This window comes from Aristolochia californica, unplaced genomic scaffold, assembly GCF_029961685.1.
Source record: "Aristolochia californica isolate CCGP_79_NKW_82.1479 unplaced genomic scaffold, dmAriCali1.0.hap1 SCAF_3, whole genome shotgun sequence".
Taxonomy (NCBI): Eukaryota; Viridiplantae; Streptophyta; class Magnoliopsida; order Piperales; family Aristolochiaceae; genus Aristolochia; species Aristolochia californica.
This window is the reverse complement of record NW_027181992.1, coordinates 878,131-1,424,662: the sequence shown is the minus strand read 5'-3', so window position 1 is coordinate 1,424,662 and position 546,532 is coordinate 878,131. Positions and strand designations below refer to the sequence as shown.

The 546,532-nt window shown below is 38.1% G+C and overlaps 74 protein-coding genes, 2 long non-coding RNA genes, 8 other non-coding genes and 3 pseudogenes across 117 annotated transcripts; 46 read left to right on the top strand and 41 right to left on the bottom strand.

Annotated features, from left to right (window-relative positions):
- The first annotated feature begins 388 nt into the window (after positions 1-388).
- LOC137959881 (uncharacterized) lies at positions 389-4,090 on the top strand. 2 transcript variants are annotated; one of them, XR_011114085.1, is made up of 6 exons: positions 389-990; positions 2,298-2,419; positions 2,549-2,589; positions 2,669-2,767; positions 2,942-3,721; positions 3,922-4,090. XR_011114085.1 is itself a non-coding variant. In XM_068807288.1 (5 exons), the coding sequence occupies exons 1-5, from the start codon at positions 534-536 to the stop codon at positions 3,114-3,116; spliced, it is 894 nt and encodes a 297-aa protein (XP_068663389.1). In that variant the 5' UTR covers positions 389-533; the 3' UTR covers positions 3,117-3,860. The 2 variants fall into 2 exon arrangements, 1 of the variants encoding a protein (XP_068663389.1); XM_068807288.1 differs by lacking the exon at positions 3,922-4,090 and having other exon boundaries at positions 2,942-3,860.
- Positions 4,091-6,114: 2,024 nt separating this feature from the next.
- On the top strand, positions 6,115-7,156 carry LOC137960403 (uncharacterized). Its single transcript, XM_068808027.1, has 2 exons — positions 6,115-6,680; positions 6,797-7,156. The coding sequence occupies exons 1-2, from the start codon at positions 6,278-6,280 to the stop codon at positions 6,958-6,960; spliced, it is 567 nt and encodes a 188-aa protein (XP_068664128.1). The 5' UTR covers positions 6,115-6,277; the 3' UTR covers positions 6,961-7,156.
- Positions 7,157-7,843: 687 nt separating this feature from the next.
- On the top strand, positions 7,844-11,552 carry LOC137958484 (histone deacetylase HDT1-like). 2 transcript variants are annotated; one of them, XM_068805539.1, is made up of 10 exons: positions 7,844-8,009; positions 9,540-9,610; positions 9,719-9,930; positions 10,097-10,113; positions 10,223-10,273; positions 10,391-10,584; positions 10,741-10,827; positions 10,928-11,012; positions 11,113-11,251; positions 11,347-11,552. In XM_068805539.1, the coding sequence occupies exons 1-10, from the start codon at positions 7,997-7,999 to the stop codon at positions 11,399-11,401; spliced, it is 924 nt and encodes a 307-aa protein (XP_068661640.1). In that variant the 5' UTR covers positions 7,844-7,996; the 3' UTR covers positions 11,402-11,552. The 2 variants fall into 2 exon arrangements, with proteins under 2 accessions (XP_068661640.1, XP_068661636.1); XM_068805535.1 differs by having other exon boundaries at positions 7,845-8,009; positions 10,928-11,024.
- Positions 11,553-12,696: 1,144 nt separating this feature from the next.
- Positions 12,697-15,580, top strand: LOC137958486 (histone deacetylase HDT1-like). The gene is made up of 10 exons (XM_068805540.1): positions 12,697-12,840; positions 13,635-13,705; positions 13,781-13,992; positions 14,116-14,132; positions 14,227-14,277; positions 14,395-14,573; positions 14,691-14,774; positions 14,861-14,948; positions 15,025-15,166; positions 15,297-15,580. Exons 1-10 carry the CDS (start codon positions 12,828-12,830, stop codon positions 15,358-15,360), a joined length of 921 nt encoding a protein of 306 aa, XP_068661641.1. The 5' UTR covers positions 12,697-12,827; the 3' UTR covers positions 15,361-15,580.
- A 14,237-nt stretch (positions 15,581-29,817) lies between these two features.
- LOC137960180 (uncharacterized) lies at positions 29,818-36,370 on the top strand. The gene is made up of 5 exons (XM_068807698.1): positions 29,818-30,127; positions 31,263-31,398; positions 31,501-32,208; positions 34,621-34,801; positions 35,975-36,370. The coding sequence occupies exons 1-5, from the start codon at positions 30,054-30,056 to the stop codon at positions 35,998-36,000; spliced, it is 1,125 nt and encodes a 374-aa protein (XP_068663799.1). The 5' UTR covers positions 29,818-30,053; the 3' UTR covers positions 36,001-36,370.
- Positions 36,371-36,882: 512 nt separating this feature from the next.
- On the top strand, positions 36,883-39,809 carry LOC137959265 (ferredoxin, root R-B2-like). The gene is made up of 2 exons (XM_068806649.1): positions 36,883-37,061; positions 39,218-39,809. The coding sequence occupies exon 2, from the start codon at positions 39,231-39,233 to the stop codon at positions 39,687-39,689; it is 459 nt and encodes a 152-aa protein (XP_068662750.1). The 5' UTR covers positions 36,883-37,061; positions 39,218-39,230; the 3' UTR covers positions 39,690-39,809.
- A 1,010-nt stretch (positions 39,810-40,819) lies between these two features.
- Positions 40,820-44,521, top strand: LOC137959854 (glucan endo-1,3-beta-glucosidase 14). Of its 5 annotated transcripts, XR_011114083.1 has the most exons (5): positions 40,820-40,963; positions 41,498-41,614; positions 42,140-43,173; positions 43,500-43,655; positions 44,292-44,521. XR_011114083.1 is itself a non-coding variant. In XM_068807251.1 (3 exons), exons 1-3 carry the CDS (start codon positions 40,909-40,911, stop codon positions 43,581-43,583), a joined length of 1,173 nt encoding a protein of 390 aa, XP_068663352.1. In that variant the 5' UTR covers positions 40,820-40,908; the 3' UTR covers positions 43,584-43,871. The 5 variants fall into 5 exon arrangements, 1 of the variants encoding a protein (XP_068663352.1); XR_011114082.1 differs by lacking the exon at positions 41,498-41,614 and having other exon boundaries at positions 44,297-44,521; XR_011114080.1 differs by lacking the exon at positions 41,498-41,614.
- Positions 44,522-52,600: 8,079 nt separating this feature from the next.
- LOC137958884 (uncharacterized protein At5g03900, chloroplastic) lies at positions 52,601-59,975 on the bottom strand. The gene is made up of 13 exons (XM_068806079.1): positions 59,447-59,975; positions 58,433-58,540; positions 57,988-58,088; positions 57,149-57,229; positions 56,864-56,933; positions 56,702-56,767; positions 56,385-56,474; positions 55,600-55,665; positions 55,370-55,512; positions 53,988-54,074; positions 53,834-53,897; positions 53,266-53,409; positions 52,601-53,026 (listed from the first exon to the last, which is right to left on the bottom strand). Exons 1-13 carry the CDS (start codon positions 59,840-59,842, stop codon positions 52,883-52,885), a joined length of 1,560 nt encoding a protein of 519 aa, XP_068662180.1. The 5' UTR covers positions 59,843-59,975; the 3' UTR covers positions 52,601-52,882.
- Positions 59,976-60,808: 833 nt separating this feature from the next.
- On the top strand, positions 60,809-64,443 carry LOC137960518 (uncharacterized). 2 transcript variants are annotated; one of them, XR_011114179.1, is made up of 4 exons: positions 60,809-60,875; positions 62,862-63,082; positions 63,211-63,334; positions 64,169-64,443. It is a non-coding gene; the product is annotated as an uncharacterized lncRNA (long non-coding RNA). The 2 variants fall into 2 exon arrangements; XR_011114180.1 differs by having other exon boundaries at positions 62,862-63,100.
- A 420-nt stretch (positions 64,444-64,863) lies between these two features.
- LOC137960425 (heme-binding-like protein At3g10130, chloroplastic) lies at positions 64,864-67,190 on the top strand. Its single transcript, XM_068808055.1, has 8 exons — positions 64,864-65,190; positions 65,292-65,378; positions 65,485-65,555; positions 65,851-65,952; positions 66,042-66,146; positions 66,484-66,619; positions 66,764-66,873; positions 66,957-67,190. The coding sequence occupies exons 1-8, from the start codon at positions 64,989-64,991 to the stop codon at positions 67,029-67,031; spliced, it is 888 nt and encodes a 295-aa protein (XP_068664156.1). The 5' UTR covers positions 64,864-64,988; the 3' UTR covers positions 67,032-67,190.
- A 10,480-nt stretch (positions 67,191-77,670) lies between these two features.
- LOC137958550 (uncharacterized) lies at positions 77,671-78,138 on the bottom strand. The gene has a single exon (XM_068805611.1). It carries the CDS (start codon positions 78,136-78,138, stop codon positions 77,671-77,673), a length of 468 nt encoding a protein of 155 aa, XP_068661712.1.
- Positions 78,139-80,110: 1,972 nt separating this feature from the next.
- LOC137960086 (probable calcium-binding protein CML48) lies at positions 80,111-83,591 on the bottom strand. The gene is made up of 5 exons (XM_068807559.1): positions 82,958-83,591; positions 81,756-81,802; positions 80,820-80,995; positions 80,676-80,694; positions 80,111-80,421 (listed from the first exon to the last, which is right to left on the bottom strand). The coding sequence occupies exons 1-5, from the start codon at positions 83,334-83,336 to the stop codon at positions 80,317-80,319; spliced, it is 726 nt and encodes a 241-aa protein (XP_068663660.1). The 5' UTR covers positions 83,337-83,591; the 3' UTR covers positions 80,111-80,316.
- A 1,221-nt stretch (positions 83,592-84,812) lies between these two features.
- LOC137960234 (uncharacterized) lies at positions 84,813-90,441 on the top strand. Its single transcript, XM_068807792.1, has 12 exons — positions 84,813-85,139; positions 85,998-86,062; positions 87,398-87,470; positions 87,663-87,681; positions 87,812-87,931; positions 88,502-88,571; positions 88,915-88,958; positions 89,206-89,247; positions 89,454-89,513; positions 89,673-89,740; positions 89,993-90,050; positions 90,140-90,441. Exons 1-12 carry the CDS (start codon positions 84,844-84,846, stop codon positions 90,236-90,238), a joined length of 1,014 nt encoding a protein of 337 aa, XP_068663893.1. The 5' UTR covers positions 84,813-84,843; the 3' UTR covers positions 90,239-90,441.
- Positions 90,442-90,909: 468 nt separating this feature from the next.
- Positions 90,910-92,408, top strand: LOC137958549 (alpha carbonic anhydrase 1, chloroplastic-like). The gene is made up of 6 exons (XM_068805610.1): positions 90,910-90,991; positions 91,166-91,371; positions 91,473-91,579; positions 91,680-91,782; positions 91,878-92,060; positions 92,163-92,408. Exons 1-6 carry the CDS (start codon positions 90,910-90,912, stop codon positions 92,283-92,285), a joined length of 804 nt encoding a protein of 267 aa, XP_068661711.1. The 3' UTR covers positions 92,286-92,408.
- Positions 92,409-95,883: 3,475 nt separating this feature from the next.
- On the bottom strand, positions 95,884-97,865 carry LOC137959774 (uncharacterized). Its single transcript, XM_068807123.1, has one exon. It carries the CDS (start codon positions 97,729-97,731, stop codon positions 96,760-96,762), a length of 972 nt encoding a protein of 323 aa, XP_068663224.1. The 5' UTR covers positions 97,732-97,865; the 3' UTR covers positions 95,884-96,759.
- A 330-nt stretch (positions 97,866-98,195) lies between these two features.
- Positions 98,196-100,555, top strand: LOC137958548 (transcription repressor OFP14-like). Its single transcript, XM_068805608.1, has 3 exons — positions 98,196-98,201; positions 99,640-99,711; positions 99,950-100,555. Exons 1-3 carry the CDS (start codon positions 98,196-98,198, stop codon positions 100,553-100,555), a joined length of 684 nt encoding a protein of 227 aa, XP_068661709.1.
- TRNAA-CGC (transfer RNA alanine (anticodon CGC)) lies at positions 98,791-98,863 on the top strand. Its single transcript has one exon. It is a non-coding gene; the product is annotated as a tRNA-Ala (tRNA).
- A 606-nt stretch (positions 100,556-101,161) lies between the features above and the next one.
- On the bottom strand, positions 101,162-101,359 carry LOC137960659 (U2 spliceosomal RNA). The gene has a single exon (XR_011114211.1). It is a non-coding gene; the product is annotated as a U2 spliceosomal RNA (small nuclear RNA).
- A 250-nt stretch (positions 101,360-101,609) lies between these two features.
- On the top strand, positions 101,610-104,705 carry LOC137960159 (DNA polymerase II subunit B4). Its single transcript, XM_068807667.1, has 3 exons — positions 101,610-101,940; positions 102,858-102,976; positions 104,274-104,705. The coding sequence occupies exons 1-3, from the start codon at positions 101,771-101,773 to the stop codon at positions 104,486-104,488; spliced, it is 504 nt and encodes a 167-aa protein (XP_068663768.1). The 5' UTR covers positions 101,610-101,770; the 3' UTR covers positions 104,489-104,705.
- A 96-nt stretch (positions 104,706-104,801) lies between these two features.
- Positions 104,802-106,317, bottom strand: LOC137959987 (uncharacterized protein At3g28850). The gene has a single exon (XM_068807424.1). It carries the CDS (start codon positions 106,255-106,257, stop codon positions 105,058-105,060), a length of 1,200 nt encoding a protein of 399 aa, XP_068663525.1. The 5' UTR covers positions 106,258-106,317; the 3' UTR covers positions 104,802-105,057.
- A 391-nt stretch (positions 106,318-106,708) lies between these two features.
- LOC137960404 (peptide chain release factor PrfB3, chloroplastic) lies at positions 106,709-110,840 on the bottom strand. The gene is made up of 6 exons (XM_068808028.1): positions 110,593-110,840; positions 109,009-109,226; positions 108,336-108,536; positions 107,910-108,122; positions 107,401-107,587; positions 106,709-107,051 (listed from the first exon to the last, which is right to left on the bottom strand). Exons 1-6 carry the CDS (start codon positions 110,744-110,746, stop codon positions 106,762-106,764), a joined length of 1,263 nt encoding a protein of 420 aa, XP_068664129.1. The 5' UTR covers positions 110,747-110,840; the 3' UTR covers positions 106,709-106,761.
- Positions 110,841-111,269: 429 nt separating this feature from the next.
- Positions 111,270-112,058, bottom strand: LOC137958547 (probable F-box protein At5g04010). The gene has a single exon (XM_068805607.1). The coding sequence runs from the start codon at positions 112,056-112,058 to the stop codon at positions 111,270-111,272; it is 789 nt and encodes a 262-aa protein (XP_068661708.1).
- Positions 112,059-112,534: 476 nt separating this feature from the next.
- On the bottom strand, positions 112,535-113,977 carry LOC137958783 (ubiquitin-conjugating enzyme E2 20-like). Its single transcript, XM_068805914.1, has 6 exons — positions 113,743-113,977; positions 113,414-113,441; positions 113,092-113,319; positions 112,948-113,011; positions 112,809-112,868; positions 112,535-112,725 (listed from the first exon to the last, which is right to left on the bottom strand). The coding sequence occupies exons 1-6, from the start codon at positions 113,874-113,876 to the stop codon at positions 112,679-112,681; spliced, it is 561 nt and encodes a 186-aa protein (XP_068662015.1). The 5' UTR covers positions 113,877-113,977; the 3' UTR covers positions 112,535-112,678.
- Positions 113,978-114,038: 61 nt separating this feature from the next.
- Positions 114,039-121,346, bottom strand: LOC137958782 (uncharacterized). 2 transcript variants are annotated; one of them, XM_068805912.1, is made up of 9 exons: positions 121,175-121,346; positions 121,028-121,075; positions 120,872-120,941; positions 116,445-116,535; positions 116,294-116,352; positions 114,968-115,170; positions 114,861-114,894; positions 114,651-114,773; positions 114,039-114,570 (listed from the first exon to the last, which is right to left on the bottom strand). In XM_068805912.1, the coding sequence occupies exons 2-9, from the start codon at positions 121,073-121,075 to the stop codon at positions 114,374-114,376; spliced, it is 825 nt and encodes a 274-aa protein (XP_068662013.1). In that variant the 5' UTR covers positions 121,175-121,346; the 3' UTR covers positions 114,039-114,373. The 2 variants fall into 2 exon arrangements, with proteins under 2 accessions (XP_068662013.1, XP_068662014.1); XM_068805913.1 differs by having other exon boundaries at positions 121,219-121,346.
- Positions 121,347-121,806: 460 nt separating this feature from the next.
- LOC137958546 (uncharacterized) lies at positions 121,807-122,258 on the bottom strand. Its single transcript, XM_068805606.1, has 2 exons — positions 121,937-122,258; positions 121,807-121,829 (listed from the first exon to the last, which is right to left on the bottom strand). Exons 1-2 carry the CDS (start codon positions 122,256-122,258, stop codon positions 121,807-121,809), a joined length of 345 nt encoding a protein of 114 aa, XP_068661707.1.
- A 659-nt stretch (positions 122,259-122,917) lies between these two features.
- Positions 122,918-125,116, bottom strand: LOC137959009 (bifunctional nitrilase/nitrile hydratase NIT4A). Its single transcript, XM_068806263.1, has 5 exons — positions 124,877-125,116; positions 124,479-124,658; positions 124,057-124,350; positions 123,341-123,622; positions 122,918-123,250 (listed from the first exon to the last, which is right to left on the bottom strand). Exons 1-5 carry the CDS (start codon positions 125,013-125,015, stop codon positions 123,078-123,080), a joined length of 1,068 nt encoding a protein of 355 aa, XP_068662364.1. The 5' UTR covers positions 125,016-125,116; the 3' UTR covers positions 122,918-123,077.
- On the bottom strand, positions 125,049-125,403 carry LOC137959011 (uncharacterized). The gene has a single exon (XM_068806266.1). The coding sequence runs from the start codon at positions 125,259-125,261 to the stop codon at positions 125,049-125,051; it is 213 nt and encodes a 70-aa protein (XP_068662367.1). The 5' UTR covers positions 125,262-125,403.
- Positions 125,404-125,815: 412 nt separating this feature from the next.
- LOC137959010 (photosystem I subunit O-like) lies at positions 125,816-127,009 on the top strand. Its single transcript, XM_068806265.1, has 4 exons — positions 125,816-125,992; positions 126,116-126,188; positions 126,330-126,509; positions 126,658-127,009. The coding sequence occupies exons 1-4, from the start codon at positions 125,896-125,898 to the stop codon at positions 126,752-126,754; spliced, it is 447 nt and encodes a 148-aa protein (XP_068662366.1). The 5' UTR covers positions 125,816-125,895; the 3' UTR covers positions 126,755-127,009.
- A 16,329-nt stretch (positions 127,010-143,338) lies between these two features.
- Positions 143,339-143,410, bottom strand: TRNAG-UCC (transfer RNA glycine (anticodon UCC)). Its single transcript has one exon. It is a non-coding gene; the product is annotated as a tRNA-Gly (tRNA).
- A 397-nt stretch (positions 143,411-143,807) lies between these two features.
- LOC137958544 (pentatricopeptide repeat-containing protein At3g12770-like) lies at positions 143,808-145,931 on the bottom strand. Its single transcript, XM_068805605.1, has one exon. The coding sequence runs from the start codon at positions 145,929-145,931 to the stop codon at positions 143,808-143,810; it is 2,124 nt and encodes a 707-aa protein (XP_068661706.1).
- A 401-nt stretch (positions 145,932-146,332) lies between these two features.
- On the bottom strand, positions 146,333-147,412 carry LOC137958543 (B3 domain-containing protein At2g36080-like). Its single transcript, XM_068805604.1, has 2 exons — positions 146,662-147,412; positions 146,333-146,454 (listed from the first exon to the last, which is right to left on the bottom strand). Exons 1-2 carry the CDS (start codon positions 147,410-147,412, stop codon positions 146,333-146,335), a joined length of 873 nt encoding a protein of 290 aa, XP_068661705.1.
- Positions 147,413-167,492: 20,080 nt separating this feature from the next.
- LOC137959960 (CEN-like protein 2) lies at positions 167,493-169,033 on the bottom strand. Its single transcript, XM_068807397.1, has 4 exons — positions 168,800-169,033; positions 168,573-168,634; positions 167,948-167,988; positions 167,493-167,710 (listed from the first exon to the last, which is right to left on the bottom strand). Exons 1-4 carry the CDS (start codon positions 168,995-168,997, stop codon positions 167,493-167,495), a joined length of 519 nt encoding a protein of 172 aa, XP_068663498.1. The 5' UTR covers positions 168,998-169,033.
- Positions 169,034-180,656: 11,623 nt separating this feature from the next.
- LOC137958993 (uncharacterized) lies at positions 180,657-183,768 on the top strand. Its single transcript, XM_068806239.1, has 5 exons — positions 180,657-181,075; positions 181,626-181,879; positions 181,959-182,170; positions 182,793-183,057; positions 183,225-183,768. Exons 1-5 carry the CDS (start codon positions 180,988-180,990, stop codon positions 183,516-183,518), a joined length of 1,113 nt encoding a protein of 370 aa, XP_068662340.1. The 5' UTR covers positions 180,657-180,987; the 3' UTR covers positions 183,519-183,768.
- A 759-nt stretch (positions 183,769-184,527) lies between these two features.
- On the bottom strand, positions 184,528-187,596 carry LOC137959126 (serine acetyltransferase 5-like). 5 transcript variants are annotated; one of them, XM_068806443.1, is made up of 3 exons: positions 187,374-187,455; positions 187,183-187,252; positions 184,528-185,611 (listed from the first exon to the last, which is right to left on the bottom strand). In XM_068806443.1, the coding sequence occupies exon 3, from the start codon at positions 185,579-185,581 to the stop codon at positions 184,706-184,708; it is 876 nt and encodes a 291-aa protein (XP_068662544.1). In that variant the 5' UTR covers positions 185,582-185,611; positions 187,183-187,252; positions 187,374-187,455; the 3' UTR covers positions 184,528-184,705. The 5 variants fall into 5 exon arrangements, with proteins under 5 accessions (XP_068662544.1, XP_068662542.1, XP_068662545.1 ...); XM_068806441.1 differs by having other exon boundaries at positions 184,528-185,596; XM_068806444.1 differs by having other exon boundaries at positions 184,528-185,596; positions 187,202-187,252.
- Positions 187,597-187,862: 266 nt separating this feature from the next.
- LOC137960078 (uncharacterized protein At2g27730, mitochondrial) lies at positions 187,863-191,171 on the bottom strand. Its single transcript, XM_068807551.1, has 3 exons — positions 190,961-191,171; positions 188,958-188,996; positions 187,863-188,425 (listed from the first exon to the last, which is right to left on the bottom strand). The coding sequence occupies exons 1-3, from the start codon at positions 191,057-191,059 to the stop codon at positions 188,222-188,224; spliced, it is 342 nt and encodes a 113-aa protein (XP_068663652.1). The 5' UTR covers positions 191,060-191,171; the 3' UTR covers positions 187,863-188,221.
- Positions 191,172-191,877: 706 nt separating this feature from the next.
- Positions 191,878-196,699, top strand: LOC137959023 (acyl-CoA-binding domain-containing protein 1-like). Of its 2 annotated transcripts, none has more exons than XM_068806282.1 (6): positions 191,878-193,161; positions 193,607-193,712; positions 193,836-193,936; positions 194,717-194,808; positions 195,481-195,578; positions 196,160-196,699. In XM_068806282.1, exons 1-6 carry the CDS (start codon positions 192,653-192,655, stop codon positions 196,328-196,330), a joined length of 1,077 nt encoding a protein of 358 aa, XP_068662383.1. In that variant the 5' UTR covers positions 191,878-192,652; the 3' UTR covers positions 196,331-196,699. The 2 variants fall into 2 exon arrangements, with proteins under 2 accessions (XP_068662383.1, XP_068662382.1); XM_068806281.1 differs by having other exon boundaries at positions 193,833-193,936.
- A 2,398-nt stretch (positions 196,700-199,097) lies between these two features.
- On the bottom strand, positions 199,098-200,496 carry LOC137958540 (uncharacterized). The gene is made up of 2 exons (XM_068805601.1): positions 199,643-200,496; positions 199,098-199,542 (listed from the first exon to the last, which is right to left on the bottom strand). Exons 1-2 carry the CDS (start codon positions 200,494-200,496, stop codon positions 199,098-199,100), a joined length of 1,299 nt encoding a protein of 432 aa, XP_068661702.1.
- A 2,568-nt stretch (positions 200,497-203,064) lies between these two features.
- Positions 203,065-210,374, top strand: LOC137959102 (ubiquitin carboxyl-terminal hydrolase 23-like). 3 transcript variants are annotated; one of them, XM_068806402.1, is made up of 11 exons: positions 203,065-203,489; positions 204,004-204,118; positions 205,498-205,608; positions 205,706-205,878; positions 207,215-207,541; positions 207,618-207,743; positions 207,889-208,392; positions 208,507-208,635; positions 208,906-209,548; positions 209,680-209,773; positions 210,032-210,374. In XM_068806402.1, exons 1-11 carry the CDS (start codon positions 203,184-203,186, stop codon positions 210,177-210,179), a joined length of 2,676 nt encoding a protein of 891 aa, XP_068662503.1. In that variant the 5' UTR covers positions 203,065-203,183; the 3' UTR covers positions 210,180-210,374. The 3 variants fall into 3 exon arrangements, with proteins under 3 accessions (XP_068662503.1, XP_068662504.1, XP_068662505.1); XM_068806404.1 differs by lacking the exon at positions 204,004-204,118 and having other exon boundaries at positions 203,441-203,489; XM_068806403.1 differs by lacking the exons at positions 204,004-204,118; positions 205,498-205,608; positions 205,706-205,878.
- Positions 210,375-213,562: 3,188 nt separating this feature from the next.
- Positions 213,563-226,864, top strand: LOC137959244 (folylpolyglutamate synthase). Of its 4 annotated transcripts, none has more exons than XM_068806626.1 (17): positions 213,563-213,782; positions 215,566-215,900; positions 216,412-216,613; positions 216,775-216,840; positions 217,406-217,515; positions 217,665-217,725; positions 217,896-217,979; positions 218,284-218,340; positions 218,815-218,875; positions 219,173-219,219; positions 220,288-220,365; positions 221,379-221,534; positions 221,700-222,026; positions 223,866-223,944; positions 225,545-225,697; positions 226,071-226,267; positions 226,666-226,864. In XM_068806626.1, exons 3-17 carry the CDS (start codon positions 216,452-216,454, stop codon positions 226,723-226,725), a joined length of 1,698 nt encoding a protein of 565 aa, XP_068662727.1. In that variant the 5' UTR covers positions 213,563-213,782; positions 215,566-215,900; positions 216,412-216,451; the 3' UTR covers positions 226,726-226,864. The 4 variants fall into 4 exon arrangements, with proteins under 4 accessions (XP_068662727.1, XP_068662725.1, XP_068662726.1 ...); XM_068806624.1 differs by having other exon boundaries at positions 213,563-213,799; XM_068806625.1 differs by lacking the exon at positions 215,566-215,900.
- A 1,365-nt stretch (positions 226,865-228,229) lies between these two features.
- LOC137960266 (protein JINGUBANG) lies at positions 228,230-229,921 on the top strand. Its single transcript, XM_068807829.1, has one exon. It carries the CDS (start codon positions 228,430-228,432, stop codon positions 229,633-229,635), a length of 1,206 nt encoding a protein of 401 aa, XP_068663930.1. The 5' UTR covers positions 228,230-228,429; the 3' UTR covers positions 229,636-229,921.
- A 938-nt stretch (positions 229,922-230,859) lies between these two features.
- Positions 230,860-237,905, bottom strand: LOC137958818 (probable sulfate transporter 3.3). The gene is made up of 14 exons (XM_068805971.1): positions 237,777-237,905; positions 234,995-235,656; positions 234,826-234,874; positions 234,392-234,599; positions 234,124-234,295; positions 233,914-233,979; positions 232,932-233,045; positions 232,722-232,838; positions 232,365-232,491; positions 231,905-232,191; positions 231,637-231,827; positions 231,447-231,529; positions 231,291-231,367; positions 230,860-231,193 (listed from the first exon to the last, which is right to left on the bottom strand). The coding sequence occupies exons 2-14, from the start codon at positions 235,376-235,378 to the stop codon at positions 231,032-231,034; spliced, it is 2,037 nt and encodes a 678-aa protein (XP_068662072.1). The 5' UTR covers positions 235,379-235,656; positions 237,777-237,905; the 3' UTR covers positions 230,860-231,031.
- A 2,730-nt stretch (positions 237,906-240,635) lies between these two features.
- On the bottom strand, positions 240,636-254,457 carry LOC137959112 (transcription initiation factor IIE subunit alpha-like). Of its 2 annotated transcripts, XM_068806416.1 has the most exons (11): positions 254,372-254,457; positions 253,620-253,727; positions 253,339-253,461; positions 250,176-250,296; positions 244,964-245,086; positions 244,654-244,763; positions 244,392-244,575; positions 243,899-244,102; positions 242,093-242,320; positions 241,793-241,997; positions 240,636-240,973 (listed from the first exon to the last, which is right to left on the bottom strand). In XM_068806416.1, the coding sequence occupies exons 2-11, from the start codon at positions 253,640-253,642 to the stop codon at positions 240,873-240,875; spliced, it is 1,422 nt and encodes a 473-aa protein (XP_068662517.1). In that variant the 5' UTR covers positions 253,643-253,727; positions 254,372-254,457; the 3' UTR covers positions 240,636-240,872. The 2 variants fall into 2 exon arrangements, with proteins under 2 accessions (XP_068662517.1, XP_068662518.1); XM_068806417.1 differs by lacking the exons at positions 253,339-253,461; positions 253,620-253,727; positions 254,372-254,457 and adding an exon at positions 245,681-245,787 and having other exon boundaries at positions 250,176-250,236.
- A 956-nt stretch (positions 254,458-255,413) lies between these two features.
- Positions 255,414-261,459, top strand: LOC137959737 (uncharacterized). Of its 2 annotated transcripts, none has more exons than XM_068807074.1 (10): positions 255,414-255,640; positions 255,746-255,815; positions 256,696-256,763; positions 257,650-257,711; positions 259,182-259,263; positions 259,354-259,587; positions 259,706-259,834; positions 259,929-259,990; positions 260,415-260,534; positions 261,168-261,459. In XM_068807074.1, coding segments are annotated over exons 1-10 (879 nt in total). In that variant the 5' UTR covers positions 255,414-255,589; the 3' UTR covers positions 261,169-261,459. The 2 variants fall into 2 exon arrangements, with proteins under 2 accessions (XP_068663175.1, XP_068663174.1); XM_068807073.1 differs by having other exon boundaries at positions 261,162-261,459.
- A 130-nt stretch (positions 261,460-261,589) lies between these two features.
- Positions 261,590-261,671, bottom strand: TRNAS-CGA (transfer RNA serine (anticodon CGA)). Its single transcript has one exon. It is a non-coding gene; the product is annotated as a tRNA-Ser (tRNA).
- A 2,198-nt stretch (positions 261,672-263,869) lies between these two features.
- LOC137958681 (probable serine/threonine-protein kinase SIS8) lies at positions 263,870-274,256 on the top strand. Its single transcript, XM_068805769.1, has 13 exons — positions 263,870-264,663; positions 266,038-266,475; positions 266,663-266,766; positions 267,142-268,427; positions 268,557-268,597; positions 269,261-269,329; positions 270,250-270,350; positions 271,108-271,186; positions 271,564-271,662; positions 271,749-271,817; positions 272,762-272,811; positions 272,915-273,091; positions 273,191-274,256. Exons 1-13 carry the CDS (start codon positions 264,202-264,204, stop codon positions 273,396-273,398), a joined length of 3,183 nt encoding a protein of 1,060 aa, XP_068661870.1. The 5' UTR covers positions 263,870-264,201; the 3' UTR covers positions 273,399-274,256.
- LOC137958537 (peptidyl-prolyl cis-trans isomerase FKBP17-2, chloroplastic-like) lies at positions 273,622-275,064 on the top strand (annotated as a pseudogene).
- An 863-nt stretch (positions 275,065-275,927) lies between these two features.
- On the top strand, positions 275,928-278,764 carry LOC137960455 (methyl-CpG-binding domain protein 4-like protein). Its single transcript, XM_068808091.1, has 3 exons — positions 275,928-276,539; positions 278,132-278,328; positions 278,423-278,764. Exons 1-3 carry the CDS (start codon positions 275,982-275,984, stop codon positions 278,541-278,543), a joined length of 876 nt encoding a protein of 291 aa, XP_068664192.1. The 5' UTR covers positions 275,928-275,981; the 3' UTR covers positions 278,544-278,764.
- Positions 278,765-278,862: 98 nt separating this feature from the next.
- Positions 278,863-279,905, bottom strand: LOC137960163 (HMG-Y-related protein A-like). Its single transcript, XM_068807673.1, has 2 exons — positions 279,806-279,905; positions 278,863-279,711 (listed from the first exon to the last, which is right to left on the bottom strand). Exons 1-2 carry the CDS (start codon positions 279,878-279,880, stop codon positions 279,007-279,009), a joined length of 780 nt encoding a protein of 259 aa, XP_068663774.1. The 5' UTR covers positions 279,881-279,905; the 3' UTR covers positions 278,863-279,006.
- Positions 279,906-280,488: 583 nt separating this feature from the next.
- LOC137960279 (nudix hydrolase 25-like) lies at positions 280,489-283,952 on the bottom strand. Of its 3 annotated transcripts, none has more exons than XM_068807847.1 (6): positions 283,731-283,952; positions 283,180-283,230; positions 282,518-282,610; positions 282,206-282,300; positions 280,903-281,011; positions 280,489-280,806 (listed from the first exon to the last, which is right to left on the bottom strand). In XM_068807847.1, the coding sequence occupies exons 1-6, from the start codon at positions 283,794-283,796 to the stop codon at positions 280,717-280,719; spliced, it is 504 nt and encodes a 167-aa protein (XP_068663948.1). In that variant the 5' UTR covers positions 283,797-283,952; the 3' UTR covers positions 280,489-280,716. The 3 variants fall into 3 exon arrangements, with proteins under 3 accessions (XP_068663948.1, XP_068663950.1, XP_068663949.1); XM_068807849.1 differs by having other exon boundaries at positions 280,490-280,806; positions 283,180-283,321; positions 283,777-283,949; XM_068807848.1 differs by having other exon boundaries at positions 280,490-280,806; positions 283,180-283,321; positions 283,731-283,774.
- A 1,286-nt stretch (positions 283,953-285,238) lies between these two features.
- On the top strand, positions 285,239-301,108 carry LOC137958850 (uncharacterized). Of its 3 annotated transcripts, XM_068806027.1 has the most exons (23): positions 285,239-285,443; positions 285,742-285,854; positions 285,966-286,092; positions 286,359-286,457; positions 286,560-286,628; positions 288,237-288,371; positions 288,444-288,512; positions 289,502-289,557; positions 289,723-289,882; positions 290,175-290,339; positions 291,252-291,336; positions 291,420-291,635; positions 291,728-291,831; positions 292,025-292,067; positions 292,385-292,533; positions 297,566-297,964; positions 298,067-298,243; positions 298,379-298,464; positions 298,948-299,002; positions 299,965-300,090; positions 300,183-300,296; positions 300,411-300,530; positions 300,617-301,108. In XM_068806027.1, exons 1-23 carry the CDS (start codon positions 285,345-285,347, stop codon positions 300,680-300,682), a joined length of 2,832 nt encoding a protein of 943 aa, XP_068662128.1. In that variant the 5' UTR covers positions 285,239-285,344; the 3' UTR covers positions 300,683-301,108. The 3 variants fall into 3 exon arrangements, with proteins under 3 accessions (XP_068662128.1, XP_068662129.1, XP_068662130.1); XM_068806028.1 differs by lacking the exon at positions 285,239-285,443 and having other exon boundaries at positions 285,777-285,854; positions 285,974-286,092; XM_068806029.1 differs by lacking the exon at positions 285,239-285,443 and having other exon boundaries at positions 285,795-285,854; positions 285,971-286,092.
- A 6,132-nt stretch (positions 301,109-307,240) lies between these two features.
- Positions 307,241-307,823, top strand: LOC137958532 (pollen allergen Che a 1-like). The gene is made up of 2 exons (XM_068805593.1): positions 307,241-307,394; positions 307,507-307,823. The coding sequence occupies exons 1-2, from the start codon at positions 307,241-307,243 to the stop codon at positions 307,821-307,823; spliced, it is 471 nt and encodes a 156-aa protein (XP_068661694.1).
- A 4,572-nt stretch (positions 307,824-312,395) lies between these two features.
- Positions 312,396-312,974, bottom strand: LOC137958531 (pollen allergen Che a 1-like). The gene is made up of 2 exons (XM_068805592.1): positions 312,821-312,974; positions 312,396-312,712 (listed from the first exon to the last, which is right to left on the bottom strand). Exons 1-2 carry the CDS (start codon positions 312,972-312,974, stop codon positions 312,396-312,398), a joined length of 471 nt encoding a protein of 156 aa, XP_068661693.1.
- Positions 312,975-314,807: 1,833 nt separating this feature from the next.
- On the bottom strand, positions 314,808-315,388 carry LOC137958530 (pollen allergen Che a 1-like). Its single transcript, XM_068805591.1, has 2 exons — positions 315,235-315,388; positions 314,808-315,124 (listed from the first exon to the last, which is right to left on the bottom strand). The coding sequence occupies exons 1-2, from the start codon at positions 315,386-315,388 to the stop codon at positions 314,808-314,810; spliced, it is 471 nt and encodes a 156-aa protein (XP_068661692.1).
- A 1,689-nt stretch (positions 315,389-317,077) lies between these two features.
- On the top strand, positions 317,078-320,586 carry LOC137958996 (TPR repeat-containing thioredoxin TDX). The gene is made up of 10 exons (XM_068806242.1): positions 317,078-317,285; positions 317,386-317,419; positions 318,010-318,132; positions 318,200-318,287; positions 318,365-318,445; positions 318,872-318,936; positions 319,053-319,193; positions 319,287-319,403; positions 319,629-319,668; positions 320,071-320,586. The coding sequence occupies exons 1-10, from the start codon at positions 317,176-317,178 to the stop codon at positions 320,403-320,405; spliced, it is 1,134 nt and encodes a 377-aa protein (XP_068662343.1). The 5' UTR covers positions 317,078-317,175; the 3' UTR covers positions 320,406-320,586.
- A 381-nt stretch (positions 320,587-320,967) lies between these two features.
- Positions 320,968-323,883, bottom strand: LOC137958342 (ABC transporter G family member STR-like). Its single transcript, XM_068805306.1, has 4 exons — positions 323,536-323,883; positions 323,018-323,197; positions 322,657-322,925; positions 320,968-322,582 (listed from the first exon to the last, which is right to left on the bottom strand). Exons 1-4 carry the CDS (start codon positions 323,881-323,883, stop codon positions 320,968-320,970), a joined length of 2,412 nt encoding a protein of 803 aa, XP_068661407.1.
- A 691-nt stretch (positions 323,884-324,574) lies between these two features.
- Positions 324,575-330,972, bottom strand: LOC137959940 (ADP-ribosylation factor-like protein 8c). Its single transcript, XM_068807365.1, has 6 exons — positions 330,777-330,972; positions 328,140-328,221; positions 328,015-328,047; positions 327,801-327,922; positions 325,033-325,194; positions 324,575-324,913 (listed from the first exon to the last, which is right to left on the bottom strand). The coding sequence occupies exons 1-6, from the start codon at positions 330,812-330,814 to the stop codon at positions 324,799-324,801; spliced, it is 552 nt and encodes a 183-aa protein (XP_068663466.1). The 5' UTR covers positions 330,815-330,972; the 3' UTR covers positions 324,575-324,798.
- A 1,828-nt stretch (positions 330,973-332,800) lies between these two features.
- Positions 332,801-356,077, top strand: LOC137958477 (probable serine/threonine protein kinase IREH1). Its single transcript, XM_068805519.1, has 18 exons — positions 332,801-333,719; positions 343,729-343,805; positions 343,899-344,081; positions 344,182-345,552; positions 345,764-345,936; positions 346,026-346,272; positions 347,133-347,225; positions 347,518-347,658; positions 347,749-347,841; positions 348,529-348,739; positions 348,871-348,956; positions 349,448-349,536; positions 351,351-351,402; positions 351,493-351,549; positions 351,647-351,820; positions 354,777-354,854; positions 355,355-355,525; positions 355,617-356,077. The coding sequence occupies exons 1-17, from the start codon at positions 332,987-332,989 to the stop codon at positions 355,427-355,429; spliced, it is 3,933 nt and encodes a 1,310-aa protein (XP_068661620.1). The 5' UTR covers positions 332,801-332,986; the 3' UTR covers positions 355,430-355,525; positions 355,617-356,077.
- Positions 356,078-357,062: 985 nt separating this feature from the next.
- LOC137960627 (uncharacterized) lies at positions 357,063-388,651 on the top strand. 2 transcript variants are annotated; one of them, XM_068808290.1, is made up of 41 exons: positions 357,063-357,254; positions 358,098-358,173; positions 358,356-358,421; positions 358,526-358,606; positions 358,728-358,801; positions 358,900-358,954; positions 359,089-359,137; positions 359,375-359,512; positions 359,815-359,896; positions 363,238-363,316; positions 363,482-363,528; positions 363,644-363,838; positions 364,121-364,196; positions 364,291-364,371; positions 364,448-364,528; positions 367,438-367,514; positions 367,609-367,663; positions 367,777-367,825; positions 367,912-368,049; positions 368,162-368,243; positions 368,322-368,400; positions 369,211-369,257; positions 372,582-372,796; positions 372,917-373,004; positions 373,129-373,248; positions 373,326-373,444; positions 373,536-373,608; positions 373,739-373,858; positions 373,988-374,056; positions 374,168-374,386; positions 374,475-374,616; positions 381,081-381,178; positions 381,372-381,516; positions 382,065-382,153; positions 382,259-382,369; positions 384,336-384,410; positions 385,470-385,535; positions 385,655-385,843; positions 385,931-386,041; positions 387,299-387,379; positions 388,154-388,651. In XM_068808290.1, the coding sequence occupies exons 1-41, from the start codon at positions 357,153-357,155 to the stop codon at positions 388,334-388,336; spliced, it is 4,122 nt and encodes a 1,373-aa protein (XP_068664391.1). In that variant the 5' UTR covers positions 357,063-357,152; the 3' UTR covers positions 388,337-388,651. The 2 variants fall into 2 exon arrangements, with proteins under 2 accessions (XP_068664391.1, XP_068664392.1); XM_068808291.1 differs by lacking the exons at positions 357,063-357,254; positions 358,098-358,173; positions 358,356-358,421; ... (1 more) ...; positions 358,728-358,801; positions 359,089-359,137 and having other exon boundaries at positions 358,919-358,954; positions 388,154-388,650.
- A 173-nt stretch (positions 388,652-388,824) lies between these two features.
- On the bottom strand, positions 388,825-390,953 carry LOC137960628 (large ribosomal subunit protein eL19x-like). Of its 2 annotated transcripts, none has more exons than XM_068808292.1 (5): positions 390,857-390,953; positions 390,558-390,671; positions 389,377-389,813; positions 389,213-389,259; positions 388,825-389,130 (listed from the first exon to the last, which is right to left on the bottom strand). In XM_068808292.1, the coding sequence occupies exons 2-5, from the start codon at positions 390,667-390,669 to the stop codon at positions 389,109-389,111; spliced, it is 618 nt and encodes a 205-aa protein (XP_068664393.1). In that variant the 5' UTR covers positions 390,670-390,671; positions 390,857-390,953; the 3' UTR covers positions 388,825-389,108. The 2 variants fall into 2 exon arrangements, with proteins under 2 accessions (XP_068664393.1, XP_068664394.1); XM_068808293.1 differs by having other exon boundaries at positions 390,793-390,871.
- A 2,356-nt stretch (positions 390,954-393,309) lies between these two features.
- LOC137959062 (HMG-Y-related protein A-like) lies at positions 393,310-394,250 on the bottom strand. Its single transcript, XM_068806342.1, has 2 exons — positions 394,140-394,250; positions 393,310-393,988 (listed from the first exon to the last, which is right to left on the bottom strand). Exons 1-2 carry the CDS (start codon positions 394,188-394,190, stop codon positions 393,524-393,526), a joined length of 516 nt encoding a protein of 171 aa, XP_068662443.1. The 5' UTR covers positions 394,191-394,250; the 3' UTR covers positions 393,310-393,523.
- A 4,301-nt stretch (positions 394,251-398,551) lies between these two features.
- Positions 398,552-401,829, bottom strand: LOC137958519 (vacuolar lysine transporter YPQ1). The gene is made up of 13 exons (XM_068805576.1): positions 401,600-401,829; positions 401,319-401,361; positions 401,030-401,056; positions 400,810-400,914; positions 400,453-400,643; positions 400,144-400,303; positions 399,943-400,050; positions 399,622-399,741; positions 399,304-399,324; positions 399,145-399,203; positions 398,923-399,013; positions 398,679-398,800; positions 398,552-398,573 (listed from the first exon to the last, which is right to left on the bottom strand). The coding sequence occupies exons 1-12, from the start codon at positions 401,827-401,829 to the stop codon at positions 398,723-398,725; spliced, it is 1,233 nt and encodes a 410-aa protein (XP_068661677.1). The 3' UTR covers positions 398,552-398,573; positions 398,679-398,722.
- Positions 401,830-405,179: 3,350 nt separating this feature from the next.
- Positions 405,180-406,348, bottom strand: LOC137960527 (uncharacterized). Its single transcript, XR_011114181.1, has 2 exons — positions 406,191-406,348; positions 405,180-405,471 (listed from the first exon to the last, which is right to left on the bottom strand). It is a non-coding gene; the product is annotated as an uncharacterized lncRNA (long non-coding RNA).
- Positions 406,349-407,540: 1,192 nt separating this feature from the next.
- Positions 407,541-413,506, top strand: LOC137958354 (protein ALTERED PHOSPHATE STARVATION RESPONSE 1-like). 2 transcript variants are annotated; one of them, XM_068805320.1, is made up of 6 exons: positions 407,541-407,674; positions 409,244-410,391; positions 410,787-410,861; positions 411,092-411,306; positions 412,139-412,362; positions 412,458-413,506. In XM_068805320.1, the coding sequence occupies exons 2-6, from the start codon at positions 409,248-409,250 to the stop codon at positions 413,131-413,133; spliced, it is 2,334 nt and encodes a 777-aa protein (XP_068661421.1). In that variant the 5' UTR covers positions 407,541-407,674; positions 409,244-409,247; the 3' UTR covers positions 413,134-413,506. The 2 variants fall into 2 exon arrangements, with proteins under 2 accessions (XP_068661421.1, XP_068661422.1); XM_068805321.1 differs by having other exon boundaries at positions 407,541-407,693.
- A 360-nt stretch (positions 413,507-413,866) lies between these two features.
- Positions 413,867-423,761, top strand: LOC137958355 (uncharacterized). 2 transcript variants are annotated; one of them, XM_068805322.1, is made up of 13 exons: positions 413,870-414,333; positions 415,699-415,772; positions 416,160-416,243; positions 416,429-416,509; positions 417,428-417,508; positions 417,770-417,862; positions 421,488-421,667; positions 421,837-421,904; positions 421,987-422,038; positions 422,585-422,638; positions 422,762-422,851; positions 423,040-423,106; positions 423,273-423,761. In XM_068805322.1, exons 1-13 carry the CDS (start codon positions 414,195-414,197, stop codon positions 423,362-423,364), a joined length of 1,155 nt encoding a protein of 384 aa, XP_068661423.1. In that variant the 5' UTR covers positions 413,870-414,194; the 3' UTR covers positions 423,365-423,761. The 2 variants fall into 2 exon arrangements, with proteins under 2 accessions (XP_068661424.1, XP_068661423.1); XM_068805323.1 differs by lacking the exon at positions 422,762-422,851 and having other exon boundaries at positions 413,867-414,333.
- A 496-nt stretch (positions 423,762-424,257) lies between these two features.
- LOC137958559 (chaperone protein dnaJ 72-like) lies at positions 424,258-427,081 on the top strand. Its single transcript, XM_068805619.1, has 3 exons — positions 424,258-424,922; positions 426,116-426,185; positions 426,818-427,081. Exons 1-3 carry the CDS (start codon positions 424,516-424,518, stop codon positions 426,884-426,886), a joined length of 546 nt encoding a protein of 181 aa, XP_068661720.1. The 5' UTR covers positions 424,258-424,515; the 3' UTR covers positions 426,887-427,081.
- Positions 427,082-427,106: 25 nt separating this feature from the next.
- On the bottom strand, positions 427,107-430,075 carry LOC137958558 (membrane steroid-binding protein 2-like). The gene is made up of 2 exons (XM_068805618.1): positions 429,594-430,075; positions 427,107-427,778 (listed from the first exon to the last, which is right to left on the bottom strand). Exons 1-2 carry the CDS (start codon positions 429,899-429,901, stop codon positions 427,496-427,498), a joined length of 591 nt encoding a protein of 196 aa, XP_068661719.1. The 5' UTR covers positions 429,902-430,075; the 3' UTR covers positions 427,107-427,495.
- Positions 427,319-427,391, bottom strand: TRNAA-AGC (transfer RNA alanine (anticodon AGC)). Its single transcript has one exon. It is a non-coding gene; the product is annotated as a tRNA-Ala (tRNA).
- Positions 430,076-430,859: 784 nt separating the features above from the next.
- LOC137958518 (putative disease resistance protein RGA3) lies at positions 430,860-433,922 on the top strand. The gene has a single exon (XM_068805575.1). It carries the CDS (start codon positions 430,860-430,862, stop codon positions 433,920-433,922), a length of 3,063 nt encoding a protein of 1,020 aa, XP_068661676.1.
- Positions 433,923-434,140: 218 nt separating this feature from the next.
- Positions 434,141-434,214, top strand: TRNAN-GUU (transfer RNA asparagine (anticodon GUU)). Its single transcript has one exon. It is a non-coding gene; the product is annotated as a tRNA-Asn (tRNA).
- A 202-nt stretch (positions 434,215-434,416) lies between these two features.
- On the bottom strand, positions 434,417-439,871 carry LOC137958557 (RGS1-HXK1-interacting protein 1-like). The gene is made up of 8 exons (XM_068805617.1): positions 439,683-439,871; positions 436,500-436,566; positions 436,310-436,387; positions 436,023-436,075; positions 435,127-435,263; positions 434,951-435,015; positions 434,822-434,880; positions 434,417-434,693 (listed from the first exon to the last, which is right to left on the bottom strand). The coding sequence occupies exons 1-8, from the start codon at positions 439,833-439,835 to the stop codon at positions 434,604-434,606; spliced, it is 702 nt and encodes a 233-aa protein (XP_068661718.1). The 5' UTR covers positions 439,836-439,871; the 3' UTR covers positions 434,417-434,603.
- Positions 439,872-440,171: 300 nt separating this feature from the next.
- LOC137959252 (pentatricopeptide repeat-containing protein At1g18485) lies at positions 440,172-443,731 on the bottom strand. The gene has a single exon (XM_068806635.1). It carries the CDS (start codon positions 443,380-443,382, stop codon positions 440,866-440,868), a length of 2,517 nt encoding a protein of 838 aa, XP_068662736.1. The 5' UTR covers positions 443,383-443,731; the 3' UTR covers positions 440,172-440,865.
- A 460-nt stretch (positions 443,732-444,191) lies between these two features.
- Positions 444,192-456,995, bottom strand: LOC137958856 (protein ESMERALDA 1-like). Its single transcript, XM_068806038.1, has 10 exons — positions 456,443-456,995; positions 453,792-453,861; positions 451,718-451,785; positions 451,494-451,582; positions 449,633-449,830; positions 447,553-447,757; positions 447,294-447,461; positions 446,463-446,630; positions 446,167-446,357; positions 444,192-445,063 (listed from the first exon to the last, which is right to left on the bottom strand). Exons 1-10 carry the CDS (start codon positions 456,863-456,865, stop codon positions 444,901-444,903), a joined length of 1,743 nt encoding a protein of 580 aa, XP_068662139.1. The 5' UTR covers positions 456,866-456,995; the 3' UTR covers positions 444,192-444,900.
- Positions 456,996-460,021: 3,026 nt separating this feature from the next.
- On the top strand, positions 460,022-461,525 carry LOC137959233 (thaumatin-like protein). The gene is made up of 2 exons (XM_068806607.1): positions 460,022-460,422; positions 460,624-461,525. Exons 1-2 carry the CDS (start codon positions 460,356-460,358, stop codon positions 461,298-461,300), a joined length of 744 nt encoding a protein of 247 aa, XP_068662708.1. The 5' UTR covers positions 460,022-460,355; the 3' UTR covers positions 461,301-461,525.
- An 830-nt stretch (positions 461,526-462,355) lies between these two features.
- On the top strand, positions 462,356-465,300 carry LOC137960363 (putative pentatricopeptide repeat-containing protein At3g49142). The gene is made up of 2 exons (XM_068807966.1): positions 462,356-464,704; positions 465,084-465,300. The coding sequence occupies exon 1, from the start codon at positions 462,546-462,548 to the stop codon at positions 464,604-464,606; it is 2,061 nt and encodes a 686-aa protein (XP_068664067.1). The 5' UTR covers positions 462,356-462,545; the 3' UTR covers positions 464,607-464,704; positions 465,084-465,300.
- A 2,338-nt stretch (positions 465,301-467,638) lies between these two features.
- On the top strand, positions 467,639-469,686 carry LOC137960155 (pentatricopeptide repeat-containing protein At3g12770-like; annotated as a pseudogene).
- A 1,836-nt stretch (positions 469,687-471,522) lies between these two features.
- Positions 471,523-473,355, top strand: LOC137958925 (transcription factor MYB20-like). Its single transcript, XM_068806139.1, has 3 exons — positions 471,523-471,755; positions 472,172-472,301; positions 472,445-473,355. Exons 1-3 carry the CDS (start codon positions 471,623-471,625, stop codon positions 473,115-473,117), a joined length of 936 nt encoding a protein of 311 aa, XP_068662240.1. The 5' UTR covers positions 471,523-471,622; the 3' UTR covers positions 473,118-473,355.
- An 11,012-nt stretch (positions 473,356-484,367) lies between these two features.
- On the bottom strand, positions 484,368-484,440 carry TRNAR-UCU (transfer RNA arginine (anticodon UCU)). The gene has a single exon. It is a non-coding gene; the product is annotated as a tRNA-Arg (tRNA).
- Positions 484,441-484,515: 75 nt separating this feature from the next.
- Positions 484,516-489,822, top strand: LOC137960514 (uncharacterized). Its single transcript, XM_068808160.1, has 8 exons — positions 484,516-484,580; positions 485,479-485,607; positions 486,226-486,377; positions 487,370-487,479; positions 487,642-487,727; positions 488,733-488,870; positions 489,142-489,287; positions 489,599-489,822. Exons 2-7 carry the CDS (start codon positions 485,498-485,500, stop codon positions 489,278-489,280), a joined length of 735 nt encoding a protein of 244 aa, XP_068664261.1. The 5' UTR covers positions 484,516-484,580; positions 485,479-485,497; the 3' UTR covers positions 489,281-489,287; positions 489,599-489,822.
- Positions 489,823-490,146: 324 nt separating this feature from the next.
- Positions 490,147-499,235, top strand: LOC137959228 (plant UBX domain-containing protein 2). 2 transcript variants are annotated; one of them, XM_068806602.1, is made up of 4 exons: positions 490,147-490,962; positions 491,056-491,559; positions 492,380-492,658; positions 498,785-499,235. In XM_068806602.1, exons 1-4 carry the CDS (start codon positions 490,669-490,671, stop codon positions 499,049-499,051), a joined length of 1,344 nt encoding a protein of 447 aa, XP_068662703.1. In that variant the 5' UTR covers positions 490,147-490,668; the 3' UTR covers positions 499,052-499,235. The 2 variants fall into 2 exon arrangements, with proteins under 2 accessions (XP_068662703.1, XP_068662702.1); XM_068806601.1 differs by having other exon boundaries at positions 490,147-491,559.
- Positions 499,236-504,578: 5,343 nt separating this feature from the next.
- On the top strand, positions 504,579-508,384 carry LOC137960187 (protein TIFY 6B-like). Of its 3 annotated transcripts, none has more exons than XM_068807713.1 (7): positions 504,579-504,855; positions 506,075-506,280; positions 506,378-506,649; positions 506,745-506,835; positions 506,945-507,227; positions 507,342-507,399; positions 508,062-508,384. In XM_068807713.1, exons 1-7 carry the CDS (start codon positions 504,771-504,773, stop codon positions 508,117-508,119), a joined length of 1,053 nt encoding a protein of 350 aa, XP_068663814.1. In that variant the 5' UTR covers positions 504,579-504,770; the 3' UTR covers positions 508,120-508,384. The 3 variants fall into 3 exon arrangements, with proteins under 3 accessions (XP_068663814.1, XP_068663815.1, XP_068663813.1); XM_068807714.1 differs by having other exon boundaries at positions 506,375-506,649; positions 507,345-507,399; XM_068807712.1 differs by having other exon boundaries at positions 506,375-506,649.
- A 1,714-nt stretch (positions 508,385-510,098) lies between these two features.
- On the top strand, positions 510,099-520,646 carry LOC137959096 (26S proteasome regulatory subunit 6A homolog; annotated as a pseudogene).
- A 419-nt stretch (positions 520,647-521,065) lies between these two features.
- Positions 521,066-524,201, bottom strand: LOC137959926 (uncharacterized). 2 transcript variants are annotated; one of them, XM_068807348.1, is made up of 7 exons: positions 524,181-524,201; positions 523,803-523,959; positions 523,105-523,301; positions 522,452-522,532; positions 521,982-522,209; positions 521,680-521,757; positions 521,066-521,598 (listed from the first exon to the last, which is right to left on the bottom strand). In XM_068807348.1, exons 2-7 carry the CDS (start codon positions 523,915-523,917, stop codon positions 521,347-521,349), a joined length of 951 nt encoding a protein of 316 aa, XP_068663449.1. In that variant the 5' UTR covers positions 523,918-523,959; positions 524,181-524,201; the 3' UTR covers positions 521,066-521,346. The 2 variants fall into 2 exon arrangements, with proteins under 2 accessions (XP_068663449.1, XP_068663448.1); XM_068807347.1 differs by lacking the exon at positions 524,181-524,201 and adding an exon at positions 524,062-524,150.
- A 6,242-nt stretch (positions 524,202-530,443) lies between these two features.
- Positions 530,444-533,402, top strand: LOC137960150 (uncharacterized). The gene is made up of 3 exons (XM_068807656.1): positions 530,444-530,886; positions 532,285-532,612; positions 532,892-533,402. Exons 1-3 carry the CDS (start codon positions 530,730-530,732, stop codon positions 533,094-533,096), a joined length of 690 nt encoding a protein of 229 aa, XP_068663757.1. The 5' UTR covers positions 530,444-530,729; the 3' UTR covers positions 533,097-533,402.
- Positions 533,403-533,971: 569 nt separating this feature from the next.
- LOC137958959 (large ribosomal subunit protein eL30-like) lies at positions 533,972-536,243 on the top strand. The gene is made up of 5 exons (XM_068806184.1): positions 533,972-534,061; positions 534,314-534,419; positions 534,943-535,044; positions 535,906-535,974; positions 536,060-536,243. The coding sequence occupies exons 1-5, from the start codon at positions 534,041-534,043 to the stop codon at positions 536,098-536,100; spliced, it is 339 nt and encodes a 112-aa protein (XP_068662285.1). The 5' UTR covers positions 533,972-534,040; the 3' UTR covers positions 536,101-536,243.
- A 1,286-nt stretch (positions 536,244-537,529) lies between these two features.
- Positions 537,530-537,648, top strand: LOC137960662 (U5 spliceosomal RNA). The gene has a single exon (XR_011114213.1). It is a non-coding gene; the product is annotated as a U5 spliceosomal RNA (small nuclear RNA).
- Positions 537,547-540,671, bottom strand: LOC137959908 (UDP-sulfoquinovose synthase, chloroplastic-like). Of its 2 annotated transcripts, none has more exons than XM_068807318.1 (3): positions 540,542-540,671; positions 538,337-539,431; positions 537,547-538,184 (listed from the first exon to the last, which is right to left on the bottom strand). In XM_068807318.1, the coding sequence occupies exons 2-3, from the start codon at positions 539,375-539,377 to the stop codon at positions 537,789-537,791; spliced, it is 1,437 nt and encodes a 478-aa protein (XP_068663419.1). In that variant the 5' UTR covers positions 539,378-539,431; positions 540,542-540,671; the 3' UTR covers positions 537,547-537,788. The 2 variants fall into 2 exon arrangements, with proteins under 2 accessions (XP_068663419.1, XP_068663420.1); XM_068807319.1 differs by lacking the exon at positions 540,542-540,671 and adding an exon at positions 539,702-540,010.
- Positions 540,672-540,956: 285 nt separating this feature from the next.
- Positions 540,957-544,139, top strand: LOC137959829 (uncharacterized). The gene is made up of 3 exons (XM_068807205.1): positions 540,957-541,136; positions 542,232-542,323; positions 543,042-544,139. Exon 3 carries the CDS (start codon positions 543,224-543,226, stop codon positions 544,016-544,018), a length of 795 nt encoding a protein of 264 aa, XP_068663306.1. The 5' UTR covers positions 540,957-541,136; positions 542,232-542,323; positions 543,042-543,223; the 3' UTR covers positions 544,019-544,139.
- Positions 544,140-546,532: the final 2,393 nt, after the last annotated feature.

Sequence of the window (546,532 nt, the reverse complement as noted above, 5' to 3'; positions counted from 1 at the left end):
GGAATCGGGATGAAACACTTTTCACCGGTTTTCCTTCTAATCAGTAATAACAGACATGGAGAATCTTAATTCTTAAATCGATTTGCGGAGCGTGGCGAGAAAAGGATTTCTTATTGGTTAATTGAGTTTCCACGATCACTTCGGGGAAAGTTGTTTACTGCATTTTCGTCGGAAAGGGGCTCAAACACCCATGCAACAAGTTTGGGACGTAGGAATTTTCAGGGGAATATTACAGATTCCTTAGAAAGGAGGCAGGGACTAGGGAGTGGTCCCACGTTTGGAGTGGGCCCGTTTGATGGGTGACCGTGACTGTCTTCTTTTTTCCAGGTTGAGTTTGAGGCTTGAAGCCGCAACAAGGTTCCTATTTCTGCGAAAAATTAGCAGACAAAGAAAGCAGAGCAAAGCAAAGAAAAATATCAGAACAGGGAAGGAGAGAGGAGAGAGGTAAGGGAGATTCGTGTTCGTCGATGATGGCAACTGAGGTTTAGCGACGGAGAGAGCGGTGGTGGCGGGTGGCGGAGAAACAGCCGGTGATGTTAAGCGAGGTGCTTTGCGCACGGCCCAGACCACCAGGGTTTGCTTCTCCCGTCCCCGTCGACGAGCGGCTGTCGGCATCCCTACGGCCGACTTCTCCGGTCGGCGACCATTCGCGGGGCCGCTGCAGCCACGGGTATCTTGGCGGCGCAGCCTTGTTGTGGCAAGCAATATTGCCCTGCGGTGAGTTTCGCCGGGAAATTTTCCGGGCGAAGAAGGCGGGAACTGGAGTGAAAGAGGAGGGCTCGTGGAATGCCGCTTGGGATGCTCGACCAGCGAGGTGGCTCCACTGCTCCGATTCCGAGTGGCTGCTCTTCGGCATCTGCCCTTACTACGGGCCGTTGGATGATGTCCCCCGCTATGATCAAGAAGAAACCAAGGAGGACGAGAGCTCCGCTCCGGCTCAAGCGACAAACCCTAGCGACAGTGGCATTTCCTCCGGTTATAGGATTACTGGTTAGTTTTTTTTTTCTTCGGTGTGATTAGTCTATTATGAATGAATGTTCTGGATCTTTTTGTATTTGATGGGTCGATGATGGACTTCGAGGAAGTTCCTGCACAAATGGCTCGTTGCGGCCGTTACAGAGTATGATACATAAATTCTAGCTAACAGATGTTGAACATGGTTGAAAATTTGGATGCATGTTTGCATTAAACTTGATCTGAACAGGTGAAAGTCCGTCGGAGCTACCACTCCAGAATAACTTCCATTCTACTTTTCAAGATTAATGCTGGAAGAAAAAACAGCATAGTAACTGATACCAAACTTCTATTTTAAAATATGAGGAACTGACCTCACATAATTGCCATCGACCCAGCCATAGTCTTGGTAAAATTCGTTGTTTGATGTGGTGGTGCACCTGTGCAGGTCCACATCATAAATAAGCCAAATGATTTTTGTTGGAGAAGGTTATTGATACAACAAGTTCCGGCTGGTGTATGAGTTTAGTGTCATAAGGTTGTAGGCAAGGGTTTAATTTTTATATACTATGTATGTGAAGGTATTCAACCAAACGAAATATCCCAATACCAGTCTGCAGTCATTTCTGTTGTCTGGCCCATCTGCTGTTCAGGTGTGGCTTCATTGTCTTATCTTCTTTTTGTGCAGATGGTGCAAGAGTTGTAGCAATACCTTGTGCCACGATGGTGATTCCGGAATAATGGTCTTTTTGTCATCTGCTTAATATAGAAAGGCAATTGGAATGCTGTAGCTTAAAAATGGTAATCTGGTGACGCCATATAAGTTATATGATCATTGATGGTGAGCCCATATCTTTCAGCCATGTTCTGTAATTTATAGGTGTGCATTAAAATGGTGATATCCATACTTCCAAAAGTCAATATATATCAACACAAAGGATGAACCACTTAAGGTAGATCCAAATACTCATATGAAGATCTCCCCAGTATGCCTTCCTAGTCTCTGGTGCTCTCAGCTTCGATGAAAAAGAAGTTATACGTTATTAATGCTGTTTAATGTAAAGGAAAAGGGAAAAAGGGGAACATGGTCTTGAAAGGGTGAAAAAGAGTATGTAATCAAGTCCATGCAAGTTAGGTGCACAGTTTTTAAGTTTAGTATTAGAGCTGAATGTTTAAATTCAATTTCTTGCTCTTCTAGATTTGTTTCTTATTCGCATTACTTTTTTTTTTTTTTTTTAAGTTATCACTTTTGAATCATATGTTCAACATAGTAACTGTTACGTAGAAGATGTCAATCCTGTAAGTATGATAATTTCTCAGAGAGTAAATTTTTGGTGCTACAGGTATGACGGCTGATGGTCGATGTCTCTTTAGAGCCATTGCCCATGGATCATGCTTGAGGTATGGGAAACAAGCTCCTGATGAAACCCAAGAGCAAGAACTAGCTGATAACCTGAGAATTCAAGTCAGTTACCATCTTTCCTTTGTTTAAAATTTGTGACTTGTTGTTATTGAAGAAAGATATTTTATCAGACCACAGGCTTCTTTCTTGTTGCTAATAATTTTCTTATTGTTGAACTATTTTCCTATTCAGGTTGCTGATGAGCTCTTAAAGAGGCGCAAGGAAATTGAAAAGTGAGTCATAATTTCATTGAGAATATCTTTCCGATGGTTAGACAACGAATTGACTTACTGATTGTTTGTTTTGCACCAGGTTCATTGAAGGAGATTTTGATGAATATGTGAAGAATATACAGCAACCTCAATCTTGGGGAGGGGAGCCTGAGTTAGTTATGGCTTCACACGTTCTTAGGTGTTTCTCAATAACCTCACCACTTATTTAATCCCCCTTTTTCCATTACTTCCTCTCCTCATAAGCTTCAAGTCAGTGATTTATTCTTTTCTATTTGGTAGGTTAACAATTTTTGGGAATGTACATTTATCAGTTATTAGGTATTAAGCAATTTCTTTTCCTGCTTGAGTGCAGAATGCCAATAACAGTATTCATGAAAGATAAAAGCTCGGGTGGCTTTGAGAAAATTGTGAGCTTCGGTCTGGAGTATAAAAAAGATGAGGAGATACCTATTGACGTGTTGTTTCATGGTTATGGGCACTACGACCTCTTGGAGTCCATTTCTTGTTCAAATACTCGGAAATTGTAGAAACTGGAAAGAAAAAGAATTTTGTAAGACACTTTTGATGTGAGATGTAAGTAGGTTAATAAACAAAGTTGCAGCAACTAATAAGCTTGAGAGACCCCAGAAACAAATGAAAGAGTTTTGTGCTGAGGCGGTTTACCATCATACAGGTAAATACATATTAGATGCAAGTAAAGGTTGAGAAACCTTATTGTGGGTGTTTTCCACAATGTCATCTGGTTTTGGCTTGGGAATGCTGCTCTGCAAGCTTGGATGAGAAGTCAGATGTTGGTTCTATGAAGAGCTATTGGACTGAGATTTATATTGATGATTGAAGCCTGGTGTTGGAGTTGTTAGTGGGGGGTTTGAGATAGGATGGTCAGTGCCTGCTGTTTGACGAGGCAGAACTGAAACGAGATTTTTACCATAATTCATACAGATTTGGGCACTTTTCTTGTTGACAGTTCAGTGGACGAGAAAAACAACCTGGAATAGTCAATGTGTACAATTGGAAGCTTCTTTTAGGGAAGACAGACGTCTTTGATAGATTCATAGCGTAACCAAGTGGTCATCGTTGTATCCACATTCAATCTCCAGTGTGATGGTTTCATTATCCTGCTGATTCTCAGGTTCTCTCTCTATTCGTACTAGAAATTTTTTATTCATGGCCGTAATATTCTCTGTTGTTTCAGTTTATTTGTTTATTTCCGGAATATCTAAGATAACAAGTAAATTTCTTCTGTTTCCTCATAATTTCATGCCCTATTCAACTTGAATTAAATAGGAAGTGATAACTTAGAATCTGAGAACAGCTTTTGACATTCTACAGTGCTACGGATCATGGCAGTAAAGTCTTCCTATGCTGTCTTTCAAAGAGCAAAAACTGCCAGCGAAACTCAATGAAACATGACATCTATCCTGTTTTATATTTTACCATATATCTCTTGCATCTGTAAATTAGTGCCTAAATATTTCTCAGAGCCTGGACAAAAATAAATCAGTGGTGAATAAGGCAAATGGTCCATCAGATTTCCAGTGATATTGAGAAGCCAAGTTGATCCTCGGCTTGTTTTTTGTTGAATGATAACGAGGAACTCAACCTGATAATGAGGTTGAGAGTGACTCTGTTAACGCAGTGTAAGGGTGTAAGACCCATTACTTTGTCCCCTTTGGAGATGGCCTTTCTCCTTTACCGTATCTGTCAACAAACTGAGGCAAGATGACTTCAATTGGGTGAACGTGGACTCGTGGAGAAACCCATTGATTTCTACCCTAAAAACAACAGGTTCAATTTAACAGTTAAACCTTTTTTTTTTTGTGTAAATTCAAATATTTCCTTTTAAAATATCTCTGTGATTCACATGATTGAAAAAGAGGAAGGGTCAGAGGGAGGCAAGGTAGGAGAATGCCGCAACTAACTACTTTCTTGACCGTGGGAGAAAAGACTTATTAAGGGCAAAGATGTTCCTTATTAACCTAAAATGTTTTCTATTAAATGTTTATGAGTCACGTTTAAAATTAAAATAAATAAATGAATACATAGCTAAGTCCATCTAAGTTAGGTATAACTAATTTTTAGCGTAACCATCATATTCAAAACCCTGACAAAGCTCTTTCAAGGAGAATATGGAGCTGAAGATCACTAGCAAATAGGCTTAGAGGAACCAAGAATCAGGAGATCCATAAGGAGAGGAGATACCTTAGGTAAATCGTCGTTTTCAGATTCAATACACAGTCCAAAGGAAAGTGATTGGTGACTGGTGAGTGATCCATCAGAACGCAGCCAGTGGGCAGTGGCCGACATGGTTGAATCTACCCAAAAAAAGCCTCTATTTCGTGCGCATGGTTTTGCTAATAATACAATAGCAGACTTATCAGTGTTTCATCCGATTGGAATAGCTGGAACCCCTGTCGTCCATTATCATCAGCTGCGACCTCATCTGTTGAGAGAAAACGGGAATGTGCTTAACATTTTTACTCTCCCTTTTCCTGCATTGTATGCCTGCAAAAAAAAAAAAAAATAGTAGATTCAGTTTGAAGGGTGCCTCCCACTTGTCATTCATCGGATAGGAAGTAGGAGAAATTAGACAGTAGACGCGAACTCCATCGGTGTTCGTTATTCGCTTTGAAATTTTCTTTCCCTTCGAATAATAAAGGGAGAATGACGACTCTTCCTCTCTCCTCTCTCCTCTCTCCTCTCTCAATAGAAGATTGGCATTTTCTGCCACATACATTCACGACGTAGCCCCACTCTCTCCTCTCCTTTTCAACCGTCAGATCGCATTCATCGTTCCTAGTACCCACCCTGTCCAATTAACTCCTTCCCTGTAGACGACAAAAAATTCGGCACCTTAGGGAGGAGAAGACAAAAGTGTCGCCGAATCCAATCACACCTGCCTTCCAATTTGTGGACCTATCCGAGACGTCGTTTGCGGCGAAACATGTCTCGCAGTCAAGCGTGTAATCTGACTCCAACTCCAAGTTATTGCCTTACGCAATTCGCACGGACCGACAAATCCTATCAAGGAAAAATAGTGGCGAGTCGGATCTAGTTTCTTGATTTCCTACCAAAACAACAAACTCGGTCGGGATTTGGATCTTCTTCATCCGGACCCGTTTCCCGGATCCCGAACTCTATTATGGCACGTTTTAAACTGGAAAGAGCAATTACTGGACGGTGGTCGAACTGAGCCAAACTAGTCACGTCCTTCAAAAATCGTTGGGTTCGGTTAAGCCGGTGAGGCGATAACTGATAACCATGCCACTAACCCGCCCGGTCCAGATGAGTCCAAGTACGGTCAATTCAATCTAAACTATCCTAGATGATCCGAAAGGTCGAAGGAGACCGGTTTATCGAGAGAATATTGTGGGCCCCGTGTTGGTTCAACTTCGTTTCTTTCCCCGCCATCTCTGACTCTAAGCTGAAGTCACCTGCTGTAGCCGGTGACCTTCCATTGATGCTCTCACATTTCTCCTTAAATACATCCATCGTCACCAAGCGGTTCATCGCATTTATCCCTGATCTGCTGCGACTTTTCCGTCTGAAGAAACCTTTCCGGCCTTCTGGTTATGTTACCCGAAACACCGAGGGACACTGAGAGCCGCTGCTCTTGTCCAGCTCTCGGCTTCCCTCGCCTTAGGTCCTTCCGCTTCCACTGCTTGAGGTCTATCAGATCGCGGTAACGATGCCGACCGCCGCTTCCAAGATTCGGAGACAACAAGGTTTAGAGGAGAGAGGCCGGAACGGGAGGTTGACTGAGAAGGCCAAGTCGTTTCACGGAAAGCTTCCGACGGCGACGGCGGAGATCCGGCGACCTAAGACGCAGCCCGATCTTCGGAGTGCTCCAGGAGTACCCTTTACGTCGTCGTCGCCGGCGAGTCTTGTGCCTCGCTTGACGAAGGTGCTTGTGAACGTCACTGTGAAAGGGAGCTTAGGGCCTGTGCACGTGATGATGTCTCTCGAATCAACGGTTGGAGATCTGATCGCCGCGGCGGTCCGGCAATATACGAAGGAAGGCAGGCGGCCGCAGATGGCCACGGCGCACCCCGACGCATTCAACCTTCATTACTCGACGTTTAGTTTGGAAAGTAAGCAATCGCGCTTTCCACTACTGCTCTTTCCTCTTTTCTTGAATTACCGTACTGCCACCATCTCGCATCAAGACTTCGCTCACAAGTTACTGCTTTCTTGACTGATTCATCAGGTTTGGATCGAAAGGAGCAGCTCCGCGCCCTGGGCTCGAGGAACTTCTTTCTGTGTCCGGAGCCGGCTAAAGCTGCGGTTGGAACAGCTAGTTGCTCTCGCGAAGCCGAGAAAGCTCCCACGGATGCTTTTTCTTGGATGAAGATCATGAGTTTCCTGCTGTAAATCTCTTCGTCTTCAATATACTCTCGATCATCTTGGCGAAGACGTGTATATATTTTATTCCCCAAAACTGTATCTCACGCACATCACCAGTGTTTTCTCATCTTCAGGCCATGGTCTAAGTTTATACTTGTTCTATTTTTGTGTATATACAATGTTTGTCAATTCTAATGGATGCGGGCGTATGATTGCTACAGTATCCAGTGAAATTATTGTTAGCCTCTTAAATCCTATTTAAACTTTATACAAACCAGTTTCTTATACCACATCTGGGTACAGAACTACCTTATAGCCTGGACGCAGACAACACTGAAATCTCATCCAGTTGTCCCTTATTATTTAGTTATTTTCGTGTAAACACGAACCAAATTTAGCCAAATATCTTCCTTCGTTGTTAGTCTTCTGTGTGCCCCTTCCAGTGTCCGCGCACTTTTGTTTCGTCAAAATTGGATATTAAATTTATGTTGAAGTCTATCGATTTTTAATTGATTTTATTGCATAGCCTTACACTTTCTAGCAAAATTTTCAAACCTACGTTGGCGAGTATTTTATTCCACTATTTTCCAAATTGATTTGCGTTCGCTTGTTTGTTTCATTTGAAATTCATTTATTTAACAAATGACAAGTGAATAAAAATATTCAATAAATATCTTCTAAAATTATTTAAAATAAAAAAAACGAAAATTCACATTGACATACAAAAAACAAATGTTAATGATTATATAAGAGAATTATCTTGAGTTAAAAAGCCAATTCCCTTAGAAAATTAATGTTTCTAAGAATAATCTTATAACAGATAAAAGTAATTAAATCATACATAAAATAACAATTAGATGTCCAATTTGTATCATTTTTCGAGTTATATGTAGCCCTGCAGTCCGACATAAAAATTAGGGCGAGGAATGACCGTCGGGGGCAGAGGCTTCTAGATTCCTGTTATACTCTTACGGTCTTACCTTTTCGATCCACTCGAGTTTCAAAACCCTTCTCGCCTCTTTGCCTTTTACGATCGCTTCCGGCGCGATCCTTCCATCACTCAATGGAGTTCTGGGGTGAGTATATCATTAGGCGTTTCTTCATCTCAATTGTCCCATGTTATTCATGTCGATTTGCATTTTTTATGCTGTTAAATGGTCGTGTTTTCATTTCTCGTTAGGATTTTGTGATTCTTGCCTAATGGGTGTTGTTTACTACATGCTTCATTTCGTTCTCTTTATTTCGCTGAAAGATGGTTGTTTCGTATTTTGTTTTTATCATCTTCTGTCTGCTCTATTTGGAGTTTATAGTTCGTTCCTTTTTCGCGACGCGGCATTTTTTTCTCCCTGACGTACGAGTAAGGTTCGCTTCTGATGATTTGGTCACGTTTTTATTTTTTCTACTATTTGCTTCTTTTTTTTCTCATTATTCCAGACATTGATGTTTGTTTCCAATTTTGTTGATATCATCTTATATCTGCTCTATTTGGAGTTTATCCTTTGTTTTTTTTTTCGCGACGCTGCATTTTACTCTCTGGGACGTACGAGTAAGGTCTGTTGCTGATAGTTTGATCCCGTTTTTGGTTTTTCCGCTGTTGTATCTTATTTTGGCTTACCTTTAAATGCTACGGTATCTCTATTACACTTGATTTATGTAGAATTCGGTTTCCCTATGCAGCTTCCTATCATTCATCATTTTTCAGGGAAGTTTGCGTGATTTACTGAGCATATTTTGGTGCTTAGTACGAGGTTAATTCTGTTGGTGATTGATCTGCGCTGTGATTTATTTACTTGTACGACTTTAATGAGAGTGCAAAAGCATTCTAATTATAAAAAAACTATGCATCATTCTTCTTCTGGGAAACAATAGCTGATTTATATCTTTACGGATTCCATACTACAGTTGCTCTAACATGTCTAGCGTCTGTTTTTTTTTTTTTTTTTTTTTTTTTTGGTGGGGGTGGGGGGGGGGGGGGGGTGTTGTATCTAATGCGTAATATTAGCTTTCACTGTGTTTTTATAAATACTGGTTTTGCCTTGGGGGACCGGCTGTGTTATGTTCACATGTTTCTATCATCTTTTATTGTAATTGGTCATTATCGAGTTGAATTAAGGTCCTGATGATGTTATTCAGCCGGTCTTCTATATTATTATTATTTTTTAACAGATTCATTTGTCGACTTAGTTGTGGCAATGTGTTAGTTTGTTTTGTACTGTTTTCTTACTTTTATACTTTATATTGCTTTTGTTGATTTTACATTGGCAACAGGGCCCAAGAAACTTTTACTTACAATGTAGAGACAAACAGATGTTAATGCATTTATCACTGGATTTGTTTATCTCTTTTGAATTAATGTAATGGTTTGGGGTTGAGGTTTTTGTGGTTTTAATTACTTAACTTCATTCTACACTTTCTATGATGCTTATGTATATTGAAGAAAATTAGCAATTGGTTTACTGTCTGTTGTTTTGGTGTTATGCTTGTGAGATCAAGCCTATCAGGTGGTTTAGTAACATGATATGTACTTCATTGCCTAAATAGCTCCTTTTTTTTTTTTCTTCATATTGCTGCTTCAAAAAATCTCATATTAATTTTTAGCTGAGCAGGTGTTGAAGTAAAACCTGGAGAGTCAGTCAAGTATGATCCTGGGTCTGAAAAATATGTTCATCTTTCACAGGTGTGAATAGTTATTACTTTATATTCAGACATTTAAAAAATTTAGAGAAAAGTAGTTATTGTACCATTTGAATTATGTTTCTCTTGTAAATAACATACTCCTTTACAGGCTGCAATTGGAGAGGTTAAGAAAGACAAGACTAGTGATGTGTTGATATCAGTGAAGGTGGATGATCAGAAGGTAGTACTTGGAACACTTGCGCCAGGAAGATGTCCACAGATTTCTTTTGATGTGGTATTCAACAAAGAATTTGAACTTTCTCACAATGGAAAGTCAAGTGTCTACTTCTGTGGTTACAAAACTTTGCTGCAGGATGATGAATATCCTTGAGATGATTCTTTATTTTTATGAACTCATATTCCATTTTTATTTTTCTGGCTTGAATTGTTTTTAGTCTTTTGTCTGAAAGCCTGTCACTGACTGATGTCCATCTCCTAGAGCGTATAATTTGATTTCCCTGACTAGAACTTTTTGCCATTTTATTACGAGCCTAGAGTTTTCTGGTACGTTTCAAATACTATTTAATTCCCTATTTGCTTTTACCTCATTGCAGTAAGGAATTAATTTTATATTGTTCTACTCTGAATCTACTGCTCAATTTATATTGTGCAGATTCTGACGAGGATTCTGAAGATGATCAACTAGCACCACTTGCACTAAATGGTCGTTGTCTATTCGCATTTACATTTAATTTCATTAGTAGTTGTTTTCATTAGAGATCAGTACTAAACTTTACTTGGCTTACTTGGTTTATACATTTATCTTTGGTGAAAATTACAGGAAAGCCAGATGGTAAAGTTGCTGAACCCAAACTGACTATTGAAAAAGCAAATGCTGCTAAACCCGAATCTTCAGTTACCAAGGCAAAGGGGAAAGTAGCAGAACCAGCTAAAGCTGAAAAAGCAAAGGAAGATGAAGATGAGGATGATGATGATGATGATGAATCTGAAGAAGATGAGTCAGGTTCAGACGAGGTACTCTTTTTGTATGTGTAGATATCAAACTTGTAAACTGTAAATATGAACTTCTCCATAGTGTGGGGAGTATGTTAGGCTGTTATTGATATTAATGTGGCTTCAACCCATCTGGAGTTGTGTAGCATCTTGCTTAGTCTGGTTTTCTCATTGCAGGACATGGTTGAAGCTGGGGATGAAAGTGATGATGATGAGGATGAAGAAGATGAAGATAGCTCTGAGGAGGAGGAGACACCACAAAAGGTGCGTCGAGCTACTAACTCTGCCTTCCTTGAGACAATTGGCTTCCAATTTGTTATGGCTATGAATGGTCCAAGTTTATATTTAATTTTTCTTTTTGAAGGTTGAAATTGAAAAAAAGAGACCCCAAGAATCTGCCACGAAAACCCCTGTGCCAGCAAAGAAGGCAAAGTTGGTTACTCCACCTGGTAAAAAAGCTGGTAATAATTTGTATTTCTTATTGTAGTACTTAGTGATCTCCCCTTGTTTCCTTGACCTTGTTTTCTAATGGACGTGATGATATTTCAGGCGCTGATGGCAAGAAAACAACTCATACTTCGACACCTTATCCTAAGAAAACTGCTGCAAAGACTTCTGCCGAAGGTGACAAATCGAAGCAGCAGACCCCTAAATCTGCCGGTCAATTCGCTTGCAAGCCTTGCAACAGGTCAATTTTCAAATCATTGGCTGCTTCTGTTGTCCATCAAAAGTTTTTCCAAGTGATTTGCATCTTATCCTGAATCGCTATTTTCTACTTTCCAGGACTTTCAATTCAGAAAATGCTCTGCAATCGCATAACAAAGCAAAGCACAGCTAAGGCAAATTGAGGGTAATTCCAAGTTTTGTATTGTATGAGATTCGGATTATTGAGTTCTCTCTATTTTGGATTGCTGCGTGGGGTGTGGTGCCTGCCGGTTCCTATTGCCCACTTTTATTAATTTAGTAAATTAGTACCACCTTCCGAACAACTAAGTGGGTTAGCATGGATCTGCTTTTACAATCAAATAGGGTTTAAATATTCGAGCAGTAGTGGGATTGGAGTTTGAAGCTTTAACCTTGGAGATTGAATTTGTGCGTAGCACTTGAGGCAGATATAAAGTTATATTTTTTAAAATCTAATGAAATTAAAAAATAAATGCTAAAATTGCGTCTGATGTTTGAAAAGATGCAATAATAATTTCCCTACAAATCTTCCTCATTGGCGATGAAGATGCAGCATTGTTTGTAAAAACCTTCGTCGGTGCCTTCTCCGTCCTTGTTTTGGTACTCTCCTTAACCGTCAATTCTATTTAGGTGGAGTTTTTGCTTCAGATCATGGTCTAATTTATCATATTTTAATATAAAAAAAATTTCAAATACAAAATTAAATTAAATTTATATAAATATTATTATAATATAAATAAAAAATTTAAATATTTTTTTATTTTTAAATATGTGATTAAAATTTTAAAAGACATATAGTTAATTTGATCTGGTTCGAGTTAGGTTGAATTTGGTAAAATCCTTCAGTTAAATAATAAAAGTTACATATATTTAAATAATAATATTATTTATCATGTTATATTTTATATACTACTTAACAAATTATATATATATATTCATATTATTTTATAACATTAGATTTTCATGTATTACATCATATTAATGGCAAGATTGGGACGATGGTGTTCCGACATCCAGCACGCCGGCGCCGGCGAGAGTGACAATGAAGGTGATCGAAAAAGTGTTAGAGGATGGTCGAAAAATGGGAGAATAAGATAAAAATGTGGAGAAAACGCCGGAGAATAAGAGGAAGGTAGGAAAATGTGAACAAGCACCCAAACTGTTCCAGTAGTCTCTGTTTTGGGTGCTCGTGCTTCCGGGGCGGTGTGTTTCCAATAATTGCTCTGCCTCTTTTAAAATCTGGGTCAACTCAGACAAGTCACCCTGAGTTCTGAATCGTCATTCCTGGGGTGGTTCCGTTCCGGTACTCGTGGCAAATCCAACCCAAAGTGCCAACATGCCCCTTTCAAAACTTAACGATGCAGTTATGGGGTGCTCCAGGTGAGATGCGCAATGCGCACCGTTTCACTTTTACAACCCTAAAATTAGGGCGCGCAGCGACTAAGAGGGTTCCAGAATCTCTTTAAAACCCCTCTTCTGCATCTGTCATTCATTTCCTCTCCCTCCATCGCCTTTGTCAAGACTTACCGCTTCAAAACACTTCACTCCTCTTCTCCGCCTGCAATCCCAAACTGCAAACGATGGAGTTCTGGGGTAAGCATTACTTGGCTCTTAGCTTGTTGCTTCTTTACGTGACTCGTTTGTGCTGATGGTCTCGTATTCAGGCTTTCATTTTCGTATGTAATGGTTGCTCGTTGTTACGCTCTCGTGTTCAGGTTTTCGTTTTTGTACATAACGTTTGTTCCTTCTCGCGATCTCCTGTTCACGTTTTCGTTTCCTTATTTTTATGACTAATACGTAGTCACTGTTTCGTCCGTCTTCATTCTTTTTTAAGTCTGTGTGGTAGTAGTAATATGCGTATTTCTTTGTTCCTCAAAACTAGGCTAGAGTTCTTATCGTTCTCCACTGTTTTCATTTAGCGTCTGTTTTCCGATTCGTATTGCTTGTTCCATTTATTTCTATGCTTCTTTCCTGTTTTCGGTATTGTCAGTATATGTATTTTAATGTCCAATGCTATGTTTCGGCTTGCTTTGTATTATATGGACATTAATTGCTTATGTTCTTTTCCGGTTAATTATTGTTGATATGTTTATGCGATTCTTTCTATGTTATTTTTCTTGCTTTATTTTCGGTATTGTCAGTATATGTATTTTAATGTCCAATGCATGAATCATTTTTAAGCGAGTGATGAGGCTTAAAATGCGGATATTTTTAATCTAAAGAATATTGGAAAATGTTTGTACTTGCATAAGGGTGCTTCTTGTTTGCCTATTCATGGAGTTTGCTATTGCTAATTATTTTCAATACCGTTGTCACTGAATTTGATGTTATCCTTGTCTACGTAACTCATAGCTGTTCTTGTTTCTATGTTGTTTTTATCTGTGCAGGAATTGAAGTTAAACCTGGAGAGAATGTGAAATGTGATCCTGGATTTGATAGTTATTTACATCTCTCACAGGTTCGACTTGTTACTTTTGTAGCTACATTTAAATTTTTATTTTGCTTATTAAATGTTTGCTTTCTTGCCTTGTAGGCTGCTCTCGATGAAGTTAAAAAGGACAAGGGTGCTGAAGTGGTAATGTCTGTGAAGTTGGATGGTCCAAAAATGGTCATAGGGACACTTGCTCGAGAAAAGTTCCCTCAGGTTTCTTTTGATTTGGTTTTTGAGAAAGAATTTGAACTTTCTCATAATGGAAAGTCAAGCGTCTACTTCTGTGGTTACAAAACTTTGAGACCCGATTATGAATATCCTTCGAACAATATGTTTTTTTCTTAGTTATCCTCTTAATGTCTTTTCACTATTTAATATTTTAATGCTTTTATTTGATTGTTAATCACCTTAACTCAAAATTCTTTTGATGTTTTTACGGGCGAGGATTTTTCTGGTAGGTTTCATATTTCCTTAACTTATTTTACTTGTTGTCTAAGAAATTGTTTTATTTGTTCTGTTTTAATTATTTTATAATAAAAATTATGCAGACTCTGATGAGGATTCTGAAGATGACCAAATTGCAGCAGTTGCTCTTAATGGTCAGATAGATCCCTGTTGTCATAACATTTATCTCTCTTGTTTGCTTTTTTGTCTACAAAAAGTTATCATATATGCTTTTGTTATTTGGCTATCTAAAATATTTGTTGGCATTGTAGGGATGCCTGATACAAAAGTAGCAGCATCAAAGCCTGTTGTCAAAGCAAACGCAGCTAAATCTGATTCTAAGCCAAAGGCAAAAGCAGAACCTGTTAAGGCAGAAAAGGCAAAGGAGGACAAAGATGAGGATGACGAAGATGATGATGAGTTTGAAGAAGACGAGTCAGGTTCAGATGAGGTACCTAATTAACTGTATAGTTTTTTGGTTATTGAGTTTTGATTTATAAATGGTTAGGGAATATTTTTTGCTTATTTGACATTAGACAATCATGGAATTAATTTTTTGTTTGAACAGGACATGGCAGAGTCTGGTGATGAAAGTGACGAGGATGATGAAGAAGATATTTCTGAAGACGAGAAGGAAGCTACACCAAAGAAGGTAACAAGAATGTACATATTATTACCTTATTTTCTTTTATTTTACAGTGTTTTGCTCTAAATTGGTCCCTGATTTTATTTGTTAAGGTTGAAACTGGAAAGAAGAGGGCTAATGAATCTGCTGCCAAGAAGACCCCTGGGTCAGACAAGAAGGCAAAGTTGGCTACACCAACTGGTCCGAAGACCCTTGAACCCTGGTTTTGTTTGTAGCTTTTTCACTTACAGTTGTAACCGTGTGATATGATTTTCAGGTGGCGATGGCAAGAAAGGTGGTGGTCATACTGCAACTCCTCACCCTAACAAAGCTGGTGCAAAAACTCTTGCCAATGGTGACAAATCAAAGCAGCAGACACCCAAATCTGGGGGCCAAGTTTCTTGCAAGTCTTGCAGCAAGTAAATCATCTTGCGTTTCTTTTTAATGCTTAATTTTTTTTTATTTGTATTTGTTTCGTTTTGTTTGTTTGACTTTGCGAACAGATACACAATTTGTGGGTGACTTTTGATGCCTCTCTCTGGCTGACAGGACTTTCAACTCTGATGGTGCTCTGCAATCCCATACCAAGGCAAAACATAGCGCTAGCAAATGAAATGAGTGTGAGGGGACCAGCATTCCAATTTGTAGGGTAGTCGTTGGATATGAAAGAGGGCATTAGTTACCGCGCTTATACTGCGGACTGCTTAAATTCAGTTTTTCTCTTTCTTATTGGGCCACAATGTGTGGTTCTGGAGCATGGGTTGTTTCTGTTAGTTTGAACCAGATACATTACGAGCTTTTCATATATTTTTGATTGCGGCAGATCTCTTTAATTCACCTGTCTTCTCACCGTTACTCTCATACTGGCTTTGAGTTCAACCTTTATAAATTTAAGTTTGCCTTGCATGCAAATAGGGGGGTGGTCCGTTTAATTATGATTTTTAGGACGTGAGATAATTAAAATTGTTCCAGCTTTTAAGAAACAAGGCTTATTGGTTGTCCATGTCATTCACCTATCTCATATTCTCCATTCATCTAAGTCCCTCTTTCCTCTCCAAACAAATCTTCCTTGCCATTAGTTACCCTCTTCCTCGACTATCTCCACCCTCTTCTTTCTATAAACCACACCTAACATTATGTCTCTATTTCCCAACTCAAGTCACTTTCCAAAACTAAACCCTAACTTCCCAATAAGAAAATTCTCACTCACCTTCACCCTCATGCACCACCATTGTATTACCCACCCTCCTTGTGATCCTTATGTGGATCACTTTATTTACCTTTTTTTGCCTCCTCTAGATGTGGGTGAGGAGTTCATCTTTTTTATTGGGTGCCTTCTAACAATTACGTCAACCCTAAGAAGTTAAATACACGGTATTGCTCTCAGTGAAAAATTTCTTCTAACCGTGCAAATTAGTATTGAAGTGAAGACCACTTGTAATGGGCCCCATTCTACTAGAGTCCTATTAGGACTGAGATCCTAATCTGGGAAGGAGTCCCAATGTAGGAAAAAGTTCTAATTAGGAAGGAGTTCTATTATGGGAAGAGTCTGGAAAGTATTCTAATTGGGTAAACTCCTAGGCTATTTAAAGGGTAACGCCCTTGCTCATTCTATAATCATTTAGAATGATAGGTGAAGCTGGTGTGATCCTATGGAGTAGGAACAATTGTTGAACCATGTAAAAAACCCTTTTTTGTCTCCCTTTAAATTTTATGTTATGATCTCATATAGTAACAGGATCCGCTATTCCGCTGTAAGTTGATTAATTGCATGTGTTATGTCCAGTTCAATCCCCAACAATTGGTACCAAAGAGGAGTTTTGCACCGTACAAATGATTGCACATGACAAGAGAGGAGCCAAGAGATGTGTCATCGAGTTCTACGCACATCACTAGAATTAGTCACCGGAACTCTAGGAGGCCACCGGACGACACTGGAATTCGTCGTCAGAGACATGTCAGATGATGGAAAATTCAAAATTGAGAAGTTTATGGGCCAAAATTATGAATTTTGCCAAATGTAGATTGACGATTACTTGAACTAAAGGATTTTTACTTCCCTATTTTTTGTGAACAACAAAAGGAGATGTCATATGCAAACTGGAAACTTCTAGATCAAATGGCATTAGGGGTAGTTCGATTTTCTATCTCCTCATCAGTTGCTTCAAAGATCACGAAAGAAAAGACTATGAATGAGTGTTTTGATATCTAGAGTCAATGTATGCAAACCCCTAATTCACAAATAAGGTACATCTTATTACTCAATTTTTTTGTTTTAAAGATGGCAAAAGTTGATAGCGTCTCTAGCCACATTAATTCCTTCCATGATTTACTGAATCAATTAGAGGTCATCGATGTTAAATTCGATGAAGATATTTAATCAATTGCCTTTTAAAGCCATTATCGCCTGATTGGGAATCTTTTACGATAGCGGTACACTTGACTAAGAAGTTTGTATTGAATGAAGTATGTGGTTTGTTGCAGGTTGACAAAACTTGGTGCAAAAGTAATGCATCCTCCATAGGTTCAGTTCTAGATTTGGATGCAAGGGGTTGAGGGTCACAATGCGATAAATGCAGAAATAGAGGGGAGTCCCAAAAGGGATGTTCCAAGTCTAAGGGAAGGAAGAAAAAATATTACCTTATAACTATGGTTAGAAGTCACATCAAACGTGACTATAACAATGAGAGGGGTAAAAGAAATAATGACACTGTTAATGTTGCCAATAGTGAAGAATGCAAGATTTTGTCATTAGAAAATAAATGTGATTCCTGGATTGTAGATAGTGGTGCATATTTTCTTGCTACAACTAAAAATGATCCGTTAGAAAACACTGTTTTTAGGGATCTGAGTAGAGTTTATTAGGGGAATGACATGACATGTAAAATTATTGGCAAATGTGATATTAGACTGCGACAGGAGTTGTTCTTGTTGAAAGATGTTAGATATGTGTCTCTAACTAAAAACATTATATTTGTTGGCCAATTGGCTATGGGTGGTATAGTCACACAATTTTTGAGTGACAACTGGAAAATGAGCAAAAGAGTTTTGATTGTTGTTGAGGGGAAGAAAATTGGTACTTTGTACATGTTGGCTAGTTGTACTAGAAGTTCTATGTCAGTGGTATCAAATAGAGTAGATACAAAAATGTGGCATAGATGCATTGATCATATGTTAGAGAAGGGTATGAAGGTGTTACAGACAAAGAGGAAGCTACCGGGATTGAAAAGTGTCGATCTAGAGTTCTGTGAAGATTGTGTCTTGAGAAAACAAAAAAATGTGATATTTTCAAAGATTGCCCAACTAGAAAATCTAAATGCCTTGAGTTGGTTCATACTGATGTTTGTACACCCGTCGAAGTTCATTCTCTAGGAAGTGCATATTATTTTGTTACTTTTATTGATGATGCTATACACAAGTTATGGATTTATTTTTGTAAAAGTAAATCTAATATGTTTTCTTTGTTTATCAAATGGAAAACTCTTGTTGAGAATGAGACAAAATTGAAATTAAAACACTCGAAATCTGATAATGGTGGAGAATGCTGTGGAAGAAAATTTCAATCCTACTGTGACAAGCATGGGATCAAAAGATTGCTTACTACACCCAAACGGCCAAGGCAAAATAGTATTGCTGAACAAATGAACAAAACCATACAGGAGCGATCGAGGAGCATGAGACTCCATTGTGGTAGACCACGTACCTATGTTGAGGACACAACTATTTACTTGATCAATCGATCTTCTTCTAATGCCCTAGACGGTGGGCTACCTGAGGGGGCATGGACTCAAAAAGATGTACACTTTGATCAGTTACAAGTGTTTGGTTTAATAGGTTATGTACATGTTGAGTCTAAAAAGAGGGGAAAGTTGGATTCTAAATCCAACATGTGTTATTTCATTGGCCATGGGGGTGATAGTTTTGGGTATATACTATGGGACCCAGTGCTCAAGAAGGAGATTAGAAGTATAAATGTAGTATTCTATGAGATGGAACTCTACATGCTTAAGTTCTCCGAAAGGGGAAGGAAAAATGTAGTTCCTGAATTTGTAGAACTTGAGGGTGAAGACACTTTAGGCCGAAAATCATAGGTCGATGTACACAAATATGGAAGCAATAACCAAAACCGGTGAATCTAGTAATGATATTTCTGACAATGAGTAAGAAGATATCCCAGTGATTCCCCTGCAAACACCATTTGGGTGGATGAGTAGTAGACAAAGAAAGTAAAATGAAATTTATGATCCCTCTGAGACCAACAAGAAGACACTAAATTTTTGTCCAGTTTGAATTATTTGTTGTTGATTGATGGAGGTCAACCTGAAAGCTATGAAGAGGCATACAAAATAGATACTTTAGTTATGGGGGAGCGGGTCGTGGATGATGAGATAGACTTGTTTGTGTTCAATCACACATGGGAGTTGGTGGACTACCCAAAGGTAAAAAAGTCTTACATAACAAGTGGATCTATAGGTTAAAACTTGAATCTGATGGAAGCAAAAGGTTTAAAGCAAGACTAGTTGTCAAGGGTTTTGAACAAAAGTATGAAATTGACTACATAGAGATCTTTGCTCTGGTGGTCAAAATTGCAACCATCAGGATGGTGTTGTCCCTTGTAGTACTGGAAGATCTTCATCTAGAACCGTTAGATGTGAAAACAACATTCCGGTATGGTGATTTGGATGTGGAGATGCATATGCACCAACCCCAAAGTTATGTTGAGAAAATCAAAGAGAATTTTTGTGTAGATTGTTGAAAAGTCTATATAGCCTAAAGCAAGCTCCAAGACAGTGCTACCGCAAATTCGACAACTTTATGTTGGACATTGGTTTCTACAAGTGTCATTCATACCATTGTTGTTATTTCAAAAGGTTAATATTTTCTTACATTATTTTATTGCTTTAAGTTAATGACATGCTTATTGCAGGAGCCGATATGAGTGAAATTCAATCTCTCAAGAAGTAGTTTTCTTAGCAACTTACTATGAAGGATCTTGGACCATCCAAACAGATCCTTAGCATGGGAATTTCTAGGGACAAAAAGGAAAGAGTGTTGAAGTTGTCGCAGACAGACTATGTCAAGAAGGTATTAATGAAGTTCAACATGTTTGACGCAAAACCTGTTGGTACACCTTTGACATCTCATTTCAAACACTCACAGGGGCATTCTCGTAAGACTTTAGAGGAGAAGACACGGATGGACAAAGTTCCATATGCTTCAGTAGTGCGATTTTTTATGTATGCAACCACTAGTACACAACTGGATATCTCGTATGCAATAAGTTAGGTGGCCAAATTTATGGCAAATCTATAATGGACTCATTGGGAAGCGGTGAAGTGGATACTCAGATACTTGAAGGGTTCTTCAGGTATGTCTCTAACCTTTGGTAGAAACTCTAACATCAAGTTGGTTGAATATGTGGACTCAGACTATGAAGGTAACTTAGACAATAGGCAGAGTATTACAGGGTTTGTATTTAGGGGTGGCTTCGAACCGAGTTCGGCTCGGTTCGATTCGTTATCTATCGAGCTCGAGCTCTGAAATCGGTTCGTTTATCTTAACGAGCCGAGCTCGACCAAAGCCGGGTTTGGTTCGTTGGCTCGCGAGCCGGCTCGAGGTGAGTCGGGATTGGTATCAGGTTAGGAGCAGGAGCGGGAGTGTGAGCGAGAGCGAGGGGGGGAAAAGCTTTTCCTCCCCTCGTCACCGAGCCCCTCCCGTCAGCTGTTGTCACTGCCTCTACCGTCATCGACAGCTGCTCGCATGCCACCTCTATGGCCACCCGTTCGATTTCTTCCTCTCCTCGCCGTCGTCATAGCCGTCATCCTCGACGACAGGTCCTCCCCGGATTCGTAACCCCCTTCCCTCCGTGACGTCTCGACGGAAAACCTGAACCAGTAAGTTCAGGGGAAAAATTACGGGAGAAATAATCTCCCCCCTCCCCCTCGCGAAGATGATTTTGCACGTACGATACCATAAAGTAAAGAAAAAAAATTCCTTAAACTCTCCTGTCTCATAACTCTTAAAAAAAAATAAAAAATACATTTTATAGAAATAAGTTTCTATGAACTATTAGTGTCTCATTTTTTTTAAACATTTTTCTAATTGAAAATTCTTATTAAAAATCATATAATTTTCTAAGTAAGATTTTCCTACCAAGATGGGGTAGAAAACTGTATAGAAATTTTTTGAATAAGTATTTAACAGTTGATGCTGTAATACTTTTAGCATGAAGCAATTTTCATTGTAATTTTGTGTTTGACATTTTATTTGATTAAAAATTTATCGATAAGTATAATAATATATTAGATTGATTATTAATTTTTATTTATTTCCCTAGAAGAGGCAATAAAAGGTTCATTTAACTTTCCTAAGAAAATTTTAAAATATTTTTTGTAATTTTCTAATAAGTCACTAATAGTAATAGGATTTTATTTAAAGGTTTTTTTGGAAATATGTATCATAGGAAAAATATTTCTAGTTTTTCCTAGAATATAAATTTTCATCTAGGGGCACTAAGGAGGCCATAGTAAATTTATGGCCAGATTCAAAAATTACAAAACAAGCTAGACAACAATTGAAGTAAAAAAGATTAATATTGATGCATTTTAATCCATTATTGAAATTTAATCCTGAACCTCCCCTATCATTATTTTTTTCAATTGTATGCATAATTTTATATATAATTTATTCGAAGCCACCCCTACGTGCAAGATCATAAACAAGGAAAAAAAACTCTTTGTCCCTTCGTCATGGCTCTTGAAGAAATTGAAAAGATATTTTAGTAGAAATATGTTTCTAGTGTTTTTTTCAATAAATTTTGAAAATACATTTTTAGTAGAAATATAGGGATCGTTAGTGCCTCATGTTTTATGACAATATTTATCTAATTATAAATTCTTGTTAAAAAATCATATAATTTTCTAAGTAAGATTTTCTTACCAAGATGGGCTAGAAAACCTTATAGAAAAAAATTGAATAAGTATTTTACAGTTGATGATATAATCCTTTTAGCATGAGGCAATTTTCATAGCAATTTTGTGTTTGATATTTTATTTTATTAAAAATTTATCGATAAGTATAATATATATTAGATTAATTATTAATTTTTATTTATTTCCTTAGAAAAGGTAATAAGAGGTCCATTTAACTTTTCTAAGAAAAATTTAAAAATATTTCTTGTAATTTTCTAGTAAGTCTCTAATAGCAATAGGATTTTATTTAAAGGATTTATAGTTTTTATTTGGGTGATTGTAAATTGATAGTGATATTTTATTTAATTTTGTTATGTTTGATTATTGTATGGAGTTTATTCATAATGTTATGCATTGCATGGAGTGTTTAGACTATTTTATGAAGTGTATGGAGTGTATAAACAATTTCATGGAGTGTTTATGGAATGTATAGACAATTTTATGGAGTGTTTATGTAGGTACTATGTATATAGATTATGTCTAATTTTAAGTAGAGGTCATGCCGAATTTTATATAAGTATTATATACATAGATTATGCTCAATTTTAAGTAGAGGTCATACTGAATCTTATACATGTATTATATATAGAATCTTATACATGTATTATATATATAGGTTATGTCCAATTTTATATAGAGGTCATACCCAATTTTATGTAAAATATATTCATAATTATATATATATTTTTTGAAAAGTTTTAAATGTATGTTGAAGCTCGAGCTCGGCTCAAACTCGGTTAAAATTTTTGGGCTCGAGCTCGATAACAATTTTAGGCTCGAGACGAGATTCGACTCGAAATATTTAAATCAAACTCGGCTCGAACATAGGCAAGTTCGGGCTCAGCTCGACTCGATGCCACCCCTATTTGTATTTATAGTTGGTAATGCAACGGTGGTTTGACAATCTCAGTTACAAAAATTAGTGACAAATTCTTCTTCAAAGGTGGCTGAAGCTTGCAAAATGATATTGTGGTTGAAAACTTTCTTGAAGGAATTGGGCGTGACATATGAAAATTGTGTATTGTACTGTGAAAATAGATGTACTATTGAAATGTCAAAGCATAATGTGTTCCATGCAAAGACGAAACATTGACTTCAAATATCATTTTGTGAGAGAGCGAAGAAACTATTATTGGAAAAGATCCACAAAAGTGATAATCCAATGAACATGTTCACCAAGGCAGTGACATTTGAAAAGTTGAGCTTTTTCTAAACTTCTTTTGACCTTTCTACACTAGGAAATTGGTGAACATCACACATCTCATGGTATTACCCAAATACAACACTTACTGACAAACGTTACAAACGTTTCAAATGGGAGAGTTGCATGTTGAAGAATAGTCCAAAGTAGTCTTCAAGTGGGAGATTATTGGGCTGAAGACCACTTATAGTGGGCTCAACTCCTCTAGAAAAGAGTTTTAATTAAGAAGTTCTATTTTGGGAAGAGTCTTAAACCACGAAGTCTTCTAATTAGGTATCCCACACTAAATGTAACTCTTAGGCCGGAATACCCCATAACATTCTATCATCAATAATGCCTGTCTTGAGTGACAATGAAGTTGGTGTAATCCCATGGTAAAAATTCTTATTTTGTCTCTCTTTAAATTTAACCTTATGATTTTATATAGTGCAAGATCGGCTATTCCGCTAATGGTTATTGACTGCCTATGTTCTATAAATCACTTCGATCCCCAACAGTTACGAAGCTATTTTGGTTTTGCACCATCACTAACCAGCAGTTTTTGAGAGACAACTCGGTGTCTTCTTCTCCGAAACACTATAGCTGAAGTAGGCCCTGATTTTTTCGCTTTAGGCGAAGCAGAAGACTCGTCAAAAGACGTAGGTGCATATCAACAAAAATATCTCCATTGTCGTGTTTCGGAACAAAAACGGGTCTCGATCGACGCTTTAATTTCCCTTTACACAGAGCCGTCCCTCAACTACCAATTCCAATTTTTTCCTTCTGAATCAATTGCGCAGCCCTCGTTCGCTCAAAAAACATCACGCTCCAAATCAATGTATACCTCACACGGCGCCCCTGGGTTTCCTTTCCCTTCCATAGAAATTTCTGAGATCCCATCGAACCACACAGATTCCACTCTTCCCGGCGGACATGACACGTACACAAGCCTCAGACCATACAAAAATCACCCCTTATGACGAGACGTGTGCAGCATTTCCCCACCCATTTCCTCCATGCATTTGACTCCACTCATAAAATACTTCTCATGGTCCTCTTCCCCAAAGCGTTGGACGCCATTGAAGGAGAACTGAACCCAGGTAGAGAAGTTCAGCGGAGAAGAGAGTACCCAGTACTTAGTTGCCATGATTCGCCGGAGCTGTTCTAGTTCTGGGTTCCCGTGTTCGGTACCATCGGAAAAGCCCTTTAAAGCCGGCCCTGTTCATGACAATGCCGTCGAGTTGCAGAGAGAAGCCTCTCCCGTCAGAAACCAGTGCAGCAGTACTACGGAGGAGGAGAAAATGGTGAAAGGCCCAGTGAGTGTTGACACGTCTGGAGAAGATTGCGGGCGTGAGAAGTTGAAAAGACATCGAGTAGACGTCGCCGGCCGTTGCTGGGTACCGGATATCTGGGGTCAAGAGCATTTCTTGAAGGACTGGATTGACTGCTCTGCTTTCGATAGCTCCCTCTTTCCCACCGGAATTACATCGGCTCGGAAAGCGTTGATAGAGGAGGGACGGCGAGCAAACGCAGGCGGGTTGCAGATAGAGAATCGGTGCTGAATTACGCTGTACTATGTACCTTTTCGTTTTCGTTTTTTTATACTCATCACATTATCGTATCTTTGTTGACAGAAAAAATAAATTTGGACGCATGAATATATTTTCATTGTCAAATGTTCTCCTATCTGTTGTGGTTGCTTCTTGTCGGATCGATCTCGGAGTATTTGTTTCCTTCGTGTATTTATGGATGGACGCTGTGATGGTTTTGTGAAGTTCTTCCTTTAAATGAAAGATAAATCTTTCTGCAAACTGCTAGTTTTCTTGTTCTAAGCCGAGATATATTCAATTCAAGCAGGACAATGGAGACTTCCCCAGACGACCTCGAAGAACAAAAACTTTTTCAATACCGGATCCCCCGAAACAGGATTTACATGTATAACTAATACCGAAAATTCTGATTGATCCCGTGAATAGAATCTCATTGAACTAATCACAAATTACACTTCAGTGTATCTCAATTATCTTATTTTTTCCATGATGTGCGCTAGATGAAAAGAACAAGTCTTTTCAAATAGGTCTAATCGTGATCTTTTTTGGCCTTGCTGTCTGCTTTTTCCAAAGGTGCCAAGAGGGTCAGAACTGCCATATGGAGGGGCCATAGTCTTGTTTGTTTCAACTTACGTGATGCATTCTTTGAAGCTGCAAATTGTGCAACGTAATGTGGCAGCAGCAAGGAGAAAGGTAGAGATGATAAGCATCGAAATACATGGATCATAGGGAAGGATGGAGAAACTTGTTCCTGTTTAACATATGAAAAAACTTCTATGAAAAGGTGCATGTTGCTTTTAAACTTTTGAATAAAAAATGCCTATGCAGCCAGATCAGTAGCTTTATCATAGACATGCAAGAATTCTTCCACCATGTCTTGATGATGAATTAAATATGTTGATTTTTAGGGCTTGTTTTACATAATAATAACTAGGGATTAAGAAAAGAGAGAAAAAAGAAGAAGAGAGGAGAAAAGTTCTAGCTTGTAGAGAAGCTAGGAGAAGAAACCAAAGGAGAGAAATAAGAGAGAAAATTGAGAGACAAGAGGGAGCACGGATTTGTGCTTAAGATGATTGAGCTTAATGCTCTCCCCATTGCCTTGAGGTTCTATTTATAGTTTTTAGAGAGTGTTTACAAATACTACAATGTCTTTAGGGCTATATCATTCACAAACAAAAAAGACATAAGAGTATATGCACCAACTTGTATTATTACAACTCTATGCCATCTTTTAAAAAGTTTTCCTTATTTACTAACTATGCCACCTTGTGCCTTATTTACCATCCATACCACTCCTACTCGTGGGTGGCTCCTTTTAACACTCTCCCTCAAGTTAGTGCCTAAACATCTTAAGTACCTAATTTTGTATACGTATCATGAAGAGTTGTTGTTGTCCCTGCTTTAGTGAAGATATCTGCATGTTGGTTTTTTATGGGATTTAGTGCATGGTGATGTCTCCAGCTTGGAACTTCTCTCTATGAAGTGGCAGTCGATTTCAATATGTTTGGGTTATGCCTCAATATTCTGCTTCTACACTTGATCGGGCTACAACCATTTGCTTTTTACTCCGCCAGGTGACCAAATTGCCACCTACTATTGTACAATATCCAAAAGTGGATTTTCTGTCACTACGTGTTCCTAGCTAGTCTTCATATGCAAACCCTTCTATGTTGATGTGTTCATGGTTTTTGTATAATAGTCTTTGTCTTGGGCTCATTTTTAGGTATCTAAGAATTTTCTCTAAGGTCTGCCAATGGGATATTCGAGGATGATGCATGAATTGACTAACAATGCATACTGCAAAGGAAATGTCAGGTTAAATAACAGTAAGGTAGATTAGTTTCCTAACAAGCCTTTTAAATCTTCCTATATTTACCTCATCTCCTTTACCAAAGTGTAATTTGGCATTTGGATCCATTGGTGATTCAAGAAGTTTAACTACCCATCATACTTGTTTCCTCTAACTGATATAACACGTATTTTATTTGTGACAAGACTATGCATGTTTTGATTGCAAAACTTTTATGCCAATGAAGTATTTGAGTAAACCCAAATATTTGGTTTGGAATGTCTTGCTTAGCTCCTCTGTTTTTTCTATTCCCCTTTTATCATCTACTGGTCAAGATAAAATCATCCACATAAACAACTATGAGTATAGTGTCAATGCTAGTGTGTTTGACAAATATAAAGTCATTAATTTTACATCTTTTGAATTTGAGCCCAAGAATTACCTTGTTAAACTTGTCAAACCATGTTCTAGGAGACTGTTTTAAGCCATATATGAATTTTTGAAGTTTGTATACTTTGTCCCCCTCAACCACAAAAGTAGGTGGTTGTAGCATATAAACTTCTTTTTGGAGATCACCATTTAAAAACATATTTTTTTTATATCAAGTTGGTAAAAATCCCATTGAAAATTTGTAGCAAGGGAGATGAGAACACGTACCAAGTTCATTTTAGCAACGAGAGAGAATGTCTCTTCATAATCAATCCCATAGGATTGAGTGTACGCCATGGCAATTAACCGGGCTTTGAGTTGAGCAACGCTACCATCTGCATTATCTTTCTAAGTAAAGACCCACTTGCATCCAACAGGTTTCTTATCAGATGGTAATGTCATGAGATCCCAAGTGTGGTGAGAATACATGAGTGCCATTTCTTCCTCCATGGCTACTTCTCACCCTGGATTTTGTAAGACTTCTTGAAAATCTTTAGGAAACATAATGGAAGAAAGAACTACAAGGAAGGATTGACAACTAGGAGACAAAAGGTGAGTAGAGACAAAGTTGGATATAGAATGGGAAGTATATGGTCACATGAGCGAGGTTCTTTTCTAAGTGCAATGGCCCAAGTGTCATACTGAGGAGCAAATGGATAAAAGGAGAAGGAATCAAAGGACTAGAAAGTCTTACCTCATAACTGGCAGTCGACCCAGGTGATGGAGGAGCCATGGGAGGAGAAGTTGTTATGAATTAGACGCCCTAATTATAAACTAACAAGAATAATAATAATAAACACAAAAGAAGGAAAAAACAAGCACTAAAAAACACAACAAGATTTATACAGGTTCGCCTTAAGGTGACATTACGTCTTGTCTTCCGCCACTGCAGTAATCCACTATGAAGATGAAATAGTTTACTCGAGAGATCACACACACTTACAAGTGTTGTTTTTCTCTAACCTCTTTTGGCCGCAAATGATGTTTCTCGGATGAACGATCATGAAACCCTAATAGTGGCGTCCCCCAATATAAAGAGAAAACCAGGGCAACCACTTTACAAGAGTGAAATTCTCAAACTATCTTTAATGAAACAACAATTAATATATTGTGGACCTGGCGAGGGCTCCGTCCCCACACCCTCGGGAGGGGGCTTTCCCAACCCCCATGGCTACCTTACCGCGAAGGTCGATATGCATACCGACTCAGCGTAGGGTATTGATTAGGCTCCACAACTTAACAAAAGTGTTTTCAACATCTCAATGAAGTAGTTGATCGTCCAATGGCACAAAGGGTCTTGGGGCTTCTCCAGGGATTTAAACTTATAGAAGGTGAGTTTTGTCCAGAATAGAATGGCTGATCCTAAAAAAAGTGACATAAGCAAAAATAAAGGTACAATATAATCATGGGTGGTAACAAATATTTTTATTTTTATCTTTAGCATATCTAAGGAAGATACGCATAAAGGCTCGAGCATCTAATTTGGTTTGACTTTGTTTATGGTAGGAGTAAGGAGATGGGAGATGAGTTTTGCAAATCAGAAGAAGGCATCCTATTGATGAGATGGTATACAGTAAGAACTGCATATGGCCAATAAAATTGGGGAATATTCATGTAAAATAAAAGAGTTCGACTGACTTCTAATAGTTGCATATTTTTTCATTCAGTTGCACCATTTTGTTGAGGAGTATAGGCACATGAGGTTTGGTGATTAATGACTTTTTGTTTGCTAAACGATTGAAATGAGCGAAAAGGGTATTCTTTGGCATTATCGGATCAAAATACCTTTATTTTTGTGAATTGAGTCACTACCAGAACATGGAAAGAGGTGAAGATACTAAGTACTTTAGAGCAATCCTTCATTAAAAATAGCCAAGTGACAAATAACAACCCATGAGGTTTGCTTGAATATATCTTAGCATATATATCCCAAATAATTTTGGTTGTGTCAAGATGCACAACATTATTAGCCACACTTTGTTCCATGCTATTAATAACCCAATTTATGACTAATGTGTTTTCTTTGAGCCACCTTTTATCGTTTTTATCATCTTCATCAAGTGGCGGAGGAGATTTGATAAGGTGATTAACAAGATATTTTGTAATAAGGAATCTAGGTAATTTGAAACTCCTTTGAGGGAAAGTATGGTTATTTCAAGAAAGTCAGTTTCCCCAAAATCTAAAGAGGGAAAGTATAAAAGAGTAACTTTTCCTTTTTCCTGTGAATGCAGTTACAATAATGTTGGTACAATTATGGTTACGATACAAGAGATGGAGATACAATAATGATAAATATGGTCAAGAATAATCCCATAAATAGCCCGTCTTTATTGATATTAAGTGGTGTTTGTAATGCTAAGAATTGTATAGGACCAAAATTGAGGTACCAGGAAGAGAACTTCTTCCCCTTTGCACCTATTGTTTAGCCATGAAAGAGCTTTTACAACTACATCCACCTTCTGTGTTTGGGTTTGCCATAACCTGTCACAATAAAATGGGATTTACTTAGTTTAAGACGTAACGTTATTGTAAACTAAAGCTTAATTCCAATTTAATTTTAGACTCGAAACTCAATTCGAATTTGAAGTATTTAGATCAAACTAAACTCGAATATATGTAAGTTCGAACTTGGCTTGGTTCAATGCTACCCCTAGCAAGAGAGGTTGAGTCAAATGCAATCAAAATCAATGATATCTCCTGTTAGGATGGATGAGGTTGAGTCAAATGCAATCAAAATCAATTCGATTTAAGTTCAAAGTATCCAAATGAAACCAAAACTCGAAGATATGCAGGTTCCAGCTTGAGTGGGTCAATACCACCCCTGGCGATAGGGAGAGATCTCCCTTTAGGAGGGATGAGGTTGGGTCCATGGATGTGATAGTGACCAATCAAATAAGAAGATGAGGATGAAGTTAAGATCAGTTTCTATGCCACGTTCCGGTGAAGTTGTCCCTGCGGAGGGATTTAAGGACTGCGCAAAAAACTGAAGGCTGTTAAACTGAAAGTTGTTAATTTGTAAAATAAAACAGAAATAATATCTTAATTAATCGGAACACGTGTCTCCAACTGTCAAGTCCCTAGAACGAACCTGAGATCAAAATACACGGTAGAGATTGAGAGCAGCTACAGCGTTGTCGGATGATCACTGAGAATCGCCTTGGACGAGGAAAGCCCCTAATCGCCGTTTCCGCTACTTGGGGCTACCCGCGGAGAGAAATCTCAGTCGGCATTCAAATTTAGCAAACTTCTACACGCGTGGATTATTTTGGAGCGCTTTTTTTAAGCTCATTTTGTCGTTTACCCTGGTACGCTTCGGAGGGATGAATTTTGTTCAGAGTAGTTGAAGCCTGGGAAATTTCTCGTGTTCTTGCGAGGTGAGAGTAGAAGATGTCGAATTTTAAGAGCTGGGAGTCCGATCCGTTGTTTTCTGCTGCCGAAGTTGTACAAGATTCAGCCGACAGGTCACTGGTTTTAGTTTATTAGTTATATCATTAATGATAATTTTCAAAATTCCTGTATGAATTAATTGATTTGGGGGTTCGCGACTTTCAATGCAGTTTTAGGTGACGGGTTTTTGTTCCATTTTTAATTTGCTTATTCGACTTGCTAAGAGGCTGTATTTTATTTTATTCTTTGTTATCGCTCTTTTCTTACTTTTATTTCTCAATTTCGCTTCAATCACAAGGCATGTTCGGCTTTTTCTATTTTGAACAAACTTCCTTCTGCTAGTTGATTTTTGTTAGTGCCTTAGCATTTATGTGTTTGTTCTAAGTATTTCTGTTTTCTTTTTAAATTACATCTGGTGCTTCATCAGGAAGAACTTAGTTTTGTGGTCTTTTTGGTGTTGTTACCTTCAGTACCGGGGTGTATTGTCGTGTCTTTTTGCCACTCATGCAATAATTATGATAGGTGTTAGGAGATCTTATTTTCATCGGAAAAGAGGTAAAAGAGGGGAAGTGTTAGATATGAATACGTCAGCAGCTGCAATCGAGTCAGCCCTCTTGCCACTCCCTAAATAAAGCTTGTCTCTTGTGACAGTCTTATCATGTCTAAGAAACTCGATTGGATCAATCAACTTGTTTCTTAGTTTCAATTTTAATCCCAATTCTTATAAAGAGGTTAACTACTACGTCTAAAGTCTGTTTTAGCATGCATTATAAGAGGAGGGTCAATGGGTTTGGAAAATTTTATTAATGTCATATATGTTTTGAAATTCGATTATCAATATATTTGATTGTCTCCAGAATGCTTCAACTGTAGAGTTAGTATGTTTATTGGAATCACTGTTCAAAGTAGAGAGAAGAAGAAGAGAATCAAATGGAAGGAAAAGAGGAGGAGAAGAAGGAAAAAGAGGAGAGGAGAGTAGGAGAAAAAACATATTTCCTTTCTCTCATAGATGAAATGACATTCTATTATAATATGAGAACAATGTTGCTTTCAGTTTCTTCAGTACTTCTTTGCTACTGTTATTCCTCTCACACTAACACTGGAATTCATAAATATTCTTATATTGGTATAATAATTCATTCCATTTCAATGCATGAATCAAGCAGTCTATACGTTCTTCATAAACCTTTTCTGTCTTCGGTCTTTCAGGATGGAATCAATATTTCGTATGCTTTTGCATGATCGAAGTCTTCTTCAGGATGATCCTTCAGACCCTAAGCTACTTGCCTCAATAGATTACCATGAACGTGATCTTGTAACTGCACTTGGAACAACTAAATGGCAGGTAGGCGCATCATAACTATCTCCATCTTTTATTCTTTTTAGTCTGAAATTTCTTTTGTGATGCTTATTAACCGTATTTAGAATTTTTTGGTTTTCTTATTAGTTGGAGGATTTTGAGAGAGCTATCAATTTGTCTTCCTTATCAGCTAGGTCTCAATTCAGGGAAGAAGCAGTATTGAGGCACAAACAGTTCATCAGAGCAATTGGGGAACAAATTGCTGTAGTAGAAAAAAACCTGGGATACCCAGCCAGTGGGGATAAGGACAAGAATATGAATTGGGTAGGTCTAAATGAGCAAGACAAAGATGGATTAGCCTTGTTTCTCTCTGGATCTAATTTCATGGACAAACAAGTTCAGTATAATTCTGATAATAGTATTATGAGAAGGTTTCTTGATCCAACATCTCCCTCTGGTTTCAATGAGAAGAGCAACGAAATTGTTGAGCTGAGAATGGAAGAAAGTGAACAACCGAAATTGAATGGAGTAACACAAAAGGATCAATACTTCGATTCTCTAAATGAGAGTAAGTTGAGAAGAGTGGGATCTCATTATTTGACTAGGCTAGGTCAATCTTCTGGCCTACTTGAAGAAACTCCTAGAGACAAAGAATGTGAACTTTCACAATCTGGGCTCTCCAGCAGAGTAGATCTTTTGGTGTATTTGCGTAATTTGTGGTTGACATCAAGGAGTAAGATGATGACTAGAAGCTCTACTAAAAGGAGGAAAGATGGGGAGGTGACTGATGATCACGTGCTTGAGATTGAGAGATTTCCATTATCATCAGCTGTTGACTTATCCCAAATTGAGCAGGTATTTCTTTCTGCTCTTAATATACTTGAACTTTGGCGGCATTCAAATTTTCTTATATGGAAACTGGGAGTAGAAGATCAAACTCAGTTTTTGTTGATTTTGGTTACTACTGAAATGTTTTCTTGTAGGTGATGAGAGTTCCGCCAAATGTTATTGTCTTAGAAAATGTCTAACACCTGATTTCCAGAACCGTGTTAATTATGAGGAGCTATTCAAAAAAGAAAATTCATATGAGTTGTATATCGTTGTTTTTGGGTGAAGAAATCTTTTTGAACTGTCCTGCCATAGTGGCTAAGTTCTACATATTATCCTGAAAAGAAAACTCCTTATTTTGGTTCCAGAACTTAGTGCAACAAGTTGTAACCTGTAATATGGGGAAAATATTTTACCCCTTTGGAAATTAATAACTCAAAATTGATAAAACGAGAATGAAGATCTTTCAAAGGGGTGTGGTAACAAATAGGTGTTCTCCCCAAGAATGTCATTGCATATGTATAAGATTTTTGGATTTTTTTTTTTCATTCTCTAGTCATATATATCTTGGTTAGATGCACATGGGAATTGCAAAGCATTGTGCCTATGGATCGTATCATCTTATTTAGCATAATGTGATTCTTGCCTCTATATGTCAGAATCTCTTTCTGGAGGTCCATGTGAATTTAGCCTTTTGGCAGTGATAGTCGAATTAAACTTTTAAGTTGGATAGACTAGCCTCTAGTGATTCCAACTACATAGCTGTGATTAAGTCATCTGTAACATGGCTTTGCTTTGTCACTTGGAATGTCTTTCTCTGTGTTCAATATGAGAGGAGTAGAGGGTTGGGCAAATGGCTTAATTGCCACTTGGGTTTTTTAGTATAGGGTCTTGGTTTCAAGTCCCACTGCTTGTGTTTTTAATCCTCATTCAAAAGGAAAAAACACAAACTAAAGATGAGGTGAAATGGAGTGAAAAGCTGCTATTCTGCAGTGGATTGATTTGTTTTCCACACGTCATGAGTGGAAAAAGAGCATTGTAAGTTAGAAGGGACAAAAATGAAGAAAGTTGTTGAAAGTATAATTTCCTCCCAATTCAAGTATACTTTTTACTGATTCAACTGTAATTATTACTTTTTATTTATGTTGTGGACCTTGTGATCATATTTTGTTTATTTTTTTTGGTGATTAAAAGTTTTTGCACCAGGCATGAAATAAACCAACTCATGTTGATGTCATCATTACTCCATGTAAAAAATATTTGATTTCATATTTGCTCATGAATGTGCAAAAAATATAAAATGGAGGATTTTCTTTAGAAAAGTATATATTTTGTATACATGTTTTTTATATTTTCACTGAAGTTATTGTTAATGGGAGCCCATTCTTGTTGTCTTATTAGCTTTTTGTGGTGCTCAAGTTATCATTACAGTGCAACATTTCTCTTTATATACTGCTTTGATGTTTAAAAATTTTCTGTTATGGTGTTTTAACACATCTAACGATATATTGTTATTTGGCTCTTGACTATTTGGGAAGACCATGGTCAAATATAACCTATATAATTCTGACATTTGGAGCGGAAATAGGGTTAGCCGGTTCAGTTGGTTCAACCGGACCCAATCCCTTGTTTGGGTCAATAAAGGGTGCACCAGGGATAGACCAAACATCTGGCTGACTTGTCTGGTTCAAGCAGTGAATCTGTTGATTGGATTGGGTCAGAGTTCCACACAATGGAACCATGGTGTGAGGGGCCAATCTCATCCACTTTTCTCTTATTATCTACAATGGGGAAGGGGGGAGGGGTCACTGCCCTTCCCACCTTGTGAAACTGCAGGAGAGAGGGGTTCCCCCCTCCTTCCACTAGGGAGCACACGGCAGAGAGGAGGGCAGCAACCCTCTCCTCCAGTGGAAGGATGAGGAAGTGGAAGGAGCGGTGACCAGATTGGGTTAAACTGCTTACAAAGGTAGTTGAAATACTATACAGTACAGCTAGAGTTTAAGTCGAACAAGGGAGTTCAGTCCTTCCACAAGATTTATTTAACTGGTTGAATCTCACTCTAACTAGGAAAATGAGATTAATATATGAAATTTTTTTCTATAAATAAACTAGGAGGCTCGGGAGGAAGATCATCATCAACTATCCTCTTCTTCACCATCTCTTCTGCTCTCTCTTTGTGCGCAGTTCTTCATATTTTATCTCTTCTAGTTCCACCTAAGAATCTCTCCAACATGAGGCTCTAGGATGCTAACATTTTCAAGAAATAAGGTTTCAGAATTTTTATATTTGATTGAGCTCATATTTATTCATATACTTCTTGTATGCTGAAGCTATTTTGAGTGTGAGATATTTATTAATAATTTATTTTCTTCTTCAAGGTAAACTATAAAAAATGGTGCCTTATGTGCTTTCCTTTTCTGGTTGTTCATTTTTCAACAGGGTAATCATACTTGGATGAGTTTAACTTCCAGATGTTGTGGAAGTTTGGCAAGCTCTGGGTGCTTGTTTGGCTGGTCTGGAGCTCTACAGAGAACATTTCCACTGTTTCAGTATTTTGTTCATAACAGTCGATTCCCTTTGCTCTTAACTTCTGGGGTTCTTTGTACAATGATACTCTTAGGTGAGAACTTACCTTTGAATATGGTTGATTTGGTCTTTTGTCTTTATTTTTCTCTAGGCTGCTGGAATTAAGACTCTACATGCTCTAATGATTTTATGTTAGTGTGCATGGTGTCTGTTTGGTGATGCAATCTTCTATTGGTCCCTTAAGCTGGGGGAGTAAAAAGTCTTCCCCTCCTTGGTGGCTTGCATATGTGTTTGATGTGATCTTAGATATTTCCATCCTCTTGGAGGGTGGAATGGAGGGTTGTGCCTCGTTCAGCCAATAGTTTGGCTGACTCGTTAGCTAGAGCTGGAGTTTCCTGTCAGCATATTGCTGTTGGGTCCTCCCTCCCTTGTAAATTATGGGGCAATCCCCTCTTATACTTGTATCTTAAGGCATTTTCTCTGTAATGAAATAAAGCTGCCACCTTTATCAAAAAAGAAATAGCATTCATTTCAACGTTTAGCAATAATATTTAATGTTGTGGTTGAAAAACGGAAAAACCGATGGGGCAAAATGTTATTTTCTGTGTGTGACGTAACTTTTTGAGACTTATCAGCTCCTTGAGCAGTAGGGTATGATTGTTTTGCCTGAGCTGAGAAATGGAAATACAGAGAAGGGTAGGGTAAGGTCGTTGCTGTATTCTTTTGATGCTTATATTGATAACAGAATAGGAGAAAGAAGATCGTCATTCGGTCATCATAGCACCATGATGCACATAAACCCACTGTGAGTTAGTAGGGTGATTTACACAAGAGTAATATGCACCTCTTTTCTGCATGTGAAGATCATAGTTTTGAAATTTCTATTAGTTCCCTTTGTTTGTAGCAGTAGGTCCTAATTTTGACTTTAAAACAACTTTTGGGTTTCTGAACAATGGTGCATTCTGAAGTTTAAGTTTCCATAGTTGATTGACGGTATGTAGCTCTGGTACATTTACCATATCGGTATGGTAGTTCTTGTTGGCTGCAATTGATGTAGCAGTTTTGCATTAAAAAAAAAAAATCGAGTGAGCTAGAATAGTTTAAAATCTCTTGCTTTGTCTTAAAAAATTGAGTCGAAATGGTGGGTTTCTTAGTGTATTTGTGCTTTTTAGAGGCTATGATCTGTTATAGAGTTTAAATATCAAGGTAGTTACAACTACAGCTGCTTGTGTATTGCACAACGTGTAACCTAATCTTCTCCATGCAGGTGTTTTAGCTTTTCGTGTTGCCTGAAGTTGGACAAATTCGAATTCTTTTGTGTGTTGAAATCAACAGTTCTGTCTGGAGCTCGAGCTCAAGTATCTCTTCAGCGTTATTCATGTCCTTCTGCAAGAGTTGCAGACATTATTCAGTGTTTGGTGCCACCACTGATCGGGCTTCAGTCTTGTGGCTTCTTTGTAGTTACCTCCCAAGTTGGCATTTTAATCCCAAAGCAAGTATGGCAGATGTGAAGGCATTCAAGTTGTCAAATCAGTATTGATATTATTTGGTACTTCCTTGATGTACTGTACATATTGTTTTCTTTGGGGCACATAATTTAGCAAATTGTATTACTTATTCAGTTTAGAAAATATTTCATTCTAATGTTTAGTTTTGTGATTAACTTCCACTACCGTTCTGCTATATGAGCTTTCTCGCCATTGACTACATGTCTCTGTTTCTCGTTCTTCTTGTCTCTATTCTCTCAGTGGTGGTCATGGTGATCATAGATATGATACACAGTATGTCACATACTGGCATGTCCTATTTAAATGATCTTTTATAGCCCGAGACGGACTATTCATTGGATTTTAATTGAAGCTCTTCATCAGGAAAGTCTTGCTCCATCGTTCTTCCTCTCTCCTCTATAATTACGCCTCTTTCCCCTAAATCCTAAATTCCTTAATGATGTTTTTGGAAGTTTCTGAATGACTTTGAACTTATTCCCAATATAAAATGCAAAAACTATACCACTTAGTCTTGGTTCAGTCCATTTAATGTATAGATTACGTGGCAAGTCTTTCATTGTCCAGGTTACAAGTGATATGTGCCCCTTCCATTCATCCAACGGTTCCAAATAAACAATCCACCCGAATATAAAAATTGCCGCTCAAGCGCAATATATTTAGTAAGCCAGTGGGCAGTGCGCAGACTATGGGCGAGGGCTCTATCTTTTCCTCTGTTGGTGAAACCGACACCAAAAGGCGTCTTCTCTCTAAATAAGTACCCTCTGCTCTAGGGCGCGCTCCTTCTCTTCGTAATCTCCGTTACATCTTCTCCTTCCCCACCAGTTCGATCTCGCTTCGGTCATTTAGGTACCCTTTCTTCCTCGAATTTCCTTTGATTTTTCTTGTCCTGTTATGTGAATATTTTTGCTTTTTTAGCTTGGAGTGCGCTGCGTGTTTGAGGAGATGATGATTGGATGATTTTGGTTTTGTGATTATTGAGTGATTGAGCTCAGTTAGTGAAAATTGATGAAGGATTCTGTGTGGATTGTTGACTTGGTTCTTATCTCGTTCTTGTCAAGTTGCGCTTGTTCATTTATGAAAAAGACGATTGTGTGCTGGTGGTTTGCGAGTTTGTGCTGGATAAATTCGGTTATCCTTTTTATGTTTTCCCGTTTTATTGTTCTCGGAGATTGGAATATTCTCGCGGATGTAAAAGGTGTCGGAGTCTGTGGTTGAAGTTACGGGGTACTGTTTGCAAAATTACATGTATTGAGTATCGGCGGTGTCTTTTTGTTTTTAACGTTATTATTCTTCTGATTCGGTGTTTTAATTTATGTTCCATATTTTAAATATTTGTTACGATCTTCTGCAGACAAAGCTGCTTTTTATCCGTGTTTTATTGCTAGCTCATTCTGTAACGTGGAAGTTCGATTTTCCCTTTTTTGTCTGTAAGACATCAGGCAGCTTTCTTTTCTTGCAAAAAACCAGAAAGATCAAGTATTTCTGATACTAGAGAAAACAGGCATACTCTGCTGAACGGTTCCTAAATGTCTTTGTTACTTAAGCCCAATCTAAAATGTTGAAGCTGTTGTTTCTTCAGTTTCTTAATGATGTTTTTTTCAAGTCAATAGTGATGGTTCTCCCTTATATGTTTCTTTTTCTTTTTTAAGATTGTATAATATTTGTATCTCATTGTCGGGTACCTGATACTGATTGCCAAGGAGCTTTGCTACTCGCTTGAAAAACTGTTTCTAAAGTCTCTCCACAATTTATCCAAATACTTCAGCTTAAATATTAGTATTCTGTTTCCATTCAGCACTCTTGGATTTTTCTATCTTACCTATGTGATTTATAACCATACAGTTTCCTCAATAATGTGAAACTTGAAGCCTTTTTCTACTAATTGGGTTGAACTGAATACTATTTTCTAGTTCAAGCAGTTCTTACCTTAGTGTCATGTCTATTGGTCCACAATGAGTCACAGAAATATATAGAAAATAGCTACCAGCTTGTAATCTAAATTGCGAATTGAGCATTTAAGAAATTCACTTAGTTAAACTATCAGAGAAGTGTAAGAAAAGTTCTTGTATGATTTCTACATCTAAACTTTATTCAGTATTGTTACCATGGGTTGGCTAGAGAAGTCTATGAAACTGTTTGTTGCAGTCTCTGGTATTAATGGCTGCATTCATCTTGTTCTTATTTGTTTTCGTTTTTTATTTTTTACTTTGGATGTTGCTATCGAGTGAAGAGCAGAAAGCTACTCGCTTGCTTTTCTCATAAAGCTCCAAAGATTAAAGCCCGTCCTGTCCTAGAAGAAGTGCAGAGTTGTCGTTTCCGTTCTCCGCATGAGATTGTATACATTTGCTATATTTTGTGTGACTTCTGATTCAATAAAAAGGAATCAGATCCTAGAGATAGACACTATGTGACTTCAGACTCTGTGGAGCTGCTGACATTACCTTAGCTTGACAGCTACAGTAATACATGCTTGTAAATGTTTTTTTCTCGTTCTTCAAGGAAATGTTTATGGCATCTATGTTGATGTATATGGGTGGTTGTGGAAATGCATGCTTGATATAATTGTAGTGCTTTAGAAGAAGATTTTTAGTGGCCAACCGGATACTTGGAGAACTGTTAGACCATTACAGTTTGGTAAACAAATAAATAGTCAATGAGAAAAGAAAGATTGTCCATGAAATGTAGAAATGCTTACCTGATGACTTGGAAGAATGAAATTAGCAAAGGAAGGATGTTTCTTTTATGAGAATCTGATCTTTCTTCAGCATATAACTTAAAATATATACATATTGAAATTGTTAAAAAAAAAAAAAAAAGAACAGTTGTTTGCTGTGAAAACCATTGTTGATCTTCAGAATAAAATTGAGATTTGCGCATTAAAGTAGTAAATTAAGTTGAAAGTTTTAACTTTTCTGGATAGCCAAGTTTTTGAGTGGGTCAATCTTGATCTTCTGTTATGTGTTTGCAAATCAAATAATGTGAATTTGCTTTTTGTTTTACAGGTACAGCAGCAAAATGGCAGCCGCAGGACTCCCCACAACCTTCTCGTTCAAGACCACTGTTCAAAGCAGAACAACTATCTCTGCAATTCTGCGCCCTCCATCTTATCTGGGTTCCGTGAAGAGTGTATCAAAGGCCTTTGGCCTAAAAGCATCTCGCAACTTCAGAACAACTGCCATGGCCGTGTACAAGGTGAAACTGATTGGCCCAGAAGGTGAAGAGACTGAATTTGATGCGCCTGATGATTGCTATATTTTGGACTCAGCTGAGAACGCGGGGGTGGAGCTTCCTTACTCATGCCGTGCTGGTGCCTGCTCCACTTGCGCAGGCCAAATTGTGTCCGGGACTGTGGATCAATCAGATGGATCCTTCCTTGACGATGACATGATTGAGAAGGGGTATGTGCTTACCTGTGTTTCCTACCCCACCTCTGATTGTGTCGTCCACACGCACAAGGAGGCTGAGCTCTACTGAGTAGGCAGTTGCTCTTTGCGAGAGGGCAAATAGGAATGGGTTGGATTTGTTTGGCTATAGAGAGTGTTTGTGAAGGTGGCACATTTCTTTTCGTCTGGTATGTAAGGATTAATTCTTGTCTTTTCGTCTCGTAGTAGATTACTAATGACGATGATGATTAATCGCAGCTGTTAAGCATCCATTCAATCTTGAAACGTAAAACGGACATCATCCCTGACTCCATATATCTTTCTATAAATTTATAAAAATATAAAATAGATAGAAAGTAAACAACTAGAATAAATCCAATTTGGAGAAATCAGTCACTTCCGCAGCCGCTTTTGCGATGAAGCCCGGATCTTTGCGGACGTGGCAAGGCTGAGCTGGCAAGACTACCGAATAACACATGTGGTCGACTTAGCTGCGCGTCAGCACCGACTCCCTCTGTCACGCTACCGAGTACCGATGCTCTCCAACCCCCGCGAATTCTCCGCCGATCTCCACGTGTTCTGATTCAATTCCGCGTGTACATTGAGATGCCCCCACCTCCCCTCTCGAGACGCGAGTCGAATGCTTCTCTTCTTTGCCCGTTATGCGAAAACGACGCGCATCTCGCTTTCCAAGCAACCGCTATTGGCGGTTGAAATGACGATAACACCCACGCTGCTCTACCCTTCGGACATTAAATACCCCCTTTTTCACTCTTTTCGTGAATTGCAAAACCTAAGCTTTTGCAACTCGCCGGGTCGTTTCAAATGCCTGACCTACTCTAGATTACGAGAGACGGGCAAGCCCCGATCGGAACCAGGACGAGTCGTGGTTCACACTCAATCAGGAGATGCCTAGTTGGGTCCGATTCGACTCACAAAACTTTGATTGGAACAAGCAACACGGATAATCTTATTAAATTTATAAATTTTATTTTAAATTTATAAAATTTTAAAAGTTACTCTGGTTGAAGTAATTGACCGGGTTTGGTTCCTTAGAGGGGCACTTAAGTAATAGCACGCGTTTCGTCCAGTGTCGATTAAAACCGAAAACGCAGGGGAAGGGTCGCAACGTGGGCAGGTACTGACACGTGTCGGTGGAGGTGATAAGCCCATCATCGTTCTCGCTGCCCACGGCCGCGGAGAGAACGAGATAGTATTTGAGCTCTAGGGGGAGTGGAGAAGCGAATCTTAGGCAAACTGCTGCGCTATTACAAGGTTGGGGGAGGTGGGAGAGGAACGCGCAGAATCTCATGGTTGCCATCTTAGTCCGTGTTTCTGCCTTCTTTCTCCTGCTTCTGCTTTCGGGTAAACTTAGGATAACAAATCTCTCCCATTGGTTGTTTGCGAGAGTTGCTTATACATTTGAATCTGATGCTTTTATTTTATCGTTTTTTGTGCTGATTTATGGTCTGGTGCCCATTTGAATCGTTTACTCTTGTTTTTACAATATATACGAAAGAATTGGCGAGCTTACGGTGATAGTACTCTCTTGCGAAAGAGTTTTTTCTTTGGGAATGATATTGAATTGAAGGTAGTGGAGGTTTTCTACAATTGAGATTGTCATTTGTTGTTAAATTAAGTAAGATTTTTTTTAATTGGCATTTGTCTTTAGGATTTTCTATTTTCTAAGAAATTCTCGCACAGATCCATGAAGTTATCGACAAATGTTTCACAACTTCATTTGAATTTTCTACACATATCATTCAAAAGCATTATTTTTGTTTCAACTCGTAGGAGAATTAAATGGTGTAGGAGTTACTTTGGTAGTTGAAAATGTAGTTTTCATGATGCAAAATACTTTCAGGTTTCTGTTGAATCAACTGCATGTCTTGAATCCAGGATTCAGAGTCTCTAGTGGACCAGATGAATTCCGTAATCCGAATCTGTTGTGAAAGCAATTGAAGAACTGTTTCTCCTTCAACAATGCAATTGTGAAACCGCCTTGATTTCAGCTAGGCAATCTCCAAATCCAGTGTTCTGATTTTTTTTATTTTTTTTTCTGTTGAATGTATTTGTACAGCTTAATTAGATTTCCCCTGTTTCTGTTGAATGTATTTGCTCTAAGATTATACGACTCAAGAACTGCGGTGACTAGTCTTGAATCCATTTGAAAATTTTCTAGCGACAGATCAGACATATAAAGTCCTACTTTAGTAATAGAAAAATCATCTACTTTACGAAGGTTTAAGATAATAGTATAAAGTTATTTCAGCTTTATGACTATTTTGTCATCTAAAAGCTCCGTTGAGGCATTGCTTTCAGTTTCTCCTGATATTCCTAGTTCTTGATGTTGAAAAAACAAAAAAAGGATTTTTCCGCTGGAAAAACACTTCTTTTAATATCACTAGAATATTTTATAAAAAATTGAATTGTTCTGGTTTGGTATTTTGTTATGAACTGCCAATGCTTTTGTTTAGTTTTGAATTTTCTTTTCTTAGATTTTGTTCTATTGTTTAATTTGCTGTATTTTAACCCTTACAGGTCAATTACAACAGTGTCTCGGCTATGGAGTTGGGATAAATTATGGCCAGATTGCAAACAATCTCCCTTCTCCTATGAGAGTTGCGAGTCTGCTTGAATCTATGAGCATTAGCAAGGTAAAACTTTATGATGCTGATCCAAATGTTCTTCGGGCCTTCTCCAACTCCAACGTTGAATTCATAGTAGGTATAGGCAACGAGTACCTTCAAAACATGACAGACCCAAACAAGGCCATCAGTTGGCTGAAGGAACATGTCCAGCCTCATCTACCACAAACCAAAATCACCTGTATCACTGTAGGGAATGAGGTCTTAAATGAGAATAACACTGCACTGATACCGACTCTCCTCCCTGCAATGCAAACCGTCTATGATGCTCTCGTGGCACTCGGACTGAATGACCAAGTTAATGTTACTACTGCACATTCACTCACCATCTTGGGCAATTCCTTCCCTCCTTCTTCTGGTTCCTTCAGGCAAGACTATGCCGGTTATCTCCAGCCTCTTCTGAACTTCCATGCTCAGATCAAGACCCCTTTCCTCATAAATGCCTATCCTTACTTTGCCTACAAAGGAAATCCTTCTCAGGTGCCGCTGGAATATGTCCTTTTTGAACCTAATCAGGGGATGACTGATCCAAATACTAATCTGAACTATGATAACATGCTTTATGCCCAAATTGATGCAGTCTATTCTGCAATTAAAGCGCTCGGGCATATAGATATAGACGTCAGAATTTCTGAAACAGGGTGGCCATCAAAAGGTGATTCCGATGAAGTGGGAGCTACTCCTGAAAATGCAGGACTCTATAACGGGAATCTTTTGAAGAGGATAGCAAAGAAAGAAGGCACTCCAATGAAGCCTTCAGAACCAATTGACATTTATGTCTTTGCGCTGTTCAATGAGAATCTGAAGCCCGGGCCAGATTCAGAGAGGAATTACGGGTTATTTTATCCGGATGGCACTCCAGTTTATAATATCGGGCAACAAGGATATCTTCCCCAGTTCAGTATTTCGTCAGCTTCTCTGATGAAGGTAAGAGAACAGCTGCAATTGTTTTATATCCTTCTAAAAGATGGTTTTTTACAATCGATTTCTATTGAGAATTTCAAGTTTCATTATTTGTCCATCACATTAGCGTTCTTATCACAAATTTCAAAGACTGAGATATAGATGAGCTGCTTTTCCATAGTTTAGCTGACTTAATGTCGCTGTTGAAAACCAGCTATTTACTGACAAGAATCAAGATCCATAAAATTTAACTACACACAGCCTGTGTCTGAACAGAGTTTCTACCGATCTGGATTTGTTTCTGGTGTTTGTGTCTGAACTTTGATATAGTAATTTATTTTTTTCTGCAGGTGACGTCAGGGCTGTTTTTTATATCCTCGACATTGGCTTTTCTAATTTTAATGGTCTTTCCAAAATTTACGTCGGCAGGCTGATCTCTTACTTAATGGCGCCCAAACAGATACTGAAAGAACAGCCCTCTAAAATCTTATCGTTGATATTATCAGGTGAGAGAATATTTCCTTCGGATGGCACAAGAGCTAAGTTTATCTTCCGTCTCAATCATGGATGCCCTTTCTTTGCGTTGAGCATATATTCCTTCTTGCTCTTCCCTACAATGACACACCATGTTCGGTGTGTCTCGTATCCAAAGAAAAGAGTATCGATGGTCTCCCCTTTCGGTCGGCGTTTGCTTTCTTTCTGTTAATAATTGTTTGTTCTCATTTCCCTTTCAGAGAATGCAAGAAAAAGCTCATGCATGAGGGAACCTTTTCTTTTTGTAAAAAAAAAAAAAAAAAAAACTCTGAAACTTGTCCCAGAAAGCGTCGGATGCCGCATCCCTTTTCCCCATTTCTGCCACCGCCATCGTCTAAGTGTAAAGTTGTTTTGTTTTTCACGAAAAGCTCATACAGCCTCCCCCTTTATGTCATGCTCTAGTGGGCCGTTTTCCTTCCAATCCTCTACAACAGCTACTTCCACTCAGTTAAAAAAAAAAACGTTTTGTGATTTGAAGCTACTTCCACTTCGATCGTTCTTCATAAATGGATCAGTTTCAAGGGGGGATTCTAAACTACGCTTTTATCGAGATGGTTTCTTTGCTTTCGGCTTTTTGAATTTTTCTGTGAATTGATACTTTGATGCAGAGCAGCCGTCAATGAAGTTCGCTCTCTCCCTGCCTCTTCTTTAGCACCGCAGCATGTGGTCATCATGGCCAGCTAAGGCGCTAATATGGGAGGTTTTCTGTCTAGCCATACAGATATTTTTTTTGTAGTTCTGTTAATATACGAGAACAAATCAGGAAAAGCGTAAGATTGAGTTAGTCTACTTGTCAGAGATGACGTCATTTTTATCTTTTATTTTTCTCTTTGATACTGAATAAGCCTAAAATTAGATCCAATGTCCAACTAGATTGGTTTGATCTTAATACTTCAAACTCAAGTTCGTATTCAACCTCTATCTTAAAATTGGAATCAAGTTTAAGTCTAAAAATTTCAACCTGAGTTTGAGTTGGAGATAGGTTCAAGTTTCAACCTACATTTAAGGTATCAAAGAAATTGATAACTATTAATGTATAATAACTAATTTAATAGAACTAAAAGAAATTGTAAATATTTTTATTAATAGTATTTATTTTATTAGCAAATAACAATATTAAATATTGAGAGACTAAAAGGGTCGAACAATTATCGTATTTGAGGTTTGAGGTAAACAAATATAATTATTAACCAATTACTGAGGGAATTAACGAGAGCTATTGGAGTAAAAGGTATTGTTGTAAAAAAAATTATGTTAACGAGTTAACTCATGAGTTTGGAAAATTTCTAATTTGACTTGTTATACTTAGGGGGGGTTAGTCCACAATGAAGTGGAATGAATTCCCCCCGCATTATCTAGTTCATCCCACTTATGGCGTTAGTCCAGAATGACTTGAATTAAAGTGAGATAACACCATTTCATCTCCTCAGGCAAAAACGACGGAAATTTGTTTCCGCCCTTTTTTTCAAGTCATCCAATTACCGCGAGCAATGGGTGTCGCTTCTTCCCCCCCCTGAAACTAAAAAATCACGCTCATTTCTCTTCTCCTCTCCTCTCCTCTCGCTCAGCCTTCGTCTCTGGACGAAAATTTTCGCCCGACTTCTTCTCTCTTTTTTGCTGTCTCTGCTCGCTCTACTCCTCTCGCTCGACGCTCGTCTTCGTTCTCTGCTCCCTCTGCTGTATCTGCTCCCTCTCTCTTGTTATCTCTCGTTTTCGCCCCATCTCCCTCTCGTCTCTCTCTCTCGGCCTTTCTCTTCCCTCTCCCTCTCTCGTCTCCCGCTCTATTTTCCCTCTAGGCCTCCATCTATTTTCACTCTCGGCCTCCCTCTTCCTTCTCGTTCTCGCTCTTCTCTTTCCTCCTCCCCCGATTTCCTTTGATTTAACCTATTCTGGTTTCGATATCCTTCGATTTCCTTCAATCTTCTTCGATTTTCGACAGTTAGGCGTCAATTTCTTCTATTAGGCTTACATTTCCCCATTCGGCGGTGATTTCCCCCAAATTTCAGAAGGTAATCCGAAACCCTAATTTTTTTCAACTAATTTAGTTTTGTGTTTGAGTTAATTTTAATTTTTGTGTGTAATTTATCTTGATTGTGGCCAAATTAATTCCAATAATATCACATTCATTGAAGTTGTTTTTATCTTTCATAAACTTGTGATCGCATTTATTTCTTATACTATTTATCAGCAATAACTCTACAACCGTCACAGAAGTTACTTGTTCCGACTCTAAATATAACTCCCCTTTTATTAGTTGGTTTGTTACAGATTTGATTGTGCCCCAATAAATAATTTGGAAGAGTATTGACTAAGAGAACTGTAACGTTTCCCCGTTTGCTTTTAAAAAATTTATAAAATGCTCAAAGATGGTTGCTACAACCCCTATCTTAAAACCAGAGTTGGTAAAAAGAAAATTGGCCGGACTCTAAAATCTGAGATTTATATACGAATGGGCATATATCTTGGAGATAACATGGGGATGTAAGAAAGAGTATATCGATAGGTACATACTCAGGAGAGTAAATCTGATGAAGATATATATGTAGCAGGTTCAACTACTACCCTTGGTATGAACCTTTAAAATCTAAGAGTATTGAAAAGGGGGAATTAAAGATCTGGAGAGTAAAATGCCCTGTAGAGAGATGTGCTATGAAGATAATACTCAAAAAAATTTCTTTTCTTCTTTTCTAAGATTTGAGAGTTGCACATAATAGTGGCCAACACTTGATGGATCAAGAGCAGAAATCTGTTTTGCTGCATATTGTCCTAACTTTATATTCTTAAGGAATTTGCAGGCACTTAACAGTGCCCACCACATTGTTACTTCTGGTTTTATTAGTATACTTTCAACAAATTGATAAGTATCTGTCAAGTACCCAGCTCGGCCTAGAAGAACTACCACACAATCATAATGTTGTTGACGAGGTTTTATGCCATGGTCTCTCTTCATGAAATGAAGATATTTCCATCCTTCTTCCACAAGATCTTAAACACAGAATTAGCATGCTCCAAGCTTCCACACTTTGCATACATGTCAATAAGAGCAGTATTAACAAACATATCAGTTGTAAAGTCATTGCCTTTAACAAATTTATTCTAGTCATCTGCAATTAAATTAGTTAGATTAATTTTGAAATGTTTTAGAATGTTGTTGAATATGTTTGAAGTGCTATGGAATGTTTATGTCATGTGGTGAGGAGATTTTGGAGTTATAAATATCCACCACATGGTCCAATTCAAACAAGGCTGAGTCGCCTACACGGGCGTCCATTAGCCAACGAAACCCGACCCCCATCAATGACGATGTACGGTTCGTAGTGACTACGAAGTCATATGGGGCTCTACCAGGGGTGTTCGGTGAATTTGGACTTGATGAGTTTGTTTTTGCATTGTTCTAGTCATCTGCAATGAAATTAGTTAGATTAATTTTGAAATGTTTTAGAATGTTGTTGAATATGTTTGAAGTGCTATGGAATGTTTATTTCATGTGGTGAGGAGATTTTGGAGTTATAAATATCCACCACATGGTTCAATTCAAACAAGGCTGAATCGCCTACATGGCTGTCCATTAGCCAACGAAACCCGACCCCCATCAGTGACGATGTACAGTTCGTAGTGACTGCGAAGTCATATGGGGCTCTACCAGTGAATTTGGACTTCATGAGTTTGTTTTTGCATTGTTCTAGTCATCTGCAATGAAATTAGTTAGATTAATTTTGAAATGTGTTAGAATGTTGTTGAATATGTTTGAAGTGTTATGGAATGTTTTTGCCATGTGGTGAGGAGATTTTGGAGTTATAAATATCCACCACATGGTCCAATTCAAACAAGGTTGAGTCGCCTACACGGGCGTCCATTAGCCAACAAAACCCGACCCCCATCAATGATGATGTACGGTTCGTAGTGACTGCAAAGTCATATGGGGCTCTACCAGGGGTGTTCGGTGAATTTGGACTTGATGAGTTTGTTTTTGCATTGTTCTAGTCATCTGCAATGAAATTAGTTAGATTAATTCTGAAATGTTTTAGAATGTTGCTGAATATGTTTGAAGTGCTATGGAATGTTTATGTCATGTGGTGAGGAGATTTTGGAGTTATAAATATCCACCACATGGTCCAATTCAAACAAGGCTGAATCGCCTACATGGCCGTCCATTAGCCAACGAAACCCGACCCCCATCAGTGACGATGTACAGTTCGTAGTGACTGCGAAGTCATATGGGGCTCTACCAGTGAATTTGGACTTCATGAGTTTATTTTTGCATTGTTCTAGTCATCTGCAATGAAATTAGTTAGATTAATTTTGAAATGTGTTAGAATGTTGTTGAATATGTTTGAAGTGCTATGGAATGTTTTTGCCATGTGGTGAGGAGATTTTGGAGTTATAAATATCCACCACATGGTCCAATTCAAACAAGGTTGAGTCGCCTACACGGGCGTCCATTAGCCAACAAAACCCGACCCCCATCAATGACGATGTACGGTTCGTAGTGACTGCAAAGTCATATGGGGCTCTACCAGGGGTGTTCGGTGAATTTGGATTTGATGAGTTTGTTTTTGCATTGTTCTAGTCATCTGCAATGAAATTAGTTAGATTAATTTTGAAATGTTTTAGAATGTTGCTGAATATGTTTGAAGTGCTATGGAATGTTTATGTCATGTGGTGAGGAGATTTTGGAGTTATAAATATCCACCACATGGTCCAATTCAAACAAGGCTGAATCGCCTACATGGCCGTCCATTAGCCAACGAAACCCGACCCCCATCAGTGACGATGTACAGTTCGTAGTGACTGCGAAGTCATATGGGGCTCTACCAGTGAATTTGGACTTCATGAGTTTATTTTTGCATTGTTCTAGTCATCTGCAATGAAATTAGTTAGATTAATTTTGAAATGTGTTAGAATGTTGTTGAATATGTTTGAAGTGCTATGGAATGTTTTTGCCATGTGGTGAGGAGATTTTGGAGTTATAAATATCCACCACATGGTCCAATTCAAACAAGGTTGAGTCGCCTACACGGGCGTCCATTAGCCAACAAAACCCGACCCCCATCAATGACGATGTACGGTTCGTAGTGACTGCAAAGTCATATGGGGCTCTACCAGGGGTGTTCGGTGAATTTGGACTTGATGAGTTTGTTTTTGCATTGTTCTAGTCATCTGCAATGAAATTAGTTAGATTAATTTTGAAATGTTTTAGAATGTTGCTGAATATGTTTGAAGTGCTATGGAATGTTTATGTCATGTGGTGAGGAGATTTTGGAGTTATAAATATCCACCACATGGTCCAATTCAAACAAGGCTGAATCGCCTACATGGCCGTCCATTAGCCAACGAAACCTGACCCCCATCAGTGACGATGTACAGTTCGTAGTGACTGCGAAGTCATATGGGGCTCTACCAGTGAATTTGGACTTCATGAGTTTATTTTTGCATTGTTCTAGTCATCTGCAATGAAATTAGTTAGATTAATTTTGAAATGTGTTAGAATGTTGTTGAATATGTTTGAAGTGCTATGGAATGTTTTTGCCATGTGGTGAGGAGATTTTGGAGTTATAAATATCCACCACATGGTCCAATTCAAACAAGGTTGAGTCGCCTACACGGGCGTCCATTAGCCAACAAAACCCGACCCCCATCAATGACGATGTACGGTTCGTAGTGACTGCAAAGTCATATGGGGCTCTACCAGGGGTGTTCGGTGAATTTGGACTTGATGAGTTTGTTTTTGCATTGTTCTAGTCATCTGCAATGAAATTAGTTAGATTAATTTTGAAATGTTTTAGAATGTTGCTGAATATGTTTGAAGTGCTATGGAATGTTTATGTCATGTGGTGAGGAGATTTTGGAGTTATAAATATCCACCACATGGTCCAATTCAAACAAGGCTGAATCGCCTACATGGCCGTCCATTAGCCAACGAAACCCGACCCCCATCAGTGACGATGTACAGTTCGTAGTGACTGCGAAGTCATATGGGGCTCTACCAGTGAATTTGGACTTCATGAGTTTATTTTTGCATTGTTCTAGTCATCTGCAATGAAATTAGTTAGATTAATTTTGAAATGTGTTAGAATGTTGTTGAATATGTTTGAAGTGCTATGGAATGTTTTTGCCATGTGGTGAGGAGATTTTGGAGTTATAAATATCCACCACATGGTCCAATTCAAACAAGGTTGAGTCGCCTACATGGGCGTCCATTAGCCAACAAAACCCGACCCCCATCAATGACGATGTACGGTTCGTAGTGACTGCAAAGTCATATGGGGCTCTACCAGGGGTGTTCGGTGAATTTGGACTTGATGAGTTTGTTTTTGCATTGTTCTAGTCATCTACAATGAAATTAGTTAGATTAATTTTGAAATGTGTTAGAATGTTGTTGAATATGTGAAGTGCTATGGAATGTTTTTGCCATGTGGTAAGGAGATTTTGGAGTTATAAATATCCACCACATGGTCCAATTCAAACAAGGCTGAGTCGCTTACACGGGCGTCCATTAGCCAACGAAACCCGACCCCCATCAATGACGATGTACAGTTTGTAGTGACTGTGAAGTCATATGGGGCTCTACCAGGGGTGTTCGGTGAATTTGGACTTGATGAGTTTGTTTTTGCATTATTCTAGTCATCTGCAATGAAATTAGTTAGATTAATTTTGAAATGTTTTAGAATATTGTTGAATATGTTTGAAGTGCTATGGAATGTTCTTGCCATGTGGTGAGGAGATCTTGGTCACCGAAGTTAGATCAAGACTCACGAATCTGGTGGTTGGACTTGGGGCAAGTTGGCTGTTCCTCACCCAGAATAGAAGGATCAAGTTTGAATATGACCTGCCCCTTCCTGAATCGAGTCATGGGTCAACTTGCTAGTTGGAAAACCATCGTCTGCATGCAACTATAAGCTTTCACCGGAGAAAGCTTTCTTTTTCGTTTTATTTTTATCTTTCATACATTGACAACACTCTTATTTATACATAGAATTATAACCGGATTTCCCCTAATTTTTCGGGGGACTTCTTCCTCTTGATTTTACATCAGACTTCCTCTTTTGAAAGATAGTTCATGCCAACAACAACTAGTCAAATGTTAATTTCATCGTGGTTAAGTCATAATGTTCAATGGTTAAACACACGACGGTGGTTGACTCTTATGAGAAGGAGGCCAGCGGCCGTGAGATTGAGAACCGGGTTGCCGCCCTCCAGCGAAAACTTACATACCTGAGACAGGAGGTTGATGATTTGCTCGATGTTATTGACAATATCTAACGTCTTTCTAAGTTATAATTTGTATATGCTCCTTGTTAAAAACCTCAACATAGGAATTTTGTTTTATTTTGAGAAACTTCACAGTGAACATCAACATACGAAAGTTAGCTCCGACAATGAGTTTTGTTCTTTCTGGCCCTGTTACTGTTTTATTTATGTTATTTTTAACTGTTTTATGTAATTTAAATAATTTATTCTAGTAACAAGTAATTAGTATATTAATTTATAATAAAATATAATCATTAATTGGTTTAATTATGTATTTTTTATAATTAATTAAACAATTAGGTTTATTTATTATATTTCCTTATGTTATTTTTTAATTTTTATTAATTTTTATTAATTTATTCTAGCCACACGTAATTAGTATATTAATTTATAATGAATTATAAACATTAATTGGTTAATTATCCATTTTTTATAATTAATTAAGCAATTATGTTTATTTATTATATTCTCTTATGTTATTTTTTAATTTTTATTAATTTTATATAATTTATTCTAGTCACACGTAATTAGTATATTAATTTATAATGAATTGTAATCATTAATTGGTTAATTATCCAATTTTTATAATTAATTAAACCATTACGTTTATTTATTATATTCCCTTATGTTATTTTTTAATTTTATTAATTTTATATAATTTATTCTAGTCACACGTAATTAGTATATTAATTTATAATTAATTGTAATAATTAATTGGTTAATTATCCAATTGCTGTAATTAATTAAATCATTAGGTTTATTTATTATATTCCCTTATGTTATTTTTTAATTTTTTATTAATTTTATATAATTTATTCATGTCACACGTAATTATTGTTTTAATTAATAATAAATTATAATTATTAATTGGTTTAATTATCCAATTGTTATAATTAATTAAACCATTAGGTTTATTTATTATATTTCCTTATGTTATTTTTTAATTTTTTATTAATTTTATATAATTTATTCATGTCACTCGTAATTATTGTTTTAATTTATAATAAACTATAATCATAAAAGGTTACTCATTCTCTTCTTTATTTAGAAAAGGACACTGGAATATGTTTTTCAGGCACTAACACTGGAATCTGTTTTCCAGCCACTTCAACCGGCCTGGACTAACACCCAAACATGAGTTGAAGTGGAAACAATTCATCTCACTTCAATTCAATTTTCCACTTCATTTCCACTTCATTGTGGACTAACCCCCCTTAATGAACATTATTTCAAGTTTCAATTTAAACTGAATTTAAGTTAAAATTCTAACTTAGGGGAGGTTTTTTCAAGCCACACCCCCACTCGGATCTAAAATTTTAATGAATCTTTAAAACCATATTCATAGGTTTAATGTAAAAGGGTACCGAGTCTCTTTTGTCATGCTGTTACCTGTTAAGGGTCAGACTTTTTCAATGAGCCACTAAAAGATGTGACAGCGTACGAACTTATAATCTCAGCCAATTGTCAATGTTGAATATCTAATATCAAAAGTTGCTGTTGGTCATTTAAATATTCTTTATTTTTGGAAAATTAAGTTTTTTATCCTAACTATCAATCAGACATATTTCAAAATGGTCCCCTTGTTCTTGTGTTCTCCGTGAATCTTGGAGCTTGTAAAGAAAGAAGGTAACAATACACATCACGATACTGTTACGACTTGTACGAATCGATTTGGAATTTTTTAATAAGGAATTTCAAAAAAGTTTTTTTTAAAGCTATTACAGAAGTAACTTTGATGAGATGAATTCTTATACATGATAGTCCCACCAACATTTCCCCTTGCTTGAAATTATATGCAATCGGACAAATTCTATACAGGGAATGAGAAAACAATCAAAAGAGAGCGAGCATCCCCCCACTTCAAACATCCATCATTAAAAAACTTACTACTCCTTGCAATTAGCATAAATTAAAGAAGTGGCAGGAAAAACCATGAGATTTTTTTTCATCATTCTGACCTCTCCAGTTCAGTCAATCGCCGCTCCCACTCTCTTGCTTCATAATCTTGATCAGACAACTCTTTTTCAGTAGTGTACACTATCCGATCCTTCCCAATCACTGTCCTTTGAGCCATGTCTCGAGCACTTAACAGCTGAACAAGGTCAAACACAACACAGCATTAAATACTAATTACTTTTACAGAAATTTGGGATACTAGACCCTGAACAAGTTGCAACTGTACATGACCCTTTTGGCTCTTAATCAATATCAGCAAAACTCGTCAATGAATGTCTTCAGTGACACAAATTTCACATTCTACAGTTTCATAGTGAATAGTTTAAACTTTATTAGGTAAATTGACACTAAGTGTTACAATGGCAAGACATTTACCTTCTGTCGGAGTGATAGATCTGGTCTTTCAAGTGCCTGAGCTCGTTGTTTTCTTGCCTGATTCCTTCTCTCTATATTTGCATTAGTCTGACGCAAAAGAAACCATCGAAAAACTGGAATGGCAAAAAATGAGGCAGCATAGACCTGCAGAAACACTTTCTTGTCAAATAAACTTAAGTGAACAGATCCCAATCCAGAACTTAAGGTAACCTACTTATTATTGAACACTTTACTTTTCCCTCAAAACTTTCCATTTTACTCTTTTTCCCTCAAGACAGCTCGTTTCCTCCATTTTGAACTTCTTCATCATATGAAGCTACTTGCCAGAACGGTCAATTTTTCCCTCAAGACAGCTCTTTTCCTCCATTTTGAACTTCTTCATCATATGAAGCTACTTGCTAGAACGGTCAATTTCTCCCATGATAAGGTTTTCTTAATCATGGATGAGTATAATAAATAAACCCTGTCTCTTGTGTCTGTGTCTCAGTTAAAATTTAGATGCCTATAAGCCTGTTATGTTCAATGGACTCAATAATTTGCCCTAAAATATATGGAGTGAGACAAACACCTGAAGCAAAGGAAATATATCAGCAACAAATGAGATAAGCCCTGCAGGTGCAACTGAAACGCTCCTTCAAAATAGAAAGTTGATTGTCAGTACAAAGAAGGCAAAATGAGGAAGAAAATATGAGGGCAGATGGTACTGAGAACAAGAAACATACTTTAACATACTGCCAAGTATGATAACGCCAAAAAGATTAAGAGCTCCAAGCCCAATGACCATTGCCCTTTCTTGTGTTCCTGCCTTACTACAAATGAAAAACTTCTCGTAAGGAAACCAATTATGAATTGAGATAGAACATTCACAGCAAACATACATTATATATAAAGGCTATTAAGGATATCCAAGACCAAAAAAGAAGGATATAGGGGGTCAGGCTCAAGTCCAGCAAAGTTGGTTGCATCCAATTCTTCCCTCTCTGAAAGGTCATGCTATTTACCATATTTCCACTTCCCGCATAAGATTTTTAAAAAATACCATATCTCTATTTTGTCATATCAAAAGAAGAAAGAGAGAAAGAGAGAGGGGCATAAAATACGAACACTCATGAAAATGAAAAATAAAAATAAAAATAAAAATCAAGCAGGTTAGAGATAGGACCACCAAACTTGTTTTCCCTTTCCTCAAAAACAATGATTGCAAAACCATATCATTTTACAGAATTACGATCAAATCACACGTTTTCCATGTCCAAAAATGAAAGAAGGAAGCTCGGTCAACAGAAATTTAAAGATAAAATAAGGAGATATTATACTAGAGAGAGAAAAAGGTGCAAGAGATAAGAAAATTAAAAAATTAAAAATTGACAAAGTACAACAGCCTCACAGAGCCACAGAGTTGCCTAAAGCAAGAAGTTTATGATGAAGACATCTAGTAAGAGAATTGGTAACAGATTTAATGTCCCAAATCTTATCAAATAGCTCAAAAGGAGCCAAGAATGCCAACAGTAATCAGAATTATGGTTCTTAATTATCAATAGTACTAAAGAATATCGTGTGCTCGCTACAAATAGCAGCATACGCCAATTTTTGGAGGGCTTTACAACTTGTATCAAAAAAAAAAAAAATTATCAATAGCAGAAGATCTTCCACCATTCAAAAAAATAAGTCAATAAACAAGTCAGAACATCCTGGGCCTAAAGACATACTCTGTATGTATACATGCACAAGACACCTGGATCACTATTAAGACTTTGAGGAACAAAATGAATTAACTTGGTCTAATAATCACATGGCATAAATCAAATTAACACTTTTAAGAACAAAATAAATTAAATTGGTCAATAAACACATGGCATAAGCCACACCCAGAAATGTAAGAAGGTGAAATATGTAAAATACCTTTACCAGAAATTGCCATCCAAACCACAGAACAAGTTTAAAAGCAATGCCTCAGTCCATATAATCTATGAGCACTTTCTCTGCTGTTAAGTAACAAATCTAGGTATAGATAGATAGACACACACACACACACACACATACATCTATAGAGAGAGAGAGAGAGAAAAAGAAAGAGAGATAATTAGACAGAAGAAAAAAGAACCTGAATTTCCATTTCCTTTCTTTGAAAAATTTGTCAATGTTACCAACACTTTCAGCCCATCTTCTACCAACAAATTCTTTCATCCCACTTCTCCTAGACGAAGCTGTTCTTTGCAATGATGGAAATCGATAAAGGATGATACCCTGAAATGGAATCATGTTAATCAAAGCTGAAAAAACAAAAAATAAATGAACTGTTGATTGTGACAATAGATATGCACACAAAGAAACCTTATCATCTACTTCTGGATGTCCATCAAATCGCAAAAGCACTGGTAAAATGTATGACTCATCATCCTGTAACAAACAAGACATGAAAAATTCAAATAAAAGAAAGAAATCATCTTCCGAGCCATTAAATAGGTAAGACGAGATCTTTACAGCAAGTCAGTTTCATTTTGAAGCGGAAACCGTGAAATTAAAGCTCCGATTTAGAAAGAAAAATGATGCACACATTTGGAGCCAGAGAGAGAGAGGGGCTGAGATGAAAATAGGCAGCAAGGCGGGCTAAACACTTGGATTACAGAATAAGGGGGCTCAAGTTTCTTTGTGGTTTTTCCAGAACCTTGCCTGCTACTATCCCTAATTGATCTTGTCTCTCTTGCTTCCAAGAGCATTTTTTTTTTTGAAAAGGGTATGCGTTATCAGGTGTCCTTCCAAGTGGTTCTCCTTTCAGAGGCTGTATCTCTACAGGGCGTGGCCCGGGAACTTTCCTTGGTCCAAAGATCATTTCAAAGAACATAATTACACAATAATTCGAATTTACCCAAAAGTGCAATTTTGTTATTTCTAAGTTAAATAAGGTTGTCCTGTTATTTAATTTCTAGGTGTTCCAAAAATTAACACCAAATGTAAAACATTTTTCCTCGATAATTCCTTTTTTTCTTGGGTGAAGTTTTTTTGCACCCTAAAGCCACTCTCTTCCATATGCCATTCAATGCAGGTAGTGTGGCCCCAAAAACCTAGCATAATATTCATACTTTCTAACAACGAAGATTTACATATAATTCGCATACCATATTTCTCCCATTTGGTGGAACATCAAGATAAGGAGCAAGCTCTTCTGCTGTGACAACGCCTCCATTGGTCGCAATGTACTGTCCAATCTATCATGACAAAATATATATGGAAATTAGCAGAACATCTTGGAGTGGTATGTGCAACTGAACCATTGAGTGTAGAATGTCACATGTAAGAGTCTATTGATTGTGAATCAACACAAGTCTGGCTACTAGATTTTAATGAAAAATGTATTTCGCTTCAAAATTGCAAAAAAAGAAATAAAATAAATAAAAAGTCATATGATTTAAAGAACTGTATGATCAGTACTTACTAACTTCCACCTCTCTTCTTCCAGTCCTTGATTTGGATCCCCATCTCCAAATACAAATGAGAAAACCTACAAAATAAAGATATCCAAGCAGACCAGTTCAGTATATCAGAAGAATAAAAATATGCAATAAAACAAAATTGACGGAACAAATGTAGGCTGTACAGATTCAACAAAGTTAAGTCCTTCAGCTTTCTCAACACGCTGTCTCTTGTAGTAGTATGGATCCCAGTACCTGCCAAAGACAACTCAACATGAGAAGTGCCAGCCATTTTACGACTCCTCTCATGATTACAGTTTCTACAACATTAGAGAAGACAAAAGATGAACCAGAGAAAAGCATCCCAGAATTTTACATCACATTGAGACATTTAATACAAAATAAAATAAGGCAATATATTACAGAACTAAACATAAATGTTGTGATCTACAATGACTAATAATTATTACCAAAATAAATCAGATGGAAATAAGACGGTAATACTTGAGTCGTATGATCTTCCACCCCGTCTCCCACGATTGTCTTCATCACTGATGCCAAAATAAAAAGTCAAAATGTAGATAACAATTGAGATGAAGTTAAAAAAAAATGTTAAAGTAGGACTATCCCAAAATGACTAGCGAAAGACAGGAGGTCTTTCCCAAGTAAAAAGCACAGGAATTTTCTAATACAGGATCCATGCAGGACTATTCTTTACACTCCCCTCACTTAGAGGCCCTCTTTATGGCTCTTACATGTGGATAGTTTTTTAGTGGATACCCAAGTATGAGCACCTGCTCTAACACCATGTTAAAGTTGGGTCCAAAAATAACTAGCCAAAGTTACAACTATTTTTAACAAAAAAGGATACTAAAACAAAGACTAGAATGTATATGAGTAGCCATCACAGAATATTTAGGGCATCACCACCACCTTAGTACCTTAGGAACAAATTCTCATGAGGCCTATGGCACAATGATCAAAGGTCTTGTCAGATGAATGGAAATTGAGCAGTGGTCTTCAGTCCCATCATCTAATATCACTAAATACAAGTGTAATATTTAAGCAAACACCATCGATGGGAGACATAAGATCATCCAATCACTGAATTTTAAACTAAAAGTCATCCACATTGGAAACTTTCAGGTCTTGCTTCCTATATAACTTGCCATATATTGGGAGAGTCGCTGCATTTAAGCTCCCAACTGAAATAAGACTCCTATACTCCATGAGTAGATTCGTGCATAACCGCATAGAGAACAAAGTAAGACAACAGATGGAATTTCTGGGCAAAGAAGAAAAGTTTTACCTTCTGCTGGAAATGAGAGCAATAATTGTGGTGTAGACAATAACGATTGACGCAACCAATGCTGTACCAAATGAAACCCGAATCAGGTATTCAACTACAGCCTGCAAAAGACAGATTAAATCATGAGGAATCATTCCTTCTACAGTAAATCAACTTCTGCTGGAAAGCAAAACATGTACCCCACAAGACCTATGCTGGTTTCAGCAGTGCCACAAACTAGAGTCCTGTTTGGAACTAGGGCCACTCAAATAAGACTATGTGATAAGAACTCAAGAAATTGGGAAAACCTCATCCAGCAGGTAAACCACTTGTTCCAAAACGGGACCAAATGCAAAAAAAAAAAAAAAAAATTGCTTACACACTTGAGTGTTAAGGTCTTTTACCTGGTTTAGTTTATTAGTCAAATAAAGGTTAAATAATCTGGGGCACAAGAAACTGGAAATACCTTTGATTTTTCAAGTAGAGGTTCAATTTTCATTCTGAAACTTTTGCCTGTAAGCTTTGCTCGATAATCCTTTGGAAAAACATAAAGCACGTCTCCTTCATCTGATACCTGTCAACACCATTTTGAAAAAGATTGCATTCATGAAATCAAGAACTTCAAAAGGTCATAAACGATGGCAAACACAAAATGGAAGAATAAAAGTTGTTTAACTTTTAGATTGTTAACACTTTGGAATGAAAAAGAATTTGAGGTTCCTACGTGGTGGGAGTCAAATGTCATTATCACAGAAGTTGTCTTTTTTTTTTTTTTTTTTTGGGTCTTCTATTACAGCGAGTTTATATCTAGTTACCCTCAAGTCCAGTGGGGATTGAACTTGTGACCTTGATCTAGGAAACCCCCACGAGACCACTGAGCAGCAGCCCAAGTCTCCACAGAAATTGTCCTCTTTCTTATTAGAACAAACCAAAACTATGCAACATACAAGCATCAAGACTGAGAAACAAGCACATTGTAAAAAATACAAACTAAATGTCTCTGACTTGAAAACATTTCAGAGTATGAAGCTATATTTCTTACTTACTTTCTCCTGACAACAGCTAGTAATCCCTCAGACCCTAGCAATTGCCACAAATTAACAGACATAAGAAACCCGAATTTTACAAACTGAAATCAATGACATTTCAGCTACCAGAACATAGAACCACACCCTAACAACAGACATACTATAAGCGAAAGACCATACGCGTTAGCAAGTAAAACACGAATTCAACAACTCTAAGCGAAAAAAGATACGCAGTTTAGAAAGAAAACCAACAAACTCATCAAACTAAAGCCAGCGAGCACACACACTAACCAGCAACACATTATTGTTAATTTTCGCAGGAAAATCACAAGCTCAAATCTACTTGCGATTTAGAAAACCCACAAAACCACAACTTCATCTCTACCTTCAAGTTAGAAAACCCACAACACCCTTAAACCCAACCTCCTGAACCCAAATTTCAAAGGAACTACCTCTAGAAAACCTCCGGTATCTGCTGCAAGTGCTTGCAAAGCCTTCTCAGACTCATTCAACTTCAATCCTCCCTTGCTTGCGACATCTCCAATGGTAACCCTACCTCCATAGAAATCAACCGCATCCATTGCCCGCTGTCGAACGTCCGAAGGTAATTTATCCGTCTCAACAGCTTTTCCAGGCCTGATACTAGCAGGAATCTCAATCCTTGCTCTGCATACAGGGGCGGATATCCTAGTTTCACGGAATTGGACTTTTTGGACATTGCGGAGGTGAAATGGAAGTTGAAAGATCGAATAACGGAAATGCAGAGGCCTGTAACATGTCGAAGACTTGTGAGAGAAGCAGCAGCGGGATTTTGGTGACAAGAAGAAAGACGTGGCGATGGACGCCATTAGAAGTAACACAAGGAGAGATTTTTCTTCCTAGAGTGTATCATGAAGAAATTATTTGATTAATTTTTCTTCCCCTCGCATGTATACGAAGACATAAGAGGCCTATCTCTGATTCTCTGGTATAGGGAAAAGATAGTGCTTCCGAATGAGACTTTGAGACACGCAAGAACGGGGAAGTCTAGTGAACGAAATGACGCTTTTACCCTGCTTTCATTTTCTTTCGCGGGAAATGTAAATATCGGTCAATCCTGGTACTGCGCTTACGTGGAAAAAATCTGCAATCGTAGAACTTACCCGATTATCCTACAATTCTTTAAGCCAGCTTGGGATCTTGACGGCGTATTCTATTCCATCATTCCAACTAACTTTATAAAGGTTAATTTACAGATTTTATATTTAATTTTAGTAAATATATAACTCATATATAAAATATATTAAAATTTATGATTTATATTATTTTGAACGAATATACCCCTATTTCTAGTACATAATATATCATGATATACGATTACAATAATGCATAATATAATATTTTAATATATAATAACATTGTTATTATTTATTGATTAATGTACAACATAATATTTTCTATCTTAATTTATTAATAAAATATATTATTTAATAATTTATTATGTTAGTATATTTTAATATTAAATTAAATTATTTATTATAAAAATAACCATCTTTGTTTAGGTTTATTATTTGTTTATGTATATTATTTATTTAGTTTATTATAAAATATAACTCGTTCTCTTGTTTTCACTATATTTTCTATTTTGAATTATAAAAATAACCGTGTTTATTTTCTATATTTTCTATTTTTTATTTTCCAATACATTTTACATCGACCACACTAACAAAAAAATAATCGAACGGTGCGAAAAAGAACAAATAATCGAATCAGCAAATTTCCTTTTCGTAGTCTCCATCTCCCTGCTCGCGCCTCACTGCGAGTCGGCTACTTCCCTGTCATTCCGCTCCTCTCTTACCTGCTTTGTGATCGTCGTAGCGAGCTCATTTTACTCTCTTCAGTGTGAGCAAACTTTTTCTCTTTTATATTTCCACTTTATTTCTACTTCTATAACTTTGGGGATTATTTTGGCACTTGTGTTTACTTCTTGTAGTGGATTCCTTTTGCTTTTTTCTTTTTTATTTTATGATAATCATGCTTACATGCAGTTACTTTGAATTTGGTTGTTTAGCATGTCTGGATCCTGAATCATCTTTCCTAATACGACACTGTCAACTTATCCGGTTCTTGGTTATTTGTTGGGAACTGTTTGCCTGCAACTACGTTCTGCATTTTCCCTGCCCCGGTACCATGTCTAAGAACCGTCCGTGGCACAATGTAATTAGCTGATGATTTTAAGTAGGCAAGTGATGGGCAATTGCATATTAATTGAAGAACATTCTAAAGCATGTCAATAATTCGTGTCATTTCAAGTGCGATATAATTCCATATATTTTTCTGAATAAGATTATCCAACGTAACTGGTGTGAGATAATGGGATTTAATCTTAGATTAAAGGGATAATTAACTGCGGCTTTTCCCATTTCGCGTGCAATCAGTGTATAATAAAAAAATCATTTTTCATTGTATTAACTAAAGCTTATCTGTACGTTGTGAATGGCCTCGCCTTCATTCACTAGCTGAAAACAATGACCTTCTTTTTTTCTTTGTTATAGACGCCATAGGCTTAAGTCTAAAAAAAAAAGAGAGAAAATAAGCCACTGCTTTAATAATATATAAAAAATGAGTGTCTTTCTGATCGACTATAATACTGTGTTGGTGGATAAATACGCATTCCAAACTGATTTAAGTGGAGAATTTTCTGGCAGAGTGTAATATTTCATGGTCTTTATGTTTTTGGTTAACAAAATGAAGCATATTATATGATTTACTGGTCTGAATCAGAAATGAGTTGCAAAATTTATTTTGTCAATACCTGATGATATTTTTTATATTGTGAAAGTGACTGATAATATGCAAATAGAGACATTTCAAGCTATTGGCGGTTCTCATCATGCACAAAATTCAACCTCTAAACTTAGTGCACTGAAAGAAGCTCCTATAGCTGCAATTTATCATGTGCCCAAGCAGAAGGCTGTTTTAGCTTTGCCAATGAGGTGCTCTAGTATCTTCAACTTTACTTTCTATTTTGCAATAGCAAGGTTTTTATTTGACTCATTATTTCAGATAAAAGCTGCCATAGCTTTGTATTTTTCATATTGTAGGTTCCATGCAGCCCATCCTGTGTGTAGTTTGTTTTCCACCTTGTATTGATATACATAAGGTGAGCTCTAAAAAGCTTAACTTGATTCATTACAGCATACTCTTGTGTGTTGCTTTGTTGTTATCTAGAATATCGCTGTGGGCATTGGTCTGGTTTTATGGTAAAAGAGTCATTCCTTGGCTAAGGAGTGAATGAGAGCAATCAATTACCTGCAAAGTTAAGATGCAACCTATCAAGTAAAGCTGTAAATAGAGGTGAATTATGGTCCAAAGGTCTCTGATTGGAATGTTCTTGGTCGTCTTTCATTAGCATGTCTTATGAGTTTTGAATTATGAGTGTTCTTGTTGCACTTAGATGGTTCGGTTGTGTTTGAAGCTTTCCTTGTTGCCTTAATGGATGATTATATTGCACTCACTGCCGGTACAAGAGTATTGTGGCCCAAACTCTTTAGTTTGGTTTAATTCTAGTTGTCTTATGTGCATAATCTTTATAAGGTGTCATTTTCACAATTGTTGGATTTCTTTGTGATGAAGGTTACTGTAGACAACTATTTCTTGCTTTGATGTCTGGGTTTGTGATTAAACTTGTTGATGTGTGGGATTCTTAGATTATTTTCCTTCTTAAGTCATACCCTTCGACTTCTGGCCCCGAATTTCATTGGATTTCTTTCTGTGGCATTGTTGATACTCTCACTTTCGGTTACCTAGAAGAGATTTATATGTGTATCTAATAGTGTACATTAAAATGTTTCCATGACATTTATATGGTGTCACTGTTGTTTGCAGCTGTAAATTTCTCAGGTTAAAGTAAAACAAATTGTTGGTTCCACTCTCAAGGATTCTGCTGAGGCAGGGTTACTCTCATAACCAATTTTGTGTCAGACAAGTCTCCAGCAGAGTTTGTGAGTTTGTACAAAGAGGATGATCTAACAGGTGGTCATGTAATAATGCTTGGTGCGGAGCCTCTAGCATTTCTGCAGCCATTGAAGCTCTGCATGCCTATCCTGGTATGGGCTTAATCTCTTGTAAGCAATGTTATGATATTTCTGTCCACTGTGGCTCTCTTATGATTTTATTTTTTCTTTCTTGAAAGAAAAAATCCTCTCTTTCAAATGCTAAAAGTGAGTGGTTGCAGATGGTTTCCAAATTGGAGGGAGAATCAATCTGGACAATGCCTTGGGTTACCTTGAAGAAGGTGCAAACCATGTGATTGTTACATTGGTGTGTGCACATAAAGGCAATAATATAGTTCACTAAGGGTATAACAACTCAACTGTATTTTTTTCCTTTTCTTTTTAACAAGGATATTCCCATTTTTTTTGGAATTTATCAGTTAAGAGTTTAGATTCTGGTTCATGCCTCTGCTGCAGTATGTTTTTAACAATGGAAAGATGGATCTTGGTAAGATGAAGAATTTAGTTCAGCTTGTTGGGAAACAGAGGCTTGTATTGAATCTAGTTGTAGAAAAAGGTTATGCATATTCTGAGCTTATCTCCTTACAGTGAATGGAGATAAATTTGTATTCCCTCTCTCTCTCTCTTTCTCTCTCTTTGGTCAATACCTCTTTAGTTGAGATAGGTTTTGTCCATAGACTGCAGGAGGGAAAGTATGCAAGTTGTTACTGATAGATGGCAGGTGTTCAGTGATGTTCTTCTTGATGAGGAGGCCTTGGGATTTCTTGCGGAATATGCTGAGGACTTTTTGGTCCATGGAGTTGATGTAGAGGAGAAAAAATATTTCTGTCAAAGGCATTGTTTGAAATATAAAAAATGTAGCTTAGGCTGTAGAGTCTTCTAAACAAATTAATTATTTTTTTTCTTTCTTCTTTTCCCCAGTGCGGGGAGGTTGTGGAGAGTTGTGCAATACAGTTAAATTGTTCTTGAATTCATTGTTGTTATTCAGTTGGGATCACCTGAACGAAGTATGTTTAAGTTCAAATTATATTTCAAAACTACATTTTTAACTAGGTATAAAATTTCCAATCTCAAAGTGTAAAGATATTGCGTAACTTTCCTTTGTTTTCATTTTCATTTGTCAAAAGTTTATATTTTGGTTCAGCAATGATACCATCTGACTCTGTGATTCCTTTTCAGGTTAGGAATTGACGAAGAACCTATGACATTACTTGGAAAGTTCTTCCGTGATCTCTGTTCTGCATAGAAATTTTGTATCTTCTCTTATATTGGAAATACCACACATATCTTGTCATAAGTTTGGCATATGACCTAATTGCCATTTATCTTCAATATGACCATAACTTCCTCTTAGATGAACTTGCCTCAGCTTTATGGTAATTCAAAATCAAAACAATGAAATGCCCTTTTAACTTGACGTGAGTAAATGAAGTTTACCGATTGAGACATCAGGATCAGAGCAATTAAATCAATGTTATCTTATATTTGAAAGATGGCTCTGGATTGCTGCATTTTCTTTATTTGAATGAACTGTAGCGTTGAATACAACAAAATGTTTTGAATGTAAACGAGGAAACAGCAGTTATTATTTTTTCCTCTTCCACTTTTTAGAAATATTGCAATCTGTTTTATATAGAAAAATCTTTTCTGTTCTTTGGGTTTCTTACTTGGCTGTAAAGTATTTGTTGGAGTAAACTTCCGTTTTGGTTTCAGTTCCCAGTGACTTATGCTCGTGGAGTAACAACAATGGCGGACTTGGACAAGACAACAAATTTCCCGTCTTTTGCATACCCTCCGTTTATTACTCGATATTCATCTCAATGAGCACACGTGTGGTGTTCACCAGTCGAAGCAGACGCGTGTGTGATATTACAGTCGCAAGATCTGATACTTTTCTTCTAGAGCGGTATAGAACGCAAGAAGATGCAGATCGGGGAGAAGTGTTTCTAAAGAAAAAATTTCTGCGACCGGACTAAAATAGAAGTATAATCAAGAAGAAATGCTTGTCGTCACACCTTTTTCTGTCTTCCAACCTCTCCAAAAATTTCCATTTGGCGTCTCCGAAGGACATGGAAAGGCCCTGTCGATCTCTGCTACAGCTGCTCCTCCAAGGCCAAATCGGGCCGATCGATCACCTCTAGAAACTCGGCTTTCTCTCGTCCAAGCCGTGGTGTCGCAGGCAGCTACAGTTTCCCAACGACGTAACTGTCGATGTCATTCAAACATATTGAAATTTGATTAAATTTCGTATTTTTCACCAGTACTGTAAAAGGATTTATGCTCTCGTACATTTTGAATACAGTTTTGATTGATTTGGCGAACGAAACTGCGAAGTACGTGTTCCCGCGAAGGTTTGAAAGTCGCAATCTGGAAGAGGCTTTGATGTCAGGTGAATTTTGGACTGTTTGTGCAATTTTTCGACTAAGGATTTTTTTAGTTTTTGGTACTTACTGCGTTTTGGTGATCTCCATCTGATTGTTTCTTTCTGATTGAAGTACCGGATCTTGAGACGGTAAATTTTACAGTTCTGAGGCGGAGGGAAAGTTACGAGATCAGAGAAGTAGAGGTTCGTAACTTTGCATGCATCATTTCTTTCTTATATTTTTTTATGAGCAATCAAAGTTTACTGGACAAAGATACAACGCCGGGTAGTTTTTATTCCCATTTTTTTGGATCGTTCAGGAAGGGTTGCAGTCACTTGTGTGGTTGTACTACACAAGTTATTTAATCAAATGATCATTACTATCGAAATGATTATTATATGTTTGCCACTTTGCTTAAAACCATGTTCAATTTTCAGTCTTTCATGCTTTTAATCTACTTGAGGTAACTTATGACAGTGAAACACAATTCTGGAACAGCCTTATTTCATTGCCGAGACGACAATGCCTGGGAAGACTGGATTTGATTTCACTGGTGCATCAAAATCATTCAATGTCTTGGCTGCATACCTATTTGGTGAGGTACGCTATAAGCCATGTGGAAAGAAATGTTACTCTTCTCATATCAGTCAGCACTTGTGCACGTACTCAGATGTTTGCCTTTTCTCTAGAATGTAGCGAAGGAAAAAATGGAGATGACGAGTCCTGTTTTTACCAGAAAAGATCAATCAGAGGGAGAGCGAATGGAGATGACAACACCTGTGATTACTAAGAAGGTTAGTACTCCTAGTTGAAGATACATAAGAATTTTGTTTAAGTTCAGCTGGTGGTACTTCAGATTGTGCGGTAGAGATTGACTTCTGCGTGGTTGTGTTCTGTTTTGAACTCCTTTAAATGTGGTGCGGAGAAATCATGGATGCCCAAATGGAGGCAAACTAGAAGTTTCTGCTTCTACTAATCTAAAAAAGTATTTACTTTATCAATCCCGTTCCAATTCAGTTTCTGTAGTTTTTTCCTTTTCTTACTGTCAGCCTTGTCAAATAGTTGTGGTTCTTATTCTGTTTGTACAAGTCTTTTTATGGGATGATCTAACTTTTCTAATTTGTTTTTCAGTCTGATAATCAAGAACGATGGCAGATGTCGTTTGTCATGCCTTCCAAATACGGTTCTAGGTTGCCAGTACCAAAGGACCCCTCTGTCCGGATCCGTGAGATTCCTAGAAAAATTGTTGCAGTCACTGCCTTTTCAGGTTCTCTCTTTGTCTACTATAGATTTGAGCTTTAGAATTACAGAGAAGCTTAACTCGGTACACTTAATCCAATTCTTACTTATTTTTAGATATCTATACATATTCCCTTCTGATCATTTAACTTGTTCTGTTCATTTAATTCAGGGTTCGTTACAGATGATGAAGTTCAACGTAGAGACTCACAATTACGAGATGATCTCAAAAAGGACCCCTTGTTCCAAGTGAAGGAGAATGCAGTGGTTGAGGTTGCACAGGTAAGAGCCAAAACAGGCAATTTCTTGTCAGTTTTTTACTGAATTGTAATGACGGAGAAAACTCTTTTGCAATTCAATTGCAGTACAATCCCCCATTTACACTGCCTTTCACACGTCGGAATGAAATAGCTCTGGAAGTGGAACGGAAGAACAAATGACCCAATCAGTTCGTCTGATGTAAATACTACAATTCCTTGATGTACAAAATACTAGATGGAAGACAGGAGATTTATACTTTTGATGTATGCTTAAAATATACTTATTTGTTGCAACAAATTGTGTTCAATGGAACATAGACAAGTATTTCTATAGGCGGGAGAAGGCTGAAGAGAGCCCTTGCAGATTACTTTCTCTTTGCTTATATATATGTTTCATGTCTAAAAGAAATGAGCATGACCCATTATTGGGACCATTATTCACTAAAAAGGATTACTCTCCCTAAACTTCATTTTGGAAGATGGGCCCAAGCTCACACGACCAAGGAAGACCCACATATTCAAGAGTGTAAGAAGATGGGTCAAAGCCTATAAGATATGGACCCACCATGATCACGTGAAGTGGCATAAGAAGTTTTACAACATCAGAATTATTATGGAAGCAGGTCTCACAAAAGAATTTCAGCTTAGAGATATTTTAGTCATATTAATATTTTATTTATATTGGGTTATTTAATTATGTTAGGACTTATATTTAAGTGTTAGAGTTTGGGTGTAATTGGGACAATGGTAGTTTAATTGTAATTGAACTCTATTTACCTTCCTCTACTATAAATAGAAGTTCATGTGCTCTGATTACATCAAATCAATGAAATATTTCTCTTTTTCATAAATTTAACATGCTATTAGAGCAGGTTTTGTGAGTTGACTTGGTAAACCCATAGAGATAATGTGATATTTTTTTTATCTATCTCTAGTAGTTTAGGTTCATATTTACCTTTTTTTCTCTTTTCAAACCCTACACCCGTTGTTTACTTTGCGTTTTTACCTATATATTGAGCTTTTCATATTGCATATTATATATTGACAGAAAAATATTCGAGTCTGTTTTCCAAGGAAAAACTTTTATTTGCAATCAGAGTTATCTAAAAAAAGAAATCGATATTTGAAGCAGCAAAAAGTCAGATTGTAAAAGAGGTTCGAGCAGCAGTAGAAAGTTTCAACTTTTGAGTTATTTTATGCTATCAAGAGCAAGACTTTATATGAAAAATTATATATCAAAAGAAAGATCCGTAAGTCTATTTTTTCCCTATTCAACCAATTCTCAATTTGAGTTTTTTATAAAGAGATATTGATTTTGGAAGAGTCAATGGTTATGCGGGCAAAAGGAGAAAGAGTACTTAGTTCAGCCAGATTACAGATATCGAAATCTACCAGATTATATATATCAATAGAAGTATATGTTATAAAGAGAAGTTATATTTGGATGAAAGGTATTTAAATCTAGTTTCAAAAGGAGAAAATTTCATGTCAATCTGATCTATATTTTAAGATATATTCGCATTGGAATAATCAAAAGTCAGGCTGGTATCCTGTTGCATTGAGAAATCCGAATTTAAGCCAAATTATTTTATGTGTCTTTATTACTCTTAAGGATTTTTATCATTTATCGATTATCTACTGCTATATTATTGTAAATTTGTTACATCTATGTTATTTGGTTCAAACCAGGATCACTGTCATTACTTCCCAACTTGAAGGAGAGAAATAGAAGAAAAAATATAAGAAAGAGCAAAGAAGATTGAAGACTAAGAATCCTTACTCGCAATAATAATTGTGCTAATTATTGGTGATACTTGATTTGGCTTGACTCAATTATATTTCTCTGGCTAGATTATTATTTTGAAGTATTCGCAACATATTCCTTGGTCAATATATTATTTTGTGCACATACTCGCATCGAATTATTTCATGGGTCATTTTACAAAGATTTTTATTATCTTGGTTCATGTTATATGAGCCTAGAATCATTTTACCCGCAACTATTGTGTCTCTTTGGATGAGACATTATTATTGAAGAAGTGGTGACTTTAGCATTTTATCTTCCTCTTTACCCATTACCTATTGGTTATTTGGTAACCTTTCTCCTACCATCCTTTATTTGACTCTCACATACCTTTGGGCCAACCTTTTGAGTGTTGCTTCGGTTAGGAGTTTAAGTCCATCATGTACATACATATGGGTGTTTTTAAGTCTATTTAGACTTTTATATATATACCCGTGGGTTTTTATTGTTATCTTGTGAATGACAGACATTACCCACTTATCACGTTTAAGAGTTGGTGCTCGTGTTGGGACACCGTGATAGAGAAACTTATTATTACATATATATTACCCCCCTTAATTGGTATTTATTATTCCTACCACTTGAGAGTCGTTGTCTTGTGGATGGACACGGTGATAGAAGAGTTTGACTACACTTCTAAGCACTGCGTATAGACCCACTACCAGAGAATGATAGGAGTGTATCCTACATCCAGTATGACTTATGACTGGAGTATGGAGCGATGTCATACAACTTGGAGTGATTTTACTCTCACTTATCTTATGCTTATTGGGCTTCATGGAAGAGACCACCAGTGTGAAGGGGAGTGTTGGAAAATATGGATAACTGCCATTTTATGAGAAGATCCTATACACTATTTGCAGCAAGTTGGGAGTTCATGATATTCTCTCACCCCCAGCTTGAGGGAGAGTGTTGGAATATGGGCCCAAACCCATACAACCAAGGAAGACCCACATATTCAAGAGTATTGGAAAATGGGCCCAAACCCATAAGATATGGACCCAATATGATCATGAGCTGGTGGGACCCACCATGATCACATGAAGTGGCATGAGAAGTCTTACAAAGCCAGAATTATTATGGAAGTAGGTCTCACAGAAGAGTTTTAGTTTAGAGGTGTTTTAGTTATGTTAGTCTTCTATTTATATTGGGTTATTTAATTATACTAGGACTTATCTTTAAGTGATAGAGTTTGGGTGTAATTGGGACAAGGATAGTTTAATTGTAATTGAACTCTACTACCTTCCTCTATTATAAATAGAGGTTCATATACTCTGATTACATCAAGTCAATGAGGTATTTCTCTTTTCCATAAATTCAAGACTTCACATAATATAAACTTTCACTGGCTGCTAAGAAAAAATAAACGATGCTTCAAGATGAGGAAATCAATCTACAACATTCTGTAAGTCTTAAATATGAATTTCTAATACAATATGAAATTCATTATAAATTAAACGGAAGATAAATCATACCTCCGTCCATACGCTTCAAATTCCTTCGCTTCTGTTTTCTCGGTGCTTCCGATCTCTTGGCACTCAACGGCGATGGCACTAAACTGAAGGGGAATGAGAGTGACGAGACAGGGGACCGTAAAAACATATCTTAACCGAAAACCAACCTCCCATCAAGGTTCATGGTTTCGTGTTACCGAGGGAGTTGCAACTGCCGGAAGTTGCAATTGCCAAAAGTTTGAGACCACGTAATGAGAAAACCGTTTCTCATAAAAACGGTTTACATTCTCCCACTTGGTCCAAACTTCTAATATAATCTTAAACCCATCGATAATCTGAATTTAAGTAATAAATACATGAATCATGGCGATAGGTCCTCTAATGACGAGTATTATCTTCCATGTATTACTATGTATGTATTACTTATACTTTATGAATAAACCCTATGTTTACTCTTGGTCCAACACAGATGAATTTTCTCACAATTAAAGTGCACATAAATATGAGAAAAAAACATCACATTAATTAAAAATTTCACTGAAATAACATTGTTCATACAATGAAAATATTTACATAATGGAACCAAGTCCCATATTCACAACATGATCCTTGAATTTAAACGGTGGCATGCCCTTAGTCAAAGGATCTGCGATCATAAAATCAGTGTTGACGTGCTCAATGATCACTTTCTTTTCTTTAACACGTTCTCTTATGGCCAAATACTTAATGTCGATGTGTTTACTTCGACTTCTACTTTTGTTGTTCTTGGCCATAAAAACAGCAACTGAATTATCGCAATATATTCTTAATGGCCTAGAGATAGAATCCATAATTCTAAGCCCAGAAATGAAACTCTTAAGCCATACACCATGTGAAGTCGCCTCAAAACAGGAAACTAACTCGGCTTCCATAGTCGACGTGGCGGTCAAAGTCTGTTTGGCACTCCTCCATGATATTGCTCCACTGGCCAACAAGAAAATGTATCCTGATGTTGATTTGCGGGAATCATCACAGCCAGCAAAGTCAGAATCTGAGTAACCAATGACATCTAAATTGTCCGTCCTCCTATACATCAGCATGTAGTCTTTGGTTCCTTGAAGGTACCTCATGACTTTCTTTGCAGCTCTCCAGTGGTCTAACCCGGGATTACTCTGATATCGCCCCAACATCCCAACAGCAAATGCAATATCAGGTCTTGTACAGACTTGAACATACATTAGGCTTCCAACAGCAGAAGCATATGGAATGTCCTTCATTTGTTCCCTTTCAAGGTCGTTCTTCGGGCATTGGTTCAAATTGAACCTATCACCCTTCACAATGGGAGCTACACTTGGTGAACAACTTTTCATCTGAAATCTCTCTAACACTATTAATACAGGTTTCCTGAGACAGACCTAAGATACCTCGAAATCTGTCTCTATGAATCTTAGTGCCAATGACATAAGATGCTTCACCCATATCCTTCATATCAAAATTATTAGAGAGAAATTGTTTCACCTCATGTAGAAAACCCTTATCATTGGTTGCTAGCAAAATGTCATCCACATATAAAACAAGAAAACAGATTTTACTCCCAGTGACCTTCTGGTATATACATTGATCCATAATGTTTTCTACAAAACCGAATGAAGAAATTACATTATGGAATTTCAAATACCATTGGCAGGATGCTTATTTTAAGCCATATATTGACTTTTTTAACTTGCAAACCAATTGGTCACATCACTAGAGGGGAATCCTTCAGGTTGTTTCATGTAAACCTCCTCCTCTAGATCTCCATTGAGAAATGCCGTTTTCACATCTATTTGTTGCAACTCTAAGTCAAAATGGGCTACTAATGCCAAAATTATGCGCAAGGAATCTTTCTTAGATACAGGAGAAAAAGTTTCCTTGTAATCGATTCCTTCTTTCTGAGTGAATCCCTTAGCAACGAGTCTTGCCTTGTACCATTTATATCCAATGGCTTTAAATCCATTAGGCAACTCAACAAGATCTCAGACTTCATTACTCTTCATAGAATTCATCTCTTCCTTCATGGCATTGTACCATAATTCTGATTATTTGCAACTCATGGCTTCTGAAAAATACATGGGATCATTTGCGGTTCCAATGTCAGATTCTTGCAGATACACTATATAATCATCAGGAATTGCTGATCTCCTGAGTCTAGTAGATCTTCTTAATGTAGAACCATCATTTTCCTGAGAAGTATGTGGTTCAACTAGTTGTTCAAAAGTGTTTGGCAACTCTTGAAGAACTTGATCTACTGGAATGTTGTCAGCAATTTGTGGAACTTCAATGATTGATTGTTCAACACAAGTTTGTACTTGAGGGGTGCTGTGAACAATAACCAATCTATCACTTGAGGTGAAAGGTTGAGATTCTGAATAATCCTTCTCAAAAATTATGTTCCGAGTTGGATCCCTCCCACTGATCAAGTCATTTTCAAGAAATTTTGCATTTATTGATTCCACAATCCTAGAGTTGTGAGATGGACAATAAAATCTGTAACCTTTAGACCGTTCAGTATATCCAATGAAATACCCACTAATGGTCCTTGGGTCCAACTTCTTCTCTTGTGGATTATAAATTCTCACTACAGACGGGCATCCCCAAACGCGCATATGTCGCAAACTCGGTTTCCAACCTTTCCATAATTCAAATGACGTTTTTGGAACAGCCTTGGTTGGAACTCGGTTTAATATATACACTGCCGTCTTAAGTGCTTCAGGCCACAAGGATCTAGGAAGATTGGAGTTGCTAAGCATACTCCGCACCATGCCTAATAATGTTCGGTTTCTTTTTTCTGCTACACCATTTTGGTCCGGAGAACCAGGCATGGTATATTGGGCAACAATCCCATATTCTTGAAGAAACTTTGCAAATGGCCCAGGTGCTTGTCCATTCTCAGTGTATCTACCATAGTATTCTCCACCTCTATCTGATCTCACGATCTTAATTTGCTTACCGCATTGTGTCTCTACTTCAGCCTTAAAGATCTTAAAGGCATCTAAGGTTTCATACTTATTATAAAGCATGTAGAGATACATGTATCGTGAAGAATCATCTATAAAAAAGATGAAGTATTTCTGACCATGTGAGTCCATGTCTGGACTACATATATCAGTATGTATGATCTCTAATATGGTTGAACTCCTATTGGCACCTTTCTTTAACTTGTTAGTCTGCTTTCCCTTTATGCAGTCTACACAAGTCTTAAAATCAGTAAAATCCAGAGTATTAAGTACCCCTTCATTCACTAATCTTTTAATTCTATCTATGGAGATATGACCTAATCTCCAGTGCCATAATGTAGAGGAATCCTCATTAATAACACTTCTTTTATTACCAGTGTGAACATGCATTGAACCGTAAGTGGCATTGTTTTGTAAATTAATGCTATAAAGACCATCAGACAATGTACCATTCCCAACACAATCAGACTTATAATATAAACTGAAAGATGAGTCTGAAAAGTTAAAAGAATATTCATAAGGTACAAGCCATGAAACTGAAATCAAGTTTCTGGAGAAACTTGGAACATAAAAGGTATTTTCTAATTTTAAAACAAAGCCACTACTTAAAGTTAAATAGCAAGTTCCTATAGCTTCCACATGTGAGCTCATCTGATCTCCTGAGAATATTTGATGCTCACTTCCCACTGGTTTCCTTAGGTTTTGCAAACCCTGCAAGGAATTCGAGATGTGGATTGTTGATCCAGAATCAATCCACCAAGTGTAATTATTGACATTAACCATATTAGATTCATAACAAACAAATGAGGTTGGTGTACCTTTGTCAGCAAGCCATTTCTGAAACTTGGCACATTCCTTCTTCATGTGTCACTTCTTTTTACAGAAAAAACACTTGGAATTTTTCTTAATACCAGCTTGGGGGGATATTTTACCCTTCCCTTTTTGTTTGGCTTGATGCTTGCCCTTTCCATGTGTTGCCATCATGACATTTTCTCCCTGTTCCATCACCAGTCTCCCTTCCTCTTGAACACACATGGTCAAAAGTTCATTAACTGACCATTTATCTTTATGTGTGTTGTACGAGATTTTGAAGGGTCCATATTGGTGCGGAAGGGAATTCAGAATGTAATGCACCACGAAAGATTCTGACATATCAACCTCAAGATTTTTTAATTGAGCCGCAATATCCCTCATTTGCATGATGTGCTCACGCACACCTCTCATACTGGTGTGCTTTAGTGATGAGAACTTCATGATTAGGGTGCTTGCTAATGCCTTATCTGAAGTGACAAATTGAACATCAATGGCTTTCGGCAAGTCTTTGACATTTTCATACTGCTCAACGGAACCACGAATACCAGCAGCAATTTTAGTCTTAATGAACATTACACTGAGGCGATTAGATCGCTCCCATCGTTCATAAAGTGTAATTGCAGCTGCAGTGCTGGTATCAGTAATTACGGGTGGTTCGTCTTTCCTAATAGCATAATCTATGTCCATCCACCCAAAATGAAGAAGTATTCTCTCTTTCCAGACCTTATAGTTATCTCCCTTAAGATCAGGGATATCACAACGAAAATCAGAGAAATGTGCAGGTTGTATAACTGCATAAAAGTACAAATTACATGCTGATGTTAAAATTGAGGCCTGAATAAAATATCATGCTTTACCAATGTAAATCATGCTTAAAAATCAAATCAACTGACATAAAAACATTGCCTGTGGGCTAAATGTTTTTAATTCAAATAGATTCAAGATTCTTTATGAGTAAACTTGATGATAAAACTATCAAATTATTTATGAATAATTTGATATTTTATCCTAATTAATATACTCAAATATAATAAAAATTCCTGTAGGATAAAATTTATTATATTAAGTATAATTAATTACAATTAATTTCTAATTGTTCTTTATGATAAAACTATCAAATTATTTATGAATTCATAATCCTTGTGGGTAAATTATGAATAACTTGATACTTTATCCTAACTAATAAACTCAAATATAATAAAAATTCCTGTGGGATAAAATTTATTATATCAAGTAAAATTAGTTACAATTAATGTCTAATATTCTTTATGTGATCCTAATCATAATATATAATTTTTATTAAGTTAAAGATGTTGTGGCTACTCTCTAATTAATAAAACTTACATGAATCACTAGACATTAAATCTCATTAATATATGAGAATAGCATGAATTGCATAATTGTAACTTACACTAACATGTTATCATTATGCACCAAATATGCTCATAAGATATGCATAATTGAAAACTATAATATTATGCATAACTTTAATTTCATGCATTTACATATAAGCAAAAAAATGCATAACTGTAAGAGGAAATAAATTTATAATTTCCTATATGTTGAACAGCAGACGGCCGGTGGCCTAATGGTCACTGGCGCACATAAATATGCGACCGCACGGGTTCGAATCCCGCCGGCGCAAATACATTTTATGCACTGAGTCGGCTCGGCCCAGGAATGGCGAGCCAACTCAACTCGTCCGAGTCAACTCGATTTTTTTTTCTTCGAGTCAACCCGACCTGAGTCGTGGTTGCCGAGTAGGAACGGCGAGTCGAAGAAAACTCGTCCCGAGCCAACTCGATGGTATTTACAAAAATACCTTATAAATTTAATCAACATGATTCTGCGCGCTGGAGGTCGTCTTCAACCTCCAGCTGCGCGCAGAAAAATTTTTGCCCAGCGTCCCGCCGGCGTACTTTCAAGTCATCGACGCCGGAAAATAGTTCGGAATTGTTTCCGGCGTCGTCGCTGCGTCTCCGACGCTCTCAGGCGTCACCAGAGAGCCGCCGACAGTCCCGCACAGAGAGCGAACAAAGACTGTCGGCACCAGTATTTATACAATGTCGACGCCGGCAAACAGTGAGGAATGGTTGCCGGAGTCGGTGCTGCGTCGTTCTCCGACGCTTTTCGCCGATGCAAGAGCCGCGCCTCCCACAAACGGGAAGCGCACAGAATTTGTTTTTAAAAAACAAAAACAGAAACAGAGACCGAACAGAGTCTCTCGAAATCAAAACGCTGGATCAGAGGTCTGCTCTGATACCAACTGTAAGTCTTAAACATGAATTTCTAATACAATATGAAATTCATTATAAATTAAACGTAAGATAAATCATATCTCCGTCCATACGCTTCAAATTCCTTCGCTTCTGTTTTCTCGGTGCTTCCGATCTCTTGGCACTCAACGGCGATGACACTGAACTGAAGGGGAATGAGAGTGACGAGACAGGGGACCGTAAAAACATATCTTAACCGAAAACCAACCTCCCATCAAGGTTCATGGTTTCGTGTTACCGAGGGAGTTGCAACTGCCAAAAGTTTGAGACCACGTAATGAAAAAACCGTTTCTCATAAAAACGGTTTACACATTCAACTAATTTCTCAGGATTACTATTATAGATGGAAGCTTTTCAAAATCGAGTGTCATGCTTGTGGAGGATATCACGACTCCATCATAGGCATAACGACATGGAGGATATCTTGATTCCATCAAAGGAGTAACAAAAAGTTGTCATTGATGTCCGAAGACCAATTACTTGCATAAGAGGCAGAAGCCTAGCAAATTGCATACTCACCATTATTCGTGGTGAATAAAAATATTTTAATAAAATCTTCACATAGTATCAGAGCAGGAACTCATATATGGGCTTTCACCAAAATTATCCACATGTAGAGCCACAAAAGAGAGCCTACACGTGAGGGAGAGTATTAAGGAGTAATCCCATATGGATTACTAAGTACAAAGATCTTGAATTTATTATTTGGGAAGAAGACTTCTTAGGATGGTTAGTCATTTTGGGATGATCTTCACTATGCCTTATAATGAAGGCGAAGCCAAGTATTTTGCTACTTTAATGTTCTTGCCAAATATGATATTTTTCAAACTGTTGAGCATCTTTTCAGCAGGGATTTAGTGGTACAAATTGGACTGGTTCAATCCAATTGTGACAAATACCTAAAGCATAAAAGTTTGAACTTTTTGAATGAGTTCCAATTCAGTAACTTTCCCGGTTGCACTTTTGTTGGGTATCAATAGAAATTGGAAAGAAAAACTGAAAAAGGAGGAATCTGATTAGACGGCCACTATGAGAGTCAACAACTGAAAGGTTTAAGGGATTGTGCTCTTATCTTTCTTTAATTGAGTGTATTATATACGATCTGATATCAAAATATAATCTTGATTCAAGTGATAAAAGAAAAACAAAGACGTGTCCCCACCTAGATCTTATGGATCTTCTCTGCCATCAATTACCAAATGGGCTTCCACCAAACCACCACTTTTGTTTACTTTCTTCATCTTCTTCAAGAAAATTCGATTCAGTCACCCCCCCGGACCAACCAACTTCTATTACAATCGTGAACTCACCTCCATAGATGGTAGAGAAATTCTCCTGGTTTCATTGATTGAAACGTGGGTACTTTCATGCTTTCTCTTACTGTCATGAAAAAGGGAAAAAGAAAAGTATAACCAGTATGATATGCGTTTGGATAAAGAGTAAAAAAGCTTATTTCTATGTTCATGCTCTCGAACTCAAAGAGGAACAAAAAAGTTTTTAGCTTAAATCCCTTCCTTCAGGTATGCTTTCCAAGACAGGTCTCCACAATCCAAATTTTTCACTACTGTCAGCTTCATTATCAGCATCCTTCATGCATGGTTTACTTTGAAGGCCAGTTATCAACTCCTCGCCCTTTATCCCTCCTTCAGCCAGCATCTCCCTCAGCTCTTTCTTGGTCATGACCAGTTTGATCCTCAGTGTAGGACTTGATCTATCAGTCACCTTCCACTCAACCTTGCTCTTCTGCATCAGCCGGCCTGGAGGGAGAAGATAATAGGGGGTTCCGCTTTGCATCTTCGTCGATGGCTGCAGATGCCGGGAGACCGGTAGCTCGTCGCTGACGGCGTGCCCTTCGAACTCAGCCAATAGCTCATGGATTTGCATGGGTGGCTTGTACTCGATGATCTTTCCATCCATCTTCATGACCTTTATCATCTTGTCTCGGTGAACCAGGCAGTTGCCCATGTTGGTATCTGAAAGAATTAAAGAAGATCACGTCTTGTGTAGTGCAAAAACGGAAGGGAGGAAAAAAGGGGGAGTGAAAAGAGAAGGAATGTGTCTGTATTTATAGGGGAATGACACACAAAAGATTAAAATATCCAAAGAAAGCAAACCGAAGATGGCAACAAAACCCGTGTCTTTCTTCCCCTGGGACAATATCCGACAAACTCGAACCGCCTTGTCAAGGAATCACGTCGTGAAATAAACGTTACCGGGGGCAAAGATGCATAGTGGATTGGCTGCAATGCTCCATTTTCTCAGTGGTCTAAAGTGGGTTTGAGCAGGACCACAAAAAGGCTCACTTCGTGGTCACAGAAGGTGCCGCCCATCCTAGAAACTTCCCTACTACTGCTTGTGAATAACAGGATTTTGCCCCGCTTATAAACAGTTTCGTCTCTGTATTTAAACCTTCGTTTTGTTTGCTTTAACAAGCAATCTACCATCCACACTTCTGGAGGCTAAACTCGAAGAGGATACGAAGGGGTGAATGCAGATATTTTTGTCTGGTTCAAGAAGATGATCATCAAGATAAGGGTCCAGTGGCATGGTGGTAAATGATCAGTGAACCATGAAGAGTGGCGTAGAACAGAGGTCAGGGAAAGGTGGGACACGGGAGGGCAAGAGCATGATTCATGGAGGATATTGGCAAGAGAAGGTTTTAGTGGAATTGAAGCTGTTTTCAACACGCATGCTGCTTAATGGATTTCTTATGCCGTATACACTACACATTCGATGACCATTTTCTCCGTTTCTCCATTTCCTCATTTCTAGCTGGATATGACCAGAAAAAAATTTCAAAGCTTTTCACATACAGTTGCGTTGGTTTCACTCAGGACTGGTTTTCAGAAGTTGAGAGAGAGTAATTATAATTTTAATCAGCTTGGTTCAGCTTTAATGCAGCATCTGTTAATTAAGTTTTTTTTTTTTATTCAGCTGCTTTTCAGTATGAGATGGAATTAGAACAAATAAACAACAGCAACTCTTCTATCCTAAAATCTGTTTCGGGGACTTGTAGAATCTATTCGCTTCATTCTTTACCCAATTATCTCTTCTGTCTTATGAAAGTTGGTTAAACTAATCACTTTTTCCTGTTATGTGGGTCCGAACTGAACCCACTGACGTTCTTTTCAGGATGAAGGGAGGTTTGCTCCATGATCACAGAGAGAGAAAAAGCAGTGGCTTTCCGTCCACATTTCACATGCAAAGCCCATCGAAGAGATTCTTTTCTCATTTCATTCTGTTCTACTGGCTAAAAATTTCAAAGTTACAGAGTTGAAAACGTAACCAAGTAGTACGACTCCATGGACGACGACGTTCTCAGGCGATTGACGTGTGTCCTCTTATGATGGGGCGGCACCGCCAGCGGCGGAGACCGGCCGCTCCCCCATATTTTTCCCACCGACGACTGCCCACGGCGGTGACCGGTCCCTCCGGATTTTTCTCACCGTTGACTTCGGGAGATTGCACAGACAGATGGGTACGAATTTGAAACAAATGAGTTTCCATCCAACACCAGCTTCAATCCATGGGCTTCACTCATTTATCTGAATTATTTTGTGCTTGTTCTAATTTGACTCGATCACTGGAAGACTCTTATACATGTACGTTGTCCTTAATATATTTTAGCAAATCATAAACGCTTACGTTGAAATAAATTTTAATTTAATTATCAATTTAATTTCATGATTAATTTTTTTTGTAGTTTTTAATATAAGTTAGAGCTTGAATTCGATTCTAATTTTAGGGTTGAACTTCAAGCATTCAGATCAAGCTCGAACATATACAATTTTAGCTTAGCTCCGCGCAATGCCACCCCTACTTCCAGCAAGACCTAACTACTGTAAGAACCCGTTACAAGCGATCAAATACTATAGTATCACCAAGCATTGAGGCTGAATACAAGGATTATATTCTCACTGCAGTAAGACCCAACTGCTATTGATCACACACACAAATAGCTAATTTTCACATCAAGAAGCTGAATGTTTTCATACTAAGTTGATGTTGCAGAGCAACTAGTCACTTCTTTCATGTATTCAGAGTATTGCTACATCTTCTTCCATTCATAAAAATTTAAAAAAAGAAAAAGAAAAAAAAAGAAGCAATGAAAGAATCAAGTATGATACTTCTAACTACAGGAGGCTAAGCCACGAGGAACGGAATAATCATCGACATGAATGAGTCATAGGTAAGTGTTGCTGAACCAGTGTAGCGAGGATCTTTTTGTTTGAACTTTTCAGTTAACCCCTGCAGGAAATACAATAAAGCAAAAACAATGTGAACAGAGAAATTTTATGAAATTTTTTTAAGGTGCTTCAAACAGGTTGATGATCTTTAAAAGAATTAATAAATAGATTTGGAAACAGAAAAAATGAAGAAAGTAAAAAAGGGAAAAGAAAAAGAATCAAGGGCACAGTTCAGCGTGCTCTGGTTCACAAAATAGAATCAAACCAGCAACCTTTCCACAAGATTCTCTAGATGGTAAGAAATCGAGCACTCACCTTCACTATCACTCCACACCTACAACAACATTAAACATGAAGTCAGAGCCATTCAAGATTCTTTGAAAAAAAAATTCCTCAACAATTAGACAATTAAGAAATAGCCAATGCTAATGTGACTGTTAAGAAGAACAAAGATATTACTCGACAAAGTCATCGAAATCAAGTGCACCCCTGCGGCCACTGCCATCGTCATACTTTGATATCAGCACCTGAAGAACTGAAGGTGGAATCATATACCCAAGACTGTACAAGGCATCCCTCAATTCAAACGAGTCTATTTTCCCACTCCTATCTCTGTCAAATCTCTCAAAAGTTGCCTGAAATTTTAAGTTTATGTCAGAAGAGAATTTGGATCTCAACAGCAATATTTCCATCACATGGAAGAATGTTTTCAAAATGCCTTTAGACTCAAATGTTAACGTGTGTAACTATAGATAGGTGCTGTCATGATGAACTCCTAACTAAAACCAACTAAAATCCAAAGCTTAAATATTTTTATCTATATAAGGATCAATCACTTTGCATTTACCCATTAGCAAAAATGCAAAAAGATGAAGTTTTGCCAATACAAAAATTCATGTTGGTTGTTATGTCTTAAAATCAGTTTGACAGAAGTTAAAATGATTGCATTGAGGAGCTTCTCAGAGCAGCAAGGTTTGCAAATGTTAGGAAACTGTAAGAATGTGATTTTCAATCTGACATACTAAAATCCCAATGGTACTGCTAAATATCTCAGGAAAGTAACATCTTTTATGGTCATGGCAAATATTTGGGATGAAAAGCTGAGCAAGAAGGAGTTCGTTTCCAAACCAAACCATCCCCCTCCCCCATAAATTACATCCACAAAGATTACAAACATCAAATGAAATTACAAAAATAAATTCAACATGTCTGATAAAAAAGAGAAATGTAAATTGAGCATGTCTGATAACTTGGTGAGATACTATTGCTTTTTGTGAATAAACTCAGATCTAACATGACTATCTCCTTTCCACAATGCAAATTACAGATGAAACTAAAAGAATGCAAGCCTTTTCCAAACAGAGCAGCATGAAAGATCCAAATACGAGTACATACACGCCATTGTCCCAAAGAATTCCACAGCGCGACAAACTCGGTGGGCCCTGGTAATAAAGGTAAATATCAGTACTTTGAAACTTGAATGAATCAAAGACAATAAACCCTGACAGAAATCAACTGCTTTTATCACTACTGCAGCACCAATTTTTTAATTTTCAAGGTTTCAATCAATAACTAATAATTGTTATGACTGCATTACCAACAAGGAAGTGCAGCTCTAAACTGGAAAGTCGCAAAAAAAGACACAAGCCTACATCATAAATTTAACTAAGACCAAATGACAAAAGTAAAATCATAAAGATGACCGCGCACATGGCAGGCATCCTAATGCTTGCCCCAGGAAATTGCAAGAACTGTGTCAATGTTCACACCCACATACTAAGGACATTGCAGGTGCTGTATTTCAGACATCGGCAATTTTGGCCTTAGCCCATACCAGCAAGAGCAAAGCCAAGAAGCAACCTTAATTTTGAGGGAGGGGGTTTGGAGTGAGGAAGGAGAGAGGAAAAGAATAGGAGAAACAACCTTATTCCGATCAATTATTTATATCAATGGTCACTGAGTCACTGTTTTCAAGAATTTCTTGGTGAGAGCAGTCAGGAAGGAATGGGCAAACAAATGGCCTCCACCAGGGTAAAACTCAGGATCAGTAGTTAGTATTTGCCCTTCTGAAGCATTTGGATTTAAAAAACAATTAAAATTTCACAGAAACACAACCTTTAGTAGTTTGTGATTCAGAGATTGAACCTAGTTCTCCCAGATAAAAGGTTTTAAGTTGCTTATGAAGCTTCTAATCCGTAGAAAGCCTAAAAAAAGTATAGTCAAGTCATCGAGAAATACACAAGAAGTTGCACAAATTTTGATGGAAAATCATGCCAGGACCTTCTGGTCACCTATACCATGTATTACTCGGTGTATTAACCTCTGGATAAGTTAAAAGGCCAACTAAAGGAATCCTTTCCATGGTTGATTGGATTCTTAAGCATAAATTTGCTGTGCAGATAAATTTCATAGTACAGATCATTTCCACATTAGAACCTCAGACAATTAACTCATTTTCGTCCATAGCCGACAGGACGACTTACAGGAAGAAAATCAGCACAACATTTTAACAGGAGGCTATTGGAAATTCGGAGCTCATAATTAGAGATGAAAAACTGAAATTTTCACCGGAAACAAGAAAGAAAAGATCGTCTCACCTATTTTGGAAGAAGAATCATTAGGATTCTTAAAAAGAAACATAAGCAGCCGAATTGTCCGCAAACTGAATTTCTGATAACCAGACGACAGAGCAGCCTGCAACTCCATCTCATCAATGAACCCACTCCGATCCTTGTCGACCATCTGGAAGCTCCTTACAATCTCAGGATGCGTTCCCGGAGGAAAATACGCACCTTGGGTGGGAAAGGAAGAATTACCATAAGACGCAGAGGGTTCATAACCATAACTATTTGGTGGATGCAGATAGCTCTGTCCCTGAGAAGACGGCCGTTGCTGCTGCCCCTGCTGCGAGTAGTCTGGTAAAGGAGGGGCAGATGGTGAGTAGTTATGAGATGGGTATCTGTTAAACGAAGCCATGAACGGATATTCCGACAAAAACTATACAAGGCCGTGCAGAAGAAATAAGAGTTCAAGCGGCAAAGGAAAAGAACCCCAAAAAAGCAAACACAATTCAAACGAGGATAGGGGGAGTATTCGGGAATCGGGAATCAGGAATCAGGAAATTCTGTGAATCGACGAATGCGTAAGAAAAATAGAGAGGCAACCAAGGGGAAGGAGATACAAATGGTTACGTTTTGAAGCAATCGCTCAAGAGGGCAGACACGAGGTCATTCCACGTCAGAGAGAGACGTCAGGATAGTAACTACGCGGTGGGGGAACCTTCACTGCACAGCACTGGCGCCACCTGATTTGAATGAATGGACCTTCGCATGGCTCAATCTTCTCAGAAAAAAAATAATTAAAACGAAATCCTATAAACATTGTTCACCAAGAACAATCTGGTGAAAAATGGGATGTTAAGCTTATAAATTTGCATTGCCATTTCTTATTCGTAGTAGTTAGATGATAAATTTTACGTAGTTTTTTTAAGTTGAGTTGTAAATGATATTGCTTGTAGATAATTTTAATCTTGAAAATTGTTATTCCAAATGATTTGTCATCTGTGTTCTAGTTGTCTTATTCGTAGGATTCGACAGAATACTGTGGGTGTCTTCATAGTTGTTGTTACTTTGTTGATCAAATGATTCAGATCAATCTCCGTATATTGATTACAGTAAAAATTGTCTTATATGTTTTTGTAATTTTGAGAGCTCCAAAAGGACTCAGATTTGTAGAGCCGCTTTTCAGCATCATAAGAATGGTTGCTCCTGATTATGTTTCATGCAAGGCGCGACTAAAATAACTCACGGATTTAAAACGATCTTCGTATAGTATTTTCGCAGAAAAAAACATCTTTTTATTTTTTCTTATGAGCCTCCAATACTTCACAGTTTTTGGTGGTTTTATATTTCGCCTAGTTCCTGTTCAGAGTTTTCTCACTTGATTCAAGAGAGCAAATTGTTGCTTGAATGTTGAAGGCAACTCGAATACAAAAAAATGTTTATTGATAATGAGACTACAGCAGTAGCAACCCATGTTACAAATAAATAAATAGTGTTTTTTGTTTGTTTACTAGGGAAAATGTACAGTTTGTCTAAATGCTTTGAAGCTTTAGATGATACGAATCACAGAAATAATCGTGTTCTGTTCAGAGGAATCTAAGCACCGGATTATGGAGTTTATCCGAACGATGATGACTTGGAGCTTCCTCATCCATGAACAAGAATCGCTTACCGATTTCGGATTCCAGAAGAAAGGAACAGAGGCAACTGCATGATTGTTTTTTCGTGGTCACTGATTGGACTTGTATGAGAAAAGCCATCCATGGCGGGACCCAAAACTGGTGGCTAGCAGTTAACAATAGCACGGCCTACGTAGAAACGTTTGACACGTCATATAGCTATAAAAATGGTCAGTTTCGCGCCAGTAGAACCTCCGAAAAAGCCACTCGTTCCTCTTAGTCGTTTATCTTCCCCGGGCAGCAATGGTCGGCGTTCTAACTCTCCGGCCGTCTCCGATTTTTCGGCCAAATGTGATGCCCGTGCAGTCTGGGCGGCGAGTTTCGTTAAGGGTGATTGCGGGGCAGCAAGAAACTCCGTCGTCTTCGTCTTCTGTGAGTGTAAAAGAGGAGGAGAAATCAGGGGGAGTTTTCTCTCCTCCTCCCAATTTCAAGCCTCCGGAGCCAAAACCCTTTTCTGTGCGGCCTGACCAGGGTTTCGAAGTCTTGACGGCTTCTTTCCCTTTGCTGTTTCGTTTCGGTACTGGAGTTTTCGTTCAAGGGTATGGAATTTTCTCTCTTTCCAGCTTCATTGGGTAGGGTGCAGTTTCTGTTATTGGATTTTTCATTTGTTTTTTTTGTTTTTTGTTTTTTTCAATGGTTGGATTTTGCTTCCGTGATTGTCCGTGTTTATGCTAAGCCCTGTTAGCCGATCGTAATTTAGTAACTCAGAACGGGTTGCTCTCAGAGATCTCCGCAGTAGAGGAAGTAGAAGGAAGTAGTTTACCTTCAATTACAAAATACAAAAGGCACTTCTAGTTGGTTAGTGCCTATGCAGAAAGGTAATTCAGCTAGATAATGTTAATCTCAGGGAAAACAACTGAACTTGACATACTGATATAGAAAAGAGAAAGTAGAAATACATGTAATAGATATGGTTTGAGTAGAAACTCTTCTTCAAAACTACATATGATTAAATAGACAAAAAAGACATTTTAGAGAAACTCATGTCACTCAAGTGAAGAGTAGGAGATAATGGTGGTTGGTGGTAAAAGAAAAAAGTGGGATGCTGTATTTCCACGGTTGTATTTCATAGTCAAATGAACCTGGTAATCATAAGAAAGTGGATTTTTTAGCTAAACTTATTTACAGGAATTTGGAATAGGTTGCCCATCCCTAGTTTGACCTCATTTATATGCAAAGTGTTGAAGGATCATCCATCCACCTTTAAAAAAAAAGGAAATAGAAACTAGAAAAATTTAGAGCACAAAAAGCATGGAATGGAAAAACTTAAATTAGATTGTGAAATGATAGAAGAGTAATAAAATGAGAAAATTCTCTTGTTAAAATATTTTGCATTTGTAGTACATTGAGCAGGAAAATACCCTGATAATTCTTGTCTTTGGATTTTGCTTTGCCAGATATTCATATTCTTTCGTGTCTGAGGACGAGATTCCTCCTGGAAAGTATGCTCTAAAGGTTTCAGGTGATGACTGAACTATATCTTTTGGCCATTTTATATACCATCTTATTCATTAAATTTATTGCAATCAACTTTGTTATGGATGAACTAAACAATACTTGATTGGGGCTCCTGATGGAGAAAGAGTACAATGCTAGGAGAACAAGGAAAAAACAGTAGAAAGAAAAAAAGAGGCACCCCCATAGAAGGGCCAAGGGAGCTCAAAGTGCAAGAGTGTCTCCTACCTCCTTCCTAACGAGTCCGCAATGCTATTGGCACTTTTAGGGATGTGCCTCAAGGAAACATTCATATCTTTACAAAAATCTTCAATTTCATTAAAATACATTAAAAAGTAACCTGGAGGGTCCTTTTTCCCTCTAATCCAACTAATGATAGTCGAGTCCCCTTCTACAACTTGATTTATAGTAATTGATTGAGAAGGTTGTCAAATGGTGTTATTTGTTTTGACTAAGATAATACTGTTGCAATAAGAAAGTTAAAAGAGACGAGTTTGTGAAAAAACATGGTGTATCTTCCCACCATAACTGAGTTATACTGCTACATTTAAGAAAACTAAAGCCAACCAGCTCTTGTAAGTGGGAGATCTCTCCCCCTTGTAGCAGGATTTCCTCATTTATAATCCTTTATTTTTGAATAAACAATATACAACATATAAAAGACAAAACCAAATCCAGAAAATTAGATCAAATTACGTGGTCTTTATGTGGGAAAACCTTTCCTTACAGGTCAAATGCAAATTTTGAGTTTACATGACTTGAGCACAACAACTCATAGAGTCAAATTATTACTTCCCTCCATGTGAAACATGAGTCTAAGAAAATGTGGATTAGCTCTTTTTATTTAGCAATCTTCTAAATCAGGGAGTTCAGACAAAAAGAAAAAATCGTTTTCTGATCATCACTGTTGGTGCCTTTAGTAAAATTTTAATTCGTTGCTGTGGATGTTTTGTCAAAAATTTAGATTTTTAAACCAAGGGATGAGGGATTAAGTGGAGTGGAATATCCAGTATATGTTTTTGATTCATGACTTTGTTTTCCAAAGGACCCTTTGTTGATGTTAACACCCTATGGTTTCATTAGTATTATTTTTTACAGCTCAGCTGCTTGTGCCTATCATTCTTTGTCTCTTTTTTCTTGATTTAAACAGTGGTGTCCATTTTAAGAAAGTTTTAATTTGTTGAATTTTGGAGCTAAATTTACATTGGTAGCTTTTTAATTTCCATCATAGTTCAAGTTGGGTACCACTCATTGTCAATTAGGATTTCTTAAATCATCAAACATTTATATCTCAAGGTGAGATTTTGTTTGATTTGTACCTTTATTCATTGCATATGAGCAGATCGAAAGGTAAAGGAGACCTCAAAAATAGGTCCTCGCCCTGAGAAGCCTATTGAGATTTATGAATATGAAAGGTACTTCCGTTCACTTTCTTCAAATTGCCATGGGCCTCTGACTGATCTCCTTGAACTATGAGCAGCTATAATCATAGTTGAGAAATCTTTTTGTTATTTTACTTTTAGTTTGTCACCATCTGTGAAGATATAAGACTGAATGTTATGTCTCTTGACTGGAATGCATTGATTTGGTGGATATTGGATCCTCAGCTGTCCATTCTGTAGAAAGGTAGCATAGCCTTCAGGTGCACTTCATTTTGTTATGAAATTTTCATACTCATCCTTTTCCTAATCTTCTTTGCCATTCTATTTCACTGGTTATCCATCTGTTGTAGACTGACATATTTAATAACTTGCAGGTCAGGGAAATTGTCAGCATTTTAGATCTCGATGTGCTCTTTTATCCGTGTCCAAGAAATGGTCCAAACTTCCGATCCAAGGTTTCTGAAATGGGAGGAAAACAGCAATTCCCTTACATGGTCTGATAAGTGTTTCTGATGCGTTTAAATTGTTTCTATAGTGTAACTTTAGAACGTTAGTTACTACTGTGATAACTGTAGTTTCCACTATATAATTCTCCTCATCTTCTCTCACCCTGCTGGCAAATGCAACTCAGCAGAAGCTGAAATTAGGGCCTTGCTGCAAGGAATTAACTACTCTCAAAATTTCTCTTCTCTCCTTGTGCTTGAAGGTGACTCTGCAATTGTCATTAGCTGGATGCAGCCCTCCTTATTTTTGAAGAAATCATTGATTATTGCATTCCACTACATTTTCTCTGTTACCATACCCTTAGATCTGTTAAGAGCATTCCTGATTGCATAGCTAGACAGTGTTTCCTGTCAACATGTTGTTGTGGGTAGCTCCTTTTCCCTTGTATAATGGAGACTTCAGTTTTTGCATCTCCCTCCCCTTTGTATTGCCTTTTCTTAAAGCAAAGTGATCCACAATTTCAAATAAGAAAAACTTTAGTAGCATTTGCCTTCTTCTGTATGACTTTGTTTCTACTTTTACAGTGGGAACTAAAAGGTTTGCAATTTATTGGCGTGTAGGTGGACCCAAATACAGGTGTGGCCATGTATGAATCAGATGACATTATCAAGTATTTAGCAGAAAAATATGGTATGCGGTTGTTGTCCTGTTCCATAAGATAATGAATTTTCCTTACATATCTGTAGTCATGATATTCTGAAGTTACCAATGTAAATCAAGATGCTACTGTGGAGAGTCATTGTGTCAAAAATGGATGTGGAAAGAAAATTGCATAGTGGAATAGGAGAACTTTATCGGGATTATTTTGCTTCTCATCCATCACCATTTGTATTTCCTGATCATGATGTTTCTTCTGTGCAACTTGCTTTTGTTTGAGGATGATTTTTCTTATCTTCATTTGTTATCTTGGGCTGTTTAAACTACTCCTTTCTGACGTGAGGTGTAATTTGTTTTTCCTGCTCCAATTTTATAGGTGATGGAACTGTTCCATTGATGTTATCACTTGGACTACTAACTGTAAGTATTCTATTCATAAGATAAATGTCTGGTTCGATCATCCTTAATCTTAGAAGCTATAGTCTGTTTGGTTTTATTTTTTGTAACTCTGGAGGAGCAAAGTGTTCTGGGTTGACTCATTTAAGTCAATTGGGTTATAAGGGACCTATGCGATTTTCATCAACTTACATTAGCTTTCAGTCCTGGCGAGCTTCAAACTGTTGTATGATTTCTGTTTTGCTAAGTTAATCCTGTGGTCTTGCTGCAGACTTTAACTGCAGGATTGGGATTAATTGGTCGCTTAGGGAAGGTAAGAAATTTTGTCCATGAGACCTAACAATTTATGCTTCACACTGTTCTTTTCCACATTTTTTTGTAACTGCCCTCAAAATGCGTCATATTTCAGTCGGCCTTTTTTCGTCCTCAGGAAATAATATATTTACATTGGATCCCTTTGGTCCGAAGTCCAAAAGGTTTCTTAACAGACTCACAATCATCTCTTATTTGTTACTTCAGGGTGGTTCCTATGTTCCCTCAAGACTTCCTCCCAAGCCCCTTGAGTTTTGGGCTTATGAGGTTAGTGATTAGGTATCCGGAGTTCATCCATTATGTAGATTCTCACAACTTTTAATGATCGTATAAAATACTCCGTTTTCTGTGCTGCAAATTTTGTTAGAAGAAACTGGCTGTTTTTTTGGTTGATAGCTGATGCAAAACATATCTCTGCTCTTTCAGGGCTCCCCCTTCTGTAAACTTGTACGCGAAGTTCTAGTTGAATTGGAGCTTCCACACGTACTTCGCAGGTACCTTATATTTTATTGGAGCTTTACAGTCTTTTGACTACATTTTGTTAATCTGTATACGATATTTTATATGCACATTTAAAATTTAGACATGATTTTTGACTTCCTCTAGAGTGTTTAACAGACCCTTCTTTCTCCTCTTGTACCCCTTGTAAATTCCTTCACTTCTTGGTAATGAATTGCTTAAAATCTATTTTTATACTCTCTCCTTTTTCCTTTTGTCTACTGCACTAATTAAAGACTGTATTGTAGTTGTGCTCGTGGTAGCTCAAAACGACAAATTCTGTATGACAGAGAAGGACACTTTCAGGTTTTCTTTAATCTCAATCACCTACACTGTCCCTTCCACTAAAAGAGTTGCTTGTGATTTTAAACTGTTATTTTGAATTTACTGAACAGGCACCTTATTTGGAAGACCCCAACACAGGAATAAAAATGTTTGAGAGTGCAGATATTATCAAATATCTGAAAGCAACGTACTTACTTCCAGCAGCTTAGATTTCCCAAGTTTTCGAGTTACACTCGTTGGGCTACCTGTATGCAGCTTGTAATTTTTCTTGAATGTTTCTGTTGCAGCAGCCATGGAAAATGGAACTTCACCATGTTGTAAACATGTTTGTGTGCATCAGATTAGCCATGGAAAATGGAACTTCACCTTAACTTATTGGTACTATATTGAGGATGTTGATTTTACCTGCTTACCCAATTTCCTGTTTATAACTATCGAAAAGAATGAGATGTTGATTTTCTGTTTATAATTCGAAAGAATGGGAACGCAACAAAGAATCTTTTTCGATTAAGCATTCAGGTAATTACCTGATTATCCGTTCCTTGCCTTGGTTTCTACCTTGGACATAAAAGACAACAAAAGAACGAAGAATCTGAACCACCAGGCTTCTCGAGGCATTCGGCTCTCCTTTTCAACTCCTGTCCGATTTCAGTTTCAAATCCTTTGATCTCGTCAATACCGAACTCTTGTCCTCGAACAGAAGTAACAGAAAAGTTATAAATAGCAGAAACCGGTTTGATCGGTTTCGAGCAAAGCTCTCAACGACACCCAAAGTTAGCATGCAACGTCCCAACATTTACCGGGGGTGTTCTTGCTCTTAAAGATACAGGCCAGGCGTTTCCTTCCTCTTCAGCTAGGGAATAAGACCGAGAAGGGAACCATGGCAATGCGGGATGGCAGAGTTGTTCTCGTCGGAATCGTTTCCTTCCTGCTTGTGGGTGCTGCAAACGCTCATATTATCTGTAAGAAACCAATTCAAGCTTTGCCTTCCTTTTGATCCATCTAGTTGATGTTTACTAAAACTGAAGCATCTTTCACTACTGCTCCTCTTACGGATTGGTCACATTTTATGATTTCTTTTTTGGGTTGTTTGAGATCAATAATCAGATTGTTTTTATACTTTCTGTGTGTTGCAGCTGATGATGTTTCATTTACTTATTCGGGCATGACGGGACCCGCCAACTGGGGGGATTTGAGCCCGGATTTTGCTGTTTGCTCCGGTGGAAAGCAGCAGTCCCCTATAGATATTAGGAAGGAAGATGCTTCATCAAAAAACCAATCCTTGGATAAAGATTACCAGGATGCAAATGCTACTTTGGTCAACAATGGCTTCAACATTGGGGTTTGTCTCTTCATCTCTCACATTTTTACAACCAGGAATAGGCTTCACCATAATGTTGTTATTTCCCCAAGGAATTATTGTCCTGAAGTGGCTTTGTGCAGGTAAAAATGGAGAGCTACGCAGGGGCACTTAACCTCAATGGCAAGAACTACACACTGCAACAACTTCACTGGCATTCTCCCGCTGAACACACCATCAATGGCGTCCGGTGATTTTTCCCTTTTTCTTTTTTTTTTTCGCTGGGAAAAAAGTGTTGACAAATTAATTAAGAATTCATCAAATGGTAATTCATAGCAATATAATGACAGACACCCAGCAGAGCTCCACTTGCTTCACCGCAGCGACGATGGTGAAATTTCCGTTGTGGCAATCCTCTACAAGTTGGGGGACGCCGACCCTTTCCTCAATCAGGTATCTTTTCTTCTTCTTCTTCTTCTCCAGTCTTTCAAGTATTCCTCCGGCCGGAACTCCTGTTAGAAACGGAATGGAAATGGTTTCTGCAACAGATGATGGATCAGTTGGCCGACTTGGACAAGGAAGTGTGCAAAGGAGACGAAGAGGCTCATATTCCACTGGGTATTCTCAAGAACAAACAACTCCAGAAAGAAACCCGCAAGTACTACAGATATATGGGTTCCCTTACAACTCCACCATGCCAAGAGGATGTCACCTGGAGCATCCTCGGCAAGGTATCTCATCTCTTCTCTTGAACCCCACGATTAACCTTTGGTGTCTTCTGGGTCATTTTTTCTCAGTTTTTTATTCGTATTTTTCACTCATCTCTCACTCAGGTCAGAGAGATGTCCCTGGCGCAGCTGAATGCACTGAGAGCTCCATTGGATTCAGGCTACACTAAGAACGCAAGGCCTCTTCAGGACTTGAACGATCGAAAGGTGGAGCTACACCAGTGCTGAATGAACATTGCATGAATCCAATCTTATTTCTTGTTTTTCAACATTGAAGAAGAGAAAATGCATTGTACCCAATTCGATTAGTATTGTAAATGAAGATAATAAAAGACACCAAAAGAGAGCAAATTGGAGGCTGTAAAAACTGTTGAACTTCTCAACATGTTGAGCACCTTAAGGTGATATTTATACATAAGGAAATAACTCCATTTGATTTCCAGGAAGATGAGATTTATCAAATTCTCATTCTATCCACGATAACCTTTTCATTACTTCCGATCACAAACATGACCTGGTCTAGCAGAAACTTTTGTGATGAAAGAAATCTTTCAACTTGCAGAGCACCTCCTTAAAATAAATGACTCCAATGTTCGCAAGCAACGCCTAATCCACTGCATTTATTTTCTACAACAAAACGGCAATATCGACTTCGGAAAATAGGACAAGAATCGTAAATGGAAATGACTCACACCTGCTCAAAATTCCCATATCATCTTTTACAGTAATGCAAAGAGCTCTGAGCACTCTGTCGATATTGAGGCCATTTTTGGTACTTGTTAAACTTGAAGTGAGCATCTTATCAAATTACATCAAGTACTTACTGTGCGTCGCTCTCCCTCCTGCTTTCTGCCACTAAATATGAGTCGTCTCAGCCAAGTCACTCTCTTCAAGGCGGAAACTCGACCTTGGGTCTGAATTGGAGGCAAAAAACTTCCTCCTTTAAAGTTCATCTGTTAAGTACTTAGTCAATATTACCCAAAAAATCGCCATGTTAGGAACGGAAGACATAAGTACTTAACCCAAGACCATAACATCACACCCTACCTTCGCGAGTTGACGACACTGGCCCGACCGCAATAATACCTAGACACAACCTACCAATATTTTAATCTAGCCTTTACGCCCGTGCAACGACACTAGCCCGACCCAGGGCTTATCACAAAGACCTATTAGTATTTTAATCTGGCATTTGCACGTCCTGAGATTCAAACTCGCAATGTGGGAGCCCGCTCTGATACAAAATGTTAAGCACCTAGACAATACTACCCAAAAGACTGGCCTGTTAGGAGCGGAAGACATAGGTACTTAACCCAAGACCATAACATCATCCGTGACAGCGTATTTGCTATCGAAAGACCTCACGAAGTGTAGAAGATGAGGAAAAGAGAATCGATTGCCATCTCTTCATCTTCTACACGAAGAAGAAACTCTTGTAGTAACTTTTGCCTTTGCAGACTGGGTAAATGACATGTAGTTGGGTGCACCTGGAGGCGAAATTTGATGCCAATCTTCAGATACTTGAATTTTGTTTGGATTTTGACATTTGGGTTTTGTTTTTAATGATGATGAAGGTGATCGATGGAGAGACGAGTGAGGAAATTCAAGAGCTTTCAATAGGGGTTCTCTTGTTTAATTCTGTTTTTACTGACAATAAATAAAAACTCAAGTTGCCGATGGCCATGCATGGTTGCTTAAGAATGAATTCAAAACTGTTGTTGCTTGGCCCGAACATCTAAAAAAAGGATATATCAATTATAATAGAAAATTTGACCAAATCGTGTAAATTGAAGTACCTATTTGGAGAAGTAATAAGTATTTACTTTCCATTTCTCAAAGTCACTTTTTATCATAATCTTTGCAGTAGTTTTGAAGTATTCTAATGTCTTTTTGCTGACAAGTGATTAACGTGATCCTTTTTAGTTATTGGATAAGTTCTCATTGTATTTATCCCATGTTGTAAATGTGTGCTTCAGTTCATCCTCTAATATGATTCAGTTTAATATCTAATATGGTATCAGAGCAAATCAATCTTCTGCATTTGCCATCCTTCAAATTTTTTTTTTCTTCTACCTCTCCGCCTGTCACTCCCTCTATGTAACGCCCGTCCAACAATTCAAGTTGAACTACTAGTAGTAACCACCAACTGCCATTTACCTCTACTACACCGATCACTTTCTTCTTTTACAACTACGCTTTCTATTCCCTTTCTCCCAAATTCACCATCCTCAAAAAAAAAAAAAACAAAAAACTTGTACCCTATGCAACGGGACTTTGCCCCACAACTACGCATCACTACTCCCTGAACCCTGGCCCTGAACCTCCAGGCCGTCGATCACAACACCATCTCCATTGTTAGCTCCGTCGACCACCACATCCACAACTTCCATCGGATTTCGTTAGTGTCACACCCAATTTTCACATCATCTCAATTGTCCCACCTCCCCCCTACACCCACACACACACCACATTTTTGTTGTCACCTTCATTGTCACTGTCCGCCAATGCTTCTGTCACTCCGTCTGCCATCATCTCGTTGTATTTTGACTCTCACGTCGCAAGACATCGTTGCGCCTCCTTCCCGAGTATGCCACTTTCATTCCCTCCAACTCTGTTTTGACCTTCACCGTTGTTGCCTGCCACTATCATCAACTTTTCCCTAATTGCGTCGTCTCGGGAAACCAAACCTAAGTCCAGGCAGGGAATTTTCCCTTGCCCCCTACCCCTGACACCCCTGTCCCGCACATGGATGAATTCACATGTGGAAGAAAAAAAACCTCACTGCAAATCCTTTCCTCCCTAGTTAGACGATGCGCTCTCTTTGATTCCTTCCACCCTAGCCCCTATTAGTGCCGTTGCTCTTCCCCAGACGATGCGCTCTTTCCGATTCCTTCTGCCCTAGCCGCTACTAATTGTCGTTGCTCTTCCTGGACAATGCACTATCCGATTGTCTGCCCCAACCGCTACCAGTAGCAAGTGTCAAGTTTATATTTTCAGTCGTTAAGAGACAAGATTGTCCTCTCTAAAAGTGGCCTATCTTTAAGGGGCATAATAAGGGATTAATATAAAAATTATCAATCTCATTGTATTCATCTTTTTTATTGTAAATTATATAAATATTATATTTAATCAATTGTAAAGGTACGTACACGTAGTCAAGTGGCTTCAAGTAATAGTGGACAAATCATGACAAGAAATTTATATATTTCATAAGTACTACTCAAAGCAGCAATGTTGTTCCCTTAGACCGGTTAAAGGCTCTCCCCTGAATCCGAAGAAGAGAGTCACTTGTGTTCTCCTGAACCAATGCCTGCAATCTCACGATCGCCGTCAGTGACTTGAATGCTCTCCTGGCCAGACACCCACTGTAATGCCGATAAAGGAACTCTTCGTGGAGAGGAAAGAGCCGCAGATGACCTTGTCATTCATCCGTCGATTAAAAACACACCAACTTTACGATCTAAAGAAGTTGAAACGATGAAAGAGGCAGCAATCTGACTTACCTTTGGTAGCTGTGATGGGAACGAAGAAGCTTCTTTCGAGGTAGAGAAGGTTTTCTTGAGGGCGGACAGCCATGAAAAAGCAAGTTATTTCTCCATCGAGACTGTTTGACAGTACAGAGAGAGAGAGAGAGAGAGACAGAGAAGAGGGTTTTGATTGGTTGTTTGGTTCACCTGATTAGCTCCTAGAGGGAGTACAGATGAGAGAAAATAAATCTTGCTACTTGCGTCATTGTGACATCATATTAGTTCAACTGTTGATTTTTGTTGTTGAATTGGACCCGACTGTTTAACTGTTTAACTTAATTATTTACACAAATGTTGTGGGAACCGTGCAATTAGTGAATGATAAGGATCGGTGTTCCTTGGCAGTCTGGGAAGTAAACAAGATAAGGCAGACATAGGTGGACATGATTTGGCATGGATTACACGTCAGTGTTGGAGAAGATGAGAGTTTCTGAGTATGAACGTCAACAGATGAGGAAAACTTTGTTTTCTTCTCCCATCATCATCAATGTTGCCCTGCCTAGAAGGGATTGCATATGAAACAGGAGAACTGGGCCACAGGAAAGGATTCTTCGACCTTACTCCTTGGCGTTACGCGAACATTTCAAAGTGTAGATACAGCAATCTGGGGAAAGCCCAACCAAAAAAGTAGATTTAAGTAACGGCCCCCTTGTATTCCTTTGATTCTTTGAGGCAAAAGACTTCTAATGGCTTCCGTCCGAAGAAACTCAAATCGGAATGTCTGGATCTGTTCTTGCTATCTGGATTTTGTCCGACTTCGTTGATTGGAATCCAGAAATCCGAATGTAATTCCCGCCTTCTCTAGGTTTAAAATTGAATCCATGGGCAAGCAAATTGCAAAGACAGCAATTTGAAGTTTGAAGTTCGCAGTTTTGATTGCTAGCAGTTGCACGCTTCCAGAAGAACATGACCTAGTAGGCCTCCCTTCCCACTTTCTTATTCGAATATATACAGAGGACCCGCCGTACGACGCCATTTCCCGTTCTAAAGTTTTTCTGTCAGCAACTCCGATGTTTCAAAGTTCAAACCACTCAGATATTTACAACAATCTCTCTCGCGCGCGGACTCCTAAATCCTATCCTGCAATGGATACTACACAACGAAAGGAAAGAAAAAAAATAAAATCAAAGTAGACCTTTCAAATTCCAATGCACCGATCAAGAAAAGAGCCAAACTCAGAGAGTTGCGGGACCCACAGAGTGCAAATCCCTCTGACAGTGGATGACATCCGGCGGTACCGCCGTACGACGCCGCCACACCTCCGCTGTCTTGAACGGCTCACGCTTAGTCGCCGCGCCTGCGTCCATCTCAAGCTCCACTTCGAGTCCGCCCCAAGACGCGGACCGCCTGCCAGACGAGAACCGTCTCAGGTCGCCGAGACTCGGCGGAGCCGATTGGCCCGTCGGTTTCGCCGCAAGCGCAATCTGAACTGCGTCGATAGCCGAGTTTTCTCCTAGGCCCGGGGGAAAACCTGTAGGTAAAGACGTCCCATCGGACGCGACGGAACGTTCTTGCTGATGGCCGCAGAATCGCAGCATCGATCGAAGACTTCTCCATAAGCTCTGCTTTTTCTCCTTCTTCGCCGCTTTTGTTTCGTCCTTGCCGCTGTCGTCGCGTCTTTTGCTCCGGCGCAGTCGTTTGTCCCTTTTCGAACGTACGCGACCAATGCACGAGACCTTCGGTGAGGACGGTTCGGTCAACGGCGGATCCGCTGCCTGTTTTCCGCCCTGCTTGGGAAAGAACCTAATACTCGGCGGGCGGCAACTCTGACGAAACGTCCGCCGCAGTTGCCCGGAGTCCGGCAACTTTGGAAGACCGAGGATCTGCGCCTTGCTTTTCACAGAGATGCGCTGAGAACTCGAGTTAGAAGAATTCGGATTCAAATTCGAACCATGACTCGGACCGGAATTGGCATTCCCCCTCGTGGACTGCTTCCGCTCGTAGAACGCGTTCCTGTCAAACCACTCGATCACGTCCTCCTTCGGAAGCCGGAAAGACTCCGCGGGGAAATCCGGAGGCGTCACCGGTACATCAGGCTTCTCCGCCGCAAGATGCGAGTCGATAAGCGTCTCGCAGACGACTTTCCCGTCACCGCCGACGCAGCTGCCACCGCTGCGGATTAGCGTCTCCAGATCGACCGGTGGCATCGAATTCAACGCTCTGCAGGCGGTGGAAATACAATCACAAATATCAAACTAGAGATAGAAAAACTGATAACTGAAAAGAGAAGGAAAGAAGTTAGTCCGGGAAATGGCAGAGTCAAGAAGCGATGATTTAAAGGTGGCGGTGGGGTGGAGCGGAAGAAAATGGAGATCTTGACTTTGACAGGGATATTTTTTTATTATTTCATTTAAAAAACTTTCCAACTCAAGCCGATGGTTTCTTTTAGACCGCCGACTTGCACTACCAAAATGACCCGGTCCAATATCTGACGATTTTATACTAACAAATTGGACCGAGCCGGACTGCCGGAGACTGCACCAAGTGATCAAGCAATAGGGAATGAAATACGAAGCCGAGGTAAAACTGCGACAGCTATCTTCGACTATAGCCAAGCCAGGTGGCAGCCCGGATTCGGATTTCTCGATTCCAGAAAGAGCCGAACGGAGCCATGCCGGTACGGGTACTTGAACACGTTCAAATGGCGGAGTCACTCGTGGGATGCTTAAGCTTCTAGAAGTTTTTCGAACTTTGACGTAACCAGCTCATCATAATCGAAGTAGCATGAATGGGCCGAAAGCAAACAAAAATATATAATAAAAAAATTATAAATTTAAGGAATCCAAAAATAAAAAAAATCTCGCCGACAGATTTTCCGGCATTAGTAGGGGGAAGGAAATAGGCGAGAGGTTAAGTATCCCATGTGTGGATGTCCCCGGACTCGGAGGTTCAATAGCCGTTTACAAAGGGTACTTTCGTCATTCCGAAATTGAAAATGCGAACCGAATCAACCACTCTGAGGTCATTGTTGATTAGGAGTAGTTTCACTCAGGCATAGTGTTTGGTGGGCACGGACGTGAGACATGAGACATGAGGGAGTATTCAATAATAAATGGGTTAGACGTGAAGTGTGGTGGCCCTTATAACCACCACTGGCACCAATAATATTGGTGGAGGAGTTGTTATGTCAGCAGTACCTTGTGATTAATTTACAATCTACTTATAAAACAATTTATTGTATTATGAGTCTTGAATTTGCATGTCGCGGGGGTGTAGCTCATATGGTAGAGCGCTCGCTTCGCATGCGAGAGGCACGGGGTTCGATTCCCCGCACCTCCAGGCATCTATAATTTTTTTTTTCTCGCAGGAGAGAAGGAGAAGGTTCAAACTGAAGACGGAAGAAGAGAGTATTTGTACCCACTTTTTACTGTCATAAATTAATCTCTTATCTGCTCTCTGTAATATAGAAACGCTTTGCTTGTTTATTCTCATCGTTGGACTAAACACTCTTAAACTATTAATAATCCTTACGGTTTCGGTGTCGATTCATGTTTTTCTTTTCTCCAGACTTTCTTGATGCAATTATCTGTATTTTTTTGTTCAAATTTCTTTGGATCCAATGCGGGAGTGGTTTGGAAACAAACAAGAGGGGGGGCATCTTCTTCACTGAAACCTGTGGGCTAGCTTTAGACTGCAGACTTGTCGTAGTAAAATTACAGAAAAAAACATCAGAAAATAGCAAGACTTGGTAAGTATGCATCGGAGTTTCAAATCTGTCCTGTGGGCAAAACAAATATAATCCCTAAACTGCCTAAACAGACGGACAAAACTAAGGATATTTTTGGTGCAAAGAAATCAGAGTTCTGTGGTTAGCAAACCAAATAAAAACAAAAGTACCTCCAATTCAGAGCATATTTTCTGGCTCACTGTCCTTTTTCAAATATCAACCATCTGCTATAAAAGGGAGCGATGATAGCATTGGAAAGCAGGATCATCTGGTGCATCCGAAGCAGCTCTTTAATTTGCACGGCTGTACGATTACGACTAGCTGTGAATAAGTTTTAAACTAAGTGGAGGCAATGGTAATCCTTATTTATTTCCTGTGTTATCTACAGGACGCTGATACAGGCCTGGAAGTCGCAAAGGGGAGTGAAGCAGGAGCCATGTCCAATACGATAGACGGTTTCGTTGACTACAAAGGGAACCCAGCGAACAAGATTGAGCATGGCGGGATTAGAACCACCATCTTCATTTTCGGGCTTTTTAATATCTTGGGCTTTTTACCAAAATAATCAATTTTAAAAAACAACGAATGAACTTATTTTGAAAAATACCGAATACATCTACTACCGCATTACTATTATAAAAAAATTTGAATAATTTTTTTTATTTTAAAAAATTACCTCTTACTTATCGGCGTGCAAGCACCCAAGAACTCCTTCCTTCGCCGACGATCGTGTTCAGAGAAAGGCCGACCAAGATGAAGCGGCTACGCTAAAGTATATCGATCAGTTTCTTATCGAGAATTTCAAGTCTCTGTATAAAGACTCCCGTCGCAAAGACGAAGACGAGAAGGGAGAAGAAGCTAGCAAGAATGTGGTCCTCTGCGAATCACCCACGTTCGTTAGAACACCGCCGAATCTACGCTCTTCCCATCGTTTCTTTGTCTCCACTTCCGACGACAACTCGCTATTCGACGGACCTCGGCCGAGCTCGGAAACAACAGACTGCACCTCCTCTACTGCCGGGGATGCCCGCCTCCCGGGCGACAACTTCGCCGCTCTGACGTACTCGCTGCGCCCCTACGATGACTTCAGGCGCTCTATGCAGGAGATGGTGGAGGCGGGACAGAGAGAGGGAGCCCAGCCACCCTTGGACTGGGACTTCATGGAGGAGATCCTCTTCTGCAACTTAAAACTGAACGAGAGGAGGGCACACAAGTACATCCTAGGAGCCTTCGTCGATTTGATCGTTAATTTCCGGGGGGAGGCAGACAGGAGGAAGAAGGCTCCGAGAGAGGGGGCGGCATAACGCCGACTAGTTGGAAGAGAGGTGAGGATACATGAATGGCGCCGCAACGAAAGCTAAAGCTAGAGAGGATAAACGGTAAGAGTTAATTTTTTTAATAATTTATTATTTTAAATATAAGGTAATAAAAAGTGTATTCATAAATTTGATTTAAAAAAAAAATAATTATTCAAATTTTTATAATTTAATGACGTAACAGAATGGCACATGTTAAAATAATGATGTGACAGTGTGTTTATCTACTCATACTATACTTGGTCTCGTTTTTATATCTGTGGGCTACCCCAAGTATCGGAACCGGGTTGTCTCCGGAAGTCCCCTAACTCGTATTGCCAGAGTCCTGGTTGCCGCATTCAAGAACAGAAATCTCAACCTCCCGGCGACTGAAGAAGAAATGTACCACGAAGAGAAGCGGGAGAAACACGAGGGGCCGCTTTCAAGAACAGAAATCTCAACCACTCGGCAACTGAAGAAGAAATGTACCACGAAGAGAAGCGGGCTCCAACTTCACTTCCCATGGCCTTCATATAATCATCCTTGCTCTAAATGTTTAGCTTCAGTGCAGTTGTAGCTTCTGTAAAATGATTAAAAGCTTCAAACTAGGTTTGGCAGAGGCGCGCCAAGCCCTTGCAGTAGTGCAACGCAAGGGCGACGCTCGAGAGCCCCCGAAAGCAAGCTATCGGTGGCGGGCTCTCCCCCACAATAAATTAATTTAATATCGTGTGATCCGTTGGACCACGTATCAGATATTAAACTGATAAGAACAGATACTACACTTGATCTTAGCCAAAAGGCCGAGAAAGGTATGCTTTAAACATCCACTTCCACCTCTTTTTATACCCTTTTGTACACCAATGCGTCTAATTATTTACTATGTGGGACTAAAAATACGAAGCTTAATAACCTTGATGTACTAAAGCTTCTAATCAAAATGCTTTAGCATGAGGCCCTCAAGAGCAAAAATTAGATTAGTTTAAGAGCAAATAGAACATATTATTAAGGAATCTTATATTTTAATAGTAGGGCTGACTCGGCCGACCCAACAGTAAACCTAGATTTCACTGGGTCCGAATCAGAGGTCTACTCGGAGGCGCCAAGCGCGTCCCGAGTTTCGAGTTTTTCTCACTTTCGCCTCTTTTTTGGGAAGCGATCGAAGAGGAAGGTGATGGCAAAGGTTAGTTGGGACATTTGAAGAGAGGAACCGGAGCAAGGAAAGGGATGGCGAAAGAAGCAGCGGAGGTGGAAGACCTGCCTCGGGTCATAGTGCGCCGGATGGTGAAGGATAAGCTCTCTCAATTTGCTGGTGGTGAGGAAATCCAAGTTCAAAAAGACGCCCTTCTTGCCTTCTCGGAGAGTGCTCGCATCTTCATTCACTACCTCTCTGCCACGTATGTACACTTTACCAGCATCACTGCGTTTGTATGTTTTGTTTAGTCTTTATTCTTGATATAACTGCCAGAGTTTCGCGTTCTGCTTGGACTGTTCTTTTCAAATAGCAATCGATTGCATTATGTATCTCTGGCAGAAGGAAAAATTTAAAGATTTCGTTTTTTCTGTTTGTTGATGTGAATGGCCTTTAGATTCAGGAATTACGGGGGTTCACTTGGTATGAAGGGCTATGTTTGGATGGTTGTGAGTCTTCTCATGCTCCACAATTAACACAAGGTGTTTTATGTCCAACTTGTGCTTTGTCAGATGAAGTATATCTTGTGTGCGTGTCCAAACAAACCTCTGTAACATTCCATTCAGCAGTCTAGGCATTTCATAGATCACATGCAGATATTTCAAGTGATCTCAGCAAGAATATATCAGGACAAGTCGCCTTGTCATTGCTCTTATCTAGAGAGTACATTCAGCATCTTTCATGTAAAAATGGTTATTTTGGAAACTTTCAGATAAATAAGCAGTCAAATGAATTTAACTAGCCCTGATTATAGAACTGCTTGTTTCTTTCAAATTAATCTTCATACTCTGACTTACAGTTTGTATGAAATCATTCATAGTTACATCTTTGTTTTATGGATTAGATGTTGAAAAACATATTTAAAAAAAAAATAGTGTATGTAGTGGATTAGATGTTGAAAAATATATTTAAAACAAATTTCTGTGTTTATAAGCTGTTAAACCGTCAATTTCATTTGTTAAATATTTCGTTATATCTTTATTTCCAAAATAAATTGTTATTGCTTGTGGTGTGCAAGATGGTAAGTTGAAAATGCATCTTGTTCTGTTTCTTTTCTTCTTTTGTCTGGATCATTCTTGCATTTTTTCTTGACCAACTCATCAAGAAGAGTAATTCCTGCAGTGCAGATGACATATGTAAGGAGTCAAAGAGACAAACAATTAATGCTGATGATGTTCTCAAAGCACTGGAGGAAATTGAATTTCCTGAGTTCATTGGACCTTTGAAAAAGTCATTAGATGGTCTGTTCCTCTCTCTTACTGTGAAGGGCATGTCTATTTATGAAACTTTAGATCAATACTTGTTGAAGTAGAGTAGGTGGTTCTTTATTTTGATATTTTCTCAGAATTTATCTTTTATGTTTTGGAAATCAATGTTTTGGTGGTTAGCAGAATAATTCTTCTATACTGTTAGAAATCCTGTGGTTTGTAGTAATAAGAAGTCATTGTGATATGTTTAGTTATTTTAAGTAATTGCACTATTTATACCATCAACCAAGCTGCAATAAAAGTCATTCTAGAAGTTGGATGCATGATGATGAATCTCTGCTGAAGTTCCTCGGTAAAATCATCTACAGGATCGAGAGCATATGATAGGATAGACTCTTCTGCTCTGTTAGAGGGAGAACCAAGTCAACTTGCTTTTTAATCATGAGGTGGGTTGAAGATTAAGAAACCTGGTAGCAGAACGAAATATTTATTTATTAAGGCTCAAATCTCTTCTGGAACAAGAAAATGACTTTTGTGATGCATTATTTGCATAAAATTTACCTGAAAATTTATTAAGCAAAAGATAGGCTAGCTCGAGAGGGCATATAATTTATTAAGCAAGACTTATCTGCCATATTTTGTTACATCTGTTTTAGTTTTACCCAAGAGCTAGAATTCCTGTTTGTACATCCATCATTGCTAGCTGTAAAAGTTATATCAGTTATGATAAGATCTTAGTTTAAAGTGCTACTTGCTTTATAACATACCCAAATAAAAGAAACAAATTAAAAAAATTAAGATTAGTCTTCTTTCCATCATAAAATTATTAAGATATATCCTCTGAAAGCTTGCAAACCTTTCCATTAGAAACTCTACTGAGAGGAAAAACTTGACTTTCAATCATTTTTTATTTTGAACTGGGATTATATAAAAGAGAGGAACCTCAAGGGGGAAGGCTTGGCTTGGCATCTTTTAACGAATAACTAGTTGTTTGTTCTTGTCCCTCTTTCTATATCTCTGCCCTCCCTCTATGCAACAAAAAATTGTAGAAAAATAGTGAAGCATCAATATTTTATTTTTCTTCTGATCATTTCTCATTTGTCAGAGCAAGCTGTTGTTTCTTTTTGTCTTAAACAATTTAGAGAAAATAAAAGCATTCCTCCACAGCAATTCTATTAGGTGATGGCTGTTTGCTGGCATTAGCACATTAACTGGTCATTTCTTTTGTTGATTAGAAGACAGCCAAGAAAGGTTTACAGATGGTGAAAACAGAGCTCTTAACATCATCCTCTATTGTATAGTAACACATTTGCTTTTTGTCAATTTCCAGACTTCAGGCGTAAGAATGCTGCAAAAAAATCAGTGGCAAAGGAGAAACAAGCTGACAAGAAAAGGAAACTTGATGAAGATAAATCATTATCGGAAAAAGAAGGAGAAGGAGAAGGAGAAGATGGAGATGGAGAAGAAGGAGAAGGAGAAGAAGGAGAAGGAGAAGGTGAAGGTGAAGAAGAAGAAGAAGACAGTGAGAATGAGAACAACGACTGATGTCTTCTTACTTATTTACTCATTCCAGAGACAGGAAAGTTTTAGCATTTGAAAGGATGTTTCCTAATTTGATGATATATGATTGCTGTGGGAGGTTCATTATGTGGGTTTGCCTCTTTCTTTGATTTTTCAGGGTACGAGGACCCTGAAATCATGATTTATATGGAAATATTTTTATGCCGACTATCTGTGTTAATGAAATTAACATCTTACTCTCCTTTATATTACCTGTACAGATCATTTACATACAGTTCCTAAGTTATGAGTTTCTTTTGTTTTTTATTGGCATTTGAGATCGACTGAGGTTCTTCCCAATCCCTACTGCTATCTCAATTTCATATCTTCAATGTAAAGTGCACAAATCCAGAAATCATAATCCATAAACAAGAAAAAAAAAAAGGTTACAAGCATACACAGAACATACTGTATCGTGATAATAATCCCAGAATATCCAGAACTTAAAACCCAGAGGTGTTGAACTTTCTCAATTCAACAGCCAGAAAATATAACAAATCCTCTTTCTGATCTGGGAAAGTCTTGACCAAAACAAAGAGAAATCTTGAAATTTCTCAACAACAAACCGGGCACTGGATCAATCCATTCTCGTTGCAGTGTCCACACCTCACCATCTTCTGACCCTCTTTATCCAAAATCTTACAGCTACCACTGCAATCCAAGCACATCACAAACCTCATCCCTCCGCATCCCTTACACCATTCCAGAGCTGGTGGAATCCCCTCAAACAGCAGCTTCAAATTTCCCTCTTCTTCCAACTTAATCACCTCGTCCGCTCCGCCAATCAGTCTTCCCTTCACAAAGACTGCAGGAACTCTCATCGAGTTTCCTCCCATCAAAACCCTTAATTCTTCCTTAAATCCCGAATGCATCGATATATCTCTTTCAATCATTCTAACGTCGTAAGCCTCGATTACAGACCTGACACGGTTGCAATCCTCAAATGTTTTCCTGATTCCTCTCAACGTGGTTGTATAGATAATCACTGCATTTTCCCCGCCTGGTGGGCATTTCATCACAAACGATTGAAGGACGTAATCAGAACTTTGGGATCTTCTTCTTCTGGGCAGAGGCGAGATGATCTTCTTGATCTGCTCTCTTTCAACCGAATGCTCCTTTTCGAACGACGCGACGAGTTCTGGATCGAAGGGGCTGAAACTCTTCCAGGACACGGAGAAACCAGAATCTTTTCCTGCGCACTGAAGCTTCACATCAACTGGAGACGTCTTCATCCTTATTCTCGATACGGGGGAGGCAGAAACTTGCAAATTCTCCAAGGAACTGAAAGGTTTCAACACCGCCCTTCCCCAAGCATCCTCTAACAACCCATCTTTGTGCTGCTTATTCTCCTTCCCCACAAATTTCTTCCTCTGTTTCGGCGATGTCGTCTGACCCGAATACTTGCTCCCGAGCCGCTCCTCAACATCTGAAGCACGCGGAGGAACTTCGTTTCTGGGGGAGCTCTTCACCGGTAATGTAACAGGAATTTCCTCGTTGAGGTCGTGCATCAACTCCCAAGTGTTGATGATCTCCGGGTCCTCGAAAAGCCTCTTCTGAGAAAGAGGCAGGTCGTTGCTACAACGAGGAGGAGACGTTCTGGATTCTCTGGCGGGCTGCTCTGGGTCGAGTTGGAGGACGCCGTAAGTGGTGGATGTGAGAGAGACGATATGATTTGGTAGATCCCCGTTACGAGCACTGAGGAGTATATGTTCATTGTGGTCAGCTTTCGCAAATTTGGAGGAGACACAGCCCATGGATATCGGTAGCGTCGTCTTCCTTGGCTATTTTGATTCCGGTCTGGTTTTGTTAAACAGAGACAGTGGAAATTTGAAAGAAAGTCGGTTGGAGTATGTGTTTCGAATCAGAAAACGGTCATTTGGGGTTCTAACGGTCGGAAGTGAGAGAACAGTTATCAAATCATTTTGTCTCGGTAAATGCTCGTGAACTTTTTACATGTGGACCCCACATACATGGCCGAGGGCACATAAAGCACACGAACGTCAAGAATAAAGCAGCAGAGCTGACCGAGTGTGGGCCCACTCTAGTTACAAGTTATTTAATATAGCATTAACAGTAATGAATATAATAAATAAATAAATAAATAAATAAATAAAATACTTTATTATATTTTAGTGTAATTTAAAGAAATAAAATAATTAAACGAGAACAAGTCTGCTCGAAACAACTAGAAAAGCAAGCGACGAAACTTTGAAATTTTCTGAAAAGAATAATCGAATTCCTGTGGAGTTACAAGCAGCTTAGCCTGAATCTCTCGAGTTTCTGATGCCAATATGAGCACCAATTAGAGGTTCAAGATCTCCATCCAAAATAGATGTCAAATCAGGCAACTGAATGCCAGTTTTTACATCTTGTACCAACTTGTATGGTTGAAATATATACCTTCGAGTCTCCACATTGAAAATGTCAGTGATTGTGCTTCTCTTCAGTTTTTTCACATCAGAGAGCCCCTGTTGTGCTGCTGCCACAAGTAGTTTAGCTTTCAGCCTGTTCATCGCCTTCATCCTATTCGCAAAACGGTTCCTCTCACCTGTAAGGCAAAAAGTATATTTCTGAACGAAATTGCTTTCATTAAGCAACGAATAACTATCATTATGCAACTTTGGCAGTATCGAGCATATTCTTACTGCAATTTGATCGTAAAATTAAGTTTCCCCATTGTGGCTCCTTCTAATAACTATCTAAAGAGTTAGTCTCGCATACAAGCTGAAGTGTTAGCCTTTTACCACCTTAAATTGATCCAACCAAAACGATTTTTCTCAAGCAAGGATAACAAACATCTTCATCAAAGGTAAAAGATTCAAAAAGCTGAGGACGGGGATGCATAGTTCCTGTAAAAAAATGGAAATTGATAAGGTATGAAGGCGTGCAACTATTACCTGAACATTGGACCTCTATGCCACTTGGGACATGGCAAATGCTAACAGTTGGGCCTGCTCCATCCCCATGTTGCTCTTTTCCGGAGGGTGGAATCAAACAGATTTGCAGATCCTGGTCGTCAAATGTTAAAACAGGAGCTTCTTCTAGAAAAATAGGTATAACATCTACTCCTGCCACACAACTAGTCTGCAAGTTTTCATGACAGAAGAAACTATTGTGAGTAGCATAGAAATAAATGATTCGAATCTGTTGACAAATACAAACCAAAACAGTTCTGTAAGGACATGTAGGTGAGTCAATGGAAATTGTTAAAAGTGGACAGGAATTTATGTAAATATGATTCAGACATGATTTAAAAACTTGGTACTAGTGAACAGGATTAAATTTGCATGCAACAAGTAAATTAAATTCACACCCGACTGGTGTCCTTGACAACTAGTATCCAGTCTCCATCTAAAAATAAGTGCAGAACACCATTTTCAGGTGAGAGAGATCAAGATATTTGTACCTGACAAAGAACAGATGCATCGAGAGACTTTGTGATCATTTGGTGCATGCCCCTCTCTCCAGACAGAAAGCCATAGACAAACTTTGACTCAAACTCAATTGTTGCAGACCTGATGCCACCATACTTGGATGAACACTTCTCAATGACCCGCCAATTGTAGCCGTGCTTTTTGCCCCATTTGGTATACATGGTGAGAAGCCTTTCAATCCACAACTGGATGAGAATTTCCCCAAAGATAATTCCATTGAATTAGTAATTTTATCTTTCACGATTTATTTGACTTAAATTATTTTAAAGTTTTTTTTTTTTAAGAGGTAGGTATCGAGCCAATGTTATGGTGCATTGCATTGGAACTAAATCATTAGGAACTACACTAGCAGAATTAAAAATTAATGCTCACAAAAATTCAACATTATTTCCTCAAACCTCAGCATCAGCAGCATCAGATCCAGCCCTAATAGTCACGCAAGCCCCTTCCACATCATACAGTCCAGAAAGAAGCTTCGACATCTCATAATGATCCAAGAACTTACTAACATCTACTGAAGCACTGTATGCTTGCTTGACAAACCGATAATTGATGACATCCATCTCAGCTAACTCTGTAATCAACTTCACTTCTTCAGCCTAGCAGAGGGACAGCATCATTAATCTTTAAATTAAGATTTTACAAGAAAGCTATAAAAAAGCATGCATTATCTAAATCCAAAATTTCCAAGGTCTAAGCTGAAAGAAAAAGAAAGCTTTCATGAGACCAATAACTTCAGTGGTTCTGAGCGTTGGCCTCTATCCCACTATAGAGAAGGCTGGGTTGTTAGTATAGCAACTGGAGTAACCACATCAATTGGTCTAAAGGGTTGATCCCAGCTTTCTATCCAGCCAATATTGAATACAATTTTCACTGTGACTTTCCATTCAAATGTCAAATAGGGAACTCAACTCGCTCATATGAGTGAAATCTTCAACTGTAATATGTGGTTCCTGTTCAGTCATAGCCAAAATCTACACTTGGTACTTTCGATATATTTCCAACTTTTTTTTTTGAAGAAAATCAAACTGCTTTATCAAATCACATTCTGCCAGTTATGTTGCACGGCACCTTATACTGTAAGTCCTTGAGAGCATCTACAACTTTTGTTGAACTTGCTAATGCAGATAGGATTTCATCTGATTTAGTCAGGTCATCCCACAGATTGTATTTTTGAACCATTTCCTCCTGCTTGATCTGCCTTGCTTCCTCAAATTCAAGAGCATTTGATGCTGCCAATTCAGCTCGAGCTACAGCATCATCGATCCTTTTCCTCAAAGAGAATAATCCTGAAATATATTAAAAATAAATAAAAAAACTTCATTGATGTCAAAACCACAATGCGTCATAAATTGAAAAAAAAAATATCCACAAGTACAAATTTCCAATTATATACACTGCCAACCATACCAAAATCTCCAATTATATACACTAACAAGTATATATGCTTCATGCAGTCACCCAGCCCGAACATACTTCTTTATACTTTTATATAGTTTTAAGCCATGGATAAGTCTGTTAACATCCATTATACTAGTTAATATCACTACTTTCTTGGGTAAAATACTAAATTTTATACCAACAATAAAACTCTGCATTTTTGGAGCTCTATCAAACAGTGTATATTCAATGGACCTTATTAGATGTTAATAACGAGTGTCAAGGAAACCAGGGCAACAATAGGAACAGAAGGGAATTGAGTACTCTTACATTGCTAATTTCTACAGAGGTATCTATCAAGAATAACATTCTCAATCTTAACCCAGAAAAGGAATAAAGTTCTAGCTTAGTCAATATGATCCAATAGGATAGAAACATTCACCATTAGTCATCACTACCATCTCCCAAATTTTTTTGGTCAGCGGAATGTAACTAGGCTGGAAATTGGTTCCAATTAAATACTGAAACAGGAGTGTTATCTCCCTCTAAGACTTCCACAGTTACTGACTATGTAAAGGAAACAGTAGTGAGTTTAAATCCAGAATCAGTAAAATACAAGTAAATGCAGGAAGATATTTTCAATGTAGTTGATAAACTGAGTCTCTAAAGTGATTATATTTCTTAATTGTGCATTATCCAATATGAGGTCGTATGCCTCTTCCCCTCACAATTTCATCCCCAAGCTTTTCTTCCGATGTTCTTCATCATAATAGATGAGGACTAAACAGATTCTTCTGATAAAAATAAATAAACAAAAAAATGAAAAAGATAGAAGTTGCTTTCATTTTACAAAATACGTATCATCAAATTGATTTTTCAAACCAACTGAAAAAATATGTATACACTCGGAGAATTGAGTAAGTCAAAATCAACACTAACACAGGGAAAAAGTCCGGCCATACCAAACACATAAATAACCAAATTCACAAAGGAGAAAGGCAGACACAGTCAGTTCTTTAGCATGATAAAAGAAATGCTTCATTCACTTATATGAGAATAAGTCCGACGATTCCTCACCAAAATGTAATAACGACCTACCATTCACTGAATTCACATTTTGACAACAAAAAAATTACCATTTGATAAAACTCATGGTAAGAATGACCTATTCAGCGCATAAAACACTTTCAAGAAAATATTTCAGCATATAACAGTTCAAGTTTGAGATTAAATAATCCAGTACTTCGTAAGATAAAGAAAGAGAAAAGACCATACCGAGTTCTTTATAAAACTTATTCTTGTCGTCCATAGAATGAGAGGCACGAATACATGAAAGCTGTGAGTGAGGGTCGAGAGTAGCTTCCCTGTGAACTCTCCATTTCGGTCTCAACGTAGCAGCTTTCGCCACCCACAGGGATTCGATTGACATTTTCTTCGGCACTAAGCGCGCGGATGATTGAATTCTGTCTAGCCGGAAACGAGAGAAGACGATTGCGAGGAATGCTGCGCTTCGGCGGATAAAATACGGCAGACTTGAAGTATGTTAAAATTTGCCCTTACATGTGTCTCCTCCCTATGAAAAAGCATATGAGAAGCGAGGAACAACCATGGATCATCTCTTGAGGTACCCATCTTTCGCCATAAAAATGCGTCTTATAAGAATCTCAAGTAAATGGTCTCACCGGCAAAAGTTGAATACGTATATGAATTCTATTCTCTAAAAAGTGGAGTTATTTTCAGACTAAACTAATTCAGTTGGATTTTAACGGAAATATTTATATTATTTTGTTAATAAATTATTTTATTTATTTATTTATTATATTTATGAATTTTAATATTATATTAAATTACTAATAATTAAAATATAGTAAAGTAAAAAATTGGTAAGTAAATATTATATTAGTTAAAATGCAAAATAAATACAGCGGAGTGTTCTGGCTAAACACAATGGGCTACTTTTGAAGGAACCGCTGCAAGTACCTAAGACCCTCGTCCAGATTCGCGTATCGGCAATTAACGTCGCTCATCAATCCCAGCTTCAGCTTCTCCACCATCCGCTTCCCACTCCCTCCTCTCTGGCCGCCAAATATTACCCCCACCTCCGCCGTTAGACCGCTCGTCGACCGCCCAACGCAGCACCCGGCACTCGGCAGCTCCTCCGTGAACCACAGTTCACCGCCATCAGAGATCACCGTCCTTCCCTTGCTTTTACCCTTCATCATCGAGAACACTCCTTTCCACCCTTCCAGCACCACCGTCCACCCCACCCTCATCTCCTCCTCCAAGCAAACCGCCACCTCGATGTCGAACCGGAAAACCTCCCCCGGCCCCGGGTTGACCTGGAGACCCGGCTTCACTAGGGAGAAGATAAGTGAGCCGCTTTCGTTGAAGATGTCCACAGCGAAGAAGAGTTGGCGTAGAGAGATGCGAGGCGGGGGAGGGATGAGACGGGGACGGACGGAGGCGGAGTGCGCGAGGTGGAAGAGACGGCGGTAAGGGATGTTTGGGTGGAGTTGGCGAAGGGCGGAGAGAGAAGGGAAGCGGGAGAGGCAGATGGGTCTCCACAATTCGTCGGAGGACATGGGGACGCTCCACGATTTGGAGACGCAGGAAGCTATCGCGAGGGTTTTGGGCTCGAGGTGGCGGGAGAGGAGGTTGACGATCTCCCATGGAGGTTCACGAGCGGGAGCCATGACTTTCGTGAGAACACCCGCTGGAAGTTCGTTTATCTCCATCTCCATCTCCATGAAAGAATTTTCTTACTGGAAAGAAACACAAAACGAAAGACCGTAGTAGAAACTCTCCTTCGTTTTCTTTCCGATTTTAGATATTACGTGCTCCTCTCCTTTGGCTTCTGCAACTTCCATGAAACGGAAGGGATGCAATTTCTTGCAAAAACCATTGCCGGACTCGAGTTGCTTTATTTGCATTGGAGGCGGGACGTGGTTTCCACGTGGGGGACGATGGACTGACGCATGGAGGCGGAAGGCTTACACGTGTCTGCGGATGCCTAGTTATTGCTCATTCATGAAAATGCTTAAATGTCTTTTTTTTTTTTTTTAACTGAGCAAATTTATTTAAAACAGAAAAGAGGCATGATTTATTTGGAACTTAATTTGAACCAAAGAAACCATGGTTTTTCAGCATGTCTGTGGAAGAATCAGTGGAGTTAATAAGCGTCATTATGCATATCTGTGGAAGACGGTAGATCCGACAATTTTGCGAAAGCAATTTCCAGTAATTCGAAACATATTGATTAGGAACAGAAGAATACAATCGATGTAACAGCAGGGACTAAATGATTTTTCGTCTATGGAATGAAAAAGGGTACAACAATGGAACAAAAGTTTGCATTTACTCTTCACTGTGCAGGCGGCTTGTAAAGCTTCTCCACCATTTTCCTGTACTCTGCAGATTTGAGAACGAAAACCTTCATCAATAACCTGTTTCGCTAGCCACGCAACCATACCTGCATCAGTTGAGATGGATACCTGATTGATTGCTCCAAAGAGCCGCTGCTTGGGTGTTGAGAGGAGAATCATTATTTGGTTCTGAAAGATTGAAAAGGAAAACAGTCTCAAAATCATCCACAAATAAGTATTTATAAAATGTCTTCAATCACTTGATTACCTCCCAAGAGAGACTGAATTGAGAGGAGTATGGTTCTCACATCATATGCAGACGACCATTTATCCTGAAAACCAAAGAAAAAATCTCAGAACAATCAAACAGGGGAGGGGTCTGAAACACAGGGAAGGTGACAAGAAAGCAGACCTGAAGAATGTCCAAGCAAATGTTGCCATAGACATCTACATTGGGATGGAAGCACATGGTTTCAAACTTCACTTTGGGAGCTTTGAATGGGTAATCAGTGGAGAAGGACAGGAAGAGTTTGTAGACAGTCCCTTCAAACACTGTATCCTTGCTTCCAGTGATGGTCCCTTTCCAGTAAAAGACGTTGTCTCCCTCTGGGAAGGCCGATATGCCAGGATCACCACACATCTGAATTTGTAAAAAGAATATTGTCTCTGTTATATAAATTTCAAGACTCGGAGGAGGCAAAGACAGATGAAACAAAATCATCCACTTTTCTTACCATCAAGGCCATAAGTTCTGATTGTAACCTGTTTGAGGAGAAAAACAAGAAACCAAAGTTGAAAAGAGAACTGTCAGTTACCTCCAAGAACATTAATCAAGATTAACGAAACATTAGATTCAGAGAAAATACAAGAGATTTTTTACAGACTGTGTATAAAAAACTATATAGAAAATCTCCAAAAGGTCCTGAGAAGAACTAGAACAAATTTCAAACACGATAGTCCCTACGAATAATCTCAAATCGCCCGCAAGAAAGAAACCATAATCTCAGGGACATTGAAGATCGAATCCAGGTGCACGGCGTTTTTACTAGCCCAAGCAAAATACCTCTTCAGAACAGACTGGTTATCAACCGTCTTCGCTGCCGCTAAAGGCTGCTTGGCATTTGCTGCAGGAACCGCAGGCAAGGCGGTATTGTCTTGGAATTCTTGGCCTTCTGGGTATCCACCGTTCAGAGTCATGTTTTCTTACGGATAAGATAGAGAAGAACAAAGAACTGTTGGGATGCTGCAACGGAAGCTAAGAAAAGTCCTCTTCTTCTCCAGAGAACGGTCGAGGGAAGAGGGGCAAAAGCAACTACAAGATATAGAATAGGAATGCCGTGGCAAGGGAGAAGGCAGGCGTCCCCTCTGTTCGAAATTCGAACGTTAGAAGTTCACAACGGCTACTTTGAATTAAATAAATAAATAAAAAAAAGCAGCGTCCTTGTCGGCCTTTAAGAGAGAAATAAAAAATTGTACAGTACGGTATTTTCATGTCCATCATTACCTTCTCAATTAGAACTCACTGAGTCACTTACCGTCCGAGACGCTTCCAATATCCTAGTTTCATTACACATTTTTATGAGTCGAATTAGAACACGATACATCTCGGCAAGACAAACCACCCATAACTGATACAGCTCTCACATAGTTGGAGCAGCCAATAATCCATAAAATTGCTAAAGAATGCTTTGAAGTCAGCAATGTGACCGGATCACTTGCGATATCCGCTGGAAGAAAATCCGGCACATCCGCATTGTGAAAATTATATCCTCCCTCATCCATGCTGGAGCAACTCTCTCGTATGTACCCAGTGACAAAACATGATACAGTAACTCTGCATCTTCCCCTTCAATGGCCGTATTTCCAAGTGGTGTCAGGGTAAAAGAATAACCTGCAGTAGACAGCATGCAAATAGGTCAGCAACAAGCTTTCTGTCCGTGAATGCAAGGTTAAGCATTGCAGCATTTTTACCACTAGATTGGTCTAGAACAGAAAGACTTAAGCCGTCTTCTTGACTCTCTCTGGAACACTTCATACCAATCAAGCACTCCAACAAAGTTTGGAAAAGGCAGTCAGCATGTCTCGTATCATCACCTGCAGTATTTAGTTCAACCAACATGATTAAATGCTTAAAACATGGATCCAAGAAGAATAGAAACTAAACTATATGTTTAAGAGTACCTGAGGCAGTGCTGTCTCCTCCAGCAATGCTAGACTGCAGATATTTGATGTTAGTGTAGTGAATGCATAAGAAAAGGGCACAAATTACCAAATTCTCATAGAAGTACCGGCTGAATAGCTCTGCTACAGCTTTCAAGTGCTTGTACCACAGAGACTTCAATTTGAATATCAGTAGAGGGTTTTGCGGCAAGGTCCCTTGTCGATACAGCCGAAAAATCTTGGGATGTAACATTTTGTACTCCTAAAGGAGTTTGCAACTGGCTGCTGTTATTGTTGCGAAGCTTCTCCACTTCTTCCAAAAGCATTTTTGCTGGTAAAAACGTTATAGATTGGTTAGTATAAGCAAAGAAGGTTCCTCTTGAAATATTAATTAAATGCATAATTTGTTCAAAGCAAGGAAGAGTCAGTAAACTTAAAGGTTGTATACCCCACAGGAAAAAATAGAGATATTTAAGTATAAAATAAATCCAGAAATACCCCACAAACTAGTCTATTATGAGGATTTCACAGCTTTACCATAGCACAACAAAGAATTAAGTTTAGGGCTTGGGAAACTATGTCATTCTACAAGCTAATAGATAACATTACAAGCTTAATCACAATTTGGACAGTTTTACAGTTGCTTCAGACATTTCCAAGTTTCACAACCTTTTGCTCCTAAACAAAAGGTTCGATAAGCGACAGGTTTTAACTTCTCTCATCTCAATGGTGCTCAGATAAAATTCAGATGGCCAGGCATTTCAATGAACAAGGAAGACATCAACAATGGCAAATTGATTGGACATGGGAAACCACAAAATAAATTACCATTTTGAGCTATCCTGTATAAAATACAAACCTTATTTCTTTTGTTTTGTATATAATAAATATTTTTTCTGAAAGTAACTGTAGTACGTATTGAATTATTTGTATCTTGTGAACCTCTACTGCAATGATCACCCTAAAAACTTCTGTTAACTATTTTCTGAAACACATGAGAAAGATCACTATTTCCTCCAAGATTACTTCTGTCAGCACAGTTGATCTAAAGGCAAAAGAAGTCAATTACCCTCAGGTTTAGGAACTATTGTTGCTGATGGGTAAATTATCAGTATCTTATTCTTCTTTCCTTTCTAAATGCAACAAATATTGCAAAGTCTTCGACTGTTATTGGCTTCACAGAAGACCTTTCGTTAGAGGTAACCTGACTTTTTTCTTTTTTCTTTTTCCTTCTTCTTTTATTTTATTTTATTTTATTTTATTAACATTAATGTCGGAAAGGGGGGAGTAAGGGATTGGTATTCAGTACATCTTTGCTGCATACATTGAGAGATCATGACAATCAGAAAACAAACATGACAGTTTTGCCCAAACAATGGATATGACATAGAACAGTAATACCATCTAAATCATTTTCTTTCCCAGTTTTTTATTGATAAGATATCTACACTTACTTTTTTCTTTCTCGTCCATCAACAACTTTTTGTAGTCAATAGATTCAGAAATTTTGGACCTGAAATCAGATAATTATGTTTAAGGGAAAGTAAAACGTAAACTGCAAGCAAAAGAAAATTATAATGAAGGAGACAAAAAGGTAAAACATGCCCGTTTGAAGCCGTCTGATATTTCAAGTCATTTAACTCCACAATTAGCCTCTTGTTTTTGTTCTTCAAATTTTCTATCTCCTCCTGTGCAACTGGGAAAAGAGTGATCAAAAGCCTTACAGCTGTGCATGTTATTTTGTATTCTTCTTTAAAAATTATCGAAAAGAAAACATCCCAACATCCATTCAGAACTTTTTACAGTTTAACTAGGAAAAAATTAGTGCTTTCCCAGCTCTGCGCTTAAAGAGCCCAGTCTGCATTGCATCTTGCTTTAGCACTAAATTAGCCTCTTGTTTTTGTTCTTCAAATTTTCTATCTCCTCCTGTGCAACTGGGAAAAGAGTGATCAAAAGCCTTACAGCTGTGCATGTTATTTTGTATTCTTCTTTAAAAATTATCGAAAAGAAAACATCCCAACATCCATTCAGAACTTTTTACAGTTTAACTAGGAAAAAATTAGTGCTTTCCCAGCTCTGCGCTTAAAGAGCCCAGTCTGCATTGCATCTTGCTTTAGCACTAAATTAGCAAGTGAGCAAGCCCACTAATCCGTCGGATTCTTATCATTTACTCTTTTAATAAAAATATAATGAGACTCAATTTTCCTTCAGGGAAAATAAGAAAACATGTTCTTGTTAGTTGATAAATTAGCAAGAGAGCAAGGCCAAAGATGACATAGATGAAATCATGAAAAAATATTTGAAGGTATACCTAGGGAGATGATAAATGGCTTATCAAAATGGAGGAAAAGATTCAATGGAATGGATCCTAACACAATTAGGACTAGGCTTAGACAAATGATTATACTGATAATTAGAGCTAATGATGAAGGATGAAACTTAAAAACATAATTAGGACGGTTGAGTGCCACCGGTAGTTATAGCCTATGGCTGGCAAAAGTATTAAGATGTTGACTATGGACTTTTTTGTTTCTTTATGATGTTGTATGCATGAGACCTGGTGATATAGGAGTCATTTAGGTTCTTATTCTCTATCATGTGGTTCAAACAGGAGCAGGAATTCAAATATAGACTATTGAGATGAAACTGAACACCGAGAAATCATGACAAGAAAGCCTGATTTAATGTTCAAAGCCACCAAACAATCTCTTGAACATGAATGCATTTTAGGAAAGTTAATTTTTTTATAATTCCTTTAAACTTGTGTATTTTTTCCTTTATTACTTTCTTATTGATTCTCTATTTCCCTATTCCTTAGTAGAGTGATTTTCTTTGCAGCCACTGAAAACCAGATAGCAACAACTTTTTTCTTCATCATCCCTGCTAGAATCCCTCTTCATAATTCTGGCCATCAACACCCACTTCAGAATCTCTTTCAGACACCTTTAATTCTTTTTTTCTTGCACGAGTAAAAAAGGTAGTTCGTTAAAGATTACAATTTTCTTGTCTAGGTGTATTGGAATGAACCTAGGAATCCTAGCCACAATGTCGCTGCAGCATTCCTACTTCTATTCAAGCAAAGACGCTGTGGAGCCCTTATCAAAATTGACGAACCCAGTTGCTACAATCCGACCTTAAATGCAGCTCTCAAGCTTGCCAGAATCAACAATATTCAGAGTCCAACTTTCAGAAGGATTGTCAAATTAGCAAAGTTTTGTCAAAACCAGTGCCCTCGTTTAATACAGATTTGTGTTTCGAGTCACAATGTGTTTGCACTGGGTCAAGCAGCAATATAGATATGAGAAGAGGCACTCAAATATACCTGCCCATATCTCTCCATGCTTCCATGTGAAAGAGGGAGACTATGTTATCATTGGGCAGTGCAGGCCTTTGAAAGATAGCGAGATTCAATGTATTGAAGGTCATTCCAGCTTGTTCTTCTACTGGAACTGGTAAGAAAGCTTTTATTGGAACTAAACCCCGGGTCATCGCAAAGGATGCAAATGGATCAGTTTTCATACCATTAGTTTTGGTATCAAATTCATTGAATTTAGAAAAAATAGGTATGATTCCGGGTCTGGCTCCAGGACAGATTTATCTTGTCCAGCTTGGCTATCAGATTATTAATAAAATTATTATTTTTGGTTCTAAGGGGAGATCACATGAGTAATTTGGCTCAGGGTCTCCTCTTTAGTGTTGGCTTATTTGTCTACTTCGGTTGAGTATCTTCTGCATCGTTATCTCCAAAAATTATGTCACCCTTGAGGTCATACTTGGTCCAAACTTGTCTATTCTACCGTTACAGTCTCCCCCTTATTGCACTATTGTTTCCACTTGCGGGTGTTTAATATTGTCACCTTTAAATTTTATCATATCGTAGTGTTTATTTTATCTACCTATCATCCCCCCATAAACTTTTTACTTTGTCTACCTTTCTACTACCATCTCCTTTGTTTGAACTCTCGTTTACCTTTTTAGGCCAATCTCTTGTTAAACTTCTTGGATTGGTTGATCTTTTACTATATATAGGTGTTTTTTAAGTCCATTGTGACTTTTTTACTAGTGCCCTTAAGTGGGTTTATTGTTGTCCTTTGAGTGACATACATCACCATGTTTAGTGATTATTATCAATATTTTGTATTCGAAATCCCTTGTGTTGGTATCGACTCCTTTTATTTTATTGCTTATATTTTTTTATTGAGATTCTAATCCTTGGGACACCTTGATGGAAGAGATAATTACTACAGTTATTTTTTTTTGTTTCAAGTTGGGATCCTACCATTACCTTCCAGCTTGAGGGGGAGAATAGAGGGAGAAACGTGAAGGATGATGTAGGTGATAGAACCTACCACGAAGGATTTTACAAGCTAAATTGAGCCTGATTACTTTCAAGACTCTATTGATTTGATGTACCAACTAGAGAGGGAGTGTTAAAGAGTAGGTATAGAAGAGTCTCACATGACTCTCGCAAAAAGAAGCCTCACAAAGCAAGAATTAATATAATGGAATCTTACAGGAATCTCATAGGAGGAAATCTTACAGAAGTGTTTCTATTTAGAGGAGTTTTAGTTAACTTATCTTTACGAATTAGACTTTGGGTGTAATTGGGACACGGATAGTTTAATTGTAATATGATTCTACTTGTTTCTGCTATTATAAATAGAGGCTTATTGTACTCAGTTTAACAATCAAGTCAATGAATTTTTTTTTCTCCAAAAATTCAACAGTTTTAAAACAAAACCTAGCCAACATTCTCATATTAGCTGATGGCAGACAAAAGGAAGACAAGATTTAAGAGGAACTCAAGCATAAGTCATAACAGCACATGACAAATCCGATTTCAGGTCTGGTCCACTCTCGACAAATAGAAACAGACCATGTTAATAGGAAGAGGAATCAAAGAGTAGAAAGTTCAAGCAATGACAATCTAAATGGAAGAGTTTTTTTTTTTTTTTTTTTCTTTCTTGATACTTTCCTTTTCTTCAAAAAGAATGTTGATTACACATGGACACTACACCCTATACTTGGATTTTCTAATAAGAATGAAGAAGAAATCACATATTACATTTGACTTTTCCTCTACTTTCCTGAAATCTTTAACTTGTCAATTATCAGTGAGTCTGTATCACAAAATCTAATCAACAGAAAATCTCCAGGGTAAGTAGAATGAAGTTGTGCATAGCAATGCTGTTTGTATTCTTTGGATAGTGACTGAATTTCTCTATGACCTAATTTTTACGTTCTCCTATTTAGAAAGAAGAAGAACAGAGAGTCTAGCAAGCTCAGCGAGCACATACTATATTCCACTCTTCCTTTGCAACGGTGAAATCTTGAACTTGTCAACCAACAATGGATCTGTATAACAAAATCTACTTCCCAGAACAACTCTAGGTTCGTTTGAAGGTACCTGTGCATAAAAATGCTCTTTTTATTCTTTGGATAATGACTGACTTTCTGTATGACCTAACGTATCCATTTTAGAGCACATTTTTGCAGAAACAAATTTCTATTAGAACCTTTTTTTTATATAAATATCAAGGAGAAAAAGGATTCCATTAAGAAGACTCAAAAGGGAGAAAAGAATAGCATTTTTATAAAAACAAACTAGCTTGTTTGCTTTGCAAGTTCTCCCTTTGAGAAGTTTATAGCTTTCATGATAGAAGAGACAGGCCTGACAAGTTAAACTTGACAATCAACAAAATTAACGGTTGCATATGCTTGATCAAAGGCATGTAAGTTCCAAATTTGAAATCTTGCTTTTCAAATGAATGAACAGAATTCTTCACTCAAAGAAAATAGTGTTTGACCACTGTGGAAGGAAACATATATAAGAGCCAATATCGAGAATGAACTTTTCTGGAGAGGCTGAGCCAATACGTACTTGTTGGTCCACTCTTGCCAACATTCAGCTCAGCAGTTTTTAAGCTGAAGTTCGTTTGGCGCTAACTGTAATTTTTGTAACACTCGCAACTCGCAAGAATGTTAAGCTGATAACAGATCATATAGAGTATAATCGGTAGGTAAATGCGTACCAGATATATATTTCATGTAATTCCCATTCAGATCCTGAAAGAGCTCCTCCTGAGCAGACTCCTTTTCGGCCTAAAAAGCAGTACGCCATAAAGAAGTGACGAGAAAGAATTGATACAAAAAGTTGGTCAAAGACATTAAGATTTAACCCTACAGACCTTCAATTTCATATACTTATCATTAAGCTTGGAATAGTGAAGCTCCATCTGCATCACAAGAAAAAACCAAAGAAAAAAAGGCTTCAAAATACGAAAAAAGACATAGCATTCAGTTAAACACACGAAATTCTTGTACTAACTACTAACACTGGATGTAGCGACTTGGAAATCGACACTCGAGGTTCAATTACCTCGGAATTTCTGCCACAAAGTCCGTCGAAACTCTGCTCTCAGATATCTGCAGCAGGCTAAAAGCGCCCGCGAATAAAAAGCTAATTTACCAAAGAACACGAGTACTGTAGTGGGTTTCGCTCAAAAGGGTGAGAACCACGGCAGCAGACTGCTCAATTCCTGAAAAGCCTAGGAAGCTTGAGCCCAACATTATTGGCCAGGACAAGGGGTAGCCTGAAATCCAACACCCATCAGAGTAAGGTTATTAATCTCTTGTGAATTAATTAAAATATTTTTAACAGATTAAAGAATCAACCAATTAATTAATTAATGTAAAAAAATTAGTCTAAATAATGATGCTTATTGTATGTTAATGGGTGATAAGTAAAAAGTGAAAAGATAAATGGAACGAGGAACGTCTAATGCGAAATCGTTATCAGCGAAAACGCAAAATTATTAGAAAGGTCTCCTCACGAGACCATAAACTTCATATAATTTTGATTTCACTGTCTTTGTATTGCTTTCATTACATTGGAAGAGATAAAATCATGGAGCGCTTTTATTACAGAACCCAAGTAGTGCTCCTGCTTTCTTCCCCGCAACCGAGCTTATGCCAGAGGAATGGTAATATCTGGTACAGCATTAATCAACAAGAAGCTGTTTAAAAACCCAGTTTTTTTCCTAGACACAAATAGCAGCCTACGTAGTTAAAGATTTAATGGAAAGAGAGTTTATTACCTCCACATTTGGTGCCAGAAGGGATGGGGCGGCCACAGGACTTGGCAACGAATGCGACCTTCTCCGGGCTGATGACCTGCTCTATCTCCCTGGTTATGCGGCTGCAGACGCAGGAGAGGTTGCAGCGTCGGACGATCTGGCAGCAGTCGGCCGATGGTGGCTCCATCGGTCCTGAGGCGCTCACAAACTCGGCACAGTGTTGGGTCAAATCCATGACATCTCTGGAGCAGTCTTGGGCTCGGACGTGTTCGGAGGAGAGTGTGATTTCGGCGACGATAACTGTCAGAAGGAGGAAACAGTAGCGGATGCTCAAGGCTGCCATTCTCTTTCTTCTTTTGATCTTCTCTCTTTGGTAGCGGTGACTGGTGGTGGTCTGCTGATATTTATAGAGGGAAGTGGTGATTCCAGTCGCGAGAGATTTTCGTTATCTTGAAGCTAAATTTAGAGAAAACAGGAGACAAGGTGCAGGAAGCGAATGGCTTCATGCATACACCGTGGGACTTGAGTTACATTCATGCCGAGGTTGTGTCCATGATTTTCGCAGAGATTCCATATCTACAAGAGATGAATCAAGAGTGTGTATTGGTACGAAGACATACATCAATAATAAATTACAAAAATTGCTCATATATACTTAATAAACCTTAATCTCTTTATATCTCCCTAACTACACTCTCATGTTTACACTAGTGATGATGACTGATAAAGATTTTACAGGTTTGTGGGCATCTCCATAGCAATACCCATTGAGGAGTTCTTATCTTCTGATTCTATTTTCAGGTACAAAATTTCCCTCCATATGAAATATTATTATTCTTTGAATCTCATAAATGGTAGGTTCTCTTGGGACGCTTCTAGTCAATCATGCCGGTTTGCTTTTGTTTTTTAACGTTCTTCTTGGTGGGAGAAGAGGTAAATGTTCTTTTCACCTCATGCACCTCCTACGTTATGAAATCCCAGAAAAACAACCAATTCTACCTCATAACAGAAGATATTCTCCTTTAAAAAAAGTCAAGATTTACAACAGTATTATGAAGTCTCTCAAAGGCTCGATGCCATCAAATGAGTGCAGGATCAGAAGAAAGGAGTTAAATTAACAAAGCTTTATTATTGAAGATTCAACATTTAAACATTTTGGCCACTAAGAACTGGCAAAGCTTTGTTTAGATTTCTCGGAGCTGGGTTTTTGAGCTGTGGATGTAAAAGTCACTGGGTTTAATGGGTGATCCTTCACGGTAAGGTTCAGCACCTCAGGCCTGGCATAATGTCCAACCACATCAAAATCAAATTTGGCTCGCACGATCTCTCCAAGATCTGCAAATATGAGTATGGAGCAGAGTGTAATTCTCAAATAAGTAAATGCTATGCTCACTAATCCTTCAAATATATAAACATCTGACGTACCTAGATCAGCAGAGATGAGGGCTTCTCCTTCATAATTAGGTCCTGCCAAAATGGAACCGGAAGGAGAGATAATTACACTACCTCCTGCACATACGACTGAATCAGGAGAGAGATTATCTTCCCCACCATCAAACACATATTCTGGGGGAGGTGGATAGTTTTTTCTCCGACAAAACTGATTAGCTGAAAGAACAAAACATCCACCTTCCAGTGCAATGTGGGTCATAGAGGCCTGCCATACCTCCCTTGCATCGGCCGTAGGAGCACAATATATTTCAATTCCTATAAGACAGAGAGATAACATTGCATGAGGTCTTTCTGGTATACAGAGACATTCCTACTGCCATTAGAACTCATCACTGAAGTGTCACTGGTAATAGAGATCACATTGCAGGAGGTCTTTCTGGTAAACAAAAAAATCCTACTGCCGGTAGAACTCATCACTGAAGTGTCATTGGTAATAGAGAGGTCTTTCTGGTAAACAGACACATTCCTACCGCCGGAAGAACTCATCACTGAAGTGTCATTGGTAATAGAGGTACCATTGCATGAGGTCTTTCTGGTAAACAGAATCATTCCTACTGCCAGTAGAACTCATCACTGAAGTGTCACTGGTAAAGTGATGAAGGCAACTACTGACCATGAGATTTTACATCATAATTTAAAAAAAAACAATCCACCAAAGCAGCACATTTCATACAGTTTGTAGGGCTTACCTTTAGCATATAAAGCTGTTCTGAGAAGAGGCATTCTGTTCTCCCAACAGATGAGAGCACCGATCTTTCCAACTGGGGTCTCAAACACAGGAATGGTAGACCCATCTCCAAATCCCCATATCACACGCTCTAATGCAGTTGGCATGAGCTTTCGGTGCTTGCCCAGATATTGCCCTTGAGAGTCAAAAAATAGAACCGTGCAGTAAAGAGTGTAGCCATCCCTCTCTATCACACCCATTACAAGATATACCTTATATTTTCCAGCAAGTGCTGCTAGTCTATCAACTTCAGGACCTATTGAGTCAATAATTCAAATGCATATTAGAAAACTCTTTCTGAATGTCTTCAAAAATAGAATTCGTCTGAAAATGATTTTTCAGCCCACTACTCTGCATAAACCTCCCCAGGAATCAAAGTCCTACCAGGTACATCAATGGCTGCCGCATAATACTTTCGGAATTCCTCTTTCCCCTTTGTTGATCGACTGCCTATTGCAACACCAAAGTTTGATCCACGGGGATACCCACCAATGAATGCCTCTGGAAACACAACTAATTGGGAACCATATGCAGCAGCGTCCGCAATCAATCTCTCGGCTTTATCTGCGGGCAGGAGTTGAGAGCACCGCTTTTACTAGACAACGAACACAAGTGGAAAAGAAATGCACAAGGTTTTGCAACAGTAAAGAGCGAAGACCATTTACTTATAGGGCCCTAGATCAGAGGAAAATTCTGACAAACCACAACCATCAGACAAATTATAATTTTGGGGTAGTTTCCCTAACATCAACAATCAACCTAAGAAGAAGAAGAAGACGAACCCAGTGTAGCGGGGGTGTCGTAAAAGACGGTGGATGCTTGGACTACGGTGGCGCGGACAGTCAGAGCAGCAGGGTCTGAACCCATATCGACTTCGTTAATAACAGGGGCATCAATTTGAGGAGCTGTAACCAGAGCCATGGAGGAATAGGGTACAAATAGCAAGCGAGAATATTACTTATCCTTCCTCAGAAACTCATTGTAGCCGTATCTCTTGCGAAGGTGTTCTCTGAGGAGATCGCTCCGGGCTTTGATCCTGGCCTGCTGGGGGGCAACGTTGGCGTACGAGAGATGAGCACCGATCACGAAAAGGGAGACGCCGGTCAAGAAGCAGCAAAGGGTGAGGGCGGCCTGTTTGGGGGTAGAAGGAAAACACCCGAACACCATTCGTGGCTGAAATTTCCCAACTCGATCCTCCGCTTCTAGTCCTGCGAGTAGAGACGAGAAGAGAACGGAAGATTCCAGATTTCTGGACGAAATCGATAACCCTTTTTTCTTCGTTTTTTTGGCTTTCTGACTCTGCACCCGAAGTGTGTGTTTTTTTCTCCAAAAATTCACCTAGTCACTTTATTTATTTGATTTTTATTTATTTATTTCGCTATATCTAAACAATTTCAAAATGTTTTAAAATAGGAAAAAAAAAAAAACTCTGACGGGTGAGTGGTTACCTTAATAATAGATCAAATCCACACCTTAGATTTTATATGGAGATTAGAGATAATATTACCAAGAATCAGTGGGACCAGCTGGCCCAGACATTTGACACGTGTCAATATTTAAATCACTACTTTGCTCTGATATCCTTCTTGGTCCCACAGGGACGTCAGACCTAAGAGGACGAAAAGCTTATCCACATCTCTCCACATGGCAAACCTTGATTGCTCCAAATCTGACACTCCATCCATGCAAAATCTCTCCGATAAATTATTCCCCTGCGTCATTGACTCCTACTCCAACCCCGGCGTTTCTCCTTCTCATCAAAACTCTGTTACCTTCCTCGCAGGTAGCCGAAGAAACAGCAATGGCGTCCATGGCAACAGCAGCCAATGTAGCAGGCCTTGGGACCCCCTCCCTTTCCCCTTCTCGCCCTTCTCCGAAACACCCATCTCTCACCTCTGGTGAGTCTCACGAATTAATTTCACAAGCACTCCCATGATCTCTTGATCTTATAATTTACCGCAGTTTCTCTGTAGCAATTAACCTTCTCATCACTCCGTGGGCGTTTGAATCTCCGAATGCAGGTTTTCTGAAGTCTCCAACTACGGCGAGAAATCCTCTAAAGCAAGCTCAAGCTTCAGGCGGGAGATACACCTGGTGACTATTATTCTGCTTTTTGTGTGTGTGTGTGTGTGTGTCTAATCCGAAGCTCTGTTTTGGTTTTAAAATCTACTGAATGATCAGAACCCCGATCTTAGTGAATTGACTATTATCCGTTGTTTTCTTCTCTGGGAAAAGCTTCGACCGGGACTGGCTTCGCAGGGACTTCAGTGTCATCGGTTTTGGTCTCATCGGGTGGATCGCTCCTTCCAGCATTCCGGTCATCAACGGCAACAGCTTGACGGGACTCTTCTTCGGAAGCATCGGGACCGAGCTTGCCCACTGGCCGACCGGTCCAGCTCTTTCTTCTCCCTTCTGGTGAGTCACTTGAGATACATCAGAGGCTTCATCTGCTTAATTTTCTTTTCTACATCTTCTTTCTATCAGTCGCGTCTTGATCCTTACTTGATCTGTCAAAACATAGACGAGAAAACTGATTCGTGATTAATTCTGTGGGCGACACTAGGTTGTGGTTGGTCACCTGGCACTTGGGATTATTTCTCTGCTTAACCTTTGGGCAGATCGGTTTCAAGGGAAGAGGAGATGGTTACTTCAATAACTGATCAACTGTCCTGCTTCTGTGTATTATTCTTATTCAAGTTTGAAGAACAGTGTTCACATTTTCTACTACTAAGATGGCTTTATTGGTGAAAACTTTGTCTCACAAACTATATATGCAAATCAACATCAATGAGAAAAATAAGGTGCCAAAGACAACAACAACAACAAAAGTGAAACAAATTTGAAAGATTTTCCAAGTTTTTCGAGACCGCATGCTGTTTGGCCTCCCGTTCGATCTCTTCCCATAAGCCTTTGATCACTCTGTAACAGTTCTCTCTCTCCTTCTGCATATTCGTAATAGTAATTGTGGATCAGTTAATCTTTCATGGAATTAACTAAAAAAAAGTTGCCGGACTCAAATACAGTAAAACAACAGCTAAGAGAGGAATTCAAATTCAATTCAATTCTATAAATTATCTTTAAGGGGAGCTTTCCGTATCCTGAAATCCTCTGTAATAATGTTGTTGAAAGAGTAAGGTGAAGTAATGTTGTCAAAGTTGAGGATTGGAGCAGAGGATGATAAAGCTCCAATGGCGACATGAGGATATTTCAGTCTGAACCAAGCAGCCAACACTGCAGACGAATCAATGTTTCTTGAGACAAATAAACAGAGAAAGATCCATCCAACCGAAATAAAAAATGAAAAAGTTGTTATAACTTAAATGATTGCAGGACAGTGAATATTCTACTTCCTCCACATGATCCTCCGAGTCGATCAATATTATTAAATATTATTAATTAAAAAATAATAATAATTTGGGATAAGTGGACTCGAGAATCCATGAGATAGCTTTGGTGGAACGTTTGGTAGCTCGGAGGTAAGAAATTGAAGTGATCCAGAGTCTGCGTGAAGTACCTCGTTTCAGAGAGCGTGCTTTTAGTCAAAACAGGGCGCAACAGAGAACCGGGGAATCGACGAACTGATCTCTCTACGAATTCAAAGGAAGATAAAAAGACAGAAAAGAAGGAAAGAGGAGAAGATCGACTCTCGGAAGCCATGAAAGCCATATCTGAGAATGGATGAGGAGAGAAGGGCGAGGAAACTTGGATATTCCGCTTTGGTGTCAAGCGCGGTCGTTCGTTTTAACCAAGCTGGAGGAGGAAACTTCGAAATCTATGACCCCCGTTTCGAATTTCTTCTTCGTACTGTGGCTGGCTGCAAACACAAAAACGGAAGACGACTCTGGCGTGACTGTTAGTTTTTCCATTCTGAAGCACACATTGATGTGGGTGACATAAAGCAAACAGGTTCCCCTCTTTTTTATCTTTTAAGTATCGATCAAGCCTCACCAATGCGGCAGACAAGCAGTTGCAGCCACCGCCCCATGCTAGATTTGTCCACACAGGAGGACGACAGATAAGAAAGAAAGATAACGAAGATGCTCGTCAATTAATTTTACCTCGTCGTTCTTTCAATTCAACCACCCCTAATTCTCCGCCTCTTTCTGCGCCCCTAATTGGACTCTGCCTTGAGCAACAAAATGCAATTTATCAATCACTGTAATGGCAAATTTGTAGATCCACCAAGGCAATTTGAGAATGGTAGCTTCTTTTACCTCTCTACAACAAACATCAAGCTCAAAAACACTCCTCATTACATAACTTCACCAACGTCTCTGACAATGACGAGTGCTAAACCTCGTTTACTCACCAAAACATCAAAACTAATAAGACAAGTAAGATCATCAAACCCAAGCAAAACAAAATGGTGAATTCAAATCGAAATTTGTCTTTCCATAGTGAGAATCTGTTCCTTAGGCCTTCTTGTTCCAATGAAACGTCCCAAGGGTTCATCTCTTCCATAAAACCTTTATTAGTTTCTTGAATTTTGATATCTCGGTGCTCGAATCTTTTGTTTTGCAGTTTGATTCTTCTGAGTGCTGTGCCTTGCAATACAGGTGAACTCGTCATGTTTCCCAACTGCTGTGGCATAGTTGGATCTTCTGCAGATGACCAGACATCGACCTCATTCCATGTTTGAGGAAGCTCAGACGAAGTTCCGTACCTTGGAAAATCATCAATATCAACAATGTTGTCCTCCAGTATTTCAGCAAAAAAATCGTCCCCTTCAGATGCGGTTTTCTGTGCATTTTGAGAAAAAGTCCTTTGAAAGCTTAGAGAGTGAAAAGGTATCTAAGATGTCCGAAAAGAGAATATATGATTCAGAAGCCGATCAGGGTCACACCTCATTGCGGAATTCTTTTTGTTGTGAAGAAGATGTTTCATTGGCACCGAGCTGCTCTTCTACTGAAGAAGTAATTTTGTTTTTTGTTTCCTTTCCATCACCATTTCCACCAAATCCAGGGAACACTTCTATTTGATTGACTGTACCGCCGTCACCGTTCTTTGGACCAGAATAATGTTTTTTTCCAGAGCCGACAAAGAACAAAGGAATCCTGACTAACGGAAAACAAGTATGAATACGAATTTTCTCATGAACAACAAAAAATGGTTCTACATACTTAATAATCATTCTAAAGGCTCTGAAATTATTAGTCATTGGCCTTCAATCATTATAATCAGAAGAAAGAAACAAATAGCAAGTGTCTGTGGAATGAATTCAAGATAATTTAGAAGCCTGAACGTTTCTTCATGACGATGAGGTAAGTCACCTGAGGAACATCAAGCCTGCTTCCTTTCAAGGAAAATTCATGAGTAATCCAATCTGTCCTTTCCCCTTTTGGAGCACGCCCTCGGTAGAACACTAGAGTTCTTTTTGTACCTAAAACCTTACAGCCTGATTTCACTGGCCGTTCCTTTCCTGTTGCTTTCCAGTAGCCGGTACGAGTAGCCCTCCTCGTCTGCGACCCATTTGGATACTTCTTGCCGCGAAGAGAAAAAAAGTACCATTCCGGATCCTTTGTTTGGAGGATCGATATCTCTAATGAAACATGGAATCAAATATCAGTTCCTCCCAATTTCTTACAGAGTTCGATATGTTAATAAAGAAAGGAAGAGAAGTCAGAGTAGCCACTCCGGTGAATGTTGATCGGCTCAAATAAGAGATTGCATATAAATTATAGCCCTCTAATTCGCTACTCAAAAAGGCAAAATCCACACACAAGAGTTTAGCTGAGGGAAATATAGCCAAGTGCAGAGGCAGACACAGAAAAAATGAGAAAATTGTAAACCGTTTTTATGAGAAACGGTTTTCTCATAACGTGGTCTCAAACTTCTGGCAGTTGCAACTCCCTCGGTAACACGAAACCATGAACCTTGATGGGAGGTTGGTTATCGGTCCCCTGTCTCGTCACTCTCATTCCCCTTCAGTTCAGTGCCATCGCCGTGAGTGACAAGACATCGGAAGCACCGAGCAAAACAGAAGCGAAGGAATTTGAAGCGTATGGACGGAGGTATGATTTATCTTCCGTTTAATTTATAATGAATTTCATATTGTATTAGAAATTCATATTTAAGACTTACAGTTGGTATCAGAGCAGACCTCTGATCCAGCGTTTTGATTCCGAGAGACTCTGTTCGGTCTCTGTTTCTGTTTTTGCTTTTTAAAAACAAATTCCGCGCTCACGGGCGCCTGGCCTCTGGTATCGGTGACAGCCAGCGTCGAGCATGACGCCGGCGCCGGCGACCATTCCTCACGGTTGCTGGCGCCGACTGCCGACGGAGGCTGTCGCACAACGCTCTCTGTGAGCTCACTACGGCGGCTGTCTCTCGTGACGCCTGAGAGCGTCGGAGACGCAACGACGACGCCGGAAACAATTCCGAACTGTTTTTCGGCGTCGATGACTTGAAAGTAAGCCGGCGGAACGCCGAGCAAAAATTTTTCTGCGCGCGGCTGGAGGTTGAAGACGACCTCTAGCACGCAAAATCATGTTGATTAAATTTATAAGGTATTTTTGTAAATACCATCGAGTTGGCTCGGGACCATCGAGTTGGCTCGGGACGAGTTTTCTTCGACTCGCCGTTCCTACTCGACAACCACGACTCAGGTCGGGTTGACTCGAAGGAAAAAAAAAAAAAATCGAGTCGACTCGGATGAGTTGAGTTGGATCGCCATTCCTGGGCCGAGCCGACTCAGTGCATAAAATGTATTTGCGCCGGCGGGATTCGAACCCATGCGGTCGCATATTTATTTGCGCCAGTGACCATTAGGCCACCGGCCGTCTGCTGTTCAAGATATATAGGAAATTATAAATTTATTTTTTCTAAACAGTAATGCATTTTTTTGCTTATATGTAAATGCATGAAATTAAAGTTATGCATAATATTATAGTTTTCAATTATGCCTATCTTATGAGCATATTTGGTGCATAATGATAACATGTTAGTGTAAGTTACAATTATGCAATTCATGCTATTCTCATATATTTATGAGATTTAATGTCTAGTGATTCATATAATTTTTATTAATTAGAGAGTAGCCACAACATCTTTAACTTAATAAAAATTATATATTATGATTAGGATCACATAAAGAATATTAGACATTAATTTTAACTAATTTTACTTGATATAATAAATTTTATCCCACAGGAATTTTTATTATATTTGAGTTTATTAGTTAGGATAAAAGTATCAAGTTATTCATAATTTACCCACAGGGATTATGAATTCATAAAATAATTTGATAGTTTTATCATAAAGAAAAATTAGAAATTAATTGTAATTAATTATACTTAATATATAAATTTTATCCCACAGGAATTTTTTATTATATTTGAGTATATTAATTAGGATAAAATATCAAATTATTCATAATTTACCCACAGGAATTATGAATTCATAAATAATTTGATAGTTTTATCATCAAGTTTACTCATAAAGATTCTTGAATCTACTTGAATTAAAAACATTTAGCCCACAGGCAATGTTTTTTATGTCAGTTGATTTGAGTTTTAAGCATGATTTACATTGGTAAATGATATTTTATTCAGGCCTCAATTTTAACATCAGCATGTAATTTGTACTTTTATGCAGTTGTACAACCTGCACATTTCTCTGATTTTCGTTGTGATATCCCTGATCTTAAGGGAGATAACTGTAAGGTCTGGAAAGAGAGAATACTTCTTTCTTTAGAGTGGATGGACATAAATTATGCTATTAGGAAAGACGAACCACCTATAATTACTGATACCAGCACTGCAGCTGCAATTACACTTTATGAACGATGGGAGCGATCTAATCACCTCAGTGTAATGTTCATTAAGACTAAAATTGATGCTGGTATTCGTGGTTCTGTTGAGCAGTATGAAAATGTCAAAGACTTGCTGAAAGCCATTGACGCTCAATTTGTCACTTCAAATAAGGCATTAGCAAGCACCCTAATCATGAAGTTCTCATCCATCAAGCACACCAGTATGAGAGGTGTGCGTGAGCACATCATGCAAATGAGGGATATTGCAGCTCAATTGAAAAATCTTGAGGTTGATATGTCAGAATCTTTCGTGGTGCATTACATTCTGAATTCCCTTCCGCACCAATATGGACCCTTCAAAATCTCGTACAACACACATAAAGATAAATGGTCAGTTAATGAACTTTTGACCATGTGTGTTCAAGAGGAAGGGAGACTGGTAATGGAACAAGGAGAAAGTATCATGCGGGCAACACATGGAAAGGACAAAGATATTCCAACCTCATTTGTTTGTTTTGAATCTAATATGGTTAATGTCAATAATTACACTTGGTGGATTGATTCTGGATCAACAATCCACATCTCAAATTCCTTGCAGGGTTTGCAAAACATAAGGAAACCAGTGGGAAGTGAGCATCAAATATTCTCAGGAGATCAGATGAGCTCACACGTGGAAGCTATAGGAACTTGCTATTTAACTTTAAGTAGTGGCTTTGTTTTAAAATTAGAAAAGACCTTTTATGTTCCAAGTTTCTCCAGAAACTTGATTTCAGTTTCACGACTTGTACCTTATGGATATTCTTTTAACTTTTCAGACTCATCTTTCAGTTTATATTATAAGTCTGATTGTGTTGGGAATGGTACATTGTCTGATGGTCTTTATAGCATTAATTTACAAAACAATGCCACTTACGGTTCAATGCATGTTCACACTGGTAATAAAAGAAGTATTATTAATGAGGATTCCTCTACATTATGGCACCGGAGATTAGGTCATATCTCCATAGATAGAATAAAAAGATTAGTGAATGAAGGGGTACTTAATACTCTGGATTTTACTGATTTTAAGACTTGTGTAGACTGCATAAAGGGAAAGCAGACTAACAAGTCAAAGAAAGGTGCCAATAGGAGTTCAACCATATTAGAGATCATACATACTAATATATGTAGTCCAGACATGGACTCACATGGTCAGAAATACTTCATCTCTTTTATAGATGATTCCTCACGATACATGTATCTCTACATGCTTTATAACAAGTATGAAGCCTTAGATGCCTTTAAGATCTTTAAGGCTGAAGTAGAGACACAATGCGGTAAGCAAATTAAGATCGTGAGATCAGAGGTGTAGAATATTATGGTAGATACACTGAGAATGGACAAACACCTGGGCCATTTGCAAAGTTTCTTCAGGAACATGGGATTGTTGCCCAATATACCATGCTTGGTTCTCCGGACCAAAATGGTGTTGCAGAAAGAAGAAACCGAACATTATTAGGCATGGTGCGGAGTATGCTTAGCAACTCCAATCTTCCTAGATCCTTGTGGCCTGAAGCACTTAAGACGGCAATGTATATATTAAACCGAGTTCCAACCAAGGCTGTTCCAAAAACGCCATTTGAATTATGGAAAGGTTGGAAACCGAGTTTGCGACATATGCGCGTTTGGGGATGCCCGTCTGAAGTGAGAATTTATAATCCACAAGAGAAGAAGTTGGACCCAAGGACCATTACTGGGTATTTCATTGGATATGTTGAATGGTCTAAAGGTTACAGATTTTATTGTCCATCTCACAACTCTAGGATTGTGGAATCAAGAAATGCAAAATTTCTTGAAAATGACTTGATCAGTGGGAGGGATCCAACTCGTAACATAATTTTTGAGAAGGATTATTCAGAATCTCAACCTTTCACCTCAAGTGATAGATTGGTTATTGTTCACAGCACCCCTCAAGTACAAACTGGTGTTGAACAACCAATCATTGAAGTTTCACAAATTGCTGACAACATTCCAGTAGATCAAGTTCTTCAAGAGTTGCCAAGCACTTTTGACAACTAGTTGAACCACATACTTCTCAGGAAAATGATGGTTCTACATTAAGAAGATCTACTAGACTCAAGAGATCAGCAATTCCTGATGATTATATAGTGTATCTGCAAGAATCTGACATTGGAACCGCAAATGATCCCATGTATTTTTCAGAAGCCATGAGTTGCAAAGAATCAGAATTATGGTACAATGCCATGAAGGAAGAGATGAATTCTATGAAGAGTAATGAAGTCTGGGATCTTGTTGAGTTGCCTAATGGATTTAAAGCCATTGGATGTAAATGGGTCTTTAAAACAAAGAAAGACTCATTAGGCAACATTGAACGATACAAGGCAAGACTCGTTGCTAAGGGATTCACTCAGAAAGAAGGAATCGATTACAAGGAAACTTTTTCTCCTATATCTAAGAAAGATTCTTTGCGCATAATTTTGGCATTAGTAGCCCATTTTGACTTAGAGTTGCAACAAATGGATGTGAAAACCGCATTTCTCAATGGAGATCTAGAGGAGGAGGTTTACATGAAACAACCTGAAGGATTCCCCTCGAGTGATGGTGACCAATTGGTTTGCAAGTTAAAAAAGTCAATATATGGATTAAAACAACCATCCCGCCAATGGTATTTGAAATTCCATAATGTAATTTCTTTATTCGGGTTTGTCGAAAACATTATGGATCAATGTATATACTAGAAGGTCAGTGGGAGTAAAATCTGTTTTCTTGTTTTATATGTGGATGACATTTTGCTAGCAACCAATGATAAGGGTTTTCTACATGAGGTGAAACAATTTCTCTCTAACAATTTTGATATGAAAGATATGGGTGAAGTATCTTATGTCATTGGCATTAAGATTCATAAAGACAGATTTCGAGGTATCTTAGGTCTGTCTCAGGAAACCTGTATTAATACAGTGTTAAAAGATTTCAGATGAAAAGTTGTTCACCAAGTGTAGCTCCCATTGCGAAGGGTGATAGGTTCAATTTGAACCAATGCCCGAAGAACGACCTTGAAAGGGAACAAATGAAGGACATTCCATATGCTTCTGCTGTTGGAAGCCTAATGTATGTTCAAGTCTGTACAAGACTTGATATTGCATTTGCTGTTGGGATGTTGGGGCGATATCAGAGTAATCCCGGGTTAGACCACTAGAGAGCTGCAAAGAAAGTCATAAGGTACCTTCAAGGAACCAAAGACTACATGCTGATGTATAGGCGGACGGACAATTTAGATGTCATTGGTTACTCAGATTCTGACTTTGCTGGCTGTGTTGATTCCCGCAAATCAACATCAGGATACATTTTCTTGTTGGCCAGTGGAGCAATATCATGGAGGAGTGCCAAACAGACTTTGACCGCCACGTCGACTATGGAAGCCGAGTTAGTTTCCTGTTTTGAGGCAACTTCACATGGTGTATGGCTTAAGAGTTTCATTTATGGGCTTAGAATTATGGATTCTATCTCTAGGCCATTAAGAATATATTGCGATAATTCAGTTGCTGTTTTTATGGCCAAGAACAACAAAAGTGGAAGTCGAAGTAAACACATCGACATTAAGTATTTGGCCATAAGAGAACGTGTTAAAGAAAAGAAAGTGGTCATTGAGCACGTCAGCACTGACTTTATGATTGCAGATCCTTTGACTAAGGGCATGCCACCATTTAAATTCAAGGATCATGTTGTGAATATGGGACTTGGTTCCATTATGTAAATATTTTCATTGTATGAACAATGTTATTTCCGTGAAATTCTTAATTAATGTGATGTTTTTTTTTCTCATATTTATGTGCACTTTAATTGTGAGAAAATTCATTTGTGTTGGACCAAGAGTAAACATAGGGTTTATTCATAAAGTATAAGTAATACATACATAGTAATACATGGAAGATAATACTCGGCATTAGAGGACCTATCGCCATGATTCATGTATTTATTACTTAAATTCAGATTATCGATGGGTTTAAGATTATATTAGAAGTTTGAACCAAGTGGGAGAATGTAAACCGTTTTTATGAGAAACGGTTTTCTCATTACGTGGTCTCAAACTTCTGGCAGTTGCAACTCCCTCGGTAACACAAGACCATGAACCTTGATGGGAGGTTGGTTTTCGGTTAAGAATGGTTTTCGGTCCCCTGTCTCGTCACTCTCATTCCCCTTCAGTTCAGTTGTTAGACTTGATGTCTAATAATAATATAAACATCATAGAAAATAGATATTAAATCCTCCATAATTCCATTATCATGAAAACCATACATATATCATAGAATTGAAATAAGAAGAATAAAGAGAGCGTACCTTTCATCTTGAAGAATATAAACAGAACTTGAAGTGCACAAGATAATCTTTTATACTTCGTTTACAAGTGATAAGCTTGCTCCTGTTCAGCCAGACTGGGTGTGCATATATCCTTAACCTCACTTGTAAGACCATGGAGGTTTATATAGAATTTCAAAGGGTGCACTAATGACTTTTCATAAGGACACATCCTCTTAGAAGAGATACATCTTCTCAGGAGGGATACATCCCCTCAAGAGAGACATATCTCCTTAGTCCCAAGGGATGTGTCCACTAAGTCAATGTACCCATTTAATCTACCTCTACAGGGGGATGTGCTGGCCATTATTCCCTGTACTGAACATCCAATGACAACATCTAGAAGTGGGCCCCACGCCTCTAATATCATGGTAATTTATTTTATAAATTATCTATTTGAAACCATAATTCTAACAAACTCCCACTTGGTTTCAAATCCATTTCAAATTCCGATTTAAAAAAAAAAACATGAAAAATCAATTTTGACACATAAAACCATACCATGACCATAGGCATTACCTTAAACACTTTAATATACATGTGTAGTTAACCCGGGCCTACACAATATATATTTTAGATATCCAAGGCTGGGGAATAAACAAATCCATACTTGTCAAATTTGCCAATTCAGCGGTCTCCATTCATAGCATACTCGGACCTGAACTCAGGGTAAAGCTCTGTACCAGTTCGAGTATTAGCCACTAAGGTAACTGTGCCTAATCAGTACCATAGGCCTGAATAATTTAGACATCCAACCCAACCTTCCTATTGAGACCCTTCCGTATATACATACAAGTATATACCTAATAAAAAAGCTGGACATCAAGGCATCTCACCGTCCATAGCATACTCAGTACCTGAGGAGCTCAGGGCAAAGTTCTATACCAGCATGAGTATTAGCCGTAAAGGAAACTGTGCCTATGCAGTCCCATTGGCCTGGACAATTTAGAGACTCAACCGTCATTCCCTATTGAGACCCTCATATATACACGTACAAGTGCATACCTAATAGGGAAGCTGAATCTCATGGCATACACTGAGTACTCATATTTTCACACAAAAGCATATGCATTTTGTCAAAATCATTCCATGGAATATAAATTACAATGTCATGACATACATAGTATTACAAATCATTGAGACCACAATGCATACAAAACAATGTTCTCCCACTTGGTCTCATCAATTATAAACAAATCAAACCCATGTTCCCCACATGGAAAGTGAAACTGGTCACGGGAAGACACTTGGTTAGTGGATCAGCTAAGTTATCCGAAGAAGATATCTTATAAAGAACAATTTCCTCCTTCCTCAGCATGTCTCGTATATAGTGGTATTTGCCTTCGATATGTTTAGCCTTGGAGTGACACTTCAGATCTTTCGTGATAGCAATAGCAGATTCATTATCACAAAAGAGAGGAATAGGTCGCTCCACACAGTCTACCACTAGAAGACTTCGCAAGAATTTGCGAAGATAGACAATTTCCCTTGTAGTTAAGTTCATAGCCACATATTCTGCCTCCATGGTTGATTGCGCGACACAATCTTGCTTCTTGCTTTTCCAAGAAATGGCACCTCCTCCAAACATAAAGATAAAACCAGAAGTAGATTTTCTTGTATCAACACATCCTTGATAATCTGAGTCGGAATAACCAACCAATTCCAACTTGTCCGCTTGATAAGTCAAAGCATATGACTTTGTTCTTTTTAGATAGCGCAATACCCATTTTACCCCTTCCCAGTGAGTTAAACCTGGATTAGCCTGAAACCGGCTAAGAATCCCAACAGCATAAGCAAGATCAGGTCTTGTACATATAAGAGCATACATAAAACTCCCCACAGCAGAAGCGTATGGATACTTAGATTCGTCCAACTTATCTTTGAGGTGAGAAGGACAATCCACATGGCTCATCTTTTTAGTGCTATCATAAGGTACTTTACCTTGTATACAGTTAGACATGTGAAACCGATCCAGAAGAGTGTCGATATACTTCTCTTGAGACAAACTCAATTTTCGCAAAGATCTATCCCGTAGAATTTTAATGCCAAGAATATAAGAAGCTTCCCCAAGGTCTTTCATATCAAATGTCTGAAACAACCATGTCTTTATACCTTGGAGTAACTGAATATCATTCCCGGCTAATAAAATATCATCTACGTATAAAGTAAGAAAAGCAATGCGATCTCCCACTGTTTTTATATAAACACAGTGATCTTCTGGATTCTGAGTAAAACCATACGCTGTAATTGCTTTATTGAACTTGATATTCCATAATCTTGAGGCTTGTTTCAAACCGTAAATAGACTTGTCCAACTTACACACTTTTACTTCAGTTTCAGATCTAACAAATCCACGTGGTTGTTCCATATAAATCTTCTCATCCAAATTTCCATTTAGAAAAGCGGTTTTAACATCCATTTGGAACAACTCATAGTCATAATATGCTACCAATGCAAGGAGAGCTCGAATAGACTGTATTCTTGCAACAGGAGAGAATGTTTCATCATAATCAATCCCGTATTGTTGAGTAAAACCCTTGGCAACAAAACGAGCTTTGAATCTTTCAACTTTCCCTTCAACATTTCTCTTCCTTGTAAAAATCCATTTGCACTTAATGGGCTTAACCGATGTAGGAGGATCAACAAGTTTCCAAACTTCATTTTTATACATAGATTCCATCTCTTCTTCCATTGCCGACTTCCACTTGTCGGAATCCACATCAAGGAGTGCTTCCTCGTAAGTGTCAGGATCAGTAACATCTTCATTCAACTTTGTTCTTTCATAAGTTTCTCCAGCATAGGTATAAAAATCTGAAGATGATAAGGGTTGACTAGGTTTTCTTTCTCTAGTCCCTCTTCGAATATCCATTTGGGTAGAATTCTCTATATTAGAAGGAGATTCAAAAGAAGACATTTCAACACATTCTTCCTAGTGAGACTTCATACCTAAATCTTCATCACAATCAAATCTATCCTCAATGAATTTTACATGTCTACTTTCAATAATCACCTTCTCCTTGGGATCATATAACCTATATCCTTTCGAATGTTCAGAGTACCCAACGAATAAACATCTTCGAGTCTTAGCCTTCAATTTGTCCTTAGGATCAAGTTTTAAAACATGAGCAACACATCCCCATACTTTAAAATGGTTAAGACTAGGAGTTTTGCCTGACCATACCTCATAAGGTGTTTTCTCAACCGACTTTGAAGTACTCTATTTGAGATATAGGTAGCTGTCATTAATGCTTCGCCCCAAAAGGATATTGGCAAATTTGCAAGTGCCATCATAGATCTTACCATCTCTAGTAAGGTTTGATTTCTCCTTTCAGCAATACCATTCTGTTCGGGTGTATAAGGTATGCTAAACATATAGATAATCCCGTTTGACTTGCAAAATTCAGAGAATAACTCCGAACAATACTCTCCACCTCTGTCGGTGTGCAATGTTTTGATCTTGTTTCCTGTCGCATTTTCTACCTCCAATTTGAAGGTTTTGAAATAATCTAAGGCCTCAGTTTTTCTATGCAGTAAATATACTCTTCCATATCTTGAGAAATCATCTATAAATGTGATAAAATACGAATGACCATTACGAGTATTCACATTCATAGGTCCACATATATCAGAATGAATAATATCCAAAACATGAGAACTTCTTGAGCCTTTGGATGGAAAGGGTATCTTTGTCATTTTCCCATATATACAACACTCACAAATAGGAAAATCATTATGTGAATGATTTTTCAATAATCCTTGTGTCACAAGTCTTGTAATTCTATCTTTGTTTATATGCCCTAGTCGTAAATGCCACAAATACAATTCATTTTCTTTAATATCCAAAGAAGTAGAAACATTGAACACCATATTTCCACTAAGTTGCAATTGTTTTTAGACCAGAATTTCGAAAACCTCTCAAAATAACTTTATCATCTTGTAACATAAGAAACTTTCCATTGCCAAAGTAAAATGTAAATCCAAGTTTCTCAAGACAAGATACAGATAATAGACTTCTTCTCATAGAAGGAGCATAAAGACAATCTTCTAAATCAAAAAACTTATTATCAACAAGCTTTAGCCGGTAAGTGCCCACGCCTTCCACAATGGCCTTTTCATCATTTCCCATGTAAATAAAGCTTGTTTTGTCCTCAATCTTTCTTAGCTCCTTGAAACCTTGCAACTCATTCGATACATGAACAGTTGCACCAGAATCAACCCACCAACTAAAAGGCTTGATATAAATAGTACAAGTTTCAAGAGATAAGGACTCACTGGTGTTCTCCTGTTGCCCTTCTTGCATGGTTTTCAAAGCCCTACAATACTTCTTTATATGTCCTGGCTTATTGCAGAAGAAGCAAACACGTTGATTTGCATGTACTTCAACCCTTTGTTGATTGACCTTTTTGTCATTGAAGTTTTGAAATCGAAAGTTCTTTCCCTTCTTCTTAAAATTCTTTTTCTTCGGCTTCAAAACTGTGTTAGCACTAGGTGAAGGTTTATTTAACTCAATACTTGGATTGAGTCTTTCGGACTGGTGGTCGATCATATTAACCAAATCAAATATAGTCCACTTTGTCTTGGACAAAGAATAAAAGTCTTGAATATATTTGAGAGATTTGGGTAAAGAGTTGATAATGGTGACCACTTTAGTTTCTTCATCCATTGGTCTACCATGATATTGTAACTCATCTGCCATGGCAAGCATGTCATTTACATGTTTTCTCACATCAGTAGTTTCTTCCCATTTGGCACGAGTGAACTTTTGCCATAAGTTATTGATGTGAGTAGACGACTTTTTACCATATTTAGCCTCAATCTGGTCGAGAATCTCTTTTGTAGTGGGGACATGAAAATAAGTCATCAAGAGAGTCTCACTTAGAGCCCCAAGAATATGTGACCTAGAAATTTCATTAGCATTATCCCATTCCTTGAATTTTCTAAGGTCCTTCCTATACTGTTTCAGATTATCAGGGTAGTTTATTCGGGAAGGTCTTTGAGGAAGAGTATCCACTTTGATAATCTTATCAAACCTATAACCTCGTAGCATTAAGTCTACCCGTTGTGACCAGTTCACATAATTAGTCCCATCAAGTACATGTTTCTTTAGGGACTCAGCAAAATTATGTCCACTACTGGATATTCCTGTCATCCAGAAAATATTTCAATATTTGGGAGAACATACATAATTATAGAATCATTTCTACCATCTAGTACTCCCATTTACCCTTTGGGGATTCATGAGAGTTACTAGGCAAATCATTCCACACATGATAAACAACCAACAATCACAAACCAACAAACAAACAAATAAATTAATTCATACTTACCCTTTGGGGATTCATATGAATTAATTTACAACATACAAATCTAATTATACAATTCGCATTACCCTTTGGGGATTTTGCTAATCATATAATAAAATTAGTATAACTCATAAAAAAAATTATACTCAAAATAAACACACATAAAATTAATTTAATTTATACAAAATGCATTGCCCTTTGGGGATTTTGCAAATTATATAATTAAGTTAATTTTCACATACAAATACATAAATATATAACAAGACATGCAATAACACTAATTATAAATACTTCAAATAGCCAAATAACATGGAAATCCTATTCAAAATACAATTCTGGGTAATAATAAACCCTTAAAACACATTTTGGTTCATTATATTAGTAAAAACCCGGTTTGGTTCATGATTCTGGGTCATCACCGACCCGGACCGCACAAGCCTGCACCAGCAGGCCCGTGGCCAGCAGCCCGCGCACAGTAGCCCGCACATAGCAGACCCGCGCACATTAGCCCGTGCAGTAGGCCCGCGCACAGCAAGCCCGCCTGCGGCGCCAGAACCTAATAAGCCTAAATTAGGCTTATTTTCATTCACTAATAAATAGCCAAAAATTTCAAAAAAATTATGGAAAAATATAGAAACCTATAATCTATCTCTATGATACCAGCAGAGGCATTAATCACTTGTATTTGTTAGACTTGATGTCTAATAATAATATAAACATCATAGAAAATAGATATTAAATCCTCCATAATTCCATTATCATGAAAACCATACATATATCATAGAATTGAAATAAGAAGAATAAAGAGAGCGTACCTTTCATCTTGAAGAATATAAACAAAACTTGAAGTGCACAAGATAATTTTTTATACTTCGTTTACAAGTGATAAGCTTGCTCCCGTTCAGCCAGACTGGGTGTGCATATAGCCTTAGCCTCACTTGTAAGACCATGGAGGTTTATATAAAATTTCAAAGGGTGCACTAATGACTTTTCATAAGGACACATCTTCTTAGAAGAGATACATCCTCTCAGGAGGGATACATCCCCTCAAGAGAGACATATCTCATTAGTCCCAAGGGATGTGTCCACTAAGTCAATGTACCCCATTTAATCTACCTCTACAGGGGGATGTGCTGGCCATTATTCCCTGTACTGAACATCCAATGACAACATCTAGAATTGGGCCCCACGCCTCTAATATCATGGTAATTTATTTTATAAATTATCTATTTGAAACCATAATTCTAACATCAGTGCCATCACCGTGAGTGACAAGAGATCGGAAGCACCGAGCAAAACAGAAGCGAAGGAATTTGAAGCGTATGGATGGAGGTATGATTTATCTTCCGTTTAGGCAACTCCCAAGGTTCATATTTGCAGAAATCGACTTCTGCAATCACTAGCACGTACTTATCCTCGGTATTAACGTTCTTCCTTAGGTAGTAAGACAGCAGCTCCTCATCCGTCGGCCGGAAACGAAAGCCAGGGCAACGCACGACCTGCAGGAGATGGAAGCCTTCACTTCCACCTCCTACCGCTTCACTACGGACGGGACCCGCCAGATCGTCTCCAGCAGGAGATCGATGAGCCTGCATCAGAAACTCCTAAAGTTTCCCTTCTCTTCTTATGAACTCCCTGATCAATGCGCGAACAGGAAAATAGTCCAGAAATAAGGAACTTCGGGGCTGAGCACTTCGTCGTGGGAGGTGCACAAAGCGGTGCCTTTTAACTGTTTTGCCGCTTGAGGCAATGTGGCACGTGAGATAACGTCCAATATTGTCTCGACCACGCAAGTGGCGCTCTCATTTAAACTCAACAAAATATAAAAATGTACTTGCGTCTGCCGGGAGTCGAACCCGGGTCTATTGCTTGGAAGGCAATTATCCTAACCGTTGGACTACAAACGCCACATGCAAGTTCAAAGAAACGTAAATATATATCCTATATTGACAAAAGCATTAATTTTTAGACTGCATTTTTGTTAATCAGAAAAAATACAATAAGCCAACAAAAGCGTAAACACAAGAATTTTTATTTAATTTTTTTAATATTTAAGTTACATATAAGAAATGAAAAAAAAAAATAGTGCAATAGGAAATTTTGCATTCGGATAATTTAACAAAGAGGTTGAACTAGGATCTGAAATGTGAGTTTTGTACCCGGACGGTTTCGGATTCAGGTCTAGATTGGTCAAAAGTAGGGTAACACCCGGTCCAGCCAACAGCCTCATGTCCAGGAGCCTGAAGGCTCATCCGGACCCAGGAGCTTCAGAACGAGATCTGCCTGGTTATCATTCATTCACTTCTACCAATAATCCTTGCATGAACATAGTCCATTTTCAAACCGATGAAATCTATTTGAATCTCGAAGAAGGATGTGCCTCCCATATATTCGAGACACCAGCTTAAACACGGTATGGCAGTCCCCGCACACCCTAAGGTTCTTAGTTATTCTTATTGGCACTCCCTCCTTTGCTTTGACTAGTCCAAAAGCCAATGCTATCCTCTCACTATGCATTGCCAATCTTTCAGTTTTCATCTCCCCATCTATCTCATGCAACACAAAGTTTGTATTGGGCACATACCCTTCTTCCTTTAATCTGCTACCAATCTCCTCAATCTTCTTGTATATTGCTTCCCATTCTGGGTGTCTAAAATCACCGGCCGTGAATGAATGAACTGTGCCATCATGCTCGAGCCAACTACAACCAGCTTCCTTCTTCAGGTGTTTCTCCCTCATGATCTCTCTAACCTTTTGCTCGTCATCCCATCTTCCCCTGGCAGCATACATGTTAGCCAAAAGGACATAGTATCCAGGCTCTTCCGGCTTTAACTTGAAGATCTGTTCAGCAGCTTTTTCTCCAAGCTCTGTATTATTGTGTATTCTACATCCAGCAAGCAAGGCTCCCCATATAACAGCATCAGGTTCTGCGGGCATTTGTTTGATAAATTGGTAGGCTTCTTCTAGGTGTCCAGCGCGCCCAAACATATCCACAACGCAAGCGAAATGTTTTATCTCAGGGACAATTCCAAATTCTTGGCTCATCAGCTTGAAACATTTCAGTCCCTCAGCCACCAAACCAGCATGGCTGCAAGCAGTAATGACTGAAACAAATGTACTTCCGTTTGGCTTAATTCCTAGCTCGTTCATAATTAAGAACAATTCCAATGCTTTCTTGCCAAAACCATGCAACCCATAGGCAGTTATCATAGCATTATAAGAAATTACGTTTCTTTCAGGCATTCCTTCGAATACCTGTTTCGCTTCCTCCAAGCAACCACATTTCGCATACATGTCCACCAGAGCGGTTGCCACAACTAGATCAGATGCGCATCCGTTTCTAATGCTATAGCCGTGTATCTTCATGCCTTGATTGAGATCTACAAGCCCAGCAAATGCAGGAAGAATGCTAGCGACGGTACTGGTTGCTGCCTTAACGCCCAAAATTTGCATTTCGTGGAAAAGTTTCAAGGCCTCGCAAATTATTCCGTTCCGAGCGTAAGCCGAGATAATGGCAGTCCATGAGACATCGGATTTGTCAGGCATTTCTTCGAAGAGTTTCCTGGCATTCTCAAGCTCCCCACACTTACCATACATGGTAATCAAAGAATTATAGACTGATACATTCAACACTATACCTCTCCTCACAAGCCACTCGTGAATGAATTTTCCTTGTGCAAGAGCACCAAGCCGAGCGACAGCAGGAAGGATGGAGACAAGTGTAGACGAGTTGGGCTCCGGACCAAACTCCACCATTTGTTGGAAAATTTTCACTGCTTCGTAGTCCAACTCATTGAATGCATAACCTGCAACCATTGCATTCCATGTCACAACATTCTTTAAAGGAATCCCATCAAACAATCGCCGAGCTTGATCGACCTTGCCCAACTTTGCATATAAATCCACGAGTGAAGTGGCAATGTATATATCAGACGCTAACCCAGTACGAATAACCCTCCCATGGGCCTCTTGAGCTTCATGCCATGCACCGACAGAAGAACACGCCTTGAAAACGAAAGGGAAGGTGAATCTGTCAGGTACGGTGTGGGAGTTGAGCATATCAGAGTAGAACTCGAGGGCTTTCTCGTGGAACCCGTGAGTTGAGAAGCCTCTGATCATCATATTCCATGAAAAACAGTTTTTGACCCGAATTCTCTCGAAGCAGAGCTCAGCATAATCCATTTGGTTGAAGAGGGAGTAGAGGCTGATGAGCTTGCTCTCATTTTCCTGAGCTTGGGCGTCTGGGGATTTGAGGATCTGGGCATGAACTTGTTTGAGAGATTTAAGGTCTGACACTGTTTGAAGGAGACACGAAGACGAGAAGTTAGAGTTTGCCCAATCTCCGGGCGTGATCCCAGTTGGAAGAGAACAAGAAACGGGCCAAACGGCCATGTTCGGCGTTTCGCGTACACTGTCAAAATCGGCCATGTTGTCTTCATATTTTCAATATCAAGCCTCCGCAATGCGGATTAGAGGAAACACGAGATATGTTAATAATAATTAAGTAAAATAATATAATAATACTAATAATTATGTAACACCTATAATAATTTAATTATAAATGTTTATTTACTCATCTTTAAATATCTTATAAGATGGAGTCATCCACAACATTCAAGCTCTGAACCAGGACCAGCTCATCCTCTCTCACCAGGACCACCACATTGTAGACCCACTCTGACAGCGTGGGTGCACTCCGTGGGAGTTGGTTCTAGAACGTGTGGGGTTAATAAATGGGATTGAAATAATAAGGAAAAGAATAATAATAATAACGTCATCAAAATTTCGTTCAAGGTGATCATGAGGTGGAGCAGTGAAAGAGAACCCGGCTATGATGGGGTTGAGTTTGGGCCCAACAATACGGCCGGATCCAACGGGCAGTCCAGGTTAACTCCGAACAGTCTCAGTCTCTTCGAGTTCGCAGCCGGCGGGCTCACCTCTCTCTGCTGCCCTGCATGTCTCGGTTCGGTTACTCAAATTACAGCAGTAATTATTTAAATCTAAGATATTAGGACTTTCTCAAGAAAAATAGGTAAATTATTTCCGGCATTTTCATGGGTATTTTCCGTTTTAATTGTTAAATAAAGAAATGGAATAAAAAAATAAAAAAAGGACAGATATTTTGCTATTTTATTCAAATTTCATCGTCGTCACTGACCTGCATGATCACGATGCAGGCCATCCTCCTGCTCGGTGCTAACGTACACGAGAGTCGCTGACGGGTGTGCAGGATGAGCAGCAGGGAGAGGATAGACCACTGGGCCCCACCCGACGTACGGCACCGACGCACCATCACCTTCTGGTCCTAGCCGGCGACGCCTCCAGCCGATGGAGAGCCCATCCCCTCGACGGTGGAATGAAACAACGTCCCCGGCGTCGAGCTTTTTCTCCTTCACGTATCGACTCCATCCTTTGGTCAACACGTAGCTCTGGCTGCTGTTCCAATACGAGTAGCCAAACCGCCACACCGTCCCGCGCTCGTCCTCGAAGTTGAGCTGCAGCCCCTTCAAGACGGAGTCACCCCCACCGGCCAACGGGAAGTACCGCTCGGCGTACTGCTTGGGGATCACGAGACGGTTCAACTTCCCGACGTCGCTCGGCGTCAGGGTTTTCTCGAACATTATTTCTCCTTGTCCGTTCTCCTCCCCTTGGGATTCCTCTGTTGTTGTTGTTGGGTGGTTGTATTTTTCGTTAGAGTTATCATCGCCCTCGTCGTCACCGTCTGCGAAGTTGACGACGGTGTCTGGTCCATGGTACCCCGCGGCGGCCTCCTCGGTATCGAACGTGCCCAGCCAGAGGCGCTGCTGCTGGTTGTAGTCTATTTGAAAACCCCACCGGCCTTTCGGCTGTGGCACCGTCCCTCTGTACCTGGATCCGCCGGACGAGACTTGTGCATGCTCCGTGGACATTGATGAGAAGAGGGTTTCCTGTCCAAAAGAGAGAGAAATAAGAGAAAGGGCCGAAATAATTCCAGGACGGAGAAGGGAGAAAATGCCAAAGACGTATACATATCAATCGCGGAAGAAGATTGCAAGTACCGAGCCACTTTAAGGTTTTCCATTGCAGCCACAGGAAAAATGAAAAATAAAATCAGTCACCTTTTACAAGACTTTAACGTTTGACCCCATGAAAGCCCAAAAATCAAGGAGCAAAGAAGATCATTAGTTCAAACTCCGGAAGTTCAATTCTCATCAGTCACCACATAAAGTACTATATATAGTGTCGTATAACATTCTTCATCGAGCAGAAAGCATAAACTTTGTGGGTCCATCCACACATAGAATGCCCTGCAGCCCTAGTGACCAGCAGTATGGGGCTCAACTCTTTGGCTTAATTGCTCTTTTAGCCAGTGGACTGGTAATGGATATTCAAAAATTTCAGTCGCAATGAAGTAAAGATTTGAGGGGAAGCAATGCCTAAGGAACCTAGGATGAGTTGTCTGATAGGTTGAAGAAAATGGGTTATTCCTCGCGTGGTTGGAGCATTATTAACTTTGGCCCTTTTGAGGCTTGTCAAATATTTAAAAAGAAAAGAGAGAGGGAGAGAAGGAGAGAGAGACTATCCAGAGATCCCTTCCATTTCCAATAACCACACGGAATAAGACTATCCAATCCCACAGTGCTCGTATTTGTGGCTCAGCCTCGGCCACAGACTCTCTTGATTTGTCTCTTGCAATCTAGCTCTTGTTTTTTTATAGCTTTCCCTGCTGTTTGTTATGCAATTCTGTTGGTTTCATTGGAATTTGGCACTGGAAACATAAAATATGAAGAAGAAGAAGAAGAAGAGCGTGAAGATGACAAACGAAGAAAGGCCGATCACGTCTCTTTTTTTTCTTTTTTTTATTTTTGCAGACTGTCGGCCGGGCTGCAAATGGGTAGAACTTTATATCCATAGCAGAACAGAAGGCGTGCTCCATCCCTTTATCTAGTTTCTATTATTTACAGGGAAGTAAATAGGATTCCTACAGTGCAATCATAAAAACTGGAGATAATAGCAGAAAAGTGTCCCTATCTTCTCTCATGTCGAGCTACACATATCAAAACCAACCACCCCCGACTTCAGAAAAAGCCCTTCCCCAGTACTGGAATGAAAAAGCAGCGGCTGTAGTGGGAACTTTTGAAGATTTAATAAAAGGCCGTGTCGTACGTGAAAATGCAGGAGAGATCGATCTGTATCGGCAAGGACTGTGTAGAAGTCACCTCGGGGGGGAGCTGGGTGCGGGTGCTTTGAGGAGAATCGAAAGCCGAGAGCAGAGGTGCCATTAGCTGAATTGGGAAAGTCAGAGAGGTCTTGTCCAAGGAAGAAAGCACGGTACGTGGTTTTCTCCTGAAGGATGAACCGAGAGCGTGCAGCAGGACTCTTTCTCTGCATGGCGCCGTGAATTAAATAACATGAGAGTGAAGGCTGGTTGAAATGTTGTTGGGGAAGATTGGCGTTTTAGTACAGGAGGAACAGGGTTTTATCCTTAACCCAATAATACAATCTATGTTTAAATCATTTGGGAACTGTAAATTATATACTTGAGACAAACGATTATTTTTTAGCAAATTGTTACAACCTCGTTCGCATCTATTCTTAACAAGAATTCACTTTAAAAAGTGTTTTTGGAATCATTTCTAATAGCCCAATTATAAAAAGCACTCTTCTTTGTCTGTTTTTAATCCTTAAAATATTGAAGATGGCTTGGCCGTACCCATAAGTGGTTTTTAGAAGCCAAGATCCATGATTGAATCCATAAGAGCTTTCGCTGAAATCTTGAAACCCATAAGCGGAAATCGGACCGTTGCTTAGCTAACAGCAGAGCAGCAGTCATAGTGCGAATAAGGATTGGAGATGATCTTATATGACTGTGCAGAGATAACCATCAGTACTACATGGACATCTTGAATGCTTCAGAGCTAAGCAAGAAATAGAGAAACACAACAAGCTGCAGTCATAGTATCGCTTCTGAAGCTTTTTGCAACTTGAATGCTTCAGAGTTAAGCATAAAATAGAGAAACACAAGAAGCTGCAGTTATATTATCGCTTCTGAAGCTTTTTGCAACTTGAATGCTTCAGAGCTAAGCAAGAAATAGAGAAACACAACAAGCTTCAGTCATAGTATCGCTTCTGAAGCTTTTTCCAAAGTGCTTCAGAGCTAAGCAAGAAATAGAGAAACACAAGAAGCTTCAGTCAAAGTGCTTGAGCAACATCACTAAATCCCAAAAAACTTATCAGCACCTATCCGCAGTCTGCTTCCTAGTCTCGAATGTTGATGGCTTCCCAGGGCATTGGCCGCCGATCAGGCTGTATCACATGGGGCAGACTGACAGCTTCTTCCACACCCTTTGGTCCTCTTTCCTCTATAGAACATTTTCCTTTCTCACATCTCATTCATTATACGTAATCTCTTCAGCTGTCGACGAGAAATGGACAACTTGACTGTGCTTGAAGTGAAGTAGTCCCACCATTTCTTATGCTCTTCGATCTCGAAATTCATCCACTTTAGGGCGTGGAAATAATATTAAAGGGCCTTTTTGCAATCCCAGAAGCGGTCGATCATCCACTACATCCCTGTGATAAGATGATTGAGAGAAAATAATTTGAAAAAGTTTATTTGTTCCCTAATCGATTGATTGATTAATAATTACATGTTTTATACTTATCCATAACAACGTCACTTAGCAAAGAGACTTGGAAATAGTTGGCTTTACAAGAATAGGATGTCCTTATCTATTCCCTTTGATTTTAGGTGATTTCTCCTTGAGAGTGACTGAGATTTTGGTGAGGATATTCTCCTTGATTTTCTATTGAAATGAGTCCCTTAGATGGTTTCTTTGTCATTGACTTTAGATTGCATGTCTTCCCTCCTCAATCTTCACTGTAGTAAGGAACGAAGACCAAATTTGTGTTTGAGTTCATGAATCATTGACATTATTGTTGTTGATACTTGGTTATTCGATGAAATACTGTGTTTGTTGCTATGAAACTGCTATTTGATTATCACAAAGAAGTTGCATAAATTTTTTGAAGGAAAATTCAATTCTAATAACAAGGATTTCAACCATCTCATCTCACTTATGACATGGGCAATAGCTCGATATTCAGCTTCTGTAATGGATCAAACTATCACTAATTTTATTTGCTTCGCCAGGTGACCAAGTTGCTACTAACCCTTGTAAAATAACCTAAACTGGATTTCTATTGTCTAGAAATCTAGCTAGACTACGTTAGCAAATCTTTCAATATTGATATGTCCATGGTTTTTGTATAATAACTCACGCCCTGGATTTTTCGTGAGGTATCTTAGAATTCTTTCCAAGGCCTGCCAATATGGTAGAGGATTTATGAATTAACTAATAATACTTGTTACAAAGAAAATAACTGGCTAAGTTACAATAAGGTAGATATTTTCCCAATAAGTCTTTGAAATCTTCCCACATGTAACTTGTTAGAAGATGGGCTAAAATCCACACGACCAAGGAAGACTCACACATATACGAGAGGTGAATTAAAATATGGGTTCAAGCCCCCACAACAAATGAAGGCCCACACATCCAAGAGTGTTAGAAGATGGGTTCAAGTCCACACGACCAAGGAAGGCCTACATGTCCAAGAGAGGTAGCATGATGGTAAATAAGAAGTCATTTCATAAAGATGGCATTGATGTAATTAGTTTAAGTTTCTTGTCTCTTCTTCAATCTTCTAGGGTGAAAGGTCTAATTATAATATTGTATATTTTATCATTTGTAAATAGAGCTTTAGGGGGAGGGTTTGGATACAAGTCCCTAACCTCATTTTTCCTCTTGTTTTCTCCCCAGCAAGCGTCTCTCCTTTTTTCCAAGGTGTTATCCATGGAGTCCTGAAAATCAATGCTTTTCAGGACTCGTAGGTATGGTTTTTTAAGATTTAAATTATTTTTCCATGCTTGGGGTGGTTATTACAAGTCTCGCTTATTTCTCTTTGGCCATCTTCTTTTGTGTCTTTGTAGTAATAGCAGGAGGCAACCATGGCCTCAGCGCCAATGTCATTCATTGAGGTTGTTCTATTTCGTCGTTCTTTGACCCTTCTTTGACCTTGAGAGATCGTATAGCAAGAGGTATCTGTCTCTCAAAGGCCCGAGTGGATTACTTCCTTTCATCCTCCAACCCATCCCTCAGAAGCACCATGCAGCAACGGCAAAAGCGGTTATAACTTACCTCCATTGGCAGGAATTATCTTATGTCATTTTCTATTGGCACCCCGCCAGTGAAAATTTTCAGGGTTTTCGACTCCGGGAGCGACCTTACATGGATGCAGTGCAAGCCCTGCTTGAGCTGTTACACCCAAAATGATAAAATATTTGATCTGGCCGTTTCTTCGAGTTATAGAAGCCTCTCCTGCAACTCGCTTGCTTGCAGGCAAGTTTCCAACTACGGCGGTTCTGCCTTCTCTGAGTACACTTACTATGTACTCTTACACGTAGGGTACGTTCACAACGGAGACAGTGACCTTCTAGTCTGGTAGCGGACGCGTCATTACTTTTGGAACATCCCATTTGGTGTGGGAACAACAACTCTGCTCTCTGGTACTCAACAATGTTATCCGTTCCAACAGATTTTGGCTCCAATGAGTTAATAGTGCATCATCTTGGAAAGTTGATTCCTAGTAGACTTCATATTGCCAAGAATAACTCCAATTTTTTGTGCTTGGGTGTCTCCAATATGCGAAACAGAGTAAGAAATTGACTCTGCTTGAATTAAGGCCATATAATCTTCATTAGCCAGATTGGCTTGCCAATTACAGAAACGATGAATCATTCCAGATGGCTTCCTTAGCCAAATCGTATCTTTTTTAGCCTCGTTGAATGATCTCTTCCATCACTGCTCTACTGATTTCGGAAATTCTGTTGGCTATCACCTTCTTCATTGCGAACAGTTTAATTCTGGAACGCTATCGTCCAATCTATTTCTTCAGTTAATCAAGACAATATTTCTGATTGTCTCTGTTGTTGCTTCTGTAATCTGTCGTCAATCCAGAAAATTGATCTTGGTTTGATCTTGTTGCTGGTTTTTTGGAAACTCTTTTCTGCTTGATTCTCGGTGTTGTTTCTTATTTCGGACAATACTCTAGCTCGTCTTTATATCCAACTTGGTTGCCGCTTTGGGAGGACGATGACTCTACTGGTTTTTGAGTTATTTGTCTTGAGATACGGACAACAATGTGTGATTAGTAGCAGTTTGTTGAAAAGATTGTCATGCCCTACTCTCGCGTGATTAGTCCACCTTGGATTCCCTCTTTTGAGTCTTATGCTAAGAATACTTGTTAAATTAAGTTGAAGGCCTTATCCCAAAGTAACTAGCCACTTGGGAGACCTCTTCTTCCAACTAATAAACTCAAGATCTTTTATCTTACCAATCCATGTAGGACTATTCCTTAACACTTCCTCTTACGTGTAGGTACGTAGATAACTTGGGTGGAGGCTCTCACGTGTGGTACATGTATAATTTGGGTGGAATGCCCACATACTGAGTGGTTGCTCTGATACAATGTTAAATAGGGTCCAATGTCTTATCCTAAAATGACTAGCTACAAAACCTCTTCTACCAACTAATAAACTCAAGATATTTTATCTCACTAATCCATGTGGGACTATTCCTTAAATCTCCCCCTCACGTGTAGGCATGTGGATAATTTGGGTGGAGGTCCTCACATGTGGTACGTGGATAATTTGGGTGGAATGCCCACATACTGAGTGGTTGTTCTGATACCATGTTAAATTGGGTCGAATGTTTTATCCCAAATTGACTAGCCACTTAAGAAACATCTTCTTCAACCTAATAAAGTCAAGATCTTTTATCTCACTAATCCATGTGGGACTATTCCTTAACAATACTCGCTATCGTGGATCACTATCAAGTTCCTACTATCAACTCGGATTCCACTCATTTGTTGGTTTAGCCCGAATTGAGTCAACTCGGTTCGAGTCAACTAGGTTTGAGTGAACTTGACTTAGTCCACTTGCTCTTTGCCTCTATTATACAAGTTTGAGTCCCAAGTTTTCTACTAGTTCCTCTCGTGACTTGGTTGTATTTGTCTAATACCTGACTCAGCTCGACTTGGTCACTTGCCTCAGTTTGACTTAGCCCCTTCACTCCGACTTGATTATTATCTTGAATTATTAGCAGAATATTACTCGATTCCTTATTCAAGGATGGACTCGCTACGGGTTATTTCAAGTGTACTTATTAAAGACTTTCATTATTTGGTACATATTATTTGGGCATTAGCCCATATCCGTTGCTACTTTTGTGCTTCTTTGACTGAGACATTATTATTAAAGGACTCATCGATTGCTAACTATTGTCAACATTAGTTATTCTGATGAAGAAAATAAAGCACGTAGTAGCTCCAACATATTATCTTCCGGTGATTCCTCATTACCCTCTTATTATTTGTTAAAATTACTTCTGAACAATGCATATAGACCCACTACCTACAAAGTAGAGGAGTGTGCCTAACATCCAGCTTGAGTCAAGTCTATTTTTCACTCAAAAAATATTTTTTTTAGCTACCCTTAGAAAGTGAGTAAACTCTATGCTCCACAGTTGAGCTACTTTTTTGCTTTTGAAATTGAGCGGATATTGTTTTATACTATGACCATTTTCACTAGAGTATGGAACTTTGTCATACGGCTAAGATTGATTTTTCTTTTCTCGCATTTATTTTGTACATGGTGGGTCTCTTGGTAAAGAACAAATAGATCACCAGCTTGAGGGAGAGTGTTGGAACATATGATTTAATTGAGGTGGACTGTCAATTTATACGGGAAGATCTTATCCACAATTTGTAACAAGTTGGGCATTTACGATATTCTCTTACCCCCAACTTGAGGGAAAATGTTAGAAGATGGGCTCAAACCCTCACGACCAAGGAAAACCTACACTTCCGAGAGAGGTGTGTTAGAACTTGGGTACACGACCAAGGAATGCCCAGTCATCCAAATGTGTTAGAAGATGGGCTCAAACCCACATGATCAAGGAAGACCCACATGTCCAAGTGAGGTGGCATGATGATATAAGAAGTAATCTCATAAAGATGACACTGATGTAATTAGTTTAAATTTCATGTATTTTTTTCACTTTTCTAAGTTTTTCTTGACTTTTCTAGGGTAAAGGGCATAATTGTAATATTATATATATATTTTTAATCATTTATAAATGGAGCTTTAGGGGAGAGGTTTGATAAAAGTATGGGTGACATCAAACCGAGCCAATTTGCAAGTAGCTCGAGCTTAGCTCAGTTCCGGCTCAGTTCGGTTCAAATTATCTCGAATTGAATTCGGTTCGTTTAAGTAAACAAGCCAAGCTCGAGAGAAACATGGTTTGGTTAAGAAGCTTGTGAGCCGTTACTTAAAGAGGTTTTGGAGTTGGGCAACCTCGGGGATTCGGGGCTCGGGAAAATCGGGAGTTCGGAGTTCGGGTGTTCGCGCCTGTTCGTTCGATTACGTCCTCCTCAATCTCTTCAATCTTCATTGCTCGCTTCCCTCGCATCTTGGTTTTGGAGCTTCTGTTCCAAAGGCTCAAATTTGATCCGCAAATGGAAGGTAGTGGTCTTTGTTTTTGCGTTTCTGTTGTTCCTTGTTGGAAAACAAATTTCAGTAGTCTTGCGAGTTTTTTGTTTTCGGGTTTTTTTTTTATCTCCTGCTGCTATCTTTTTCCCAGCTCGTTTAATCGTAAAGGAGATTCAAAGCGGGTTTGGAATTAGCGTCTCTTTCACGTCTACTATTAGAATGTAATTTAATATATTCATTATTTATTTTTTTGTATTTTACCATTTTGCCCTTTTTACATTTTACTGTATAAATCTACCTGTTATGCGTAACAGTGTTTTTCAATAAAATAATTTATCACGAATCAGCGTCTTCGTCTCCTCGACCGTTGTCAACCCGACGAACAGAGCAACGGCTCTTTTCGATCTAGAATTCTAATATGGTATCAGAGCGGATGATCCTCATCCTCTGAGTATTTTCGGCCGGCGACGCTTCTCTTGGCGATTTCGACGACATACCTTTCGGCAATCTATTTTCGGCGACTCGTTTCGTCCATTTCGGCGACCCATTTCGGCGACGGTCATCGGCGACCTGATTTCAGCTTTCCATTTCAGCTGATCTTCCGACACAAAGGTTAGATTTCATCTTCCTCCTAAATTTTTTTTTTCGATAGAAGTTAAGCTCCTGCGTGGTTTTCTTTCTCGGCGGGATAGCGTCTTTGCTGTGAAGAATGGTTGTTTTGGTCGTGGTGCTCTGGCGCCATAGCCGTGAGGGCCGCTTTGCACCTGTTTCGGTCGTGGTGCTCTGGCGCCGTTGCCGTGACCAAAATTTATCTCTATATTTGGCCGAGAGCTAGTGCTCTCTCTATTTTTTTTTTCTCATTGCTTTCGGTGGTGGTGCTCTGGCGCCATTGCCGTGACCTAATTTGCCTCTGGATTTGGCCGTGAAGGTTAAGTTTCCATCTTGTTTTGTGGCTGGCCGAACGGTGTGTTGTGGTCCATTTGTTGTTCAAATTTTTTTTCTGTTGCATTCTTAGGTTACATCCCAGACTTTCATTAGTACCTTCTTGGGGGCTCCATGGAGACTTATTCATCGACGGGCGTTTCCGATTCTGGTCTTCGTACCAGTTCAACTCATTCCACTTTTGATGAACCTTCGCACCCATACTATCTTCACCATTCGGACAGCCCCGGGCAAGTTCTTGTCTCACAGCTACTTACTGGTGAAAATTACACCAGTTGGAGCCGTGCAATGTCCCTCGCCTTATCTGTGAAGAATAAAGTGGGTTTTATCGATGGTTCTATACCTATACCTCAGAGTGTTGATCCTCCTTTGTTGAACTCCTGGACCCGGAATAACAATATTGTCATCTCTTGGATTTTAAATTCGGTTTCCAAGGAAATCTCTGCGAGTGTTATGTTTGCTGCTTCTGCCCGCGAAATTTGGCTCGCTCTTCGGGATCGTTATCAACAGCGCAATGGTCCGCGCATTTTTCAACTTAAACGGGAATTGATGAACTTGCGCCAAGACAAGGATTCTCTTAACACTTATTTAACAAAGTTGACGACCCTTTGGGAAGAACTGAACAATTACCGTCTTCATTGCTCTTGTGGAAAATGTTGTGGTGGAGTTAAGGATCTTATTGATTACCACAACATGGAGTATGTCATATCCTTCTTGATGGGCCTTGATGACTCTTTCTCCTATGCTCGTGATCAGCTGCTCCTCATGGATCCGATGCCTCCTCTTAATCGTGTTTTTTCTCTGGTTGTCCAAGAGGAACAACAACGGAGGATCCCTCAAGCCTCGAGTTCGCATACCCCCACCGACACAATGGCATTCGCGTTTAAATCCGGGCAGCCCGATGTTCATAAACCTGGCCCCCATACCTCTCAGAAATGTCAACCAAATTACAATGCTCCCCAGAATCCGCATCCCAATGCTTCTCGGAATCAGAATTCCCATGTTCCCCGAAATCCGCACAAGGATAAGTATTATTGTACTCATTGCAAGACCGTTGGCCATACTATTGCTCGTTGCTTCAAGATCCATGGCTATCCGACTGGACCCGCCTCCACACCCACGCAACATTCTCATGCTGCTGCTCATCAGGTTTCCATTGCTGTTGATGGCCCAGGTTCTAGTTCTGTTGGGAGTCTTGTGCAGAATCTTGACTCCGCTCAGTTTCAGCTCCTCGTGTCCATGCTTTCTACACACCTGAGTAGCTCTGCACAAGTCACCACTGCTCCGAAATCTTCTACATCCTATTGCGTGGCAGGTATTTATTTTTTTGTCTCCTTAAATCCTTTAATTTCTTCACCTCAATCATGGATTGTCGACTCAGGAGCCACTCGACATATTTGCTCTCACGCTCCTGTTTTTGTTTCTTTGCATGCTATCCCTCACACTATAGTTACTTTACCCAATAACACTCAACTTTTAGTCCATCTTGCTGGTGATATTCAATTGCATTCTCACCTTGTACTTAAAAACGTATTATTTGATCCTCAATTTAAATTCAACTTGATCTCTGTTAATGCTTTAGTTACTGACTCTGGCCTTACAGTAAGTTTTCTTCCTGAATGTTTTGTTATCCAGGATCTATCCACCCAAAGAACAATTGGCAAGGGTGACAGAGTCCAAGATCTTTATGTCCTCAATGCTCGAAGCTTGAATTATATTTCTCCTGTTTTTGTTAACATTGTTTCAGCCCATGTTTGGCATAATAGGCTAGGACACATTTCTTTTCAGCGACTTGATTTTTTGAAGGATCAGTTGAATTGCGATGTAACTAAATTACGAAAATCAGATCCTTGTTATATTTGTCCTCTTGCTAAACAACGTCGACTATCTTTTGAATCTCACAATAACTTGTCTCAATTTCCTTTTGATCTTGTGCACTGTGATATTTGGGGACCCTATCAGACTGTTTCTCATACTGGCCATCGTTTCTTCTTAACTCTTGTTGATGATTGCACTCGATTTACCTGGATCTTTCTGTTAAAAACTAAATCTGATGCTATCTCTATGATACCACATTTTTTTCATATGGTTTTTACTCAGTTTAATGCTAAAATCAAAGTTTTCTGATCTGATAATGCCCCTGAGTTATCTTTTGTTGAGTTTTTTCAAGATCAAGGAGTCTTACACCAGTTTTCCTGTGTTGAACGACCTCAGCAAAACTCAGTTGTTGAATGAAAACATCAGCACCTCTTGAATGTGGCTCGCTCACTGTTCTTCCAATCTCGTATTTCCGTCTCTTTTTGGACAGAATGCATTCTTACTGCGGTTTTCTTAATTAATAGAACTCCTTCTCCTCTCTTGCGACACAACACACCTTTTCATTTGCTCTACAACACGACTCATGATTATCCTTCTCTTCGAGTCTTTGGTTGTTTAGCTTTTGTTTCTACCTTAGCTGCTCATCGCACTAAGTTTCACCCTCGTGCTCGCGTTTGTGTGTTTCTTGGTTATCCCGCTGGTGTAAAAGGCTATAAATTCTATGATGTGGAGACCAAACATGTTTTTATTTCTAGAGATGCAACGTTCCATGAGGAAGTTTTCCCTTTTCATACCATCACCAGTTTCAATACAGTTCCTGATCCCTTTACTGATTTGGTTCTGCCCCACTCCTTTCTACAAACTCCTTCTCTCCCAGACTTTGCTTCTTCCTCCATTCATGATTCACCAGCTAATTCTGATGCTCATGTTGCTGATATTCCAACTAATCCTCTTCCAGTGCTTGTTCCTTCTACATCTACTAGCACTTCTCTTCGCAAATCTACTAGGACGATCCATCCACCTTCTTACTTGCAGGATTATCACTGCAATTTGCTTGCTGGTTCTTCTCCGTCTGTTTTCCCCTCCACCCCTTATCCGATCTCTAACTACATCTCTTATCATTCCCTTTCTGATTCGTACAGACAGTTTGCACTCAATGTCTCTACTAAACTTGAACGTCAATACTATCACCAAGCTGTAAAGTGCCCTGAATGGAGGTTAGCTAAGCGGGATGAATTGAACGCTCTGGAAACCAATAACACCTGGACCGTCACTTCTCTACCTCCTGATAAACATTCCATTGGTTGCAAATGGGTCTATAAAATCAAGCTTAAATTCGATGGTTCTCTTGAGCGATATAAGGCTCGTTTGGTAGCCAAAGGCTACACCCAACAAGAAGGTTTAGATTTTGTTGACACCTTTTCTCCTGTGGCCAAATTGGTCACTGTGAAGGTTCTTCTTGCCCTTGTCGCCTCTCATAATTGGCATCTAGCCCAACTCGATGTCAACAATGTTTTCTTAAACGGTGATCTTTTTGAAGAAATCTGCATGGATCTTCCTCTTGGCTATCTTCGACAGGGGGAGTCCTCTTCATCCCACAGCCGACTCATTTGCAAGCTTCACAAGTCCCTCTATGGTCTCAAACAACCTTCGCGGCAATGGTATTCCAAATTTTCTCATGTTTTAATCAATTTTGGCTTTCTCCAATCGAAATCTGATTACTCTCTTTTCACCAAAGATTATGGTTCCTCCTTTGTTGCACTATTGGTTTATGTGGATGATATCATCCTTACTGGCCCTTCATCTCGTGCTATTGCTGAACTCAAACAATTTCTGCACACTCAGTTCAAGCTCAAGGACCTCGGTTGTCTTAAGCACTTCCTTGGCCTTGAAATTGCTCAGTCCAAAACCGGTATTGTGCTTTCTCAACGTCATTACACCTTACAATTACTTGAAGACTCAGGTTACCTAGCTTGTAAACCCACTAGTGTTCCCATGGATCCCAAACTTCATTTAACTGCCACTGATGGTGACCTGCTTCCTGATATCACCCACTATCGGCGACTTGTTGGGAAACTTCTTTACCTCACCTTATCCCGTCCCGACATTACTTTTGCCGTTCACAAGCTCACTCAATTTGTGGCTAAACCCCGCCTTCCTCATCTCCAGGCAGTACATCACCTGCTTCGTTATCTCAAGACCAATCCTAGTCAAGGTTTGTTGTTTTCTTCTACTTCTTCCTTGCAGGTACGCGCTTACTCTGATGCTGATTGGGATCATGCCTCGATTCTCGCCGTTCTACTACAGGCTTTTGCATCTTCATTGGTGATTCTTTGGTCTCTTGGAAGGCCAAAAAGCAGACCACAGTCTCTCGCTCCTCCGCCGAAGCTGAATATCGCGCTCTCTCTTCTACTGCCAGTGAAATCATTTGGTTGTAACAACTTCTTCAAGATTTTCAAGTCAAGGTTGCATCTCCTGCATTGCTCTATTGCGACAATCAAGCTGCGATACATATTGCTTAAAACCCCACATTTCATGAGCGTACAAAACATATTGAGATCGATTGTCATTTTGTTCGTGAACGTGTTACTTCGGGCGTCCTCAAGTTACTTCCTATTCGTTCTCAGTACCAGTTAGTCGACATGTTCACTAAACCTCTTCCTTCTACCCACCTTTTTTCTTTGTTGTCCAAGATGGCTATTAAGGATATTTACAAACCACCTTGAGGGGGAGTATTAGAATGTAATTTAATATATTCATTATTATTTTTTTTTGTATTTTACCATTTTGCCCTTTTTACATTTTACTGTATAAATCTACCTGTTATGCGTAACAGTGTTTTTCAATAAAACAATTTATCACAAATCAACGTCTTCGTCTCCTCGACCGTTGCCAACCCGACGAACAGAGCAACGGTTCTTTTCGATCCAGAATTCTAATATCTACATACGTGAAGCTTGTTTCATCTTCTACAGTTCTTATCTCTTGAATAAGGCCTAGGGTTTCTTGGAGTTAATCGTACTTCGGATCCGTTGATTGATATTGGATGAACCGTGTTATTGGGGAACCTTAGAATCGGGTTAGGGTTCTCATGAGCTTGATATTTTTTTTGGTTCTAGCAGAAGATTCATCTGCCCATTTTATGAAATCGTTCTTTGACGTAGGTCCTGGTTTCTTGTTGATGAGTGTACAAATGGAGAAGGCAGAGGGTCGGATTTGTTTCTTTGTCTCTGTCCTTCTTATTTTGGTTCTTGATATTTTACTCCATTTTTATGTTATCGAGGGTGGGACTGTTAAGGAACCGGAGGCATCCATTTCATATCATTCTGAGCCATCGAAAATTGTTACTCCGCCTAAAGAGTATCCATTCACACGAGCTCTGAGAAGTAGTGAAAACACAATTGATCCATGTGGAGGAAGGTATATGCATGACCTGCCCCCCAAATTCAATGAACAAATGCTTAAAGAATGCAAGACTCTCAGCCTCTGGACCAATATGTGTAAATTCACCACCAATGCGGGACTTGGCCCTCCACTGGAGAAGGAGGGGTCTTCTCTAACACTGGATGGTATGCAACAAATCAGTTTGCTGTTAGTGTGATATTCAGTAACCGGATGAAGCAATATGAGTGTTTATGCCTCGAGATTCCTCCCTTGCAGCTGCCATTTTTGTGCCATTCTATACTGGATTTGATATTTCTCGATACCTCTGGGGTTATAACATTCCAGTGAGGGATTCAGATTCTCTTTAACTGGTCGATTGGCTTACAAAAAGACATGAGTGGAATGTAATGGGTGGCAGAGATCATTTTCTAGTGGTTGGGAGGATAACTTGGGATTTCAGGAGGCTAACTGATCTTGACACAGATTGGGGTAAACAGCTTTTTTTTTTGCCGGCTGCGAAGAACATGTCTATGTTAGTTGTAGAATCAAGCACATGGAATGTAAATGATTTTGGTATTCCATATCCAACCTACTTCCGTCCTGCAAAGGACTCCGAGGTGCTCCTTTGGCAGAACAGGATGAGGAAATTGAAAAGGCCATGGTTATTCTCGTTTGTTGGTGTTCCACGTCCTGGTAATCCCAAAACCATCAGGAGGCAGATTATTGATCAATGCAAGAAGTCAAAACTCTGCTGATTTCTGAATCGGGAGATCACTTTGTTGCCAATGTTTTGATTTCATTCGGTTTTCTTTTTTGAACTTTCAAAGTTTAATTGTTGGCCTCCTTGCGTCATGACTTCTCAACCAAGAATTAGGTAGCCATGATTAAGTACCGTCTGCCTTTCCTATTGTAATTTTTATACCATTATATGGTCAATTTGGTGGTTAATTCTTAGCTTGCTTTTATGGCTTTATCGTGTGGTCTATCTTCCCGGGGGGCATTGGGTCAGCTTTTACGGGGAACCCGTTCCGGCCTGACCCAAAAAACTTAGGTTCAGGTTTCTAATTTGACCTCACGAGTAAGGGACAGGTTGGAGAAAAACCCCGTTTCGACTTGGGGATGGGTTTTCTAGCACGGAGAGAAAAAGTTGGAGTTTATAAATTTATACTGGATTTATAGTTTTCATTTGGCTTATTTTAAATTGATATTGATATTTTATTTAATTTTTTTATTTAATTATTAAATAAAATCTATGCATAATGTTATACAATGTTTATGAACAATTTTATGTAGAGGTTATGCCCAATTTTAAGTAAAATTTGTGCATAATTTTATATACAATTTATTTTATGCAAATTTTTAAATGTAGGTTGGAGCTCAAACTTGGTTAAAATTATTGGGCTCGAGGTTGGATTCGGCTCGAGCTTGAGTTCGAAGTATTTAAATCAAACCTAATTCGAATATATGTAGGTTCGGGTTCGGCTCGACTTGATACTACCCTTAGATACAAGTCCATAACCTTATTCTTCCTCCTATTTTCTCCCCAATATACTTTCTCTCCTTTTCCCAAGGCATAATTTATGGAGTCCTGGAAATCAAAATACCTCATCCCCTTCTTCAATGTGTAACTTAACATTTAGATCCATAGGTGAATTAAGACGTTTATAACTCAACATACTTGTTTTTTCCATTAGATCTAACACATACTTTCTTTGTGATAAAATGATTTCATGCCTAGATTGCAAACCCTTTATGCAAAAGAAATATTTTAGCAAATCCCAAATCTTTGGTTTGAAATATCTTACTGAATCCATCTTTTGTCTTCTGCATTTGACTTCTATCACTTTTGGTCAAGATAATGTCATCTACATAAATAGCCATAAGTATTATATTGAAATTAGTGTCTTTGATAAATATCGAATGATCAGTTTCACACCTTTTCAATTTAAGACCAATGATCACATTGCTAAATATATCAAACTATGCTCAAGGAGTTTGCCAAAGAGAGATTTCTGAAGTTTGCATACACCATCTTGTTGAGGTGTATAGGCACATTAGGTTTAGTGAGTAATATCCTTTTATTTACAAAACGATGGGAAGGACTGAGAGAGATACTCTTTAGCATTATCAGACTGAAATACCTTTATTTTCTTCGAAATTGATTTCTACCATGACAGAATGAAGTGAATATATTGAGTACCTCAAAACGTTCCTTCATTAGAAAAACAAGTGACATAAGAATAATCATCAACTAAGATAAAAAAAAATATAGGGAATGAAAAAAAATGAGATATTAAGAGGTCACCATATACCAGAATGAATCAAAGAAAAAAGACTACTACTCGAGTCCTTTGGGCGAGAAGAAAAAGTACTTCTTTGATGTTTACTTAATCGAAAAAATTCACATGATACTTTTAACAGAATATAAAGTTGGAATGAGAGATTGTAAAGTAGGTAGAGACGGATGACCCAACCTATTGTGTCATTGGACCTTGTTGTTTCATTATGACAAAGGTTGAGATGAGCTTACTGTCAATAGTAAAGTCTTCCTTTTTCATGGCCTCCACCAATTACATGTTTGGTCTAGTTGTCCTTAAAACACAGTCACTGGCATAAAAAGTTTACAAAACATCCAAGTTTCTTAATAATTTTACTTACTAACATGACACTCAAAGAAAATTGAGGAACAAAGAAAACTTCTAATAAAGGTAAAGAAGAAGAGGAATCTGAAACAACTATCCCTTGGACTTGTGTTTATGATCCATAAGTTACGGAAACAAATTGTAGAGGAAGGAGAAGAGGAGGAAAGGTTTCCAATTTTTTAGTAAGATATTCGAAAATTCTAGAGTCACTAATCCAAAAAGGAGAAGAGACAAATGAGAGGGCAAATGACATACATGTAATGGGAATGGGGGCTGAAGAGGTGCTAAGAAGGGTGATGAGCATTCTCTTATATCTTTGAAAGACATCATAAACTTCTTCAGTGAGAGTTTTATTTTTTTTGGGAATCGACTTCGTTTTGTTTACTAACTGGGTTCATATTTGTCAGACGACCATGAAGCTTCCGAAACTTGTCTCTTTCCTAATTGTACAAATCATAGTAAGTACAAGAGTGAGAATTTGAGGAATAAGACTTACCTTGACTCAACTACAATTATCGTGGCCTCTTCCCCCTCTACCTTGGCCTCTTAAAGTATTAGAAGATCAACTTCCTTAGGAGAACATGGAAGATGTTTATTTTTTATTGGGATCTTGGTCATTTGATTCTTCTTTGATCAGAACTCGATACATGGTGGCACATATATCATTAAAGGAGGGTTTATTCGAACTGATGATTTGACATTTTACTTCCTTAAGATACAGATTCATATTGGCCAAACAAATCGCTCCAACCAACTCTTCTTATTTTCTTGGATGGCCACTTCAATGGAGTACGGTTGTGTCAATTTCAAATCTTAAAGTAACCTCTGAATTTTGTAAAAAAAATCATTGAGATTAATTTTTTGCTAGGCATTATACATTGTTTGAAAAATACCATAAAGTCTTTGAAGACTATAGTAATAGTGTATATCTTAGCACATGTATCCAAATAATTTTGGTCGTAAATAGGTGCACAACATTTTTTTGCCACACTTTTTTCAATGCTATAAATTAGTCAGCTTATGACCAAGTTATCTTCTTTGAGCCATCTTTTATAGCTGTCATCTTCCTCACTAATAGGTGGAAGAGATTTGACAAGGTGACCAGTGAGATCTTTTACGTAAGGAATCTTTTAACCTATTGAGCCTAAGAGAGGTTATTTGATACCCTTTTAGAGGGATTATAGTTATTTTAAGAAAGTCTATTTTTCTAAGATACAAGGAAGGAAAGTGACTATTTTTAGTCATAATTAAATAATCTTGACTTAAAAGATTCAATCAATAGCTTAAAAAAAAGGCATGGTGAAGATTCTAAGAGATCAAACTTAGAAAGTTATTAAAATAGAAGGTTTTCCTTCCAAATTTTAGCATAGGAATCTAAGTAATCAAAGGATGATAAAGTTTTCCTTTTTTTTGTCCTTATCGTTTTCCAAAAAAGGAACTTGATTGCTAAAATTCAGCACTTTGAATTCTTGAAATATCTTATACATTTTCTTTAAAAAGTATGGGGAACTCAAAAAGGAAACACCTCTATTGAAGATATCAAAGGAGCAAGATTTCAACCATGTAAAATCTAGCCATTTTACCAAAAAAGAGAAATTCATCTACATTGACAGATCTTTCAGTCTAAAAGTTTTTTTTTTCCGAATTGAAAGGAATGGTTGAAAAAATTACAACAAAAAAATTGATTGTTCCTCAAGTTTAAAGCTCGCGCACAAGCAAAAAGTAACAAGATTCATAAACTTGAACTTGAAGAATGAAGGACTAAGAAGTTGATTATCCTTGATTGAAAAAACTCAACCAATCAAGGATTTAAAGGGAGTAGAAACTTATATTTAAGTAGGCAGACACCAACCATGCTCAATCTTCTATGACCAGCCTTAATTCTCTTCTCAATGTGCTCTTCCTATAGTCAATAAAATATTTTTGAGCAGCTTTCAATTAAGACCTTAGAACATCTACTCTGATACCATGTGAACTTCTAGGGCCTTCTTACATGATTACAAAGATCTAAAGAGAAGAAGAGAAGAAAGGGAAAGAGATGAAAAAAAGAAAAGAGGAAAAGACAGGGTTTTAGCTCATGCGAGAGAAAAACATGAACTTGTGAGAGAGAAGGAAAGAAGGCCCAAGAGGTGAATGAAGCCAAGAAGGCTAGAGTTTGATGCTCTAACTCAAGCCCTTGGAGCTCTATTTATAATTGAAGGAAAGTGTATATAATAACTATAATGCCCTTAAGGCTACATCTTTTTAAGGAAAAACAATATATAAAGATACAAGTGCATGCCACCTCTTATTATAAGTCTTTCTATTTACCCTTTATACCATGCCTATATATGGGTGTCATTTTAACATTATCCAAACTTTGACTTCTTTTTCTCCCTTTTTCTAAAATTAGGGTTTATAACATATACAGAGCCATTTTTTTTCTAAAATTAGGGTTTAAATGAGTTGACTCGTTACTTGGGTGAGTCAACTCAGTTTTGGGGGCGAAATCACCCCGAATACCTGACCCACCACGGGCTACAAGAGTCAAGCGGGTCAAGACCAGAGTTAGGGATTTCCGCCGTCCCTCTTCCTGCCCCAATGGTCCTCGACCACTTCTCCCTCATTTTTGCCCTAAGATTCCACCATTTTCGGCTAAAGTCACCACCCCTGACTTTTTTCTCTCCTTTTCTTCGCTACCACCTGACACACTGAGTCAAATTGAACTGACTATTGGACAACCCAGGGCTTCTTAACCCTTCTTTTGGCATGAAATGGAAAATCAGAACCATCCATATATGTGGTTTCTACATGAATCAAGAATCCTAATTCCATCTCACTGAAGAATGTTGATTACTAGCTGACACACCGACTCATGATTTCTGAAGCCTTGTTTCGGCATGAAATAATGGCGTCAGTGTCATCCATTTACATGGATTCACGAACAACACTGATTCCATCTGAGTCAGGCACCGCTTAAAAAAAAAGCTCCGGACAACATAGTTCTCTCCCTGGGATGATTGGGTGCCGGACTTGCATTTCCATAATGCTTGGAAAAGCAGGAAGAAGAGAGCCAATTGTTTTATGTAAATAAGGAAACATTCGAATATGAAGGCTGCTTTCGACAATGAATGTTGGCTTTCAACCAGGTATCACATATACAAACACGAGGATGTCTGGCCGATATATTCCTTGTCGAGGAAATGGAAAACCCACTTGTGTGCAAGTAGCAGAGTCGGATTAGATGATGATAACTCAAGAGAAAGTTCATCCTGATCTCCATCTGTGGAACAGTTGTCTCTGAAAAAGCTTTCACATGGAAGGCAGAGAGATAGAGGGGGCGAGGGGGGCTGCCTAAGCAAACACCAATGAAAGTAGGGCTGACACAGGAGTAAGATTGCAATCGTAAACGAAGTTGAAACCAAAACACTCACAGTCACGTCACCAAGATTCTCTATCCAAACTTATACCCTACATGAAAGCAGGAGAGAAGAGATTGAAGGGTGGTGTCCCTACGGCCCCCCTTATCTCCTCAATCCATGAGAGTTTCAGACAGTTACCATCTCACACTAACTGCATTATTCCATTCCACTTATGGTTGCTCGTTAATAGGAAATTAGACAAACTGTTACTGGAAAAGGTCGATCAGTTTTGAACCCGGTTCTGGTGGCTGAGATCTTCTTACGGATCTGCTCAACGTCTTCGTGCTGCTTTCTCCCTCTTCGCATTGAAGAAAACCGCAGCCACCGGGAGCCCGAGGTCATTGTCCTCCGCAAATTTCCGAGTGCTGAAACGATCCCTTGAAGCTGGTGGGCTCACTGTTTGCCTCCTTTTCTGCTTGAACAGCACGAACACGAACCTGTGAATGCCTATGTTTGGCCTAGGTATCTCATACCCGACCACTTCTCGTCCTGATTCACAATACCCATTATCAGTTCACCTAAGATTCATCACTCAAATCTCTCTCTCTCTCTCTCTCTCCCTCTCTCTCTCTCTCTCCCTCTCTCTCTCTCTCTCTCTCTCTCTCTCTCTCTCTCTCTCTCTCTCTCTCTCTCTCTCTCAAACTGCAGGAGACCCTTGTTAGGGCTGGGATATTTCAGATACAGAAAGCCATGCTTCAATTAAAGAGTGCATACTAAGAGACCTACCGAAAGCTGCATCAGTTGTGCCGGGAATGTTTGTCACTATCCTGCAAAAGGGGTAATGGAAGTTCCCAATCATCAGGTGAGTAATGAGCAGTAGATTTCAAAGTTCTGGTTTTCAGTGTTTCTTATCATCATGCTCGGGATGAAATTATAACCATTATCACCACCTACAAAATGCCCAACCTCTTTGTGTGAATTAGATGTGTAAATCACAATATACTAAACATTTAATAGGTATATCTTGGATCGCCCGGGCATGAATGTAAATCATCCATAGTGGCCCAAATCTATATTATCATCTGGGATGGTGATTGTCTAAGTCAAGTGATTTTCTTGGAGCTCGGGAAGATCCCATATCTTCTCGTATCAAGGTCCTATACTCAGGCTATCTTAGGCTCCTGCGTTCTTTACCCCCGAGACCGGGTTTGCAGTAAATAAAATAATAAAAGCCTCTGAAATAGAGTATTCTCAAGATTTCATACGAGTAGAATACCGCAATAAGGGTTTGTGGGTTCTTCTTTTCTTTTTTAATTTTTTTCTAATTTAGCATCTCTCTATTCTTTCCCTTGTTAGCTCTTTCACTTGTTACCTACCATTGGACTAGATTCATAAATATTTCAGGGCATACCAGTGCAGGTGCTCCCTCAGATATGGATCACTAGGGCCAGGAACATCTGGGTCTATCATCACCTGCAACAAGGAAGTGGGATGTCAACTGTACAAACAAGGATACGAAATTAGGAAGAAGAAAAGTGGGAATGCATGTGTAGATCATGAGAATATTTGTGGAAAAACAAGTAGAAAGAAAAAAAAATCGTGGGTTAAGGAAAGGGGGTAAATGTTATGAATGCTGACCAGAGTGAAGAAACTCCTCATGTCCCCTCCATTGACCTCAACCCTGGGCTTAGAGGTCAGGAAGGAAGGGTAGAGTTCATGGCCGTTGCACACTTGCTTGGAGTTGTAGAACACAGTCATCTTTACACTTGAATGGAAGGAATCAAGCACATCTCCAATCACTCTACCAATTGTGAGAGGCTCCAAGATCCTTGCCATGGTGAGGACTAGAAAGGATTCAGAGAGTAAAGAGAACTCGGACACTGGATGAGGCAATCAAGCAATGATTTCCGGCACGAGGCTTCTCATTGGGTCCTGAAAGCGGAGATGGATATTTATAGCTTGGAAAGCTCCACCAAGTTAACAAAATAGCTATATCTGCTCTAAGATAAAGAAGGGTGAGAAACGAAAAAAAAACAAATTGCAGAAGTGGGGCAGCAGAGCTAAAGCTCCATGGCGTGTTCGTGTCATATAAATCAAAGAATGGGGCCTATATCTAGAAAAGCAGCTCCCTGTGAGGGTCCCCACAAGACCTGGTTAATTAATCAGGTTATCAATTAAATAACTTTATACTCTGAAATGCCAAGTGGGGGTGCAAGGGGAAACCAATTTCTGTTGCAGTGTTTCGATCATCTATTCTTTCCTTTGTGTCTCCTTTCTTCCCTTTTGGCCTTCTCTGTTTTGCACCCCCACCCCCCCTCGTCCTCCTGGTTACACAGTTTGTGTATCATGAAGAATACTGTCATCATCCAGGGTATCCTGGTCAGTGCAAGCTTACCGTTTTGGTCCCTTCTCAACAAAGCTCAGTGTTTCTGCATTTTAATATTCTGCATGCTGGACGGCCATGGGTGGAAAACATATTCGAAATGCAAAAGAAAAGAAAAAACGTGAGGTGGGTACTGGTTGGAAGTTGATGGAAAGAAAGTGATAGCTTTACCCATTTGTTTTTGGTCTCCTTTCTTAAAGGAAAGGAGGCAATGATATGATCTGCAGGGAAAGTTAGGGTTCAACAAATCCCTCATCTATCTGAAAACAAGAAACATCAGATATGGGCGTTTGCTCAAAGCAAAATTGTGTCATTGTTTTCATTTTTTTTTCCGGGAGAAACGAGAAAGATGAGGATTCTGCATGTGGGAAAAATTTCGAGTTGCATTCTCACTAGTGTCTTTCTTTTGGCGTGAAAAGAATATGAAACTGGAGAGCGGATCCCTTCTGAACATTCCCAACTGTATCGATAGTCGTCTGAACCAACTATTCACTTCATTTAATCCGAGAAAGAGAGGTTTTTTAGAAGTTGGGTCCTGCAGGAACTTTCCGAAACTACATTTTGAACTTTCTATCAGTGGCTATATTCTCTGAGGTTGGAAGAGCATAAAGCGACTCCACCACAATACAGAGTGAGTGTTTGTGGTGAGAGGTCATTTCAGAAAAAGAGCTTCATTTTCCTTCGTTTGGCAAGGCTTCCATGTCTGTAACTGGGGAGGCGAAGTACTTCACTTTGATTTTTTTTATCCACGTTAGCCTGCATCTATCCACGTTAGCCTGCATCTATCTAATCTCTCCGTTTTTGCGGCTGGAGTTTCTTGGTTTGCGTGATTTGCACTCGTGAAGTATTCTGCTCGAATGGCGTCGGAAGTACACTCACACAGAAAGCAAATTTCATCTCTTCTTCCCCATAAAAAAAAAAAAAAATGTAGCGAGCAGCAAAAAGACGAAGCTCTACTCTTCAACAGAATCTATTGAACACGTGAGCGAACGGGGTTCCTCTCTTCCCTAACTCCCTTCGATTGCAGAATGTCGATGTCCTCCACTCATCACAGATTCGATATTTTTTTCCTTTCTTCTTGCGATGGTACTACAAGCACGAGTGGAGAACAGTCTCTGTGTACCTCACCTGACGAGACTGAATGATAAGCTATAGTCAACACATGCATGAATGATCTCTGAATAAAAGAAGAAAACCAACGATGTGAGCCAAGCGATCCTTTTCTGGCTTCTTTCTTTTTCAGATTTACCAGCTTTCACCTCTCCTGGCTTTGCTCCCATCAGTAATGAATGGAAGTGAAGAATCGGATGGCCATCTTCAGTACTTGAAGCCTCAGAACAGATACATCGAAGAGGCACGTTTGAGACGGATTTACAATTCACATTCTGTGCAGGTGTTCGTCTCAGGTGATAGTACAGATACTCGATTTCATTCATGCCAGGCGATGTGTTGTCCACTGTCCAGCAGATTCCATTTGTTTTATATGCTAGTAATGTATAAGCAATATACGAATATGCTAGTAATCTATAAACAACAAAAGCTAATTAGTAATCGAAGCCCGTGGGTTTAAAAGAAAAGAAGCTGACATGGAAGCAAAACATAACATGAAGATACAGGAACGCTAGGGTTTCAAAACCCATAAACAGATAACTATGAAAGAAAACGATGAAGTTCAAGGCTTTTGGTTAAACAGAAAAGCCTTTAAAATTGACAATGGAGTAAGTTCAAGGGTTTTCTGTATAAATATATTTGTTCAGACACCCAATAAAAAAAAACAATTTAAGGTTTGCAAGTGTGCAACTCAACGAGCACTAACAACCTCCTTTTGGAAATATTAACGACGCTCGTTCTCTCAAACAAATTTAACACTCTCGGACAGGAAGCTCTCTAAACTTTTCTCTTCTTTCTGGATGATAGATTACATAGTTTACAGTCTTATTTATAGACATAAAAATTTAATCAGCACCACATACATCTCCAATACATGGCATAATCTTTGACACACATGTTACTGGATTGCTGGCTTCTTCTCCAAGTTTCTTGCCAGCGCATTGTTCTTGCTGACTTCATTTTGCCAGCACACTGAAAATTTGAAGCTTCCTTTCGTTAGGCTTCGTTGATGGTTCATGGATCAAGGTTATGACCCAACACTCCCCCTTAAGCTTAATCCTGTAACTCCAAGTAGTTTCCTTAATCTTGTGAAGTCTTTGCTTGTCAGTGGCTTGGTAAAAATATCAGCAACTTGATCTTGTGACTTCACATATTCAACTCGCACATCATTTCTTGTAATGCACTCCCTTATATAGTGGTAGCGAATGTCGATCTGTTTGCTTCGATCATGGAATACTGGATACTTTGCTAGAGCAATGGCTGACTTATTGTTGACATAGATTCTAGTTGGCTCTTCTTTTGTTAAGATTATCTCTTTCAATAGATTTTTTAGCCAAATTGGATGACAAATGCATGAAGTAGCTGCAACATATTCTGCTTCACAGGTGGACAATGTAACAATCTGTTGTTTCTTTGACATTCATGTGAAGATAGCATTTCCCATAAAAAATACAAATCCAATAGTACTCCTTTGGTTGTCTTTCTCTCCACCCCAATTGCTATCGCTATATCCAATGAGCTTGTAATTATTAGAAACTTAATAGAACAAGCTTAAGTCAATAGTACATTTTAAATAGCGAGAATTATCGGCCTAAAATGGGTGGTTGTTGGAGATTCCATGTAGCAGCTGACCAATTCAACTGCACAAAGGATATCTGGCCTTGTACAGGTTAGACAACGTAGACTTCCTACAAAACTTTTGAAAAAAGTTGGGTCTACGTTTTCTCCTTCTTCATGTTTGGACATCTTGATTCCGTATTCCATTGGTGTGTTTATTGGCTTACAATTTTCTATCTTGAAATTTTTCAAGACTTCTTTTGCATAGCCTTCCTGTAAAATAAAATTTTCATCTCCTTGTTGTTTCACTTTGATGCCAAGATAATACGCCATGAGCCCGATATATGTCATCTCAAATTTTTTGGCCATTGCCTTCTTGAAGTCATCAAACAGGTTTGAATTATTACCTGTAAATATCAAATCATCCACGCACAGACACACGATCAACACATCTTCCTTTTTTATCTTGATATAGAGGGCATGTTCGTATGGACATTTTGTAAAACCGTGCTCTTGGAAATATTTGTCAATCCGGTTATTCTATACTCTTGGTGATTGTTTTAACCTAAAAAGAGCCTTCTTTAACTTCAAAACTTTGTCTTCATTTCCCTTCTCTTTGTAACCTAAAGGTTGCTCGATGTAAACTTCTTATTTGAGGACTCCATTTAGAAATGCAGACTTTACATCCATTTGATGTATTTTCTATTTGTTTTGAGCTACAAATAAATGATTAGTCTTATAGTTTCTAAACGGGCAACAGGAGCAAATACCTCATCATAGTCAATGCCGGCTCTCTGGCTATATCCTTTTGCAACTAATTTTGCCTTGTGTTTTTCTATTTCTCGCTTGGCATTTTTCTTTGTCTTGTACACCCATTTAACACCAACGGGTTTGTGCCCTTTAGGAGGTGGAGCGAGTTCCCAAGTGTTGTTCTTCTCGATGGCCTTAATTTCTTCATCCATGACATTTTGCCATTTCTTCTCTTGAGCAACTTCTTGGAAACTTACTGGTTCATAATCAGTAAAAAGACAGAAAAGTATAAGATTACTAGATGGCTCGGTTTCTTCATATATTTCTCGAAGACTTCTTATCCGTGGCACGATTCTTTGGCTCCCACTTGAATGTAACGAAGGTGACTCATCTTTGTGTGTAGTTGAAGTAAATGGAGTAGTTGGCTCTAGTTGCATTTCTCCATTTTGTTTTATTAATATTGGCTCATCTTCAGATGGATGGGAGACATTGAAGTTATCTTTATGAGATCCAAAATCCCATAATCCTTCTTCATCAAACACCACGTCTCGGCTAATTATAATCTTCTTACTGTCTGGATTGTACAACTGGTAGCCTGTGGAATGTGCATCATAACCAATGAAGATAAAACTTTCATTTTTATTATCAAGTTTGGTTCTTCTTTTATCTGGTATATGTGCATAAGCTATACTCCCAGAGACTCTTAAGTGGGAGATGCCAGACTTTTTTCCATTCCATGTTTCTTGTGGTGTCTTTCCACAAACCCTTCTTGTTGGAGATCGGTTTGATAAATAAACCGCACACGCCACAGCTTCTGCCCAAAATTCTTTAGGTAATTTCTTTCTTTCAAACATACTTTGAACTATATTGAGAATAGTTCGGTTCTTTCTTTCTGTAACTCCATTTTGTTGGGGGGATCTAGGAACCGTTAGTGGTCGACGAATTCCATTGACTTCGCAGAAATCTTGAAATTCTCTAGAAGTAAATTCTCCTCCTTGATCAGATCTCATGGCTTTAATCTCTTTACCACTTTCCTTCTCTACTACAATTTTGAATTTCTTGAAGACTTCAAACACTTCAAATTTTTGTTTCAAGAAATATACCCATGTTTTTCTTGAAAAATCATCAATAAAGAGAAACAAGTAGTTGTTTTTACCTAAAGAGCTTGGCTTGATTGGTTCCCATACATCTATGTCAATTAGCTTGAGTGGCTTCTTGGCTCTTGACTCTGATATTTTTGGAAAGCTTTTTCTAAATTGCTTCCTTGATAAATACCCTTCACACACTTGATTCGGGTGATTAATTTGAGGTAGGCCCCTCACCATTTCTTTCTTGGACAATAGGTTTAAAGCTTCAAATTTTAGATGCCCAAAACGAATATGTCATAGCCACGATGTGTCTTTATAGCAAGCTTGTAAACACTTTGCAACATCATTTTGAATATTTAAAGAAAATATTCTATTCTTTGACATTTGTACTTATGCTATCAAATTTCCTTTGTTATCTCTTATAAAAAAAAGCTATAATTTTTCATGTGATAGTCATAGCCCTTTTCTAAGAGTTGACTTAAGCTCAGGATGTTATTTTTCATATTTGGTATATATTAGACATTTAAAATTAATTGATGATTACCATCTTTTGCATGAATAAAAATGTTACCTTTTTCTTGTACTGCCATTGTGGAATCATTTCCCAGAGAGATATTGCCACTTATTGATTCCTTGAGGTCTACGAACAGGTTTCTTCTTTCACACATATGGTTGTTTGCCCCTGTGTCAAGATACCAGGTATTCTCTTACTCTTTATTGTTGTTTCTGTATGCTAATAATAGTATTTCTTTTTCTTCTGTCTTTGCTTTAGCATAATTAGTCTGCTCAACAATCCTGTTCTTGGGAGCTCTACAATGTGAAGCATAATGCCCAAATTTCTGGCAATTATAGCATTGAATATGAGATTTTTCATACCTGAAATTTATGTTTCCTCTTCCACAACCTTTTGTTGAGGTTTCACCTCTCTCATAACTGTTGTTGGAATTGTTATTCCAACCTCTTCCTTGTCCACGACCTCAACCTCTTCCTCGACCACGCTCGCTTCTTACTTAGCCTTGTTCATCATCCTTTTCTTTGATTTATATCTTGAGAAGTTGTTTAGAGAGATCTTGCTTCTTTTTGTGTTTTTCTTCATAGGCTTGCAAAGATCCTTGAATTTGTTCTATTGTCATTTCTTCCAAGTCCTTGGTTTCTTCAATCGTCACAATGATGTGCTCGTATTTGGGATCTAATGAACAGATTATCTTTTCTATTATTCTCACATCTTCTAGTTTTTCACTGTTTCTTTTTAATTGATTAGAAACAACTACTACTCTCGAGAAATAATTTGAAATAGACTCGGATGCTTTCATATATAAGGATTCAAATTCACCTCTTTTTGTTTGGAGACTTACCTTTTTCACCTTCTTGACTCCTTTATAAGAGGTTTACAATTTCTCCCCCGCCTCTTCAGCGGATGTTGCACTCGAAATCTTTTCAAACCCATCATCATCTAACACTTGATAGATGAGGTAGAGAGTTTTTTTGTCTCTCTTTCTTGAATCCTTTAAAGTTGTTTTTTGCTCTAGTGTAGGAGCATCTTCTCTTTCTGGCTCACTAAAGTCATTTTCAATGATGTCTCAGACATCATGTGCTCCAAGAAGAGTTTCATCTTGATACTCCAGTTATCATAAATATTATTTTTGAGAATTGGAACTTGGCAGGATGTGACTATTTGCCATTTTTCAAAAATAAAATTCTTTGAAATTTTTTTTCAAAGGTTCTACATTATCAAATCGAAGCTTTCGATGATACGAATCCAACGCCTCCAAAATCACCCCGATCGAACGTCGGATGAGCTTCTACAAGCCTCTAGAATAATGTTGAGTCTAACTCAATGAGTTAGAGCCGGGTTGAGCGAGAACCGGACAAGTTTGTTTGAGTTTACGGGAAATCGGACAAATCTGTCCGTGCAGTCCCGAAAACCGGACGAGTCTGCGGGAATCGCCACGTTAATGAGATTCGGTCGAGATGAACTGGCCGAGTTAAGGGTGTGGACATTTTTGGGAATCGGCGCTTTTTGGACGAGTTGACCCAAAAATTAAACTCGGGATCGTCTTCTTCCTTCTACCAAAAAACAAAGAGTGTCTCTATTTTTATTCGTTTCCAGCAAACGTCGCCGAAAAATCTCCACCGGATGCGTCATTTTTTACAACAGCGTGCAACGAAAATTTCATATGGAATTTTCGACCAGCTCTGATATCACTGTTGGAAATATTAACGACGCTCCTTTTCTCAAAAAATTTTAACGCTCTCAGACCGGAAGTTCTCTGAACTTTTGTCTTCTTTCTGGTGATAGATTACATAGTTTACAGTCCTATTTATAGACATAAAAATTTAATCGACACCACATACACCTCTAATACATGGGATAATCTTTGTTACACACGTTACCGGTTTGCTGACTTCTTCTCCAAGTTTCTTGCCAGCGCAATATTCTTGCTGACTTCATTTTGCCAATACACTGAAAATTCGAAGCTTCCTTTTGTTGGGCTTCGTTGATGGTTAATGGATCAAGGTTATGATCCAACACCTCCTAATGTTAAGAATAATCTCACATTAATGTAGGATCAAACAAAACATTTCTTGCTGATTATTTACATTAATAATGAAAAGAAAAAGATTTGGACGACAGCCCTATACTAGGTTACAAAAATTTTAGGGGGTTTTCCTTTAAAAGCAGTAAATATAGTATAGATCCTCTAGTTAATTATATTTGTCAAAGTTTGAGCCAATGTTCATTCCAAAACGATTAGTCCAAATTATAAAACATTTTATCAAGTAATAACCACATATTTTTTCTAACCTTAGATCAATGCAAGTAATTTTAAGTTGGTATAGGTATAAAAGTACTTGTTCCGAGATCATATCAAAGTAAGATTTATTCCAAAATGACTAACAGAAGTTAGGAGATCTCTTCCTAAACCACAAGGACATATTTTTAACTAGATCCATGCAAATCTATTGTTAACAATTTTAAATGAGTAGCAATATTAGAAAGACAAACATGAAATATCCCATTTTGTCTTTCTCCATCATCATTCCCTCCCTCCACTTTCTTTTACAACCTTTATCATCACATAGAGATGTCGACCAGAAAGAGGCACGAAGGAACAATAAATCACCTTAAAACTTCAAAAAATAAAATTTTCCTCTCTTAGATAACACCAAAATCATCGATAAATACTCAATTATTGTAGGAGATTTACCAAAAACTAAACAAATAACATTAGCCTCCACTACCCTGATAAACACAAGAACAGGATAATGGTAGTTAATAATCTTGGAGAAGAAAAGGTTTTTTTCATTGGACTTTTAGGCCCTATTTGGAAACCACCTAAAAGAAAAGAAAGTTATTTTTTGTTGTTCGGCAGTAAAAAATCATTGAGAGAAAATCACTTTCTCTCTGGGGGTTAGTGCACTTTGAAAGTACATTGAAAATGAAAGTGAATTTTTTTGTGCTATTGTGCACAATAAAAAATTTAGTGGAAAGTGGAGAATGAATTTATTAATAAAATACTCTATAGATTTAACTTTAATAAAGACAGTTTTATTCAGTTTTTAGTTAACGAAATAATATAAATAATTTTAAATTTTAAATAAAATATTTAACTAATTAATATATATATATATATATATATATATATATATATAAATAATATACCTAAACAAATATGGTACTTATAATGTTTAGATATTTAATCAAATTCTTACTTTTACAATATCTAAATTATCACTCTTAAATTAGTAATTTAATATAATATTAAAATTCATTAATATAAAAAATAAATAAATAAGGTATTTTATTAATAAAATAAGATAGATTTTGTTTAGTCTAAATTAATACAATAATTACAAAATAAAATAAAAAAATCCAACTAAATTAGTTTAGTCTCAACATTGAGCGTCGAGTAAAACAACGAGTGAAAGTGAATTCACTGGTCTCATGAGACCAGTGAATTCACTTTCACTCTCCACTTACACAGTTAAGGATGGCATCAAATTGAGCCGAGCTCAAACTTGCGTATATTCGAGCTGGGTATGATTAAAATACTTTGAACTCGAGCTCGAGTCGAGCCCAACTTTGAGCCTAAAATTGGAATAGAGATCATGCCCAATAATTTTAATTGAGCTCGAGTCGGTTCGAGCTCCAACCTATATTTAAAAATTTTGTATAAAATACATGTAATATAAATTTTATATAAAATTATTCCTAAATTTTTAAATATAATTAGAGCTACATTTGTTGTGATGGCTTTGCTGGTAATAAGGAAGGCATTAATTGAAAAAAAATTAAATGTTGCTGCTCATGCAAATTGCCTCAAGACTTGTGGTTTTTTACATGAAAAATACAAGCTCAAGAAATTAGAGAAGCATAGTTCATTTATAGGTAACAACATTTTTCTTTATTCCTGCGCTTTCCATTTCTGCACAAACACCCAAGCTTGGCGTACATTTAAACCAATGTATTATGCGAGTCCTTGTCGAGTCCAATCTCTGCATAATTTTCTTGAACAAAATTAAAGCTTCATCCAGTCGATTACAGTACTGTCCGTGACCACATTTGGCCACACAGTCCTCTCTGTCATCTCTCCCATGATCTCCATTGCCAAAATCCATCTGCCCACCTTTGCAGAACGCATCGATAACCGTGTACTAATCTCTCTCTATTCTGTCGAAGCATTTCATTAAACATACCCAAAATGCATGCTTTTTTTCAATCTCGACCGAGGAGCTTCCATCTCCGCTCCAGAAGCCATCAATCGCATCCTACGGCAGAGTCCGAAGAGAAACACAAATGGCATCTCTTCCGTTGTCGATCTCCCACAGAAGTTGAGATCGCCGCCCCTATCATCATCACCGCCAACCGGAGCCTCCGCTGCCACTATCAAACCCTCGCTCAAACCTTCCCGACCCCGTCGATGTCACTTATCAACAGCTTCTCACAGAATAATGGAATTTTGGAGAAAAAATAAAAAAAATAGTTAAAGAATAATCCCATATAGATTAGTAAATGCGAAGATCTTAAATTTATTTGTTGGAAAATAAGCTTCCTAAGTTGGCTAGTCATTTTGGGATGGTCTTAGACCAAACTTTACATGGTATCAAAGTAGGTACTCATATATGAGCTTCCACCTTAATTATCCACTTGTAGAGTCACAAAAGAGGACCGACACATGAAAGAGAGTTAAGAAATAATCCCACATGGATTAGTGAGTACGAAGATTTTTGAATTTATTAGTTGGAAAAGAGATTTCTAAGTTACTAGTTATTTTGGGATAGGCAAAATTTTAATCAATAAAATTTTAAAATATTAATATTTTTTTTTATTTTTAGTTTTCACGTGTATCCAAAAAAGAGAAACTATATTTCTCTTCCATGTTCTCTCTTGTTTTCCAAGGGCATCTAAACAAGACAAAAGAAACCTCTTTTCTTTTCTATTTCTTTTTCTTTTCTTTTCACTTTCTATGTTTCAAGCACAACCTTAGAGCCTATTTGGAATATATAGAAAAGAAAAGAAAAAATTAGAATAGAAAGGTATTTTTTGTTGTTTGACTACAAAGAATCATTGAGAGAAAATAAAATTACTTTCTCTCTCAGTTAATAAAATTTTCTCTTACAAAATAATGGAATTTGGAGAGAAGAAAAACAGAAATAGAAATTTTAGTCATCAATGTTTTAAAATATTATTAATTTTTTTTTTTCAGTTTTCACGTGTATCTCCATTTTATCTCTCATTTTTCATGGGCATCCAAACAACATAAAATAAACCTTTTTCTTTTTATTTCGTTTCTCTTTCTTTTTCTTCGATGTTTAAAACATAGCCTTTGGAACACAGAAAGTGGAAAGAAAAGAAAAATAAGAAAAATATATATATATATATATATATATATATATATTTTTTGTTTGGATGCTCATGGAAAATGAGAGAGAAAAATTCCAAATTGGCCCTTAGCGAAACCTTAGAATACTTAGGAAAGCAACTTGCGCTCCATTGAGTCAAGCAGCAGGAAAATTCACCCACAATACATTAACATAATCATTCTGTAGCTGTTCCAAGCAGGCCCTTACCAAACCTTTGGAGACTTGGAAAGCAACTTGCAATTTCATTGAGTCAAGCGGCAGGAAAATTCACCCACAATGCTTTAATATAGTCGTTCTTTAGCTAGATTAGTTTCATTATACAGTTGAGTCGTTTGACTGAGGTGATTTGATCAAATTACCATCTCTTATTCAGTTGATTCTACTCACCGTGTGTTGAGATTTGAGATGTGAGATTTTTCTTTTTTAATAATGACTGATGAGAGTTAGAATTGAGAATTGAACTGATACAATAAATATGCAGAGGAGAATACATCTAACTAGGATAATAAATGGTTCGGTTTGGCTTTTTGTCAAACCTTCAAAGGATCACGATCCCCTGTTCAGGTCTTGGCTCAGGCGGCTCTATACGTTTGACGGAGACTGAAAAATCCAGATAAAGATCATTTTTACATGAATAGCCTCGGACCCTCCTGTTCTATAAAAAATTCCATGTCTCGGTGTCTTACCTCCCTGCCCTCGATTCAAATCTGTTTTGTCAGGTGTCAAGTCTGGACAATAATAACTCTGAACTCCCAGTCCCAAATCTATTCAAGTTTTCATTCTAATTTCCAAAGGGCATCTGCAGCCGGAGAAATTTGTGGGAAAAGGAGGAAAATCAATAAAAGGGACCAGAATAATGTTGAGGGTAATTTGGTAACCGAGTTACTCTAATTGGTGTCTTCAACGAACACGCCGATGCCGAGCAGACATTCATGACCTGGGAGCAGAAATGAAGGAATTGTAGACACCCCCTCTGTCCAGTTCGAGGGTCTTCTTTCTTCTTGTGGGTGTCGAGCGCCTGCTTATTTTTACCTGGGTGGGTCTTCCAGGAACCCACGAGAAGCTGTGTGGAAATGGCTGTGAACAGGAAGATTTCAGCTGCATCTGCTCGTGCCCACACGAGGAAGGCAAAACAGGGCTACTCTTTCCGTTTGCCGTCAGGTGGTCATTTTTTCTTTCCCACTCTGCTTGGAAGCATAATTTGTTCTGGGGTTCGTTCTCTTAGAGTTAAATCTTGTGTTTACATTGCCAACATGTTGTCTAATATGTTTGTGCAACTTCGACATTCATTTTTGCCTTTGATCTGTAGCCCAATTTCCTGTTATTTGATGGTGCTCATAGTTATGTTCTACGCAGATTTTTCCGATTTAATACCCACTTTGGTATGGGAGATCTTTGAAATTTTATAAAACACAGAAAGGAAAGAGTGTAGAGACGATCAATGACTTAGTATTTAAACGAACACATTTTGTCAATGAGGGTGTTGAAATGTACAACTATTTGTAAAGGATGTATTTTGACTTATCTGCATAATTATTCATCTTGCTGTTGATACGTTGGTGAAATATCCGATTGTTAAAAATGTTTCTTGTGTCTTCTTTTTCGTTCTTTTTAATTTTTAAATCTTTGAATTCACACCTTTTTTTCTCATTCCATGTATATTTTCAAATGTTTTTGGAGGTGAAACGTGATGTATCATTAATCTTTGCAGGTATGCTTCGCAAGATTTCAGTAGTTCTATTTGTGGGTCTTTTTGCATGGGCATATCAATCCATTCAACCTCCACCTCCGAGGATATGTGGATCTCCAGGTGGTCCTGATATTACATCATCTAGAATCAAGCTCAAAGATGGAAGGCATTTGGCCTATAAAGAACATGGTGTTATTAACAGCAGAGCCAAGTATAAGATCATATATAGTCATGGGTTTGACTCTTGTAGGCACGACGCTTTGCCAGTTTCTCAGGTACTTAAATTGATTCTGCAGACATCTCTTTTGGTTCAAGTGCTAATACTTATGAGATGACAAAAGTAATGCCTTTCAGGAACTGATGGAAGAATTGGGAGTGTACTTAGTTTCTTTTGACAGAGCTGGGTATGGAGAGAGCGATCCAAATCCGAAAAGGACAGTGAAAAGCACTGCCATTGATATTGAAGAGCTCGCTGACCAGCTAGGGATGGGATCGAAGTTCTATGTGATTGGATTTTCTATGGGAGGGCAGGTTGTTTGGAGTTGTCTGAAATACATCCCTCATAGGTATGGGTGGTGGGTTTTCTTTGTTCTCCGTCATTCTTATTACTGTCTACACTGCTTCTAAAAAATTTGCAGTTTTTTTATTGGATAAACCAACCAACAGTCCATCCTCATAGTATAGAAGAGTTTGTTGGAAATGCACAGGAAAGCTGTTCTTCAGAGATTTCTCTAGACAAAGGTCTAGTGGAAAACCCTGAAGAGAATTGTTGGTCTAAGCATTTCCAGGTAAACACATACTGACCATTGATGTTCATGTTCTGAATGTCTCACTGATCATTCTCAATAAAATAAAATAAAAAAAGGCTCACTGATGGATTATTCTTGCTATCTAATGGATAGCCTTTAAATGAGCATTTAAGTTATAATAACTCAAACATTTCAGGTAAATATGCTATTTAGCTGACTGGGGCAATAATCCAAAGTCTAAGACCTTTTAAGTCCAGTACCTTCAATTTAGCTAGTTCCCGTTGTAGGACTTCATGCAAATTATTTGTGTCACCATGTCAGAACTTTCCCGTGTCATGTCAAAGTTCTTTATTTAATGAAGTGAGCAGCCTTTAACTAAACCCACTTCAATAAATTTTGGTTGCCTTCTCATGCAAAATATTTTTTCTACTGTTAATAGATTAGCTGGAGCAGCACTGATCGCTCCAGTTATAAACTACTGGTGGCCTGGCCTTCCTGCCAATGTATCTCAAGAAGGATTTGACAAGCAACTTGAGCCAGACAAATGGGCAGTAAGGGTAGCTCATTATGCACCTTGGCTAAATTATTGGTGGAACACCCAAAAATGGTTTCCCTCTTCAAGTGTTGTGGCCCATAGCCCTCGTATTTTTTCTGCAAAAGATAAAGAGCTTTTACCTCGCATGGAAGCAAGAAAGCACTATGAGGTATCTTCCTTTCTCAAATTTTACATGGTTTATTTTTTCCTCGTGTTAAAATACAGTGAAGCCAGTTCATAGACATCCTTCAAAAAAAATAAAAATTCATAGACATTGAAAAGCTTTTACTGATTGAATAAGACTGAGAATATCGTCTTGTTTGTTTTCCTTCTCAGATGCAAATAAGACAGCAAGGGGTGTTTGAAAGCCTCTGTTGCGACCTTTCCATTGGCTTTGGAAGTTGGGAATTTAGCCCTACTGATCTAGAAAACCCATTCCCTAACAATGAGGGTTCTGTCCACCTATGGCATGGTGACGATGATTTGATTGTGCCTGTCGGCCCACAACGTTACATTGCTGAAAAGCTTCCTTGGATTCACTATAATGAGGTCCCTGGTGCTGGTCATATGCTCGTACTAGCAGATGGTTTTGGTGATTTAATAGTTAAGATTCTCATACAAGGGGAATGATACTTGATATACATGATTAGTTCCGCCGCCTTACTTCCAACTTGAGTCATTTTTTCTCTTTTCCTTTTCTTGTAATCTCTTTCTCAAATATGGTGGTGTTTTTATTTTTCTCCAGCTGATGAGTCTGTTTCAGCTCGGTTTTCTTCATAGACAATTGGGTGGTGACCTGCTTGTTAGACTCCATTAGTGCTGGTACTGTACTGGAATGAAGTTGTCTGGGTCGGGAAATCTTAATATGTCTTGAGCAGTTTCTTCTTTTCTGCGAAACCTTCTAACTCTCCTGATGGCTTCTCATTACGAAAAAATTCAAATGTTCAGTTCATTTGAAGTGGCCAGAATAGGATGTTTGAATCTTCTCGTCTTTTTTTTCTAATTACTGGCTTAGCTAAATTTCTTGACGCTGCCTATTTATGTAGAATGTGGATAAACAGTTTAGAGAGCAAAATTTGTTAAAATTATAAGAATTATAGAAAAAAAAACACAAACAGTGGTGAAAATTTTAGATTCCTGTAAACAATGTTGGCTAAATAACTCTTATTTAGGAAACTGGGTATGAATGACCTTTTACTTGTACTTGGATGTTGGCAATTTGACCCTGACCCTACTAAAATTGTTTTAATTGGTTCTTTTGAGATTTTAATGTGTTCACATTTTGATGATCATACAAGGAAAAGGGTAAAAGAAATATTTCGTTATTCATGGAAATAAAATAATAAATATATTATTTTTTATAATTATTTTTCCCGTTGAAGAAATCTTTATGACCAGTTTTCTCTTATTTGTGCTACCATCTAAAATGGCAGGAAAATTACTTGTAGCATTTGTGGTCTATACTAAAAAGAAAAAAAAATTATAAATATTAGCAAGGTCGACACAGATCTGGAAGGGGTTGTGTCTTCTGGATTGCCCGGAGTCCAGCTTAAGGATTCAGAAGAACCAATCTATTAGGTATTCGATCCAGATTTTGCAGGGAACCTTGATGAATACAAGGAGAGAGAAGAGAACCAAATTTGGGAACTAAAAGTTGTTCATTGAAAAGATGAAATTGCACGTCCAGAGTCTTCATCACATAATACATCCACTGCCTTCATTTCAAAAAAAGGAACTCATTCAGAATATTGAAGCTCTCTTTTATCTTACAATCTATATTTTCATTTCTCTTTGCAACAAGACTTCTTACAACAAGCTTAAATGATATAATCTGACCACTCCGATATGAATGAGGTGTGATCCATAGACTCCCCCGGCACATCTTCATGCCTTGACGGCTTCTCCTTTCCCCCTACCAACCTCGCTGGATTGCCCACAGCAGTCGTCCTTGGTGGCACATCAATCAACACCACAGACCCTGCCCCAATCTTTGCCCCTTCTCCTATTTTCACGCTACCCAAAATTGTTGCTCCAGCACCAATTAGAACTCCATCTCCAATCTTGGGGTGTCGATCCCCTCCAACTTTCCCAGTACCACCAAGGGTGACATGGTGGAGAATTGAGACGTTGTTTCCAATTACAGCAGTCTCCCCCACAACAACACCAGTAGCATGATCAAAGAGGATACCCTTGCCAATCCTCGCAGCAGGGTGAATATCCACAGCAAAAACATCAGCAATGCGAGAATGTAAGGCCAGAGCAAGAGGCCTACGGTTATGCAGCCACAGGTTGTGAGCAATTCGGTGGGCCTGACATGCAAGGAAACCCTTGTAGTTGAGGAGACAGTGGGCAAATGAGACACAAGCCGGGTCCCTAAGACGAGCAGCACGGAGGTCAGCAACAGCAGCCGAACAAAGGGAAGGGTCTAAGGCGAAGGAGTGCAAGAAGAGGTCATAGAGCAGAGTCGACAGAAGTGTGGAAGAGCAGAGCTTGTTGCCAAGATGGAAGGATAGGGAACGTTCAAGGGAGGCATGTGACAGTATGGTAGAGTAAAGATAGCTTGCTAGTGCTGGCTCTGATTCGGCATCGTGTCTTGCCTCTGCCTTTATCTGATCCCACAACTCAGCACATTCTTCATTTTGAGTGGCTGGAGAGAATGCTGGTGTAGTATAAGAAATTTCACTTGCCGGCATCACTGACCTTTTGTGCTACAATGGTGTTGTCTATAGTTAGATTAGATTCAGTAGGAACAACATGAAAAGGACAAAGTAGAAGAACAGAAGTCACCGGATATAACATCAACGAGCATAAAAATTTTTATCATGCAACCACATGGGGACCTTTGATCATAAAAAAAAAAGACATACTAATATACTTTTAAAATATGATACCGAGAAGTCTCAAGTAAAAGAAGATGTAGAATTTTTTTCTTTTAAATACAGGAAAAGAAAATTTTCTCCAACTCCACAAAAAAAGAAAAAATGCTGATAACAGTTAATCACAAGTAGAAAGCAGAACTGCAGCAATCCAAAATATCATGGACAAAGTACCCGTGGCTAGACTTTGATGTTTCTGTAAGTGAAGTTCTGAAAAAAGAAGTTAGTGACAGTGAATTCTTCTTAGCAACATACCCGGAATCGAATATCCTGTTAGTGTGAGAGGTCACAAGTCCAGGGACATTTGCTTCGTACAGTTAAACCAAGAGAATATAATAATTAATTAGACTTTAAATCCGTGAAAAAACACTAATAAAAGGTTAATGAACAACTTTTTTTTAAAAAAAAAAGGTGCCATAGAAAAATAACAAACACCAAATTCTACTGCCAAAATCAACAATAACTGAGAATAAGCAAACTTAAGAGGAGACTAAAATAACGTGGATGTAAAAATTACAGTAGTTGAGTAATATCCAAATGCTAGACTCTGGAAATTCACTATCTGAAGTTGTTTTCTTGCGATTTTAGTACTTAGAAAATCTGAAACCCATGTTCAGTTAACCCACATAAGAATTTACAGCAGCTAGAAGTGGAATACCCTTGAGGGAATCTGAAAAGTGAAAGGAGAAAGAAACCTGGGAAAGATATCAGACGTCAATAGTATCAGACGAAAACTGTCTTCAGGTAAATTCAGATAAAAGACTTTAGAGATACTCAATACAACGGTGCAAGAACTGGTTAGTATGATACAGATGCCTAACAACAAGAAATAGAGCTCCTAATAGCAATAAAACTTACTTACTCTGTCCTATGACCCAAAAACAAATTCAAATTCTTCCGAACTGAAGAAGCCTCAGTTCTCGATGATCTAGAATGTCAGTCTTCATTGAGAGAGAAGAGAGAACCATAGGAAAAAAAAAATCAGAAAGAGATAAAAGAGACACCTTGAGAGATGATACATTCCTACAGCACAGAAGACCCCAGCTCTCCATAAACACACAGTCTTCACTCTTCAGTGGATTGAAAAGTGAAGCGGGGAAGAAAAGAACGAGAATTGGGATAAAGATTCTCCATTTTTTTAAAGAATAAGAATATGAAGGAATTCAGAATACCACCTCTTCAGGTGGAAATTTTTTTTGTAATCTTCCATTCAAGTCTCGTCCCTCACCGAAGCAAAGGGTACCGTATGTGTCTAGGTGTAATGATTAATCAAAATCACGAAAAAAAGAATGGAGTCGGGAAAGGTAGTATTAATAGGACAAATGATACTTTCCAAGATATTAACATCCCTGCATCACCCCTCGTTAGGAAATATGACCAATAGAAGAAAGGTTTATTACCGATAGAATCAATATTACCATCGAGAAAGAAGCATACAAGGAGCCAACCCTTGTAGAGAAGCAAAGCCTTGTATCAACCTCTTCCTTCCTTTCCCAGTCCGGAACAAATATAAAGAGGGGAAAACAAAACAAAATAAAAAATTGTACAAAAATAGAAACCAGAATGATACATCTGAGAAAGAAAGAAACGAGCAAAGGCAGAATGATACCAGGGAGCAGTTCGCCTTCCAGCTTAGCAACGATGCAGTCGATAGACGGTTTTGAGTAGGCAACAGTCTTGGTGAAGAAAGGAAAATAAGGGCCCGGGAGGCCATAAGCGTCCAACCCTAACCCAACTGTTGCATCTCGTCCTCCAGGTTTTTGTGGCTATTGCAGGTATGGTCCCTGAAGTCAGCGAGACAACTCACTTTCTCCACTTGACTATTAAAAATGATAAAAGGAATTACAACTGAACTCAGATATCAGAGAAGCACTTTTAAAAAAAACTCATTACATAGTAAATATCAGAGAAGCACTTCCAAAGAAAAACTCTCATTTCTTTCGTTTACAATTTTTTGCGTTTATTTTCTCTTCCCTTTTTCACAAGCCCTTAAAAACAATCACTTTTAACATTTTCTATTTTTAACGTCATTTTACTGCTGAATTTTTTCAAATGGACTCCCGAGGAATCTTGTATAGTCCAATTTTACCTATTCTGATATAAGAAACCTCGCATGGTCTCATTTTTGTGTTACCAATACAACTATACCAGACTTTCAAGTGATACAGCTGATTTACACCGAAACACCCTGATAAGATGCCTCATATATATTATCAGACACGACGGTATTGGATTTTAAGGCTCCCAAATCCCAATACCAGGTCTGATACCAAAAACATGGTCAGAAACTTTTTATGAAAATATACTGGTTATTTTGCAGAACGATGTTTGTTTAAAGTGCTCATGAAGATCCAGGCTTTATGGGAAGAAATAAAAAAGGACATCTCTGCGACCATTCACGTGCAACCCGGGAAAAAACCTAGCCTTCCAACTCCAATGAGGAGAAGCCACAGGATCTCAGTCAAGGACTTCTTCTGATTTCTTTGAACGTGTTTTCAGATACCAGCCAACACCTGCAAGACCTGCTACTACACCAGCAACAACTGCATAGTTTCTTTCCTTACTGTTAGAAACACCCTGAGTTGACGACGGCTCTGCATTTGCTTTGGCAGTACCGGTGGTACTACCTGTAGTTACAGCTGGTTCTTCCGGTTTATAACCCTATAGAGGCAAAAAAATGGTGTTAATCCAAAATCTTTCCATCATCAGGCACTGAAAATGAAAGGTGTCTAAACCAACCATAAGGAAGTTTATCCCAAGATGTTCATTCTAGGGTGTTGAACAAATAGCAAGTTAAAACAAGTTAAGGTGGAAGTTATGGCCAGACCATCCATTAGTGAACAATTAAACTACATTATAGTCACTTCGCTTTAAAATAAATATGCTGCTACTTAAGGTAAATAACACATATAAAACATGACCTGCCGCTTAAGATAAAGTAACACATGTCATATGTTGATCGGCTTATTTGAGGAGCAGGAACTTAGATAGTGCTACAAAAGAAGTTATTATAGTTTCTTCTTTCTTGGAGAGAATTTAGTTATGTTCAAGGTTGTTTAGTTAAAATTTTCCTTTTATTCTCACTTGGGCAAGAAATTCATTTTTATGAAAAGATGGTGTGATATTGACAAATAAAGTGCCAAGAATCTACCAAAGCAATCATGGACTCCAAAGAGGATCAAATATACAATACCTTGCGAGCAAGCTTCTCCAGTTTTTCCTGCTCGATTTTCTGTAAGGTACCAAAAATTTAATTAGTAAAAAGGCCAGACAGTGTAAACTTCTTTTTTCCACCCAAAAAATCAAATAAATAACTAGACAATTATTGGTTCATCAAACCTACATCTTAGAAAATTTATCAAGCACAGGGTATCTAGATTTCTACACTCAAAAGACAATCGAAAAACAAGCTAGAAAGTCCAGCAAATGACACATCACACAACTCCACACATTATTCAGCATAATGTAACAGGGCACAATCAGAAAAAGAAAAAGTGCTAAAAATCAATTACAGTTGACTCCAGCAGCTACAAATCCAAACCAATAGATATTGTTAAAAAAGAAATAATGTTTTAAAAAAAAATTAGAAATATTAGAAAACGCATCAGATATGAGCAAATAAAGAGCTTCAAAAATAATGAACAAGAAAATTTTCAAAATGAAATCAAGATATAAGGTACACTAGGATTTTCTCTTGTCTCCATAGAACCACTGTTTAAGAACTTGGGATGCCTGACGGTAAAACTCCAACAATTAAACATCCTAAACTAACAGGAGATGATCCCCCTCAAAAGAACGAAGTATGCACCCACTTCGAGGTCTAAACTGGGGCAATCATAGCCTCATTAGCAGAGCTTTCCTATTGCAGTGTTTCTTCCTATCAGAGACAATCTCAATTTCTGTTTACACGGAGGTTTCCTATATTTTCTAGTTTTAGATATTCACATGCTGATACCCATTTAACATCAACAAGCAAAGAACACTGATTTTCACAGTCCCACAAGGAATAAATATTATAATAAAAATTGATAAAGATTCAGGGAAAGAGTTTGATTCATGATTTCTCGATTGTCATGAAATTTATGAAAAAAAATTACAGGATACATAAGCAACTGCAATTTATGCAATCCCCTATCATCATAAACCAACTTGAATATAATTTATCCAGTAACCAAGAGCAGACTAGTATATAGGATTTCAGGAGAGATTCTTCAGCGGCAAATTAAAAAAATCTTACACAATGCACTAGGGAATATCTCAAGGCTCTATTCTTAAGACTTAAAGGCTGAAAGGTTGATTCTCCGCTGAACCTTGTCAGGCCACTGAAATGAAGTCAAATACAACAACCTCAGACTACATAACCAGTTCTAGCACTATCCTCATGGATTTTTTGGGTCTAATTTAATCAACTCAAGTATAGCCCATGGTTCAAAAAGAAGATCCTAAACTTAACTGACTAATCACATGAAATTTAGTGTTTAGCCAACAGCGAGCAGTGAACCAAATTATAAATCTGATGTATAAACAGTTGAGTTTGGATAAGGCCAAGTTGTAGAGGCCTTTATGCTTATTCAACCAAGGCTTTAATCGGTTAAGTTTTCTCAAGGGCTCATCACTACAACAAACACTAACTGGCAGCTTGGAAGCATAACAAAACTAAACAAGATCCCTATCCTCTCTTCTTTCAAGTAGTATGAAGCCTTCAAATAGTTTATTTCCCGTAATTAGCGAATAGTCATATGAATTTCAAACAAACGTTGAAATTCAAAGTATTCATATATTGCACGTATTTTAATGTTGAGTTTACAAATTAATACCAAAACAGAATCCGTATATCACAAAAAATCTCTAATTTCTCCCAGGCGCCCACTGGGCAAGCTTAAATATCTTCGTTTTTCTTCATAAACATCAAAGTTTCAAAAACCATGACAACTAGAAACGAGATTCATGCGTCTATCAGCTAAAAAGATTCAGCACAAGGCGAAACCTAAAACCAACAGAAAAACATTACCAACCACGAACACCTCATCCACCAGGAAATGGAAAAGTAAGACCTCAAACGACTACAATATGTAAAAAATAAAATCACTCAACCGATTCGAACTAACACGGGCATTCACCAAATGAACGAAGAAATAGCAATCTGACATATCAACATAAAAGAAATCGCAATTCAGAGCGATGACGACAGTGTACCTTGATATACACATTTTCAGCAGCCTTCTCTTCCTCGCTTAGGACTTTTCCGCTGGAGAGCCTCCGGGAGACGTATCTTGCTGCAATTCTCGTCGCCATTGACGGAAAAATCGAACTGACAGCAAAACTGTGGTGCGTCTATTGTGCTGGAGCTTTCGAGCGATTGTTAGCCCTAGAGAGGCTTCCGTGATTCTTAACTGCCGAAAAGACTACTCTTACGCATGGTGTGGCGGCTCAGCGGGTCGACTCGCGACCAGAATTCGACAACTCCAGCAGCTCAACTAGCCCGAGTCGGCTCTGAGACTAATTAATATAGTTATTTAATTATTATATTAATTTGTTGTGATATATAAATTTAGTGTATTATGGACCTGTCATTTGATTTTAACTTTTAAGTACTTGTTTCCTTGGACAGGACACAAATACACATATAAATTAGAGTTTGGCGACAGGAGGTGGAACAGGAAACACCGGAAATGGGCCGGAACCATGGCAAAATCGTCTCTTGCGACGGTGCCGACTGAAATTTGGGGGGCACCTCGCTACCCTCGAAATCCGGATCAACTCGCCCGACCGGGCGAGTCAACCCGGATTTTGAGGATGGCGAGTCAGGTTGGTAGAGTAGAACCGCCGAGCTGCTTATGTCCTAATTGGGTTTAATTTAAATATTTTGAACTCAAACTCAGCCTAATTCGGCCTCTAAAATTGTAATCAAACTTACTTAAAGTCAATAATTTTAATTGAGTTCAAACTCCTACCTATATTTAAAATTTTACATAAAATATATATAAAATAAACTATATATAAAATTGGACATAATTTCTAAATAAAATCGTTTATAACATTTTACATAAACCCTACGTAAAATTGTTAATACACTCTACTGGTTCGGTATGCAAGCTTAGGGTGAGTTTAGATTTTCGTGCACTTGTCGATTCGCCGCCCGTCCACTCTGATTCCGCACCATTTTCAGCATTTCTCGCAGTCGTCTTTCTCCCCGGTGTCCTTCCTCCCTGTTTCTTCCTTCTAAGTGTCTCTCCACCTCTTTTCTTCCCCTTCTGTCCTTTTTTCTCGGCTGACCGAACTTGATATAGCCGGTAGCAACAAGATCGAGTGGAGACCCTACCAGGTCCGACTTACCCCCTCCTTTAATCGGCTCTCCTCGTCCTTTTTCTTCCTCTGATTCCTCTCTTCACAGGGACGAAAACGTTTTTTAAATTCCTCTGATTACTCGGATTTTTAAATTTTGTGTTTCTTTTAACTCGTTTTGACGTTCATTTCGATTGCTGGTCTTTATTCTGGCTGTTGCCTTATGTTGTTTTTAGTTCTTTCTAAACAGAACTAAGAACAGGGAGCGTTTTATTTCTTCAGTCTTTCCAGTTTTGTTTCTCCTTTATTAGGAGCGAATAGCCCTGTTTTGTTTTTTGGTCTGTTCACCAATTCCTTGACCCCAATATTAAAATTAGAGTTTTTGTAGAGTCCTTCACTCCCGTCCCGGGGCGCTAAGGGGGTTTAGTTTTTGGAACAGACGGCTGTGTTTTTCTGACGCCTCGAATCAATCTTTTGTTGCGACATGCTATGTTTTCTCCCCCATTGCTAGTAGGTTGATGAGTCGCACGCCCCTCTGTTAGGGCTATTTCTAATCAAATTTTTTTAAAGCTTCTAGCGTTCCTGGTATCTGAAATTCTCATCATGGAAGAATGGCGGGAGCTAACTGTAACTGTTATAATAGCCTTGATCTTGTGGTTCCTTATTTCAAAGCTCAATTCTATGCTCGTCTCTTTCCGGGAAGGTAAACGCAAGCTTGTACGTGAGTCAGATATTCCTGAGGAACCTAATATTTCAACCCCCGAAACAAGTCTCGCTGCCATTGAGCCCGATAACGTTCATCAGCAAGGTACCAAATCAAGTTATCTTGAAGACGAGCAACCGACATCTGGGGAGCAAAAAGCACTTCTTGAGAGTCTCCATGCGCAAGAAGATGATGAAGATGATGATTGGGAAGGGGTGGAGTGTACAGAGTTGGACGAAGCCTTTAGTGCTGCGACGGCTTTTGTCGCTACAGCAGCTTCTGATAGACTTTCTCAGAAAGTCTCCAGTGATATACAATTGCAGCTTTATGGGCTTTACAAAGTCGCCACTGAGGGTCCTTGCAGTGTGCCACAGCCTTCAGCTTTGAAGATTTCTGCTCGAGCAAAGTGGTAGGGGTCTTGTGTTTCTTCTGGTTATAAAAACTAAGACGTTATATCTTATACTGCTAAAATTGAAAATGATTTTGCATGTATTGCTAGCTTCCTAACTATGACTAATGAAAATCGTACGTAAGGATCTTCTAAACTTCCAAAGCTATCTAGTAGGAATCTGTTTCTTGGAGTGTAAACTTTTTTCTTTCTTTGCTTTGATTGGTATTATACAAACAGTTGGTGTTTCTGTCATTTGTGAACTTACTAATGTCATTTGCTCTATGCTTTTTCGTTTCTTTTATTTTTGTGGCTTTTATGTCATTGAATGATTGATATTAAATTCTTCTCTTTGCCCTTTGATTTCTTTATACATAGCTAGCAAAAGAGAAAAACAATACTGCATAAGCCATTAATATTGCACAGTAAAGTGATAGAAATTCAATCTTTGGTGACATGTGCAAAGGAATGCATGGCAGAGACTGGGTGCTATGCCTGCTGAAGAAGCTATGCAGAAGTACATTGCCTTAGTAACCGAGCTTTATCCTACTTGGTTATCTGGCTCTATTAGCGTGAGTTTCGGTATTTGATTTATTTGCCATAACTGGTTTTGGTACTTTTCTTCAGTGTGCAAATTTTGCATCAGATTTGGTCGTTTAACTTATTGTATCCCTCTTAACTTGCTTTAAAAGCAGAAGAAAAAAAAAGAGAGTGGTGATAATTCTTCATCATCTAAAGGGACCATGGGACCAGTTTTCAGCTCTTTTGTTTATGAGGAACATGCCGATCATGAAATGTAAGCTTTTTCTTCTGCAAATACACATGCTTATATGGATTATCCATGACCTCCTTTGTTCTTTAAACACTTGGCAGTAAATCATTACTGTCATCTTGTAGTTTTACTTACCACTTCTAGTTTAAGTCATTACTGTTATAAAAATTGTTGTTTTGAATAAATATATGTTGAATGATATCCGTGCATGTTTAGGATCAATTAGTTACTCTTGGAATCTTTTATTGTCAGGATCATGAGAACCGGTCTTTGTTAGTACTATGGAGTTTCCTTGCAATACAACTTCAAATTGATTGTTTCTATATAAGAACTCATGCTTTCTACGATTTAAAATTGTTTATTGCCAGCATATGCTGCTTTTTTGTGATTCTATTCTATATTCAGCAAATCTATTACGGCTGCTATCTTGCCTGACAGTTGGCATTACTTATTTATTATCCCTTTTCTTACAAAAGTTATTTGTTATCTGTTTGAGGTATGAGAAATAAGAATTTATTAAGAGAGCTTGTCAGTTGGCATTATTTATTGCATCATTTGCTGTAGCATAATTGTTGGTTAAAAAAAATTCGCATTGGAGATTTTTCAGATTTATAATGTAAAAGACTATTTATTCGTGTATAATTGGGATCTTGGATAGCTTTGCCATTCACTGGGCTTTAGGGGATTGGCCTTATGTGGGGTTTCATGTGTGAGGTCTTGGGTTCAATTTGCACTAGGGTATGGGATTCAATATTCAACATAAAATATGACTAACGTGAGCATCTGTTTTTATGTTTTTTTCAGAAGGATGGATGCCATACATGCCTCTGCACGAGAAGGAGAAACTACTAACTTAATTAAATATATTGAAGATGGCATTTCAGTTAATGTGCGAGGTAAGTTATACTACAAAAGTTCATTTGATGAGCCATCATAATATTATGTTATTGAACTTTTTAAGCCATTCTGTTCTAATTGTCTTCTAACCAAAATGTAGCATCATACCATATAATACTCCTATTGGATTTCAAATATAATGAGACAAATTTTGCCATGGAAGTGGATGCCATATGCTCCTATTTCATGTACTATTTGGGATGTTGGATGATTCAGGTCAGATGGGTTGTGCTTGGGGGTTAAAGGTTCACTCTACCTTCCGAATGTGTTGCTATAGGGATGGCAACAGGTGAGTTCCTCTTCGGAAACAATCCATGACCAGATATGAGGTAGGGTTTTGTGCCGCAATGCAGGGGTTGAGTGGAGTGAGAAAACCACTCTTGCAAAACCTCCGCCCCACATTGCATGTTGTGAATATGTGTTTCAGAATAATAGAGGTTTTAGAATGAGATTGGATGAGGTGGACTTTTGTGTCATGGGGTTCAGCTAGATGTGCTAAGTAGAAGGTGGCAGTTATAGTGCATTCCATGATTCTCCCATTTAACCTAGTTTTTGAACTTTACCCCTATAAGGAGAGTTAAAAAGTACTGGTTAGGTCTCTCTCTCTCTTGTGACCTTTTAGAATTTTTAAATTTATTCTTCGGCTTTTCACTAGCTGCTTATAATTGCAGACAGTGAAGATCGAACTCCTTTGCACTGGGCTGTAGATAGGGGTCACTTTAGCAATGTGGAGTTGCTCATCAGCAAAGGCGCAGACCTGAATGTTCAGGTAAACTCCAAATTCTCCCTCGATTTTCTAAAATTTTGTTGCTATGTACGTCTCCATTGCTGTAAAAGTTAAATGTTTTTTTTCATATGAGAGTTGCTTTAAGTTTGGTTGCTTTTGGCTAATGGCATCTGCTCGGTGCTGCTGCACACCATCTGTATGACAGTGTTATGTCAGATGATATGTGTTTGATGAACCAAAGAGGTAAAGAAGCCGGTACTCTTGAATTTGTCCCCATGGAAAAGAACTTTTTGTAATAACCTTTATTTATTAATGAAAAACCACATAATTTTCAAATAAAATTTACTAAGGGACCTGATGAAAATTCCATGTGATTGAAATAATCCTGTTAAGCATGAGCACGAGGTGCAAAGATCAGTTGGTCTTGTTATGACCATTGAATTCAACAAAGCCCCTGGTGCTGTTATGCTGATTACTGCAACTTCATAAAAACAAAATGTGTAAAAATAAGCGAAGTAAGAAATTGTTATTCCTTTACACATCAATGACTACAGTCGAGGTGTTTTTTTGCTGCTCATCTCCAAGGTACATGTTCCTCACTTTGGGTTTTATTCATTAATCAGGATGATGAAGGTCAAACCCCCTTGCACTATGCTGTTGTGTGTGAGAGAGAAGCCATAGCAAAACTCCTTGTGGAGCACAATGCTAGTCAAGATATAAAGGATAATGATGGTAACACTCCATCTGACCTGTGTGATTCATCATGGCTGTGGATGCACTCTGGTAATAAATGATAACGATAATGATCCTCTTGGAATTGGCGAAGATGTCACCTTGAATTTTGCACAGCAGTTTTTCATATTGTGATAACTTGTGTTCCTTTGGTTTCTCCCATCCGGTTGCAACTAATTCTTGAAGTTTTTGATTCTCCTCTGAGATGTGCTACTATCCTTTAGTACTATTTGTTTTCTATGCAAAAGATGCGTCTTACCAAGATTGTAAAGATAGTAGTTTGTCCGGTTAGACCTCCTGTTGATGGAAATGTGGGCAAACACTAGTACTGCATTTGGTTGACTTAAATTATTGAAAGCTCCAGGGTGAAGTGTCAGTATGTTTGGCTGTGGGCTTGCTTTGAATTAGAAGAGAATGGCTAGTTAATGTCAGATATCTTTTGCTATTTATAAATCACAATGGAACGCAAGAAGAGTCAAAAAAAAGTTCAGCTTTAAAGTGGAAAAATCCTAGGAAGAATACAAATAGCTTCGAACCTTTATATAAACCATTAATATGGGATCAACATAGAAAATTTTGAAGTGCTCGACAAGGATTTTGGGATCATCGTTTTCTAGCTTGGTAACTTATAATGTTCATTTCATAATGTGAAGAATTAATAAACAAAATATATTGAGTTCTTTATAGCAAGTTCGTGTTGTGGATGATTTATTTATGCTCCAGATCCTCTTGAATACTGATTCTTGTTGTTGTTGTTCACTTCTGTGTTTGCATGGTTAAGATTGGCATGCACTTTTACCTTGCCCGGTAGTTGTCCAATTAGAAAAACCTTGCGCCAGAAGACAGTTCAAAGGATGCATTGAAAATCCTCAAATAGGCTTATGTCTTTTACTATTACAGTTGTCTTTAAGTGATGTAAGACAGGATAGCGATTATCCTGTACGCAAAACAAGTTGAGAATCATGGGAAGAATGTAAGAAATCTGCCCTGAAATTGTAGAGAAAACCTCTCTAAAACTCGGGCTTTCAGAGTTCTCTATCCCGAACTCGCGACGTTCTGGCAGCCTTCTCCGGCCGTTGTCTCCGGCAGCTCTAGGTCCTCCCTTCTCGCGCGAGGTCTCCTCTCTCGGACGACTCCTGTTTCGGCACCACGAAATCTCAGGTTCGGTGCCCCTGCGTTCGGTAAGTTCCGAACCCTATCCGTGGTGGCAGCAACGACAACGTAGACGTCGAGCTCTCTGTCGAGTCCTAAAGCTTTGTTTCTGTAACTACTCGATCAAATTCCGAGTTTTTTCGACAGGGTGACGACAACAGCAACGGCGTCGTCTTCGTCGACCCTTCTAACTGCTTGCTGCAGTGTCTCTGGCAAGACCTAGCTTCTTCCCCAGCTTGAAGCTTTGATACCAACTGATGCAAGACAGGATAACGATTATCCTGTACGCAAATCAAACTGAGAATCACGGGAGGAACGCAAGAAATCCGCCTGAAAATCGTAGAGAAAACCTCTCTAAATCAATTTACAATTCCAATATTCAACAACCCCCTTCTCTGTTCACAAAACATCGTTTTAAATGAACTCAAAGCCCCCGACAAGCCTGGGCTACAGCTCAAAATAAAACAAACCCTTAAAAATTATGGTCCAACCCAAGCTCAATACAAAAGATCCGATTACGGATCTGACTATTTACCTCGAATATGTACCCGCATTAAATATTCCCGCCTGCATCATTCAAGCTTCGGCACTCTCTTCTAGCCAAGGAGAGTCAAATGAACAACTTCAAAACCTTGTGTGAGCCAGGTTTCCGTGATCGTTTTTATGGCAATATTTGGAAGAAAACATCAAGAATAGCCTCCCCTACGCTCATTGCAATGTGCAAGTCATTCTCCTCAAGATCCAGTTCTTTCTTTTCCGGTTCATTCCATTAATTTCTTGAGATGGAAGGGCCCTTGCAAATAATAAACCTAAACAAACATGTTTACTTTTATATTTAATAATTTAATATAATATTAAAATGTATTAACATAATAAATAATTGACTATGGTATTTTATTAATAAATTAAAATAGATTATAATTTAGTCTAAAATAATACAATAATTACGAGTTAAAGTCCCAATTATTAATTAAATTAATTATAAAAATATAGAATACTTAAACAAAAATATTTAATTTTATAATGTTTAGATACTTATCAAATTCTAACTATAACACTATCTTAATTATCACTCTTAAATTACTAATTTAATATAGTATTAATAGTAATTAATATAATAAATAAATAAATACGATATTTTATTATTAATATAACATAGATTTTAGTGTAATATAAATTAATAATATAATTACGAGGTGAAATAAAAGTATTAGTTTAATTAATTATAGAAAATAAAAAAGTAAATTCGAATGGTGAAACCGAATGGGGAGAATTTTTTTAGGAAAATCCAGGTCGAATGGGGGAAATCGAAGAAAGTGAGGTGTTGTGAGAGAGAAATCGAAGTCGAAAGGGAAAAATCGAAGAAAGAGAGGGAAATCAAGAGAGGATTTGAGACGGCGAGGGCATGATAGCACGGCGAGACAACGAAACACAGGCAGCACAGCACGATGAGTCGACAGAGAGTGAGAGACGAGAGAGATGAGGATTGAGAGGTCGAATATGTCAACCTTAAGAATAAAAAGTTTATAGATAACCAAGTCTGGAATTTGGCCTTAAATACTTCTCTTCTCCGTTGATTCGAGGGAGATAAAACTCGTTGATCCTAAGAATGACAGTTTTGGAGAGAGAGAAAAACGAGTAAAATGAAATAATTAAAAATTAAAAATATTTTATTAATTAACAACTATCTTTAAGAAGACTAAAAAGATCCGACCGCTGTCGCCAGGTCAAATTTCCCGGGAAAGCGACATGGAACTTGATCCTCAAGTCGCCTCTGCTCCCCTTGTCTTTCTGAGTAGGCATCCCTTGTTCTTTAATGATCTTCTCGTACCCTGGAGTGATAATCTCATCGATCTTGCAATTAACCTTCTCCCCACCGAGAAGAGGAATGGAGAGATTGCAACCTGTGAGTGCTTTCACTAGAGGGATTTCTATGGACATCACCAAGTCGTCCCCATCTCTCATGTACAGCTTGTGTCGGGCCTCCGCGATGGAGAAGATTACATCTGCCGGCACTGTTCCTGACCGCTCTTCTCCTTTCCCCTCGAAGGTGATTCTTGTGCCATGCCGCCACCCGGGCCTTACTTTGATTTTCATCGTTTCTTCCTCTTGGATGAGCAACCTATCATGGAATACAGACAATAAGTGCATTCCAGTAATGGAATAGAGGGATTAGAAGAGCCAAATCAGGGAATGAAATGATCAAGGCACGCTTGACGTACCCGTTAGAAGCCAGAATGTCTCTGGCAATGGCGACTTTCTTGACGCAGCCGAAGAGGAGCTCTTCCAAAGTGCATTCGAGCGAATTCTCTATGGGTGGGGGCTTCACTCGACCGGTCGAATTCGAAAACATGATGGGTATGGTTGATCTCCTACTGGTGCTCCGTGACAATGTTTCTTGCAGCTGAGGTTCAGGCCTGCGGGTGGTGCTTTTGCCACGAGTGGACCCGCCATCGGCAACCTCACTCCGCCTCGTCGTGCTTTTGCTCCGAGACGACCCACCATCGGGAGCAGCATCGCTCCGCCTGGTCGTGCTCTTACTCCTGGAAGAGGCACTATCGTTGCCCGTGTCGTTTGATCTCTTTGTGGTGCTTTTACTTCGAGAGGTGCCACCATCATTAACCACATCATTCCGCCGACCGTTGCTGCTTCTGTTTCTGCTTCTAGACGACTCGCCATCGCTAACCGCATCGTTCCTCATAGGGGCAGTGCTTTTGCTTCTGGATGAACCCCCATCGCCACTAAACCAGTCGTTCCTCTTAGTGGTGCTTTTGCTCCTACTGGATTTGCTCTCCTCCTCATCGCTGCTTCTCCTAGCGGTGCTCCGGCTCCGAGCGAGGCTGTGGACGATGGACTCGAGACCCTTGGTAGTGCTTCTACTTCGTGAGAGGATACTCGGCGTGTCAAACTCATTGTTCTTCCGTGGTACACGCTCAGGAGAGGAGATGTGCCTCTTGCTGAGGCTTCTCGCGAGAAAATTAGTGAACAGGTTATCGACGTTCTTGTGTTTCACCTTTGGCGTCGATAGCAACTCGCCACCGTCGTCGTTGCACTTAGACCCACGAAAGAAGTACATTCTTAAGCTTCTTCAGGCATTAATAAGATCCCATGTTGATTTGACACCCAAGTCTGAAACAAGAAGAAAAAGCCAAGACGAGGGAAACGACAGAAGAGATTCAGGAAGATGAAAGCATGCACATTGAACGCTGCCTTGGGCTGCAGGCCGCGCCAAGAGACCTCACAAGCTTCTGCAATTTGCAGAGCTTTTCGGTTTCTTGACAGGGTGCCATTTCATTGGAAGGGTTGATTAGGAGAGAAGATGAGAATGTTTAGGAGAAATGAAGAAACGGAGATCAACCATTTGGGAAAACAAGTTTTGAGTGGATGAGAATGTCCGGTGATTCACGTCCATACAAAACATAGATTGATTCGGTTTTGAGAAATAAGGCACAAGGGTGGGCAGTAATTATGTATCTTTCCGTTTTCTATTAATTTCTGGGACCAAACTTTCTAAAAAGACATGTCGGATCTCATAACACGCACTTAGATCAAGCAGGCCAGCTTCGATACTCGAGTTACATTTAATTCTTATTATTATGACCCAAGATTCCACTAAATACATGAAAATCCGATCATTATTATTTTTAAAAATAGTTAGTAAAAAAAAAATTCAGACTATTTTTTAGAATAATAATGGTTAAATTCTTTTTTCTTTTCTTTTCCGTGACGAAAGTTGGGGCGAGTTGGAAAGGATTTCACTGGAACATAAAAACCCAATCATTCCTTACGACTCAATTCACCATTTCTAAATTCTGATCGAACTCATTCAAGTCACAAGTTGATTCCGCAAGTCAAAAAACCAGTTGTGATAATTTCATAACTTCTAACAGGTCTTATATGGCTTAATAAATCTATAATTTTAAAAGTTTAATCCTTTCTTACCACAACCAAGTCAATGAAACCAATTGGTAATAAGATTCATTGAAGATATTATAGTCCCCGTTGACATAATTGTCGAAGGAGCATTTGATTTGTGTATATATATATATATTAGGCTACATTGAACTAGGAAGTGTTGGAAAAATATTTTTAAATAAAAATATGTTTCTAGGAACCATTAGTGCATAGTGATCCAAATATCCTACTTCTCTCTCTATGCCCAATTCCTCTCTTTGTCACTCTCCTCTCCTTTCTATTTTCTCTTTTCTCTCTCTCTCTCTCTCTCCAGAATAATTGCTAGCCTCAAATACATGACGCCCTAGAATATTTGAAGGTTTCTACTTCGAAGTCGGAGGTTTGAGAACGGGTTTTTGTGTGTCCAGATTCTAGTTGCTCACCATGATCCCTGACAATCCAAAATTTTAAAACTTATGAATGATACACAAGACTTATTAACGATATATCCACTTATTCATTCAACACTATTTACTGTATATTAGATGGAATAAAAATTCTTACCCAATTAGGCATTTGGATAACTTTATCCAATTACCGATTTACTATTTATTAAATGGAATGGCAATGGATATGCGATTATCCCACTATATGTAGTAATTGAGTAAATTTCTATTTGGGTAATTATATGTTTGAGATAAAAATATGATTCAAGTGTCTTTTTTCCAATAATTGTGTAGTTATTCTTTTAAGGATATTTTTATACTTTAGAATGACTTTGTTCTTATGTACATATCATGTTTTTATTAAGAGAAGATGGGTAAATAAACTCTTGATGTATTCACATGTCACATGGTAGCCAACAACAAGTTTAAACTGCTAGCTAATCAAAGAAATCAAAATCTAGTTATTAATTTAAATATAGGACCACGAAAGATTCTCCGTAGATATAGAATCAAAGGATCATAAGGAAGATTGAGCTCTTTCATCACTTGATATTATGTAAATTCTTTGTGATTTTACTTATAGTCGCCCCTCTTCGTAAATTGACCCCTTTGTACATTAATAGGGGTATAGACTCTTAAGTCCAGTTACCCAATTAAATAGATATTGCTCTAACATCTATATGTTATACACATGTAACAACATATAATGTTGCAACACCTTTCAATGCATATTTCAAATCTAAAGTAGCTCATGTGCAATCATCTAACATATAAAGGTTACTTAAATTTGTTACTATTATTGACTTTGGATAAATTTTACCCTCTTCTTCTTCTTCTTCTTCTTCTTCTTCTTCTTCTTCTTCTCCTCCTAAAACCCATTTACACTTTACATGGGTAAACTCCCCGGGTGCAATTAAGTCGCGCTTGCCATTCTCTAGATACAAAAACTCAAGTCCATAAACCCATTATAGATATCCTCCAAAAAAATTGAGTCGACTTGTCCTGTTTGCGAGTTGACTCGAGAGTCAGGAACCGCGGTGGCAACTCGAAGTGTGCTGCATTGTAATAATGGAGAAACCAGTGTTTGCTTACGAAAACACAGTTCCTCGAGCCCCTTTTCAGAAGATTCCACAAATGGCAAAACACAGCAGGTAAGCCAAAATGTTGGAGTGGAGCACTCCGCGGTGTCCATCAATGCTGCCTCGCTGTGGCTGAGTTCACTCCCTGGACTTTCCTCGCGTATCCAAACTCTAAAGCGCAGGGTATAGGGTTTTTGGACTCAAGAGAGAGGGTATATGCGTAAATTGCCTTCTTCCCTTTTGGTGAGAGAGAGCTACTGCGGCGCTCCGAGTCTCTCATCCATCCCGCAAGCTTTCTCAATGCCCATCTAGAAAATTTTAATCTGTATGCGCTTTGAGTGGCAATGGCGGATAGCATGATTTTATCGTCGGAGTTCCGGAAACCTGAAAACGGGTTATCTGTTGATTCTGCTAAGGACCCACTTTTCCAGAGAAAGATTGAATTTCATATTGCGAGGAAGCAGTTCAATCCGTATAATAGTGCCAGTGGTGATTTTCGTCTTGAAACGCTGAATCCTAACGTCGATCCACAGAGACCCTATTCGAGCACAGCCGGTGGCTCGTCAGGAAAGAAATCTGAGGGTGGCACGGAAGCATTGGAGCATGGGTTAGACCTGGATTTTAGTTTTGGAATGACGGTTCGGAGAATTGTGAGTGGCTTTTGATTTTTCTTTGAGTTGCCTCATCTGCTTGTTGCTACTCGTTAGGGTTTTTGAGTGTTCTTATATGCATGGATGTTATGGGCTTTTTGCGTTATTCCGCATAGTCTGAGTGCTATCTGGGCGCATTTGTATTTTCTTTGCTTTTTATATATTGATTTTTATACTATGCTTTTTTTCTATGAAAAGAAGGAATAAGAATAGGGTGAGCTGCGTAATTTTTTGTATTTTATCATTCTTGTGATTCTAATTTTTCGACTGTTCCTTGTACTGGTCTTCAGGTTTGATGATATTCGGTACTTTTTCTGGCGTTTTATGTGTCGTAGTTTGTCATGAATTTGCGCCACTACTTTTTGGATGTAAATTTTCGTGTGACAAACTTCTCAAAAGAAACAATTTTTGTGTGGTCGATGGAGTAGTTTCTCCATGTTTTTTTTTTACTCAAGTCGTTTAAATATTTTCCTTTTTCCTTTACTAAATAGAGGGTCAGTTGGATCTCTAACAGGGTGCTGGTCTAGCAAATCTGGGCAATACTTGTTTTCTCAATTCGGTTCTCCAATGCCTGACTTATACGGAGCCTTTTGCGGCTTATTTGCAAAGTGGGAAGCATAAATCTTCTTGTGAGTCTTTATATTATTGTGATTTTAGTATATTTACTTTAGCAGCTGTACTTTTGATTCTGATAGCAAAAAAGGAAAAAAAATAGGTTAGAGCCAGTGAAATATCTGTTCTTATGGAATGAGATTTTTTTTATGGCTCCATAGGATTCTATTAATCGAATTTTTGTTAATTGTGTTGATTTTGATAGCAATAGTCTAATAAGCTGTTTAGATTGCTATACCTTTTGAATATATTAACTTGGCTGATGCAAACATATGTTGGTTTAAACAATATTTTTTGAATGTTTTTTTTTTTTTCATACAATGTTTTAAACCAAACTCTGCTGCACTCTGTACTTATAGAAAGGTCAGCATATGATTAGTTTGTCATTCTGGTGTTGGAATTCCAATTTTTTCCTTGAAAAAAATCAGGATGTTTAGTTTGTCTGTGGTACTTGTTTCACTGATGTGCTTTTTCACATGTTCCACCAAAGAAGTTTATTCCTTTTGATCTGGGGTTGGGCATCTTAAATTTCCCAGACACTGCCCAGTTTAGAATCCAAGAGGTATAGTTATTTAGAAAGGGGCAGTTCTGTCTCATCCAATGAAAATCCGCAGACACCCGCCCCTAATTTTATCACTGATACACCTAATCTGATATAAATATATTTTTTTGGACTGATTTATCTCCTGGTAGTCTTGGGGCGCTTATTGAAAGCTAGTGCTTGTTATTGATTACAATGTCCATGAACGTCATTGGATACCTTTTTTTTTTTTAAATAGTGCTGAGTTATATTAAAGGCTCAAACGAGCAAAATTACAAGGAGGGGGAGCCGACCCAAACAATGAGAGATTGCCGGGAGGTTCTAAATTTAGCTAGCCTATTAGCCACAGAATTGGCTGACCTAGGAATGTGGAAGATACAATATCTGTAACAGAAGAAGTACACCTTGTTATCATGCCATGACAAGCACTGAAGTTAATATCTGTTGTTCGCCAATGATCATTAAATAAAAGATGCTCAATAATTGATCAGGCCAGTGTTCTGATCACTCCTTTTATCAATGAAAAGACTGGCTAGGTTCCTTTTCCATTGAGGTTGATCAGCTACTGGTAGATTAGAAAACCCTGGTTTGGAATTGCTATCTCTGAGTGGAGCTTTGGCTGTACTTAGGAGAGCTGTGGTTGCTGTTACAAGCTTTCACATTTTCCAACTACTCCTGTCTGGTATTGTAATGTTTTTGCCAAATTTAAATTATTATTAAACTTTAATAAGGAATGAAACTATATGTCCATCTTTAAGTAGAATCTTTCTGTATCTTTTTCCTTTTTTGACTTTCGTTATTTTATTGTGAAATCTTACCAAATTCTCTAATTTTCCATTAATTTGGTTTTTGAAGGTCACACTGCCGGATTTTGTGCCATGTGTGCAATTCAGAATCACGTTAGGAATGCTTTACAATCAACTGGGAAGATCGTATCACCATCTCATCTTGTTAAGAACCTGCGATGTATCCTTTTGGTATTGTTTGGTTGTAAATTGTCTTCTATTCCATGATTACGAGTAGATTTCGTTGAGTTAAAAGTCAGACTTAACTTCATTGTTAGGTATATCTCGTAATTTTCGCAATTCCAGGCAGGAGGATGCGCATGAATACATGGTTAACTTACTTGAATCCATGCACAAATGCTGCTTACCGTATGGGGTGTCAAGTGGGTCACCAACTGCTTTTGAGAAAAGCCTGGTTCACAAGCTTTTTGGTGGTAGTCTCAGAAGTCAGGTAGAAATCGAAAAGTCTCAAAAAGTAAAAGTGAACAAATACTTTCGAGTCATTTCCACTCATATTTCCAGTAATTTGCTCTTGTTTATGGTTGAGCAATTTGGGAACCTTAGATCCCATACTTACAATAGGGATCATCATTTCATTATCTGAACAAGTTTGTATATCAGCAAAACAGGATAATGATTGTTGGTTAAGCAGTTTACTTTTGTTAAGTGTTAGGAAAACTATAAATTCTTTCTTCGTTTTTTGGATTTAGATATCTTTTTTTGTGCTTAAAGTTGGGTCCAAGTCATTCCTAACATGACTGGCTGAAGTTAGGAAGTTTTTTCCCAATTAATAACCATACGGCTTTTCTTAACATTTTTCTATGTAGAATATTCCCATTAATACTCTCCTTCAGATCCAGGCTTACACAAACAAATAATAGGTGTGAGACTTGTACAATACAAACAGGGTGCAAACTGGACCAAACAAGTTGACGTCTTGCTCTGATACAATGTTAAAGTTGGGAATAGTCCATCCCAAAATGACTAGATGATGTTTGGTGATGTTTCCCAACTAATAACCATATAACTCGTTGTAATACTTATCTGTGGGACTATTCCCACTAACACTTCTAAATCTAGTATGACATTCTTGAGGAAAATCTTATGGAGCCAGGCCATCAATTGTGGGAAGTCCTTGTTAAGCACCAATTTGTCCTTGCTAAAATAAAATAACTGTTTTAAAGGAAAAGGATTTCATGAATGAAATGATAGATAGGGATGGAGCTCTCCCGGATTAAGCATGACTTTCAGCACGGTGCAGGATTCTTATCGATCTCAATTTTGATGATGATTTTTTATTTTTTTGGCTAATGACTCATGTCCAGCTAATGCAGAATCGAATTTTTAATGTCTTTTATTTAGCACACTCTGAGCTGAGACTATGGCAAAAACCTTTTCAGTTATGATTTCTTCTTTATAAGGCAGTTATGTAAAAGATAAATTTTTTAAAAAGTAATACAAAAAGAAGTGCCCATGAATTTACTTTTGATTCTCTTCTGCTAGAAGTCATTAAAGAGTTTGTTGAATGCCTTTTATGAAATGCTGAACTTAAATTCATCAGGGTCTGGGGATTTGTCATTTGATATGGACTTAAGCGGAAGTGGTGCTCAAACTTGCTGTATAGACAATTAGAAATCTTCTTGAGGGTGGATTCGTGATTAATAGTGTATCAACTTTGAAATTGAGTGACATTTTTGTTGTGCTTAAATAATAAAGAAAAAATCTCAAGTGTATTAATTTGTGGAAGTTTCATTAAATATTTTTTGCATCATTCAATTTTGATGCAGGTGAAATGCATGCAATGCTCTTATTCTTCCAACAAATTTGATCCATTCTTGGACTTGAGCTTGGAAATCATGAAAGCAGATTCTTTGCGCAAAGCACTTGCCCATTTTACTGCCGTGGAACAGCTAGATGGTGGAGAGAAGCAATATCAATGTCAACACTGCAAGGAGAAAGTTCGGGCCCTCAAGCAGCTTACTGTTCATAAAGCGCCTATGATACTCACCATTCATCTAAAGCGATTTGGGTCTCACAATCCTGGACACAAAATTGATAAGAAAATAGAATTTGCACCTTACCTGGACTTGAAACCTTTTGTTAGTGATCCTCATGTGAGTGTGGATTCATTCTGAGGTTTGTGTTTGTTTTAGCATTCTAGCCTTTTGTTTTAATTATGTCAATTTGCAGGAAGGTGATTATAAATACCATCTATATGGTGTTCTGGTTCATGCGGGCTGGAGTACACATTCTGGGCATTATTATTGTTTTGTTTGCACATCAAGTGGACTGTGGTACTCTCTTGATGATAATCGGGTAGGCTGGCTTTTGCTGTCACACATGTGGACCTGCATAGTGTAGAGATACATAGCTTAGAGAATAAGATATCGCTCTCATGTCTATGGAACTTTTTCTCTTGTTGTTATGGTCTTTTATCAACATACTTTGCCTGGAACTCCAGGTCGTCCAAGTTAGTGAGAAGAGGGTGTTGGAGCAGCAGGCATATATGCTTTTTTATACTCGAGATAGGAGAAATCCTGCCCCTAAAAAAACAAATCTTGATGTTGCTCGCAGCGGAAATCTGGCCCCGTCTGCCACATTGAACAAATCTGTCTTGAACTACAAAGAAGAGATTCAGAATGGCCAGATGGAAAGAAAAGTAACTGTTCCTGACTTATTTAACGAGCTAACGTCAGCTTCTCATGGCCAGTCTACATCAACTGTAGAAACTCCCAGAAATGACTCTTTGACTAAGGAAGCTGTGCTCCAATCTAATGGGCATGCCATCGAAGAATCGGCTCCATTTGGGAGCCCAATGGTGAACAAGCCTGTGAAGGATGTACCAGCGAAAGAGCCTTTGTTGCCAAACCCCACAGTGAAGGATAGAACTTTTCAAAATGGGAGTTTGAAGATTGATGTTACTCAAACAAGTGTCTCCAATGGGTTTCTTAAACCCACTCTTGAGGTAACTAATACATTTAAACTTCAGCACCTATACTGCAGGCTCTAGTTGCTTCAGCTGGCAAGCATACAGGTCCTTAACTGAGCTTCATTCTCATTCCCCATTTAATTCTTCCAGAAAGGTGGGAGAGTTGTGAATGAGAGGGGGCAGATTAACCTCTCTTGCGTGGGGATCAATTGGCCGAAATCAAATGCAAATGGCACTGCAAATGGATCTATCCAGAGGGGAGCAGAAGATCATGGACAGGTACTAGGTTTCATTTTGGACATAGATGTTCTCTCTTTTTCAGGGTTTAACATTTCCTTTTGAATATGCATATTATTTCTTCTTGTATCTGGGTGGCAAGGAGCCTGCGCCCCAATGTTTAGGTTTCAATGATACCACATCTGTTCTTAAGAAATTCTTTTTGCAAGTTTCTGAAATTTGCTAAAAACAGTTCCTGAGGTAAATGTCTGTTGATACATTTCAGTATCCACATCTCACTTTGGGTGTGCTTTCTGTTTCTTGCACTTCCAGAATGGTATCAGTCCATCATTCGAGAAGGCTGGAGCTGATTGCAAGCCTCTGGTTATTCCATCTGTAGAACGTTTGAAGCAACCAGAGGATGCGGTTGCTTCTGTTTCAAACAATTATGTTGTTGTGGGGGATGCAAAGAGGAATCACAGGCATAAGAAACTGTTGAAACTCCCTGTAGTAGCAAGTTTACGTGTGGGTCCAAAACGGCTTTTTCTTGCATCCTTGAGTTTACGGAAAAAGAAGAAGCATAAGCGAAGCAAACAAAAGATTTCAGATTTCAAGAATGATAGTAAAAAGGGCTTAAGTGAAGATTTCACTCCAAATGATCAGGAGACTTCTACATCAGCTAGGAGAGGTGAGGTCAATGAACTGGGCTGCACTATCTCGTCGAAGAAGCGAAAGAAGTGCAGACAGTCAAATCATGTGAAAAATAAGATTGGTGGTTCTATAGCTATTAAAGAGGGTAGTGTCAGGGACGAGGATGATCTCCCTGGTGCTGTGCTTGCAAGTGATGCATCTTCAGCAAAGAGACAGCAGCCTGCAGTAAAAGAGTCTGATGGAAGAGCAGGTGCTGAAGAGAATAGAAGATCTGTTCAAATTGGTTTAATGAGTATGCTTATGAGGGGTCTGCAGGAAGCAACTGGTGGGTTTTATAGTACTAGTTACGTTTCCTCTCCTGTTTCTTTTTATATTTAACACCTTTATACTGGAAGACATGGTTACCATGTTGGCACTGAGAAGCTAGCTATATGACATATTACTTGCTCTATGCAGTTGCACAATGGGATGATGCTGAACCAGTATCGTGTGAGATGAATGGATTGGAGATGCCACATAAAAGCAGCATTGGTTATGTAGCGGATGAGTGGTATGGAAATCTTTTTCATTTGTAAATCCATATATAACCTGTCTACCTATATTGATTAAAGTAAAATGGTCTGTAGGGAGAATATTAAAAGGATTAATTTTTAAAACAAACTATTAGTGAGGAAATCGTAAGCGGAGATTATAAGCAACTGTCTTTAGAATCTTAGGGTTTGCGTGCCAGGTTTTAGAGCATCGTCTTGCATGCTGCAAATAAGCACAGAAGCTTTTGCATTAGTTTAAAGTGAAAGATGTTTTGCAGGGATGAAGAATATGACCAGGGAAAGAGGAAGAAAGTAAGGAATTTCAAAAAGCTATTTGACGGACAGAACCCATTCCAGGAAGTGGCAGAGAATCGAACAGTACTAAAGAAGATGAAAATGGCAGGGAACCAACCTTTCAGGATATAAGGTGCAAAGCAATACAGTGTAGTAGTTGTCTGTTTGTGTCATACATCGTTGGTGCCGTCCTCTAATTTGGGGACACCTTCGCAGGCAGTATGCAAAATTTTGTCTGGGATCTGAGAAAGAGAGTTGGAACCATCTCTTACTTATGTTGGTAATTATTTTAGGAGTTGTGAACCTTTCTGCTAAGTTTAATGAAATCGTCCCACTTCTACGTCTGTATATCGCCTGCGGTTTTTCCTTTTATTTTTTAATCTCAGTGAACTGTTAAATATAGAATCATCTAATTTGGTATTTAAGATTAACAAAACTCTGGCAAAATTCTGAATTAATTTTATATGAAGTTTCGACAACAATCTTCCTTGCATGTATGGGTGGAAATTTAGGGGTGGCTTTGAACCGAGTTCGGTTCGATTCGTTATCTATCGAGTTCGAACACAGAAATCGGCTCGTTTACCTTAACGAGCCGAGCTCGACTGAAGCCAGGTTTGGTTCGTCGGCTCGCGAGTCGGCTCGAGGTGAGTTGGATCGGTATTGGGATCGGGAGCGGTAGTGCTTGCGGGATCGAGAGTGAGGGGGGGAAAATTTTTTCCTCCCTCGTCACCACCGAGCCCCTCCCGTCGGCTATTGTTGTCGCCTCTACTGCCGTCGCAGCTCTTCGTCGGCCGTCTCTACCGCCGTCGCAGCTACTCGCCGGCCGCCACTGTGGCCATCCGTTCGATTTATTCTTCTCCTCGCCGTCGCCTCTGTTTCCGTCGTAGCCGTCATCCCCGACGACAGGTCCTCCCCGGCGCCGTAACCCCCTTTCCTCCGCGTCGTCTCGACAGAAACCCATAACCTAAGTTCAGGGGAGAAATAATCTCCCCCCTCCCCCGCGCGAAGATGATCTCGCACATGCGAGATCATAAAGTAAAAAAAAAAAAAACTTTTCCACTCAAAAAAATTAAAAAAAAATTTATAGAAATAAGTTTCTATAAACTATTAGTGTCTCGTGTTTTTTTAAACATTTTTCTAATTGAAATTTTTTATTAAAAATCATATAATTTTCCAAATAAGATTTTCGTACCAAGATAGGGTAGAAAACTGTATAAATTTTTTTTGAATAAATACTTAACAGTTGATGCTGTAATACTTTTAGCATGAAGCAATTTTCATTGCAATTTTGTGTTTGATATTTTATTTAATTAAAAATTTATCGATAAGTATAATAATATATTAGATTGATTATTAATTTTTATTTATTTCCCTAGAAGAAGCAATAAAGGTCCATTTAACTTTCCTAAGAAAATTTAAAATATTTCTTGTAATTTTCTAATAAGTCACTAATAGTAATAAAATTTTATTTAAAGGTTTTTTGGGGAATATGTATCATAGGAAAAATATTTTTAGTTTTTCCTAGAATATAAATTTTCATCTAGGGACACTAAGGAGGCCATAATAAATTATGGCCAGATTCAAAAATTACAAAACAAGCTAGACAACAATTGGAGTAAAAAAAAATAATATTGGTACATTTTAATCCATTATTTAAATTTAATTCTGAACCTCTCTTATCATTATATTTTTTTAAAATGTATGCATAATTTTATATATAATTTATTCAAAGCCACCCCTACGTGCGAGATCATAAACAAAGAAAAAAAAAAACTCTTCCTCCTTTCCTCATGGCTCTTAAATAAATTGAAAAAATAAATACATTTCTAGAGACTATTAGTGTTTTTTTAATAAATATTGAAAAAACATTTTTAGTAGAAATATAGGGACCATTAGTACCTCATGTTTTTTCAAAATATTTTTTTAATTAAAATTTTTTAAAAAAAATCATATAATTTTCTAAGTAAAATTTTCTTGCCAAGATGGGTTAGAAAACCATATAGAAAAAATTTGAATAAGTATTTGACAGTTGATGATATAATACTTTGAGCATGAGGCAATTTTCATAGCAATTTTGTGTTTGACATTTTATGTGATTAAAAATTTATCAATAAGTATAATAATATATTAGATTAATTATTAATTTTTATTTATTTCCTTAGAAAAGGCAATAAGAGGTTCGTTTAACTTACCTAAGAAAATTTAAAATATTTCTTGTAATTTTCTAGTAAGTCTCAAATAGTAATAGGATTTTATTTAAAGGATTTATAGTTTTTATTTGGGTGATTGTAAATTGATAGTGATGTTTAATTTAATTTTGTTGTGTTTGATTATTGTATGGAGTTTATTTATAATGTTATGCAGTGTATGGAGTGTTTAGACTATTTTATAGAGTGTATAAACAATTTCATGGAGTGTTTATGGAATGTATAGACAATTTTATGGAGTGTTTATGCCGATAATATGGTCATGTCGAATTTTATATAGGTATTATATATATAGATTATGCTTAATTTTAAGTAGAGGTTATGCCCAATTTTATACATATATTATATATATAGGTTATGCCTAATTTTATGTAAAATATATGCATAATTTTATATACATTTTATTCGATATATATTTTTTGAAAAGTTTTAAATGTATGTTGAGGCTCGAGTTCGTTGGACTCGAGCTCAATAACAATTTTAGGCTTGAGATAAGGCTCGGCTTGAAGCTAAGCTCGAAATATTTAAATCAAGCTCAGCTTAAAGATACGCAGGTTTGGGCTCGACTCGGCTCGGTGCCACGTTGGACTCGAGCTCAATAACAATTTTAGGCTTGAGATAAGGCTCGGCTTGAAGCTAAGCTCGAAATATTTAAATCAAGCTCAGCTTAAAGATACGCAGGTTTGGGCTCGACTCGGCTCGGTGCCACCCCTAGGTGGAATGTGTCCTATGGGGGATTACGAAGTTTAAAGTTTAAATTAGTAAAAGTTTCGTCCGCTTTGACCATAAATCAAATTGAATTTATTTGATTGTTTTAAAAGTTAATAAAATAAAGATATAAAATAATTCTAATGGCAAAATGTAAATAGATGTTTTGGGTCAGATTTAAAGGCAGGTAAGGAAAAACCTTTCAGCCCAATATCTAAACAAGCCACTCCACCAAAATTGGTATCGAATCGAATTGGTTTGCGAATAATTTGAGGTTGGATCGGACCGGTTCGATTCCATCAATCTCAATCACGAACCCAAATTTGAACTCTGGGCTTCGGTACCCCATGTTTCGCACCTTCAGGGATGGAAAAATATCTCAGCCCAAATATCTCAATTGGCCACTCTACCGAAACCGGTATCGAAACGAATTGGTTTGTGAATAATTGCGGTCGGATCGATCAATCCCAATCTCGAACCAAATTTGAATTCTGGGCTGCTTTCGTTTTTCGTTTCACGAGCCGAACTGGACCAAATTACGGTTCGGTAACTTAGATGCCGTGGGTCTTCACTCTTCACTCTTCAGCAGAGAAAGGGACGGAAAAATCGTCGCTCTCGCCTCTCGGTCTCTCCTCCTCCCCCGTCCACTCTTCACGACTCCACTTATCTCGTCTTATCTCGTCTTCTCTAACAAATCGAGAAATTCTCGGACTCTGCCTGGGGGGATGCCCTAGCCCTATTTTTTCAACAACCTCTTCAATCAACCCGTTTTCGCCGACATTTGCTGTTGCCGACTGGAAAAGGGAAATTCCTCGTCAAGGTTCGGTTTTGTGAGAGGTTCGATTTTCTTATTTTTTGTTTATTTTGTTCTAATTATGAATCTATTGTTTTGTAAAATATTCGGTTTCCGTTTATTTTGTTCTACTTATGAATCTAGGATTCGATTTTGAGAGTAATTGTTCGGTTTTGGTTTTTCCTTTTCTGTTTCTTTTCTTCTTTACTGTTTTGCGTTACGGAAATGTAAAATATACAACTGTTCTGAGAATAATAAAGTTATAGAGAGCTCACCTCATGCATAGTGGCATCTATCGTCGTAAGCATCCACCCACATTCATGTCCATGGTGTGTTTATAGTGCATTTCTTTTGCACAGTACTTGCATGAGCGCTGCTTCCTGCCCCTACTGTATACTACTTTCTCTTGAATGAGCGCCCAACCCTATTGCGTGTTGTTGGGCGCTTGTGGATGTCATGCCTTGTAGCTGTTTGTTGGTCCTGTAGAAAATACAGTTTCATGACTTGCAGAATTGACCTGAATTTAGGATTTGGGCGGATGGGGCTAGTGGGCTAGGGAAACTTGCCCCTTGAAATCGTACAAATTCCCTCTTTAAAAAGTCCCAAGTCACCTCTTCGGTCCTAATTGAATTGAAAACCATGTGGAAACTGCAAAAAGTCCAAGTCTGTTGGCTTGATATGTATTTTATGCAAAATTTTAAATATAGGTTGGAGTTCGAACCCGAGCTCAATTCCAATTTTAGGCTCAAGGCTGAACTCAAGTTCGAAGTATTCAGATCAAACCAAACTCGAACATATGCAGGTTCGAGTTTGCCTCGGTTCGATGCCATCACCCTCCCCCCCTCCGTCGTCACCTTAGGTAACTTACTGCATGTCTGTTTTTTTCTTTACTTACATGCCTCGAGGCCCTAAACAAAAAAATTAGGTCGAGTTGGTAATTTTTTTTATGCATGAGACATGCTTAATACAACTTGATACACAGGATGAAGCCGCTAGAGAGTCGAGGTGCCCTGCCCGCTCCTGGAGTGCCAGCATAGACTTCGAAGTCCCATTTTTCTTTCAACTTCCAAATATAACTTCCCGGTGAACCCGAGGGAGACCAAAATCTTTTCATTATATTCAATTGATTAAACCATTAGCTTCATAACTTTCTTTCGCATGCCAAATCGTTAATTTACTGACTACTCCGGAAAAGTCAATAGGCAACAGGCAACCACTCAACGAATATAACCAGTGGTAATAACACAAACCACACCTAGATTCCTTTGTTGGATTTATGTTATCATCAATACTTAGTTGATTTATAGAGGTTCATATTCAGTTCTCGCACAAAAAAAAAAGTCAATCGTAACTGATTCATCGAATTCATGAACGTAAACACATCCAGATGCCATTTCAAGAGGAGCCGCACATGCGAAAAAGAGATAAGCTTAGAGAATAATGAGTAAAACAGGAATAATAAGTGACAAACAACTGAACACATAGGCGCTTCCCTCCTTATAACCTTACGCTAAGGAATGAGAGAAAGCCGGGATAAGGGGAAAGCTCATCAGCGGCTTAGGTTACACACCAAAATCTCCATTCTGGTTCACTTGTTCAATACATTGACCAAGTATTTGTCACTTTCTATTCTTGTTTTACTCATTATTCTTTGAACTGATCTCTTTTTTGCATGCGTGGCTCCTCCTTGAAACAACATCTGGATGTGTTTACGTTCATGAATTCATTGAATTAGTTATGACTGACATATATATATATATATATATATATATATATATATATATATATATATATATATATTTGTGCGCAGGAACTGAATATGAACCTTGATACATCAGCTGAAGTATTGATGATTACGCAAGTCTAACAAAGGAATCTAGGGGTCGTTTGTGCTATTTGCACTGGTTATATTCATTGAGCAATTGCTTGTTGACTCTTTCCTTAATAGTAGTCAGCAAATTAACGGTTTGGCATGCGAAATAAAGTTATGAAGTTGATGGTTTAATCAGTTGAATATAGTGAAAAGATTTTGGTCTCCCTTGGGGGTTCACTGGGAAGTTGTATTTGGGAGTTGAAAGAAGAATGGGCCATCTAAGTAAGTGCTGAGAGCAGTGCTCAACAAGTAGGTGCCAAAAGCTGCTCTTGGTGAGGAGATAAATCTTTTTAATTTTTGAGTAAATGTGTTTAATTTTGTGTTTGCATAACTTAAAAAGAGTACTCAATGCTGCTAGTGTATGGTTACACTAGGAACTGATCTATGAGAGGGAAAAAAGTTAAAAAGCATGTACTGGAAATTGACTTCTTTCTTATTACTCCGTTCAGCTTCACCCATTGCTTCTCTAGGTTAATTTTTTCAACTGTTTCCACCATATACATTTAAAAAAAAAAACTGTTTCCACCATATTCTAAATCGTATGCTTACTAAATGCTTGTTTATCTCTAGTTTCCTATACAAATGTTGCAAGTAATTTTTTTTGAAAAATAACGTTTAAGGTCCTTGAGGTAGGAGACCTCTCTACAATGTGGCAGTAAGAATCCTTTGCTGTTGGTGGAATAACTGCAGTGTTTGCTGATATTGAGTGTGGGTTGGAGAGTGGTTTGTGTGTGTTAGCTGCATAGAACAGATAAAATTGGATATTTTCTTTGTATTTTGCAGAGTAACCGCATTATAAAGCTGCATCTGCAATTTGTGAGGAATGGGAAGTGCTGGAGCCTTTCAAGAATCTTTTCATGACATGCCACTTTCTTCATCATATGAAGTTGCTATGCAAGCACTTTCATCCCTCATTAGTCGTCGTAAACGAGGAGAAGGGCCAAAAGATGCAACAAAGCTTGAACGCATGTATAAGTATATTAAGGTACCAACAAATGTATTACATTCAAATTACATGAATGTGCTTTTGGGATTGATTGATTCTTCTGCATTTGATGTTAACCAGGGAAATGAATGGAAGAAAAAGAAGAGTCTTCTTTATTTTGTTTATTTTCATGCCTAATATTTTGTTTTTTCTTCTAGCAGATATTAGATTTGGAGGAGCACATTTCTGGGCTTAAAATTATCCATGTTGCTGGAACCAAAGGCAAGGTATATCCTATGATTTACATGGATTAGTTGTGCATTAAATGTTTCTCTTTAATTAAGGCAGGTTCCCTTAGTGTCTTCCCTCATAGTTGTGCACAAAGGATCAGTTGGGAACCTTTTCTTCAGTGGTAGAAGAGAATTTTACAAAAAGGTGGTTAATAAAATGTTGAAGTTCATCAACATGAGAAAAAAAATTCTTGCATAGCTTCTTTCCATATTCTTTTCCATTAAATATAAAACACATATATATTTCATCATAAGCATTATAAAAAGCATAAAAATGCTGATGGGATTTTCTTACATAGAATTTCATACTGCATCAATGACAATATTTTGTGTGTTTGGGATTTCTATATGCTTGAACAAATTTTCATTCAAGGTGTTATTTCTGAGAAAAATTGTTTGATAATTTAAGGGGCTTGATATATTGTGTATCTTAGATTTTTAGAAAAAACTCTTATTGGTACGATTAGGACCTAACAAGAAAAAGCAAGCAGCTCAAGCAAAAAAGCAAAATAAAGAGAGAAAAGAAGGATGTGGTCCTTTTCTTACTTAAATCATTTTTCAGGGCTCAACCTGCTCATTTTCTGAAGCCATTTTGCGTGAGTGTGGCTTAAAAACAGGACTATTCACATCACCTCACCTAGTAGATGTGAGAGAAAGATATCGCATTGATGGGTATGTATGCTATAGGCACTGCACTTGTAAAATTCGTTTTTAACACTGTTCACTTGCCATTTCATTGATTGCTTTTGTTGATTTCAACTGTATCTAGTGATGGCTCGGTGTTTTCAGTTTACCTAGTATATATTTTTTTATATGTATAGGTTGGATATCACTCGAGATAAATTTTTGACGTACTTCTGGAATTGTTGGAATCAATTGAAGGTACTTCATTGTATTCTCCTATTTGTGCTTTCTGAAGCTTCAAGGCTTTCTGCACTCTTGTGCAGTGCGAATTAACATTGGAAGAGAAGCTAATCTATATGAAAGTTTGTTAAAATTTTGACAATGTTATCTTTTTTAGAGTGTCTAACATCAGATATTCTGGTTTGCAGGAGAAAGTTACAGAGGATTTGCCAATGCCTCCTCTGTTTCAGTTCCTCACTCTTTTGGCATTTAAAATATTTATATCTGAAAAGGTTTGCTTCAAATTGTGAAGTGAAGCACATACCGTTTCCAACACTTTGTTGAATTTTAACTGGCTTTTATGATGCTGGCTACATGGGCTCTGAATGTATTGCAGGACCTAATATTTGAATGCATGTTCAAATATAATGAGCATATAATCAGTTTTCACCTAAACTTGATCAGACCTTGTACAATTATCCACCACAAAGTTGGATGCTTCAACCACTTGAATCTGTCCTTTATGTTACATAGAGGCATCTATACTTCTTGATGGAATTGATCAATGAAGTACTGTATTTCATTCTCTGGCACTAGGTTGATGTTGCAATTATTGAAGTTGGCTTAGGGGGGCGATTGGATTCCACGAATGTGGTAGTACTTAAACCTTTTCTTTAATTTTTCAAGAAGTTGGATTGGTCCTCTCAAAATGATTAGCTGAATTTAGGAGGCCTTTTTTCCAACTAATAAACACTTGAGCGAATGTGGGACTTCTCTGCCACAAAAACTTCTCTTGCTTTACAACTAAAATGAAATGTGGAGCACTTGTACAATTATAGAATGGCGAGACTTTTTGTAAGTGGGACCAGTCTCGCATTAGTTCAGGTTTTGAAAAATCTTTTAGTTGATAACTGGAAAAAGGGACCTCTAAACTTCGATAGTCATTTTGGGATGGATATGAACCCAACTCTAACACCTTTTAATCACCGAATTTCTATAGATTTGATTTATCTATTTATTTGTAAGTGTTTCTTTCAAAATAATTTTTTAAAACTATAAAATTTTACTTTAATAAAAATATTTTGTAGTCTTTGCCACTCTAGCCCTAACAGCAATATCATTTCCCAGATAAAAGAACCTATTGTCTGTGGCATAGCTTCATTAGGCATGGATCATATGGAGATACTTGGTATGTTCTTTCTCAATAGTCCATTATAACAATGTAATGACTAATTCTGCCCTTTTTCATTAGTTTTTTTTTTATAAAGAAAGAAGGTATTCTTGGTATTAAGGGATTTGCTTCATGGAAATATGAAGTGCCACTAGTTATGAACATGCATACGGAGAGGCTGCTTTTATATTTATTGTCTATTGTGAGCTAGACTCTAGAGACTTTTTTCCTCATGGAAGCAAAGCCGATGCTAAGTTTCTGATGATGAGGTCAGTTGCTTTGAGCTTGACACTGACCATGATATCATATGTGCAGGAAACACCCTTGGAGAAATTACCTCTGAGAAGGCTGGAATTTTTAAGGTATATCTTATCAAGTGAAAAATGCATAAAAAAATAATTTTTTTTTTACAATCCTGAAGGTTGGCTATCAAATGGTTTTACTTGTTAAAAGGTTAAATAGCATTTAAAAACAATGGCATTGCACCTATCTTAACATTCAAAATAAAAAAAGAAAAAAAATGAGATAAGCATAAAAAAATGAAGAAATAGGGGAAAAAATCTGAAATAAGATGTGGAATGTAAGCCATTAAATCACAATTAGATTGTTAATTGAAATTGTGTCCACCTATCTTTGATGAATTTTTGTCCATATTCCTTATCACCATATGTATACTTTTTTTTATATTTTTTTATCTCTGTCAATTTAAGAAAGAAGAAGAGGAGGGGTCAAAGAGAAATAAAGCGTGAGAAAATATGCTAGAATGTGAGAATCAGCTATCTAGTTCTTTTAGTATCAGTTGACCTCCTTTTATGGCCACATGAATTGTTAATTTTGATTATGAAACGAATTGCTAAACACTCAGTAAGAGAGATGATCAGGATTTCTGAAGTTGATTGACTTTTAACTTTCTAAAGAAATACTTATAGCTTGTAAAGGGCTTAAATCTCATATTCGTTAGGTTTGAAAAATACAATTATGAGGGACTTGTAATACATCTTTATCAAAAAAAAAAAAAAACAATTATGAGGGACTTACATTCAAAAGAAAAATTTATACTCAGACTTGGAATAAATTATTAACTAAGGAAATGACATAGAATGAAAACGCTACCAGTCTGACTAGTAACTCTTATCATCTAAAAAACTGTGGAGAATATCAACTTTTAACTATTAACTAATATTCATAACTAGTGGATTGGGCCTTGGCTCAATGGCCATCTGTGGCGTTTTCTATGTGTGACATCTTTGGGTTCAAGTTTCACTGGGGGAAGGGGTGTAGTGTTCTTGTGTATCAACACTAAAAAGACTAAATATTCATAACTGGTGGTCTCTTGATTTTTGCAATTGTTCTATCTCAAGCAATCTTTGTGTGCTGTATTGTATTCGAAGTATTTGCTGATATGGTCTGATCTTTACATCCTCGTGAAGCCCAAAGTTCCTGCATTTACAGTACCCCAGCTACCAGAGGCAATGGATACTCTTAAAGCAGTGGCATCAGAACTGGAGGTAAAAATATGTCTAATTATAAACTGCATCAGAATTGTAAAGGGTTTGAGAATGATAGTTTCTGACATTTTCAAGCTGAACGCACAAATGTCTTTCAGTAGAAAAAATACTCTAAATGAGTTCATGTCCGATATAATTCTGGTTACTTTTAGGAATGCTGAAAGTAAGTAGTTTAAAATGGCAAAGTTAGAATTAATTTGGAACTTGAAATTTATGGTGTTGTTTATTGTTTATCTTCCAGTAGGAGTTCAACAAGTAAAGCCAAGTATTCATTTGCAGACTGCATTACTAAATAACTAGTTCTGCTGATGTGCTTTTCTTTATCCACTTTGTAAAAGCACTTCCAACAAGTAGAGCAAAAAATTTACTTCTGCTAAGTGAATGGTCTAAATTGTTTAAAATTCTTCTTCCATCAGCCATTAACAGGCAGTGTAACTATCCTTTTTTTTTTTTGGATAGCAGACAGAATCACTAAATTCCTCATCATTTACTTTCTTTATTCACTTTATATTAGGAAGCAACGAACTTACTAATAGCACACACAAGAGAACTGGTCTAAAGTGTTCTTCTCTTGGTGATGATTCTTTGATTTATTAGAAACTTAGGGTTGTTTTTTGGGGGTTTTATTTTTAATACAATTACCACCTTTCAAAAAAAATAACATAGGGTTGTTTTATCAAAAAATCAATTTAACCCACTATTTTTGATTTTGCATTAATTGTCTATTGGGTGGATGATCTGGCTGGACTTTCAATCTTTTCATTTATATGGGATATACTTGGAGGGTGTGATGAACATGTTTGACGGATACAGTATGGTTCCTAATAAGCATATTTGAAGCTGTTGTCACATGGTTCCGCTCTAGGCCATCATCTCCTTTTGCTGACAAGCAGAAGCTCAATGCCTTATTACATAATTTTTTATGAAAAAAATTCATTGAACTTCACAGATTATCTTCTTTTTGAACCATCTTGTGATTGATTGACATGATCTTTTACTTGAAACACATGCAGATTCCACTACAGGTAGCTTCACCACTTGATCCAAATAAATTGGGTGGATTAAAGCTTGGTTTGGCTGGTGATCACCAATTTATAAATGCTGGTCTTGCTGTCGCACTTTGCAGATCTTGGCTCCAAACTACTGGACACACCTCCATCTTCAAAAATGTAGATTCTTGTGCACCAACATTACTTTTTCGCACTTTGTTTTATTATTAGTATTACTGTTATTAATATTACTACTATATTTATTATTATCATTATTGTTATTACCCTTGTTACTATTATAAATATATAAAATTCCTCAAGAACTGATCAGAGATCACTAATCAGGCAAACAAGGAAACTGATTTACCAGAGGCATTCCTACGAGGTCTTTCCACTGCAATTCTGTCAGGCAGAGCTCAAGTTATGTATGACACACGGGTCAAATCTTGCAAGTCTTCTGAAGAGAAAGAACTTTCATCGGGTGATCTAGTGTTTTACTTGGACGGGGCTCATAGTCCAGAAAGCATGGAAGTTTGTGCTCGTTGGTTTGTCAATGCTGCAAAGGAAGACAGCAGATCTTTAAACGAAGGAAAAAAGGAAGAACTTCAGAAATTTGGTGGCATTTGTCTTGGCAATGAGAACTATGATCGGTCTAGGAAAGTTTCAAAGCAGGTGATGTTTTTACCTTGTTTAATAATTTGTGTGGTATGATCCACTGCAAAACATATTGTTTAAATTTGATACTGCATTATGATGACTATGAACCAATTAATACTTGCAATTTTGTGGAAGAAAGGGGGTTTTAAGGATTTCAAGTGTCTGTCCAAAAGGAGTGGTGATATACGGCTGGCAGATGGAACAAGGGTGAACTATCTAAGGTGAAATCTGATGGATTGTGCTGGATGATTCACCCGCTGTAGTCTATGTTGCCCTGTCCTGTGGTCAACTTGAATCTTAAGATATCCTTTTTCGTAGAGCTTATGACTGTTTGAGAGGTGACATAGGCTTTCTTCACTATAACTATGGACAAGACATGGAGCCTGAAATAATATGTCCAGCTCACAAAGCTAAATTTGTCTTAGAAATTCTCATCATGTGCATAACTGGTTGTAATTCAGTGGAAGCTTTGAGAGAAAAAACAGTGGACTTGATTTATATGTGGACACTTAGGAAGTTATAGGATTTTTTGCAATCTGAGAAAACTTCTGTTTAAAATGTTAAGGATTGTGAAATGAAAATAAAATTATGCACCTACAATTATCATAAAATCTGTGTTTGGGTAACAATGGAACCAAAAAGCATGTCTGAAATTTTATTATCATTTACGAGAAATTTTTTAACATTCATTCTGCCCAAACCATTAAAAAGGAGTAACACCACCAGAATTCTAGTTTCATGAAAAAAGAAACTGCATTACTAGATCTCATTGAATATTTATCTAATAGTATATAATCATATGCCATTGTAAATGCTCCATATGGTACTTAAAACACTTTTATATTCCTGTGCTTTAACTGTTCTTTCTTTGTAATTGTGGTATATATTAAAAATGACAAACTTAGGTATAGTCTGAACTATTTTATCTGGGGCACTCGGTGGAACTATAAAAGTACATGCTGAGGAGGTCATGCAAGACAAGTCAAATAAACTCCTTTTAAGATATTTTTATTTGAATATTGATGACTCACCATTCTTAAGAAAAGGTTGCATATGCAAACACAACCTTCACAAGGCCATTGAGCCAAAATGTCAATCCTTGAAAGCTAACTCCTCAATTTGATAAATTTGGCTCTTCTAAAAATCAATTTTGGCAACACCATCACTAGTAACAAAACAGCAAGTGTTTTTTTGAACAATGAAACTGGCTTTAAAACAGAAACCACAATTGAATGTTGTTAAGACATCAACCCAGGCCTTTGATAAATCAGGCAAAAACTGATCACAAGGCCAAACCTTTTTATTTAATCTACTGCTACAGCCATATCTGGATGTAGAGCATACATAGAGTACCATAAGTCACATTTAGATCGTAACTGGGGTGCCTATCCAACTGTATAATTTGCTGTGAATCTCTAGAGTAGTAATATTTAGATTGATTGTTTTTGGAGTGATCATCCAACTGTACATTTTACTGCAAAGTCTACGGTTTTAAGGATGCCATTCTAGTGATTGTGGCAGTCTGATGAGGGCATTGTATAGGTCATAAGCCAGAATCTGTTTTTGTTGTTTCGGCAGAGTAGCTGTTTTAGAATCTGCAGATCAAAGGTTTTTATTTTTTATTTTTCTATTTTTGTTTTTTTAGAAAAAAAGTGTATGCTTTGTTAGTGTTTATATAGTGAAATTCAAATTAAGTGGTCTTAAACTGTGTTTTCACTTGCTGTGCATTTCATATAATACAAAAATTCGTAATGCATTTCTCCTTGTTTTGAACCTTCAGTATGTTTGGTACATCTAATGGGGTTTTTTATTTTTATATTTAATTGGGTTCTTGGTGGTTCTTTCATGTTGCAGATTCTTTTGTTCAACTGCATGGATGTGAGAGATCCACAGCTTCTGCTTCCACAACTTTTCAACACATGTGCCTCATCTGGTATTGGTTCTTACCGAGCTCATTGATGTCCTCCTCCTATTATTTTAAATTGCTCTCTCTCATTTGAAAATGATATACACATACTAGTTTGGATGCCATTTCTAAAAACAAAAACTTGTGGTAACATTTGCTCTATCTAGATGTATTTAAATTATGATTTTGGATTGCCCAATCGCACTGGATTTTTACTAGCAGACATTCATGATTGTGAATACATATCATCAGTAGCACTTACGCTTAGATGGCCGCTGCCTCAGCCATTGGTTCTTCTCTGTATTGATGAGCTCATTTGCAACATCCTCTCTACTTTTTTATCCAAATGTTAAAAGGAACCTTTGGCTTGAGTATGTGTAAAATCGTTGCTTTGATTAGGCTAGTCTTCCTCTAGGATATGAAGCATCATCACTGGCTTTACGATTTTAAACATATGGAAGTTGCTACTTTCGATACCTTCTCCCCTTGAAATTGCAGAAGAGCCATTTAATAGTGGCCGAACCTGAACAAAGTAGAAAAGGAATATTTCGTTCTGTGAAGAACATTCTTTGCCCTGTGATTCAAAACACATTTGTGCGGGGTGAAGCATTTTCTCATTCTTTTTTTTCTTGAAAGTAATAACGTTATTCATTTTCTTTTCTAGATACTAGGTGCAAATGTTGGAGAGAATTGATTCTGTGATTGGTTTCCGAAAAGTAAACTAGTAGCAATAACTGATGCATATGACTTCACCAATAACTGGATCACCCAACTTATACCATTGGTTACATCTATCAATTTAGTGATGGCAATGGGGTGGGAAGAGGATGCCCTGAATGCAGTCAGGGCAGGGATGAGCTTCAGCTATGGGTTTGAAGCAGGAGCAAGTAGACTTTTAAACCCATTGCTGTGTGGAATTGTATGCAGCAAATTTTCCTGAACCTTCTCTGCTACTATTCCTGCCTAGGATTCTAGTACTATTTGAGCCCTCTGGATGTAATGAACAACGGGACAAGCCAGCATATGGGATTAGTCAATTACCCTCAAAAGTTTTAACCTTTTTTTTTTCTTTTTTTTAAAGCACGGGCAAAGCATAATTTGAGTTGAAGTTTTTGCGATAATCAGAGAGCGATTTTTGGAGAGAATAAAGGCTCCCACAAGGTGGGGATGTATACATGTTTTTGTCTCTCCATTTACAAAATGAGCTGTAGCAAGTGAATATGGATATATGCCATCAAATGAATTATGCTGGGCATTTTCCACTTAGGCTTACCTATCACTGACTACCTGGCTTCTCTTAGCCAAGGTATACATCATCGCTGTATCATATATCTGTCCACCAATCCTCCAATTATAGCTTTAACTTGTATCTATAAATCTGTATGACTGAAGTGGGAATTATTGTTTCTGAAAGATCAAGAAGAATGTGGATGTTGCTACATTTGGCTGTTCCTTATTTGGCAGTTTTTGGGAATGAAAAAAACCGCAAAAGAATACCTTGAATATAATGAACCATAATCACTTTGATGTTTGTTTGAAATAGCGCAGTTTACATTCTCTATACCAATAATGTGTGCTTGGGACTATTGGTTTACATGTTGCAGCTGTTCAATAATTTTGTATGCAGGTGTCAACTTCTCAAAAGCCCTTTTTGTCCCAAGCTTGTCATCGTATCATAAGGTCGACTCCCCCACATCAGCTGTAGCTTCTGATACTAGGAAGGACCTTTCATGGCAATACTCCATCCAACGGACTTGGGAAAAAATAATCCATGGAAAAGGTAATAATTTTTTCAAAAAACCTTCAATTATCTTCTAATCTGTGTGGAATATTTAGACTATACTTCATCATGCATTTGGGCCAATATTATTTTTCTCGAGATAACTTTCTTAAAAAGCTTCAATTCTCTTTGAATCTTTCTAATGGAAGATTTGAATGATACTTTATGAAGTGTTTGGGGTCAGTGATATTTCTCTAAAGATAATATCTTCTCCTCCTGAAAATTCATCTGATCTAAGGGACAGGGATTTGATACTTATGTCGGCGAAGTATATTATGTGGAACGGCATCCTTTTTATGGGATAACTATACTCCCAATCAAAACTCTTGAGTTTTAGCCTAACCACTTACCTCTTCTTGATGTCTTTTTTCAGATCTTATTGCTGAAGAAAGCTCCAAGTTAAACAGCTCAGAGACCATGCCCACGTTTGGCTTTGTTCATGATGATTCTTCTCTGAAATGCAATCCTCAGTGTAAACAGTTTGCTTGTAGTGCAGTTCTTCCTTCATTGCCATTAACAATCAAATGGTTAAGAGATTGTGTGATGGAGAACCCTTCTGTTAGGCTGCAGGTAAAAACCTTTTCTATTTTAAGTTGTAAAAGGTCTTGAAAACTTTGTTTTCTGTTTAATGCTCACAATTGTCAGCATGTCGAAAATATTTATGCATCGGAATCGGCAGTCAAATCCTTCTGAAGAACAGGTTTTCTAATATGAATTAGTTGATTAGGTGCCTTCCTCTCGGTTCGGTGAAAGTCTCACTGTGGTCCTATCAGGCCTCAGAATAGGACTTAATATCATCCCTCTAAAATCTTAATTGTTTTGTATTTATGTCCAGCATTAAAGTTCCAACCTCTATGAAACACGGTTCTTTTTATAGTGCAAATATTGGGACTGGACTAGACAAATGACATGACTAAGATTTCCTTGCTTGAGAAATCCTGCTCATATAAATCAATTTGAATCTATAGGTTCTTGTGACTGGATCCTTGCATTTAGTTGGAGACGTATTGAAGCTCTTGAAAAGGTGATGATTTTCCAGCATCAATTTGTTGTAATTTTTTCTAGTTTCGTCTACATTGTTTGAAGGCCTTATTGATTGTCATCCAATGTATTGATGACCTAAATAAGTAGGTTTCTATTTGCAATGCTAGCACATGGTTGTAATCCTATTCAAAGTGTCTTACATTTTTGTAAACTATTGTTTGTCTTGGATAAATTTGTCATGGTTAAAGGGATGAGGCTCTCAAGTGAGCTGGGTGGTTCGTGGGTTCATTTTATTTTTCTACATGCAAAGTTAGAATTTGCTGCCTGAATAAAATAAGAGGTCCATCCCTGTCGACCAATTCGAATGCAGAAGGAACGAAGAGAATCTCAGGAATAGTAGAACTGGCAGGCTGACTGGCTCAATTGCAGAACGAAAGACAGAAGAGAAAAGACTCCCCACGTTCCCTCCCGTGTACACTCAATTGTTCGCCTTCTTGCCCAAGAGCATAGTTTGTCGATGCTTTCACACTGTGTGGCACATAAATGCGGCGAAACTTCAAGTATTTAATAGCTGGCCATAGTTTATTCAAACTCAATTAAGCATTTCAATTCAGTGCTTCAATTAATGACCTGATTAATTATATCATATGCGTAACCTGCCAGGCTGCAACAACTGTAGGTCCACTGTAGCTCCATTGATTTCCTGCCTTTCAAGACTTCTCTGCGCCTTTAAACCTTATAAAATATATAGCATTGGTAAAGCTTTTCACCACACAGCAGTTTCTGTATTTATTATTGCTTGCGGTGTGAAAAATAAGTCTTCCTTGGAGCGTGGAGGAGCGTCATGTCCATTATACGGTTTCAGGAAGCTGCCGATCAACTTTTTTGCCGTTTATTTAAATGGATAGAGGGTTGAGGACAGTGTGAAGAGAAAGCAAATAGTTTCAAACAATTAAGATTGAGAAATTGAAGAGTATTAATAGATTATTGCAAAAGAATGTTGGATGTTTTGCAGGGTACTAGAACAGGAATTTCCTGCAATAAGCAGGTACCTCTCTCTTTGTACTCTTTACCATTTTGTTTCTCTTTCCCCTCTCCAGTTTTTCTCAGCCTTAAGAGGCATTAGACAATGGCAGTAGTTGAATTCCTGAGATTTCCATAGTAGGCATAACTAGAGGACCTTAGAGCTATTTATTCATGTTGGCTTCACTTACATGAACAGCTCTGGTTCTGTCTCATGCAGAGACGATCTTAAATGGAATTTGTACTGTTAGACGCCTGAAGATCAGGTTAATAGGATTATTTCCGAGGGCTTCATCAATGAGCTTCGTTAAGAGTTCGGACACCAAATGGCCATTCTGTCTTTATGTAAAAGATTCCAAGAAGGACTCATTTCGGTGATGCTAGTTTAATAAAAGAAGTGACTTTGCAGCCTACTCCACACAAAAAGTCCCAATTTTTCAAAGTAGCCGTTGGCCGGCCCCTATTTAAATATATAAAAGAGAACTCCGTAACAGCAAGACATCCTTTTGTTCCTCTTTTGATGAATACAGTGCACCGGTCTTCTTTCTTCTTCTTCACAATTATATTACACACCTGTCCTCCTCGGCAACGGCCATCTCTCTCTCCTCTCTGTGAATCTTCTCACCTGTTTCAGGTTTAGGTTGAACAACCCACGGCTCCAAGTCCCTCCATTCTATCCGTTCTGCCAAAGGGCTCAGAGTCAGCTTTGAAATACACTTCCCAGTATGGTGTTCTGCAAACATTCTCCTGCTCTAGAGCCCACGCTCTTGGTTCCACTGCTGTCGAATCCCATGAGCGGCATCGACTCAGACGACAGCCCCACGTCGCCCGGAAGCCTCTCCGGTGATGGCAGAGAGAGCTGTGCCATGACACCCGTTTCCGGTGCCCACCGGTCTCTGGCTGTCCTCTCCGGCCACGTGGGATCAGTCTCCTGCTTGGCCCTCTGCGGGGAGTTCGTGTTGAGTGCTTCTCAGGGTAAGGATATTATAGTGTGGCAGCAGCCTGATTTGCGACAATTTGCAAAATTTGGGCAAGGAGAAGGGTCGGTGAAGGCCCTGGTGACCACTGGAAACAAGGTCTTCACAGCCCACCAAGACAGCCGGATTAGAGTCTGGAAGGTTTCAAGGAGCTCGGAGAACATATTTCGTCTTATAGCCACGTTGCCGACAACCAAGGATTACTTGGGTAAGTTCATGAAGCAGAGTAATTATGTGCAAACTCGGCGAAACCATCGGAGATTGTGGATCGAGCACGCTGATAGCATTTCCTGTTTGGCAGTCTGTAATGGGGTCATCTACTCCGGATCATGGGACAAGACCCTCAAGGTGTGGAGGATTTCTGACCTCAGATGCCTGGAATCCATTAAAGCTCACGACGACGCAATCAATGGTCTAGCAGCTCACAAGGGAGCCGTCTACTCTGCATCAGCAGATGGGAAGATTAAAGTGTGGGTAAAGAGTGGTGAGGCGACACATTGCCTGAAGGGAATCTTGAAGGGCCACAAGGATGTTGCAATGAATTCAGTGGTTGTGTGTGAGGATGGGAAAATGGTTTATGGGGGAGGTTCTGATGGGTGTTTGATGGGGTGGGAAGGGGACTCCAGTCTTGAGAAATGGAAATTGGTTTGTGATGTGAGAGCACATCCAATGGCTGTCTTGTGTCTCTGCTTGGTTGGGGAGTTTATCTGCAGCGGCTCAGCCGATAAGAGTATTAGAATATGGAGAAGAGAGACTAGCGGTGGGTTTTCAAGAGTTGGCATCTTGAGAGGCCACCTAGGGCCAGTGAAGTGTCTGCAAGCCTCTCCTAACAGCGTGGGAGGTGGATTCTTGCTCTATAGTGGGGGTCTTGATAGGAGCTTGAGGGTGTGGTGGGTTCACAAAGAGAACTACACACAGGGAACAGAGAAGCATACCAAGCTATGTTATAACTAGAAGAGATTCATTTCCAGGTTATTCTACAGTTTATTCATTTGGGTGAGTCCGGATTTTTTTGTGCTGTATTCTTTTTTGTCGAGTGTTTTGTAACCTTTACAGAATCTGCGATTGGGTAACCACTGCAGATTATAGGAGTCGGGTGGGAATTTTCACATGTAAAGATACAGAAGGGAAGAAAATTGCAAGAAAAACAAAATTTCTTGTGGTGTTGTTATACAGGATCTGTACTCTGAGGTTGTTGTACTGAAATGGCATTGTTCTATTTTTTTTCAGTAACGATATTCTTTTGCTCCACATTTCGTAAGTGTTCTACAATCCGAATATTTTGAGAGAATTTCTTTTAGTTGTATCGATGGACAGTATAGCAATGCTTAATGTAACAAGAGGCACAATCCATCGTTCCTCCCTCTTCTTTCACTTGCATGCTAACAGCCCAAAACTAATTAGGATTTAGGACTGTGGAACTTGTGGAAAGATTGATTAGAACTGGATGAATTTTTGGGTCCAGTTCAACGGATTAAATCAGCAGGAGCGTTTTGTTTGTTTTAAGGTAAATTGAGGTAATAATCCACACATTCTTCCAGGGCAACCATAATAGAACACTAATTCATCCTCTTCTTAAAAAACCTAAAATCCCCTTTTGGGATTTTCTAAATCAGAATTGAAGGACCCTCAGGATAAAGATTTGCAAAACAAAGACATGTTATGAAAGATTCCATGGTTCAATGATTCAAAAGATAAATAAAAAAAAAATCAAAGAAAGCAATGGCTTAAGATTGATTCTGTCTTTTCTTTGTTCTCGAGATGGAAATCCAGGCAGCAGCCTCTATTTTTTATCTTTTTAAGCATTGTATATACGAGGATTGATCCTCGCTTTTAAAATTTAAAGCTTTAAATAGATATTCCCTTCTCAAGTGGCTTCCCTTCTTTCTTTTGCTCTATTACAACACACATGTATGCTAAAACGTAAATTTATCTGAGTCTTCGACTAGTTCCTCTCATCAACTATCTTTCCAATACGAAAAATCATTTGGTGTGAAATATGCAAGACGGTTATCTCAGTCGTCTGATCATAATCGAATGGCTGAGATAGCCGTTTCGCACCAAATAGCTTTTCGTATTAGATCAACCGTGCACAGGTCAAATATATATATATATATATATATATACACTAAGGACTCATTCGATCCGGGTTTTATAATACTGATTACTACATTTCAAAACACCTCTTTAGCCACATTTTTCATTGATGATTAAGACCTAAATCCATCAAAACTTACAATCAAACACATGGAATGATTTCCATGATTGCAGATTAACAACACTAATTAATATGACATACATATTTCACAATACCTCAGTGAAAATTCAAACCCTTTTATCTAATCTACTGCTATACATTGTTGGGTCCAGCATTGCTCTTCATCTTGGAACTGAGAATAAGCACAGCCTCTCCAACTGTTAAGTAGATGGTATCCACACCCATGAACTGGTCTGCCTGATTTGCAAGCTGCAATTTCTCCAACACTTCACCCACCGGATTCACAAGCACAAGCTGTTGTACGATAAGAGGGTTGAGACCTTGTCAGTTGCTCTCATTTTGATTATCGTATTGAATAGTTAACAGATAATGATGGGTTCTTCTTGATTACCACAAGTTCTTGGTTGTTTGCTGTCTTCTTTAAATCTGTCAGGAGAGCGATCCCACTTGTGTCTATGGTGCTTACACCTGAGAAAAATGTTTGAAAGAAATGTCTGAGTGATGGTATTACCCTGATACTTGGCTGTTGATTAGCAGTAGTTTTTACCTGACATGTCCAAAATGACATAATGGAGCCCAACGGGTTTTCCATCGTCATCCTCCTGCTCTTCCTCAATCCATCTAGAGATCCTACAGAAGAAACAGACACCAAGGAGACTTCAGCCTCTTAAATAATGGCCGCTCTGGTATTCAGCTGTGAACTAATAAAGAGACATGTCAAGAAAGGAAGAGCGTGCCTCTCAGTAAGAAAGGTGGAGTTGGCAAAGTTGACAGGAGCTTCAATAGCGACGATTAGAAATCCCGGGATCTTCGTTGCTTCCTTGTAATGGTGAAGATTTCTGAAAATTTCCGTTCCGGGTATGTTGCCAAGCATCACTACTTTGGGTCTGGTAATTTGGAGGACCACTTTGAAAATCGATATCACTACCTGCAAAAGCAAAAAATTTTCAACATGGTAACCAGCCAAGCAACACCCTCGGCGTTGAAGGACCAGGATATACTCACTGCAAGGGCCAGCCCATCCTGAACAGAAATGAAGATGACCCCAAAAAATGCACACAGGCAGACTATGAAATCTATCTTGTCGATCTTCCAGATGAGGTAGGCTGCCGGGATGTCAACGAGGCCAATGACTGCTGAGACGATGATCGCTCCTAACACGACGTTGGGTGTGTAGACGAAGAGTGGCATGAGGAACAGGAGAGTGATCATTACAGCAATAGACATCACTATGTTTGACGCGGCTGTTTTTGCTCCTGCATTGTAGTTCACTGCAGACCTGGAGAAAGCTCCTGACCAAACACAAAGAAAGACAAGGCAAGTTTCATGACATGACTTGGGTTTCTAATATGTCCTGATTAAAAAAATTAAGTTACAGCATGTTTAGCAGAAACCCATTTTTACTGTCTAGTGGGATCTGCAACTTTTCTTGAGAAAAGAAGAGGAAGAGCAAGTTGCAGCAGACCCGTTGTAATGTAGCAGGAGCTACCGGAGCCCACCATGTTCATCAATCCAATGGCCATCATCTCTTTGTTGCCATCCACTTTATAGTTCTTCATTGCAGCAAAAGTTCTTCCTACGGCTATCCCCTCCTGTTTGTCAGCAACATTATGTAAATCAATCACCTAGTTCGGAGTCTTTCTCACACTTTTTTTTCTTAAAGAAACTCTGTCAAAAATTCCACATGCCAGAGAAAGACAGGAGGTCCCATGGAAAGAGGGATGCCCTGTCGAACTTGTCCATTTCCTCCTCATGAATCATGATAGCATGGATCAATCTACAGAAAGGGTGTGTACATGCATGGTGGTGTTGATGAACTTACAGTGAGGGATACGATGCCGGTAATTAAGCCTGTTTTGAGCGTCAGCGGTAAGTATTTGCCTCCAAAATGTAAACTTTCCCAGGAAGGAGGATTTATTCCGCGTTCCAAGCGCCCAATCTGCGGAGAAGATAAAGCAATTAACCTAAGTAACATTTCTTTTCTCTAGAAAGAAGCAAAAAGTGAGAATAGATAACAAAAAAAAAGTCTTACAATGCTGATGTTGTGCTTTTGGCCTTTGATTGCGTAAATGATGACAGTGGAAATAATCACAGACGCTAAAGGAGCTCCTGCCGATACCCAGAACAGCTTCTGCTTTCTCAAGCTCTGAATTCCACAGTCAAGAAATGTTTATAATTAATATCCATGTCCAACTCATCAAAGAAGATTTCTTTACACAAGACGACCCACCAAGATTAGCGTTCCGGACTCAAGATTCAAGTATAAGAGAATTGCAGTTAAAAAAGTGAGGAGCAAGTCTATCTTTGTTACAGTGATCATAGCGAGAAGATCTGAACCCACTTGAGACCTATCAAGGCGCTATTAGGACAAAGCAAATGTGCTGCCAAAGGATCATTCACTGTACCCAGAAGAAGCTGGACATGGTCCAACAGCTAGAATGGCCAAGGCACACACCCCTTTCATTCTTTACGAGGCCTTTCAAGCCCCTCCCGATGCCTTAGGTAGGGACCTCACTGTTTCCTACTCCATAACCAGAACAGAAGGGGGTGAAAAGGAGACGACAACGAAAGAGTGTTTCTTCAGTTTTCGATTTCTCCACCAAATAGCTCTACCAGTAAGGCTTTTCTTTTCATTTTGGCAGGAATATTTACTTTATGCAGGATTCTATCGGTGGCTGTTAATAAGCTCTCTCTCTCTCTCTCGTATTTATTGTTGGCATTGTTTCTAGGCGACTCTTTCTGGAAATTTCAGTTGAGTAAAAGTGAGGGGAGTCCTTTCTTTTTCTTGCTTTAGAAGATTGAATCCTAAACAATTTCCAACAGATGGCAAAAACGGAGATCACCAGTCCAACCGCCACTAAGGAGTGAAGTGCAATCGAGAATCCATTTGGACTTAACAGATACTTCTAATCTGAGAGGGATCCACTGTAGCGGTAAGGGCATTTCTTTCTTTCTAATATAATATAAAACTAATAATTTTTACAAAACTTCTAAAACTGCTACTTTTAACTTACAATATGTCGCGCCAAAAGGAGGAGGACAAGGAAACAAACGCCCATGAGAATGGTTTGCCATGACCACTGCAAAAGAAAGATAAAAAAATTTTAAAATGAGAAGAGATATTTATTACGTTTATACCCTGTAGTTTACGAAAGAGAAGTGATGGAAAATTGGAAATAGAGATCATCGTATTCGTGTCCACTGATTGAGAATGGATCACAAACCTCATTTTTGTTATGAACAACAGAGCTCATGACAGGAATAATGCCCATTTTCTTCGTGAAATGCACAATCCCTAGGAGTCCTTTTAGTTGTTGAAGAGAGACAATAACTGCAGAGCCGGCCATGAAACCGATGAGGGTGGCCTTGGAAAGGAAATCTATCAAAAAACCCAGCCTGCAAAGAACCCAGAAACGGAAACCATCGGCACCTTATTCGGATCAATAAATATGTGAAGAAAATGGGATTTTAATCAACGTCGAAGAAATTTACCTTAGTACTCCAAGTGTTGCTTGGAAGAGTCCCGCAAAGAAGGTTGAAGTGAAAGCTAGCTGAAGAAAGAGAGCCTGCTGATGAGTCGGGGAGACTTGTTCACTCAGCATGGCTCCCAAAATGAGAGAAGCAATGGAGACGGGACCAACTGCAAGGTCTCTTGAACTCCCGAGTAAGGCATATATGAGAGGAGGAGCAAAGCTCGAATCTGAAACAAATACCGTTGAGGTGAAAAAAAAGAACGAAAAAACAAAAGAATCATGGGGATATTTGGTGATGGATTCTTTGCATTCGTAACTCTAAAAGAAATCATAATATAAAAGTTTTCTTCTCTGTCATTATTTCTGTCTTTCCATGGAATACGTTCCACGCAAGAGATAGACCCAGAAGAACAGTAATATGCACCAGGTAAAAAAACGAAGTAGAATGCTTACAGAGGCCTATGATAGGAGGTAAGTTAGCAAGCTTTGCATAACTGATTCCCTACAGCCAAAACACAAAAAGGGTATCAACCGAGTGCATAAAAAACGCCATTTTCTCCGAGGAGAAAAGATGAAAAGGAAGAATTAAAAAAGAAATTAAGAAGGCTGTTCAGTTTATTGCCTGCGGAATAGCTAAACTTGCAATGGTGAGGCCTGCAATAATATCCGATTTCAAGAGCCGGAAACTGTATGAAGGCCCCCATTCAAGAATGGGGAAGAAGTACTGAGCTCCAAGAATAAACTTCCTCCGAGATGGCTGTCCTCTGAAGTGTCGTAGAGGGTCATCGGGGAAGAACATCTCTTTGGACTTCCTCTTGAACTTGTTGAGCGTGCTCCTCCTCGGCGGTAACACCACCTTGTGTACCTCCACGTTCCCCATCTCCACCGACTCAAACTCTGAGTTGGACTCATTTGCAGTCACTCTCGTCTCTTCCATTGACAAAAAACGAGCGTCTGAATTCTCCCCACTACTACCACCTGATTTATTAGGACAGCTCGCCGCCATCTATCAGCCTCAAACAAGCGTCTGAAATCCAGTAAACCACAGCTTTTAAGGTGAAGGCAGGGAGAGTCAATTCAATACAGGATTTATTGCCAAATGATTTCAGTGAAAAAGATAAGAGTGGAGTATTTAAGGTGACTCTAAGGGCGAGCATAGGCCGGTGTGCCAAGGCTTCCACACGTGCTGCTTCTAAAATTGAGCATTTCTAGAGAATTCCCTTGGCTAGTGTTGCTTTTCTCCTCCGACGAGTGTTGGAGCTGATTCCACCGAAGCTGGTTTCACTGCTTAATGCAAGAGACGGTTAGGCTTACAACCTTAAATGAAGATTTGTCGACATGCATTTGAATGGAGAAAAGAGGATACAGTAATATGGTCGGTTTACTTCAAAATTTTCTCTCTTTATACAGGAAAAGATAATATAATCCTGGATTCTTTTTTCTGCTCCGCGCAGGAAATATGATTGAGATTCTGAGTATTTTATCGGTGGGGACATGGAATCAGAGCTCTTTATAGCTTATGGTTCAGAAGAGCAGAGATTCGGTGCTTCTGATGGAAAGACGAAAGAGATAAAGAGTCCAATGTCAAGTGTCAAGTCTCACCTTATTATTTAGACATCAGATAATCTAGGATGGTGATTGAACATCAAAAAATGGCTAGAAACAGGAATGGCCGACCTCTTCTTCATCTTTTTCTCCGATTACAAAGTGCTCGTGTAATGGCTCTGAGAATCAGAATAGGTGGAGCGATTCATTCGGAACGGCCAGAAACTTCAGTATTACAAGGAGTTTCATGTGTTAAGTACTTATATATGTTTATACAAAAGGATAACTTTGTTCATTAAAGAAGATCTTGACTTGGTTTAAAACCCATATATCATCTTTTCCACCTAAGTTACAGAACAACTTTGATGAAACAGTAGTTCAATTACACTTAAAGAACAGTACCAAGTAAAACATGATTAAGATTTTTATTTAATTCCTAAGCAAAATATGTTCAGATAACTATGGAGTATCCGCTGTAGGTTATTAACCTATTAAGCTCCATAGGAGTCCACAAAATAACCTACAAAGAGTCTTAACGCTTCCAAAGTAAGTGCTTTTATTATCATTCTCTGAAGAAGAAGAATATAGGAGGTGCAAAAGTAAGCAAAAGATTAAAAACAAAAAAGCAAAACAAAACCTAGTAAAATCTCAAGGTTCCCCACTGAATGATTTGTGCCGCTCTGATGAACTTGCAGCGGACCCATTAATGTCCTCCATGGGATTTACAAACTGATCATCTTTCCATGTCCCAAGGATCCAAACAAGCTCGAGCAACTGATGCCCATTGGGAGGAACTTCACTCTTGGTCAGAAAAGCAAGAACAGAAAACAGAAGGGATTAGGATGAACTGAAAACAAGAACCACAAGCACTGCAGAGACAAATGGTTGAAGCAACAGTTTGCTTGTTTTCCTTTTTCTCCTCCTTTCTCTTGTGAGAAATTACCAAACCTGCTAAAGTTTTTGTTTCTGCCAACCTTCCTTTATTGTTCACAAACACTAGCAGTCATGCATAGTGCTCAGCATCTCCACCTACCTTTCAAATACTTGGCTCTTTATGCATGTCTCCATCCTCTACATAGACATATCTCAGAATCTTTGTCCTTGAGACCCACCAGCCTTCTCACCTTCTCTCCCATTTCCCATACTTCTGGCAAAGAATAGTCGCCACAAGTACATAGTCATTTCTCTCTCTCTCGCTCTTTCTCTCTGCTTGTTCAAAGATAATGAATTGTTGGAGATTAAGAACAACGTATGGAGGGGAGGAAAATTTTCGATTCCAATCCGAAAACTGTAACCACTAGCTACAAGAGTGGAAGACAATATGATCATTGCAGCAAATGAGTGCCACTATGACCATCGGCATGCAACGGGGTTTCTGTGATTGTCCTCATCTTCCAGACAATCATAGCAAACAGTACTTGATCAAGTATTGAAGACTAACATATAGTTGAGGGATGCCTGTTTCTCGTAATTAGCATTATGGACAAAAAGAAAACTTCGAATGATTTCAAGATCTAATCGACGGTTTGCTCAATAAGATTTTTTTTTTTTCTGGAGATTATCTTTTTGGCAGATCTTAATCAAACACGGTTGTTGATGATTGAATCAATTATCAAACGTTTCTTTGGAAGAACGAGTGATTTGTTTAGATCATAAGAATCAAGCAGAAATGTTCTTTTCAAGATATATAATCAAAAGCAAATTTCTCAATGCCTAAAACAGATGTTAATGAGAAAAATGGAGACAGTAAGGCATTCACTTACCTTCTTGTCTGAATCTACGTAAAGATTGATGAGCAAAAAATTAAGACCCTAAAAAGCAAGATGAATCCAAATAAAAAGAAGAGAAGAACGATCAACCTTGTTCTTTCAATAGAACTAATCATCTGATCTATCGTTGAGAAGGTTGAAAAGTTGGGTCCACAAAAAAAACTTTTTCTTCCTCGCCGGCCGCTTCGTGATAACCAGATTGGATCTTCACCTGCAACCTTTTCCATTCTGATTTACATCAGAGAAGACAAATGCAAGGGTGAGGAAGAATGCCAAAAATTAGGCACTTATTAAGCTCACACCTTCAATATTGTTTTATTATTTTAAATCCATTTTTTTATTTTTAATAGTTTTTTTTAAAAAAATTGTGCTTTCTATTAATGAATCTCACTTTTAAAAATTGAAACGAAAATTTTCTCATAAAATTAACTGAATAAAATCCCACTAAATCATATTTTGTGACAAAATATCAGTTTTTGCTACGTATGATATGAACTCAATTTATAGAATAAATTTAAACCAAATTAAAGCTGGCCACTAATAGGATTAGAAACGTTAAGTTAGAGGAAAAGAGCTTATAATTTGAAAAGATTAAGTTCAACTTAATTGGACATGACCTATTAATTTGGAATATGAAAATAAAAAAAAATAAGAATTTGACCATTATTTTTTTCGTGGTCATTTGGTGGCCTCTCAACTAAATCAATTCGGGAAGTCAAAAGCCAAAAGAATTATGATCAGCTCCTGAAATTATTCTTGCAGAAGTGGAAGCTTCAATCAACAAAAGCTTCTTTCAAGAGGTCCTTAAAAGTAACAAAGGTTTGCCTGAGGTTCTTCTTCCTCTGTCTCTCTGGTTATTCTTTATTCCTATCCCTTTATAGAGTCATGGGGTACCCCACCTGACCCTTGAGTCTACTACTTGTAGAATGGATCTTAATTTCCTGCATCCCCCAATTATATGTGTAAAAGCTGGGTTAAACCTTAAACCCTAATCCCTATACCCGTTCTCATTAAAAATAATTTCAAATTTGGTCCTTCAGATTACCTTTTGAATGTTGTCTCCCTCATTTAAGGATATCTCAGACCTAAACTGCTGGAGATATTGGCAGGGGAAAGCAAGAAAGTTCTCAGCTCTTTAACTGGAAAAAGGCCAACCACTACCCTACTTTGTGATGAGCCCTACAAGGAGAGGTCAGTCATGTGCACATGAATTTCCTGCATCTCTTCCTTGGTGCAAAGAGACAAACACAAACACAAAGGTCCATGGCTACTATCACTGACAAAAGCAAAGCTGAAAGTCTTCTTCCATCTTTCTTCCTTCCATTAGGACTGGTCCAGTAGGTTTTTCCAGAAAGTGCATGGAATCTTATAACTCAATGAAGGTTTTGTTCACCCAATTCCTGCAAATTTTAATGACAGAAAGTGGGGGAAGAATGTTGTCGATAAAGGTGTTTGATCTGGTCTTGTTGGCCTTACGAATTCCTTTCTGGGTAGCAAGTAGTCTGTGGGTTGATGCACTCTTGATTCTTCCATGGGGTCCCCTCCACTCTCACTGACAGAGCAGAAGATTGGCCATTATAAAGCGTCTAAGTAATAAAGGGAACAAAGCAGGATGATGGGTAGATGTCAGCTGCATGGAGTGGGGTTCAAGATTGGAAAAGGAATCATCTAGGGTATCATCGAGTTTGGCTTTATTTGAATACTTTGAATTCAAGTTCTAATTTGAATTTAGCATCAAGCCTAAAATTGAAGTCAAACTTGAGGCCAAAATTTATAACCGAGTTTGAACTCACTTGAGCTTGGGCTCGAGTTGGGTTTGAGCTCAAAACTATATTTAAAACTTAAAAAATAAAAAAAATAAAGAGAATATTATGATGAACTTAGTACCATTGAACCACAAGCTATCATAGAGAAATTCAAGACTTTTCAATGAAATATACTAATATATAATAACGAACTTAATAGACCTAAAATAAAGAGAAAACATCTTTATTAATAGTGTTTATTCAATTAACAAACAACAACATTAAATGTTGAGGAATCCAAAATGGTTGAATGATCGATTGTCTTTGGGGTTTGAGGTAAATAAAAGCGACCATCAACCAACTAAAGAGGGAATTGACGAGAGCATTAGAGTAAAAAATATTTTCGTAAAAAAAAATTATACTTACAAGTTGGGAAAATCTCAAACTTAACTTGTCATACTTAATGAACCTTATTTCAAGTTTGAACTCGAACTAAACTAAAGTAAAAACTGAACTTAATTGAACTTTTTTTTAATCAATCTCGAATGGAAAGGGAGCTGATTAGGCTTGAGCATGGATAAGAATGCAGAAGATGTACACGTATGCTTCCCTTTTGTGAAAGAGCAAAACTCGACAAAATGCTTAGACATTCATTAAAAATGTTCCCTTATCTATTTTACAAAGCTTGACTCATACAAACGTTAAAAGAAAAGGTTAAACAACGAAGCCTACCTTTCAATGGAAGCTCATGTATCTGATATGAGACTCAATTGGACGTTCATCAATCTGTCGTGTCTACTTAATATAATGAGACCACAGTTAATATCATGAGCCCAAGTACTAAGAGAAGCAATTCATAAGCCGACATGAATGCAACCTGTGACATATAACATAGTCTGCAAAAAATCGTACTTGGGTTTTTTCGTTTTTTTTTCACGTCAAAACTGTAAACGATTGCAGAACAAAGAATAGCCACAAAAGTTACATGAGTTTTTATACGTTAATTGTTATTTCAGATTATTACTAGAAGTCGACTGACAACCAATACGATTCTTGCAGTTCCAAGCACATTAATCTACAGCACCTTGAGACATGGAAAGCTCAGACGATCTGAGGATTTCGAAGCATATGGTTTCTGCAATTCCTCGAATACAATGGCTTCACTGAACTAGAATTATGTAACCTAAAAGCCACACAGAACAGATTAGATCTCTGATTTTACCACATTAGAAATATTTGTACAACAGAAAGTTGTGTAAATACTTGAACAATTTCACTACAGCAAATATTGTGCCGAAGCTGTGTTTAAACTCTCTTCCTCAGAACTAAATGTGTAGAATCATAACTTTCAACCACAGGTAGGAGAAACAGCAGCTTGAGAAAAAAAAACGAGAGCAAGATAGATTGGATTAAGCAAGATGAAGCTGCTTTCTCGTTTGCATCAACCCTCTTCCCAGTCTATTCCATCATCATCGTCATCATCTCCAGGGGCGTCAGCTTGAAGATTCAAATCATTAACTTCGTGAACCTCAGTTGTATTCCCTAATTGAACATAAACAACAAAAATCACAATATTACATAAAAGTTTCAGAGAGATGATTATTTTGGTAATCAGGATGCACAAGTCATACCCTCTGGCTAAAGAGAAAAGGGTGGCAAAACAGGCCAAAGAACAAGATTGTTAATAAAACAGTACACAACATAAAGAGGATAACATGTAAAAGAAAAGTTGCTTCATGAACATAGACAGAACTAACATTCAAGTACTAAACTGATGTAAGAAATATACTTCTATGCCCAAAGCCTTGTCCTTTTTGTCTCGAACGGAAAAAACAAGCAGGTGTATTGGGAAACAAGAAAGAAACTTCAAAAGTTGAGCAAGTCAAAGGACATAATGGAGAAAACCTCAAATAAGGCCAGATAATGATCAGCTCCCCTGGGGTGGGAGATAGAATTTTGAGAAAATTATTTTCTTACAGTTGAATTCTTAAAATCCTAAAGCCTAACTTCAAAAGAATAAACTTTTACAATTAAAACAGATGTGCTAACATGTATGATAAGCCATAGTACAGAAAACTTATGTCCTTCTAATGTTTTAGATGATTGTCTTTATCTTATCCTTTAAATCCTCCCCTTGACTTCCGGGCTTCTATTATCAGAGAATGGTCTCTTCATACTCTTCTTTACTTTGCTTCAACAAAAAACATCTACCCATCGAGAAAAGAAAAAAAAAAAGAAGGGCTACCACCTTTAAACTTTATAATTGTATAATCGAGGTGAAACATGTGAAAACATCAACAGGTATAAAGGACATGTGAAAACATTAACAGAATAAAGAACAAGGGATCCCCCCATCAGTACCTGCAGTTGGAGCTTCTTCCCACTCAATATCGCCATCTCCCTCTTGTTCCCACTTCGATTTTTCACCGACTCTACGATCAGTAGTAGTTTCAGAAACACCATTATACTTTGCTGCCTCTTCCTCCAGATGCTTCTCTTTTGCCGCTTCTTCTTGTTCTTGTCGTCTCTTCATATAAGCAACATAATAAGCTTTAAGATATTCATCCTGGAAGAAGGGAAATAAATTTCAGTAAGTCTAAAAAACAGAGGTCTCAGATAAGACATGAAGTAATTGTACTATTTAACAAATTTAGTTGAAACCTGTAACTGTTTCTGATCATCTTGGTCATCAACTTTTGATTTTTTATCTTCTGTTTTGGAGGCCAAGGATACATCCTTCGCTTCTTGCTTGATTTCTCCACGCTGTTCTCTTGTAAGGTTCATCCCTTGCCTGATCATCCAAGGGGGCAAAACCTTCATGCCTGTAGTTGAGGTATCAGGTTTGGTATCCTCTTCCTTTACTCTAGTATGGAACAGATCAACTTCAACCTGACAAAATTTTCACAATAACCAATAGAGAATAATGAGAATAACAGCCATGGCATATTTTTTTATGCTCCTAACATCTAACAGCAACCTACATAATTATCTAAAATAGCGGGTCCACTTAATGTGGTCCTACTCCTTTGAATTGGATCCTCTAATGTGAACCTATGCATATAATACAGATCTCACCTAATAAGTGTTGCAAGTTTGCAATTCTCTGCTTTGAAGTACCTCAGAACTCTCTCTAATATTCAGAACAACAGAGTTTACCATCCCAAGTAGGAATTTACAGGTATACTTCCACATACGGTGGCTACATTTTCAACTAATTTTTTAATCTTTTTCCCACTTCTCCCATAGGTATGTTTAGATAATTTACAAATAAAATTAGTGACATGCATGGACAGATAAGTCAATTGATAAATAACTACTTAGAAGCCTATTTGGTATTCTAGGCTCACCCTCGAGTTTAAAATAAGAATCATCACATTTGAAGACATGGAACGTATTTCAGGCTGTCAAGGCACCTTCCTTCAAGTTAATATTATCAAAATCTTACAGTAGACTACACTAAAGTACCAAACAAAAGAATATCAAACAAATTTTGTACTTCGACTTTCTCAAAATTAATAATAAATAAATAAATAAAATAAAATAAAGGCTTTGTCAAAGAAAAAAGACTGTACACCATGAATTTAAAATAGCGTAGGTTTCTTACTCATACTAACTGCATTTCCATTTCCCACTGCAATTCTTAAATCATGATATGCCAGCAAGACAACATTTAAGAGATTGAATGTTATTCCAGACAATTTTTGGTAAGGACAGCCACATACAGCGTTGCTACATCTCAGAATGCTTTTATAAATTAAACCACACTTTTTGACTGAGCTGATTCAATTGATTTTGACCCATTTAGCCACCTCAATCCTTCTTCGTAATGACATCTGTGTCATCGTCCCAACCAACAACAAGTCCCAAAGTTACTATCCAGCAGGTCCCCAAAGTAGATTAATACAGTGGAGAATCTCCAGAGACCATGTATTAAATTGTGTTACCGCCAACACTATAAGAAATGGGCCCATGCCGAATCTCTATTGTATGCATGCTCTCCAGTCAATAAAATGGGAAGCCATGAGCAAACCACTGTAAATGCTGACACTAGTAGCCAACAAGGCATCCGCCAGCATAGTTGACTGGTTACACAGCCCCATCATCTATTTAGGTGAAAAGTTCTATGTTTTTCTTTTCCTTCAATGCATGAAATGCCCATATAGAACTGTATATTACCAATATTGTTACAATGCTTGTACCAGCCAGAACTGATACGAATTGGTGGCTGGACAAAATTAACCTATCCAATAGAAAATCTAAGTTGAAGCATTGCAGCCCTTGTTTAACTTGACATGATCAATCCCCCATATTGAAATTGACACGGTCATTCCCCCACAAAAAAATAAATAACTTCAGCTCAATGGTCGGACGTCAATCAACATTTGAATGCCCAGCATATGTCAATCAAATGACTAAATTGCAATGTGGAGTTTGCAGTAAAAATGTATTATATTTAAAAAACACTACCTTTGTGTCACCAAGAGGCGTCATCGGTATTCCACCGTATCCTAGTCCTTGAGAAGATTTTGATAAATCACTTGCACCAGGATTACCATTCATTGCACGGAGAACTTCAGTAACTCCAGCTTCCCACGCTTGAAGATTTCTATAGTCAGGGGGAGTTAGATCTTTTACTCTTTGCAACTGTTCAACCAATGGCTTCAGCTGAACCTGCAATACATGTACCATTGTTATGTGATGAATAGTAAGGGAATCAAGCCATCTTCAATAAGACCAACATTGGCAGGAAAAGATGACACAAAGCTTAGAAACAACCACCGATAAATATCAAACAAGCACTATTAACTGATTAAGTTGGCCATACTAGACAATTGTCTATATGAAAAAAGTTTCAATGATATGTGTTGGGTACTCATCAGCTAGTGTTAAGTTGTTCAACTTCACTTCAATTTCCAAAAGACAGTATGTTAACTTAAAAGAGCAGAAAAAACTACTGAACCTCAATCCTTAGAAGCATATCTTTTAATTTTTCACGTCTCCTCTTCCTTGCATTGTCATCTCCATCTCCCATTTCTTCAGCAGCGAGTTTGTCACTCTCGGCAACAAGTTCACCATTGCAATTTTCACAGTGGAAATATTCATCATTTGGGCTTATAAGTTGAAGAGCATCCAAAGCTGAATACCTGAGTGTTTATCAGACAATAGAATTTAATATCAGGTAAAGAAACTGATATTCGATATCATCAGTAATGCGCTCCTACCTCCTCGAACAATTAGGGCATATGTATTCTTGAATTGTGTTTCTGTTGTCCACTTCATCTTTCAGTTTTTTCTTCATGCGATGAATCCTGTACCTAACAACATCATGTATCTGCAAAAAATATCTCATTAGATATACAGACAATAAGAGCCAGATTAGACAACTGAAGCTGACAAGAAAATAATTCTAGAATGACATAAATTTAGTAGTGCATGAGCACTCAGTGTATCATGTAAAATTAGTAAAATATCCAAATAAATATATCAAGGGGCCTCATCGGATCTATGAAGAAATTACATAAACAAGACTACCTGAGCATAATCCAAACAACAGTATGAATGGATGTGCAACTTTATTTTTTCTTCCCCATCCTTCCCAACTTGTGTCGCAGTAGCAGCTACAGCTTGATTATAGATCTTTGCACCTTTAACTGTCTGCAGAAAAGTAAAATCTATCAAGAAAAAATATTAGAAGAAAATGTATCATATTGTAAGGCCATAGAGAGGCAACTTTTTGCTTCCAAGTATTCCAACAGAAGTAAACAAAAAAGTTATCAAAAAAGAAAAAGGAAAGAGATATAAAGAACAAGGAAGACAGCCACCTGTAAATGCAAATATTAACACTGCATTAAAATTAAAATCCAGGTGATTTTCATGAAAAAAACTCGGTGAAAAGAATTTTTTTCAACATTATAAAACATAATTTTTTCTGACTAATTTTTTTCTGCAGGATCCTCTAAAAGATTTCACAGCATCATAGAAGCTTCACAGAAATCAGTCATAGATGGACTGTGCTCCTTCAATTATTTCAATACTTGCCAGCTTCAGCACAACTACACAATAAACACCACTCATGTGAATAGTTCTAGTCTTAAAAGTGCAAGCAACCCACAAGAAAGAGTTAGATTCATTTGTTCAATTCTCGGATTCATTCAGGCTTCAGGTGCCTCTTGAAAAAAAAAACAAAAAAACAAAGAATATATGGTAGGGAGAAAATTCATTGACTCGGGAAAAAAGAACACTCACTACCTGCATGTCCACCGTCTGTCCTCCATGGGTTCTCAATTTGTCAGTCTAGCTGATAAGGGTTTTCCTATTTCTCTGGTGTGCTGATCATACTTCTTACTTCCAGCAACCTAAAGGTAAGATGATTGCCCCTGTTTAGAAGACCTCATGGTAGACTTAATTGGATGAATAACTATTTATGCACACACATACACACACTTCCCACATTGGAAGGGTTTCTTAATTTAATGTCCTGGCTTCAAGTCTAATAGGTGGATATGTTGAGGTGTTAATTGTGTCAACCAATATCAAGAAAAACCTACAACTACCCAGGAGTTTGGGTCAACCCCATTGACATCGTTACCAGCCATGAGCTTGAAAGTAGTGTTATTGAGGTATCGAACCTCGGGTTGTGGTTGGATCTGGTCTACAAACTAAGTCAAAGACAGAGAAAGAGGAAGAGAGTAAAGCCAAAATCATAGAGATTAGCTTCCTCAAAAAAAAAAAAATAATAAATAATAATAATAATAATAATAATAATAATAAACACATCCTCTATTTAGACTCATCCACTATTCTCCCTTCCTATGTAATGTTCGCAATCTCTTTGTATCCTGTTTGGATAGCCATCATATTGTCTTCATAAAACCATCATTTTGGATCATGTTTAAAAAAAAAAAACTAGGACGGTCATACATTATTAAAGAAAAATAGAAAATAGTGTATGCACTTTCTTAAAAATAACAAAAAACAAATAGAATATCTTCTCACTTGGTCAGATAAGAACCATATCTTGTTCATGGAACTACTAAACAAGTAAATAACAGCAGCAATTAACTGTAGAAAAAATTATTTGAGATGGTTTGGACGGAGAGCTAATAGAACCTAAAAGGTGACTTTTACCATCAATGGTTGCAGATAGGTGTAGCATCGAGTCAAGCCGAGCTCGAACCTGCATATGTTCAAACTGGGCTTGATTTAAATACTTTGAAGTCGAGCTCAAGACCAGCCCAACCCAGCCTTGGGCCTAAAATTGGAATCGAGCTCGAGCCCAATAATTTTAACCGAATTCAAGCTCGAGCTCAAGCCAAGTTCGAGCTTGAGTTCAAGCTCGAGCTCTAACTTACATTTAAAACTTTGGATAAAATACATGTCTCAATTTGGGTATTGGATTCTGTGGGCCTTGGAGGTTCATCTACTCGAAGTGTCAAGTCAAGGTCCATGCACCCTAATGACAGGAGAATTTTTTCCTTCCAATCAGTATAATTGTCTCCATTTAGAAGAATAATATAGGAAGAATCAAAATTTGGAACAGATAAAGTTTGAACAACAAGCTTACTAAAACATGCAATCAAGCCAAATATTAAATATTTACCCATGTACATAAATTCAAAAAGATAAATCAACATGTCATTATAATCTTTCTTGTGGGCTTGGATTATAACACAAGCAATTCATGTCCCATTATGATGGGATCAAAATTTTATCTTTACAGGAATCTTCTAGGCTTGTGGGCAACTAGAATTTTTTTTAAATATTTTTATCTCATCCTAATTAACCACTTAAATATAACATTTATCCAGTGGGGTTAAATTATTATATCTCCATGATTAATCACAATATTTTTATGTCATTAACTTTATGTGACTAAGCTTAATGTTACTAGACATTTTCATAATTAAGAATGTTGTGGCTATTACTCAATTATTCAAATATAAAAAAAAAATATGACACCAAAATAATTGACGAAAATTTATATCAATTAATAATTCCTTATGTTTAGGTCAACCAAAAATATGCATAGAAAATTAAGTATGCATAAAAACCTAAATAAAATTTTCATAAGAGAAAATTATCATAAATATGCATTTATACATTTATATATGCATGTAAAATGATTTAATTCATATGAAATAAATGATAAATGGCATGAAAAACAAATATACTGATTTTCTAGTTATTCAAATATCCATTAAATATATCTAAAGATAACACTCAAGATGGGGTAGTGGTCATTTCCCAAAAATTTAAGTTGAGATCGTGGGTTCAAATCTTACCCTCAAATTTTTATTTTTAGGATTACCGAGTTGGCCCAGCCTTCTCTCAAACAATTCGATTGCGCGGTTTGGATCGAGTGAGTCACAGACAATCCAAGCACTATGAACCAACTCACCACTTAATGCCCCACATGCTTTTAAATGAATGTGTTCTATTTTTTTTTATGCGCATTGGAGGTCATCTTCAACCTCCAGCCACGCGCAGAGAGCACGGTCGTGCTCTGGTGTGCAACGCTGTGGAATGGCCGAAGAGTACAAAAGCTAGTGCACCCAGCCTAGGCAGCGATCCTCCGAGAGCATACCGAACACCAGCGCAATTAGCACCGGTCTCACATGTCCCGCAACTGTGCCGTCCTCCGTCACATCCTCGACGCCAGCACAACGACTTCCTCCAACGCATGACGCCGGTGCACACACCGCCAGCCTTTGAGGGTATTCAAACTCGCACAGCATTAACGTTAGATGAAATGAGTCCAACTCGCAATTCGGTCCTAACTCCTGACCTAGGGTTTAAGTAAATGAGCCGGTTCGCGAGCTCGTGAACCGAACTGAGCCTCTTTAGGGCTCGGCTCGTTTACTTCAACAAGTCGGAAACCCGATCTCGAATTCGATTCGAGATCGGGTTTATTCGAATCGAACCGAGCCGAGGTCGAGCTATTCGCGAACCGACTCAATTCGATGCCACCACTAGTTGCAGACCAACAAGAAATAGAAAAAAACACCAGATGACATGGATAGATGTAGCGAAGGAACACAAAACAAGGGAAACATAGCACATAGTTAACCCACAAAGGACAAATTCATGTAGTTCAAGTAGAAGAAAGAATTAAGTTCATCGACAATAATAGAACTCTTTGGATCTAAAGACAATTTCATTTTCTTTAAAAGCTTTAGCAACGGTTACTTTGCCAATTGCCAAATGGTTGTTATAATGAATCTAATTCTTCTTAAGCAACCTAACTTTCATTTTAATGATCATTCGTTCTATCTTGAGCATTGAAGAATCCATTGTTGAGTGAGAATAGTCTCACATTAATAAACGTTAAGAAGGGTTATCAGTTTATAAGGTAGAGCAATAGGCCTCTTAAGTAGCTAGTCATTTTCAGGTAGAACCTGGCTTAATCCAACAGTGGTATCAGAAGTCCACAATGATTACAAAGCAAAATACCTATTTGGGCCTAAGGTCAGTTTGTGTAGCATGTGCACCATCAATTTGTGTTTCATGGGTTAAGAAGTGTTATCGGTTTATAACATTGAGTAATAGGCCTCTTAAGTGGGTAATCATTTTGTGATAGAATCGGGCTTTAATCCAATAGTGGTATCAGAAATCCAACATCCATCCAATTATTATAGAATAAGTGAATACTATTAAAACAAATATGTTGCTTTAACTTTTTAATATATGTTAAAAACACTAAACTTGCATGGAGAGATTCATTGCACTGCTAATTGTAGAAGGGGCCTCCTTGACCGTTATTAGTTAAGCTAGTGGAAAAAATAACCCTCCATGGCGTTTTTTAATGTATTTCATGAAATTGAAGATTTGTGTAAAGATATCAATATTTCCTGGCAACACATCCCTAGAAGTGCCAATAGCTAAGGAGAGGGTCTCCCATCAGCACGTCACCGTAGGAGACACTTACCCACTTTTTGCCCTTGGCCCTTTCTATGGGGTGCCTCTTTTTTATTTTTTTAGCTTTTTCCTTGTCCTACTAGTATTGTACTCTTTTCTCTTTCAGGAGCCCTCTTAACAGAATCCTCTTTCTCAATATTATTTTGAAAAAAAGTATCAAACTTATACCAGAACAACTAATTAATATGTTTGAAGTTTTAAGACTACTTCCTAAAAATGCAAATGATGTGGGTGAGATGGATTAGGAAACTTATACACCATCATCTTGTTGAAATTTTGAATAGTGAGGACTACTGCATTACTTCTTTGGAATAAAGGAAGGGCTGGAGCACATATAAGTTATGTGTATCCACTTTTTAGTTTAACTATTAGATATAAAAGCTTAAATTTGATTGCTCATTCTACATTTTTTATTGTCCTATGTACGATGGTTAATGTTGAATTTATTTTCCTATTCTTTATCTTTGTTTGGAGATAAAGTTGACATAATACATTGTTGTAAGTAGGTTAGACTCTGTGGCGATCAAGTACATAACTTCACTCTCCAAAGAGGGAAAGATTTGGGTGCAGCCACCCTTGGATGAACTTGAAATAGCCTCCTTTCCCTTTATCTCTTTACCAAACTGCTAAGCTTTTCATCTCACTGTCCAGATGATTTCCTATGTGCTACAAAAATAAAAGAGGAGAAAGAGTCCCCTGGCACACAATAACACGTCTTGAATTTTACGTTCTTATTTCATCAATTTGGCATTGAAATAATAGTTTGGTTAGTAAATACAAATGCAGGAAGTAATAGTCAAATTTCACAGTTCAGATAATAAGTGTCTACCTCTTTCCTGCTATCTCTGGCAACCAGCTTCTCTTCTTCAAAAAATCTTAGGGTACGTCGAAGTTGTTTTGAATGAAGCCTTAAATCCTTTGCCAGATCATCTTCTCTAACCCATTGACGCCTGAGATGGTAAAGCAGTGAAGGAAAATTATCTATGCAGTTAAACAGTTTTACAAAGCAATACACCAGTCATGAAGATATAAAAAACCATGTGATCACACCTAATCATGAACTCAAGCTATGTAAGAAATATGAGAGGATTCTTTTTCTCTAAAAATATACACAATCAGATTATCAACAGGGCAAAAGAAAAAATCCATTTTAAACATCAAAACAGGAGCTCTCTTAGCATTCGCTCCACCTAGTGATTAACTAAGAAAGTGTTCCACTTTTTTTTTAACAAAAGTATTCAACATTTTAACTCTGACTATATGTTACAAGCTTTCTAAATAGATTCAGATCCTAGATCTCTCGTTATTATGGCCACTAAACTTCACTAATTCAGCAAGAGTAATTGAGACTAAGCCACCTTTTTTTTTTTTAATAATGGTGCATATATTAAAAACAAAGAAGGAAGATTACAAACCTAATGTCGGGGGCCTGACTCCACAACAAAGTGATGGAGAGAGATGCCCGCCTTGGCCTGGGAATCTGTCAGGTGATTAGCAGATTGTGGAATGTGATTCCACTTACAGTTTAAAGGAGAAAATAAATTACATATTTCTTTGAACATATCCCAGTGACGCCATGGGGGATGGTCGTGGTTTGCACACCAGTTGATGACCACTTTTGAGTCACCTTCAAACAAAGGGGACCAGAAAGATTGCCAGAGAAGATTTTGAACCCGTGTAAGACACCCGAACGTTCTGCTATAGTGGAATCTGAAATGCCGAGGGGGCTTGAATAGGAGAAGAGGAGATCACCCTTTTCATCATGGATGACACCTCCGAACCCTACTGGACCCGGGAAGCCGAGAGCACTTCCATCAAAATTGAGCTTCAAGTACCCGGGAGGGACCCATATTGCCATAGTAGGAGGGCGAGGTGCAAAAATAGCCCAGCAACAGATTGCCAATTATTCCTGAAGTTTGAACCACTGAGGTTTCTGAATTTTTTTTTATTTAATAGCCAGACAGAAATTGGGTTAGAGATTTGCTCAGTCATAACCTCAACACAGAAGGTTTTGAAATTGAATTTCCTCTTATTACGTTCTTTCCAGAGCGCCCAAATTATATGACCCACACAAGACTAAGCCACCTTTTTTTAATGGTAAAAGTTTCATTAAAATAGGGAGAGGAAGATCCTCAAATACCAAGGGGAACGGAATCCCAACATTCTCTATATCCACTTGTCCATAAACCCATCAATCTCCTCCTCTCAAATAAGCTATACAGGGTAGACCCTCTATTCATTGTAAGAGCAGTCTATAACATATCAACCAACATGCTCAAAACCTAAGCCAGGGTATTTCTCCAATCAAAGCACAGGAGGTTATCACATAAAAAGGCAGACAGTCGGTTAGCTAAAATATCAATCCATTCCATTTCTCCTTGCCTTCCAACCTACTTTTGTCCCTCTTCACCTACCTTTTTTGTTGCATAAATCCAAAGCATTAGTGATAAAAGCCTCTTGCATAACATATTTTCTTGGACTAAATTCTCATAAACACCAAGTCATTATAAACCTGGAAAAAGTAGCAGGAGACAAGTCCTTGTGACAAAGAATCCTCGCTCAAATAGCTTCTACATGACAAAAATATAGGGACGCATGTTTGGTGCAAACCTGAACCATTAGTATTTGAGGAGTCATACACAACCGTGATTGCACAATCACCTTTTTTAGAACTGATCCTCTTGGCCTTATAGAAAACGGTGAACCAGAAATTCAAGACTTTCTCCATTGTTCAAGAGTGTAAATCCCTTCTTCTCCTGTAAAGTTATGATAGGAGACTATTAGGTGGCTATAAGCCAAGAATCAAGAGCCCCTTAAGGATGATCAACATCAATTTTCCCTCTTCCAATCACTTGGCAAAATCCTCTTAGATCAATCAATTGTATCACAGATGCATTTGCTAACAAAGGAGCTACGATAGAGCATCTCACAGTGGCTCACTCTTGCAATTTAAGGCTTGAGGCTCCTCTCTTCTTTCCCCTCAAGACCATCAGCCCACCCCCAGTGTTACCTATTCTTTAATAATAAGTTTATCCAACTTCTAATAAAATAAAACTAAAAAATAAGAAAATTAGTTAAAATAAAACTGAACATGAAATTAGCACTCATTTTCTCAAGCCACTTCTCTTAAAGAAAAAAAAAAATCTTCAAGATGCAACATGGCTTGAACTTACCAAATGATCAATCCAATAGCTGTAGGTAAAATGGTAAACTTAAATTTGCAAGATTCTCCTACATTACAAAATTGAAAGAAAACCATTCTCCACCCCTGCCAAAACCTTGTCTTAACTATTTTCAGTTACACCAGATGAAGCTTTTTCCTCCATCCTGATCTACAATATGTGAGCCCTATTGTTAGGTCATACCTCTTCCAAGTGTTTTCTTGCTCCATTTATTCATGTCATTTTGTACAAGTTAGTTGTTAGAGGGTTTTGCTTTGTGGCAGAGGTATTCTTGAACGGTTCAAAAAGACACCATAGTCATAAGCCAAACTTATACAAACAAAAATGTAAAAAGGAAATATATATCCAAAATCAAGGAAATGAGACTCAGAAAAGGACTTAAACAGTTAAAAAAAACAACAAATTCATAAGCCGAACTTATACCGGCAAAAATGTAAAAAGGAAATATATATCAAAATCAAGGAAAAGAGACTCAGAAAAGGACTTAAACGGTTCAAAAAAGACACCATATTCATAAGCTGAACTTATACCAGCAAAAAAAAAAAAGGAAATATATATCAAAATCAAGGAAACAAGACTCAGAGAAGGACTTAAACGGTTCAAAAAGACACCATATTCATAAGCCGACTTATACCAGTAAAAAAATTAAAAGAAAATATATATCAAAATCGAGGTAACAAGACTCAGAAAAGGAGTTAAACGGCTCAAAAAGACACCATATTCATAAGCCGAAGTTATACCAGCCAAAAAAAAAGGACATATCTATCAAAATCAAGGAAACGAGACTCAAAAAAGGAAGAGAAGAAACACCTTGTGAGAGCATCAAGGATAACAACAGCCATTCCCCTATTATCACTCCTCCCATTCTTTGGTTGGCTGTCACCCTTTAATGTTATGTCATCATAAAAAGCCCGTGCAGCAAGCTTAACCAACCTAGGAAAATCATTGTCTTTTCAGCAAGTGCAAATGAATAAAGATGAAATAGAAAATAAAAAAATAATCCAACTCATGAAAACCAGAATTACAGAAATTGGCAAGTAATTCAATTCTGTGACCAGCCGAGGGGCCTAATCTTTGAAGAATGAGAGTACCTGTTGAAAGGTTCTATGCTCATAATCACTCAACTCAATCGGATGCTTACACCACCCAGCAACAACAAATCTACACTCCCAAGAAGTTTCAACTTTCAGAAGGGGTACCTTCACATTGACAAGCACAATTCTCACAATGAATATACGTTTCCGAGAAACCTTCAGTATGAAATCCTATTAGTGCCTTACAAGAAAATTACTTGGAAAAAATTTCAAATTTTTTATAGTTATTACCACATTTTCCAAGGAAATAGACGGAACTCTAATCCGATCAGTACCATACATAACCATAAAGAAAATAGAACCAAAAAAAGTAAAAAATCTAAAAGACATTACAGCAAAATTCTCATTTACAATATGACTTCAATGAATTAATGGAGAGGAGTCTACCTAGAAATCAAATAGCAGTCTACATTAGTAGGAAGAACTGTTCTGCAAATGCAGCTCACCCTGCTAACAGTCTTTAATAGCGTATATAAAAGGTAATCGAGTGGATTAAAGGGCTTATCCCAAATTGGAAAAAGCTCAAGTTTGAAGCAGTCTAAAACATGACAACACAGAGCAATTTAATTCGGAATTTGCAGAATTGCTCGATCTAAGTAGCACAAACAAACGTAATTCAAAAATATCCCCAAAAATAACGGTCAATGAAAAGGAAGCAATTAAACATAAAAATAATACAGAAAATTCAGAGAGAGAAAAGAACAAGAAAAAACAAACTAAACTTCCAGATTCGTGGAGAATTCACTTACCGGGATTTTCGGGTAAACCTGAAAGGATTACTTAAAAAGAACTCTACTACAGCCACATCTGGAGGACATACGAAGGCACAAAAACAGATAGGAGACAAGAAGTAAGAGCAGCAAAACCGTAACAACAGGGAGAGAGTAGGTAAGAGAAGAAAACAAATCGAAGAGTAAGCAAAAATTAAATGAAGGGAAACTGGGAACGCTCAAAGAAGATGGACAGCAGTTGATATTTTGGAATATTTTTACAACGAGAGAGAGGAGAGAGACACGAGAGAGAGAGAGGTGAATGAGAGAGGATTATTATTCCCATGAAAATAGAAAGAGAAAATAAAATAAAAGAAAAGAGGTTTTTTATTTTTGTATGCCCATGAAAAATGAAGACAAATATAGTTCTCATATACACAAAAAAAAAAAATAAAGGAAAAATAGTAATATTTGCAAATTTTGATGATTAAAATTTTCTATGAACTTTCTATTTCTTTTATTTTCTCCCCAAAATTCTTCAAGTGATTTATTCTCTTATTTTCTTTTCTCTCGATGATTATTTATTACGAAACAACAACAAAAAAAATTATTTATTTTCCTCTTTTCTCACCTACAAGAGATTTTTTTTAATATAAATAATATTTATCTAAAATATTATTAAAGGGGTTCAAAATAGTAATTTTATAAATTTATATTAAAATCTAGTAATAGAGTTATCTAATTGTCTATTAAATTCAAATAATAAGGCGCCATTGAAAAAATCACATCTTAAGGATGCACTTGATAATACAACATCTAAGAGAGTCCTTTTTAAATATTATGCTTTTTATTTTTAAATAAATCATCTAATATTATTATGTATTAATATACTTTTATTTAATATCGAATACAAATTAAAATATGAACTCATTATTTATTTTTTAAATATGAACTTTTTAAAATAACTTCTGTTTGTCTAGCTGTTCCATTCAAGACCATGTCTCTTTGATGCCGTGTTCTGACGTCCTTGGCTCTGACCCTGTGATCATAAATTAAGGCGGACTTTCTCACATTTACACTTGGATTAGTCTGCTGCTGCCGCCAAAATTCAGTCGTAAGAGGCGACTTTCCACAACATTTCAAATATCCAACCGTGGTTTGAGCAAGGAAACGTGTCCGCCTCCCTGACCACAGGCAGCTGAAAAGAACCTTTTTTAAATTACAAACTCGGAATTCCGAATTCCGTCCGATCCTGAAATGGGGACGGTTCTCGACTCCCATTTCTTGGCTCTCACGGCAATTGTTACTGTACCTCCCTACCTCTCTCCATCTTGGTTGTAAGTTTTGAAGTTGTTAGTCATTATTCGTTCCTTCTACTCAGATTGTGCTTTTGCTTCGAATTTTCTTTTGCAGGTTTGCTACCAGTTTGTGTTCTTCGTCCTTACAGCGCTTCTAAAGTTCGACAAAGTTACTGATTTTGCTGGTAAGGCAGCTAACCTTTTTTTTTTTTTTTTGTTTCTTCTTTAGCTTTTCTCATATGATTTATGGTTAATTATATTGGCGCTGTGGTGTGGTTAGGCTGTTTCATTGCAGTGTTTGTTTCCGCTTGTCTGTGGACCTCATATTGGTTGTTGTGCTTGGTAGTTTTCTCTTTGAGATGCTGCTTTTGTAGGAGTTGGATGGTGTTCATTACTTCTTCGATTGCCATTTAGTTTTTGTGTCTGAACCAACTGTGCTTGGACAAGGCATTTCTAATGATAATTTCTGAGCAGCCTTGTATGTGTACATCGGAAAGTGTCTTGAATGTTTTTGTACTGCTGGACTACCACGGCTGTTGGAGAGGCCTTGTTCGGGAAATATACGAATGTTCATGGGGCGTAAAAATTGCTTAGACCACTCTGCTTCGGAATCTCTAGTTTTTTTGTTGTCGTTCCAAGGAAGCATAATCACCTGTAAATCCTGATTGAATTTTGATGATTCTTTCTCTGTTGTAGGAGTTAGTTGTTATGGTTTTCCTGTTTTAATTATTTCCTCATATTTCTAGGTTATTTTTTGACAAGATTTTTCTGCTGTTTCTTGGGTCTGAACTTCTGAATTTTCCTTTTTATTTATCCTCTGTTTGATTTTGGTATTCTTGTGTTCACATAAGCGTGTATGCATCTAACATTCTGAACGATGCTACTTTGGAAGCTTAGTTCTGTAAGGTTGCTTTCTAGACTCCTTTTCCAAGTCCGTCTTACTGCAATTGGCCCCCATGTTGTTCTTTTTTCTTCATATTTCTTTGAGTGTAAGTTAAGAATATTCTCATTTCTTTGTTTTGCTTCTGTATTCTGGAGATTGATGTTTCTGTTTTGATTTGACAGGAAGCACAAATTTTATTATCCTAGCATTGTTAACTCTGATTGTGAAAGGAACATGGCATTTCAGACAGGTGAGACATCGTGCCTGTGGGGGAGGCTTGTCTACCTCTTCTATATAATCCTTTACTCCTTGGGGGTTGAAGTGTTTCAAATTGCATAGCCGTGCACATGTTTCAGAATGCTATTATGAAGAGTTTGCTTTAGGCCTTCTCCCCCCAAAAAATAAATTCTGGAGTTTGAATATTTGGATTAGACACAGAAAGAGGGTGGGAGGGGGAGTAGAGAGGTTGAGAAATATTTTGTCTGATCTGAGTATCTGCTTCTTTTTTCTCTGAGCAGATAGAAATTTTACAGGAATGGGAAATAAATAAGTCTTTCACTGTTGCAGCAATTATGTCTCGCTCACACTGAATTATAATTTGGCTGAACTCCAATTCCAAATATGCAAATCCCTTTCTAGTTTAAAAATTCAATATACATTTTTTACAAGCCATTTCCTATGAGTGTTTTCATGTCATTTTGGAGCCTATGTGGACAGAAACATTGTTTTTAAATTAAAAAATTTTGTGTGTTTGAGGTTCTGGAATCTTTTGACTGTAATAAACCTCCACTATAATTGTTTGAAAAGCTGGGACAGTTACTTCTACACTTGTTTGTTAATATGATATGCTAAAGATAGCCACATAGGGGGTTTCTGATGTGAAGTTTTTGGTTCAAGTCACATGGGGAAAGGGGTGTAGTAAGTATGTTCTAAAAATATTAAAAAAAAAAAAAAAGAGCTAAAGATAGTTGCTATTTTTAACCAAAGGTGAACATATGACCTCATTATCGGAGTTTATTCTAATAGTGTATGAGAAATATCTCAGTACTATTGCTTATTTGAGATCTAAATTCCAGCGTTAGGAAATGACAGGTGCTAAGAAAGACAATTCTCATATGTGTGACTCTGTTTCTCAGGTAGTCCTGACTTTGCTCGTGGTTATATGGGGCCTCCGCTTAGCAATTTTTCTATTATCGAGGTATGACTGAGTTAAATCACATCATCAATGTTATCTTGTTTCCACTTATGTACATGGAATGTCATACCTTAGGATCTGGTGAAGTTTTAAAAACTAATTGTTGTTGTTTTGTTAAACTAAGATCATGAGATTCAATTATAGAAATCTAATTAGAGTGGCCATGAAAGGTTGATTTAATTTTATAACCATGTCTGTGAGTCCCATTGAACTTTTGTCAAAGCAGTAGTTAATTTCTTTCATCATCACTCACAAAAAAATTGTTTTTCAGTGCCTAGTACTCATATCACTGACTAAAAAATTACTTTTATAATTACTTGAGAACCATTTACGATAAGTGCATGTTAGCTATGATGTGTCTGACTATAATCAGGCTTATTTTATAACTAGCGGAAAACCGTTTACCCCTAATTATGAATAACATCTGATACTCAGGTTTTTGGATAGATTCCCCTATATGCATCAGGTACCTCAGAATGAATAACCAATAGAGTTCACAAAGAAGTCATCCTCATACAGCTTATGCAATTCAATGAAGAATTGATGTTTTAAAAAATGACATCTTTAGTTTTCAGTTTGTAAAATTTTTTGTCGGCATTATCGATGGATGTAGCTGACTGGTGGAGCAGAAAAGATATATTGTTTGAAAAATTGCTATACCTGGCTTTGTTACTCTGTATTTACCATAGACAGCTTTAATTGAGGTCCAAGCAGCCTTGACCCTTGAACAGAAAACAACCTCATCATCTAAATGAATTTGCTGTTTTTGTATTTTCTTTTTGATACAAAGATTGGAGAGGATTCATTAGAAAGAAAGTTCCCAGGGGTGAAGAATTTGTTGTTATACATTGATGTATCTGTTTTGGACCCAAACTCAGTAAATGGGATCTAAATATCCATTTGAACCACATGCATATGGGTGGTAAATCTTGTTGGAGACTGCAGATTGCTCATATCCAACTGGATAATGGAAAGCGAACTTTTTGAGAGAATACATTTTCAAGAGTTATCTGAAGCCGGTGAAATTCTGTTGGACTAACTGGCTTGCATATAGATGAAGAGCTATCGAAAACATCTTTTTTGATTTCATGATATTGTCATATCTTGGACAAATTTAGGTTGTAGTGAATCCAGTTCTGGTAGTGTCCTAGATTTTCTAATATGAAGTGTTGATGAAAACCTCAACTGTAGGATGTATGTTTTGAGGGAGCCTTTCTTTGTTGGTTTTTTTGAAAAAAATGGTTGCACACATCTTACCTCATAGAGCTCTGAGACCTGAATCTGGGTCTCAAATTGCAAATCCCTCCTAGTGTGGAATTCATCTGAAAGCTTAATTCATGCGAGAACATATTTTGCTAATTGCAAAGAAATGTATTTTGTAAATATTCCATGAAAACCTGATTGGCATCAGCTAAGTCATTCCTGTATTGTAATTTTTCTTTTTTCTGTGCTTAACATTGTTGTGTTTAACAGGATTTTGCAATGGGGTGAGGACCATAGGTTTGATGAGATGCGGACCAATTTGGGGAAATTGGCTGTTTTCTGGTTCTTTCAGGTTTTCTAGTTTTTACATTGGAGATGTTTGATTTGCTAGGGTTTCCAGATTCCAAGAAGTGTTCATCACTGCTGTCTTCATATGTAACAGGCTGTGTGGGTATGGACTGTGAGTTTGCCTGTTACTATCGTTAACGCTACTGACAGAGATCCATCTTTAAAGCCTGAAGACATTATTGGCTGGCTTTTGTGGGCTGTGGGTTTTACTGTTGAAGCAATGGCAGATCAACAGAAGCTATCTTTTAAGAACAATCCAGCTAATAGAGGAAAGTGGTGCAATATTGGGCTCTGGAAGCTTTCTCGCCATCCAAACTATTTTGGAGAGGTCAGTAGATGTGGCCCACTTGTAAAATGATGTATTGTTTTATTGATTGTGGAAGCTGGACTTCTTTTGATTTTTACATTACATGCGACCAATAATATATCAATTATTTGAAATGCAGATTTTCCTTTGGTGGGGAATATTTGTGGCTTCTGTGCCTGTTCTAGAAGGTGCAGAATGGCTTGTGGTACTTGGACCCGTTTTCTTGACACTTTTGCTTTTATTTGTCAGTGGGATTCCATTGCTGGAGGTCAGTGTGCATTCTATTTAAAGCATTCTTTAAATAAAATATTTGCTCTGAGTCTTTGACGAAATTAATTTTGTGACTTAAACTGTGGAGACAGGAGTCTTCAGATAAACGATTTGGCAGCTTAACAGAATACAAGCAATATAAAGAAAGAACTAGGTCAGGCTGCTCTTTCTTCTACTGCCTACTATATGTTGTATGTTGATTTGATAGCTCATCATCTTGATTGGAAGTGGAGGTGGTTTATGAATTCAATGTACCTGATTAGGGCAAAACAACTGCACTGTGTCCGTGTATTTTATGTTGCATTTTAACTAAAAGAGGCACTCGATTGAAGAATGTCCCTGTGGGTATTCTTTGGTCTAAAGATTTCAATTAAACAATTCAAGCACTCCAGTTGGTACATATTTATGATTGAGGGATAGGGCTACTTTTATGTGGACAACCCATGGTGCTGTCTGAGGGCTAGATTACATTGATGTAAATCAATGGTTCACAACCCTTTTTAGTGGGTAAAGTGTTTCTATTTTGACATCCAAGTCGATAAACAAATATTAATCATGTTAATGTTTCTGTGTTGCAGTCCCGTGATTCCTTTGCCTCCAATTGTTTATGCAAAGTTGCCTGCGTGGTTCAAGGCAGTTTTCCTTTTTGAATTTCCTTTTTACAGTCGATATTTGCCACAGCAAGAGAGATCAACTTGGTAAAGTTTCTGTATTCTATTCATTTTTCCTTTTTATGTTAACAATTTGGAAGGTTTTATTGAGAAAAGCATATGATTAGCTGCAAAGATGGGAGAAACTTAAAACATATGAAGGAGATAGTGGGATAGGTGAAGTATTGGAAGAAGGAAATGTCTGAGATCCAAATCTGCACTGGAATGTGAATGCTTCATGAGGATGTTGGGACATGATTATTTTAAGGCATTTTTTTTCTGAAACTTAAGCCAAACATTGCTAGCATCGAAATTTCTTATCCTACAGTTGCTTGCTTACTGCTCTAGAGAAAGTAGAAGTATGACAGCAAAGTGCTGGCCTCTGAATTTATCCTTACTGCTCTTGTTTGAAGTAAAATATGCCTTATAAAACTAGTGAAACAACTTGGATCTATTCATTAGACTAACTGAGAGATATGTATTCACTACAACTACATTAAACTCCACCTTAGTTTTTCTAACTGATTAGTTACCAACTAATCTTTATCGTTTTGATACCTTCGCTTTTGGTTGCTGTCCAAATGATTCTTGTGCCATGCCTCTGTAACTATAGAACGTTTGAACTCATTAAGTCTAATTGATTCATAGCTCTAATCTTTCCACTCTTTATGCAAGGTATAGAAAAGCCAGTGAGAAGACAGCAGCAGATTGACCTGCGACGGCCACTGCTTTGTCAATCCAATCTGCTGAAGATTTTCGGCCTAAAGTTAGAAGTCGGAGGGCTCGACCTTTGTCTGGGTGAAAATGTAATATAGCCTGTGCTACTGCGTTTGGTATCAACATAGAAAAAACACAATGAATAATATTTTATTTAATGAATATTTATGATAACAAAGTGAATTAGAGCAAATGTCCCTCAATTAAAATTAGGATCATTACATGATTTCTATATTATGTTATAGACCCATTTAAAAAAAACAAGGCTGCATTAAAGAAAAATCATCATATAAATTTATATCTCTATTATTGATTTGAAAGATTTCATGGATTACACTACGGGTGGTGATGGTTTAAACAACAAAACAGCAAAAAATTAATGTAACCGTCGACAGCAGGATTCGAACCTGCGCAGGCAAAGCCCAACAGATTTCGAGTCTGTCTCCTTAACCACTCGGACATATCGACCGGGCATGGATGAATATTGCAAGATAAAATTTAGTAAGATATGTTATATAAAACTTCGACTGCACAGATATATCGTTAACCAATATAAACTGGGAGGTTAAAAGCTTAGGCATTGTTGCCGTCAGACGCTGGAGAATAATCCTTTCTTTCTGTTTACGGAAGAAACTTTGGTGGCCTTGTCTCCGAGTGAATTAAAGAATCTCTCTCTGTTACTGTTGCTAGGGGCTTATTTCTGCTTTGTACTTTGTCCTACCTCGTCTCTGCACCAAATCACATTTGACTCAACAGGTCCATGCTTACTGTCTCGAAAGTCGACGGCCGCGTTACAGTGGGAACTGTGAAAAGGAGACATGCAGGTTGCCGCAGACGGTAATCGCCCCGCCCCGCCGGAAGGAAGCTGACAAGTCGACCGTGGCGGTGTTCAGGGGTGCCGGAGACGTGAAAGGCAGTTACTGGAAGGCTGCCGGCGAGATGTGCAAACGAAGGTCACTAACCCGGTAAAGGTTTTGTCACTGAAAGGAAGGAAGATGTCTCTTTGGGGCAAAACTCTTGACTTTCTGAAGTCTGACTACTCCGTCGTATCGTCGTGGCACACACGGCGGTGAGGAAGAGGAACGATTTGTTCATGGACAAGAAGGCAACCCAGGTGGAATGTATTCAATGGTTGTAGACCCCAGCATGCACCCTCTCACTTAGGTTTCCGAGCCTTCTTCTTCTTCCTAGTTTGGTAGAATAATTGGGGATTGTACTTGAAAACTGCTTTTTTTCCCTTGTAATTTCTGTAATCGGTGTTCAAGTTGCCGACCATCTTGATTGATCGATGTCACGATTCTCTGAAAGTACTTTCTAGGTTTACTTTCTGGCATTGTTACATGGGCCCCGGTTTACACAAGGGATAGCTACAGGACAAAATACTTAGGTGGATCCCATTTGATGAGTGAAAGGTTTATTTAATAAATGTCAATGCCAATACAGTGGAGGAGAGGAAGCTATCATCTCACATAAACTAAACTGAAAAAGCTTATATTATATTGCAGATTATGTCATTTTAGTGACACTTGAGAGTCTCTATTGCCCCTTGTATCTTAGTGTATTTGGGAGACTATTCTATCTTATCCTTCCATTTACTTGGATGAGAAGGGTCCACTAAGTCAATAAAGGCCATGTCCTCTAGTTGACTCCTTCAATTTGTTATTATTGTTCCTTGTCCTCAACTCTAAATTTCTAATGCCCCCTTTCTATTTTATTAATTTTCCCAATTTGATATGCTCAAATTCTATTAAAATTGTTGATTGAGTTGTGGTTGTTGTTGTTTTTATTTTTTAATCGATTAAACCATATTTTATAGTAAAACTGAACCCTTAAATATAATAAAATTTCAATTATATGTGATTGATTAATCATCTTCTTAGCCCACAAAACCGAAAAAACTAAATTTTACCCATTTTGCTTTAAGATGGTTGGTTGTTGGTATCAACAAATAGCCGATCAAGTCCAAGAACAAAGAAGATCATTACAAGTTCTTATCGTAACACATGAGCCACTCATTCAGTCGTAAACTTAAGGCCAAATACTTATTATTGAAAAACTTTATTTTGTTAAGACAAGTTTAGGGGTATTTTGGTTATTTATTATATATTTCAAATTACATTTTTATCTTATAGTATGGTTATTAGATAGATAATATTTTTTTATTCAATTTAGACATATATTTTCGGAGATATGTAATTTTGAGTAATGAGGGGTATTTTTATCTTTTTGTAAAATTTCACTTAAATCCTGATTACAAAAAAAACCCTAGACAGGCTCTTTTAGCTCGGATTTTAAGGCAACAAGACTGCTCCTCTTCGATAACTCTTTTTATTTGTCTTTTTCTTTTTTCTATTTTCTTCCCAAATTATATTTTTTTAAGATTAATTACTAGGATTATTTATACTACAATTATCAGTTAATACATATATTAGTTGTTTGGTTAGGAGAAAGGGAGATTATTATATTTAATAAAATTAGTTGAAGCAGCGGGCATGCTGCCGCCAAATCGTCACCGGTGGAAATCGATTGCTTTTGGACGAACTCTTTTTTGGCCTTGAAATCTCTGAGTGGTCTAGAGTGGTACCCACCTAACAAGTTGGCCTTTGCCGTGGGCTGTGTCGCCTTGCCTGGTCTCTCTGCGACTCGCCTTCCCCCGCATTCTCTTTTTCCACGGGAGGAATAAGGAAGAGTTGATGAAAAGTACGATAGACGGAGCGAGGAAAGCGTGGAGAAGGAGACTCTATCAGTGTTATCTACTTAACTGCAATCTGTTTAGCTGAATCTGGAAAGGTTTTGGTCGTTTCAGGTGAGAGTTTGTTTGCGGAAGCGGGTGTTGATTTGTTGGTGACACATATCCTCTGCTATGAGCTTCAGAGACTGGGTCTTGTTTATGTGGAGATGAGGGTTTTATGTTTCTGGGTTTATCGGCCTTGTTGTATATAACCCAGTTCTTTAAGTTGATGATTTTGAGAGGTTTGAGTTCGATAAAAGCTACAAAATGAGGAACTTTCTCAAGAAGCTACATATTGTGTCCAACCAATCTGAGCTTGCCGAGGGCTCCTCATCGAGGGGAAGTAAATTCTCAGAATGTGCAAGTGGGAAGTCGTCGCCATCTCGATCGTCATCCGACCAGAAACCTTTGTCGGGCCTTACCGGGTGGTTAACTTCGGCAGCGACAAGGCATAGTTCTAGTCCTCCTTCCTCTTCTCAAGGTTCAAAAGACAGTAAAAAAGAGCCGCAGGACAGCACCGACCGAGGGAGTGAGCTAGCAAGGCAGGATTCTGGATCAAGCAATTCGCGAGGCCCAGAGTTGGAGGAGGAGTATCAGATACAGATCGCTTTGGAGTTGAGTGCAAGGGAGGATCCGGAGGCTGTTCAGATTGAGGCGGTAAAGCAGATCAGTTTGGGATCCTTCCCTCCCCAGAATACTCCAGCTGAAGTTGTTGCATATAGATACTGGGTTTGTTCTTACTTGCTTTTTTTTTCTTTCTAAGAGGTCTATTCATTTCTCTACTGGAAACACTTGTGACTTGGTAGACAATCAAACGGAGTACCTTACAATTTTCAATAAAAAATCACATGAAAAATAAATTCAATACCAGTTACTTTTCCTCTTGAATATCATGTTTGGTAATGGCACTGAAAATTATACCTTGCACTATGTGCTGCTCAAATAGATAACATGATAGGATATCATTTTTTTTAATGAAAATTTTATTAATGAACCGAAAAGACTGCAGCATATGCAGCAAAGAAGGAAAACTGACAAGAAGTCCAGCTACCCAACAACAAGTGAATGCTAATTGACCCACTCTCATTCGAGAGAGTCCGTTATACTATTTGTATAGAGAGGTGTATGCAACCAAGAGGTATAAAGGTCTGTGGCATGTTTAGAATCTCAATCAAAGAGAAATTACTTTGAATAGATATAATCTAATGCACCCTTCCAAAAAGGTTATGTGAGGCAGAAACTACTTATTCTCCAAAATTATATGCTTAACAAATAAGGGGCCTAGAAGTTTGTGAAACATGTTGTCTGTGCTGTATGGCCTTTCAAAGTTAGGAAATCAGTTTTAAGGACATAATTCTTCATCTAGTGTCCTCTTACTTTTAGTCTTCTTCATAAAAAAAAACTTTTAGTCGAAGTGTTGTAAAAATTTTGGATGGGTTGTGAGGTAGATATTCTAATCTATATGCTCAAGACAGACTGAGCTGACAATATGTTTGTGATAAGAAAAATGGTGCAAGCACTTCATTTCCTAAGCCGGTTCTTGTTCTTCCTTCAGTGTAATACCTGGCTGCGCATGGCCTTCTTTAACTCCAGTTCTGTGGTTCTTCTTGACATAACCAATTTGATAACTACTATGTTTAGAAGAAGGCTAAACACGGTCTGGCTTCCTTCTTTACATATGCATTTCTGTAAAGATATTGGTTTCCTCTATAAATATCCAGTATACTTAGGACTAAGAAGATATTTTAGCAGAACAGATTTACCTCACCAGTTATCATGCATATGACAGTGAAAAGAAAGTATTCCTGTGATTGATTTCTTTTCAAGGGATTAGTTGTTCAAGCTACTTCAAGGAACTTCAGTACTTGAAGAATGGAATACTATTTTATAAAATTCTTTTATACTTTTGTGTATTTGTTAGGTCTTGATATTCAAATGAACTGACTGCAGCTCTTGTGGTTTTATGATATGGAGAACTTTAATTTGTTTAAAGGTAGAACATTGGGAATTTTGCCACTTTTCAGTTTGATTTGTAGAAGATCTTGCATCATTTCTGGGTCTTTCTAACCTGTCTCATATCGTAGATCTGTCCATGATTCACAGAATTACAATGCCCTTGGATATGATGACAAAATTTTGGATGGTTTTTATGATTTATATGGGGTTTTGGCTGATTCAACACCGGATAAGATGCCTTCCCTCATCGACCTGCAAAGATTACCCATATCTGATAGTATAAGTTGGGAAGCCATACTTGTCAATAGAGGTTCAGACTCTGATTTGCTAAGACTTGAACAGAGGGCACTAGCGATGGCCTTAGAGTCCAGGTCAGGCTCTCGAGGAGTCATGTGGAGTGATTTAGTGCAAAAACTTGCAATTTTGGTTGCTGACTACATGGGTGGGCCAGTTGAGGATCCAGAAAAAATGTTAAAGATTTGGAGAAGTCAAAGTAACCATCTACGCTCATCAGTTGGAAATAGGGTGCTGCCTCTTGGCCAATTGAAGATCGGTCTGGCACGTCATCGAGCATTACTATTTAAGGTGGGTACCTTCTCTCCAGAATTTGACCATCTGCCTTCTTTGTTTGAAAAACAAACAAGAGTACTCCTAAGTTGTGATGCTTTTGAGGTTCTCCTTTCAAATTTGGTTTTAGTTAATTTTGTTTGAAGTCGTATTTAACGTGAACCTTAAAAAAGGTGTCCGTTATGTTTGTTGAATGGTTTGGCAGGTCTTGACTGATAGTGTGGGTCTTCCATGTCGCTTAGTAAAAGGGCAACAGTATACAGGCTTAGATGATGTCGCTATGAACATAGTGAAGATAGACGATGGAAGGTATTTCTTACTTAATTTGGTTTCAGCCTCTGGCCTTGTATTGCCTTTGTGGGAGGCTCTTTTTGTTTCCTTTTTCCAATAAAATTTCTGGCCCATTAAAAAAAATTATTCTTATTTTTTACTCTATGTATTTTCTAGCATTCTGTATTGTACATGCAAACTAATTGCCTGCTTTCAACATTGAGATGTGATGCACTTAAAAATTATCATTTTATGTTTTACATTTTTTTTTTCTCTTCAACTTTAGCATCATGAATGTTCTTGGAGAAGGTGAAGTGAAAGTCTTGTTTCATTGCTCTTTTGTATTATAGACTAGAACATGGAAAATTTATGTCTTCAGGAAGATGATATGCTTGTAAAAATTTTGCATCACAGGAGGTACATTGTCGACCTAATGGCAGACCCTGGGACCTTGATACCCTCTGATGCAGCAGAACCAAAACTTGAGTTTGAAGAACCTTTCTTAACGGTTGGGTCCCTCAGAGATTATGATCACTCTAAAGCTGGCTTGTCAAGCAGTTGTTTGACCTTTTCAACTGGTGGGAACTTAGAGCATGGGCATCTGGACAAGAAATATGATATATATGACTTCAGTTCTAATGAGAATTCAATGTTAAGGTCTCCCCATAAAGACTCTTTGTCTGATGAGTTGAAAACTGATTACTCTAGACAATCAGATGGGTGTGAACAACTCCACAGAGGGAATAAGGCACTCATCCATGAACCCCCCAATCGTCGAAATTATCCATTTAAACATGCTAGGTCTCCTTCCTGGACAGAAGGTGTGAGCTCTCCTGCTGTCCGTCGGATGAAAGTGAAAGATGTCTCCCAATACATGATTGATGCTGCAAAAGAAAATCCACAGTTAGCTCAAAAGCTTCATGATGTATTGCTTGAAAGTGGGGTTGTTGCACCTCCTAATCTGTTCACAGAGATTTACTCTGATACAGTCATTGAAGAAACAACTCAGAGTGGAGATGAGCTTGCAAAAAAGAACCGAAAAAGTTGTTCTCATCAGAAACCCCACGTGCATGGGATTGTAGCCCCTGGTCTGCCACCTCTACCATACCAGCCTAAACCAAGTTCTACAAGTTTGAGGCCACAACCAGAACCTTTGAAGCCTGTCATGGGGCTTGGTGTTCTTCGTCAAGTTAATTCAGGAGATCTCCGTAACCTTCCTAGTTCTTCTGAGTCTGAAGAATCTCCTCCAACAAAATTTGTAAAAAATATGCCAATGGCAGCTGCAGCTGCTGCAACAGCAGCTGTTGTGGCATCTTCAATGGTGGTTGCTGTGGCTAAATCAAATGCAGATTCGAACCTGGAAGTTCCCATGGCTGCAGCAGCAGCTGTAGTAGCAACAACTGCAGCTGTGAGTAGGCAATATGAACAGTTGGATTCTTCTTGTTTAAATCAAATAGAGTGGAGCAGAAAAAGTGGAGAAGGAAATGGTGGGTCTGGAGATGGGCCGCATGGTTGTGGTCTTGGACGCAAAGATGGGTTTGAGTGGAACTCAGATGGAAACACTGGTAATCTCGAAGGGGAGAGGATTTCTGATAAATCAACTGAAAATAAGAGTGCAAAATTGGATGTTACTCTTGATGATGTGTCAGAATGGGAAATACAGTGGGAGGAGATCACCATGGGAGAAAGGATTGGATTGGGTAATATTCACAGCTTTGCCTTTCTCCAAAGTCTTTAGTTTTTACCTTTTAGAAACAAAAAGGGAAAAGGTTGGTTATTTTTACTCGTTACGTTGATATTCTTTTTTTTTTCTATCCGTTGTGGTCCAGGCTCTTACGGTGAGGTGTATCGTGGAGAATGGCATGGAACAGTGAGTCATTTCACCATACTATGAGGTTTTGTTTAGTTTTGACTAATTGAATCTTTCAAAAAATGTAAAATGGATAAATATATATATGTTCCTGATTAGGACAACTAGCTTATCATTAAAAAGAAAGAAGGACAGGCAGCATCACTAGACCACTTACATTGTTAGCAAAACTATATTCCGTTGACACGTTTTTCTTCTCATCCACTATGCTTATAGAAAAAAAAAACATTGATGAGACTTTTATGCTGAATTCTCTCTGGTAAGAATTGATATTATGGTTGTCTAGCATGGTTTATCTCAATGCTTTTCTAGCACTTTATTACTTCAACAGCTTTTTTTGTTAGCCTTTATGCTAGTAGAAAAAATCATTTCTCAAATCTTATCTGAATTTGGGTCACATTAACACCGCTTTATCTCCATTCATACATTTCAAAAAAAAAAAAAAAACCGCTTTATCTCCATTTATTTAAGATTTTTTGTTAAGAAGAGTTTGTAACTTCATACCAAATGGCTCTATGTCAAGTACTAAAGAGTAGAATGAACTTGTTTGGTCTTTATTTTATTCTTTTATTGGTTATTATTGACTATCATTGTGTATAATAACTGTATGTTATTGAATAAAAAATATTTATGTAGCTCATTGTTGTTCCTTAAATTTGTTAGGAAGTTGCTGTCAAGAGGTTCTTAGATCAAGATATTTCTGGTGATGCACTTGCAGAGTTTAGAAGTGAAGTATCTCTCTCTCTCTCTCTCTCTCTCTCTCTATATATATATATATATATATATATATATATTTCCTTCTATCTATCTCTACATAATACAATCCTGCTGTTATAAATTCCCTTGTGCTGTTGCATTCCTCCTCCTAGTAGTTAATTCTAGCCAATACTTGTTTCTTGGTTGGTGTGTCACTGTTTTTTTAAATGGGTTGTGTCACTTTTTACACTCCATTTGGTAAGAAAGACATTTGCATTCTCCATGAATATTCATTTTCTCACTCAAAAAAGAAAAAAATCATAATATGTAACTATTGATTCTAAAATTAGGACAGGAAAAAATTATCAAATGCCTAGGATTCTCAAGGTTGCTCACTGTAATTGTTATTTATGGTGATAATGGGTTGGTTGCTTGTTGAGTTCATCAAAATTATGCTGTCAGTTTCTGGTATTGGAAACAGAGATCCTCTCTGTTTGCCACTGGCTTTCAGTTGGGTGGGATGGGCAGTAGATTTCCTCACACCACCACCACTCTCCCCCCCAGTGTCTTCATTGTCCAAAACATAGCCGTTTGTTTGGCAAACGGTGAACAGTCTGAATTGCTTGCTTATCATGAATTGACAAAACTTGCTGCTGGTGAAGGCAAAATTTTTGGCCATTATGAATGAATAGTTTCTCCTTGTATGTCGTGTGGATTACTGTTTGCATCTCAGTGAATCATGGATACTAATAATAAGTTATACAATTGGCCTCTGTGGATCTGGTCTGGTCGTATTTGCTGTGAATTGTTTGTACAACCTCTCCAGGTTTTCTTTTGATAAAAACTTGTTTATATTTACGGACAAAATAGTTGGTGCCTTTATTTTTTTTGTTGCATAACTGATTAGATGTGAATTATTAATCTTCAGCTAACCCTTATTATCTTGAACTTTCAAGGTACGGATTATGAAAAGACTACGTCATCCCAATGTTGTCCTCTTCATGGGAGCAGTAACTCGAGCACCCAATCTTTCTATAGTTACGGAATTTCTTCCTAGGTAAGCATACTTTCTATGCTTATCTTCTTGTAATTCATATCTGTTGTCTTCCATTTGAATGGAATGTGCTTGGCCTTTCTTCTGGGTTAGTTAAGGAGCTAGAGAAAAGCATTGTCAGAAATCTGACTTAGTTTCCTGTGAACTAGTGTCATGATGCAACTTCATAGTCAACCAAGCAAGCCTAAAACATTGCATTCCTTACAGACAAAATAGTTGGGCACCTTTGAAAAATGTCCAATTTGTGCTAACTCCTCAACAATCCCTTTTGCTACTTTTCTAGCTTAGATATGATTAGTTGTCATTAGTTATCCTTTCTTAGCACAACTGCTATGAATGTAATGCTAGAGAAAGCTATTTTGGTATCATTTAAGTGGATATTAGAGACATTCAATGGGACTTCTATCCTATCTCTGAGGATTTTTTTTTTCCTGAAGTGACTGTTTCTTTGGAATGGATTTTTTTTTTTTTTTTTTTTTTGAAATGTGGTGTATAAACTATTAAAAGAGAGAGTAAAGTACAAACAAACCTAGCTAGGCGAGCCTTCCTCCACAACAAGGTGTTTTAGCGAAATACCCAACTTAGCCGGAATGTCTGCCAAATGATTGGCAGGTTTCTTTGGAATGGATTGCTATCTATTAGGTTGAAGAACTGTCATAAATAGCTCTAGATCTGTAAGGTGTCATTTTTTCATGCTGTATCTGTTTTCTTAGGACATTTTTTTTGTGAAATGTGATGTGTGGCCTTTTTGCTTTTGCAGGGGTAGTTTGTACAGATTAATCCATCGGCCTAATAATCAATTAGAAGAGAGGAGGTGTCTGAGGATGGCACTGGATGTTGTATGAATTCTACTGTATTCTTCTTTTCTTGTTTCCTGGCTGCATATATAAATTCCTTTAGAAATGTGAGGAGAGAAATTGTACTATGAACACATACATGAAAGTTAACTACTCAAACACACATTCTCTTATATAATTATCTGCTGCTTTTCTGGTTAATTGGGAATTAAGCATAAAACATGTGGGTGCCCTAGCCTTTTGGTGAACTCCACCATAACCTAAGCTTCTAGATTAAGAAACCTGACCCACAGTATTGTGCTAGGGCCAGAGTAGCTAAATTACCTGTCCACTCTCTTATATAAGTTATTTGCATGAAAGCAGCCTTGCTGCACTAGAGTTAATGTATGTTCCTTTTCTTTTTTATTAAACATCTTCAGGCTCGCGGGATGAATTATTTGCATAATTGCACACCCGTAATTGTGCATCGTGATTTGAAGTCTCCAAATCTTCTTGTAGATAAGAACTGGGTTGTGAAGGTAGTCTTCATTCCTTCTGAGACTATTCTCATCTTTAATGGACAGTGGTAATTTATTTTGAGCTAATGTGCTTAATCACCGTGTAGGTTTGTGACTTTGGATTATCACGAATGAAGCACAACACATTTCTCTCCTCAAGGTCAACTGTTGGAACGGTAAGCTATATTTCATTTTTGTATACAACTTTTATGCCATTCATGTCCTTCTTAGTAGGATGTAGTAACTTGGCTGTTTAAGCTTATTCTTTCGCAATTGGTTTTTGCTTGTTTAGTGATTACATTCAGTTCATGGTAATAGGGATGGCAGCGGGTGGGTTCAGCCGGTTCTGCAAAAGTCGGGATGATCCCAAGAAATGAAACCTTCCCAACTATTATAACATGTTTATATTTAAACTGATTAACTGTTAAAAAAATGCACTAATCAATACATATAGTATCAGTTTTATGTGGGCCGGTTCTGCAAAACCTGACCACATCTCCTGCCCTCAAACATTGAAAACGGGGGCAGGGCAGAGCAAGTTCCTTGTTTAACCTGCCTTGCTGCCATCTCTACATGGTAGTGGACCCCTTCGTTTATTTACATCTGTTTGTCAACTAAATTGGTTTATATCTTCATATTATGTAACCACTACATTCATATATCTAGTTCTTCCTAGTTTTAGTCTGATGTATTTTCCTCTTTCTTAATAAAATCTTTTTCTCCTTGCTTAGATTTAAAAAAAAAAAAAAACATTTCGGTGTAAGTTTTGCCAGACAAGCTTGAAGATAGAACAGAGGTAGGTAATCTATGCAGTTTTAAAATTTATACTCTTGAACCTTAACAAATTGATGAACTCCCAAACTCCTACTCTGGGTTTGATGTCTACACTCCTTGGCCTGCTGAATATAGAGGGAGTATCTATTTTGGAGGAGTTTGGGAACGAACTCCCCTCTGAAGGCTTGATAACAAAAGTGGTGCCATTAGTTGATCAAGATTTCTAATATTTTGGTTGGTAGCTCACTGAAATTGCTTAACCATTGTATAATTCCTGTCAACAGATTGATTTCCCTATATAGTTGCTATCTATGTTTAAAATCAGGTGTTATTGTCTGTTCTTCAGGCTGAATGGATGGCCCCAGAGGTGCTTCGGAATGAACCTTCAGATGAGAAGTATGTATTACTTACTCTCGTGAATGCCTAGTGCAGCGGATTTTGTTGTTATATTACTTAGGTTTTTTGTCTGATCAGAGGTTTCGGCACTTCTCCTTGGCAGATGTGATGTATATAGCTTTGGTGTTATATTATGGGAGTTGTCTACATTGCAACAGCCATGGGGAGGTATGAACCCAATGCAGGTTGTGGGGGCTGTTGGATTTCAGCATCGGTGCCTCGACATTCCAGATGACATGGATCCTGCCGTCGCTGCCATAATAAAGAGATGCTGGCAAACGTGAGTGCTTAAATTTCCTTGTTAACATTATGTTTAGAACTGGTAATGACTTGTGCTAGGGTTTACATGATGACCACTTCTATCTCCTATCTGCTACAGTGATCCAAAGCTGCGCCCTTCTTTCTCTGAAATCATGGGTGCATTGAAACCATTGCAGAAGCCCATAACAAACACACAGGTGCCAAGACCAAGGGCACCAGCAGTCACCAGTACTGATCAGGAAAAAGGAGGCTTATCTCAGCGCAAAAAAATTTTGACACTGCAAGAGTCTGGTACAAAACAAAATGGGGCAGGAGGTGTGTGGTGAGAGTCTATCCAAAGGAGGGCCATCTTGAAAAATGGTTGCTGGGGATGATGTAAGGTGAGACCCAGACTTGACCATGAAGACATGACCGGTTATGGGTTGATGCAAAAGCCACATCACGGAAGAGGATTGTAAATTTGTCTGTAATGATTGTGCTGTTGTTTGTTCCTGGGGGGGGGGGGTGTTGCCAATGCTTCCAGTGAAATTCAGCTTGCAGTGAGTAACAATGCCGAGTTTCTGCTTCCCGTTGGTGGTGAATCTCTTAGACATGGCTCAGGTAGGGCAAATGTTACTGCCTCCGAGTCCTGTAACCTTGCACGTGTTTGATAGGTGACTGTATGTGTTGTGAAGGGCATTGGAGGGGGAAATGTGGATTGTTGTAATCATGTCAATTCTTGTGATTTGATGAACCAGGAAGAAGTGGAAAGAACGGAGTAAAGGGTATAGCAAAGGAGAATTATTTTTTATCACTTTCTCAAAAGAAAGGAGAAAAAGAAAGTTGTAGCAAAATGTCGTAGCAAGAAGTGTTTTTACACAAAAAATTTCATTTCCTAGACCAGAAAAATCTTCTTCTTGACTTCAAGAAAAGTAGTTTTTTTTCCGTCAGACATCTGCATTTCATTCTCGGATGTTAACATTGCTCGTACACTTTGAACACCGCCACTAGAAGGGAAAAGGAGATAAGGTGTAGGCTTGAAGATTTAAGATTGTAGCCATTGACGTGACTCTGCTCTGCCTCTTTTCTTCTCTCCGTTCATCCATGGCTACTCTCTGGATCTGTATTCTTACATTCTCACCGATCCACTAAGCTTCTCCTTTCGTGTTCATCATAGTCACCATCGTCTTCTTCGTCTTCATCTTCTTCCCCACAAGTACCAGTACCCAAGCCATCATCAAAGCCTCAGTCTGAACCTCCGATAAAATCCATCAGCGTTAAATCCGGAAAACCACCCAAACCCAAGGTAGCTGCCAGCGACCCAGAGACCACTGACTGGGTAGCTTCCACCTTAAGAAGGCGCTTCGTGCTTGGAGCTGGCCTTGCATGGTCTGGTTTGTGTCCTCTCTGAGCAGATCAAAACTCGCCTGGACGTGTCTTAGCAAGAAGCAAACAGAAAGTAAGGCAATCCTCTCTCTCTCTACCTAAACTTCAAGACTTTCAACCCATAATTTCATACGTTTGCGTTTACCGTCTAGGCTTATCTTATCAAACTTGCAGGGGAGTGGAAGAGGCGAAGGAGGTGGTACTGCCCAATGGCATCAGGTAAATCCAAACGACCCAAAAATCCCACTTTAAGCACATATTATCTCCTCCCTTTGAATTTGAACTTACAGCTACTTGTACTGGTGATAGATACTACGAGATGAGATTTGGCGGGGAGGGGTCGCAGCGGCCAGGCGACTTGGTGGTAATTGATCTTACCTTTGGAGGAGAGAAGAAGCCTCTTGCCCTGGTAATGGGATCACGGCCCTACACAATGGGGAAGTGCGAAGGGATAGAATATGTTCTAAGGTCGATGAAGGCTGGAGGGAAGAGGAGGGCCATCGTCGCTCCTAGTCTTCGGTTTGGAGACCAGGCCGCTGATTTGGGTGCCGGACTCCAGATACCCCCTTTCTGCAATATTGGATTTCATTGTTCAAGTCGACAAAAGTTTCCATTGCACCAGCTTAAATGACACTGTATAAAAAAGGTTTTGCGTGAGAATTGAGATCGATCGTAGAAAGTGTTTGATAAAATCACTCATCATCCGTTTGACAAAGAAATGAAATACAGTTGATACACGATAGTGTACAAAAACAGGTCCTGAATTGGCGATTCAGTGGATAATGGAAACCCTTGATTATATAATCAAAATCCCACCCTGGTGTACATGGAAAGGCACATAAGAAGGGAACTAGATCTCGTATACCCAGAAATGGGTACTGCAGGACCTCTCCAACACCCATTGGTCCATTTCGCCATTTCCTCTCCGAAGGTGAGAATTACAGGTGTTGAATATGATTAATTCTGCAGAGTTCAGAGGATGAATATATTATCAAGACAGCTCACTTGAATTCGCCCATACGCGTTCAATCACACCCCCCCCCCCAGCGATTGGGTTTTTAATTAAACTTTAATGAGTTATGCTCTTCTAAATAGTAAGTTGTGTTGATATGGAAATCTGTATATTTTGTGGTAATTGCGTCTAGGTATTGTCCAACAAACTATTTATCAATGGAGTATCAACTTCCTGTTTATGATCATCACGAATTGAATTATAATCAAATTGCTTTGGATCCTCAGCCAGTGTCTTGGGGATAACAACCAATACTGACTTGTTTGTGGAGAGGTTATCAACAAGAAGGTTTGAGTTCCAGTTTCTCTACAACTGGTATTAAGCTAAAGTAAAACAGGTAAAAGAAAAACTTTGGTGTAAAAACCTATGAATTCCGCACTTTGTTTACAGGATATACGAAACCTAACGATCCAGTCACGCGCCGAAGCCTATAAATGATTTTTCTATCCGCAAGGCTAATGGAACGCTTCAATGCGAAGGGAGAACAGAGAACGAAGGCTGCGGGTTACGTACAGAAAGCCATTGGAGGCGGATGGGAAAGAGAGATGAGACAAAAACCAATTCAACGGCAACCGCTACCGTTGGAGAATTTGGAAGGCGAATCACAGCAATGGTTTTGGTCCCATCTTCTTCTCCCTACTTCCAAGCTTCTCAACAAGCTTCGCCACCGGCAACTGAAAATACCCATTTCTCCTCTATAATCGACAGCGATGATTCTCAGAAACAGATATACGTGTCCAGAAAACGGCGGAGAAACAGGGGAGGCGGCAAAGGGGCCCGTCGCGAGTCTGTTGTCGTCGTCTCTCCCTTTTTTGAAGGGCCTGATGTATCTATATCTGGGCAAAGAGAAAATCAAGAGGAAAAAGTTGGTGGGGAAGAGATACCTTGTCCATCAACTGTTGTTTCCCCTTATTTTCAGAAGGCAGGGGCTAGTTGGAAGCGGGATGATGATGCTTATAGGAGGAGAACAGCTGAGGACAAGTGGAAGCCGCCGCGTTCAAATTATCCCCTACTACAAGAGGATCACGTTAACGATCCTTGGAGGGTCTTGGTGATCTGCATGCTTCTGAATCGGACTTCGGGAACCCAGGTGAGGCTGCAGGATTTGTTTACTCCTTCACTTTCTTCTCGATGAGATAATCTTTTTATGGTGGAAAATTTGCATTATAGGGAATAACGTATCGCTTTGTGCTTATCTTGGATGAGTTAGCTGTGCATAATATTTTATACAAGAGAGTAGGTCATCTGGTGTTTATAGTCAAAATCGTGCTTACTAAAGAATCAAAAAGTTGGCAGGAATAGAATATCAGTGATTTTTTTTTTTTTGGGTTCATTTTTCTTATGGGAGCAGATTCCATATTTCTTTTAGTGAAGTTCTTTAGATTTTATGACTATGTTCCTTCTGCTTGCTCAAGTGTGGATGAATTTACTGGTTAGGGATTGATTTGATAAGCTTAAGTCATGATATTGCCAAAACAAAGAAGCATGATATTGTGGTTTACAGACTATAAATTTAAAAATTTTATAGCCTATTGGGATAGTTTGGGTCCTTGACTCAGCTGAATGCAGAAAAATCTGTTGATTTAATTAGAATGGGAAAGCCATTAATTAAGTCCAACATTCTCAAAAATATACTGACTTATTTGTATTTGTAGTTCAGATGAAAGAAAAAAAAATGCACTTTCCATTATTCTTTTCTTTTAAAAGATAAGTCTTTTAAAAGATAAGAGTGAGAGAAAGAGAGAGAGAGAGAGAGAGAGATGCACAGAATTAGAAGTTATGGCTGCACATTTTGTTGTAGATTGCACTAATGATATCATGAATAAGTAATCGTTGTGCTCACCAAAGTTGTAAAACCTCTTTTGAGTGTGAGCAAAACATCGACTTGTTTGAGCTTTCTATCCCTTACTTCTTGCCATAAGGTAAGTTGGAAGTCAAGTTGAGACATGTTTGGATTCGTTGGAAGTTATGAACCTTTTTAGCATGTTTTAGTTTTGATGTTAAGAAGATAGCATGAAGTGATTAAGGCTTTCGATTTTCAGGGCCGCCTTTTTGGATTGTACAGTTCATGATTTCTGGTTTTGCTGAGGTGCTGTAGGACTGATGGTAAGCTTGTCTGTTGCATGCTTGCTTGGTGCTGAGCTTGTTCCTTGATCAGCTTTTTATGTATGATTGTGTTGATTTTGCAAGAAATAAGAAGATAACATCATGCACATCACCCAAGTATGTTGTTCAATTAATCAGTATGAATTCCAAGCAGAGTCTTTCTGACAGCAAAAGAAGTGTGTGGATTCCTTTATTCATGTTTTATTTCGCTAATACAATCACTTGCTTGATGCTCATAGTTATTTATCTTGGATTTTAAAAAAAAATTATATCATCAACTATATCTATGGTATCAAATCTCAGTAGATGAATTGATGACTTCATGAATGAGACTTCATTTCTAAAAGATCTGAACAGTTTCCATCTGGCTGTAAATAAAGGTCCTGGTATAAACCTTCTTTTGTATCACTTGCTTTGCATAGGATTTTTTTCCATGGGAGCAGCCAAGACCTAACCCAACCAGAAATTTTAGGTAAAATTTTTCAGAATCCAAATTTTGACGTGAATATTGTACCCCATAATGAAAATCATGTTATCATGCTTCTTCGATTGATGTTTGGCCATTTGCCATTTCAGGCTGGGAGAGTTCTGTCTGATCTCTTCGCCCTTTGTCCTGATGCAAAGACTGCAACAGAAGTTGAGGCAGAAGAGATAGAGAAAGTGATACAGACGCTTGGATTGCAGAAGAAAAGAGCTCAGATGATCCAAAGGTTTTCTATAGAATATTTACAGGAAGACTGGACTCACGTTACCCAGTTGCATGGTATCGGCAAGTATGCGTCTCTTGTCAGCTCTTCCCCAGCTAATGGCTAAAACTTTTCCTCTTCTCATTTTGATCTTATCCTCTTATTTTTCTTTCTTGTTCAGGTACGCCGCCGATGCCTATGCAATTTTTTGTACAGGTAAATGGAACAAGGTTCGACCAGAAGATCATATGTTAAACAAATACTGGAAATTTCTTTGCAGTGGCAGGAAAGTGTCGCATTAGCCATGAGGAGAAGAGGAATCCATCAAATCTTAACATTAGAGCTAAAACAATCATCATAAGTTAAAATACACATTTTTCGCATGTATTTCAGTATTTGCATTAGAAGCCGCTCATCGAGGTTGATGGTGGAGGTTTTATTTTATAGCTGCTATAAAACGATGATCAATGTTCAATGATCTTCACTTAATTTTCTGATGTATACGCTAAATCAACAATTATGAATTTTTATAGCAATTCGAGGGAATTCCTCGCTTGCATACGAATCTTTATTAACGAAGAAACAACTAAAACCAGAGAAAAAGGAGACAAGCAATCAAAATGAACATAAACAGAGTTTGTAAATTTGCGTAATTTTCTGATCAATGTTAGATTATTAATTGTACAACCAGCTAAAATTACATCAAATTAAACAACCCAAGACATTTTTAACTACAAACAACGGACATCCCACACCCTCCCGGCTCTACTGAACCAGTGGAGCAGGAGCAGATTCGGGTGCAGGTGCTGAAGCTGTCTCAGCTGCGGCCACCTTCCTCGGCCGACCACGCGATCTCTTTTCCAGCGGTGAACCCAGTGATGAACTTGAAACGACGGGACCGCCCACTTTCCGCGGCCTGCCGCGAGGTCTTTTCTCCTTCCCGTCAACTCTATCCACCTTTCTCGGTCTCCCACGGGGCCTCGGGGACGTTCCAACTGGCAACGAGATGCTCTGTGGCATCGCGGCAGTGGTCCCGCTGGCCATTCGAGTTATCGGCACCGCGGCTAATGTGGCGATTGTCATCGGGACGACAAACGAGTCCTTCCTCGGCCTGCCTCTAGGCCTCCGAGACAAAGCGGAGAGCCCCTCTGTCTTGGGCTTGGGCGGCCGGCCACGGCCACGCTTGGGGACGGATGGGTCGACGATGGGCTTAGGCTTGGGTGGCCGACCGCGGCCCCGGCCCCTGGGCTGGCCGAGAGAGTTAGGATTTTTAGGCGGATTCTTGGAAAGCTTGTAGGAGTGTTTAAGCATTTGGAGGACTCCTTTCTTCTTGAGGCGACGGAGGTGGTGGGAGAGGAGAGCCGCGTGCGAGTGAGGAAGGTTTGAGAAAGAAGTGTCGATGTACTTGACGATGGCCTTCCTGCTCGAACCCTTCTTCTCGTTGAGGTCCACGATTGCCTTGATGATCATCTGAGACACAAAAACAGGAAAAAGGATAATGATTTGTTAGGGTTTAGAACACGGAAAAGTTTCGACTTCCCTGGGTTCTATTCAGCTCGTTCACCTGCTCATACGGCGGGTGATGCGCGACCGGAGGAGTGGGGGCGGCGGCGACCACGGGAAGGTTGGAAGCCATCATCTCCGGAAAAGATCAGATCAGAACACCATGGTGGCCGAGAAATGCTCTTCTTTGTTTTAATTTTAATCATAAATAAGAGGCATCAATTTTGAAACCGTAATCTGACGGCTAGGAGGGGAAGAGCGGTCCCCATCGGAGAGCCCAGGAGAGTCGTCGATGCTTCTCCACGGATCGCTGACGTGGACGATTCAGCTTACTTTTTGCTACGATGTTGTTGGGTATCTCCCGGTCTCTGCCCTCTCGACAGGTGTCCGACTTGAGTTTATTACTCGAGTCCGCCTCCGGGCAAGCGCCCCCGAATCCCGGACATTGCCGGTACCCTGTCCTGATGGGACCCACCTCCGCCGTCAATTTATTCCCGAGAACCGGCTGAGTCCAAACTAGGTCGGCAGACACGATGGTAAGAGGTAACTGAGTTGGATCACAAGTCCGGAAAACCATGGCTGAAACAAGGTCACCTTTTTTATGGAAAAACCGATCACCTGTAAGATTGTAAAGTATTTTTTATTCCTTAATTTAGGTAAAATGGATCGCTCAGGTTTTCTGGTTAAGATGGCAAAGCCATCAAGGCTTCAAAAACATTGGCATCTCTTTTCACCATCATCAAATCCCATTATACAAGACATGAGTTAAAAAGCATGCAAAGAAATATCAGATGTAAGCATCTTAACAATTAAAAAAACATTGTTACCGTTATGTCACACATACATTTCTGCAGATAATATTAATTACATAAAGGGGGAAAAAGCCTATAGAGCACAATTCGAGCCCAAGGAAATTTAGAAGCCTGGCTAGAGCTGTGAACTAGGCTCCTCATCCAGAAGGTACAATCCATACTAAGTGCTTGAAGATGTTGCGTTACTGCTGAGGTAAGGCCTGAAGGTTTTGATGACTTCCTCATATGTAGGTCTCTTATAGTCCACAGCCTGCATGCAAACAATTAATTTCGTTTGTTGTTCAGGATGACATAGACTAGCCCCACTTCCCTTTTGAGAATTCCAAAAGTCGTTTCACCAAAATACCTGCTCAATGACTTCCTCAGGTGAGGTCCATTTCCATTCTGAGAATTCTGATTCAACTCCAGCACTCAAGTTGATCTCAGTATCATCCTTGGTGAATCTCATCAGAAACCTGCCAGTTCTCATGTTGTGAAAAAAGATGCATAAAAGAGTCATAAAAGCCAAGTTAAGAATCATAAACAACAAAAAGATTTTCGTTTTCAAGCAGTTGAAGCTAAGCAAAACAAAAACGAAAAAATGAATTGGGTTCTTTCTAGTAAGGAACTTACCCTAGTACATACACTCATAGTTCTCTAATTATTATTCCCAACTTTTATTTCACAAATATTTCTTTCTACTCAAACACCTATCTATACTTCCTTCTTACTTGTCAGGGATCCACTGTGTTACACATTTCATAGCTGGTTTATAAGTGTTAGTATGATTTTTATTTTCTAGATATTTTTCTCTCCTCACATTGCTGTTTGTACTTGTAGCTATTCAATATCCTTAACTGTTCTTTATCAGTCGCATGAACCGATAATCTTATTGCCTGGTGATGGACCTTGAGGATGCCCTAGATTGGGAAAACACATTATAAGCAAAAGAGAAATCTTGGATTTTGGAACACAATTTTTACCTAGAAACATAATTAAGCAAATATGGCCTGACATACATAATGTTATTGAAAATTACAGAAAATTAATAGTAAACAATTCTTATTTGATGAGAACTTCTATCGGAGCAAATAACTTATGAAGACTGATTCCTAAATCCTGCTGAAATTTTGTTAAAGAGAGATATTTGTGATGGATATATATGAGAGTCACAGTTTGTTTTCTGTTCAAAATTCTACCTACACCACCACTGCCTAGGTAGGGATTGGTGGAACTCCCGAGGAAATGCATCTATTGCTCCATGCTATCTCAAGGTCAATAATATCTTACCAGAATTGAAGAAAACTATGGAAGCAATATGAACCATATCTCCCAACAATTCTACTGATGAAACATGTAGGTTTTCCTTTTTGTAGACTTTTACCCTTGGGAGAGTGAACAACATGAGTACATCAAAAGATACTTCCAACAGAGAAGTTGGAACAATCAGAACAAAGTGACTGTTACAGACGAAAATGGAGACAGTAACAGTTCCAAGAGTTCCAAGTGATACAGCAAATTATGAATTTAGCAGAGATCATTTTAGACAGTTTTGTAGATTTTGAAAGACATAATATTCTATCACTGTGACATAAAACTCTAATGTCTCTTTGTTTAATATAACAGGACATGTAATTGCATCTATTGTCTAAAGATACACCAAAACTCACCACTTCTGTGCTTGGCCATTCCATTGTCCTCCCCATAAGCGGTTAACTTTGGCTTTAACAGGTGAGGGAAAATCATAGGTCAACCAGTGTGGTACCTGCCAAACAGCCAAAGTGCAACATCATGTATAATCATTAGTAAAAAGGAAAAAAAAAATGTAAGAAAGATGAGAAGTGGTAAATATTTCCTCAATCTAGTACTAGTTCATAACCTTTTTGAAGGATGTTAAACATCTTACCCTCCATGTGGCCAAATGGACAAAGGCCCACTCCACAGCTCATGACTTTAATATTACCAGAAAATTTAGATCTTACCTCTGCGACGATTTCAGCTGACACTATACCAGTTTCTTCGCATAGCTCTCTAAATGCTGCAGTTCTTGGTTCTTCACCATCATCAATGCTCCCCTGCATGATCAAGGTCAATCTGGGTTCTGAACCAAAAGGATGATTAAGAAACTTTTTAAGTGACAATGCGTCGTCTCTGTTATTGTACTTGAGATATGCAGAACTTGGCCTTTCTATGAAACCAAAGAAACAAAAATTTCATTGAAACAGAAACGGTTTAGGGTTTCTGGAGTGGTTGTAACTCTGAGAGCAGAAAAACTACTGGCAAGTTCCCCAAAAGGAGAGGGGGGGGGGGGGGGGGGGGGGGTGAAGAAGCATGAACGTGTAGCTCTGTTTCGAATTAACTTCCCCGACTTCTGAAAGGGAACTTGGAAGACAGTACTTTATCAGCAAATAAAGTATTCTGCAAAAAATTGTACAAGATGCCACTCCATCCGTGTTCTGCAATTTTCTGTTTCTAATGATATTCACAGAATTAATTAAACGTCGCAAACATGTATTTGCTGTATCTTCACACGTCCACTACCTGATCTTATAGGACCAGCCTGAGGCTTCTTGTCTTTTGAATTATACTAATTATTTCTCAGTTTAACCAGTAATTTAGAGCCGAGTAAAGTGAAAACGAATACCTGGGGCATCTGCCAGGCTCCGGGAACATTCAGTCTCGAAGCAACAAAGACCTGTACCATGAATTTCTCATATATCACTGCCTTGCGATGGTGAACTCAAACAGGAGGGCGGAGAGAGAAATGGACGAAGGAAAAGACTTATCTGAGACAAAACAAAAACTTGATAGTCGGCCACTAATTCTCTTTTGAGAAACGGAAAAATAAATTCAATTTCAACAACGATTAAAGAACGTTATTGAACTTCAGAAATTAGCGCAGAAAATCAAGAGTGTATCTCTCCATCATTTCGAAATCGTCAGATTCAATTTCCCCAAAGAAAAATTTCTATAATAACGATAATGCAACTTGTGGCAGACAACAAATGAAGAAAAAGACTAGCAATTTCTTTGCCGAAACACAGCTGAAATTACAAAAATCTGGATCAACTTAAAAGTAAAACCAACTCAGCTGAAATTCACATTTTCGAAAGTACCCAGCATACTAGTCCCCAGATCCATACCTAAGGCTACTTGAAGAAAGACAGAAGAAACCATCGCCGGATAACTAGGTACCTGATTCTGAGAATTAACTAGACAGACACCAATGTTAGGTCTGTACCCCGCGGGGAGCCCCTCCATAGCAGCCGGTTGAAACTCGCTTCAAAATAAACAGGGGGAGAGGGGGCGGATAAGACGAAGACGACACAAGCCTTCGGTTTGCTTGCTCCTGATGTGGTAAAGCTGAGCTCTCGATGTCCGCTAAGAGTCGCAGCATGATCTTATCTGGGCTCGGGGATTATTAATTAATAGAGAAAGCTGGAGAGGAGGTGTGGGCATCTGATGATGGATGGTTGCGACTTGCGAGAGTCAAAGTGCGCATTCGGAGAAAAAGAGGAGAGAAAAAGAAAAAGTAACCACCGTGAGGGTTGACTTTTTACGTCGAATAGAATCTAATCATTCTATTGTGTGGATTCTATCCCGTTGACAACGTAACGAGACACAGTGCGGGACCCACGCGGTTCGAAGTTGATTACTAGATAAGAAAATCCGACCCGACCCATCACTTGACAGTAGACCGCCTGCTGATTGGGAGCACTACGAGCCTTTGCTGACGGAATCATAATTCCCCGGCTCATCCAAAATCTTGGGACGGATATCCAAGGGTTTAGGGGGTTGACATCCAAATTACCTGTATTTGATTTTTTTTATTTTAGATTAAATAGGTTATTATTAAAACTCTTATATATTTTTATTTTTATCTTATGTGTTCGTAATATTTATTTTAGATGTTTTATTTTCATTTATAACAAAAATATGATAAGAATTAACTTATTACCAAAAAATATGTCAAATTAACTTATTTTATTTTTATAACAAAAAATATGATAAGAATTAACTTATTTTTACATTTTGACAATAAAATTTTTATCTCAATTTTGTATTTATTTTATTTTCTCCCTCAAATTCCATTATTTTGCTAGAGAAAATTTATTAGCTAAGAGAGAAAATTATTTTTTCTCTTAGTTAATCAAATTTATCTCACAAAATGATGAAATTTAAGGAGAAAATAAAATAAATAGAAACTTGAGGGATAATTTTAATCATCAAAATTTAAAAATATTATTATTTTTTATTTTTAAAAATTTTTCATGTGTATCCTAACAAGAAAAACTACATTTCTCTTTCAATTTCCACGGACATCTAAACTAGAAAAAATAAACCTTATTTTCCATGTGTTTAGAACACAAAAAGTGGATTCTTCTATTTTCACGTGGTCGACCATTAAACTTGCAAATCTCGATCGAAAACCGATTTGACTCAAAATTTCATATATCGAGATCAGATCGAATTAGACTAGGAAAACCCTGGTTAGCGACACCGTGAGCTCGTAACTGTAACGCAGCGAACCGAATCGATAGAAAAATGACGCAAGTCCACGACAAGAAACCGATCTAAAGCGAGCGAACAAAACGGAGAACTAAATTTTGTGGCAAAATTACTTTAGTATCCTCGTCAGCCTCGCTTTCCGCTCCGCGCTGCGCACGCTGTCCACTCCGAACTCCACACCTTGCGTGTGATTCCATTCCCCACATTTTTTTCCCTCCTTTTCCTCTGCAACACGATGAAATTACAGTACGAGATAGACATGGAGTAGGAAGACAGGGAGAGCACTATTGCGAAGAAGAAATGGATGATGACGTTGTTCAGAGAGTGTTCGAAGAAGGTGGCCGGGACTACACCTATCTCCACCATCCTTCCATTCTCCAATCTCTTCCTCTCCACGTCGTACGTTCCGGACTAAATCTTATTCGCATACTTTTCTTCCATAATTTCCCTCTACATTCAATTGTCGATGTCTGTCTTAGGTTTTCGTTTTTGTTTTTATATTCGAGATAACTTGTACTTTTTTTTGCTGGTTTCTATCTCTCTCCGTTTTTCGTGTATGTGCAACGCTTGATTTTATGACGATTGTCATACTTTAATTAGATCACGGATGGTGGCGATTCGTTTTTGCGGTGGTTGAAGCATTGCCGCTTGTTTCACGTTTATGTTGGTGTTCTGACTATGTTTCGCTGTGCTGCAGAACTTCGATCACGGGTATTATCTATTGGTGAAAGCAATTCAAGAACTGAGGGAAAAGAAAGAAGGACTGGTGACAGTTGGGATAGGCGGCCCCAGTGGATCCGGTAAAACGAGGTATAAGTTTTGGATTCGTCTCCGTTGGAAGAGACTTTGGTGAACTTGTGCGTTCTGGAAACGAGTGTTTCAGCTTTCTGAGTGTCTTACGCGTTTGAATGTCCTCTGAAGCTTAGCAGACAAGGTCGCATCTGTGCTTGGGTGTGTTGTTATATCCATGGAGAACTATCGGGATGGCGGCGATGATGGAAATGATTTGGAGTCCATAGATTTCAGTACTTTAATCAAGAACCTTGAGGTATCGTCTTCTTTCTTAATTCTAAAACCGTGGCGCAATTTTAGATTTAAATTTGTTCGAGACTTTGGTGATGAGTGACATTTATTTAGAATTTAGATGTGCACCTTCGACATGTCTGTTATGATGTTTATGTCCACTTAAAAAAGTAAATGCTGAGTGACAGCTGGAGGTATCAGTTGTATATGTGTTCTTAAGCATGGATAGTGGCAAACTCAGCTTAAGCTCTGCTAGCTTTCCTTATTTTGAGACCTGACAACTGAAAACAGGATTTAATCAGAGGTAAGGAGGCATTGATACCAGTATTTGATTTCAAAGAAAAAAGGCGAGTTGCATTAAGGAAAGTGAAAAGTTCTTCATCTGGGGTGGTATGTGTTCCTACTTGTGATGGTTTTTGAGTTCCTTCTACTACCAAGCACTGGATTACATTGTTCAAGATTTTATTCTGTTATATTTTACTTCTTATACAGGTGATTGTTGATGGTACCTATGCTTTACATTCAAAATTGCGGTCTTTATTGGACATTCGGGTTGCAGTGGTAGGTTGTGTTCCTAACTTATTTGTTTACTAGGTGGAACTTATGTTATTATCTCAGAGGTAACCTAAAACTGCAGATCTAAGGCAAAGTTTCCCTTTTTATTTACGTCATCTAAGTATCAATATCATACTGCATTTCTCTGGACTGTCGAAATAATTAATTACAACTAAAAGAGCCTCAGTGGTAATTGCCTATACGACTGTTTATTGATTGGCCAAATTATCATCGTGCAGAACCTAGATTTCAAATAGCATTGCATGACTTAGATTTCAAGCATTTAGAGTCATGATATATATCTGTATATATATATATTGCTACCATAAATTCGTTTGTGCATGTTAAAAAAGAAGTAACCATCAAAAGCATCACATATTTGACTCTGCTCCCAATTATTTGTGCTGATATGCGTGGATCCTCTGATAATAATTTACATTGAAATGCACATAAAAACAAACCAACGATAACAGAAATTTAAGTGTCACCACAAAATGATCATGGGGTCGGGTCTTTATTTTCGTATTCTTCTAAAATATTTCGTCAAATGGTTGGTGCCTACTTAGCTTTATTGAGGTCGACATATGGAGAAGCAAATGAATTTCAGATGGAATTAAACTTGGTGGTGTTACTGGTCTGTTCAGTAGTGCATAGACAACATCAACAGTGGATCATTAGTGCCTATGGTTGGAACAGAAATGAATGGGTATTTTCCTCTAAAGCTTCTATGCTTGGGTTGTTGAGATGTAAGTTCATATGGTTCTTTCATGAACAATTTGATGACTAGAGTGGGGCAATACTGGGACAGAATTGGAAGACAGTTGCTTGTAGTTGTCCGATCAGACTGGAACATATTGTGAATTGGACACTTCCACCAAATGGCTCCTTAAAACTAAAGTTTGATGGCAGTTTAAATCTAAGTCTGAGGGGAATTGGTGGGGTTATACACAATCATGAAGGTATCCTCGTCCTATCTTACTTGGGCCCCTAAAGTAAGGTAGGTTCAGCTGAAGCAGAGGTAGGGGCAGGCATTATACTTTATTATGAGAATTTCTCAAGCCACTTACTGTAGAAGGAGATTCCCCTGTGGTAATTACATGGCAATAGAGGAAGTTGATCGACCATGGAGGTTTGTTCACTCAAAGTCGATTTTATGGACTCATGTATTATGTTCAGCAAATTCTCTAGCTGATACATTTGCTAAAGCAGGGAATTTACACGAACAACTTGTTGTAACTATTTACTGAATGTTGTAATATCCTGTCTATAGTTTTCTGTAAAAAATATTTATAGATATGCAACATTAAAAAAAAATCAGCAGGAAATAAGTAGGTGAAAACTGTTATAGCTATCTGATTTGTTAAAACATTATTTGCATGAGCTAGTAAATACTGAGACTACATCTCAGACAAGAAATGCTTTTTGAACAACATGTAAATATTCTCAAAAAAAGAAAAATGGGCAGGTAGTTCTACATAGTTAGTACTAAGGATTTTTAGACAGGAAATAACTAACTATTATTGTCAATAATTGTGTACATTGCACGGCATCCATCTTGACCTTGAAGATTCCAAGATTTATGGAAGTTCACTCACCAGTCATTTGGCTGTGCAGGTTGGGGGTGTTCATTTCAGCCTTCTATCAAAAGTACGATACGACATTGGAGATTCCTGTTCATTGGACTACCTAATTGACAGTATCTTCCCATTGTTCAGAAAGCACATTGAGCCAGACCTTTATCATGCTCAGGTTGGTGTTACAGCTAATTTCTCCTCCTGTTTTCCTATAAGAATTTTAATAAATCTTCTGAACTGTATGCAGATCAGAATCAACAACAGCTTTGTTTCATCCTTTAGAGAGCCCTATTACAAGCTTAAATGCAGGAGTGAGGTCTCTGATTCTCAATGTGGACGGGAAGTTCATGATTAGAGTAATGATTTATGGTGTATGAAGATCTGCAAGTGTGCTTAACTTTGCTATGACACAAAAGCTAGAGATTGTAGAATTCCCAAAAATGAACAAAATAGGCAAATTGAGGAAGGATACATACATTATTAGTTTATTGATGTTTGAATGTATGAAGACCTGCAAGTGCACTTAACTTTACTATGATAGAAAAGCTAAAGATTGTAAAACTCCTAGAAACACAAAGTAGGCAAAGTAAGAAAGGAAACATACATCTTTCTTTTTTAAGTCTTTGTGGTTCTCATCTCCAACTGCTAACAGTAGGTGAAAAATATGTGAAAGTTTGTTTTTGTGTATACTGTATTTGGCCTCATTGTCTCTTGTAACTTTTAGGAAAGCACACCATTCAGGAAAAAAAGCTAGGAACGCTGAAAATGGGCTTTTGCTCTATTTTAAACTGAATGAACTTAAAAGATGAAATATTATATCCTAAAAACTGTTGAAATAGCATATATGGTTATCTATCTTTCCCATGTCTAACTTGGCTCATCAAAGATGGTTGGGGTGTTTATGTTTCCTCCCTGGACAGTCCAATGTTTTAAAACTTTTAATTTTGGTTCAAGAATAGGTTTTTGGTGACTATATTCGTGCTATGCTGTAACTTAGGCAGATTGAAACTGAACAAATTGGAGATGTTGGGCGGTTGACTTAAAAACTTTTTTTGACTGACTTGTAAAATCATGCCTGGACAACATGATGAAATTGTTTTTGAACTGCATCTTTTGTTTTGTATTTCTTGCACAATTTGTGGACCTTCAAAATTAATTACTTAATTTTTTTAAAATGGGAAAGGGTGCAGTGGTAATAACTTGGTTTCAAATTAAGCTCCTGTTTCCTATTTGTTGTCATTGTCCAGATTTTGCTTTGTAGTTCACTAAGTGCTTCTGTAGTAAGGATGTCTTGCTTTTTGACAGTCTTCAAAACGACACGCAGCTTACTCTTTCCAAGGAAGCGAAGCACAAACCGAGAAGTGAGTTCAAAATTTGAAGTTTTTCTGTAATCTTGTATTTCATTTGTTCAGTCGCACTTTGGTTTCCATAAAAGTAGTTGCACTATTGGGCCATCTCCTGGCATTTCAAGTTATCTCATCTTATTGAAGTATATAGTTGACATTTAACTCAATTCTCTTTCTCAGTTTCATTGAGATGTATCTGAGGCCTCCATCTGCAAGTGAAGAGGCAAGGACTAATGATTGGATAAAGATGAGACAGTCTGGTATTAGATACTATTTGTCACTGGGTGATCAGAGAATCGTTGACAAGAACTACATTATAAGGCCAAAAGCGGAGTTTGAGGTTACATTGATCTTTTTAGTCTTTATTCGAGTTTGGTTCCTTAGTTTAGAAATGTTACCTACTCTTGTTATTTAATGTCTGAAACTTGCATATTTAAATGGGATTCATGCAGTCCATGCAAAACTTGTCGGTTCTTAATATTGTCCCTTGCACGTAATAAGAGATGCCTAAAATGCAATCACCATGAGGCCATTTCTTGATTTTTATAGTATATACTTCCTCATGACCGAACCTAAAGCGTTTTTATATTATCTGCTGCTGAATGATTACGCGTTGTATTTCTCTCTTCCAGGTTGGACGCATGACTCTTGGTGGGCTACTTGCATTGGGGTACAATGTTGTTGTCAGTTATAAGCGTGCATCCAGCTTTGTTAATAATGGCCAAATTACCATGTCCTTTGAATTCATTGACACCCTTGATGAGACATTCTTAGTTTTGAAGGGTACTGATCGCAAAGTAAGCATTTGTGCTACAATCTGCTTGATGTTTGTAAGCACAGTGTTTAGTTATTATTAAGTCAGTTATGTTTGATTCTGTTAGGGGTGTAAAAATCAAGATTTGGGTGAAGGAAGAGGAGAAAAGATGAGAGAAAAAGAGAAAGAAGAAGAAGAGCTTTTTTAAGAGCCTGCTAAGGCTTGGTTGGGAATCATACACAAATTCCCAGACATCTTAAATAACTGTTTTGAGCTACAAAAAAAAATGCCATTATACACTTAATAAACATCAAACTCCTTATCTCCCTAACTACACATCCTATATACATGAAAATTTAACCAGTAACATAATTTAACATTTAGAATAAGATTACATAAAGAAAATTAACCACAGAGGCAATAAAATGACTAAAATGCCCCCCATTAGATAAAATTACCAAAATACCCCTGGAGGTATTTTCTAACAAGGGAAATTTGGAAGCACATAAAATTATGATGAGCTAGCAAATATTGAATTGACGTTCCCTGAATTTCCTAAACCAGGTGCTTTTGGGAACAAAATCGACTTAAGCGGTCAAATAAGTTGCTGTGACTGGAGGAACTATGGGATTAAGGTGTTGATATCACCTAGATGTTGGATTAAAGCACTTGAATAGCCATCAAGAACTAGTTTGACTTGCAAGTTTACACTATTGAGGTCCTCGGGACGTACTAAGAACTCACCTGAGGCTCTGTGGTTCATATTCATGAACTTCTTGGAGTTTTCTTCTACAATATATTTAGCTACTTGAGTAACTTGTTGATTGCAAGACCATTTTTCATGTGAAATAATAGATTGGGGGGGGGAGTTGTGATATTTTTAATTCATATATCATACTTCAAATTTTGAAATAATGGATGTGGATCTTTAAACACTTTTAGTTGTTCTTCTCAGGTAATTGGAGCTGAGGCTTCCAGGATGGGTATAAAAGGACCATGGATAACAAAGTCATATCTAGAAATGATTTTAGAAAGCAAAGGCATGCTACAGTTCTCCTTTTTAAAAACTTCGCATTTAATGAGTGGTTGCTTCTTTTCTAATTATTTAATACTTGTCTTGCAGGAGTTCCACGTCTTAATACACCCCCGCCTATGAGCAGTGCACCTTTGCCTGGGAACCAGGAAAAGGTGCTTATAGCCCCAAAGCCAATCCGGGTAACTCCAAACCTTGTTAATAGGCTGGAGGATCAGTCTCAGCCATGGACACGATCTCCAACAAAGTCAGAAATGGATCCAATGGTGGTGACATGGCGTTTCATCTCGTGTGGTCCATCACCTGGTGGCAAATCTGTTTCATGGTTTTGATATGTAGTTTCTTATAATTATTTTCTTTTGTATTATTTTATAATTTATTTACCCTCTCTCATGAAGCAACTGCAAACACTTCTGCTTTGAGGGACATCATCCAGCTTGCTCCAATGCCTGATTCGTATGATCTGGACAGGGGTTTACTTCTTTCGGTCCAAGCGATTCAGGTGAATGACATTTCCTTTCTGCGGCTTGTTCTTTCTTCTTCATCATTACCTTTTGTGGTGTATCTATAGATTTTGATTAATAATATTGGACAAGCAGAAGTGCACTTTGGCAAGTGTTCTCAGAATATTTTGAATTAAGCAACAGAAATTTCTCTTTACCTCTCTCTCATAATTGTTTACTTTTATTTTTCAGGCACTATTGGAGACCAAGGGCCTCCCAGTTATTGTAGGCATTGGTAATATATGTATAATTTTCATGTTCATATTATAATTTACTTATTCATGCTTCCCAAATAGGTTTCATGAATGCTTTGCAGTTCTTTTCAGCTCTAGTTAAGTATTGAATCACTAACTGTTAGTGGCTTTATTATGTGGTTAGTCGTGATTATTTTTCTTGGTTTAAATTACAATCATGGAAAAAAACTCTTCGAACTCTTAAGGCTAATGTGATAATGATTATATAAATGCCTTTTTGTGGAAGAATTGGGAAGACTAGTTTAAATTTCTAAGGATTTCCAAAAGAACTCAATGTTTCTCTATATAATTGTTTCAGGAGGTCCAAGTGGATCTGGGAAGACTAGTCTGGCTCATAAAATGGCAAATATTGTTGGTTGTGAAGTCATTTCATTGGAAAGTTATTACAGGTCCGAACATGTGAAGCATGATGATTTCAGTTCGTTGGATTTATCTTTGCTTTCAAAGGTATGATTCTAGCTTATCCATTGAAAAACTAATTGACATTGTTTTGTTGGTATATTTCCCTAATTCTGTTGCAAAAGAAATACATTGCTGCCTCTCAATGATGTAGTCATGTAGGACAGCAAATTGGTTTACTTTAGGCAAAGCTAAAAATTTAGGACTATAAACTAAAGACAGAGGATCTTGCTAACAATTTCTTTAGGCTTGGACAGAATTTAATTGAATACTGCATTCAAAATAAAACTTAAATTTAGACCTTGAAAATAATATGAACATCAACAAAACATCTATCAGTAAATTGGATGAGAAGGAATTGCCTCTATAATTGATGATCTTCTCTGCTCATATAATGAAGTGTCAGATCCTTCCAAAATGGAATATGTATTGGAATTCATAGGAATTCTTGGTTTTAATAAGGTTTCAGGGAAAAGATTAAGAGCCTAGTACCCCTGTCATTTGATTCAACTGCAAAATGAAAATTATTAAGGTTTGAAGAAGAAAATGTCTTTCGCTAACCTCATATTTTACAATTTCTTCATCCCATTCCGTGGACAGTGGAAGAATTTTTCTGTTATCTCCGCCCCATCACCCAGTCGCTCGCCCTTGGAGCCCCCCTTTGGTCAGGCTCCATCAAGCCAAGCTTTGATGGATTCTTTAGGGGAAACCCTGGCGGCCTGTCAGGGTATTGAGGAGTTTCTAGGTCCTTTGATGGTGCTGTCTTCATCTCTGTTGCTGGTCCTTTGATTGTAATGCATTCAAAGAGTGAAATTAAGTGAAATTCGAAGAATTTCCGACTCTCTCACAGTGGTTACTGCTGGTTAGGGAAGACTGGAGAGTGGAGACTCTGGAAAGAAGGAAACTGCCATATGCCAAATACCGATTTTCCTGAAGCCCTCAAGCCTGAAGGTTAAGTAAATGAGCCAGCTTGTGAGCTCGTGAACCGAACCAGTGCCTAGCTAGAGTTTGGCTCGTTTATTTAATTGAGTGCGAACCCGAGCTCTAATTCGATTTGAGATTGGGATAAACCGATCCAAACTGAGTCGGGGCTGAGCCGAGCTCAAACTATTCGCGAACTGGCTAGGTTCGATGCCACCCCTATAAAAAACCTTCATTATCTATCTTTTCCATCCTTGATTGGATATGGTGACTTCTTTGGTCCGATATTTGCATGTTACCTACAAAGAAGCACTAAATAATTAATGGCAAACTTTCTCTTATTTTAGTTGCAATATCTGTGGAAGAAGTGAAAAAATAATACTAAGAAATAAAAATAACGGATGAGGGGAAAAACCTGAATGACTTGGAGAATTGGCCAAGTGGAGAGCTGAAAAAAAAATCTTCACTGAATTAGGGATGGGAGCTTGAAAATGATATCTCTCATATTCCTTGATGGTCTTGTTCTATTTGACCATTTTAGACTTCATATTTTCCTCATTTTGTTGAAGTGAATGACCAAAAACCTGTTAATAGTATACTTATCGGTGTCTCTTTAATGGGTTAGCAGTCAAAGTGGAACAACTTTTGTTTCCTTGGCTTTTTCATGTCCCTCATGGTTTTTCTTATTTATTGAATGTTGTTAATTTTTAAACTTATAATTATTTGAACATGGCAGGCAGTGAGGAGAGTATGAATGCAACATCTCATGTTCTTATTTCACTTTTGATCTTTATATCATTTGCTATGTGTAGTTTATAGTTAACATGAAAATTTTTTACTCGTAGTTAATATCAAATTCTTAACAAGGTTAATGTTAGGAATTAGACGCCCTGATTCCAAACTAACGAGAGCAATAATAATAATCGTGGAAGAAGGAAAAAAACAAGCACGGAAAAAACACAAGATTTATATAGGTTCGCCTCAAGGTGAGACTACGTCTTGTCTTCCGCCGCTGCAATAATCCACTATGAAGATGAAATAGTTTACAAGAGAAATCGCACACACTTACAGGTGTTGTTTTTCTCTAACCTCTCTCGGCCGCAACTGATGCTCCTCGGATTGTGATAAAACCCTAATAGTGGCGCCCCAAATATAAAGAGAAAATTAGGGCAACTGCGATACAAGAGTGAAATTCCCAAACTGCCCTTAATGAAACAACAATTAATATATCGTGGACCTTGCAGGGGCTCTGCCCCCACTCCCCCCAACAACCTTACTGCGAAGGTCAATCCGCGTACCGACTCAGCTTAGGGCGTTGATTAGGCTCCACAACTTCACAGTTAATACTTAAACAATGTCTATTGAATACTTGAGGAGGTATTTCCTACTTCATGACATGTTTGACCTACATTCTTTTTTATTTTCCCTTCAAACTTTTCGACTAACTTGACAATTTATTAAACCTATAAGGCTAATATTGTAAACAAATTATAACTTAAATGTCCATGATTGGCTTATCAAAACCCAGCCTGACCAAAAAAATTGTTTTTTTTATGTGGGTTCCTTTCATCTTCCCACCCCACTTTATTTGGGACAGGTGGGCGATTTTCCCATTTGAAATTGTCCAGTTAGCATACCATCCCCCTAGCTAATCGAAAAAGGCTTTCTGGAACTTAGTGGATATAGAATGTGCACATTGGAAGAACTTTTGAGGGGAACTCTCACTCAGTAGGAGTTTCAGGAAGCTTTCTAAGTTCAATCTCCTCCCTGGTTTCATTACAATGGAGAATTGGAAGGTTGTTGTTTCCCCTCTATGGTTCTTCACAGAGCTCCCTCTGCAGTTGGGTTGCTGAAGCTCTACCTTGATGGTTGCTACAAAGGACACCAGGGACAGTTGAGGGAAAATATGCCATCAGAGGCACCCATAGGGTGATTGTCTGGTACTTCGTTTTTGGAAATATGATTATATGATTGTCTTTAATTGCTGGTAAAAAAAATACAGTGAAGGCAACAATATTTATCTCTCAAGCCACAAGAGGAAAGGGATCACCAACCACCATCTTATTAGCAGCCCTTAGTCAAATATATCTGACGTCTTATTAGCAGCCCTAAGGTGTGCTGCCAAGATACGAGTAGAAAATTAAATAAAATATATAAATGTTGCCTTACCGCCATGATAGGGATGGTATTTTTTTTAATAATCCAAACTGATCACAATTGCAGAATGTCCCTCTCTTATAACCAGGGATGAAAATTTCTGGACATATAGCTTGAAACCTTGTCTGGTCCATTGTTTTCTTAGGTTGTTGTCATTCTCCTGAAGCAGAGGTGTTTGTGCCCTTGTTCATGGCCTAGGTTATTCTGCCTTACTTTATCTGAGCCTTTCCATATTGAAGGCAACTTGGTGGCTGCTATCATCTGATTTTTAGGGAGAAGACTTTTTGTTGGTTATTTCTCTAGTTTTATGACAAGATCCTTGATATTTGTTGGGTATGTGACAGTCACAGGCACTTGCACACCTATAAGTGCTAGTGAACTAGCTGTTTCCTTGCTAATAGAATCTCCCCTTTGTTTAGTTGCTGTTATCTTTCCTTTGCATGTATTCCATCTCTTTGGGTGAGCTTTCTGGTCAGCACTTGCTCTTCCTCTTTGATGAAAATTTGATTGTGTCATTGTTCTCAAACAAGGAAGAAAGAAAGAGTAAGGAGATTTGTTAGAGGTGATAGAGTAAGTATAAAGAGAGTGATAAAAGAAAGGAAAAGGAAAAAGGAGGAAGCCATCATACATTGATTCTGGATTTCACTTCTAAGAGAGCTTTACACTTAACAAGGAAAGCAAATATCTGCAGTGTTCACTCATAGAACTGATTTGGTACAACATTCTAGTGGGTTTTGTAGTCACCAACTATAAACTTAATTGTTCAAATTAAAGCATCATATATATAAGACTAAGAGCAAAGATATTTCTGATAAATCACCAAAAAAAAATTATGTTGCTAAATCTACTGAAGTTGTACATACTCTAATTTTTGGCTCAATAGGCTGAATAGCCAATTTCTTCTGTTTCTTCCTGGAGCAAGCCATAATTCTTGATTTCCTAGCACACAATTGCTTTTATTTTATTTTATTTGGAAAAAGGCGGCTTTTAGTCAAGGTGGAAGCCAAAGAACAAAACTGTGAAGGGTTAGGCAAGGGGGTACACACAATAACATTTAGTAAAACCGATTTTGTTTCGTCCAATCTATGAAGGGCCTCATAGTACCTATCTAGGAAAAGTTGAAAGTGTTCTGCCTAAAATTATATTTCTAATGTTCGTCCAATCTATGAGGGGCCTCATAGTACCTATCTAGGAAAAGTTGACAGTGTTCTGCCTGAAATTATATTTCTAATGTCATTGTGTCTTTAAATTTAATTGTTGGGACGTGCTGGGTGCTGGATATTTTTCTCCTCAGAAAATTAGACTCTTTCTACCATTTTTTTTATAATCTTTATCTATTTAGTTTTTAGCATTTTCATTCTCTTGGAGGGGTTAGATATGTATTTCCTGCCTTTTGCTTGGAGACTCTTCCTTACTAGAATGAGGACCTGTCTCCATTTCTTCATCCCATACCCCCTAAACTGCTCGCTCCATCATTTGGCTCCTTGTTGTGTTCTAGTCTGTCCCTAAATTCTTTGTTGTGGAGGATCTTCTTAGTAATCTGATTGATTTTATATTTTGTTTGTTTTTGCTTGTGCCTTTCTTTGTTTTTTCCTTTTTCATTTCCCTTCTTTTGGGCTCTTCACAAAGCCTCCTTTGTAGTGGCCAAGACCTTTTCCCCTGTATCCACTCCCTTTGTCCCTTGCAGTTTTTAGCCTTTGTCCCTATTTGCCTGGGCGAACCCCTGACTTGCTTCCTTGTTGCTAAAGAATTGCTTGATTTTACTTCACAACATATATATATATATATATATATATTTAGAGGAAAAGACACTGCTAGCGTTATTTATTACCTGTTTCTTTTTGTGGAGATTATAGTTTTTCAGCTTCTCCTGGGAAAAAAATTCCCATGCGTATGCACTTTTGCCTAAGTTAATGTCTTCCATGTAATTTGGTTTAAGGAAAACAGAATATATGTGCCAAAGAAAATTGGTAGGCATTGTCTAAGGACTTCCATTTTGCAGAATATTGATGACCTAAGGAACTGCCGCAAAACAAAAGTGCCATTCTTTGATTTTGAGACTTGTTCTAGGAGTGGATTTAAGGAACTTCAGGTTTCTGAAGATTGTGGAGTCGTAATTTTTGAAGGAGTATATGCTCTACATCCAGAAATACGAAAATCCCTTGACTTGTGGATAGCAGTTGTTGGGGGAGTTCACTCGCATCTCATTGCTAGAGTTCAAAGGGACAAGAATCGGGTTGGATGTTCTATATCTCAAAATGAAATCATGACAACAGTATTTCCAATGTTTCAGCATCACATTGAACCTCATCTAGTTCATGCACATTTGAAAATCCGGAATGATTTTGATCCTGTGCTTTCTCCAGAAAGTTCATTGTTTGTTCTGAAAAGCAATAAGAAGGTAAGCTATGTGATCATTTGCTGTTTATTTAGTTATCTCACTTGCCTTATAAATTTCTCCACTGGCGCTAAAATTCTCATGTTTTTTGAAACTTCATATTAGGTTGCATATCAAGATATAATGAGAGTACTTGACCCTGGGAAAGTATGCAGTTCTGTTCAGAATTTTACTGACATATATCTAAGTCTCCCTGGAACACCTTCAAATGGGCAACTGGCAGAAAGTGAATGCATACGAGTTAGAATTTGTGAGGGAAGATTTGCATTATTGATCAGAGAGGTTGTTTTATTTTCTCTTATGGAACACCTATTTGCCTCATCTTCCTCCATCACCATTTACTTTTCTTAACTTTATTTTATGCTTTAATATCTTAGACCTTTCTTAACAGTACTTAATTTTTTTTTACCTGTTTAGCCTATACGGGAAGGGAACTTTATCGTGCAGCCAAAAGTGGATTTTGACATCAGCGTTAGCACAGTTGCTGGCCTTCTTAACCTTGGGTAATTGGTGAATTTCTTTGTCTTCTCCATATCATAAAATTTTTTGTATTCCTTTCAGTAAGTTTAAGTAAATATATCGTATCTTATAATGTTTTGTAGGACCATCACTTATACTACAGATCTAACACGTGTCCTGAATTTTGTGACATTGATAATTCAAAAAGGGGGGGTTTTAGCAATCTTTGTAATTCAGAGAAGGGGCACCTCGACTTTCTTGACCACCAGAAAGTAGCTGGCATCTTCTGCCTTTTTTTTTGGACTAAAGGGAGTCAAGTTGTAAACTGTTCAAATTAAGATTTGGCTAGGTTTTGATATTTCATTACCTAGCCATTATTTACTTGAAGCTTCATTTTTTATTTTTTATTTTGTTAAGAATGATGAAAGAATTCTGTTTGGGAGAGATAACAGAGATGTTGCACTGTTTTTATACACTCATGTTGCTAGCAGCTTAAATGATATCTTTATTTTGATTGTCTATATCAGGTATCAAGCCGTAGCCTATATTGAAGCATCTGCACTTATTTACCAAGATGGCAAGGTTTTGTTATCATTCCACTTGCACACTTTGATTTGGGGAAGAAATTTAAAAAACTAGTAAATATTTGCCCCCATAGTTATCCATTGAGATAAGTACAAGTGATTTATTTGATCGAGAATGAGAATCTACCTTACTTTTTTCTTCATGGTATTGGTTTCTAAAATAAGTGTACTTCCAGTAGTACGCATTGTCTGTGGCACTGGGGTATCATCTTTGGGATCCATCAAATCAAGTTCAATTATCTATGAGCTCATTCCACTTAAAAGAAAAAGTAACTATAAAGAAATCAATGTTCCTGTAAACTCTCTTACTCATTCGATGTTTAGTCCTCTATATAACATTTTTCTTGATATCCACATGTTAAGTTCTGCTAGCATTTGCAAAGTAACATGGTTGAGAAGGAAAATATTAAAATAATATCCAAGTTTATTGGCCAACTTAGATTATTATGTCCAATGTAATTGTTTGGAATCATGTTTTCCCAACTAAGGAGGGGGGTTTCCCACAAATCTCTCATTGTAATGGACCTCCAAGCCCCAGTTTCAATGAAACCACATTTTTTCTCAAAAAAAAAAAAAGGATCATCTTGTGAAATTGGAAAGAAACTCAAATAGTGTCGAAGTTTGTGGCCAACTTGGATTATTAAGTGAAAACTCTTCTTCCCCACTTAATTGTGAATTTGTGTGTAAAAGATTGTCTGCCACTGTGAAAAGGATTATCTGTGGCACTGTGAATTGAGACAAGAATTTGAGCATTCTATGTGGAACATGATTTTTTCAATTGTTCTCAATCAAGTCTTCTCAATTTTAATATTATTGGTCGAAATTTTGAGCAACTCTTAAATATCTTAATAAAAGCATGAATTTATCCTTTATCGAAAAGAAAAAGCTTGTATTTAGCTGCTGTGCTGCTATTTAGGACAGTGAATTGACATTGCTCTTTTCGTGTGTCTTTTGTATTAGATTCTTATTGAGGTTGATCATCTGCAAGATGCTCCAAGCCCATATCTTCAAATTAAAGGAACAAATAAAGAAGTGGTGGCAGCTGCAGGATCTGCACTTGATTTAGATGGTTCATATACGACCAAGGTGTCTAATATAACTGTCTATATGTGTTTAGTGTCTTCAGAGTGTTTGTTTTCGTCTAAATCAGTTACTGATTATCTTGATTGATGTTGCAGACCTATCTTCAGATTATCTTGGACAATTTGCCCGCACTTGAAAGAAGTTCCACTGGTATCCATGGCCGGCAAGCTATGAAATTGCAGGAACTCGTGGATTATATTCAGTCTCAAGTAAGTAGACCGGTTAATCTATTTTTCATTCTGCTTTGAATATATAAACTTTGATTTTTGACTTTCTGCATTGATATTGTCTTCCTTTTGCTGGTCTTACGTGTGGTGGAGCAGGGTGGCTATTCAGGGTCAGAATCATCCCCAGGCCGGAGAGATGCTTTGCCTATGGAAAGCATCATTGAAGATATACAGCTACGCATTAAAAGACTTGAGCGTTGGCATACAATTAACACGGTAGTTTCTTGGATTTACTCACAAGTAATTAAGCATCTATTGGAATTGACAGGATATCAATTTTCCATTTCATTCACTGTTTACAGGTACTGTGGACTTTTTTAATGTCGGCTCTTGTTGGTTACTCACTCTACCAAAGGAAGCGTCAATGATGTTGTCAACTGACTGCAGATGCTTTTCTCAACATGCTACAAACGGAAGCTAACTTGTTCATTACCTGATTAATCTGGTAACATCTTCATAGCCTTGTTCCGTTAATGCTATAAAATTACCCACACATATAAAGACTGGATGTATATTCTCACACATTGTTTTGAAGGTCGCTTTGACTAGTGACTTCTAACAAGCCCAAGTGCAAACCAGTCCTTGATACCAAGTTAGCATTTCCCAAATAGAATCCGTGTTGCATTCTTTTTCCTTTTTCTTAGCCCAATTTCATCTTGGAAAATGACTTGTAACAAGCTAAATGTAAAAGCAGTCTCTGTTCTCTCCAGCTTTAGACACTTTTCCAAAATTCGAGAGCGATTGAAATGGGGGCACTTAAATTTGATAACAATAAACAAAGTTTTTTTTTGTGACTCGGTGGTTGATTTTATTGATTGTATGAACCTTACCTTATGCAGTTTTATTTTTTTTGAATCTCTGTACTTTTATTGGAAAAAATGTAAAATAAATATATAAATTTAACACCTATAAAATTGTTCCTGTTAAGCCTGCAGTCTAAACCGCCTTCGATCCTTAAAACCCGATCTAATATGTAAATAAAATGGATTGGATTAATATTTAGGTGAAAAATATTGATCTGCATTTGATATGAATTAGTATGATTCAAATTTGCCCATCTATTTAAATCAGTATGGTTAAGAAACTCTTATCATAAAATTTAATGTGATAGATGACACAATAAAATTAGTAGTAATTTAGTGTGAGTGGGTTACATTTTTAGTTATTCTTTTATGACATTAATGTTAGGTCCTATAACAAATCTTATGGGGAAGGGGAGGAGGGTGAATAGATTTATCAATTTCTAGGGATATTATGATTTTTTAATTAAATTAAAACAATTAAATATCAATCAGAGTAATCATCTAAAAAGATAACTATTTTGATAGTAATTCATGGCCCTCTAATGGAATGCTACGTCCACACCTTGAGTTTAATTCTCTAAATAAAAAGGTCAAATGATATCTATAATGACGGACCGAGGGATCCAAAGTGTAATACTTGCCCTTCGCTTGAGGTTTATAGTTAATAATTACTGGGTATACACACTTAGATCCATAAAAGAATTTTTAACAACCACCAATTAGTTTATCCAAGTCTTGATTGGTTTACAAATGCAAGTGTTCATTGCTTTTCAAATTAAGTACAATAGCCACTCTTATTTGTTGCAATCAAAATTAATAAAAGAATACACTCAATCTAAGGTGAATTTACAACAATTTAGTTGTTGAAATAAGAATGATATGAAACTAAAAACACAAGAAATGACTATAAAGAAAATCTTATATGGAAGTCGATTAATTAGTCACACAAAGTGCAAAAGCTACATATATTTGATTCAAAATCACTTGTCACAAACTCAGTAATAAAAGAGTATTAAGTATTCAAGTCATATTTGAAATACTTAAGTTTGAGTTATAGTTGTGGGTATTTTGACCAAAAAAAAAATTCCTAGGCTGTTTCCAGTAATGATTTGAGTCAAAACGTACAATCATCATATTGCTTTGAGTAATTATTAGATTCAACTTTAAAAAAATTAAAACACATAAGGGGGGGTTAGTGTCCCAAATGGATTCTTGAAGATCAAGTTCATGTCCAACATGAAGATCATGTCAGTCATGTACATGAAGATCATCTTCGCATTTAGTGTTAGTGTTGACGCCTTCATGTACAGGAAAACAGTTTCTAGTAAATAGTGCCCACTCATTAGAAAAACATAAAAAACAAGAGAATCCCTAAACCTGTACAGTACACTTATAATTACAACATAATCCTCGAACCCCAAATTAGGTAAAACAATCATTATTACTACACGAGTAACTTATTTAATGTATAATTAAAAATATATTAATATATTTATTAATTGAATTAGATATGTTATTGTGCATTAATATGGTAATTACGTGAGGCAATGAAATACGCACATAATTAATTACAAGTCATAAATAAATAATGTTATAAATAACAAAAATGAAAGTAATATGTTTAGCTATTAATTTATTAATAACATATGATATACTATAGCCTAAAAATGAATGTTTTAAGAGAAAAAATTGATCTAATCATAACTTTAATACACTATATATTTGTACACAATATTACCACTATTAAATCACTAATATAATACAATAAATAAAAAATAAATATAATGAGTAAATAAAGAATTATTTTATTAAAAACATAATATGCGTAGTATTAATTGATAATATATTTCCAAAAAATTAAAATTAATCAATTGATCAAATACATATTGTAACTATATTTTATTTATCAGACTTAAATATCTAGTTTAATATAGTAATAAAATTTAATAAATATAATATATAAATAAATATACAACTTTATTACTAATGTAATAGAGTTTTATTGTAATAACCAGTTCGTGATTAGTATTAAAATCATCAAATTACAAGTTTAGTACATAAGAACAACACATGTTAAAATACAATAAAAGATACAATCATCAGTTATCATTCCACATGCAAGTCGCTATGTCATCTCAAAATTGTGCGACTCTTGTGGATTCTAATGCACGCTGCCTCCGAAAGCTTGTTACTTGGGTATCCTCTTCCACAAGACCATCACTATCATCACTGTCTGTATCGTCCGTTGCACATAATTGAACCCTATCACCTCTTCCCTAAGATAGCATGTGAGCACATCCATAGGATCCCTATCTTCACAGATTGTTCGAGGGATGAAGTCTTAGTTGTGTGGATACACGACAGATGAGTAAAGGACACGATCAATTTGGTTCACAATCATAATACACAGATTTTAGTCTACTTGCTCATACTATTTTCCTTCCTTTTTCATTGTACTCTCCTTTTAAGGCCAGCAAGTTTGGACCACTCAGGATTAAAGGCTCAGATTTATATTTTTTTGGGAAAGATTAATGCTCAAAATTCAAGGTTACACGCTTCAAAGAAGATCACAGCATCCGCGTTTGAACCCCACAAGCAGAAGGCACAGAAGGCCAAATATTCAGAAGGAAAATCAATTGACACAAGAATCCATAAATCGGCTGCCTAAACTGATAAAAAATAAACTAAATTTTCAAAATAAGCTACTCTGCAGTGCAAGTAACAGGAACACCAATATCCAACCACTGGAAAGAACATCATCAACATGGACCAGAAAATAGATTAGGAGGAAAAGAGATGGAGAAGTTTATACCTTTATAAGACCACTAGCCTTGTCCAGCTCATACATAACCTTACTACCCTTGCCAATCTCAACAACCTGCAGTAGGCAAATACCAGAGAACAAAGGTGCATCAAAGAAAGAAACCATACAAAGAGCAATTGCCATAAGTACCGAAGAGATGATATCATAGAAATCAGACTAGCTAAAAAGTTAAACCTCCCTTTCAACAGCATTAGCATAGCTAATGAAATCAGGAAAATGAAAAGCTTGCTGACATGGTCTGTCTTTAAACCAACAATTTAAGCCTAATGCATGTAAGTAAACAAGTTTTGAGCACAACCTAGAGTCTACTTGCCCCACTTCCTTGTACCCAACTTTGCATTTGTTTAAGTCAACATTATTCTTGACTAATCACTTTATGCTCCTCTCTGTTAGCCTGTCTCAAACTGTTCCTGTTAACCTTAAAATAGCTTCAAATGTTTTGAACTTTACCATCTGACGACAAGATTTTGACAACACAGCTCAAGAAACATGTTAAGAAGGTGAAACCCTTCATAATACAATCTCAAGCTTAAGCCAATTTAAGAATGACTATCAATCAAAATCACCAAGAGCAGGTAAAAGACGAACTCATCCAGTAATAATGCCTGTATCAGCCATATTAGCTATATCTTTCTACAAAAGTAAATCAAATGTCATGATAATAATAATGCATGAGGACATGATTTTGACAACATAGCTCAAGGATTCGCTCATTGAGAACAGCATGAGGAAAACTATAGCTTCCATTTCCTTGTCTGCCTGTATCAGCCATATCTTTCTACAAAAGTAAATCAAATGTCATATAGTAATAATGCATTTGGTTTCTGTAGGCTATGTTTACTATAGTGAACGAGGATAAGATGGCCCAAAAAGAAGAATGAAAAATTAATCGGGTTATTGATAGCCAAGGCTGCGCAAAATGTTGAGTACAATGATAGCCAAAGCTTGTCCGTTGCACGTAATTGGGGAAAATCGAAGCCGACGGCTGAAATCAAAGCCGAAATGGGGAAATCAATGCTGAATCGAAGTAGAAATTAAGAAATCGAAGCCCAATGTCAAAATCGAAGAAAACCAAAACTGAAATAGGGGAAATCGCAGGAAATCAGAGGGAATTTTGGGGAAAAAAATAAGAGCGAGAGGGAGAAGGGAGTGAGATGCCGCAAGGGAGAAAAGACAGAGAGAAGATAGGGAGGCCGATAGGGATAAGAGAGAGGGAGAAGCGAGCGGGAGGTTTAGAGGGAGAACGAGTTCGAGATGGAGAAGGACATCGGAAGGACGTTCGCAACGAGAGATGGAGGCAGTAGAGAGGGAGGCCGAAGAGAGGGAGACTGGAGAGGGACGGCGGAGACGAGAGACGGAGCAGAGAGCTTGGGCTTCAGGGAGACGACAGAGGGGCTGCGGGAATGAGAGCGAGGTGCGGGAACGAAACGAAGAGAAATGAGCGAGACCATTTGAGCCAAAGAGAGTCCGCGCGAGAGTCATGTAGATGATTCTCAAAATCGGGCGAAAAGCACTTTCTGCCCTTTACTCTTGAGACATGAACTCTTGAGTTATGTATGTTCATGTACGCATTATGCAGTTCATGTCCTGATGTCGTTAGGGAGCGCCGTAATTCATGTCATGTACATGAACATACATGACTCAAGAGTTCATGTCTCAAGAGTAAAGGGCAGAAAGTGCTTTTCGCCCGATTTTCAGAATCATCTACATGACTCTCACGCGGGGCTGTCTCTCAGGGCTCTCTCTGGCGCACACCCTCTCTGCCATTTCATTCCCGTAGCCCTCTCTCGTTCTCCGCTCCCTCTCCGGTCTCCCTCCGTTGCTATCTCGGACTCGCTCTCCCTCTGAACCTCCTGCTCGATTTTGACATTTGGGCTTCAATTTTTTTAATTTCTACTTCGATTCATCATCGATTTCCCCATCAGCTTCGGTTTAACAGCCATCCTCCCTCTCCTCTCCCTCTTGACCTCCGTCGTAGAGCACGGGAGGTCGAGCATCTGTTGCAGAGCTTCTCGGCCTCCCTCTCTTCTCCCTCTCGGCATATCGTCGGAGCGCTGCCTCTGTCGGCATTGCCCACCGCCGTCGCCTTTGCCTACTAGCCCGTCCCCGTCACCATCGCCGTTGCCTACTGGCTCGTCGTTGAGGAAGACGAAGATGGTTTAATTTTTCCTAAGATAGGAAAAATTAAACTATCTTCATAAAAATCATTAATTTATAATTTTTATAAAATAATTATTTTTATTTATAAAATAATTATTTTAATTTTACAATTACTATATTAAAATAGTGATTTAATAGTCATAATTAAAATATTGTTAAAATAAATATTTGATAAATTATTTTGGCATAATTATCTGATTGCTATAGTTAATTAAACCAATAGTTTAAATTTTGTGAAAATATATTATTAATTAATAATACATAAAATATATTATGTACAAATATATAGTGTGTTAAAGTTATGATTAGATCAATTTTTTCTCTTAAATTATTCATTTTTAGGTTAAAGTATATCATATGTTATTAATAAATTAATAACTCAACGTATTACTTTCGTTTTTTTATTTATAACGTAATGTATTTATTATTTTTAATTAATCATATACGTATTTCATTGGCTCATGTAATTACCATATTAATGCACAATAAAATATCTAATTCAATTAATAAATATATTAATATATTTAATTATACATTAAATAATTTATTCGTGTAGTAATAATGGTTGTTTTACCTAATTTGGGGTTTAAGGATTATGTTGTAATTAAGTGCACTGTAAAGGTTTAGAGATTCTCTTGTTTTTTATGTTTTTCTCATGTTGGGGCACTAACACTGGAAACTGTTTTCCAGTGCACATGAAGTCGTCAACACTAACACCAAGTGCGAAGATGATCTTCATGTTGGACATGAACTTGAACTTGAAAAATCTATTTGGGGGACTAACCCCCCTAAGTCTGTGTAGTTCAGTCAAAGAAATCATATTTTCCATCAACCATTATAATCGTCTACAATGATCAGAACCTAAATTAATTCTGTTTATTTCAGTTCGGTGGAGCTGTTGTGAACAGTCGAATGAATCGTTTCAACCCTTGTGGTTTTTGGCTTTTGGTCTATCAGTTTTTAATGGAGACTCGAAGCTATTCATAGAATGTTGACCTTTCGCAGGTTGTTCGTTCCTTCCCCTCCCGCAGTTTCTGCTCCTCCTCAGTCTTTTGGGTTGTGAATGGCCATATAAAATGGTTCCAAGCTCCTCCCATGAGGATAGAAAGAGGAGATCGGCGGAACAAACAAGAATTCAAATGGCAAAGCTCCAATCTCTTGCTATCGTAGCAGCCCTGTGCTTCCTCTCATCCCTCTCCGTGATATACGCAAATCATTTCATTGTCGAAGGAAAAGTTTACTGCGATACCTGTCGCGCCGGCTTCGAGACATTTGCCACATACTACATCCCAGGTAATTAATCAAACCGTTTGGACAGAATAAAAAAAAAAAAAAAATCTTCTTCTTCTCCTTCGTAGTTTGTCCAGATCATAAGCATTCACTTTTTTTCTCAAACTTTTTGCAGCCGCTAAGGTGAAGCTGGATTGCACCAACAGGACGACCCACCTGAAGACATTCGAGGGAGAAGGTTTGACAGATGCGACGGGGGCGTACCAGCTCGAAGTGACGGGAGATCACGAAGATGATGTCTGCGACGTGAGTCTGGTAAGCAGCCCAGTGAAGGGCTGCGACGAGGCGGTTCCTGGGAGAAACAAGGCGCGGATCTCTCTCACCAAGAACAATGGCATCATCTCCGACATCAGATTCGCCAACCCCCTCGGCTTCTACAAGAACGATCCCCTCCACATTTGCCCCAAGGTGCTCGAGCATTACAATGGTTGAGACTCTTCCTTCCGCTAACATCTTCATCGATCCAAACTTAGGAAAGATCAAATCGTCAGACTACCAGTTTCCCTAGTTGTTTTAGTGCTCTTCTGTTTTGATTTTTTTAAATGGAGAATAATCAAAAGAAATATGTATTCTGATCCCGACTCTCCTTCCATTAACTGGATTAATGCATAAGTGGACCTAAAATAAAGATAATTTTTTCCATGTTCTTTTCCTTCAATTCCTTCGTTCTTTTCCTCCTTGAATGTAGCTTGATTATTGGAGTCTTTGTTGGCATACAGAGGAAATTTCTCAAATATTTTTATCTTTGGATCTTAGCTGGATATTTCCTTTATGAATGGATAGTCTTCCAACGTCTTTCTCTTGTTTTTCTTGCAATGGTTTGATTCTTTGATAGATCTTTGCTCAAAATACTCTCTTATATGGTTTAAAAATAGAACTACTCTCTCCACCTCCAAAGTCAAAGAATAACTCAACCGCTCCATGCATACATATTGACAAGTCATCTAGCTAGGTCTCATGTGAAGACCTCTCAAAGAATCAAGCCATGCAAGGAAAACAAGAGAAAGACATTAGAAGGCTATCCATTCACAAAAGAAATATCTAAATAAGCTCTTGTTAAGAGACACCCACGTGTGTAGGAATGGCATGACTAGTAAATAAAGATAATTTTCATAAAAATGATAGAAAATTGTAATTATGTAAGCTGATGTATGTCTTCTTGTGTCCTTTTTCTTTTAAAGCATGTAGCCCTAAGGGCATTGTAGTAATTGTAAACACCTTCACACAACTATAAATAGAACCTCAAGGCATGGGGTAGAGCATTCAAGCATCTTCCTCTTGGCTCAAATTGGTCCCCACACCTATCTCTATTTTCCTATTTTTTTTCTCCCTTGCTTGAGATTTCTTGGGTTTATGTGTTGGCCCTAGAAATCAATAGTTCCAAATACAAAAACGTTTGAGAAATTACCTCTTTATGCCAGCAAAGACTGCATCAATGAAGCTACATTATAGGAGGCAAAGAACACATGAATTGAAGGAAAATAACATTGGAGAAAAGAAAAAACGTACATTTGATTCTTCTTTCAAATTTTCCTATTTTTTGAGTCATCCCTCACCCTCATAAAAACTCTCCTCTCTTGTTCTCTCTTCATCTTCCACTTCCACAAACTCAACTCAACCAATGTTTGTAACATCAAACATAACTCTCCCTGACATTGTCTCACATAGAAAGAAAGTGTTCTGGCCTAACCCAACTTGTAACTCTACTAACATAAAGCAAGGATTTGAGCTTGAACTGGTGAACCAAAGTCACTTTCGGAACCATACTTCCTATAGCTAACGCGTGTCCAATCCAACAGGGACGTACATCGCAAACAAACATGACTTGTTATACCAAATCCATGTGTGGCCATTGGAGACTGAGCCCACCTATCAACTGAAGAACAATTTTTCATTCATCTGCCAGGAACTTGCGGCAGATAGTCCTACCTCACACCCACACTGACGAAAGACAACAACACCTACGGCTTGAACTACCATGCAAGGGATGAGCTACCTATCAATAGTAGGCACTCTCGCCTCACAAACTAGGAAGGGATCCTAGCTTGCATACACCTCGCCTTAGGGCATCCGGCAACCAGCCAATGAGCTAGCTTACCAGCTCGACCTCTGCCACTATTACCTCGGTAGCCGATGCTCAAGATAGAAGACCTAAAATAAGGGTTGAGCCTATGACTGACCACCCTTTTTTATTTGATTTCTCAATAAAAAAAATCAGCTATTAATTATGCATCATGGCGAAGCCAATGACTTCCTCTTCTTCGTTCTCAACACCTTCATGGATTTATTGACAACATCCTCCCCCTCCATAATTTATTAACCATCGTGCTCAGACATTTGTCAATCTGAATTATGAAAAATAAGACCAAAGAGATCCAACTCTTGAAAAGCTAGCTCAAAGCAACTTTGGTAGAAGAGGCACTATGTCATGTTGTTGGGACCCAAGCTGCATAGATGTTTGATGAAATGTAAAGCTAGCTTAGCAAGAGTTGATCTCTTTTTTTCTACTCTTTCATATGTATTTAAATTATATGAATGGGTATTTTAGTTATTTATTATTTTATAATAATAAAGAATATGAAAAAGTATTTTATAAATTTATGTTCTCTCCTCTTCTCATAGATCCATCCCTAGCCTATTCTCTCTTTTCCCAACCTCTCTCTCCATCTCTCTTTGTAGTCGTCTCTCTCCTTCTCTCTTTTTCTTTCTTCCTCTCTTTTCGTCTCCTCTTCTTCCTCCTCTCTTCCTTCACCACCTTGATCGAGGTTCTTTATCATGGGATCCTAAATCCAACATTGTATCAAAGCAATGGATTTAGGATCCTGAAGATAATACATTTTTTAGTGCAAGTGGATTATCAAGCTTCAAGTGATGAGATATTTTATCATTCTTGAGTCTTGAAAGAATGCTTGATAGGAAATTGAGTTTTATATGATTTATGAAACTCTAGTGCTCAGTTTATCTTTGATCATGAAAGATTGATAGAAAATTTTTTGAGTACCCGGTTTAAGCATTAGAATTCGATTTCTCTCCTTGAAAAATACATGTTGGATAAAAATTTGTACATTTTTTAACTTTTTATGAGGATTATCATAATCAAAGCATGATTGAATTCATTTAAGACTGTTTAAGTTGATGTTTGTATGGCTTGGTCTCAAAAGAGCTCGCTAAAGGTTGGTTTCTTGATTACCAATAATATTTTTTTTTAAAGAGTTGTTGGTTCTTGCAATGAATTTTTTGGCCTTCCATTTGTTGTGTTACTCTCTTGAGAAACTTGCATAAAGGTTTTGAGGGGAAAATGGCAAGATTACGCTGTGATTGAATCATAAAGTTGGTGCATGTTTATAGAAGGACAGTTCCCTTCTTCAAAAGCTTGCCAAGAGGATTTTTTGAGAAAGAAAGTGTTGGATTTAACTTATTTACAGGCTTCCTCTATTAGAATAATCTTTGGACGTCCTGTCCTAATTGATTTAAGGAAAGAAGAAAGCAAAAATTGTGATTTTTATTTGCTAGGTCGCACAAGTATCAAAGAAGGCGTGTTTCCTTCTTATAAATATACCCGAGTTGGATTTTGATTTGACTCAAGACCTTTTAAAGATTTGATTTAATTTAAGATAGTTTACTAATTTAGAAAGATTGGAAATCTTCTCTAATTGACATGACCAAGACGTGATTATTTTTCTATACATGTCTAAGTGCACCACATGCATCATAAGATCTCATCTGTTGACTTTTCTTTTAATCTTTCTTTATCTTAAATAAGAAATTTCTAAGTGTAACTCAGAATAGAAATTCTTAGACATTGATGAACTCAGTAATTTTCTTGTCGAAAATAACAAGCCTTCCTTGCGTCAACGGAGAGTGCATTAATTGAGGAAAAAACAAGCCATAGCAGTAAGCTTCTAAGAGAGAATCAATGACTATGACCTCAATAGTGAGATGAATACATGATGGTTGCTATAAAAAAATGTCTAGGCTTTGTTCCAAATTAGTTTTTAAAGGAGCAAACATATCATCAAAGCATACAAAGCAGCCTATAATAGGTATTTGAACTGATGAAGAAGAACCAAAAAGTAAAATCGGATGTTGTTTTATAGGAGATAACAACACTTAATCTTCGCGCATATAAGCATACACAAGCATTCTTCAAGCTTCTTTACGAGCTTAATCATCAATAATCATCTTTGGAAAAGAGAGAGAAAACTTATCATGATTGAACCACAAGTTGCTCAAATCGAGTACTTTAACCTTGTTATGTTGATAGACATATGATAAAACCTTAACCATGGAATCCTAAAAGCATTGTTCTGATACCATGTTGATTTTAGGATCCCAAGGTGATTAGATTAAGCGGAGGTAATGAAAGAGAAGAAGAAACGAAGAAGAAGAAGAAGAAAGAAAGAAGAGAGAAGGGAGAAGTGAGAAAGAAGAGAGAAGAAAGAAAGAGGAAAGAGGGATGGGTTGTAAGAGAGAAGAGGAGTTGACGTTGGGGAATGAGAGGATTAGGATTGAGAGAGCATTGCCCTAATCCTCCCCCTTAAACTTTATTTATACGTGTAAGGAGTAACAACTACATGAATGCCCTTTACCCGAAATAGGGTGGAATAAAGACAAGAAATAAAGAACTTTTACAATAATGCCACTAGAGACAAATTATATTTTTTTAACATATATGGGTAAAGAGTATCTACAAGATGTTATTGTAAAAACGAACAATTTCAATGTAAAACCGAAGGATTTCAAATAATTTTTTCGATGTATTCTTCTCCGTTTAGGAGGCTAATTATAAGACATTACATCTTTATTTTAGGTTTTTAGGTCCACTCATGCATTAATCCAGTTAATGGAAAGAGAGTCTGGATCAGAATACATATTTCTTTTGATTATTCTTCATTTAAAAAAATCAAAACAGAAGAGCACTAAAACAACTAAGGAAACTGGAAGTCTGACAATTTGATCTTTCCGAAGTTTGGATCGATGAGGATGTTAGCGGAAGGAAGAGTCTCAGCCATTGTAATGCTCGAGCACCTTGGGGCATATGTGGAGGGGATCGTTCTTGTAGAAGCCGAGGGGGTTGGCGAATCTGATGTCGGAGATGATGCCATTGTTCTTGGTGAGAGAGATCCGCGCCTTGTTCCTCCCAGGAACAACCTCGTCGCAGCCCTTCACTGGGCTGCTTACCAGACTCACGTCGCAGACATCATCTTCGTGATCGCCCGTCACTTCGACCTGGTACGCCCCCGTCGCATCCGTCAAACCTTCTCCCTCGAATGTCTTCAGGTGGGTTGTCCTGTTGGTGCAATCCAGCTTCACCTTAGCGGCTGCAAAAAGTTTGAGAAAAAAGTGGACGCTTATGATCTGGACAAACTACGAAGGAGAAGAAAGAGATACTTTTTTTTTTATTCTGTCCAAACGGCTTGATTAATTACCTGGGATGTAGTATGTGGCAAATGTCTCGAAGCCGGCACGACAGGTATCGCAGTAAACTTTTCCTTCGACAATGAAATGATTTGCGTATATCACGGAGAGGGACGAGAGGAAGCACAGGGCTGCTACGATAGCGAGAGATTGGAGCTTTGCCATTTGAATTCTTGTTTGTTCCGCCGATCTCCTCTTTCTATCCTCATGGGAGGAGCTTCGAACCATTTTATATGGCCATTCACAACCCAAAAGACTAAGGAGGAGCAGAAACTGCGGGAGGGGAAGGAACGAACAACCTGCGAAAGGTCAACATTCTATGAATAGCTTCGAGTCTCCATTAAAAACTGATAGACCAAAAGCCAAAAACCATAAGGGTTGAAACGATTCATTCGACTGATCACAACAGCTCCACCGAACTGAAATAAACAGAATTAACTGACTGTTCTGATCATTGTAGGTGTTTGTAATGGCTGATGGAAAACAGGATTTCTTTGACTGAATTACACAGACATGTGTTTTAATTTTTTTAAAGTTGAAACTAATAATTACTCAAAGCAAAGATGTACTTGATAAAGATTCAAATACGATTGAAATTTAATCAACTCTGTAACAATTTCTATAGCTACGATTTAAATGATTCTAAACTTGAATCGTCACCTGAAGGTTGCATCCCATAATATATGCGATCAATTAATCATTTTACTTACTTTGAGACTTGTTCAAACCCATATGTCTTTTCTTTGTCCACCCGAATCTGCATTTAATTATCTGGAAATTGTACGAGTTCTGTAGAGAATGAGAAAGCAAAAAATGCCCTTTGTCCTCCGGCATGTAAACCTTATAATTGTTAGCTTTTCCATTCAGTAAGGAAATATCCAGCTAAGCTCCAAAGACAAAAACTGCATCAATGAAGCTACATTATAGGAAGGCAAAGAACACAAGAATTGAAGGAAAAGAACATTGGAGAAAGGGAAAAACTCTCCTCTCTTGTTCTCTCTTCATCTCCCACTTCCACAAACTCAACTCAACCAATGTTTGTAACATCAATCACAACTCTACCCAACATCGTCTCACATAGAAAGCTACCTATCGACGGTAGGCACTATCACCTCACAAACTAGGAGGGGCTCCTAGAGCGAAAGAAATAAGCAGCCTTAGGGCATCCGACAACCAATCTATGAGTTAGCTTACCAACTCGACCTTTGCCACTACTACTTTGCTAGCCAATTCTAGAGGTAGAAGACCTAAAACAAGGGTTGAGCCTTTGACAGGCCAGCCTTTTTTATTTTATTTCTCAATAAAACTTTCAGCTATTAATTATGTATAATGGCGAAGCCAATGACTTCCTCTTCTTCGTTCTCAACACCTTCATGGATTTATTGTCAGCATCGACTCCGCCTCTGTTTGCAAGCCTGTAATGAGCTGGTTGTAAATTGATTAACGTGATTGTAAGAAACGAATTGTTTCCTTGATCTTGTAATCTATTCCTTGATTTTAGGATCTAAATTGATCCTAAAATCAGTATGTAATGTATTATAAATTGTCTCCTAAACGGAGAAGAATACATCTGTTTATATTATTATTTAAATTGATCCTAAAATCAGTATGTAATTGTAATTTATTCATTTTATATTATTATTTATTTTAAATAAATAATTTTATATTAAAATGGGATATCCGTTTAGAAGAACTCGTTAAGAACCCCGAATAAAGTTTTTTATTAGTTTGTATCAGGTTTGGATAAACTCAACCCATTGATAGCCCAAATATATAAAGGGGAATCAGGATCAATATACATATTTCTCTTGATCCTACTCATGCATTAATCCAGTTAATGGAAGGAGAGTCAGGATCAGAGTACTTATTTCTTTTGATTGTTCTCCATTTAAAAACATCAAAACAAAAGAGCACTAAAACAGCAAGGGAAACTGGAAGTCTGACGATTTGATCTTTCCTAAGTTTGGATCGATGAGGATGTTAGCTGAAGGAAGAGTCTCAGCCATTGTAATGCTCGAGCACCTTGGGGCATATGTGGAGGGGATCGTTCTTGTAGAAGCCGAGGGGGTTGGCGAATCTGATGTCGGAGATGATGCCATTGTTCTTGGTGAGAGAGATCCGCGCCTTGTTTCTCCCAGGAACCGCCTCGTCGCAGCCCTTCACTGGGCTGCTTACCAGACTCACGTCGCAGACATCATCTTCGTGATCTCCCGTCACTTCGAGCTGGTACGCCCCCGTCGCATCCGTCAAACCTTCTCCCTCGAATGTCTTCAGGTGGGTTGTCCTGTTGGTGCAATCCAGCTTCACCTTAGCGGCTGCAAAAAGTTGAGAAAAAAGTGGACGCTTATGATCTGGACAAACTATGAAGGAGAAGAAGGAGATACTTTTTTTTTTTTTATTCTGTCCAAACGGTTTGATTAATTACCTGGGATGTAGTATGTGGCAAATGTCTCGAAGCCGGCGCGACAGGTATCGCAGTAAACTTTTCCTTCGACAATGAAATGATTTGCGTATATCACGGAGAGGGATGAGAGGAAGCACAGGGCTGCTACGATAGCAAGAGATTGGAGCTTTGCCATTTGAATTCTTGTTTGTTCCGCCGAGCTCCTCTTTCTACCCTCATGGGAGGTGCTCCGAACCATTTTATATGGGTTTGCACCCCTTCACAACCAAAAAGACAAAGGTGGAGCAGAAACTGCGGGAGGGGAAGGAACGAACAGCCTACGAAAGGTCAACATTCTAGAAATAGCTTCCGGTCTCCGTTAAAAGCTGATAGACCAAAAGCCAAAAAACCTTTTTAAGGGGTTACTCAACAAACTTTAAATTTGAACTTCAACTTCAAATTCATTTCAATATCTATATGAAATTTAACTTCAAATTGGGTGTTAGTATGGACGAATTCATGTGCAGTGGAAAACAGTTTCCAGTGTTAGTGCCCCTAAACGAGAAAAATATAAAAAACAAGAGAAGGAGTAACTTTTAATAATATACTTAAATAAAACATCATACCTAAACCCCAAATTAGGTAAAACAAACATGATTACTACACGAATAAGTAATTTAATGTATAATTAAAATATATTTAATATATTAAATAATTAAATTAGATATTATATTTATTTAATGATTATATTAATACAGTAATTATGTGAGCTAATTAACTGTGCACATGATTAATTATAAAAAATAAATAAAGTTAAAAATAACATAAACGAATATAATAAATTAAGTTATTAATTTATTAATAACATATGGTATACTTAACATAAAAAAGAATGATTAAACAAAAAAATTGATCAAATACTTACTTTAACACACTATATATTTTTATGTATTATTAATTAATAATATTTTTTTTTTAAATTTAAAACCATTGGTTTTATTAATTATAAAATGGGTTAATTTTTTTTGAAACCGAGTGGACCTGGATTAACTCTGTTGAACTCGGGCGGGTTCGATCCGAGACTCGGGCAGCACTAGTGGTTTAATTTTTCTTAACTTAGGAAAAATTAAATTGTCATCTTCTTCCTCATGGCGCTACAACGGGGGCTCTGTGATGGAGACGGCCCTGAGGGGGCACTGCGAGGGCTGCGACTGAAGCGGCACTAGAGGTGGCCGAGAGGGAGAGGCATGCGGGAGAGAAAGAAAAAAAATTGGCCTCCCGTGACGCATCCCGCTCGCTTCATCCGAATAATTCGCAATATATTACGGAATCTGAAATCCCGAAATTAAACTATGGGTGTTCCACTAACGATGTAAGGAGATAAATTGAGTAATACTACTGAAGTTTATCTTTTTATTCAAGTTAACTAACCCCCCTCCCCCTAAGGGTTGAAATGACTCATTTGACGTTCACAAATGCTCCACCGAACTGAAATAAACAGAATTAATTGACGGTCTGATCATTGTAGTTGTTTATAATAAGTGATGGAAAACATGATTTCTTAGCCTGAATTACACAAACATATGTGTTTTAATTTTAAAAAGTTGAATCTAATAATTACTCAAAGCAAAGATAATTTATAAAGATTCAAATGTGATTAAAATTTAATCAACCCTGCAACAATTTCTGTGGCTATGATTTTAATGATTCTAAACTCGAATCTTTCAATTGAGTACATATTGCTTGAAGAAACACATTTGTTCTTATAGATGGTGGGCCAAAGCCCAACATTTCAATCAAGCTTTCCACGAGGCCTCGTACGCGAATCTGATTTCAGTGACCAAATTGCACCAAAATGGGTTTGTGTTTATCTTTGAGGTAGTGAGGTAAGTCTCCGTTTCAGTCACTGTTCTGGAATTTACGGAATTTAGCTGCTTGGCGTTCCGGGAGTCTGATCGACGGGCGCGTGAGGCCAAAAGCGAAATGGACGCTGCAAAAATCGAGCAGTTGAAACTCTTCGTGAATCAATGCAAGCTTAATCCTTCTATTCTCGAAGAACCTTTTTTAGATTTTTTCAAGGACTATCTACTGAGGTACTCGCACTCAGTGCTCTTTGCTTAGATGAAAGTTCCTTCTCCTGGAATCCGATCCAACGGATAACTCTTTTTTCTTCCTGCTGTGTTTTTGTTTCAGCCTCGGAGGGCAAATTCCTTCTTACCCTAAAAAGGTTAGATACTCTTTGCACCCATTCCCTTTGGGAAATGGTTTGCTTCTAGTTTTTTTTAATCACTATTTCTGAATTCTCAGTGATTTTTTTAATGGCCATAAAACTTTTTTACAAGGTGTCTTACCTGCAATTCAGACATGTATTAGTCACTCTCAGTTGAAAATTTTTCATTAAGTGGCCGAAAACGTAAAATTGGAAAGAATCCGTCTTACTTAAGTATATAGTTTCAGTTTCTTAGCGAGGGTTTACCCGTGTTAGTATTTAGTGCATTTGAATCATCCTTGCATTGGCTTATATAATCAATTTAGCAAGTAGATGGATGGCTTGTGTTTCTTGTCCAGGGCATAATGATTCATAAAGATTATTGTATCTGCTTGTTTGTCTCTGTTGATTTTTGTTAAAGTATTGCAGTGACCCAATCACCCTAGGTTTTTTCTACTATACGTACGCAGCTATTGTTCTAATCCTGATACTTCCCCTATTACCACTTAACTTTATTTTAGATCATTATTTGAATGGCCATGATAAATATTTTACATCTTTCAGGTTGAGGATGTGAACTAACGTTTATTTTTTATTGCTTCACACAGGAAAGTACCACATCTGGTAAGGATTTTGATGATGTTGGGGATGCTGACATCAATGATGAGATTGTTGAATCGGACATTGAGCTGGACGGTGAAATTGTAGAAGACAATGATCCTCCCCAACAGGTTTAGTGACAAACAAATGCTTATTTTCATTGACAGCATCAATCTCTAACATGACTTTTTCTTTTAGATGGGAGATTCTTCTGTTGAGATTACAGAAGAAAAACGTGATGCTGCACAAGTGTCCAAAGCAAAAGCTATGGATGCTCTTTCAGAAGGTTTGGATTCCATTTTAGCTCTTACCATTTTTCCTGGTCTTTCTCAAGTCTTCTCTGACTTGAGATATGTCTCTCAGGCAAGGTGGATGAAGCAATAGTGCATCTAACTGAAGCTATTATGACCAACCCAAGTTCCGCAATTCTGTATGCAGCTAGAGGTACTTCTTGAGATTGATGTGTTATGAATCATGTAGCCTCAGCAATATGACTTCCTTGTGGTTTGTTGCACTTGAAAGATCTTGTAAGTTACTTGAACAAACAAGTTGCAACACTGTCATGATGCGCACAATCTAACCAGCCAAACATTCCGGCGATACATATATATATTTATATATATATATATAAAGAGAGGTTAATCAGATTATTTCCAGCTGGTGATATGCATGATCACAGCCTGCTCGTGTTTATAAAATTAACCTAGATATCATACCACGGCTAGAAATTTCATAAGTTCTTTAGCCAACAATAGTACTCCATCTCCATGTTGAGTACAGTTGTATGTGTTGATGTGTCGTTTTTTCCTTTTGGAATCTTTTACATTCATTTTATGCTATCTAGATGGTCCAACTTTTGCTTTCTTTCAGCTGCTGTCTTTGTGAAGATGAACAAACCAAATGCAGCAATTCGAGATGCAGAAGCAGCTCTAAAGGTTCTGCCTCTCTCTACTAAATATGAAATTCGGTTTTAATAGGAAGATCCTTGTATAAAGCAGAACGTTTTTTTCTGGACTGCTGTGCTCATTTTAAAATTGGTTGGTTGTCTTAGATTAATCCTGACTCAGCAAAAGGATATAAAACTCGGGGCATGGCCAGAGCACAGTTGGGTCAGTGGGAGGAGGCAGCCAAGGATCTACATTTAGCCTCTAAATTAGACTATGATGATGAGATAAATTCAGTTCTTAAGAAGGTAATGTTTCCAATTTTGGTAGAGTAAGATTTACCTTTTCAATGGATAAACAGAATGGGTGAAGAGTGATGAACTATACTTTCAAATGTGCAGGTTGAACCTAATGTTCAGAAAATTGAAGAGCACCGGAGAAAATATGAGCGATTGCGTAAAGAGAGAGAGAAAAGGAAATTTGAATATGAAAGAAAGCATCAGCAAGCTGAAGCCAAGGTAAATTAGATTTATCATATGGTCCTTGGAATGTTCTTTGTGTTTAAGAAAAATATGTTAGTTTTTGTTTGAAAACAAGATTTTCTGTACTCTTCCTTAAAAAATATGCCTTTTTCCTTTGAGATCCTTCTCCTTTATGCACTTGTTTTATGATCTAGCTTAAGCTAGGCTTTGCACACATCTTTATTTTTTTCTGAAAGCTTTTCTAATTTGCTTGGAATTCAGAGGCATTCAGAGGCACATAGTGCAGCTGCTCTACAAGAAGGTAATCATCCATGTACTTCTTACTAGACATCTTGGTAATGTAAGACAAATTTTAGGCTTTTAAACTGAAAAATCCCTAAGAAGTAGAAAATCTTATTTATCATTGTCATGAAAACTAGGAAAAAAGTAAGAAATAGATGCTGCACTGCTTAAAAAAATCAAAGGACCTAGTAAAAGGCAGGCACAGCCCCAAAAGTACTACTAGTGCAACATTTTGGGCTTTTCACACCTCGAAATTTGTTTGCCCTGGTTGGATGCCTTTTATATCAATTGTGAAATTCTTGATTCTCTCTACTCTAAAACAATTTGTTTATGTACATGGAGATGCTGATAGTGTACAGATACTAAAAACAAAATGTTAATCTCTTTTGTATCTGACTTCACTAAGCATGGTGGTTGTTAGGAAGCGTTATCAGCATTCTCTCTGCTAGTGAACTGGACACAAAATTCAAAGCTGCATCAAGCTTGTCCTGGTTAGCCATTATGTATTTCACTGCCTCATGGTGCGGGCCTTGTCGCATCATATCTCCTCTGTATACCAGCTTAGCAGAGAAATATCCAAAGGTTGTCTTCCTAAAAATTGACATAGACGAAGTACGAAGCGTTGCAGCACAATGGAATGTGAGCAGTGTGCCAACTTTTTTCTTCATTAAAGACGGAAAGGAAGTTGATAGGGTTGTCGGGGCTGATAAGAATGGTCTTGAACGGAAGATTTCACAATATGCAGGGCAGTCCTGAATCGCCTTCACCAACTGCTAGCCTCTGTAACTACTAATTACATACTGGTGTGTTTTCGTGAAGGATTTGCGGGAGCATTTGTGCTTGACATGTCTTTGCTAATGTGCTGAATGTTTGAGGGAGAAAAACCCAATGTATTCTGAACACATCAATTCTCATCTGGTTCTGTGTTGTAGATCAATTCTCCGATGGTCACTATCTTTTGCTCTATCAGAAGGTACTGGACGCTCACAGTGAGGGGCAAAATCCCATTCACTAATGCTTCCTATCAATGTGGTGCTTGACATGCTTCAGTTAGAATACTGTCTTCAACTATTGATGAGGAATAATCTAAATCATAGACAAGCAAATAGCCTAGGCTGCCCATATAATTTGAACCAGATCTGACAATAATGGTTTCTCAATCAGGTGGCGTGGATGTAATATTCCTATGGTAAATCATTCCGAGAAATTAAATTCATTTCTTGTCATCTGCAAGAGTGTTAGTCTACACTTGTACTGGCGTTTCTACATCATAATAATACCCAAACAAAAAAATGAAACGAGACTAGCCACCACTGCTTCATTTCCTCACATTCTTGGCGTAGAACCTGAGAACCAGATAGAAGAATAGGCGATACAGAACGCCCCAAGCAAACAGGATAGCTACATCTTCCCAGATGCTCTCGATTTTGATTCCCATTGTGGAGATTATGTCTTCTCCAATGAGTATGCAGTCCGGCGGGAGATGGTCACGCAGCCTTTCATGAAGTTTGCTGATCTTCAAGTCGCCGAGAGGACCAGGAGAGAGATCTAGGAAGTTGCCTCCATAACAGTGCTTAGCTCCCTTGAACTCATTCAGCACGAAAGCCTCAAACGGGTACTTGATCGCCGAAATGTAGTGAAGCCAGCGCCAGTAAACTGGTATATGCTCCCGCTTCAGAAAGAACCCACAGGTGAGAAAGAAGAGGGCCGTTATGGCGATCACTACAGCGTAACCGGTTATGAAACTCGGCACCAGCGCAGTCACTGCCATGACAAAGGCGTTGGTGGTTATGAGCGACGCGTAGAGGATGACCCAGAGGTAGAAAAGGCTGCAGTTGAGATTGAGCATCATTTTGGTAATAATGGCGAAGGTGAAGGCCTGAACTGCGAAGAATGGAAGATACACAAGGAGCGAAGCGATGACGTAGGAGGATGCTCGGTAAGCATTATGGGCGGTCTCTCTCATGAAAATGAACCTTTCCTGAATGAATGTCGGGACTGCATCATTAGAGGAGAAGAAGACGAGACACACAGCAAAGATATAGAAGTTGAGAAGGCGATTGATAGTCTTGAAGTTGGTATGGTGCAGGTTCTTGAAGAGGGTGGACAGAATGAGACCCATTACAATGAAAACAATCTCTCTGGAGAGAAAGAGTTCAGGAGTTCTGATCACGTTCAGAGTATTCCGCCATGAGAGGACTGCAACCTCACGGAGCCATGGGTTTGCAAACTTAGCTCCCATTTCGGGTTCATCAAACTGATGGGGTTGGTATTCCTGGTAAGATGGCTGATAAGGGCTTGGCGATGGGATGAAAACAGGCGTCTTTGTGGCTGGTCCACGTGACTGAACCTCGAAAGACAACGGCCCCCTTCGGCCACTTTGGATGGAAATAGGAGTTTTGGCAGGAGTACGACTGGGGGTTCTCGCCGGAGTCCAAGAGGGTGGCTGCCTTGGTGTGCCCTTCACTTCATGGTACAGCCAGACCGAGAAGTCTTTGTAAAAATGAGAAGCCAGCCTGGGGTTGTAGACTCCACTATGTAAAGGGGTTTGGCTCCTCCGTCCGAGAGAGTTATCGAAATCGTCATCATCATCCTCATCGTCTTCGCCGGAAAAAGAGAAATTAACAGAGTTCGGTCCTGGCGTCATGTTATTGAATGACTTGCTTTGCAGGGGGATTTTTGAAGTAGATCTCTGGAATGACGTTCGAGGTGTCTTGGGTGTCTTAGGAATCGGGGTCATGGCTGCTTGGCTTGGCTTGATCCCTTCCAGTTGGTAGACGACGAGGGGATCCAGCCCCACTGTGGATTCATCATACTCTTTGATGATATCCAAAAGGTACTCCATGTTGTTCTCGCCTTCTGGAACCGGCCTTCCGAAGCCAGTAAGATGGGTTGAGAGATCAGTGGGACTCCCCGTGTAGATCAACCGTCCCCTGCGAAGCGAGACTGTTGTCGATTAAACGCTAGTGAAAGATTTTAATGCTTTAGTAGAGAAGCATTCCGATACCTTGCCAGGACTGTGACACGATCAAGAAGCATTTGGATTCTGAAAGAAGGCTGGTGAATTGTCATGAGGACGATGCTCCCTCCACGAGCAATATCTTTCACCTTTTCAACCACGCTGTAAGCATTCGTGGAATCGAGACCGGAAGTGGGCTCGTCGAGGAACAGCAATGACGGCTTGTGGATGATGTCGATTCCGATGGAAACCCTTCGCCGCTCCCCACCGGAGACTCCTCGCCTTCCTTCATCTCCAATGTATGTATGCATTGCACTCTGTGTTATCCAAGGATATACGTTTCTATCACTTCTGCTTGAATTTTGTAATTAATGAATCTCAAAAAGAAGAGCGGGAGATTGAGACTGACTTCCAAACCGAGTTGGCTGATGAGCTGGTAGACGCGCTTCTTCTTCTCGCCTCTGGAGATTGAAGGAGGAAGACGGACCTCTGCAGCGAACATGAAGGTCTCAAAGACGGTGAGCATGGGGAATAGCTGGTCGTCTTGCATCACATACGAGGAAACCCGCTTCATGTAGCTCGTGCTTACCTGCATCGAATACATTCTGCCGTCAGCCGCTCTCTCTTTCCATCAAACATTTCACCATATCAGCAATTGACCTTCACTACCGGTCTTTGCAGAAGGTGATCGGGACGAAGATGAAAACCAAGATACATTAATTTTAGCGTAGACCAGTTCAAATTCGAGTGTCCGCAATAGTATTCGTTATAAACAAAAGCAGGAAATGATGACCTTATAGGATCAAGGAAGAGTTGAAATCTGAAAACTGTTGCAGAAGGTTGTTAAGCAGTGAAAATGAACGAAATTTACAGAGTTAATTTACAGCGTTCAGCTTAGGCTATATATATGGAAAATTATAAACTAACCGGTTGGCCGTCGACTCTGACGGATCCCTCAAGGCTTCCTCGCGCAATCCGGCCGGCCAATGCGTCAAGGAAAGTGGACTTTCCGGCACCACTGGGTCCTAAAATGGCAGTGACTTGACCTCTGAGAGCCTGACCAGAGATGTCATTCAGGAGAAAGGCTTCCTTGGTGATCCAAACTCCATCTTTCTTCTGCTTCTTCGTGACACTGTAAGAGAGATTATCGAATTCGAGGCCTTGGCCTTGGACCATCTTTACAATCGGTTGTCGGACCACCCGAGCCTCCCGAGGCTTGTCCATGCACAGGAGGCTCTCCAGACTCTTGGTGCTAACTGATCGTCCACGCGCCATAGTTTGGGTGCTCTGAACTTCCCCTTCCCAAAGTAGTTTTACCTCTGGATTTAAAGGGATGGGAGTCTGTTTTAACAGTATTGGAAGGAAAACTGAAGAATCTGACGGTGAGAATGAGGAACCGTTGAGGTCTTCGCTTCTTTGGCTTTCACGTTGCTGGCCTTGATTTTGCAGGAACAAGTTTTTGTTCTGTAATGGTAGAATGTGACAAATACAACAAATATGAATGCATCTTTCGGCTGTTTTTGTTTCTTTCGTGTTTCATGCAGTGATCAGAACAATGTATACGTTAACTTGCTTCCAAATATGCAAAGCAACAAGAAAAAGAATGAGCCAGGGTCTTCTTTATTGATTTAAGCAGCAGGTTTCCCTTTCTTCTCACACGCACAAACAGAAAGAGATCCTTACAAGTACTAGTTAGTGACCGTGATTGAAAATTGTGAATGTCTCGATTTAAGTTTATGAGAAAATTTTAGTATAAAGTTTCGTTAATGCCTAGTCATTAATTGATTAAAAAATTAATATAATTTTCTCACTCTGTTCTCCTTTGTTATGTGGTAGAGTCATCACACATTCAAGAATCCATTCTATTTGAGAGAACAACAACTTGCATGGATGGTTACATTTTTAAGAGACAGAAGCAAGGCAAGTATATCCAATTTATATATAGTTAATGAACAATTCTCTGTAACTTTGTAAGTTTAAAAATATATAAAACTGGAATGAGTACAAGTGAATGAAACTTAGTTTGAAAATTAGGATTCACTGGTACACCAGCACATGTACTAACATTTGTAGTTCAGCATGACTTGGGGCTTGCCTAGACCAACTGCAATTCAATACTGATAACAACGCACTCTACCTATTAGTAATACAATAAAATAATCATTATATGAACAATGTCTATTGCAGCTACTAGGCTGTTTTTGAGTGTTTGATCAGCCAATCAATGACCACATCAATGTTTATAGAGTCCTTGCATGAGATCATGTAACAGCAAACCTCTCTGTCGGTAATAGATCCCAAGTCCCTGTTTGCCCCACCATTGGCACGCCCAGACAACAGATATAAGACAAGATTGCAAGTGGCTTTCGAATTTAAGGACCAAGAGAATAGATAAATTAAACTTTCACAAAGTTCTGAACTCACAGTTGATCCACCAATGCTTGCTTTGATAGGGCTTCAGATTTGTCAACCTTGTTGCCAAGCACCAGAAGAGGGATCCCACTTAAAGACGGCTTTGTTAACAGGTCATGTAACTCGCTTCTTGATATAGGAACACTATCTCTGTCAGCTGCATCAACAACATATCTGGAAAATAGGACTAAGTATCATTTCATGCCAGATATAGTGTTCACTATCTCTTCCCGAAAAATAAAAAAAAATAAAATAAAAACAACAACAACCACTTGTTGAGATTCTGAAAATGAATTTTGTAGACTTAAAACTCTCCATCTTCTCGCCCAATACAGTACTCGACAGGTAAAAGTGTTCAAGTGAAGAATATAACATGTTGACAAACAGAGAACCTTAGTTAAAGTAATCAGAATATGAAAAATATGAATGCAATGCATCTCATAGAGTGAAGTTGTTAGAAAACAGTATCAAGGTGCAGTTTGATCATTTTATATAGTCTGTATTTTCTAGTGAGGGTACTGGGTACTATCTTATTCAGCATGTTTAGATGTGTCTGTCGTCCAATTTTCATATAATTTAGAGGTGTAGATTTGGAGTTGTAAGTGGTAAAGCGTATGAAGGGCAAACTATTTATTGTACCTAACACTCACTTCAGTGAATAAAAGGGATTTGGGGATCGATTTCTGATCCCCAACAAGAGACCTCTCTAGCTCTCTTTTCCAGCAACCCCTTTTCTTTCTCCTCTCAAACTTCTTTATTTCATCATTATACATGGTACCAAAGTGGTAGATCCTGATTGCAAGCCCGTGAAGCTTCTTCTCTCCCTCCATTAACCACAGCAACTTCTTCAAAAAGGTGAATTAACATTTAGAACCTACACAAACAATATTAAGGTATTTAAAAGGGTCACCTAGAAAGAGGTTGTTCTTTAACCTCATGGTCACTTGAAGATAGAAGCCTTTTCATATACAGATTATGCTGGATCTAAACTTGACAGAAAACCCACCACTGCCTATTGTGTATTCTTAAGAAAAAAATTGATAAGTTGGAAGAGCAAAAAGCAGAATTGTTCTAGTACAAAAGCTGAGTATAGAGATATGGCTCATACTGTCAGTGAGTTGATGTGAGTGAGATTAGTTGTTCAAGAGTTGAATATGCACGTTGCTAATCCTATTAATATGTATTGTGATAATCAAATAGCTATATGCATTGCGGGAAATCCAGTATTTCATGAAAGGACCAAACGTATAGAAGTTTTTTTTTTTAGAGAGGCGTGGCGCGATTCAAACTCGTGACCTAACGCATCTGATGTAAAGAGAATACCACTAGACCAAACAGCCTTAGGTGACCAAACGTATAGAAGTTGACTGCCTCTTTATTTGAGATGCAGTAATTAGGAAGGAAGTTGTTACCTCTTATGCTCGGTCTAGTGAAAAAGTTAGTGATTTGTTTACTAGCTTTGGTAAATATGAATTTGGGGCATTTTGTAACAAACTGGGGCTTCTAAACATCTATGCTCCAACTTGAGGAGGAATGTTAGAAAACAGTATAAGGAGCAGTTTGGTTATTGTACATAGTCCGTATTTTCTAATGACAGTACTATCTTAATCAGCATGTTTAGATGTCTCTATGGTCCACTTTTCATGAAATTTAGAGGTGTAGATTGGGAGTTATAAGTGGTTAAGTGTATGAAGGCCATATTATTCATTGTACCCAGCTCTCACTTAAGTGAATAAAAAGGATCTGGGGATCAATTTCTGATCCCCAACGAGAGACCTCTCTGGCTCTCTTTTCCAGCAACTTCTTCCCTCTTTTTCCCTTTTCTTTTTCCTCTCAATATTCTTTATTTCATCGTTTTACAGAAAAATGTCCAGTGAGTCTGCCTACAGTTTAAGTGTTTTAACATAAGAATCTCAGTTAGATATTGAACCTTTCTTGATTCAGATTGCCATTTTCCGAACTGATTACTTTTTATCCTGTTTTTTTTTCTTGTTTTTTTTTAATTTTCACTAAATTTCCATCAGAATCAAATGTCAACTCACTCTGTTCAAAATACAGAGTGCTTACAACCTTTAACACCTATTGAATATGAGAATATGATCCAAAGTGTTGTTCCCAAAAACTAGCCTGAGAGAAATAACATGTTTATTGAAACTCCAACCAGTAAGCCTATGGACATGATAGCCATTTTGAGGGGAAAGCTTGTCCATTCACTAAATGATGCAGTTGAAGTACTTTCCCAACCCTTCACGACTCTCTTACACTGTAACTGTTGCTAGTGCAACCCAAACATGATGATGACAACTTTCACACAAAACTTGCATCTTATGTCGATTATACCACAGGATCCAGACCATTGTTTCTAAGTTCTCAAAACTCATGCAATGCAATGGAAGTCTCTTGCAGCTCGCCAGATGAACAGTCTGGAAATAGTACTCAAACATTGCATATAATTTGAAGCCATAGAAGGAAGGAAAAGGGGGGGGGGGGGAGCTTTTTTCTTTGAGATGATGTGGGACTCCATTAAAAGAAACTCAAAAAACAGAGAGCAGCTAACCCCCTACAAGTGAAGAAAAATCACCATCTATTTTTCTCTGGGATAAGATCAAAACAAGAAATTTACTTAAAGCTAACCATGATGCCACTTTCAGCTGCTAAATAGAAAGTATAGTCCAGTAATAGGTTAGTAGTTGTGCGAATAATGAGATTTTCCAGTTTAAACCTTGTAAAATATGCAAAATTAGAAATACTTGACGTAAAGAGATAGGAAGAGCACATACAGGATTGCTGAAACTCCACGACAATAACGTTCCCACATGGAACGAAACCTCCTTTGTCCTCCGAGGTCCCAAAGCTTTATGGTTACATTTCCTTTTGTTACTTTCCGCATGTTGAAACCCACCTGGTAGTCAAAAGCCGGAAAAATAAATAAACAAAAGTGATCTCTGATCAAGCCACAGCATTTTAAAAGATTCTGTGTTTTGAATTACATACTGTTGGAATCATATCCTCACTGTAGCCTCCAGTCTAGTGACAACAAAAGATAGACGTGTAAGACGAACATAACAAGCATCTCAAGCATTTGAAAGAAATGATAGGTGAAGGAAAGATTCACTTACTGCGATAACATTAACAAGAGAGGTTTTTCCAGCATTCTGAAGGCCTATAAGAGAAAGCTCCATCTCTTGCTTGAAAAACAAGCTGAAAATCAACCACACAGAATTATGAAAATGCTAATTTTTTATAAAAAAATTATTAGTACATTTTAGGGGAATATGTATGAATTTATGGTATATGCGAATCCATAGTTATCTTATTAGCGTCCTAACCCAGATAAACTTTTTCAAACACTCCATTCCCCAAAATCATGTAAATAATGGAACTCTCTTTCCAATATTTATCAGATCTGATGGAGGCGGAAATATTTCTGAAGGATCAAGGGGAATCCTTTTATGCAGCGTGAGGACACATGCATAGATTTGTAGTCTGAAATTTTAAAACCATAAAGCCATAGGTGCACATGCTTGTGACAATAGGACATATTGGTTCAAGAGGAAAATATGTAAAGAGAAAATAGCCTACAAATGGGATTAATAACACTAGCCACTTAATTTCACTAGAATTTGACAACAGTCAATGTTCAAGAGTAAAAAGCAGCTGAATAATGAAGATACAACATATGTTTTGATTAAAATCAATGAATAAAGGAAAATTTTAATCAACAAAACCATGGAAAGCAGATATGATACCTATGTAACAACATATCACTGTAGACTGCCACTACGAAGTTACAAACACAACAATGTTTTATAATAGAGAAGATTTGTCAAATCACATCTCTACAATCACTGCAGATGCCTTATACAACCTTTTTTCTTTTGTCATTTTTAATCTCTCTACAATCTCTTGGCTGAGTCTGTAAAAATATTTAAGGGAGCTCCTTGGGGCTGGTGTTCATAAACATTGGAAGTTTATTGCTGGAGTTTTCTCCCAGCAGCAAGTTTCCACTTGTCCTTACCTCCTGCCTCCTCCAGGTTCAAACAAGGTAAATTTTAGTGGTAGCCTTAAAGACAAACCAAGACTGGTTGGTTGCGGTGGTGTTTTTACAGATTCTGAAGGAATTTTGATGGACCACTTGGAATTTTGGACTCTAATGAGGCAGAGTTCAGATATATTCTCACAGGTATTCAAAATTTTAAGCATTATCAAGCCAGCTAATTGTTGAGGGAGATCGTGCAGGGTATGAAAATACCCTTGACCCACCTTGGAGATTCAGCCCTGCTTTTTATGAAGTCCTTGATATTCCTTCATGTATACCAAATTCTTTGTCTCGTGTATTAAGATCTGCCAATAGCATAGCTGGTAATATTGCTTAAGAGGAGGCTGTTCTTCAATAGCTTCCTGTGCATGACCCATCCCCATTTTAGTCTCATAGTCTTAATTATCTTTGTGCTTTAATAAAAAAAATTCACCATTTGACAAGAAAAATGTGTAATCACATTAGTTCCAGCATATTTCAAGCCTGTTCAAAATCTAACATTAAGAGTATTATTCTTCGACACCTGGGAGCACCAAAAGTTCCAAGACAAATTTAAGTGTATTATGGTAATAAGAAATTATGCTTACATTTTTACCATTAAATAAAAGAAAAAAGAAAAAGAAACCACCAATATCCTGATCCTATTGACATGAATTGCAGCCAAAGCATTGAAACAAGTACGACCACAGAATAAACAGCACATTACAAGACTGAAAACTGAATGTCTACACAAGCATTTAGGATTTATTCAAAACCAAACATAATACAAACTGTTTAAAACTTGAGTAGCCTAAAGAATGATGGATGCCGAATATTGCAAATTTGCATCCATGATTAACAAACCAGTGACGAGTCCAAGTTTAGATGAAATTTAGCAATTTAAGGCCAACTGATAAGATGCAATGCTACAAGCTTGCTTCAGACAAAATTAGTCTTTAGCGAAGAGTTGACAGAGCCCAGAGAAACAAATCAAATCATAGCAAAGTTCCTTGATTAATTAATAACTAATGTGAATTGGGAGATTATTCCAGGAAACTAATTTTTTAGCTAGATAATGCACAGCCTCATTCAAAATTCTTATGAAGACCTGCAAACAAAAGATGGTCCAACGAGTCGAGTCGTCTTAATCAACCAAAAGCTGAATTGGAATTACAAACAAGAAGCGGTTTTGAGGGATGGACCGTTAAGAGGATTTAGCAAAAATAGAAGTAAAACGAGGATATCGTCATTTAGGAACCTGACCTCGTAGACAAGTGGGAAAAAGACAGCGGGGGGAAAGGGACCCAGCCAGCTCAACCATTAGAAGTTTTGAACAAGTAACTTCTAGATAAAAAGAATAAGAACTCGATGACACGAACTACTCTCTTTCCAACAGTAAAGCGCTTAACGAATTAGCTCTTCCGCGACAGAGCTAGATAAGACAAAACATAAAGAAACACGAAGAGGGGAGGATGTAGAGAGAATGGAGAAGAAGACGAAACACAGAGTTCGCAGAAGGATTAACATTGAATTTTTTTATAAATTATCTAAAGTTTGGCAAACACATTGATAGAGTTCTCAATCTATTGTCAACTGTTACTACAACAGAAATATGACGGGGTATTTACTTTCGAAACCGTGCAGAAACGACGCCCATAACATCGAAATCAATATCATGAAAGTTAGGGGAAAGCCCTAAAAAGAGACGAACGAAGAGCAGAGAAGGGCAACATATTACCTTCGAAGCCAGTTCAAGAAGGACTCCCAGAGACCCATGGCGATAATTCAATTACCGAAGAAGCACGGAGGCTTGCCTTTTTATTCTGTTAGAGGGTGGATTCGTAGATAAAACGAGAGAGGAAGAGTGGAATCACGTGGGAGTTGATTCTCGGATTACTTGCCGGCGAGGAGTCCCTGGTTTTCTTATGATAGCTCTCGCGTCCGTCTGGAGATCAGTATAAAAGAGTGCAAAACCCACGCTTTGTACTTCTAGAATTGCTTTACGACGTCTTGATAATGATAAGCCCGGGAAGAGCCGTAATTACTTGCGAAATTAACAATTTGATTTTATAAATAAAAATATCCAATCAAATATAATAAAAACCAAATAAAACCTAAATAGGTGATTTAAAATCGTCATACACGACTCGCCTTTTTGTCACCTACATTTTACTATTTAAATAGTTTTATTTTTGTTCACCTTTTTAGTATAAAAAATATTATATTAATTTGTTTTTGTTTTTTATACACTATAAATACACACACAAAAGTCTGAGATAATTTTTAGATTATAATTTTTATATAAAAAAAACTAAGCTCATTTTTACTATAAATGTTCATTTTAGTATAATTTAGTGGAATCAAATTTCAAGTCCAAATTATAACATACCGGTCATGATTCACATAGTCTACCCACAATTAGGTTAGGTTCACTTAGATTTAGGATTAGACGAAGAGGGGTAAGACTTTCTCCCTATTGTTTGAAGTCTCAATTTGCCTCGAATAATCCAACTTGAGTTTTAACGATCCAAATTATATCCCCGTTCGAAATCATAACACCTCCCCCTCAAGTTGGGAGGTAATGGCAGTAATCCCAGCTTGAACCAAATAAAATAAATGTTGTAATAAACTCCTCGATGGTGTCCCAAGTATAAGAATGACACTAGGTACAAACTCTAAAAGGATAGTAATGGATGATAAAACATAAGTCAAAACCAAATTCAAAGGATTTTGAACAAATATAGTGATAATGATATTGAGGGTTCAATAGTACACAAAGTAACCCAAAGGAGGCGGCAATGATTCATTGAGTTTATTACATGGTTTGATTTTTTTATTAAAAGAATACTTAATTCAGAAATATTTGGTTAAATGCAACTTATGTACATACTTTTACACGTTTCACATAATTTTAAATTTCCTATAAATAAAGTCTATGAGACTGTGACATGTACGGTTCTAGACGGTCTCTTCATATTATTTTCAAGGCATACGTGTATATTTATGATTAAGACAATTAATGATTTGGCACGTTGAAGTAAGTGTTTTTTATTTGTACGTACTATTTGAAGGGTATATAAGTAATTAGCATACACGCGACTCGGATTAAATAATAATATGTCGTAAGAGTTAGCAAACCGTTGAGTGCAGAAATAAAATTGACTACTTAATTTGAATAAAAAAATATTAGGAATTTTTATTAGCAAAAAAAATATCTTAGAAGTCAGGGCGACTCGTGATTTGGCCGGGTTGATTCGTATTTTGGAAGGGATGAGTCCAATCCAAGCCGTTTGACTCAGAAATTTCTGCATCCGCTTTTAAGTCAAACATGTGGGTTCCAGTCCCAGTCCCGTTCTCACCTGGGGATTTGTTTCAATTATAATGGCGGGTTGCCATCTACCAGATTACTTAAGAATACTAAACGAAGGAAGGCAAAGGCTCAAGGCATTAAAGTTTCTCTCGCTCCCTCGTCTTAATTTTAGGTTTTTATATCTTCTCATCTACCGAGAAGGTTGATGAATAGGTAGAATCTTGATATCTTGGGACACTTATGTGGGCCCGGGTTTATCCACCTCGGTCCGACCGTCAGTGTGGGTCCCACTAAGAGTGAAAAATTTCGACCTTGAAGAACGACCGCATTTTTCTTTATTTTTTTGTTTTTTTTTATTATAATTCGTCGTGCGTCCATTTCCACTTGTGTGTTGCGTTTGTATAATTTCTCCATCGCTTCGCTCTCATTTTCTTTCTCGGTGTCGTCATTCCCCGTTTTTAGAAAAGAGGGGAAAATCTTGAGAAAATAGCGCGCACGGTACAGCGTGACTTTAAGCTGTCCGAGATTAGGGCTCTGGTTCCTGTTTTTGGCTTGAATCTAGTTGCAGTCAGTCGTCTTTGATGCGTTGTTCGGCGGGAGCAGCCCTGCGATCTAGAGAAGAGGGGAAGTGAAGGAAAATGGTGTTTAAAGGGAGGTTTTTCTCGTCCAAGAAGGCGGATTCTTCGAGCACCGATGGATCCAACAGTCCCAGAACCCCGACCTTGGATTCCCCTAACAGATCAGATAAGAAGAAGCTGAAATCTCCCAAGGTGGATCCGCAGCTTGCTTCCTCTTTCTGCCGACAGACTCTTGTTAAGGATGGCGGTGGCAGTAGTAAGAGCACGTATCAGCAGAAGAAGAAGGAGGCGCAACCGCAAGGACAGACTCAAGCTCAGACCCGGTCCCCTTCGGCGGCTGCATCGCATTCAGCTTATTCGAGTCGTAATTATTCGTCGAAATCACGGAGCGATGCGGAGAGCAAGGATGAGGCGCCCGCTGCGGGACCTATGTTCTCCCCGGTCGTGGCGTCATCCCTTGGATTGAACCGGATTAAGACGAGATCCGGGCCATTACCCCAGGAGAGCTTCTTTGGGTTCCGGGGCGAGAATAAGGGGTCTGCACTTGGGGTTAGTAATCTTTCGAGGGTGGCTAATGATGGGTGCTCGACTTCCTCTTATTCGGGGATGAGCACGAGTACTGGGAAGAAAAAGGATGGCCAAAGCTTAAGTAAGAAGATTTCGCAGGATAAGGTTTCGAGTTGGATTGTTAACGGGAGCAATAACATGGCAACTGGGAGTGGTCTGTCAAGAGATCAGAATCCACTTGTTCAGACTGGGTCGGGTCTACTGAATGGAATCTCCTCCCAATTGGGTATGCATCTGCTGGACACTGATGTTTTATCTTATTTTTTACACATTTGATTTGATTGTTACGGGAATATTTTGACTTTTAGTATACTGGAAAGTAGCACATTGTGCCAGAACAGTGCAAAACTGTCTCGTAATATCAACATGAAGCATTATACATGGATGTATCTTTTAACTAACGTGCTAAGCTGTGGTAGCTCACGCAAGATATAATTGAACCAAACATTTTTTGCTTCGCTTAGAAAGCTTATCGGTTCTGGAAGATCTGATTTTTTTTTTTTTTTTCTTTCCAGTAGTTATCACATGGAATTGATTATAATATTATATCTAGATTGAGAGTGTTGTTCCAAAAAATTTAGCTGGAGAGTTACCTTTCTAGATGTAGGTAAATAGTACTTCAGCAAAGGAGACTTTTGTGCATTGCAGTGTGTAGACTTTTGGATTAAGCGTGCTTTTTTTTTTTCCTCCTTTTCTTTTCCCTAGTTTTGGCCGCAAGAGCTTGGCATTTACTCAGGATTCTCTGGAACTCAGAAGTAACTTTTTTTTTTTTTTTTTTGAAATGGAACTCAGAAGTGACATGGTCAGCTTTTCCAACGTATAGAAGTCTATGGTACCTGGTAGCCATTTTTTAGAAAGGTATTATACTAGTTGGGCAGGTCTGTCATGTATTTGGTGTTTTGGAGTTTCAATTGAGGCTACTTGAACAGCATTTGTGAATCATCAGCTCGCAGTTGCAAATTCTTAGGTTCCCCCTCTCCATGGCTGTCTCAAGTTGAACTTTGATAGGAGCTCCTTTGGTAACCCAGGGCAAGCAAACATACGAGTGCTCGTAAGAGGTAACGAGGGCTCTACAAGATTTGCTTTCTCGAGTCCAATAGGCTGGAAGTTTTCTGCAGATGCAGAAATTAATGCACTCTGAAGCAAGGCTGTGAGCTGTACTTAGTTAGTTGAAGGGAGTCTTCCATGGTAATTAGTTAGTTGAAAGGAAGCTCAAAGCCTCCTTGGAAGTTCAGATATATTCACGAGGAAATTCTGGACATCCTAGGCCTTTATGTAGTTTCAAATTCCATATCTGATAATTAGCTAAAGAGAGCATGCATTGCCCATCTCTTGTATTGGGAGCATATTTCCCTTTGCTGGTTAATGCACCTATTCTTGTATCTTGTTCAATTTCCTTCAAGTCAATAAAAGCTTTTCACTGTTTTTTAAAAAAAGTCGAGGCTACTTGAAATCTAGGGAGAATATCTTCAGAAGGTTGGTTCTAAGTCTGGCTTCTCTGAAATTTAATGGTGCCTGTTTGGGTGGTTCAATAATGCTTTTCAAATTCCAATAAAAAAATAATGCTTTTGGAATTATTTCAAAGCTGAAATTATAAAATTTGAAATAATATCACTGCATAAAATTCTCATGCCTTGTGCTTAGGAAAACTGCACAAGAATATCACTCAATAATATCCGTGTTTGGAAGCCTTTATATTTAAATCTCATCATCTTATAAGGTTTCTTCAAGATGATTAAAAAGAAGAAGTCTATATCCTCCAGCGCTTGATCAAGTCCATTTAGACACAGTTAATGATCTTCAGTTCACTTCACTGCAAGTTTATATGGCTGATTTGATATTGGTGTTATGTTGTGGCATGGTGATTGCTATAGAGTGAAAGAAAGAAGTCATTTCTGTGAGATTCCTGAAGAGGCTTTGCATAATGTGGTAGCTTCAGTTTAAATCACGTGCTGGACAAAAGTTTTATTGCCCTAATTTTGTTAGATATTGTTCAAGGTCTGTCTTCTGTTCTTTCAAAACACAGTTAGCTATCATGAACCACTTCCTTGAAAATTTATTTTGTCTGATTTGGGTTGTGATGTCATGCTGTTGGCATCGGTATAGCATGGAAGAAAGAAGTCCTTTCAAGTAAAGAGCTTTTGTATAGTAAAGTGTGGCTGTACTACATGCAAGAAATTTTAGGGCTCATGCTTCATGAGTTCATAAAACACGTTAATGTAGCACATCCAGATCTGTTCCTTTCCATATTTTATATTTCACTGAACTTGGGCCTTTTGGCTTGTCACATTGTGGGGGGGGTAAGTGTGAGGTCTCGGTTCTAGTCTCACCAGGGGTAAGGTGTGTGTGTCTGTGTAATCAATATTAAAAATTAAAATTACATTTCTCTTTCCTAAAAACTCGTATAGAACTCTGAACGTCTGATTCATAAGATTTGTTTTTCTGTTTGGGCATGAACTTGATGTCTCTGTAATGCCTTCTTTTGTTCTGAAGTTTTGATGAACCTACCGAGTACGAAAAGGTTGAAACATAAATTGCTGTCATCCATGTGTGGTAAACTCTTTAAATTAACACATTTTATATCAGTTTTGCTTAATACTTCTCTTGGAGACTGAAGATTAAAACCAAAAGTTCTTAAGGAGCGTATTAGACTTACTCCTGTAATGTGGGCCAAGTACGCAGCTGCCTGATTTGGATTACCAATGTATTGGTTCTGATATGCTTTTTATTTTTCATGGCATGCCAAAAGTTGACATCCATGTTCTTTTTGTTAGCGGATTATACTTGCATATGATAGCATATCAAAAGCAGTGGTATTAGAACCAGACCAGAGTGGAGGTTGAACATGAGCTGTCTGTCCTTTATTGGTAAGACATGTTTATGTGTACAAAAACTGGATGATCCAGCTGGGTAGACTGGTGTTTTACTGCCAAAATGGCTGGTCAAATTGGTCATGTTCAATGTTGTAGATCAAATCCACTTTAGCAGTTTGAATATCAAAATTCCTATTAGGGGTTTGTTACCCTTCAATCCCTTGTTGTTAGGGGTTTGCTCCCTTGATTTTGTTTCTCTCTTTTCTCTTTTTTAATAAAATCATTCTTTCTCAAAAAATATATAAAAAATCCCATTAGAAAGGTGATATGAGGGTTCTCTGAACACTTGACGTCCCTAAGAAGAAAATTATCTATAACCACCTTGGCCAGACTGAAGACGTATTATTAATTTTTTACTGAATAATTATAAGTAGACCTTTGTTATTTATTGTGTTTTGTAATATTATTGAGGTTCTACGGCACTTGTATTTGATTGAACTAGGTTTGGTTTGATGGCTGAACCTAGTTTTAAGTATTGATGAAAATCGTATTACATTTCACAAAAAAATCAGCAGTATGGTCCAAAAGAAATCATCATTGCATGTGCATGTGCATGGTTATTTTGCATAGGAATGATAATAAAACTCCACTATTGGTAAAAATGAGGATGAAAAAATTTTCTACCTTTACATCCTGTTGAGTGCAACAGTGGAATTTCCTGTCCAGGATTTTTCAGTGTGATGAAGTTGTGCATCATGTTGCCTAACTTGGTACTGGGGCTTGTCTCAGGCAGCCCACAATTTGAGATGACTCACCTGATAAGTTTGATATTGAAAAATGACAAACTTGAGAAGATTTAAGAAGAAGAAAGAGAGAAAATTGAAATGAAATGAGTGGGAAGAGAAGCAGCAGTATGCTGCATTAAGTTGAGGTTGAAAAGCACAAGCCTTCCTCTTTATCCTTTCACTTAAGTTAATTTTACACAATTGGACAAAATTGCCCCTACCTAAAGAATACATATCAGAATTATATGAAACTTGAACTATAAGGTTTTGACAAGTAGCTTATCAAGCTGTAATCTGATGAGACCAATATGTGGTAGTGAAAAGGCCAAAATACCTTTGTATTGGTATTTTAACACTTCCTCTCAGCTTGTCACAAAACACTAAATTGTCAAGCCTTCCAAGAGGTTTCGTAAACACATCTCCAAATTGGTTTGATGACTTCACATCTAGTATAACCATCTTCCCTTGCATAATTGCATCTTTAATGAAATGACAATCAACATCTATGTGTTTACTTCTTTCGTGGAAAATTGGATTACTTGCTATGAAAATAACAGCTTGATTGTCCGACTTCATGATCATAGGCTTTGGAATATTTAATGCAAACTCAACAAGAACCGACTTCAACCATATAAGTTTACTAATTGTGTGAGCCATTACCCTATACTCGGCCTCGACCCTTGATTTAGCCACCATCATTTGTTTTTTACTCTTCCAACTTCACTAACTTACCCTCAATAAAATAACAATAACCAGAGGTGGACCTCCTATCCATCTGACATCCAACATAGTCTACATTAGAATATCCCAATATATCAATTTCATCATTCCGAGTATACAAGAGACCTTTCCTAGAGGTACCTTTCAAATACCTAAAATCCTCTGAGTGACTTCCACGTGATTTTTTCGTGGGTTTTCCATGAATTGATTCACAATTCCCACTGCAAATGATATATCAGACTTAGTAACTATAACATAAATCAATTTACCCACCAGGCGTCTATACAGTGTCTTGTCCTTATGTACAGAACTCTGAGAATCGTGAAGGTTAGCATTGACTTCCATGGGAGTATCCATTGGTCTTGTACCCAAGCGACCATACTCCTGCAGCATATCTAACACATACTTTCTCTGCGAAAGAGCAGCACCTCCCTTACTGCGAGCCACTTCAATACTAAGGAAATACTTCAATTATCCTAAATTCTTTGTTTGAAAGCGTGTGGCCAAATGTGTGTTGACTTGCACAATCCCTTCAAGATCTTTCCCAGATAACACAATGTCATCAACATACAACTAAAACAACTACACCAGTCTTCCTTTTAAGCAAAAACATAGAATGACAAAAACATAGAATGATCACAATGACTTCTATAGAACCCAAACTGCTTCACCACACTGTTGAACTTTTCTAATCAAGCTCTCGGACTATGTTTAAGTTCTTGATTGTCTTCTTTAACTGGCATACTTTCCCTATTTCCCTCTTAGCAACGTATCCAAGAGGTTGCTCCATGTATACCTCTTTCTTTAACTCACCATACAAGAACACATTTTTCACATCTAGTTGAAAGAGTGGCCATCATTTGGTCAGTGCCATAGAAATCAAAATAAGAACTAAGGTGAGTTGAGCAATAGAAGAAAAAGTTTTAAGTACATTAACATCAAAGGTCTGTGTATAACACTAATCTGGTCTTGTACCGATCAATAGTCCCGTCAACTTTGTATTTAGTGATGTACACCTAATGACACCCCACAATAGCTGCCCTTGAACGTGCATCCTAGATATTCCACGTCCCCCTAGACCGTAAGGTACTCATCTCTTCATCCATAGCTCGTTGCCACTTAGGTGAAGCCATAACATCCAACACTGAACGAGGAATATTGGACATAGAGAAGGACATAGTGAAGGATCTATAGGATGGAGACAAAAAATCAAGAGAGACAGATTGTGAGATGGGATAAGAAGTACATGATATTTTACCTTTTCGAATGCTAATGGGCAAATCCAAATCTGAAGGAACTGGACTTGTAGGCAAAGAGGAAGACAACTGGTCCTAAGAAGAAGGCTCTTGAGCTAGAATGTCTGGAGGCACAAATGCTGGTAACATGCGACAAGATTGCCGACTGTACACCTAAAGAGGTTGAGAACTTTCATTGGTGCATCCATAACTGCTACAGGTACATGACTATCTATTGAAGAATTAGATGATGGCTGAGACTCAACAAAAGAGGCAAAATAAGGTGTATTCTAAAAAATTGTAACATTAACAGAAACGTGTTTTTTGTCTATGCGGATCATAACACTTATATCCTTTCTGATGATGAGAGTAACCGAAAAAAATACATTTAAAAGTTCGGGGAGACAATTTATCCATAGTGTTACCAAATAAATTAACAAAACATGTGGACCCAAAGATAAGAGAAAGAACATCAAACAACTTACACTGTGATTTTAACACTCGCATAGGTACTTGTCCTTGCAAAACAGACGATGGCATGCAATTAATTAAGAAACAAGATGTGAACACTACATCCCCCAAAAAAGACTTAGGGACATTCATATGGAGTGGTAATGTACGTGTAACTTCAAGAAGGTGTCTATTTTTGCGTGCAACAACCCCATTTTGTTGGGGAGAATATATGTAGGAAGTCTGATGAATAATACCATGTTGAACACAACATGGGCAAACTTGTGATTGAGAAACTTTAGTCCATTATCAGTGTGAGGAGTATGAAAATAAACACTAAACTGATTCTTTATTTCATTGAAAAACTTAAAAAATATATCAAATACTTTAGATTTCTCTCTAAGGAGATACACCCAAGAGACACAACTGAAATCGTCTATAAATGAAACAAAGTACTTAAACCAAATGGACTAGGGACTTGACATGGACCCATACATTGGAATGTTTAGTTCAAATATGTGAGAACTACGATTAGAACTATGGGGAAGCTAGTTCGACGATGTTTCCCCAGTTGACAAGACTTACAATCAACATAAATATTAGAGATGGAAATGATTGGCGAAGCTTAGCTGGTGATGGATGTCTTAGTAGGTGCAATAAGTATGATGAATCTTTAGTTGAAAGTGCCATAGCGTTAATTATATATACATCATCCAACAAATTAAACCCTCCTTTCTCATGTTCGGAACTAATCGTCTTCTTCATTTGCAAATCTTGGAAGACATATGAAGTAGGAGAAAAAGTTACATAATTATTTAGAGATTTAGTTATGTGACTTACAGATAAAAGATTAACAGGGAAATTCGGAACAAAGAGAACAAAATTCAATAACGTCCGAGGAGTGGTGTGCATGGTACCTCCCCCTGAATCAAGGAGGTAGACCCATAAGCTAAAGTAACATGACGATAAGACTGAAACAAGGAATCCATACGTGATATGTGGGTGGAGGCTTTGAACCAATGATCTAGGAAGAGAATGAAACATATTCAATGCCGGCATACTTGTGCTCGCCATTGCGGCACTTGTTGAGGAAGAGGGATCAGGCTCAATGGCAGAAGAATTGGTAGTTGTGGTGGTCAATTGACCACGTCTCTGTAGTAACTGTTGAATCTCTTCTCGAGGATTCGAGTATGAATTAGTGTCTCTGCATGTCTCAATGAAGTTTGCCCATGTTGGTTTACTAAAATTTCTCCCAACATTTATTAGTAAAGTGGTTTATGCGCTCGCAATGACTACATTTCTGATCTCCTCTTATCACCTCGACCATGGTTTGAGTAGAGGAATCTCTACCTTGGCCCTTACTACTTCTCCCATGCCCTTTAGCCACAGATTTACTGAATGATGAATGGAGTTTGAGTGCAGTTGCATTAGAAGGTTTGGTACCCTTTTGTTTTTTAAAAAGAAAGGTCTGGTATCCTTCTCAACTTTACCTGCCATTTCGCTTTCTGCTCGAAGAACTTTGTTAAACGCTTGCACTAGTGTATTCACATCACCATTAGCTAACAGTTGTGCTCGAATAGCATCATATTTAAATCCCAATCCATTAAAAACCTCGCAACTCTGAATTTGATTTTTCTCTTTCCTAATATCATCCACACTCAAAAAATAAAACATAAAAAATTGAGGAGATTCTTCTAAAAAAAATCATCCACGCTTGTTGTGAAGGGATGATGAGTGCTAATTTCCTGTAGAATAACTCTCATCTTGGTAAAGTAATCAACTGATTTGTCACCCCTCTGCATGTTGAATTATCGAACATATAACTCATAAGTGAGAAACAAATTGCTTTCTTGAAATAAGATAGAGGCCAGGGTCGTCCACATTTACTTAGCTGTTCCACAACTCAAGATCTGGTCACTAAAGCCTGATTAAATGTTGTTAATCAACCAAGTTCTAACTTGATTGTCTTCAACTCCCTAATCTTCAGTGATAGGAATAGGAGGATTATCTTTTATATATTTTGCCATCCTTTTGTCCTTCAAAAACATTAAGGACAAACCTTGACCAATTCACATAATTGGATCCATTCAACTTAATTGAAGTAGCCTGAATAGACTGGAGTGTTTACTGTCTGAGCTTCTAGAGTAGGGGTGGCATCAAGCTGAACCAAGCTCGAACCTGCATATGTTTGAGCTTGGCTAGATTTGAATACTTCGAACTCGAGCTCAGCCTTGAGCCTAAAATTGGAATTGAGCTCAAGCCCAAAATTTTTAACCGAGTTTGAGCCCAAACTCGAGCTGGGTTTGAGTTCCATCCTACATTTAAAACTCCAAAAATAAATAAAGAGAATATTGTAATGACCTTGTTACCATTGAACTGCAAAGTATCATAGAGGAGTCCAAGACTTTGCAATGGAGCATACTAATGTATAATAACCAGTTTAATTGACCTAAAAGAATGAACAAACACCTCTATCAATAGTATTTATTCCATTGGCAAACAACAACATTAGATGTTGAGGGACCTAAAAGAGTTGAACGATCGATCGTCTTTGAGGTTTGAGGTAAATAAGAGCAACTATCAACCAACTAAAGAGGGAATTGACAAGAGCAATTAGAGGAAAGGGTACTTTTGGTAAAAAAATTTATGCTAATGAGTTGGCTCATGAGCTAACAAGTTGAGCTTAGAAAATCTCGAGTTTGGCTTGTTATACTTAACGAACCTTATTTCAAGTTTGAGCTCGAGCCGAACTCAAGTAAAAATTGAACTGAGCTGAGTTTTTTTCGAGCTGAGCTCCAACTGTTTGCGAGCCGGTTTGGCTTGGTGCCACCCCTATTCAATAGTCTAAGGACAACAAAGTGTTTATTGGATTCTGCTCTGTAGTCTTTCAAATAGACTATTAATTCAATCCAAATTATGTCTCTTTAATCCAAAGAATAAATTACTAAATACACCTTCACACTGCGCAAGTCAAGTGGGCCCCACAAATCAAAATTAGGACAAAATCAGCACACCCAAATCACAATTCATTGAACAATGGCACATACTACCTTCAATTCAGTAATTGATATTGAGAAAAGTCAATTCAAGCAACACCATATATGATCATGCAGGCAGAAGACAGATGCCGCTTTCACTGAGTAGGTTGTGCAGGCAGGAATGAAGCTAAGGCTTCAACTAAGGACCCTTAAAGGGTAGTAAATCATGGTAACTTCTCAATTAGCAGTAGAAGCCATCAACCAAATCGTTATGGCAGAATGAAAAGAAGAAGAAATCTGACCATTACCCTATCAGTCCAGAAATTGATTGATGAACCTGCAATATGGTTGACCAGCATGTGAATAGAACCAAGATCTGTAGAAAACACTACCCAAGATTGCTTTATACTGCTCTGATACCATGAAAAATGACAAACTTGAGAGGAATTGAGAAGAAGACAGGAAAAATTGAGAAGAAAGAGTGGGAAGAGAAGCAGCAGTATACTGCACTGAGTGAAGGGCTGAAAAGCACAAGTCCTCCTCTGTATCCTTTCACTTAAGTTAATTTTACACAATTGGGCAAAATTGTCCCTACTTAAAACTCTTATAACTCACATAATACATAACAGAATTATACGAAACATGAACTATGACAAGTAGCCTATCATGCTGTAATCTGATGAGACCAATATGTGGTAGTGAAAAGGCCAAAATTCCCTTGTTCCGGGATTTTAACAGATATGAGTCAATTCGGCCAAATCTTATATATCATCCTTGGGTTCTTAAAATCTGTGATGATTCACGCGAAATGCGAGTTTACTTCCTGAATCTGCAACAATGTTGTGGATGACTGAACACAGGCAACCAACTCAAAAGCTTAACATAAAGTGGAGAGGGCCAACCTAAGTTCTTATATAAGGTTGTGGATCACTTTACTATCCATGATTTCAATACTTAGCCTCATGTGTGAGCCCTCTTTGCGGCTCCGAATATGTGGTTAATTTTTGTGTGGAGGCACATAGAACATACTCTGGTAAAATGCGAAACACTTCCAGTTCAACTTTAAAAGCTTATAGTAGAAACCAATAACTAAAGTTTCTGAACTACCAATCCATGTAAACTGTTTTGTTATCACCATTGAGAGAGATCTGATATTTACGAGTGGGCATTTTATGGACTGGTATCAACATTGTTATTATTCTTTGTTGTTTAGTTGTACTAAGCTTGCTTGACTGATGCATCTGCTTTCCACAGGAGAAAGTAATGTGTGGGGCCTCTCGCATGATGTGAGAAATCCTGATGTTCATACTCCAGAGCCACAAGCTCCTCAGGTTTTTTGTTGTTGTTGTGCTTCATTGTACAAAGTATGTATGATTACTGTTTTTCTTCTAAGAGAATAACAAGTATGATTTGTTCTTCTGTAGCCTTATGATGGTTTGGAAACTCCGAAGGAATCTGAATCTCCACGTTTTCAGGCTATAATGCGAGTTACTAGTGCTCCTAGGAAGAGGTTTCCTGGTGACATTAAGAGTTTTTCCCATGAGCTGAACTCAAAAGGAGTAAAGCCTTTCCCATTCTGGAAGCCCCGTGGCCTCAACAGCTTAGAGGTAGTGAAACTTCTTTTTACGATTACTCATTACTGAAACAAGGAGATTATTTTACATTTCCTCTCCTTTTTCTTGATAACCCTCTCTTTTCTACATTCAGGAAGTTTTAGTGGCTATTCGGGCAAAATTTGACAAAGCAAAGGAAGAAGTGGACTCTGATCTGGCTATCTTTGCAGGAGATGTAGTTGGTATTCTTGAAAAAAATGCAGAAACCCATCCAGAATGGCAGGAAACCTTAGAGGACCTGTTAGTCCTTGCTCGCCGCTGTGCTGTTATGTCACCTGGGGAGTTTTGGCTCCAATGTGAAGGCATTGTCCAAGATTTGGATGACCGGAGGCAGGAGGTGCCTATGGGTGTGCTCAAGCAACTTCATACACGAATGCTTTTCATTCTCACCAGATGCACTCGATTGGTACAGTTTCATAAGGAGAGCGGGTTGGCCGAGGATGAGCCTCTTTTTGGTCTTCGTCAGTCTAGAATCTTGCAATCTGCTGAGAAAGTGGTTCCATCTAGTCTGTCAAGGGATTTCAAAAGTGTCAGCAGTGATAGAACCTCAAAAGTGAGCTCTATAAAGAAGGCCTATAGTCAGGAGCAGCACGGATTGAATTGGAAGAAAGATCAAGCTGTCCAACCTGGAAATTTGGGATCACCTGTATACGTAGAATCTGCAAAATGTTTTGATTCACCTGGTAGTCGGGACCGGATAGCTTCTTGGAAAAAGCTGCCATCCCCGGCTAAGAGAAACCGGAAAGATGCTGTCTCCCCAAAAGATGATTATTTTGATGGCAGGGACGGATCCCAAAACCAGAGAGAAGTCTCTGATACTATTAGGCCTACTGAGGCTCTTCCTGCGAAAGATCTTCCTGGGCATTCTTCAATACAGTCCAAGCACCAGCACAAGGTGTCTTGGGGATACTGGGGTGACCAGCAAAATGTATTTGATGAGAGTTCTATTATTTGCCGAATTTGTGAAGAGGAGGTTCCAACTTCTCATGTGGAGGATCACTCAAGAATTTGTGCAATTGCAGATAGATGTGACCAGAAGGGTTTAAGTGTTAATGAGCGTCTGTTGAGGATTGCAGAAACTCTTGAGAAGATGGCTGAGTGCGGCTCACAAAAAGATCAAAATGTTGCTTTAGAAAGCCCTGATGTTGGAAAAATTTCAAATTCAAGTGTTACAGAGGAATCTGATGGTTTGTCTCCAAAACTAAGTGATTGGTCCCGTAGGGGGTCTGAGGATATGCTTGACTGTTTACCTGAAACTGATGGTTCCGTATTTGTGGATGATTTTAAGAGTCTGCCTGCCATGTCTTGTAGGACACGCTTTGGTCCCAAGTCTGATCAAGGCATGGCAACATCCTCAGCAGGCAGCATGACTCCTCGGTCTCCTTTATTAACACCCAGGACTAGCCAGACAGATCTGCTTTTAGCAGGAAGGGGAGCCTTTTCAGAATATGAAGATCTTCCCCTGGTACATGTTTTGTTCTCATTACACATGTTTCAGCATATTTGGTGAAACACTTTTTTTTTTTTTTGAAGAAAAGAGCCCAATTTTCTTATTAAGAAATGAGAAGACAGAATCGCTCCAGAGTGTTTTATTATTTCTATTATTTTCTGAAGATTAAATTTTTGAATTTTTGAAAACATCTCTGTTTGATCCAGTACATTTTGTAATATTGCAGATTAATGATCTTGCTGATATTGCTCGTTCTGTAGCAAATATTCCTATGGATGATGATCGATCCCCACCATATTTAGTGTCTTGTCTTGAGGAGCTACAAGTAGTTAGTAATCGAAGGAAGTTAGATGCTCTCACAGTAGAGACGTTTGGTGCACGCATAGAAAAATTGCTTCGGTGGGTCAAAAAATTTGCTTGCACACTTGGAAATACCGAACTCTTAAGTATTTTAGTTTCAAAATTATTTATGGTTTTTGTTCTTGTAGGGAGAAATATTTGCAGCTTTGTGCACTAGTTTTTGATGAGAAGGTTGATGTGACGAGCACTGTAATTGATGAAGATGGGCCATTGGAAGATGATGTAGTTCGTAGCTTGCGAACAAGCCCCATCCACTCCAGTAGGGATCGGACTTCCATTGATGACTTTGAGATTATAAAACCAATCAGCCGTGGAGCTTTTGGACGTGTGTTCTTAGCAAAGAAAAGAACAACAGGCGATCTTTTTGCAATAAAGGTATCCTATGTTCTTGTTTTCATTGTTCTGCGATGGTACCATTGAATTGCCAACCTTAGAGGATTTTATTAGTTGGTATCTTTTATGGAATGCTTGTTATGATTATAGGCTCTGCTGTGAAAACTGATAAAGCCGTTGAATTGGTGGTTGTGGTTATAATTGAAAGACATATTTGGTGCGTTATTTTGAAGTTATGAACTTATAGATTGTTTTATTTTACACAAGATTGAGTCGTTGTTTGGTGGATCAAATCTTGCTTTGAGAGGTCTCAAGTTATGGTCTTGCTGCCTTTTCTCATTTTTTTATTTCTAATTGAATTTGAAATTGAAATGGTAGGAGGAACATTATCAACTGAACTAGACTGATTCAATTTGGTTGAACCAATATGGCCAGCTGGGTGGGGATGGCAATGAGTAGTGGATTGAGTAAACTCCAGAAAAGAATTATAGAAGCAATATTATCTGTGGTAGAAATGTGGCTATTCTTGTAAATTTCATTTTTGATAGATATATCTTGAAGTATAATAATACATGTAACTTGAATGCAATCACTCGAAAATGAAATCTACAAGAAAAGTGGTTGGTTATTTTTATCCTGCAATATCTGTGTTTCTTGAATTTCATATTTGAGTCTAGAGGATTTCTTTCTGTTTAATTTAATTTAATTTTTGAAATTGATTTCTTTCCATTTAATGGAAAGTCACAATTGATACTGGCATTCGTAAAATGCTTCATAGATGCAGTCTTGTGCAAAAGAGGGGTTTCCTCATAGGCTTTATCATAGGCTCCTCATTATCTTTTCAGAAGTTTACATTTGGATCTCCTTCCTTGTTATTATTTACATTTGTAACAATTGTGCAGGTTCTGAAGAAGGCAGACATGATTCGTAAGAATGCTGTAGAGAGTATTTTAGCAGAGCGTGACATTTTAATTTCAGTTCAAAATCCTTTTGTGGTAAGCAAAATTTATTAGCAGAGCACACAAATAGTTTAAAAAATATAAGTAAGCACGTTAATGGTTTAAAGATATACAAAAGGGGGAAGCCTTTCCAAACAATAAGAGATATGACTAACTGCTATTCAATTAAAAAAAAGAATGAGTAACCACTCTACCTGCCTAATCCAAAAAAAGTGCTTCATATGTGCGTATATATTCTTGCTCCTGAGTACTAATTTAAAAGTTGTTTGCCATTAACTAGAAAAAAAGGTTATTTGTTCTTTAATTAAAATTTCTTGCGTTGCTCTAGGTGCGTTTTTTTTATTCCTTCACTTGTCAAGAGAACCTATATCTCGTGATGGAATATTTGAATGGAGGAGATCTTTACTCATTGCTGCGAAGTTTAGGTTGCTTGGATGAAGAAATTGCACGTATATATATAGCGGAAGTCGTAAGATCTAAATATTTTTTCCTTGAAGGTGATTCAGTATTTCAGTTGTTTCATGTGTATATTGGTAGCTGAATGTGCATGGATGTGCAGGTCCTTGCTTTGGAATATTTACACTCCCTGCGTGTGGTGCATCGTGATTTGAAGCCAGACAATTTGTTGATTGCACATGATGGCCATATCAAGGTTGGCTCAATTTTTTCTACAACAATGTAGTTTATGCTAACATTGTGCTCAAAGAAAAGATGACGGGGGTGCTATTTCATCTAAACTATTGCTTGCAGAATATATAATTGTTCAGCATCATTTCAAAAAAAAAAAAAACAGAATATATAATTGTCGTCTTTTGAGCAGTGTATGACTTATTAAAGAGAAAAGAAATACAAGAGGGGAAAAATGCTTCCAAGCAATACATGAATGCCTCAAGGAGGGAAACAAGAAAAAGAAATTCCCAACCTGAGGAATTGATGGGAAACTCCCTTTGCAAGGGTGTTGGACTTTGAATGACCTACTCAAGGGAATTAATATAAGTAATATATTTATGTTCATCCACTCACTGTATTTACATACTTATGTGGGTGCGCTTTGACCGACAAAGATATGGTGCATGGTGGTTTTCTGTAGAGGTGCCTTGCTGCTGGTCATGTTGGTTCTATCTAGTGTCAATCTGGACCATAAGAGAAGCTTATTCTTTTGAGTCATAATTCTTACACATGCAAAAGCCAACTCTAGTATAGCTTCATTTGTTTTAGTTTGTTTCTTTTGGGATTATGGTTCTCTTGTATATTCACTAATTACTTGTACTCTGTTTCTGTGTGCAGAATAATATTTATTGCCAGCTGAAAAATTTACTATATTCTGGCTTTGTTGCAGTTAACAGATTTTGGGCTTTCAAAGGTTGGTCTCATTAACAGTACAGATGATTTGTCTGGTCCAGCTGTTAGAGGAACCTCGCTGCTTGGGGAGGAGGATCCTCAACCATCTGCCTCAAACCACTTGCATCAAAGAGAGCGGCGGCAGAAACGTTCAGCTGTTGGTACACCTGATTATTTAGCTCCAGAGATACTTCTGGGAACTGGACATGGTACAACCTTCTGGTTCATAGTTAGATCCTTGATTTAATACTGATTTATTGATCCTCTGTCAAAGTTGTTTTGTCATAGGTTTGAATTTTCCATGTCTACACCCTTCTTATGCAGTCTATGTATTTGGCAGGTATGACTGCTGATTGGTGGTCTGTGGGTGTTATTTTATTTGAGCTAATTGTTGGGATTCCACCCTTCAACGCAGAGCATCCACAGGTTTTTTAGCCTTATATTTGGTGGTTTGCACCAAATACTGTCAGTTTGATTAAAATTGCAATTGCCATATTTAGATTGGATATGCTCTCAGAACACATGAGGGACGACTATCGTTTATCTTCCCTTTCATTGGTTTGACATGTCTAGTTTTCTGTAGTTTGATGTCACCTTAGTTACTCTTTATTGTACATATTCTGTTTCATATAACAAATGGGTTCAATGAGTATGTCATTACGAGTCATTTGAAATCTAAATAGTTGTCTAAATCTCAATAAGATTTCAAATGTTGGAAAGAGTCGTCTGTTTGATATTGCTAGTTTTAATGCTGGGTATTTTGGAATAGTTAATAAAGTGTAAGACCGTAGCAGTTCTTCACTAATTAAGATATTTGTTGCGCTTTTACGTACAATTACTAGATGGAATTTTGGTATGGTTATGGTTTAAATCTATCTGCTCATATGAATTTTTTTTTGTTTAATATTTCCTTGCAGCAAATTTTTGACAATATCCTCAATCTTAAAATACCATGGCCACAAGTTCCGGAAGAAATGAGCCCTGAAACATATGATCTAATTGACAAGTAAGATTGCTATTTCACTGCTATTTTCATTTGGATGTGCTTGACGGTGCATTGTCTCAATGAAACAACTGTTATGTGGTCCAATCTCATCTTCAACCAGCATGTCTGAAACCTGATTCACCTCCTTACATTCAAGTTAACGATGTTTATTGGTGTCGAACCTCCTAATAGTTTATACATCTTCATTTAAAAATAAATAAAAATTATTGGTGTAGAACATCAAAGAGGAGAGTGCTATCCTTAATGAGTATCTGTTCAAAAGCTGTGAATTCTTGAGCTTCCATCCTGTTTGTTGTGATTTAGGGGCTTAGGGTGTTGCGTGGTTATTTATGTTCCTGTCTATATAAGGTCTAGTTCCTTGGCCAATGCAGGGTTCAACTCACTGTTTTACTTGAAGGCCCAGCCAACTAGATGTTTTTTCTTTTTGTTAATTTAATAGAAGTGAAATGAAACATAGTATTTTCCTCCAAATGTATGGAAAAGAGTAAAGTTCTCCATCTTGGTTTGGGATCTGAGTTGACAGGTAGTTTTTCCTAACATTAAGATCCGAATTGGGGAGTAGTTTGTTTGGTACCCTCAGTTTAGGAACTCATTATGGTTGTTGAACATGTGTTTATTGAAGGATATGTTGTTGTTGAAATACATGTATAAGGGCATTTTGGTCATTTCCTATTAATTTGTGTGTCCCTCTAACGGAGGCATTGTGATAGGAGTTTATGTTCCAAGTTTCAAGTTATTCTGATAAGTCTTGAGAGAGTTATTGAGTTTAATATAACGAGGGGCATTATTGTACTTTATGCCATTTTCACTTAAGTGAGATGTACAATAGAGGTGGCTCGTTTTTCAGCCCTAAGAGAGTGCTGCTCCAACACACTCTTCTCTCTCCTTTTTTTTTTATTTTTTTTAAATGTTTCTCTCTCCCTCTTTTGCTGAATCAGACCTGAGATAGCCTGATATATTTATTGTCTTGGGCATCTGGTATCAGGTTTTGAGGGCTCCGATACAAGAACAGATACAGACACATTCACCAATGGTGTAAGAAGTAATTTATCAGACCTGTTGTGCTTAGGAGCCTCCCTGGCTTCTTTGGAGCAATTGGAATCTTGCATAAAATAATGCTTCCCAAACAGTCTTATCAGTTTGAGTTCCTCAATCCTGTAGTTCTTCTGCAGGACAATAGCAAGTTTATAATTGCAATTGAGGGGCGAGTTATCTTCATTGTAATTTGAGAAGTATAATCGACATTAGATGTTAGCGATTATGTTAGTGATTGACATAGTGAAGTGGCCTTGCAGGTGCAATTAAAAAAAATGCTAGGGAAAATAAAAAACTGAAGGAAAATATTCTCTTCAAAGTTACATTTCTTTGGTTCATTTGGCACAATCACCAGGTTCAAGGTACAACTGGCTTTGTTGAGTCATGTTTTTGAAGTTTTTAACATCCGGATTAACTGGATGGAGTTGTTACATTGGTCTGCCTGACTGAAGAGTTGGACCTTATTTTAAAACATTGATTCGCTCCAACTTGTTGCAATCTGGATATGATAGTTGGTTTACTGCTATAGTTTGGGATAGCTGAAGTGAGGCATTGAAACCTGAAGAGTTTCTTCTGTTACTGTGCAATTACTAGTAATTGTTTTCTTGAAGACATTCACCACCAAGTCACACTTTACCTTAAAAGGGGGCATACTGAGGTGCAGTGTGGGAATGGCTATGAGAATTTGTTTTGCTGGAATTATTTTGAGCTCTGTTTTTGCTCTAAGTCAAGTTTGTGTCCCATACCTAATGATTTTTCTGTTGTGCACTTCATTACAGATTATTGATGGAAGATCCTAGTCAGAGACTTGGAGCAAATGGAGCATCAGAGGTATATTTTGTTGTTTTACAGAAAGTTCAACTAAAATATTTAATTTTCTTATATCAATTTGATTGATAGTAAAATTTTATAAATTTACAGGTGAAGCAGCATCGATTTTTCAAAGACATTAGCTGGGACACACTTGCCAGACAAAAGGTGAATAAATCTTTCATAATATATTTTTTCTTCTATATAGGCTGCATATTATACTATGTATTTTGACTGAAATGTAGTTTTCTTTTCACTTGTTCAGGCTGCATTTGTTCCAGCTTCGGACAGTGCATTAGATACAAGCTATTTCACAAGCCGTTACTCATGGAATCCATCAGATGAGCATGTTTATGCTGTTAGTGAATATGAGGACACCAGTGATGCTGATAGCTTGAGTGGCAGGAGCAGTTGTGTGAGCAATCGTCAAGAGGAAGTGGTATGAGATGGTGAACAGATCCATACTTTATATTTTTTACTTATGTTAATTAACAATGCAACTAGCTTCATAAAACGTTTATTCCAAAAAAAAAGGTCATTGTGTGCAATTTTAGTTGTTTTATCTTCTTTTTTGTTCTGTTAATAATGACCCTTGTGAGATGGGATGACAGACGAGCACCTTGGTGGAGATCCGGCTAGGTGGTTGTCATGTTGTAGTAGTGTTGTGTTTATGAGTGTGTATCTTCTGCATTAGCTATTTGGACTGATCTGTGGTCCTAGTCTCCACCAGCACAAGAATTCTACAATATAGGCCAGTTGGTCTTCACATTTGTATGTACAGCCGTGTTTATTGTTTATGCATGTCCAATGACCTGCTTGAGCTTATGAAATCGGGTTTAGGTTTGGTAATAGGCTCAGATTAAGTACGGTTCTGAAGGGCTGAACCCATCAAGAACCATATTTGACACTCTCTTAGGTCTTTTGTGCTGAACTTTGGTCTATGGAATAGGTTGTTGGTGGAAGGCAGACCAGACTTCGATCCATTGCTTGTCTGACAGAACCTTATACTCTCCACAATTGATTCTTTTTTTAATCTAAATTGTATCTGTAAAAAGTGTGAAACTTAGTGAGAGAGAGAAAAAGAGGAGAGAGAGAGAGAGAGGCATAAGCTCTGAATGGGCTGCATTGGGGCTTGTGCATGACTCCCAATGCTATTTATTAGGTTTAGATAATAAATTACAGAAATAATAAAAAAACACTTATTCCCATATAACTCCCATTCTACTCTTCCTATGAATATAATTTTTTTTACATAGACTAATTCAAACATGCTGAACAAGATAGTGCCATAATATAAAATTATCCGATCATGCAAAATGGCCAAAATACCCTTGAGCTGATTTTCTCACAGTATCCTTGCAAGTCAAAGTGATGTAAGCAATGTTATGAAAACCAACCCGGTGAGGTGACTGGGTCTGGTCTAACTCTGTTCAATCAGGTTTGGCCACCAGTTGAATTGGATGATGTCATTAACTTGATTTTATTTAAAAATTAAAATGTAAGTCTTAAATAGACTAACTGGTAACGTTTAAATTGCTTGATCTTCAAAGATGAAACAAACAGGCTCATCATAGTGGTATGCTGGGAGATTTGAGTGTCTTGTTCCATAGAGCTTTCATAGCTGAGACAAAAGATACAGAAAAAGTATAGCTATTACCACAGTATGCCTCTACCATTATTCCTTAGCTGGAAAGGACAATAGGGAGCACCAGATGGATGGAGGCTGAGGATGGTTGGGAGCATGAGGTGGACCAAGGCTGACAAAATGGTTGAAATTTCTGAGTGGTCTCAATGGCAACTTTGGCTTGTATGGATGAAGTAAGAAAACAGGAATTCCTTGCTAGGGTATGAGTAGAAATTGTTGCCTTGGAAGTTCCCAAGGCTGCTGACAGGTTTTCGAGAGGAACCTGATCAGATGAGGACATCTTCCGACCGATTCAGTGAGAGTTTAATCTGGGGCCCTCTAATTAAGAGGAAACCAGAGAAAAACTTCCTAGAAAACTAAGACAGCTCTGGTTGGTCGTCGGACTCTCTGTAATCATCATCAAAGTCTCTGTTGTGACCAGCACCTTTCAAATTGTCCTTGAAGCTTTCTGTGACGATGATTCAGGGAAGAATCAAGAAAGCGTCCAGAGTCCAGAGCAGGGAGAGGGGAATGAGGAAGAGGGAGAATGAACAACTAAATGAACCCTAGTCCTTTGGGTTGTGATCCTTATTCATTTTTTTTCTTCTTATTAACACCAGTTCAACTTTACCTGCCAGGTCACATGGTTCAGCGGATTAATCGCATGATGCGGCCAGGTGAGCTGGGTTTTTGCTTCCTTCAGGGTTTTACAAACATAAGACCCGGATAAAGGACTGGGTCCGGCTGAATCCAGTTCAATCGGCTGGTCCGGGTTTTGTAACAGAGGATATAGGTAGTGTATTAATTTTATGGGTAACAAATTGGATTAGAAATGTGGAAGGAATTGAATAAAAAATTAAGGGTAAGGAATTGAATAAAAAAATTAAAGGTAAGAAATTGGCTCAAAAAAAATTTAAAGGTTAAAGAGTGGGACAAAAAAATTTAAGAGTAAGGAATTGGATAAAAAAATTATGGGTAAGGAAAGATGTTTATGTGTATTTTTGTTTTATCATGGATGCCATTTGCAGAATTCTATTTTTTGGTTAAAACATTGATAGTCGTTCCAAGCATAGATAAAAAATAAAAATAAACATAAAAACAAAAACTAACATTTCTTGATTGAAGGAAAAACAGCATAACGGATTCAGATCTGAAGAAGATCCAAATTAGGATCTATGGGTTTCGGTATAGATCTGGCTCATGAACTTGGATCATCAAGAATGTTAGTGTTATGAAGGCCTTGTTTATTTTTCCAATGACTTGTTTCAACCAAGTATTTGAAGAGTCTTATTCAGACTTTTACTAACTAGCAAAGTTGTATATCTATGTGTATCTGTTAATTCTTAAATTGATGTTGAAATATAAATCCTTGGAGGGGATGTAATTGATTTATGTTATTGGTGCACTGCATAGTTTTGTGCTGTGTTTATCTAATGGGATAGTCGTTTGAATTGGACATGGCACTAAATGTGTCCAATTGCTGACTCAGTTGGCAATGATATTAATCATTGACATGATTAATCCAATAGCTGTGAATTTTATCTCTGTATGTGCTGTTGTTACTTATTTTCTATAGGTGGTAGCATCGTCTGAGTACTGTGAATTGGGGATGTAAACCATCTCTTGGAGGATGCCGGCATGGTGTGCATATTGTTGTGGTGTGGTTGATTGATGATAGCTTGCTAAGTTTATGTTTATCATATTATCTTTTATCAGTTTTCTTTTCAATTATTACCTGTTTTGTTGTGTAATTATTTACATTGATAAACAGGGGGATGAATGTGGAGGTCTTGCTGAATTTGATTCCAGCCCTTCTGTTAAGTATTCATTCAGTAATTTTTCCTTCAAGGTACGAGTCTTGTAAGATTTTGCTAAGATCATACTTCTTGCTGATACTGTATGATGTCACCAATAATCCAACCTAGGACGGTGAATATGGATGGGACAGTACTGACTCACATCCTGGTTTAGCTGCTATATACCATTATGGGCACATTAAAATCTGATAAATATTGCCAAATACTTGGTGTGTGTTAGTAATTAGGAAAACTGTACCTGCAACGACAAAGTTCATTCTGCACAAATGGATTTTGTTTGTTTGCTCTTGTGAGTAGATTCATACCATAGAGTATACTGATGATTGGCTTGAAACACTCACTAACTACGCTAGCCGTCCTCAGCAGAAATGTTTCCTGTGAAGAATGTATTCTGGCAGTTGAACTAATAAGGGTGATCGTGTCTTCAAGCATGTTGTAGCACTTGGAATTTATTATTATTTTTATTATATTTTTTTTATGTTATATTGTAACATTCTCACTGTGCTATTTTCATGTGTTTTTTGGTGATTAGAATCTTTCTCAGCTTGCGTCTATCAATTATGATCTGCTCAGTAAGGGTTTGAAGGATGAGCCTCTCCAACCCTGACCGTTAAAGACACCAAATTGTTGCAATTGGAGTGGTGCAGCTTGTGAAGTAGACGAATACGTCTCACTTCGTCCAATCTTTGTACACCTTGTAAATGTGAGTTACTCTGATACTCAGTTTAGTGTATTTTTTCTAGTTATCTTGCTCTTGTGTTTGATTGTTCTATTTTTCATTGCGTTGGGTGCAGATATGAGCTCGTGAGGAAGGAAGTTCGGGATGTGCTTTGTATCTGCTTTATGTAGGGCTCCAATTTTAGTTAAGAGTTGTTTTTGTCATGGCTTGTGGGCCTTTGAACAATAGCCCCCGAGACGGGGTTTTGCTAAAAAAATAGTCCTTGGCCTTACCGGATGAGAACAAATTACCCTACATGAGCAATTAATGAGAGCACATCCCTTCATTTTGGGCCTCTAAAGAGATTATAGTAAACGTGGTATATGTCATGAGGGTAGGACTTTGATCCTTGAAGCACCTGAAAAGATGAAACAGCAGAGTTCTGCTTCGGGAACTACAAGGAAAGTTGACTATCCTTATAAAATGATCATTGGCTTTCTCGAGTGTTGTGGATTAAGAAGCGGAGCTTTTTTTTTTTTTCTTGAAAATGAATACGGTGAAACTTCATTTGTAAATGAATTTTGTTTAGTTGTTTAGTGGTGCATGAGATTGTAAGTACTATCCTTTGTTCCTCTTTCAAAGCTCTCCTTCTTTCTCAGGCAATACTGGGTCCTAGGGTCTGATAGGAATCCCATGAAAAAATAAGAATTTAACTATTATAATTTTTAAAAATAATTAATAAAATTGATAATTTTATTAATATCTCATTTTTATTAATTATTTTTTAGGATAAACTAGTTATGTTGCAGCTGGTCGATTATTTATATATATTTCTCTCTTTTGTCAGGCAGCCTAATAATCCATCGCATCTGAAAGCTCCCAATGTCTGCAATTGCAAAGACTTCTTTCTCTTCGCCAAACTGCCATAGATCTCTTTCTCTTGCATTAGGAAGGCCAGGCTAAAATGAAATTATATTTAACTGCGTTTCGTCCTGTGCTTGTGGTGTTAATTTGGTAGCCGCACCCATTTCTCTTCGATAATAAGAAGAATCAAAACCCCTATTTTCTGGGAAATTTCGGCGCAATTTCCTGGAAGTTTCCTCGATCTCAATTCTTGATACTGATTTTTTTAATACTTAAAAACCATTTTTTCATAGTTGTTCACCTAATCCTAACCCGAGACTATGTAGCCGTCTTATCTCCAGGATCTCCCGTGTCAATCTGACTTGGAGCCAAATCTTCTGCTCCTCTCTGCGTGCCTCAACTTCCGCGTGTTAAATAATTTATCGCTCTCTCGGAGCCGCCACTCGGGTCTTGTCACTTTTCGCGTCTGTCTTGTCCTCAATCTCCTTTAGTCTTGTAGACAAGCAAATAAAACTCGCATTCTTTCTGCTCAAAGGTGACGAGTGCAGGTAGGAAAAGCCAAGTATCCCGAAACTGAAAAACAAAATCTTTATTTATTTCTGCTTCGCTTTCACGTGTAACTATGATCGGAGTTTGAATCGATTTAAAGAAATACTCTTCTTCTTTTTATTTAATTATCAGAACGCCTCGCTTCCTCTTCCCCTTCCTCTCTTTCCTCTCTCTTTCTCTCTCTCTCCCGCTTTCAGTTTTTATCTCCTTCTGTCTTCGTGACCTTCGTGACTGGTGGACCGGTGGTAGTTTGAGCGTGATGGCGAGTGGAAGCGTGATTGGGTTCATCGGGCTCGATGAGCTGAGCATGGAAATGGCTGCTTCGCTAATTCGATCGGGATACCGCGTGCAGGCATTTGAGGTTTGTATATCTCAATGGTCAATGAGTTTTTCTGTAAATTTTTCTGAAATTCAGTGAGTGGACTTCTTCATCGGATGCTCTGAGATTGTCGGTTCAAATTTACATTCTTCCTTTTTGGGCTGGGATCGTACTTAAGCGAAGCTAATTTTGATGTGGAGTTAACTGAGGACTGAACAGAATGGATTGGAGGAGGAGGAGAACCCATGCAGCTCATGACAATATATAACTACCTCTTCACTATTCTGTATTGTTGGTTATCATGATATATAATGACCTCTTTACTGTTCGGTATTTGCCATTTCCCTTTTCCTCGTTGATGGGCGCGTGGGTCTTGCTTGGAGAGTGACGAAGATTGCTCTGTTTGAGATGAGAATCTTTTCCTGATCTTTTTGGTCGTGGTATTTTGATGATCGTGAACGATGGCACGTCTATCTGATTCTTTGCAATTTCCTGGATGAAGAAAGTAGAATGTTGTCTCCTCTTGACAGTCCAAATATCCTGGCTGGTTTGACCAGTTACCTTGTTCCAGCTATATAGATTTTTTTCTCTTGCAAAAGTTAGTGACTCCGGAGTAATTTATTTTGTACGGAATGAGGTTTGCCTTTTCTGATGTGCTTCTTTCGTGTTATTGACCTTTTCCTCATATCTTATCCTACTGCTAATCAATTATTCTTTAGTATGCCCTTCTGCTGCAAAATTCTAATTCTAACATAGCTTTATAACATGCATATGTTGGCTATTTCAGTTGTCTTTATCATAATCTGACATCCTTAAATATTGGATAATATCAGATTTTTGGTCTTTTTGTGATTCTATCAGCTAACCAATTTCATTCTGCTGTAGCCATTTGAGTCTACGCTTAAGAGCTTCTCAAAGCTGGGGGGTACTACATGTGCTACTCCAATAGAAGCAGTCAAAGGTTGATACTATTTCTATTACTTCATAGTGATGGCCTTTTTCTTTTTGAGTAGGCTGCATGTCTGACATTTGTGTTCTTTTCGATATATCAATGAACTCACAGAGGATCGCAGACAAATTAGATTTTTTTTTTTTTAATGAAAAGTTTTCTCTGCTTACATCAGATTTATCTTTTTGGTACAGATGCCAGTACAGTTATTGTATTGCATTACCCAGATCAATTATTTGGAAAGGAAGGTCTTTTAAAAGGTTATATCAGTTCTTGCATGCGTTGACTTTGGACTAGTATATTGAGCAACATGGATGTCTTTCTGTAGCTAACTAATTTTCATTTTGATGTATTTTTTATTCAGATTTTCGGAAAGATGGGCTTGTGATTGTCCGTTCAATAGAATCACCAGCTTATATTCAAAATTTAGAGAAGAGTCTTGCAGGCAACCGAAATGACCTCTCTTGGTTTCTTATTGTATTATGGCAGTGATAGCTATAGGAGCTAAATTCATTAGCCTTTAGTTCAATGGAAATTTCTTAAAAGTAATTTTCTTGATCTTTCAGGTGATGGTATTACTTTCTTTGTTGATGCATATGTATTTAAGGGAGTCACAGAGGTTGTTAAAGGAAAAAATGTGGTGAGTTGCTTTGCATAATTGGAGTATAATGCATTTAGAGTTTATTTTCATTCACATATACTTAGTTCTACCATGTCGTCTTATCACATCATGTATAGGTTACTATTTCTGGAAAGAAGGAAGCAATTGCAAAGGCACAACCGGTTTTCTCAGGTGGGAATTATCCTCCTTATTGTGTTTCTGTCATATTTACAGCAGACTGTAGGTCTTTCATCTTACCATCTTACTCTAATCCTATAATTTATTTATAATGTTAGTATCTGGTCTAACTAATGGATTGTAAACAGCAATGTGTGAAAAGGCCTATATTCTAGAAGGTCAGATCGGAGCTGCAAGGTTAAGTTTCTTTCTCAGATGCTGGTCACACAAATTCTAGCAGGACCTGCTTCATCTGAAATTTTCTTTAATGAAGTTAAAGTTTCTCTGAATTGAGCCTTCAGCACAAATGCCACATTGAAAGGTTACTTGTATGAAGCCGTGGGTTCAAGTCAGATGGGTGTCTAGGGTATTCTGTGTTTGTGCATGAGTTTCAGAGTTCTGTTGATGTTTTAACATTGATTGTTATCTCTGCAGTAAAACTAGATTGATAATTGAGATGCTAGAGGCTATGCATCTCATAGCTACTGCCGAGGCTATGTTTCTTGGAACTGGAGCTGGAATTCATCCAAAGATTATTTATGATATAATATCCCATGCTGCTGGAAGCTCATGGTGAGATTAGTTGAATCTGTAGAGTTTTTTATTTTTCCCTTGAAAAAGCAGCTTATGCACAAATAAGTCATTTTTCTTTCATCATCAGTTGCTAGAAGGTATTGGAAAGTATGTTAAAAATTTAAATCTAAGTTATGATACAAAAGTATTTGAGATCTAGGGCATCTGGTTGCTACCCGTGAATTGCTTGATTAAAGAAACTTTATGTGATGTAGTTGTAGTTGTAGGTTAAGCTGTACTTTGTTATGTTCTTTGTTTTCCTATAATTCATGTAGACTGACAATATTTTATAAAATACACAGGATTTTTGCCAATTGTGTTCCTGAAATGCTGAATGGAGAATATCCTCAAAATCATTTTTTAAATGCTCTTCTTGACAACGTGGTATGTTCAGCAAGACTTTGTTAGTTCTTCTATACATAATGCATACATAGCATGGCTCAACAAGTCCACTGGTTGATCCGCAACTCTGCCTAGTCAAACCAGGATTTGAAAAAGGGTAGGTCAATTCTTGGGGCCTAACTTGACCTGATACACAACCTGCTCAAAATTAGAAGAGTTGGGTGGATCACATGGGGACTCAAGTGGGAACCTGAGCCTGGACCTCAGCGATCACTTGTTTTGATTCTACATATTGACCATTTTGAAGTAAAAGAAAACTTTTTGGTGGAATATCCACATTATCAATAATGCCTTAACTCTCTATAGTTGCATACAGGTCTATATAACATAGAAAAGCAATACGCCCATGACTTGTACGTGTTGGATGAACCAAATCCTCATTGAATTTTATTTTTCCATTAAACGGAGCTTGTACTTATTCTGTGGTACCTCTTTCTATTGCTGACACCGAGCAGCCCCATCCTATTTCAAATGCCTTTGTTTTCCCTTTCTTCCTCCTTGTTCTTTTTTCTTTTTGTAAGGTGGTAATATTGAGTTTTAAAAACAGAGAAATACTTCACTGACTTTGTAATTTAAGTAAGAGCCTCTATTTATAATAAAGGAAACAAGCAAAATCCAACAACAATTAAACTACCTCTATCTCAGTTACACTCAATGTCTAACACTTGATAAGTCATCGCATAATTAAACAACTGAACATAATAAAAGATTAAAATAACTAAAATACCTTTAGTTGAAACACTTAAGTGAGACATTCTCCCATGAGACTCCTTTAAGATTCTGCCATATTAATTATTGCTTTGTGAAACTTCTTTCTGTGAAAGTCATGTAAGACTTTTCCATACCTGCTCTTCAACACCCCCCCCCTCCCCTCAAGTTGGAGCCTATAACTTTAGCTTGCAATGAAAAAGATTTTTGGTCTTCAATCTTCTTTTACTGAAAAAGTTTTTCATAAATGCAAAATCTTCATCTTTTGTTTTCCCCCTTTCTTGAATATTTTGGTCACATAAAAATTATCACAACATGTAGAATAAAATACCTCTTTCTTGTACCGTTTCTTCTATTTCTCCCCTTCAACTCGGGGATAATAAAGACAAAGATCTAGCTTTGATAAGACATAATATGGGAGAAGATATGACGAAACTCCATACACCAATCAAAACGGTCATAATTTGGAATACACTCCGCTCAATCTCAATAGCGGAAAAACGACCCAATTTTAGGGCATAAAAAAGAGATTACTCACTTTTTAAGGGTAACTCAAACATAAATCACCTATTGGGTGAAAAAAAGAGACTTGATTCATGTTGGATGTTGGGCGCACTTCTATATTTTTTAGTAGTGAGTCTAGATATTGCTCTGAAGTGATAAAACAAGAGATGATAAATTGAAGAAGTACTAGAGAAAAATAACTTTAACCGAAAGGAGGTGACTATGCAACACATACTTCCAAACGAATCTAGAATATGACTTTTTTAAAAAAAAAAAATAGGGGAGACTGTGACAATAGAACTGTAAAATTAATTTAACAAAACAGTTTGACCAAGTATGACCTCAAATAATTTTTTTGGGGGTGAGCATAATTTTTGAAGATGACGATGCGGAAGAGACACAACCAAGTAAAAAAATGCAAAAAATTGAAACAACATCCAAGGAGGATGTTGCCTACCTTGAACGAGCACATCATGAAGTGATTAAGCTTGACTAAAACTCTCTGATTAGAAAAAAAAATTGCCTAAAAAAGTAGGACTCTAGGAGAAAAAGAAACTCAATTTACGTCAATGCATGGAGAAATAATAGGAGAGAAAATAGGAAAAGGAAATACTTTGGGCAGAACTAACCTTTGGTACTTTTGTTATCGATATCTCCAACAATATAACTCATAATCACAAACAATCTATTTATCAAGGAACTAGATTCAAAGAGCTTTAATTTGATACTTTTAACATAAAAATCTTTGTTCTTGAATCTGTTATGATCACTTGATTTGATTCTTTCTGTAGCATGATCCTTACCGACTCCAATTAGAATATCTCCTTACATATAGATCATATTGACATGAAAGTTGCTCCTTTTGAAACTAGACTTTGATATCTTTCATTCAAGTATAATATTTTTTTTATGAAATATACTTCTTTTGAGAGAATTTGATAGATTTCAGACTCTGCAATCTAGCCGAAATGAGTATTCTTTCTTCTTTGGCCAGCATGACTATTGGCTCTTCAGATATTGATATCTCCATCAAAAAATTGGTTTGATATGTTGGAAAATTGACTTACAGATCTTTCTTTTGACATATAATTCTACATATAAAGTTTTTTTCTTGATGACATACAATTCCTTGAAAATTGAAGTTTTTTGCTGCTACTCAAGCCTCTCCTTTTGTCTTAGCTTTGTTGCTTCAAATATCGATTTCTCTTTATAGAAAACTCCAATTGCCAAAATTATTTTCGAGTTGGAAAGTAAACTCAAAGATCTTTTTGTCAATATATAATTTATAATTTTAAAAGTTTAGTATGGAAGTGCAAATGCCAAGGAAACAATGGATATTGGGAAAGGAAAGGAAAGGAAAAAAAGGTAGACGAACCTAAACTACTAGAGATGATAAATCAGAAAAATGATTACATTATCTTTGTGGGTTGACCGAGTCAATTCACAAAACGCACTCTGATACATATTGAATTTTTGGAAAAAAAAAAACTTTACTGGCTTGTTTTAATTTGAGTATGATGAACCTCTATTTATAATAGAAGAAACAAGTAAAATCTAATTACAATTAAACTACCATTCTCCTAGTTACACCAAAGTCTAAGACTTAAAAGATAAGTCGTATCATAATTATACAACTGAATATAAATAGAAGACTGAAATAACTAAAACACTTTTGAAATGAAATACTTCTATAAGGCATCCTCACATGAGACTCTTGTATGATTATGTCATATTAATTACTGCTTTGGGAGACTTCTTTCTATAAAAGTCATGTAAGATTCTTCCATACTTGTTCTTCAACAGATAAAAATAGTCTTGAAGAAGAAAATAGAAAAAATTAGGGAGAAACCAGCAGCCAACACGTCGTAATCCTTGGACAAAATTAGTTGGCATTGATTTGTCAAATACATGTACTAAATGACTTTGAAAGTTTGCCTACCTAATCTTGTATTTGTTTCTGGTTTAATGAATTCATCACTATCTAAAAAAAATGACTTTGAAAGTTTGCATATAATCTGTTTTTAGCCCTCACTATTTTTTGTCCTCTTCTTTCCATGGTATGAATCTTGTGGTTTATGTACATCTAAGAGATTTTATTTTTGTGCGATAAGGGGATGATACTGTATTTGGCGCAGTCACTGACATTTCCACTTCCAATCCTAACAATAGCACACCAGCAACTTATTTATGGTACTGATTTGCTTTACAGTGTCAGTCTATTTGTTCATTTTATACGACAAAGTCATATCCATCATTAAATCTGTTTTGTGTGCCATTCCAAAAAAAAGAATGATTGATGTGCCATTTCTAAAAAAATTGATTGATGTGTTTTCTCTTCTCTTCTTTATTTTTCAGGTTCTTCGTATAAATCTGGATACAACATCACAGGTGGATTAGTCAAGGTTGTCTATTTATGTTTTTTCTTGGTGTATGTGCATTGAGAGACATGCTCTATATCCACTTGTAAATTTTGAGATGAAGCATTCTTCATTCATTCTATGATTCATTCTTGAACAGGCTTGGGAGAATTTACTTGGAACCAGCCTTGAAGAAGCTACTAATGGAGAATCCTACTGCCCCATAGAGCTAGCAAAACAAATAATTAGGACATCTAATACTGTCAAGAGGATTGGTTTTATTGGTCTAGGAGCTATGGGCTTTGGAATGGCAACACATCTGCTCAGATCAAACTTCTCTGTTATTGGTTATGATGTATCAGCTCAATCACCTTCCTTGTCTTCAATTTTTGAGATTTTTGTTTTTTGTGCTTGTTTTTGCTCTACTTCATCAACAATTTTTTTTATACCTAGAATCTCACAAAAAAAAAAGTGAATTGTGGAAATCTTGATAAATTTGTTGATTTGTGGAGAAAAGTGGTAAAAATGTATCTGCAAAATTGGAACCAATCTCTTCATTTTGTATTTTAGCTTTTGTTATTTGAATGGTTAAAGCCCTCAATTTTATAAACTGATTATATCTTTTTTTGAATTGTAGGTGTATCCACCTTCTCTATCCCGTTTTAGTGATGCAGGTGGTTTAGTGGGGAGCAGTCCAGCAGATGTTTCAAAAGGTAGTTCAACATTTGGCATCACTCTAACTGTATCTATCATAAAGTATCTTTCCTTTGATGTTCCATTCTTACCCATTCACTTGCACTTGTCCAGATGTTGATGTGCTTGTGCTTATGGTGACAAATGAAGCTCAAGCTGAAAGTGCGTTATTCGGGGATGCTGGATCTGTAGCAGGTGTTCTTTTAGCTCAACCTTTTTGGTCCTTCAAAGAAGTTCACTGACATTTGTGGTTTTCTGAATTCTATTCCAGTGCTCCCAGTTGGTGCATCTATAATCCTTTCATCCACAGTGTCACCAGGATTTGTAACCAAACTTGAAAAACGTTTACTAGGTACACGAATTTTCTCATAAATCTGTTTTTTTATGACTTCTAAAGAATGGTTTGACTTGTCTTGTTATTGGAAGTCTTTGTGAACCAATTTTGCATTATTCAGAGTTCTTTTTTGACTTTTGTGCCTTCCTAAATTATCCTTACTGGAGTGTCTATTGATTGAAATTGGATAGTTCCTCTCAAGTTCGGGGACCTCTTGTTTTTTTTCGACAGAAGTTAGGGGACTTCTTGTAATACAATGAATTACAGAATTTTCTATACTGAAATTCATGTAGAGCTAATCTCAAACAATTTCTCACATTTTCAGAGAACTAGCTTGAAATGTGTAGCACATAGAACAAATACAGGTCACTAGGTAGAAAATAAATGGGTTTGGGTTTGCTCTAAAACCATATTTTGAAGTGAGGCCAGTTCTTTCTTAAATGACTAATTGAAATTAATTCTCTTCTCAATTAATAAGCTCAAGATCTTTTGAAATCTTCAGCCAAGATGGGACTATTCTTCTTGTTAAAATACAAGTTCAGGGGTATTTTGGTCATTTCTTAGATTTTCTGTTAAGGAATAGTCCCACATAGATTAGTGAGTACAAAGATCTTGAGTTTATTAGTTGGTAAAGAGGTTTCCTAAGTTGGCTAGTCATTTTGGGATTGGGCCTTGGACCCAATTTAACATGGTATCAGAGCAGGTACTCATATGTGGGCCTACACTTAAACTATTTACTTGTAGAGCCACAAAAAAGGGCCTACACCTAAAAGTATCCACTTGTAGAGCCACAAAAGAGAGCTTACACCTAAACTGTCTACTCCTAAATTATCCACTTGTAGAGCCACAAAAGAGGGTCTACACGTGAGGGGGAGTGTTAAGGAATAGTCCCACATAGATTAGTGAGTACAAAGATCTTGAGTTTATTAGTTGGTAAAGAGGTTTCTTAAGTTGGCTAGTCATTTTGGGGTAGGGCCTTGGACCCAATTTAATATTTTCAATATTACATTTTTCTCTTATAGTATGGCTATTAGATAGAGAATGTCTTATTTTATCTCTAGTTAAATTTTCATTCAATTTAGACATGTATTTTAGGAGATATGTAATTTTGAGTATTGAGGGGCATTTTTGTCCTATTGTAAAATTTCACTTAAACCCTGATTATAAAGAAGCGGGAATGGCCTTTTTGGTTCGGATTCCAAGGCAGCAAAGCTCCCTCTCTTCCAGAAATCTATTTTCTCTTTTATATTCTCCCCAAATCACCTATTTTTCATGGTATTAGAGCAATAACGCAAGTCTTGGGCAAGTTTCTTTGGATTTTTTAGATCTTTTCTCTATTTTTAGCAATCTCTTTGAAGATTTTCCCCACGTTTTTGGACTGGTAGGGTAAAATTTTCATTTTTTCCTTTTTCTGCCTATCTTAGCCTATAGGCTAATGATTACTGCTTCTATTTGACTAAATGTTGGGATTTAGAAGTGTTTAATGATCCTAATTTGAGGAAAATTCTCAAATCTACCTGCGTTGTCAACCTAATGTTTGCATCATCATCCATATAGCCTACTCCATCTTGATTTCTTGCAATTAGGTCATTCTTTCATTGATTTTTTTTTTTTAAATGATTCTTTCATTGATTTATAGTCTCAATTGCTGGAATTGATTTCTATTGGTTCTAAATTGAATGAATTGGGTGCTGCATTGCCCTAATTGAATTCGGTGTGGTGCCCACTTGACTACATAAATATTGAAATTTGGGGAAAGTGCTTCCCTTTGGTTAATTGACGCTCCAATGTACTAAATTGTGGTGTTTGGTGATATTTAATGGCTGATTCCAGCACACGGGTTGCTGTCCAAAGGACTGCTGAAAGCTCAGATGTGAAATTTTCTCAGTTTATTCAGATAACTACGATCCAGTTGAATAGATTGAATTATGTAAACTGGTCTAGATCAGTTTTGATGTATGTGAGGGCCAGAAGAATGACAAAATATATAAATGTTGATCCCCCGGTACCTGTTACTGAAGATTGGGTGGCAGAAGATAATTTAGTAATGATCTCGTTGGTCAATAGTATGAAATCCAGATTTAGTGATCAGATTTTGAGTTGCAATACAGCTAAGACAATGTGAACTACATTGGCTTCCATTTTGTCTCAAGAAAGTAATTTATCAAAGATCTTGAGTTTATTAGTTGGGAAAGAGGTTCCCTAAGTTGACCAGTCATTTTGGGATAGGACCTTGGACCCAATTTAACATAGTATCAGAGCAGGTACTCATATGTGGGCCTGCACCTAAAACCTATCTACTTATAGAGCCACAAAAAGAGGGCCTACACCCTAAACTATCCATTTGTAGAGCCACAAAAGAGAGCCTACACCTAAAACTGCCTACTCTTAAATTATCCATTTGTAGAGCCACAAAAGAGGGTCTACACGTGAGGGGGAGTGTTAAGGAATAGTCCCACATGGAGTGAGTACAAAGATCTTGAGTTTATTAGTTGGGAAAGAGGTTTCCTAAGTTGACTAATCATTTTGGTAATAAGGCCTTGAACCCAATTTAACACTTCTGTAATGACTCCTCTCATTCTCAAGCAACTAATTTGAGATGCGGAGCACATTTACTGCTACAAAATCATGAAATTTTTTACTTAGTAGCAATATCCTTTATGAGTCGATTAGTTGATGGTTGAATTTCTGCGATATCATGGAACTTTTAGTCACCAACACCATCCTTTATCAATTGACTAGATGATGGTTGAGTTTGCTCTCTTTGTCCATGAGAACCATTTCGTTCCATTTAGGGAAACAAATTTTCACTGGAACAGTTCTACCTTTATAATAATTTTCTTAAATTTCTGATAGTGATAGTGATGTCCCTGACAGCTTACTTTTTAAATTTGTGCTAAGAATTACTCAATTTGCTGTTTGTTTAGATAAGCATAAGGATTTGAAATTGGTGGATGCACCTGTATCTGGTGGTGTTAAAAGGGCTGCAGATGGCACGCTTACAGTGAGTAATGAACTAATTTGTTCATTCCTTTGCTTTTCTATAAGTCTCTTCACTTTGAAATTTGTGCATATGCTCAAATTTTCGTCAACTTTAGATAATGGCTGCTGGCTCAGATGAAGCTCTTAAATGCACTGGTTCAGTTCTCTCAGGTAATGATCAAAGTGGTCTGACTGTTGTCATTTAAAAATATGATCTTCCATGTATTTTTCATATTCTTCAGAATACTTTACAAGTGCCTGACTTAATTCCTGCACATGAATAGCCCTAAGTGAGAATCTCTATGTCATCAAAGAAGGTTGTGGAGCAGGAAGGTAGTTGTTTGTCTATACATTCAATGGTTGCTTTTCTCTAAGAGTTGTTTGTTTGAAGGGACATATCTTGTCTTTAAAATTTTCAGCTGTATAAAGATGATCAATCAACTCCTTGCTGGGGTACATATTGCTGTATCTGCTGAAGCCATGGCATTTGGGGCTTGCTTGGGTCTAAATACAAGGACACTGTTTGATGTCATAAAAAACAGTCCGGGGACATCATGGTACTTCTGATCTACTTTTTCTTTGTACATTTCCATGATGTTTGGGCTGTATGCAGAATACTTCATAAAGTGGTTCATCTTGCCTTAACTGGGTTCTATTGTGGTGCAATAGGATGTTTGAAAATCGTGTTCCCCACATGCTAGATAATGATTATACACCATACTCTGCGCTTGATATCTTTGTGAAGGATCTGGTATGTGGTGCACATTGTCCTTTATTAGCTTTATGTTCTTTTTGAATTTTTAGTAGTCAAGAAATGTTGGCATGACAGGGTATTGTGTGTCACGAGAGCACATATCGGAAAATTCCACTCCATATATCTTCAATTGCTCACCAGCAGTTCCTGACAGGTGATATGAATTATGTGAACTTTACTCTTGTGAATATGTTTCTTTGATGTTCCTTTGTCATGTTTTCCTCGGGAGATGGTTACTCTATTATAGTTATGTTTCAATTTGCAATATTCGACAGCATAGAAAGTGAATATGCTAGCTTTTACACAAGATAAAACTTTTATTTTTTGGAAGTGGTGAGAATTTCATTGAGAAATGAGGAAAACAACAATTACAACAAAATTACAAAATTATCAAGGCTAGCAAATAAACCAGCCAAATAAGAAGAACAATAATAAGCCTACAAAAGGTAAGGAGTCGTCCTCTATAAAGATATTGAAGAAGGACCCACCTTCTAGCCTAAGAGTCCAATTTACAATTTGCACTGCACACAACATGAGACCACAAATTAATGGGCTTACACATCTGAAAAATCTCACCTAAAAAAACAAGTTAATGCCAAGGGGGCTCTCTGTTTGATGAAAACCGACTGATCATGATCATCTTTGAGCTTTCTCAAAAAAATTATCATTATTGGGGCAGTTACCAAAAATATGGTATGATCAGCATATGAGCAATTCAACAGTTCTTTTTTTTTTTGTGCTATTTTGTGCAATGCAAAATTAATTATGATTTAAATTATATCAAAATCTGTTTTCTGTTATTTTTGTCTCCCTCAAGACTTTTCTGAGTTTGATTATGTTTACCTGCTTCCTGTTCTTTATCTGATTAATATTTGACAAAATCATTATATGCCCATAGTAAGGTTGTTGTGCACCTCAGTCTTTTCTTGGCTTGACAGTTGTATTTATTGAAATTTTTGAGCAGGTTCTGCAGCTGGCTGGGGGCGATACGATGATGCTGCTGTAGTCAAGGTATGCGTGTTTATTCCTTTGAGTATTTATTCTATATGCAACCATTACTAAGGAATTTATAGTCAATACTCTGATACATCTGATCAAATTAGGAGAAATAATGATCAAGCAAAGCTGATGTGCATAAATGATAAACATTTTTTTCAATGTTGCAAAAGCTTTATTGCATTAATGAAATGTCATTCACAAAAAAACTGAAAAGGAAAATAAACCAAAAATGAGATAAAATCAATTAACAGGAGTTAAATTCACAACAAATTGTTGCAAACCATGCCCCTGGCTAGTTGATCTGCTACTGAATTTGATGAGGTGTGGAACAAACATCATGAACAAAGGACAGAAGTTGTACTTTGAAAGACATGGATTTGTCTGTGATTAGAGAAGAATTGTAAACATTCAAGCTGCTCGAGAAAGCGGGAGGTTTTTTAATTTTTTTTGTGTTAAGAAACCAAAAGGAAGAGAGGATACAAGCAGCAAGACAAAGACTGCAAAAGGGAAAAGAAGACTAAGCACACTAAAAGGGAGTGAATGAAGGCCACAATAAGATGTTTTTGCTCTTTTCCCTCCCTGCCAATGCTGTTAGCCATACTACTGGCTACTGTGAATCAGCCATAACTGCCAACGGGTCCTAGGTATTCTTGCACTAGTAATTACTACTAGCCTCACTTTCAAGGGGGCAGAAAAATTTGCCTTTTGAAAATCTTCTAACTTGAGAGTGAAGATTTAATCTTTGTGAAGTTGGGTCTAAGGCCTATCCCAAAATGACTAGCCAACTTAAGAAATTTTTTTTCCAACTAATAAACTCAAGGTCTTTGCACTCACTAATCCATGTGGGACTATTCCTTAACGCTCCCCCTCACATGTAGCCTTTTTTTTGTGACTCTACAAGTAGATAGTTTAGGTGTAAGCCTCTTTTGTGGCTCTACAAGTGGATAGTTTAGGTGTAGGCCCACATATGAGTACCTCCTCTAACACCATGTGAAGTTGGGTCCAAGGCCTATCCCAAAATGTAGTCAACTTAGGAAACCTCTTTCCCAACTAATAAACTCAAGATATTTGTACTTACTAATCCATGTGGGACTATTCCTTAACAATCTTCACCTATGTCAATGGTGCCAAGGGATAAGAGACTGATGCTCCCATCGTGCAATCTAAAAGGCACCACCACATCCCAAGGGTCCTGGATTTCTTTTTGGAGCTTCCAACTCCTAATTAAAGTACTTGAAATTCATCAAGGTGACAAACACAGGAAAAGATTTGGTGCATTGCATTATGAATGACTCCAATGGAAAAAGGCCTTGTTGGAGAAGGTTTTTGATTGTGTTCTTTCCATAGTCACTACTGAATGGCAACTAAGGGGTCTTGCTGTAAAAAATTCCCATTCAGAAGAAGCCAAACAAGTGAACTGAACCAAAAAATCTTTGAAGCTGAACAGGGATAATGTGGAATCTTTGTATGGAGTTCCACATCTTGAATCTGAAAAAATGACAAGAATGTGCATTCTGTTGCTCAATCTCCTTTTTTATGGGGGATATTAACTAGACGTGATAGGACTCTTTTGCATTTATTTAAAAAATTATTTGATGAACCCACAAGTCCTGATATAGTACCTACTTACATATATTCTCAAGTGCAATAATTAAAAAGTACTTAATATTTTAGATGCCACAAGTTGGGGAATAGATGCTGATCATTTCTAGCTTGCGACAAACATCCTAAAGTAACTTGGTTCTGAGAAGCTTAGTAAGGATATCAGCTAACTAATTTCCAGGTGATTTGGAGGCCGAATAGAAGAGCACTCACTTCAGCAGTATTTGAATCAGCAATACCCACCGGCCCTGCATAGGATAGAATAGGGTCTCCACTGTTGTCTCTGAAAACACCACCAACTCCAATCGGCCCAAGACAGCCTAAAGCACTGCCGTCAAAATTGTGTTTGGTGCAGTCATAAGGGGGAGGATCCTAGGTGGCCATAACCGGATTCCTAAAGGGGCCCGCCATGTGTGCAATCAAGGCCCAATTTTCTCAAAGGGAGACGCAATGTAACCAACTTGAGATAAGGCCCACTGCCTGAGAAGCTATATTATCCGGGTTGCTTGTTTCACTCGAGCTATATACACCATGGGACATGCGCAAGGCATGCCAAGAGAATTATCTTACCCAACATAGGAAGGCATATCTCTATAAACATCTCAACGGTTCCGAAAAGGTCCTGATGTAGCCCCGTTTGGAGACCAATCTTCAGAATTATCTTCATCCAGACTTGCCAAAAAAAGTCACAATGTAAGAGAACATGCTGAACTGTCTCGTCGCACACACCTCAAAGGGGACAAGTGCGATCGGGGGCTGTGTAACCTTTTTTATGGAGGTTTCAGAGGTTTCTTATTCCTGTATTTTGAGACTTCTTATTTGAAGGCTTCTTCACCATGATTTCCCAGTGGATAGGTGAGAGTAATGTAATTTTATGACTAGTGGGAATTTAGGCCTAAGCAATAGATTAGGATAAATTTTAAAAAAATTGGAAATGAATGTTTAGGAGATAGAATAGATTTTTCTTGTTGCAAGTACTTGTTATCTATCTGTTTCTTTTTCTTATTTTCATTTTTTTTTGGGTTTTATTCACATTTCTCCTTTGGTTGGTCTCCTTCCCCAGCATTCTATTGTTCAAATATGAAAAGAACCCGAAGTCTGTAGGCATTAGAGCAAGATCAAACTTCTTGAGCCAAAAAATGTAACTTTTCAAAGTAAAGCAATCGCAGCAACAAGGATGATCAAGAAAATGAAGACAAATATTTCATGTTTATATATAATGTGTTAGTTACTTCCTAGTCAATGTCCGGTTCTTTTTAATATGAGTCCAGATTGTCAACAACTACACACTCTTATTTGTTAGTTTGTTTATCACTATTGCTGCTCATCTATTCTAAGTCCCTCTTGTTGTCTTTTGTCAATGGTCATTTGTCGCTTCTCTAAGAAGATTCTTTAATATAATCATGCTGGCTAAAGAATGTTATTAGAATACAGCAAGTACATGACCAGTTTTGTAATGGCCAAGATGGATGGAGCCACTATAAAAAAAAATAAAAAAAAATGAAGAAGTTTTGGATTAGCAGTTATCATATTTGAAGAAAAAAACTCTTCCAACTTTTAGCAAAATTCTTGTTTCTGAATTTTTCTGCCTCTGCAACTTCTTGCCCAATCCTCTTCCCTAAGCACATGACCACTTGTCACTAGTATTCTGCATCATATCTGATCCTGTTGACACGTAGTTTTATGATTTTATTTTTTGATAGGTAGGTTTGACGCCAATTTATTCTTTTGTAGGTTTATGAGCAGTTCACAGGTGTCAAGGTTGAGGGAAAACTTTCAGCTCTTAATAAACAAGATCTATTGAATTCTCTTCCTCCTGAGTGGCCAGAAGACTCCATTGAAAACATCTGCAGATTGGAATCTCAGAATGGTTCCAATGTTTTGGTGGTATTAGATGATGACCCTACAGGAACTCAAACTGTCCATGATATTGATGTGTTAACTGAGTGGTACTCTTCACTGGTCTTCTTCCCTTGATCATTATGGCATATATCAGATTCCTTGAAGCAATTTGAAATGATATCTAATATGAGTTGCTAAGGTGATACTTTTTTATGATTTTTATACAGGAGTGTCGAATCCCTTGTTGAACAGTTCAGTAAGAGACCTAGATGTTTCTTCATTTTAACTAATTCTCGAGCTCTAAGTGCTGATAAGGTACTCTTCTACTGTTTTCTTTCCTAGTATCAAATGCGTCGTATGTCAACCCATTGGAGTATTCAGTGTAAACTGCATCCTTGAAAATCATACATATGGTCATAAACCTTTTAAAATTTTCCAGGCAATCTTGTTAACTCAAGAGATCTGTAGAAACATAGACATGGCAGCAAAGACAGTTGAAAATGTTGGCTACACAGTGGTGCTGAGAGGTGATTCAACACTGCGTGGTCATTTTCCAGAGGTTAGATATGTTGTATTTTACTTGTAGGTTACTCTATTCATTTACCTTTATCCTTGACTTATTCTTTATTCTTCCAGGAGGCAGACGCAGCTATTTCAATATTAGGCGAGATGGATGCATGGATCATTTGCCCTTTCTTTCTGCAAGGAGGTCGCTACACAGTTGATAACATACACTATGTTGCTGATGCTGATAAGTAAGCTTTATGCGTTTGACCTTGAATCTGTTATAATGGCTTGGATGCATGAAATGTACAGTTTTCTCACTGAGATTGGTCTCTTGGCTAGGCTTATTCCCGCGGGGGAGACAGAGTTCGCTAAAGATGCTTCTTTTGGCTATAAAACGTCAAACCTCTGTGAGGTACAATTGTTGCTTCACGAGAACTTTAAACTGTTTCTTGCTTATTCATAGTATTTTGTATATGTCATTACAAGCTTAATCATCTTTCCTTGTTAGTTATATGTGATTTATTGCTCATTAATTCATCCAGTGGGTAGAGGAGAAAACCAGAGGCAGAGTACCAGCCAGAAGTGTTGCTTCCATTTCCATTCAGTTGTTACGATCAGGAGGGCCTTCAGCTGTTTGTGAGCATCTCTGTGGCTTGCCAAAGGTACGTGTGGTTGTGGTTGTGGTTTTCAGAGTAATGTCCTAGGTTAAATCAAACAATCCTTCAAAGGTCTTTGTATTACAATCAAATAAGTTACTTGAAGAAGAATTCATGTTTACTTAATGCTAGCAGGGATCAGTATGTGTTGTTAATGCAGCTAGTGAAAGAGACATGGCAGTATTTGCTTCAGGGATGATAGAAGTAAGTCCCAGTGCATAATGTAAATGTGGCAGGAATTGTTTTGTTACTTTCTTTTTTTGAAACAATTAAACGACCAGTTTGGCTAAATCCATCAACAACTAAATTTGGCAGGCAGAAAGAAAGGGCAAACGTTTCTTATGCAGAACTGCTGCTAGTTTTGTATCTGCTCGAATTGGAATAAAGTCCCAGCCTCCAATTTCCCCAAGAGATTTAGGAATAAATAAACAAAGAAATGGTGGTCTCATAGTTGTGGGTTCATATGTTCCCAAAACCACAAAACAAGTTGAAGCACTAAAAACACAGCTAGGTGGCGTCCTGAAGTGCATAGAGGTGATGACGTAAACTTTTGTATTGGCAGATTTCTATTTCATATCTAGGTAAGTTTGTAATATGTTTTTTCCATTATTTGTTTTGATAGGTGTCTGTTGATAAAGTTGCCATGAAATCTTTGGAGGAGAGAGAGGAAGAAGTCACTCGAGTAGCTGAAATGGCAAATGTTTACCTTCGGGCACAAAAAGACACTCTTATAGTGACTACCCGCTTGCTGATAACAGGAAAATGTTAGTCTTCTTGTACAATGACTCTAGCCTTACTTTCAATTTCAGTGGTTTTGTTTTCATGTTGTCCTTTTTCCTAGCCTAGCTTTCTACTGATGCATTTATTTGATGATTTGTTAAAATAATGGTCTTCAAGTATTTTGGTCATTTCCCATTCTCATATGGATCTCGCTAAGTTACAACTGGCTAGACTTCAGATTAGGACTTTATTTTTCAATTTCTATCGAATTCTGACTTGTATTTATGAAGTTATAAGTGTATTTGTAATGAAGGGCAGAATTGTCCTTTCTTTGTAATTTTTACTTAAGTGAGATCATGAAAAGAGAGGGCTTGATTTCTGGGCTCTTTTTTTTTTTTAAATGATGCTGAATTTTATTATGAGAGCTCAAACAAGCAGATTATGCGAGGGGAAACCTTCCCAAACAATGAGAGAATTTTGGGCCCTCTTTAACACAACGTCCAATGCTGCTTCTTCCTCTCCCATTCTCCTTCCTTTCTCCCTTTCTTCTCCTTTAATCCATTATATATTGCAATTTTATATGGTATCAGAACAATAGAAGTCGATTTTGAGAGGTTCTTCTACACTTCTTAGGTTGTCTTCAAACAATCTCTCCACCGATAGGGTCAAGGTCAGACGTTTTCCTTTTTTTTCTTGCCATAACCATTTGGTTAATGGCTTTTGCTGCTAATTAAGTAGTTGTGTCGTCTTACTGCCCCTAGAGGGTTCTCCATTGGATTTTCTGCTCAATCAATGCCTGCATCACCTTCACTTTGCCTGTGTACTCTTGCCTGCCTACGTCAGCCATTGTTGTTGATGTTTTAAACTGAAATTTGTGGTGATTGATAGTAAAATTGGAAGTTGTTATTGTTATTGCTCATTGTGACTGTTGTTTTTGTGCCCTAATTTAGAAGTGTGGGGGGACCACTTGACATGCGCAGGGTGGAGTTTGTTTTCACTATTTTTTGGATTAGTATATCACCTTGGGTACATTTGTAGTGTATTTCGAAAGACTAAATGACTGGATCAAGCAAAGATGCTGCATTAATTAAGCCTTATGAGAGTTCAAATAGTAAATACTCTCATTCCATTCAGATTACTACAATAAAGTTGAATGGGACATATTACGTGAATTTGTCCAGATCTGTTCTCATGTTTTTAAAAGCAAAAAGGAAGGACAAATATATAAGGGATAATCTTCCTAATCCCATAACTAAAGATTGGGAGACTGAAGACTATCAAGTAATGGCTTGGTTGGTCAATAGCATGGAGTCAAGATTTAGTGATCAAATCTTGAGTTGTGGAACTTCAAAAGATATGTGGACTACACTAGCTTCGATCTTGTCTTGGGAGAGCAATTTGTCTAGAATATATGAATTGTATGCCCACTATTTTAACATACAAAGGGGTGTGGCAGATCAATCAGTAACTATTTCATAGAGATGAGGGGTGTTTTGCAGGAAATCAGTACTTTCGATTCTTTTACTATGAATACAAATGATATTCATAAGGAGAAAAATCAATTCAGGTGGCAAGGTTTCTAGATGGTTTTGGATTTGAGTATGATGCAATTCGGGCACAATTGTTAGTTGATGATGATGGATAACATAACTACTCTGAAACAAGCATTTAACCGTGTCATTCGGGTAGGAATAGTTGCAGGTAAAACGGAGAAGGATAGAATCACTGATGCAAGTGTTCTCAACCTCCAAATATCATTTACTAAGTCTGATATCTGAGGTCGTAGGGGCAACAATAGAGGTTGTGGTAGAGAATCTGCTCAAGGTTGTGGACGTAGTGATAGAGGGATAGAAAGTGCATTCAATGTGGCTGAATGAACCATGTTTTTTATAAATGTTAGGAAAAGTGTGGAAAACCGGCATGGGCAAACTCCATTATTAAAAGCAGAGACAATGTTTCATATAGTTGTCTACAAGAAGAAATTCAGCAACTACTCCAGAGGTTTGGTCAATTAACCTTCACACTTGCCACCACTACTACTACCACTGAGCCCGATTCCTCCTCAGCAAGTACCACAATAGCGAGCACAACTATGCTAGCACTGAATGTATCCTATCCTCCCTCTTGAATCACTGATTTAGGGGTGTCTACACGTATGTCAGATATGTATTTTTTGTTTCAATCTATCACTCCTTAGTCCTATCATAATATTACTTTAGCCGATGGGTCTTCCTCCCTGATTCAGGGGAAAGGTACTGTGCAGAATACACCTCAGATATCTTTGAATTATGTTCTATTTTTTCCAAAATTGTCTGTCAATCTTTTGTTGGTTAATCATATCATTAAATCTCTAAATTGTTTTATAATTTTCTCTGCTAATTTTTATGACTTTCAAGACTTGTAGACGAAGAGGACGATTAATTCTGAGCATGAGAAAAGAGAGCTCTACTTGTTGGATGATGTATCAATTCCAAAGGTTGTGGCTATTACAACTAAAGATTCTCAATACCTATGGCACTTGCATTTGAAACATCCATCACCGCTTAAACTTCGTCATTCCTTTCCATCTTTGATTGTTGATCTTACCTTTGTTTGTAAGTTGTGTCAACTAGGGGGACATTGTCGAGCTACTTCCCTACTAGTTCGAGTCATAGTTCTCGAGTTGTTGAATTAATCCACTTAGATGTATAGGGCCCATGTCAAGTCCTTAGACCTTTTGGTTTTAAGTATTTGTTTCATTTATTGATGATTTTAGCAAAGTCACTTGGGTGTATCTCTTGTGAGAGAAATCCGAAGTCTTTGATGTATTTGTGAAAATTTTCAGTAAAATAAAAAATCAATTTGGGCCCAATGTACGTATTTTTCATACCGATAATGGCCTTAAATTTCTCAATACAAGTTTACTTCCTTTTGTGCTTTACATGGCATTACTCATCAGACTTTGGATCCAGCCTAAACTTTTGGACTGATTGATGGATTGGTGATGATGACCCCCTTATCTCTTCTTTTCCACCGCTTTTGTAGCTCACTACTTGTCGTGATCTTTCTGTCATCGATGCTTGAGTCAACGGTTCTTGGGATCTTCACCTGAGACGCGACCTCATCGATGAGGAAGCTATCTCTATTTGTGGTTTGGTTGATGGCTTTTGCTCAACCATGTTCGGAATCATGTGGCTGACCGAATTATTTGGCTCACTAAGGATAGTGGGCAGTTTTCTGTTTCCTTGGCATACAAATTTCTCATGGGCTGGACTAGGACTTCTGACACTCATCCGGCTGCTACCGCTTGGCATCTCATGGCCTCCCACAAGGTGATTCTTCCTTTGGAGCACTTGCTTCAATAAAATCCTCACCACCGATACTCCTTTGTTGTGGAAACACCTCTCCTGATCCTTTTTGCCCCTTTTGTGGTTTGGAAGATGAAACTATTAGTCATCTACTCCTCCATTGCTCCTTTGTTTAGCAGGTTTGGACTACTCTCCTCAGCATTTTGGCATTCAGTTTTCCTTCCCCATGATCTTGGTGTTATGTGTCATCTTCCCTTTGGGGCTCGCCTCCCCAAATTGGTATGCTTCTCCTCTCTGCTTGTGTGGCCCACATCCCTTGGTGCCCTTAGAAGGAAAGGAATTCTTGAAGGTTTAACTGTCTCCAACATAGTCGTTGAAGTCTCTTGCATTGCCACTAACCTCATCTCGGCTTGGATGCACACTAGGAAGGAATTCGACTGTTTGACGAGTGTCCCCTTTTGCACTAGTTGACGTGTGATCGCTCAAATGTCCGCGCCTCCTCCCCTACACACCCCCCCCCCCCCCCCCCCCCCCCCTCCCTGGGGTAACCTGTCGGGCTCCTCCTCCGACCGGTCATCTCAAGCTCAATTTTGATGGAAGCGCGTTTGGTAACTGGGGGATTTGGTGGTGTGATATTCGATTCTAAGGGCACCTCTCTCATCTCCTATTCCAGACCTCTTGGCATTGCGGACTCAACCACAAATTGAGCTCTTTGGTTTCCTTCATGGCCTCCACATCTTCCACGAGCATTTTAGCGGCCCGCTCATTGTGGAAGGTGACTCCAAGGTGGTTACTGGTGGGTGCTCATCCTCGACTTTCCCACTCTAGCGTCATTGGCTCTTGTTTCTTGACATTTTAGATCTTGTATCTACTATTCTGTGTATTTGGTTCCAATGTTATTAGATCAACAAATGTGGTTGTTGATATTTGTGCAAAATTGGGTCCCTCTATGCAATCTATTGTTGTAAGGGGAGGCCTCCCTTGATGTAATTTCTTGTTTTTTGCAATAAAATCATAACTCTTTCAAAAAAAAATGTGTTTGAAACATTCTCTCGTGTTTTGCTTCATTCGGGTCTTTATGGCTGTTAACAAAGGATGGTAATTGTTTTAACTGGATGTTAAAAATGCCTTCTTATATAGTGCTTTAAAGGACGAAGTTTATATGGACCAACCTCCTAAATATGTTACTTAAGGAGAGACAAGGAAAATATGCCTGTTAAAGAAGACTATTTATGGACATAAGCAAAGTCCCAAAGCTAGGTTTGAGAAATTCACCAATGTGGTGATGCAGTTTAGTTTTTATAGGAGCCATTACAGGGAAAGTATGCCCGTTCAAGAAGGTTATTTATGGACTTAAGTAAAGTCTCAAGGCGTGGTTTGAAAAATTCAGCAGTGTGGTGATGTAGTTTAGCCATTCTGATCATTCTATATTTTTATTAAAAAGAAAGACTGGGATTGTTGTTTTGGTTGTGTATGTGGATGACATTTGTTTTGTCAAGGAGTGATCTTGAAGGAATTGAGCAAGTAAAAACATATTTGGCCACACATTTTCAAACAAAGGATTTAGGACAGTTGAAATATTTCCTTAGTATCAAGGTAGCTAGAAGTAAGCCAGGTGTTGTTTTATCTCAGAGAAAGTACATCTTAGATATGCTGCAGGAGTATAGTTTCTTGGGTGCATGAGTAGTGGATACTCCAATAGCAATCATTGTTGGTCTTCATAATTCTCAAAGTCCTATACTTAAGGATAAGACATATAGTATAGACGTCTAGTGGGTAAGTTGATTTATGATACTGTTACCATGCCGATGTATTGTTTGTAGTGGGAGTGGTGAGTCGATTCATAAAAAACCTAAGCAAAATACACTTAGAAACTGCTCAGAGGATTCTCAAGTATTTGAAAGGTGCTCCTGAGAAAAATCTTTTGTATACTCGTCATAAGAGGATTGATGTGTTGAGATATTCTGATGTAGACTATGTTGGGTGTAAGATGGATAGGAGGTCCACCACTGGGTACTGTTGTTTTGTTAGGGGTAACTTAGGAAGTTGGAAGAGTAAGAAATAAGTTGTAGTAGCTAAATCTAACACTGAGGCAGAGTATAGGGCGATGATTCACATAGTTAGTGAGCTTTTGTGGGAGGGTGTAATCTGTTTTTTTTTTAGTTTGGATTTCACATTTCAAAGCCTATAGTTATGATGTGTGACAATCAAGCTGCCATATTCATAGCCAATAAACACATAGAGGTCGATTACCATTTCATTAGATATGCTATTATGCAAGGGAAGGTTGTTACTCCATATGTGAAGTCCTTCGACCAACTTGGTGATGTGTTCACAAAACCCCTTAGAAAGCATGAAAATTTGGTGTTTTGCAATAAGTTGAGTCTATTTGACATTGACTCTCCAACTTGAGGGGGAGTGTCAAAATACTGGAATAGGGGTATTTTGGTTATTTCACGTTCTCATATGGATCTCATTAAGCTAAAGCAAGCTAGATTTCGTATTAGGACTTTATTTTTCAATTTTCATTGAATTCTGACTCGTATTTATTAAGTTATAAGTGTGTTTGTAATGAAGGGCAGAACTGTCCTTTCTTTGTAATTTTTACTCAAGTGAGAGAGGGCTTGATTTCCAAGTCCTCAACTAACACAGATTCCAGTGCTGTTTTTTCCTCTCTTGTCTCCTTCCTTTCTCCCTTTCTTCTCCTTTAATCCATTCTATTTTGCAATTTTACATGATTGAACATGTTTGATGTTAATTCCAACTTTTTTTTAGTGATTTAGTTCCAATTTCAAATTCATTTTTTAATTTATTCTATTCCCGTTTTTCCCACATGAATATAAGGGCAAGGAGGATGGACTTGCTTTACTATATTTTTCAAAAAGAGCTATTATAAGATATATAAGGTGGCTGTAAAAGCTGCCTGCTTCTCCAGCATGGCGAAGATCAGTGTGCTGTTGAATTGTATCCTTTAGGATTCTGTATGAGATAAAAAAGCTGCCGGTTTCACCCTAGGAAAGGCTCAATCATATGATGTACTTATTGTAATTTTGCAACTCCAGGTTCCTGAATAAAGAACTCCATATGCTGACATAAGTGGCTAACTTCTGCTTTTATTTATATCAAAGTCTCAACTATTTAAGAGTTACTATCAATTTTATCTGTCTAGAGAGGAGAACTCAATTTTGCATTGTCACTAATACTTCTTTTTCAATCTACAGCTCCTGCTGAGAGCTTAGAAATTAATTTTAAAGCAAGTTCAGCATTGGTGGATATTGTTCGTCGGATAAAGACCAGGCCTCGTTACATCCTTGCTAAGGTGCTTATTTATCTGATATTATTCTCATTAGACTGGAAGTTCTTCTCTATCATTTTCAATCGCATGGTGGAAGCAAGTAATAAATGTCTCATATCATCGGCATTCTCTTTGTGAATTTTTACTAGTCAACCTCCAATCTATTTGTTTTTGAAGACCAAAGCAACCATCAACGCCTCAAATCTATTTTTTTCAGGGTGGCATTACCTCATCAGATATTGCTACAAAAGCTCTTGAAGCAAAGCGTGCGAAAGTAGTTGGGCAAGCTTTGGCTGGTGTTCCACTGTGGCAGCTGGGTCCTGAGAGTAAACATCCAAGTGTTCCCTATATAGTTTTCCCAGGTGATAGTTCGTTCTATTCATTTTGTCGATGCTAAGAGTTATAGCAGTTAGAGAATTAGAATCTTTTCAGATTTCTTTCCAATTTCTATTTCTTTCTTTTATACGGGGATACTGTTTAAAGTAAAAAACCAAATCATAAAATAAATTAAATGCATTCTTATCATGGCTGAGAGAGGAGTTTCCTGGCAACACATTGCTGCAGGGAATTTGCCTCACCTGAACTGTTATAGCCTTGATGCCCAGTATACTGTACTTTCTTTTGTTTTATTTTCTTTTGATTTCCTTGTACATAACAAGCCTTAGGGGGCAACTCATAATTTTTCTTCCCTCTTTATAATATGTTTCTACTGGAGCAAGAAAAAAGAGTTCTGAAAATTATCAAGAAGCAACTAATGAAAAATGGTGATATTCTAAAAGAATGGCAGGTCTCTAGAATGAGGAAAATTGTAATAAATATAAAGTTATTCTGATAGCGTTACAGTTTTTTCTTTTAAACACAATATATGGAGCAATATGTTTACGAATATGCAAAACTTGTTTCTGTCTAGGAAATGTTGGTGACAATGATGCAGTAGCCAATGTTGTGAAACGATGGGCTTGTCCTCCCAGGCTCGCTTCTACAAAGGATCTCCTCCTTGTAAGATTCTTTTATAAGAATGACAGTAGAAATGCCCTTCTGTTATGTATAACCTCAAAGATCTGCCAATCCTATGTCAACATCTGTAACTTCTATGTTCTTTAGAATGCTGAAAGTGGCCAGTATGCTGTTGGTGCGTTCAATGTGTATAACCTTGAGGGAGTTGAAGCAGTTGTTGCTGCTGCAGAAGAAGAAAGAAGTTCCGCCATTTTGCAGGTCAGACCTAAGAAATGTCCTTCAGACTAGTTTTTTCACGTTCTTGGATCATTAAATGTTAGAACATGCCGTTGCTAGAAGTGTTAAGGAATAGTCCCACATGGATTAATGAGTACAAAAATCTTGAGTTTATTAGTTGATAAAAGAGGGCATACACCTAAATTATCTACTTGTAGAGCCACAAAAGAGGGTTTACCACCCTAAACTATCCACTTGTAAAGCCAACTAAACATGGTATCAGAGCAAGTACTCATATGTGGGCCTACACCTAAACTATCTATCTAGCCACAAAAAGAAGGCCTACACCTAAACTATCCACTAGTAGAGCCACAAAAAGAGGGCCTACACCTAAAAATATTCATTTGTAGAGCCACAAAATAGGGCTATCCGTGAGGGGGAGTGTTAAGGAATAGTCCCACGTAGATTAATGAGTACAAAAATCTTGAGTTTATTAGTTAGGAAAGAAGTTTCCTAAGTAGGCTAGTCATTTTGGGATGGGCCTTGGACCCAACTTTACAAGAAGAATAACATGTTTCCTATTTTTCTAGTTAAATGAATAGCTTGTAACATGTTGTCAAGAAATCATCTGAGAAATCAGTGAGCTGTTGACTTTATTGCATGGAACGGTATGTTTTATTACAATTCTCTACCTTAAGAAAGAGAAATGGTCACTTTCCATATTCCGTGTAAGAACCCAGGAGGCTGTTGGAGATGCCATTGAGGTATTGGGTGGAATATGACCATATCTTCTTTAATAAGAAGAAATTGTACTACATACACGATTTTAAAGTTCAAAACACTTGGAAAAATGGTGCTGAAACATCTATGCAATCATTCAGTCACTGAAGATATTAAGAGGCATATTTAAAAATCCTAGAGAACATGAAACTTGTGAAGAGAGATAGAAAGCCAGGCATCAAACCATAACCAGAGTTCTTGGTATCCCAGCTCCAATTTCAATTCATCACTGTAGGATCTGAATGTGGCTGGTTTTACCTGGACAAAGGTGACTGGAGACTGGAGTGATGTCTGTAAGGTCATTTATGTGGCTAGTTTCAGGTCGATGCACAGGTGATGTTCAGTAACATCATGCTGGTGGTTTGTTCAGCCTTAAAAAGTTCCTAAGAACTTGATATTAGGTGCATGATAGCATTAACATTGTATCAGTTAATGCAGTCCTACCTTGATTTGGATGTCCTATATTCTACTAAAACTTTATAATAAATCCTTTCAAGATGGTGAAGGGTTTATTCAGTTTGTTTTTCATTGGTCAATATGTTTGAGAATTATTTAACGCCATCTACATTTTCTTCCTACACAAAGTACAAAGCATGTACTTTATTCTGCCAATAGTTTAGCAGATCTACTTGCCAAGCAAGGGGGCTACCGGACAGGACCTTGCTATTGGGAATTCCCTTCCTTTGTAGCCTTGGGGTTGAGGCGTTCCCTCTACTTTCATGTAATCTTATCTTTTCGAGTAATAAGAGGAAAAGAAAGCACAAAGTTTAATTTACAGCTCCCTGAGATTACAATGTCTGTGGTGAATTGAGCAAAATCAGACCCATATTTTATCAATGATTCCCTCTTGAATGAGTGTCTAACCTTATACAGTTTGCTTATACACCCTAGCATCTCTTTCTATGGGTTCAAGCTGGCTATCCTTTGCAGAACCAAATGAAGAAAGCTGAAGAAGACAATATGGTAATAAATATAACTGATCTACTTGACAAACTAACATGATATTTGCAATACCAGTAGGAGAACAGGGCATCACTCTCCACTTGGTACACGTCATGGACAGTTTATTGCTTTATCCTAACAGGCCAACATTGTAGGGTCTCTGACAGTCATAACAAGCATCAAAATCACATCCCTGGGAAACCTGTCTGTTGAGACTGTAACGGCTTAATAGTATTCTAAAATGTCGGCTCTAATACATGATCCTCTGTTTTCCTGGTTCTTTCAGATTCACCCAAGTGCACTGAAGCAAGGAGGAGTTCCCTTGGTTGCATGTTGTATCTCAGCTGCTGAACAGTCTAAAGTAAGAGAGAGTCAATATCTTACTTATCGAACCCCTTCAGAAGATTACACACTTTATTTGAATGTGCTACATTCTTGAATTCATGTGGGAAAATAGTTTTGTTGCTAGTGGCAAAAAATGGCGTTACTGGATATTAAGACAAAATCTTGGTCTGCCAAGCTTAAAATTAGCTCCCAGGGGCACAAATCACAGCTGTGGCACAGTGGCTTTCATATGTAGACGCTGCACTTGCTTGTCTGATGTGATCATCCATTCATTAGCTTGGCTAGACTATGTCTACATGTCCTTTGTGTAATCATTATACAGAAAATGCTCATGTTTGCTGTTGTGTGTAACAGAAGCTATATGATTTCACAAGCAAGTTCATGGCTGCAAGCAACACATTACTGAGGTCATTTCATCTAGATGACTGGCATATACCAACTCATAACTTTGTACAGAGAAGGAGAAATTTAAATGGCCTTAGTTTTAACATACAATCTGATTACTAGGATCTTCGAACTACATATGTTTAACTTCTAATATAGTATTTGATTACCTAAGATCATCTAGCTATATATGGAAATCAGTCTGCTATTAAATTACAATCATGCACCTTTAAAGATTCTCAAGATTCTCACAAAATAAGCTGGGGGCATAAGACTAAAGATCTAGGTCTTTAATTTACGTAGTTCCACTTCCTTATTTTCCACAGGCTTTTGTGGAAGGAAGTAAAAGTTCTGATGTTGGATCCCACTAGATTGTAGTATTTTTGCATGTGGAGTCCTTGCAAGTTCATGCACATATTTACAGCCTATTTTTCAAGATGTTTGTGGGGGCCTTGCAAGTTTTGAGCCTATTCTCCAAGATGCTCGAGTGAGAAAGTATTAGTTTATTGTGTTACTTACAGACCAAGTCATTTCATTTCATTCATGAAAAACAATATATGTCATCTTACTCTTAACAAATGGCATAAGAGTTCAAACCTTTAGATTCCTGGTTCAAAAATCTCAGCTCCAGCTTTACAAACAAAAACCGTATTTTGCTAATGGAAGTACATCATCATTTTCTTTTTAACAGGTCCCAATCACCGTTCACTTTGATCATGGAAGCTGCAAGGATGAGTTGGTGGAAGTGCTTGAGTTGGTATGTAGTAAAAGTTGGTATTGTAACTCTGTGATGCTGGCCCAACTGATTTGATATTTGACAATGAAGTTTTTCCTTCAAAAAGGTGAGAGTACGCTGATTAGAAAAGAAAAATGCAGGGATTTGATTCAGTCATGGTGGATGGTTCACATCTTCCTTTTGAAGAAAATGTTGCCTATACCAAGTATATATCATCCTTGGCACACTCCAAAAATATGTTAGTGGAAGCCGAACTTGGCCGATTGTCTGGAACAGAAGATGACTTGACAGTTGAAGATTATGAAGCTAGGTTAACTGATGTCACTCAAGTAACTGCCACCTTCCACTGTTAAAGTTTGACTTTTTATCTTTTGAATTGGTTCATAATCTTCTTTGAGTTCTTTGTGTTGTTTCAGGCTCAAGAATTCATTGATGAGACATGTATTGATGCTTTAGCAGTTTGTATCGGAAATGTACATGGAAAATACCCAGCCAATGGACCCAAGCTAAGGCTTGATTTGCTAAAGGTTATCTCTGAGTTGACTCTACTCATTTGACTGAATTATTGCAAAGTTTACAGTAATTTCATTAAGTTGAACTTTCAGAACGAATTTTTGTTTTAGATCTCAACAACTTCTGGAGAAAAGATACACTTTGGGTTCTTTCTGTCAGACATAAGATGCATGATCCATCCATATAACCCCTCCATAAAGAGCATGTTTATCTTGTGTTCGATCTGACAGTAAACCCTGGCAGTGCTCTGTCATGCACTCAATAGCTTGCTTTCACAGCTGTTGTGCCTATTCATTTCATATTATGTGTTCCCTACTAGTATGTATTTCTTAAACTGATTACTTGTTAAAGTTAGGTCCACATCCATTCCAAATTGACTAGCTGAGTTAGAAGTCTTTTTGCAACTAATAACCACAAAAAAATTCTAATACTAGCCTATGTGGTATTATTACTGCTAACACCTGCTTCCTATCGAGGCCTAAACAGAAGACAATGGACCTGGACATGTACAACATAAGTGGGACACAACTTAGGCTCAACAAGACATACACGGAAGAGGAGGAAGAGAGCGGGTGCAGGTAGGGAAGGGACTTGATGATGCAAAGAGGAAAAAACACAGAGAATTGGCATACTTAGTTCTTCCTCATGGATGTCCATTCTCTATTTATAGTTGATTCACATTATAGACTTCGACTACCATCTCACACTCAAGCTAGAAAACTACCTGATTTAAAACTAGGAAAACAACTTCGATAGATCTCTTCTTCCTAATAGGAAAGAAGACTAATCAGATTAGAAAAGTGGGGGATAACTTCACTTCCAGCTTTCCCCTACTTTTATTTACCAAAATACTCCCTTTAGCTTTAAATACAGCAAAAAGACTATACTTCCCCTCCCTTAAACGGAAATACCACTTATACCTTAATTATAATAAAACTACCCAATTGCTCCTGGCACCTTAGAGTTAGCAGAAATATCTATTGTGTTTTTAGTAAATATTATCAGGTACCCTTTTTATCATCTCTGGTTGAGTTGGTGTTACTCTTAGGACAATGCAAATGTAGTATCAATTGTCCTTCCACTAATGTTTTGAGGTTTTACATCCTTCCTATTGGTGGAATTAAAATAATGATCTTGATTTGATGAAGTATATGTAGTTTTTTAGTCAAATAACTTGCAGTACTCCAGACATAAGCCATTGGAACCTGTTAATTCAATCTTAAACACTGTTTGTGACACTAATTTTGTATGGCATTTTTTTATATATTCAGGAGCTGAATGAAATGACTTCAAAAAAGGGAGTTAGTCTTGTTCTCCATGGAGCCTCTGGATTGCCTGGGGAACTCATTCAGGTATTGTATGTTTCTTTTGGACACAGTATAAAAGTTATGCGTCTTCAAGTTCTTAAATGTTCTCTCAAATTGATGCATAAATTCTGCATAAAATTGCACTCATTTAGAACCACGAAATTGGGAGGCATTGAGACAGAATACAAGTTTGAGGGTTCAGGGGTATAGAAAATGTACAACTTTCTGGGTGTTACAGTCGTCAGAAGTAAAGTTAAATAAGCTAACCTTGGGTGATGAGTTAATGTACTTTCTAAAGAGACCTTTTTCTCATGATATTGAACAAGAATACCCCACTCAAGGAAGATGAGATTTTGGTGTACTTTGAAATATAGACGGTCGCCCTCCTGAGAAATACACCAGCGTTCTAATTGTTTTAGTTGACCCAAAGGCTGCACAAGAAATTGAAAAACACAATTCCAACGGTTAAATATTTGCTACAGATACAGTTTATTACCAATCCCCATCTTTCAATGAAAACATTAATCTATGCGGCTCATTCCAGAAAAATATCAACTGATGAATAATTTTAGGACCATATTATAATAAGATCACACTGCTGGTTGTGTTTCTTCCATTAGACTGACCCAGCATTTCCAATTGACTGACTTTTCGTACAAGTTATCAGGTCATACATCTAGCTGATTTGGTTATCCCAAAGCTCTCTTGTATATAGACCAAATCTCCATTGAAAAATCCGTGTGAAATATGGATTATAGATATTGGAAATTTCCTTTATTTCAGATTAGATATAACTCGCAGGTGACATTTGTTATACAGGAATGCATCTCCTTAGGTGTGAGAAAGTTCAATGTCAACACAGAGGTTAGAAATGCTTACTTGAAATCACTGCGAAGTCCAAAGAAGGATCTGGTTCACGTGATGGCATCAGCAAAGGAGACAATGAAAGCTGTAATTGCGGAGAAGATGCACCTCTTTGGTTCAGCTGGAAAAGCTTCGTAAGGATGCCATGGGAAAGCGTTTCTGCACCAGGTCACCCAGAATGGAGAGAAACCAGTCAAATCGCTGGTCATCTCCTTGCAATTGGAAACTACAATCTATTGTGGGGACAGCAGCTCGATCGTGTATGATTTGTTTTCTGTTTTACCATTCGTTAGGCTCTCCAAGGAGGGCAGTTTGTCGCCGAAAAGTGAAACCATCTTCTTTGCAAGATATGTATTCAATTGGATGTAAGATAAGCAGACTTTAACATTCCAAAGAAAAAGTAAACACTTTACAGAATAACATATTCACGTGTTGTAGTTCACATATTTATAGTTGTCTGGTGAAACCTTGAGCTATGAACACAAGAACCGCCGAGAAGCACGCTTCAGTATCTGTAACCCAGCCCCCTATCTACACGTTCCATTTCGATTTTTTTTATATTTCTCACTTTTGCTGAAAAAATAACAGGCACAGACGGAATCCGCTCGCTGCATAGGCACTCAGCAGAAATCCTAACCTCATCCAGAACCATTGCATTCAAGCCATTTCACAGACATGAAGTGTGACGATGGTCAGCCAACACCCTGGAGACTGCAGACAGATGATGGATCTTGCACGTTCCTCGGAGGATACAAATTGAAACAAACAGTGCTACTCTTCTATTAGAGAAAGAACAAATATAACAACAGCGTTTAATTCTCGGAAGACAAAACAGTAGTGACCTCATATGCAACATAAACAAATTGTAACTTCTCATCTAGGCTTGACTAGTACTGGAGCATTATACCTTCTACTTCTTTTTCTTGGCTCCCCTGCAATGTAACAGACATCACTGTAAGGTATTATAGAAACATAGATATCACATGTATTGCGTAATTAAAAGTGGTAGCTTACTCAGCAGCAGGCTGTGAAGCAGGTGCAGGAGCTCGCTCTACTGGTCCCTGTCAAATTCAAGAAACAAGAAGATTAAGCCAAAACTCATCTCTATAAGACGAGTAACATTCATTTTATAGATTTAAAGAAGAAAAGAAGTTGCGAGAAAATTTGCATTTATTAACCTGGGCCAATCTCTCTTCCCTCCTTGCAATCTTCCTCACTCTACTAGCCTTGCTCTTAGCCCTCTTGGCTTCATACTGATCTGATAGAGTCTTTTCTCTGGCCTTCTCTGCCTTGGACTTGTGAATACTCTCCATAAGCACACGCTTGTTCTTAAAAACATTACCCTTCACTTTCATGTACATGTCATGGTAAATGTGCTTGTCAATTTTCTTTGATTCCCTGTATTTCCGTAGCAAGCGCCTCAGCACCCTCATCCTCCTCATCCAAAGCACCTTCGTTGGAAGCCTCGCCTCCCTTGTACCTTTACGCTTACCATAACCTGAGTGGCGGCCCTTTCTCTTTGCCTCTAAAGCTCGTCGGGCACGGGAACGAGAATGGATCTTCATTGGCTTCTTAATGATGAAGCCATCCTTAACAAGTTTTCGAATGTTTTGCCCTGCATAACAAGTCAGTTGCAAATTACTACAAACTCCTCTAGTCGTATCTAAAAAAGGGATATCCACATGCAGAAAGTAATCAATACAGCCTCCAACATGAGAGCCACAGATGATTCCAAGAGGTTGAAAAACTAAAAGGATGAGTATGCCACTCAACCAGACAGGAGCCAGTGACTTTGTTCACGAATCAAAATGACAATATCCCTAACAAAAATGTAAAACATACTCCAAAAAGTGGCTTAGATGCAAAAGAAAATGCGCACTCTATAGTTTATAAAGGGAGATAACCTACTTTCTAGTCTGCTGACAGCTGCAAGGTTGCGTATTCTCTCGTCTATGGACAGCAGCGTACTTTTATCAAACAAAATCTATGTCCAAAAATGATATTGATAGATTTACCAACACTAACGAGACAAATCAGACACTTAATGATGATTACCAAGTCCAGTAAGATAGTCAGCCACCAACGCACCCCCTTATCGCAATTGCTACATATATCTTCAATAATTCTACCACTCGGAGTCCCAGTCAAGATAACGTCAGCCTCAATTTCAAAAAACACTTGAACGAACCATGATCCACAAATATTTTGAGCCTAGAATCTCAAATACGACGTCTACCAATCAAATATTACATAATAGCTTTTGCGGATAGAAAATGCCTAAAATAAAATAATAAGAGGTTCTAGAGCAACCATGAACTAGAAATTCCATATTTCTAGTAAGTGGAGGAAAAAAACTTACTCGAATTGGCCATCGAAATCTCGCTAGATTCATTGGGATCGAGCCAGACTTTACCCTTGCCGCACTTGAGAACACTGGCGGAAAGCCGCTTTTGCAGCTTCAGCGTCACCATCTCTGCAAACAGCAACCAAAATTCTGTTGATTTAGTTTACCATTTGACCATAGCCAAACTCAACACCCAACATCCGAAAACGCCGCAGAACAACGAAAGTACCGGCAACAATTCCAAACGTACAATTTGACAACAACGTTAAATGATCGATGATTAATGGAAAAGATTGAGCATATTCAGCACTCACCGGCGAACAGGTTTGGGGTTTTAGGGTTTCGATAGAGAAATGAAATCCCACCATATACCCTAGTAAACCAACTTGTAATGACGAAAGTACCCTCAGACCGGACTAAGGGTCGTATCTGAAACTTGAGAACCACTCAAGTTTCTATCTTCTTCCTTGGAGCCCAAGAAGTGTGGACTTTGGACACAGTTTGAATGTAGATATTTAGATTTTGTAACACATTTAAACTAAAATAATAATTATGTGTAATTAATAATTTATTATTTTATTTTTATTAATTTTATTTATACTACTATTTAAATATCATAAAATTTTAATTTTCAGATTTTTATGTATCTATTTATTTTTATTGAAAAAATAAAATAAAAATAACCCTTTAAATGATCCGAATTTTACAAACCAAATATGTACTTATAAAAATGAAAATAAGGCAACACAAACACATTGAGATAAGTTCCTGAGCTTGTTAAAGCAATAATGCTAATGCACCATTCCCTCTCCAACTTAGTCAAAACCCTATCACCATAAGTACTTTAGGAATAATAACAATACTTAATCACCATGAGACTGTTATGGTCTTGAGTTAAGTATTTGGCTTTCCGCTACTTACCAGGCTAGTCTTTTGGATAGTATTGGCTAAGTGTTTAATAATTGATATCAGAGCGGGCACCCACGTCGCGAGTTCGAATCCCAGTGTAAGCAAACTTAGTAGAGGGGGGGACCTAGAGGCTGAATTAAAATTACTGGTAGGGTCACAAAAAGTGGGTCGGGCCAGTCTCGCTAGAGTGGGCCATTAAAGGCTGAATTAAAATTACTGATAGGGTCACAAAAAATGGGTCGGGCCAGTGTCGCTAGAATGGGCCATTGCATGTGGGCCGCCGTGGATATCAGCTCGTGAAGGTAGGTATGATGTTATGATCTTAGGTTAAGTACCTACCAGGTCAATCTTTTGGGTAATATTGGCTAAGGACTTAACAGAGACACCATTAGTTTCCCCCTTTACAACTACAAACTTTACTAATTATTACATTCTTGTGCATGGCTATACCCAATCTCTTTTAAGGGTTTGGAACCCAACGGAAAAGAAAATAAAATAAGAATTTAATTATTATTATTCTTAAAAATAGCTAATAAGAATGAGAGAATTAAAATTACTGATAGGGTCACAAAAAATGGGTCGGGCCAGTGTCGCTAGAATGGGCCATTGCATGTGGGCCGCCGTGGATATCAGCTCGTGAAGGTAGGTATGATGTTATGATCTTAGGTTAAGTACCTACCAGGTCAATCTTTTGGGTAATATTGGCTAAAGACTTAACAGAGACACCATTAGTTTCCCCCTTTACAACTACAAACTTTACTAATTATTACATTCTTGTGCATGGCTATACCCAATCTCTTTTAAGGGTTTGGAACCCAACGGAAAAGAAAATAAAATAAGAATTTAATTATTATTATTCTTAAAAATAGCTAATAAGAATGAGAATTTAATCATTATTTTATTTTTATTAATTATTTTTTAAAAAATAAAATCAAAATTTTTATTTTCTTTTCTGGTGATTCCAAACAAACCCTTTGGAGAAGTAGAATTAATTTTGTAGTTAGGAGTGGTTTTAGAAGTAGAAAAATAAGATTTGAGTCATCTTGGTCTTTCGACTTCAGAAATATTTTGGGGAAACTACATCTAATGCAAGGAAAGAATTAAGGTGGAATGACCAAATCTTCTCTCATTTTTGTGTTTCGAAAAAAGAAAATGTATAAGATTTCAGGCGTATCTTAGTTCTTAATGGCATTTTGTCGAATAGGTTGGTATCATCACCAGTGTACTCTCAATCGATCAATTTGGATGAACTTCTGTGCTTCCTATCTTAACAAAAAATTAATTTCAGAGGTGATCTGAGTCGCGGAAAGAAATACAACGGCATTCCCAGGTGCCAATTTCCAACCCCCTCGATCTTTCATTTGTTGAATTCGTTTGAATTAATTGAAAACATCCAGCAGCGTTTACCAAAGTTCAGGCGATTGACCACCCAAGATAGAAATGCTTCACAGTAAATAGCAGAAGCAAATGATGAAAGATAGACACCATGATCAAATGATGAAATCAAATTAACCAAGCAAATAGCAGAAGCAGACCCTAGATCACGACTCATTTATTTCTAATTTCTTACGAGCCAGCCTGCAGCTCTCAGAACACAATGGTTGATTAAGAACTCAAAAGTCGAGAAAATAGAACCAAAGAAAAAAGAATCCTCGTAGGAAGTACCACTTTGGGTCTTTGATCAACCAAGTAATTAAAGGTAATCAAACAACAAAAGCAAAGATCTCTGCTCGTATGGAGCTCTTAAGATTCGACCTTAAGAAAAACTTTGGGTTTGGCAGATACTCCAATTTCAGCTGTTAAGTTGAAAGAGCCCAGATAAACCAATGCATTTCAGTGTGCCATAGAGACAAAATCAGGAAGAAAAAAGATAATTTGAGGTCAAATAAAAAGATGAACAGATGTTAACAACCTTCGGCAGCTGCATAATGTACACCGACTTACAGAAACACACCCCATACTGAAACAACACTCACGGGAGAAGAAAGGGAGGAGAAAATAACAAAATAAAGGCAAAAGAAAGATAAATTAAATTAAAAATTAGCCAACAACATCCGTTTCTCATCCTCATCTCAGTCAAAACCAACAACAGCAAACGGTGGCTTCGCCTTGGGTGGCCTACCGCGAGGTCTAGGAGGGCCACTGGGGGCGTTTCCCGTGAGGCGAGCCTTCTTAGGAGGCCGACCGCGAGGCCTGGGAGGGCCAGCAGGGGCGGGGGGAGGTGCATTCGGGTCCTTAGGCTTGGGCGGGCGACCTCGCGGCCTAGGCGAGGCATCCACGGTTCCTGCCGGCACCTGAAGCTTTGGTTTCGGGGGACGACCGCGGCCACGGCGTGGCGGAGCATTAGGATCCGGTCGCATGTAGTTGTTCTTCACCAGGACGAGCTCCCCGCTCTCTTTCATCTTGCTCAAGTGATGGACGAGTAAAGTCTCGTGGCCCGGCGGCAGATCCTCGTACTGGGACTCTATATACTTGGAAATAGCAGATTTATTTGATCCATTCTTGTCATTCAAAGCAGCAATCGCAGCAAAAATCATCTGCAACAACACCAGAAAATAAGAAGAAGGAAAAACACAAAAAAATCATTTCTTCGTCTTCCCGCATGCATAAAAGGAAAAAAAAAAAAAAAAAAAAACCTCCCAAGCCCCAACCAAACAAATTTAACACAGACCCAAACAACTAACTTACCTCCGGATATTGAGGAGTAGTAGAAGGCTTTGACACCTCCTCAGCAGCCATGGGAGAAACGAAAAAACAGCTAAGAGAGTTGAAGAGGAACAGTGTGGACGGGGAAAAGGAAGAAAGAGATGGGGATTTTAAAAAGAGTGTTTCGTGACGGATGGAATAAAAAATTTTAAAAAAAAGGAAAAAGAAAGTGGCTTCGAGGGAGTCGATCGACGGACGGGCATTCAATCTAGCCCGAATATCGTACGACCCAGAATGCACCTGGAATTATCACACAGATCGCTGGCGTGGAACTCCTTATTTTGTTTTTTACTTCAAAAAAGCTACTTTACCACTCTGTCCAGATTTCAAAAACTAAAACCGTAAAACTGCCCATGCCAGGGCACAGCTGCACAGGTGTTCAGTTGGGCATTATCGTCATTTTGTTTGACGAGTGGTGCCGCCAGATTTCGGGCAAGCGTTTGTTCTCTATCGGGCCTCCGCCCCAGACCTAATTATGTTGTCCGATGTGGGCCGGCTACTAAGCACTGCTTTGTAGCTTACGCTTGGGCTTCTTGAAATCATTCCCACAAAGGAGACAAGCACACAGGACTACTGATTCCTTTTATAATGCTTTTTCTTTTACATTGTTAATTAAAATTAAACAGTTCATTAGCAAAAAAATAAGCTAACTTGTGCATTACCTGATTAATTTGGTAATACCAACAGATGAAGGCACCTTGTGTTTCGAAGAATCCTTAACGATGTTATCAACTTTGTTTACAACAACATAATGTTGCGAAATTTTTTATTTTATTCTCCATTTTAAGCCATGTATCTCTAATGATATTCAAGGTTTCACGGTGCTATAAAACCTAGAATAGTCGTCCTCCTCAATCAGGTCGTCACCAATAATCGCCTTTTTTCCAGTGTCAAGACCACTTCGTCTACATAGCATTATCGCTTAGGTTATCCGTCGTCTACAATTCTCATACATAGTGTGTCCACATTTCAGTTAGATTTATTGCATCTTTTGAATTTTAATTTCAAATGCAATTTTTGTCAATGCAATAAGAGTCACAAATTACCATTTTCACTCTTTTTTTTTTTGTCTTCTTCCCTTCTTGATGTTATTTTCTCAAATGTATGGACCTCTCCCATTACTTCTATTGATTGTTTCAAATATTATGTTATTTTGTCTATCATTTTACGAAGTATATTCGGTTTTACCCTCTCAAAAGAATATCCCATGTATTTGATATATTTGTTTGGTTTAAATCTCTTGTTGATTTTTTTTGGTAAACAGACTAAAACACTCTATTCTGATCGTTGGGGAGAATATACAGCAATGTCCTCCTTTTTTACTACCAATGGTATTTCTCATCTCACGTCCCCTCCACATGCCTTGGACACAATGGGTATTACGAACGACAACATCGTCATATTATTTAAATAAGTATGTTTTTTTTCTCGTACATCCATATATCTATCTTATTAGTCATATGCATTTCCATTGTTTTCTATCTCATTAACCATCTACCTACTCCCACGCTTAATTTTATAACCTCATATGCCAAACTTTTTGGCACTCCTCCTAACTACACTAAACTTCAAAGTTTTTGTTGTCTCAGTTATCCTTGACTCAAGTCATACTCCTCCCACAAACTCACTCCTCATTCATCCCCTTGTGTCTTTCTTAGGTACTCTACCACTCAAAGTGTCTATTTATGTTTTGAACTCATTACCTCTCGTCTTCATAAGTCACGTCATGTTAAATTTGTTGAGTTTATCTTTCCCTTACTTACACTTCAATCTCACCTTGATCTTCATCTGACACACTCTCACACTGGTGTTCCTTTGTGTCCTTGCAACTGGCTCAACAACCACATCTTCGATCCTTAGCGCCCTCTATAAGCTCTGTTCAAAGACCTCGCACCTAACCCTACTCACATACTTCCCTCATTAGTCGACCCACTCCCATCATCCTTACCTGCTTCCTCCCCTCCCCATGTTATTATCATCAGATCCAAGAATACTATTTATAAGATCATCCAAAAACTAAATCTTATAACCCAACTTCCTACATCTAGAAATCGTGACTCAAGCTCTCACTGATCCCAAAGGGCATCAAACTATGTCTGATGAGTATGATGTTCTTGTTCGGAATGGGACATGAAAAATTGTTCCCTCAAATCCCTTGTGGATTCTGGTTGGTTGTAAATGGATTTTTCATATTAAATATATCTTTGATGACTCTATTTACAGGTACAAGGCTCGCTTAGTTGCCAAAGGGTTTCACCATCGCCTTGGGGTTGATTATCATGAAAATTTTAGTCCCATTTTCAACCCTACACTACTCGCATTATTTTTAACCTTGCAGTAAGTCGTGGTTGGTCTCTTCGACAGCTTGATGTTAATAATATGTTTCTCCAAGGTATCCTTTTTGATGATAGTTTTATGGCACAACCATTGGGCTTTATTGATTGTGATCATTCTCATCATGTCTGCAAACTTCGCAAAACTATCTAGGGTCTCAAGCAAGCTCGACGTGCTTAGTATCATGAATTGCGCTAATTTCTTATCACTTATGGTTTCACCAACTCTCATCTAGGCTCCTCACTATTTATCTCTCACATAGGTACTATTGTGTTGTATATTCTAGTCTGTGGATGACATTATTATTACAAGAGATAATGATCAAGTTATGGCAACGTTCATCTACCTTCTTGCTCAAAGATTTTCACTCAAGGATCTTGACTCCTAACTTATTTTCTCGTAATTGAAGTTGTTCCTCATTCTCAAGGGCTACTTTAGTCTCAACGACAGTATATCTCTGATCTACTTGCTCACACACGCATGACAAATGCAAATTTTTTGTACCTACACCTCTTACCACGTCATCTATACTCACACTTTAGTCTAACATAACACTCTTTGATCCATCTGAATATCAAACTATTGTTGGTACTTTGCAATACTTGTGTCTTACTCGCCCTGAAATTGCTTATGTGGTAAATTAGTTATTGCCCTACTACTAACCACTAAGATATTGTCAAACGATGGTTACGCTATCTTTGTGGGACTTTGGATCATGGTATTGTACTATATCGATAGTCTTTTTTGTCTCTCTATGCGTTATCTGATGTTGACTGTACATGAAACAAGGATTATTTCACTTCCACGTGTGCCTATCTTGTTCACGTTGGTTGCAATCTTATCTCTAGAGTTCTAAGAAGCAATGAACTCGATCCTCTACTGAGGCAGAATATCAATCTGTTGCAACCTATGCGGCTGATATTTATTGGATGTGTTTTTCTTCCGCAACAATCGGTGTTTTATTGTGACAATGTAGGTGCTATAAATTTGTGCTCCAATCCAGTATTTCACTTGTGCATGAAACATATAACTTTCTTCCTTCCAATTTTTCTATAGTTTTTTGTCCCAAAAACTTTCTTTATATATATTGTCTTTAAATCTTGTTGCGTAGTATCTTTCCAGCCTGCTGTGCAAATGTAAAACTGTACTCCTGGAGTGCCGAAGATAAAAAAAGGTGGACCTTCGATGGTGTCTTATGTAGTTAAGGTATATTGCCCAACGTAAACTAATTATATCAAAGTACAGGCCGAAAAGATACTACGCAACAAGACATTAGAGGAGGCAAAGTGTGAACCTAAAACAGAAACAACAAACAACAGGAATATACCAACCATTCGAAATTGAGCAAAAAGACGTTGGAATAGAGAAAAAACCAACCTTAGACATAGAAAAACAAGCCGCGGTTTGTACGTTTAACCATGAGGTCGCTCGAAACTGAGAAGAAAAGTCAGCGGAATAGAGAAAAAAAAAAAAACATTGGACAGAGAAAAACTGTAGTAATGACTAAGAAGCGTCCGTTTTGCCCTAATGGAAGAGGCATCGGTTTTACAAAAGATCAAGCAACGTTCGTTTTGAAACTGCCAAAAACAATATTGGTGACCATGACAAAAGACAAAACGTTGGTTCTTTTCTCACAACTCTTCTCCCCGACTTTCTAGGGTTTTAGATATTAAGTTGCAGTGTTTTGTGGAGTTAAATTCCGAGAATACCGGATGCGATCGCGATCGAGTACGTACAACTTGACAGTTTGATGAACATATTCACCTTCCGATACTAAGACATTATCATTTCAATTTTAAATAATGTTATACGGCATCAGTGAGCGCCGGCTTTAACTTATCTGTGATTCTATACAGGAACAGAATGGATTCTTATTTGTGAAAAGAAAAACAATTTCACTTAAAACAAATAAACAACATTCGGTTTTACTATAACAACTGCATAAAGAAAGACCAGAAGAAATAAAAACAACTACTTCCATATCCTTAATATCATTTTGGTTTAGAGAATCACTGATTTGATGGAAACTCTTTCGATGAATTTGACCATGGGAAATTTGCCTCAAATCTAAAAGGTAAAACCCTGAAACAGCAAAAAGTATCTCAAAACATCAAGTCCCTCAAATCAATGAAAATCAAAATATTATCTTCGACCCATTCATAAAACAAGAACAGAGTAAGAAGATACCAGAAGAAAACTCCTCCAGATGATCTGTTCTCCCCAGTACGCTGTTATACTTGCTGATTGCTGCGTCTGCCTTCAGAATTTTTGGGCTTTACATAACAAAAGTAAGCAAACTGAAGAAGTATCTGACAAATATGTTAAAGACTTGCAAAGCGCAACAAAAAAAATGTTTAGGAATTGCAGCTGGAACCACCACCCGAAAATTTCAAGACACTGCCTGTGTTGAATATAAGGAAAGCAAGGATACAAAACAGTCCAGAATAACACATCCTCCTGCATCCACCAACCATGGTAGATTTGGTCTGATCTTAGACCACTCCAGACTGTTTACAAGTATGCTGCATGACATTAAAAAAAATTAAAGATCATAAATACAGCTTTTTCTGTTCAAACACACGTGTGTTTTACTCTGTTTTTTTTTTTCCCCTGTATTCTGAAAAAAAGGCCTGTGGCAAAGTGAACAAAGTACCTTGCCACATATGTGGTGTTGCCAACTAGTGCAAAGATGAACATGAATGGGTTAAGACCCTGCATGAGAGTAAATAGATGATATCAAATAATAAATGAACCAAGCATTCAAATACAATTTTGACGAAAAACACTGGAGTATGGAATGAAGAAAGATTACCTCAACGTTTCCCCTTTTGATCTGCATAATGATTCAATACCCATGTTAAATTTTTATTTTTATTTTTAATTAAGAGTTTACACTTATGAGATATGGTTAATAAGTAATTAGAGAACAACTGTTTTTCCCTACAATTAGAAAAGACACCAAAGGTACTATTGGGGAAAAAAACCACATCTACAGATGCAAATCAATCTCAAAGACGCATAAAAAACCCAGGAAATGCCATCAAGCTATTAAAAGCATAACCAAAAACTTAGTACTATTCAATTTGCAGTAGTTGACTCACATCGACTATTTTAAAAAAAAAAAACTCACATTCAGACATATTTGAGGGAGCCGCCCGCCCATGTAGATTCCAGCCATGGCCCAACCTAGATAGGTTCCAATAGCACTACTTGTATGTCCTTCTTGTGTTAATGATGCCACTACATTGCTCTAGACAGAATAGCAAAAGAATCCATTAGAAAACAAACAAACAAATTTGTTGAGAGGTCAATTGAAAATTCTTATTTACAAGTTCTAAAAGTACGGGAACCAGTTCATCTACTTCCTCACAAAAGCAAGGCCACTTGAACAGTGACCAACTAGGCATGTTTATCTGATCTCAGTAGCAGAAGTAACAGACTAATTTATTACCTGCAAAAGCTTCCGCCCTAGATAAATGACAGTTCCTTTCTCTGGCCTTCTCAAATCTGCAGTGGGTGAGACATCAAAGCAACGGAGGAAAAATATCATACCAGAAACCTGTCAAGCCGAGGAAAGGCAAAATCAGATATAAATATAAATATCTCATGAAATTAGAAGACTAATCGATTGTCTCTATAGTTGTGAGCTTACTATACAAAGCATGCTTTTGTTATTTGAAGGAGGTGCAGAATGAAAAGCACCAAGTAATGGCTCCTCCAAGGAGGAAGCAAGTGTCCTCCTTGTCTCATGCGAGCATCCTAAATATGATCCTGCTGTAGGTGTATGACTCCGTGATAGAGATCTTGCCGACCTGTCCAATTCAAATTCAGTAAAGGCACGAAAGCCCGGAAAGATAAAACTCATATTTGGATCATGGATTTTTAAACATTTAATTCATAACTTTATTTCAAATTCCACCACATGACTGAGCACTGGAAAATCAGCAATATAGAAGATTACATGTAATATAAGTCTCTCCCAGTAGACCCATAACGAGGAGCCAATGGTGAACCTACGGGAATTGGCAAACTAGGCTGGTGATTTTCATTTGCAGTAGTAGGCTCATTTACTTGACTACCATCAGCTTTGAATTGTCGCCGTTTCTCCCCCATGAAATTCTCACTTTTCTGGCTCTTTGCTGCCTCATCATCCTGCATTACAAAGGTTATCACTAGAATACTTTTTTTCTGGATTTCCAATACTAATTGCAAGTAAAGAAGAAACTAATCTTTTGGTTGTTCTTTTACTAGGCCCATGGTAAAGAAAGAACTTGACACCAATAAACTGCTTTACTTAAAAAACTATAAGTAACCAGACCTTATGATGAGATAGAGTTCCTATTTTGTTAGCTTTGAGTCGATGATAGATGTGACTATAGTATATTGTCTGCCCTGTTAGAACAGCAGTAGTTGCTGTATACAACTGCATATAAAGTAGAAAAACTGAATCATGCAACCATTTTATCACAAGATATTATCAGAGAACAAGTCAGTTTCTAAAACAAGAAGAAAAAAGGAATAGAGATTGATAACTTTACCGTTGCCATGTAATATTGTGTTGGCAACTGCACAAAATAAATTGGAAATCTGTTAATTCTTATTGAAGCTTTATGTTAAACTGGAAGTGATGCATCATACTAAAGAAATCCTAATGCAGACTTGCTTGTAACATTTATAACATGGAAAATTCACGGCCATAAGATATGGCCTAGGTGATCCAGTCAAGCAGATATGCTTCATTGCATAGCCTAATTACTACCGAATCTCCGCTTTATGGTAGATAAGAACAAACTGGGTAAAAAAAAAAAAAGAACAGAAAAAACTTACAGTCGCTGGCTCTAGTAGACAACCAAAAAGATTGAAAAAATCTCTGCATCATAACATGTCAACCTCAAGTAGTCAGAAAACCCAAAAATAAAGAACCATTTAATTTACAGTCTTAAAAAACTATAATACAATGCATCAAACATCTAATAGTCCTCGCAGATTATTCCTCAACTTGGCTATAGATGCAAATGATCTTTTATTATTAGGAAATGATTAGCAGCATGCACACATTGGTTATATAGATCTCAGTTTTAACTATTCATGTATGTAGGAGTAGTTACCCGATTATCCATGTCACCAGAAAAGCAAGTGAAAGACCCACAGTAGACTTCTCCTTGTAGGTCGTAATAATTTGAGGAACCTCAGCCACACCCCAACTAAGAACACTGATCATTCCCAGTGTTAAGGATGCTCCATCTTTGACATTACAAAGACAATATTTCATGACCACTCGAGCCCATTTCGAGCAGTTTCTTGGACAAACAGGCGAAGATCCTCCAAAGAGCCCCATGACATGAAACTCTCAATTGACAAGCTGAAAAGATAAAATCAAACTTCCTTTTATGTCATGCGGCTAGCAGAAACCCTAAGCACTAGAACATAAACCAGTAGAGGACAAAAAAACTGAATAGCGTGGCATGTTACTTTTTCTCTTTAACAGGGTAATGTGGCATCTCATAAGATTTGAAGATATAGTATTGCAGAGGACAAATGTATAGATTAAAAGCTTCAAGAAATGTAGGGTAGGAAGGACACGGACAAGATATCGAAACTTGTGTCCAAGTATACTCGTTTTGCGATCGGGAAGAAGGAGACTTTACTCTGCTAAAAAAACAAAAATAAAACCAGAAACTTCACAACGAGATTCTCATTTAGGGTTTTGGGTTGATCACAACGAGGCTCATCCATCATCAAAGTTCCAACCGACTTTGACGACACAAAGACAACTGAAATGAAACGAAATAAGAGCATATCTACAAACTGGAATCTTTTCACTTACTGGTTTATGTGGAGAGAAAGCTGAAACCCAGAATTGATAGACAACATCCCGCGTTACTACCAACGGTGACAGACATACTGGATGAACAAACTACACAATGAATAACTAAAAAAGTGTAAATATATGGACACGGACTTGTAAACGGAATATTTGCGTTAAACTTTGACAAATGCTGGACGTAGTCAAAATGAAAATCTCAAACTTGGGAATATCATCTAGAATCTTTGACACACCTCATTTATCCTGCCAGGCTATCATGAAGAAACTAGTTTCTGGGTAAAACGACACACAGAAAGCTGGCTGCCAGGCGCCTGGGTTCAAATACAAAGAAAAAGAGAAAAGGAAATAGGAGAAGAGTAGAAAACCTTGTTAATGCAAGAGGATAACGCCAAAACAACCAGTGAAACCTCTCGAACCGATTTCGTCCACTGACAGTTAGACGAAGAAAGTAGAAATGAAGAAAAAGCAGTGGCTGAACACTTGCTCAAGAGCGCGACCAGCAAAATCCCAGTTATCCTCCCCTGAAAGGACTCGTTGGAACGTCACGCCCTCCACCTTCCAAACTTTCCTATCACGGACGCACCGATCGACCTACTACGAATCCGATAATCCCTCTATGTTGTTGAAAGCCAAAACTGATCCACTAATTTATATACGCAATTTCTCAAGATTCCATCAAAGAAACATGAAATCCGGTGCACTGCGACACCAACAAGAAAAGATCAGAATAGAGATGGATGATTTTCTGTTTGATTCAATGGAAGAAACATTAAGTGCTTTATACATGTATCCACCCAGTTCCTCAAGAATCCTTCCAAGAAAACACGAAGTGCAGTGCCTGCAAGCCCAGCGAGAAGGAAAACGTTTCTTTCTCGGAGGAAAAATAGACAGACGAGAAGGGGACGAGATAAAAATACTGAAGTCTCTGCTATGAAGTGCAGAAAGAACATGCTTTGGCAGGTCTCAGGCTGCTGCGCTGGAACTTGAAGCGGACCTAAGGGTGCGCCACGTTTGCATCACGAGGGAGGACGCAGTCCAGGCGCCGCATGCGGGAGGAAAAGTAACAGCCAATCGCCACGTCTGCGAATAATTAATGCCTCCAATCGATTGGTCGTCTACGATCCAAAAAGAGTTTTTGGGTCAGTATCGTTATCTTTGAACCCTTTTTTTTTGTTGGTGCTGCTGAGCTAGCGGAACCCGGTCCACGAAAACGGTCCTTTCACACTGCTTGCTCTTTTACTCCATAGCCTGTAAGCCTGTGCAGTGCAGCTGTGTTTCGTTTTCTTCTTTTAAAAAACAATGGAAAAGGCGTATGCAGTGATGTTCCTGTAGTCTTTATATCATGTTATCCTATCTTGGGGCAGGGACAATCGATGGTGGACACTGGACTCAGGCCAGTATGCTAATTGTTAAAAGGAAGATAACCTTTGGATGGGCTGATAAAAAAGTGACTGCTAAAGGTCAGACATGGTTGGCCCCTTACCACTTCTTAGTTATCGGGTATGATATTAGAACCTTTGTAATTTCATATAAACGAGACCATATGGCCTGTTTCAAAATCCAAAGATATATCTATTCCTCACATTAAAGATGAGAGAATTTGGACTCCAACACAAATGACAGTCCAGCAAATGCTACAAACCATAATTCCTAGATTGACGTATAGGTAGCCTTTAGGAAATAACAGCAATTAATTGGGAAGAGTTTCCGTGGTCTGAACTGGAGGAGCCACCACAGAGATTTTAAGATCAGAATGAGCTGAATTCCCTGACTTTTCACGGATCTCCCTGAGTGGTTAAGTCCCCATCAGCAATCAAAGGAGATTCAAATAAATAAACTTATGAATTGACATAAAAGTATACTAAGTTGAAATTGCCCAGAATTTATCTTTTCTCATTCGTTTTTATGGGAAACAAAGTACCAACCCTTCTAAAGCTGAGGTTGGTAGTGGTTTAGTTCCATCATTTAGCAATAAGCAACTTGACGAGTAGAATGATGGAGTTCTTATGACCCACCACTAGGCTCTGAAGCCAATGGAGACATGCTAGCAATTGCAACAAGCGAAAAGATTGCCACCCTAAAAAAAAGAATAGATAGAAAGCGAGCAAAAATGAGGGTTCATAATGAACAGAGAGCAAACAAGGGCATGATGATTGATTTGTCGAGTTTTCACAACAGTAACAATAACTCAGACAAGATCCAGCCCCCGAAGTCCTGAGAGGTAAGATAATCCCCCAATTCCCAACCCTGACAGAAGTAATTTAACGGTAAAGTCTTCCGAGAAGAACAAGTACAAGTAAGATGATACCAGCAGATTGTATTTAGTTCTCAGTGATTTCCGATAACCACAAGCATAGTAGGCAACAACAGATCCAGGTAACCCCAAAAGAAGGCCGTCCATTAACATACAGCAGAGACCATTGACAGGATCCCATAAAATAAAAATGTGTCATACATGGGCCCGTCCAAGACTCTGCACCCAAAAATTCTGCATTCTTTCCAAAAAGGACACGGGCAAAAAAGACCAATACAGCCTACAGAATAGTAAGAATTAGAAGAAAAGATGTTAAACAACTACTGCTGTAGATCACTATCAAGGGGTAATCAAGGACTCCGGGCAAAGTCACTCACTAAATCAAGCAATTGAGTAGAAAAAATGAACAAGGAAACAAGAACTTAGACAGGCACCCACAGGTTTACTTACTGAGCCCCTAGCAGACCCACCAGTATCAGAAATCAGATTTCTTTTGTTTGGATTTCATAAATGAGTTCTTCAAATTCACGTTCTGAAATATTGAAGCATTTATGACTCTGATGAGCAACTACAGAGTATATCATAGCAGACAAAGAAGAGAGTAAAGTTACTGATGAAAAAATAGGCAGTTCATTTATGACAAAAACCCATCAGAACTGAAGGTTAACAAGGAATAGAAAAGCATAAAGCTTTGCATATCATCACAGCAGGCACAGATTCCTGAGGACTACTAAGTTGGATCATGGCCGACTTGCTGATGAGAGGAAGTGCTGCTGCTTGGGGACCATCTCAGGTTCTAGATCTGTTTGATCTAGCGGTATATAATGGGGTGGAGTATAAACGATTTGCCCCCTTCATTGTTATACTCTGAAGGAGAAAATTTCCAATGACCTACAGTCCTGAAAATCATCAAAATAATACAATGAGGAACATCAGAAAAAATTAAAAATTTTACATCAGTTCGCTTCAGACATTTTTGTTTTAAGAACGATTTCATGATTGCAGGTAATTTGAGGCATACTAAAACTCATGCAGTTCTACAGAAGAAAAATAGCCAGCTCGAATTCCAGTTTTATGATAAAAACTATCTCCATGCACTAATATCCCAGATTATTAGTAAAATGTAAAACAGAATGCAAGAAGCAACTCCAGGATGGGCAAGAGCTTGAGCGCAGAATTTGAACCAGCCATCTCCGCGCATCAATCATCTTCATGTATATCATAATTTCATATCCATCCACGGGTGTCTAGTACAGATAACAATACAGATACCAAACTCAATCTCTTGGTTGCAGAAATCTTTCTTTAAGAAAATAGACATAAAGATTCCCCAACTCCAAATCCCAGTTCAAGAAATCCTTCGAATCCAATTTTAAGATTCCATAATAGTAACAAGGCCACCATTATATCTCGAAATACCCAATGTCAGGCGAGAGAAAATACCGACAACTGTTTCAAATCACTCATACAGAAGCATCATTAATCATGACATTACTTTACCATAATGCCTAGCAAAGAACGTGAAGGGAAAGAATCACCAACCATGGAATGAGGCTTGCAACAAAAATGAACAATGACCACGAATCGAGAAAAGCAGTAAATGAATAGAGGTAGGTACCTAAGTTATCCAGCAAGCTCGCCGGGAAAGGGAGCTCGAAGAGCAAAATCAAAAGCCCTAATGTCCCTATTCGTATCCGGAAGAGCAGCGTAGATCAAATATTTGGCGGGAAAACAGAAAACACGAACGAGCCGTCTTCAGTTTTGGCTGAGCCAGGATCCGGCCCAAATCCGAGTGGTGACAAATCCATGAAAACGCGCACCGGATATGTTCCGTTTAGGTCTATATGATAATGAAGGTTCATGAATCATGAGTACATAGTTAGTCACGAATATTCCACCTTTCAATACAAATGCTTAACAAAAGCTGATTTAGGGAAAAGGCCAAAAGCACCACCTCATCCCCTAAACCGATCAAAGCTGTACGACTTTTTTCATGTGCCCATGCGGGCCATGCAAGTATGCAACTAAGCTCTGAATCCAGATTCCCATTCCCGAATTTGGCTGAAAGCATTTTTACATGGGGCCCTCTTCACTGGATTCCAATGATCCTACTCATCGGACCTCGGCCGCTGGGCTATTAAAGATAAAGCCGATGGCTGAGCGATTTCTCAAAATTCGTGTCACCGATGGGGTCCATACGATGAACAAGCTTCCATTTAAACTAAGCCGGAAAAGGGGATCGAGATTCCATTTGGAGACCTTGGTTTTCTTTTGGACGAAGAAAAGCACTCTTTTCAATGGAAAAGCTGAGGGTTTTGTAATATAAAAACTAGTTTATCACATTATTCATCTACAGAAAACCAAAAAGCTGTGGCTGCGAAAAGGAAAAGAAAAAAGTATCCACTGGAGATTTTTTTTTTTTTTTTAGAAATAATAAAAAAACGGTCCTTAAAAATGTCATTCAATTCAATTAATTATCACGAGCAATGACTAAAGAGTCGTCTTTAGGAAAGCCAAGTGGGGCCAGCTAACACGAAGCCACGCAACCCGTCTATGAAAAGGCAGAATTCCTAGTGGTGTCTTTTGGCTGGCTGCGTTTCGGCATGAATGCATGAATCGACCACTCCATTATTTTCTTGACGCCAAACTTATGTTTCCCTTAATACCCCCAACACTTGTTTCTAATTCTATTACGTCAAGTCTCTTTGTTGTGGTCTGTCTATTTTGACTACACCTAGAAAAGTTTATTTTCCATTATAAAGTTTTGAAGGGCAAAATTGGTAAAGAAGATAAAATTATCATTTTCACCGATCCATAGAATGGACCTTTCCCACTAACGTCAACCTGTTTTTTTTTTTGTTTCTTAATAAATGTTTTATTTTTTATGAATGTGGGACCCGTCACTCTTCTGTCTCTCTCGTTCCATCTTAGAACTTCCGATGCCTTTTGTTCACCAGTCTGCATGAAAGCCATGGTGATTCGGTTCATGTGTCCTCGATCTGTCATGATTCTCCCGTATGGGTCTTTTTTACCAAATCCACCGGCAGGTTATGGGTCATAATTTTCTTGCTCTGTAACGGCCGCTGATTCTTTCAATTCCTGGTAAGCCGACGATATCGAAGTATGTGTGCAACAGTCTCTTTTAGAGATTTCGATAGCAGTTTATGTTTGTCGAATTTGGTTTGTCAAGCGGTCTCTTTTTAGAGATTTGGATTACTTGTGCAAGTTTTCTCGAGTTCAATTTATCAGTAGATCGTTTGTCGTATTTGGTTTGATGAGAGTTTTTGCAGTAGTCTTTCATTTAATTCTGTTGTTTATCCGATAGGATTTCTCCGTTGCAGATTTATCTGAATTTAACATGTGTTCTACTTATTAACTACTCATCTAGTTCTCTGTTCTATTTTGCTACAATTCTTTTGCGCGGATTTTTCTGCTTTCATGTCATTGGTTTCGGTGTTGATCAACTGTCGTTCGACAAAATTGGACCTTTTAGTCCCGTTATTTTTCTAGATTTCTTGTTCTTGTCGCCAATATAGTGTTCTTTACTGGGACTATGATACTCAATTTGAGGTCTCTCTCATGGAAGAAGCCTTCCTCCACATTCTCTCTTATTGCATGGTTTGGAATTTCTTTCTGCTTTCATGAAATTTGAAAATTTCGATCGAAGTTGACGATTTTTGGTTGTTTTAATGTTATTTTTCCTGTTTTATTTCGTTTTTCCTTTTACCGGTTTTGTTGGGAAATTTTTGCTTTACTTTCACCGGAGGCTGGGCAGAGAAGAGTAGCGCCCAGGGAAAGCCCACCTTAAATACTGGGGTTTTGATGGTGCTTTTTGTGAAGTTCAATACGATCCTCACGAAGGTGTTCTCTTTCTCTTTACTTGTTCATGTGGAAAAAAGTTGGTACTTTTGATCACTTTCCTTGGTCGTGAGTGAGTTACTATTGCCAGTGAAAACACGAGGTTGATTTTAGTGATTTTGCATTTGAGCTATCGTTGTAGTCTTGGACAAATATCTTCAAGTATCTTATGTTTCTTGTTGTGTCTGAAGTGAGGATGAGGCAGCTTTTTGTTTGTCACTTTTAGTTTTGTGAAACAGATTGCTTGACCATCTATCATACGACATGTTTTTAGTTTTATCACGAAGTTAAAATGAAGATGAACTGGCAGAGTACAAACCTAGCAGCCAAAGATTTGTAGCTGTTCTTATTCACAAACCGTGGAAATCAATGATAAAGTGCCACCAAGTTCTTCCATGCATTTTAGAAAGTTTTACTTTTTTTTTTTTTAATTTTTTTTTTTAGTCTGTCATCTATTTTAAAACAAAAACGAAATTGAGCCAAAAACTTGTGTGATTGTCGTACATGCAGGCTTCGTGATCTTCAGGCATTCCTTGGAAATGGTTACTGAACTCAGTTTATTGAGTTCTATTCTTCTTTCTTTGAGCTTTGAGTGTTTAGCACTTTTTCCATCTCGGTTCTTGAACTAATCTCATTGAGCTTGGATTTTCTTTTCTTCTTTTCTTCTTTATGATGATCAACAAGTTCATCCTATAGAACAAGTTTTCTTTCTTAGCCATGAAATCATTGTTTGAACAGATTTATTGGGAACTTAATGTTTTCTGGTATTGAAAAGTCAGTGTTTTTGTTTTTCCTTCTTATTTCTTGGTTCAGATAAATGGGAATCTCTACCTCTAAACTGGAAGATGACAAGGCTCTTGTGCTCTGTCGGGAAAGAAAGCGCTTTGTTAGACAGGCCTTAGATGGAAGATGCTCTCTAGCTACAGCTCACGTTACATATCTTGAATCTTTAAGGAACACTGGAACTGCACTGAGAAAGTTTGTCGAACCAGAAGCCCCTGTAGAATCTTCCTTGTACACTTCTACATCTGCAACACCTGAGCCATTAGCTTTAACTGAAAAATCTCTCTCCCAATTCTCGTATTCATCCCCTTCATTATCGCAACATGTAGACCCACCAGAGGCCCTTTCACCAACTCCTTCACCTCCCTACTCCAGCCGATTCCATGTGAGTTATATGAAAGCTGGAGGGACCTCCTCAGCCACAATTGAAGAGAGACCACCTATTTCAGTGACTGGTACGATCAAATCATCTAAGGGGCCTCCAAAAAACCATAAATCTCAGGTGCCATTGGAAGCTTCATCTTTTGATGCTCCGTCTCCATCCCCAGAAGCCCCACCATGGGACTTCTTTGGTCTTGCTCACCCCCTTGATCATCAAATCTCTTTTCAAGACGGGGCAGGATTAAACCAAGGTTTGGATTATGCTGATGAGCTTAGGAGAATTAGAAAAGCAGAGGGTATCCCTGATCTAGAAGATGAAGGAGAAAAGGGTAATTTTACCAAAAGAGTCGAAGAGTATTCAGACTCTGAGGATGACTTTGATGACCCTTCTTCAGTTCCTTTAGTTCAGAGTTATGAGAGGCGCACTGACATCTTGGATTCCTATTCGCCTAGTTCATCTCCTCGGACTCCGCCAGCCAAAAATATAGAAAGAAACGTGAATTATATCAATGGGAAAAAGAATAAGCTAAAAGATGATATGGATGAAGCAGATGAAAGGGAAACACCTGATTTGACGCCAGTAAAAAGCACTCCTCTGGGCCCAACTCCTACTGATGGAAAGATAGAGCCTCAGAGGGAGTTGAATTCAGAAAATAAAACTGCATCAAAGGATTTCTTGTCAAGCATTAAAGAAATTGAATACCTTTTCATTAAAGTCTCAGAGTCTGGAAAAGAAGTCCCAAGGATGCTGGAGGCGAATAAGTTGCATTTCCGTCCATTGTTTCCTGCAAATAAAGGTTAGTTGCAGGTATATTTTTTCATGTAGAATGCTGGCACTCCTTTTTTAGCTCATGTGTAAATGGTTGTGGGTACTTCTTTGGTGCTCTTTTCGTAGATGCATTATTTTATTATTTTTACTTTTTACAATGTAAAAAAAGCAAGACAGGTTAGTTGGCCCAAAAAGGTTCTCTTTGGTGTTTGAACTGGGTTATGACCTGGTTTTCCACAATTTATGTATGAAAATAATCTGGCTCTGATAATTCCTTCAAAGGTGCACTGGTCCAAAGGTCATGCATCTGGCTCCAGGCTTTGGCCAGACTGTGGTGCAGATTAAAACATCAGTTTTAGTAGTTATATCTGTTCTTAGATGCTTCATCTCTAATCGGACTCACAGACACTTTTTTTTACGCAGTTCGGAGGTCAAGGGCATCTGTACTATTCTCAGCTTGTATTACTTGTATGGAAGCCACAGAAGAAGCTCCTCATGGTATGTTAAATTTTATCCGGGTCTGTTCTGTAGAAGTATATCAAGTCCATCTGACCTGAATTGTTAATAATTCCTCTAATATTATGACATTGTCAGAAATGAGTAGGCTGGGTGATACTATTCTAGTATGTCAAGTTATTTTATGAACTTGTCCAAGTCACATAGACAAGCTTTCCCAAGGTTTTAAATTTGTGTTTGATTTTTTGTCCCTTCCCGTATGAAAAATGTAGAGCCTCCGCCAGATGGACTCAAGTATTTAACTTGGCATAGATCAACGTCATCAAGGTCTTCATCTTCAAGGAATCCTCTTGGTTCAGCATCAAAGGATGAAATACTGGATAGTAGCAGTAGCCTCTTCAACAGTTTTTGCATGAATTCTGGCAGTCATGCCTCAACCTTAGATAGGCTCTACGCATGGGAGAGAAAACTTTATGACGAAGTTAAGGTAATTTCTGCTCTAGAAATTGTGTTCTTTACTTTCCTCATGGAAAATGATTTGCTGTTGGATGCAATGGATTAGGATTTTTTTATCTTTAAATCGTATATATATAAATAGGAGGAGAAGTTGTAAAAAAGAAAATTAGGAACTGGAAAAGAAGTACTTCATTTATAAAGCTCAACTCCATATATTATATTACGTATGGACAATGCCTAATGTCAAAAAGATATAGAAACTGGAAAAGGAAGCACTTTTTTTTTATAAAGCTACAGTTATTGCATAGGAATTCTTCAGGACTACATCCCTAGAATACCTTGTAGAATGACTAGACAATCCATCATACTGGTTGAAAGTTTTTTTACTAGACCTAGGAGAAATGAGCTGCTGGCTGCATGTAAATCTTGCTTGGTGTAGTCACCAAGTTGGAAGGGTTTATTAGCAATTCCTGCAATTGGGCAGATTTATCCTTCCAATGAATCTAGGCATCAAATCAATAGTTTTATTTAGGTCTCCTAGTGAGATGTCATGGTTCACATCTTATGAATGAGTGGTGTATCATGGGTGTACATATAACCCCTCGAGAAAAAAAATTGTCCTATTATCTCCCCCTACTTAAAAACAAATAAAAAAAAAAAAAGTTGTCTTGACCGTTAGAAACTTTTGTATGCCTGTCCCGTACTGTTGGTGCCATAGATCTCAATCTCGGATTACTTGCTAGCGTAAATTTTTCTGAAGTAGTTCTGAGGATTGTGCAGATTGTCCAGTGGGAGTTATAAATGTTGATTTTAAAGTGTCAGTTTAGATTCTAACACTCCAAATATTTCGTTTTGATTTGAAGGCGAGTGGGATCATTAGAAGGGAATATGATATGAAGTGTAGAATTCTAAGACAGCAAGACTCAAAAGGAGAAAGTCCCATGAGGATTGACAGAACCCGTGCTGCTGTCAAGGATCTGCACTCAAGAATTCGAGTTGCAATTCAGAGGATTGATTCAATATCTAAGACAATTGAGGAAGTAAGGGACACTGAACTCCAGCCACAGCTTGAGGAATTAATTGAAGGGTATGCTTTTGTCTTTCCCTTTTTACTTGTGCTTCATATATTCAAACGGAAATGAAAAATGGAACAGTATAATACATCGTCTGTACTAATTCCAGGTTTAAACGAATGTGGGAGATGATGCTGGAGACTCACAAGCTTCAACTTGACATCATTTCAACAGCTTATAACAATGGCAACTCCAAATTTTCACTACACTCGGAATCTCATAGGCAGGCGACTGTGCTTCTTGAAAAAGAGTTGAATTCTCTGTGTTCGAGCTTCACGAAATGGGTTTCTGCACAAAAAGCTTACTTGCAAGCCATAAATGGCTGGCTTTTGAAGTGTGTTTTTCCTCTGAAACAAAAATCAAGAAGACGGAGCATTGAGTTCTGTCCTCGCAGGGCTTTAGCCCCACCTATATATGTCACTTGCGGTGACTGGTTAAAGATGTTTGAGCAGTTACCCTCCAAAGAAGTTGTGGAGGGAGTAAAAACATTATTAACGGTCACGACGCGTTACTTGCCACGGCAAGAGAAGGCCCAGCAGAAGAATTTAACCTCAAGTCTTTCATGGAAAGCGGAACAAACTAGTGAAGCAGCTTCTGATACGATGAGAAATGAAGCTCCTATGGATTGGAACTCAGGTTTTGAAAGCTTGAAATCAAGTTTAATTGGTTTCTTTGATAGATTTAACAATTTTGCAGATGCTTCAGTCAAGCAGTATGTAGAACTACAGGAATCCATTAAGGAGGCCAAGAAGTACTATGAAGGTGGTGTAAGGATGCAAACATAATTTCTCATTTGAATCAGTCACTACACTGTTAATAGTTCTGGAAGGATAAAGGAACGATTAAGGCTTCAATGGGAGATTGTTGCCCCTTCTGTTGTAAATTTTGGAAGAATAAAACCGTTTGGGACGTAAGCTTCTTCATACAATGGTGAGGAAAACCATAAATAAGTACTCTTTAAGAGGTGAATTGGAGACGTAGGAAGTTGTGGAATGTTATGGGATGATTTGTAGAGATGATGGTGATTGTAAGCCAGATTGGCTAGTGAGTTTGTTCAGTAAGTAATGAAACATTGTACAGATTGAGATACTGGAGACATGATTATAAACTGCCTCCCCCCATTAGTATTGAATAACATAATCTGCATGATTATTATTAGCCATGCTGTGCTTTTTTCTTTCTGCTATTCTCTTATGATTTTATTTTATTCACAGGATATTTTCTTTCCTATCAAATCAAATATATATATATATATATATATATATACAATTGATTCTGTATCTGATCCAATACAAAAAGTCATTTAGTACAAAATATACAACTGATCATAGTTATTGATCGGACGGTTGAAATAATTGTTAATTGGACGAATGAGATGGTCATTGATCGGATGCATGAGATAATGTCTTTTTTATAATCAATATTTTTAATCTTTGTTATAAGAGAATTTTCACCTGGTAAAATTAATGAGATTCTTCATAAAAAAACAAAAAAAAAACTGAGAAGGCATAAATACAATAAAACTGAAGAAAAGAGAACTTATGATAAAAAAACTGTTGTTTTCTCGCCAGAGCTGCAATCCCGAAAAAACTCTGGCTTTCCTCTCATAATGACCACACGAACCCTGGTCGTTCACGCCTATTTAATATTCAGAATCCAGGAGAAGAGTCACAAAGACGAGGGAATATCGTATTTCGTGCTTCGGGGCAGACGGAAGCAATTGACGTCGAGGTTCCGGAGCATGAAAATGGCGCACTGTTAGAAAACCCTATGTCTCTCATACTTCTCTAGGATTGTAATCTCCGTGGAAAAATATATACTGGTAAATTTTCTATTTTGTTAGGAGATGGAGATTCTCAATAAGCTCAGGAATCTCGATGCATATCCGAAGGTGAATGAGGATTTTTACAGTAGAACACTCTCTGGCGGCCTGATCACGGTCTTGTCGTCGATCGTTATGCTATTTCTCTTCATCTCCGAATTCAGTGAGTTCCTCCGTTCCTCTCCTTTCCTTCTTTCTTTTTTATTATATACTTGGAATGTGTCGTTATTCATTTGTGGCTATGATGCTTAAAGAACTCGATCGTTTCTTTTCCTAGGAAGCATTGTTATGTTATGAATTCTTTTAAGACGTCTTTGTTTTGTTTTGTTATATTTTGTAATTTGCCAGTTGCATCTTTGAATTTTGAGGCAATGGTTTTTTGTCTTTTGTATTTTGTTCTGAGATTTAAGGACTTATTTGCTTCCTTCTAGTATTTTTGAAATGAACGCTGAAATGAAGTGGATCCGATTATTTTTCAAAGGTTTAGAAAGTATTACAGTGGATATATCGGTGGTTGTTTAGTGCTGCTGTTGATTGTGTTGTTGTTTTTTGTGAGTTTTTTTCTTCATATCTACTTCTTGTACAAACTTCTTTTCGTTCACGTCAGGAGCAGGAGGATTTGTCCTTCGTAGCATGGTATTGTAGTGCATTTTTGTCTGTCTTGATTTGGCTTGTTAATTGTGGTCCGGAAAGTGGGAATGCTGTTTTGACCTGCCAAATGTGAGTTTGACTGGCTATAGTGAGCCACATCTCATTGGAGTCTGAACCGATTCTGTGGCTAGTTCAAGTTTATTAATGTTTGAATCGTGGCATTGTAGTAGATGTACCAATTCACGCTGGATTTGGGAAATATTATGACTGAGTTTAAGGCAAAATTTATTTGAAGATATCAAAGAGTATCTAGATGTTTTCAAATAGATATTCAGGAATATATTGATGTTAGATTTCATAGAAGTTCTAACCACAGGTTTAACTATATTACATTCATGAATCTCTGCTGCTGGGACTTGAATAAATAGCATGAAAAAAAAAGGAAAATTCCTAGGGCTTGAGTAAATGGCATAAAAGAAATCCTTTAATTACTTGCATCATGAATCTATCACAAAGAACTGAAATTTCTCCAATTATGAACCCTTATGGTTTATTCTATCCGCTGCTTTCCTTATTTATTTATTTACTTATTTATTTATTTTTGGTTATTTATTATGTCAGTTGAAGTACTTAAAAAATAGAGAAGGATTTGAAATTGAAATGGATGGAAGTAATGAGGAGAGAATAAAAGGCCAACATGGCATGGAGTCAAGCATATGATGTAGCAAAATGGAGGAGATTATGAAGAACAATTCTTTTGATCTATCCGCAAATGATTATTTTTCATCTATTCTAAAATTATAGTAGTATCTGTATGCTGATCTTATTTTTTTGATCCATCACTGTTTCTTGTTTTGCACTTTATGGGCTTCAACTTCAAAAAGCTGTTTGTCTTATGTGGTCTATTTATGACATGGATTTTGCTCTGTTTCTGTAGGGCTTTATCTTAATGCCGCTACTGAGACTAAGCTGACAGTGGATACTTCTAGAGGAGATCATCTTCGAGTTAATGTAAGAAAGAGACTGTGGACTGGGACCTATGGTTTTCTTTTAAACTTGTAATATCCTTCCATAGTACATTTCTCTTGTCCACTAATACCACAAGTTCACCACGTGGCATTGTTGTCTTGATGCAGGCTAGAAATCAAAATTATAGCATACATCCTATTTTCTTGTTCTGCCTGAACTGAAATTTTGGCTATGTTCTTTGATTCGTTTGTAGCCATCTTTAATAGTCATTCAGTGTACTCGTGTTTCTCTAGATAGATGCTTTATTTATTGAAGGGTTGCAAGGATCTCTCTCTCTCTCTCTCTCTCTCTCTCTCTCTCTCTCTTGTCTTTCTTAAGTGCATAAGTGGCGATTCAACATTTTGGTTAATTTTTTTTATGGCTCTGCAGTTTGATATTACTTTTCCAGCCCTGGCATGTTCGCTTCTAAGTGTTGACACCATGGATATCAGCGGGGAGCAGCACTATGACATTGTATGTTCTACATGTGCAATTTTTTTCAATTCCTTTGTCCTAATTGAACTTTTTAAAACCATCGCAACATTTGTATTAACAGAATCTTGACCTTGAGTTGGTAAAATTTAGCTTTACATTTACCTTCAAAGTTTCACTTGTAACTATTTAATTAGCGTACCTGTCTATTCGTTTTCTGTTTGCAGAGACATGATATAGTGAAGAAAAGATTAGATCACCTTGGTAACATCATCGAGTCAAGGGCAGATGGAATTGGAGCTCCCAAGGTTTGCTTTTTTCTTACCTGTGGATTTACATCAACTTAGATTATGTTTATAAGTTAACTAAGAATTATTTTGTCCTCATTGTTTGTGATATTTTTTTCCCTTGTCTGTATTACTAATCGGATATTCTTAATGAACACCATTTTTTGAATGAGAATAATATTATCAACCCATATTAGCAGATGCACTAATGGTCTAGTTGATAAACTGGCCAAGGAAGATATTGATCACCAATCGCTCGTTGTTCTGATCGACCCCCCCAAACTTTTTGGTTGTTCTTTTGGCCTTTTGGCCTACTAATGAAATTGTTTTTTTTTTTTTTTTTTTACCTTTTTTTGTGAGTATCCACCCAGGTGAAAGGAAATATTGAGTTTTTGCTCTCAAATATTCAAGCCTTCAATATTCATTCGGTGCTAAAGTGGAGCTTGCACATGATTCTTTACTATGTTATTTTGTAATTTATTTTTGACTAAAAAACCAAGTACCTTAGGTGCTTAGAAACCAGGGTGTGTCTTGGTTTGTCTTTATCTTGAAGTGCTGGTGCAGATTGTAATGAAAATGACATTTGCACCTCGACAATCAAAATGTTGTACGTGTTGTGTCAATGTTCACTGGCAAAATGTTCTCTCCTCTTTTTTTTTTCACCAATATTTTTCTCCTATTTCTACTCCTTTGATGTGACATTCAGCCAATGAAATGTCACACACAATGCGAATAAAATATTTTACTTGCAGGTAGCAGTGTAGTTAGCAATGTTCTTGTAGGAATAGTGTCCCATTTATTTGTCTTAAAAAAAGAGAAAGAATCCAGTTCATGGTCTTTATTTTTGCTTCTTTTGTTTCAATATCCTCATTTTTTTTCCTGCACCTCAAGTAGTTTGTCTTTGAGTTGGATTTTCACAGCTTGCATGCTTTCTTTTAGATCGACAAACCATTACAAAGACATGGTGGACGCCTTGATCATAATGAGACTTACTGTGGCTCTTGTTTTGGTGCTGAAGCGGTAAGCACCTACTGTTTAGAAACTTTATAGATGGATACAGTTTTATCTCCTATTTATTTGGATAGTTGCTTTAATAACTTCAGTAATGGCTCATAGAGAAGAAGAAATCTGTGTCAGTCATATGAGATTTTCCTTGTTCATATTTAAGGTTCTCCATAAGTTTTTGGCTAAAATGCTTCTTCCTTCAGGGTAGTTGCTACAAACGCCTCTCAGTTATCTGTTTCTGTTGAAAATCTTATGAGGCCCTCATTTTTCCTGCAGTCAGATGACCATTGTTGTAATTCATGTGAAGATGTTCGGGATGCTTACCGAAAGAAAGGGTGGGGACTGACAAATCCTGATATGATTGACCAGGTAGGTGTATATCTAGGTTTTAGTAGTTGACTGGATAGATAACCTATGAATTTATTTTATTTTAATGGACGAACTCATAGATTTGGCATTCATATTTGCAGACATTATCTATATGTTTATCAAATGATATAATGGTGTTGGTGTTTCCTGGATTCTGGATATTTGCAATTTTCAAATGAATGAAAATTGAGAAACTGTTGAAATATTTGAATAGAGAAGGGATTAGGTCAATAATCTGGACCTCTCTCACTTCTTTGGGTTCTAACTAATCTAGATGCAAAAAAAGACTATATTACCCCTGACATCAATCTAGATTATGTTTTAACTACCAAGATAAAAATACCTCTGTAAATACAAATAAGCCCCTATCGAGCAGGAACATAAATATCAAATAGCCCTAGCTAGTTAGAAAAAAATATCAAACTGTTTCTTACTCAAGGCTTTAGTGCAAAAGTCACCCAGTTGATCTCTAGAACACACATATGGAGTTAATAATCTTTCCACTTATCACATATTTATTTTTATTTTTATTGAGAACAACTTTCCACTCATCACTACCTGAATAATGTGGCATTACTTGACCTTGACACCACTGCTTGTTTTTACTCTTCCATGTAACAAGGTACCACTTAGGATGGTGCAATAACCACTAGTAGACTGCCGATCCATCCTTATTCCAGCACAATTAATATCTGAGAAACCAGTATTATTAAGATGATTTTGATGTTTACATAGAGGTCCTTGTCTTTTTCAAAGAAATTAAATTTCTTTGCACAACATCTAAATTAGTTTGTGTAGGAGTTTTCCTAAACTGACTCATTACGCATACTATATTGGCAATATCAAGTTTAGTAGCATGGATTAACTTATCAACTAGCCGATGGTTCTGTGTCTTGTCCTTGAGTAATGACTTTGTTCATGATGTAAACTAACATTCACGTCCATGGGTGTCTCTGCTGGTTTAGCACAAGGTAAACCTGTGTCTGTTAACCAATCTATCAGATCATTTACTACTTAGTTTAACCATTGTAATTTGACCTATCTGGTTTTCCTGGTCACCATATTTATTAGACTGAAGTGGTAGAATAATCACTTCCCCAAACACCTAATGGTAATACTTATTTTTATATATCCTTCTACACACACACACACATGTATCAACAAAAACAGCATACCAGTAACTGCACAGAGGTTAAAAACCACACTGAAGACAGCCAATCTTCCGAATTTGTATGATGCACAACTGAAACATAGCATACAACACTCCTTTGATCCACACATATACTCAGGGATATAATAAATTCTGAGATAACCTCTATATCTTTTGATAATACTTAAAAAACAGTGCATAGCACTAGATTACTCCAAAAAGGACAACTTCTGGACAAACCAGTTTCTGTGATAGTTGAAATTTGGAGTAAGGCAGGGTAGCACAGTATCTTTTATCCACTTTGGGGCTGTACAGTTTCATACAGGATGTAAAACTCCCGTCACACCAGTCACACCGTTATCCTATTGGTTATGGAACAAGAGAAGAAGACAGACAATTGATTTGCACCAGTCATAGAACAAAAAATCAACTTCTTAGTTTCAAGTCTGTGCAGGTATAGGAGGAAGAGAGAGTAAAAGAAAGAAAAGTTTTATTGGATACCATGAAAATTGAGAAAATATAGACATATTTGAAGTAGAGAAAAGATGAACGGAGAGAGCAAGCGACAAGAAATTCGGGAAGAGATTACGTCAATAATCTTGATTTCTCTCCCTTCTTTTTTCTCTCACAAATATATAGATACAAAAGCGACTATATTACCCTTACCTCCAGTATGTCTTGAGTGATTTAACTACTAAGACATAAATACCCTTGGACATATAAATAAGCTCCCCATTGACAGAACTTACATAACTTAAACAGTGATAATCTTAGCATAAGGCACGATGACAGACGTTGGGAAAGCATTGAGGTATTATGTTGTTGCTTATGATCAAATTGTGTGTGTTAAGGAATAGTCCCACATGGATTAGTGAGTACAAATATCTTGAGTTTATTAGCTGAGAAAGAAGTTTCCTAAGGTGGTTAGTCATTTTGGGATGGGCCTTGGACCCAACTTAACATGCTATCAGAGCAGGTACTCATATGTGGGCCTGCACCTAATTGTAGAGCCACAAAAGAGGGACTACACCTAAAACTACCTACTCTTAAATTATCCACTTGTAGAACCACAAAAAAAGGGTCTACACGTGAAGGGGAGTGTTACAGAATAGTCCCACATGGATTAGTGAGTACAAATATCTTGAGTTTATTAGTTGAGAAAGAGGCTTCCTAAGGTGGCTAGTCATTTTGGGATGGGTCTTGGACCCAACTTAACAGTGTGTAAACATGTTGGTCTTCTAATAGGTAGCCTGACAAGTGGCCGGTTTTTTCCTTCAAAGCTTTATTTTCTTACCACTTGTTAAGACTGCAACTTACCTTTGAAAAAAAAAACTGCAATTCAGTCCGATAGAAATAAAAATGTAAGAACAAAATGAAAACCTACTAACAATCTGAATTATTATCTCTTGTCTGCTAAAGTTCCTGGGCAAATTTCAATATATGGATTATGACTTCAGTCAGAATTATAGTTTTTCATAGTTGGAATCATCAACATTTCCAACAACTTGAATTCATTTTATGTGGTGAAACTGCAGAAAAAATCAGTTTCTCATTTAAGAATAAAGCTGAAAAATAGAAAACAAAGACTTAGTGAAGGATTTCTCATGTCCAGAAAGGGGGAATTAATGCTTCTTAGAGCTAAAATTCCATGAGCCTTCTTGTTATACATTGAAGAAGTATACTGTCTTTGTATTCATCTTAATAATGACATAGCAGAAAAAGATTACTAATACACTGCTCAAAGAAAGGAAGGTGTTTCTTGAAAATTTTAAGTGCCTATGGGGCAACTTCAGTGAAAATGTTTGTTGGATCATTGGAAAGTCTTTTGAATTTTCTGGACATGCATATGCAGATTAGGAAGCCCCAGTCCTTTTGGCGGTGTAGCTGCGTGTTCTTCTCCACCCTTCTATCCAGTCAGTGTCCTGACTGTGTCCATAATGTCAAAGAAGGTCTCTTGTTTATGGTCGAGGGCCAATTCTACTTGATCAGTTCTTTTTCTTCATAGCCTTGTACTGTGTCTGGATTGATTGAACACTAATGGACCAAACTTCCTACCAAAGTTATGCATGCTACAGTGGGAGGAAATTTATTATGGATTGCTCTTACTATGGGATTCTGTGTTGCAAACTTTTTCTGGGGCAGGTCTCAAGTATGGTTGGAAATGGAATGGGAAACAAAATGAAAAATCCTGTCAGAAGAAGAATTTTAAACTTTTGGTGTACCAATATAGCTCATTAGTTGTTTAAAGGTCATCTGGTAACTGATTGGTTCTGTGAAGGCATTTTACCTTGTAAAGAAAAGACAACCTAAATATCCACTTCAGCCAAATCAGTGTTTAAATGTCTAAATGATGACAAAATTGAATCCAATTTTGGATAGGTTGCTATTGTTGATTGCTTCATTGTTTGAATATTTGATTTCCTTGCTTTTCTTATCTATACTCTTGTGGACTTTTATGGTTGTACCTCATTTCAGTGCAAGAGAGAGGGCTTTATCCAAAAGATCAAAGAAGAAGCAGGTGAAGGATGTAATGTCCACGGGTTCTTAGAAGTCAGTAAAGTTGCTGGCAATTTTCATTTCGCTCCTGGGAAAGGCTTTCATCAGTCAAGCTTCCTTGTGCAAGACTTGCTGGCCCTTTCATCAGAGACATATAATGTATGTAGTAGGCAGCTAGTTCTTCTTTGTTGACTTGTTAGGCAGCTTGTAAATTGGAAAGGAATGCTTTATATAAGCTTTTCTTTCTTTCATTGGATAGTATGTGATTTTTGGATTTACATGATTTATAGTTCAGCACATAATCCAATTATCATTTTTATGCAAACAGATAAGCCACAAAATTAACAAGCTCTCTTTTGGGGATGAGTTCCCAGGTGTTATCAATCCACTCGACGGGTATGATGATATTCTTTTAACTACCAACCCAGTATTGGTATGACCTGACATGTTTTGATCTGGTAATATGATTAATTCTCAGAGTACAGTGGAACCAACCGGCTGCAGCTGGAATGTATCAATATTTCATCAAGGTCAGCATTTAAACTTTTGCATTGAAAATATTAGTAAAAGATGCATATCTGGAATAGTGTAATCTATATTGACATGATCAATGGAACCTTTTATTATCAAAATATTGGCTTATGAAAGTAATCTGATGATCTTTTGTTTCTACACTAACTTGTTTTAATCTGAGTACATGAGCCCCTATTTATAATAGAGGAAAGTAGTAGAGTCCGATTAAAATTAAACTATTATTGTCCCAATTACACCCAAAGTCTATCACTTAAAGATGAGTCATAACATAATTAAACAACTGAACATAAATAGAAGACTAACATAACTAAAATACCTTTTAATTGAAACTCTTTTGTGAGACCTTTTTCCATAATAATTCTGGCTCTGTAAAACTTCTTATTGTGAGAGCCATGTAAGACTCTTTCATATCTGTTGTTCAACAGTAACAAAAAACCTAAGTATATCTTGTTTGTAATTTGTTTGGTACCTTTAGCTTATATGTTGTAAGGGGTTGAGAATAGCTGATGCCATTGTAATTGGTGACCGTTGACATTTTGTAGGTGGTGCCCACAATCTACACGGACATCAGGGGTCGCAAAATCCACTCTAATCAGGTATATTTGTTTTAATACTTTTCGTTAAAAAATGTTGCAGTTTTGCTTAAGTATATCATTCAAAGCTTCATTTCTATGGAAAGTGGCTTGGACCCATACATAACAGCCACCATTTTGTTGTAGTTTTCTGTGACTGAGCATTTCAGAGAGGCAGATGGCTATCCACATCCTCTTCCTGGCATTTTCTTCTTTTATGATTTCTCTCCCATAAAGGTGGGGATTTATAAACTGGCTTAGTGAAAGGCACATGCAACTTTTTTTTATTTGTTTTCTATTTCTGAAATTTATTATATTTTAAAATTTTAAGTTTGAAGATGCTCCATGCTTGTCTGGTTTTGGGAATGAAAATCTTCTCTGTAGTGTTTGGGTCTCTATGTTAATGTTATAAGACAATGCTGCAGGTAATCTTCACGGAGGAAAACGTGTCATTGTTGCATTTCTTGACTAATATATGTGCAATTATAGGAGGTAAAACTACTTTCTTGTCCCTTTCAGTTTGATTTTACTTGTTAGCCAATCCGGTAAGAGAGATTCAACAGAGAGTACATAGCACGTAAAGGGCACTCTAGGAATATGCCAATAAATCAAAGTTCATGATTTCCTTTTCGGCTTGCACATTTTGATTCTTCTGCAGGTGTCTTCACTGTATCCGGTATCGTTGATGCATTACTGTATCATGGTCACCGTGCAATCAAGAAGAAGATGGAATTGGGAAAATACACATAATCTTGTTCTGAATAATCCACGCTCACTCTGCCTGCTGTGAGATTGCTGTTTTTCTCGAGAAACCAATCCATTTTGGGATTTTGCAGTTCACAGCTTGACATCAAGTTGATTGTCCGTCTAAAAAAGGGCTTCCTCATTGATGAAGCGTCCACCATCCAGAGTATTTTTTTTTGTATATCCATTACAAAGTTGATATTTATGTGGTGGAAGTTGGTTTCATTTTCAGTTCTAAAAGAACAACAGATTATTTACTCCTCTACTCCACGATTAGTGTTTAAAGTGCACAAAATACATGCCCAACGTACAAGAATTATTCTAAAAGTTGCTATGTGTTTGGTCTTGAGGTAAATTTTCCTTTCCACATGAATATTTTATGAAGGTGAACAATGATATTTAATTTTTTAAATGAGATTAGCAATTCTAGGAAAACTAGAATCTTAAATGTTGCTTACCTGTTATTCGGTTAAGAGTATTTTAGGACAAGGAGAAATAGAAATCCTACTTGATCAACCAGAGTCTTCAACTGCTGTTGTATTTGCTGTTTGCCTTTGATGTTCATTCTGTCAGGTTCATTATTTCATGCGGTTTGGTTCAACCTTTAAAAGGAATTTTTAATTATATATTTTAAAAGCAAACAAGTTTTTAAAATAAATGTGAGGATTGATATAAAAAATTTTAAAAGCCAATTTGAACTCCGAAGAACTCCTTGGTTTTCAATTTTCAAAATTTCTCTTTAATGCAAATATGTTAAAATTTTAAAAACAACAAAGACGGGTAAATTATGCGGCTACAAGTCTTCATGGTTCGAGGCGTGGCGTGAAGGTGTACGAGTCGATGTCTTATGCATCCGATGGCCATCAGTCAGCTACGTAATCACCTCTGTTATCGAGCGACCTCCGCGATTCCTCTACCCATAGGAAGAAAAAGAACGAAGAAATTGAAACTCATCAGCAAGGCGATTCTCTTCTATGAGGGTGCATCACGGGAGTTGGGAGACGATTTCGGTCTTGAATGTTCCCCCATTTATATTTCCTCACCTTGACTCAGTTTGAGGTATTCTTGATTGTCTTCTTCGGAAGTTCTCCAAAATGGCTCAATTCGAGAAAAGCTCTGTTTTTCTTTGATGGATTACCTTTGGGAATACTCTCTTCATGAAGCCGTCTCGTTCTCGGGCCATGGATCATTACAAGGCCCTCGGATTGAACAAAAACGCAACCAAAGATGAAATCAAGCAAGCTTTCAGGGAATTGGCTCTGAAATTTCATCCAGACAAGCATTCTCTTTCTTCAGAAGAAGTGAAAGAAAGAGCAGCAGCTAGATTTATGCGGGCCACCGAAGCCTACGAGGTCTTGATAGACGATGGGAAGCGCGCCGATTATAATAGGAGAAGTTCTTCCTTCTCGGGTGGCAGTGGTAAGGCTGGTAGCTATGGTTATAGTTACAATAGAAGTTCCTATCAATCCACGAGTAGGCCAAACTCTCGACGTGGGCTTAATTTCGATGCCGTATTTCGATTCTTAACGAGTCGCGGGTTTCTGCTCAATACGGCTTTTGCGAGGTAATTGTTTATATTTTGCCTGTTTTATCTTCGCCTGCCAAATTCTTATCGTGCGGTGTTATTTTTCACTTCTTTTTTAATTTGGAACTTGATCAAAGTTGTTCTTTTCTTTTTTTTTTTTTCTTCTTCTTCATGTTCTATCATTCCTTCTGGATTCGAGGTAGGAAGGAAGTGTCCTGTTGTATCTGTTATTTGTCTGCTGCTTATGAGCAAATATACGTTACGTATCATTCTAACCTCTTGCCCGTTAAAGGTGCTTTGTTTTTAACACAACATGCAAATTTGCTTGAATCAAATACAACATAGTTATGAAGTTTCTGCTGTATGTTTCCTGTGAAGTGACTCTTAAGAGTTCTTCTGAACTGCTCAAAGGTTCATTTGAAGTACTGCCCCCCTGTCGGAGAAATTCCATCATATGCTTATCATATGCTTAGGTGGTTTATCAATTTTTTTCTCTTTGGCCTTTTACTTCGTCACCACATTGTTGGTCTATTATGCGTTTTCTGTCTTGAAGAGTCTGTAAAATAAAAAGCATTAAAATGGGAGCTTTAATTTGCCTTAGATTCCCATTTTGATAGGAGAACAAAAACAGGCAATTTCAGTCTGGACTGAACATATCACTGAGTACTATTGGTTCTTAATGGGATGGACCTACTCAATGTTTCCTTTCGAAGATAACCTTGTCTTTTTTATTTGTTTTTTTTTTTTAACTCTCGATATATATTTAAGACAAAAGAACCTCTAATTACATTGCAATAGATTGCTGGCAAAGTACAGTCTTCCGTTCTGCAGTTGCTAGAATCTTCATCACCTTTTTATGATCTGGCTGTTTTATAATTTCTAATTTTTAAAAAGAAAAAAAGGCCTTTAATTGCTTTTTATTGTCACTTTATTACATAAGCATCAAGCTTCTGTGTTACATTTTATTTTGGTTATCCAAGTTATACACTTGTGCATCTGATGCGTTTCCACAACCCATTGTGTCCAATGATATTTTTTTGTACTTGGGTTTGTGAGAAGCTTGCTGAATGAGAGCCTTTCCAGAGGATCTGTCATTCTGTTTGTTTAACCCATCCTTGGCTTTTATACTACTGGTTTTGGGTATACCTTCTACCCTCTCAGGCCTTTCAATGAATTCTCCGTTGTCATTATATGCAAAACAAATCCTCATCGGTTGATATCTCTTATTGCAGTATCATACTTGGTGGCGCAGTTGTGATAGAAAGAAGTGGTGAGAAGATCTGGAAGATGCAAAACTCTGGGGTATGAAGTTTCTCTTCCAGTCTGTTTAAACATCCTTTTCAATTCAATTTGCACCTTAAATTAATCAGAGTTGATCTTAACGTATGGGAGGCTTCACAGTGAACTACTGTTTTTTCTTTTCGTTTCTTGTATGGATTTAGTGAATGAGTGCATATCCATGTGTTTAGTGCATGTCTGTGTTTTTTTCTCCTTAAGAGGATAGAATCATAAATCGACCAATATAAGCTAAGCTACCATCAGTATTGAGGTTGTTTGTAAAAGTGATCCAAATGTACTGTCACAAGAATGTCAATCTGGGTATTCGGATTGCAACTATGGGTGGGTGCTTGAACGAATTCTGGGATTATAAAGGATTTTACTTTTCATCTGCATGTTGGACCAACAGTTGTCTTTCAAATGTGAAAATTTTACCTTCTCACTGTTCTCAAATAAGAGAAAAATGTTAGTGTGGTAGGATAATACTTTTTGCACAAGCAACTGATTTGTTTTCTGCAGTTCAATATTTGGTGCTTGCTATGTGCGTACAGTGCATTGCGTCTGTTCTAGTAAATATTATGAGGCAAACTATTAAGGCTTGGCTTCATTTCATTGTTACTGTGTTTATTCTGATGCGAGCACTGTTTTGCACGCAGAAATCATTTGAGGAAGCTCTGGAATCCATACAAAAGAGCAAAGTGCAGCAACCAAAGGACAACAGTTGAAATTTGAAAGTGCTCATCCCAGTATTCAAATTTTTGGAGTCTTGTCTGCTATTTATTTGTATGATTTGATCCATTTGATATGTAATATAAAGCCAAGTAAATTACTCTGCATTCTGTTCAGAAAAAAAATGGTCTTGCTTTTAAGATAGCAGTCTCTTTTTCCCGATTTTTCTTCCACTGTTTGTCGGTCTTAAATTATACTAGAGAAGTAAAAGAAACTGATATGTAGTAGAAACTTCCAGTATCCGGAGCTCGTATGGACATTTCATCGAACAATTTCCGTTGCATTGTCCTTGCGGCTTAAATATCAATTTAGAAGTGCAAATCTACAGATGGAATTCGCCTCGTTTGTGCAGTCTCAGACGGTAGAAAAAGGAAAATCGAACCATACATGTTTCCTTGGAAAGATGTAAAACATTTATGAGGCAAAATTGGAGATGCGGGGTATCGATCCCCGTGCCTCTCGCATGCTAAGCGAGCGCTCTACCATCTGAGCTACATCCCCTGGTTGGAATTTTGTTGTTCACCAAAAGAAATGAGCTAACCAATCTCACTTTCACATATATTAGTATATAAGTCTCTTTACATTCATGTGAATGCAACAGCCTCTTATGCAGCTTTCAAATTTTCAATGGCATTCTCTGTTTCTGTTCTGCCTTCAGTTTTCTCTAAACTTCTTTCTTCAGTCTTCTTTTTAGCTGTAATTTGCCCGACTTTCACATACTTTTCCATGAATTTATATTCCCAGTCTTGTAAAACTTCAAGCTCATCACGGCTCAAACCTTCAATATTCCCTATGACGTCCTCAGGGTCGAAGGACATGAGAGCCAGAGCACGGCTTGCATCTTTCCCAGCAAACATGGCATATGGTCCACCAGGGCCATAAAACATCCTACAAAAGAGGTGCAAAAGATCAACAGCCTGTTTTTATTTCATGCTGAGAAATAAATTTTCAGTTTTTATCTGTGCAGACTTATTTTCAGCTGTGAATAATCAAAATGGAGGCCACCATAGTTGCCATCTTACCAAGAGTACTTTGCCATAGTATCCCAACAGCTACAAATGAGAATAAAATGATTGGACAGCTATCATATGCAATTTTTAGTATAACACTTGAAAGTAATTGATCTGCAAGATCCTAGTGGAAGTGATAAATTAAGAAGGCTGGGTAAGAATAAAAATTAGTTGATATTACTATATATCAAAGTATGCAAACAAACAGTAATGAAGCAAGGACTTGCATCATACAGGCCAACAAAATGGAAGGATGTACATTGTTGAATCATTGAGGATACTGTCTTAATCTAAGGCATACCTGAATCATTGAGGATACTATGTCTTAATCCAAGACATAACTGAATAGTTGAGGATACTATGTCTTAATCTAAGGCATAACTAAACCTTAATTTTAGGGAATTATTTGTATATACTCTCCATTTATTCTTTAATTGATATGTAATTAATTCAATATAAATGAAGAATACTCACCATTTTAGATGTGCGGTGATTTCATCAATCTTCTCACACATATTCTGCATAAAATTTGACAATTTGTGTGGTACTACCAACTGTATATCTAAGAAACCATCAAATCAGAGGACATTGATGCACATATAGCTCTGCAAGTGTTCCATGCAACAACAAGTAGTCCCCCTCCCTCTCCCTCTCCCCCTTTTTGTTTTTCTTGATTGTAAATTACAGCCACAAATAAAAGACTACACCTTATACCTGAAGTAGACTTAAACCCAAGACCTCACCCTAGAACCCCCCTTCAAATGTGGCAATTGAGATATACCTTCATCTCCCTCTCTCAATCTTCATATGATTCAGATGCTTGCACTTAAATGCCAGATGGAGAGGACACCAGTTACCAGCATGAGCTAGTATGGCAACAGCCCCACATTCTTGAGAACATAGAACACCTTCACCATCATAAATGCAGCATGCTTCTTGCAAAACAGGGGACAAAAGTTGCCTCCACAAGATAACAGTGCATGACCTCCCCACAAAATCCATCTCGGAGACCAACTCATTATCATACATAGATGGGTCACTAAATGAGGTGCCTGAGTAACATACTCAAGTCCTTTCAAGAGCAGTTACATTCTCAGAAACAAGAAGATCTTTCTTGAGCACATCCAACAATCTATCCTAGATAACGACACCTAAGCAGAGAAACTGCATCCCTAGACCCAACTTTATAGCTAAAAGATCTAGGGAAATTGACCTAATCTACCATTACCAATCAACAAACTGGCCTTAAATTCACTTCCCAAAACCTTGAGTATAGGAACCGGAAGAAATCGCCAACTATGGAGACATGAATCTCACTGAGACACCAGAACTACTTGTTCTTTCCAAGGAAACCAACCAAAGGCATTCGAATATATATCCAGAAGACCAATGAAGGAGACAATGCAACCGGTCGATATTACAAATATCGAACCACAAAATTATTGGAAGAACAAACAAAATTTTAATTCACTATCATGTTGAAGTTAAACTGAATCAAAAGAAGCAAAAAGGGCACTTACTCCAAAAGAGAAGATACCAAAAAAAAAAAAAAAAAAAAAACCCATACGAGTCTCAGTAGAATCAACTACGTTTAGTAACTTATATTCAATGCATCTAAATAATCTCAGAATTTCGAGTAACTCACAGGGGTTGTTGCCGAAGGGAACAAATTTCTTTTTAAGAAAAAAGGTACCTTGACTTGGTAACGTCGTAAACCAGCCCTTTTATGGCCATCAACAAGGGCTTCTTGGGATCGGACCCATCATAAGCTCTTAATTCCTCCTCTGCAACGTCGCCAAGCTGAGGCGGTTCGGAAACGACGTGCTGCTGCTCCTGCTGATCAGCTGTCCGCTTCTCATCTGGTAGTTGATCTGACGAGACGAACATCCCGGCAACGAGGTGATAGACGGCGATCATCAGAGCGAGGATTGTGAAGAAAGCGGCCGGAGAAAGGCCTGTAAACGCCGGAATGGCGTCCAAGAAGGCGGAGTAGAAAGCCATGTCTCGGCACCCCTTCACAAGTCACAAATGTCTTGTACGGTAGACAATTGTATTATGAAGTAGAATTTAGAAAGACTTTGGACAGGAGCGAGAAGTCCGGGAAAGACAGTGTCGTCGTGTCAGGTACTCTGAACCGGTAAAAATCAGTGAATGTTGGTAAATATTATTGGTCTTTGGCATTCAGCCATTAATCCACCAGAACCATACAAAAGCAGTCGAAGACCTTTTATCACGCTGGGAAGACCAAGGAGGGCATAATTTTTTTTTCCTGTTCTTTCAAAAGATAACTTGAGTAGAACTTCAATGTAATTTTTTTTTTTCATAATTTATATAAAAAATAATAAAATATTTTTCATGATAAAATATCAATTCTGAGACTCATTTCTCCAAATTGATATCATGTTATTCCAATCAGTTTTGATCTGTAATCTATTGAGCAAAATTGGATTCCAGTGGGAGCAAGTCGCGTTGAAGGTCAGACTTGCCTCTTCTACCGGTTATTAGATCACGATCAGGGCAGTCGTGAGTCCCATTAGCATGAGATCCCTTGAGTTTCTGTTATTTCACCAAATTCTGTAGCCTGATTTAGTAACAGTTAATGCAACTATGACTAATGGATGTTAATTGGTGTTCTAGTACGAATGAGCAAAGTCTCAACAGCCAGAACTCGGAAACGACGACTCTGCAAGGCAGAGGAGAGATTAAAATATGAAGTCAAACAATGCTACGCGTCCTTATGGCTTCTACTTTTCAAAGACGAAAGCAGGAAGGAAACATCGAAGAAGAGAGCGTGATATTTTATTGGTTGACTGTGAGGTAAACGTTAAACGTTGGAACAACGCTTCTTTGACTTGTTCCCTTGTCCAATTATGGTTTCAAATGCCCAAAGAGAGTCCTCAAGGTTCTGCAAGAACCCTCAAAAAATTTAGTCTTCCCCTTGTTCTCATTCTCAATAGACATGGTGGATGCTTTGGTTTCGTTTGCTCTGGAGAACTTGGGGACCTTGATCACGGATGAAGTGAAATTTCTCAAGGATGTCACCAAGGAGCTGGAGCAGCTTTCTGGGACGTTTACTGCTATCCAAGCTGTCCTAGACGATGCCGAGATGAAGCGGGTCATGGATAAATCGGCAGGGATGTGGGCAGAGAAACTCAAAGATGTGGCATACGATGTGGATGACGTGCTGGACGAATGGATGATAGAAACTCACCGCTTAAGAATGGATGACTCTCACGAAGCTTCAGGCCAGAAGGTATGTCTCTTCTTTCCGTCAAGTCTTTCTTCCAGAAACATCAAGTTACGCCGTCGTTTGGGTAAAAAGATAATGGAAATAAAGAAAAGATTGAGCGAAATCCGAGAGGAGGAAAGCCAGTTTAAATTTCTTCATGGCAGACCAATCGAGATGGAGAGTCGGTTGACATTTTCTGAAATAAATGAAACAAAGATATTTGGCAGGAATCGGGATAGAGAAATAATAATTGGTCAATTGCTAGGCTGTTTTGCTAAAGAGGCGGATATACCTATCCTCTCTATAGTTGGGATGGGTGGACTGGGTAAGACAACTCTTGCTCAGTTGCTTTATAATGATACAAGGGCGAAGAATCACTTCGATAAGAGAATGTGGGTCTGTGTGTCCAGTAATTTCGATGTTCATAGAATTGGCAATGAGATAATTGATGCTTTCCAGCGAGAGACAGGCTTCGAAACTTCAGCTACTGATGCGTTAGAATCTCTTAGATATCGTCTGAGGAAAGTTTTAGATGGGAAGAGGTTCTTACTTGTGCTAGATGATGTTTGGCACGAGGATGAGGAGAGCTGGGAAACACTGATGCTCCTCCTCAAGGGTGGAGCACCAGGCAGCAGAATCATCGCCACTACTCGGAATGAGAAAGTTGCCTTAAAGATGCGTGCCACTTGCTTGCACTATTTAGATGCAATGTCTCTAGCTGATTCATGGCTACTCTTTAGCCAAAGAGCATTCCATGGGAGGACGAGAGAAGAGTGCTCGATGCTGGAAGAGACCGGGAAAGAAATAGTGAAGAAGTGCAGAGGTGTACCTCTCGCAGTTAAGACTGTTGGAAGTGCTTTGCGCTTCCAGAGGACAAATGATGAGTGGGAACGTGTCTTGAAGAGCAAAACATGGGACTTGCAAGATGTGGAAGAGGGCATTTACCCTGCTCTGTTGCTGAGCTACTACTATCTGCCCTCACATTTGAAACAATGTTTTGTGTATTCCTCTCTATTTCCAAAAGGTTGGGTCATAGAAAAAGATATGTTGGTAAAACTGTGGGCAGCGCAAGGCTTCATTAGAAGCAAAGGAAGCAGAGAAATGGAGGAAATCGGCAGGGAGTACTTTGAAGATTTATTGGGGCGATCCTTCTTTGAGAATTCAATCAAGGATGATGAGGGGAACATAACGACGTGCAAGATGCATGAACTTATGCATGACCTTGCTCAATTTGTCTCAAAAGGAGAGTTCTCCATCGACGACACTGTGAGGCCAAGCCAAATACAGGCTCGCCATTCATCGATAATTGGGGTTCATGGTAAGATCTTCGTTGCTAACTACAGGCCTGAAGCAAACAAGTTGCGGTCACTTCTCTTCATTGGAGAGTCAGATTTTTCTGAGCTTCCTCCTACTCTGTTCCATGGTTTGAGACGGATTAGAACATTGTGCTGTGGAAATAACTGCATTGAAAGATTGCCATCTTCAATCGGCAAGATGATCCATATAAGGCATCTGGACTTCTCCCATACACTGATACAGGAATTGCCGGAGGCCATGACTAATCTCTCTTGTTTGCAGACCTTAAGACTTAATGGGTGCTTCAAGCTCCACAAACTTCCTACAGAGATGAGAAGACTTATTAGTCTGAGACATCTTGAAATTGAAGGTACTCCTCAACTGTGTTTACCAGAACAAATAGGGAAGTTAACTGCCCTTCGTACCTTGTCCAAGTTCACAGAGCAGGGTAAGAGTGGATATTCAGTTAAAGAACTGAAAGAGCTTAATCTCCTCCATGGAAAATTAGAAATCTTGAACTTGGAGCTAGTAAGAAGCGGAGATGAAGCAAAGGAGGCTGGGCTTGTCAATAAACAGCACCTCCATGCTTTATATTTAAGCTGCAAGAACACGACAACTGATGATATAAAGAATTTACCAGGGGGAGAGAATGATGTGGCAAGGATACAGAGTGTTTTTGAGAGCCTTCGTCCCCACAAAAACCTGAAAATTTTAAGGATAATGAATTATTCAGGAAATGAGCATCCAAGTTGGTTGGTAGATTCAGTGTTCTGCAATCTCAACAATGTGGAGCTCAGTGGATTCATCTGCAAACAGTTGCCAGCTCTTGGACAACTACCAGCTCTCAGATATCTCCTTATACAGAAAATGCCCAACGTGAAATCTGTGGGTATCGAGTTTATTGGAGCAAGGGGAGGCTTCCGAAAGTTGGAGAAGCTTGTCTTTGCGCATATGCACGAATGGGTGGAGTGGCATCTTCATCGGGAGGACCAAGCATTGCAGAATCTTTCTTCATTAGAGTTTCACCATTGCAGGAAGTTGAAAGCATTGCCAGAATGCATTCCCGAAAGATTAAAGGAGCTCAGTATCGAAGAATGCAATGAATTTGGATGGCATCAGCGCCTTCCACAGCTGGAGAAGCTCAGCTTAGATGGTTCGGTAGGGAAGTTCACAAAGTCGCTGCCTAGCCTACCCAACCTTGAGAATTTGGAGATTTTTGGAGCTCAAAAGATGAAATCATTACCAGATGGTTTGTTAGAACTGAAAGAACTCCAAACGCTCAACATATCTTTTTGTCAACAGGTGAGTGTTCTGCCCAAGGGAATGAAAAGGCTCAGTAAGCTGAAAAAATTGACAATCAGGCGGTGTCCAATTCTATCTGAAAGGTGCCAGAAAGATAGTGGGGAGGATTGGAAGAAGATATCTTTTATACCCACCATTGAGATTGATTGGAAGAAGATCCAGCGGCCTCTCCCCTTGGAGAGTCAGTTTTGGTGATTGTGATACTAATGGTGAAGTTAATCAGAGGGCCTTGTTCTTCCTGTTATCCTATGTGATCGGAGGGGGTGAAGGAACTAAGGAAAGCTCGGTCAGGCAAAGACTGCTGAAGATTTTGGACTGTAATTTACGGAAGTGGTGTTTCTGTAAATAAGAAGACCGTCAAACCAGGCGAGAACCAAAACAAGTTGTTTGATGGTGGTAGTGGGTTTCAACAAGCTGGAATAGCTCAGTTGGTTAGAGCGTGTGGCTGTTAACCACAAGGTCGGAGGTTCAAGCCCTCCTTCTAGCGGTTTTCATCATTAAAGTCTTTGTTTTCTTTTTTAAAAAGATTTATCTTTGGTTAATGTGAACTAATGCTGGCTTTTGTTAACCTATCAAAATATCAACCCGAATTAGGAGTGGACAAATCCCCATCCTAAACCTTAAACCCTAAACCCTATATTAAATGTTTGTTTGTACCCTCCTAACCGATTACCCGATTATATAAATAAAAATGATTTGATAAGCTATTGGAAAACCAACTATAAATTTCTTGTGATGGATGAACAAGATTTCGAACATTAAATCTCTCCGAAAATTTTGATTGTAAAAAAACCAGTTGAGCAAACGAAGCCCCAGAAAAAAGAACCACAGAGAACATTAATTTAAAAGTCTTCATTTGCAGAGAGATCTCTCATATCAAACTGGAACTCCTAATTCTGCAATCTTCAATATTCGTTTGTTCAATGCGTTCTTCTGCTGTTTGGCAGCAGATGCCATGGAAGCAACCTGACAACAAAAAAATAATGCAACAATCAGTAACTCATGGACTCTGCCTAGATGAAATTTCCATACCTCACTGAAATCTGTCTTGATGCATCCATTTGAGCTGTTTATAAACCCGGATTTGAACTTACCTCAGCTCGAAGCTTTATCGCCTCCCTACCAGGAATTTCCCGGAGACCTTCCATCAAATCTGTGTCATATTTTTCGAAAATTTAAGTGTGTCAAGGGAGGAAAAAAAAAAACTTATTTAACACCAGTACCAGCAGCTTGGCGCTCAAATTTCTGAATAGTCTTTAAAAGCATTTGGATTTCATCACCAGCATTTCTGCAGAAAATAAACTAGACTATTAGCATAGTAAAAAGTGGATGCATGAAAAGTAAGAAGGATAACTAAGCTTGCTTTAACTGAAACCAAATGCATTAAAATGGTACTCACTTGAGTTTTGTACATCCCTTTCTCATTTCCTCTTCAGCAAACAGAGCCCTTTCCCGAAGTTTCTGACCATCTTTCTTTACTAAGGCCACAGACATACCATATTCTCGGATTCGATTCTCAGTTTTGTTATATTTTGCCTGCCCAAGGATTTGCAAGATATATACAAAATAAACCACAGAAGAATAAAATTCTTCGATAAACTCAAGATAGCAATGCTAAACTTCAACAAATCCATTTTCACTTGATCATGGTTTATCCACAAGCTTTTGCACGACCAACCACATAAGCTATATATGTTCAATGTTCAAAGGAGTTATCAACATTGCTTTACAACTTAGCGTGATAGTGGAACTATCCCTCAAAAAAGACAGTTTATGCTTGCTTTCGTAGTGCAGTCTATTGTTTTGGTGAATTTGGAATGACCAAATTAACTGGACTTGGAAAATATGCAAGGCTTCTTGTTTTGGACACCCTGACATAGGAATTTGGAAGAATTCCAACATGTGATAATTGGGGACATTGTGAAACTCAGTCCAAACCGAACTGTTGAGGCCTTTACCTTCCACATGCATTTGATAACAACCAAATGGGTGGTTGGGGTTCAGAAGCCCTGCTTAGAGATGTTAATTTAAGGCAGTACTTTTTTTTTTAATTAAAAGAGCATTGGGCTATGTGTTCTCTCACTATTGAATAGAACCACCCCAATAAACTAGGCCAAGCTGAAAAAGGAGAAAGATTTCCTAACTGATTCATATTTTTACTTTGGTTTGTTGCCTTTATTAAAAAAAAAGTATCTAAGAGTGGCCCTATCTTATTCAAGTAAGTTCACTATTAAGAAGAACAAACAACAACAGCAATAGAAAATTTTGAGGAACTGCTGAATTAGGATAGATTACCTCTTCACTTTGAAGACGTCCAAGTGTATGACGAAATAAAAACCTCCTGGGCCCTGCAGGTCGAAGAAATTAGTTATTACATTCAACTATGACTGTAAACAAAATGAAGAAAGGAAAACCCAAAAATAACATAAGGGTGAATAATGTCAGCAATAAGCGGGCATAGACACCTAGTCAAATAAACTCAAATGACTACAAAGAATGATAAGCAATCAGAACCTCATGAATAAAAGGAGATTTATCAATTTCCTTATCACCATGATCAAAAAATTATATGTGATTTATACCTCGCATAAGTAGAAGACCCACTGTTACCGCCATTCCACAGGCCAATGTTGGGTGCTCTCTTGCACTCATTAACTCATCTAGAAGAAATAAAAAAGCAAACATGTCAGCATCACCAAGGGAAGTTCACTTTAGGGGCTTCAGCTCCACCCAAGAAAGCATTTCTGAACCATGAACAAAAAAAAAACTGACCTTTAACTTTATTGACGAAGCCATCTTCAAAAGTTTTATAATGCGTTTTCAGTTGTGGTATCAGATGCTGCAAATTGCACATAAATAACAATAAGAATATACAATCAAAATAAAAGTAATAGAAGAGTCCCAAAGAACCATTGATGACATCTGCTATGAAACTCCAATGAGAATTTACGGACCTTTGTGGTCCTCTTTGAAGCCAGGAAACTAAGCTGACCAGTGTTTTACAGAAAAGATGATTCCAGATGAGCAAATCTCACCCCAGTAACTTACTTCTCTGATATTTTAATCTATCAGTTCTCTAAGCGAGAATGAGAAACATAATTTGATACAGTAACTATATTATACATGTACCTCATGAAGGAGTACAAGAATGACAAAATTCATTCTCTGAAAGAATACTACTCTTACTTGCAACACCACCCTGGGGTTTGACTTTTAAAAGGAAATAATCTTTAAAATAAACATAGGTCTATCCTCTTAAAGAAACAACAATCTATGCATAACAAGAAATGACACTCTGTAAGAGAATTTAAGGAGTTGTGCACCATTCGGTTTGGACCACCTGCTCAGAGCAAATCTTGGGAGATTTAGTGTTGTTAAGACAAACAGGAAGTGTGGAATAATATCAAAAACAATTCCAAGAAAAATTGGCTCGAGAAAGTAAAGTTGTAAGGGTGGACCAGCATGTTAGTCTATTTACAGCAGACTTGACTGAGTCACTACGATTAGAAGTGGAACTCCTCGCCCCTACGGACCTAGCGAGAACCATGAATTTGGCCCGAGCTTTGGAAAGCGAAGTACTTGACCCAGGATCGTAACATCACATCCCACCTTCACGAGCCGACGTCCACGGCGCACTTGCGACGGCCTACTCTAGCGACTGGCCCACACGCACGCACTACCAAATCTGGCTCTAGGTCACCCCCTCCGCAGTTTGCTCACGTCGGGATTCGAACTCGCGAAGTGGGAACCCGCTCTGATACCAAATGTTATGCATCTAGCCAATACTACCCAAAAGACCAACCTGGTAGGTAGCGGAAAGCCAAATACTAGACCCAGGACCATAACAAAATTTCAATCTATGCACAACCTCCATCAATAGTCATTTCCTCTCACATCCCTCTTCTCTAATATACTTTACAAACCAACAGAGCTGGCTACTTGCTCAGACATTGCCTTGAAGAATCAATTTCACAGACTGAGAGCTCTTGTCGCAATCCAAAACCGCCCTGAAGTTAGTATTTTGAAAACCTAACATATAGAAAAATAAATGGAGAAACACGCATGCAGAAGGGAGGAGATGGGATGGATGAATAAAACAAGAACACAAACTATCTTGAAATGCCAGCTTCTGCAACAAGTCCCCAAGGTTGCTGGCTTCTGAAAAACAGGATTCCAACTGTCAATAAGGGACTAGATTGTCATCTGCTCAAGAAGTGAGCTAGACACCATACCAAGATTGACTAGGTTGACACCTTCGTAACACATAAATATACCAACTATTCCCCCAGACAGGTGGATTCTTTCAATCCAAAATGCCAACAAGACCAAGTAGCTGTTGCTTAATCATATTACATATCCCGTAACAGTGAAAGAATTAGACCCATATAACCAGTGGCAGTTGCCAGAATTCTATGTGCTGCAGTTAGATATCTATAGAAGATGAGCTCCACTCTTCGAAGTTATCACAATGAGGGAAAAGGTGCTTGTTGTCTCTGGCACCGATAGGATGTGAAGGAAGACTCATCGAAACATTCATCCACTGACAGATTTCTAACCAAACACAGTAGAAAACCAGATGTTTTACTCAAAAACCAGACCTACAATGAAAGGAAAAGGGAAGAAGGGCCCTTCATGTGACAAAAAAATTCAGAATGAGCAGAGGGAAGAAAGTTGCCATGGTAGGTCAAATAGGCAAGTTGTCTTATAAAGTTGCTCTTCAATCTTTATAGTGGTAAATTGAGCTATTGTAACTCCTCTAAGTTTCAACAATCAAACACTAGGTCAATGCTCTACTTACCTAAACTGCAAAACTTTGAATATCCCATCTGGTTTAGATAAAAAAAAGAAGGTTCAGACTTTCCCATCTCTTGTGCCAGAATTTAACCAAAAAGCAGAGCTTCATCCATGATTCAGATGCATTTTCAACTAAATAGATAAGGATGTACCCCTCTTTACAATAATTAGCTGCACCTACTAATGTCCGTAATGACCTTTCTTTTGGGAAATACCTCCTTATTGACTTCCTAATAAGATACTGTTCGTAAGCTCCAAACTCTGAAATACCAGGCCTCCAGCCCTGTTTAGGTAGCATATTTTTCCCTTTTTTTCTCTTGTAAATATTTGGATTACATAGAAGAAAATTTCTGATACTATTCAAGTGTATGTTCTCAATGAAATTATAACTCAAGACAGATAAAGCAAAAATCAGGATAAAAAAAATACATAGACAATGCAATCAGTTAGTGCCTTTGTGGCGTTTGTGATTGGCCTGCAATAAGCAAGTTCATACTATTTTGTCGTGTCTGACTATATTATCTTCAGGCTAGTTGATTTGCTTAAGCAACATTATATGCAGAATCGAGGTTCACATAAAACTCATACCTGAACTGTTAAAGTAACCCACATGCAGAAGCTTAATTGAAACGTGAACTAGCTGCTTTATCAGAGGAGTAAATTTCATTTAAAAGTCCATTTTTTGTTTCATTGATAAGCTGCCTGCTTTCCATTTGGTTTCATTATAGGAACGTTGATTTTTCATGATCCACCAGCTTCTTGAACTTGAATGTCATACTCCTAAATTAAGGAAAAATTATCGCTTTAGATGATTGCTAAAAGTTGCAGACTTAAGAGATTCTTCCTAGTCAAGCTGATCGGACCCTTTACTGTCGTATTCCAGAAGCAATAGAGAATAAAGGAAAGAATCGAAATACGACCCAACGAGAAATAGTAACTAAAACCAGACAAGAGAAACTTGAAAGAGAGAATAAGATAAAGTCGATATGGATCATCCCCGGACACAATGGGTAACTGTCAGCCTCATGGTCCACCCACTAAAATTTCAGAAGTAACAGAAACTAATAAACCCAAAGAAGCAACGTCAATCAAAAATCAGAATCCCAAGAACAAGGAGACTGTATTAAAAATAAGAAGAAGGAACAACACAAAAAATAAAACCTGCAAATTATGGAATTGAATGGCGGAATTCTGTTGCAGCGAACGTGCGGTGCTCTTGAGATTCTCTGCCGAATAAGTGTGCCATAATCTCTCCCCCGCTGGAACAGCTGACTCGGAGCTAGAGCTTGAACTCGAGTTTGAGCTTTCTCCCATCCTCCTTCACGGCTCTCCTGAGGCTTCCTTCCCGAACTTAACAGTCACCGAGGGCCTTTCTGTCATCAAATCGAAACCTCCAAAACTTCAACTTGTCTAACACTTTTTTATAAATGAATTGTGGATTTAACACCGTTAAACATAAAATCTGTAAATTAACCTTTGATATATTTTTATTAGTCCATAAACTATTCCATTTTAATCAAATTGAGTGAATCAACAAACATTATAAGTGGAACTGTTCCAATTTAATTACATAGAGTGAATGAATAAAACTTCTTCAGTTTTTTAACTTTCTTCATCGTGTAAAACGTATTGAAGTTTAACAGAACTTGTACAAAATTTATCTGACAAAAAGTGAATAGAGACCACTCTGAAGGGTGAACCAAATGCCCCAGCTAGTAGATTTCTCAAGTTACGGAAATACAGGATAAAATCCCAAACCCTAGGAAGTCTGGAACCAATCAAGTACAAACTAATGCGCCCTTTTCCCAGGTAACATCAACAAATTTAAAACTTTCTGCAATTGACCGTCGAGAGAGTGGAAATCCCCAGGGCGTAACGGCCGCTCTAGAGGCAGTGTCCTCTTAATCTTGCTTCTCCTCTCCGCTGTCAAAGTCGAAGCAAGCATCTCCAGTGGGCTCGGCTTCCTCTCATCACCCCTTCAAGCGAATATGGACAGGGTTAGGAGGACATTTGAGCACGGGCGGCTGATCGAGCGCGAGAAGGAAGGCTACAACAGGGAAGAATTGCTCAGAATGCTGATTGTAGGCCTCTCGCCCAATTCCCCAGTTTCGCGTTCATCTCGACATCAAGTAGTTTATTGTTGGGCTTCAAGTCCCGAAAGATATCCTCATCCCGCACATATCGTGGAGGTAAACGAGCAACGAGACCAGCCGAAGAAGGATTCTTACCCACGCATGACCGGCCCTGTGCTCCAACGATGGTGAGAAAAGGGCGTCTTCAAGGGTGTTGTGGGCCATGTGCAATGACCCTGAAGAATCTGCTTTCAACCACGCATTGTCTTCCATCACCAGTAATCTCCACAAGAGCACAACCCATCTCTGAAGTGGTGGAAGCGCTTATTGTCCCTTACCACAATCTCCCTCTCGGATACCATTGATACGAACTTCGTCGCCGCGTGACAATCAGAACACATACGTAGGTTCTTGCACACCCTCAGTGTTACACCTTTCCCTGTCTTCAATAAGCCAAACGCAATGGCAAGCTTCTCACTATGCCCTCTCAGTATCTCCACCTTCTCCTCCTCTTCAAGTTCATGCAACACTGAACTTGTGTCAGGAACATATCCCAATTTGCTTATCTTCTGCTCCAAAGTCCCCCACAATTTTCGTACCTCATCTGACTCAGGATGGGAAGTGTCACCCGCCATAAAGTGATCAACTCTTCCCTCAATCTCAATCCAGCTACGACCAACTTCCTTCTTCAGGTCCTTTTCCTTCATCTTCCCTCTCAACCTTCTGACCTCATTCCACTGTCCAGAACCGGCGAACAAGTTTGACGCCAGCACATAATTCTCGGCCTTATCAGGATCCAACTCTAACAACTTCGAGGCACATCTCTCTCCTAGGCCAACGTCACCGTGAATTCTGCAAGCACCAAGGAGTGCACCCCATATTCCAATATCGGGTTCAACTTGCATTCCATCTATAAGTCTAGCAGCATCAGCCAAGTGCCCAGCCCGCCCAAGCATATCAACTACACATGAATAATGCTGTAATTTTGGCTCTAAACTGTGTCTTTTGCGCATATCCTCAAAATATTTCAGTCCCTCTTCCACCATTCCTGCATGACTACAAGCCATGAGCAGTCCAATGAAAGTGAATCCATCAGGTTTAATTCCTTCTTCCTTCTGCATCCTCTCAAAAAGATCTACAGCTTCACTTCCTTGCCCATGAATTCCATGTCCATTAATCATTACGGTCCAACAGACCAGGTCTTTCTCTTTTAACCTGTCAAATAACATGCAAGATAGATCTATGCAACCACACTTTGCATACATGTCTATAATTGTACTCCCTACAAATGGGCCTTCAGCAAGTTCTGCCTTTAATGCAAAGCAATGGATTGCTTTTCCTAGTCTCAAAGCTGATATTTGTGAACAAGCTGTCAGAACACCTGTTACTGATATCTCACAAGGTTGAATCCCCTCTAATAGCATTTGCTGGAAGAGGAAGGCTGCCTCATTTGGGTGACCATTATTAGAGTACCCAGAAATCATAGCATTCCAACACACAAGATTTCTCTCTTGCATCTCATTGAACAATGTCCTTGCTGTTACGACTTCCCCGCACTGGATATAGAGTGAAAGCAACGAAATCCCAATAAAAGAATCTGATTCTAAACCATTTCTCAGAACAAAACCATGAACAACTTTGCCATCATGTAGAGATTTCAGGTGGGCAAACGCTAAGAGTAAGCTACCAATACTATACTCGTCTGGCTCTGAACCAGATGATCTCATTTCAAAAAACATATCTATTGCCTTGGTTGGATCTCCATTCTGTGCATACCCACCAATGATAGCATTCCAGGAGCTCACCGTTTTTATCATCAAGCCATAAAAAATATGCTTTGCTGACACGAGTGACCCACATTTTGCATAGGCTGCAATGAGAGCACTAGCAACCAGTTCATTAGAATCAAACACGTTCCTGATAGCGTAGCCATGTACTTCCTTCAAACTCCACAATTTTGACTGCTCTAGACAAGATGACAACACGTTCAAAATGGTGATTGAATTTGCAGCTATTCCTTCCTCCATGGTCATTTGGAATAAAAGATTCAAGACGCTCTGAACCCGTCCATTCTTTGATAATCCACCAATCATCGCATTCCAAGTTACCACATTCTTTTGAGGAGCATTATCAAATAAAATTTGTGCATCAGACATGAAACCACATTTTGCATACATGTCAATCAACGCATTATTCAGTTGCAACTCGTTATTCAGCCCCGATTTCACAGACAAACCATGGACCACTCTTCCCATTGCAATTTCTCCTTCTGCTGCACAAACAGGCAGTATTGTCACCAGTGTTGCAACATCAGGTGTCAGACCTTCAGCCTCCATCATCTCTCTACACATGTCAAAACTCTCTTGTGTAAACCCATTCTCCGACAAACAACAAATCATAGTGTTCCAAGTAACCAGGTTCCTCTCACACATTGTCTCAAACGCTTTAAGTGCCTCCTCCAGAAGGCCACATTTCCCATACATAGCCACCATCGCATTACCCACAAAAGTATCTGAAGCCAAGCCCATCTTCATCGTAAATCCATGAACTGCCTGCCCCAGCTCAACCGAAAAAAGACCAGCACAAGCTTTTATAACGCAGGGAAGAGTAAAATTATCCGGTACAAGCCGCGTTGTCGAGAGCAACTGGAGAAACAATCCGACCGCCTCAACCCACAGTTCGTTCCGTGTGTAACCACTAATAATCGCATTCCACTGAAACAAGTTCCTTTCTTCTAAGCCATCGAAAACTCGGCGAGCGTCCAAAGGATAACCGCACATGGAGTACATAGTAATAAGGCGAGTAGTCAGAACGACGTGCCGGCTCAGTTGAGGCGACAAGGAAAGAATTTTATCCACCCGTCGCCCAATTTCGAGCTCTTTCCTCTGTCCACATGACTGCAAAAGTGCGCCAATGGCGTCCACTCTTTCCTGAGAGAAGTCGAGGTTTTCAACGTCATTAGACAGAAGTTGAAAAGCATCATTTAATCTTCCTTCTTCACAGAATTTACTTATTTCCTGAAACCGGGAAGGTTGAAGCTTGGGAGTCTGAACTCGGAAGGGTTGATGTGCGACCGTACTTGTTGCGGAAAGAGAGGAGCCCCTTCTAGCAAGAGCTGCCTTCCTGGGTTTTCCTACATCAGCCGTAGGATTGCAAGGATAATGTAGGCAGGAGATGGTCGAAGTAGAGCAAAGCATCTCGACGGTCGAGTGTCCGGTTCCGGAACCACAAGAAATAAGAAAATCAACAAATGAACAACTTCTGGTGAGTGACTCCCAGCAATCAAACTCTTGTTTCTTCTTCTACAGCTCGGCTGACTCGCTGAAAGAAAGAAAAAAAAACAAAAACCAAGAAAGACAAGCGGATATTGGCCGATGTCTTTCCTAATCTACAAGAGCACACAGGTATCCTTGTCAATTGGTATAGAAGAAAGAAGATTTCCGAGGATATAAAGAGTACAAATATTTGTGATCATGGCATTGTTTCGGATAACCCTTTATAATTTGCTTACGGTGAAAATAACTAGGATATTTTCATCATTTTATGACATAATATGTTTCCATTTGGACATCCAATAAAAACGTGAATAGATACCCACTAGTTTGGATAAACGCAGCCCATTGACAACGCCACCCATTCATCAGGCATACGAACATGTTTGGGCAAATGAATTGAAAGACATATATAAATGAAGTTACGAGTCTTAACAAAAAGAGAGAGAGTCGTACAGCTAAAAAAGAAAAAAGCAAAGAAAAGCAGCTTCCAATTCACTACTAGCTCCATACAGAACTGAGAAAAAGTGAATATCATGGAAACTGGACTGTAAAAGAATCGGGACTGTCAGAAATGAACCAATGGCATAGGTGAAACTTTAAAAAAAAACGACAAAAAAAAAAAAAAAAAAAGAGTTGGTCTCGTTAGCTTTTTACAGTCATACAAGAATTGATCATTTAATATACAAGCCCTGCAAAAACGCCTGCTGCAAACAGAGTAACTGAGATGGACACTGCAAACAACTCTGTGACCAGAATGAACTCCGTGAACGCCACACAAGAAATGGCAACTAAAATCTTCTTCCTCTTCTTCGTTGTGTATAAGGGGGGATATATCTTCCCCTGCCAAAAAAAATTTGACGCCTATGTGCTTTACTGAAGTCCTCCAACAAAGCTTCAAAACCTCAATCTTGGGCCTCAGCAACACAAATGAAAGAATGAGATGCCAACACAAAAAAAAACAATGGTCAATGGCGAGCGTACACAACCAGTGACAGGGAGAAAGTATATCAGTCAGTCTCTTCCCAAAAAAACTCATGAAGCTGTCAACGTTCTAAGATCTGCTGGTTTATCTGAGCGGCACATACAATCTGGGCAAGGGAAGGTGTATATTGAATCGTTTGGCCTTTTCTGTTCTACGCCTTTCAGATCACTGTGTACTCGCATATTTAACAGTTTCAGTTTGAATGACCTCCACCTGCAACATAGGCAAGGATCATCAGACATTAAGATAGATACGAATCACAAGCAGAATAAAAGATTTGTATACTAGACATATTGACAAGACTCATGATTGAAAGCAAAAAGACATTAAACAACACTAAAAACAAGAAAAGCAGGCTGGGCTGATATTCCATATTATACGGAGATCCCGTACATTTTTCTTCTAGCATGGTAATCTTTTCTACGAAAGAGCACATGTTTGCAACAAGTTTATACTAAGTACCAGATTTCATCCCAGATTCTTCTCGCTCAATATTCATTCACTTCTAACAATGTACACCAGACATTTCGTGCATCAGAACATTTGCTTGACCATAAAAATAGTTCATTGATTTGCTCAATAAAAATAAAAATAGTTCATTGATTTGCTCAATAAAAATAAAAATAGCTCATTGAAATAGTGAAAGGAGTCAAGTGTCAAAGCCACCTTAAATAGCTAGAGGGAGCACAGCCATCTTAGGTTGTGGAAGAAAAAGGGTTCCCCAGTAACACCTCACTGTTGGCACCACCATCCCCTTTTCAGTCTTTATTTTCTTAGTGCTTGTTAGTCTATCTAGTCTAGAATCATTCTACTGCCATTTTTTTAAACTTCTTTCTCAGAAGCCCTTTTTCTAATGAATCCACTATCCTCATGGATATCAAACACAAGGTAACCAACAGACAGAATGAAAGAAAATAATAGCTATAGAACCACCACAAGGTGCATGTATTGATATAGATAATGTCAGAAATCGGATTATGCTAAAAGAAAGTTACGAGGTGTATCACTTCTAGCTGTTAAAGACTTCCTCTTCTTCTCAGAATAGGCTTATGCTCTAGAATATTTTTCCTTATTTCTGCATTGTTTCTTTTAATTCGGGCTCCCTTTGTACATTTCTCTTCCTCTCTTTTATCAAGAAAGACCACTTTATTTTAAAAAGAAGAAGAAGTGATAAAAAGAACTAAAACTAAAATGAAACTTCATAAGGATATCGAAACTCAAGACATGTCTAAACACGATTCTTAGCCTTGGGATAATAAAAAATAGGTGTATTTAATGGCTTTACAAGCAAACTAAATAATTGCAACTTTACCTACCCAATATGCGGATTATCAAAGATCAGTGCTAACTTTTTCTTGTCAGGCCTGATTGTCTTAGCATGTCCACCATACAGATATCTTCTGTGGCCCATCAGAAAATGAGGAAAGTTGCCTCCTTGTGTTGTCACAAATACTTCACTGTGAAGGCAAACACTGTAGTCTATAGCAGCCATCCTGGAAGAATAATTCTAGAAGAAGTAATCCAGTAAGAAAATGATTCAATGAACAACCTCCAAGCTACTGGCATGTTTAAATAGAAAACTAAGCTAATGATTAAATTGAATGCAGAGTACCTTAAATGGAGCAAGTTCTTCAGCCGAGGCCAATGTCTCTTTGGTCTGTAAGAGAGGAAACATTTCACTAAGGGGAGCCATATTTTTCTCTGCCTTGTAAATCTTTCCAGATGCTAAATAGATAGACGTATTGTTACCAAAGCCCATGCCTCTGAGCATCAACCCAACCTGAACCACTAAGTAAGCAGTGATTTAGAGCATTTCACCATAAAAATGGCATGCTTCAGAGGTACAACATATGAGCTTCTTTTTGACAGAATAAAAGAGGTGAAGGATGATATAAGTGTACGTCATTAAAGTTCACAAGAACCAAAATGTAAAGGAGGAACATTTGAGAACAACATTATCCAGATTTTGTGGCCCAAACAAGAGATCAGAAATCATTGTCAGTAGAACCTTTTTTTCTTCTGTTGCTTTAAGCATCAATTTATTGTGCCAAGCATGGGATAAATCATTGTGAAAAAACCACAGCCGTCAGATTAAAAGGCAATTTTTTTACCAACAGAAGATCCTACATACTAATTGAGTAGTGGTCATTGATCAGATACATTAATTCTCCACCACCATCTGCTCACCCATTTACCAATTCCATTGCAAGGTCACCCTCCTTCCAGTCTTTCTTCAACATTTTCATCCTTTTAACCTTTGCACTCCTCTATTTCTTGCCAGTCTCTAAACTGACTGAATATTGAGATGAATCCGTAAGCGACATGCTCTCTCCCTTGAACAGAATCGCAGGACAGGTATCCAATAACGTAGACACCAACTATAAGCCTATGATCATCAATCTGAAAAGGTCTACCATTGTTTCAAAAAGCAAAAAACACCTACCTCCAGTGGAGTAAGAGGACATTTTCCCTCAAGGCGAATTGTTCCAGGCAGTATAATACGTCCTGGTCTAGTAAACTTTCCTCTCCAACCTCTTTCTCTAGCTGCATTCATTTCTTGTATCTCCTGCTCCCCACCATCGTAAACACAGCAGGAGAAGGCAACCATATCCTGCATGTTGAGAAAAAAGAATAAATTTTCTGTCTAAGTGATTCCATTAAAAAAAAATATCACAAAATTCATGAGCTTGCAGAAATGGAACCTCCTCAAAGCGCAGATGCACTGCAACATATCTCCCTTTGCTATTTGCACTTCGCTCTTTCATTCTCGCAACCAACATATCTGCTAAAGAAGCTATGGGTTGTGAAAACTTTAAAGCTTCAAAATTTCCCAAGCATCTAAGACGCTGAATCTTCGGAGGGCAATCCCATGAGAGTCGATTTGCAAAAGGTGACATCCGTATCACCCTGAATTACAAAATTAGCAAGTGGAAAACATGAGTTAAAGAGTCATTAGGTCATTCAAATGTATAATATCAAGGAACACAGTGGTGACAATATTACTGAAACATGCATCAGAGAGCTTAACAAATTACAAAGAAACTACTTTCCTTTTCAGTATCTAAAATAGGCACGATTTATGTCCACGGTCATCAAAAAATGATTTATGTCCATGGTCCATAGCTTAAACAGTTACCCATTCCACGACATTACCTGTTGATTATTATTAAAGATAAAGAGTAAATTTATCATCCATCTAGGTAAGGTTATGTCTTTATTAGGGCTGCCAATTTTACCTGATTCGCAATTCTACTTTTATCCATCTATTGCATGCAATAAGCTTTCCTACCAGTTCCAGGCTTAGACTAAATACCAGTTTTATAGTTAGTCAATATTAAATAGAATGGGTATGGAAAACGCATTACATACCAGATTACGTTAAGAGTACTATGGAAATTCTATTCCCCATCTAAGAATGTTCAATTACATTTCTTTAGTTTATACGTAGAATACTTTTAAATTTTTTACTTAAAGACTAGTTAGTTATATGTTTGATTAACATTTTGGCTTCATATTAATTAAATGCTCTTTTATAAGTTTGTAACAATTATTTTAAGTTTCTAAAGTTTTTTTATTTAATTCACTACTTACCTGCTCTTCATGTAAATGAGTAATAAGTTGGTAACAGAACACCTTTTGGCTTTTACCTAAACCAAATGAAAATGTAACAGAATAAGTAGAAAATACAGGAAACAGGTAACAGAACAGTATTTACCTTTTCTTTTAACCTGTTTATAGCCTTATCATTTATTATGTCTTTTATTACAACTAAGGGTACTTGACTACTCGAATACCAATATAATGTGAAGGCAATTCGGTAATTTTGCCCCCGTGCAAGAATGGTTTAAATAAGTTTGTTTGGTTTCAATGAAATAAGTGACTGAATTCTGTAAGATGTCTAGCAAAAAATAAGTCCAGTATATGTTGATATTTTTAATATGTTCATATATCTTTAAATGTTATTCCACATGTCACTTTGCAGGTTTTTGTTAGAACATCTTACGAGTTATTTCTTAAAGCTCTCACCATCTGTATTTTTGCTAGCCTGCTAGGCAATATTCACATATATCAAAAGTTTAAGATCAATTTCCTTTTGTGGTACCCTAGATCCTAACACCAGGGAAGTCGAATCCTTTCTGCCTTGAAAGAAAAATACCCTGAACAAAATTAATTGGACGGCTCCCTAATAACATGAGAGGAGACACCGCATTTCAAATGGGCATATACAGATCAAAAGAGTATCCCCTAAACTATTCTGAATTAAATGGGTAAGGAATACATAAGAGGTAATAAAAAAAATGCTAACAAAATAACCCTCGTCCATCCTGATTATAACCTGTTTACAGCATTAATTCTCCCCCTTGAGGGATTTGTAGAATTAGAAGAGGTATATATCAGATAAAACATGAAATTTCTCCTTTTTGATCTGTAATAAAGTTATTCATGAATTTTTTTGTAAAGTTGATCCTCATAGCCTAGTGAAACTTGAAGCCAAGACCCATAGCCTAGTCATCTTTTGTATTTTTTGTTTTTCTATTCAATAAAATTTCTTCATCATTCGAAAAAAAAAAAAAGCCTCAAAACTAGAATCCCTTTCACGTGTCCATTGAGCACACAAGTATGGACACAACATGGTTATTTTTAGTTGAGAGCAAGGAAAGGAATGAGATGTCAACAAGAAAGAAAAAAGCAGACAGAAACAAAAAGGCACTTAACAACAGCACAAAAAGATTACAATTTTAACAATGACATTTGCAGGAAATGGATCAAAATGAAACTTACTGCTCTTCTAGCAATTTTGGAAGAACTTCATCCTCGTAATACTGAATAGGCGTCCATGCTTTGACTTTGAAATTGAGGACATTACTCATGTTGTGATCAAATCTCTCCATTATATAATCAGGTAGTTTATTGACCACGCGTACATCATTCAACAAGGTGCTAATGAAATGATCCTCATCATAGATGTCCTTGAATTTGCTGTCGAAAAATCCAGGGTTTCCATGCATCAGTGCCTATATCATTAAGCAATTCACTTCTTCCAAATTGCAAAAAAACAAAGACAATAATAGTTAATAAAAGCATTTGATAGTGGTAAAAAGAGTCCACCAAGTTATAGTTGTAAATGTGTTCCACTTCTTAGGCTAAATTGTCTTAGGTGAGACTTGTTATGTGCAAGAGAATAGTCCCACATTAAAAAGATCCCAACTTATTTGTAAGGAAGAGACGTACTAGCATCAGCTAATCATTTATGGAGAAACTTGCCCTAATGTTTTAGAGCCAACTCAAACCCATGTTTGTTTTCTGTGAGTCTTCATGTTTGTTCTCTATGACCCATGTGTATATGTTCTCTCTGTCTTAAGTCAAGTCTTCCATTAGGCCTAGACGTGAGGAATTGCGGTGGGTAAATTTTTTTGAGAAGTGATGAAGGGTAAAATTTGTAAATGTGCACCACCTCTTGGGCTAGTTGGTTGGAAAGATCATATGCTTGTTAACAGGGGGAAAGACTCCTAACTTCGGCCAATCATTTTGGAAAGAACCAAACCTACTTTAACATCATTAAAAGACAAAAACAAGATAATTGAAAGAGGTTGTAGAACAAATATAGAGCAAGCTAAACCTTGATACTTGAGAGGTAACAGTTTGTAACCTCTCCCCCTAGGAAGCTCTTTCTCAAAAAAATATTTTTTCTACCTTTTTTCAAAAAAATATACTCACTTTTCATCTTTATTTAAAAAGAAAGGAAGACAAAGAGGCCCAAGAGGCAAGAACCAGATAAACGTTGAAACTCTAATTTTTATATGTCAAGCAGATACCAATCTTCAGAAAAAAATTGGTATTAAAAAGTGAGAGAGACATAAAGAGAAGGAAAATGAGAGGTAGAATGTTTTTTATTCTAATGACTCAAAACATGTGCTTTTCACCTTAGTCCATACATTCCCCCTTTTATATCTACTTCTATACAACAAGTCTTTAAGCCCTATCTGCCCCTAGGTTTATTTGCTCTTCTTAGAACAGAATAACTGCACAACTTAAAAATGCATATACTAATTTAAAAGATTCCTTTTTTGAGAATGACCGTGACTATGGAAGATGTGGTGCCCAACCAAATAACCAGATACCAAATAAATGCTGGAACTAAGTTCCTACTCATTCTACATCAGCATAGTTATTCTTTAATCCCAATGGAGCCTGGTATTTATTTGCAAAACAGCAGGATAGACAAATGTCCCAATATAAATTTCCAATATGAGATGCCCAATTGAGTAGTTCCAGAAAAAAACAAGCACCCTGCTACTTGCAACCACTTCATAGGGTCACCAATAACAGCCTGACTTCAAAAGACTCACAAACTATAAACCTAATAACTTGACTCGTACATGGCCATTTCACAGATTATAATGACTTTCTCTTTAAATCACCAGATATTCTTCACTAAATATTACAACAAAGGCTTTCAACATAAATCTAAAATAAAGACAATATATAGTACAATATATATATACTATATATACATACATACACACATATGGAATAAGGCATAAAGTAACCCTATTATAAAGCCAAGATAAAGAGTCTAAACCCAAAAACTACTAGAAATTTTTAAGGAGCATCTCAGAAAAGAAGAACAGCAAGCACAAACCTAGGGTCTCTCCAAATACTGTGGTAATGGAAATTGGGTATTACAAGTGTTGCATTTAGAAAGCCTGCAACAGCCACAGCATTGCCTATCTACAAACACAACCAGAAATTATATGAAAAATATAAATAAGAAGAAATTAATAATTAACACTCAATAAATTATATGATTTAAAATTAGGAAAACATAAAGTGAAGGCCTAGAAACAAAAAAGAGAAGAAAACAACCGAAGTGCGCTGCTGATTCAAGCCTCCATTTGCATCAACATATATGAAACCATTTGAATCAGGCAATCCTGCAATCACCACTACAGTTGTCAGAAACAGAGCCACCATTTGGAGATGAAAAATAACTGGCAAAGAAGGCAGCATACCCTTATCAGGACAAGTAAAATATGATATAGGAACTTGATAAGAAAGATTTTTTTTTTTTTAAAATAGTGCTGAGTTATATTAACAGGCTCAAAAGAGCAAGATTACAAGGAGGAATATCATAGAAGCTTTGAACTTGAAATGCAATAGCCAGCATAACTGGCCCTTCTTAGATAGCAGGAATATCTTATTAGAAGAAATTTATAGGAAAGAAAGGACTCAAGTAAACAAGAGCTCTATCTCAAATCTATTCAATGAATTGGAATGATGGCAGATAGTTTATGATGGTTGTCTTCACATTATATAAAGATAGCTATGAGCACCAAGATATTAACTTCAACAAGTAAATCAACGGAAACTAAAGGATAGAACATAGAGATCCATTGCTAATGCTTCCATCATGAATAAATCCATCAACAGTAAAAGTCCTGTTTGTCCATCATAAGAGCCATTAATGATGTATAACTATTTTCTTGAGAAGCTAAAAGATGTTAAGTTGGGTCCAAGGCCCATCCCAAAATGACTAGCCAACTTAGGAAACCTCTTTTCCAACTAATAAACTCAAGATCTTTGTACTCAGTAATCCATGTGAGACTATTCCTTAACACTCCCCCTCACATGTAGACCCTCTTTTGTGGCTCTACAAGTGAATAATTTAGGAGTAAGCAGTTAGGTGTAGGCCTTCTTTTGTGGTTCTACAAGTGAATAGTTTAGGTGTAGGCCCTCTTTTGTGGCTATACAAGTAGATAGTTTTCAAGTACATATAAGTACCTGCTCTGATACCATGTTAAATTGGGTCCAAGGCCCTATCCCAAAATGACTAGTCAACTTAGGAAACCTTTTTCCCAGCTAATAAACTCAAAATCTTTGTACTTATTAATCTATGTGGGACTATTCCTTAACACTCCCCCTCCCGTGTAGACCCTCTTTTGTGGTTCTACAAGTAGATAATTTAGGAGTAGGCAGTTTAAGTGTAGGCCCTCTTTTGTGGCTCTACAAGTGGATAGTTTAGGTGTAGGCCTTCTTTTGTAGGGCTCTACAAGTAGATAGCTTTTAGGTGCAGGCCCACATATGAGTACCTACTTTGATACCATGTAAAGTTGGGTCTAAGGCCCATCCCAAAATAACTATCCAACTTAGGAAACCTCTTTTCCAGCTAATAAACTCAAGATCTTTCTACTCAGTAATCCATGTGGGACTATTCCTTAACAAAAGATTATCATAAAACACTAAAACTCGGCAGACTGTTTGCAAGCTTTTAACTTCCTAAGTCTGAACAACATAAATCAGATAAACAATCATGTTGGTACATTTTGAATCTCTAACAGCAGAAAATGATAAAGATATATTGACAGCATAAACACCATTTATGCCTAAAAAGGTCCTTGAGCATACCAACTATTCAAAAACAAGCAGGTAGTTCTGATCATGCAATTCTACCTAAGAAGTCTTGCCTCTCTGCTACTCATATATTATGGACTCCACCTTAGTCAAGCATCACATGCTAGATGGATCCCTTTTCTGATGACCCTTCATAGGATTAACCTGTTTTTATCTCTAAATATAATTGCACTTGTTGAATGTATATGTATAGTATATATATTTTATAATGCTATGTATTACATGCATGCGTAAAATGTGCAGAATTAACTTCACCAAATCCCTATTTAGACATGCCATTTTCAAATCACTAGACAAAGAGATCAAAGATCAAATCAATGATATCTGATTCCATTAATAATTGATGCAAAATATAAATACATATACAAGCACATATTAGCCAGGAAAGATAAAAATTCAGCATACACACATCTAAGTCATGAGACAAAAATACAGATACAATTAAAAGCATATGCATGTCCATCTCAGATCCATGAAGAAAAAGCATAATGCTCGATTCAATAGTGTCAAGCTTAAGTGAAATTAGTACCTGCTGAACTCCTGTTGACACAAGGCTTCCATTCACCACCTTTATAAGGATGTTTCCATACAATTTCAAACTACATGAAATTCAATAACTCATGTTAAAGCACAATTTAATAACAGATTCCACAAATTTAAGCCAGAGAAGAGTTGCACTAGGAACAAAAAGAGAAGAAGGTCACAACTAAGGAAACAGTAAAACCCAAACATGAAGATCTATGTGAAGCACCAATAAAAAAAAATGACAAATGAATTGAGCATAAAAAAGTAATTCAAAATCGCAACTGGTGCCTAGATGCTAACAGGTAAACAAGTCATGAAATTTCGAGAGATTCAGAATACAAAAGTTTTTTTAAGAATGATGAGATGTTCATTAGCAAGAAGAAAGGAAAGAATTACAAGAGAGAAAGAAAACATGCTGAAGAATCAAGCGCAAAAGCAAAAACAAAACAATACAGAAAAGCCCACACAACCAGCAAAAGTACAATTAATGACATCAAACGGAAAGAAGTCGCCTTCTTGAAGACCATCCAAAGGGACTCATCTCACATTTAACTGCATTAATCTTATGATTCTCTTGTCATAAGAAAAGTTCTTGATAAACTTTTGTAATCTTCATGAGTAATGCACCTATATTTGAGTCCCTTGCACATAGCTGAAGGGCATAACCTTCATCAATATGAAATTCCTGTGACATTATTTTGGATAAAAGAAGCAACATAAGAATGTCCTGAGCAAATAAGTGCCTGACATGCTTGTTTAACAGGTCGTGCAGAACATATTAAACCATAACCCCTTCAAATAAAGCATACAATAAATAATAATATGTGGCCAATTTTTTGGGAACCACCTTCATTCCGTAATTCTTCCTAGCAATACTCACACTCGCACTCTTTTTGTTTTAAGTTAGTAATACTCATACTTACTGTTTAATAAAATGTATTTTACTGTTCAAACAGTTCACATATCAAAAGATTATGAAGAAAACTACTCATAGACCGATGAGAGGAAATGGTGGATAGTTTTCACATTAAGCCTACCTTTCAAGCAGCTTTTATGAGAAAAAAACAGCTGGTTTCACTCCTTCCAGATGCATATCCGGATAGCACGGTCCACCAGAGGACCTCCACTAGTTAAAAAGAATTCAGCCCATCAAATCGGTGATTATGAACAACCATAAGCCAAGGCACCCAATCTTGATTTTGAGACTGACCACAAGGATCATTTTTTTTCTAATACTAATCACAAAGAATTTTTTATGTGAACAGAAGAATAAATAAGATGCTGTTTTGTTCTTCAATCCTACCCCAAGTACTTTCCTATTGCCATCTTCAATCATGGAAAAATACATCCAAATCCCATCTGGTCATTCAAATCCAAAATAGAGTTTAAGAAAAGAAACATTTCATCCACAAACTTTACATGAAGAGCAGTCATGATTAGTTTTTCACAACAAAAGTATTGTCATTCTGATTTTGAGATTCTCGTTAACTAGTGCTTCCCCATCAGCAGGAACCTAGCTCTTCAATACATTAATCATGACACGTCCATGATGAGCAATTTTGGCTCCCTGAAACAAATCTATCTTCTCTCTCTTGTCACTCTCTTTGTTGTTGTTTTTTTTTTTAAGTAAGGATTTGTCATCTCTCTCTGAAGCCAATCAAACAATTCTCTTATTCCTCTCAAGAAAGCTGGAACTTCACCTGCCAGACAGACATGCCAAGGATATGATTGTAAAACACTTGGAATCTCCCAGGTACCTCTATATTCAAGGGTAGCAACTCATGTCTCCATCTATACTATTTTTTTCATGGAGGTCCTTCTCTTCTCCAATTGTGTATATTTCCTCTGCTCCACCTTAATTTCCAATTAATCATGCTCAATCTTCTTGCACTTTCAATGTCCCATTCTCAAGGTTTTTCAATAACTCTATTTTCTGTCTTTCAGCACTCGTACTTGCCATCGACTCTTCATCCTGTAATATGCTTTTGACGAAGTTCTATCATTTTGCCATTTCAATCCTAACAGATTAAGTATGTTTTCCTTGTTTAGGCCGTATGACCCTTCGAGTCACTCGATTTGACAATTTTCATAATAAGCAGGAAAAGTTTCAGTTCAGTTATTTGAAGTTCTGAAGTGTCAATTAGGTCCAAGATTTTCAGTACATTAGAGGGGGAAGAGTCTAGCTGTGATTCCAAAATTTCCTTCCAAAAATGTGGATTTCAGTTGGAAAATGGTTACTTCAATCTGTTCGATGCATTTCAGGGCCATAGGAATTCACCCGTCTTACAGGGAGAAACAGCTACTTTCACTCCATACTTTTGACCCTTTGTCTTCAACTCGAAAAATGAAGTGCACAGGGCTTCGACTGGTCTTCAGTAACGCCACCTTGAAGAACTACGAAACGGTCATCTTTTATAGGACAGTGACGGCGATCGAAATGACTATAGAAAACGGAGAACATGCCTTCTAGTATTTGAAATCACATTAATAGGTCAAGATACAAATCAAGGTAAACAGAAACACTCTCAATCCACCACGGATAGGAGCGGGAGAAAAAGACAGCGAAATGACTAAAACAAGAACAGAACTCCACGAAAAAGTCCAATGTAAAAGAAGACGCAAAAGAAGGAAAAGAAGAAAAGAAAAGAGACTGACCACATCCGAGGAGGAAGACGGGTTATCGGCGTCCATGAAAGGCCGGAGCTTCGCATACAATTCAGGGCTGCGGTAGATGGAGCCCCGAGGGGGTCGTGCTCGAACAATGGGAACGACGTCAATGGAGATGGTCCCCATGTAAATAAGCATGATGGAGATGTAGATGACAGGCGCAAAGAGGAAGACCCCCTGGCGGCGGAGAAAGAGAGAGAGGACAGCATAAGACAGTCGCTGGAACACCGTCCTCGGTTGGCCCGATTGAAACCTGCCCCCTTTTGCCCTCCGCAATCTCGGCGACCTGAGCGGCGACGATGGCGGCGACGGCGCGCCGAGGCCATTGCTCGTTATCCGGCTGTAGGTGTGCATCATTGTTCTTGACAGTGACAACACCTCCTTCTCTTCCCCCCCTTCTCCTCTACACATTTACCGATCCCATCGATCGACCGATCCATGATCCAACGATGGATCATGCGTCTTCTCACCTGCGCCTCGTTTCTTTTTCTTTTCCTGTTCTCTTTGTCTGCCTCTGTTCGTGGGAGAGAGAAAGTCAGAAACGAGAAGAGCGCGTGCGTTGGGACTGGGAGCGTCTTGTTGGATGTCTGAACCTCAGAGTCAGAGGTGGGAGAAAAGAAGAGAGAGAAAGAAACAGAGAGAGAGAGAGAGAAGGGAAGACACGAGTCCGCGCTGAGCGCGCACGTGCCGCCCTCGCTCCTAGAGGAAGTCTTTGACTCGGTTTATTCTCCACTTAAATCCCCCTCTCTTTTCTCTTTATTACGTAATTACCACTTCGTCCACGTAATTTCTTCTCCCGGGATTAATCATAACAAAGTCGTCACCAATAAAATCTCGACCGTCGAAACAACGTCTAACGGTGGAACAAGAACAGCCAAAAGTTCGCACTAATTCGGGAAACGTGACGTTAGAGAATTTCACGAAACCGTCCGAACACAAATGCGAGAGGGACATTCTTAGAAAAGAAAGATTTTTAATACGTCTTGCCTGTCTTCTATCAAGATCCAACCGCTCACAATCGGTAAAAACGGTGGACCCGCTCGTATTCTCATTATTAATGGGAAGTAATGGAACGAAGCGCCCGCCCTTGTAACCTGAGATACGGTGAAATTAAGTTCACATAAATGATGCTTGGTGATTATGTAAATTACTATAGATATGAGAGGCTTTCTACACATGGTATGGTAACATTTTTATGATTGATTAGGCCACAGCCGGATGTTGGAGCCTGCTAATTTTCAAATCTAATGGAATATGGATGACCTCCCTCGTCACCCCGCACGTGATGCTGTCGTGTCCTCTACGGCAAGCATTCCCAGGTACCATGGACTTCGTGACTTTGTTCATTCCCTCTCGGTATTTCAAATTTTCGACATGCGCCCTCCTCGGTCGTCGCTCATCGTCGGGCATCCCCGGAGAAAGAGAGATTCGGCCCGCGAGTCAAACCCATTTGGGGTCGGATTCGCCTATCCATTTGGGGCGAGTTTCGTTCAATTAGTGGTCGTACGGAGTCAACCACAATACTTGACGTCGAATCTAAAATTAGAAAGTTTGAACCCAAAAAATTTAATTGAATTTAAACCCAAACTTAAACTGGGTTCAAGATCGAACCAATATTTAAAATTATAAAAAAAATAAAAAATATTGAATTAAAAGGTATCACACAGTATACTTCCTGTTGTATAATAACCGACTTCATAGACCTAAAACAAAGAGTAAACATGTTATCAATAATGTTTATTTAATTGGCAACAATCGATCATCTTTGAGTTTTAAGGTAAATTAGAGTAACTATCAACCAACTAAATAAGTAAATGACGAGGACAATTAGATTAAAGGGTATTTTCATAAAAAAATAAAAATATGCTAAAGAGTCAGCTGACAAGCTAATAAGCCGAGCTTAGAAAATCTCAAGTTTTGCTCATTATACTTAACAAACCTTATTTCAAGTATGAGTTTGAACCGAACTCAAGTAAAAACTAAACTGAATCGAGTTTTTTTTTAGTTGAATTCGAACGGCTTGCGAGTCAATTTGACTTGTCTCGAATATAGTTTTAAATTCAAAGTGATTTGCACCCAGTTTGATTTTTTCGCCTAGCTATAGTGGAACATAAGCATTTGATAAATCGTCAAAAATCAAAATTCTTCGTTTTCCTTGTTCAGTACCATCACAACATGTCTAGAATTCTAATGCATTTTGAGGTGGAATATAATGTCAATTTTATTGGGCAGGGTATTAGAATTTTGTCTATGGATACATCTTGACCAAAAGTAGGTACATCATATTACATTGGTTTATCTAGGGCATGTTATGTAACATATAATATTTATTGTATTTTAGATTTCGTGCATTCTACTCAATGGCTATAGATTTTTCCCATTTTAATATGACTATGTCTAACCCTTTTAAAATGTTCAAACATGCATTTGAGTTTGGCTTTATATGAATACTTCGAGTTTGAGTTCAAGTTTAATCTTGAACCTAAAATTGAAATTGACCTCGAGCCAAAAAAAAAATTAATCGAGTTTGAACCCAATCTCGAGTCGTGTCCGAGCTCCAACCTATGTTTATAATTTTTAAAATAAAATAATTACAAAAATAAATAAAAAGTAATTGTGATGACCTTGGTACCAGTGAACTATAAGGTATCACAGATGAATCCAAAACTCTACATTGGAGCACATTAATATATAATAACAAACTTAATAGACTTAAAAACAGAGCAAACACCTTCATCAGGATGTATTTTATTCACAAACAATAATATTAAATATTGAGGGACCCAAAAGTGTTGAACTATCGATCGTTTTTGAGATTTGAGAAAAGTAAGAACAATTATCAACCTGACAAGAATAAAAAGTATTTTTATTAAAAAATATATACTAACGAGTTAACAAATCAAAATTTTAAAATACGGGGTTTGGCTTATTATATTTAACAATTCTTATTTCAAATCGGTTACTCAAGTAAAAACTGAAAAATTTAGGTAGCCGGTATACCTTGGTACTACCTTCCTCAGCTCCCACAAGGATACTCGAGTGACCATTAAAACGTTCTAAAGGCGTGGCCTGGACCATGGTGTTACCTTTTTAAAGTCTGTAACACCCAGTTACTTTCACTCTCATTGACAGTGGGTCCCAGCCTGTGCGTCCCATGCAGAGCCCAAGAGTGCCAGTCTTGGGCACGCCTTCCATTTCTAGCTAAATATTTGTACTGTTAGGAACTTCCTCTTTATCCTCGGAAAGGAAGCTCAGAAAATGACACATCGTGCTTCATTGATTTCTCTTCCCCCTCTCTTTTTCTCTGGCCGTCTTCCCGCCTTTGTTTTCTACAGCGATAAAGAATCCAAAGATCCCTCGTTTTCGTGATTAACTCTTCTCTGGTAATCGCTAGATCATTTATTTCTCATAATCCAAGACGACAACAAGTACCATTACAGGGAATCTATGTACGTGGATAGAGAGGTGGGAGACAGCCAGAGATTTTTATTTTTTCTCCGCCTCTTCTTGATCACCGGGTTGGATTTTAACCTGTACGATTGCAGCTTTCCTTTGCCTTTGCCGCGCCCCACTTCAACGGTCTCCCGTCCACCCTCCGCTGCACTACCCATGTGATTTCGTGAATCGAGTCCGAATATTTCTGAACCGAGTATACCCCCGCATCTCTGACACATTTTCTCGAGCAGGCAGCCAATTGTCATCATCACAAAGTGACAATCTCGGCTCTTTCTTGCTCTCTCATTTTTGCCCATCTTCTTCTTCCCCGATTGTAGTTCACTCTGGTGCCGGTCTGTTTCAATAAATACGGAGAAGCTCCCTCGTGTTGCTCGTTGGCACGGTATTGTTTGCAGGGAAGCCAGCAACTACCTGTAGCCTCTGTTTCGGCTTCTCTTCGCGAGTAATGGAGGCAAATATTTCATTTTTTCTGCTTCCGTTTCTTGCCTTTTGCTGTTGCTTTGCAGCTTCAGGTGAGTGATGACTCAAAACGACCTTTTCTTTGCTTTATCTTCTTCTCTACTGGTTGCGTTCTTTTGTTTTGACGTGTTTTTTTTGTGCTTTTTTTTCTTATTATTTTTGTTTTCATATGGTCTGCAATGTATGTTCTGTTTCGTTTCTGGTACTGAATTATTTCTACAATGGCTTTGTTTACTCCGTTGTCGAAAACAAAGTCGGGGTTGCAAAGGGGACGACGTTCGCTTTATACAACAAATGTCCACACGCAGTCTGGCCCGGAATCCAGCCCGGCGCAGGGAAGCCAGTCCTCGCACGCGGTGGCTTCAGGCTCCAGCCTAATCAGGCCTACTCCCTCCGCGTCCCGGCCGGGTGGTCTGGCCGAATCTGGGGTCGCCAGGACTGCGTCTTCGACAGCAACGGCAAGGGCCGCTGCGCCACCGGCGACTGCGGCGGAGCCCTCTACTGTAATGGCATCGGTGGCGCCCCTCCGGCTACCCTGGCCGAAATCACCCTCGGCGAGCAGGACTTCTACGACGTGAGCCTCGTCGACGGTTACAACCTCGCCGTCTCCATCACTCCGTTCCGCGGCACAGGTAAGTGCAGCTACGCCGGCTGCGTGACGGATCTGAACAAGACGTGTCCATTAGGGCTTCAAGTCCGTTCGCGAGACAACAGGGTTGTCGCCTGCAAGAGCGCCTGCTTCGCCTTCAACTCGCCAAGGTACTGCTGCACGGGGTCCTACGGCAATCCTCAGTCCTGCCGGCCAACAGCCTACTCTAGGATCTTCAAGACTGCCTGCCCCAGAGCCTACTCTTACGCATTCGATGATCCCACCAGCATCGTTACTTGCAAAGGAGGAAGCTACCTAGTCACTTTCTGCCCTCATCATTAAACCACCATTTCGACTGATCACTGTAGACCTCCCCAGACAAAGCTGTGGCGCCGTGGGTTTAAGGCATGCATGGTTGGTTGATCTCTGGTTAGTGGGTGTTTTAATTTTCCATTGATATGTGAGACTAATTAGCAAATATAGAAGCAAGGATTCGACTATCTGGAGTATAAACCATATATAACAATGGGTTGAGCTTATTATAATCTTCCTTCTTCTTTTCTGCAAGCTAGATTTTACTGATTGGTTGGATTATGCGCCTGTAAGTGTGAAAGTGAATTCTCACTTACCCAAAATCCAAAATCGTTAGTGTGTATACACTAAGAAAAATGAACTATCAGAGGTCTATAGCCATTTCGTAAGATAATATTTCATCAACATTTGTTTGATTTATGTTATTAATAAAATATATTATTTAAAAATTACTTTTAATCGCATTTTTTGTGTTTGTGTTGATAAAAAAATTGATTATGGTGTTTGTATTTATATTATAAATAAATTGTTTTTTATATAAAATATAAAATAAGGTTAAAAGTAACAGATTCATGTTCTATTTTCTTGTATTTTTAATATTTTTAAAAACGAGTGAAATAAAAAATTTCATTCCAAAAAATAACATGAAAAATTTTGATAAAGAAAATTTATTCTCATAATATTTTTTCTTGCATTGGTCAAGTACACAATAAGGACCTTATGTGTTGCCATATAAATTGGTTTGTGTTAGTCAGGGACAGTCAAATTTAGATGCCTGGATACCATGGTTGGGTCATTACCTTAGGCAGCTAAGAGTAAAAACTCAGATGGATTCAGTTGATGGCATTTGGTTCGAGACGTAAAGGGCATTGATTTGACCTGAAATTATATATAATCATATGAGGTCTTCTCCAGAAAATACTCGTCGAAATTTTTGCCTATCTATCTATGGGGGCAGTATTTTTTGTAGTTTACGAGAAGCTGCGGGTGACAGTGGTTCCTGACTGAAATATGCAGCAACGCAACTTCCCGGGTTAGAGATTGGCTATCTCCAGCGCATAGAATTGTCGCGCGCAATTGGGGAATTTGATCAGTTTTTCGGACGACAGATTCCCGGTAACAGAGCTAAAGACCAGATTCCGACTCTGTCAAGTTATAGAGAGGGCCTTAAGGCCATTACGGAAAATTGAAACAGCATCTGCCTACTGATGGAAGAAGTAAGACTTGATTAGCTTGTGAACATTCTCGCTTATAATTTCTTCTCGAATCAAGTACATGCGAGCTACTCCAAGTACCTCGTCTTCTCACAACTTGAGGACTATGTACGTCTATCTCGGCTCCTCGATACGCTGGAATTCCTCTGCTTCACATTCCCAACTGTTTTCACGGGACGTTTTCCTTCCTGTCATGGAGAACGATTATTTTGGTCGAACCTTGGATGAATATCCGCCTATCAGGACCATCGAGAAGATCCATTCGCAGATCATTTCACGCCACCTACATTCCGATGCATCTCTTTCAATCAAGCTCATGAGAGCCTACGCGGCATGTGGACGCCCTTCTGCCACCCGCCATATATTCGATGAAAGTGTTCATAGAAACGTGGTCTTCTTCAATGTTATGATCCGAAGCTATGTCAACAACGAGCTGTACCAAGACGCCCTTCTCATCTTCAAAAACATGGGTCGGCACGGAACAAAGCCTGATCACTACACTTACCCATGTGCTCTCAAGGCTTGTTCAGGCTTAGAGCATTTGTGGATAGGTTTACAGATTCATAATGCCGTTATAAGAGTGGGCCTTGATTCTAATCTCTTTGTCGGAAATGCGCTGGTCTTTATGTATGCAAAAAACAGTCATTTGTCTGGTGCTCAGCGCTTTTTCTCCGAAATGCCAGCCAAAGACATTGTCACTTGGAACTCAATGATTGCTGGGTTTGCACAAAATGGTATGTTCAATGAGGCTTTGGATCTCTGCAAGGAGATGGAATCTAAAGAGCAAGACCCGGATGCGGGTACAATGGCGAGTCTTCTACCGGCAGTAACAAATACAGAACCAGCAAATGTATCTTTTGCACGTAAGATGTTTGAAAAGATGTCCCGTAAAGGTCTAATCTCTTGGAATGCCATGATAGCGATTTATGTAAATAATGGTATGGCTGACGAGGCGGTGGAGCTTTATTCCCAGATGGAAGCCCAAGGTGTGGAACCTGATCCTGTGACCCTATCCAGTGTTCTACCTGCATGCGGGGATCTGTCAGCTTTAGCACAGGGAAAACGTATACATGAATATATAAAGAGAAAGAAATTCAGTATGAATCTCTTCTTGGATAATGCTTTAGTTGACATGTATGCCAAATGTGGTTGCCTAGAAGATGCAAGGGAAGTTTTTGACCAAATGCATGGGCGAGATGTTGTGTCTTGGACGTCTATGATTTCAGCCTATGGGATGCATGGAAAAGGTCAAGAAGCCGTATGCCTCTTCCATATGATGCGAGAATCAGGTCTAAAACCAGACCATATTGCCTTTGTTTCAATCCTCTCTGCTTGCAGCCACTCAGGTTTACTAAGTGATGGTCAATTTTACTTTAATTGCATGATTGAGGAATATAAGATTGTTCCAACTATAGAGCATTTTGCTTGCATGGTGGATCTACTTGGACGGGCAGGGCAGGTTGAGGAGGCGTATGAGTTCATTAAACAAATGCCATTAGAACCAAATGAAAGAGTGTGGGGTGCTCTTTTAGGTGCTTGCCGGGTTTATTCCAATGAAAGCATTGTTTTGGCTGCTGCTGATCGCTTGTTCAAATTAGTTCCTGAGCAGGCTGGTTACTATGTTCTCCTGTCAAACATCTATGCCAAAGCTGGTAGGTGGGATGCTGTTACCTCAGTCCGAAGCATCATGAAGAGGCGAGGAATCAAGAAACTGCCTGGTTGTAGTAATGTTGAGCTAGGCAACAGGGTTTATACCTTTCTTGTTGGAGATAGATCTCATCCACAGTCAAACGAGATCTATTCAAAGTTGGATTTCTTGGTTGGAAAGATGAAGGAGCTTGGTTATGTACCTGAGACAGATTCAGCTCTTCATGATGTGGAAGAGGAGGAGAAAGAGTGTCATCTTGCTGTGCACAGTGAAAAGCTTGCCATAGCTTTTCTGCTCATAAACACAGCACCTGGTACACCCATCAGAATAACAAAGAACCTACGTGTTTGTAGCGATTGTCATCGTGCAGCTAAACTCATCGCTAAGATAACTCAGCGTGAGATCATCCTCAGGGATACAAATCGGTTTCATCATTTTGAGAATGGGCTTTGTTCATGTGGGGATTACTGGTAAACTGATGGGTCCAGACCTTGTGCTGTAATTTTTAGGTAACTGTGATGGAGCAGCTTATCTGGGATGACTGTTATATGAACTGAAATCGACCACTTCAGGTGAGAGGAAGCTAGATTGAGGGTTCATTTTTGTACTTGTGCTGCCTGAGCCTCCTTACTCAAACTTTTCTTTGCAGAAGTAAGGAATCACATAAATCTGGAGGTGCAAGCCTAATAAAAAATCTAGAAGCCTCGTGCCAATGAGTGCACAGTTAATCGATTATTCTATATTTGACACTTTACCGGAGAAGAAATGCCAAATAAAAAACTCCACATGTTAAGATTATTCTATATGTGGCTTTTTGGCATTTCATTTGTGGAAATGTATCATAATTTATTAGCTAAATAAAAAACTCAGCAGTTGCTTGCTGGCAGTTCATGTGCTTTTCTCAACTGGCTTTTAATTCAGCTTGATAAATGTTTCTTTACTTGTTAATAGCAGAATTGCATCAGCAGAAGGTCACAGAGCTGCTGCGAGACCACCTATATCAGTAATACTTCGACTTTGCCAAAACTGGAAGACCTGCAAGGTATAATTCTCCTCCATAAGGTTAGCTTCCAATTTCTCTCTGTAAAATTTAAACCTGTCATAAGTAAGATTTCTTTGTTTTTGCATCCTCAAATATTTTATCAGACTTTAAAAACCTATTCACAGCTCTGGGTTAAGCGAATGTGCTTTAGAGTATTTTAGTTTGGTTTTCTGATTCAGTTGTCTAAACCCCCTATTGACAGCTCTGGGTAAAGCGAATGTGCTTTAGAGCATTTTAGTTTGGTGTTTGGTTTTCTGATTCAACTGTCTAAACCTATTGTTAAAGCCCATCCAACTATAACCGGTTTCCTTAAACCGCTTGTATCTAATCTTTTCCTAACCTCGTAATTGTGTTTGTCACATTTCTCTTTTAGCATAAATATTTGATATCACTATGTATGCTCCATTTTTTTTAAATAACTACGTATGGTCCATCCTTCTCTGGTTTCAATTTCATAACATTCTGTACTGACTTTTTTCCGGGTTCATGCTCCTCATAAATTTGACAAGCACCTTTCAAGGCTCCCACACTGAGCATCTTGCTCAATTCCAATATTGCTTATAAACTTCTCTGCCTCTTTCAGTTTTCCTGCACGACCCAAAAGATTAAATAGATTGGTATTGTGTTCTTTCTTTGGTTTCACCCTGCAATTAACCATTTTTTGAAAAAACAGAAGAACTTCATCTACTAAACCACTGCAACTACACCCTGATAAAAAACCCCAGGAATGTGACTCGATCTGGTTTGAAACCTTGTCTTTCCATTTCCTCAAACGTTCCAAGGGCGTCTCGACCTTTCCCATGCTAGCCGAATGCTGTGATCAGGATTCTCCTTGAAACCACATCCCTGTTTTCATGGTCCAAAGCTGCTTGTTGAGCATCTTCTAAACTGCCACACTTGGCATACATGTCAATTAGAAGATTCCCAACTGATCTATCAGACCCACATTCTGCTTTGACAATCCTTGCAAGAACTTGCATTCCTTCTTCAAGGCTTGCTAGACTACTGCATTGCTGGAAGAATGCTCACAAAGCCTGTTTTGCATGAACCTAGATAGCATAGCAGTCTAAGAGATCATGTTAGGTTGAGGAAGTATTGAGAAGACCCTTTTGGTGGGGTCCATCCCTTTGTGGAACTTGGAGTACAATCCGATTTTTATAACACATGTATGAATTTTGCACTCCTTGGTGTAATTGCTTGGGATCCAAACATATCTTAAGTATACTCGTCTGTGAAGCAGTTAAGTGCTATTTCTACTTCTTGCATTCTAGTGAATATCCTCATTACATTTTCTTGACTACCATTAATTACACAACTATCAATTATAATGTTCCACGAGGTCAAATCTAGAATGGCAATATCACCAAATGTCTTCATTGAAGATTCTAACTTCATGCATTTTGAATACCCATCTACCAATCATTTTTAAAAAAAAAACCATCTACGAAAGAGCTCCCATTGAACTTATTAGAATTCAACCCATTTTTTATAGTTCAACCATGAATTTGCTCTCTTGTTGCTAGACCAGCACAGGCTGCAAGCGCGGTTGACAAAGTAATTCAAGTTGGGGGCTATGTTCTTTTCTTGAATCCTGGAGAAAAATTGCATAGGTTCAGCTCCTTTGTGTTTTCACCGTGTGTAAGCCGGGATCATTGTATTGAAAGAGATTATATCCCTTGGGGCATATATTCAAACAGTTGGTGCAAAGATTGGATCTGACCACACTGGCCACATTGAGGACTCTGTTCCATAGAGAAATGGAAAAAGGGGATTGCAATTTGATGAGATGGGTATGCATGACCATGGCAGATTGGATGTCGTGGTATTGCACTGATACTCGAGTTGTTGGATTTAAGGTACTGTCTTCTAAGTTGGTCATACTGGAAATTAATTGAGAAATACAAAACTGTTGCCGTTGGCAATGAAAATCCCATGTAACAACTCTGCAGTGGCGGGGAAAAAAGATCAAACTTCAGCTCATGAGGTCGAACTAGGAGTTGTACTGGCTGGATATCTACTTTAAATTTGGTCAATATGATGTAAATGTCTTCGCATTCTGTAGCTTACCTTAGAAGTTTTATATAAATACCTTTTACTCGATGGTGTTTCTTTTGAATACACTCGAATTGCTGGTACGTGCCCTATTGATGACAAATGATTGGATCTGTTGAAGATTTAGGAGGCAGGAGATCTGGTTCTGAAACTTTAAACCACTACTGTCTCTCAAAATCTCCTGTTGAGATTCTGTTATGAGCAGAAACTTGCATGGAATGAGTTGGATTCTGGTGGCTTGAACATACTATCTGGGTTTGGTTTCCTGTTGGCTTCATTCTACTTCAATTGCTGCAAAATCTTTACCTTTGACCGAGACTATATTTGAATTCCCTTTGTCACCAGAGAACATCTTCAAACAACTCTATTCATCACCCCCGATGTTTGCTGATTACATCTGTGAAGATGATGACCAAAAATCGGTGAGCTGTTGGACATTGACCTTTTCTACTCGAAGCTATTAGAACAATGCACCCGTTTCAAAGAATTTCCTCAACCCAATATCTTCCTCTGGACTGCAATCATCAAGGGGAATTCTTGGTATGACTTGTTGAAAGATGCTCTTGAATTGTATTGGCAAATCCTGCTCAGTGAGTGAATCCTGATGGGTTTACCCTTAAGTACTGAAAGCCTGCAGTGGTCTCTCAGCATATGAAACAGGTCACAAAGTTCAAGCACAAATACTCCTGCTAGGGTTTGAATTGGATGTCTTTGTGCAAAATGGTCTTGTTGCAATGTGCATGAAATATGGTGCCGCCCACTGGGCTTGAATGGTTTTTGACAGGCTATACGATGGAACAGTAGTTTCATGGACCTCTGTCTTGTCAGGATATGCACAGCATGGTCATCCTTTGGAAGCTCTCAAAATTTTTTATCAGATGCAATTTTCAGATGTAAAGCTAGATTGGATTGCACTTATGAGTATTCTAAGGCCTTGTACTGATGTCGATGGCTTAGGACAGAGTAAGGTTGTTCATGCTTTTGTGATTAGAAGCAGGCTAGATTTGGAACTTTTGGATTTGTTGATTGCCCTGACAGCTATATATGCTAAATGTGGGGAAGTATTTGTTGCCAAATATTTATTTGATCAGATGCCAGTGTCAGATGCGATTCTATATCTGGCTACGTGTGGCAGTCGAACTTTTCCGGAAAATGATCACTTCTAAGGCAAGACCTGATTCTGTCACCCTAAGGTCCACTATATTGGCCTGTGCTCAACTGGCTCCTCAGAATTAGGCAAATGGACTGACAAATTTGTTAAAGACAGTGACTTTACAGCTGATATGTTTGTTAATACGGCTCTTGTTGACATTTATGCGAAGTGTGGAAGCTTGGAGCATGCTCATTCTGTGTTTGACCGTTTACAAAACAAGGATGTTGTGTCATGGAGGATTACATGGTTTTGGTGGTGAAGCCATTAAACTATTTCATGACATGAAGAATGCAAGAGTGGCTCCCAATGATGTTACCTTCACTGGCGTCTTTTCAGCATGCAACCACTAAGATCTTGTGGAAGAAGGATGGAAATATTTTCATTTCATGAAGAGAGACCATGGCATAGAACCGCATCAACAACATTATGCTTGTGTGGTAGTTCTTCTAGGCCGAGCTGGGTACTGGACAGAGGCTTATCAGTTTGTTGAAAGTATGCTAATAAACCAGTAGTGACAGTGTGGTGGGCACTGTTAAGTGCCTTCAAATTCCTTAAAAATATAAAGTTAGGACAACATGCAGCAAAACAGATTTCTGCTCTTGATCCATCAAATGCTGGCCACTATGTGCAAGTCTCAAATCTTTATGCTTTTGTTGGCATGTTGAGAGAAATTGCTAGGATTCAACAAGCGATGAGAAAAGCAGGATTAATTAAGCCACATGGCTACAATGAAATTGATATTAAGGGTAGACATCATGCTCTCCGTCTAGGAGATATTTGCAAAAGCTGAGTTTGGGGAGGAAGTTGAAGGATGCGGGTCTTGTCCCTGACACAGTCTGTCTTGCATGGCCTAAATTCAGAAGAAAAGGAGGAAAACCTCTGTAGTCATAGTGAGAGACTGGCAATTGGATTTGGTCTCATCAGCGCTGAACCAAGGACCACACTTCGAATTACAAAGATTCTCTGTGCATGTGTCAATTGCCACTCTGCCACCAAGTTCATATCAAAGATAGTTGGGAGGGAGATGGTTATTGGGGATGCTAACCGTTTTCATCATTTAAAAAATGGCTCTTGTTCCTGCGGAGATTTACTGGTGAAACAGCCTTGTCTTAAATTTGGTGAGACTAAGCTATTATGTGGTCAACATCTGTTCCAAAGGACTTAAATTATTGGTTACTACATTTTTTATTCTTTTTACTTGCTTCATTCCAATGATTCATCAGTGTGGCAACATAGAAAGTATCACCATTGGTCTATTTAGTAAGACAGAAAGTATAGTTTATTCTAAATAGATTGTAACTGGAACCATTCGGTGCTGAGCTTGTGATTGATTATATAAGCCATATGTATGCTTACAGAAACCAGTACATGTTTCTTCAAAGTTATTGCTAATTTATATTAGAGTAAGAAAATTGGTTTCACTTATAACTTAATTGTGCATTATCTTGTATCAGTCAGGTATCTACATGGCCTCTATGTTCTACAGAAGAAATTTTAAATGAAATGAGTTCGGTGGAGCTACAGAGGCTATTTGCAAACCATTTCGGTCTGTTACTGTCATAAACAGTTTGCAAGATCAAGTTTGGAGGAAAAAAATGTTTAGAGCCAGTGATTCAAGTCTAGAATAGAATTAGGCCATGTCTACAAGCTCCAAGACCATCAACCTGGCCTAGCTTAGAAAAGAAGTCACAAGGTATTGGAAGCATTGCAAGTACAGCAATGGACCTCCCATCTTTGACTGTATATTCTGAGACAAACCCAGGGGCAATATCATTTATAGCATCTCTGCTCTGCTGTAACTTGCAACAGACTTGGTTTGAAAGACAGAAAACAGAGGATCGCTCTCACGGGATTTTCATCCCAGGCAACTGATTCAAGGTTGCCTTGGCTAATGCTCCAAACAAGATTACTGCAAGAGAGACACAATCTACGTCATTCAATCCTAAACAAAAGCTACTCTTCAAAGTCTAGACAAACCCAGTTCTCCTGCAGCTAATACTAAACAAATAAAAACAAGGGAAAAAGGGCAAAGAAAATAGGGATTTTTTTATTTTTTTTTTGTCTTTAAGCATAGGGAAGGTTGACGGGGTTATGGTCAATTTTGGGCGATTTGGATGGTATTTGTACATGTCAAGAGATCGAGAAAGAGACACAGAGCAGCGTATTTTGTTGAGTAGCAAAGCAACTGAAAGATAAGAAAGAGAAAAATAAAAAAATTGTTTGGCTGTCTCTCCCTATCACGCGTTTCTAATGGAAGCAAAGTGTTACAGGGAAGAAGATGGTTAATGGATAGGACCCGCCTCTCATCGTGAATCTCACGTAAAAACTTAATTTAATTTAAATTAAATTTTTATCGAAAGTGTAAAAATAGTGAAAGAGAATGGAAGGGTATGCAAGTCTTTTCATGGTATTTTGAAGATAAATAGCAATTAATTTAAATTTTAAAAATAAATAAATATTAGTGTCACCCAAGGCGGAATAAAATTGCCCTAGGTGGACGTGAACCGCTACATTGGTCCAAATCATGACAAATCAAAATCTCGTAACTTCAAATATCGCGATATCTCGGAGGTAACGGTACCACACCGGTGTTTCAGGATCGAGTGTGAACCCCAGAAAGCGAGGACCGACCGAAGAACCAAAAGTGGCATTTAAAAAGGAGGGAGGGAACCAGAAAATGCGGTCTGCGCAGACTTCAAGCCGTGGGCCCCTCCTAGTTCTCACTCTCGCACACACAAGGCAATTGGTGAACTTCTTCTTGTGGGCCCGGAAAAAGACCTATAAATACCTCGGCCCCACGCGGGACCGGCAAGTGCCCCCACTTGATGGAGACAATCAGAAATAGAAAATAAAATATTGTTTTTTCTATATTCCTATTTCATTTAATCCTCAAATATTTGTGCCTCCTCCGCTTTGCCACTTGGGGGATTCTTCAAGCTTGCAACGAAAGCAAAGACAGCGGATGAAATGGCACTTTCGCAAATGCATGTCCCACGGGCGACTCTCGTCCTCGTCAGCGGTCGACACGTGTGTGACTCGTACGAGTCTTGGATTAGAAAACAAGACCCTGTTCTTCTTCGTCGATGGTTTATAAAGGAAGGTGGAGTTGGCTTCCCTTCTAGCCCTGCGCTGCTCTCCTCTGCAGCTCTTCCACTCGGCTCTGCTTCTAGGTGTTTCTTTGCTTTTCTCTCTTTATCTCTCCCTCTCTCTCTCTCTTTTGTCTCCTGAGTTTAGGAGAGGAAAATGGGAAGGCAACCTTGCTGTGACAAAGTGGGCTTGAAGAAGGGACCATGGACATCTGAGGAAGACAAGAAGCTCATCAACTTCATCCTCACCAGTGGCCAATGCTGCTGGAGAGCAGTCCCTAAGCTTGCAGGTCTCGCCCATGGCTTCATTTCCCACTAACTATTTCAGCTTCTCTTGCCTTTTAGAAGAATGCTAGGGGAGGTTGGCTTCACTGGAATTTGAGTTTCTCAGAGTCCTTCTGGGTTTCTTCTTACTTCTCTATCAGAACCTGGTTTTCTTTTACTAGCTGATTTGGCCTTTTGAAATCTAGCAAGTTCTGAAGAAAAATGAGTCCATTTATTTTTTTATTCAAAAGCAAGGGAAAAAAAGAAACGATTTTGGAAAAGTAAAAGAAGAGTGCTTTTGGCCGTTGTCTAAGCATTATTTGACGTTGGATCTTGAATTGCTTTGATCAAGTCACTGGGTTTCCCGTTCGAATCCTTCTTCGTTTTTACTTTTTCTCCTCTCTTGTTTTTGAATTTTAATTCTGGGTGTTGTTGCATGCAGGCCTGCTGAGGTGCGGTAAAAGCTGCAGGCTAAGATGGACAAACTATCTCAGACCTGATTTAAAGAGGGGTCTGTTATCGGAATCTGAGGAGAAACTGGTCATTGACCTCCATGCCCGTCTTGGAAACAGGTTACTGAGCTCTTCCATCCTTTTAGCAAATTTGATAGAAGCTCTGTTTTTCAGTAATGCCTATATCCTTTGCGAGGAGCCCTTCTGCAATTCTGCCACCCTTCTGCTAAGAGTAATTCTGCTTTTCCTCCTTTTGTTTGCAGATGGTCTAAGATTGCAGCTCACCTTCCCGGCAGAACGGATAATGAGATTAAAAACCATTGGAACACTCACATCAAGAAGAAGCTGAGGAAGATGGGAATCGATCCTCTCACTCACAAACCTCTCTCACCTTCCACTGATCAGATTGAGCAGAAACAGAGACAGGATGATCACAATCTTCCTCTTCCACCTCCTCCCTCTCCTACAGTAACTGAGCCTGGGGCTTCTGTTCGAGCGGACGAAAAGCAGGCTACCAACAAATCCTCATCGGAGTCCCAGAATTCAGAACAAACCACAACAGATGAAGAGAAGAGCATCACCAGCTCCGGCATGGGTACGGCAGAAACCGATGCTCTTCTAAGCATATCTCCCTTCTTCTGCACGGATGAGGTACCCATGATCAAGCCGGAAGAGATACTGGTCCCATCTGCTCCAGCTTTTTCTTCCTCCTCCTCCGTTTCCTCAAATTCTTCCGTAAAGCCAGAGGAATTCAGTTTTTCTAGGATGGACTGGCCGGATGCCAGCAGCATGTACCTCTGGGATATGGACGACTTCAGCAGCTGGGATTTGATGTGTGGGGACGGCGACAGAAAACTAGCCATTGATCCTTGGAGTCAGTATCAGTACCCCAGATCAAGTTTCGAACAGGATTCTTGGAAATTCGAGCTTTTGTGATTCAGGTCTGCCATCCCGGGTAACATAAAAGCTCGCAGATAATAATAACCAGAAAGTTATGGAATTCCCTTCTTGATTTTTCCTCGGTAGATGTTAAGAGCCAAAAGACATTTCGGTTCCTCTGTAGTTTTCTCCATTTTCTTACAAAACAGTGAGAGGATGTAGTGAGAGAAACAGTAAATTCTTGATTTATTGTGACACTATTGTGGCTGCTGTAAATGTTTTGGAAAGTAATGGATTCGAGAAGAGTGAATAATGAATGTCAAAATTAGAATTTATTTGCTATCTTGGAGCATCTGGACTCTGGTTTATGATTCCCTTCTGTATAGGCCAGTAAGAATTGGCTGATAATCTGTTGATGCTGACTGATTGTAAGTGGATAATATGGAATCAATTTTCCCACTGAAGGGAGATACCCCATTAGGGGATCAGGGAAGCCATTGGAGGTTGGTGGTGCTGAAATGACTAATTATATCCTTGCGATTATGATGTGTGCATGGCTTGAGCAATCAGGCTTTGGTGGGTCAATCTGGCCTGCATTGTTGAGGCAATTCTACTAGAAAAGTAGAAGAGAGACACCCACCATCTTCTTGAATGTGTAAGAAACTCAATAGATTCAAAGGCTTATTCTAAAGAACTTGAAGACCAATTGTCAGACATGATCTATTCAAAGACTACTTTACCATGAATTGTCTTAAGATTTCTTTAAAATTGAAGTGCCCCAAACTCACTTTTAGTTGTCAATTAACAATGAATCGTAGCATGAAAGATTTTAATATGGAGCATGTTGTTTTTAGCATAATGGGAGTTTAGATGGAGAGCATATTGTTGCTGTATAGAGAGGGAGCTGTGGGACCATACATAATTGGGTGCATATTTCTTAGCACGCCTTGTTCGTCTCCATATGATGCTAACACTAAATTTATCAAGAGCTTTTTATCTCTTCGGTGGTCCAAATCTATAAGACCGGATTTTGTTTTTTTGGAACATAATATGCTCACTTTCATGAGTTAGAATCCCATCAAAGTTTTATTTCATTTGGTCCATCCTACATTAAAAGGGTTTGTTTGGAATCCTATGGAAAATAAAGGAAAATAAAATAAAAAGAGAAATCGATCATTATTATTTTTAAAAATAATTAGTAAAAAAGAAAATTTGATAATTATCTCATTTTCACTAACCATTTTAAAGAATAATAATGATAAAAAATTCTCATTTTTTTTTCTTTTCTAAGGATTCCAAACAGACCCTTAGGGTCGGCTCGGATTCAATCTCTTGTTAAAACAATACTCGAGGTAACTTCATAAAAAGTATCTTGTATGGTATTGTACTAATGGTGGTTTGAACCACAAACAAAAATGTCTAGGATATATAGGGCATATCGACAAGATAATCTTTGTTAAACACATTTGTGATAGTTTAATTAGAGTTGATGGGAATCCCCCTGTTTATGAATCTTCAATCGAGATAAACTATTCACTTGCCAATCATTAAGAATATTTTATAATTTATATTAAAACATGGAAAGCTCCACTTGCATCATTGGATTAAACCATATTCCTTAAAGCTTTTCCTGAGCAAAGTCTATCACTATCCTTTATCTTTTTATCTCTATTATGCCATCGCAAAATGGAGCTTCAAGAAGAACTGTGGAAGTAGTTTGATGAGAGCATTTACTAATTGATCAACAGAAGAGACAAAAGTAACCCAAAAAGCACTATTCTGAACTTGTTCTTAAAAAAACCATGTCAAAGTTTTTTTTTTTTTTTTTCTAGTTTTCGCACTTGGGTGTGATCAAAATCTCCACCTATCTCCACCTCTCTAGTCTTCGACAATGAATGCATCATCCGGTGATCATCTTGTCCACAATTGAACCGTCGACGTTATCGGAAAGGCGACAAATGTATGGCATGGAACCGGTTAAGTGAGAAAAGAGTAGGGCTGAAAGCATCAAATGTGGGTCGTAATTGACTCCCTACAAGAGGAATTTGGAGTTATAACCGCGTGAAGATGTCATAGTGTCACAGACACGGTAGATTGACTGAAGCCAACCTCGAAGACGTGGAGGAGCTTGACTTCCAATAGAATCAACTAAATGTAAGGAGCCAACTCAACATGGACTCTTCTCAAGTAGGAGTGTCTGTGTCTCGACTTGCCCTCCCTGCCATAACCTGATTTAACCTCTCAAGATTTGAACGAAGAGAACCGAATGGATTGTCTGGTTCTAAGACAGAATGAGAGTGTACACAACTGAAAAAAGCTAAAGGAGCAGAAGCACCACCGGCCAACCCTTTGTGAGTTCGATGGCTTCTTTAGCTTTTCCTCACGCGGAAGCTTCGTATTATGTATTTTTGCGAAGAAGAAAGTTATTGATCATGAAGCTTTCATTAAATACTGGAAAGAAGTTTTGGCGCAGCCAGGATATCGAGTTGAATTCAACGGTGGGACTAAATATAGCCGCAGCCGGAGTGATTTGATTTCTTCTGGTTGAAATTTGGGTGCCCAGAATTCTCCGCCGTTCAGGAACAAAAAAGAGATGGGAGTTTATAAGTCATCGTCATCACTCTCTGAACTGTAGATGTTCAAAGTCAAGGGGACCATCTCATGGTTTCTGAGAATTGAGATAACTTCCACAGTGACTGGTTTTTCTTACTTTTGAAGAGCATCATCATGTCTCCTAAAATCGATGTAATAAGGTGATTATATCATTCTTATGGTTCATGGAGTTTAAGACAAGTGTTGCAGCTTAAAATACCCACATGTCTCAACAAAGAAGAATCTTAACTACCCAAGGAGAGCATCTTGTGCAGGCCACTAATGTCTCTTCCCTGTTTTTCTTCTTTTTACTTCATTCAAAATCTTCTTTGTGTTAGGTAGTAAATAACACTATACATATAATTGGACCTCCACCACCCCTCTTGTAGATTAGGAAGTAAAATTTTTATTTTTCAATTTTTTTTTCTAAAATATATGATGTCTGATGACATCAATACAATTCAACTCGACTCGATCAATAACAAACAAAAGGAATTTAATGAAACCAATTGATATTGTCATACTGAGTCCTAAGTACTTTTTCGCTTGCGTAAAATAGTTCTAAGAATGGCTATTGTTTGATTAATTGATAAAACGGTGCCCTAAATAAAAAAAAATACATATTAAAAAACCACATCAAGGGTATCAGCTAAGCTTTTGACATAATAATATCTAAAAAAAATTATTTATTAAAAAAAAAAAAGATGAAAAAGTATGATGATGAAGATACCTAATTCAAAGCATGAGAAATTCAAAATGAAATCATTGTGCCTTAGTCTAAAAATGCCTCAACTTAGGTGGATAGTTGGAAATCAATAGAGAAATCATTGAGTTCCAAGTGAAAATGAAGTATGAGTGTGTAGCTCTTTCTTTAGAAGATTGTGGAATTAGATCCAGTTGTTGTATTTGTGTCGGTCAAGTCATTTGCTTCCAGCTTGTAAGCATTGCTTCAATCTTTTTCTCTTTCTAGAAAACCCTATAATTATATATATATTTTTAATAAATTAAAACTAATTTTTAAATTAAATATTAACGAAATGTTTAACATGGGTAGTTTTGCGAAAAAAAGAATTATCCATTAATTGCAAATTTCCATCTGCGATCTTTCTACTGCCACGTGTACAAGTAAATAATATACCACTTGGCATTCCACACGGTTTTGCGCTCCAAACGCGTGTTTTAAAAAGCGAATCACGATACGTTGGAGATGCTAATAATCATTTGATCATACGTGTCAGGTCATTGGTAGGACATTTGTCGCAACCAGCAGCTCCCGACAAGTCGGTCGCTTTCGTTTTAGCAAGAGTGAAAAGAAGAGAAGACTGGACTTAAAAAAATTTGATGGGCTTGGCCCACATGAGCACCTCGCTTCCTTTTGTGTCCAACTAGCTCAACCGGGTCCACCTAACATTTTTATTAAGATTTGAACCGATTTTTTTAATTTTGCTTTGACTACTTAGTATGGAAAAAAAAGAGATCAATTAAAATCCACCCTTTGATGAAAAATCGGGGGAGTTTGAAAACGTGGGCCCGTAGTTAATGATTGAGATTAAGGTTTTCTTTAATGTGATATGAGATGGGCTCACACATTTCAATTGGATTCTGTATTAAAAGTGGGCCTCGTTTTGAGACAGAGATGATGGGGCAGCCCTTGAAGGGCTTAGACAAGGTTTCCTTATTGGGGCGGTGGTCGACAAATGATGGGGTGTGATCCGACCACGCCGACGGATTTCATTGGTGGAAAAAGGGGCCCACACGCGGGAAACAAAAAGGGAATCTACATTTGAGTGATATTAGAAAAAGAAATAGTCGTGGATGATCAATCAAGCAGTGATTCAATCAGGGATCTCCACGTTGCCCATGTTCTTTAATGTGATTTTGGTCTCAGAATATGAAAGAGGGGGGATGGATTCTGGATAGATGGGTGGGTCCCGTCTCTGTCATTCCACTTTTATATGGCTCCAACATTATAGAATGATGGGTTTTTATATGGTCTTGTTTGTTCGAGTCCAATTTCCCATATAAAAACAACCTTATCTTCTACATTCTTCTGCTCCATTAGCCAAGGTGTACCAGGTGGTGTGGCTTCTCCCTCCCTTTTTTCATCATTAGCCCAAGATGGACACATAGAGGAGGGTCTTTTTGCTTTCGTTTGGGTGCCAAATGAAAACCCAATATAGGAGATTGAAAGGCCACGATAAGGGTTTTAGAGCCAGGACTCCACTAACTGCAAGTGAGGATTGTGGTGGGGAAGGGGCTTGCTTTGTCCAAACCAGTCATGTGTCCACTCAAGAGTGTCACACCTGACATTGATGCTAGTTTCACTTGATGTGGCATGCTACTAAGACTAAATTTCATCCTAGCAAACAAACAAGAAGAAACCCTAAAATTCTTCTCACCCCTTTTGCTTTCACATTCTTATTTACTGGTCATTATTCCTATGCAAGAAGCGTCACTGCGACGTCCTCTAGGGTCTGTTTGGAACTCCTAGGAAAAAGAAAAGAAAAAAAAAAAAGAATTTGACTCTACATAGAAATATGATTAGTAAAGAAGAATGTGATAACAATTGGTCTTGTTTGTTTGCTAGGATGACATTTTGTCAACCTAGTATGCCACATCATGTAAAACAAGCATCAATGTCAGGTGTGAAAATTTTCATATAGATCCAAAAACCACAAACTCTGGAGTGGATGGCTGGTTTGGTCAAAGCAAGCCCCTTCCCCACCACAATCTTCACATGTAGTTGCATTTAGTGGAGTCCGGGCTCTAAAACCCTATTTGTCACCTTTCAATCTCCTATACTAGGTTTTCATTTGGCACCCAAGACAAAACCAAAAAGACCCTGTATGTGTCCATCTGTCCCAAAGAAGTTTCGCTTTCCTCTAAAACTGAGATAATGATCAAATTTTTCTGGGAATAATAATGGTCAAATTCTTATTTTCCTTTTTTTTTTTCATAGGTTTCCAAACCGACCCCTAGTCTTATGAGAAAAACTAAAGGCAAAAACTAGGTAAATTTTAGCTTAGTCGCAAACTAAGGCAAAATTTAAGGCAGACTTGTTAACCTAATTTAACCAAATTTGCCTAAGTTAGCACCAAAGAATAACCTAGGCAAGTTTTTTTTTTTTGCCAAATAACAAAACCTATTGAAAAATATTTATTTATTTATTTTAAATAATTTTAAATGGGTTAATCTGAACTAATTGACCTGAACAAGAAGGGGTGGTTCAGGTCCACATTTAACAACCATTTAATAGGTGGTTCAAACTCAAGTCATCTTGTTTGAACTAGTTTAAGTTGACCCCACTTGAACCCAACCAATTGCTACCTCTGAGATCGACTACCATAAAGATTCACATGTATTATATGCAACATGTAGAGAAATCAATATGAATTGGGTACCCAAAATTTAAATGGTTTGGTCATTTTGTTCAAACATCACTTTTTTTCGACATGTTCTTCGTCTCTTCTCAACGTATTTTTTCTACCACTTAGATTTGATGCACAAACGATTTTGAAATCATTGAATTCTTTTCGTCTAATAATAAATAACAAATTATGCTAAAGTGTAACTATATAAAAAATAACACAATGTGAAACCTGTTAGGAATTAGATCCCCTAATTCCAAATTAATGAGAACAATAATAATAATCATGGAAGAAGGAAAAACAAGTACAAAAATACAACAAAATTTATACATGTTCGCCTCAAAGTGAGACTATGTCCTGTCTTCCTCCACTATAGTAATCCACTATGAAGATGAAATAATTTACAAGAGAAATTGCATACACTTACAAGTGTTTTTCTCTAACCTCTCTCGGACCGCAACTAATCGTTCTCCTCGACGATGATAAAAACCTAATAGCCCCCCCCACAAATTATAAAGAGAAAAGTAGGGCAACCACAATACAAAAGTGAAATCCCCAAACTGCAATCTATATTCTGACTCCGCGCAAGACATTGATTAGGCTCCACAACTTAACAAAACCTTCTTCAATCAAAGATATGACCTATTGGCCCCTATAATGATATTAGTATGCTCTAATTGGTATTTGTGTTGGTGTATTATTAAATTTCTATTGTTAGATTTAATGAAAAAATAAGAATTAATGAAAGAGAATAATTTACAGAGAAGATGAATTAATGAAGAAGAACTATCAAATAATTAAAGAAGATGAAGAACATCTAGGAATGAACACAAGAAAAGAACTAATGAATAAAAAAGACTTAACAAGTCAATGACCACCTTTCTTGCCAACACTAGCCGAAATCATTACACGATTGACAATCTTGATAAGAATTGGTTATTTTGATTATAAAGCAAATGCTATTAAAGAAACCGAATGATCAACCATACTATAAAAAATGTAACATAGTACTAATCTTCTCATTTGCAAAACTAGCCAACTTTGAGTTCATGACTACCCTTAAGGGTTTAGCTCTTTTCTTTCTAATTTTAACTTTTGGAAATAGACTTAGATACCACTTTAGGCAATATTATTGTTAAATTCTAGGGCCTTAACATGTAGGAACTTGGTTATGAAGAAAAGAGATGAAGAAAGAAGAAAGAAGATAAGGAAGAGAAGGTTGTAGTTTGGCTTAGAGAAAGAAAAAACAAGATATATAAGGATGAAAGCTGAAAGAGAGAAAGCTCCCCCTCAAAGCCTAGGACTACCTCCTCATTGCTTTTGACTTATAGTGAAAATTTTACATAATAACAACTCTTCCCTTAAGCCTTAATAATCAACAACAAGTAAAGAGAAACCAAGTAAATAACTTATTATGCCACTCCTTTTTCATCTTCTCCCTCAATCTAATGCTAAAACATAAAAAACACTTAGCTTGGAACAAGAAGGCAAAAGTGTGTTTGTAACAACCACTTTGATGGAGATATTTGCAAGTTGACTCTGAGTAAGAATGTAATGCATGTTGATAATTCTAGCTTTAAGTTTCTCTCATAAAATACTAAATTTTTAGCTATATGAATGGTTGTTTGATTATCATAATGGAGTTGTATAAGAGTATCTAATGAAAAACCAAACTCTGTAAGTAATGATTTTAGCCACAACAATTCGCTAATTACATGTGTCGTGACCCTATATTCTACTTCTACACTTAATCTAGCCACTATACTTTGTTTTTTGCCGCGTCATGTCATTAAGTTTCTTCCAATTGTTATACAAAAGCCATAAGTGGGCTTTCTATCATATGAAAAGTTTGCCCAATCTACATTTTCAAACTTCAATCCTGAAGTGTCAATAATCTTTACACAACAACCCTTGACATGAGTTATTCTTTAAAAAGCTTATAGTTTTCTCGAGTGCTTGCCTATGAGAAAGTTGAGGTTTATACATATATAAAATTGTAGATGACACTCACATAAAACGAAACATTTAGTCTAGTAACTGTCAAATAGATTCACCAATCTTTGGAATTTTCTAACATTTGCCTCGTTACCAAACCATGCATACTGCTTCACATTCGAATCCACTAGAGTATCAAGAGGTCGATAATCAAACATTCGAGTTTCTTTAAGTAAATCTAGTGCATAATACCTTTGAGATAAAATAATGTCATGTTAAGATTGTAACAATTTTAAACACAAAATAATATTATAATAAGCCTAGATCCTTTTGTTTAAAAAAAAATTTTACACAACCCTTCCTTTATCTTGTGAATACCGTTCTTATCATTTCTAGTGATAATAATATCATCATGTAAACCTCAATTGTTAGAATGCTTAACAAAAAAAAGGGTATATCTCACACCTATTAAAACCAAAACCATTGACCACTTCAAAATAATTTATCAAACTATGTTCATGGTGATTTATTTAACCCATAAATTGAGCAAAAAAATTTATCCTCCTCAACCATAAAACTTGGTGGTTGTAGTATGTAGAATGGTGGTTGTAGTATGTATTCTACTTAAGAAGATCATCATGAAAGAAGACATTTTTTTTACATTAAATTGATAAATACACCAATTAAAATTGGTTGCAAAAGATATAAGAACCCTTAGAGAGTTGAATTTGACTAGTGAATACAAAGTCTTGTCAGCCAATACCATAAGTTTGAGTAAACCCTTTGACAACTAACTTGGCTTTGCATCGATTAATTTTGCTATCTAAATTATGTTTTACTGTGAAAACCCATCAATAACCCACATGTTTCTTTTGATGAGGTATAATCAAGTCCCAAGTGTTATTCTCATACATGGTTACCATGTCCTCTTCCATGGCAGTTCTACAACCTAGATGTTTCATAGCCTCTTCATGATTCTGAGGAATAAAAACAACAAAAAAACAATTAGAAAATAATGATACTTTGAGAAGTGAATGCCTTATGCGGAACACAAGAATGGGGTTCTTTACAAAGTGGAATTGGACGAGTATTATATGAAAGTCTGAAGACAATAGGAGGAGAGGGAGAATCACTAAAATCAAAATCAACAAATGGAGCAAATGAGTGGCCAACCAATGGAAATGGAGGATCCAATAACTATTGTTCTAGAGTATGCGAATGAGTTGTTTTAGTGGCTAAATTGGTTGGGGCATACTTACAAAATACTTGAACCCTAGAGGGACAAATACTTTGAAATAAAATAATTGGTCTTAAAAAAATGAACATCAACAGAACAATTTTTTTTTGTAGAGAAGGATGACAACATACATATCCTTTTTTATTCCAAGACTAACGTAAGAAAATGCACTTATAATACTTTGGATTAAGTTTATGTTTATTTGGAAAAAGATTATGAACAAAACATATGTATCCAAACACTTGAGCCGGGAGACAAAAAAAAGTTGTTCATTAGGGAAAAGAGATATAAAAGGGTGGTTCATTACCAAGAACACAGGTAGACATGCAATTGATAAGATAATGGATAAACAAAATGACACTAGGATAGTAAATGCATCGATAAAAGTAAAGATTGTGCAACTTCCAACAAATGCATATATTTTTGTCCTGTTGCCCCAATTTGTTGAGTATATGCACATGATGTTTGATGAATTATTCCTTTCCATGGGCAAAAAAATTGAAACTGAGAAGATAAGTATTATCGTAACATAAAACTTGATTTTTTTCTAAAACTGTCTCAAGCATATTATAAAAAGAGCCAAATATTTTTTTTTTTTATCTATCTTTATTTGCTTTAACCTTTTTCATGCTAGAATCATAGATCTTGTACTTTGAAATCATCTACTCATTTTGACAAGTTGATTTGAAGTGGTATTTGTATTGTTTTAAGATTTGGTACTGAAAAAACCGAACCATTTATTTGTGCATGTATTTTAAAACCAACTAATTATACTTGGTTAAGTATATTTGAACTAAAGTACCTTTGTTTTAAAATCAAATTATCTTGTTCAACTTATTGGTTGTTAGGGCCATTTCTAAAAAGAATCTAAGTGTTTGTTTATTTTATTTTATTTTTTGAAATCTACTGAGTATATTTGGTCAAGTAAATTTGAACTCAAGTTCTTCCACTTTGAAATCATCAAACTTGTTCAGATTATTCCTTGTGGGTTTGAATTATAAAATCAACATTTTGATTTGAGCTAATCTTTAGTGTCCACCCAGATTTAAAAAAAAACTAATCCAATTTTACATGAGCTTCAAACTTTAAAAATCAAGTCATTAAGAAAAAGTTGATCTATAATTACATAAAGTAGGTATATAGGATTGATTATTATGTATTTGATTATTCTTGTATTGTAAAATGTGCTTTATTGAATATTCTTGTATTGCGCAAAATTTTAAAACAAATGATCCTTGCAAAGTTGGGTAAAACTTTCTATAGGCAAGACTACCTCTTATATCATTTATTGAGAGAAGCCTTTGTAGTTGAGGGTTATTTATCGTAAAAATCTTTTGACCCAAGTTGTGCTACTTAATTAGTTGTTGCTTTCCTTTAGGGTGAAGTCCGATAAACCTCTTTTGTTGTTATTGACCATAAGTTTTTTTTAATGGGTTGGTGTTACTGAAGAAACCTTGTGTGGGTCTAGGCTTTGTGTGCCAAGTGAGTTATTGTAAATCTCTTTGTCAATCTAGGAACATTGGAACCTAGTTTACTCATGTAAAATCTATGTGAAGGGTTACATTATAATTAGCTATTTTAGTCAATTGAGTAACATAAGCCCTAGTATGGGCTATCATATTGGTTGTAGAGATAATTAATGTAAGTGTCGTTTGACAAATTTAACATATTGAATTAACTCTAACACGCAAACACTTTAGAAGTGAATTAGTAATCCAAGATAAGATTGTGAACCACTAAAAGAACTCGTGTGTTCATGTGTAGTTGATGCATGTTTTCCATTATTTTGTTCATTAACTTCTATTATAATATGCTAATAAACTATAACTTATTATTGACATAGTGTTAGTTTAACTTAGTACAATATTAATCACTAATATAATACTAATTATTTTTTTATTGTGTTAACCTAGGGGCATTATATTCATTCTAAAAATAAATATTAGAAAATTTATTTATGCTAAAGCTAATGTAAAAATATATAGTAAAAATCCATATATGATCAGTAAAATTCCTTTTATAAATAATTGTTTACTCTTATATGTAACTGAATGAAATCTAACAATTTATATTTCCCGTTATAATTATTTTTATTAATTTATTTTGTTTAAATCAAAGCACCACCACTACCCGATTCAATCAGTCTATGGCAGAAAATAAATCAGACTGAAAAATCATACCCGGTGGGACTCGAACCCACAATCGCCTGATTAGAAGTCAGACGCCTTATCCATTAGGCCACGGGTACATTATTCAATAGGTGCCGTTTCAAAAGCAATCAAAATGTTATTTTGGGTTGGTTACCATTTTCAAAACCCTCGCGCCACTTCTGCTGCTTTCTATCCGTCGAATCCATCTTCCACCGTCTAGGCCTCGGCGCCACCTGAGGTGAATCTCTATTCCCTAACATCTCAAACTTCTCCTAACGACGCCCCTCTAATTTTATTAGGCCTGATATCTATCAGTTGATATCTATCAGTTCGAGATCCATCAGCCTGTACCGGGTACCTGTGATATAAGTGATCTACTCTTATATGCTTTCTTAGTACTGTTTGTCACTTCTTGCTTTTCTATATGAAATGACTGCGGTATTTCATTCCACAAAGTGTAAACGCTGTATCCGCCCGTTGTTCTTGTTTTGAATATTTTAGGATATTTTCTATTGTTCTTTCGTTTTGGTTTAATTATCTGGTCATCTTGAGAATGCAAAAGCGTCAGTTTTTCTGTATGACGTTCAGTGCAGGCTTTTTGGTAAGCATCCATGATTTTCCCATGCTTTCGTTAGTTGCTGTACTGCTTAAACTGATGCAGATGAAAAATCCGAAATATACATAGAATCACTTACAACATTGTTTTGTACGCTTCTCTGATTTATTACGAAGGTTGGCTTTGTGGGAGTTGTTTGTGCTATAGTCTTCCATGTGCTTTCTGATTTGCTCTGATTAGAAATCCCAAAAATAGTGAATGTCTAAGGTCCACTTTAATTTCATTACTTCTTTTTGTTCCAAGTTGTTTGTTATTTGTATGCAACATGTGTAGCGCTAAGCTTCTTTTCCTTAGTATTTGAAAATCCTTCTCATAACATTCAAGCCTGAAGGTACTTTCTTTGTCAAAAGAAAAGGCTGAAATTAGTTTGGTTCATATCTCTACGAGGATCAAAATTAAGGGAAAGAAAGGTTGGGTGATCAAGATGCTAGGCCTTTTCTTTTGGAAATTGCCACTTGATTATTTGGTTTCAAACGACTGAGTCTTGATTGCTTTTGCTTGTATTACTTGAAACCTACAGCAGCTATATTTTTATCTCAATGGAGGGATTCAGAATTTCTGATGCGAATTTGATCATTTATATCCACCCTTCAAAAGCCAACAAAGTCCAGCAAGCTGTCTTTCACCAACTGAGCTCATTCCTTTTCCAGTATGTTCTCTCCTCTTCTCTTCGTGATATTGATTTCAGGATAGGAAAGATGGGATCAAATTGGCGGTGGCAACTGGTGGGTTTAGGTAAATTCAGATCAGGTTGACTGATCTGTTTATTTATCAAGTTTAGTTTGAAACCTAACTAATCTTGGTTTTATTTAGGTTTCGGCCAACTCACCTGAAGCATAAAACTATGGAAATCATAGAAAATGACCATTTTCGGTTTAAAAAATGGAAATATAGATAATAGAAACAAGAAAGAGAACATGTGATCCTATTTTAGTAATAAAATATAATATGATGGATTAATAGAAAAATGTATAAGTATGCATAAATTTATAGCTGAATTGGTGTGAAGAAGTTGGAACAAAATGGATCTGAACTTATTATGATTATTTAGCAGGATCAGTAACCTGTGGGGTTCTGAACCTTAATCCCTGATTCCACTTAGTCAAGATTCTGGTTAAACAAGACTGGATTCAAAAGCAACCTGTTGGGTTTGGATCAGTAAATGGTTTTGGCTTTGGATATGCTTGGAAGGCCTATTCAGGTTTGTCCACATGTAAATTTGTTATTGTACTGATAACTATATCTTTGTTGGGTTCCTTTTTGGCAGGTTTGACGAAGTCTTCAATGGGGTGCTTTTGGCATTCGAAATAAGCTTTCAAGATAAAACGGCCAAACTTCTACCTGGGGTTGCTCCCTATCTTGGTGTTAGAGCAAAAGCAAAATTACTTGTTTTCTCTCCAAAGCCTGACATGCTTTTAGGTAATTTTATTGATAGACAGCTTGATGATTATGAATTTTGCATTGTTGCTATTGTGTGTTTGAGCTGCCAATATTTTGTCATGGAAGAGTGTGATCTTCTGTTTTTGAAATTATTTAGGTAGAATTGGGTTTCAAAACCAGAAAATAATCTTTTTTCCTCTGACAGCATTAAATCTAGTTATGTTGTCGACCTTGTTGCCCTAGTAGTTCCTTCTAGTTAGCATGTAGTTATTAAACCCAATGCAAGTCTTTAGTTTCTTTTGTTATTGATTTTCAGTTTCAGATACCTACTCTGACATTCTTTTTCATTAGAAATTGGAAACATGAGAAATGGCTATAGTGGTGTTGGCTAGCAGCCAGAAACTGGCAATTCTATCTGAATATGCTTTTGGAGAGAAGAGAGCAATGTAACATGGAACTGAAGCTGCTAACATAAAAGTGACTTAATGGCGGATGACCAAAGAGAAGATGTTGTATTTTGTAAGGTCTTAGCATCATCATGGAAGGATTTAAATTTGCTGGTCTTTCATGGCATAGGGAGACTGAAAATGAAGAAAAAAACTTCACTAGAGTACGTTGTGGACTGGATAAATGTTTAAAAGTCTGTAGTGGTCATCCAAAGGCATGACAAGAACAAGAAACAGCGTGGAGGAAGATAAACAAATCTTGATGTTCAAGATAGGACCTATGTGATAACTCTCTTATTGATTAACTGGGGGCTGGGTCTTGTTTTCCCTCTTCCTTTGAGTCATTCACAATTTCAACAAAAAAAGGAAAGAATGGAAATTGATGTAATACATGTTGGGGCCTTAGAAAATCCGTGATCCAAACCTCTCTTTTTTTCCTCCTCTTCTGTTTTTTCAATTGCTGAAGTCATTATTAGATGATGAAGTGTACAGTATAAAACCTTAATTGGTTCCAGTTTATTCAAATAAAATGTTTATTTTACAAGATCATAGCTCATTTTATTTTGTGATTTGGCATAACTCTAGAAGGAAAGGTGGTTAAGCTTGGAAGGGAATCCATTCATGTCATTGTACTTGGTTTTTCTTCGGCGGTGATAATATCTGAAGATATACGTGAAGAATTCAGTCATAAAATTGTAAGTTAGTTTTGTCATGTCTTTGCAAGTTAGTTTACTCATGCTACCATTAGTTAGTTCACTTTTTAAATACAAATTTTCCTCTTGACAGATGATGACCACTCATATTGACTTGATTTTCTGCCTCCTCTTTAGCTTTTAATTAATTGTTTCTTCTTGTAGAAACATGGTAAAGAGGTCTTCGCTAGTTCATCTCACAAAAAGCATGTAATTAAAGTTGGAACTATGTTACGCTTTGCAGTCAAGAGGTGAGATATATGTTTGAACTAGTATCTTCTCATTAATAATATAAGAATTCACGAATAAGTTCTGTCCTTACTAGCTCTTCTCAAACTAATATTAAGTTGTTGAAATCTCTCTCTCTCTCTCTCTCTATATATATATATATATATATATATATGTCTCTCTCTCTCTCTTAAATTTCATTTTAATGGTTAGGGTTCTCATGTAGCTTTAGAATGGTGTGCTAAACACTCCCATACTTTGCAGTTTCTTATCAAAATGCTGTCTTTTTTAATCTGACCCATGGAAATTCTAATGCTTTATTTAGTTTGTTCTTGCAAAAATTGTGTCCCTTAAGGATCCTCTTATGCTAAACTATGGTTGCTTCTCTGCAAACCCTAATTGATTTATGCAATCACATGACTGGTTGAAGAAAGGATCTCATCTGTCCATGGTTTTGGGTCCACATTTTTGAAGAACTTCTAATATTTGCTCTTGGATTTCCATCACTTTGCATATAAATCCCAGATCCTCTAATTGTTTGGGTGATAGTTTTGCTAAATCTTAAATTGTCTTGCCATCTGTCTTTGTGGATCATTTGGCTTCTCTGTTTTCAGTTCTTAAGTAAGGTAACGATGCCCCCCCACCCAATCTTACCTTTTTTTGGCAAGAGTCATATAAAAAAAATGCTCTGCCATTGATACCTATCAAAATATACCAAGTTTTTCCGTTAAGAATGACCCTCTATTAAGAGGAAAAAGATCAGGACAGAAGTCAAACAATTATAAAGAGCAGAGAAAGGAAAAGAAAATCTAGAAGAGGACTTTTGTTATAACTTGGTTCATAGTTTGAGAATCCACTCTAATTATTTACTGAATGGGGAATATGGGCCCTCTTTGTTGTGAGCTTTATACATAGGTAATAAAACAGAAGATATTAGCACCTTTGCAATTTCCCCCCCCTGAAACCTTGTAAAATGCTTCTTATCTTGTTGGATTTGTGTTGTTTATGATGTGAATTCCTCCATGCAGTTTTGATGAGGAGATAGTCCATATATCTGGTTCTTTAGTCTCCACAGATACTGGAAGCATCTCCTGGTTAAACCAGCATACAACAGATGGAGCCTTGTTCCACAACTATTCGACCCAAGAAAGTTCAGAAATAGAAAGGTTTGTATTTTTCTGTAGGTATTACCTGATGCTCAACATAGTGAGACTACTGTTTAAGTCTGGGCCCACTTGTAGGGCTCCTTTCTGGTGACGTATTTGGTGGGCCTCAACACTTCCTGATAGGAAAATTTTACCTAGATAGATGGCCCTTCTGCAAGATCTAAGTGAAAAATTGGAACTCCATCAAATAAGGAACTTGGAATACTCTCGAGTTTTAATTTTCAATTCGTTCAATTCCTTTTTGTATTTAATGATCTGCAGCGTATTTCAGGAGTTCCAAGAAACTTAAAAAAAATAGCAAGGAACAGGACGAGAAGGAGCTGGACTCTATTAGGAATTGTGGAAAGGGCTTTGTTTTGGAATCTGACAGGCCACACAAATCAAAGAAGAGGAGAACTATCGATTCATAACTAACTGGTAAGTTTTTGTCTTAGTTTTTCATTTGGGGCGGGAGGTTGGGATGGTTTCTGATTGAACTGTTTTATAATCCAAGGTGCCCTTTTTCTTAGTCTAGACATTGCGCTATTGTTAAGCCCTGTTTCTTTCACTTGTCTTTCAGTGCCTTATGTGGGCAGGATTCCCCTTTTTAACCCGAGGCATTATGGGTGGTTGAGTAGCTTGATCTTTTTTCTTTTCCAAGGGTCAGGAGGACAAATTCTTTGAGATTTGTAGTATAAATCCGTCAGTTAAACAGTTTATACTGAAGTACTCGGAATTTATTTTGACAGGTAGATTCACTTCAGAAGTAACATTTCTTGTTGGCCCAATTCGTTCTTCCTTTATACGAAAATGTGCAACTTCCTCAACCCTTAGTACTAGGCTGAACCTGAGGTGGGCTTGCAACTTGAGCCTGAATATTTTATTACATCAGCTCGCATTGTTATTTTGTGTATTAACATACAGTAATGCACATCTACAGTATGTATTAATTGATATTTAGAATTCCATTATATACAAGCTAATAAAAGCATCTTCACATCCAAAATTCCACAAGATTCTACCTCCTGTAAGATTTTGGATCCATTAGTATTTTCTTACGAGAACAGAATATAGGAAAGGACTAATTTTTTTTCACTGAAAAATTACCATTATAAAAGGTAATAAAAATTAATTGCAACGTTTTTGCTTGCACTAGAAATAAAATAAATATTTATTAAATAAAAATGTAGTAGAAGAGATTAGAGGTGTGTGATCGTTCTGTTGTCTGATGACACGAACAGTCCCTAGGTTAAACTTGGGTCGGTCTCGGGGTCATCGTCTCGTTGTCAAATACCCGCTTATTCCTCCTTGTTCACGGTCTCTAAGGTCAACGTTCTACTTGCATGTCTCTCTAATTCCACCTTTCTAGTTTTCCACGGTGAGGAATTTGATCGAAGCAAACGAAGCTGTCTGATGGGAATCTGCTCACTCTCACCTGCCCTATTCCCAGCTTCTGCCAGAGTGTAGGAAAATATTATTTGGACCTCGCGTTCCACGAAGCCGGGGAAACGGATTTCGTCGATCTTAATTCGTAAGTGTCGGTTTCATCGATCACTTGAGAGGAAAGGAATTGTTTGTTTCTTCTTTCCTTTCTATTTTGATTTTCTTATATCCCTCAATATTTCGTCCTCTCTCCGATAGTTCTGGTAATCGTTGGTTACTGTTCTTGTTGATTGTATTTGACTCTCGACTCTAGGCCGTTCGCGGAGAGGTCTGTTGTTGCAGTTTGTATACGTAGTTTCTCCACTCGTCGTTTTAGAAATACAGTGCATTTGTTTCTGGAATCGTCCTTTTGGTCGATTTTCCTTGCGTTAGATTCATGGACGATGTCAAGGACAAGGTCAAAGGTTTCATGAAAAAGGTGAATAAACCGTTTGGTTCATCTTCGTCCGGTAAATTCAAGGGTCAGGGAAGAGTACTGGGCTCCTCTTCCTCGGGTACGACTAATCCGATTCTCGCCCGTCCGCCGCAAAACGTTGAGGCACGGCAGAACCAGTCTCTCAGGCCCACCAACCCCACTGCTGCGCCTCCTGTCCAAAACGTTGAGTCAAAACCCGATTCATCTCCTCCTGTTCGACCAAACTCCAGACCGCGATCCTCTTCTCCTCCCAAGGCGAGCCACCGACCTGAAGGATTTGACCCTTTTGATCCTTTTATTTCTTCTACTAGACGTACTAAGAATGGAACATCTCTAAATGTCTTTCAGTGTCCAGTTTGTGGTGGAGCATATGGGTCCGAGGAGGAGGTGTCTGAGCATGTCGAAGCTTGCTTGAGTGACCGGGTTGCAGAGTCGACGGGGCCTCAAAATGTGGAAGTCGACATGAGAAACGAACTGATGGGTTGGGTAGGAGTTTACTTATCTGGGGAACCCTCCGAAGGTTCAGTGGAGGTAGTCCTTAAGCTTCTGAGGAATATTGTTAAGGAACCAGGGAATGACAAGTTCCGCAGATTACGAATGAGCAATCCTAAAATAAACGAAGCATTTCAGATGACTGCAAGTGGTGTGGAGTTACTAGAGGGGATCGGGTTTCGACTCCAGCAGCAAGGCGAAGAAATGTGGGCCACCATGGAAGCTCCCTCAGATGAGCAGATTTGCTCTATGAGAGAAGCTATGTCATTGTTGGAGAATAAGAAGCAGGAAAATTCGCCTTTGGTGGATTCAGTTACTCTTGAGAACAGAGTTCAACAGAAAAAAGTAGTGGATAGACAGGTAATTTGTTTACGGCCTTGCCTGTAAAAGTTAAAAGAGTTTATTTTGGTTTCAGTTTTTTCTATTGTTATTGTTCTTCTTTATGAACAAGACAAGTTGGGCTGAGCAAAGTTATGGATGAGCAGAATGATGGGTAGGATTCATGCTGCCTACCCCATCATAGATATGAAGGCTCTGATAATGATGATGGTGACACGATAAGACATATCTCAAGACACTTTGCACTATGAGCCTTATTTTTTATTGGGCTTTATGCCCTTTCTGCTTAGAAGTAATTGGATTGGATATTACTTTTTTCTGAGTTTTAAGGGTGACCCATACATGCAGTTTTTGCTATCATTTGGTAAACATCTGACTCGAATGGGCAAAATTGAGACAAAGATGGTGCTGCTTATTTGAAGAAGTTCGTGTTTGGCAGATTTTGACTTGAGGAAGCATCACTCTCGTCCTTCTCCTCAACTTCCATGACATCTTTAGGATATTTAATGGTTTATTATCTTAAGTCTTGATAATGCTTCACTACTTCTCAATTTAGAGGCAAAAGTAGTTTGTGTTCCATCCCAAGACCATTCAAAGGTGTACAAATGTTGACAGCTGTAAAACCAATCGAAGAACAAATAAGCTTTGTTAGGGGAATCCTCTTGAGTGGTTTTCTGTTATTCTAGCTATTACTGCTATTTTCACTACACTATTACATCAGACAGCCGGTTTTCAATTTCAGAACATCCCACCTTGTTGTTGCTTGGCTTTTCATTATTACATCATTAAAAAAAATGGCGATTGGTTTTTCTGATGTTTATGTTTCTTTCTTGAATTTCAGGTCCGGGTCTTTTTCTCTGTTCCGGAAAGTGTAGCAGCAAAAATTGACTTACCAGATTCATTTTATAACCTCTCGGCTGAAGAACTAAAAAGAGAAGCTGAACTAAAGAGGAAAAAAATTGCAGATTCTCAGCTTCTTATTCCAAAATCATACAAGGAGAAACAGGCAAAGGCCGCAAGGAGAAAATATAAAGCTACTATTATTCGAATACAGTTTCCTGATGGTGTAGTGCTCCAAGGTGTCTTTTTGCCATGGGAACCTACAACAGTACTCTATGAGGTCAGTTCTTGCCCTTTAATAAAACCTAACTCTGTTTGGGTGGTAGACCAATAAAATGTAGTGTAGATCCATTTGCTGGAATTTAGAGTCCATTTAACATATCTGGCAAATTCATCATTATTTCCAAAAAAATATTTCTAGGCCAGGAAGTCTAAAAAAATGGACAAAATTTATTCAAATCGAGATCTTATAAGATTTTTGAATGTCAATTAGACAGTATACACACACTACAATCTAGACACCTGGTGAGACTTTGAACCCAAAACATCACACCCTAAGCCCTCTCATGTGGCCATTGAACTAAAAGTCATATCCACACTTGTATATGCATTTTGCTGCTTTCATTTCAGCTTTACTACCTTAGGCATTACTTTTAATCCCCCTTCAAAGGCTAACTTAGCCATTATTACCTGTGGCACTAATAATAATAAAAGCACCATTTAAAGACTTGGACCTACTACTATTGCTAGTTTTCATTCTCCTTTCTTTGGGTTTGTGAATAGCTAATACTGGGGCCCTGTAGCGGAATTATTCTCAAGTACCAAAGCAGTGGTCCCTGAAAGGTCACCAAATGCTGGGGTGGACTACCACATGTGGCATCGGTTTATTGGTCTATCTAGCATATCATTTGACCTGATTCTGCTAATATATGAACAAAAATCTTTTAAAGCAAGACGATACCTTTCTTCGTAGCCACTCCTTGATGTGGTTGACATTGTTATATGTCCATGAGTCATGCATTAGTGACATCTTAAGATAGGTCAATTATGGCAAGCTAATGGCCTTTTCAGATTAGCTATTTGCTATCACATAATATTACATCCGCTGTAAGTTTTGACTGGTGAATAGGTCCTAGTGCTGTTTTTCACTAAGTATGAATAGCAATAGTCTGCTAGAACTAATATGCATTAAGATTAGATAATATGCAAGTAATCCATCTAGAAGTAGGCAGGGGCACAATATGATGTGTGTTTACTACATTTTTCAAACCTCTTCTATCACCCTAAAAAGAGTGGTATGAGTGACATAAACTACAAGACGTGTTTTGCTATCTATGATTGCCTCAAAAGTTTCATTTTACTTCCTCTAGACCAGTTGCTGGTATAGTTTGCTATAATCTCATGAGATAAAGTTTAGAGAAGTCCCACCTATTGCCTTTCATCTTGAATGGAGACTACACTGAGGCATCTCCTTGTCCTACCACAATAAACACATTTCCAATCTCCCCGATCATTTCGGCCGCAACCATGGGTTGTGTAAGAGCGACTTCTACCTCTATTAGTACCATCATGAAATTGACCATCGGGCTTACGAGTAGAAGATTGAAGGTTAAAAGCAGTTGCTTCTGAGAGGGCTCCACCTGACTCATTCTTATTTACAACTGCACCTTCAACTCGAAGAACTCTGTTAAAAGCTTGCTTAAGAGTGGTCACATCCTCATTGACCAACAACTAGGCTCTAATAGCATCATACTCATGCCCCAAACCATCCAAAAACCGGGCTACTTGAATCTGTTTTTCTTTCTTCTGGATGTTTTTAACATTCGTAGTAAAATGATGGAATGTACTAATATCCTGTAGTACTTCCCTCATCTCAGTGAAATAATTTGTCACTGATCTACCTCCAAACTTCATATTAAAGCTTCACATATAACTCATAGATCCTTGATAAATTTCCTTTCTTGAGACAAAATGGAAGCCAATGTAGTCCACATTGCCTTAGCAGTACTGTAACTTAAAATCTGATCACTAAATCTGGATTTTATACTATTGACCAACCAGGTCATTACTAAATTATCTTCTGCCACCCAATCTTCAGTAATAGGTTCTGGGGGGTCATTATTTATATATTTTGCCATTCTTCTTGCCCTCGAATACATCAAAACTGATCTAGACTGTTTACATAATTCGATCCATTCAACCGGATCATAGTTATCTGAATAGACTTAAGAAAATTTCACTTTTGAGCTCTTAGCAGTCCTTTGGATAGCAACCCGTGTGCTGGAATCAGCCATTAAATATCACCAAACACCACAATTCAATACACTAGAGCATCAATTAACCAAAGGGAAGCACTTTCCCCAAATTTCAATATTTGCGTAGTCAAGTGGGCCTCACTTAAGGGAAATGCAACACCCAATTCATTCAATTTCGAACCAATAGTGATCAATTCCATCAATTGAGACCATAAATTAATAAAAGAATGACCTAATTGAAAAAAATCAAGATGGTGTAGGCTATATGGATGATGATGCAAACATTAGGATGATGATGCAGACGGATTTGAGAAATTTCTTCAAATTGGGATTCAACATTCAGTCAAATAGAAGTAGTAATCATTAATCAATAGGTTAAGATTGGCAAAAAAAAGGGGAAAAATGAAATTTTTACCCTACCAGTCCCGAAATTTGGGAAAAACCTTCAAGGAGATTGCTGAAAATGAAGAAAAGATCCACAAAATCCATAGAAACTTGCCCAAGACTTGCATTACTACTCTGATACCATGAAAAATAGGTGATTTGGGGAAAAATAGAAGAGAAAATGGATTTTTGGAAGAGGGGCAATTTTGCTGCTTTGGAATCCGAGCCAGAAAGGCCCTTCCTGCTTCTTTATAATCAGGGTTTAAGTGAAAATTTACAAAAGGATAAAAATGCCCCTCGATACTCAAAGTTACATATCTCCTAAAATACATGTTTAAATTGAATGAAATTTTAACTAGAGATAAAATAAGACATTCTCTATCTAATAGTCATACTATAAGAGAAAAATGTGATATTGAAAATATAAGAAATGACCAAAATACCCCTAAATTCGTATTTTAACACAAACCAAATTTCTCTCCTAGGAAGACACAATATCCAGAGGTTGATTTTTTGTCCAGTTTGGACCCTGCATAGTCTGCATCAGAGAAAACTTTTATCTTCATATGATTGTTAGATCTAAAGAAAAGACCTTTTCCTAGTACTCTCATACCTCAAAATTCTTTGTGCAACTTCTAAGTGTACTTTCTGAGGATGTTCCATAAATTGGCTCACTACACTTACTGCAAAAAAAATGTCAGGTCTAGTAACTGTTGCATAAATTAACTTTCCCGCTAACCTTCGATACTATGTTTTGTCATTTAATTCATCACGCTGCTCATCATGGAGATCCTGTCTCACTTCCATTGGGGTATCAATTGGCTTGGCTCCCAACAAACCATACTCTTAAAGTATATCTGTGACATACTTATGTTGTGACATCACAACACCTTCTTTATTTTTTGCCACTTCAATGCCTAAAAAGTATTTCAACAGTCCCAAGTCTTTAATTTGAAAATGTGCTGACAAATGAGACTTGGTATCTTTTATACTACTACAATTCCAAAGGACCTCTTCATCACAAACAAGGAGTGATCAAAATGATTCCTCAAGAATCCCATAGATACCACAATTTGGCTGAATTTTTCAAACCAAACACTTGGACTCTGCTTCAGCCCATAAATTGCCTTCTTAAGTCTGCATACTTTATGGGTCTCCTCTTGAGCAACAAATCCTAGAGGTTGCTCTATATATACCTCTTCTTCTAGATCACCATATAAGAAGGTGTTTTTAATGTCCAGTATGTAGGGACCACCCCTGATTCACTGCAATTGAGAGCAAAATACATACAAACGACAAACGAGCAACAGGCAAAATGGTTTCAAACACATCAATGCCAAAGGTTTGAGTATACCCCTTTCGCAACTAACCGAGCTTTATATTGGTTAATAGAACTATCTGCATTATACTTGATAGTATAAACCCAGTGGCATCTAACAATTTTGACCCCAGATGGTAGATAACAAAGTTGCAAAGTGTCCCCATCTATCAAAGCATCCATTTCAACATCCATAGCTTGTTTCTAATAAAGACACGAGAAGGCCTCCGACACTGAAGAAGTGATAGTGCAAGTAGAAATTGATAAAACAAATTTTTTATAGGAGTCAGATATGGAACAAATAGACACATACTTAGATAACGGACACCACATACCTTTACCTTTCTTGACACCCTTCTTGAGTGCGATAGGAAGATGTAGATCATTACCTCCAGGATCATGAGACGAAGTAGAGTCATGGTTCAGTGAGAAAATCGGTAGTGATACTTCTTTCCGGAGTTTATATACCTATAATGGTTTCTTGACAATGACAGCTTGTGATGGTCCAACGGGTTTATCAACTGGTACAAGGATAACTGGTGTCGATTCAAGTGAGACAACAGGATCAAAAGGTACATACATGATGAAAAGAACAGTACATCTTCAAAGAAAGTAATATCAACATATACGAATGTTTTTCTAATGGACGAGCAAAAACATTTGTACCCCTTATGTGTGCAAGAGTATCCCAAAAATACACACTTCACTGCTCGGGGAGACAACTTATCCCTGGAAGACCCAAATACATGAGCAAAGCAGACACATCCAAACACGTGGGGAGAAATAGCAAATAATGGTGTGGACAGCAAAAGAACCTGCAGAGGAATTTTTCCTTCTAACTCAAACGAGGGTATTCTTTTAACCAAGAAACATGCTATAAGAACAACATCACCCCAATAAGGCTTGAGCACATGCATATGTGTCATCATTGTCCTAGCTACCTCCAGTAAATGGTGATTCTTACGTTCAGCTATGCCATTTTGCTGAGGGGTAAAGACACACGATGTCTGATGAAGAATTCCCTGTTCTTGACAAAAGACTTGGAATTTATGACTTGTGACTCGAGGCTATTATCAATATGCAAGATATGAAACGAGGTTGTAAACTATTTTTTATTTCATTGAAGAAAAGTTTGAATACATCAAAAACTTCATATTTTTCCTTAATAAGGTAAATTCAAGTACACCTACTAAAATTATAGATAAAGGAAATAAAATACTTATGATCAAACTGATTAGTCACAGGGCAAGGACTTCAGATGTCTTAGTGTACAATCTTAAATAGATGGTTGGTTTTATGAAAGAAGACTTGAAACGAACTTCTGTGATGCTTGCTCAGTTGACACAACTCGCACTAAAAAGAAGAACTAGACGAAAAGTCTTGAAAGACTTGAATTAGTTTTGTTGTAGACGGATGACCTAGCAGCAAGTGCCACTGTAGAGGAGAATATGTGGTATGTAACACCTGAATACTATTATGTCAATGATTCTCCACGTAGTATAGCCCATCTCTCTCACAAGCGGAACCAATCATCTTCCTCGTTGCGAGATCCCGAAAAATACAATGAGTAGAATAAAATGTGATGGAACAACTCACTGACTTGGCTAGTTGACTAAGGAGACAAAAAAGAAGCAAGAGTAAGATTACCTACTCCTTGAACAGGAGAGGTAGAACCATCTACAAGATTAATATATTTGACACATAGAGACACTTTAAAATCGAAAAACAATGACAACATACCTGACATGTGTTTGGAGGCTCTTAAGTTAAGAAACCAGGATGGTGATGAGTGAACATGATAAGCTGTCATACCTGAATCAACACTGGTAGAACTAGGAATTGGGATGGAAGCATGAGCTACAAATGCTGAGGCCGAAGCAACAGAGATCTGGGACATGTGTTGAGCAATCTGTTACTGTTGTTGTATCAATTGCTGCATTTCATCTAGAGCACCCGATGTAAACGGCATAGAAGAATCTAAACTCCCACTTCCTCTATTAGGAGTTGTAGAATTAGCTCATGCAGGCTTCCCAAATTTAACGTGTAAAACAAGATTACGTAAAGAAAATTAACCACTGAAGTGGTTAAATTACCAAAATACCCCCCCCCTAGAGGATAAAATGACCAAAATACCCCGGGTTGTATTTTGTAACAAACATATTGAATGAAGTTAAGTGTTCAACATTCTACAACCCCTATAATGAGGTATTCATTGCACGTTGCAGCTTACTCACACCAATGCAAATTGTGGTACAAAACTTTCATCTGTGCCTTCTTTTGACTTTTTATAGACAAAAATGTTGTCTTATATTTGGGCAAGCAGAGATTTGTTGGCTTCTCTCGTATAACAAGGATTCGTTCATGGGCATTCTATTACAAGATTTTGCAACTTTTATTGGCTTCCAGACCCATTTACTTTTGTTGACTAATCCTTTGTTGCTTGTCTTAGTTTGTGAGCTCGGCTCTAAAAGAATCCTGCTTGGAGTTTGAGCTTTTGCAACCAGCCATGCCCAGGCGACGAGTAGTCCCTCGATTTCCTCGAGCAGGAGAGAAAACAGTTCCCACATTTGAAGATGAAGACTTGGTCCCATCGGCCCTTGTCACTTTTAAACCAATGGAGACAGATACAGTTCTCTTCACGGGGCTCTGCAACAAGCTACTTGAAATCTGTGAACCACTGACTAGTGCCACAGGTGTGTCTCTACCACATAGCTGATGGAACGAGTGTGCCATTTTTAAGTTTTAGAGCCACATTTATGCAGTGCAATGGCAGAATAGAACTGGCCTACGATGAAAACTTTGTCTTTTATTCTACTTCTTCAGGTAAAATAAGTCAATTTGTTCTTGCATTAACTTCATGAGTATGATATATTCCTTGAAATGAAATTATTACTTACATTTGTCTTCTGGTTCAGTGAAATCCAATTTGATAGTTATGTGGCTTGGTATTTGAATGGGTTTGGTGGTGGTTTTCCTTTTTTGCCTTGTCTTTTTTTGTTTTTTGAGTGCCAAGAATCAAACATCACTACTTTCTTCAGCTCGAAACCGGGTTAAGAATTTGACAAGTTTACTCCAAATCAACCACCAGAACCAAATAAATCTCTTTCAAGACATTCTTTTCCTTGAAACTAGTTTAAAAAGGAAAAGATGTGTGGTGAGTGGTGAACCCCACACAGCTTAGCTCATTATGATGCACGACATGACCTGATTGAAATCATGATTACGCACATTAAATTAAATTAAGGGTTGCATTACCTAACCTTTTGTAAGTACGTAGAAAAATTTGAAGTGAGGCAATTTAAACCAAAATATGAGCTTGATTAGAACAAATTATCTTTATAACAAGCTATTCCATGAATCATTAATCTTTTCAATTTTTTTCCATTCTTGACGACTACTCCAAGATTGCTAGTCGGATGAAAAGTCCCTTTCGAAATTTGTAATTTTAATGAGATTCTAGGTTAGATAAATGTCAAATGGATCATTTTCAATTTCATATTTTTAATCTTTTGTTCCATCACCTCGAGAAAGATTTATTTTGGGGAATTTGTCCAAAAGAAGGAAACAAAGTGAGAAACAATATCATACCAAGAACATTAAAAACGAAAGTTCACATCTTTCGCAAATTTCAGGACAAGGCAGTACATGAAGATTATAGGTTGGATGCATCAATCTAAAGAGTGTGTAGAAGAAGAGAGAGAGGGATACGAGCATGTGAGGCTGATGAAAGTTGCATCAAAGAGACCCTAAAACCTTTCAATTCCAATATTGACGAGGACCAAACAAAATGAGATTCCTTTGGTGCTTTCACTGTTATGCTTGTCTTTCAAGTCAAAAGTAGCTATTGCTGGCTCCAGCACTACACAAGGCAGTACATAAAGATTATAGGCTGGATGCATCAATCTTAAAGAGTGTGTAGAAGAAGAGAGAGGAGGGATATGAGCATGTTGCATCGAAGAGATCCCAAAACCTTTCAATTCCAATATTGACAAGAACCAAACAAATGAAATTCCATTGGTTTATGCTTGTCTTTCAAGTCAAAAGTAGCTATTGCTGGATGTGGAAGAACAAAATGAGCTCATCATCACTGAAAGGGAGATGCATAGATATCGATGATGATTCCTAGGAAACATTTTTTATGTTTCTTTCAACTCATGCTTAGACTGTAGATGATATTTATAAAGGAAAAGGTTTTGTTGAGTGAGGAGAAAGGGTTTTTGTTGATTGATGACGACTATAGCAGTAGTAGCTCTCTTTGTACTCACATTTTTGGGTTCACCACATCCTCCTCTTACCTTCCAAAAAAGGATTTCTATTTTGTATAGGGTTTAGGTTTAGGGTTTAGAATTGTAATCTTGTCATCGTCTCCATCTTACCTTCCAATGTTTCTTTAAAAACTTTCATTTTGTATAGTGACAAGCAAATTGAAATTCTTTTTTGTCACTTCTTACCGGTATAAACCCTAAGTTAAGAAAGACGAAGAATTTAAACTTAATTAGATACTAAAACGTCATTTGAAGTAACAAAAAGTAAAATTTAAATTTCCACCAAAAGTAGGAAATGCTAAGGACAAACAAGACAATATTCTATCCCTTTGGTTAGAGACCCTTTATAAACCTACTTTGCTTCGATGTCGGGAATTTAAAACATAATCATCTTCAAATATATTCTTGTTGAGTTTTTCTACAAAAGCAAGTTAGGATTTTCTCATTCATTCACATAGAACCCATATGAAGAAATGATCATGGATTTCTAATTCCCCTTCCAAATCCAAAAGGGTATGTACCATTTTCATATCTTTGTCTCCATCAATCTTCATGATCATGTATTTCAAGTTTAAAGGACCTAAACCCACTTTATTTGAAGAGACATTTTGGTAACAAGAATGCTTGGATGTGACTACAATATTGACAACCAAAGATGAAAAAACAGCACAAAAACAAGTGATGAGTTTGATTTCCACTACTTTTGGTGTCATTTAATTGTCCCCCCAACCAAATGGTTGCAAAAAGCAATCAGCATCTTTTTTTAATTTCTATTGTAAAAGCTTCATCTTCTTCTTTTTGACTCATGCAAGAGAATCTCCATTTCCTTTCTTTTTTTTTGTCACTAGCCCACATGGCTCTTTTCCCTTTGATTAAGACCTTTTTTTTATTTTGAGTTAAATATTATTAAACTACTATAAAATATATTAAATTTAAAAAATTTTAAATTAAATAAAATTTTAAAAAAATCCTCCTCTTTGTCTCTTACTTACCACAAACTTCTTGGGTGAAAATCAAAGTCACCCATTGACTTGTTTGGTACTAAAAATGGTATAAAAATATTGTTTCTTCTAGATGCCTCATGTTCTTAGTGGAGATAAAATATATTTGTTTAATTTTTTTCATTGAAATGGTCAAATATTAACCAAACCCAACTTGGTGGCCAACCCATACTCTACTTTTGGTCAATGAGATCTCCAATCTAGCTTTGTCTACCACATGGTTTTTATGATTAAATTAATATCTATTCTAATCCAAATTATATAATATCCTGTCAGAAATAGAAATAAAGGATTAGCAAAATTAATTTTTAAATATATTTTTTTAAATTATTAAAGACGTGTTCTCTTCTTTACTCACGTTGCCTCGAGTCAAGAAGACACTGCACGTGAGAGAGCGACTTGAAGTTAGGCGAAACCTTTCGTAACCTAATTATAGTTTATGCAATGCATAAATTAGTTAATGTCAAACAATCATCCATGATTAATTTATAATTAAGTCACAATTTGAAAAACAAAAAAAAATTGGGTTTTTTTAGTTAGGGTTTTAAAACTAGAAAAAAACAAAAAGGTAAATGCATGATGCACGATCATAATACATGCTTAGCAAATAAGTTATTTTCAATTAATTATTCATTAGATATTAAATCCAAAAAATATTATTTTAATAAATCGGGAAAATAATCAATGAGTTCACACTACCCTTATTTAGATATAGAATAGTATGAAATTAAAAAAAAAATTGTTTTCCAGCTGTTCCTCCTCGCGGGACCCACCTGTCTAAGCCGCGTGGGCCCACACGTTATGGAAAACAACGACCTCGGAGCTTCCACTCAATGGCTACCTGCATCCTTTCTTTCCCCCGAAGGCAATAAATTAATTAAATTATTTACGTCGAAAAGAAAAAGACTAAAGATCTAGTGGGAAGCGGCAGGCGCCGTGGATCTAATGAAACGTGGCAGCACTGTCGCAGGTAAGCCACGCGCGAGTGTCCAATGGCGGGGTTGAGAAGATGACACGCGGAGGAGTTTTAATGGTACAATCTGTTGGCGCGAGGGAGTAAAAAAATGCACGTGAGAAGATACGTGTGGAACGTGCGGATAAGAGCACGTGGTGAAAGGGATGTGACGGTACACCCACATGCCGCTTACTAAAATGCGGCCGCTCGCGCCACATGGCTGTCTTGGACAGCTGTACCCAGCGCCAATCATAATAGATATTTTATTGTTTTTTTTTTTTGTGTGGAGCCGTGTTTGAACTTGGAAGAACGTGGGTTTGATGACCGGGTTGGAAAAACGGAAAAAGGCTTCTGGACTCTGCAGGGTGAAGAGTCGATGACCGAGTTGGAGATTCCGGATTTTAAAATTGAAGCGAAACTCGAAAGAATAGAACGTGAATAGCACACGCGGCGATTAAAAAAGGATCGGGGATCAGTTCCTGTTTGCTTTCCCTAGAAGATCGGCGATCATTTGTGAATCGAGGGAAGAGAAGGCTGCCGAACACGTTTAAGCTCGTCCTGTATTAACTAACTAGACGGATGGGTTAACAAGCGTGGTCAAGATCAAAATCCTGTGCAGGTTATAATTCTATAGGGTTTTGGTATATATTTAAATAATTTTAAATTATTTATTTTTAATTTATAAAAAAATTACAAACCTTTAACTAAAGAAAGGATAAAATTATAAATTGGGTCGAAGGTCTTATCCCAAAATGACTAGTCACTAATCCACTGAGTGTCTTGTTTTGATACTATGTTAAATTGGATCGAATGCTCTATTCCAAAATGACTAGCCACTTGGAAAATTTTTTTTTCAGCTAATAAACTCAAGATCTTTGTATGTACTAATCCATGTGGGACTATTTATTAACAGAGATATTTCTTAAAATCCTAAAGGAACCCACCTACTACCATCTCATTATTTATATCTAAAATATCTTATGCACCTCTCTGATCATTTGAGAATTAAGAGTGTTATTATCATCTACATCCGTAAACTATCATCTTCTTCGTGGCCTAAAGAGGCACTTAGTACCCTTTCCTTTATAGAATGAGATGGTAGGGGGAGACACCCCCTAACATCTACCTCACTACAAAAAGTTGGGGGGTGGGGGGATCCCTTGAGTGTAATAATGATAGAAAAAGGCTAAACAAAAAAGAACACTACATGATTTAGGTATAAACTTTAGGCATAGCGTGAGACAACATGTAGAAAATTGTCACCTTTATCTAGAGAGGACATTATTTTACATTTATATTATGTTCACAATTTTATCTCTAAAGGGTTTACAAATTACAAACATATATTTTACCGAAATGGGGTGGAGGAGGGCCCCATCTTGCCTTGTCAAACATCTTCTTCATATAAATAGAGGGTTCGCTAATTTAAACGTTTCCTTAAATTCGACATTATCCATAACGAAGACGGATTAGCAAGTGCGAACAGGTTAACCACGAGAGACACGACTCATCATCGTAAATAATTGCCTTCCAATCTAGGACTTCATTTATAAAATACTAATGTATCCTTGCTTAATCAACCCTTAAGCTCGTTTGTGTTTAACATGGAATTGCGACGGTCATGGTCAGGGTTCGCAAATCGCAACTCCATGCAAGAACTCGAGATGGATCACGGGGTTGGAGCCACAGTGCCGGCGAGGAATTTGCTGCTCGGCCATCCGCGAGCAATGATCACGCGGTTCGAGAACCCCGCGGACTAAAAGACACGTGTCGCTCGCTTTCGTCCGGACAAGATAAGAGGGGGTACTGACACCAGATCGGCTCGCATGCCACTGGCAGGTGCACACTATTTCAGAATGTGGTATTTTGAGGTTCACGCACGTGGGTAGTAAACGGATCAGACGGTCGTCCGACCGAACCCGCCCGTTCCATCGGATGGTCTCGATGAAGCGTTTGGTGAACCTAGCAAGCGTGAATAATAAATACAGGGGAGGTCGCTTTGGCTTTTTCCGATAAGGTTCCTCTCCTCCGCTTCTGAGCTCTGACTCCTCCCTCTTTCGCCACCGTAAAGCGACGAATGGTTTAAGAATCCCCGGCTTCTCCACCAACGCTAACGCTGCCGACGGCTCCGCTGTTTTTTGTTGATATTGTTTTCGAAGGAGTATTGGGGCTTTTCTCGTTTCCTGCGAGTGTAATTTCACATCTCTAGTGAAGATGGAGAGAGATTTCTTGGGTCTGAATTCGAAGGAATCTTTGGCGGTCGTGAAGGAAGAGTTCAAAGACGTTGGCAGAGATACAGGTCCGTTTTAATTCATTGCTTCTTGTCCGTTTGTATACGTTGTTTTGATTCGTATTTGTAGATTTGGTTGCTGAAATCTGTCTTCGTCATCCGGTTTGGCCTTTGTATTTTATGTATTTCTGCTTCGTTTTTGGTAGCTCAATGAGAATTTCTGGAGATTTAGCTGCTTCTGTTCTAATATCATGTAATCTCGTTGAGTAAACACTCTATGTGCGGCTTTAACTCGGCCGTGGATTACCCTGGTTCCGTGCGCATGTTAGCAACGACTTTTACTGTCTCCTAGGAATAATTGTTGTTTCTTGTCTAGTTGTCTTCACAATATTTAGATCTGCCTTTAAATGTATTCACTATTTTTCTTTTCTTTTCCTTGACAATGGTTGCGGATTTTTTTGGTTTTCTTTTATATGTAATTTTAGAGTTAGAAGGTTGCTAACTTAAGCCTTCAACCTGTTCCATATCGCCGTCCTCCTCGACCAACTCCGGGCTTCGGATCTCAAAACAGTAATTAGAGCGCGAGTTTGGAATAAGTTTTGAGTTCCGCGTTTGTTTCCCCACAGGGAAAAATCCCCATCAATAGCGGTTACAAAACGTGCGCAGCACTGACGTTGCCTTGTCTATTTTTTTCTTGCGGGCCCCCTGGTCTGATCCTCGCTCCTGTGTCTGTACACCGAGTTCCGGTGTATATTTTAATTGCTTTTTTCCCCTTTAAGATGGTCACGCGTGATTCATGCTAAGCAGTGAGGCTGACAGGTTGAAGATGAGGACTGCAAGTCTCGAAGTATAAATTTATTTATTAAAAGAAGACCTTTCTCATGGGAGGATTAAGTCTTAATTTTCCTTATCAGAAGTTTTGAAAGAAAATGACCGTGCAGTAATTGTTAGAATTATTAGCCGAGCTCGAATAACTTCCATCTCGTAATTGTATGGGTCAATCACTGAGCAACTCCCTGGTGCTCTTATCCCATCTTTGGCTTACTACATGATAGAAAACCTCTATCTTGTGATGTTGTACAATTTTGAATAATCTAAGATTGATCTAAACATCTCAATGTTATGATGAATTAGCTTCTTTTTTTTTCTTAAAAAAAAAGAATTAGCTATGTTTTTAATTCTGTGAATTGTTATATCTTGGCAACAATTTGCCATACGGCTTTAACATGTCAAAGACCAACAGAGATCAGTTCGATGTTTTAATAGCCATTACTTGTCCTTATTTCAGCATTCCTTGGACCTACTACTGGGATGCAGTGGACATCGTTTCCCAGCAAAATATCTGCCCTGCCCCAATTTCTGTCATTCAAGACCAGTCAAGAAGATAGGCCGAAAAAGCTTATATTTGATCCTCACATGCCATCTGCTTTTCAGCCTGTATCTACATCAGATACTTTTGACTGTAATCAAAAGATTTCCGTTGGACAATCTCAGGTTTGTATTTAACTCTTGAATGGCAAACACCTTATTTGACAATAAAATTTTAATTCTCGTCAAAGAACTGATCAACCTACCTTTTGGTTTTTAGAAGTGCTTCAACATTGATAGACAAAGCACACATTTCACGCTGCCTACCTATCTTGCTCAACCTGTTGATGCTCATGGAATGTCAGTCATACGCTCTCATGATATGAGGCCCATTCCAGTTTCTAACCATCCTATGTCTGTTGCAATGAGCAACGCTTTCTTCAAAGTCCATGGGACCAGCAGCACCATTGCCTCAATTAAGCAGCAACCTCTTGGAGGGATTCCAGTAACAACTCCCCATTCTGTTATTCCCATGACAGGCACATATGCACCAAGGTATCATGCTAATGAGATTTATAAATCTTAAACTCAGTCGAATAAAATGTATAGTGAGATAACTAAAACTTTTGAATTGTTTATATGCTGTGTAGGAGCAATTCTAAGCCGTCAACTGGTTCTGCTCAGCTGACCATATTTTATGGGGGAACAGTGAATGTCTACGATGATATTACAGTAGAGAAGGTAGTTGTATGCATCATCTTAAAACTGTTCTGAAGTTACAGAGTAAAGAAAGTCTTAAAGAAATACTCGCTTTGTCCATCTACTGAACTCTATTCCTTACTTTCTCCAGGCTCAAGCAATCATGTTCCTGGCAGGGAATGGTAACGCAAACCCTAATACCACTAGAACCCCAGTCAACATCTCAGCTCCTATGAAACCTGAACCTTGTTCTGGTCTTTCAAGCCCAATATCTGTTACCTCTCACTCGAATGCTCAATCAGGGAGCGGATCCAGTCATCCAGAAGATCTGTTGAGTTCAAAATCAGTAGGGACACTGGCAGCTCCTTCCAGCAGCAAGCCCGAGCCATGTCCGCAGATTCCCATTTCCACTTCTACATCTCTGATGCCAGCAGGTCAGTATTCTCACCAAATCATTTTCGATATTTTAGTATTGATGACACTTCTTGTATTCTGATCTAAATGTTCATGTAGTTTAAACTAATCTTCTTCTGTTCTGTTTCTTGCAGCAGTTCCACAGGCTCGCAAAGCATCTCTGGCCCGATTTCTTGAGAAACGCAAGGAGAGGTATTTGAATATTTCCTAAATTTTGGATGAAACAATCTTGTTTTTTGGATGTGGTCTCTGTTAGAGTCGGATCTAAAAAATAACTGAAAAATTCCGCTGCATCGATATCATTTTTTTGGGTGAATTTTCAATCTACCTATGTTGATTGAGTTATGGTTTGCAGCAGCATTTTGTCTTCCAGCTTGAGGAAGACTTGCTGCGACCTGAAACTCCACTTTAGGCAGTTCTTTTCGAGTTCAGATCTGCTAGTCTATATAAACTGGCAACGGGGCTGGTCTTTTCTAATTACGTGAGGAAGGTAAACAGGACTTACTTAAATAGGGGACAGGTTCCAATCGTCCGTCTTGTGAATGGAAGGGGGACAATCCCTGTGCTAGTCTTATATAAGACTAGCACATATAACCTTTTCTTTTATTGGAAAAACTGTAACTAGGGGAACTCGTTGAGGGACAGATTCCTCAGGTGATAGGACAGTTGATCCCTGGAATTTTATTTTTTTTACCATTTAAGTCCGAAAGAAAGAATACGGCACCTCTTCTTCAACGAGAGATAAATATCTATTTTGCAGTTGAGTTTATAAAGAAAACGTGCCCTTCATTTTCATTCTGTGCTGGATTGTTCCGCTCACCAATCACGACTTTTTTTCTTATTGATCTATGTAGGGTTATGAATGCTGCGCCTTATGGCATCACCAAGAAGTCACCCGAGAGTAGCTCTTGAGTCAGATGTTGCTGCAAGTCTCCATCGGCATCAATGGGGGTCATTTCGGCGACACCAGGTCCACAGAAGAATACCGTGGAGAGCTCAAAACTAGCATACTAAGCGAGAGAGATGATACAGAGATGATAAATATCTCTCCTTTTTTTTTTTTTTTTTTTTTTTTTTTTGTCTTCATAGTTTATATTTTCTAATGTATTTTAAAATTTTGATTGATATTGATTCTTTAAGGTCTCAAGTCTCAATCAAAAGGCTCCTTTTTTAGGTACATGTTGTTAGTTAGGGTTGGTTCTCTCCTTTGTATATCCCAGGAGAGCTATGTCCTCACCCAACTGCGGTTATGTAACATAATTTTCCTTTCAAATTAATATATAAAAGTAAAAAAAAAAATATTGTTCTGAGTATTAGCAAATTACTCTTTATAAAATTCTCAGTAGATAAGATGAATTCTGAATAGTGTTCCACTGAACTATAGATCCCTCATTTACGAATGACCAAAGTCTTCCGCAGTCACGGAGTTTCCATGTAGAAGAAAATTGGCAAGGAGCGAAGTTGGAAAGGAAGGCTCCTCACGGTGGGGCCTCCAATCACAATCATGTTATAAAATATTGTTTAATGATGATAGTGATCGCTTCGTTGACGTAGCTGCCATCCTTTATTTGTCTTGGGCCCTTAAACAAAATTTCTTGGTCGGTGGATTCGCTGTCGTGAGGAACGAGCGATAATGATGGAAGATACCATCAGTACCCTCGGAGAGAACGGTCCAGCATTTACGTAAAAGAAATGATGGGATCCATTGATTCTCCACTCCATCCTACCAACAGCCTTATCTCTTTCCTGCGCGCCACAACGCAAAACGCATGGTACGCTGTATAGTGGTCCAAAAAGTAGACTTTGGAACTATTTCTCTCAAGTGCAGTGCAGTGCAGTGCATATGTTTGTGAGACCCGTGAGTGTCTGTGTCTCCACATAATTCTCAGCTCCAGGTAAAAACATCTTTACCAAGCGTCACGCAGAACAAAGTGAGGTGCAGAATTCGAGGTCGAAGATCAGGGGCATTGCCCACGGGGTTTCTTATGAAAGAAACGGGCAGCCTAGGCCGCTGTCTTCGTCAAATGATAAGTGCCCCTCGTCGTCGTCAACCACCATTAAGTGAGAGAGCCACGGCAGTAGCCACTGGTCACGGGAATCATGTCGTCTTAACGAGTGGCTGTGGCTACTCGGACGACTGAGGGTGTGTGCGTCGTCAGAATTCACGTGCCGCTGTCCACTCTTTTGCAATTTTCTGAATCACGTGACTTTTTAACTGCTGCTGATTTAGTCTATTTAGCAACGTGCATTTAGTCTTCTAACTAATGATGAGGTACCGGGATTTTTAGCCAGTTAGGGTATCAGTCGGCGGCTCTGCCCAAACCTATTTTTATCCCCTGCCGATCGATACTTGCTTCTCTGCGGGTTTCGCTCACTTTTTATGTCGGTTGGGAGTACGATCATGATCATGATCATGATCTTTTAAAAAAACAGAGGAAGAAATGTCGGTGCCAATAGAATTATTCAAATACGGTGAAAATAGTTCTTCTTTCTTTCAGTTTTTTTTTTCAGTTTCAGAAGAAGTAACCGAAGAAATAACAAAAAGATTTGGTCAAACAGCTGACAACACACGTGCGGGTTGAAGTTTTGAACTGTGAAGAGAAACCAAATAATCCCACATAGACAGAGACAAGAAGGTTGTCGTCCTTTATATTTTAGCTCTCCGGATGAAAGCATTGCCGAGTTCGGTAACGCGAGCTTGTAACCCCAGTGCGGGCTTTAAAGTGGCGTGGATAGTGTGGTTGCTTAACCAGGGTTTAGGCTGGTTTGAACTATGCGACTTGCCCATTCCAAGCCGTGCAGTTGAACCTTGTCGCCCGGGCTAAGGCTTGGATGACTCTGTTCTTAGATCGGAGGGCACAGCGTGAGGCTGGTTTCACAGAGCAGCGAAAACCTCTGGCTGTCGGCAGTGGGAGGATAACGAGTTGTTGCGACTCGGTCTAAATTGGCCCTGTTCATCCGACTCACCTAGACCGCCACCTTTTTTGGTTTCTTCCCACCCGCTTTAAACAAATCGGAAGGAACTCACTCAGGTTGTAACTGAATTAATGTCTGAAATACAAAATTGCCTGACGCAGCGACAGTAGTGATTGCATTCCGGGCCTCAATCCCTGTTTTCTAACGTCTAAATCTAGCTCTGTGCCATGGCCGCTCCGATGGCAGAAGATACCTCTTTCGAGGATGATCAGCTCGCGTCTCTGTCTACGGACGACGTTGTTACGGCTTCGCGCCTTCTTGACAATGAAATTCGAATTATCAGGGTTATTTCTTCTCTCTATTCTCTGTGTTTGAAACTTTTCGTTATCTGAACCCTGATTGTTTTTCTGATTTGTTGTTTCGGTCTGTTCAGGAAGAATTGCAGAGGACAAATATGGAGCTTGATTCCTTCAAGGAGAAGATAAAAGAGAATCAGGAGAAGATCAAGCTAAACAAGCAACTGCCCTATCTTGTTGGAAACATCGTGGAGGTGATTTGTTATCCTATTTGATTTCTTTTATCTCGTGAATCTTCATTTGGGAAACTCCGGTAATCTATTTTAAAGCTTAATCTGTTACTTCTGAATGGGGCGAAACCCCAATTCAAGTGCTTTTTTGATTTTTTTTCATGGGGAATCTCGACTGGGGCCTTCAGTTTATTGGAAAACAATCTTCTAATCGCCTTTCCAGTTCTTTTAGTTCATTTGGATTATGCAGATTGAACTCATGAATTTTGAGTTTTGACAGATAAAAATTGGTTAGATGAATGTCACTGTCCTAGCTTTTATGACCATTTCTTACCATACGCTCTGGACGGCTGTGAGCAAAATTAGTAACTAAAGGACTCGGGAGTCTTTAAGGCTCAATCGTAAGTCATCTTGTAAATATTGTGGCCTTTATTCAAGCTGCTGAGGCTTGGAACCAACTAATCTCAGGGATTTCATTGAAAATTTTCATAACGTTCTGTGACTAGTGGATGGTGGGCGGCCTTTTTGTCGCCGTTGAGATTCAAACTGTCAATTCGCAGCACTATTAAAGAGGCCATTAGACAAAGGAAAATTTTTCTATAGTGTTTTAAAATTTTAGTTATCCAAGGGGCATGTAGAAGTGGTTCAATGGCTCACAACATGAAGGAGATGGGCTAGGGAAGTTTCTGATTCAACATTCAATCACTCACTTTATGCTCACAAAGAGAGGAGAGGAAGGGATCCAGCACTGCAGGACCACTCCAGGGACCTACCAGAATTTCAGTTGAGCTCTTGTATAAGGAATTACTTGTGATTAATTCTTAGACATGCGTAAGTGCATGCATAGGAGGCTTAGGTTGTCCCTCCTTATACAAACAGTTGAAAATTTTAATCTGTAAAAATTGCACTGAGTTGTGTTGACAGATGCAATTGACTGAAGCAGAGCATTCAAAAAATTGAAGAAGGCATGTGGGGATGTTGAACTTTTTCATTTTTCCTAGATGTGATTTCAATTATTTAAATTTTTTCATCCATCGATACAGGGTGTTATATATGCCAAAATATTATATTTATAATCTAAAGCGTTCAATCAATCAATCATTTTGCTTGTTCTCTTTCCTCCCAACTGCTTCTTAGGCAACACGGGTCTTGTTGGTTTTGGCAGTGTATTTAGAGATAGCAGCTAGAGGATGTTTGACTTCCTAGTCAGATACCCTTGTGGCATTACTGACTCTACATCTGCTGAGCTCCAAGCTCTTAGTTATGGGCTTAGGCTCTTTGTCAGTAGGTCGAATGACCCCCTCATTGTCGAAGGTGATTCTTAAGGTAGTTACCTGTTGGTGTTCAAATAAGAAAGAACGTCCTTGGAGACATTGGCTGATTGTCTATGAGATTCTGGACCTTGCTTCTCACTGTGTTGTTGTTTGGAACCATGTTTTGATATCAACTAATAGTTTAGCTGTCTCCGTTGCTAGGGAGAGGTCTCCCTCCAATCTGTTGTTGTAAAGGACTCCTCTTCCCTTCTAAATCCTGTATTTTACTATTTCTGGCCTCAGCCTTTTAATACAATTGCGTCTTTTTTAAATAAAATAAAATAATAATAATAACCATCTAAATCAATTATCTTGGGTTGTCTATTTGGGTGTGAGCCTTGCACATAAAAAATAATGCTAATTCTATAATGTTTTTAGTACTAATTCTGGTAATGTTATGATGTTATTAACCAAGAGATTGGTACAGCCCAAATGATTAGGTACTTCATTAAATTAAAACTTCCGTTGCAGTGATATTACAATCCCTTTTCTGTTCAAAATGACAATTTTACTTGCCTGAGGCATGTATTCATTAGTCTTTATTTCAGCGTTGGATATACCTTCTTCTGTAAGATTTCGGATTTGACATAAAGTCAACTACTCAAGTGTGAAATAGTAACTTTACTCTTGCATTCAGATTTTGGAAATGAACCCAGAAGAGGAAGCAGAGGAAGATGGTGCAAATGTTGATCTTGACTCACAAAGGGAAAGTGTGTCGTACTAAAAACATCTACCCGCCAAGTGAGCCAACTTTTTAACTCTGAACGCTCTTTCCATGTTTGGGCAAATTCAATTTTTTTTCATTATAGCATTCCATTTTGCATGTCATGCAGATATTGAAATAAATAGCATCTATGGGCCTCTTTGGATTGAGTCTTCCTGTTCCATTCTGTCAAATCTAGAAGCTTTTGGTTCTGCTTGAAAATCATGTTTTTTTTAAGGAAGGCTACTGCCCATGTTATTGGGTCCTTGAAAGATAGTATTGTGTTATGTATTTATCTTTTGAAGTAGTCAAGTGCTGACCTTGACTCTATATTTTTGGGAATGTCACGACTAAAGATGGCCTCCACAACTTGAAAATTCATACTCAAATCTATTTTCAGTTATATGGTTGAAACTTGCTGTTTTTACTGTGACATGGATTTCCCAGCCCCCACTTCTTTTGGAAGAAATATATACTAAAACGTCTCCTCCCCTCTCACTTTATCTTTATTTGACCTTTGTACGATATTGTTCTCTGTACCTATTAGTATAAGTGGAAAATATGATTTATTTCTGGATATGTTATATCAGCTGTTTTATTGTTTGTGAGCTTCTCCAGTCTTCCAGGATTTGTTAATTATTTCGTTTTTCTATATTATCGTTAGTGGATTTTGAATTTTGCTTTTGACCTGTGTTTCTCACAAATCCTACTTGTTTGAGGCATGCTTCTGTCTGTTAGTTCAGCTAGAGACTGACTGTTCCCACCCACTGCATAACACATTCATATAGCTTCCGCCATCTGTGCACTTGAAACCTTTTTGGTGGTTCTAAAATGTCATTGGCCACGGTTGTTCATTTTAGAAAAGCACGAACATCATCTCAAACTGAAAAGTAATATATATATAAAACTCTACATTGCTGTTCCAAAAATGGTGGAACAGGAAGCAGAATTAAACACATTGGGCATGCTCTCCTTAAGAGTTATTTATTTTTTTCTTCAGGATCTTGTCATTTAATGGGACGTTTATCTTGTAAGTTTCTTTCTTTCCTTCTTTTTTTTTTTCTTTGGAAAATGATCTTGTAAGTTTCTTATGCTCTTTATTCTTGATGTTAGACCATCTTTCTACCAGTTGTTGGGTTGGTAGACCCAGATAAGCTGAAACCTGGAGATTTAGTTGAGGTGAACAAAGATAGTTATTTGATATTGGACACACTTCCATCAGAGTATGATTCAAGAGTGAAAGCTATGGAAGTTGACGAGAAGCCTACAGAACATTACAGTGACATTGGTGGTCTTGAGAAGCAGGTATTTATATGTCTTTGCATTCATTGGCTTGAGCAGTAGGTGGAGAACTAATTTTATGGGTGTCTAACTGTGGGAACAATTTGCATTGTTTGGGAATTTTAATTGCTGTAGTTATTGCAAATTTTGCCAGCTATTGCGTTACTTGTACATGATGATCATGGAATTAAATTTTGTGATAGATTGAAGAACTTGTAGAAGCTATTGTATTGCCCATGACACACAAGGAAAGGTTTCAGAGATTAGGAATCCGTCCACCCAAAGGAGTTCTGCTTTATGGACCTCCTGGAACTGGGAAAATTTTGATGGCTCGTGCATGTGCTGCACAGACTGATGCTACTTTTCTAAAGTTGGCTGGTCCACAACTTGTTCAGGTAACTAAATTATTTTTTGTTCTTTTTCCTCTGTATCATTTCTTTTTGGGTCTTTGTACCTTCCACATTGCTAAACAGCAAACCTTCCATGCTCCCAAATTGCACATCTTCCACATTCCTAAGCTGCACGTCTTTGGATTTATACGAAGGATGGGAGGGTCAGCGAATAAACTAATTTAATTATTTCTCTAAAATTCACTGTTTGCTTCAGTGGATTATTTGTTTCTTTCTTTTCGTAGGACACCTTTTAGCAGTTGGCATCTGCTGCCCACACCTTTAAATACAATTGTTTGATAATTGTTTTGACCATATAATTTGAAGGTAATAATTAAATAGGATTTGAACCCTGCAAACTAGAATTTTGGTCAAGTCTCACTAATATCAAGCTTCATCTTTGTGATTCAAGGGGACTCGGTGTCTAGGGTCGACACTATGCAGAACATTAGCTTTTTCAACTAAAAATAGTAGTGAAACAAAACTGATGAGAGGATCAGTTAATGAGACCATCTATATTTACTTTATCGCTGATATCTGGACCAATTTTTATTTGATAGTTCTCTGTTTTTTCTATAAGCTGTCCTATCCTCTTCTGTCTTTTTACTTGTGTGCATCTACACCTTAGGAAAATCACTATTTTTTGGTTCCAAATATTTTTAAAGTTTCTAGTGGTTAGTTAACCAGGTGCATTTCACTGCCCTTTGAGAAGGCTCTCCACGAGAAGTGGTTATTTTTTGCCTTCAATTGTTGTAAAGGAAATGGTCCTTAACTAGAGGCTTGACCAAGGTTCTTGCCATCAATGCCATGGAAAATATGGAAAGTGCTTCTACTGTTATGATTGTCATTGTATGTGAAATCCAATTTAAAAAATAAATTGAACTGTATTTAATCTGGTATTTGCAGATGTTCATTGGTGATGGTGCTAAATTTGTTTGTGATGCTTTCCAACTTGCCAAGGAGAAGTCACCATGCATCATTTTTATTGATGAAATTGATGCAATTGGAACCAAGCGATTTGATAGGTATCTCCTCTTCTATGCTGTTCTGCTAATATTCTTGTGGTTTTCGTACCTTTGGTTGATAATTGCTTCTGTTTTGACTGCATTTCTTTTCTGAAATTCAAACATCTTCATGTTAATGTATAACATATTTTTCTGAAGCAAAGTCTTTCATGCAAGATTTCAAAACTTTAAATCATTAGTCACACTTCTTCTTTTCTTTGTTTTTTTTTTTTTGAAAGGGGATGTGCATTATTAAGCAAAAGAAGAGTCTAAAACATGTAAAATACTAGCAACATTTGCTGAGATACATGCTGAAGAAAAGGAAGGTGTTTTATTACAAAATCTGGTGCACCCTGATGCCAAACATTGATCATTTAACTAAGTCTGTATATGTTAGTGAGAGTATCAGTAGTTTCAGTATGTTTATATTAGCCTATGGTTTAATTTTCATGGCATTTGGACATGTAACTATGGAGATATAAGGAATTCTTGTATGAGGGGTAGAGAGGTTACTTTTTCTCTACTCACGTGAGTTAATAAAAGAAGAGATGAGGCTCTACTTTTTGCCCTATCAAGAGCAGCTTACGCTCTTCTCCAAAGCTCTCCTTTATTCCTCTTTTTACATTTTCTTTTTCAATATTTCACAGACAGTTCCCCAATGCCAGTATGCTGGCACCATCCTTCGAAAGGGCATCATTGATCCCATTCACTTCCCGGTAGATGATATGCTGAATGCAAAAGAGGTGCATGGCTGTAACAGTGCATGACAATTCTCAATCACATGCTGGGTCCTCCAGGGGATCACATAGTTTCCCTAGAGGCACTCCAGGATCACCTTTGAATCACCCCCTGCTGTTTTGCAACAAATTGATTAACACACAAGCCAAAGCCTCTGCAAGTGTGCTTGAGGCAGAATGAAAAAGGATAGAGTAACAACAAATGATTCATTTGTTAAGGCCAATCAGACAACCGTCTGCACCCCCAAATGAAGAGGAAGCAGTAGCAACACCATAAAGGTGGCGATAGACCACCCATTTTGATGAACTGCCCAAGTAGGTGTCTGCATAGGCTTGGGAGGCTCAATGTCCACAACAATATGGTGTTTCTACAAAAAGGCTTGCTCAAAGGTATTAGCAGCCGCATCATGGCATGCGGTAGAAGTAAATTCCCTTGGCGGAGGAGAAAAGCTGAGCAAACAGTGCACCTACCCACAGGGACTCATTCTCAAAGATCTGCCCGTTTCTTTCCCTCCAAATTGCATGAACCGTGTAGGCAAACAATGGGAGCTAATATTTGAAATGGTTTCAGTAAGACCCTTATGATCGAGCCAGAATAGAAAAAACATCCTCAATAATGTAATGGAAGGGAGAAGAGAACTCATATTTGCCACATGGAACCGTAGGGGTAGAGGGAGAACGGGGTAGGATACCAGATATTTTCCACTACTGTCCAGAATGGCATTGAAATCCCATAAGCCCACCCAAGGGAAGTTGGAGATCATTAAGTTTTTATCAATTTCACCTCTGTGTTCTCCACGAAGGGACTTGGGGATGCAGGTATAGTGAGAAAAGGGTCCAAGTAGGGAGGCCAGGGTAATTTATTACAGCTAATATACAACAGTGAACTTCTAATTATGGAAAGGAAAGTCAACTTGGACCATAGGATGCCACCAGCATGGCCAGTAGCCAGCACCAGGTAGGAGTCAATCAGTTTTTGTAGCTTGGACCTGACTCAGGCAAACAACTCAGCACTAGTTAGAACTTTGGCAAGACAGATAATGGCAGGCTTGGGTCTTGCGAGAGTTGATTTCAGATATCTGAGATTGAGCCTATTTTCTAAACCTCTAATGTTCCAGTATAAGACATTCGTGATGGAATTTTAAGTAATGGAAATAGTGTCTGCAGACCATACCTAAGACCGGAGTGTTGCTGCCTCCAGAATCCATAGATTGGGAAGAGAGTTGAGGTCGCTTGGCGGTGGAGTCTCCTCTTGCAGCATCTACCAGTTGCCAAGTCAACATTTGAGTGTGTAACACTTACATCAGGTGCTGGCTGCAAGAGGTTCAACAGAAGAAGCATCCTTGTCAAGGATAGAGTGAGCCAGGGAAGGAGGGCTCAAGTACAATGTCAGTTACATGGCCCGAGGATGACTCTTGAGAAGGTCCATCCAATTTATTGATCTAGCTAGCGTCATAAGCTTGTCAGCACATATACAGTCATCGCTCTGGTAGGTCTTAGGGGCAATATCTGAGAGGATAGAATGATCAACCACAAGGGGGGAGGGGAAGAAGTCGAGTGCATGAGCAGCAGGGTGGGTCTTTTGCAGTGCAAGTTGAAGATGTCCAGCCTCCTCAAGATAGTCAGGCAGCTGATCGATTCCGATGGAAAATGGGGCTTGTCCAAAATCTTCCAAGGTCAAGTTCGAGAATGCCAAAGGAGCAGCAGAGGAGTCACCGCCAAATAGGACAGAATGAAGCAAACCCTGCATGGGAGTAGCCTCCACATCTAGTAAATTGTGAACTGAGTTCACTGCTGTTGCCATGCAAGGTGGGTTATCTCACCTCCAGCAGTTTGTGCTGCTTAGTTGGTGAATTGCCAGATTTGCCAGCCTAGGCTAGGGGGTAATCAGCCTACCTGTGAAAGGGGACCTGCTCCATCTAGTTCAGCCATCCCCACCCCACTTCCATTGCCATTATCACCCTCCCCATCTTGAATTTAGGTTCCAGAGATGGTCTCATTGCACTTATTATAGTCATGCCCAAGGGTACCACACCACAGACAAAGATCAGGAACCTTTTCATATTTAAACTCCTACCAGTGCGTGATGCCATCATTGTTGAGATAGACGCCCAAGGTGGGAGGTTAGATGCAAACACAAAAAAACAGATGAGCGTATAGCATGTGTGCAGCTTCTCGAGCATTATGATGAATCTCCAGGACTTCTTCCCTGTGCTACCAATATACAAGAGTGCCGAGTACGTGTAGAAAACAGCTGATAGGCCCTCGAGCTTCATCCGTAGGTTGATCATGTCGAACTTAATGAGTTTTGGGATCAAAATTCAGAGTCCATCAGCGCAAGAGAAGGTAGTCTTTCAATCTATCACCGCTTATGCTCATGCACGTTGAGCATGTCCTTCTCACATGCAAATTTGAAGAAAAAACAGTTGGCTCCATGGCAGCAACTTGGAGATCACCAGTAGGTTTCCACATGCCCATCACCTTAGCTTCCAAGAGTTTGGATTGCATAGAGGCTCTCAAAACCCTAAGCATAAACCTGCGCTTTTGTTTACCTTCATGGTCTTAATTTTCATCTTTTATTTGTTTCAACTATGTCACTAAGATCTAGGTTGCAATCAGATGAAGTGATCGGAGTAGGCTCAGAGTTGATGATGTCCATGGTGGTTGGCGGAGAAGCGTCAAGGAGAGATGATGTCCTGCAAAACTTTTGTGAGACTAGAGTACGCATCACCATTGCTGTAAAGAAATCGTATCGTTGATCATGAATCTTTTGGAATATTTGTGTGCATGAGTACACATCTTGCGGGTCTCATATTTTTTTCCTCGGGATGCAACATAGTAGGAATCAACATCGAAGGCATAGTGCTGAAGAGGGTGTGTGTTGGGTGGAAAATGTGAGGATGAACGAAAAGGCAGGAAGAGAGTTCCGTGTCGCTATATCCTGGGGGCAAAATAAATGTTGTGACTGTTCCATTACCCATTCCCACACCAAGAGACAGTGACATGAGTCTCAATGCTTGCTACAGAGGAGCAGCAGATAGGAGTTTATGCGTGTGCCTCCCATTCCTCCATGGTTAGTAGGCACAAATGATTTCTGAGGCACAATCATGGCAAGTGGTTGTTGGATTCAAAAAACAGCAGGCCAATTCTTTGGTGGAGATCCAGACCACTCCAGCAGAAATGAGAGTCTCAGACAGTTGTCATGCCCAATTTTTTACACTCCTGTTACAAGGCATAGAGACACGAAACTCTGGATGGTGCCTATATAATGGTGTTTGTGGGTTTTTTTTTCCCCATGGCCTACTAGGCTTTCTAGTTTTCCTAATTGATTCTTATTCCAGGTTTCTGCTTGTGTTCTCAGTTTCTAATATGCTTCACTGAAAATTGTTCATTTACTTGTATACTTCTTTTTACTCCAGTGAAGTGAGTGGAGATAGGGAAGTACTGAGGACAATGTTGGAGCTACTTAATCAACTTGATGGTTTCAGCAGCGACGATCAGATAAAGGTCAGTGTTTATTGGAAAACTTTAACCTTCTAATGTTCCTTTGAACTTGGATAAAACGATACTGATTTGTTATCGTGCTGATCCAAACGCTTCATATGATATTCTAGATGCTAGAGGTGATGATTTTTAGGTCATGAAGTACTATTCACTTGGCATCTTTAGCAGTTGTCTCTAAGGATGTAATTGCACATGACAAACAAGGTCACTGTTAGTGATGACTGAAGCTGTTTTATTGTCAACATGATTCCCCAGGTTATAGCAGCAACTAATCGGGCTGATATTTTGGATCCTGCCCTGATGCGTTCTGGTCGTCTGGACCGCAAAATAGAGTTTCCACATCCATCAGAAGAAGCTAGAGCACGGATTTTGCAGGTTTGACTAAAATCAAGCATAATGTTATCAGTCTGCATGTTGTATTACTACCTTTTTCTCATTCAGCTGTTTTTCCCATTGCATTTATATAGATACATTCCAGGAAAATGAATGTGCATCCAGGCGTGAATTTTGAGGAATTGGCTCGCTCAACTGATGATTTTAATGGGGCACAGCTAAAAGCTGTTTGCGTGGAGGCTGGCATGTTGGCTCTCCGCCGAGATGGAACAGAGGTGGTTTTCCATATGTTTGGTTCAACTGCTTTCTTCATTTTATTTTTATAAGGTTGCTGTCATTCTTATTGCGGATATAAAGTATCTTTCTTTATTTGCTCTTTCCAGGTAATGCACGAAGATTTCAATGAAGGGATCATTCAAGTACAGGCAAAGAAGAAAGCTACCTTGAATTATTATGCTTAATGTGGGTCACATCAGCTAGATACTCTGGTTAAGGAGCTTTTTGAAGAAATAAGTTATTTTTGGAGTTGTACTTTGCACCATTTGTGTAAGCTTACGACCCATATGGGATGAATGTATACAAGGCCTTCAAATAGTTATTGATGTAGCATCCGCCTTCTGTTTATGACCTAGAAAACCATTCTGAAACTTGGTTTGCGCCTTATGAGACTCTCTATCCGTCTTTCTTGATTTTAATGAAAGTGAATAAATTGGAATCCTTTTGGTTTCGAGTGACGAAGCGAAACCAGTTATATTTCTTAATAAGATGATAGTACACTGGTGTTCTTCTATATCGCTTCCTCGAAGGAGCTAATTTTATCAGGTTACAACCGTGGAAAGCTGGAACCGATCGAGAATAATATTTTGGAAAGCCTCGACTTTAAAATGCTCCAGAAACGAGTTTTTGAAGAATAAAAAAAAAAATAAGAAACTTGCTGTGTAGATGACAAGATTTGCAGGGCCAAATGCGTATCATAGCGCGCTTCTGAGTACTTTTTCTTAGTGTCAGTGTTATTCTAACAGCCAGCATTAAATTTTGGTCCCTGACCTCGGATCTGTCGCTACTGAAGAGAAGATTGTTAAGTAATAGTTGATATCCTTTGGGTAAAGACATAAAAAAGAGTGTTTTTTGTTCTTTAGTAGAGGTAAAATATGCAGATAATCTACATTGCTGTAATCGTTTCTTGAACAACAAAAAATGTTGCAAACTAATTCACCAAAAACTAGAACAATGACTGCACGACGGCTCTTATGTGATACATCGCAATGCTCTCAAGCCATTTATCAGACCAAGATACCTTGGCAGAACATGAAAGGTGCATATAGGTGCTATATCTTTGTTCCAACACACCTTATGCAATTGCTAGAGAACAGGCACGGTCTGAGGGTAAGATTTGAATATTACTCTCGTCAGACAGCATATCTATATTACAATTACTTTATGCGTTGGGAATTTCGGGTTCTTCTCACCCTGGCTGGTTCTGCATCAATGGCTGGAGAGGGGTTAACAACAGCTTCATCTACTCGTTCAGCCTTGCAGCTCCTAAGCCTCTTCCTTGTGACAGGACCTGCTGAATTGGAATGCGGCTCTTGGGTCTGAGTACGCTCACTGGCCTCTGCTGCATCTTCTGTCAGCAAACCTGAATACTTCCATTCTGCCTTGCAACCTGGACAGATTCTTTGAACCTGAATTTGATAAACAAAAGTTAAGGAAATTGAAAAAGAAAGAGAATGATCATGGTACAAAACTTAAGGACAAAAATATACCCTTTTCTGAGAAAATTTCTTCTTCAGGCAGTAGTCGTGTATTCTCACTGCACAATCCCCATTACTGCATATATCAGCCTGCCAGTGAATTTTTTTTGATAAATACTAAGAAAAACAAATTAAGCTCACTACTGCAATGACAGATTTTCCTAATGATGTTTTAAAACAACCAACTGTGATGATACTAAGATGAGCAGAAACATGACACGTCCTAGCATGCATGCTTGCCTTAATTCATGGCATATCACATAGGAATACTATTGAGCAACAGAGCATAATCTACATGGGATCAAGGAGAGGACCTTCACTCCAGCTTCGTTGCAGACATCACACAACGGAACATCATTACTCCGGAACCAACTACGAAGATCAAGAAAAGATCTTACTCCAAGACCAATATTGCCATTCGAGGTCAAACAGAGCCACTGATCTCGAATAAGATCCTCCAGAGTTTTCTCCTTCTGGGACATTGTGAGGTTCCTGAATGTTGAAGGAATATGAAAAGGGCCATCCTGCGATCCTTGCCCTATCTGATCGTGTAACAAATTAGAAAGGGAGAAAAATAAGCAAATACAAGGTGTAGTTATTGAGACACAATGTTAAAATGTACTACTTAAAGAACTCTTGTCAGTCAAGTAAAACCAAAAGGGTCACTGTTGGAGGTCAAATAGGGAGAAATGACTGGTACAATTTTTAAACAAAATCAGTAAGATATGAAACTTTCTACTCTGGCAAAAAAAAAAAAAAAAAAAATGCTTAGTGAACATTAAACCTGATTCTCAAGATTAAGATTGAGAGCTTCGATGTTGCTTATGCATCCTAGAGCTGTTCCATCTTGCACAATAGCCTCTAGCTGCACAAAAAACGTTGAATGAAACAAATGTTCACACAAGATTGTAATTCAGCATAGTTGTTTCAATGCATGCCTGCTCCAACGCATAAGCAGAGTATATTGACAACCAAACTGAGTTTCACTGAGTTGCAAATAAAGTTTATCAAATACTTCTCACATTTGCTTGCTATGATCTGGAGACTTTTTAAGTTTGTTCTAAAATTGATGCTTTCTTTTCCTTCTTCTTTGAGTGGTTTTTTCTTTTTCTTCCATGACCAATATGTTAGAAATCTCGCCATGGATTGACCACTACCATACACGGCTCTTCATTCTTTTTGGTAGATCAGATTTATTGGTAGGTGACAATGTGGTACAGTGAAGCTATGACACTAAAGAATGCTTCCATGACACCACATTTGGCTTTCCAGGCATATGTTTTGGTTTAATGGAAAAAAAAAATATTCCCATGCTCAACAAAGTAAATAAGCAAATCATTCTTAACATTTCGTTTTCAGCCAACAAGCTTTTATAAAAATCAAGCCAAGTAGCTGAAGCAGAAGAGAGCGGACTGAACGTTAAGGAAATTTACTTACAACAGCTTTATAAAAAGCAATTTGGACAGCTGTATACTTTGTCCCAAGCTTTGATTGCTCATCGGCCACATTATTTACAACCCCATAGTAGACCTTTCCGTCATATTGATTTCTGCATCCCCTCAATTCGAATTGCACATAAGCCAATGCCCTATTTATCTGGCCAAGTTGCTCGTTGAATAGCTGCTGATGGGCATCTGCAAGCAAGTAAATCAAACCAACAACAATTTAATCAAGAAAAATGCCCATAGTGAGATCTCTATAACCTCCATACTACAAAAGCTAACGAGTGGAGGATACAGCTAAGGAAAGTGGACAAGTTTCTCCAATTCCAATCTAGAGCAAGCGGAGCTAAGTCTGCCCAGTTCCGGTTCATACAAACAGTATTTCACAGTGGATAGAGTCCCGGAACACAATAGCACTCAAATGATACGCAGCATAAAATCTGATTGAATATCAATGACAGAAATCATGTCGAAAACGACAGTTTCCCCATAATTTGAAATAGAACTGCTAATGGAAATTTAATTACTGAATGTGAGAATAACAAACTTGGGTACAAGCTGATAGAAAATTAGAAACAATCAATCAAAAACTATAACACATCTAACAATCAGAGAGTGGCATCTTTAACAGATAATTGCAAAGAATGAAAATCTGCAACGACGAAACATACAACTAGTCAAAGCAAAATGTACCCGCCCTTTTCCCAGTGACGGCAGAAAATATAGAAAAGAACTCCTTTTCCTGCAAAGGACCCCTACTCAACAATGCTTGCACAAGAGTATGGTGTTTCCAGTTCAAATCCGGCATCGTTCCCCAGGTACAAGAAAACCTATCTCAAAATTTCACCGCCTGCGAAGAAAAGAGGGCGAAATTCTTCTAAGAGTGCTCTATCATACATTAAAAAAACTAAATCGAAACTCGCAGAAGAATAAATATGCATAGAACCCCAACATTTGGATCGAAGTTGTGTAGAAAATGATCTGGCAGAGATGGAAATTTAAGATATTTCCCGCTAAGGTACGGAGAGCAGAACTTGGCGGGAATAGATGTAGAAAATAAAAAAAAATTACTTAATTCTGCAGGAACGTCGAGATAAGAGTTGCCATTCATCCGTTCACACAAGCTGAACCGTTGATCTTTTATGCCACGATCTGACAGTCCTGATGTTCAAATGGTTGACCTACCATTTAGAATTACGATGGTGCGTAATACGCACCACCAAGTGCTATCTGGTTCTCGCAGCATCATATCTCTTCGACACCTAGTCGCTGAGCTCCACGTGGCGATCAGGTCAATCAGACGAAAATGTCATTTCTGCCCCGTTTATGGCCCGTTAACGGGATCCCGCCCTTCGGAAGAGGTCTGCACCGGAGAAGAAGAGAAAAAAAATCGAAGCATCCCCCATTACCTGTAGGAAAATTTCTTTGCTAGAAACCCGTTTCTCTTTGCCTACAATGGCAGCATGCATTCCCTTTCTGATGTCACTGAAATTCGCCAAATCCCTCATTACGGATCCTTCCTCTGTTTTCGGTTGTTCAGAAGAATCGTCCGGTTGTACTCCACTGCTTTGATTTTGACGAATTCGAGTTGGAACAGAACATAAGAGTTCAAATGGAATCTTTGGACGTTTTCATTTTGACATCGATAATTCCTCAACAGACATTATCATCTCCTGTTATTCCTTGAATTTAAGGAACACCACATAAAAACATCGGAATATATAGAGGGCTACCTCGAGGTCCTCGACCTTCTTCTAAAACCAACGATTCTCAGCGAGGGCGGATTACAGACGAAAGCTTTGATTCTTGTTTTTTCTCCGGCGCAAACTTCTTTCTTGATTTGATGTGATGGCTTTTTTTTCTCTTTTTATTCTCTGATTCAAACCGACCTCATCACCAACCCGATTTCAACCAAACAAATGTAAATTCATACCCTATGCGTTCATTCTTATGACAAGTTTACAAGAAATTGCATGAGAGCAAATGTCATGATTTTCTTGAAGCCATCTGAAAACCCAATTTCAACGGGTTGGTTTTGGGTTGTAATTAAGGGGTTTTTACGTGTACCTTATTAAACCTTAAACTCTTGAAGGGTGTTTTTAAGGTTCCACGCAATAGTTAAACGGGTTTTTAGCGGGAAGAACAACGGGAAAGAGGAATAGATGAAGAAAGGAAGTGCACGAGAGGCGAAGAAAACTTTTGCCCATACAGAGCTACCCCTCCGGTTGTCTCTTGATAAAATCTCCGAGAACTATCAAGTACGAGATTATCTTCTCCAACAGATCTCTCTCTCTCTCGATATGTGCTCCCACTCGTCTCCAGTCGTTTGCTTGACAAGAAACTTGCAGATAAATCAAATAAATCAGGACTTTGCCGAATTTCTCAAAATAGCTTCTCCAACGAAATTCACGTCGTCTTGGGGTTTACCTGTCTTGATATTTATGCTACATTTCCTAATGTCCAACAAGCAGATGAAAGACGACCAAAAAGAAAGAGTTACGACTATCCATGGCACCGAAACGAATACCCGCAATGTAACGGATCATTAAAGGTTGTTCCTATCGCAGCACCTTCTCGTCTTTCTCCAACTAAACTTTTCCGAGTCTCCTTGGAGAAAAAGAGAACGCTAGAGATATCGAATTCGATCGATTTCTTGCCTTGTTGAAGCCGTCTAGGAAATTTTGGGGCTTTCTTACATGCTCGCTAACAACATCTTGGCTCATGAGGGAGGAGGAAGGACGAAGGAGAGGGATGAGAGATCATTCTTTCGATGTTGATCTTGCCTTTTGGCATCAAGAAAAAATAAATACAGTACTGGGAGACGGGGGGAGAAAGAAAACAAAGCAGAAAGGAAGAAAGAAGATACAAGAAGAATTTCTTATGGCGCCAACGAAAAGAAAAAAAAAACGCAAAAAGAAACACCAAAAATTGAGCACCGGAAGAGAAAAAAAAAAGATCATACAGAGGAGGACGAACAGAAAATACAGAGCTAACAATAAGGAAAAGACAGAGGACGAAAAGGAACGAATTGAAAGACTGGTTACGGCACTGCATGGCGCCAAGAATTATAAAAATAAAAAAGATTGAGAAAGAAACAAGGATTGTACGCGAGATAATGTTAAATACCTGGAAGAAGAAGAAGACGAACGCGGTAAAGGTTGTCTGCAATGAAGCACTGACGCGTCCCTTCCAAGAACTCAACGCCTCGCACCATCTCTTTCATCTCCAAAAAGTTTTACCCAGAACTGGTCGACCTTTTTGGAGACGCAAGAGATAGCGAGAGACGTTGAGTTCGAGTTCTTGCGATGTTGAGGCCTGGGTCTGGATCTTTCTTAAGCGCTCGCTCTATGCTCTCCGGTCGGGGGACGAAGGTTGATGGAGGAGAAACAGAGATCATAAATCATAAATAGAAGACCGGGGAAGAGAGAAAACAGAAGCAATATAGGACCAGAAAACCAAACGGCATTTGACATTATCATGCAAAACGTGTAGACAAGGGTATATTTGTTATTTTAATTATATTATAAACAAATACAGAAGGTTATTTATGTTATTTCATATTATATTATATGCATAAAGTGGATACAAGGGTATTTTTGTCCTTTTAATTGGAATTGCCTTAGATAACGGGTTCCTAATGGTTCCAATTAGCTTATTGGGTTCTTAATGGTTGTTTTTTATTGATTTGGGTTGGGTTTGGGTTTGAATAAGTCCAACCCCTGTAACAGCCCTGTCCTCGTCTCTGTTTTTCTAATGTGCAATCTTCTTGTATTCGTCTTGGGATGGTTGCCTTACCCTTCCCTTCTCCCTTCTGTTTCTCAGGTTCGGTTTCTGCATTTTTCTTTTCGGAATTTCAAGTTTTACTGTTTCAGTCTTGTAAAAGAAAGGGAGAGCATTGCCACCGAAGATTTTTTTATAATTGGAGGGAGCACCTCCGTTTTGCTGCTTGACTTGTTTATTCCTATGAATGGCCGCCATTTCCGGTCGTTGTCTCAGATCAGTATTGGGTGCCTTCAAGGATGCTTCATGTCAGTAGGTTCATCTATTAAACTTTCAATTAATCATCTTCATCGTTGTTCTACTGTTATTCCTTCACATGATGAAAAATGATAATCTTTCATCCCTCTCCTCGATTTTCAGAATTCCATCTAGAGTGAAACCCAAGAATACAAAATAGTTGTTTAAAAACAAATTTTCACTGGTACAGCCTGTCACGTTAGGCTTGTACTTAAGTTGCATAATGAAATGGTTTGCTGTGGAGATGCTTGTAAACCTAATGTTGTTTTATACAGTATCATTATAGATTATCTTTGCAAAGAAGGGTTAATATATCAAGCTCTGAAACTGTTCATTGAAATGAGTGATAAGGGAGTTGCCATAGATGTGGTTGTTTATAGTTCACTAATTAGTGGCCTTTGTCGTGTTGGTAATTGGGAAGTGGCTATGAGTTATTCAGAGAAATGGAGAGCATAGGGATCCTGCCAAATGTAGTAACATTCAATGTGTTTACTGATGTACTTTTTTAACAAAGGAAAAGTGAGAGAAGCCTGTAGTTTGTTTGAGCTGTTGGTACAAAGAGGGGTGAAACCTGATGGTATCATATACAATACATTGATGAATGGACTTTGCTTGGAAGGAAAGCTTGATAAAGCAAGAAATTTTTTCGACACGTGCAGATGTTATTTTTTCAGTTATAATGTGTTAATTAATGGATATTGTAAGAAAGAGATAGTGAATGAGGCTGTACTTATTTAGAGAAAGATGATAAGTGAGGGAGCTAAGCCTGCACCCTTTACCTATAATACTTTGTTAAGTGGACTTTGCTTGGAAGTAAAGTTCAAACCACAAAAGAGCTTTTGGATGAGATGCAAGTGGCCAATGCCCCGATTGGTTGACCTATATAATAATGATTTATGGGCTTTGCAAGAACCATTTTCTTATTGAAGCAATAGAACTTTCTCATGGAATCAGTAAATATGGAATTAAACGAAATATTAAGTTCTCTAATTCCATCATAGATGGGCTGTGTAAAATTGGGAAGGTTGAAATGGCAATGGAACAATTCCAGAAACTTGGAGAAATAGGTTTGCTGCCAAATGTTGTGACATATACTGTTGTGATTCTGGACTCGGCAGAGGAGGGAAGCTGAAAGAGGAGATGCAAGAGAAAGGTTATGAACCAAATGTTGTCACCTTTAGTACACTTACAGGTGCTTATTGCCAGCAGAATGAAAAAGTTAATGTGGCCCTACTTCTTCATAAGATGGCTGCAAGAAATATCACACCTGATGCTTCCACTGCTTTTATAATAGTGAAACCATTGTCCAATGATGAGAGAAATGGGGAGTTTGTTTGGTTGCTACCTGCTTTCTCACCTGATTCTGAAAACACATCTAAAAGCTTTCCTGTTGAGTCACTAACATCCTGTGACTGGTTTGACGTTTATGTTTGGTCAAAGTGTTGGCTAAATCCTGGATGCTGAGTAAAAATGTTTTTTCAGGAGATTTCTGTTGGTTCTTTACAACTTGTGAGATTTCAGGTGACTTCAGAATCGGTGTTCACTTTGGAAGTTTTGATCTCTCTCTGTTTAGTCCAAAACTTGTACACAATCAGTTTTATGTCGAGATACTTTTGCAAAAATCAGAGACTATAGAGGGACAGGGACATGGATAGAGCCATATACGTTACCTTCTGTCGTTCTGACCTTTTAAACTCAATACTGACCTGTTAGAGCTCTCAAAGCGACAGAAGGAGATGTTGTGTAAGCTATATTTTGTAAAGTTGACTCCTACTGGCTTCTACTGCCTGATGAGAAAAAAAGTTGGGAAAAAGCAAAAGGAAATGCAAAATGTTGGAATCAATTCTCAAGTTGGAGAAGAAATAGGTAAATTTCTTGTGTCGAATTTGCCCTCAACTTTGCATTGAGTCAAGAATTAGATTGTTTTCTATTTGTAAAATCAAACTTCACCCTGAACTTCAATGCTTGACATTTTGCATTTGTAACTTGGTCTTTGAGTTTCTCTTGTTCTCTCTATAACATACTAGTAGTATTTCACTGTAACATACTAGTAGTATTTCAGTGAGATCAATCTCCAGGTCATCTTCGGAACCTGGTATGTAAATGACAACGTTTTCCGTAATTGGCTATTTTCTTTTGATTTTTTTTCTTCTAAGGAAGAAAATATCGGTTTGTTCTCTTGAAGTGTGTACTTGTGCAAAATCATATATGAGAAAATTAGTGAGAGAGTCTCGTGTAGGGGTAGCATCGAGTCGAGCAAAGCTCTAATCTGCATATGTTCGAGTTTTGTTTAATCTGAATACCTTGAATTCGACCTCAAACTTAGCTTCGAGCTTAAAATTGGAATCGAACTAGAGGCCAAATTTTTTGACCGAGTTTGAGCTGAAGCTCAAGTCGGATTCGAGCTCTAACCTATATTTAAAACTTAAAAATAAATTAATAAATAAATAAAGAGAATATTGTGATGACCTTGGTATCATTGAACTATAAAGTATCAGAGAGGAGTCTAATACTTTACAATGGAGCATACTAATGTATAATAATCAACTTAATAGACCTAAAAGAAAAAGTGAACACCTCCATTAATAATGTTTATTCTATTGGCCAATACTAACGTTAGATGTTGAAGGACCGAAAAGGGTTGAACGGTCGATCATCTTTGAGGTTTGAGGTAAATAAAAGCAATTATCAACTAACTAAAGAGGGAATTGACGAGAACAATTAGAGTAAAAGGCATTTTCTTAAAAAAATCAATATGAACGAATCGATTCACAAGCTAACAAGTTGAGTTTGGAAAATTTTGAACTTGGCTTGTTATACTTAATGAGCCTTATTTCAAGTTTGAGTTCAAGTAAAAACTGAACTAAGCCGAATCTTTTTCAAGCGGAGCCACCTTAGTCTCTTGAATTTGGATTTGTTGGTCCATAATTAGTCTTTGTTGATTAAAGGATATGAATACTCGCATGTATATTGGATGAATTATTGGTTAAAAATTCAAATTGCCAGTATAATCCAATGTTTTATTTTTCTGCCCAAGCTTAAAAACTTTTACCGTAATCTAGATTTAATTAGATTAAAAAACATTATTTCTCCAAACAAAAAAATAAAAAATATAAGAAGATACAATATCTTATTTTATTGTAATATAAATGTAATTAGACGGATAATCCATACTTGTGCAAACACACTAAGGAAATTATATCATTTTAAAGCTGGGTATTTCTGGTAAACACATCTGTTCCTTTAGGCCCAATTAGTTCTTTCATCACAGCCTTCTGGCCCAACTATGACGGTCTTGGCGGAGGGTGCGACGTCCTTCCATTATTCAGTCGCATCATCACAGGTCCGGAAAGACTTCCTAACCGGTTACCGATTCTGTTTTCCGTTCTCTCGGTCCGCAAAACCTACCTGGGAAGTCTTCCCTGTTGAGTTCACTATCCAGTAGATCGGGAGTCGGATCAAATTCCCGGAATTATAAGGTGGAGTAAAAGGTTTGAAGCTGCGGGATTTCGAGAATTTCGACATTTCAGAGTGTTCGTTGAAAAGTGGATCTAGAAATGGTGAACTTTTGCGGTTAGAAGGACATTTTACGGTTTTTGTTCTATGAAAGAAATGGAGGGCTTCACCGCCAAAGATTTGTCTACTATTGGAGGGATCGCCACTGTTTCGCTGCTGCACTCGTTTATTCCCACGCATTGGCTGCCCTTTTCGGTTGTCGGCCGAGCTCAGAAATGGACGCTTTCGAGGACGCTTCTCGTCAGTAGGTTCTTCTCTCAATCTTTGAATTGGTCATGTTAGATTTTATTTTTCTTTTTCCGTTGATGCAGTTAGTGTCAAGGTTTATTTTTGTGAATGAGGGGTTTATGCCGTCGATGAGATCGCATTTATGCATCGAATTAATGCTATTCGAGGGTAAAAATGTGGCTAGGTGAAGATTTTTTTTTTTTTAAATTTAAAATAAAAAAGAAAATTGATAGTGGGTGGTTTCCAAGTTATATATCCCATTGGGTATCGTTAATGGCATTTAAGTAGAAAGCCTTAGGACGTTTTCTTTACAAGAGAAGAGTGAACATTTTGGATGCATGAGCTGAATCTTAGTCCATTAGATGTGAAGGTAACGGTATCTATTTCTTCTGCATGTTTCCACCCGCAAGTGCTCTTCTCCGGTTGTCTTCCTTGGTCCAAATGGACGTTTGTCTTACTGCCTCACAATATGAGCTCTCAAAATTCAGGACTGCCTAAGTACCTTGAATATGAGCTGGACCTTTGATATAACAGACGACTGAACTATGTATGATTGCATAGAGACTCCGGAGGAGAGGAGAATTTGGTAAGTTGGAAGGTGAACTCCCACTCCACGACAGCTCGTGGGTAGTATAAATGAACAAAAAAAAATGCCGAAGTTTAACCTCTAGTTGTCTTTCACAAAAAGGAGCCGAAACAACCCAGGAATTAGAGTTAAGGTTTGGAATGAAGAGTAGGCTCGAGGTTGTATTATTTAGTTTTCCCACAAGGAGCTGGATTTGGGTTTGCTGGCAATAGAATTCGTTAGAAACTTTATTGTTGATATTTTTATCGTTAAATACAGTAACTCAAATGAGCTTCTCTAAGTTGTTTGAAGTTTTCTGCTCTGAGAAGAATGGAGGAGTGTTCATTTATCCTACTGCAACATGGTTCGGGCCAGTGCTCATGTTAAATTTACAGCATGGCCTAGACCGTCTGTTAGAATATATCCTATCTATTCTGTGTTGATGATAAATTTACAGCACGGCCTAGAATATATCCTATTTATTCTGTGTTCATGATTCCTTGCTGATATTCTTAAAAACATATCTATTACTCAGTGATTATATATTTCCTCATTTTTTATGAAATGAAATTTCTTACAAATACTGACAATGTTTGAGCCTTTATCTTGTTGCGAATTATGCGGTGTCTACTGTCTTTTTTATTTATTTATATTATACATTTCTTTTTCATTTATTTTAGATTTACTGTGCAGGATCGCTCTTCCTTCATGGTTCTCAATGAAGGATTTTCTAGAAAATATAATTGAATAAACCTGTTTACTTAATTCTCTGCAATAGATGGTGCAAACAGAATTCCCAGGTCTTGGACATTTTCACGATTTCACTTCATTTTGTTGTCCTTTGAACAGCTGCATTTGGGGCTGTCTTGCATGTTATTTCCACTTCACTCCTTGGTGTAACTGCAATTACCATGGCAAACACCATAGCTGGGGAGGAAACAGTCCATAAACTAGCTTCATTGTTGCTGATTGTGCTTGGAGGAGGCTATGTTCTGTTATATTTGCTAGGAAAAGGTGGTCACAGTCACTCACACAACCACCCCATGGAGAAGATGGCCGTTGCAGGTCTTATCCTTGTGCCTGCTTTGTCTCCTTGTGCCACTACTCTTCCAGTATTTCTTGCTGTTGGCAACTCATCCTCTATGATGGTGCTTGCTATAATAGTGTTGCTGTTCAGGTAAATGGGTCCATGAATTTTCTTGTTGTTGAAAATATTAAGTTCATTTCATAAAAGAAAAAATCTTAAGTTCATCTGAAAAAACAAATCGAATTGTCAATGAGGGTACAGATTTGTAAAAGATATTTATCACGTTTGGCCATGCTACCCTTTTGTGAACTACCTTGCGTGAAGAAGATTTTATATGTTGTTCCTAATGAAAAAATTTTAGCTCCCAAAGTTGTTCTGGTTGGTAAGCACACTGAATGCTCCTTACTGATCTCATTTGTTTGTTGGCAGCACTATAACTGTGATGATGTCTCTGGTTGCTCTCTCATTTTATGGTGCCAGCCAGCTCAAGTTTCATTGGGTTGAGCGCAATGACAAGCTTCTTGTGGGTTCTGTGCTGTGCATTGTCGGTATTCTGACCCTGATTTTCCACGATCATGACGGTGATGACCATCTTCCCGATGGAGAGCATTTGCACAGAAAGCTCATCATATAGAATCCTATGGTGTCATTTGTTGCAAAAACTTGCATGGTGTTGCATTGGATTGAAAAGAGCAGCTGGTCGTGGCTCATGATCTATTTTCAGTGTAGGCCATCAAGTATCCATTCTATTGCTCTACATGTTTGGAGTTCCATAAATGGGTTTCTGCCTATGATCAATTGAAAAGTATTTAGGATCAGTCTGTTTGTAGCTTATGCGAAGCAACATTGTCGTAAAACAAGTCCACATGAAAAGGAAAAACAAGTATATCCAAAAATTTGCCCATGCTGTTTTGTAATGCAGGTTTACTTCTTCAGATGAGTTACTATTTGTTAGTATTCATATCAGCGTGTTCAGATTTGTTAATACTTATATTATTCTCCTTTAATTACATGAAAAAGGGATCTTCAGATTTATTAATACTTCAATTACTCCTCTAAGAAGGGATCTAAACCCTTTTGGATGGGTACATGCTGCTGTATTTTTTAGAGGGAAGGGACACCCCTCCAAGAGGGGGAGGGGGCAATCTTCACCCTTCCGTGTTTCATTATGGGGAAGATTGATGCCCTTTGTCTTCCTTCCCTTCTCAAGGAGGTTTTTATTAAAGAGTTTTCTTTTTCTTAAAGACGGTTAAAAGAGAAATAGTGCTTGGGTACAATTATTTTTAAACACTATATTTCAAAAATAATAATTATGCATTAGATTTAATTATAATTGTAATAAGTATTTTTAAATAAAAATTATTCAAATACCCTTGCATGTTTCATTTCCGGCTCTACGGGACACCGAAATAGGCCCGGTTCCCTTGTCACGTCTATTTTCGTAATATGCGCGTTAGGCAAGGGTATTTTGTGGAGATTAGTGGTTGTCACCCTTTATAAACTCCTAGGGTTTCTCGTCTGCTTGTCGAACCTAGGGTTTTGCTGGGGGAGAGAGTGAGAGATTGAGGCGTCGCAGCCATGGTGACCGCGAAGAAGACGGTAAATTATCTGGGACTTGGTTCTAGTTTTATGTCTGGTTGGCCTTTTACCTGTTGATTTTACGAATTCAGCTACGTATAACAGATCTCATCATTCACGTTTTTCTCTTAATGCATCGATTTCAGGATTCTCTACTTATTCTTTTCGTAGTTTGTGGAAGCTTGTATATATTTTCGTCTACATTGCAGTTGTGTTTTGCTATGTAAATGATTTTGTTTTGCTTATGTTTCTTTTTTCTTGGTAATATTGCAGAAGAAGACTCATGAGAGTATCAACAACAGGCTCGCTCTTGTGATGAAGAGCGGGAAGTATACCCTAGGTTACAAGACCGTCCTCAAATCCCTTAGGAGCTCTAAGGGTATGTGCCAGAGCTGAACGTATTTTTCTCTGTCATTTCGACTCGTTTTGGTTACTGATCTATGCACCAGAGTTTTCTCTCATGAGTACTGTATTCTCTAGACGATTTAGAAAAATCTTCTGTCGACTAAGCACGTTTAAATTAATTTCTGAAGGAGAAAGAGGCAAAAGTGCTCGCTTGCTATTTGATATAAAGTCAGATTTTTACTATTTTTTTAAACGGAAACTTTCTGAAAAGGAAGACATTGGAACATTAGGAGTTTGCTTTTATGATGTTTTGTGTTGTATAGCATGGTTTCGTGGGATAAGAAAGGACTTGGATAAGTTTGATTGCCCCATATTAAAAAAATTCACCTTTTAGAAAATTGGATTTGGTCTAGGTAAATCTGGATAAAAATGACAAGATCTTTATTGACCAGCACGTATTCAGATATATGCACTTTTCTGTTAGGTACAATGTGGAACTTTGCTTTCGGTAGCTGTAGTTCATTGTGATTTATTATCCTATCCTCTCTTACTTGCAGGAAAGTTGGTAATTATTGCCAACAACTGTCCTCCCCTTCGGAAGTCAGAGATTGAATACTATGCTATGTTGGGGAAGTGTGGAGTACATCATTTCAATGGAAGTAAGTAATTCACACCTTTGCATGGCCATTTCGGTTTTGTTCAGTTTCGCTCTTTTTTGCTTCAAACGTATAATATTGGTTATAAGAGAAATTGATGTATGTGCTTTCTATTTATCTTAAAAAATGCGATAGTTAATATTTTAAATGGAAAAGCTTTAAGCTTGTGATTAATGTCAAGAAGGTTATGATTGTTCAGTATAGATTCTAGTAAGCTGAAGCAAAAGTTCCTGTTTTCGTGTATACTAACCTGGAGAAGCTTCTTCCTTCTGTTTTCTCATTTTTTTGTTTTGAGTGCTTTCTAAATCTGACACTTCTAGTTTATGTTGTTTATCTCGAATTTAAATTGATCTTCTGGTATTGACATTTTTCTTGGTCTTTGAGTAGAACAAACTTGTCTCCCTGGGCAGCCTTATTATAGATCACTAGTTAATAGTCATGTTTGTTATAATAGCATAGTTCTTGTTGTGTTTGAGGAAATTAACCAAGGGATACACTTCTTGCTTCATGAAGGTAATTACTGTTGAGACATTCATCACAACCATTGGCAAGCTTATTTGATAGATTGTTTTTTGTTTTTTTCCTTCTTTTTGCTCTTAGAGGAATGTTACTCTCTTAGAGGAATGTTACTGAGTGATGTAAGGAAAAATTAGACTTCTTGAGACGACTTTAAAGGGGTTTTTCATCACCAGACATCAGAAACTTTGATGGTTTGGAGGGCTTTTTTTCTGTTCTTGAAAGCTAAATATTGTGGCTGTCTTCTTTGCTATTAGAACAGTTATGTTAGCAAAAAAATGGTAAATATAATTATGGCAATTCTCATCATTTGGTTGAGGCTTATTGTTTTACATTTCTGTTTATCAGACAATGTGGATCTGGGGACTGCTTGTGGTAAATATTACCGGGTCTGCTGCCTAAGCATTATTGATCCAGGTTTGTATAAACAAAAAGGATTTTACTTTTTTTTATACATCATTATCCCTAACTTGATGATCATCTTCAAAATTTTCTGTCGCAGGTGATTCGGATATTATCAAGAGTCTCCCAGGCGACCAGTGATAGAAGCAATGGAACTAGTCTGCTTTGTCTTTTAAAGTATTACGCGGATATTGTAATAGGAGTAGCCTTGTTCAGTGGTGGTAGAGAGTTAAATTTTGATTTTTGTCATTTGTTGATCAAGATATATAAGTCCTTTTTTTACATTTCTTGTACCTCTCGGTTTTTTGCACACGATCCAGTCTTTTGTTTCTCTTCGCTTATCTAGAGCCCTGGGTAAGCGTCAACCTTTTGTTAATTTTATATGCTGAGAGTTCTACGTGCTGCTCGTTTTGGTATTATATAGGCGCTATTTCTCTAGCGAGTTTACCTGATGGATTTTTAGGCACTGCATGAGCCAAAAAAAGAACTGCAGGCTCTATGGTAGAGCGACGTCTTTTTAAAGAAGAAGGGCTGTTGGAAGCTTGCCTGAACTTGATACTCTCGTGCCAATGAGAAAAAGAATAAGAATCTTATGAACTGTGGAAGAAGCAGAAAGATTGATAAGCTCTTGGGGGAATGCGGGTTTGTGAACGGACTTGGTCGTTAACGGGGTTACACTTCTATGCGCTAATCATTATCTGCTCCTGCCTGTCCCTGCAAGAAATCATCTGTTTTGCACTTCTTTCCCTTTGCCTAAATCTCTTTTGGGAAGTCTATCTCCCCGGATTGCTCAACCCATTCTGGGATTTTCTTGCGGGTCCTGTAAACTTCCTTTCCTTAGCTCCTGGTTCTTTGGTGATAGGAGAATTGGTCGAGATGTTGTACTGTTTTAAAGCATATAATCCATAGAACTGACACGGCTTTCCGCACCTCTTTGGTTCCTCAGCTATTTAGTCTATAATTTTGTATAATCTATACTGTTGATTCTTATTTGTGCCAATTCTTTATCATTTAAAGCCATGTCTAGTCCAAGTAAACATAAAGTGACTGTCCTGAATTCCATCGACTTGGATGTGTTTGGGTAGTGTAATCCAATCTCTATTGAACTTGTTCGAACAGGTTTCGATCATATAACTCGTGTTTGAGCTAGTTTAATCCTTGATGTCTGTGTCTGAGCTGCTCATCTTTCTATTTGAGTACAGGTAAGAAATTAGATCGTAATCGACTTTTTCTCTCCTTTTTCACGGGAAATAATAGAGAGCATAAAAGATCTTCTTTCCTGTATGGTTTTTGGATGGACGACTTGACTTGAAATGGGCCCACTTTGCTGGATCGATGACCCAGTTCTTTTAAAAACTATGTAGTAATAAACCCCAGTGGTCAAAGTTGGAAACTTTCATCCTACTGAACCCAACCCTAGTTTTTTTTGTTTTTACTATCCTCCATGTGGTCGACTCGGCAGGTTTACCGCCAATGGTTAACGTGATTAGTCCCACATAGAATCCATGGAGAAACAACCGCCCATGACTGAACCCATATACTATCGAGCTCGTGAGATTGCAAAGAACGGAGCTGCGTGGTGAGCACATAGCGAACTATTCTTTCGCCTTTTACTAAAGAATACCGTGTGCTCGCCACAAATAGTAGCATACGCCTATTTTTGGTAGAGGACTTTTTAACCAAAAGTCCTCTCAAATCAAAAGCTAAACTTAGATACATATGCTAGACTCGAAGAAAGTCATACATGCATGTGACATTAATTTATATAACCCTGAAGAAAAAGGACAGATTAACCTATCAAATGAGGAAACAAAAAACCGTTCTTAAGATCAGACTGTTCTGATTTTGACACCAATCTTTTTCCATGAAACATTTGGCATGATCTGCTTTTGGTTAACCCGGTTTTTGAATCGGATGGCGAAGTTGAGCAGTGAATCCAGAAGAGAATCGGATAAAAGGTGAGGTTGAAGACCCAGCTCAATTAGTTTTGTGTGCTTTGCATTATAGTAGTGTTCCTCTGCTTCAACACGCGGGTTTGGTACAGAGACAGTGCGGACCTCCAGTCCAAGCTTCTCTCCTGCCTTGGTGACCAGGCGAGCAAGCTCATTGACTGAGAACTGCTCAGTGAATTGGTTGAAGACTCGAAATTCACCGGGTTTGGCTGGGTTTGAAATGGCAAGCTCAACGCATTGGACTGTGTCTCTAATGTCAAGATAACCTCGAGTCTGAAATACAGGAGTGACAAAATTAACACAAAGAAAGTCTCAATAAGAAGATGCCATAGTGGATAACACCATTGCGCAACCTCCCTCTTGGTTCCAATCCAGTAATCTAGACAAAAATAACTGAATATGATGGCAAAGAATGAAAGTTTTACCTGTCCTCCTTTACCATACACAGTGAGTGGGTGCCCAACAGCAGCCTGAACACAGAACCGATTCAATGCTGTTCCAAACACCCCATCATAATCAAACCTGTTGCATAGCTCTTCATGCATCTCTGTCTCATCAGTTCTCACCCCATAAACCACTCCTTGGTTCAGATCAGTGGCTCGGATTCCCCAAGCTTTACAAGTAAATGCAATGTTATTTGAGTCATGCACTTTGCTCAGATGGTAGAACGAACTAGCCTGCTTGGGATATGGTAAAGTATCTGTTCTTCCATTATGGGTAATTGTAATATATCCTTCCTCAATATCGATATTTGGAGTACCATATTCACCCATTGTCCCAAGCTTGACCAAGTGACACTCTGCTGAAAATTCTTTTATCGCAAACAGAACATTGAGTGTCCCAATCACATTGTTTTTCTGTGTGAACACTGCTCTGGAATGGTCAATCATGGAATAAGGAGCAGATCTTTGTTCACCAAAGTGGACCACAGAATCTGGCTCAAAAGATTTCATGGTTTCTGAGAGGAATTCAAAATCACAAATATCACCTATGTAGAGCTTGATGGACTTCCCTGTGACAGACTTCCAACGTTGGATACGATCATGAATGGATGCGATCGGTGTTAGAGAATCCAGGCCAAGCTGGTGGTCAAATTGGCGACGGATCAGACTGTCGACAATGGCAACCTCATAACTTTTGTTGGAAAGGTGAAGAGCAGTGGCCCAACCACAATATCCATCCCCACCAATGACCATGACTCGCTTGGGCTTGGAGCCATCACCGAGAACTTGGTTGGGATGGGAGTAGCTTTGAGCTTCTTGACTTGCAGTTAAGGTGGCTGCACAGAAAATATGGAATCTATGGACATTTCCTTTTCTAGTACAAATGGGGGCATCTGATAGAAATCTAGATGTGTGGAGAGGGACAGGAGGAAGATATGTTGATGAACAGTTCACTCGTTCTACACGAGGCTTTACGCTGATGGCTGGAGTCAAGGTGCAATATGCAGGCAGCAAATGTGCCATTTTGATACGAGGATTCTCCTTCTCGCAAGTCCAGGTCAATAAGCAGATGGACACCTGAGAAACAGTCACCAATGTTATAATAGAAGACAATCTAAGTAGAATTTTTTTAAAGAGAATGAGAGTCTGTTAAAACCTTAAAAGAGTGAAGTGGCCCTCAAACCGCACATTTATCAATTTATAACAGAGTTTCTTGGTTTTCTCCAACGAATAAAAGTAGGATAAGAACAAATTCTTTGGGAGAACAATCGCAAAGTTTGGAAAGAGGCAAGTTTATAAATGGAAGAAGAACAATTAAGGAAATGAAACCTTCAAAAAAATGATCACCTTATCAGAAGAAATATTTCAATAGAGGAAGGAGGTCCCAAACAACCGGTTTCTAAGCAAAACTCCCTGGTCAGAAAAGGAATATGCTTCTATAGTAGCCAGACCAAGAAGGATACCAACGTGGAATATCAAGATGCTTCAATTTCCACCACTAGCTCACATCAGAGGAGGAAAGAGGAAGAACCTCATCAAGCCTATGGAAGTGGCCGGGTCTGTTACAAACCCGTGCGAGTCAGGCCCCGTGGTCAAGGAGAGTTGTAACAGAGCCACTCTCCAAGGGAGAATGAAGTGCAACGCTGGCTCAATAATTTCAAGCCTTTGAAATAGACAAATTAGAGTTTTTACTTCCCCTGTTGGCAGGAATTAGCTAAACAGAAACAAAATAAAACTCTAATCCCAAGGGCGAAAAGTCTAACAGGATAAACAAAATTTATGTCTCCTACATCACATTATGTACACAGAAGAGTGTAACTAAAATATAAAGTTTTTAAGGAAATGCATGGCAATGAATATTCTTTTTACTGCAAAGAAGCATCACTAATCCTCAACAAGCAAATTTCCCCATTTTACGCAGCCAAGAGATTAAAAATCCGAATCTTTCGCACAAGCATAAATACCACACAAAGGTCCGAACCCCATGAGCAGAGAAGCTTCAGATGCGGAAGTAGAGAATGGATTACTTACACGTACCACGAAAGACATCAACCAGAACAGCGTGAACAATAGGTAATTCGGAAAAGGAACAAGCTCTAAAAACTAAAAGGGAGGCCATTTCTTTCCACTCCAAACTACATCAAAAGAGAAATTTTCAAAACTTTCCACTTAAAGCTCGAAACTGACCTTGCTCGCAGGAGAAATTTATTACCCCGTTATGATGGCAGCGAGCTCCGCAAAATTAAAACAACAAGTAATGTGATCTAAATTTTAGCCGCGAGGAAGAAATTTGCAGGGAAACAGAAGCAAAATAAGACATTTGAATAGCCTGAAAGAAGAAGAGAGGTACTTATACGGGGTGATAAAGTGGGTGGGAAGGCCGGAATCGAATCACGGAGCTCGAACGCATATTCCAATGTTAAAACTTAAAAAAGTTAGGAAATTGGATAATCGAGTAGGCCCGTCAATAAAACTTGGCTTAATGAGGCCCACTATTGTTGATGGGCCTTAAAAACAATCTCAGTGGTATTTAGGTAATTAGACACGCTGTGATCCGCTGATTCTCGTGTGGACCCGGAAGGGTTTTCTCGTTGTGGGAAGCTGGAAAACCCTCGACGGATTGTGCGGGGATATTTATCTGGTTTCTTCTTTTCTCAACTCCCTGTGCTTTCGCTGTTTCTCTCTCTGCGGGTTTTTATTCTACAATTGAATTTTGATCAGATCAATGGACATGTGACGAAGCTCACCGCTGCCATCGCATGATAAAGTTCTTTGTTCGGAGGTAAGTTCCTTTCCTTTTTTTGAATTTGAAATTTTCTTGTGTTTAGGCAGGAAGATGTCTTCTGTCTATTTTGACTCCATTTCCTTGTTGAAGTTTTTATTGATTTTTTTCGTTTTGATCCATTGCGTCGTTGAATTTTGATTGATATGTTCTTGTAGTTTTTTGTGCTTTTCAATGTGACTGACTCGTAATTTAGGGTTAGTTTCCGACGTTCCGTAGCACTGAACCGAGCCAGCTCGTTGTGACTCGTGTTCGACGCAGGTGACGAACGGCTAAGCTCCTTTAGTTCTCTACCCTCTATTTCTTCTTCCCCTGCCTTCACTTTTCAATTTCTTTCTCTGTTATCTTCCACTCCATTCATCTCATCCCGGCGAGAAGAGAGGAGAGGAATGGGAAATCCGGGTGGCTGATCTTTGAGCTTTATTGTTAAAAAATAATAATAAATTGATCGAAAGCATTTTTTATTGTCTTCAAATTTCTCAAAAGTGGCAGGGATTTACTTTTAATGGTTTGAACCGTGTCTAGTACTTAGGTTTGGAAAGTCACGACCTTGGCTGCTACCCATCTTGTCAGCAAGTAATTTCGCAAATTATCTGCTACTCACGGCCTTTCAATCTGTATTATGTGCTACGGAAGCGTTCGTTTTGAGAATTTCGAAAATTTGCCATTTTTTGTGCAAAAATTGTTAGTCCAATCTTTCCTCAGGTCTGACCCTTGATGTATTTATGCTACTCTACTGTTTGAATACAACTTTAGGCTGTTTTGGATGCCTCTTGAGGGATTCCAATAGGCGAACCCTTGGTGTAAAGAATTATCTATTTCGGATCATGATTTTTTAATACATGGTTTAGTATGAAGCGAGAATCACAGATAAGCAGATCTAGACCAGCTTATGAATCTAAGTGCTGCTTGTATGTGGTGGTCCATTATGGGGAATTTAAAGCATTATATCTTTTGTAGTTTTCAGTATTGCAATGGGGGAACTTATTATTTTGTTCAGACGGTTTCTGTAATTGAACCTGTGGATGTGGTTAGTGGTTGACGCAATTAATTCATTGGATCTACTTATATTACATTTTTTTTTTACTATTACAGGTTTGAGCTACTCGAGCTCGAATAGAACCAGGTTCAATCTCTGGTGCTTGAGCTGAGCTCCATCCTAGGCTCGTGGCTGCAAAAGCTCCCTGGTAAGCTTCAAATTCATCTCATGAGTACTGAAAAAGCTTCTTTTCTGACATCCAGTCTTGCCATTAGATGTTGGTGACCCTTGGAAATTAAATCTCCTTGCTAGTCTGAACTGCACCATTAGGGTCTGAAAACTCTCTTTGTTGGATTTCACAGTGTTTTTTTCTTCTGACTTTTATGTTATGACAAATTGGTAACAATTTGAAATTTTTGGGTAGTAAACCATTAAGGTGTTACTGATGGCCGTTTGGTCTAGTGGTATTCTTCTTACATTAGGTGACTCAGGTCGCGAGTTCGAATCGTGCCATGCCCCTCTCAAAAAAAAAAAAAAAAAAAACCATTAAGGAGTTTGCCTTATGTAAAGTGTGCCTTAGCTGTAGTGGGAGGAGTTAGATTGTTTTTGTTGAAAAACTAATGGATTTAGTATGCTTCTGGTTGTTCTTTTCAAGATTTTGATTTAAGTTTGTGTTTCTTGACCACCTTATAACAGGCCTATCTTTCGTAAAATCATTCCTTTGTGCTTTCTGTCCAATTAGTATTATATTTTAGTGGGACTTTTGTCAATTTTGCTTGTAGTTTCGGTTTGTTAGTTCAAACTTTTAAGTTATGCTGCACAAACTATCTTATGACATGGTACCTGTCTTGTAGTGCTGGCATCATATGTGTTTTTCTTATTCAACAGCAAATTACTTGAGATTGATCTATTCTTTTCATCTGTAGGAGACTGAAGCATTGATATATCAGCCAACTGCAGAATCATCTGGAACAAGTTGATGATTTTAAGGTTTTTGTGAAAACTTAATAGACTTGGTATTGTTTACGGTGTTCATTTGACCTGAAACAAGTTCTCAGTACCATTGGATCTTCTGGCTTTGCCTTCTCCAAATACTTAATCCTGAAAAATGTCGGGCAAGAAAGAAGAGAAAGCCCAGGCTGCAGCAGAAATGATCAAGGCGGCTGCATTAACGGCGGCAAAGGGTCTCGGTCGGGCCCAAGCTGAACGAGCAGCTGCAGCAGCAGCTCGGAATGTAAATGCTTATGGGCAGAAGGAAGAAGGTCCAAGCCGATGGCAAGAAAAAAAAGAAGCTAAGCGTCAAATGTATCTCATGAGTACTGAAAAAGCAGTTAAGCTGGGTGAAAGAAAAGACTTGAAGCCTTCCATGTCTTCCATAGGTGGTGCAGCTTCTCAATGTCAGAAATGTTTCCAAACTGGCCACTGGACTTATGAGTGCAAGAATGAACGTGTCTATATATCCCGCCCTTCCCGAACACAACTGCTGAAAAACCCTAAATTGAGGATGAAACTGCCGGTTTCATATGAATTGGATAATCCGGATATCCCCAAGGAGTTAGAAAAGAACAAACAGAGTAGTAGTAAGAAGGGTGAAAAGGGTGAGAGGAAGAAGAGTAAGAGGAAGCATCGGCATGATAGGGACTCTGGAATGGAAAGTAGTGAGGCTTCCGTTTTTGAGACAGATAGCGAGTCCTCTTCTGTTACTGAATCAGATGATTCATCACAAAGTAGCTCAAGTTATAGTTCATCAGATTCCGAGGAGAGAAGGCGGAGGCGGAGGAAGAGGAAGAAGCATAAGAGGCACAGTTCATCATCAGAATCTTCTGAGTCAGAGTCTGCTTCAGACTCAGATTCTGATGATAGAAGTAGAAGGAAGAGCAGAAGGCACAGAAAGGGACGTTAAGAGGAAGAAGACGTGACTGAGATGTTGTTTTTGGCTGTAGTGGAAGAATGTATGCCCTAAAGATTCTATGTAAAACTAGAGAATTATGCTTCCTGTATTTTTCAGTTCTCTTGACCCGTTTCTTCAAGTGTATTTGGTTCTAGGCATTGGGTGCTCGTATAAATAGAACAGGACAACAAATGGACCTAATGAACAATGAAACTCCTCTGATAATCCAATTGATGTTTTTTCAATATTTATATTTACTCAAATGGCACCCACCGCTGGGAAGGTAACACCTGTTTTCTTTGTCAGATGTGTTCTCATTTAAAATTATTAAAAGAAGTGTCGTAAGGGCCAACTCAATTCTGGCCTTTTATAGTCTACTTATAGAGGCCTTCATCTGCCATTGACGGTGAAAAAACAGAGGAGATGAGGCTCGTCCCCCTGTCATCCTCGTCATCTCGATTGCTCCTGATCTCCCTTCTCTTTCTGATCCTCCTCCTGAGCTTGGAATCCAAAAGAGTGGAGACAGATGGGGTTTTGGAATTTTCTGCGTGTGATTTGTCCCCATGCAGGGCGCGCGTCGGAAACGATGCCTGCTGCAAAGCCATCTCTGACATTGTGAAGAGCGACCGTTGTGGCTGCGTCTGCAAGACCCTGAATAATTGGGGTGCTCCCGATCTCCCCCTTCTCTGTTACGACACTGGGAGGTGCAGCAGAGCTTGTATAGAATGTGCTTGTTCTTATATGTGAAACTCTATCATGTAAAATCACAGCATGTCTAGTTCTTTGCATGAAGTTCACAACTTTTGTTCTTGGTTTGGTGCTTTAGTTCATGTTTGATTATTATCCTCGACAGCTTCAATTCTCTTCCTTCCAATCTACTGATCCTGAGAGAAAACACTTACTTGATCAAAAGAAAATCTGCGAGGGGAAAAAGATAAATTCAATTTTTTGGTCCAAGGGAATCGAATGATACGTTATACACAAGGAGCTTTATTACCCTTTGATGAGGCTGTTCTCCTTCCCTTTCTCCACCTCTCTTCTGGATCCCGGTTTTGCATTTCTTCAAATAGCTATTTATTTTATCTTAGCAACTGTCGCGAGGCGATCATCTTCGTATTCTTTTCCGGCTTTCAGTTGTTGTGAAGTATAAGAAGCAATTTTACCTGCGCGAGCATCTCTCTAGGATGAAGCTAGAGACGACCCTTTCTGGTATTACATCTGTTTGGAACTGAAGTCGCGGCCTTTTGCATATTTCGGCGTCGCAGGATCTTGAGGCTTATATTCGAAGCAATAATCCCTCAAGAAATAAACCAGTAATTGAGAGAGGATTCAATCGGCATGAGTGACTGAATCCCCATTTCATTTCTGAAAGTTGTTCTTTCATCAGTAATTAAACAAGTCTACGCTTTGAAATTCCTGGTTGTTAAAGTCACTGCACAAAATTTGACAAAAAACCTATCGAAACGGTGTTGTCAACAAATTGAGGTCGTCTATGGAGGCTAAAGGGAACTTGAACGAAAGTTGGAATCTCCATTTCCCAGGAGGAATATGACTTGCAGCTGGTTAATAAAAACCAAATATACTTGGGACTGGAAGATATCCTGTTCATGCGAAGACTAGAAAAGAAGCTAAGCAGCTGAGCAAGAGAATGTTTTTCGCCATATTTGGATAATTTCATTAAGCGTCTTTGCAGGTTCACTGAACAGGCCGTGAAAAACAGTCTCAGGAAGAGCTTTGCAGAGCAACCATGACCTAACAGCAATTATGTACACCAGCATTATCTTCTACCTCGCCGCATTTTCTGTTCATCTCCTCTTCTTCGACGAACCTCTACTGCCTCTTTCCTTGGAACACCAGCCTCATGATTTCCCCTTCCACCCCACCCAACAGTGCCAAGGAATTTTATATTTTTTCTGCATTTATGTATCCCTTTTCTATTTCATATTGTCATCTTCTCTGGTTTATCCTCTATATTTCATTAAGATTTGTTGAAGAACTTTTACATTAAGATGAATAGATTGATCACTAACAATCTTACCACTAACAAGATGAATAGATTGATCACTAAAAAAAGAGATATCAACGCACTCTTACCACTAACGAGCATCTTTAAAAATCGTATCTATTGTTTTTTCAAATGTATGATTCAATTATGAGGTCTTAAAAGTCAAGCTATCGATGGATTAAATAATGTTAGATGAAATGAACAACTGATACTTCCTCGAAATCTGTTTTTATTGGCATGCCTGTAGCATTTACACATTTTCTAAAATGAACGAGCTTGTAGACCATATCACAGCAATAATTAGCAAAGTAACTCCAAGGTTCTTCATACATTTGAAAGTTCTTCTTCTGAATTCCATGTTCTAAAAACATTATATTAAACTCTGAGGGCTCCACTCAAATCTCGACGCTCCTTCACCTGAAAAACTTCATCCAGTCCAGTGTACAACAACAAGATCTATTTGCATTAGTATACGATCTTTCGGATTATCAGCAAAGAACTGGAATACATTCTTCCCAGTA

Bases quoted from the DNA above. Each gene is read 5' to 3' on its own strand.
- LOC137959881 (XM_068807288.1), top strand. From the start codon at position 534: ATGTTAAGCGAGGTGCTTTGCGCACGGCCCAGACCACCAGGGTTTGCT. The intron at 991-2,297 runs GTTAGTTTTTTT...TTGGTGCTACAG, and splicing joins CTCCGGTTATAGGATTACTG to GTATGACGGCTGATGGTCGA. The intron at 2,420-2,548 runs GTCAGTTACCAT...TTTCCTATTCAG, and splicing joins CTGATAACCTGAGAATTCAA to GTTGCTGATGAGCTCTTAAA.
- LOC137960403 (XM_068808027.1), top strand. From the start codon at position 6,278: ATGCCGACCGCCGCTTCCAAGATTCGGAGACAACAAGGTTTAGAGGAG. The intron at 6,681-6,796 runs GTAAGCAATCGC...CTGATTCATCAG, and splicing joins CTCGACGTTTAGTTTGGAAA to GTTTGGATCGAAAGGAGCAG.
- LOC137958484 (XM_068805535.1), top strand. The intron at 9,611-9,718 runs GTGTGAATAGTT...ACTCCTTTACAG, and splicing joins AATATGTTCATCTTTCACAG to GCTGCAATTGGAGAGGTTAA. The intron at 10,585-10,740 runs GTACTCTTTTTG...TTCTCATTGCAG, and splicing joins ATGAGTCAGGTTCAGACGAG to GACATGGTTGAAGCTGGGGA.
- LOC137958486 (XM_068805540.1), top strand. The intron at 13,706-13,780 runs GTTCGACTTGTT...CTTGCCTTGTAG, and splicing joins GTTATTTACATCTCTCACAG to GCTGCTCTCGATGAAGTTAA. The intron at 14,574-14,690 runs GTACCTAATTAA...TTGTTTGAACAG, and splicing joins ACGAGTCAGGTTCAGATGAG to GACATGGCAGAGTCTGGTGA.
- LOC137960180 (XM_068807698.1), top strand. From the start codon at position 30,054: ATGTCGAATTTTAAGAGCTGGGAGTCCGATCCGTTGTTTTCTGCTGCC. The intron at 30,128-31,262 runs GTCACTGGTTTT...TCGGTCTTTCAG, and splicing joins GTACAAGATTCAGCCGACAG to GATGGAATCAATATTTCGTA. The intron at 32,209-34,620 runs GTATTTCTTTCT...ATTTTTCAACAG, and splicing joins ACTTATCCCAAATTGAGCAG to GGTAATCATACTTGGATGAG.
- LOC137959265 (XM_068806649.1), top strand. From the start codon at position 39,231: ATGGCAGCCGCAGGACTCCCCACAACCTTCTCGTTCAAGACCACTGTT.
- LOC137959854 (XM_068807251.1), top strand. From the start codon at position 40,909: ATGGTTGCCATCTTAGTCCGTGTTTCTGCCTTCTTTCTCCTGCTTCTG. The intron at 40,964-42,139 runs GTAAACTTAGGA...TAACCCTTACAG, and splicing joins TCTCCTGCTTCTGCTTTCGG to GTCAATTACAACAGTGTCTC. The intron at 43,174-43,499 runs GTAAGAGAACAG...TTTTTTCTGCAG, and splicing joins CGTCAGCTTCTCTGATGAAG to GTGACGTCAGGGCTGTTTTT.
- LOC137958884 (XM_068806079.1), bottom strand. From the start codon at position 59,842: ATGGCGTCCATCGCCACGTCTTTCTTCTTGTCACCAAAATCCCGCTGC. The intron at 56,475-56,701 runs GTAAGTACTGAT...TTGTCATGATAG, and splicing joins AAGAAGAGAGGTGGAAGTTA to ATTGGACAGTACATTGCGAC. The intron at 53,027-53,265 runs GTAAATGTCTTG...GACCTTGTTCAG, and splicing joins ATCTATCACTCCGACAGAAG to CTGTTAAGTGCTCGAGACAT.
- LOC137960425 (XM_068808055.1), top strand. From the start codon at position 64,989: ATGCTTGTCGTCACACCTTTTTCTGTCTTCCAACCTCTCCAAAAATTT. The intron at 66,620-66,763 runs GTTCTCTCTTTG...CATTTAATTCAG, and splicing joins TGCAGTCACTGCCTTTTCAG to GGTTCGTTACAGATGATGAA. The intron at 66,874-66,956 runs GTAAGAGCCAAA...ATTCAATTGCAG, and splicing joins CAGTGGTTGAGGTTGCACAG to TACAATCCCCCATTTACACT.
- LOC137958550 (XM_068805611.1), bottom strand. From the start codon at position 78,138: ATGGGCAACTGCCTGGTTCACCGAGACAAGATGATAAAGGTCATGAAG.
- LOC137960086 (XM_068807559.1), bottom strand. From the start codon at position 83,336: ATGGCTTCGTTTAACAGATACCCATCTCATAACTACTCACCATCTGCC. The intron at 81,803-82,957 runs GTGAGACGATCT...CTTTATTACCAG, and splicing joins TGATTCTTCTTCCAAAATAG to GGCCCACCGAGTTTGTCGCG. The intron at 80,996-81,755 runs GTATGTACTCGT...TTAAAATTTCAG, and splicing joins ATTCTTTGGGACAATGGCGT to GCAACTTTTGAGAGATTTGA.
- LOC137960234 (XM_068807792.1), top strand. From the start codon at position 84,844: ATGGTCGGCGTTCTAACTCTCCGGCCGTCTCCGATTTTTCGGCCAAAT. The intron at 85,140-85,997 runs GTATGGAATTTT...TTGCTTTGCCAG, and splicing joins ACTGGAGTTTTCGTTCAAGG to ATATTCATATTCTTTCGTGT. The intron at 89,514-89,672 runs GTTAGTGATTAG...CTGCTCTTTCAG, and splicing joins TTGAGTTTTGGGCTTATGAG to GGCTCCCCCTTCTGTAAACT.
- LOC137958549 (XM_068805610.1), top strand. From the start codon at position 90,910: ATGGCAATGCGGGATGGCAGAGTTGTTCTCGTCGGAATCGTTTCCTTC. The intron at 90,992-91,165 runs GTAAGAAACCAA...TGTGTGTTGCAG, and splicing joins TGCAAACGCTCATATTATCT to CTGATGATGTTTCATTTACT. The intron at 92,061-92,162 runs GTATCTCATCTC...TCTCTCACTCAG, and splicing joins CCTGGAGCATCCTCGGCAAG to GTCAGAGAGATGTCCCTGGC.
- LOC137959774 (XM_068807123.1), bottom strand. From the start codon at position 97,731: ATGCCACCGGTCGATCTGGAGACGCTAATCCGCAGCGGTGGCAGCTGC.
- LOC137958548 (XM_068805608.1), top strand. The intron at 99,712-99,949 runs GTTGACTACAAA...TCGGCGTGCAAG, and splicing joins CCAATACGATAGACGGTTTC to CACCCAAGAACTCCTTCCTT.
- LOC137960159 (XM_068807667.1), top strand. From the start codon at position 101,771: ATGGCGAAAGAAGCAGCGGAGGTGGAAGACCTGCCTCGGGTCATAGTG. The intron at 101,941-102,857 runs GTATGTACACTT...TAATTCCTGCAG, and splicing joins ATTCACTACCTCTCTGCCAC to TGCAGATGACATATGTAAGG. The intron at 102,977-104,273 runs GTCTGTTCCTCT...GTCAATTTCCAG, and splicing joins TTTGAAAAAGTCATTAGATG to ACTTCAGGCGTAAGAATGCT.
- LOC137959987 (XM_068807424.1), bottom strand. From the start codon at position 106,257: ATGGGCTGTGTCTCCTCCAAATTTGCGAAAGCTGACCACAATGAACAT.
- LOC137960404 (XM_068808028.1), bottom strand. From the start codon at position 110,746: ATGTCAATCGAATCCCTGTGGGTGGCGAAAGCTGCTACGTTGAGACCG. The intron at 108,123-108,335 runs GTTTGAGGAAAT...ATTCTCATCCAG, and splicing joins CTGATGCTGCTGATGCTGAG to TTGTGGATTGAAAGGCTTCT. The intron at 107,052-107,400 runs GTAATAGTTGCA...TTTGCCTTACAG, and splicing joins CATAGAGGTCCAATGTTCAG to GTGAGAGGAACCGTTTTGCG.
- LOC137958547 (XM_068805607.1), bottom strand. From the start codon at position 112,058: ATGGAGATGGAGATAAACGAACTTCCAGCGGGTGTTCTCACGAAAGTC.
- LOC137958783 (XM_068805914.1), bottom strand. From the start codon at position 113,876: ATGACTCTGAACGGTGGATACCCAGAAGGCCAAGAATTCCAAGACAAT. The intron at 113,320-113,413 runs GTAAGAAAAGTG...TTACAAATTCAG, and splicing joins CAGAACTTATGGCCTTGATG to ATGTGTGGTGATCCTGGCAT. The intron at 112,869-112,947 runs GTAATCAAGTGA...TCAATCTTTCAG, and splicing joins AATTCAGTCTCTCTTGGGAG to AACCAAATAATGATTCTCCT.
- LOC137958782 (XM_068805912.1), bottom strand. From the start codon at position 121,075: ATGGAGCTTCACTATTCCAAGCTTAATGATAAGTATATGAAATTGAAG. The intron at 114,895-114,967 runs GTACTTCTATGA...AAATATCTGCAG, and splicing joins GTAGCAGAGCTATTCAGCCG to TCTAGCATTGCTGGAGGAGA. The intron at 114,571-114,650 runs GTAAAAATGCTG...TGTCTACTGCAG, and splicing joins TGTTCTAGACCAATCTAGTG to GTTATTCTTTTACCCTGACA.
- LOC137958546 (XM_068805606.1), bottom strand. From the start codon at position 122,258: ATGGCAGCCTTGAGCATCCGCTACTGTTTCCTCCTTCTGACAGTTATC. The intron at 121,830-121,936 runs GTAATAAACTCT...ATGCTGTACCAG, and splicing joins TTCTGGCACCAAATGTGGAG to ATATTACCATTCCTCTGGCA.
- LOC137959009 (XM_068806263.1), bottom strand. From the start codon at position 125,015: ATGGCTCTGGTTACAGCTCCTCAAATTGATGCCCCTGTTATTAACGAA. The intron at 124,659-124,876 runs GTTCGTCTTCTT...TCCTGCCCGCAG, and splicing joins CGACACCCCCGCTACACTGG to ATAAAGCCGAGAGATTGATT. The intron at 124,351-124,478 runs GTAGGACTTTGA...TTGACTCAATAG, and splicing joins GGCAGCCATTGATGTACCTG to GTCCTGAAGTTGATAGACTA.
- LOC137959011 (XM_068806266.1), bottom strand. From the start codon at position 125,261: ATGGTGTTCGGGTGTTTTCCTTCTACCCCCAAACAGGCCGCCCTCACC.
- LOC137959010 (XM_068806265.1), top strand. From the start codon at position 125,896: ATGGCGTCCATGGCAACAGCAGCCAATGTAGCAGGCCTTGGGACCCCC. The intron at 125,993-126,115 runs GTGAGTCTCACG...CTCCGAATGCAG, and splicing joins ACACCCATCTCTCACCTCTG to GTTTTCTGAAGTCTCCAACT. The intron at 126,510-126,657 runs GTGAGTCACTTG...GGGCGACACTAG, and splicing joins GCTCTTTCTTCTCCCTTCTG to GTTGTGGTTGGTCACCTGGC.
- LOC137958544 (XM_068805605.1), bottom strand. From the start codon at position 145,931: ATGGCCGATTTTGACAGTGTACGCGAAACGCCGAACATGGCCGTTTGG.
- LOC137958543 (XM_068805604.1), bottom strand. From the start codon at position 147,412: ATGTCCACGGAGCATGCACAAGTCTCGTCCGGCGGATCCAGGTACAGA. The intron at 146,455-146,661 runs GTCAGTGACGAC...CGAGACATGCAG, and splicing joins CCTGCATCGTGATCATGCAG to GGCAGCAGAGAGAGGTGAGC.
- LOC137959960 (XM_068807397.1), bottom strand. From the start codon at position 168,997: ATGGCAAGGATCTTGGAGCCTCTCACAATTGGTAGAGTGATTGGAGAT. The intron at 168,635-168,799 runs GTCAGCATTCAT...TCCTTGTTGCAG, and splicing joins TGAGGAGTTTCTTCACTCTG to GTGATGATAGACCCAGATGT. The intron at 167,711-167,947 runs GTAGGTCTCTTA...ATTGTGAATCAG, and splicing joins CACAACTGATGCAGCTTTCG to GACGAGAAGTGGTCGGGTAT.
- LOC137958993 (XM_068806239.1), top strand. From the start codon at position 180,988: ATGGCTGTGAACAGGAAGATTTCAGCTGCATCTGCTCGTGCCCACACG. The intron at 181,076-181,625 runs GTGGTCATTTTT...TAATCTTTGCAG, and splicing joins CTCTTTCCGTTTGCCGTCAG to GTATGCTTCGCAAGATTTCA. The intron at 181,880-181,958 runs GTACTTAAATTG...AATGCCTTTCAG, and splicing joins ACGCTTTGCCAGTTTCTCAG to GAACTGATGGAAGAATTGGG.
- LOC137959126 (XM_068806440.1), bottom strand. From the start codon at position 187,478: ATGGCCTCCCGGGCCCTTATTTTCCTTTCTTCACCAAGACTGTTGCCT. The intron at 185,597-187,373 runs GTATCATTCTGC...ACACCATTGTAG, and splicing joins GGAAGGCGAACTGCTCCCTG to CACAAAAGGTCAGTGATGCC.
- LOC137960078 (XM_068807551.1), bottom strand. From the start codon at position 191,059: ATGGCGACGAGAATTGCAGCAAGATACGTCTCCCGGAGGCTCTCCAGC. The intron at 188,997-190,960 runs GTACACTGTCGT...GGTACCTTACAG, and splicing joins CTGAAAATGTGTATATCAAG to AAAATCGAGCAGGAAAAACT. The intron at 188,426-188,957 runs GTATTGTATATT...TTGCCTCTATAG, and splicing joins TGGAGAAGCTTGCTCGCAAG to GGTTATAAACCGGAAGAACC.
- LOC137959023 (XM_068806281.1), top strand. From the start codon at position 192,653: ATGGAAGAATGGCGGGAGCTAACTGTAACTGTTATAATAGCCTTGATC. The intron at 193,162-193,606 runs GTAGGGGTCTTG...ACATGTGCAAAG, and splicing joins ATTTCTGCTCGAGCAAAGTG to GAATGCATGGCAGAGACTGG. The intron at 193,937-194,716 runs GTAAGCTTTTTC...TGTTTTTTTCAG, and splicing joins GAACATGCCGATCATGAAAT to AAGGATGGATGCCATACATG.
- LOC137958540 (XM_068805601.1), bottom strand. From the start codon at position 200,496: ATGTACTTCTTTCGTGGGTCTAAGTGCAACGACGACGGTGGCGAGTTG. The intron at 199,543-199,642 runs GTACGTCAAGCG...ATTCCATGATAG, and splicing joins GACATTCTGGCTTCTAACGG to GTTGCTCATCCAAGAGGAAG.
- LOC137959102 (XM_068806402.1), top strand. From the start codon at position 203,184: ATGGCGGATAGCATGATTTTATCGTCGGAGTTCCGGAAACCTGAAAAC. The intron at 207,542-207,617 runs GTGAGTGTGGAT...GTCAATTTGCAG, and splicing joins CTTTTGTTAGTGATCCTCAT to GAAGGTGATTATAAATACCA. The intron at 208,393-208,506 runs GTAACTAATACA...TAATTCTTCCAG, and splicing joins TTCTTAAACCCACTCTTGAG to AAAGGTGGGAGAGTTGTGAA.
- LOC137959244 (XM_068806625.1), top strand. From the start codon at position 216,452: ATGGGAAGTGCTGGAGCCTTTCAAGAATCTTTTCATGACATGCCACTT. The intron at 220,366-221,378 runs GTAAAAATATGT...AAACACATGCAG, and splicing joins CAGTGGCATCAGAACTGGAG to ATTCCACTACAGGTAGCTTC. The intron at 223,945-225,544 runs GTATTGGTTCTT...TTTTGTATGCAG, and splicing joins CAACACATGTGCCTCATCTG to GTGTCAACTTCTCAAAAGCC.
- LOC137960266 (XM_068807829.1), top strand. From the start codon at position 228,430: ATGGTGTTCTGCAAACATTCTCCTGCTCTAGAGCCCACGCTCTTGGTT.
- LOC137958818 (XM_068805971.1), bottom strand. From the start codon at position 235,378: ATGGCGGCGAGCTGTCCTAATAAATCAGGTGGTAGTAGTGGGGAGAAT. The intron at 232,192-232,364 runs GTCTGCTGCAAC...GTGTTTGGTCAG, and splicing joins CTCCTGCTACATTACAACGG to GAGCTTTCTCCAGGTCTGCA. The intron at 231,194-231,290 runs GTAATCAAGAAG...ATCGTACAACAG, and splicing joins CAAACAACCAAGAACTTGTG to CTTGTGCTTGTGAATCCGGT.
- LOC137959112 (XM_068806416.1), bottom strand. From the start codon at position 253,642: ATGAGCATAGAACCTTTCAACAG. The intron at 250,297-253,338 runs GTGTTTCTTCTC...TTACCATCTCAG, and splicing joins ATCCTTGATGCTCTCACAAG to GCGTCAATGGGTTAGAGAAG. The intron at 241,998-242,092 runs GTTTCAACTAAA...CCCTTCTTCCAG, and splicing joins ATGATCAGAAACAGTTACAG to GATGAATATCTTAAAGCTTA.
- LOC137959737 (XM_068807073.1), top strand. From the start codon at position 255,590: ATGGGGACGGTTCTCGACTCCCATTTCTTGGCTCTCACGGCAATTGTT. The intron at 255,816-256,695 runs GTAAGGCAGCTA...TTGATTTGACAG, and splicing joins CAAAGTTACTGATTTTGCTG to GAAGCACAAATTTTATTATC. The intron at 257,712-259,181 runs GTATGACTGAGT...TGTGTTTAACAG, and splicing joins GCAATTTTTCTATTATCGAG to GATTTTGCAATGGGGTGAGG.
- LOC137958681 (XM_068805769.1), top strand. From the start codon at position 264,202: ATGAGGAACTTTCTCAAGAAGCTACATATTGTGTCCAACCAATCTGAG. The intron at 268,428-268,556 runs GTAATATTCACA...GTTGTGGTCCAG, and splicing joins GGGAGAAAGGATTGGATTGG to GCTCTTACGGTGAGGTGTAT. The intron at 273,092-273,190 runs GTGAGTGCTTAA...TATCTGCTACAG, and splicing joins ATAAAGAGATGCTGGCAAAC to TGATCCAAAGCTGCGCCCTT.
- LOC137960455 (XM_068808091.1), top strand. From the start codon at position 275,982: ATGGGAAAGAGAGATGAGACAAAAACCAATTCAACGGCAACCGCTACC. The intron at 276,540-278,131 runs GTGAGGCTGCAG...TTGCCATTTCAG, and splicing joins ATCGGACTTCGGGAACCCAG to GCTGGGAGAGTTCTGTCTGA. The intron at 278,329-278,422 runs GTATGCGTCTCT...TTTCTTGTTCAG, and splicing joins CAGTTGCATGGTATCGGCAA to GTACGCCGCCGATGCCTATG.
- LOC137960163 (XM_068807673.1), bottom strand. From the start codon at position 279,880: ATGATGGCTTCCAACCTTCCCGTGGTCGCCGCCGCCCCCACTCCTCCG. The intron at 279,712-279,805 runs GTGAACGAGCTG...TTTGTGTCTCAG, and splicing joins ATCACCCGCCGTATGAGCAG to ATGATCATCAAGGCAATCGT.
- LOC137960279 (XM_068807847.1), bottom strand. From the start codon at position 283,796: ATGGAGGGGCTCCCCGCGGGGTACAGACCTAACATTGGTGTCTGTCTA. The intron at 283,231-283,730 runs GTACCTAGTTAT...TTCATGGTACAG, and splicing joins TAGTTAATTCTCAGAATCAG to GTCTTTGTTGCTTCGAGACT. The intron at 282,301-282,517 runs GTAAGATCTAAA...GCTGTTTGGCAG, and splicing joins CAGCTGAAATCGTCGCAGAG to GTACCACACTGGTTGACCTA.
- LOC137958850 (XM_068806027.1), top strand. From the start codon at position 285,345: ATGGATGATGACGTTGTTCAGAGAGTGTTCGAAGAAGGTGGCCGGGAC. The intron at 300,091-300,182 runs GTGTCTAATATA...TTGATGTTGCAG, and splicing joins ATGGTTCATATACGACCAAG to ACCTATCTTCAGATTATCTT. The intron at 300,531-300,616 runs GTAGTTTCTTGG...CACTGTTTACAG, and splicing joins GTTGGCATACAATTAACACG to GTACTGTGGACTTTTTTAAT.
- LOC137958532 (XM_068805593.1), top strand. From the start codon at position 307,241: ATGGCAAAGCTCCAATCTCTTGCTATCGTAGCAGCCCTGTGCTTCCTC. The intron at 307,395-307,506 runs GTAATTAATCAA...AACTTTTTGCAG, and splicing joins TGCCACATACTACATCCCAG to CCGCTAAGGTGAAGCTGGAT.
- LOC137958531 (XM_068805592.1), bottom strand. From the start codon at position 312,974: ATGGCAAAGCTCCAATCTCTCGCTATCGTAGCAGCCCTGTGCTTCCTC. The intron at 312,713-312,820 runs GTAATTAATCAA...AACTTTTTGCAG, and splicing joins TGCCACATACTACATCCCAG to CCGCTAAGGTGAAGCTGGAT.
- LOC137958530 (XM_068805591.1), bottom strand. From the start codon at position 315,388: ATGGCAAAGCTCCAATCTCTTGCTATCGTAGCAGCCCTGTGCTTCCTC. The intron at 315,125-315,234 runs GTAATTAATCAA...AACTTTTTGCAG, and splicing joins TGCCACATACTACATCCCAG to CCGCTAAGGTGAAGCTGGAT.
- LOC137958996 (XM_068806242.1), top strand. From the start codon at position 317,176: ATGGACGCTGCAAAAATCGAGCAGTTGAAACTCTTCGTGAATCAATGC. The intron at 317,286-317,385 runs GTACTCGCACTC...TTTTTGTTTCAG, and splicing joins TTCAAGGACTATCTACTGAG to CCTCGGAGGGCAAATTCCTT. The intron at 318,446-318,871 runs GTACTTCTTGAG...GCTTTCTTTCAG, and splicing joins AATTCTGTATGCAGCTAGAG to CTGCTGTCTTTGTGAAGATG.
- LOC137958342 (XM_068805306.1), bottom strand. From the start codon at position 323,883: ATGGCGCGTGGACGATCAGTTAGCACCAAGAGTCTGGAGAGCCTCCTG. The intron at 323,198-323,535 runs GTTAGTTTATAA...TATTCGATGCAG, and splicing joins TCAGAGTCGACGGCCAACCG to GTAAGCACGAGCTACATGAA. The intron at 322,926-323,017 runs GTCAGTCTCAAT...TGGATAACACAG, and splicing joins TCAGCCAACTCGGTTTGGAA to AGTGCAATGCATACATACAT.
- LOC137959940 (XM_068807365.1), bottom strand. From the start codon at position 330,814: ATGGGTCTCTGGGAGTCCTTCTTGAACTGGCTTCGAAG. The intron at 328,222-330,776 runs GTAATATGTTGC...GTTGATTTTCAG, and splicing joins TTCTTGAACTGGCTTCGAAG to CTTGTTTTTCAAGCAAGAGA. The intron at 327,923-328,014 runs GTATGTAATTCA...TTTGACTACCAG, and splicing joins GTGAGGATATGATTCCAACA to GTGGGTTTCAACATGCGGAA.
- LOC137958477 (XM_068805519.1), top strand. From the start codon at position 332,987: ATGGTGTTTAAAGGGAGGTTTTTCTCGTCCAAGAAGGCGGATTCTTCG. The intron at 345,553-345,763 runs GTACATGTTTTG...GTAATATTGCAG, and splicing joins AATATGAAGATCTTCCCCTG to ATTAATGATCTTGCTGATAT. The intron at 351,403-351,492 runs GTATATTTTGTT...ATAAATTTACAG, and splicing joins GAGCAAATGGAGCATCAGAG to GTGAAGCAGCATCGATTTTT.
- LOC137960627 (XM_068808290.1), top strand. From the start codon at position 357,153: ATGGCGAGTGGAAGCGTGATTGGGTTCATCGGGCTCGATGAGCTGAGC. The intron at 363,529-363,643 runs GTTGTCTATTTA...ATTCTTGAACAG, and splicing joins TCACAGGTGGATTAGTCAAG to GCTTGGGAGAATTTACTTGG. The intron at 386,042-387,298 runs GTTATCTCTGAG...TTATATATTCAG, and splicing joins TAAGGCTTGATTTGCTAAAG to GAGCTGAATGAAATGACTTC.
- LOC137960628 (XM_068808292.1), bottom strand. From the start codon at position 390,669: ATGGTGACGCTGAAGCTGCAAAAGCGGCTTTCCGCCAGTGTTCTCAAG. The intron at 389,814-390,557 runs GTAAGTTTTTTT...CTTGTTATGCAG, and splicing joins GATTTCGATGGCCAATTCGA to GGCAAAACATTCGAAAACTT. The intron at 389,260-389,376 runs GTTAATAAATGC...TGAATTTGACAG, and splicing joins GGGAAGAGAGATTGGCCCAG to GGACCAGTAGAGCGAGCTCC.
- LOC137959062 (XM_068806342.1), bottom strand. From the start codon at position 394,190: ATGGCTGCTGAGGAGGTGTCAAAGCCTTCTACTACTCCTCAATATCCG. The intron at 393,989-394,139 runs GTAAGTTAGTTG...GTGTTGTTGCAG, and splicing joins CTACTCCTCAATATCCGGAG to ATGATTTTTGCTGCGATTGC.
- LOC137958519 (XM_068805576.1), bottom strand. From the start codon at position 401,829: ATGGGGCTCTTTGGAGGATCTTCGCCTGTTTGTCCAAGAAACTGCTCG. The intron at 400,915-401,029 runs GTAAAGTTATCA...CTTTATATGCAG, and splicing joins CACAATATTACATGGCAACG to TTGTATACAGCAACTACTGC. The intron at 400,051-400,143 runs GTAAGCTCACAA...TCGGCTTGACAG, and splicing joins ACAAAAGCATGCTTTGTATA to GTTTCTGGTATGATATTTTT.
- LOC137958354 (XM_068805320.1), top strand. From the start codon at position 409,248: ATGGGAATCTCTACCTCTAAACTGGAAGATGACAAGGCTCTTGTGCTC. The intron at 410,392-410,786 runs GTTAGTTGCAGG...TTTTTTACGCAG, and splicing joins ATTGTTTCCTGCAAATAAAG to TTCGGAGGTCAAGGGCATCT. The intron at 411,307-412,138 runs GTAATTTCTGCT...TTTGATTTGAAG, and splicing joins AACTTTATGACGAAGTTAAG to GCGAGTGGGATCATTAGAAG.
- LOC137958355 (XM_068805322.1), top strand. From the start codon at position 414,195: ATGGAGATTCTCAATAAGCTCAGGAATCTCGATGCATATCCGAAGGTG. The intron at 422,039-422,584 runs GTCAGCATTTAA...GACATTTTGTAG, and splicing joins TGTATCAATATTTCATCAAG to GTGGTGCCCACAATCTACAC. The intron at 422,852-423,039 runs GTGGGGATTTAT...ACAATGCTGCAG, and splicing joins ATGATTTCTCTCCCATAAAG to GTAATCTTCACGGAGGAAAA.
- LOC137958559 (XM_068805619.1), top strand. From the start codon at position 424,516: ATGAAGCCGTCTCGTTCTCGGGCCATGGATCATTACAAGGCCCTCGGA. The intron at 424,923-426,115 runs GTAATTGTTTAT...CTCTTATTGCAG, and splicing joins CTCAATACGGCTTTTGCGAG to TATCATACTTGGTGGCGCAG. The intron at 426,186-426,817 runs GTATGAAGTTTC...TTTTGCACGCAG, and splicing joins GGAAGATGCAAAACTCTGGG to AAATCATTTGAGGAAGCTCT.
- LOC137958558 (XM_068805618.1), bottom strand. From the start codon at position 429,901: ATGGCTTTCTACTCCGCCTTCTTGGACGCCATTCCGGCGTTTACAGGC. The intron at 427,779-429,593 runs GTACCTTTTTTC...CCTCTTTTGTAG, and splicing joins TACGACGTTACCAAGTCAAG to GATGTTTTATGGCCCTGGTG.
- LOC137958518 (XM_068805575.1), top strand. From the start codon at position 430,860: ATGGTGGATGCTTTGGTTTCGTTTGCTCTGGAGAACTTGGGGACCTTG.
- LOC137958557 (XM_068805617.1), bottom strand. From the start codon at position 439,835: ATGGGAGAAAGCTCAAACTCGAGTTCAAGCTCTAGCTCCGAGTCAGCT. The intron at 436,567-439,682 runs GTTTTATTTTTT...TGCAATTTGCAG, and splicing joins TTCAATTCCATAATTTGCAG to CATCTGATACCACAACTGAA. The intron at 435,016-435,126 runs GTGAGTACCATT...TATTTTCTGCAG, and splicing joins AAGGGATGTACAAAACTCAA to AAATGCTGGTGATGAAATCC.
- LOC137959252 (XM_068806635.1), bottom strand. From the start codon at position 443,382: ATGTACTCCATGTGCGGTTATCCTTTGGACGCTCGCCGAGTTTTCGAT.
- LOC137958856 (XM_068806038.1), bottom strand. From the start codon at position 456,865: ATGTGTAGAGGAGAAGGGGGGGAAGAGAAGGAGGTGTTGTCACTGTCA. The intron at 451,786-453,791 runs GTACTAATTTCA...TGGTGATTGCAG, and splicing joins TGTCAACAGGAGTTCAGCAG to GATTGCCTGATTCAAATGGT. The intron at 445,064-446,166 runs GTAGGTAAAGTT...CCTATGTTGCAG, and splicing joins TTTGATAATCCGCATATTGG to GTGGAGGTCATTCAAACTGA.
- LOC137959233 (XM_068806607.1), top strand. From the start codon at position 460,356: ATGGAGGCAAATATTTCATTTTTTCTGCTTCCGTTTCTTGCCTTTTGC. The intron at 460,423-460,623 runs GTGAGTGATGAC...TCGAAAACAAAG, and splicing joins CTGTTGCTTTGCAGCTTCAG to TCGGGGTTGCAAAGGGGACG.
- LOC137960363 (XM_068807966.1), top strand. From the start codon at position 462,546: ATGCGAGCTACTCCAAGTACCTCGTCTTCTCACAACTTGAGGACTATG.
- LOC137958925 (XM_068806139.1), top strand. From the start codon at position 471,623: ATGGGAAGGCAACCTTGCTGTGACAAAGTGGGCTTGAAGAAGGGACCA. The intron at 471,756-472,171 runs GTCTCGCCCATG...TGTTGCATGCAG, and splicing joins AGCAGTCCCTAAGCTTGCAG to GCCTGCTGAGGTGCGGTAAA. The intron at 472,302-472,444 runs GTTACTGAGCTC...TTTTGTTTGCAG, and splicing joins CATGCCCGTCTTGGAAACAG to ATGGTCTAAGATTGCAGCTC.
- LOC137960514 (XM_068808160.1), top strand. From the start codon at position 485,498: ATGGAGGGATTCAGAATTTCTGATGCGAATTTGATCATTTATATCCAC. The intron at 485,608-486,225 runs GTATGTTCTCTC...CCTTTTTGGCAG, and splicing joins CTGAGCTCATTCCTTTTCCA to GTTTGACGAAGTCTTCAATG. The intron at 486,378-487,369 runs GTAATTTTATTG...GCATAACTCTAG, and splicing joins AAAGCCTGACATGCTTTTAG to AAGGAAAGGTGGTTAAGCTT.
- LOC137959228 (XM_068806601.1), top strand. From the start codon at position 490,669: ATGGACGATGTCAAGGACAAGGTCAAAGGTTTCATGAAAAAGGTGAAT. The intron at 491,560-492,379 runs GTAATTTGTTTA...CTTGAATTTCAG, and splicing joins AAAAAGTAGTGGATAGACAG to GTCCGGGTCTTTTTCTCTGT. The intron at 492,659-498,784 runs GTCAGTTCTTGC...TGCTTGTCTTAG, and splicing joins CTACAACAGTACTCTATGAG to TTTGTGAGCTCGGCTCTAAA.
- LOC137960187 (XM_068807712.1), top strand. From the start codon at position 504,771: ATGGAGAGAGATTTCTTGGGTCTGAATTCGAAGGAATCTTTGGCGGTC. The intron at 506,281-506,374 runs GTTTGTATTTAA...TTTGGTTTTTAG, and splicing joins TTTCCGTTGGACAATCTCAG to AAGTGCTTCAACATTGATAG. The intron at 507,400-508,061 runs GTATTTGAATAT...TGATCTATGTAG, and splicing joins CTTGAGAAACGCAAGGAGAG to GGTTATGAATGCTGCGCCTT.
- LOC137959926 (XM_068807348.1), bottom strand. From the start codon at position 523,917: ATGCCGGATTTGAACTGGAAACACCATACTCTTGTGCAAGCATTGTTG. The intron at 522,210-522,451 runs GTTTAATGTTCA...TTACACGATCAG, and splicing joins ATCTTAATCTTGAGAATCAG to ATAGGGCAAGGATCGCAGGA. The intron at 521,758-521,981 runs GTCCTCTCCTTG...ATTCACTGGCAG, and splicing joins GCAACGAAGCTGGAGTGAAG to GCTGATATATGCAGTAATGG.
- LOC137960150 (XM_068807656.1), top strand. From the start codon at position 530,730: ATGAAAGAAATGGAGGGCTTCACCGCCAAAGATTTGTCTACTATTGGA. The intron at 530,887-532,284 runs GTAGGTTCTTCT...TCCTTTGAACAG, and splicing joins TTCGAGGACGCTTCTCGTCA to CTGCATTTGGGGCTGTCTTG. The intron at 532,613-532,891 runs GTAAATGGGTCC...GTTTGTTGGCAG, and splicing joins ATAATAGTGTTGCTGTTCAG to CACTATAACTGTGATGATGT.
- LOC137958959 (XM_068806184.1), top strand. From the start codon at position 534,041: ATGGTGACCGCGAAGAAGACG. The intron at 534,062-534,313 runs GTAAATTATCTG...GTAATATTGCAG, and splicing joins TGGTGACCGCGAAGAAGACG to AAGAAGACTCATGAGAGTAT. The intron at 535,045-535,905 runs GTAAGTAATTCA...TCTGTTTATCAG, and splicing joins AGTACATCATTTCAATGGAA to ACAATGTGGATCTGGGGACT.
- LOC137959908 (XM_068807318.1), bottom strand. From the start codon at position 539,377: ATGGCACATTTGCTGCCTGCATATTGCACCTTGACTCCAGCCATCAGC. The intron at 538,185-538,336 runs GTAAAACTTTCA...CCTGTATTTCAG, and splicing joins TGTATGGTAAAGGAGGACAG to ACTCGAGGTTATCTTGACAT.
- LOC137959829 (XM_068807205.1), top strand. From the start codon at position 543,224: ATGTCGGGCAAGAAAGAAGAGAAAGCCCAGGCTGCAGCAGAAATGATC.